The sequence below is a fragment of the Lichenostomus cassidix genome, chromosome 5, assembly GCF_008360975.1.
Source record: "Lichenostomus cassidix isolate B80296 chromosome 5, HeHo_3.0, whole genome shotgun sequence".
Classification (NCBI taxonomy): domain Eukaryota; kingdom Metazoa; phylum Chordata; class Aves; order Passeriformes; family Meliphagidae; genus Lichenostomus; species Lichenostomus cassidix.
The window spans coordinates 57093752-57623363 of record NC_139486.1 but is presented as its reverse complement, the minus strand read 5'-3'; the positions used below and the strand labels follow the sequence as shown (position 1 = coordinate 57623363).

The 529612-nt window shown below is 40.2% G+C and overlaps 3 protein-coding genes and 2 long non-coding RNA genes across 13 annotated transcripts; all 5 read right to left on the bottom strand.

Annotated features, from left to right (window-relative positions):
• Positions 1-129798: 129798 nt before the first annotated feature.
• Positions 129799-138460, bottom strand: LOC146436738 (uncharacterized). 3 transcript variants are annotated; one of them, XR_014852772.1, is made up of 4 exons: positions 137474-138460; positions 135856-136034; positions 134480-134625; positions 129799-131776 (listed from the first exon to the last, which is right to left on the bottom strand). It is a non-coding gene; the product is annotated as an uncharacterized LOC146436738 (long non-coding RNA). The 3 variants fall into 3 exon arrangements; XR_014852771.1 differs by having other exon boundaries at positions 135856-138453; XR_014852773.1 differs by lacking the exons at positions 134480-134625; positions 135856-136034; positions 137474-138460 and adding an exon at positions 132022-134472.
• Positions 138461-139171: 711 nt separating this feature from the next.
• LOC146436737 (uncharacterized) lies at positions 139172-150124 on the bottom strand. 2 transcript variants are annotated; one of them, XR_014852770.1, is made up of 4 exons: positions 149618-150124; positions 145500-148345; positions 145181-145397; positions 139172-139267 (listed from the first exon to the last, which is right to left on the bottom strand). It is a non-coding gene; the product is annotated as an uncharacterized LOC146436737 (long non-coding RNA). The 2 variants fall into 2 exon arrangements; XR_014852769.1 differs by having other exon boundaries at positions 145181-148345.
• A 2625-nt stretch (positions 150125-152749) lies between these two features.
• On the bottom strand, positions 152750-425938 carry NELL1 (neural EGFL like 1). Of its 6 annotated transcripts, none has more exons than XM_085063242.1 (20): positions 425766-425937; positions 421632-421760; positions 401720-401870; positions 387886-388056; positions 371680-371776; positions 365879-365951; positions 365549-365631; positions 362201-362335; positions 361256-361358; positions 357807-357880; positions 351943-352042; positions 343340-343468; positions 298096-298221; positions 267879-268001; positions 226615-226710; positions 170554-170694; positions 162651-162844; positions 157733-157909; positions 155902-156126; positions 152750-154695 (listed from the first exon to the last, which is right to left on the bottom strand). In XM_085063242.1, the coding sequence occupies exons 1-20, from the start codon at positions 425812-425814 to the stop codon at positions 154645-154647; spliced, it is 2427 nt and encodes an 808-aa protein (XP_084919368.1). In that variant the 5' UTR covers positions 425815-425937; the 3' UTR covers positions 152750-154644. The 6 variants fall into 6 exon arrangements, with proteins under 6 accessions (XP_084919368.1, XP_084919371.1, XP_084919370.1 ...); XM_085063245.1 differs by having other exon boundaries at positions 170554-170628; XM_085063244.1 differs by lacking the exon at positions 425766-425937 and adding an exon at positions 422186-422204.
• Positions 425939-435324: 9386 nt separating this feature from the next.
• SLC6A5 (solute carrier family 6 member 5) lies at positions 435325-458113 on the bottom strand. The gene is made up of 15 exons (XM_085063814.1): positions 457606-458113; positions 456690-456824; positions 455382-455513; positions 454961-455134; positions 454138-454279; positions 453600-453732; positions 451787-451921; positions 451182-451285; positions 449640-449764; positions 447465-447577; positions 447066-447197; positions 445737-445836; positions 440341-440441; positions 437642-437809; positions 435325-435535 (listed from the first exon to the last, which is right to left on the bottom strand). Exons 1-15 carry the CDS (start codon positions 458111-458113, stop codon positions 435380-435382), a joined length of 2358 nt encoding a protein of 785 aa, XP_084919940.1. The 3' UTR covers positions 435325-435379.
• Positions 458114-475589: 17476 nt separating this feature from the next.
• Positions 475590-529296, bottom strand: PRMT3 (protein arginine methyltransferase 3). The gene is made up of 16 exons (XM_085063813.1): positions 529285-529296; positions 527007-527452; positions 526365-526447; positions 525253-525302; positions 524114-524216; positions 523503-523656; positions 520056-520197; positions 516972-517037; positions 511681-511802; positions 508720-508819; positions 501929-502007; positions 497108-497295; positions 494938-495024; positions 484065-484115; positions 483774-483861; positions 475590-476214 (listed from the first exon to the last, which is right to left on the bottom strand). The coding sequence occupies exons 1-16, from the start codon at positions 529294-529296 to the stop codon at positions 476105-476107; spliced, it is 1881 nt and encodes a 626-aa protein (XP_084919939.1). The 3' UTR covers positions 475590-476104.
• Between the last annotated feature and the right edge of the window lie 316 nt (positions 529297-529612).

The following is a 529612-nucleotide window of genomic DNA, read 5'->3' as shown; positions in this document are numbered from 1 at the left end:
CAGTTGAGTTGCTGGGCTTGTTTTCAGATCTATATACAGTACTAAGCCTTTATTTATGCAGCATAACTGCTTCAAGAAGTATATTTTTAGTCAGGAGCAAGACATAAAAATGTGTCTGGTTGCTTTCCAAGGCCTAAAATGTTTAGTCGGGGTTTTAATGTCACAATGCAGGATGGTGGGAATGAAGAGTATGGACTTGGCACAGCAGAAAGTGCCCTGAAACAGCTTGTGACTGCACACAGTGCACCAGGTCACAAGGCTCCTTTTAACGGCTGTATTTCTAAGCCTTTAATTTCCTCCTAGCACTACATATCATGAATAAATGCTTTTATGCCCATAGAAGATGCAATTAGAGTTGCTATTCAACAAGAGCCAGAAACAGCAAGAACTGTTGCGGTCATTGCTCAGTTTTCCTCCTAATTACACACTCGCCCTTCCCAGCTCCAACCAGGAACGAACCCAGCCATACCTAAAGCTGTGTAAGTACCTCAGCCAGAATGCCAAAAAAGATTTTCCAGACCCCTGTAATTGCACAGTGTGTCGAGGCACTGACTTTGTGCAAATTACACAGTGTCCTGTGGTAGGGATGGGACAGAAGGATGCTCTTCCAGCATGGACTATCTGTGGAGGCTCACAGGAGGGCCACAAAATACCCACGGTTGAATTTTCTTGCATATTCACAGTTTAACCAGCCACTGTCTGACTTGGTGCTTTCACAGTTTGCCCAAGTGGTCTAGGACCACACTTCTTTACAAGGGCACCTTTCTTTCACTGCTGAATAAGGAATGCTGATAAGGTGATGCATGACTTACGTCAACCTGTTAAACCAAATGATAATTTTGCTGGTTTGGGTTTTTTTGTGGCTTTCAGACCCATTGCAAACTACTGGTAAGGCCAAAATAAAAGAAGAGATGGAGAACCACACAATGGCAGGACCATTTTAGTCCTTAAATATTAGTACAGTAACCAGATATACCATAATATTTCTGCTTTTGGAGTTCAAATACTATTTCCAATAGAGTGTATACATAAACCAAAAAATAACAAAAACACCTAGAAGGCTATGGGTAAAGGTAGCAAGCACCATCAAAATTGCTAGCAGTAAATACACTTAGTATACTCAACAGCAAAGGGTAATCCTTTTTTTTGTGCTAAAGGAGAGCAGGTAGTTTGTAGCCCTTATAAAGTCTTCCTTTCCATTAATCAGCCTTTTCCAAACTGTGCAACTGATTTTCAGACCTTCATATTTAAACAAAAATATCATTTAAGCACAGAAAACTGGTGGGATTTTAGGACAAGATTTCAAAGATATCTCTGTGCCTGTTGTTGTCTCAGGTAGGAAACCCAAAGCTCTTCAAAAGAACCCTTAAGTTAAAAACGGAGATCCCAACTTTTAGAAGTCCACTTAGAGGATCATCTAAACCTCTTGGCACTAAAGCATCTTTGAAAATATAACTTCACATCTTAAATCATGTGGAAAATGGAGCTTTTGTGTCTATCAGTTAGATGTTCTGAAAAAAATTCTTTTTTTCATCATCCTTTGGGAAAGAACCAAATACATACAGCTTTTGTATTTACCTCTTAGGGATCTACCTAGAAATCATTCAAATAACATATGCTTTCAGGATTTCCTCTGCTAAGCATGTCAAATATTCACATTACAGTCTCAGAAGGTGTTTAACAAGTTTTATATATTTTTTATATATATATATATATATATATAATATATATATATTCAGAGTTTTAGTAAGTTCTCAAATCAAACTGTGAACGGAAGTCAGAAATACTGAAACATGAGTTCGAAACAGAGACAGGAGCAAAAAGGGAAGCAGTGAATTTCCTTCCCAGCCTTCTCAGCCTGCTCTGATGGCTGAACAACCCCATGGATGTGTTTGCTGTGTTGAGAGATTTCAGCACATGTGGACTGCATCCCAGAAATTAATGTTGCTGCCACCCATATTTTCAGGAGTGTGCTTTGTCAACCATTTAAAGGCTGTTGAGGCTTTCTAGTTGAAGAGCTAATTTATTTATGTCCCTGTCTTTCAATTAGCTCTTTAGAATATAAGTAAAAGTGTAATTTGGAAAGAAATGAATCATTTGGATATCTGTAAAGCCTGACATGAAACAGGGTTAGAAAGGTAAAGTGGGACTTAGATGGATGTTCGGTATCCAAATCTATCAGTATATGTCAAACTGCCATTCAGGTGTTTGGTTTGGGGGGCTTTTTGGGTTTTTATTTTTGGTTTGTTTTGGTTTGGTTTTGGTGGAGTTTTTTTGTGTATTTGGTGGGAGGTTTTTTGTTTTTGTTGGGGGTTTTGGGCTTTTAGGAGGGGGCGTGGTGTGGGGGTTTTCTTTCATGCGCAGGGAGCACAGTTTCTGTATCCTAGGCAATAACATCTGTTAAACTTTCAGCACAGGGCTGAAATGTGGGAATCACAGGGCAGCTACTGTGAGAGAAGGGGCTCAGCCTCTCCTGCTGCCCGGCTGCCCTAGGTGTGGGGAGGGAGCAGCTAAGCAGGCAGGAGCCAGGGATGGATATGGTGTGCGAAGAAAGGGATGTAATAGCCACTGCCGAAAGGTAAAGCCCCAGGGAGATCGCAGCTCGTCAGCATTTCAGTCTGTGCTCCACAAACTTCCTGCACATCTCTCAGCGGCTGTTTGGGATCTTCCCTCCCGTTACACACACACAGCTCCTCAGGGAAACCCAGCTGCTTGAACACCGCGGTCAGGCGCTGAGAAATACAGCAGGGCTTGCCGCTGGGCACGGGAATGTGTGTCTCGAGAGACAGCTGGCTCCCTGTGCCTCCCACCGCACAGCCCCACAGCCATCAGGAAACGGAAAGGGAGTGTCACAGAGCTGTGCTCAGAGGCGGCGGTGTGCCAACCTTCTCAAAGGAAGTAAAAAGTTTTACCAAGTGTGCAAAAGTTCATCATTACTCACTGCATGTATTTTTATACGTCATCACTTTGCAGTCGGCTGAAATTGCAGAATGCGGGGCAGACACCACAAACACTGACGGGTGTCTAAACGAGCAGATGACTTTACAGATACGTGTTTTTCTTGGCCGGGGTTCCTACCCATTGACAATAGCAGAACTAAAACCACGGTGTTAGCACCGTCCCCAGGGCAAGGAAAGCTGCCGGGTGTAGTCCCAGCAGCAAAGGCTGAGCCGCGGGCAGCGCTCCGTGTCCTCTCGGAGAGAGCTGCTGGGGATCAAGGGAACCCCAAAGGCAGCCTGGATCACCTTTCGGGAGCAGACAGACATTCTAGTTCTGGAATCTCGCAGTTACACTCGCAGGACTGGATTGCCCGGTTTGCAGCTGCCAGCAAAGCCTTCTTGAAACGATAGTTCAAAGAAACCACCACCACCAAAAGAAAAAACACTCAAACCAACAAAACCCCACAAACACATACGCACAAAAAAACCTACAAGAAAAAATTACTTTGATGTGTTTTGGGGAATAGAGAGAATGAATCTCTTTCCTGCTGGTAGAGAGATTCTTAAGGATGGTTGAATATGTGCAAAACGTGTTCACTAACTCTCTCTCATCATGTCTCCACGGACATAGTTCCACCGATTTTGCTAAGCTGCCCCTAAAGAGTGTAAATGAAGTTCAGTGTTTAATTGCGATGGGTTGTGCACTGCTAGTTACACTCACAGAACAGGTTACCGAAGAGGATAGGGCTGGGATGAGGCCACTCCATCAGCTCTGGCACGTAACTGACAGTGTTAAGATAAGGAGTTGCATCATCTTGGTAAATTCCTGTGTGCTCATTCCAGTGAAATCATCCACATTTTCCGCTTGTCCTTTTATAGTCAGTTTGGTTTCTCAGGGTTTAGTGCCCTCCCGTGGTGAGTCTTTTCTCCTGTGACGATAGAGATGCTGTCACGCTTCATTTTGGTTTTTATCTGTTGTCTGTCGATTATCTCAACGTGGTAAATAGATAAAATAAAGCGAAATTACATTATTTTTTACCACAGAGGATTTTAGAGTCAGTAAATGAAGCTGATGTGTGAAAGCCAGAGCACTGAAATGGTGCAGGGATCTCAGTAGCTCTGGCAAAAATATTAACAAAATCAGTTCTGTGTTCAGCAATCACCTTAGACAGTAAAGCAGACTGAATGATAAAAATTCCTTAAAAGTACAACAAAACAAAAAACCTGCAGTTACATATGAGATACACACAAAGATTCTGTCATCACAAGTAAATTTTTGTTAACCACAATTTCTTGTACACAGTTTTTAATGGCTTATACATGCCTAAAAAATGCACATTTAAAGCTGTCCCTGGTTACATATTTTATTACAAAGTGTATAAAATTATATCAATATATCAACTTTTTGGTAAAAATATATAGAAAAATGTATGCATATTAAAAGGTATTTTGTGTGATATCCCAGCACAACTTATGGAGTGGCAGGCTGGTGACAGTAATAGAAATAATGGTACAAGTGATTGTCTATTTGTGTGGACAGTATTGAACGTCTGTTATAAACAGCTGTTTATAAGATTATCCATGAAGAGATAAGAGTTATGGCAATAGCTATAATGTGAGCTTTAAGAAGATAATTCACATTTGATGGTATAAATGATTGTTAAATTCTGTATATTTAATAGACCTACATTTGGTTTTCAAAGTTTCCATTCATTGCAGTGCACATATGTAGCACTCCTATATCCAACTTAAATGAAGGAAGCATCCTTCCCATGTTGGCTTCTGGGATATCAAATTATCAAGCTACATCTCTTTTCAGCTCATCTTCTTGAGTAGACTTTGAAGTTTAGCCCCAAGGCCTTGGCTGAAGGTTTTCATCCTTTACAACCTCATGCAGCTTCCAATTTTAACCTTTTTTGCCATCAGTCCCATTCTCCTTGCCCCATGCAAAAGCAGAGACATGAAGCTGCAAAGGCCTTTATCTTACAGACTAGTCTAGGCAGAGGTTTGCAGGGAGCACTTCTAAAGCAGAAATTAGTGAAGGGAGATGGGCCAGGAAAAAAGTGCAGTTTTCTGTGGAGATTAGAGACAAGAAGAAAAATTGCATTTCTAAGAGCAAGCAAGATGAAGGTGTGTAGGGCTGTGTGTCTCAGGGAAGCCTGTGGAAAAAAAGGAAGGTGATTAAGATGTTTCTGCAATAACCAACCCTACCCAAACACACAGGTTTTTCTAGCTCCTTGGGGCTGTGCACTGGCTGACACCATCTCACAGCACAGCTGTGTGCTTCAGGGGGAGGCTGGCTGGAGATGTGGATGCCTGTGCTGGCCTGTACCCCAGTGGTTGTTGAAATGCTGATATATGCTGGAAGGCATCATAGGAGGTAAAATAAATAGTGGATGATGTCAGCCTTGATCCAGCACTGCTCAATACACTCTTGTTTCTAGTTCTAATCAAACTGAGGAGTGGCAGCTCTTGATTGCTGCAGCCCTCCAGTTTCCTTCTGATTTTCACAACTCCTCCATGCAACTGTGTGAGGTACAGTGACTATATCATTTCCAGCCTTTCCCCAGCCCCTAGCCAGAGCTGATCCCTATCCCAGATCCTGTCTGAGTAATGCAGCACTTATCTCCCCACCCAAGGGAACCCTTTTGTGGAGTTTTCAGGGCTGCCCCAGCTAGCCTGTCCATCCCCTACACAGCTCAGTCTGGGCATACAGAGCAGTTGAGTGAGCTCTGCAAACAGGATAAGCATCCAGGAGCAGCAGGAGCCACAAAACACACAGGCACCCTCAGCCACATCAAACAGAATTGGAAGTATTGAGCAAAAAGTAAGGTGACAAATATATTAAAAAAAAATCTAAAAGTCAGTATTTTAAGATCAGAAGTATGAATAGTAGGATAAAATCAATATAATCTAGTAATTTATGTACACATTCTAAACAGAAAAAAATCCTGTGAGGAACAGAGTGAAAAAGAATAGAAGCTATCTGCTAAGATAGCTAGTATTGGTGTACCTGTCAAATGCTTGAGATTGCTGGGCTTATCTTTATTTTCAGACATAAAAGATGAACACACACATACACACACACACACACACACACACACACAGAGACACACACACACATACACATGTTGATTGCCCAATGTATTGGAAAGGAGAGAAGGTGATATTTGTGTAATCTGGTACACAAATCGTGGTACTACAAGTACATTAGTAGGTCAATTTTTCAAGAGCTCCTCTTGGGTTTTTTACCCAAGCTAGGCCTTTACATCTAGAACAACCTTTCATTTTCTTGGATCAGACCTCACTTTTCTCACTGTTATCCAGCACAATCATATACAGCTTCTCAGAGACATAATCTGGGCTTCACAATTTTGAATTGTGCATGGATCAAGAAATGAGCTAGTGTAAAACTGACCAGTCAATTGCTCAAGGACTCAGTGGTCATATTTTCCTTCATGCTCTTCCATGGGTTACTGAGGAAGCTGCAGCACCAAGATTTGCTAATTTATCCATTCCAATGGGTGCATTAGAGGAGTGAATGAGACATTACAAAGGAGGGTTAACACCAGCTTTTCTGAACCATTCCTATGTTAATTAAGGCAAATGGTGCAACTTCATTTTTCATTGCATTTCATTTCAAAGCACATCCACATGTTTTGATAAAAGTCTTGAATAATATGAATATTCAAGACCATTTACTTTTTGATTTCCAAGTGAGCCATGAAAATAGAAGCAAAGCCTTGTGTCTCTTAGTGTCTCTAAATACAGTAGTTCTTAGCCCATTTTTGCCTGATGTTCCCCTAAAACTTCTCTGACTCAAGTTAATGGAGTAGGGTTATTTAATCTCTTCACTAAAACTTTTGAGGAAAAGTTTCATAAAAATTGACCTTTCAGTAATAAGTCTGTGGCTTCTGATGTGATTTAATTTTCCTGAGTCTGACACATTGAGAATTAAAATAGAATGACATTTTTTAGAACTGTCAGTAATTGCTGCTCTTATCAATCATTAGCCAGGGAGGCACTGTCTGTGTCAGCTAACTTTGCCTTGGCCTGCCTAACTTTGCCTTTTTTTCTTCATTTCCTTTGTACTTTCACAAAGTAATGAACTTCTAAAGCTTCATCCCTCTGCTTCTATTCGTAAAATTGATATCCTCCCCACACATTTCCTGCCCTGCTCAAAGAAATCTGAAACAGACAGAGCATTTCTCTTTACCTTGCATTTATGAGCATCCATGTTATTCTTAAATAATATTTCTGACTGACTGTGTTTTAATATCTCCATACTACAGGCCTCAATAAATACTAATACTCTGTGAGTCCATCACTGTTTTTCTATCTGCATGCCCCAGAACTTATATTTAATATCTCTTATTCTTCTTCTGATACAATACTTTTTAATCAGACATCTGATAATCTTTGCTCTGAATTAATTTTCAAGATCCTGCTTTGCTGCTAGGTTGGGGCTCATATTCCCTAGTCCAGTGCCATTAGATATGTTTTCAGGGTCAGCAGCAGTTGCAGCACGTGCTTTAATCAATCTCACTTAACGCTGATCCTTTTAGTAGTGTTATCAGACAGTGGAGAATTGATGATTAGTGTTGTTTTACTGTGGTACATCTGACTGAATGATACAAGACAGCTTCCTCCTCTAAAGATCAGCAACTTTTATCCAGTCGTTTCCTGGAGCATAGTCAGTGTCCCACACTGCTTCAGGGGCTCTTTTTTCACACTTTGAGAAATCCATTTCACATGTCTCCTGTAAGCTTCCACTGATTTTTTTTCTTGTTGGTGTCATTCATTGTTGTAGAGCTTGGAATTTTGCAATTCTTTCTATTGCTTTTCTCTCACAAGAAACTCAGTTATGTTCCTCACTGTGATAATGTGGTGCATCAAGTGCAGTCACCATGACTGCATGCTGGGAGAGCAGCTGGATTTGAAGCTTTACCTGCGTGGATTCCTAACACTGACTGGTTTAATACAGATAAAAACCAGCCCCAGACAGTGATAGGATAAGCACTGTCATCAACTACTCTTCCAGAACAGCTCCCCTTGTCAATACTTACAACTCATTTGATTGAAACAGTCCAGTGATAGTCTATCAATTCAAGCTTCAATGATAAAATTATTAATAACATTGCTCTGTGCTTTTACACTATACACCTCAGCAGTTGCTTAGCTAGCAGGCAAGGACTGTGTCAGCAAATAGGTCTGGGGTGAGTTGTGTGAAAAATGTGCAGTGACTGTCCTCAATTTTATTACATGTTGTGAACTTGGCCAAGTGAGTTTGGCTTTGTGCAACAAATAATTTCCAGTGATACGTTTCAAGATACTATCAATTTGCCAGTGAAATAAGTTGGTTCAGCAGGGTGTAGACATATCTGAGCCAAATCCAAACAAATGGCTTGGCTACAGCCCTGTTTTGCTGTTTCAAAATGCAAAACAACCAGCAGGAACCATGAAAAGGAAGGGGATCACAATTGCCTTGGTGTTACAGTCCATGATAGCGATGTATTTAACTCCTGCCAGAGTAATCTGGCCTTAACTTAGTTTTTCTCTCCTACTACATTTGTACCTTCTTATCCTAAAACCTGATCTGCCTCATGTACAACTTAATGTCACCCAGATATAAAAACCTAACCTATTCTCCTGCTAATTCTTTTCTAATTTTTCACTCTTGCGAATTCAAAAGGCACTGCTTTGATGTACTTTAGTCAGCCTTGGTCTTTAGCAGCTTCACTTCTAGACTACTTTCCCACTGTCCTGCTGTGTTGTCGACATGACTAGAAGTAAAACTTTTGTTCTGATGGCAGGAGGCTTTTATAAAAATATCTTCCAGTACAGAGCCTCAGCAAGACTTAGATATCAGAGCTGTCAGGGTAGTGATTCCTTTATGTGATGGGCACGCCTGATAGCTAGGGTTTGTTACACATAAACCCCTAAAATACACATTTAGATGTGCAAAGTGTAGTTGGAATAAGGAAAAGTGACAGGTAAGACAGACCACAGAACAAGATATTAATCCAGAAGGTATTCCTTTAATTGAGACTTTTTTTTCTGAATTGTTTTTCTTAGTATATCAGAATGAAAATGCTTTCCTTTCTGTCTGTAAAAATATGATCTGAGAAAAACAAGTTCTCTCTGTGCTTTCCTTCACACTTCACAGCTTTTATTTTGTTCATTCTCTGTTGCAGTCTCACACTTCTACATAGAGTGAAAATTATCTATAATCTGAATAATAATTCATGTAGTTTGCTACCATATCATGTACAGTGTTTTATGTCAGTGATTCCCAAACTTTTTTTACCAAGAATTCCTGTGGCATGTAACTCAACTTCCCAGAGCCTTCTCCACCTGTTTTCTCTTCTCATCCCACTGGTGCTGCCTAGCTCTTCTTACCCACCTCCAGATCCCTTCCCTTTCCACTGGATTCTGATATCACCCTTTCATCCATTCCTCCCCTAATGGGCCTTGCCTCCTACCCTTGTGTTGGTTTATCATTCCCTTCCCAGCCAACTCAGAATGCATTTTCCTCTTGGAATTTCAGTGCTTTTCTCCTAAGAAGATGAGGCCATGGTAACAGTAAATGGTTTTTCCTGCTTCCATGGCTGGCCTTTTGCTTTTCCTGCATAACCACATATTCTCCCTTTTCCTTCCTAGCAAAACTAGATTTCTTGCTTTCTGAAACTGAGATTGATGGTTGAGGGTATAGGTGCTGTCACAGAAGTCTCCTGGTGTCCAGCAGTTACCCCTGGGAGGCAGCAAGTATTTTTTGTCACCTTTGAATGCACACCTGTCTCTTTGCCTGCAAGTATTTGAAATTTATTATTTGAATATATCAAATGTTTCAGCATCATACTGCCGTGGGTTGTTGCTGATCCTGTCATCCTTCAGTCTCAGCATGGTCCCTTTGGAAGTATTACAATATCATTCACAGGGAAAAGATATTTATCCATTTGAATCTAATGGTGGTGTAAATTCTCTGGACCTAATCCTAAAATGTTCAGTTTGTCCATTTTCAGACAAAATTTGCACGGAAGTTAATGGCTCAGGATTTTTTGTTACTGTTATAATGCCGTTGAAAAAGACAAAAAACTTGTCAGAAGCATTTATTTTCAGACAGCAATGCATTTCTTTCTCAGATGAGGAGAATCAAGTGGAAAACAAATATAATTGAGAAGATCTTTAGGCATTACAGGCATTACACAGTGAATAGAGATGCTTTTCTGTAAGGGTTTGGTATGACAAGTTAGAAATCATTTTCATGTCTTTTAAATTAGCATCTGACATTCCCAGAGGTTTTGTCTTGGGTTTAAAAGCACAAAGAAGAATATTGCCTCCAAAAGAAGATGCTGTCCTATGTAATTTCTTTCATCTTTGCTCGCAATCAATCATTGTTTCAGCAGTGCTCATCTTAGGTGCTGCTTCTTGGCTGCAGGATACTTTTTTGTGGTATAACTCACCACAATACGATCATCCAATTTGCTAGGGTTAGTCATCTGTGGGTAGGGTTTGGAACGTGGTATTTTGATTTGATTCAACGTGAAGAAGTGTGTTCTTTCTTTCCTTTGCTGTTAAATGCTTTCAAAAAGTATTCCTGCCTTGTCTCTGGCTCTCCCAGCCCACAGCAGTGTGGAAGGGATGGAGCTGCACAGCAGTACCTCCTGGAGCTCCCTGGAATTGCTCCTCCTGGATGCAGACTAGTTCGAAAGATGCACGAAGCTCTCATTTGGGAAACACCCAGCAATATTTTTATGTGTGTTTTAGCCACCATTTAGACATTCATAGTCACTGACTTTTGTGGTTCAGACCTGGAATAACAGACATATTCAAGCTGAGAGCCCAATTTGATGCTCAACAGCTAATGTTAATCATTTGAAGTTGATTCTTTTAGTAAGAAGTTTGCTGTTCTTAAGACTTTTTGTTCTATAAAAAAGATTGCTTCTATTCTGGCCAAACCAAGAGAGAATTGGCACAAGGTTAATTATGGAAGGCAATGACAAGGAGAAATGGCAACAGAGAAATGCCAGATCAGCAGAAATGATGAGTTTGAGCTATTGCTTGAGAATATCTCCTACCCCATGGAATCTCTTGCTCTTAAACTTGTTTTGTTCTACAGACTTACTGACAACAGAGTCAAGATGAAGGAAAGTGTCTGTAATCCACCTGTTTATGCATTCATGTGGTATATTAGAAAACCAACTGTGTGTTTCAGCCCCACAGGCATAAAGGTTTCTGTTAGAATGGCAGGAGTGAATTATGGATGACTCCAACACATTACAGAAAATTACATTAGCATATGTAACACAGAGAGGGTTAAGTATAATTACAGTAGCTGTACACAGCAAAGTGTAGACGAGTCAAAAAACAGTGGGACAAATGCTATTCCTGAATAACCTTTGTGTGCTTGGAGAAAGAGATTTCAGACTTCCTTTGGTTTGTATAATCTGAATATTTGCCTGGCCTAGCTTTTTGCCAAAGCCCAGCATGAAGCACAGATGTGGGGTTAATGATCAATTCACATTAAGCCACAGATGAAATCTAGGGTTCAACAATTCAGATCTGATATGTCCTGAAATGCTTACAGATGGAATAAAAACTCTTTGCTTCCTTCACATGGTAATTTTTTAGGTTCTCAGTGGCTGCAGGTTGGAATAGCAGAGATGATCAACCAGGTTGCCACAACTATATGTTTGTCAGGGAACTAGGAAGGGGAAAATAAACACATGAGAACAGGGAATTTTTGGAACCATAGTACAAAAGTATCTCAGTGCAGTTTTCAGTATCTCAGTGCAGCTCTCAGTCTAGAATATGCATAGCTGCTGCCCCGCCGGCAGAGAGAGATTCATCTTGAAATTGAAACAACTCCGATTTTTTGAGGCTTTTATTTAGGACATATTTGAGTCCTTTTAAAAAATCTTCAGCTTTTATTTTAAGCTTCAGCTAAGTTGATTTCAAGCATCTGAGAGTACATAATGTCCTTCCATTACCTGTTTTTTGGTGTAATAGGAATATTCACCAACCCTTTCTTTGGAAAGGGAAAGCCATTTTGTCAGCAGCAATACAACTTCTGCCTACTGACTACAGCTAAATGAGAGACTTAGGGGTTACAGCAATTAGCAAATGCTGCTGCTGATGTAATCCTGTAAAACTTGATGTGCTCTTGCTTTTCTAAAAGTTCTGTTTATCTGCATATCAAAGGAAGCTGATGTCTATACATAGCTCTAAAAATGCTCTAGTGTCTGGGTAGATTTATTAAACTTTTGGTCTTTCCTGTCTCCATTGTCCTTGACTCTCTGTTTTTCCCAGTAAAAAATAGATTCAGCCTTATCAGTGCTTAACCTTGTGTTTTGTTACTTGTTAGCTAGCCTTGTGTTTTATATTTTAATACCAAGACTACCTCATAGATTGCATAACTACCTGACTCTAGTTCACCCTGTGTTTATATTTGCCAGAATGCTTCGATTGTTTCCACATCCTGCTTATACAAGAATGTTCCATGATTTCTTTGCACTGGAAGAAGGTTATTCATGAGCTTAAAGGTGATAGAAATCTTCCTTATCATCTTTCCTTCTCACCTCACAGCCCCTGTGATACATTAGTGGAGTGATTCTGTGAATATCAAGTGTAGAAGTTGTAGGGTTCAGCCCTAGAGTGCTTTCTTCTCAGAGTAATCCAGCTGATTACAAAGTAATTCTGCTGAAATTAATTGCTTACTGGAGCAAGAGCTGTGTGCACTGTAGGGCTCTAGGTTCTGTCACAGCCCTACAGTTACTATTCATTCTATAAATTAATCTGCTATATTCTTTTAACAATGGAAACTAAATGCATCATGCTAAAATCAAATCAATGCCATCCGGATCAGTCACCAGGGGTCTCTTGATCTTTTCCTATCAAGGCTTTTGTTATTCAGACCTTCCCTACAAGCTGTCAAATGGTCCAGCTCAATAACAATCAATAAAGTAAGCACCCCTTAAAAATTTCCCCAGGGAATCTTTTTAAATTGAACAGAGACTAATATATCTTGTAGTGTCAATAATGCTGAAAATGTTAATTTGGTTGATTCTGCTATGTGCCTCCTCGGGTGAAATTCCAAATGCTGTTCTGGGAAGACGACTGCTGCTTGAATTCACTCTGTTGTTCTCTGCCTGCAGCACCAGTTTCAAATCTGTGGCAAGGGCTATCTGAGATGGGCTGAATAATGAAAGGGTGTTCTGGTGATCTGATTGCTTTCTCAACCTTTTAAATCTAACTACTGATAGTGATGCTCTTAAATGAAAATCAGATGGCAAGGAAGAATGTGCTGATAAGATGTTCTCAGTCCCTACACACAGCAGAAATGTGTCCATCTGCTGAGCATAGCATGACTCTGATTTACTATACTACACAAAGCTGGTTGAACACTAGTATCAATAACATAATTTTCTTTATTGTATAAGCTGTGTAGAAAAGGATTTTATGATGAAAATTTAGTCTATTAAGGGCATTTCTGTGAATAAATTAGACTAGATGTTCTTTTCATTCTTGTTAGCACAGATTTTTTTTCACAGATGTCATTTTTGGGCATTAGACAATTTTTTTTTCTCCTGCTGTTGTGAAAGGAGAACTGCAAGTACTGACATTAAACATTTTGGGAAATTTGTTCTGATCTTTTTATAATAAGGGAAAGCAGTCCTGCCAAAATTCAAGCCTTCCAGTGACTTAAATATTTGTTTTACTGTGTTATTTCTTAGGTGCTTGATACAACTCCAAAGAAACTAATTAGGGGACTATTTCTGACATCCCAACCCCAGTGGGATGAGTAGAATTGGGGAAAAAAAAAGTGAAACCGGTGGGTTTGGCTTAATAACTGAAACAAAGTAAAATATAATGAATGATGTAATAACAGTAATAGTAAGAATAGTGATTAAAGGGGGATGGGAGAGAGAGAGACAATCCAAGAAAAATAAGTGATGCACAATAGCATTAGTTATCACCTGCTGATGGATGCCAAAGCACAGTGATAAACTGGAGGTAACTCCCCCAGTTTATACAGTGGGCATGGTGTGAAATGTCCCTTTGTCCAGCTCGGTCAGCTGGCCTGGCCATGCTCCCTCCTGCTGCTCGTGAAGAGCATCAAACACCGAGAACTCCTTGCCTTACATTGAGCCCTACCTAGCAATAATCACAATATCAGCGTGTTGTCAGCATTACCCCCACAGTGAATGCAAACACATTCCCCTGCAGCTACTAGGAAGAAGATTAAGTCTCTCCCAGCCGAAAGCAGCGCAGATATCGGAGCGAAAGCACCGAGAGCACCGCGCTGAGGTGCTGCTGGCCGCGGCTGAGGCGCACTGAGGGCCGGGCCGGCAGGGGGCGCTGTCAGCCCGCGCTCCAAGGCGGGAAAGGCATGGCGCTGAGGCGGGGGGAGCGCGGAGCCGGCCCGGGATAGCGGGAGGGACGGAGAGCTTCCTATGGGACACCGGGAGGGCGGGCTCCTGTAGGACATCGCGCATGGGACACCGGGAGGGGGTGTTCCTGCGGGACACCGGCCCTGGGACACCGTGCGGGAGCAATTCCTGTGGGGCATCGTCCCTGGAACACCGGGAGGGAGGAAGGGGATTCCTGTGGGACACCGGCCCTGGGACACCGGGAGAGAGTGTTCCTGTGGGACATTGTCCATGGGATATCGTGAGGAGTCATTCCTGTGGGGCATCGTCCCTGGGACACCCTGAGGTGATGTTCTTGTGGGACATTGTCCATGGGATATCGTGAGGAGTCATTCCTGTGGGGCATCGTCCCTGGGACACCCTGAGGGAGTGTTCCTGTGGGGCATCGTCCATGGGACACCGGCAAGGGTGATTCCTGTGGGGCACGGTTCGTGGGATATCGTGAGGGGTGATTCCTGTGGCACACCATCCCTGGGACACCGCCAGGGAGAGGGACCTGTGGGGCACGTCCACCTCAGGCTGCCACTGCTACGGAACCCTTCAGCTAGGAAAAGTCCTCTGAGACCATCCAGTCCAGCCGTCAGCCCAGTAAATACCTCCTGGAATGGTGATTCCACCGCTTCCCTGGGCAGCCTGCGCCATGGCTTCACAGCTGTCCCTGAGAATTTATTTTTTCCTGATTAATTACCCTTTGCAGGGTGAAACTAAACACTCATTTTGCTTTAAAATATTTTAAAGGCCTGAGGTGGCTCAAGGATGATGAATAATTCAAATAGAAACCCTCTAATCTTGGCACACCTCTCAGATGGGAAGGGAGATGGTTCTGCCCCAAGAATGAACACTGACCATCATTTATGGAGCAGGTGCTGCTTCCAGAAGAGGCCATGGCACACTCCAGAGCTGTGCGCAGTGCTGCCAGTGGCCTTTTCCCAAGGTTTCAGTGATTGCTGCTTGCCAGCAGAAATCTTTTACAGCTGTGGCAAAAGAAGAAAAAGGGAAAAAAATTCTAGTGCACTATCCTTGGCAAGAAAGTTCCATGTATAGGAAAGGAGAATTTTAGGTCTGTGCTCCGTTTTTTGCTGTGTTACCTATGAATTAAATTGATGTTGGTTGGGATTGCTTTGTATTACAGGCTTTGTAGAGCAATGCTCCACCTTTTGTACAAAGGTTATTCACAGAAATATCATCAATAAAAAAATATCAGCAAAACCTTGTGGGAGAGAATTTCTTAATTTTCTGGTAGCATGATGCTACAGAAGACTTCCTATTTGTCTCCTTGCCATGAAATCACCAGTCTGAGATCATCAATTTCTGTTAGCCCAACCTTCAGCCTTTCACCTGAGACAGCAAAATTTTGATGTGCACTTTCACCAAATGATTTTCTGCAAATAATGTAACGTGATGCCTGTATGTCCTAATGTAGACCATGGCAAAGAAGCAGGGTTAGTTGTCCTGCCAGTGTATAAGGTTGATACACGTTAGGGGGAATAAAACAATAAAGGACAAATGCTTTTAGTTGAGGGGACCATATGTGTGCATGGACTTTTGTCTGTTATTGATTATTTTGTAAGCCCTCCGTTTTAATCCTATCCAAGCATTTCCCAGATGTCAAAATATATTTATGCTTGCAATGCACATCGTTTTCTCTTGGTTTTGGTTTTGTTAGGAGAGTTTTCTCAAAGTTTTGTTGGTTCATTTTTGAGAAATCCTGCTGTGTATTTCAAAGAAGTATTTCCAGTCTTCCCTAGGCTGTTTCATCAGCAGCCTGAAACATTGCAACAGCAAAGATTACAGAGTCTCATCAGGGGAAGCAAGCACAGGCAAGACCTTAATTGTCAGAAAAGGCACTAACATCATCAAATTCCAATACTGCAAAAGCTCATTGATTTAAAATACACTATTGACAACCATTTGGTTTTGGGTTTTTTCACACTTCCTGTCAGGAGTATTCTTCAACAACATTTATCTAGAAGTTTAAATTCCCTTACTGTGGATTATTTTTCCCCCCAAAGTAGCTTAGTGCTTTGAGTTGAGTTTGCAAGCGTTGTATCCCAAATTTCTGTCTTCAAAATTCAGGTATGAATTCAGGTGTTAGTTTATTGCTGACAAGTATATAAATAAATAATGATACCAGAATGCTGGTATTAGTTTATCTCAGTGTGTTTGTGATAAATGTATGTGTAGGTTAGATGGGTGCAGTTAGACAAAGTGTCGGGTATTATCTGGAAATAAAATGAGAATTCACAGAACCAGGTTTGTTTCTGTGAGCCAATGCATTTCTGTCATTGTCTCAAGTAGATCCTTAGTGATCTGTTACAGCCCTAAATGTGCTTTAGGGTGGTTTTTTCCTTTCAGAATACTAAGTTTTTAGAGACTTGGCACAGATGGAGATGTCCAAGTCTCTGAAACCAGTTTCAGACTTCGGAGACAGAGGACCATTAATATTATTAGGCTCCTATTGTGCAAAGCACTGTGCAAAAATTAAGAAAAAGGAAAATCTGTGCTCAAATAAGAAATCATCTCCAAAACTCAGCAGATTGCTGAATGACAAAAAATGTCTTGGGAATTTAAAAAAAGTGTTTAGTTGATGGAAAATCCTTTTGATACAGGAAGGCACTGAAGATATTTCTGGATGAAAGAAAAAAGAAAAATGGGAAGGCAAGTCCCCAACAGGCTGCTCCATGCTGAGGCTGAGGAAGCTGCAGGCTGCACAATCATCACCCAGCACAGCAAGGGAAGGAAATATGGGATTGGGTGCACTGTTTCTGTTGAAGTCCCCTTATCTGGCACGAGGAGAATGGGGCTTTTGTGCTCAGATTTTGGCAGGCTACCTAGAATGTGTCTGTAGAAAGAAACTAAAATATTCTTCCCCAGCTAGCAAGAGGTGCGAACACATATATTGCCACCTTCTTTCTTTTCTGGTAATCCCTTCTGCTGGAAATAACTATTAAAGATATTTGCCTAAAAAATAATTCTTGATATAAACCTTTCCACCATAAGCAGTTCTTTGAGAAGTCTACTACTAACTGCCCACAACTATGGAAGCCATCTTGCTCAGATTGAAAGATTGAAAAAATTGTCCTTAACCAACTGCAAGATGAAGTAAATTCAGATTTGCACATAAAAATAGAGTCTGGAGATGGTATACATAGTCTCTTGATTTGCTTGGATATCAGTACAAAAATAGTTGCCATTTGCAATAATTTTGTTCCTTAAAAGATAAAAAGCTTAATTCATATCGGATATGTGCATGAGTGTTGGGGAATTATGGCTGTTGAGTCACTTACATTTTTAGAACAGTTGAACTTGTCAGTGCCTACCTCACTTTCAAAATGGGAATTTAGGTTCCTAAGTAATCGATGTGCTTATTAAAATTTTATTATGAATGGCTTTTTCAAGCACTCAGTGGTTTTGGACTGTGAGCATCTCTACATTACATCCATACTTCTGAAAATCCTAGAAAAAGTAAAGATATCATGTAAGTGGACCAGCTGCCTATTCTTTCCCTCAGGAAGTTCCAGTGAATTGTTTTTGATTAGATTAGATTTGATTTTGGACTTGAAAATTTTGCTGCATAATCTGCTAAGCATTTCTCAAAAGCATTTTGTACAAACAAACCTCAGCTATATTCCAGGGTATTTTCTAATGTAGATTTATCGCTGTCTTGAAATCTAATCTAGAAATATTCTGGAAAAATATGTACATCTAAAAAAAGTGGGTGATATTAATAAGACACAAGATTTTCAGTCTTCTCAAAGTCAGGAAAAGGAGACAGTAAGTCATGTTTTTAGATGTGAGATCAGTTAGTCACTACCATTCCTCATTACACTGAACGGGGAAGCATACTTGTTTCTGACAACCTGCAATTAGAGAGCACAATTTGCTTCTTGACTCAGGCAGTGGTGATTTACATGGCAAAAAAAGGAGATTGTTTTTCTTATGCTTTGTTCTGTAGAGTAACCTGACCCTTGCCCTTCTTCAGGCAGCACAGCACTGAGGCTCTGAGGGTTGATTCTCAAGGGGATTTGTTGCTGCAGTACTAACATACTTAATTCTTAACTTTGAGTACCCAGAGGGCTAGATGAGTTCACAACCCAGAGAAGAGATTGTGAATTCTGCCACCCAATCCTTGCATCTTATATTTACCTAAAAAAGGGGTTTGTAAGTCATCATGCAGAAATGCAACACCTCTAGGAGATGGGGAGAGGCTACCCGGAGGGCAGCCCTGAGGTCAGTGCCTTTGGGAATCTCCCTGTCTCAAGGCCCTCCCCAGCTTCTTGCTACTTTTAAGAAACAAATGTTAGTTTCCTCTGAGACTTAATTCATTTTTGAATTCCATGGATCCATCTCAACCTAATTAGCAAATGTTTTTAAATTTTTGTATGCAAAGAAGAAGAAGTTCAAAAGGGAAGACAGAGAACAACTTGTCTTGTGGTTTTCAGTGAGGTACCGTTCTGCTAGAAGGTTTGATAAGTCTGAGTTTTATAATGTGGTTAAGCTTTTTGATCTGGATTTTCCAGTTCCTAAATAACTGTTCTGATTACTTTATGGAGAGTTCTTGTCCTCTCTCTCGCTGAGTGGAGATATGCTCAGAATATATTATGAATTCCTACCTGTGAGAAATGAAGGGGAACATCAGTGTTATGTGTAACAATAATTTTTAAGTAGGAAGTGCCCACAGACTTGTACTAGAATACAGAGACAGGAATACAGAAAGGAATTCCAATCTCAGAAAAGCCTTTATCCACCATGCCTTGGTGAAGTCTTAATGAAACCCAACAGATACTATATGTGTTTCAGGTTGGGCTTTGAAGTGATAACAGAAGAAACAAAACATTAAGACAAAAAGTCTTTTTCAGACATGAGGAGAATAGCAAATACTTTTATTTTCAGAAGCACCTTGCTAACTGCTATTTGAAGCCTTGCTATTGCTAAAATTGCTGAAACCTGGTATTTTATTTAGTCAGTGAAATGTCATAACTAAGTAATTCCTTCTTACTGTGATTGTTTTTACTCCCTGGTAGCTCATACTGATTTGGTGTTATTTAAGTCTGAGCTTCATCTGAGTTAGTCCAGTTAAGGATTTGGCTTAGAAACTTCAATTTAACTTGCATATCTGAACCATTATGTATAACTTAAGTTCCACATCATTAACATAAGGGGGTGGGGGGAACCACACTCCATGCCTGAGAACATTTCTTTCTGTCTTCCTTCCTTGCTTATATACTTAGTACCAGGTTTAAGTGTTGGTGAGTTCTCAATCTTTTGTAGAAAAAATGGAAAATATGGATCAGATTGGTACCCTACCCTCATATTTTCAGGATCTGAGATCCAGAATAAAATTCAAGTGCTGACCTTTTAAGTAATACCCTGTCTAGTTTTGCATTAAATTCATTGACAAGAAAGGATTATCCTTTGGATGTTGCTGGGTGTTGCTACAGTGGATATGTTTTCTGTGCTGTCTGTGGTGATTCCTGTGAAATGCTATTAACAGTGAGAGATTACTCTGTACAGTTTATGATGGTAGCCTTGCTGATAGAAGCAGATACTTTCTGTGACATTAATGTTCCATTTAAGTAGCAGATTGCCAGACACAAACTTTATATAATCTCATTCCCTGTACATGCAACATGTCTCTGAGTATATCTTTGTAGATTCATTTAGCACCTAATGCACTTTTAATGACAGATGGTTTTCAGCATCTCTTTGTAAAGCCTGTGATGCAATGACTTTTCATAATGCTTCATAGAAGAGGCATTTCTAATTTTCAAGAGTTTTGCAAGTCTGATATTCAGTTTACTGGAGGGAGGGGGGAGAAGAAGGAAAATGAAAGTGAATTAGGTCAGAAACCTCAGATATAATCCAGTACAGCCTCATGACATTCCATCCTGCTCTTTCTGCTGAAAAGTATCAGTTAAACTGATGAACTGTTTCTGCTGGAGAGCTCAGATGCAGAGCTACTGAAATACCTATCCAGCTATGTATCTCATCAAAACTCATTTGACAAAATACCTAATCAAGACCATTGATTTTTCACAATTCCAGAAGAATGGAATTAAGTGTGGGCAGAAATTAGTACTCCTGCACAGTAACTAATGTTGAACAGGATCCAGAAACCACTTGTTTATCTGCCTGTGTCAGGCCAACAAGTATGAAGACCTACTGCTTGTGCTGCAAATCCATGTTTCATTTCTAGTTTAGGGAACAGGGGTGGTGGTCATGGGGAAATTTATCTGAGCAGAACAATCAGGAAGAATGGAGGCAATATGAGGGGTTTGCATTGATGTTGGAAATATAAATTGAAGTAGACAGACAGCTGTAAACCAGGAAACTAATGCCTTGCTCTTCAAATGCATACAGTAGTTATGGTGGTTTGGAATATTAGACCAGACTGTGAGCCAAAATAAATCTAACTAGAAAAAATTGTGTTAATAGCTCTCTAGCAGTATTTTTAAAAAGTTGTCAAAGCTGGGGATCTAATTAATGCGTTAGATTACATTTGTTGGTAGCAGATGGAGAGCAGACTGTTTCTCAATTGGTTTAACTCATGTTAGTGAATTGGTATAATGCAATACAGGAGTGAAATATTGTTTAGAAATATATGAGTTGAAATGGTTCAGTATTATCCAATTACCAGAACTAAAATTGGAAAACCTGACAAATATTAATGGGATTGAATATTAAAATGATTATAAATCATTATATTTCAGGAGATATTAATCTTGAGCTTAAGCCAGTATTTTCTTATTGACCCTGCTATTCAGAATTTTTAGTCAGAATTGCTTGTACCTCTTCTTCCCTGTTCTGTGTCAGGTAGCTCCTATTGGCTACCACCAAGAACAGGACATAAAATTACATGAACGTTTGGGTTGGTTCAGTAAATAATATATTTTCCCCTCTGGCAGCAAATGCTTCCAGAGCGTATGGAGTGAAATGGCAAAAAAGACAAGTGGGAAAAAATTTCAGCCAAAAATCTGTAGCAGTTCTTCTTTTTCCAAGAGATAAATTTATCATGGAAAATTCTTCTGACTCTTTCTGTAGACCATGAGACAGCAGGTAGGTATTATTAAGATGAAATATTTAATAGCTATTTCCTCTATTAAGGTCCTTCATAACCATCTACAGTAGGTGACAGCACCTAATGAGTATTGTTCCCAGGGGAATTTTGAACCGAGAATTTACTTAATGTATTCACTAGTGAACCCACACTTCAGATTCTTGCTTTGGTGGACCACACTTATTTAATAAGAAACCTAAAAAATAATACTGCTCATGACATTTTCATTATATAGTTTCCTTTTTTCAAAACAGGCTTTTTTGGGTTGCTGGGTTTTTTTTGGTGAGCTTAAATATGCCATGAGCTTAGGCTTTTCTTTCTACATGTCAGGATCTGGATGCTGGCCCTTTGACTGCTGTTGCCTTTTGGAGAGTAGCTGTAACATATTATCCTTCAGTAGCTTTTCTTTTCCCTCTTCCAGAGTTCAGACTTAACCTTGTCTAGGTACCCAGCTAAAGTAACAATGAATTCTTAACTTGTGTTTCAGGGGCTTCAATCTCTAGATCCACTAATTAGATGACCTTGTAATTAGATGTCAGCAGTCATCCCAGCTAGTGAAGTGCCTTATAAACTCAAAAGACTGGGCAAAACGCAGTATGATGGCTCATTTTCCTTAAGAAGGAAGACAGTTTAACTCTACCATTTCTTTTATATGTCATAGGCTGTAATTGCAAAAGAATTAAGTTCACCTTTCTTTCCTGTCTTACAGAGTTGATACCCACATGCCCCATTTTCTTGCCTAGTTTGGGTGTCTATGGTCAGTGGGGTATTTACTGGGGAGTGCTCTTCAGCCATGCTGTTGAATTTAGATTGTTGTATAGAAATGAACTCAGGATTTGCTGGGCCAGTCAGAGAATAGAGTATGAACATGGCTACATGGGTAGGGCACTCTGTAACAGATGGAGAGATTCAGTTCTCCTCCAAGGATTCATATTTTATTCAATGCTGTTTGATCATCTCCCCTTTCAACTGTGCTTTAAAAGGAAAAGAATAGTCCCTGCTTAGCTATTTCAAAGACAGGTCACAGACCCCTTTTTTCAGGAAAAGGCTAAAAGCTGTGAATCTGTAACAGATAAAAGCATTCTCCTGCAAAATGTGAAGCACAGAGTAGGTCATGGTCACATTTCAAATGCATCCTAGTGCTTACTGTTTCCTAAAACAGCTGCTTCCAAAAAGCACCTCCTTGCCCTCCTTCCCCCACAACACGGAATGAATTCTTGAAATACATCTCTCAGGGGCATAGGGAGGTCTAAGCAAAGATTACCAACTCTACCTTTTTCTTTTTGCTCTGTCTTTCTCCCTGCTAATCATGTGAAAAGTATATACTTGTAACTGCGGGCTGACCATGCTGGAGGAAGGCATGAGCAGGGCTCAAGGCTGCAGCGTGCCTTACCCTCCTGGCAGCAGCTGGGTGAGGATGTTCAGTCTCTCCTGCCCCTCTCCAGCCTGCCTGGCTCTGCACTGACTTTGCCATCACCCTTGGCAGATCTCTGCTTACCCAGCGGGGTGAGGTAGCAATGAATCTGGAGTGTGAGAAGAAGGTCATTTCCCAGGGCACGTCTTTGTAAATGGGGAAACGAGGCCGAAGGTTAGTGATGGGACACCACACAAATCCTCTTTAGAGCACATGTGGCAGGAGCTGAGCTCTCTTGATCTCCTGACAGTAAGAGTACCACATGAGTCCCCTTCTGCTGAAGCTTGGGCGATTAAGAATTTTTGTGCAGGATAGAAATAGACGTCTGGATGTTTCTGCTGGAGGAGCATCACTGAAATGAAAGATGAGGTAAATAGCTAGAGTAATCCTCAGAAGGGAAGTGAGGGAATTTGTGAGAAAGTGAACACAGAAAACAAGAAGCTGGAAACAGGAAGAAGGTCAGAATTATCTTTAGACCAGCATAAATGCCAGTGTCTAGCTTTGGTGCCACATATTAATGTCCCTTTGGATGCCCTTTTAATTCTCCCTCATGGAATTGTGGTGCCTTGGGCAGGTATCTGGAGACCTTTCAGAGAGCCGGGTGCTGGAAAATGCAAGTTTCACTATGGAATGCCCGAGTTGCAAGTGCCTACTCTCCTTGTTAGCCTTGGCTCTGATGCTGTGGAAGAGCAGAAAAAAGCTGAAGGCGAAAAAGAAGAAAGCAGAATGATTTAGCAGCAGAAATTTTCATTGTTGGTGTACTATCTAGTGCTGGTTGCTGGTTATTTTCTTCAGGATTTTGTTTTCCCTAAAACTGCCCAGTGCTCATCCTCCACCCTTACAAAACCCAGTCATGGCACCCTGCATTTGTGATTTGTGACGGAAAGCAATCTTTTTCTACTTTTTTTTTTCCCAAGCCAGCCCTCCCAGAATTAGATATTCTTCCAGCTAGCAACAAAGACAAGACTAATGCATCATCTTCATCCTGGTAGCTAACCTTCATCTTGCAAGCAAGAAAAGAATGTCCATTTAATTTACTTTGTTGGTGTGGTGGTGGGGAAGCTGTGGCTGCACTGCAAAGCAGTCTGAGCAATTGAGAAAATGAGTTGAATGGTTCAGCTGACATGCATGTGTAACTCCAGGCCATCAGGATATTCAAATGAGAACTGAGTGACTTGAAGTGTGATAAATAAGAAAAGGTTTTTTCATTGAGCAAATTGTAAATTCACTCTGCTTTGATTTAGACTTAAAATAGTTACAGTAGGAAAAAGTGTATGGTAATAGACAAGGGCAAAACTGTAGATTTTTTCTAATTTACTTTGTATCCCAAAATTTTCACATTAAACGAGACAAGGGGATGTGATGACCTTGCCACATTTTTATGATAACAAAATATTTTCTCATAAATTAAGGTACTCTGACAGAAATATAAATACATGCATTGAAATTCAAATATTGATATGGATAAAAGTGTAATGATAATGAGAGTAACTGTCAGGACTACACTGCTCTTGAATGCTGGTAGAACTGTGGGAAGACATTTTGGTGATGACAAATGAATCCCATATGTCTTTCTGCACAGGGCTGGAGAACGATCTGAAGTGATATTATTTATCTACTTGCATCATTACAGAAGGGTGTTGGAATATGCTGCATCTATTTGTGCAAGCTGTGCTTGTTCTTCTGCATGCAGAACTTCTTGTAAGCAAAACTTCCTTTCCCAGCCTCCAATATAAGAAGAGGAAGAGGATGTAAGACACTAACTTCTTAGAATCAGTGGATGATAAAAGCAACATACAATATAAACTTACTAGTCTGGATGTATTGATTTGTTAAGCTTTAAATAACATTTGAGTTTTTTGTATCCCAGTTTCCACGCAGGCATAATGTCTTTCAACCTTCACTTGATGAAGATTGCTTCATGGGTGTGAGCAAAAAAAGGTGGAGTAAAACAAAGTAAAATGCATGGTGGTGTTACATATAGTGTGTGGATAATGACTTGAGTGGGACTGTATCAGCACTGAAATTTGCTGTGCATGGTTTCTGAATTTCTTTTGTCAGGGTTTTACTTTTTGGGACAGCTTTTCCTCTTAGGGTACTGTATTTCCAGTAGTCAATTAAGTGTCATTCACTGAATCCTTTTCACTTCTAGTTTTGCATTTTTATTCACTTGCTTTCCTTCTGTCTATTTCAGTTTCGTTTTTTATCAGAAAAGCTTGACCTCTTTTTTTACCTTAATTACAAATCAGTATTGATGCTAAAATTGTAAAGAAGGACATTTCATGAATATTTGGCCTGCAACTCAGATAACAGTGACAAGATCAAAACCCAATTTTAATGAATTTCTGATACATTTTCAGCTTGTCCTTGATCGTATCATCTGATATGGCAGTTGTCTCCAATGAGCAGAAGCACATCATGTCATAGTTTAAATAATATATTGCCCATTTCTCTGCTTCCTGCCTTTTCTGCACGTGGACAAGGTCTCTGAACACTAAGTGCTAGTTTAGGCTTTCAGAGGCTTTCTAGGACTTCTAGTACCACTGCACCTCAGGTAATGAAATCTTATCTGACTTGTGGAACTGGCAGAAGAGAAGATCCCTTGAGGTCTGAGTTTTCTCACAGTGAATACATTATTGTCTTCTGCTTTTGAAGAAGTTTTTTTCTTTCAGTATTACAACTGCCAGACAAAAATGCCCCTAAGCTTGCCTTTCTGCGATTATTCTGTAAATTCATGCAATTTGCAACCAGGACTTTTTCTCTTATCGGGCCCTACTTTTTTCCCATTCCAACTGCATACCTTTATGATGCCAAGTTTTACTTTTCCTTTGGAGCAAATATAAATCCGTGCATATATTAATAGTGATTTCCCTGTTCACACTTCCCTTGCTCTTTTCATGAGTCTGATGAAATGGCAACATTTTGAGGTATCATTGTGCTCCACCCCAGTACCCATTTCATCCTGATAACTCCCTTGGCCTCTCTTAGCGCTTGTGGTTCAATTCAAGCCAGCCAGACACTTGTTTTGCACAGTCTTATTTTATGCTTTTGAAACTGAGTCCAGCCCAGGTCTTAATTAGCAGTGACATATTCCCTGAACTCTGGGTTGGTAAGAGAAGATAAACAACTCTAGGTTGGTAAGCAGAAGATAAACAGCATTTGCAGCATTCTTGGCTAGGAATCATGCCCTCAATGCCTATGCTTGATATGCAGGCATAGTCCCTAAGCTGCTTATGCTCATGTCCATCTGCTGAGATGGCAAAGTGCCTTGTCACAAGTTGTTTGGACTCCTGCCTTGAGCGCAGAGGTGCCAGGCAACGATCAGCAGCCTGCATGACAATGCAAGCATCATTTCTTCTAAAAGAACAGCTCCTTTAAGCAATTAGGGTATCACAGGCTGCTACCATGGGCCTCTTAGAGCATGGCTACACCTGCTGGCAGTTGTGTGCCAAGAAGAGGAGCCATGAAGCGTAGCAGAGAGCAGTCCAGCCAGTGCAGTGTCATCTCGAGCTGCCAAGGAGACAGGTTGCACTGCTGCAGGGGCACCAAAACTCATCAGCGGTTCTCGGGGCGTCAAAAACAGGTCTCAGCAGGGCAGAGCTGCCTGGAGGCACATCCAAAGCAGTCACTGCCATGGCCCCTGAGCAGCAGCTAAAACAAAGTAACAGGAGCAGAACCTGTGCGACAGCTTTCCTCATAGAATTGGTAATTAAATCAAGGGAAAACAGGATAGCTTGGTGCTACCCTCTTCAAAGAGGAATAGAAAACTCTGACCTTGTTCTTTCCACTGAATAAACACCTGTGATATGGAAAAGAAGGTAAAATTCTTTTTTTTGTTGGTCTAATTAAGTAACCCTGCAGAGTGGTGGGACTCAGTGTAGCAGTACTTAACTGCTTTGCCAGCAGAAAAAACAAAGGGCAAGGAAGAAATTCTGAATAATGCTCTATGCAACTGCAGTAGAGGGGAAAGCACTGAAAGACAAGTCCTTTTTCTATATCTGTTTCATCTCAGGAGTCCTGAACTACCCCTCAGTTTAGGGTACAGTAGCTGCCTGACAAAAGAAGCAAATCTGTCAGCTGAGGTTACTAAAAGTATTTTTCATCTAGAGAAGTTTTTAGGTAAGCACAAGCCACTTGTTCTGGAGAGGAGTCCAGAAGCAGCTTCTAACCCATTCTTCCAGCCTCATATTATCCAGAGATCAAATCTACAATATATGAGCTAGGATTTTTTTGGACAAAAGCTTGCTTTTGGAAATGAAGTTGCAACAGCTTTTATGCCCCTTGTCCCAGTTGGCTCATGTAAAAAATTAAAATTGTTATGCATGCATATATATAGATAGGCAGATAGATAGATAGTAGATTTTTAATTAAAAATTTCTTTCAATTTAACTGAATAAGAATGTTTTTCTTTTTTTTTTGAACTGCATTGCAAAAGATTTTAAATTGAGCAGATATTTCCCCATGCAAGTGATTTTTAGAATTTTACTAGTCTACAAAGTTAATGAAATATTCATCTGAAAGAATCTTGAAACAACATTTCATTTTTATTTTTCTTTTACAGCAGAGAGCTGAAATCAGTTGTATCTGTACTTCTCAGCATTAGCCTTGGGATAATTTAAAATCTTGAGTTGCTGGAGTGGACAAAAGGGCTCGTGAAAGGCTCTGTGTGTTTCCAAGGACATACAATGAGCTGAAGGGCTGTTACCAGTCTGCTCTGGCTTACATGCAGCTGTCACAGCCTGTGTCAGGTCTCACTGCAATCAGTGGGAATTCTGCCATTCACTTCATTAGGACCAAGATTTGCCCTAAGCCCCAGCTGATATTTTGTGTACACCATTGGGGTTGTGCTGTTTCCTGCCAGATGATCATTTTGAGTGCCAGATGAAGGGATTTTGGCAAAGCCTGGTGAACAAAGGCTGTTGATTCCTTATTATGGGAAAGTTTAGGTTCTCAGACAGGTAATAGCCTTTGGATTTGCACTGTACAGCTGAGTTCAGAAATTAGTCTCCTGTGAAGATTCATGATGCATTCCAGAGCCTTAGTCTTTGACACCTGCAGTTAACATCATAAACAGCAAAAAGAGCCTCTGAACATGGAGATAATGTGCTTTAAACACAGATTGGACTTTGTGTGAACCTTTCCCCTCTAATTGGAAAGAAATACAAAATGAGCTCCATAACAAAAGAATATTGAATACCAAGTAAATAACCCATGGCATTTCTTCTGCCTGCTGTCCAAAAGACTCTGGATTGCTATTTCAACGTCATGTCACAGATTCATTGACTGCAGAACTAGCTTATTCTTCAGGAATAAGCTGGAATTGTTCTGGCCGGAAAGTAGGGTTTACTCCACTCACTATACAGTGAGTTGAGCTAAAATGATTATGTTTGTTGATCTAAAATTATTTTCAGGATAACAAAGTAAAGAATCACAGCTCTACTATAAAATGCTCTCTAGCAGCTTTCTTTTGTCCTTGGGTCTATATGTATAAATCTTACTGGTAGTAATACACTTTCTTTGCATAGACCTGAAGATAAACTCTGGTTAATGATATTTTCTTCTTACACAAGTTCCTTATATAAGTTCCTGCAGATTTTTTTTGGCTGCCCATGTCTCGTGGTAGTACAGCTGACACAGAAGCTAGGTGCTGATCCCTATGCCAGCCTCTCAGGAGTGATGCTGGTACATGAGAAGTTGTTGCTCATATGACTAGCACCAGTATTTTTTCTCTTGGGTAGCAGAAAACAGATGGAGATTATTGTACTCTGAAAAACCTGAGTCTGATCCAGAAGATAAACTTGGAGAAGGAGAAAACACTTGTGTTTTTTCATCCTACACTCTTCTATGTCAAAACCTAATGCTGCTTTCCTTGAAGGTAACAAGCCCAATTGTGTTGCTTATGATGGAAAGAATACCAGGTTTTGACCTTTGTGCTGAGATCAACCAAAAGTACAATTTAAGGGTGACCATGGCAATGTGACACAGTTATGATCTACAGAAAATTCAGAAAAGCATAAAAAACCACAACAGTAGTCATTGTCAGGACTATCCTGTGCAGCATCTTATCTTTGCCAGTAGCCAACAGTGGGTGGCTGGGGGAAAGTATGAAGACAGGGCAGATGGTGATACTTCACAGGATTTCCTCCAATATTAAATGAGAAACTCAAACCTCTGTGATACAGAACACATAGAGTCAAAAGAGTAACTATTTTCAGTCTCTCATCTCCTAGTTTGAGTTTGAAATGGCAGAACACATGACAGCTCTATATTCCATTACCACTAGCAGCTAGTTCAAAGCCTGAGCCAGGGTAAAATTATGGGCAAAGCATGCATGACACATCTTTGTGTGAAAAGACTGTGCTGAAGAGCTTGAAGATTTAGGAGGAAATTGGATGCAGATTAAAAGGCCTTTTAAACCAACAAATGGAAACATTCTCTGGGTGCCTGCAATCCTTTTCAAACACGCTGACAATGAATTCCTCCAAAGTTCATATTTGTGTATTGTAATGAAATGCTGCAGTCCAGCGTTTTACCCTAAAGAAAACTTTTATTTCCTCATATTTTTAAGCATCCCTTGCTAATTAATAAGCTCCACTAGTAGAAGAGCTAGTTATTTAAAATTAAAGCTAATATCAAGGTTTCCCATGTTTGCTAGCTTCTCTGCAATTTACTTTTCACTGTTAGGACTCAGAATGAGACAGACATAATAAACCTCCTTGTGAGGCACAGAGCCTTTGGGCTGTAATGAAAGCTGAAAGCAAAGAATCTGAGAAACTGGTGGCTTCTCACTGTAAGTAAGAAAAACAGGGAGGAGAGATCAATGTAAAGGATGATGCTTCAGCAGTAATGACTCCAATGGCTCCACCTCTGCTTCCCTACTGAGCAGAGCAAGTTGTTGTATTAAACAAACCCAAACAGGTCATAGGAAAGAAGTAACAATATCTCTTTTTTTTTGTCTGTAGGACACTGTTGTAACGTGTGTCCTGCCTGTCCCTGACCCCGCCCCCCTGACCCCTTCTGACTGGATGTGAGTCAGGACCGCCTCCCATCCCTAGAGATAAAATCCCCAGCCAGATCCGGAACAGCCTCTTTGGTTCTGGGCTTGTATGGAACCTGCACCCTCCCTTGCCTTCCCTTCCCCCTCCCCAGTCTCCCCATTCCTCCCCTGTTTTCCTCAATAAAAACACCATGCAGACCAGGAACCAAACAGCTGCCTTTCTAAACCTGCAACGCTTCTACAAGGACCACGTCTCACCAGCCCCACAGCTCGTGGCCATGGAATGACCATCCTGCGTGTTCCGGTTCTAGGGCAGCCCTCCCCCGCAGCAGGGGGGGGCTGCCCTCAGGTTTTGCACTGCTGCAGGACACAGGTGGAGTTTAGATGCCCAGGGCTAGGAAACAGTTCCCAGTACCCCTAAAACCCTAGCAGCACCTACTTTCAGAAGTAGGATTTTGAACATAAACACTACCAAGTTTTCTAAAGCAAAGGGAGAGGTGGATGCCTGAAACACCTGCCTTGCCCTTCTGTGGTCCAAAAGCAAGGTGCAGGGTTTCCCCAGTTTTTCTAAATTCCAAGCATGCTAGGTGTCCTTCAGGGCAAGACTTACAAACACTTGACTTTTTTCTCTCAAGTGTGCCCGACTTGAATTTGAAGCTGCTCAAAGTATGTTTTCTGTTTTCCTTAGCCAGCAACTGGAAATTTAAAATACACAAACAGTCATAGGAAAAAAATGCAAGCCTTTTGATTTTCTTCCTAACTAGCTGACCGGTCTAGTAGTTTATATTTACTTTGATCCTCTAAAGCTTGGTTTTATGGCCCCACAGTAGTTCATCTGGGGAAGGGGTCAAGGTTGCTTTTCCTTGTTAGTGCATTACCCAGTCATTATGTGCTAAACATGGCAGGATATTGACTGAAGTCCCTCCTATTGAAGTGGTAAGTGTACCCACTTGTCTTGTCTTACAGATAAATGGTTTATGTTATTATTCAATAACTGAAGTCCATCATCCCCAAAACATAGGGGTTTTGATAAAGTTGGCTGTATGAAAATGGTAATTTTAGGATCTGAATTACTTTGGGTTCAGTGACTTGGGGTTTGTATACACGAACAACTTAACTCAGGAGTCTGCTTTTAAAGCAAATCCCCCAATAAGCTCTCATTTTACCATGCTGTGTTTTGTATCACAGGGCAATCTCTGAACACAGACTGGTTCCCTTTCTGATGAAATTAAAGTGGTAAACACGTCCAAGCTTTGCATCTACTGTGATGTAGTCATTAGTGGGCATTCAGTTAGAGTTCCTCTGAAATAAAACCTCTGAAACTTGTATAGTGTGGATGTCTGTTCTCCAGCAAGAATTGTTTTGCTTTACAAATATGTAAAAGTTGTGCTGCACAACCTGTAAATGCAGCCATGGTTTTATGTTAAGCTTGGGCCCTCTTTTCCTTTATCTCTATTGAAGAAACTTGGAGAAGAGGAAGGAAGGAAACCAATAGAGAGCATTTCAGTGGACAAAAAACAGCTGTTGATGACCCAGGTAAAGACATAGCTGTAGAACCACCTCACAAAACATGAAGAAGAGAGAGAAAGACAATCAGGGAAATTATTCCCTCTTTCCATTTCTATTAAATGGATTTTAGGTTCTGTAGAAATACAAGGTTAAATATAACGTTTTCAGTCCACTTCAAAAGCACATGTGGTTAAAGCTGTCAAAAAATACTTCCTAATGCAACATTCACAGATGTGATTAGGAAATAGGAAACATTCAGCTTTCAAGGACCTTGATTAATGAAAAAACCTGTTTGGATTCTGGGATAGGCAGTATCATCCTTGGGAACCTTGGAATCAGCTGCAATTATTGCCAAAGCAGGCTAGAGAATTGGAACTGAGCTTAAGTAAGTAAATAAATACGTACAGTGACCACCCCCACTATGCACTCTACTACACTAATTAAAGAAAAATATGACAAATGAGCCATGTTTATAAGTAATTATGGATTTATGGCTCTTTTAACTTTATTAAAGTGAAATCACAAAGGCAGAATATTTTTCCTCAAAACACCTCACTTAAGTCTGTAAAGCTGTTTACTTTCAGAACAGTTTCTGTCATTTACTAAGAATGCAAGGATATTGTACAAAACCCTCAGTAAAACAGCATTTTGGCAGCACAGTTGCCTATTCCACCTCTTTCAGAAAGAAGAATGAACCAGACCCCCCCAAAAAGGCTGGAAAAAGAACATGTATTCTCTGACTTTCTACAGAATATTCTGTGTTGGAAGGGCCCCAGGTGGATCATCAAGTCCAGCTCTTAAGTGAATTGTCCATACAGGGATCAAAGTCACAGCTTTGGTGTTGGCACCATGATCTAACAAAATGAGCTAATTTCAGAGGTAGGATTCTTTAAATGTTCTCAGATAAACATTTGCACAAGTAACTATGAGTAGAAACATTAGATATACCAAAACAGTTGATAATCTCAAGAATTCAGAGTTCTAATGGTGCACTGGTTGTTAGAAGGTGACAACATCTTCTTGCAGATCTGTTCTACTTTTTTTTCTTGGACCAAGAAAAACAAAGCAGTGCAGACAATTTTCAGGAGGGATGACAGAGGACAATAGCTTTTCTTTTAATTGTGGTAAAAATGCTTCCCTTTAGCTTGTAATCACTGAAGTCTTAGTGTGCTTTTCTTTCACCTTGACGTATGACTTCTCTGTGCTGATGAAGTAACTAGTGAACTTTCAGTTCTCTAACCTTGTGGTAGAATTCTTTTCACTATAAAGTTTCAGGATTATCTGTATTTCACTTTTAAGCTTTGTATTGATGATTGTTCTAGTCCTTCTGAAGTAGTCTTTGGCAGCCTCCTAAAAATTTGGCAGTCTTTAAAAAAAAAACCTGAAAACCAAATGAGTTTGTACTTCAGGCATTTTTTATTCCTCTCTCTCCTGGGTATTGTTTAATTACATTGTTCATCACAGCACAGGTCATAACAGAAGATCTCTGATCTTTTAGGAGTAAACAACAACCAAGAGATATGTGTCCTGTGTATGCACAGAACTATGTGTGTGTTAATCTGTAGCTAGCTATTTTATCATTTGGGAGCACAAATACCTGGAAGTGCAGCCATAATGAAGATCAAGTGAGGGCAGTTTTCCTGGGCTGGAGAAATCACAGCATGTAGAATATATACTAAGATTGATCCTTTAAATTGCATTCAGGGAAGGTAATGCCATCTCATAGTTGGGTTAGATACAGCACTGGAAGAGATGGGGATCTTATCACTGGAGCATGCATGGTTTTATTTGAACCCATTTATCATTCTCATTAAAATCACTGTAATGAGAAAGAAGCCCTGTTCTATTTATAAGCTTTCCAGTCAGCCTGTAGCCTGTTAGTAAAAAAGCAGCAAAGCACAATGCTGCATCTGTTTGCCCTGTTGCTTGTTTGCTGAAAGGAAGAAGGGAAAAGCAATAGGGCACAGCAGTCAGTTTGTGTTCTAGATCTGTGTGCAGTGCAGCTCATCCATCCCAAGTGGGTGGCTTTAGCACTGGGGGGATGAAATGGTAGGGCCTGGATTGATAGCTGACAGATGAATCATTGAATCATTAAGCTTGGGAAGATCTCTAAGATTCGAGTCCAATGTGACTATATGAAGGTGCATTCTGTCTGCCCTCCCATTGCTTAATTCTGAGTTTCATGCTGGTGGCAAGAGGGTGTGTAGTAGAGAGCACTGGAAAGTTAAGTCTCTCTTTAGTGGATTCTGCAGAGGGAGTGTAGAGTTTCAAATTGTTTCTGGGGGGAAAAGTCACTTATGCAGCATGATCTGAACAGCTTGCTTTCCTATTCAAGCCTGTCCAGCTTCAACTTCAGCATAACCAAACACAATGCTATGCATCAAGGAACAGTGACAATGTAGGTCACATTGGCAGACTTGAGGGACTGTGCTCAAGGCAGTGTGGCCTCTGGAAAAGATTTTCAGGTCATACTGGGTAGTCAACCCACCTTGAATCCCCTCTGCAAAGCTCCGGCTGTGAGAACACGTGCTCAAGAAGGAACCTTCCTTTGGGAATTGGGAAATTATATTACTTGTGTGTGTGGCATTGGTGAAATTGCAATTGGTCACATTTTTAAATGAGTTTATAAACTTTAAAAAGCCATTGTAAGACCTTAATTCAAAGATTGGTTATTTTTTAGGAATTTGTGATCTATTTGAGGACATACATGTCTCCATTATCTCTAAATTAACATAAAGGACAGTGTATATTGTGTTATGCAAGAAAACATTATTTGAGTGCTAGTAGGTGATCCCTTTTGTCTTCAAAATTACTGTAATTAAGTTTACTGTCTCTGCAAGGACCAGCTGTAGGTGTAAGGTGGTATAATGTCATTATATAAAATCAGTGTTTGTACTGACATTATGGACTGGTGTGAACTCTTTGTGCTCTAAACAGACACCTACCTATTTAAAGTGCAATGAAAATGGAGCAGTGCCTTTTCATCTTCAATATTTTTGATGGACCAAGGGGGTCTCAATGCTCTGAGCTGGAGGACCATGACTGTGAGACTGATCAACTCCCAGGTGACTTTGAAATTGTGCAGGTTCTGCTGCTGCAGCTGGATCCCTACAAATTTATGGGACCTGATGGGATTCATCCAAGAATCCTCAGGAAGCTAGTTGATGTCATTACAAAACTTTTAATGATTTTGGAGCAGTCTTGGGAATCCAGGAAAGTTCCAACTGATTGGAAGCTGGTAAACATTGTTCTGATTTTCAAGAAGGCCAAGAAGGAGGACCCTGGAAACTGTAGACCTGCCAGTCTCACTTCAGTCACTGGTAAAATTACAGAGATTTTCTGTACTGAAAACACCTTAAAGACAATGCAGTCATAGGTCACAGCCAGCACAGCTTCATGAGACAAAAGTCCTGCTTATCAAAACTAATTTCCTTTTATGACAAGGTAACCCACCTGCTTGATCAAGGGAAGGCAGTTCATGCAATCTTACGGATTTCAGAAGAGCTTTCAATAGTGCCTCTCAGAGTGACCTTCTGCACAAAATGTCCATCACACAGCTGGACAAACACATCATGAGCAACTGGCTCACGGCTCGAGTGCAAAGGGTGACAGTGACTGGGGTGGATCAGCCTGGGGAGCTGGCACTAGTGGGGTTCTGCAGGGCTCCATCCTCAGCCCTGTGCTCTTCAACATCTCCATAAATGACTTGGGTGCAGGACTGGAAGGGACACTGAGCAACTTCACAGATGATACAGAACTGGAGGAGCTGCTGAGTCCCTCAGAGGCAGGGAGGCTCTGCAGAGACCTCCACATATCAGAGGGTGGGCAATCTCCAACCATGAAGTTCAACAAGGGAAATTCCACATTCTGCACCTGGGATGGGCAGCCCTGGATGGATGGACAGACTGGGGAGGGAGAGGCTGGAGAGAAGTGCCACAGAGATGGACCTGGGGGTCCTGACTGATGGCAAGTTGGATCTGAGTCAGCAGTGCCCTGGCAGCCAGGAGGGACATCCCTGTCCTGGGGACACCAGGCACAGAAATGCTAGCTGGGCCAGGGAGGGATTGTCCTGCTCTGCTCTGAGCTGGGGCAGCCTCGCCTCGAGTGCTGGGGGCAGCTTTGGGTGCCACAATATTGAAATGACATTAAACTATCAAAGAGTGTCCAATAGAGGACAATAGCAATGGTGAAGGGCCTTGAGGGGAAGCTCTATGAGGAGCTGAGGGCACTTGGTCTGTTCAGCCTGGAGGAGACTGAGGGAGACCTCATTGCAGTTACAACTTCCATGTGCCTTGAATTTCCCAGTGTCTGCTGAGGATATACAATTCAATGCCAATACATTGTTTCTTGCTTTGCTTCGGAAAAGATCTGCAAGAGATGATTACCTGTCTGATTTCATCTACATATAATGCAAATATTTATTTAAAATATTGTGGGGGAGTGTAATAGAAAATGTTTTTCCTTGCACATTTATAAGTTTATTCTGCCAAAAAAGGTTCGTGTGTGTGCATATAAGGGAAGGAGAATTTTTTTCTGGTACCATGGCAACAATGTCTTTATTTCATGGAGTAAAATCTTGCTGTTTTCTTCATTTTAATAAAGTAATTTTGTCTCTCTTTTTTCTCCCCCTCCCATGAGAACAGCAGATTCTTTACCTGCTCTCTACCCTCTTTCTCAGTAAACATCCCAGTTTTCTTCATGTAGATCATGTAATCCTGGACAGTTTGAAAGACTTATTTAAGAGAGACTTAACTGAAAGTTGTTTAAAAATTAAAGCATTGAATTCCATCTGCCTTATATATAGAGATCTTGCTTTATTGAATTTCTTTTTAAGAAAATTAATAGACCGAACTATGCAGAACAAAAGCAGAGGAGAGATAAAAGCTAAACTTAGCTCTAGGTTTCTGGAAGTCAAGGGTCAAGTGCAAAGAGAACAACTTTATATTGTATCATGTTCTTGTAGTGTAAAATATTCTGCTTTTTCAATAGTTTATCTAGAAATAGAGTTATTACTCATAGAAAAAGCTCAAGTTCCAGCTGCAAACAACCTGGGACGGGCATAAAATCTGGCAACAGTACCAATAATTTCAAAGGTTCATGGGAATAAAAATCCTTATACCAAATAAGCAGTGGTTATTTTGCTATTTCAGCTTTCTAACAATTTTCCTAGAATTCGCCTTTGTCAAAGAGTACAAATCTGAATTTCACCACACTAAGGAAACCCAGTAATGACTCAAAGTGGAAGTTTTCTACTAAGAATACATACTTCCCTCCAATTATAGGCATAATGCATAATGCCATTATAATTTTTTCTATTTATGCACAACTGCCTATTCTTCAACTGGAGAAACTAGTCTCCCAATTTATAATTATTCCTACTCTTGTTCTTTTACAGGTTTACAGTCTGAATTGGAGTCAGAAAGGCAAGAAGTTGACTGTGTTTCTTTTGACATGATTTCAGCTGCTGTGCACACAGTACATGCATGCTTATATAATTTCTTGGATCGAATTTCTGAATGTATTACTAGCTTTAATTTCCAGTATAATTAACTTCTCCACTGTATTTGAAGCTTTTGGTGAGTTGACAGTGCAGAGATAGGATGGGATGGTAGAAAATGATGTTGGAGTTTTGCAGAGGCTTACGCAGAACTCATTTAAACTGTGTAAATGAAAGGCTAATCTGACTCCATCAGGAGTAAAGTTTCAAATTTCAGAAAATATCCCCTTATTCTTGCCAATAGATTCGAAGCAGGAGGGAATGAGTGTAATATTGAAATCAGCCTGAAAAGTAAATATGGGGAGAAAGTAATTAAGACTGAATGAAGCACAGAAAACAGGTGCTGAGAAATCAGCCAGCCTCATAAAAATTTGCACAGTTTAAAATGAATCCTGCCTGTCAAAAGAAGAAAAAAAAATAAAATAATAAATAATAAATAAATAGATTAAATAATTTTAAAAATTAAAATAATAAATCTGCTCTGCTGATGTACACTAAAATGCTAATGCAGAGGTGCCCTCTGAGTTATATGTTTCTCATCAAAGAGTATTAGTGCAGAGATGTACAGCTAGTGCAGAAAAAAGCTACTGTCTCTTTAGGTTTAGTAGTGGAAGCTTTTATTTTGGTGCTCAAGGTCTCCTTTGTATCAGGTTGTTACCTGAGGCAGCATAAGCTGATTTAGAATGGCAAAATATTTAAAAGCAGATATCATTTTCATCAGACTAACTGGTAGAGTTGATATATATTTTTAATGCATTTTATGTGTAAATTTTATAGCAAATAGTAATTTCTCAGGTTATGTTTGGAGATGTGAGTATTCAACTGTGGGGACCAAGGTTTTTAGTAAGTTCTGTATGCTGGCAGTTTTCATTGTCTTAAAGTGAAACTGTTGGTGTCAATTGTTCTTAAACAGTACTGCAAAAGCCCTTCAGACTGTACCCAAGGCATGAGGGAAGCAGTTTGAAGATTTGGGTCTAAAAACCTTGAGACAGAAATGCTGCCTACAAAAAGGAATTTTGATGAGCAAAAAACTGTACTGCTGAGCAGCACCTTTCTATCTTCGGAAAGTATGGGTAGCCCCAAATATTCTGTATTTTTTATTGTTAACAACAAATGTTTGCATCACAAATTTACTATCATTTACCAAATCACCATGATTTAAATGAATGATGAATCTAGTTTAATGCATCCTTCACTTCAGAGTAAAGCTGGAGCCTTCTTAATCACCAAAAGATTATGTTTACCCCAGGGAAATTTGGAATAGATGTTTATGGTATGTCAATGCACTGTACCAACCAATCAGTGAAAACAAATGTATATATATATATATATATATATATATTTTTTTTTTTTAAGCCTATGAACTGTATTTCCAAGCCCATCCCATTCAAGGAAATAGGAAGGAATCACAAGTCTCAGTTTACCTGTGTTGCAATTAGCAGTCATGGCTGATTTATTAAGCTGAATTGTGGCTGTGAGTTACCAAATGCTTAGGGAATAAAAAAAGGGCATATTAAGTAGAAGCAATGTAAGGAATGAAAAGGGGGAAAATAAGGGATAAGAAAACAAGAGAATTCAGGGAACAATGAGTTAAAATGTAGCTAATGTTAATAATGAAATGGAAGGCTACTGAGAAATTTGACTTGCTCACTTCCAATACACTTAAATTAGCATGTGAATTAGAACTCAAGGGGGAAAAATAATACTTGCATAGAATAATCTTGTAAAATGGGTAGGTGAATTAAAGAATACCCTTGTGTTAATGCTAGAAAGCATTGTCTAGAGGTATAGAATGAGCACACTAGGGTCAAGATGAAATGAGATGAATGGGTTTGAAACCTTCTGTGTGGTTTGTTGAGGTGAATGGAAGACTGCTCAAGTACAAAATGCAGATCTGATTAAATGTGTGATAAAAGTACTGATCAGGTAGGAAAATTTTCTCAGCTGAAAATCTGTAGTGCTAATTGACCCAAAGAGGTGATCTCCCTATAAACATTGGTTCTCTTAGTGGTGTTTGACTTTTTTAATCAATAACTGATTATTGTCTCTACAGATAGCAGGTTTTGAATATTTTTTCAGCTATGTAATTCTAGTCATAATTATTGTGTCTCAAGCTTCGTTCAGGCTGTCTTAAACTGACAGGTTTAGATTTTAATGTATTTCTATTTCAGTAATCTCTGGAAACATCAAAATAGTTAAGTCTGCAATCCACAGTGTTTCAGTTTATTCACAATTCACTTCCAGTGTCCTCAGCTCTCCATAGAAGTTGTCATATTGTATTTGTTGGGTAAAAATTCTAAAACATTTATTGTCTGCCTCATGACATAATTCTTAATATGGAGAAAAGCAAAGAGCATAGGTATTTATCCTCATTTAATCAGTCTCATGTTTTTTAATTTTGGATGTCTATAATATCTATTAATTAGGACAAGATGTCTCAAAAAAGGGTTTTCCCTTTTTTTATTATATTAATTATTATTTAAATTATAGTATCAAATTTTATATTATTCAGTATAGGGACACATGAAATAAATACCACTTTTCTTGAGATTTTGTGTATCGGGATTTATTTCTGGGTTCATAAATGCTGCTACATTATCAACTTCATGCATGCCATTCCCCAAGAGAAAATACATAATGCCTTTTATTGCTGTGAGACACTCAGAGTGCTCCAAAATAGATGCATTGTGCCAATGTGTAGTATTTTTATTACTTAAGGTGTAGGAAAATTTATATGAAATGAAAATCGAAACTGTTTCTTTGATGTTACTTTATGCCAATATTCACAAACAGTCCAGTAAAAGATCTGCTTAACCTAAAGCAGAATGGAATTTAAATAAAGTGACAACAAGGCTTGAAAACCATCAGCAATGAGACCTCTAATTATTATTTTTTCTTTTAATTATATTCTCTGTTTAATGTCTTGGTGTTCAGATTTTAACAATGTGCCAAGCTGAGGAAAATGCAGAACAAGACCAAGAGAGTTGTGTCTACCTTTAATCACCATGGTCTCTGTTAAATTAAATAGGAGCATTATATGGAGCTGGGGGTAGATAAAATCTAATTACTTGGCAATGTGCTCATATCATGGAAAGGAAATGTGAACACGAAGATAAGACAGAAAATACTGAAGCTGATAGAATGTTGTGATCCTTTTGGGTAGCCCTGATGTTACCTTTATTTATGGTGGCTCTCTGATCCTTACCAGAGATGGTAACTCCAAAGTAAAGTACATTTGTCTGATCTCCATGGCAGTTCTGCTGCCTGTCTGAGTGCTAGAAATTCCCATTTCCTTCTCTTCCCTGGACCTCTCAGTAAGCAAAAGAGTAACTGAAATGGAGTATTTCAAAGATTATGGCCCAAATTGCTGCCAAATAAGGATAAAGGAAGCAATGGAAGGCTCTTTTGTCCTTTGAGCACTTGTAAACTTTTGATGCTTACAGCCATTTGGCGGCAACTGTGGAGGAGGAATGATGTGAACAGAAGCAGGCCAGACTGAGTCAGAGAAAATGAAAGAAAAGGTATGGCTTGTGCTTCCCTAGATACCTAGTTCATGACCAGATCTTGCAGGATTTATACTAGGGAGGAGAAAAGGTCTGTATTGGAAAAACTGTGTGTGCATGTCCCTTTTATTATAGTGCTTTCATTAAATATTGTATTGGGTGTGCCCAGTGCTGTCAATAATCATGGACACAGTTTTGCAATTAGACAGAGCATGTCAAAAGCTTGCACAAAGCTGGATTTTTCAATGGCAAAAATCATTCTAAAAATTAGTTCTGCTCAGAGAATGGAAGCCTATGCATAAGTTATGTGAATTGCACACTCAAAGCCAAGACTCTCTCATGAAATGTTGATGAATCATGAGTAAAATGGAGAAAATGGCAGTCTGCATATAGACACATGCTGGTAATTTTTGTACCTTTACAAAGTTTGGTATGTGCTGAAATGTTGTCTACATCTTACTGGCCAGAGTACATCATGTTGTAGCAGAGAACTATTCCTCATGGGAGTTCCACCTTCTCACTTCAGATCTGATCTTATTCCAGTACCTTCTGAAACTTGATCTTGCAGTCTTTTGATTTCCACTTTAGCAGTCTCAAGCACAGTGCTAAGAGTATTTAGTCTTATCCACCACCATGCTACATTCTACTCATGCTCCAACTTGTACAACATATGGCCTTTCAGAGTAAATTTCCCATCCATAAACAGCTCACTACCTTCTACTTCCAGTGCTGCAATACTTAGCATTCCCATGATTCAAGACAATTTCAGCCATTCCAAAATTTATTCTCCTACTGCTTTGTATTGACAGTTCCTAATTCTTGAAGTGCATTTCAAGGTCAGTTGAACAGTTTCTCAATTCCATGTTACATACCAGGTAACTATAGGACACTTCAGTGTTTAAAGCTTGTGTTTTAGAAGAAGTTTTCTTTTATTGCTTTAGCTCCAGTGGATTGCAATGACTTTCACTCCAGTCCTTTGAATAGTTTGGCAGCTGAACTGAAAGCTGTCCTTTAAACTGTGATCACTCTTGGTGGGGAAAAATATGTTAAAAATCTGTGACCCCTTCACTGGGAGCTGCATGCTAAGTTAACGTGTGATGCAGAAATTGCCATTTCAAGAAGTCAAAAGAAGTAAAAAAAAAAGTAATATAGGAACTGTAATTGGCATGGAGAATTATTGTGCACCACAAATCACAATAACTGCACACTTGTTTTATGTCCTTGTTCAGAATATTCCCGATGGAACTCCAAGAGGCCACAACTCATAATAATGGTACAAGCCAATATTGCAGAGATCAAGAAAACTATTTGCTTAGCATTTCTAAAAATCACATTGATTATTATATTGTGTGGTACATGTAATCCAAATATGGATTCAAATATGGATCCAAATGTGGCCTAAGGAATGGAAACAAGCTAGCAAAGGAGAAATTGTTACAAATGTCAAAACAGCCTTCAGTGGATTGAAAATCTCCAAAAGGCTGTTAAGATGTTCTTTTTTTCTCTCTCCCCATCACTTACCCTTGTGTAATGGACTTGAATTGATGTTGAGGATATGAAAGATGAATCAAGTGCATTTTCTCTCTCTTCATCAAAGCAGCCCTTTGTGTGGGTCTTCCTTGACCCATTTCCACTTGCATCTTCGGGCAATGAATTCATGCCAGTAATATTTCAATGAATGCCAAGCTGAGCATAACAGTGTTATTCTAGAACATGATTAAGGACTTTCTTTGATTTCCCTTGTCTTTGACTTCACTGGAATACTGGAAAAATACCAAAATGAAGGGCTGATATAGAGCTGACAAAGTAATGAATCACCACTTCCAAGTCTATTAAATTTTAAGAATTAAGAATAACTGCTTGATTCCCTCTTCTAGAGAAAATGCAGCATCGGAATGACATTAAGTCAAGATGGAAATTTGGAGAAGATAATTCTGTTTCAATAAATCTGTTCTGTGGGAGGGGGACATGAGGACATGGGTAATCTTCCTTCTGTGTAACAGCCTGAAAAATGTCATGGTGCTTCATGTTAGCTAGCAGAGGAGAGAGCCGTGTCATCCTGTTTACCTGTGGCAGCACAAGCAGCAGCACAGCACATTTGAGTACATCTGATGGAATATGACTTGAATTCTGACTTGATTTAATGAGGCTGATAACAAATAGCGGTTTTGATGGCATCCATCTGGAATGGGAGGGAGTAAAGATGTATAAAGCATTTAACTGAGTCTCTTTTGAATCCTCACCACTAGAGAGTAGGTGCTTGCTTTTGTTTGTTTGTGTCTGTGAACTTTTCACAAACCTGATTTTTATTTATTATATGTACTGGAGCACTTCTGTAAATCTTAAAGGTTGTGGTTTATCAATACACTACAGGTTCAAGTACTGATTGCAAATAAAACCACAAATTCATAATTAATAATCTTTTTAAACCCCTGAAGTAAGTGTCTTTTAGCAGTTACAAACACTGATCCCAAGAAGATCTCATGACTCTTTGATCCTCATGGGTTTGAAAGTATAACCCCCAAGGAACAGCACTGTGTTATTACACTGCATTTACTCTTCTGTCCTGCCCAAGAACACACAGATGCACCTTGAAGCAGGTGAGGCCAACCTCCAGGGGTTGCCATGTCAAGTGGCTCAAATCTGTGTCCTTCCCTTAGCCTGTGTTGTGTGTTTTGCCCTTCCAGAAGCCGAGAATGCTCAGCTGTTAGCAACCTGTGCTTTTAGCTCTGCCACATGCTTGGTAACATGTCTTAAACATCAAGTGTATATGAAATGATTTCAAAAATAAGAAAAAGTATTCTGAAGGGCTGATGGCATAGGTTCAGTTGGTTCTGTTGATGTTGGGCCATTTGCAAGCAGTTTAATTCCAGTCATGTAAAAATAAAAATGGCCATTGGCTTGACTAACTGGAGCCTCAGCAGAGCATCAGCAGGAGATAGAACTGCTCAGGACCTGAGTTCTCACTGCTTGCATCCCTGTGGCACTGGCAACTCTGGCCAGGGTTTCATATCCACTGTTGGCTCAGCTGGAAACACTTTAATTACCAGATACGTGGAAAGACCTGAGTTAGGTTTTGTTTACTTTAAAGGCATAGATCAGCGACATCATGATTTCCATAATAATCAAGAAATTTTAATTCAATTCTAGCAGTCTTTCTCATCTTTATCTGTATCAATTTTACATGCAAATATGATTTGGGGAAGGATAGATCTGGCAACATTGCAACAGAGCAGAGGACCTACAAGCAAACATAAACTAACAATGTCAATAAATATGCCAAGACTTTCTGGTTCCTTCAGAAATGAATTATGCTTTGATACTACCTGTTATATAAGGGTTTAAAAAAAACCTGATTTATTTCAAAAACTACATTTACCTTTGGAACAGCAGTGCAATATCTCAAAGCCTTCTTTGTGTAGCTTTCTCTGTAATTGAGACCCTAGGCATGCTTCACTCCTTGGCCATGCTTTCAGAGAGCTCACCAGAGATCCTTTGCAGGTTTTATGTTGATGTAGGATGCCATAATCATATATTTAAAGAGAAGTTGCTCAAACACAATTGTAAAATCAAGCTTCCCACTAGGTGGCAAAGAGAGACAGTGATTTGCAGTGCATTTCAGCACGTGGGAAAATGAGGGTGAAAAGCAGCCAGCTACGGAGCCAGGTTTGCAAAAATACACTGTGTTTTCCCGGTCTAGCTCTTTGGAGTGATGTTGGGTTTGAACAAGTGTGATTCTGGAAGACTGGAAGGAGCAGATTGATTAAGGCAGTTGAGACTAGGAAACAAAAGCTATCTGCATGTAGGAAAGTGTTCTAATTGCAGTTTGTCCTTTTTAATAACCCGCTTGAGAGGTGTGTGCTTCTCCTATTAATTTCTTACAAATTCCAACATTCAGCATAGAGGATCAGGGTGTTGTGATCAGCTTAGCTAATTGCTGAAGTAGTAAGCTTTAAAAAAAATGACATAGTTATTGAAGAAATTCCACCAGCCACACAGCAGAATTTTAGAAGTATGGACTATCTGTACTGCAGAGTTATCACAGCAATCCATTGCTGCAGGTAAAGCCATATATAATCTGTGCATTTACAGTCCACACCTGCATGGTAACCTCCTTGATCTTGCAAGGTCATACCACAATAATGTGAGGTGGAAGCTTTCATAATAAAAAGAGTTAAAAATTTTGAGAGCTTTTTCCCCCCTTTTTAGCATTTTTACCAGTTTGAGAATCAGATGAGGTTTATGTAGGTTGGGTGTGAGGTAACTGTGACATAATATTTATTATAAAACAACAGCTATGTGGAGCAGCTGAAATTTGTTACCAGCATTTGTTGTTGCACTGTTGAAATGTAGTCTATTCAGATTTATAAAGAATTTTAAATTTACCCTTGGAGGAAAAGAATGAAAGTTTCATTTGTGGGATGTAAACAAAGCATTACTATTGGTATTGTTAAGATTGTATGATTTTTGGCAAAATTCAGCTCGTGTTTCAGGTATTCTTCCTGCTAGGAAGATAATAATGAAGCTCAAGAAACTCTTTTTCAAGAAATGGGAGAAAATTTTATATATAATTTCTCTGTACTTTCTGTTATGAGGGTTTTTTTGCTTGTTTTTAAGAATTCTAGTATCTCAATGAATTGTAGGAACTTGAAATTTGAAAGAGACAAATAATCCTGACACACAACTATTTTTTTGTTCAGAAAAAAATCTTACTTCTCAGTACAGATTTTTGAGGTAATAATAAAAAAGAGTCTTGCACCTCTTTTATTTAAGAATATTAGACTCCTATTTATAATAGTATTACATAGAGAATGGCAATGGACCATGTTGAGAAGAGATCATGGAGAAAGAGAAAGCTTCTCCTAAAAGAAGATAATCTTTCCAGTGAAGAGTGATCAGCATGTTTGTTTTATGTCTTATGGTGAGGCTCAGGAATAGATAGGTATTTCTTGCAGGAAGACTTATTAATTAATCATTGATAGAATTTCTGTGCTAGAAAGTTAAAGTTGTGTTCGATTAGGGTCTTGGAGAACAAAGCTGAAAGTACTTTTTCTAGGAAAAAGGTTTATAGTTCAAGTGTGAGGAAGTTAGTAATAAGAATGGGGGGTCAAAGAAAGGACTGTGGAAATAAAAACATGCAGGATGGCAGTGAGACATGAAAACTGAGATGTTTAAGTCACTAGATCTACAATGATGTGTGTGTATAACATTTCAGAGAAATAGGAGGAGTTTGATGTTGGTATTGGGAGTGTCAGAAAGCCTTGAAGACACTCAGACAAGTCAAGGTGGAAGGATGATTCGCTGGCAATGGAAGAGCTGCAGTTTGTAAAAAACAGGGAAAAACTAGAAGGAAAGGCAAGAGGCTCCAGCATCTGAGTTCAAGAGGATGAAGCTCCATTGTGTGTCCATGGGAGAAGAGAAAAAACCTGCTTTTAGAACCATCATGTTAAAATTGGAAATGTTTATTTGATAGAAACAGTGCCTCTGTGGGAAGTAGCATTCAAAGAGAGAATTTCACTGTGTCTGAAGAAGAACCTGCCTGCTGAATAACTTTCCCATATATTATGTGGAATTAACACAATGGCTTTAATCCTGTTGTGACATGGAACATGTGGTTTATTATAAAGAGGATTGTTTTGGAAAGGCAATCTCAATTTTCTTCCTAGATAAGAGAGAAAATGTTCTCTTGGCTTCCCACTGCTATCTGAGCATCCAACAGAAGTGAACTAAGCTAAGAGAAACCCTAAAATAACAAGAATAAAGCTTGTGTGAAAGCTCACTGTTCTGTAGAAAATTTAAAATTTTTGGGGTTTTTTTTTGAGGAATGACTGTATTAAAAAAAATGAGTATCCAACTGGATTAATCAGTAGATTATTCAGTAGATTTTTTTCTTCTGTAAGAGTACCTTGAAGGGCTCCAGCTCTTTCACCTGCTTTCATTTGCTTTGGTCATCTCTTTAATGACCACTTTCTTCAAATGCCAGTCAAGATGTGGAGGAAAAAACAATTTCTCTGGGATGTGTTTCTTCCTGGATAAATTTAAAATGCACAGCCTGTTCTCTAAACTCCTCTAATGAGGAGATAATCTGAAAAGTCCAGAAGGTTATTTAGAAGCATGGCTGTGGAATTTCAGATATGCTTTGGATGCTAATTTCTCCTCAGAGTGCAGCAACTCTTTGGAGAACTAAATATTCAACATAGTCAACATAACAGTGTGTTTTTTGCACCTTCATGGAACACATCCAAAGGGTAAAGAAGGTCCAAATTTTTGACTGACTGAATACTTACCAGAAGTCCCCTGAAATTACATTAGAATTTTACTTTACATTTCACTGAGTCTGAAGTTAATTGAACTCGGTTTGAAAGTAGGTGGGCAGAGAAGTTCCCCAGATTGCCATGAGGTGCTCAGGAAAACAGAGCATATGCCAGCATTTGTGAGATTAAGCAAAAAATTACCTGTAGGTAGCTGATGACACTTTCTGCCTCAGATTTATATTTACCATAGGGCTTGAACCACAGCTTACAGAGCCTCTTAAAAGCTACCAGAGTGATCTAAAACTGTTCTCTGAAAATGTCCAGTTGGCAGAGTTCTCTGCTGTAGCTCCAGGTAACCCACAGTGTGTGAAGACATACTGGGAAGTGGTAAAAAACATTGAATAGGACATTCTTGAAAAACAATAAAGTGATGAAGAAACCCCCAACAGTATTGTTTCTAGGAATGTATTTTATAGCTGTGGCTGTAAAAATTCCATTGAACTTCACAGTAAAAATTCTAAATAGTTACAGGGTAGATAGATAGATAGATAGATAGATAGATAGATAGATAGATAGATAGATAATAGATAGATAGATAGATGATAGATAGATTATATATATTTAGATAGATATTTAGATAGATAGATTTTCTTCATTTTAAAATAGTTACTACATGCTTTCCCTTATAAAAATATCTACATGAATTAAACATCTTAAAACCTAACCTTCGTCAACTGAGTTTCAGAGCAACTAGCAACAGAGCTTTCTGGGTGGTTAGCATTGATTTTTTTAAAACATACTGGAAAAACACAGACATTTCAAGGGTTGAAATCAAGGCAGTATCATGACAGTGTAGTTTGTTTAAATTAAAGGGCAGACACCTCACAGCGGGATCTCTGGCAAAATAATTAATGGATTGATACAGGACTGTATTTATAAAGACTGAAAGGGCAGTAATACAATTAAAGCACTAAATTTGGTAAGAAAAGGCTTTTAAGTCAGGCAGAAAATCAGAAGGCGAAAAGCCAAGAGAGAGGATTTTGAGGATGTTATTCTGTTTATATTTTAAATGTTGATGTTAATTAAAAAGGGAGCAGTCTACAAAGAGGTCTATATTTTTTCATCACTAGGAAACAGTAAAATTGAGACTGGTTATATTTGTGAAAGAAAATGTCTTGCCCACACCCAAGTGTGAAGCTGGAATTAGTGCATGAATATCAGCTAGTGCACAACAGAAGGTTAGAGTACACAGTTAAAATGGTCTTTTCTAGACTTAAAAGGCTGTAATGTGTGAAAGAGAAGCATTGCAATACCTAGCTGTGAACTCAGGAAATCAATTCCCTTTGTACTCTTTATATAGTAAGCAACAGTTCTGGCTTCCGTCTCACATTAAATTATTTTCATGAGAATTCTTTTATGTTGGAGTAAGTTAAGTGGTAAAAGTCTGTGTTTGAAGAGGATAATAAAAATGTGTGTATTAAAAAAAAAAAAAAAGTAGCCTTGAGGGTTTTGACTTTTTGTGTTTGATTTGCAGTGGGAATACAGCTTTTTATTATAGTTGGTACTAAACCAGTGATTTTCTTGTGAGCTGAGCTGAATTTCTTTACGTCGAAAATTGAAATTTCAGATTTGAACTGCAAAATTATTATTTGTAATGGTGCAAGAAGCACAACAATCACAGGCTGTCTTTCTGATCCTGGGTATTCAGTATGCTAGAGATGACATTTCGAAATTTGTTTTGCAAGCCCATTGGATTTGATGTAGAACCACTGGGGGAGAACAAAACACAGAGCCCTGTGAAGTAATTTCTGACACAGTTCTTTCCTTTCTTGAAACACACTTTAAAGCTAATACTTGGCTTTGCTGTGCTGCTGAAGTAGCACTGCTGCTCAAATGATGCTGAGATGTTTACTGCCAGAGCAACAGTCAAAGGCAAAAAGCTGCCAGTTAGATGTTCTTCAGCCTTGGCACTACTCAGTGTCCTCCTCATCCCTGAGCCTTGCTGGGTCTCCCAAAAAAGGCTCTTCAGCAACCTCCTCAGCCACAGAAAACACTTGATGGAATCACAGGGGTGAGAGGATTCCTGCTGCAGGTGGAACATCTCTTTCAGGTTGTATAAATTCACAGCAGAACCATTTGGGAATATATATCATGAGTTACACATTATAACCCAGCAGACCATAGCAATTGCATATAAAACATTATAGCATATAATGAAAACATTTACAACTAATTAGTTTAAAGCAATAGACGACCATAATTATCATCCTCTAAATAATTAGTATTAATTACTTAGAGGATTAATTAGTTTGCTTTGAAGCACTTTGAAGATGGAAAGCCAAGAATAACTGCCACGGATCATGACCTGTGTTCCTTTACAACTGAATATAACATATTGTCTAAAATGTGTCCTTTTGTTTATACAAAATTGTATTTCATTATGTGGCAACATTATTGACTGGATCTGACAGGATTTTGTTGCTATGAAACCCATTCAGACAAGTGCTCCTTTCTCCAATCTAAATGAGTGATTGCAGCTCTCCTATAGGGAGATCTGAGGCTTGGAGGAGAAAGCAATTAAGATTCATCATGCATAGGGAGTGAAATTCATCCCTGCACATTGATCTGTAATATATTTTTATATGCACACTAGCATTAAGGATCTAATTACTACATACTGAGAGCAAAATTTGCCCCTGGAAGAATTAACTGTAACTAGTTCAAAGGTGCTGTTCAGGAATCCCTGTAGTTCTTGTACCACAAAAAGCCCCACATTAAAGTTCCTGATTTCATAAAGTACCAAATGCCAAGATCTTCTAAAGATCTTAGTGGGAGCAGTGGCTGCTTTTCAAACCCCTGAATCAAGCATCCTTTGCACAGGCTCTGAATTTATCTAGTGTGAAACTGAAATCTGTGTGTGTGAGAGATCTATTGGCTTGTCAGAGCTTCTTAGCAAGTATGCAAGACTGTGCAGAACAAAAATAGCAGTTTAATTGTGGTTTTCTTGTGTATTCCGTGTGGAATGGTGGGTAATTCTGAATGTTAGACATCTGTAAAGGTTTGTATGTTGCCCTCTAATCTAAATGCTGTAGTCTTCTGAAAATGGAAAATTATCTGGATTGTCCCTTCCACAAATGGAAAAAAAAATCTAGTAATTAAACCTCATTGTACATGATGGCAAATTTACTGCATGAATATTAAAAAGGCTGATTAATGGAGTTATAAATCTCTAAAACCAAGGAACGATAAGGAAAATCCTGTGATAAATCCCTGACTTCAGCAGCACTGGCAGACATTTATATCTAGATATTGCAACAGTCTTGATCAGTTTATTGTCAAGAGACAAAAGCCAACTGCAGTAGTCTTAGACATGAAGAGCCAGCAAGTGACCTTCAGCTCCTTTAAATATTTTTAGAGCAATTATGTTAATACTTGTTCTTAAGCACCAAAAGCCTTTATGAGTTTCCTTTATCCTTCCTAGAATTATGTCAAAGTGCACCAAAAGTATATTAACTAAATACAAGTGATGAGCTATTCAGCACGATTGAAAACCTTAGTGAAGAAGAGTTTTAATAAGCTGAATATGACGTTGGTATTATAATGCCTACAATCCTTAAATATTTCTTTCAATTTCCTTCAATTTTGGTGTGAAGGAGCTTAAAAGAATAAGGGCCAGTGTTAGCATGGCATATTTCTGAGTCACATAGCAGTTGTAACTTTATTTTTCAAGTGAAAGCAGACTGCTCGTTCACCAGGAGTTCTGATTTCATTTACGGATTTTTCATAACTCTGAGGAATTCATTAAAAATGTTTGTAACCCTTTGAAATTCCAGATGTTCTACCATATATGAGGACTAAACAGTAAATGTACTCGTTGTGCTTTCTGAATTTCGAGAAAAGTTGGTTATTTATTCTAGAAGTTTATAAAGACTGTAGACTTCAGTGGGGATGGATAGGGTCAGGATCTGGACTCAGTGATCCTGATGGTTCCCTTCCAACTCAGTATATTCTGTGATTCTATGATAACACAGCTATCAAACAATAAATGCTGGATATCTCTCTAGAGAGTACGTGAGAAGTCACACTCTAAGTTCAATGTAGTTAGACCATGTACCACATATTTTTAAAGTAATTAATACTTCTGGGTTGCAGGGACTTTTAAAGGTCAGCAGGTTCCAACCCACCTGCAATGAGCAGGGGCAGCTTCAGCTAGATCAGGTTGCTCAAATTAGCCAACATCTGGTTTGGCTTGCAGTTTTCTCCTCACTAGAAGCATTTGCAGTGCCTTTGTTTGAACCAGATGTCAGAAGCATAGCTGGTTGTGAAAAACACACAGTTTTGCTACTTTCTACCAGGATCAGCCCAGCTTGGCAAGAGTTTCCTTCACTTTCTACTCAAACAGCCTTGGGTCTGGAGATCTTGGTCTACCAGGTAAGGAGAAACAGGAAAAAAAGCTCTTTCAAATGATAGACACTGCTTAAATTCCTTGGCTTCTGTTCCAATGGCAGCAGCATCTGGAGAATTAGGCTCTCTCTAATTAACATGTTTGTTGGCAGTTTCTGCAGTGAGATCCAGAGCTGAATAGGGCTGAAGATGAATACATTCCAGCTTTTTCAGAATAGCTGTTTCTGGCCAAGACTTATTTGCTGTAGCAGGAAAGAAAGTTGGTCCAGGATCTGCCTCTGGTGTGACAATCCCCTGAGTAAAATAAATATGTCTTCAAGACTCTCAGTTTGATGTTATCAATAAGCATTTCATTGGCTTTTCTAATAGGTCATAAAGAAGGAAACTATTTCTCATATTAGCAAGTTCCCTTCTATCTGAGGCATTACAGGTTTTTCAGGGGGAGTGATAACAAACCTGGTGGACAAAGATTTTTTGGAGGCTGCCTGCAGCTTCTGCTGAGGAGGCAGAGATAGTATATATCATATCTCTGAGTCACACAACTGCTGAATGTAAATCAGCATTACTACCTCATTCATCAGCATGATGTCTTTAATCGTGAAGCTGGAAGATTAATTTACAGTCTGGAAAGCAGCCCAATTTTCAGGAGAAGCATTTGTATTAAATGATCAATGCAACACTGGAAAAGTGAGTGTGCATAACCCTTGAATCTTTTTTTGATCCAGGAAAAAAGGTAAATGCCATAGCCATGGACAGCAACTCATTTTATTCCTTAGGCTCCTGGTTACATTGAGATTATGATGTTATTTAAGTGTTAGATCATTGTACCTGACTTCAAGTTCATTGATATTAATTTTTGTTGACTGAACAAACCAAAAGGGCAGTGTATTAAATATTAAGCTATGTTATGAGCTGGACAGTATTATTTTATTTCTTGCCTAAAGTCTTGCAAACATACAAGTTTTATTCTTAATATTATTATCTGTTATTGAAATGTTTCTTTTCCTTTTGTGAATCCCCAACAGGACAAACTCTGGAGATAGATCAACAATTACATGTATTTTCTTTTGAGAATTAGTTGCAGTTGTCCTCCTGTCCAGCCCTGTTCATAACTGTACCTCCTGAATGTAGTTCTTACTGTGATTAAAGCACATGTAAAGAATACCTGTGTCCACATATGCTAAAACATGAGCATGGAAATAGGGAATATAAGGAGCAAAAATAAGGAAAATATTTTCCTTTTTTTTTTTTCCACTTTAGAAAGCAGAAAAAATATCAGGATTCACCTGAAAAGCTCTTTCATATCACTTTATGTTTCCTTAGTCATCCAAGCCCATGTTGTATGTTAAGTGTGTTTCAGGAGATCTGGAGTAAGAAGGAGCAGCAGCTGAAGAGCAATAGCTGTTGATGAGACCATCCTTCCAGTTATCTGCTGGGTGTCTAGATGGTATTATGGTGTGGCATCATTCCCTTGACACCTTAGTAAAGTAGAATTTTAACTTGTATTCTTCCCTTCTAGGCATTCCATGAACAGAAAGATTCCCAACCACAGTTTGGAAGAAACTTCTTAGTGGTTTCAGAAACACTTTCATGGTATCCTGAATGAAAGGCACCAAACAAAGATCCCACTTGTGTTGCCACCTTCAGGTTGTCATTTAAATGGCTGTAGGATGTTAACAGTGAGGATGACATGAGCCTAGTGTGTGGTAGGCTGAACAACATCTGTCTTTTTGTCCCTGATGGTTTCCAAATGCTGTGAGCACACAGGGCTTTTGGTGTTGTTCATTATGTCCTTGAAGCATACAGAAAAAGGAGTTCCAAAAAGTTTTAACTTCCATCTTAGGCAACTATTTGAATTGACTTGCTTCTTCAAGTTGACTCAGATTTTTCCACTTTTTGGTCACCAGAAAATGAACTTTACAAACATTTGCAAGGAGTCAGCAATAGATATTTGACGCTGCTGAATAATCGTTCAAAGCCTTTTATCGTTATTTTTGTGATGGAGGTAAATCAGCCAAGTCCCACTGCATTGCTGCCTGGGGAATTCTAGGTTCAGCTCAGAGGAAAACAACTTTTCAAACCTTAACATGGGTGTGTTTGGATCTCAGCATTAGACTGCTCATAAAAGAAAAGCACAAAAAGAATTGGCAATCTGGATTACCTTCTCTTTTGTGTTGACAGTTTTCTTGATTTTTTTTTTTTTTCTGCTTTAGACACCAAATAGATGTATAATTTTCCCAACAGCATCTGTGTTTTCTTTCTTTGGCCCTGGAAGGCTGCTGGATCAGAGGAAGCTCAGTTTTTCTCAGCATTGCATTTGCAGAACACATGAAAAGCAGATTGGTTTGAATTGCTAGCTAGGGAGACCTGCAGTTTTACTTCAGTATAGACACACCTTGTGTTTCCATCCCACTAACACTGCTGCAGTCACATTGAACATTTTAAATGGCACCAGAAATTACCTGAATAAAAAGAATTCAAGAGACTTGTTCCCTGTTCTGTGATGTTCATATAGGAAAGAAATAGTCTGTAGTCACTCTACCAGTCAATATGCAACTTTTCCTGCAAAGAGCACAGTACCAGACATGTCAGACTATGTGCTGAAATCCATCACTATTTCTCATGTGCTTCTATTAATTTTAGAACAACTGGCTGATTTTGTAGTGTAAGAGACCTCCTTGCACCTTGGTTTTTTGTTCAATGTTAATACTTTTTCTTTCTGTACAAGTTCAGGATTTTATAGATCAGTGGTCTCCTCTAATCAATCCTTACCACATTTTCTCATGCGTTTCAGTCACTCCCCAGTCATGCTCTGTACACTAATTTCTCTCAGTTCCCCTTTGTTGTTCAGTCCACTTAGCTGCATATCTTCTTGTTGTGCTAACAGTCTTCACTGTTTTCATGTATTGAGAAAGAACACTGGGATGTGACAAAAAAAAAAAAAAAAATTATTTTTAACTTTATTCAGTCCTGCCTTCCATGCCTGCAGTCACCATCTCTGAAATTTCTTCAGAGCCCATTCACTACATTGTCAAAAATCTGAAATCACACAGGCCCCATTTAATTTTTTTTTCCAAATATTTCCCTAACTTTAGGCATCCTGGATAACAGCAAACATGGGTTTCATTGTATGAGCTTTTTTTGCAGCCCTCTGGCTTGCAGTGTATTCCTGATAAGAGTTTTATTTGTCTCCTTTATCTATGCATGTTCTACGTGTCTTTTTTTCAGGCAGTGAATGTTTGTTCTGTTTGACTTGCTCAGAAAAAGTGTTTTATGGGATTTTTATTTTACCTGGAATGTGTAGTGATTCATAATTTCTACAATATAAAGATACTTTTCTGTGTGTCCTCAAATATATTTTTATTTTATCTGTAGTTGTCTGTTAACTATATCCTTAAGTATCTATCTGTAGAACCACTAAAATGATGTTCTGGATTACATTATTGCTGTAACTGCAAGGAGAGTTACCTGGTAAAGTTTAAGGGAATGAATCCTTCACTATTCTTAACTCTAAAACAATATTAAATATTTCCATAATAATGTGAGTGATATCCCTATGAGTTGGGTCTGTATGCCTTGGGAGAAATTCCAGCTGGTGACAACCCTATCGAATGAAATAATGAGGAATCCTCATTCCTGTTCTCCTGGAAATGAGTCAGATGTCTGGCCTTTCCTCCAACTGCTTTTCCTGACAAAAGGGAATGTAGATACTGCAAGACAAAAAAAATTATCACCAGATAATTCTTCAAGGCTCCATATTTTTGTTTGAAATTTTCATTGGAAATGTGTCAGATTTTTTCATGATTATGATTAAACTATCTCCAAGTTTTGGACATAGGCAGTGTGTATTTTTAGTAGTCACAACTATTCTACAGAACAAGATTTTATTACGTGGGTATTAACAGAATTGTGCTTAGAAACAAAAGGAGCATTAGAGATAATTTGTCTACAATTCACAGGAGTGGAACTAACATTTTCAAATAATTTGACTATTCACTGTAATAAAATAAATTGTGACAGCCTTGGACAATTGCAGCAGATTTGCTAAGTTTCCAAGAATTCTGCTATCATTTGATGTTGTGAACCCCTCTTCTCCCACTTCTGCTTTAGGCAATAAGGCAGATCATCTGCCTGGCCATGGAGAAGAACAAAAACCCAGACTAGACCAGACACAGCCTGGGTGTATTCACTGGACATCAAATACTGAATATATTGTTTTAGAAAGTGGAGGAGGTATGAGGGGCACACCTAGCAAATTTTTTGTCTTCACACACTATAAATACTTGCAGCTTAAATGCATGTTCTTGAGTGTTTGCATACTCTCTGGGATTTGCAATTTTACCTCAATAAAATCTATCACTTAGACTTGGCAAACATTTGTTCCATTTTGCATCACCTATAAACTGCATTGACCTATTATAATTGTAGCTGGTACAATTTTACATGCCCTAAGTCAGGATAAAGAAATAATAAATAATGGTAGATAATTTCCAATTATATCAATAAAATTAGAGTAATGGAATGAATGGGATTTCCAATAATAAGTTGATAAAAAAATTATTTTGTGGTGATTATTATATATCATCCAGAATCTTTTTATTTCTGTGATGTATCTCTGCTGCTGTTCACCTTTTGAATTTCAGCCACTCTACCCTGACTTTATCTATTTTTTCCAGTTCTACCAGCTTATATCCAGCAAATGAAAAAGTGGACCAAGGATAACTTGTGAAACTATGTAAAAATCTTGTATTTTTTTGTTTGAGGGAAATTAATTCCTGTGTCCCATTTGAAATCTTTGCAAAAAAACCCAAAAAATCTGTAAGAAACCAAAACTCCTGCGTGTTTCATTGAAGTACTTTAGCAGTGCAACTTTGTGCTGTAGGTCCATTGATGGTAATTTAAATGGAAGTTGTCCTTTAACCATGTGAATGGGTAAATCCAAATTCTCTGTAGGCTTTATCCATGAAGATCTACACAAAGCTGAGATGCTGTGAATCACTATGGGTGAATCACTGGATCCACACACAATTTTAAAGATGTTTTCTCTTGAGAATTGCAAGCAGGTTATAGAAACACAGTGCTTTGCAGTTATGTTTTCTATTGCTGCAATTGTCACAACCACCAATGAAAAATTGTTAATATTGCCTGCCACTGAGCAACAATAGATGATGTTCCAAAAAGCTTTCTAGAGAGCTTGCTTAGGATGTAGAAACAATTCTTTTTCATTGGACAGTTATGGATTTGTAACAAGACCACCACCTTTTTACAGTTTATGCAAGTAAGTTTTCTAAATTCATATTGAAAAGAGAAAAAAAAAGTATTATGTGGGCAAACTAGACTTCATCTTAAGGCTGTTGCCTGGGTGAAATATTTTCAGTGAATCACAGCCTTTATGCTGTCCTTGGATCTTCTGCAGTCTCAGCTGCCACTGCTGTATAATGTACATTGATTTCTATTTGGTATTCAGACAGAGAGAAAGCTGTTTAATCATTTGGTTTCTGACTTGCTAATAAAAAAACTGTCTTCTTTAATAAGTTTATTTTAGATAAAACTACAGTCTCTGCCACAATTTGACATACTTTCCTAAGTTTTTTAAAGTAACAAATGACGCTGAGGATGAGACAATATCACAGTAATTTCTTCTTACCAAGTGAATGCCTTTGTGATTTGCAGAGTTGTTCAACACAGAGAGGCTGAAAGCTATTTAATCATTCTCCATATGAATTGTAAATAAAGTTTTACAGTTGTCCCATATCGAGGGAAATGAAAGAAAAAAAAAGGAGAGACCTCTTCTCATTGTAAGGAAACCATTTCTTAACAGTGCCATGTCTACATCTTTTATATCACCAACAGTTTTCCACCCATCACATCTCATTGATATTCTGTTTCATTAAAGTCTCATGATAGAAAAGTTATTAATATGCAGAGGCAGCTTTATATCAGACTGGGGAAAAAAACCAAAAAACCCCAGCCCACATCTAATAATATAATTACTGATGTTGTATGATGGGAAATCACTAATATGATTAGAAGTGCCTGACAGATTACAGTAAGAGATTTGATAAAGTCCACCTGGGTTTGGAGAAGTCAGTTGATCCAAATCTGAGCTTCTGTAGGAAAGAGGGAAAGGAGGAATCAGCAGGGTTAGACTGCAATCAGAAGAGCATAAATCAGTTTCTTTCAATGGGTCTGCAGCTGGTTTGCTCTTTGTAGCCAGACAGTTCTGTGCATTAAAGACATTCCTCCAGTTAAGCACTTGGTTCCTGTGTGGGCTGGTGCAGGCAGGCAGCTGGAACAACCACTAACCCATGGCTGAAATGCAAAGAGGAAATTGATTTCATTACCTTCCTAACTGGAGGATCCCAAAACAAGGAGCTCAGCATGTCTGTGAGAGCATCTCCAGGTCTCTCCAAACACCTATCTTGTCTCTACACAGAGATCCTACTGCTCAAAACAGAGAATAAACAGCAGTGGACACAATATATGGGGGTTTTGTATAGAATTAAAAAGCCACTGTAATCTTTGAAAATAAAAATCCCCCACCAAAAGTAACTGGCTTTTTGAAAGCAAAATCTAGCCTTTCACTTTAGGTCTGTGAGGGTTTTTCCTCCCCACCTTGTTATAAGCATCCAGTACTGCATTGATGCCACCTTGTAACTGTGGGCTTTGGATTAGTTATGGAATAGCTCCCAGTTTTGTATATAGGATATAGAGAGAGGAGTATCATACAAATAAATCACCTACAGCAGTGTTTTAGTCATCTGTGTAAGAAATGCTTGACTTTGATAGAACACTTTCCTCTGCCCAGAGTGAATGGGCTACTCAAGCCCTGTTTGCTCTTCCTGCCCACAAAGAAGAGTAGATTTCAGACATCTGACAAAAAACCAACAACTCTTGTTTCAGAATTTTGAAATCTAAAAGATATAATGTGTATTATGTTCCCTGATTTAAACATTAGCTTCACCTAGTTGATCTGGTTGCAATTGTGGAAGGTAAGCACAAACCACTAGATTTTTTTTAACCTGGTCACATCTTTTGCTATCACAAAACTGTAGCTAAATTCCAAATTATCATTGAATCACAGAACACCTAGGGTTGGAGGGAGCCTTTAACATCATCTAGTTCCAAAGAATTTCTTCCTAATAACCTATAAAATCCTACACTCTTTCAGTTTGAAGCCAACCCCCCAAGTTTTATCACTCCATGCCATTGTAAAAAGCCCTTCTCCAGCTCCCTTGTACCCTTTCAGGTACTGTAAGGTGCTGTCAGGTCTCTGCAGATAATGAAAATCTCCACTTCTGTTTTCCTTCTGCTGATGCTGATTCTGCTGTGACTTGATCTCAGATAAGTGGTGCCTAGTGGAGTCTCTGAGACTTCTTTAAATTCTTTAAAGTTATTCTGCTTTTTTTCTCAAATGTCCGATTTTCATCTTAACCCTCTCAGCCTGGTGGCTAGAGAAGGAAATGTCCTTTCTCAGTTGAAACACAACTTGAAAGTGAAAATAATAGTTTGCATTCAGATCCTGGGGACCCCAAAGCTTATTTCTTCCCAAATCAGAAAAAGTTAAAAGGAATCACACTTGTTAGGTAAGCATAGGCTCTGTTGGGAAAGTGTGTTGGCATATGATTCCTAAAATGTGATTTTGCAAATATTATAATGCAGAAATGCAACTTGACTATGTAGAGCAATTATTTTGCTAAAAAATGGTATTTAGACCACTGTGAGATATATGAAAAATGGTGGTTCAGACAAATTTTAAAATTTCATAATCCTTGGGACATCTTCACCCCATGGGAGCTCCATCTGAAATCCCTTGAGTACAGCATTTTGAAATGCATGACAGATTGTAAAGCCATGCAAAGCTTTCTTATCAATTCAATAAAACCTGAGGATTAATTCCTTTCATGTTTCCTGCAGGAGCATGCATTATGGAATTAATTCCATCAGAGGCAGATACCTGTTTCCTTTCATCCTGGCTGCCAGGAGCCCTTCAAACAGCCTGGCTCTGTCTTCTTGAGGACCTCTTCTCAGGCACTCTAAAAGCTGTGTTCAGTCCTCCAGAAGACAACCAAGTCTCTCTCCTTGTCCACAAATTTAGAAATTTTATCACAGAGGGTAGCCAGGTTGGTCAGGCATTATTTATCCATGATAAATCCATGCTGACTGTTCCAAAAATGACTCAGGTGCTTCAAAGGTCTTGGTGTCATGTGTTTTATGGCATTTTAGAGAAAACATGTCTGTTATTTTCCCCTGGTTTTGATGCTTCAGTAATGCAGGTGCTTCATGTATGGAATTTCCTGGTCTGATAGCAGTAATGAAAGGTGGGTCATTGAAGCTGGTATAATATGCCACTTGTCACCAGCAAAGCTTTGTAATTTTGATGTCTGGGAATCTCACAGCTATTCCCTCATATCAAACCAGCTGGGGACAGGGTCAGAGTGTGCATTGCAATCCTGAGGGTGGATGTGGGTGCCCTGCTCAGTGCCAGCTGCCTTTTGAATGGTATTTATTGAAGATCTCTTCTTTATTGATATTTTCCAGGCAGCAAACATCACTGAAAGTTCTATCCCTGTGACTCCAAGCTACTCTGGATGAATGTCAGTGCGATTCAGAAATTCTCTGTGCCTCACTGCTTCACAGCTTTTCAAGTACAAGAAAATTCTGTCATCCTTGGGGCATGTCATTTCATCCTCTGCTTTTTAAAATTAATTTCTGCCATTGTAATTTTCTTATTGGCTTCCCCAGTAAGTATGAAAACTCTGTTTATGCCAATAAGGCTGTGACCAAGTATCCCTGAAAGCCCAAATAATAAAATTTAATAATCTGTCTTGTGATAAGTCAACGGAGGGTGAATCCAGATGGTAATTTAGCACAGTTCCAGGGATGCTGGAAGTTAGAGCAGCTGGAATAGTTCCTTGGTGCAAGGGATTTGCCCTTTTCATGGCTTGTTCCTTCACTGCAGCTTCCTTTTCCAAATATGAGCTTTTTTTATCTCACATGGGAGATAGTGAGCTCTAGCATATGGATTTCTTAGTGTTTTCCTTTGTCCAAAGAGCAACCATGAGTGGTCACAAGGCTCCATAAAGAATGCAGCCTTTAGGGGCAGAGATTTAGTCTTCAGCAAAAATTTGCTTTTGCACTGATATTGATGGTGAATGAGTGGTCTAACATACACTTCTGGAGCAAAGCAGACAGGCTCAATGCTTTTTTTCCCCTAAATTATTTATAGATATTTGTGCAATTTTCCTGTCCATATGCTGTCTAAAATGAGGTGAGGAAAGATGCTGAATGTGGGTACTTTGGCAATTTTTCTTCGTGGAGATATACACTTTATAGAGCTGTGTCTAACTGAGTTGCTTTTTTTTAAAATATAAGTTAAAAATAAAACCTGTGTTTCCCAGATTTACATGGACCTGTTTTCTGTAGAACATAATCTACTGGTATGTCCTGCCAGAATATTTAAGATACACCACTTTTGCCTCTTACAATGGCCTAAATTAATGTCTGCCATATATCCCTTACAAATATTAATGGGTTTTACTCCGAGGATGAATTTGGCTGCTCGGTACTGAAACAAGCCAGTTCTTCATCTGAATGGATATGCTTCCTTGAACACTGGCCAATGCCTGATGGCTGAAAGGCAAATGAAACTTTTCCTCATAAGACTGTTCAGCAGTATCATGCAGGTTGACAGGGAAAAAAAAAATATATTTTCCTATGCCCATTCGAGTTACTGATGATTTTTTCAAATTCAAAATAGAAGCATAAATTGTCACAGCAAAAATCAAGGTGAGAATAATAATTGTGTGTTTAGTCCTTTCTGAAAGACTGGGAGGAATTGGAGACACCAATCATGGAGGGAACTGTGAGAGGCAGCCACTCTGCCAGGCTGCCTGTATATATGTATATATATATCAGTTTGGCTTGGGGTAAAAATACTTTAGCAGCCAAAGTACAGCCCTTGAAGACCTGTAGGACTTGCTGAGCATAATCTGCATGGAAAGGTAATTTTCTTTATGTGTACCAAAGCCAGGAAAGCAGTGTTGTATCCTCTTGAAACACAAAAACCTCCAAAGCTGTGGATGCACTGCAATCCAGCTAGGAAGAGGTGAGATTATGATTCTTGAGCTCTAGGTCTAACACCAACCAATTTCTGTCTTCCTAACTCCCTGAGCATACAGCAGCTAATCCAAGTGTTCCTTTTCAGATCTGTTCAGTTTTCCAAACTTAATCCTGACAGGAATTACAGCTCTGTGCAATTCTTTGAGAAAAAAGAAAGAGCCAAGCTTTATTATGACCCCTAAAAGTTTGTATTTTGAAGAACCCAAACATAAACTTCACTCTTGAGCATTTATGTTCCTACAACTCATTGCACCCACAGGAAATGAGAACGTTAGGAATTGATTACTGCTGATATCACCTTCTTCATAGCTGTGTGGACTAAAAGTTGATTCCAGTCATGTGCAGAATTTTGGACATTTTATTTTTCAAGTTCTAATTGTTATCCCGACCTCAATTTTCCCCTGAAATATCACCAGACTGTCCTTTTTAAGGCTGAAATAGAAAATAAGATATTGGAGCCTTTTGACATCAGTAGTCTAACTCTGCTGAGTTTTCAGGATCCATCTATTATTTAGTTTGACTTTCAGCTCTCACTGTCCATAACACCATTCATTATTATAATTTCAGACAGAGAACCAATACTTAGACAAAACCAGATGGTTTAACACCCAGAGAAAAAAAGATTACAATGTGTTAACACCAGGCCTCCTCTTCATTCATTAACTGTGTACAGGACAAAAGATTTATCTTTTCTAAACTCCTTCACATATTTCTATCCCATGCTTTACCTTTTACCCTTACCAAACTGAAATCCCAATATTAAAATGATCAGGGAAGTACAGGGGGAAGAAAATTGAATCTTTTAACATTATCCATTTTCCTTATTTCATGGAACATGTAGAATGTAAGCATCTTCTCAGCTGCTGAAATTGTAGTTTTCCAAACCCTGGCTCAATTCAGTTCCCAGTGCGTGGGAGTTTACATAGAAAATGAAAGAATTACTTTATTGATTTTGTGGGTTTTAATCATCATGTCTTTCTTCTGACTGGTTATGTGATCATTACTGGATTGACTCCAAGCAAGGACCATCCTGGGACACAGAGACTCAATAGCTGATTTTCTGGCTCATGTATGCCTGAGGGTGGGGCAGCTTTGTTTTAGTGTGTGTGACCCCTAGCCATACTCCATGGCTTCCCTGAGGATATTTTCACACTGACCCAAGCCCAGCCTGAGCTCAGGACCATGCCTCAGGTATCCTCCTCACATTTAGAAATTTTTATTCAGAATTATGATGCAATCCAAGGCACATCCCATGCATAGTCATTAATATTTTTCTATAATGAGGAATTGGTGAATGATGAAAATGACTCAAGAATACTCCTCTTCCCAGACCAGTGACAAAATTAGATTTGCAGCAAAACAAATAAAGAACACCTGAGGAGCTCTCAGGTGGGGAGCTGCTGAGTTCCCAAATTCCCAGCTGATTGCAGTGCTGCCTTCTGCCCAGTCACAGCTATATAGAGAAGCAAGCTTTAGGACAGGCACTTTGCTCCTGGGCTGTGTCCAGCTGTGCTGATGGTAGGGTGAATCTATTTGGATAATTTTCCTGTAAGCATCAAGCAGGAATAGCCTTGAAGTGCACTGTTATCATACCATGATGTGCTTAAGGGAAATTCAGTGATGTTGGTGTGTTCTAAGAATGTGGAGGTGTGTGGAGGAATGGATTTCTTCCCAGGATGATTTTGGTGGCAACTGGTTTGCAGGGAGGACCAGAAACAAATATGATGGTCTGTGGAAGAAGCCATGAAAAGAAGGTTTGTTATTTCTGTTGGTCTCTGAATAGGTTTCTGCTGGTGTAACAGCTATTATTCTGTTTTACTTTGGAATTGGACAGGTCACCTCTGAAAATTGGAAATGGGAGTTGTTGCAACTACTCTAGGTGAGGCTGTAGCATATTTCTTCTACCTTTGGTATAGAGGGAAGTGAATAACATGTTATTTAATGGAAGCTGAAAAGTGTTTGTGTTCCTAAAATACTAGAGACCAGGAAGATACTAACAGTTATGATCTGATAAAGGACAAAGATCCTGCCCTTTATGCCTATCAGTGCTGACTTAGGTGTATTTGTTATTTGCATCATGGCATTGCATGTGGAGCCCTTGAGAGCCCCTTGGGCACCCAAAGGCAGGCTGTGCCCCAAACAGCCTAAAAAATCCAATAATTCAATGATGGCTTGAATTCCTTTGGCAATTGCCATATATTTTTCTCATATTATGTTCCTATCTCAAGTGAACAAACCACTTGATTTACAATACTGCTGTTTATGAAGTTCCCTTTTGTAGCTGAAGATTCGTGTAAATGCTACTATGCAGCAAATAAAAAAAGATAATTCTTCAGTTCAAACTGCAATTGGACTATTTCTGCTGTGCAGAACCTGTTATCAGACCCTTGATGAGGCACAGAACAAATTTGGATGAAAATGATGAAATTTGGATGGAATGGCCCTCCATCAGGGCAGACTACAAAGATCCTCCTCTTTGAGGTATTGTCCCTTTTGATGCATAAAATGCATGCAAATTGGTTTGAAAAGTGCAAGTTGATTAGTAAAAGGAAATTCACAGTAACTGTTGTGAAATGAAAAAAAGAAAACAAGGCCAAAGCTTTGGAAAGAATGTGTTTAATTGCATGTAATTACTCGATGTGGATTTCAATCAGGGAAAGAAAGGGAAAGGAGCATGCTAAATAGTGTTGGTGTGGCAATTGCTCTGTGATGATTTCCTCAAATGACTGAACTTTGTGTGGGTTTTTTTTTTTTTTTAATACAGCAACAACAATAAAAAAAAAAAACGAAAAAAAGAAAAAAAAAAGAAAAACACAGACTCCACTTTTCTGTCATAAGAAGTTCTCTGCTGAGATCAGTCAAAATGCTCTGCCATGTCCTTCAGCTCATGCTTTTCCATATGTGGACAAAATGAACTTTCTTTCCAGGTGATGCTGTGTCAACATGCTAGGTAGGATACAAGTTTAATAATTTACCTACCAGGGTGTAAGTAAAACACTGTGTGTTGTTATATGATAGTGTAAGCACTTCAGGATTGAGCTTCTCAGCTGAAGAGTTTTTGGACATTTCAGGTTTGCTGACAAATGAATTTGAACAAATTGCAGTCTGGTGAAATAAAAATATGGCAGAGGGAGAAATAGAAGTCCAACACAGGTGAGGCAAGGTTCCTAGTGCTAATTAAAATGCTTTTGTCTCTAAACAAGTAACCAGACTATGTCACATAACTAATAAATTCATGATCACATCCCATCTGTGACTTTTTTGACTCCACGGTATGTTTCATTGCCTTAGCTGAAATACTCTGATTTTAGGAAAAGGAAAAATATTACCTAGCTTTTTGTTTCACTGGTGATAGATGATATTTATTCTTCTTCAATTGCTGTCATTTTTTTCTAGGGAAAAAAATCTTATCTCATCTGAGAATGGTGGGGAGATCCAGTAGTTAAATCTGGTCTTGTGAAGCACCTGCTGCTGAGTTTTCAAAATGAATTTTTTTTTTTCTTCCAGCCTGCGAGAAGATTCAGATCCAGAAGAAAAGGAGAATAACAAAACTGTCAAAGCGTCATAAAGTATCTTCTTCATCTCTAAAAGGATGAAATACCTCCGAGTGACACCACTAAAGAAGAGTTGGTTGATGTTCTGGCTTTGCATGGCAGCATGTTATGGACAAAGGGCTGACTTCAGAAACTGAAACACATTTCTCAAACTCCCTGATGGAACTGCCTTTGACCTGAGGTAACAGGCTCAAATGTCAAGGTTTTATTAAAATAATACAGAAGTAAGAGTTCAATGTCAATTTTCTTAAATTACTGCATCTTCACAAGGCTGATTGAGAGCAGAGCAAATCAACTTCTTACCACAGCATTCAAAATTATTACTGCAAAAAACACTGCATGAAATTTGTCAAATATGTCTTATTTCAGCATGAAAGCTCAGGTCTTTTCTTAACTTTGCATAAACATGTGGAAGGAAGAGTTGTTTTCCTTTTAATCAGGACTCTTGTTGATAATCCACCAAAAAGTGGGACATCAGCCCTGCTGGCTAGATAAATGAATGAGTCATTATCAGGGATTGATGGTTAACTTATCTATCTAATGATATACAGGAATTAAATTACTTTTTTCAATTTGCCAGTTCTCTGTTTTCTTCTTATATGTCATTACTGTTGAAAAGCTGTGTTTACGTTTATCTTTTAATATGTAACAATGTCAAGATTACAAAGATTTCAGAGATCAGTGATTCCCACATTATAACATCTGATAATGCCTCATCACTCTAGAGGCTTCCAATAAGGAAAGGACAAAGGTGGCAGTCTGGGACTTCCCTTTAAAAATTGAAAATAATGGAAGAAAAATAGATAGGGACAGAGAAAACTGATACTATCCCTCTGAGAAAAGAATTGAACTCATAAATGAACTTAGGACTGTCCCTCAGCATCTTTTAGAAATGTGCCAATGAGCCTGTGATTGAGACTGGCTGTGATTGCTGTGCTGGGCAAGAAAACTAGGATTGAATTATGAATGGTAGATGTTGAGGAACCAGTCCAAGACTTCTAAACACAGGATTGCTTTTCCTCCTCTATCAGAAGAGTTTCCTTGACTACAATATTATTAGAGTTTCCCAGGTACACAAATGTAAGTTCATTACAGTGGGAAGGATTAGTTAAAGTCTAGTTGTGTTTTGTTTGGGAAAAAATTCTCCCTGCTCTACCTGAAGCAGAGCAGGTTTATTGGTGGAATTTTCTTCTGCAGATGTTTGGGCTTTTTTTCTGAGTCTTAATCTGGTGTCTTTATCTGTTTTTTTGTGATAAGCTTTCACAGAGAGGCAGGTAACTGGCAGTATTTTCCTGGTCTAAGTATGTTTGTAGAAAAATGGAGTAGTAATGAAACCAGGCACAACAAGCTTAGGTTCTCAAAAAAAAAATCTGTGCTGCATCTCTGTAGCCTTTTTTATTTCACTGTGATAGAACACCACTCAGCTGAGTAGGGAAATATTCTCTAGTTCAGACTGTAATTGAGTAGAATCTGAATTATTTGGGGCTGAACACAAAAGTGAGTATAAATCAAGGAATTAACAAGACCAAGAGAACAGACTACTTTCCAGGTCCCGGAGTGCCAGTGCTGGAAAGTTGATTGTAATGGAATTTCCAGCCAGAATTTACAGGCTCAGGAGGTTCAGTTATTTTGGATACATTTCAGATCAGCAGAGTCTGCTTGGCATGCTGTCTGCTCCTGTTGCAGCATTTAGTTTTATGGCAGTGCTCTACACAAGAAACACACTGGCCTACATCAGGACACCTTGGCAGCTTTTTTTTTTTTTTGCTGCAGCATTTTCAAAATGCAGCTCCACAGCTATTACTCCTCATATCTGTGGGTCAGTGTCTGTGGTTAAATGAGTTGAAAAGGATGTGCAAAGGCTGTAGGTGTGTCAGCTCAGCTCCTAGTCACTCCCGATGTGTGCAGTGCAGCTCACAGAGCCCTGGGGAAGGAATGCTACGGGTGGAAGTGCAGCAATTTCAGTTTACCATGAGCCATGGAGTGGTTTCTCTGCAGGGGTTATCTCAGAAAGGTGCTCCCTAGGGGATCCACATGCTTCTGCTTAAGTGCTTCTGAGGGTGATGTTTGCTGAAAACCCACAGGGTAACTGAGTGTGAGCACGATTTTGGAACAGGCAGTGTGAGCCATTATAACTGCATTTCCTGTTGTCTGTAATCAGCAGAATTCATCTGGGGTGTTGCTTTTTTTGCTGGGTGAGCAGAGCCACTGCAAGTCCTGCTTCTTTCCCTGTCCCTGGGGTTCATCAGCACTGAGTCATCATCACAGCAACACAGAGCTGTGGTGAGAGGAGCTGTGAAACTTCTCATCTCCTGCCTTCCTACTTCCTCCCCATTTCCCCAATCCACAGAAGTGTTTAGCCATGGCAGTACTTCTGTTCACTCCATGCCCTAAGAAGGAAGTGTTAGTGGCACAGTGGCAGAGCTGGAACTGTTGATCTAACTACAAACTGAGCTGTTTTTAGGTGACCCCTGGCACTCATCAACTCACTGAGAAGGTGGAGACCATGAATTCCCCATATGTCCCAAAATCCCTTTCAGAAACTGCTGCACAGCCTCCCACAAACCCATTACTTCAAGGCAGAGCTGAAAATTTAGGTAGTGGTGACTGACTTCCAGCTGGGATAATTTTACAAGGCTACTGCTGGGGAAGAGACAAGAGTTCAACCCCCTGAGTGGGTTGAAAGCAACCTTCCTGTGAGCTGCTGCTGAACCTGGGGAGAACATCCAAGTGCTTGTTGAGCTGCTGAGAGGTGGATCTGACAGCTGCTGCTCTGTGCATGGAAACATGGAAAGCACAGAGTCCTGAGGAGCCAACAGTCACTGAATGTTAAATGGCTCTGAGGGATTTCTGCTGCCAAGAGTGCTCACAGTGTAAGGTTTGGGATGTGAATAGCAGGAGAGAATTAATTGCATATTGTGAATGAGGCAGGACTGTGGTGTCCAAAAAGGAGTTTAGCTCATTTGGGGAGTTTTTTGTTCATTTTTCTGCTTTGGGTTAATTTTATGGTGGTGATGACACCTAGACATTTTTTCAAGTCTGAAACTAGTACTGTGGTTATCTGTTGCTGAAGTTCTGAGTCGCTTATCAGGGTAATTTTAGTATATATCCCAACCCTTCTCTTTTATCCCTAGGAGGAGCTGGTGGTTCTACTAAAAACATCAAAATCAATCTCTTACTATGTTCTTCCTTTTATTAAATTTTTTTACTTGATTTATTAGGTTTTTTTTTTGTTGTTGTTATTGCTGTTGGTCCTTCAGTGGCAGAAGGGTGAAAAATCTTCAAAAATAAATAGATCTGGGCTGAGCCTCTAATGCCTGTCCTTTTTCTGTTGGACTCAATTGCTCTCATACATATTTTCACAATCTTTTCATGAAGAGGCTCAGAAGTCGTAAAATGTGTCCCTTCTCCTAAGATTCTCATCAGTTAGGAATTATGTTAAAGTAATGAGGCAGAAATTAGCTGGAATTCTAGAGTTATAAAAGAGAAATTGCAAAAATGAGAAGGTGCTCTCTAAGCACAAGTATCTCAATACAGTGTTCATATAATAGTAATAAAATATGATCTAGGGATGATGAATCTGCAGAAGAAAATGTTTTTTTGGATGTATTTCCCATTTCCTTACTGTGATAGAGGAAATGGCAAGAAATTCATCGCTGTCATCACAAAGTGATTCTTTCTGTTTATGATTGCTCTGCTTTGTATTACTAAAAATTAAAATTGGTTGACTGAAAAAGCCTGCAATGACCTAGTCACAGCTCACTCATCTCCAAAATAGCACTTTTATGTATCCTGAATATTGGGAATGTGTGTGGGAAGGTGAGGGGGAGGGCAAAGCAGTTCAGTGAGAATATCTGCATAGCTTCATGGCTGCTCCATCTTCCCATTTTACCATGGAATAATACAAGAGAATGTTCCTTGTTCTTTCCTTTTTCAAATGACTCAGATAATCACAGTGATATCAACACAGCATCAAAGCAGACTCTTCATAACAACTGGCTCTGTGGATATTTCAGATGTGTGAGCTAACTCTGTGTTTTCTCAGAGGAAGCAGAGAGGGGATATTTATCCAGCCATTCTTGCTCCTGCTCCTATTCCATTGCCAAAAAAAGAGAGCTTGATGAATAGCTCAAAAATCAGCTACTGAAATTCTTGTTTTGCAAAGGGAATGGTCACATTTCTGTGTCCCTTGTGTTATCCACAGCAGATGTTTGCCTTGCTGCCTGCTGCAGGCACAAATGCTCATCAAAATAGGTCTCAAGCATTCACCATTAATATTTGTTAATATTACATCTTATTAAGTGAATGTTTTCTGGAAGTAAGCATGAGTCTCCCATTAATGAAAGAAAAGCACAACTGTGTGGTTTATCTGCCCAACTGCAGTTGTCCAACAGAGAAGGAAGGAAGGGAGAGAAGCTCAGGGAAATCTTACAGATATCTTGATCTTGGAGATTAAAATACAGTGCCTGCATCTGCAGGGTAGCTCAAGAATGAACCCCTATGATCAATTTTCACAACTACAAGGCAATTTCTTTTTTTATTCTTGCATGTTATGAATCAGGCCAGAGTCTCATTTTGAGCTCATTAAATTAGAGCTATATATACCAAATAAAGCAGTGCAGTAATTTGCATATACATGGAGATGGAGCAATTAATAATTCTTAGGTTTTTAATTGACTGTGGAGCTATTGTGATGAAAAATTAATAAGAGGGGTGAGAGGAGTTAAACTACCTATTTCTGCTCCTGCTTTTCCTGTAGAATATGTGGCTAAATTAGAGTGTCTGAGTTAGCATAAAGCCACAAATCTCTGTGCCCACCTAGTAAGTTTAACAAAAACTCTGCACACCATTCCCCAAAAGCTTATAATTTAGACCAATCAAGGCCTTTTGTTTCCCAAAATGCTGTGCCTGTGTCTCAGTAGGAGTTATGGTGAAAAATTAGAGCTCTTTCAGTTTTCCGTTATTTAAGTTAAAATGTTGCCCAGAAAAATCTCAACTTTTTCCCTCAAAATGTGGGAAGTATTATTTTTATTCTCATCACAACAAAAATGAGTGCAGAATGACTCATCTGGGCCCATGACAGAGGGCTTGAAACTGGGAACTTTCAGGTCCCTCCCAATCCAAACCATTCTATAATCCCATGGTTCTATAAATTATCAAGCAGCAACCATTCTTGGATAGAGACAGGAAATAAAGCATGTGGCTTTAAGCATGTGGCTTAATAAGAAGTGGCTAACTATTAAAAAAGAAAATTGACATCCTGTTAGAGTAACAACTGTTACCAAAAAATACATGGAATGTGCATTTTTGTGCCCATTTATAATGCTGCCATAAGCAGGGATTGTGTTGAAACAGAATTAACCTCACTGGTAAAATGAAGGGTGTGTTTGGAACAGGGCTGCATTTCTGTATTGTACTTTGTACTTCCAAATTGTTTTGTTAAGATATGGTGGTACAGCAGGAGTACCATGGTGAGGCATGTTTTCAGACCTCCCAATCCTAATGTGAATGTGGTTCATTTCTGCACAGGGTGGCTGACTTCCAGAGTCATAACACAGCAAAATAAGTTTGTTCTAGCAACCATCAGGGGATAGAAAATTCCCTTGGCAAGCAGCAAAATACTGCAGAGGACACTTAATAATAAATGCAGGCCTGAAGCAGCTTGTAATATTAGTGGTATTTGTACCTTTACAAACACCAGTGAAGGACATAAGCATGCAGTCTGTAGGTAGAAATAGTGCAGCTTTGTAAGATTTTATTTTATGTGAATAAGCATAATTGCAACATACATTTGCCTGTGCTTATACAGATTAATTTTAAGACTAAAATAATTTCTGAAAGTAAAAAGTAAAGTGACACTTCCATTATATTGACTGACATTTCATTATTTGAATGCCTAATGTGCATTTCGCTGTTGGATAATTAGTTGTCAGTTTGCAAAAGCAATTACATTTTAAAGGTTACCAGGGTTTTTCCAAAGGATAACTCAGACTTTTTATCTGGTGGCTGAATTGGTGTTCAGATCTAAGTACAGACTTGCACAAAATGCCTTTTTCTCAGAGGGATATGCATGGACACACAGTGGTAATATGGGCAGGATTCATGTGTCTCAGAAAAAGATAAATTAGGATTTATAATCAAGTCAGCACATCCTGCCACACCCAGTTCTTCATCTGATTATCCCCATACCACATGAACACATTTTTTCTTACATACCTCCAGAATTTCTCTCTGTACCACATGGATCATGTTGTTTTGTTTAGGTTGTTGCACAGTGGTTTCTCTCATGAGGCTTGAATGTTTCCCCCATCCCCACCACCCCAGCCAACTACTGAAATTACTCTTTTTTTCCATGCTCTGCTCTTAGGGAAGGTTATTCTTTACCCTTCAGTCCAGGTTTATACATTCAGCTGAAAGATGTAAATGTAAATGAAGGAACTAAAATCTATCATTGTAACATTTAGATAACAATGAGCATTTTCGTTCCCTAGGACCTCTTGTAAGTATAGCTGCCACATAGCAGGGAACTTCCTGAGAATTCATTATTCTTGGAAAGTCACATAGGTGAAGCAGCACCACAAGCTTTGTGCAGAAATGTTCTCCTGTTATATACAGAAGAGAGCCCATGTGGGATTAATGACATCACTGACAGAAGTCTGATACAAACATTCAAATCCTGCAATCTTCCAGGTTTAGAAGATTTTGGGACTGTCCTAATAATTGTATGGAGTTTACAGTGTTTCAAAAAGGCATTGGTTAGATATGAAGGGCATTTCTCACACTCTTTTTGCCTATCATCAAGGTGGTTTTTGCCAGCAGCTTTTAACCACCCTGTGGTGCTTCCCACCAGAAGAGGGGAGTTTGCCAACTAAGGTTTTTGTGGTTTTCATGAATAAACTCCACGGTAGTGCCGAGGCAGAGCTGATGATGGCTGTCATATCACTGGGAAAGAGCATTTGGAGTGTCTGGATGGGTTAGAACTTTGTGTTTCTTGCTCATTGGAAAGGTGACAGCATTAGCACTGTGCTCACTGCTGTTCAGTGTTGAAGGGGAATTGCTGCTGTGTTGCTCCTAGATTTTTCTTGGAATGTTCCCTGAGGACCTGGTGATGCAGCTGAACCTTTCTGGGCAGGTCATGGAGCTTCCTGCACAAGTGTCTGCCTGAAATACAAAATGTGACTTTAGGCTTTGATTTTATTGCGGGTTTTAGTGTCCTCCCCTCCTGTTTCCTTATGACATCTAGATGGAAAGATTCTAGGAAAGCAGGCAAACATCTGAACTGTTCTTAATTACTATTTATACTGCCTCTGCAAATGATTATCTTAGCTATATTCCCCCTTTATAAATGACTTATGTAATTGGGTTAAACAGACTCACACACAACATTTGTTGGTCAATTACCTCTTAAATTATGTACATTTCTGTAATTAGAAAATGGAATTTTGCTTCTACACATAAAGCTTTTTTTCACTAAATCTGTGCTTAATATACCTGGAATGATGGCTTTTATTTGTACGCAGAAATTAAATTGAAAAGAGTTTTCCTATTAAAAGTATATGATTCTGTAATCAGCAGGACAACTTTATTTCTGTATATGTGAGGTGTTCTCTGAATTATGGACTGAGGAGTCAATGGATATACAATTTCTTCAGGGAAATCTTGAAAGCCAAGTGTGTTCACTCAGCCAACAAAGAAATCTCTATATTTATTAAATGAGAAAAAAATGGATGTTATAATGTTAATATTTTCCTAAGGCTCAATTACTTGTGAATTTGCTACAGTTCCAGTGAGAATGTTGAATTGTCAGGAAAAGGAATTCCTGCATGACACCTTAAAATACCAATAACATCAAATATCATTTTACAAAAATAATTGAACTTTGTCATTACCTAAAGACGTAAATATTTTTACATTTGTTTGCCCAGCAAGACAAGGTGAAAATCAATCTGCCAGCAATGTGCATGATGTGTGTGTGTGATCACTGTCATGGCCATGATCTTATCTTTGGAGGTGTCCTTGAAAAATTCACCAAGTGAAAGTTTAGCCTCTCAGGTTGTGCAAAGGCAGAGATTTCTCCATTAACACTGATGTGTTGACACTGATTTTTACCTGAGAGGTAAAAATTCTTATTGAGAACAGCACTGAAACAAACTATAGATTAATCTCTGCTATGAACAGCATTTAAACATGTGCTCAACCACTTTCTCATTTGAATGTTTTGTCCCAGACTCACATTCAGAACACAAATAATGGTAAATAATATTTTTACTTCTTAGATATTAATTTTTTTTTTCTGTAAGTTCCTTTTATAACTATATTTGAGTTGGAAACTTCAGTATCTAAACCAGTCTTTGAAAATTCAATCTTATCAAGCATTTTAAGGGTATTTTAAGGTGTCATGCAGGAAATCCTTTTCCTGACAATCCAACATTCATATTGGAATTGTAGTAAATTCTTGTGCAGTTTCATTATCTCACTATCCTTCCTCTCTAGTGTATCAAGTTTTAGATAGAGAAAAGAGAAAATGCAGTCAATTAGTCTTAGCAGTCAATCTCTACTTAAGTGCAAATTAAAATTAAATTAAAATACTCTGTGATTCTGTAAAGTCACAATATTCTGACAGGTATTTCACTGAAACTAATATCTGAGTCCCTTAGATTTCATTACATGTTCAGTGGAGAAACATTCTTAGCATACAAGGAGTTGCCAACACTGTTTAATGTGCATCTGAAAAGCTTTTTCATAAGTGTAAAATATTGGATTAACTTTATTTTTCTCCCTCCTTTGCGTTTCCCACTGACATCCTAGCTGTGGGAAATTTTTGCCATCAAAGTGGGTGATGTGGTCATTCCAACAAGGCTACCAGTTTCCCTTGAGGGACAGGAGATTGTGATGCTAAATCTGCTCTTCAGATTATTCCTACTCTCCTGACAGGGTCTGCCTTACCTCTTTCTGCTGGAGGACTTGGTCATATAGTGACACCAAAAATGATGAAACTTATTCCGATCCCTCATTGAATTTTCTATTTGTTTTTGGTTCTGTACCTATTTGCATTTGTATTGACAGAAATGTATTTAAGCAAGTAAAGATATTACTTCTCAGCCTCAATTTTCACCGACTAATCAGATCAATCTTTTCTAGATTCTGCTCCAAAGGAGGCTTTCAATTACCTTCAAAGTCTAAAAAGGCCTTTATTCTTGTTTTTCAGTTCATCTATGTGTAAAACAGTACTGTAGGTGAAACCCCACCATTGCCTAAACTGTACTAATGCTTCCAATTCTATTGTAAAGAATATTTTCTTTACTCTAGGAGTACCAGTGATATGAAACTAATAGGTAGGACATGCTTTTCTAAATGGACAGTACTTTATGTTCAGTCTTTATAACCACTTTTGCATTTCTTGGTAATTTGAGATTATTTAACAGTCATTCTCTTCCTTAGTTAATTGATTGATGAGTTGTGAGCTTATAAAAATCTGGGAGTGTTTGCTCAGAGGTTGATCTTACACACTGCATGTTTGAACTTAATTTCTATTCCAGGACTTTGCAGCATGAGATATTTATTCTCTTGGAGATGGGAAATACCCATTAACTGCTTATTGTCTGCATATTATTTCAGGACATTTTTACTGTTCTGTTTCATGGCTAAGGAATGAAAATTTACAGTTTTATATAGGTCTTCACTGAACTTCCTCATGTTTATTTTTAATTCTAATCCATCTGGTGTCCAACCTTGTGTGACACTGTAAAATAAGGATCTGGACAACTGTGGTGTCATTAGTCTGACCTCAGCATAATGCAAGGATTTCAAAGAGATCTTGAAGGAAGAGATAATGAAGGCAGTTACAGGCTTGCTATAATTGCTGTGGGTGAAGGATATGCACCAGACAAGTTGTAATTAAAGAAACAGAGATAAAGAAAAAAAGGGTAGAAAACGAACCAAGGATTTGCCAAAGATAGATTGTGTCTGAATAATCAAACAGCTTTAAGTGTGCTAACTGATTTTCTGAGAAATGCAGTAGATTAAATCTATCCAGGCTTCAAAAGCTGTGTGACTCCTCTGTCTAGAAAATCAATTGTCATTTTTGGAGTCTGCTGCCATGAAATCCCCAAAGCAATGAGGTTAGAGCTACTTTCTTCTCCTGCCCTGGCTTCAGAGTGGTGGAAGAAGAAAATTATTCCAATTTTTGGCTTCCTTCTTCCAGAGAGGAAGTTTATGTCACTTGTCACTGATAGTTTGGGTGTATAGAGTGCCCAGAATCAGCTCTTTCTGCTTATGAGTGCAGTTTTTCTGTACTAGGGTTGCCCACTGTGAGCATGTTTGGGTCATAAATATATCAGACAATTTGAAGAAGTAACTAAGCAAATAATTTCTTGGCACAACACATATTCACAGCAGGATATTCTTAATACTGGGAAAAAACCCAACCAGCTGCTGCACACCCCTGTGCTGTTGTCCCAACCTTTTCTGATTTGTGTTGCTCCTCTTTGCTTCCTTCTGCAGAAGAAATAGTTGTGTAGCCAATATCCCAAGTCCACCTTTGCTGATGAATCTCATTTTAGAAGTTCCCATTACTGAATCACAATCACAATGACTGAGAAAGGACTGATGGAAGCTTTGGAGTCTTTACTCAGCTGCTCGTGGCACTGTGGTTCTCTAGGATGGTGTTTCAAAGCTTCTGGTGGTGGAATCCATCTCCCTTCTCTGTGAAATATTTAAATTTTTAATCTAGGTTTATGGCTAGGAAACTGTTGTTTTAACATGCCATCCGAGTGTTCTCATTAATTCTTGTCCATTGATTTTTGGCCTTGTCCAGCTGAATATGTATAACAGTTTATTCTCTTCCTCTTTGTGGCAACCTTTTAATAGTGGGAGCTGTCTCCTCAATTGTCTGTAGTCTAGACTAGACTGAGAGGCTTTCCTCTTTTTCACTCTGTATATTTTGTCTCTTCTAGAATTTTGATTATTTTTGCTGCTCTTCCACAGATTTTCTTAAATAGAGTCCCAAATCTTTTAAGGTGAGATGTCCCAGTCTCGACCCAGGAGAAGCCTTAAAGGAATTGTGTAGAGTAGAAAGGCTGCTTTGATTTTATTTATTTCTAGTACTACTTCTGTGCTATGTCAGAAGAATTATGCTTTTCTCAAGCACACTACTACTGAAAATAAGCAAATAAAATACAGCTTGCTTACAGTGGGACTTTTCCCCAAGCTTTCACAGAAATTTACAAATACCACTCTAGCAAAAATGACTAACATGAAATTGCATCATTCATATCCTGCAGATCTACCAAGGACCCCAAACCCTGTTGACAATGCTATTTTCACCACCCAAGCAATTTTATCCATAACATGAACATAGAGAGACATAATGCAGTATCAGACCTCTCCAGACTAAAGTGAGATTAGTTAGTTCAACAATTCCCTACCTGCCACTTTCTTGATCAGCATTGCTACCAATAATTGTGTTTACTGGCATTAAAATGCAAAAAGGATTTCCACAAGAGGTCATAGCAATGTAGCCTAACTTCCTGGTAGCAAATACAATGAAATACTTTTATTAAAATAAAATTAAGAAGCCAATGCAGATGGGAAAGTGGAATGTAGGTGTGAATTAAGTGTCTGTGCCTTCCTGTTCAGCAGCACACATTCCCATTGTGGTGGCTGAAGATGTGAGAAGTCAAAGTTGTGTTCATGGATTGTTTATAAGCAGAAACAAAGAGAGAAAACCAATCAATTTAAGAAAAGTCAGGGATTTTTTAAAAGAAATTACACCAGAGGCTTTGAAAATCCTTTACTTTTTCCAGAAGTCAAAATCAATAATTTATCTAGGAGAAGCTGTAGATTTTGTTTGCATTGTCAGGTGCTGCACTGGCCCAAGAGGAGAGTTTCTCCCAGTCCAAGTTATAATAAAACAAACACTGTATTTATACTAACCACAGAATTCTCGAAGCTCAGAATTTCTTCCTTCCTGTTTTACTCTTTCACAAATTCTCCACGAGCTGTCAGGTGCACAGCAGCTTGCATGGCTCTCTGCTCCTTTTGTTGACAATCCCCATCCCTGCTCCTGGAAGCAATATTAACTTTCCAACAGAAGCCAGGAAAATGGTCAAGTGAAGGACTGTCAAGTGCAGTGTGACAGACGAGTTTCTGCTCACGGATTTCCCCCTGGGAGTTGGAGGGAATAAAGTTGGAGCAAAAAGAAAGCAGGCTGGAGTATCTGGCTCTGCAGCACGCAGACATCTCCCTCCAGAACTCATTTCTGAAGCTCCTGGGGCTTAATTTTACTGTTAATTTTATTGTCCTCGCAGACACAGTGCTGTTAATGTGGAGGAACTTAGCAGAGTTGCTGAGAAATGCTGTCTAGATGGTGCACCAAAATGTCTGTGTCACCCCTGTGACCTTCCCAAAAAGTTCCCCATCTGCAGATTTCCCATTTAAGCAGCCAGAACCCTTGTCACAGAGGACTTTGCAGGATCATTTAGCCCTGGTGTCTCTCCCCCACTGTAATTCCCTGGAACATTAAGTGGCACTGGGGACAGAAGTGCTCTACAGAGGAGAAAACAATAATTTTTAGCCTCATCCTCTGAGATTAACTGCAATACACTGAGAATATCTGAATTCCATGGGATCAGGATGCTGCATGTGATCAGGGAATGATGTCAGCTACTTCTTGGGCTGTTGGAGCAATGAGAGTACAGTTTTTAAATAACCTAGTACACCAAACCACACTTAAATAATTGAAGAGAGACAAACTTTTAAATGGTGTTTCAGGCTTGGATATGTATATAGAAATACAGATATAGATATATAGATAGATATAGATGTGTGTGTGTGTGTGTGTGTGTGTGTGTGTGTGTGTGTGTGTTTAAAATTTCATATCAAGCTTCCTTAGCATATATTAATCACTGAAGTATCTCTTTTAGAAGAAAGCATTAGGATGTTTGTAAATATGTGCATTTAACTGACAGTTTCTTTTTACTTCTTACTGATATTCTTTGTAGACTGCTATGTTTTTCATATTTTAAGAGCATTGATTTAAAGGGTCTCCCTTGCCAGCTCTGCACCTGTTTTCTGCAGGACCACTGTGAGAAATATAGTTGCCTTCTTGGTGAAATCATCCACCCCAGGGGTTCACAGGGCTGTGCCAAGGCTGCACAGCCAGGCTAAATCCTTGGACAATACTTGTATCAGGCAGCTATGGCATCACTGACTTCCATTCTGCAGCTGGGTTTTCAATCATTTCCAAACAAGGCACAATACAATCTGTCTGTGAGTGAACTTACTAAGTCTATTCTGTAATGAGATTGGACCAGAAAATGACAGAGGCAGTTTTAGGAGGTGCTGAGCCCACTGCTGCCAAAATCTGTGTCCTTCTCTTCCCACTGTACTCTGAATTGAACATATTGATGTATTCATTAGCATTACACAGAAGAGCTGGGCTCCACTGAAATGCAGTTTCAATCTCAACTCACTTTTGATGGATGGGTTTTGTTTGTGAATAATTGTATTTATGATCCCAAGTCCTTAATAAACACTGCTTCTTCATTCATGGCCTCTTAATCTTTCATGAGATTGCATCTTAATGGGATTCTTCAGCCTTGTCCCTTATTGTGTTTTATTATATCTGCTGGATTGTATGTGTAATGGAAATAAAACAAAAGGGGTGAGGGAGTTTCACATGATCCTTTGCTATCCAGTCTGCAAGTTTAGATGGCAGCTTGAAATACATAAGATCTTATTATACTCTTTAGTTCAGTTCTTATAGCTGAGGTAAGGTAAATCCTTAAAGTGAAAATAAAATGCAGAAAATTACTACCAGACTGATAGAACAATATAACCTCAGAAATTAGAATTTGCTTCTGAGTTCACTGCCTAGCAGTTACAAGAATTTCTCATATGGAAAAAGCATTTACTCTGTGTTGCTTTAATAACTTGCAAGACTCTCTGCAGGGAGTTCAGATGCTCCCTTCATATTAGAATTCTCAAAACTTGCTGTATACTAATATGCTCATATTCTTCCCCCAAAGTAGATTAAGTAAATAAAACTTAAGACTTTTTTCTTATCTATTTTTTCAGCAAAACATAATGCTGGCAGTCTTGCTTGTTTTGTCTGTATTAATGCAATCTGCCCTTGCTGGGTGATGCTGATGAATAAACCGCTAAATGTGTAATAGCATCTGTTTACTCTGAATGACAGCATTTTAGTCCAGACAGAAAATGACTATTCATGGTTTTGATTCAGTTTTTCCCCCTTCTCTTACTGTCTGAAAATAAATTAATTGTATTGTGTGCAGCCATTATTGAAATATATAAAATTACACCTCACCATAAAGCAGTGGTGTTTTCCAGTCTTTATGTGAAGGTATTTAACTTCTAGTTGGCAAGTAAATAGCTTTTCTCACTTTCATTGCATGGTGCCAGGACTGTAGCAAGTTTGTCCAAACAATACCTTTAATTACCACACCTTTGTGATGATAGGTTATTACTGTCCAGAAAATTCTGGAGAGATTCCATGAGAAATTCAGCAGAATAAAAAAAGTTTGATCATCACTACAAAGTGAATGAAATGGATTCCAAATCTGATGGGGCTGTCATGGGCAAAAAGTTATTAAGTTGATTTTTATAGCTTTTGCTGGTCCTTACTGTACCAGTGACAAATGTATCTGGCATAGCAAGTGCTATTCCACAGGAATACAAAGAGGGAAAGAAGGTCTGTGTGACACTGCTTTGAAGTCTATTGAATTTAGAGCAGTTTGAGGGAATTCAGGGAGTCCTGAGCAACTCATTGTCTTGTTTCTCTGTGCAAGTTTATATTGAGTGTGGCTGGTTTCATTCCTTACAATGAAGCACCATCATTCTTAATTTTAAAATAAGAATGCTGAATGGTGCATGATGTCAAATATTAAATTAATAACAATGCTAATGAATTTTCTGACTTTTTTTTTTTCTGATTATGAATTGGCCAGAAAGAGATATGGTAACATAAGATAAGGCTTATGGTTGTACTCAATGATCTTAAAGGCTTTTTCCAAGCTAGATGAGGAATCTATGATTCTGTGGTTTCATTGTATGAAATTGCTGCTCACAATATTTAATGATTCTTGAACTGTATGATAATAGTCTTTCATGAATATTTGCTACTCATTTTTTGTTTGTGTTACAGGCTTAAATTCTGATCACAGACTCTTATAAGTATTAGATTTTGGTAACAACTAAGTTTACAATTTTTAATTTCCTCTGATTATAAACATCAGTTCTGTAATGCACTAAAATACCCCCAAAAGTGCTGGTTTTTTGCAAGCAACTAGAAATACTATTCCTGCTTTTTTAGAAGGAGAATTCTGGTTTAATAGTATCTGTAAGAAAGTTTAAGATAATTTTCTCCCTGCCTTTTGTTTGCTGTCTAGATAGTGCAGTAATGGATGATCTTTTGATCTTTTTGATCTTTTACAGTAAATTTGACCTTTTACAGTAAAAAGATCAAAAAGGGAGAAAAGTTGCAATTTATAGTAAGTAAGTTTTCCACACTAAAATTCTGGTCTGTGTTGAATAAATTAATTTATCCTTACAATGTATCTATGTTTGCCCTTGCTGTTGATTCTAGTAAAACTTTTCACCCAAAAGTTTTAGATGAATTTCTTTAAGGGAAATGGCAGGAGAGCAATGACAGAAAAAATGGCTATTATATGAGTGTGTAGCTGTAAAAATGTAAAGCAATACAAAACAAGAACACATAAGCCCACTAAGTCAAGATGCCAAAAGAACCTCACCTGAAAACATGGAAATAACCCAAAAATTCCATTGAGCATGATATTTGTTGCCTGTATTACCTGCCTCATGTTATTTCACATATTCTGGGGGCACACAGGGAGCACAAGTGGGCTGGCATTCTCCAAAATCTCCTGCCATTTGTGTGCTGGGAAAAGAACTGGATGAACTTGTGTTTGCACTGGCAGGAACTCATCCATAGTGATGGTGGGGCTTGCTCATGTTCATGGTTTTTTCTTCCCAAATTCAAAGCACTGATTCTTCCTTTGCTTTCAGGCTGTTTGTCCAACAGAAATCAGAATTATCCAAAGTTTCATGGGGAAAAGTTTCATTATTCAAAGTTTTTTGGGGAAAAGTTGTGAGGCAAGCTGCTAGGCCAGTGATATATATACAGAGGAAATTTTTAGGGACCTGAGGACAGAAGTGATAATTAGAAGAGAGAAGGGTCTAATGGGTTGCAGAAATGGACCTACCAGATGCTTTGATAGACTGACTAGGATTCCTGCTCCATGAAAAATTTACAAGCATTGTCTTCCAGGACTACAGAAAAATTGGGAAAACTTTAATGAAATGCTGAACTAAGCAGAGGGTGATTGATATCCAGAGACTACCACTAAACCTCCTTGCAAAAGCAGCTCAAGTTTCCCTTGGAAGGACAGAGGAGAGTGGCTAACAACTGAAGTCTGGATTATTTACTGCCAGTGACTTCCTTAATTTATCTTCCCTGTGAGTTTTATTCATGCCCCAAGGTTCTAGGAGATTGGTAGACCTCTTGGAAAAGAGACTGCTGGTATACCTGATGAGTGCAGCAGTTAAAGTGATGTTGAACTGATGATTCCAGTCAAACATAAACTCTGACAAGATGGGTATAAATAAAAGCAAGTGCATTCACACAGCTCATTCACAAATTGCAGGTTATTTGCAGATAGTCATGCTTGTAAGATGGATGACTCCAGCATTACTGACAACACTAAAGGCAATACTCTGAAACCAGGCATGTTGATTTTTTTTTAATTCCTCCTCACACTTGTTAAGATGGTTTTGAACACCTCCCAGGTTGGGGAGCAGGGCTTGGCAGTGCCATTTCTGAGCAACTTCTTAGTGTTGTTAATTTTGCTGTGCTGCTTCTGAAGTGTGTGCTCCTGGAAAGGGAATTGGATGTCCTGGATGGCTGTGCCAAAATAACTGTAATAGTATGAATTATTTCTCTTCCATTTACGACAGGATCCTGGGAATTCCATGCATTTATAAGGCTCTCTGACTTCTTTTTGACCATTTAGTAACACTCAAGACTCAAATCTGAGGTTAGCAATGTGTAGATAATATGGAGAGGGCAAATGATGACTGAGGATGGCCTGGCAAAACACTGATTAGTGGAATACAAAATGACTCAAGAGAGCAGGGAAGAGAGGGGGAAGGTAAATAAGTAAGTGGTAGTATGTGGAGGGTAAATGATCTCTGAGAGAACCATGGAAAGGCTTGTGTTTCATTAGAATAATTTAATGCAGCAAAATTTCCCATCCTGGTCCTTTCTGACTGTTAATATATTTACAACAGAAGCATTCATCTTACTGAGAAGAGAGCTGACTGATCCAAGCAGGAATGTTCACATAAGCAAGATTTATCCACCAATCATCTTCTTCCCTTGAATAGTAATATTACACAGTCTTAAGCCTGAGTAAATGTCAGCTGATGATACTTTTGTGGCTCCTGTAGGTAAATATTTCACGATGTATTCTAGATTCTGTTCCTTCTTTTGGAGACTTCAGATGGTTTTTTTTATTTTGCTTTGTTGCTGCTGCTAGCTCCTGTGCTCTCTTTTTTTACCCATGTTCAAAGAAAATAGTAATTCATTAAGAAAATTACCTGTACAAGCAGACTTTGATGGCAATAGCTGTGAAAATAGTGACATTCACAGGAAGAAACACTTTGCAAGCTGACAGACTATTTCAATAAAGCTCACACAGCATCTCAGTGAGGGAAATGATAGGGTTTGTTTTTTCCCCTGTGTTTGCAGTGCTGAAGCATTTAGACTACCTAATTTGACCCTTTAGATAATTAAGAATAGCTTTATATCATTAATGATTTTACACATTTAAATGCTACTTTCTCTTTTAAAACTATAGTCCATCTTTAATTAATATAGAGCACTGTGCTGACATTTGACTGATCCACACTGGAGCTGCAGTGGAATTCCAGGTAAACTACATTTTCCAGGACTTGGTAGCACTTGGTAACAGCTGATGCCCCAGTTTTGATCTCCAGCATCTATATGACAGGGGTTTGGGAAGCATGATTGCTTTTTATTTTAATAATACACCTTGGGATTCAGTATTAAGATAAACGTTTTTCTTCACTGAATTATCAGCAATTAAGTGCAGATTTTTGATGATGGTAACCAGCTGACTCAAAAAAGGTATTTCTCTGATTTGGAACTAACTTGATTGGTCTGTGATCAAGTTTTTGTATTTAATCTGTGAGCATTTTATCTCAGGCACAAAGATATTTTTAAATAATACATGACATAAACAGAAGCATGAGTTTACTTGACAAATGTTTGGTGTCCATCTATTGCTTGGCTATTGCCAGGTTAAGAAGTGGAGAGAGAAATGTTCAAGTAACTCTGCTGGTTTAGTATTCCTCATAAACTTTACTTTAAACTTCCTCAATTGCAACCATTCTCTTGGGTTTGCTACCTCTTTCCCCTTGCTGAAGACTAATAGAAAAACCCAGGCTTCTATTCTCTCAGTTTTCTCTCAGAGGTATCACAGAAATTAAGCAGGCTCAGCTCAGCTGAAACCACTGGAATTACAGCCACAGCTCTTTTTAATGGGTTGTGTACCTCATCCCACAGACTCACCTTGCTGAGCCATTCTGTGCCATGTAACACATCACTGCTGTTTTACACTACCAGGTTCTTATTAACATCCAATTTAAGAGTGATCCACCCTTGGAGAACTTATCCTTTTCTTTATACATTAAGTACTTAGTGCAGAAGAGAACTTTTTTCCATCTGGAGCTGAGGTGCTGAGAGTGTTAGAGTGTTGCTTGTAGGGCTTTATGCTTATAAAGCAAATCCAAAGGAAGCTAAGGCATTTTTCAAAATTTATTCTGGTTAAATTAAAAACAAGAAACCCCATGCTTAATTTAACATTACATTTTCAATTAAATTAATTGTTGTCTTTGACTTCCAGATTTATGTCCCTACTAAGCATGACTAAACCAAATTCTATTAGCTGAAAGTTAGTGTCTTCAATTAATTTTATGCTTTTGTAGCTTTGCATGGTTGTATTTATAAAGCTAGGCTACTTAAAGACACATGAGGGAATTTAAAACTTAAGGCACTCAGTTTTGTCCCCTTTCAAAAGTCTATCATGCATCAAACATTTGACTTAAAACAACATGTGTGTATGAAGCATGAAGTTACTACCCACCAAAAAATAAGGTTTCCTAATGAAGCTGAAGGTCAACATAGTCAATGGTGATCCTTCCTTACAGTTGTCAAATCTCATATTAGCTCCTTCTTTCCATGTTGTCTATTTTTGGCTCCATATCCAGACATCTGGAAGATATAGTTGGCTGTGGTTCTTCTGGGACAGAGTAACATTGAAATAAAAAGGTAGATTTTTCTCAGAAAAAAAAACTTCTCTGATTATTGTGTTCATCTAAACCACTTCAGTGAAAACTAATGGTGTGCAAATTTCACAGAAAGTATTTAAGAGCTTAGAAGAATAATCAAAAAATTCCAGTTAAATGGAGTTTTGGTTGAGCTTTTGTCCATATGCTTTGAACGATCAGATCCACGATCAGAAGTGTAATAACTGTATGCTTATGACAGAAATGCCAGGATTTTGATTGCTGTAATTGTCCTTTCATTATTCAAGAATCTTAGATTCTTCCCTTCTGTTAAATTCTCTTCACTAACTTTGCCCTGGACTAATGTTGTAAGGTACTTCGTTAATTACAGACACAATCCAATCACAATGCTTAAGGATGATGACATTCCTTATTCTAAAGAACCAGACTAAGCTTTTTAACTAATTCTCCCTAAATTCTGTGGCCAGTTACTAGGTGCTGAGCAGTAACAGAGCAGAAGACATAGACCTTGTCTGCACATCTGGACAGCAGCCATGCATAAAAAGCCATATCGAGAAGGGAGCTTGCTTGTTAGAAGCCAAACTGCTGTATAAGCAGGGTAGGTTGCATTTCCCCCTGTCTATTATTTCTGTGTAATCCCCTTGAATTACATGTCACTCAACTCCTGAAATAATTTTCTTTATCTGTGTTGATACTTCTGCCTCCAAATTACTTCAGTGGCTTCTTTTGGGTGCGTCCTACTTGATGGTGGATTTCCTGCCAGGTTCAATTCCTTATCCCTTCCTGTGAAGGCTCAGAACAGCTTGATCAGTTTTCACCTTGAACCTTTTTCATCCTTTATTCCTTTGCCATGTATGCCTTATACCTGGAAGCGATTTGCTGTCTTATTGCACTGGTCTCTTGACATCCATCTCATTTAATCTCCTCAAGATTCAGTTCTGCCAACTGCCCCAAAATGGACCCAGGTGTAATCTTCCATTCAGGTTACTGACAGTAATGTGATCTCATTTCGTGTTTTTACAGATCCAAGCACAATTAGGTTTCAGTCTCCACTGGTGCCTTTGGACACCACAGAACACATAACACACAGTAAGTGAGAGAATGGATATTTCTTCATTTTTTCCTTCATCACTCCAGCACTTCTGTTACAGTGGGATCATAAACTAATCAGAAACACTAGATTACAAAATCTGAAATTGATTTTTCCCAACCAAAAAGGGATGCCAGTTTTGTGAAAGCTCCATAAATTACCTTTAAGTTCCAGTACTTTTAATTTATAAGAGAGCTATGAATGGCCCACTACAGTGCCTTCACATGCAGCAGCATACAATGCAAAATACCTATGACCTCACTCCATATGGCTAAAAATGAGCATTGCATCACAGCATGTTGTTAGGGAAGGAATTGAAAACACTTTACTCTGCACTGGAGCACATTCCAATGACTTCTTTCCAGAGCAAATTTTTTGGAAAATATGACTTCATGTTGCTGCAAAATATAATAGATCTTTTTGCAAAATTAAGAACTTAACAGCCCTTTTGTTTGACTAAACCCTTACAGTCCTCCTCCCTTAGCCTTTCTAAAGTTCTTAAAATTTTTTGTCTTTAGTTGCTTTCCATATTTTGTAAATTCCATACCTTTGCCATAACAGTCTTCTGGGATCATTGCTCTGCTTGCAAAAACCTATTGCCTGTGGACTGAAGTATTTACAAGGGAGACTTCTGACTCCTTATGAATGTTGAGTTCCATAATAAAACAAAAGCTATATGAGAAAAGTGACTGCCCTGCATCTTCCCATAGATCAGCTGTTCTCTGTTCATTAATGTATCTCTGCTGGTAGCTGCTGGAACACTGGAACCCTCAGGCTCTTCAAAAGCTTCACCATCCAGCATTTAATGTTTCCTCTTTTCCCCACAAATGAGAGCTTCCCCATTATCTTTCTCTAAAATTTTTTCTAAAGTCACATTTGCATGCAGACAATATGAGATTGTTTTCAGTATAAGGTAAACTTATTCTTCTGTGGAGCTTTGTTGAGGAAATGGTGCAATTTAAATCCATTGGAAGAATTGGCTTTCAGAAAGGAGGAAATGCTTGGAACCAGAATGTGCATTTAACACAGACAAATAGATGCAGGCTGGTGTGTGTAATGATCTCTGTAATTGCTCTTGGGCTGCCAAATCAACATTTCATGATACTTTGAAATATAATGCATGAATGTCAGGAGCTGTGGGGGTTTTGGCTGACTTTTTTGAGTTGGGGTTTGTTGGATTTTTTGGGGGGGGAGGGATTGTTTGTTTTCATTTTATGCCTTGACATATAATCAGTTAACCAAGTGACATAACAAGAAGTTTTAATATATCCTCAAGATACTGATCTCACCTGAGCTGGAGTTAGTGCTGCTTAGAGAAATTGCTCATTATCATCACCCTGCTAAGAAACTGTTACAAAGAACCTACCTGCTAAGAGCAGAAAGATAAAAAACACCCATTAAGCTCATCAGAGCACCACTCAGAAGGTCCAGTTTAAGGGAATTCACTTACACTGTTCACTTAGAGTTCACCTACACTGTTCAAATATACAGGTTGTGGGGTTGAGGGTTTGTCAGTTGGGGTTTTTTGTCCTTAGTGAGGTGGTTTATATATTTTCCAAAGTTTCTATTTATTTTCTAAAATCTGTTCTGGAGATGCAGAGGCAGTGCTAAATAATAGGGTTTGTGGCTATTAAAAGGAGAGGGCAGTAAGGCATTTCTGCACCATTTTGTGATTTACATCAGACATTCACTCTACTTGCACCATGTTGCAAACTGTTCCAGGTATTAACCAGTACAGGATTCAGGCTGTGCTTGTTTTGTTGCACACACATATTTCATATTCCTTTGTGTAACACCAGTGCCTCATCTAATGGAAAACAATGGCTTATTTTTTTTCTTTTTATTGTTCCAATTTTCTTCTGGAGTAATCCAGCTGTAGAAGAGAAGCACATCACACTTGTGTTAACCAATATTTTCTGCCTTGATCTCTTTCATTGTGTTCCATCCTTTTTTCCTTTTGATTTGTATAAACACCTGTTTGTTGAACTTCTACAGTCTCCAAAGATCTTAGCAATTGATATGGTTGATTATGACATCCTATTAGCTAAATTAGCCTCCTAGGGTTTGATGGTTCAGCTCTGAAATGGATCACTACATATGCAGATCTAATATGTTAAAGAGAAAATATTCAGAACCATTCTATCAGAGACTTTACCATTTATATTCTTTTGTAATAGCAGAAGTGGTGTAACTACTTTGTGTCATTTTGTCTAATATGTCTGTATTTGTACAGTTTTTAATCTAATTTTTTTTGCTGTGATACCCATCTATTTGTTAATTGCATAAATGCCAATGCTCTGGTGATTCTATGAAGATAATAAGGAGAGGATGGAAACACCCATTAAAAACCAGTCAAGGAATTCCCTGTTTTTTTCTTCTATTCTAAAAATGCAGTTATTTTGGAAGCGTGACTGTTTACCATCCCTTAAAAACTTTGCAGTTGAAAGATCTGCAGGCTGAGATTCCCTCTCCCCATGACATCGGCCAGGTCACTGTCAGCACAGCTCGTTTCACTCATGTTGTTCTGCTAATACACCTTACTCTGTCTGGGGCTGAGCACATCAAAGGTCTTCTGTCGAGGCTGCTGCTGCTGCTGCTCTCCAGGTTTCCTGATCTGGACACTCTCTTGCTGTAAAGAAGTCATTAAAAAGATAATATTCATTAAATTTCTTCATAAATACTACTGTAGACCAAGAGATACTTGGGGTTGCTGCTGTTGCTCTCCTGGTTTCCTGACTTGGACACTCTCTTGCCATATAGAAGTCATTGAAAAGACAATGTTCATTAAGTTTCTCCATAAATACTACTGTAGACCTAGAGATACCATTGTGAAGCTAATCCATGCTGCAAGGTGCTGGTGGCAGGAGATGTGCTGAATTGCTGGATTCAGCTGCTTTAGGGCTTCTCTATTTTGTGCTGTCATTTCAAGCCTCAGCCTGTTGAGAACACACAGAATCTTTATTTGCTCTGCTGCTGGTTTGCCCTCATCATGAAGGTGAAGGATTTAGATGTAGGAGCAGTTGATCCAGAGGACTGCTCATGAAAGGGATGATTTTTCACTGGAATGTATGTGACCCACACCTCTCAGGATTATAGAATGTGTGACATTTCTTCTGCACTGTCCCTCTACAAAGAGGTGGTAAAACTCACACAGAATTAACTGCTTTATGGTTTCCTACACGATGAAGGGATGTGTGTGTGTGAGGAAGAGGTGGCTGTTTTGTGGAGTTTCGTTGTCTGTCCACTTCTTGTTTACTAAATGGGGAAATATGGGAGGAAATTGAGAAATTGCACCATGGTTCTGAAATGTTAAGGATTTATTTCTACTGAAATTGCTCCTTCATTTTAGCATAACTTATTTTTAATTATTGAAATGTTCTCTGGTTTTCTAGCATAAGTGTTTTATGCACTTTTGGTCTTGTTTTACTCATTTCTGAGATGAGCTGTACATCACCATAAGCTGATGAAACCCCATAACCAACACCATGCCTCTGTATTTTATCTTTTGAGCTATTTATTTTATTGTTACTGCAATTATCTCATTTTTACTTAGCTCACCTTTCTAAAGCCAGCCCTTAGTTCTGAGGGTAGCTTTTATCTCCTTAAAAAAAAAATTAAAAAATTTCATAGTCATTATTGTAGAACTACTTTTGAAAGTCAAAACTTACCAGAAGCTTCTGTGTACATGGTACTGGCTATACACTTTTCATCAGGAATTGCTCTTCTTCCTGTGGGTTCTCTGGCTAGTAGAGTCATTAGAAAAATAATTAATGTTGAAGAAAAATTCTTACTTGCTGTTTAAAAATACGTTACACATTAATATCTGAAGTGATATCTCTGTAGTTTACCTGGAGATGTATTTATTCCCTTCACAGCTTCTCTAACATTCCTTCACATTTGCATGTTTCTGTACCATTTTGATAAGGTATTTCATTAATACAAGATTTCTTATTTGGGCACTAATTGGCAGTCCTCACATGTATTTGGATACATTCACTTCTTAACATGATTTCACAATAGACAATAATTGTTCTTTAACTTTTGTTTGTCATCCTCCTCTGTCAGTAGGATTTGTGCTTTCAGTGGAGCTAACTTTTATTTCTGACATTATTGCCCTTTCTTGTTATAATTCTTCCTCTAAATTACTGGTGTACTTTTTCCAATTTAGACTCCTAACATTTCTGTTAGATGCACTTTGTTTTGGCTTAGATCCATATTTTTGCATATCTTGCTTAATTACAATTAGTTAAGAAGGTTTCTTCATTATTTGCTGCATCACTTGGCATATTCCATATGCTTGTTTCCTCAGATGGACTTTTTATCACTTCATTTCTAGAAAAATACCTCATCTCCAATTTATGTCCTCCACCTACCAACTCTTCCAGTCTCTCCTGTCTTCCATTTTTATAAAAAAGCAAACCAAAACACCAACATTTCTCTAATCTATTAAAATCTAGCCCTGCATTTTGACAGCCTGCCCCTTTCATTTGTTCTTTCTCCGTTGCACAGTTTTATATATTCGCTCTGTTAGTATTGAAGTGAGAAGGTACCACATTTAATAAGCCTAAACTTCATCCCTGATATTTGGGATTATATGTGGAGGGGCTGATTATTGCCATGTGCAGCATCAGCAGCAAGTTAATCTCACAAGGAACAGGATAAATCCTTGTATGCTAAGGTACCTGCTTGGGACTTCATTTTACTGCTAGGAATCAGAGATCAGGACACTTTAATTTTGGCTCTGACAGTGATCCTGAGTCCTAATAATTCAGCATTTCAGATCTAGATCTGCCCTTGCTAGCAAGTGTGCTGGGACAGTTCCTACCCTGAGTCATTTTCCTCAGCAGCTGGATGAGCTATAGCTGAACTTCAAACAAGAGAGAGGCTGATTTACAGCAGGCAGAAGTGTAGCTATATATTTCAAATATATTTTGAATACTGAGGTTTTCATAACTGAATGCCTATATTTTTTCCAGGCCTCCTTGAATGTGCAGAGTCTACAAAAATTCAGATCATACAAATTGCAGCACCAGAGAAAATTGTTCCAGCTGCCTGCTCATTCATTCATTCAACTTAGTCATCCAAAACACACAAGGAAGGCAGTATAGGTGCCATAAGTATCCTTATTTTTCAAGGCTATATCCTGCCTGGTCTTTGACAGATGTTTTGTGACAGTTGCTTGCACTGTCCATAAATTTTGGAGCCAGTAGCTCCTGGTTTCTCTTCTGGGCCTTTTTGGGAATGTGTGTGCATCACTGCCCCTGGAAGAATGACCATCTCCCATCTCAGTTTTTCTCCTTTAAGTCATTATGAGGGTATCTCCTCAGGGAATTGTGTGAACACCTGAAAAAAAAACAAAAAGAGGGGATATTCTCTGGTGCATGTTGCATCTCCTATCTGCTTTAACTTTGTGGTACAAAGAGCTGGCAAGATTAGAAAGGGAAACAATGATAGAGAAAAAATGAGAGAGAAGAAGAACAGGAGGAAAATTAATAAGTACAAGCCAGAACCAGTGCAGAAGTGAACCTTAAAAAAAAAAAAAAAGAGTGTTTTGAGGAAAAGCAAAAAAAGGAGAAAATCCATGTCAGAAAGAAGGGACAGGCAAGATTTGTATATCTGTCACTTTAGCAGCTGAATTTCCCATAAACTTCCATTGAGATCCGATTAGCTCAGCAGGGAGCAATAGAAGTGGGAAAGCATTAGATGTAACTGAACTTGTGATAAATCCTCCTGCAGCCAAGCATTAGTCAGACATATACTGATCTAATAACAAGTCATGATTACAGTTTAATCCTGCCGGGTACTTTCAGAATTGCGGATAAAATTGATCGTTCAGTGTTGACTTTTACAATTCCCCAGGGTAGCAGGATGGGGTTCTCATTAACTAAAGGAATTATTCAATTTCAGGCTGAAGCCATATAACTGCATGCTTTTGACACAACTGGGACCATTAGTATTTTCACAGAGGTGCATGTGAACGACTTCTAAATCAGGTTCTAGTCACATCCCATGTAGTAAATTCCTTAGCACTTTACTTAACATTTTTAAATCTGTGATATGAAGTTTTAAAGCTTCAGCTGGCTTTCTGGTTTTCAGTTTGGAAGAATCCTTTTCCCCCCATCGTTCCAGATGTGATAAGCATTGTTTGAAGGCTTCATTCCTCTGGTGCCTGAAAGTAGAAATGCAATGTAAGGGATCTCTGCTGTTCTTTGTGATGTTGGGTGTGATGAGCAAGAGAAAGTAATTATTTAGATTCGTGGTTGAGTCATTAGAGATAAGATTGTTTCTTTTCCTGTCCTGCATTTGGTATCTAGACTGCATCTCTGGGATTCATTGTGGTTAGGATCTGTCATTTCTTATGGGTCAGCAAAAGAGAAAATTAGGGAGCCTCTCTTCTTGATAGAGGAGATTGAATTGCCTAGTTGCCTCTTACATAAAGTATTTTTTTGAATCAAAATTCACAGTTTTATTACAAAGGTCTTGACTTTCATTTCTCTTAACCAAAAATTCAGCACTTCTAAAAAATATAGGATAAATCAATTCTTCTTGAGTGACTTCACCTACTTTCAAGTTGTCTTATAGATTTAAATGAATTTATTTATACTGTAAAATAGACATTATTGTTGAACATTTCTTGTGCACATATGTTTGATTTCCACAAGGGTTGTATGCAGTTTATATGCTAAGATCACAAAGACACTTAGCATTAAACTTATTATTTGCAGCTCTGTTTTGGGCCAAGGAAGAGCTGCTAGTGAGTTTTCTGGGGAAAGAGACTGGAAGTGATGACTCCAAGGTGTAAAAGATGAGTGAGAAAGAGGAATCTCATCTAGTGTGGGCACTGAAAGTGCAGAGAGAAAAGCCTTGAACAGTCTGTCAGTTTGAGTTCAGCACTTGGTTATTGTTATATAAATGCAACAAAAATATCTCCCCAACTCATTCCTGCAGAAATACAGACAACCTGATTAGTGCTGCAAGAACTTCCTGTATGAGGCAGAAAAATGGGTATTTTTCTATGATAGCAAGTGTACAGACTATCATTTACAACAGGATCTTATTTAATTTCCAGGTGGTGGTTGTGGCTTTCCTGCTGACTCCTCAGGTAGTCTGACACACTGCCATGCCAAATTCTGTGCTCTTGTGCTAATCAGTAAATTATTTTTTGAGATATGTGTGTGGCAACAATTGTGTTGCTACGAAAGTGAGGATATAGAGAGCATAAGGCAATTTTTTTAAGGTACACATTTATCTTAAAATCTCTTTAGTGAATACAAACAAAGCAAAAGGACCTTGAGCCTCCCACGTATTGAGGTGATCTGTATATTGCATCTTTTGAGACATTTGTCACTGTCTGGTGAAATGACCCTGTGTATCAATGAAAAGATTTATTTTCAGACATTTTTTCACTGCCGTGGTTTTGAAAGATGGAAAAAAAATTGAAGTGCAGAGAATTATAGCATGTTAGCCTAACTGTTGAGCAAAATTATTTAATTTATTCTAGTATGAAATAACCACTGTTCTGATTTTGTGTGATGATTTACATTCAGCTGTAATGTGGCTTGTTGCAAAATTGCAGTAATAGGAGTTGCAAATATCTGTCAAGGAGAAGAGAGTAATTAGAAATAAAAGCCTGTTTAGGAAAATCCAGGGCAGTATAAAAATATATAGATCCTAGAGTGCCAATGAGCTGCACCTGAACAGCTTCTCCTGAATGTTCCACCAAGTTCAGAGGATCAATTAAATGGTAGAAGATGATATCTTCTGGGTATTTTTTGGGAAGCCAGCTGTTCCCTAGCATTACTCAGGGGAACCCATTTAGTTGGGAAGGTATCATAAACATTACTCCAGCAGTGGGCTTCTGGTGATAAAATTTCTCCTTTGGTAACCAAGGGTAATCTTCTTTTCAAAGAAAGAATGTGATGTCAGACATTTTTTTCTTTTAGCACAAGATAAATGATAATTATGTGGGTTTTGTCTGAACTTTATCCTCCTGATAAAGCTGTGGTTATCCTATAGATTTTTGAGACTCCTATTTTGAGTGGTATTTTAAGGGATGTTTTACTAGCATGCAATTTTCTTATTTTCCTACAAACTGAATTATTTTAGGTAATCAAGGTTTTCTTTTCTTTCCATGAATGGAGCAGATAGTAAAAAGAATTGCTGTAAGAACTGATATGCTCCTGTTAATTTTCTGGGCACTTCCAGAAAGCAGCTATCACAGGGAGGCTTTGACTTGTCATCTGGAGCAAGTTGTCTTGCTATGTACCCCTATGTATAGATATGGCATAAAGAAATGATGATAATTTATATTAAGCATGTAACTTTCAGACAGCTAAAGCTGAGCCTGACTTCTAATTGTTGCTTCAAAAGAGTCATTCTTGTTGTTCAGAACCCTTGATTGCTTTCAATTGCATGTGATAGAAATCTATTTAAATCAACCTCTTTTCATGTTCTTGTTTGAGCAGCTGAAGAGCTGCTATTTGTCAATCCCTTTCACTAGCAGTGTCGGTATAAATTCTTTTATGCCTGTATTGATGCTGTCAGAGGGAGGTAGCTGGCAGCCTCATGGCTTTGGGGATGATAAAACTCCACATGGGAGCAATAGGAAGAGGGAGATTTTCAGGGAAGAGAAACCCACCCAGGGTTTCTATATGTGTGCAGGGATGATCTGGAAACAGTGGAAGTGCTTGGAAGGTAAGGCAGTGGGATTTCCTTGCTCTGAAGTCCTTCCTTAGCACCCTTGTCTGGTACTTGGATCCTGGGATGGAGGATATGTGTTTTATGTAGCACTGTGGCATACTCATGTTTTTAAATAAATTTGACCTTTTGAAGGTAAGAATTAACACCTCTAAACCTGACCATTGACCCAGTAAGGACAAAAAAGTGAAGAGAGAGATGATTCCCAGGGGATGTGGGGAGACCAATCCTTGACAGATTCATGGGGAAATAAATCCCAAGGGAAGTGTTTGTTCCTTTGGCGTAGGCTGCAAGCCCCACTCGAGCCATCTGCTGACAAACTGCCTTCTGGGGAATGCTCTTCACAATTCTCTCTCCTGGAGCCTGGGATATTCCTTCCCAAAGGGTTGACCTCACTGGGGCCTTTGGAAAGCCCAGGACAGGGTGGGAAATGCCTGGGCAGGTGATGAGTTTGTTTGCCCTTTGCTTGGAATGGCAGATCAAAGGCTTCTGTAATTGTCACAGGTAGGAATAGTCTGCTAGGGCAGAGATCCATCTAATTAAATTAATTTGGTGTTTCACAGTGTGCACACACTCCAACAGATGTACCCCTGCATCCTGCAAGCAGGCATGGATTTTATCCTTTCCTGTTGCTTTCTCTAAAGTGTTTAGAGGCTGAAATTATATCTAGAGGGCAGTTTGTCTTTCTTGTTTCTGGAGAGAGGCTAAACATTTTAATGAACCTCTGTGTTTTGTAGACTCCTTTTCTAATACATTGTAGGAAAACAATAGTGCATATTGTTGAAGTGAAGGGGTTTCAAAATTGTTTTTATTCTATGTGTCCACAGTTTGCAAGGATAAAATAGAAACAAGTTGAACAAATAGGACTTTATGTATCAGCTATGAATATTAATGGGTTTAAATGCTCTTAGTGACTCAATAGCCAAATAGAAGGGGTTCCTAAATCCATCAGTCTCCTTTAAAAGTCCTGGCTGTTATAATTTTATTACTCAAAGTAGTGGCTACATCCCTGAAACAGATTTAAAATATCCATAGTGTTTACTTAGAGGCTATTAATGCACTTACCTTTAAGCTTCTGATTTTTGTAGCTCTCACCAGCTCAGATGGGCTTTCATTGCCTCCATGGAGCAAGACTGCTCAGGTGAGGTGTTTGGGTGATCTGGATACAAGATTAAGGTATGGATGAGGTGTTAGTGTGCCTCAGAGAGAATCAACAACAGTGAAAAAGCAGAGGAAGATATGGAAAGAAGGTACTCTGCCCTCAGCCTGCCACCATCACCTCACTTGAAATTGTTGCTCTGAGGAACACCTTTGGTAGGGTTTTTGCAGGGAAATCTCCACTTAAAGGGATTCCTTAGGGGCCTTAAGGTAAAAATCTTAAGCAAAAGGCAGATAGATGCATGGAGATCTGTTACTGGATATCCAATATGCTGGATAAACATGAAGTGATGTATTCAAAACTAATCTTGGAATCAGTAGCTAAGATACCTCAAGCATCCAACAGCAGTGCTCACTGCAGATAAAACACTGCAATGTCTGGTGCTGGTGGTTTTTAAGGTCGTTTGTAAAGTTATGTACGTTTGCTTGTACAACTGTTATCATAGGTGGCTTTTAGCTGAAGATGTCTTATAATCATCTTGGTCATCACCAAAGAGGGAGCTGAATTTAGGGTTTTTTTTCAAAGAAAAAAGTACTGACCACTGTCAATTGATGCACACTCCTCCAGCATTACATATTTCTTGTCTTGTCCACAGCAGAGAATATTCATCCTAAACCTCAGCCCTTGCTAGCAGCCAGTTTCCCTGGTAACAAAGCCAACCATACACTGTGAATTAGACCAGGGTAGCTGTGGAGCCACACTACTGACTTAATTTGAGGCTAAATTCTGATGCCCCTGGAAATAGAACTGGCGTTAGCAGCATTACATGATCTCCTATCAGAATCTTTTTTCACCTCAGGTAACTAATCCATGGCCAGTGAGCCAAATAAAGCTCCATCCCACACTGTGCCTCCTCCTGTCTTCAGACCCCTGGCTCTCTTCTCTGTCAGATGATTAAAATGCAAGGCATATCCAGTGATGTGAAAAGATTTGTCTGTGTTCCTGGATCATTGCCACGTTGCCCCAGGATAAGGCTTTTCAGCATGCCTGAGAGAGGGTGTGTGTCTCTTCTTCTAACTAGGACACCCTAGGTGAAGATTTCTCTCAGAAGTATCCTAATTCCCTTCCATAATTTTTCTAGAGATCCAATCGTCGCATAATCCTATTGAAACTGCAGTTATATTAAACTAAAGTTAAATTAGGTTATATCCACCAGTGATATGCCTTAGCAAAGTTTCAGTGAGGAGTACAGCACCAAAATTTGAGTCACCAACAAATGGTGTCCTCCTGCCTTGGTACCACCTGGATGCTTACCCAGGCTTAGGATGCCTTGCAACTGCCCTTGCCATATAACACCTTTATTTAATTCCCTATATCTTGCATGGGTAGCAGGTGGTCTTTCATTTCTTACCCTCCATGCTCTCAGCTCAGAATTAGAGGAACATTGGTTCAGCTCTTCCTTTCATGATTCTTTGCTTGCTTTTTCACATGCTTTTTGTGGCAGTGGAATACTGTACAGCTTCATGTCAGCCACTGCTGAATTGAAGTTGCTCTATTCAATGCAGGACACTCAGGAGATAAAAGCCAAATAATAAAGCAGCACATGATCTGTGTTTAGCAATTGAGTTTGCTCTCTTCAGCTTGTAACCTGTAGCTGCTTTTTCATGATGCTGCTAATTCAAACATCAGCACTGCCTGAGCATCGTTTCATGTGGGTTTTTCATGGGCCAACTATTTGGAGTTCATAGTGCTATTTAAGTCAATTTTGTTGGACAAATGTTCAAGTCCTATCTTGACTCAACACTGTACTCAATAGAAGCCAAAGTTAGAAATACTTGTAATTAAAACGCCATCGTCATCTAAATTGCTGCCCATCTGATCCAGGCTGAAGATCACACTGCTCTGATGTGCAGAGATAGAGCTTCAGACTCTGCAAGTTCAAACGTTTCCACATATTTCTGCACCAGCTACACTCATTTGGTTGCTTCAAGTTTGCTTCTCCACACTCTAACAGCTGGAGACTTGCTTTGCTTTAGAGAACATAAAATAACTGGGAGAAGTATCTGGAGCTGACACACACACATGACATTCTGCCACGCTCTCAAGGCACCAAGCCAACACCAGAACGGCTGCCATGGCTTCTCAATGCCCTGACTCTTCCCCTGCTTGCCAAAATTGGGCTTGCATGAGTGCCAACATCTGGTGCAAGCCATACTGTACTTTGGATCTGAGCCTTGCCACCACCTGGAAGAAAGACTATAAATTAAAGCCTGGAACTGAAAGGCATTTGATTTTGTGAGCTGTAGGGAGCATCACATTTCTGTTTGTGTCTGCTGCTCTGGGTATTTCATATTAGATAATAAACTGAGAGGACTGCCTGTATCTAAATCTGAACTAACCACTTAATGATGGAACCTTTTATAAATTAGTTGACAGCAGCTAGCAGTCAAACCTAATGGCAGCAGATGGACTTCATGGTGCCTGTTCCAAACCCTTTGTGACTCTGCTAGTCCCTCCAAATTCCACTCTTGTTGCAACCTCTTTGTTTCAAGCGAGCACAGTTGCCTTCTTTTTCCTAATATTTGCTCAGTCACTTTACCCAGAGGGTTCTGTTGCAAGGAATTGCAAAAGAGTCTGCTGCTGCCTCACTGAGTCCTCCCTGCCTCACTGGCCTTCCAGCATGCTGGCTTTTGAAGCAAACACCCAGCTTCTCATCTGTGTTCTCACATTTGATGGAGGATTTCACAGCCCTATGGATGCATTTCTTCTTCTTCTTCTTCATCTTCTTCTTCTTCTTCTTCTTCTTCTTCTTCTTCCTCTTCCTCTTTCCTTCTTCTTCTTCTTCTTCTTCTTCTTCTTCTTCTTCTTCTTCTTCTTCTTCCTCCTCTTCTTCTTCTTCTTCCTCTTCTTCTTCTTCTTCTTCTTCTTCATCTTCTTCTTCTTCTTCTTCTTTTTCTTCTTCTTCTTCGTCTTCTTCATCTTCTTCGTCTTCTTCTTCTTCTTCTTCTTCTTCTTCTTCTTCTTCTTTTTCTTCTTCTTCTTCTTCTTCTTCTTTTTCTTCTTCTTCTTCTTCTTTTTCTTCTTCTTCTTCTTCTTCTTCTTCTTCTTCTTCTTCTTCTTCTTCTTCTTCTTCTTCTTCGTTTGTCCTCTCCAGTTAGATCTACATTGCCACCTGCCCTAGAATGCCAAGTGCCCTCACCATGACCTGGAACCTTCCCTCTCTGTGAGTTGTGTCCTTTACAACTGAGGAGGTGACAATAAAAAATCAGGTCCCAACACATAATCATTATTTAGCAGACCTGCAAGTATGAAACGTGGACTCCACAGCTTCACTGTTTGTTTTTGGGCTTGCTTTGGGGATTATTGGGGTTTCTTCTTTCAGTGAGGGTGGGCAGGAGATTTTCCTGGCTGTCAGATTTTGGGTTGGCCTCAGTACCAACCCTGAGCTGGGAGCATCACTGGTGCTTTGTGGGTGAATAAGGGAAGACATCAGTGAGAGCCTCTCACACTTGTTCTCAGCATTTGAATTCTGCCACTGAGAGGTTGGCTCATTGCCTGAACCCAGTCTGGTGGGTCTCCTGTGTCTTACAAATGGGATTTGGGGGTTTTTTTTCTGTTACATTTATTGTCTAATTCTAATTCAGGTGGCCTGCATGGCTCCTCATCTCTACCTTATGACATTTGTTGACATGACAGTGTTAGTAATAAACACAAACCACGTGACATCAGACAGCCATATATGAACTTGAGTGCTAAATTCCCATGTTAAAAATAGACTAATACCATGTGGTTTGTGTCAAGCTGTCCCCTGGGCCTTTTGGGAGCATTCTGGGCAGTGAAGGAGCTGTCCATAACCTGCTGCTCCTTACATGTATGAGGACAAATCAGACATATTATTCCAGAATATCCCAAGAAGGAGTTGAAGCCCAATATCAGACTTCAGCTGTGAACATTTTCCTGTGGCACTCTGATCAATAGTGTGTGCCCTTTCCAACCTTGGTGTGCCTCAGGGATGACAACAGTGCAGGTTGAATCATCAAACAGAGAGCCAAACCCTCCCAAGGCTCTACCACTCCCATTCCCTTGGGAAATCCCTCTCCCTCAAAACCAGCTAATGAATTATTCTCAATAATTCAGGTCACTTCAGTTTCTGCCACACCATGGACAGCTCCAAAGCAGATCAGATAGCAGGACTCAGCGAGATCTAATTTGTTTAGTAATTAATTTTGTGAGGCATTGAAGAACATGAGCACATTAGAACTGGTTTTATAAAAGACAAAAATTACATGGTATTATCACAAAACTGATTTTGCTAAAATAAATCAAAGCATAAGAAAATTTAGATAGGGCTAAGCACAAAAAAGTGCTGTGCCAGTTTAAAATGGTTTGGTACAACACAGAAAAAAAATAATGCAGATTATTTCTCTTGTTCTTACAAAAAATAGATCCACTTCTATGAGCATCAGACTTGAAACATTTCTAGAGTATCAGATACAATCAAAGGGAAGGGAATGCTTTACTGGCATTTGCAAGTAGATGTTGTGCTCTCCTCATTTGCAAAATCCTCTCAGATGTTGTACTTCAAGCCCTCTGTGGATATTTGATTCTGTGAACAGCTGCTGAACATTCAGATTGATTGCTTTTCCCTCACATGCTGCTGAAGGGTTCATTTATGCCTCTGCAGTCTGGAGGGATTCCTGTTGGAGTACAATCCTGAGCCCAAAGCTCAGCTGCTCCAGCCCAAAGCCATTGTGTGTATTCAAGGTGCATCCACACTGCAAAATTCTTATTATTCTTCGTTTTTTCCTGGTTCAATTGTATTAAAAATATGCCAGACTTATGGAAGTATTTGGAGATAGATCTACCCCTCTACCCAACTCCTTCTAGCTAATAATTCCTTCACATGATGGCTTCTTAAAAAAAAAAAAGTTAAAGAGTGAAATCAAGATAATCATAAGAATACTTCTTTCATTTCCTTTTGGAAACCCATAAATCCTATTATTTTTAGGCAAAATTTTTTTTTTTCTGAAACAACTGTGATAAAAACCCACTGATTTCTGTGGTTATTTTAACTGTTGTGAGGCTTTGGCACATGATGAGGCTTTTAGACTTTGCCATCAGTATTGCCACACCACTGAAGTATTTCTGGCAGCTACCACAAAACCTTTTTTTTTTTAAGACCTTTTTGAAGACCTTCCCACACTTTTTCCTACGTTAATTCATAGGAAGGGTTTTTCATATTCTCAAATTAGCTACAATGTTTGCTAACCAGATAATAATTTGGAAATTAATTTTATGCTACGCAAAATGTAATAAAAAATGTAAATCAATAAAATGCAATCGTGGCTGGCCGTGTTATACTTTAAAAGCCAACTGATCAGTATTGAATAGAAGCAGCAATTTTTAATGCAGTCAATATTATTGCAGAGGCTCTCGGGCAGGGCACATTAATTTTCACATTAGAGATGGGCTGATGGAGAAAATATAACGTTTTAAACTTGGCAATGCCTTCTTTCAAGGAGGGAACAGTTCACAATTTTAATTTGACACAATGTTAGGATGCTTTGTATATTGCATTTTCTGCTGGCATATTTTAATAGAGGGGAACTTAAGAATAAAAGTCTTGGGTCTGTTATGAAATTTGCAAAGTCATAACAAAGTTGTGATGAGCTCCAGGTGTATCTTCTACAAAATGTCCTTATATCCTGCATTTTGCTGTGAGCCCTGAGTGCCTTTGTTTGGCCACTCAGTTAAATGCCTGATTCAGAGCATATTGCTGTTGCTTATCTCTTTTTTACATCTTTTGTTCTCAAACTTCAGACTCTTCTCCTGAAGTTTCACATGATGCTGGCAGCGACTGATTCCCACTCTTTTAATTACTTCATTTTCTGACTGTCAGCACTACCAACTTGCTCTCAGATGTAGGCGTGTAAGAGCACAGAGCAAAATCATCTAAAACACACTTCCAAATTCATGGAAGTCTTTTCTCTCCAAGTGTCTGACCCTAGTGACAGCTCTGTCTGAAGGTTTTTAGTTATTAGTTCCAGTCCAGTGGCATCAATGGATCTCAGGGAACTCCATTGCATCACATACTGAATTAATACAAAGATATTTTTGCTCCCCAAAATACGTACTGTAAAGGCATTCTGCATTAAGAAGAGAGTGGCTAAATCCACAGATGGTGATATCTTTATATATATACATCTTTCCCCTCCCCTATCTACTATTCACTATCCTTTCCTTCTCTTTCTTTTCTTTTCCTTATTTTCCTTATATTCTATTCCTATATTTTCTGTATTTTCTTCATGAATTTTTGTGCTTCTGTAGAAAATAATCGAAATGGCCACATACATTCTTTCATAGTTTTAAAATAAATCTTTGTATATACACTGGTCATTCAGCATTCTTTAATTAACCCCAAGGGATTTACTAACAGGAACCTTATTTACCCTGTCTCAGAGGTGGGTTGTAACAGATGAGGCATTCAGAACTTCTCTGGGCAACCTGTTCTAGTGCCTCACCAATTCCTGCACAATAAAGAATTTCTTCTGTATACTTAACCTAAATTTCCCCTCTTTCAGTTTGAAAATGTCTCAATGGCTTTATGATAACCTCCAAAACTCTACTACTACCCTTTATTAACGAGAGAGAAAATTCTACTGTTCTTTCTCTGGTATAATTGCTCTTCCCAATGAAGCCTGAATAAAGCCTGAATTCTGTATAATGTTGATATATTGGCTCACTTAGAAAAGCATTGTTAGCAGCTGATTGCTTATATAATCTCCCTGGCAATTTTTTACGTTTAGGTTGTCCTTATTTTGTTACAAGAAAATAACATAGAGGTTTTTACTTCGAATGGGTCCATTAATTTTCCAAAGTCATTTGGACAGCCAGGTATTTAATCAATCTCCTGTGTGGTTTCAATGAGACACTGTTTCTAAAGAACCTAAATTGAGTGCTTTTATTCTCAGGCTTAAGGCACTCATTAGAAACAGGCCACGTTATCCGTGGAAGATTAATACCTGTATGAGCAAGAAGGAGTAAGGCAAGTCTGGGAGCATCATAAAAATGGGGCTAACTAAAAACCACAGTGAAAGAGATGCAGAGTGTTAAACAAACTCCCTTCCCTGGCCCTTTTATCATTAACAACAAATTAAAACTAATTGCTTTCTAATGACAGAGCACAGTCTGATGTTCCAGTCATACTTTGTGGTGATGATCAAGGCAGGTGTGGAGCAGTGGGAATGCTCAGCTAACACCCGTGAAAGACATGAATGATTAGGATTAGTTCTATATGTTGAGCTAATTTTCTCTCAGGTTTTCCATGTATGGGAGCAGGAGGATTGGTACATCCCTTTTTCCCCAACGATATTCTATTCAGAGAAGTACATTTTGGTGATTTGGAGGCACACAGCATTTCGGCCAGATAATCTGAGGATGTATTCAAGCTGGATGCATTTCCCTGGAATTAGTTCTATATGTTGAGCTGATTTTCTCTCAGGTTTTCCATGCTGTATGGGAGCAGGAGGATTAATACATCCCTTTCTCCCCAGGGATATTCTGTTCAGAGAAGTACATTTTGGTGATTTGGAGGCACACAGCATTTTGGCCAGATAATCTGAGGATGTATTCAAGGTGGATACATTTCCCTGAAATTCTAGGAATAATAAGGACAGAGAAGGTGAAGAACAACTCCAAGATTTCAGATGCCCATTCAGCTTCCTTTTGTTAAATTTTCTGACATTATATCAGAGAATGAAGAAGCCTTTGAAAGAGCCAAAGAAGCAAAAAAATTAAAATCAAAACTTTGATTACAGTTTGCTGCAAAGCCTCTTCCTAATCAGTGCGCTTTTGATTTTGCTCTACATAATGTGTAGAATATTTATATTTGCTGAATATTTATTTTTTCTTTTTTTTCTGTATGAGTGCTGAATGATCTTGCTGTCACACATGGATATAATGGAACTCAATTCTCAATCATACTGTTTAGTAATCACATCAGTTTTGCTTCAACGTTGTTTTCTTTTTCATTGAGACCAAAAAAATGGTCAGCTTTGCTGGTCAAGCAGGATCTTTTTGACTCCTAAATGAAGGTGGGGAAAACAGCTCCTAGGGGAAAAAATATTCCAGAAAAGAGATATTTTTAAAAGTCCCTTTACTGAACTGATCATTAAATATAACAATGATGATTAATGATGATTAAATATAACAATGATGATCATTAAATATAACAATATAATAATGTCTGTAGAAATGTCGTTTAAAAAATACCTAATATTTAAAATATGTAAAATTTGTGTCCAATGGAAAAGAATAAAATATCCAGATCTGAAAATTCAGTGCCTTACTTCTACTGCTTCCTCTTCCCCCCTCAGCACTGCTTCTCCACCCCCACAAACAAATAATCAAATCCTAAATGGCTTTAAAATAAATTCTGTGCTTTTAAACAAATGTAAGTTGAAATGTGGCAAAGCATTTCCAGATCCTTCCCTCTGGAATATGATAAGGAGCACAATGATACCATTTTCTTGAAAATGCTAGCAGTGGAATGAGAATTTTCATAAACAAATGGAAGTAACTGGGTTGAATGTCAAAATATAAATGCAAATTTTGACCAGGAAATCAATTTCTTCTTTGCTTGTATTCACATGCAACTTCTGAAAAGCAGAAAGGTGTCAAACCCAGCTGCTAACACAAAAACATTGATAGCAAAATTAGTGTTATATATATAGCAGTGAGCTGTGAGATATTGAGATGCACTGCTCTGTCACCAGTTTAGAAATGTCAGAACCACATGGACTCTGCAGCAGGCTTTTGTTAATTGGGATTATTAGTATGTTATCTCTCTTTATTCCTTGCCTGGCTGAGGAATTCCACCTCTCTCCACCACACCTCACGTGGGACAGTGCTGATTTAGTCATGCTGCATTTAATCATGGTGTGTTAGAAACACAGAACCCAAACCTGAGTGAACAGTGGGAGCCCCAAAGGTGTGAAACGCTGCAGAGGAGACAGATTAACAAAATCATGTAAAATATTTTCTAGTGAGAAGATGGTGAAGATGTAAATAAAATTATGGAGGTTTTCTGTGGCTTTTGATCGCAAAAAAAAAATCAGTTCATTGAAATTTCCCCCACTTCTGTAGACTAAAACTCAGTAAAAATTTGGATTTCCATGAGGTTCCATTTGGTGTTTTGTGAGATGGATCTATCTGAATATTAAGGTAGTGTGTTGAAAGAGAAGTGAAGCGTGCTACTGCTCTACTACCAGCAAGGGACCATCATTATCATTTAATCAATTTTCAATACTTTGTACAAAAGTTCAACTTTTCCCTTCCTAACTTTGTTTAAATTAACATTAAGGGAATGGTCTCCCTTTTAAACAGTGCAGTAAGGAGATAACTTAATATTTCAATCTCTTCTCCTTTAAAAATAACCGCAAAATAACCTGGCTGTGTTGTAAACACACATCCCATTAGCTGTAATATATTTATATATTTAAAGCTGCTAATAGCTTACAATGTGCTCGTTATGGGTAATGCTCTTGAACAGTACCCATCTGATGTTTCATTACCTTCTCCACAAACTGCAGCAGCCACTCGAGCAGATCTCATCCCCCACGAGAAAAATTGAAATTTACATTTGCTGGTACGTTTTTGCCCAGGTGCTTGCTTTTCAAACCCATCTATTCTGCACTCATTAGAACTGCAGGGGAGTTTTAACAGCCTGTAAGTTACCCTTATCTGCACTGGGTTGGAGTGGCTGAGTAATCTGACTGGACAGGTAAGGATTTTCTGTCTGAGCTGACTGATGTTAATTTTAATAATCCTCGACTTTTTTCCCTTAATGTTTCAGAGAGTCGTTAGCAGAGTTCAGCCCTTTTTTTACCTTGATTTGGAATAACTTTGCATGCCTGCTTATGGCCCTAATGGTAAAGGAGTTGCCTTTGCTTGAAAAAAAAAAAATTATGATAGTGGTGTAAATGTAGAGGGATGAATTCACACATGGACTTTTGCTATTGATAGCATATCTTCAGTACTGTGTTTTCTGTGTCCCACTTGATAAAAAGTGTTCTTCAAATTAAAAAAAAAAAAAGGCAAAATAAATAAACTTCAACAAAACAACAAGAACAAACCAAAAAATTATTCACCACCATTTATTTGCAAGATGAATTTGGAAGATTTTATAGACTGCTCGCTGCTGTGAAACACAAAATCCAGAACCAACATATTTTTAAGGATGAAGAATACATTAATTGTACATTAATTTGCGCATTAATTTGTAGCCACTTTAAGTTTCGACTCATCTGCCTGAGGAAAGGTCCTTTCATTTCCTTCAGCCTAAGTAACACACAAAAGTACATCTGACAACATCAATTTGTTACATGGTTGATATTCCTTGGGCTCTTTGTAGGATAAAATTCACTTTTTTTCTATTCTAGAAATTAGCTCAGGTTTCATCCCAACACTCCCAGACTGTAGAATAATTAAGATAAAAATTTGTACTTTGTTTCCTTGCAGGCAATACTACATGTCTCTCTCAGGACAGTGCAGTTCATCCCATTTCAGTGGTCACAAGCTTCAGGATAGCATTAGGTGCAGATTTCTCAAGGGCAATTTCCCATTTGCCTTTCTATTTTTTAATTTTTTTTTAACATGGATCTATGCTTACGATTGAAAGAAAGTTTATAGAAAAATGGCACATCCCAAGAAGTAATCTCATTCAGAAAAATTATCTGTTTCTGAGCCATATGTGGCCTGTTCATTCAGACTTTGTGATAATTTCCTATTTGTACAAATTATTGTTAGATCTATATTAACCAGCCAACCTTCAAACACAGAAGTATCTGATTTTGGAAGCCCAAAATTTGTTTGTAGATTGGCTCACACATCAAAATTGGTCGTTGAATTTAGATTGCAGTCCTCTATAATATTTATTCATGTTTTCAGAAAGTACTCAGCAGGATTCTAGGCTCTGGGTGTGTAAACTCACCAAATGAGCAAACTTGATTTAAGACACTGAGGAGAAGAAATCAAGTACAAACTGTCATACCCCCACACAATAAATTTTTCTCCGAGTTCCACACTAAATGTATATATAGGGATCTGACCTGCGCATAAATATTGCCAGCTTTCATCCTCCAATATATTATCATTTATGTCATGAGGTTCTAAGAGTTTGTGCTTAACAATGTATAACCCTGTGATGTTACTTTTTATCATTCATTTGATGTTTCTCTTTGGTTGGTTTCGAGCCTGAAATGGTGTTTTTATGGAGATATCCTTATTAGTCACACAGCAGTCATGAACAAGAGGTGGACGTGATCCAGCTGTAGAATTGGGGGATTTACTAGCAGTAAGGGTCACAAGGATTAGCAGCAAAAACTTCTCTCCACCATGTTTTAACCTTGACATTCAGTGAGTGCAAATGAGAGTGATGTGTCACCTTTTTTGTCAGAATTCTATCTCTCCCAAACCTCGGGCTGAAATAACTTTTTTTTTTTTGTATCAATTTGTTCTGCCACAAATTGAACTAATCTGATTGTAATTTTTATTTGCTTTGTAGATGGTGGTTGCACTTCTTAATCATTTTTTAGTAAAAAGTCATTAGCTGAAAATGAGATTTTGGCTAAGGAATTAGCAAAGAATCTGCTTTATTCCATCACTGAGAAAACATGTTTTTGGTGTCTCTCACACCTGTAAGTGTATTTTTTAAGTCCTCATTTTTCTCTAATTATGTCTTGTTTGTGGGGTAAATTCTCCAGGCTTCATTGGAAGAAAAATCATTGTCTTTTTATCCTCCCTGTGGGGAATTCATTCCACTTGTTTACTGATATGTGTGGCAGCCTGAATCAAATGATTCCTAATTAGCATATATGAAATAATCATCGGTCTATCTGGAGTCATAATTAATGCATTAGGAAGAATTTACCGAGTGTCAAGGAGAAAGACATTAGCATAAACGAGCTTATTTTAGATGGGCTGCAATTGAGACACTGCTCTCCTGTAAGATTGTTTACCAAAATTAAGCAATAATATCAATTTACCAAGAGCCATTAGCGTGTGTGGTCTGAGCTATTAACTTCAGCCCTGCTCTGAGCACCTTGAGAGCTGCAAGATGTTGTTGGCATCCTCAGGAAGTTGCAGCAGCAGCGAGAGTGTGGGGATGAGGAGTGGAGAGGCTTTCTGCAAGATGCTCTTGGACCTGCAGGAAAGCAGATGCTGCAGAATCTTATCTCTTTATTGACTAAAGCATGTCCCTCCGGAGAGCACAAGCTGTAGATAAGAGTGGGGCAATGATTATCCTCACACAGAGGTGTTTAAATAACTCTAATTTCTGTATTGATGCTCTGCAGCAAACTGCAATGCAAACTTCAATTGTTTTCATACGTTTTTTTCTCAGTCAGTCACAAGGCACCTGTTAGCCTGAGAGTAGATTTTAATTTTCAGGCGACTTGGAAGGTTGAGGAATAAATACTGTGCCCAGGGATGAGGTGAGATTCAGAAGATTGAAAAACAGGCCATATCTCCTAGTATTCAGGCTATAGAACATATATCTAACATGTTTTAATGTAGTCATCCTTGTATTTAATGTTGAAAAGACGTGACTACAAACAGAGCCTGGCATTGGGTCTACTGAACAGGTGAGTCTGGCCTGATTGCAAACATGAGGAACTGACTGAAACTGGTTAATCCTGACAGATCTGACTCCAGTGAGAGTCACTCTAGTCAAGTGTCAAGTCAGTAGAAGTGGATTCCAGTATGGCACTCACTTCAAGGAATGGTGATCCACTGCAGAATGATAAAATTACAGTAACCCAACAAGTTAATGTAAGATCTTTTAAGAACAATCATAACCCCTCATTAATCCACACAGGGAAAACAACACTCTGGTTGGTATCTCCTTCCTTGTCCCCAGCTTCTCTACCTCTTTCCTTTTGTATTTCCTGTGAGACAAATTCTGCTACCTGCTTTAAATCTTTGCAGCAAATTTTGCTTCAAATTCTTTTCTGCTGACTTGTAAAGGGAAACACCACATTACCAGAATATTGACAAGGTTACTGATGGTAACAAGCACAGAACATACCTACCATATATACATAGATACATATATATATATAGCATAGTCTTTTTGGAGCTCAATTGGAATATATAAGTGTTTTGTTGGTCATAATACAGGTGTCTCATTAAGTGCCATGCAAGATGACTGCTAAGGTGGGAAATGCCTCTTTTGGTTGATGAAGTCTGTGCTGTTCTCATCAGAACACCCAGAATATTGATTCATGGTGACTTTTAGACAGTGAATTGAAAAGCAGCATTACTGGGGGGGAACCAAGAAAAGAACAAGACAGTCTGGATAATGCACTGTAGTTCAGATGAATGCAGCCATTCAGATTATTGAACAAATCAGTACAAAGTGTAAGAAAAAAACAACAGGTAGGGAAACTGTCAGAATCACAGTACTGGTGAAGAAAACCTATTTAAGCTAACTTGCTGCTGCCTCTATTGCCTTCATAGACATAATATATTTAGCAACACCAGCCTTCCATGACCTTTTTTCTAATCAAGTTGTGATCCTTTGTACTGGGGGAAGTGATTGTGATATTCCATTTAGCTTGTGCCCCTCGAGGAGGAGATACCATATCCACCAGCATGTCAGGAGCTCCATTTCCAGAATTGCATGCAAGCCACTGGAACAAGTGCTGCTAAAAAACTCATCCACAGTGCTGGCATTTTGGCCCAGTGATAAATGTTGTAGCAAAATAGGACTATTTCCTTCAGAAAGGTCAAAGCCAAGGGAATAAATTAGCATAGCTCCTGCTCATGGAATAAAGTTGGGGAGTTGGAATAAAGATTTGTCTTCATTTTTCTTTTTGGCCTTGTGAATAAAAGGATTTTTTTTTTTTTTTGCTTCCACAAAGTAAACTAAAAAGGAAGAATGGAAAGAAATCCTTAGGCTTTATATCCTGTCTGTCGCTGTAAATGTTAAGTCATAGAAACATCATGGGCTATTTTCCTTCATGTAAGTTGGTCTTAGTCCTCTTCTGCAACAAGGCAAACACATTTGTTCATTTTCAGCAGCTACTCAAGCTGCTTCCTTAAAATATCTTTAAGAGATTAATGGATATAGAAGAAGGCTTAGAGAGTCTTAACTACCTAAATAGTAGTGGCCCTTAAAAGAGATGAATTTGTCTTTCTTCTCCCATGTCTTCTTCTCATCTTAGCCAAACATCTCTTTTCTGCCATTGTTCTCTCTTCTGATGCTATGCTGGTACTGTGACGAGGGGAGCTCTTCTGCCTCTGCCACTAAAAAGGTTGGAATTCATCCTCTGGTTTTGCTCACCTGCAAGTTTTGTGAGCTCTAAGTAACTCCCAAGTTATGAATTTTCAGGCACAGTCTTCCTGACAGGTTGATACAACTGAGCTCCAAGTCGTTGGCACAGGAATCAAGATGTGCCCTTGAACATTTCTGTTTCACACTGACTTTCTTTTTAATTGTTGCTTTCAGATACTGCTATTGTTGGGCATTTTCTTAGTAACATTTCCTTCCTTTAATGTGTCCTGAAGCATTATTCTGAGAATCTTTGCTGCCAGTTGCTAGGATGACAGGTGTGGAGAATTATCCTCAGAAAATTTAAGACTTGTACCAAAAAAAAAAAAAAATTAAGCATTTTATTCCAAGTTGTGAAGACGTCACGCCTCGCTTGTGGGAGACTGCTAGGGATTCTCTGAGTGAGATTTTCCTGTTCCAAGAGGAGCTTTAATAGATCTTGACATTACTGCTGTTCTGCATTCAGAACGAAACCCTTGAACTTCTGTGTTCCCCTCCTCTCGGTGGCGAGAACATCGCTTTGGTAATTCTGCTCACTCTTCATCTCTGCTCTCTCCTCGCCTCAGCTGAGCACAAGATGTCACACAAAGGGCAGCAAACTTCCAGGAGAGAACTAGGTCAGGGTTTTATTTAGTGTGTGCATGGAAGAAATGGTGAAGGAAGGATTCTTGGTGAGGTGAGTGAGGAAGCAGCCATACAGGCAGCCACAAGGCTTCCTCTATCAGACACAAAACAAGGAAATTCCTTTCCAAACAGTGGCTGAATTTTTGAATTTTTAAAATTTTTTAACCACGAGTTCCACCTGTTTGCAGCTTTTGGCCCAGGTGGTGCTATCTCTCCCAGTGATGTCAGTACTTCTGCTAATCTGACCTCAAACCCCAGCATCCTCATTTGGTTTCGCATTTGCTAGGTTATTGCAATTTAAGGATGAAAATGCTTTTTATAATGTAATTCATAAAGCAGCTTATGGTCTTGCATAATCAAAGTGGTTAAACAGAAACAGCTCACTGCACTTTGAAATGCATATTAAGCTGATGAAAAATTATTGTATCACAGAATGTCAAGGGGTTGGAATGGGCCTTAAAGATCAGATTTTAAGTAAAATGAATTGATTCTGCATGTACTGGGTTCCTGGTTCACAACTGCTTTTAGTTTTCTCCATGGGATCCTGCACTTCCAGGCTGTTCTTTAAAATAAATTCTGCTCTGATTGGACTGAGATACCTTATTTTTAACTGAGACCTAACCACATAGGCAAGTGTTGTGAGAAAATTCACACAATTGATCAGAGCTTCCCCCAGCCCATCAAATCCACTTCTGTCCAGCTAGAAAGACAGAGTAGACCCAAAAGCTTTGCTGCTGTGAGTAATTGTTCTGGTTCTGGCCAGGACAGGACTAATTTTTGCAGTAACCAGGAAGGGGCATGGTTAGCACCCAGAGGTTATCCTATGCCTCTTCATGCCATTGGGAGGATATTTTCAGTGTATAGTGCAGCATTAAGTAACACAAATAGCTGTGTGATTAATCACTTCAAGTCATTATTTTCCCTTCTGGTGGTATGAAACTGGACAAACCCACTGCCCCAGGGCTCTCTGTGAGGCTCTCCAGCCTGCTCAGCAGCTATCAATTGTATGTTCACATCTGTGGATTATTCCCAATCCAGTTTTTACAGGCAGCTGCTTGCTTTAGTCTTTTTGGAGACAGGAAGATCCACAGAGCAGCTGTGTTATTAAATCCTGACTAGTGGGATTCTGAACACACAGATTTTTTTTCTTTCATTTTTTAATTAAGCACATTTTCATGGAAATGGGAGGGTTTGTTCTTGGAAAACAAAAAAAGTGGTGTATTCCTCCTCTTCACCCCAGCAGTGTGTTGTGACAAACCATGAAAATTATTATTCTTCTGTCCCACTCCCACTTAATGGACTGCAATTCTTAAGCATATGAGGGATGTGAACTTCCAGCAGAACTGAGTGGATATTGCCAATAAAACCCTGCCCTGATCTCAGTGGCTGTGCATGTGTCACCTCCCCCCCATCAGGGATTTTCAAGCACTGAGATTGCAGTAATTTCTGCTTACAAAGTGGCATGTTGATGTGTTTATTACTCTGCAGAGGAGTTCAGGGCTATTTCTCATCTCTTTTTGCAGGGCTCATCACCACCTCAATAGCTACAGGCACACGAAGCTGCTCTAACACCCAAGGAAGTTGATGCCTGGAGAAACAAACTTTCTCTCTTCCTAATTCTTCCAGCAGTCACAGTATTTCAGACCTTAATCTGAGGGTTGTGTGAATTTCTGTTCCATACTAAGCATTTTTAACGTTTAGCTTCAAGCAGTGATGTTTTAGTTGTAGTCTTTGGGAAATAGCTCAGTTGTACTCCCAGCTACCTGAGAGCTTCAAGTGTTCTCACAAAGGTGACAGAGAAGATCCTAATCCTAAAAAACAATGAGGTGAGGAGAAGGGAGAGCCCAGGCTGCTCACAAGGCACCCACCTGGATGGTGATGTGACCTGCTCTGCCCTGCTCATGGTCAGGATGAGAAGAGCCAAGGTCTGCCAGAGAGAAATCAGGACAGAAAGCTGCTCAGCCCATCACATTTTAGACAAAACCTCATGCTGTGGCTTTCACTGGGGTTTTACTGGAGCTGGAATTGCTGGTAAAAGGAGAATCACAGAATGGGAAGTGAAGTTGTTAGCGTGGATAACACACAATCACAAAGGTTGTGTGCAGGTGCTTTTATTGGAGCTCGGAATACAGGGGTGAGATTCACCCAAATCTGACTTCCACTGAGCTAAGCAAATACATTTTATACTCTTCCCTTACATAACAGTGCTATGATCATATGTTAATCATCAACTTAATATTGTTCCATTGTTTTCCCCCAATCATGACTTTAAGCCCCACTCTTCCCCCAGTATTTCTGATTTATTTCACAGGTGCTAATCCACATGATTTAGCTGAACCAATTCCTGATATTTTCTAAACAATCTTTGTGTTCATGTCACCCTGAGCTCATACATGCAGTTCTTACCTACCCCCGTTCCCAAAGCCTATTTTTAACCATCCCGATTTTAGAAACATTTTAACCCTATGTTAACGAAGTAAGGCACACAAGTGAGACACACATTCTCCCAAACTGATTTTATAGCTAGATGTTCAAACAGGAGCGATCTGCAAAGTGCCAGAAGATCATTACATTCACAGATTGTTGAGAGCATCCTGGGTTTAGCATCCTTCCCAACACACCCTTCCCGAGTAAACAGCACAGAACTGATTTTGTGGCTCCAGAAAGCTCCAGGGAAGAGGCAGCACTGGCAGGACTTGCAGCAGAGTGTTGCAGGGTGATGTGAGCCTCAGGGCTGTGCCAGTGAAGCCATAAGCAGGATAAAATAATTTCAATGTTAACTGATGGGATGGGACCCTTTAAAAGCAGTGTATCCCATCTCAAGGCTGGTGGAAGCGAAGGGTTTCTTAATTTTCACCTGTTGTGATTACACATTGCCATTTGATCATTTACAGAAACGGTAAAATTATTGCACTCGGTTAAAAAAGCTGAAAAATCCCCCCAAAATAAGAGGGAACTAATATTTGGATGATTTTGTAAGCCAAATTAAATAATTTACTTACAAATATATACATGAGCATCCAAAGGGGCCACGAGGATGGTGCAGGGTCTGGAGGGGAAGCCTTACGAGGAGAGGCCGAGCTCACTTGTTGATTCTTTGTAAAGAAATTATTGATCTAATCTGAGCAGACATCAACGTTATCTAAGCCAAATCCAAGTTTAGAAAGTTAGAAATTTTCCTCCAAGGAATTCCTGTATTTTGTAGTTTTAAATGAAGTATTGTTACGCTGTCCTCTTACTTATCTTACTTATAGAATTAATATGTAGTCATCCAAAATGTAAACATTACTCTCCTATCCTTCTGTGCTTTGGAAAGAATGGAAAAGATCCTTCCTTTTCATTCTTTTTTTCAGAAGGTTCTCTAAATCCAGGGAGTGAGAGAAAGAGGATGTGAATGCTCTCCTTGATTTTGTCACTTCTGCAGAAGTTTACTCCATGTTATGCCTCAGTTTTAACATTATGGAGGGAATTCAGTGCTTTTGTACTTCCTACTGCAGATAGTTGATTAATATTTACTATCAACTTTTGATTCTTAAGTACAAGGCTGGATTCAGAGAAAAAAATATTAGCTCTTTACAATTATTATTTCCATGCCAAAACTCTACAAAGAAGCATTGCAAAGCCAAACACAGTATTGTTGGCCCAGCTTTAGTTAGTGCATACAACTGTACAGAAAAAAATTGTACTTCTTGTTCTTCCTACTACAGAACTCATGATAAATATTTCAAATGGCAGTGGTGTAATTATCTTTGATTAGTGACTGTGCTAACTTTAAAATAAAAAAAAAAAATTAAAAAAAAATTTAAAAAGTAAAGCAGATGTTGATTAGCAAGCACTGATGTAGTGCTTTCATGCACAGCTATAATTCTGCTCATGAATATACATTAATCTTCTGCATGGGTTGATGTTATCTACAATCAAAAGACACTAACCAATGCTGTTTCATTCTAGAAATGTTCATGTAAATCCTGAACTGCCTTTTGAGCTTTGCTCTTCAAAAAAAAAAAAATTTTTTTTTTTTTTTTTTGCCATGACCAAAATATTTTGAAATAAACTCTTATGGAGAAGGTAGAAACCAGAGTGACATTAGAGAGAGATGAGAATGCAAGAGAATTTTTGCACACTGTTATAATTGTGTCCACAACTTTCCCCTTTTCTTTCATTGTTACCCCAGTCTTTTTCCCACAGGTATGGTGCCTGAATGCTTAACAGGAAAAAAACCTCCTAGAGTAGTCTAGGGAGGGAAGGAAAAAGTGACCTGCAGGTGAAAAGGTGCAAAAATAAAGTGCTTGGTATAGGATTTATATAATGTTATATCACTTAGATGTATCACTTATATCATGATGTATCTCTTGTTATCAGCATCTGAACTAATTGTGTAGATTTCTTTTATATTCTGAGGAAAGAAAAAGCTGCTTGCAGAGGATGATTCACCTCTCCTTGGAGTGAATGTGTAAATACCAGCAGATGAGCTGTGCCCCAGAAATGCTCATTTCTCTCTACCAGCTCTAATGCCAGTTTACTTGGCTAGCAAAAATGGGAATGGCTAAAAGTGGGGATACCCAAAATAAAATTAATCTCATTACTGGGGTCTTCTCCAGCTCCAACACTATCACTGTGGCTGTAGTAAAGTTAAAAAACAGCAGTGGAAAGCTGCAATTAAAATCAGCAGGCCTCCCATAAAACCCTGAGTGACAACAGCTTCTGGAGAACATCTGCTCTGCTGCACTTTCTCAGCTGTTCCAAAGAGCACAAGTCTTTATCCTGCACCAGGCTATGTCACAGTTGATTGAGCCTGCCAGAGCTCTCTAATAATTTTATGAAATATCAGTTTTCTTGTGCAATTTGTTAGGGCAATCCAAATGCTTGGATGTCATTGGAAAGGTGCTGCTTTGCTTTTTTGGTTTTTTTTTCTTTTCTTTCTCTCCTCCATACCCTCACAGAAGGCAAGAACAAGAACTCACTGAAAAAGCAATCTGGGAAGAGTACAGTCAGCAGATTAAGGCCTGTTCTGAGTTTTCATTTCCCCTCATTATCCTGACTGATCTCTGGCAGGGCAAGGCAGACATGTGGGTTGTATTTCCAACTCCAATCTTTCCCAACAGCCGTGCAGCAGAACTCCAAGATGGCAATTGGCTGCAGCACTGCACCACTTCAACACGTCTGTGAGCTGCAGGAATTACTCCCCTGGGTTTTCTAAAACATATCTCAAAAGTTTCTCACATACATTCTGTGTTTTCCTGCAGAGCTGAACCTGACAAAACGCTCTGCTGGCAGTGAGGATGCTTGCAGGGCTCAGGATTTGGGTAGGGACAGAGGAACTGGGCTCCTGTTTCCTCTGAAGAACAGTGCAGAATGGTATATTATTATTTATATAAATAATAGTAATTATTTATATCCCCATTGCAAATGGTATTTACTTTTCACAGTATATTGCTTCGCCACACCATTCAGCTCCAGCAAGTTGTTATACACAAAAAAAATTTATCATTTCCATCACTCCAACTGCCTAATCTCTTCACATGGGTGTTCCTTGTGTCTATCAAATAGAAGTGCAAAATGTCACATTTTTTGCTTCCCCAAAAGGCACTGTAAGTAATTCTCACTGAAAGCAGAGGGAGGGGGAAATTTTCTGTACTTCAGAACATTTCAAAGCAAGTTCTGCTGGCTGTTTTGTGACAGCCCAGCTTTAAAGGCATTCACAAGAAAAGTTATTTCCTTCACTGGCAGGATTTGGTGTCATGGTTTTCAATGGACTCAGTGTTTTGCCCTTGCAAAAAGGGCAGAAAGGGAAAAGGAAAGAAAGAAAATTGTTTTGTACTTGTCTTTGAAAAAGACTAGACCAAGAAAAGAATGAAGAACTGATAGAATTGGGAAGCACAGTGGCTCAGGATTGCTGGCTGTGCATGTTTAATCCGTCAAGATAAGGCCAGGAAACACTTGGTTCTGATTTTCCTTTCAAAAAATTTCACATCTATTTGATAACTCTGAATGCAGTAGTAAGACTCCTATTTTAACCGAATATGAGATGCATTTCAGGTCTTATTCACAATTCTGGCTTGGCAGCTCAGGCCTGTCACTCCTAAAAGATTGAACAAATGTGCAGGAACGATTAATTCCCAAGAATAAAAGCTCATGATGGAAAAAACCCAAGCCAGCAGGTCTGCAGGATGCTTGAGCCTTGCCCAGCACACTAGGTTTTCTTTCAACTAAACAAAATTACATTTTTTTCCTTCCCAGGTGACATTCAGGACACAGCTTTTCAAGGTCAAAAAGCTGCTAAAACTCATCCAGCCATTCTCTTTTTAAAGCATTCTAGGAGAAGGGAGGGAGCAAAGGGAAGCTGTTGCCTTTGTGATGTTCTCAGTTTGTTAAACTTGATTCACCATCGTATTTTCCCCCTTTTTAGACTTCTTTATTCTCCCCAGGCTTCCAATTTGAGTCAGTGACTGAAGGCAGCAAAATGCTGGTTTCACAGCACTGACAAGAGAGCTTAGTTCAGTAAATTTGTCATTAAAATCATCCAAACTTGGGGCTTGAACCCAGTCTGTGTGAGAATCTCGAACTTTCTGAGATTATCATGCTGTGGGATGGACAGGTTTTCTCAAATCCATTGCATTACACATGTAAGAAGAGTGAGGTACAGGTGCTTTGTTAGAATTACACTTTCTGGGAATGTACTCCTCATCTGATTCATATGGACAGTGTGTTTCCTCTGCCTGCAAAACAGAGTTGTGTCCATGCAGCTGATTTGATTTCTAACTATCTTGTAAAACCAAGCAGTACTTTTCTTCCTCTTTCTCATTAACTGAACCTGATATATAATTGTTGATATTTCCTACATGGTGGCTACATGCCTGTAATGCTGGAGTTACAACACTAGCTCAGCTGGATTTAACGCAACACTTCACAGTCACTGCCTTTCATTTTTTCAGCAGGAACACAATGGAAAAAAAACAGAAGAAAAAAGAGATTTTCCCCCATTTGGCATTATAAAGCCTGATATGCACATTGACAGAGAGCTCTGCAAAGCCTGAACCTTTGACATCACTTCTGCAGGTGCAGAGGACTTTTGGACTCAAGAAAACAGAGTCTTTCCATTCCAAAATTCTCCACTGTGCAGATCAGGTTTATCCCCTGGGGCTCCACAGGAACCCTTGCTCTTTTCCATGCCAGGACCTGCTCCGAATTGTGTGTCCTCTGGAAAACAGGAACAGAGAATCAGGTTGGAAAACACATCTAAGATCATCAAGTCCAACCATTAACCCACCACCACCGAGGTTCAGCACTAAACCATGTCCCCAAGTGCCACATCCATGCATTTCTGAACACTCCCAGGCATGGTGATTCCATCTGGTCACTCTTCCAAGAATTCCAGGAGGATATTTTTCCTACTAACCAATCTAAACCTTTCTTGGCACCACTTGAGGCCATTTCTCCTCATCCTGCCACTTGTTACTTGGAAGAAGAGATCAACTCCCATCGGTTTATAATTGTCAAGTTTTCTCACATAACAATTTGTGCAAAAAAAAAAAAAAAAGGGATAAAAATATGAAAGCAAAGGTTGCATTTTAAAATGTATCAGTTAATCATGTGTTCAGTGTTAGACCAAGAGTATGCATATGAATTTGTAACTTGTAACATTGAACAGAGCCTGGTTAATGAGTCAGAGGCAAAATTCAGAACATAATTGCACTTGCAAAACAAATGTGCTATTATTTGCTGTTCATTTAGAGCAGCCCTTCCTGAATAAACAAGTAGAATATTTACACATTCAAGTCTCTGTGTCTAATTGTGTTTGTGCATGTAGTTACATATTGCAATTACTGTTCATTGACGCTCTGCATGCATTTTTTAAAATCCAACTTCATCAATTCATACCTAGTTTTATTGCCTCACAGATATGGCTGAGGCTTGTGTGTGTGTGCATAGATTTATTTTATTTTTTTTCCCACAGAATTACTTTTAACTAGAGGTGTCACAGTCAGACCTACCAGTTACATACTGGATTGTCTTCTGGAAAGGACCATAAGGTGAATGAATAAGCCAAGAGAAAATTCAAACTGACCATTGCACAAGGAAGCAAAAGAAAGAATTTTCACATGGGAAACAAGATATAGACTGAACCTTGAAGTTTGAGATGGATCTTAGTAGTAGTTGGGGTTTTTCCTTGACTAATGGCAATTCTTCCAATGACCCTGAGTCCTTCTACACAAACCCATATGCTCAGGCCTTTCATGGGGGAGTAAAAAAAAGCACCATTTTCCCCTTTAAAAGGCAGATATTTTTCGACTGCCCCATAAAGGAGTTGAAAGCAGTATGTAACTAATCCTCATCCTAAAAACTAGCCTTTTTACCCCAAATGAATAGCATTGGATTTAGATTTTAAAATGCTTAGCACTTCAGAGCTACAGTTAAGGACTGTACAGAATGATATCTGGAGGAAAAATATAAAATAAGAATTAAAATACTACCTCATAGGGTATAGTAAGGCACAGCACTCTTTAAAATGGCTTTAGTCAGGACACATTAAACTGTGGAAAATACGCTTTAATTCCACTCTTTAAAATGCAGTTAAGTCCATAAATTACAGGTAAAGGAGGGAATAACTGATTTGAAATCTGAAAGACTGCAAAGTTTCCAGCAACCAGAACAGGACATGGAATTCTTAGCTAATAATAAAGCCATTTATTTCATTACATTTCATTTCATTAAAATGTGAAAAGTGCAGACTCTGGACAGGCCAACCGAATAAATGAAAAGTCTTTATGCCAAGTTGTAGTAGATGAAAGTGATGTCACCACAAATCTTCAAGCTTCTTTTATCTTCCTACGTAAGGCTATCATAATATACATCTAAGTACCCAAAAACTGTTAGTGTTTGTGGACTCTTTTGAAAATTATCAGTCCTTGGTGACAGATCTACATGAATAAAAACCTGGATCTCTGTTCACAGTGTTTGTAGGGTTAAAGAAGGAAAATTTCAAGGGAAAAGAGCTCATTTCTTACCACCTATCACTTCCCCTTTTGTGACTGAAAAAAATTAATTTGGGCTTGGAAATCTTCATTCAGTTGTGTTTTGCTGCTGCAAAGACCTATTTTTTTTCTAGCTTTTTAAAAACTTTAAAAAAACAAAACAGAAAACCAAAAAAACCAAAGCAAAACTTCTTTTTCCCTGAGCATGAGCATGCCTGAGCATGCCAATAGGGCTATTTGGATTACTATGTGAAAACTCCCTGATCTTTTCCCAGAATCAAGTTGTAAATAATACTGAGAAAGACAATCAGCAGAGCTAGCTAGGGGCAGAGTTTCTGTGACATGGTTTGTGGTACTAGGGTGAAACCAGCCAGCATTACAGAATTACTGAAAAAACCACTAGCAAATAACTTCTTTGAGCCCTTTCCACCAGGATATGTGCAATCTATGTGTATTCACACAGATTTCTAACTGTGTGAATAGATTTCTAATATAACTTTTCTAAACCACCTGCTACCATAATATTGGAGCAAATGTTACAGTGCTTACCAAAACATATGATACATGAAATACATTTCAGAAATGCATCTCACTACACAGGGTTCCAAATCCTATTATGGAATCATTTTAAATGAGTCTAGAAATTCAGAAGAAAGAACCACCTTACCAGCATTCAGCAACAGAGATCTCAGTCACTAGAGAAACAACCCTTTGGCTAATATTTCTCTAACCATAGAAGGCACAAAGCTCAATAGACTCTTTATTTAAATGGCTAAATCCAAAATATAGATTCCCAAAAGCCTTCTCAGTGACTGGTTAAGCCTGCAGATGTACACTGTTCACTAACTGGGATGCCTCAGTAGTTGTCCACTGAGCTAACACAAAAGCCTTCTCTTGGTGAGCAGCATGGTGTTTAATCTCCAGCAGGATTCAGAAATGGAATTTTTCCTTCCCCGTAATACCTGCAGAGACTGATCAAATGAATACACTCAGAACACAAAGCCGGGTGGGATTTCGTGCTGAACACAGGGGAAAGGAAGGAGAAACGTGTTGTGCATTTCCCTCATTTTTTTTGCTTAGAACCTGGTGTTTAGAGGTTCCACCCAGAGGATGAGAAACTGAGCTTCAAATCCTCCCATTGTTTGTTTGAAGCAGGAGTTTGTTTCCAGGAGCATGTGCTTCTACAGGCTGAGATAAAATTCTTACCACTTCTGCTATCAAAGCCTTCCTGCAGTCCTTTGCTTCTCAGGAGGTGAAACTTAAGCCCATCTCCTTAGGATTCCCCCCAAGAGTTTAGATAATTGAGACTGCAAACTTCCCTGGGTTAATACAGTTTTAACATTTGTATCAAGATGATGGTGAGGACAATGGCAGGGCACTCAGGGTTAGGTGTGGTGAAGCTGTGCCCAGCTGTCTTACATGAATCAAGGCACTGAGATGATTGCTTCAGTCCTCCCTCACTAAAAATCCAACTGGTGTCTCAAAACCTTTTACTTGCACTACAGTTTGTAGTGGGAAATACAGAAAGATGCTTCCAATACAAATTAGAGGCTGGACAGGAGCCAACAAAATACAAAATAAAAGTGCTTAGGACATAGTGGTGAACACATCTATTAATTTTGTATCTTGATGATTGTGAGAACTGGGATGTCTTCAGTCATTTCCTCTAAAAAGATGGAACTATCACAGTTGCCTAAGAAAAACAGATTTTCTTCTGTTTAAGATGGAGAATGCAGTCAGCCCTGGCATGGCCACTTCTGCTGAGCTCTGGGTTTGGAGCATCCTCAGAGAATTCAGGACCATGAGGACACATCCCAGTCTCTTCTTGTCTGTAATCTGCACTGCTGGCAAGGCTGGGGATTTATAGCCTCGATAGGAAGGCTGCCTAGGATGGACAGAAATTGCACTGGTGGGGTTTTGTGATAGACAATTCCACTGGAAATGGAATTGCAAGACATGCTAAAACCCAGGAATGGAAAATCACATCTGGTTACCAGCATCACTGTCTGAGCTCAAGCCAGACTGCTACAGATGAGAGGCTTTGTCTCTAACTACCCATCACCTCACCGTCTCAAAGGAAATCTTTGGGTGGAGAAATAAAGACAGAAATAATAATAGACTGGGTTGCTCTGGTCTTAATATGTCAAGAAAGTAAGATTGTCAAGGGTGTTTACACAGAAGAGTTTCTCTTGCTGAAATATTGTCAGGGCAAATTGCATCATTAGCAAGTAATTAACAGTGGGATATTGACAGTTCAGGAAGTGTAAGTACTGTGTAACCCTTACCTCTCATTTTGTAAGGCTGCCTTTGGCAGGCAGAGTCAGCTAGAAGTTAATACTGTGCATGGGCAATGAAAAGGAAAAAAATACACAAACAGGGCAATCCCATTGTGTTTTTTTATGACAGCTCATTCTGTGTATTTAAAAGGTCCTGAAAGAGGAGCTCCTTTAGAGAAGAAAGTGTATCAATGTGCATAGAGACTGATTCTGCTATACAACAATTTTCTTGGTATAAAGGAGCAGAGATCTACTTGGACTGGTGCTTTGAAGTTGATTCTTTTAGCAATCATAATCCCAGAAAGAAAATGAACATTATTTTGAATCTCAACATAGTGAGATATCACACATTTCTTTTTTTTTTTTTAATGATAGAAAAAGCAAGGATAATGTATCACAATATCCCCTTTGATCCTTTTTCATTATATTTTTTTCCTCACTAGTGGCGGAAAAATCATATATTTTATGATATATTGGGCACATGAGTAGAGAGAGCCAGGAATGTAAGGGGGAAACTGGAAGGGGACTGGTGCTCTCAAACATCATTTAAACACTCTGTACTTTATCTGGTCCTCATCAAACCCACCACATTACAACCTAAAATCAACTTTGGTCTTCTCAAAGAATTCGTAGCATCAGAAGAGGAAATTTTTCCCAGTTTGTGTCTACATTCCTCACCAGCAAACAGCTGGATGGCTTGCACTGTGCAGGGTAAGAAATGCACCCAAGCTGAAACTGAGAACAATGCTTGCTTGCATTTATAATGGTGAGGTGGAACAGATGGTGACAACTGAGTTGACTGCGAAAAGTCCATTGAAATAATCGAAGTTGTCAAGCTATTCCTGTACAGAAAGCAGTGTATGCAGCACTGGAACAAATTGAAAGTAGCCTTCACGTTATTGAATCAGCTGGAATTGCCTCCCATGGTGAGTTATGCTGGCCTGACAGCGTTCTGCAGAGTGAAAGCTGTTTCATTTTGGTAGCTATGAATGCTCCAAAGCCAGGGAAAAACTCTCACAAGTTAACAAAAAAATCCATAACCACTCTACTCTCATTTCTTGCAGAGAAACTTCTGGGCAGATATCTAATGAGATTAACAGGATTAGCAAGAATGTCATGTCTTCAGTTTTAAGCCCAAGGACTGTTCTTATCAATAGGCTCCAGATCTGCAAGGTAAGGCAGGAAAGCAGATCAAAACAAGTCCATCAAAACCACTGTTTTCCACTTTTGTTAATGCAATGTGCTTACACTCAGCATCTCAAAATTAGGTCCTGAGTGGCTTTCTGCAGGCAAGCTGTGCAGGATGAGAACAGGCTGCTGGGGTTTTGTGGGGCACATTAAACTTGCAGCTCCTCCAGCAGCACAGGAGGCACTGCTGGCTGCACACCTCTGTGCTAGGGACCTCAACTCTGCTATGCACAGCAAGAAGGGCATTTGCCAGACCAGTGTGAATGACAAAATCCTGAATTGCACTGAGCAGAGACAGCTGAGAGAGCTCTTACTGATCCTAAAGACAGCCTGCAGTTTAAACCCTACCCAGGGAGCTAAGGAGGGCTTTGAGATAGGAGTTACTGGGAGGTGACTTGCTGCTGATGTACTGAAGCAGCTGTTTTCATGATAAACTTCCATGTGCATGTTCTTTCCCTGAGGTGAAGTTGGTGAATGCAAGGTAGCTCACTGCTTTTCCATGCCATTATGATCAGGGATATGAACATTTCATTTTTCTGTATCCCACAGCAGCTGTTTCTGTGCCATTTTACTGTCTCAGAGTTCTCTCCTGAGCACAGCTGGGTGTGTCAGTGGCTCCTCAGAAATGAGGGAGGAGTGGAGGAGCCAGCCAGTGTTACTCCTGCACCCCCATGGCACAATACTGACCTTTTGACATCCCTCCCTTCCCTGGGCAGGAGCAGAGATTGGAACCAGGTGGTCCAGTATTAAAAGGGAATGTCCCAGCCGTGACTTTACACATAATTTTGAGCAGAGGTCCTTTGGAGCATCTCCTTTAAAAATTACTCTATTGAATATTAAACCAAGTAGTCACTGGAAGCTCACAGCAACTTCCAGAGCCAGTGAAGCAACTTCTGTTTTCACCTGCAGGTTGGTTGGGAACAGATTTTAAAAAATCTCATTAAAAATATTTATTTAATCTCTCTTTAACTAGGAACTGTGCATCTCTTCCTTGCATGTTGAACTGAGAATCTAAAAGGTGAAAAGAAGGGATGAGTTGGAGATTGCTCCATTAGAGCTTTTCTTTCCTGTATTTCTAAGGGAGTGCTGAATATGAGCAAAAGTACACCAAGGTTTTAATTAAGGTGGAAAACCTCTCCCAAATTACTGATTAAAAGGAATGAACAAGTATGTTGGCATATTCAGCTATTTTTTAATCACAGATAATTAATCCTTCATAAATGGCTAGCAAAGCCTAACATTACTCTGTAAATAATGTATAGCATATTCTTAAGGAACTGCAAGGACATATATAAATATTGCATGCTTCACTCATTTAGCCTATTAAATTGCATTTAGCAGTGGTCAAAAGCTGAAACACATAGCATTTTACATATTTTTTTTAAATAATACAATGAATCTAATATTATTCCCCTTGGCTCCTTTGACTCCAAGTTAAATGGAAGCAGGAGCAAGCCTTAGGTAAGCAGTCAATTGTTTAGCACTGTGTGCTTAGAAAATAGTGAAATTCCTTCCAATTCATAGTTTTTCTGTCTAGTCATGGAATGAAGATTACCTGTCAACAACAATGAAGATTACCTCATCTGAGCCCAAGCAGTCATAAAGGAAAACATTCCTATATTTTGCATATGTCTGTGTGTGTGCATGGGGGGTGTGTGTAAATAAAATTACCTTCAGCAGCTTTTATAATCTTGAATATGGAAATGGCTGTGCTGTCCAACAGATAAGGTAAAATGCTCTTATCAAATTCCCACGCAGAGGTTTTGATCAGGTTGTCTCTCAGGAATAAGCACACTTCTTTGGCCACTGGATTTAGCAAACACAGGGAAAACAGCAGTTTGCTAGCCTCTAGACATTCCAAGACTGCATAAAGAAAAGGAAGCTTAACTTATCACCATAATTGCAGTTTCTTGGCATAAGGAAAGCACTGTGAAATGTAACACCAGAGCTTGTTATGAGGACTTTCTTCATTTAGGAGAAAACCCTACTGACGAGAGTGATTTGTTGTAAATGCCTTTTTGTCATCTGAAGAGCTCTCCTGTAGACATTTCAGACATAGGTTCCCCTGAAAAACCCACCAAGCTGTGTTTTTTAAAGGCAAGAACAAGAAACAAGACTTGCTTTCAGGCACCTTTGTGTTTTGGTGCTTTTGCACTCAAAACTCTGTGTGTAACAACAGGGGAAGAATGTTAATAGAAAATAAAAACAGAAATTAAATAGAAACAAAATCGTGTCTAAAACTGAATAAATGCAAAGCCTGGGTCTCTTCAATCCCAGCAGCCAAAGTAAGGACAGAGGAAGACAAACCCTCAATTATTCATAGATATAAATCAGCAGCAAGCAGTTATTGCCTTTGGTTGCAAGGATTCAGTTGGCATTGAGGAATTAAACCAGATGTCTTTTTCAGAAAGAAACTCTATAACTTTGACAAGACATTAGCACCTATCCCCAATTATGTCCTTATTGCATCCAAGCTGTCATCATCCAGGAGAACATTTGTACAAGAGCTGTGATCAAATGAAATACAGTGAGTTATGGTTCTGTGGAAAGTGGGTCCCTGTACACACATACCTCCTCTCTGCTATGGTTTCATCATTATTTCATTTCAGTGAGATTCAACAAGGCACCATTTTAGAAGAAAATTCCATTTGTCCCTGATGTGGAGGTCTGATTCAATTTTCCTTTCTCTTGTAAAGTGGATAAATGTAAAGAGGCCAATGATTCAGACTTCTCGGAGGAACATCTAAGTATCTTTAAATTGCCACTAAGAGTATTCCATAAACACATGAAGGGAAAGGAAAACAAACAAAAACTCTCCTCCGCTTATTGAGAGTGATAACAAAAGAAATTAGGTTCAGTTAGTAATTTAAATTCTGCAGTATGTTTCTTTCCAAAGTACTTGCAGGAGGTTTGCATTTCTTCACATCTTGGAGTAGTTTATCTACTCTTATCTAAGCTTTTGTTTTCACTCCCTGTTTCCTCTATATCCAATTGTACTGTGCTTTGACACTCCTTTTCAAACAAAAACATAAAACATTGGATTAATGTTTTAGATTAAGTGTTCAGCTTCTCTGTTCTCCTGTCTGTTGTGAGTTAAAACTTAATTTGGAATGCAAAATTAAATAGAAGGCTTAATTATTAATTATTAATTCTTCACAGAATCAACCTTCCTTCTTCCAAAACCTGCTCTGCAAAGCCCAGCAAGGCAAGTCTGCCACGTGATAGGAGCAAGATGCTGCCAAAGGCAGGACTCATTTAGGACTCTGGTGATGACAGATCTACACCCTTTTTGTCGAGCTTATAGGTTAAGTTATTGCTTTTCAGAACAGGTGAATCACCTCCCAGAATCAAAAAGCTTGCATATTTGCAGGCAGGTAAGGTTTACACGCTCAATCCAAAATGATAAGATTATAAACAAGTGCTTTATAAAGCCTGTATGTACGAAACTGTTGGAAAATCAATCTTGGCTTGACAGCTAGATCATTTGGCACAATGATTTTTCTTCAGATCCTGCTTAGGACCATGAGATCCACAGCCCCAGCCAGCCAGAGCAGATATCCAAGGACCTTCAGAGCATCTGATGCCTTGTGTCATGCTGAACGAAATGGAAAATTGCTGCTGCTAAACCAGAGATCTATAATTCTGTCTGGAGTGTTTAGATTGACTAATGAAAGGGATGACAGGTTGGTTAAATGACACCCAAAATAGGCCAGGTATGTCAGAGGGATGTTATCCCTGATTCTAATGGAATTCTTGTGGACTTCTTCATGGAAGTTTAATTAATACCCCTGGTAAGCACAGGGCCTGGCAAGGGTCACTTGAAATATTTACTTCTGTTAGCAGCTAGATTGCAAGGGATGCACACTCAATACAATCTTGCCTGAACCATTTCAGGAAAATGTCATTTGGGCTTTGGGGATGGACTGCTGCCTCATTAAGGTCAGTGGAAAGGGAAGGCTTGGTTCTCCTAGACACTGAAGCAAAACAATGCACATTTTCACCCTCCAGTCCAACACAGCAGATCTTTAAATGATAAGAATGTTGACACCACTGTATCCAACAAGGGTCTTCCTGAAATCTGATTAGTAAACTCTTCCCAAAAAAACCCAACAAAACAACCAAGAAATTAGGACCACGTCAATAAACAAGATCAAAACCTACTCGAAGTGATAAAAATCTCCAAATGGAATTTGGAAAACTGCTGGGTTGCAAGAGATGGTGCAATGTAACAAACACTTGAGGATCCCAGTTCATTTCTGGCTGTGACACTTGGGTGACTACCAGACAAATTCAGATCAGGGAATACCACAGCACAGCAATAGCACAGACCTGCCCTGGAAGGCTGTATGCCCAGAAATCAAACACAGTAGCCCATATTCCTTCTGCCTCAAGACACTTTCTGGTACCTTGGGGAGAATCAGCCCAAGGATTGGTTCTTCCTGTGCAGAACAACTTCTGCTCAAAAAGCTTGTTTCTACTCAATGCCCTGGCACAACAAAGGGAAAGAAGATGGTTTTTTAAAATTTAATTTAATTTAATTTTCCTTTTGGAGCACATCCTTTAAAGAAATAACTGAGCACTCAAGAAAGCAACACTTTGGATTTAAAATATAACTCTGGAGGGGGGAAAAAAGCAACAAATTAAATCCTCCTCTTCTCTAGCAGAGAATGCTGCTTTGGCTTAGTGAGCATCCTTTATCATATTCTGCTGCAGTGCTCAGCCATGCCAAATATTTATTCAAAGGGAATTCCTTTTGATTTTCCTTTTATTCTGTACCTCATACACTGTCCCAATACAGTAATCACTATCTAAATGATTATTCAGCTGCATAGTGCCACCATTATTTAATTGTACATCCAACCTTGCTGCAATCCTTGCAACCACATTGCTTAGTTCAAAAGTCCATGTTCAGCCACTGCATGGAAATAAAAAGCTTTAACCTTGGGATAGAAACAGCAGAGGAAAAACCTTATGTTAAAGATTTAAATGTTTTTTAAAAGGGTGAAGAGAAGGGGGAGGAGCAAATGATGTGGTTATTAGAAACCCCCTTCAATCTATATTAATGCTGAATGAACCAATACTGTAAGATGCTGATAGATATGCAAACCAAGCAAAAAGTTTAGAATCTTTTATTTGAGATCTTTTCTAACTTGTGTAGGAGAGGCTATTTCTATTATATATGTATATTTTATATTTATTTAGTATATATTGGGTCTTAATTGGGTATTTATTTATTGGACATTTCTGATGGTTTTAAATGTGTATTTCATAAAATTATCATCTATTAAAAAGGATATATTGCTCCTGACAACATTTTCATTGTGAGTCAACAGCATATACTGATGGAAAATCCATCTGAATCTCCGAAGCTGTTTACTCTCCCAACAGAGGATCATTTACTTTTGAAAAAGGAATATTTACAGAGTAGAAGAAATCACCTTTGGTGCCACTCAGATTACAGGCTGGACAAAACTGAGTTTGTGTGATGTGTGTGCAAAAAGCTTGCAGAACACAGAACAATATTTTGCTTACATGATTCTGTTTCTCTTGCCCAGTTTGTTTCAGTGATTTAGCTGGATGGAAGACTGAGAAGCAAAACAGTGGTGATGACAGAGTGAATGAAACCTACACATCCCAGAAATTTGCCCAGGAAAAAGATTAAATCAGTGATGTACCCATTTTTCTGAATGTTGAGCAACTCACTTGAGACAGCAGTTTCAACTGGGTCTCCTTCCCCTCTGCTTCAATGAGCCACAGTATTTGTGAAAGCTCTTCTGGAACTCAGCACACCTGCAGCACTGGGCTGGGAAAATGCACTTCATGTATTTTATATAATAAAATATATAGTGATCTAGTGAAGGTCTCATTGAGCTCCACCAGATAGACAGGGCTGAAATGTCTTCATTACAGCCAGAAATGAAGTGCAGCCACACCCAGCCCCTCTGATGGCTAAGGACCAGCTGGGACACAACAGGGTTTATTTGCTCTCACGTTTCCATGCCCTTCATGCAGCAGAAAAACTGCTGAAGGACAGTGCAGAGTGCAGGGTGCACCCCAGCACCAGAGCAAACCACGAATCCAGAGGGGATTTGCACTTCATTACAGGAAGATTGCCTCTGCAGTGGTCTGGTCTCATTTCTCCACCCCAACTCCTACCTCTCTTTCCAAACAACTCCACAGAAAACCCTGACTTTAAAGAAGACAACATCTCTGTGTAACATTTTGCAATTTTCTCTAATTTTCTGTCTTTTCTAATCACTGCCAATGCTGTCTTCAAGTCTCAATTGCTCTATTTTTTATCTAAGCCTACACAAGCTTTTTTTATGGCAGCGTTCTGTTCATTTCCCCATTATTTCTCAGCTCAAACTTTCCAATTATTTTGTCTTTAGTTAAAAGACTTCACTTCTTCAAATTCACCCGGGGCAACTTCATTATTCTGCTTTCCAGCTATCTATCCAGTGTCAATTATGGGACCATTTTTTGCTGTGTTACCACAGCAATGATACTCAGTCCAGTTTTCTAACAGCGTGATAACAGTGTTTGACTCACAATTCTTCTTTCTTTTTTTAATTGCTCATGGATTCCAATCTAATTTGTGAAAATCATTTCTATTTCGAACATGATGAAGTAGAAATGTGATGAGCTTTTGAGCGAGTGGAGGCCAGGAATACAGACATCATTGCCCCTCTGTTCAATTTGACCTCATTTTGCTTGCAACCAGAGCCACCCAGTGTAAAAAGGATTCAATACAAATGGCTGGTTTTTATTGACAAATGTGCCTAATTAGCAGCATTTCGAAGGCACTTGACACCACTGAATCAAAGAACTGACCTTGATATCAGAATATTGCTCCTCATTACGCTGAGAGGAACACTGAGAATTCACACCTATTTTATAAGTTCTTCTTTCTCATATTATTTTGTAATCCCTCATGTTTGAAATGTTTCAGGCGCTATTAGAAGGTGTTTTACCTCTTGAAGGATGTATCACCCACACCACAAATTATTACTATGAATTGATAGTGTTATAAATACTGTACTGAGATAGCATGAAGTTGCCACAGGTGACTGTTTTCAGTTTGTTTGAGATCCTTTTTAGAGCCAGTGGCATTCAGAAGGTGCCTTACCCCATGGCAAAAGGGAAAACAACTGCATTTTGGACAGGATTATTTTTTTTCTCCTCCTCCTTACCTCATCTTACATTCAATGCCTTATAAGGTGTTTTGTTGCTTAATAAAATAAATGCTTTGCTGGCGTGTTTCATAATAACATACATGTATAGGTTTTGTGCTTCCTACAAGCCACCACTATTAATTTACACCAGGAAATTAATTTGTTTCATACATGTACAACAAGAGAAAGTCATTGCCCAAAGTCACTGCATCCTGAGTAGTCCTATTGAGAATTACCCAACAGAGAGCTCTCTGGAAAATAAAGAACTTGTTGGAAGTTTTCTTATCATTTTGACACAAGTGACTAATGAAAGAATGGTGTATTTTGATTAAGTGTAGAAATTGGTGATAAAGCCAGACATCCTTGACAAATGATGTTTAGTTAGGACAACTTGCTGGTTCAAATGCTTTCCAAAATTCTTTCTGTTGCTGATTACTTTACTGAGCCACTTTTCTCTCTTTCATTGCAAACCAGTCTCAAGCAGGCTTAGCTCAGAATCTACCAAAGTTGCTCTCTTATTACTCTAAATGGAGATAACTAGCTCATACTGAAATAATCTTTCACTGAGAAACTCGGAATAATTTAGGAGAGAGTTGAAGACTGTGTCATTACTCATCTCTGGAGGAGTTTGTATTTGAATATTGCCAATTAAAAGTGCCCTTAGAAATCGCTGAAACAGGAACAACTTCTGAGGCTTGTGTTGCTTTCTAATTATATCTTGCTCAGAACTCCAGGTCCCACAGCACCCAGCAGTAGCAGAAGTTAGAAATGGCATGCACTTCTTAGAGGAATTCCACAGCTTTTCTGGCTTGCACTGAATTTCCAGTGATTCCATAAATTTGATTATTCAACCAATGCTTCCAGCATTTTGTGTAGGAAACAGTTTTGTGCACTTACACTGTTTTGTTGGTCAGAAAGCTTTTCTGCTCCAAAACCAATGCTTCACTGTTTGTTCTTTTTAGTATCATTCACTTGTTTCCAATCTTCTCCCTTTGATGTTTGTATTTTTAGCTGTCTGAGATCTCATTTAGGCCTTTTACTTATCACACTCATTCTGTTTAGCCTGTTATTATTAATTCATTCCTGGCTCCCAGTCAGTTTTGCTGCTCTTTGAATAAACACCAAAGGTTCAGTGTAGCTTTATTGATGCAGGAATGGCAGAGAAGAAGCAGCAGCCCTTTTTGTGCTGGAGATGCCATGGTTTGACTTGAATTTTCCATATATTAAAACATTCTCAATGTATCTGAAAGGCATCCCACCTGCCTAAGAAAATTCCTCTGGAGTTCTGTCCAGGCAGGAGAGGAGATGGGTGTTTGTGCTGCTGGAGTTGTCATCAGCAATTCCCATCCTCTGGGATCTTTTAGCAGGCAGGAGAGGCTGGGGCAGCCTTCTTGGAGCTCTGAGAGCATGGCAAGGGAGGAACCAGCTGGATCCACTCTCCTTCACCTCTTTCTGTTCCAGCAGCTGCTGCTTGCTTAATGGGAGAGAAACATGCTTTGAATATTCCCACCTCAGTCAACCAATGCATTTAAATAGAGGACAGTTCCACTCTGCTTCTTCACTGAATGTTCTTCCTTTCACAGGGCTGAGTAGCTACAACTTCACTACAAGTAAACCACTGAATTTGCTGTTCCATGGATCTTCCATCACTGTTATTCTCTCCATCTCAGGAACATTATAAGATTTTATCAGAGGAACCTGTCCATTTTATCTTGAATTTTATCTTGAGGAACTTGAACAGGAGTTGATATCTCAACCTGTGTTGCTCCTGGAGGTTGAGATATCAACACAGACTTCAGCCAGAGCCCCAGAGGAGTACCTAGAGTTATCAAAACATTCAATTTCTGTAAGATGACAGTTCTATAACCAGAGTGTCTGGGTCTCATCTCCTCCTTGGCTCCATTTGTTGCATAAACAAAAAGCAGTAGGGAACATTGTATGTTGAAGGTGATTTCTTGTCTTCTCGTTCAATTTGCAGCTTTCATATTTGCAGTTTTATTGCGTGGTGTTCGTGAGTCAGTGGGACAACCCAAAATGTCATTTATTCAGGGATGCTTGTTATTCAAGCAACAGGTAACTGCAGTATTTCAGGTATTTCCACCCAGCACAAACTTCTCTCACACACAGAGAATTCATCTGGCTGGAGGCTTCACTGGGAAGGCAGCATAACTGCATGGATTTTACAGCAATATTCCAGGCTGACAGGGAGGTGTTTGGTCTCAGTTCCATTGCTTTTTTCTTTCACAAGAGCATGGTTCTCCTGGGTATTTTATTATCAAGTTCTAGGGAAAAAAAAAAAAAGAAAAAAGTATGCCAGTGAAAAGCAGAACATTTATAATTTAAGAATAAATAATAAAGTTGCTGGAGGGTAAAAATGACATGAAAGTCATTAACTATGGTGGTAATGTCTATTTAAAATGGTAATGAAAAGCAGTCTGCTCTGAAAGAAAACCATTAAACAAAGGCTCAAATAACATTTTCAATCAAACCATCACCACTGGTATTACCTAGCTTACCCAGAGTTTACCTGAGGATCTGGTATTTTGATTTCTGCCATTCTGGCAGACTCCAAGTTCATGGACACCACCTGATGCTCTGCTCTGAGTGCTAGTTTGGACAGAGTCACACCAGAATACAATTTTTCTGAAAGTGGAAGCATCTCCATATGTGTTGGCACCTGGGCAGCAGCTGGGTCATCCTGTGCATTTTGTTCTCTCCATGCTCTGAGTACCTCCAGCAGGACGTAGGTTACAAAAAAGAAAGGAGGGAAAAGGTACAAAGAGAGCTCTTTTGGCTTCAGCTAGTGCTGGGCATTTGGAGCTGCACATATGGACTCTGCATTGTCTGATTGACTCCCCATAACCCAGTCTCCTCATCTCTTGGAATAATTTGGATTACGGTCTTTTTTCCCATCCAATCCCCACACTGTTTTGGTTTTTGGCTTTTTGTGGGTTTTTTGGTTTCATTTTTTTTTTTTAAAGAAAGCTGGGACAATTCATCTCAAAAGACTCGAAGCAAAGATGAATCCAATTTTCAAGAACTCAGAAGAAGTCTGCCACTGGGGACCCACATGCTTGCACAGGGCAGAAAGTCTCCAAGCAGATGCTGCTGCTCCTCCAGCAATGTGCATGGATATCGAGAAGTGTATTCTCTTTAAAAGCTTCTCTTTGTAGCTCTTTTTTCCTAAGGAACACAAGCTGCCTCTTACCCTTCTCTCCTGAAATAAAATATGTCTCCTGCCTATTTTTCCATGGGTTTTTTTTCCTGTTTTCCATTTCTGATGTTATATTATTGTTAAACAGTGCTCTCTGTCAGGGGAGGTAGAGGGGAGATGCATGGGGGTCACCATTCCCATTCTCCACGTGCTCCTCTCTGAGGGTTTGGCCTGAAAGCTGCACTCAGGGCAAGTGTGAAATGCAAATTTTCTCTGGAGAGCCTCTGGAAGCAGCTGGGATGTCACACTTCAGCAGGAATTGACATTGGGTCACCCCAAGGGACAGAACTGGTGCTTCAGTAACATCAAATGATGCCAAGAAGCCAAGTGGGGGGTGACAAATGATAATTGGGTGTGATTCGTGAGCCCCAGGGGAGCCCAAAAGGGTTTTGGGTGTCAGGATGATCTCCCTGGATGTCCTGAAGCACATTTGGTCCCCAGGTGATTTCAGGGGACACTGTGGGCCCCTGGGGACACCTCAGGGGACTTCTGAGCAAGAAATTCAGAAGGGGATGGGCCTGATCTGCAGAGCTAGATTTGGGGTATGGGCATGCAGAACTGCCCTCTAGGAGTTCTGGTGTGGTGACCCCAAAATCACAGGCACAGCATGCATGTCTGGGGCAGGAGAAGCCAACAGTGACAACCTGGGCATCATCTGTGGCTGCTAATTAGCACAGAGAGTTACCTGAGATCACCAATTAATAGATGGGATTGCTAGAGGTCACCTTTACCCCAAAATGTTGGCTCATGGTCATCCAAAGTCACTCATTAGCACAGAGAGTTAGCCCTGTACCCAAAATTTCAGCTCAGGTCATCCTGAGATCACCACTTATCCCATGGGGTCACCAGAGATGATCTGCATCCCAAAATTTTGGCTCATGGTCCTCTGAGATCACTAATTATCCCATGAGGTTACTAGAGAGCAACATTACCCAAATATTTCAGCTTGTGGTTATTGGAGACCAAGCAGGCTCTTTCTTTGGGGTACCAGCTGAGGTCACCAAATTAGTGATTAATTTCTAACAACAAGAGTCTCTGCTGAGTGCTGCACAAAGCCATAAAGCAGAGTTAGTGCTGGGGACAGTGTCAAACACACGATTATAAAACCACAAAGCCTATTTTACACTGTGGTTATTAATTTCCACAATCACAGACATGTTCACTGTCTCTCCAGCTGCTCCCATCCATCACTTTCATTAGGCAGTCACTTCCAGTTATCCAACACTATTTTAACACTCTATTTTCAACTGCAATATGATGTGAAAACAAATGCCTGGTTTTTTTTCCTAAAATAATGAGAATGAGGGCAGGAAAAACAGATGGGAATTAATCCTTACAATCTCAGGGAGGATGATTTCTCCCAACCATCCACCTCCTTAACCACGGCATGTTTAACAAAATGTGCTTCCTAAACTTCATTGCTGACAGTGCAAATAAGAACACGAGACACTGTACAGGTGTCAGAGATGGCTGTTTTCTAAGCAGGGGAAAACATGGCAGAGATTTGCCATCTTTCAGAGGCCCTGAAAAATTCTGTTTAAAATGCACTTTCATCACTGTAGGGACCTGTGCAAAGGCAACAACAAATTAAGCGTTACAGATTACTGATCATTTCCTCTGAGCACAAACTTCCCTGGGTGTAACTGAGCTCACAGGGAGCTGCAATGGCTTCATTCTGCCATTACAGCTCAGAGACACATTTTGTTGCTACATCTTCTCTGCAGCACAGAATCCAAACCACATTTTTCAACCATAAAGAAGAAAGCCAAACCTTGCTGTGCTCAGACCTTCTTGTCTTCAGCCAGACTTTAGCAGAGACACTGGAGATGACTCAATTGTAGTGAAGCTGTGCAGGGATGCAGAGCAAACAGGAGTCCTCTTCACTGCCTCGAGGCAGAAATGAGAATAAAAGTCTGTCTGGAAGGACAAAATTGTTTGACCAGATCAAAAACATTTTTCAGGAGGAAACTCAGAAACCAGGGAACAAAAATAAAAGTTCCTTTTTTAATCATCCAAAATGAGCTAGGCCTGGCTTGGATTTTAAAAGAAATGAGTAAGTTGTCAACACAAGACAGTAGGTATGATTCTTCCCACTTGAGTTCACCACAGCATGTTCATTAGTGTCAGCAGAGACACAGATGGGTCTCCAGCCTACAAACTGCAAATCCCATAAAGAACTGCTGCTTGAGCTGGTTTAGTGCTGAGTTAATTAATTGTAGGTGGTAAATAACTGATGAAATAATGCCATGAAATAATGCCATGACTTTGAATGCACATTCAAAGTCACACCCACAGTGGTATTGGGCAGATTGGTGTTCACACCAATCCAGGGATGCTGGATTTGTGTCTTTGGCATCCTCAGCCATTAGGATAACCTGACTCCACTTCTTCTTCTACTCTGGGCCAGCACATTCCTGCAGTGGGAAGAGGGGCTGAGATGGGAAGGAAAAGTCCCCCTAAAGGAGGGAATTATCTGCTGGTGCTGTGCTAATGAAGGGCTGTGGCTGATATCATTATAATGCTTAAATATAAGCAGAAAGGCATAGAACCATGTGCTCAGGGCTGGGGCTGATATCATTATAATGCTTAAATATAACCAGAAAGGTATAGAACCATGTGCTCAGGGAATTGGGGTGCTTTACAGGAATAAAGGAGGAGAGGAGATGAATTGGTGAGACAGTCTCTCATTACCAGACATGACTTCACCTGTAGGCCTTCCTCTTGCCTCCCAGCAATGACATTGGCTTTCTTTCACAGCAATTCATGCATTTCAAAGGGCCAATGGCATAAAAGGATTCTAAAAATAGGTTCAAGCCTGAAACCAAAGAGCAGCTCTTTCATTAGCAACAAGGGAAGCAGAAGGGGAAAGAATTGTAGGGCAGAGCTCCCTAAGAGTGCCAAATGACTGGCATTTCATGTATTTATGCTATCTAACAGACATTCTGCTGGAATCAGGACACATTTCAGAGGCACAGTGACTGATCTAGCCAGAACCTACTGGGTGTGCTCCTTTCTTCTTACACCAAGAGGGAGTGCTGGCAATCAGAGTCCTGGGACATGACACATATCAGCACTCCATCTGGCAGGGAATCCCACAGGATCAGCTTGAATCCCTGCTGTGTTCTGATGGAACAGCTGGGCACTCACCCTGAACCTGTGCCTATAAAGGATCAGCTGCACAAGGTGGATTCTCTGCATCCCACACATCCTTGGACATCTGCACTTCTCCTGCAGAGAAGAAATCCTACCCATGAAGATCAACCCTTTATCCAAAGCCTCTGCAACTCATCACAAGCCAAGTTCATCATCTCTCTTGGAATGACAGCCTGGAAACAAAATGCAAATGGTGAGCAGAACAAAGCATGATCCAGTGTGCTCAGTCCAGGATTCACTGTGCCAGCTGGGAAGAGAGGAAATGGAAACCCATTCTGTGTGTGTGAGTACACAGAAATTCCAGTTTAGAACAGATCCTGGATTCAGACTGAGCTCAGGGATGGCAGATCTCAGAGCTCATGACATCCTGAGACAGCTGCTATGCACAGTCAGGTCAGAACTGGGATTCAAATAAATATCCAGCAGATTTGTACACCGCTGACAACCATGGGGTGTGAAAAGGGATGAAACAAGTTGAAGATAATGTTATTCCAGGTCCTACAGCAGTGAATGCTGAGGTGCAGCTGACGTCCTTTCCTCTGTGCCAGGGAGCCTCTTTGCTTGGTTTCAGCAGAAGGGAAGGAAGGTCAGCAGCCTCAGAGGAGTTACAGAGAATTGCCAGGTCTGGCTGCATCAAGAGCAGGGCACGGGAGAGGAAGGAATTTGTCAATAAAACAGCAGATATTTGAGAGGGAGGGCAACTAAAATTCCTTTTCTTTTCCTGGCTAGGTGGAGCTTGTACAGATGGAGACCATACTGCTCCTAGACGAGGACCAATGACACTTCTGACAGTACAAAATGACCACAGCCAATTTGAGTGTTCAGCTGCCAAAGTCACACCTGAAAACATGCTGCTATCTGGGCAAAGAAAGCAAAAGTGCTCTCTGCACTGCCTGTCTCACTGTTTGCCTCGGTTTTAGCCTTGGAAGATACCCAGTGCTTTAAGGACTGAGGCAGATGGGGTAGAACTGATCCAAATAAATCAATTAAGAGGTCCACATCTGAGCTGCTTGGATTAGGCTCTCTCCTGAATTGTTAATGGACATCATACAATTCATCATGCACTAAAATAGAGAGCTAAAATAGGACAGGTGAGTCATGCCTAAAAATAGCTAATCACTTCCATTAACTAACAAGGGGAGCCTGGAGCACCCAGTTCAGCTACAAATGTATATCCAACCCTCGTGTCTGAGGGGAGAGCAGTGACTCCCATCCCAGGTTATTGCCAGGAGCAGGAATGACCCCTTCTTTTCCAACAGTGCCTGCAGATCCACTGGGAGAAATCCCTGAGCTGTGCTTTGCTGCCTTTCTCTGGCTGCTCGAGTGCAGAGCCCAGGAACAGGACAGGCCAGGCTGAGACACACAGCACAGATCCTCTCTCTTTTAAGGTCCCTTTGAGCCCCTCCTGGAGATCAGAGGAGGTGAGAGAGGGTTGTCTTGTGATTATGTTCAGGAGAGGTGGGGAAGGAGAGAGAGGATCCCAGTGTGTCAGGCCAGGAGGGTTTAAAGACAAAACTGGGATGTTATTGGCAGGAAGGTCACCTTTGGGGCTGAGAAGCAAACTGTGCTCTTGGAAAGAAATGCTCTTATAACAGAGAAGAAAAGACTTAACCTCGCAGGGCCTGGTGAAATCAGTGGGAAGACTTGCATGAATTTGAAAGCTTCATTTATCCATGTTGTTATCATCACCTCTAGAGAGGCTGCAGTGGGGAGCAGAGCTGCCAGAAATGAATGGGAAAATGGTTGGGACTGCACAGCCTAATCCAGAAACCATCCCTGACTTCTGCGTCAACTCCAAAAATAGCAGGTTTTTTTTTTTTTTTTACATCAAATCATCCCACATCCTTCTAATACCACAGCATCTCCCTCATGATCACTGCTCCTCCACAAGCACACTGCTAGCTAAGATCTGTTTTCACCATGGGAGATAATGACTCCCCAGCTCAAGACAAAGGGAGTGCTACTGAAAAAGCCCTTGGTTCACTGTCTGGGTTGCCCAGGATCCTTTTCCTCAGGGAGGAGATGCATGATATTCTCACTTTATTGTATTGAGATTTTTATCTGCAGTTACTGTGCAGAATTAGCTTTCGTTCTCAGTGTGCCTAGACAGCCAGTTGTCAGAGAACATGTATGGCTACTGTGTGCTTTCCTTGCCCACATTTCCCTGCTCCCAGCCTCTGGACCATTCCTATCACCCAAGATAACCAATCCTCCACTGGCAATGTCCCTAGGAAATCCTGACGCTGGCCAGCAATCCCTGCTAGCATGCAGGAACAAGGTTTAGGCTCACTGTTTATGCACCCAAAGGACCTCTGGTCACAGATCCACTTTTAAGCACCTGCTTGTTTTAAGCACCTCTACTGAATATAAAGAATTTACTCAAAGATCCTTTGGAGTCATCAATAACTTAACATTGCAAGAATGCAAGCCTTTTGGGTGATGATCCCAATGAGTGCTGTGCAGATTTCTTGGTAATTAGTCCTACAAACACCATCATTAAACTTTAAACTAATATAAAGGAAATGTGCAACTGAGCACGCTAATAATAACACAAGACAGTTTGTTATGCTGAGTGTCTCCATAAAGATATTCTTTATAACACCTTTGGCACAACTGGGACCTTGCATAATTAAATTTGATTTCACTTTCTTACAACTCTAAGCATAACTGGAGATTTCTAATTAGCTACAATTATTCTCTTAGAAATGTGTTCTATTTAGTATAATCTTGTATTCTTCTAGCCAAATGCCATATGTATTTATTATTATTATCTCCCACTGATAGCTTTTTAACTGAGACACTTTGACTGAGATAAATAACTACATGCCTCCCAACCACAACTCTTTGTGTGGCATCTGCTTTGGGTGCTAAAATAATTTACTAAGTGAAAAATAGCAGTTTATGGAGATAAGATAACTTCCCCTTCTACTATTTTAAGAGGAGATAAAAACGCTGGCTGATTATCTTCTAAATCTAACATTTCCACACCCCACCCCACCAAAAGCTGCTAATCAAGTGGCCTCATTAATGAGCCTTCCTCACCTAATTGTGTTTCCCTTCTGCTAAGACAGCAGACAAGCAGGCTGCAGCTTCCTCTCAGTGTCTACAATTTGGTTTGCTGGCATGCCCAGAGCACTCATGCCAGCCAGTGGGAGCTGCAAGATGAGGAACATCCATGCCCCAAAAACCCACCCAGTGCCAGTCAAATATGGTCTGGGGCAGGACAGTCCCTACCCACCCATGCTCCTGTGCTACCTGTGCTCCTGCAGCCATGTGGTGCCAATTACAGGGGCAATTAAGCAAAAAAAAGGCCTGTTTTCTGCACAGCTGTGCCCCAAGCTGCACCAGCCCAGATGTGTTCTCTCACAGAGTGCATTGGAGCAAGAGGCAGAGGTTGAATTACCAGCTGAAATGGAAACAGACAAAAAGTGATAAATTGGAGAACAAACCACCTGAACTTATTTACTTCTGGAGAAATTAATGAACCCCACGAGCTCATAGGTTGCAGAGCAAATTAAATAAATGTCTTTCCCTTTTAAAATCTGGGGAATTACAGCAAGTGGAATTGACTTTATGCTTGTCTTCCCTCTAATTCACTCCAGGTAGCAATCTGGTGAAATACAGAGGGGAAATGGCAAGACAAATCTGTATCAAAATGCAAACAACACGAAATGAAAGAGTGGGAGCAGGTCAAGGAGTAGTGCATAACTTTAAAAATTATGTAAGTTATTTTGTCATAGTTACCATTTCCTTACTTTGTATTCACAGATGTAGGGCACAGCATGCCTTGGGAGCTGATGCTATCACACCAGACTTTGAAAAGATCCACCAGCAAATCCAAAGTAAATAAAGTTAGAAAAGCATTTGTACTTATCACATATACTGCAGGGTCTCAATGCTTTCTGGGTCAGTGCTGGATCTCACTTAGTTTGCAGTTTTCTCATCACCAAGCATTCAGAAATTCTATATATAACATGTACATCGTGTTGCTAAAATAAATAATGAGTACATCTTGTTTGCTTGCAGATTTTGATGCATACAGGTTGTTTATTCTCCATGCTTTCCTCATCCCCTTTTCTGGACAAAAGCAAATTTACTTTGGGGGTGGGGGAGAAAGAAGCTAAAGTTTGAGGTTACAGTTTTGAGAAGTATCTTTAGCTTAAAGATACAATTGTAGCAATTGGTGATAATTTGAACATTAACAATTAAATGGGTTTTGTAGTCTCAGACTCAGTCTCTTTTCTCCAGATATATACCTGACAAAATGGTTTAAACAATTCAAACAGTAAAAATATTGAAATTTTGTATCTACCATGATACTCCGGGATGCTCACACCTGAAAGACCACCTGCATTAAGACTGTATTAAAATCTATAAAATTTTAATTTACAAAATAAACAAAATGAAATTTTCATTTATCAAACTATTTTGGTACCAAAAATGACTGGTTTATGGAATATAACTGAATCCAGTTCACAATTTTAATATGCCAACATCACTTATGATAGATTAAACAGGAGGTTTCACTTCTGGCATATAAAGCTGTCTATTCTAGGTCACTGACAATAACCCTCTGTCATAAAGCTGTAATGAGCTTTATAGTTTCATTAAAATATTACTTTTCCTTTTGTGAATTAACAACGATTCCTCATCTTGTTCTCTTCATCTGTTTGTATTTGGCACAGCCGTTTCATTATTGATGTAAAGCAGCAATTCAACATTTAATGATTAATTTTCATGTAAATCTTTCCCATCTAAATAATTGATGGGAAAGATGAGCAGAGGCATTTGGAGCCAGCAGTTGTTGTTCCTTCTGCCTCTTCTCATCCCTGCAGTGGTTTCTGCCAGGTCCCAAGGAGAACACACCTTTTTGGGGGAGATGGATGGAATTCCCCAGCCCTGTGCCAGTCCAGATGGGGAATTATCTGAGTACAAATCTCTGCTCTGTCCACCCAAAGCTGCATCTTCCTCCTGCCTTGCATATGGTTAAGCACCTGATTTTGCATAGAGCCCTCCATCTCCTGCATCGTCAGGAGGCTGCAGGCAGCTCATCCTGCAGAAGCCTTGCTTGTCCAAATGCCTACCAAAAATTGCTCCAATTTAGGGAAAAGGCCACGCAGCAAAATGCTACTGCCCTAGAGCATAAACTGTGCCTGACAGTCAGGATTGAGCTGTGCTCTGTTCCTTTGCAAGGATATTTATCTGCTGGATTCACCGGCGTTATGTCTGGATATCCCAAACTACCACCAGAGCACTGGAAATGCTCCATCTTCATCTTCATCTTCATCTTCACCTTCACCTATCTTCATCTTCACCTTCATCATCTTCATGTTCATCTTCATCTTCTTCTTCACCTTCACCTTCATCTTCATCTATCTTCATCTTCACCTTCATCTTCATCTATCTTCATCTTCACCTTCATCTTCATCTTCATCTTCACCTTCACCTTCATCCAAACTCCATCTTCACCTTCATCTTCATCCAAACTCTCCCAACCCTGTCTCTCATTATTCAGCAATTCATATTTACATTTATGGCCCAAAACTGTAATTAAATCCCTGCTAGTCCCTTAAACCCCAAAGGAGAAACTATCTGGATCTACCCAGGCATCTCCTGGGAGAAACACCACATCTTCACCATGGTTTTAATACAGCTTGTGTTATGTGATTTTCACAGCAATTAATATATTAAATAAATTCATAGAATGACCTCCTTTCACAATGTTTAAGTTTTAAATTTCATTGTAATGTGAAGAAAATACTCTGGAGTAGAAAACAGGTTATTCTGAGAAAGAAATGTCAGCGGCTTCCTCCTACTCTGCCCTGCTAACATTTTAATATATAAGTATTCTCTTTAAAAGTTAAATAGAATTGTAAGCTGTAAGAGGGAATAAATGTTATAAAGATAGAAATCTCTATTGCCATTTATGTGCTAAGTTAAAAAAAGCAACCATCTTTGCCTGCTTGGGGGTATTTTTCCCTCAGAAGTCACTTTTTAATCTGATTTAAATCCAATTAAGTCTGAACATCTGAAATGAAGAACAAGTCTTTGAATTCATGTATAACTGATTTAACTAATCACTGCCTTACTGCAGAGCTACTAAGCAAACAAACTATGAAAAATAAATGTGAAATTAGATCCAAATCACAGACAGCCTTGATTTTGTTTTTAAAATAAATAAATAATCATCCTGCACAAAGCACGGATGTTTTCTGTTTTCTACAGCCAGTCAAAGCTGAAGTCGTTAGATTTTAGAAGTGAAGAATTATAGTTTAAAGAGAATGACTGCTGCTTTTTCTTTTTAACCTGGGATTTTGGACAGAAAGCACTTGTGATCCTTGAGAAACCCTCCTGCAGGCAGACTGGGAACCCCGAAGAAACTGGGGAAGCCCCACTGCTCCATCCTGATTTTTCCTGGCTCTGCATTTCCTCCTTGGCTCCTGCAATGTCCTATTCCAGGAGCTCCTTCCTCACTCAGCACTGATGCTCAGTGCTAACCAGCTCAGGCACCAGCAGCCTCAGGCTGCCTCCTCCAGGGCATTCCCCCAGCTAGCCACGCTTTACTCTGACTTTACTCTGACTTTACTCTGACTTTCTGGACTATCAAGCACCTTTGGCAACCCACTGGTATTTCAGAAGGGTGAATGAGTCCTGGAGGTCTCAGTTCCTACCACATCTTACCCAAAGGAAGATCACCTTACAGAGCTCATAATTGTGTAACTCTAGGAAAACGGAGGTACTTTAAAGCTCCTTATCATACAATATCTGCCTTTAAAGCTGCTGTCTGCTTCCCAGGTGGAAGAAGCCCCTGTTTGATTTTCTGGAATGCTGCCAGAGCCTGCTAAGGCAGCTTTCTGCTGTGGATCACAGGCTCTGTAGCTGCAGGCAGAGCTCCTCCCAGATAGATTAGTACAAATTAACGTGTGCATCCAGCAATCTTGCTGACATTTTTCCTTCCCCTCTCTCACACACATCCTCCCAGCCGCTGGAACTGGGCTGGCAGAGATTGCATCTCAAAAAGCACAAGGCAGCAGCAGCAGCTCATTTCTGAAATACCTATCAGCTGTCCATCAGAGCTCATATCCAGCTGCAAATGCTGTTTGCAACAGCTCAGAAAGCCTGCAGCTATTCAGCCTGGGCAGTAAGAGCAAAGATGACAAGCCCAAAATGACAGCTCTTAACTCATTGCCTTGTTCCTTTCCATGACATAAAGCTTTTCCTCCTCTCCTTTTGAACTATGTAACAGACTGCAAAGTTTCCAGGGAGCAAAAGAGTGGGCAATCTCACATATGTGCCTTGGAGATATGTCTTAGGTGTGCATACAGGGAAAGAAACCAGGAAAGAAACTCACTCAGACTGTTCCTAAACCCCAGCACAGCTCTGTGCATCCAGCTCAGCGCTGTGGCAAAGGCAGCTGTTGGCTTCTGCTGTCATTTTTCTGTGCTTTTTCTCAAGGTTTAAGTGAAAGGATTGCTCAGCTAGAGGTCATCATCTTTTTTTTTTTTTTTTTGTAATACTTGTTTTGATAATCCAAATTTCACCACAGGTTAGAAGAAAAACTTCAATCACTTTTAAGCCACTTGAAGATTCTCCCATTTGGTCCATAACACATAAACATTCCAATTTCTCATCTCGTTTGCAGTCCCTTCCTAATAACCCTTGGCACTGAAGAGGATTAAGCAACAGATGATTCTTGCAAATAGTATCACACTTGCCAAGCATTAGCTGAATGCCATTAAAGGTCCAAGCACCTCACTTGGAATTGCAGGTATTTCTCTTCCTGCCTAAACAGCACTGAGGAGCTCACAGGAGACAGCAGAAATGCAAGAGGCTGCTATGCAAACAAACCCCAGGTCAGCTCCCAGAGTTTTGTCAGGGTTGGATTTTACTCCTGCTCCTCTCCATCCCAGCAATCAGCCAGCCATTAGAAGCTGGTTTCCTAAATTACTGTGGTGCAATCTAAGCTGCCCCAGCATTGCCCTTTTACCTGGTATCTTTAGATATATTATAGTCCAGGTAACCTAAGTGTAACGAGGGAACACATTTCTGTCCTTCTTTCTTTTAAGGGTGATATATTGGGTGATTTTTTTTTTCCCCCCTAAACATTTACAACCAGAAAAATTGGAAGAAAAACATACCATCAAGAGATTTGAACTATTTCCTCTCTGTTGTGGGAAAGGGTGAATTAGCTAAAAGGTAATAAAAAGTGATGGATTTGCAGGAGAGCAAAATTAGCTATGATATATTTTAAAGCACTTTTGATATATTTATTAAAAGTCAAGATGTGCTTCAAAAGAAATCCCAGTACACTTTCAAAAAAACTGCATGGCTTTAAAAAGATGCACTTAAGAAATGAATCAACACTTTTTTTTTTTCAAATTTGCATTGGGATTTATCAGTGTGGTACCAGTAGCAGGGAAGGTTTTGCTGCAGCATTCTAATTAGCACAGATCTTATCTAAGCTCCAGCACTCTAAATTTACAACAATAGGGAGAGATGGGTTTATGCACAAGGTGTTTCCACAGTGTTTATAATGGAATAGTTTCCCTCTCCCCTGCCTATACTGCAGTCCCTGTAGGAAATGCAAATAAAAGCAAATAGCATGGACATTGCTGCTGGCAATGCACCAGTGAGGTGGCATTCATTATCTTCTCCTGCATAATTAGATCCAGGTATGCCACCGTTTTAAATATAGCATAAGCAGTCAATTAACTTCTATTTCCCGCTTATAAGCCCATAAACAGACTAAAGGAAAACAAATGGGAGAGGGAGGGGTGCTGAGGGAGTGAGGCAAGGCAGGAGGAAGGCAGAGTTTAGGGATTGCAATTGATTAGGAAAAACAAGGTGTGGAAACTCATCCACACACAAATCCACTGCTGTGATTCAAGGCTCAGCACATCTTCCAGAGGACAGTTTAATGGCCACTATCTACCTTGACCAGATGAAGTCCCTTTTCCTAATCCCCAGTCCTCCTGAACTTTAATCCACCGCTATTTAAGTTTGCCATAAAATATTTTATTTGCTTTGCCATGCTATTACCCGATCAGTGAGTATATTATATCCTAATAACTTGTGTGTGTTCCCTCTGGCACAGGAGCAGAGGACAGGTGACTCTGCCTTCCTGAGCCTGCTGCAAACCACTCTGTTTAAACACTGCTGAAGAAATCACACGAGATCAAGAGACCCTGCTCTTCATTCTGGATTAACATCATGACAAGACACATTCTTTCTCATTCTGCAGAAACAATTTTTTCTCTTCTCCTCGCTATTTACTCATTAACCCTTCTAATGCCTGTACCAGGCAGAACAAGCCATTTACCTCTCAGACACAGGAGCCACATCTGGGGATGCCTTGTGGGGACTTGCCAGGCTGGGGTGGAGGGGGGAGCTGGGCACAGGCACTGCCAGATCAGTGCTGTGGCTCCAGAGGTGCCATCAGCCACCAGAGCACAGCGCAGCCTCCCGGAGCCTCCCGTGGGTAACACCCTGCAGAGCTCCTCACAGGCTGGAGCAGCATCTGCCAGTGAGAGTCCAACCTGCAGGAGAGGCAATGAGCAAAAACTGAATTAAATTGGTGGTGGAAAACCTGCTGGAGCTCCCATGCCAGCCACACAAAGCACAGCAGGTGTGTCACTGACCTGTAAGGAGTGGGTTTGCCTCGAAGAACAGCAGCTTGAGTGAGAAGAACCTTGTCAAGATATAATGGCTTCCCTTTCTCCAGCCTGAACTGGGGAAAGCCATTAAAAGCTACCAGAATATAAGAGGCAAAATATTTACAGCATGGTTATTTATACATGCTACACAGTCACCTTGAATTATAATATTGCCCCTGCTTTTAGCTGCATTTTTAACCTTCTAGAATTTTCCTCCAGCCAAAAGAGAACAATAAAGTTAATAGTTCATCGTATACTCAGTGACTGCTAAAAATCCTGTGGTTTTAAGTTCTGCTAACATAGAACATATTCAGTATTTTGCTAAACTAACTGTATGTATTAAAAGTAAATGGTAAAGCAACAGGGCTTTGACTGTCTCTGGTATTAGGAGAACTTTGAACTTTTGGAGATTTTTGACAGACAGAAATTATAAATATCAGTGAATATTCTTCAGTGCTTCACTGATGTTCTCCCTGAGCAATTTGTTCCCTGCTTCAGGATATTAGACAGCCATATATTTTACTTTTCCTGGTAGCAGCCAATTTGCAAGAAAGCAAGTAATATAAAAATAGCTATTTACTCAGTAACAAGCAGTACAGTACATTATCACTCGACATTGATGTTGTTAGAGGATAGCAAATCGATAATCAGTTCTTATTCTGTAACTTTGAAAACCATCTGCTTCCATCACTGCAAAGCATGCTCTGCTGCAGCAAAGCCTTTACTGCCAAACTAACAAACAATTTGCTTTATGATGTCTAAAGACAATGTGGTATCAAAACCTTTTTAATCACTCACCATTCAAACAAGTGGAATGGTTGGGTTATACAGACTCAATTGTAACTCCCTCTTACACCCTTGCCAGAAAAATACTTTGTTTACCTCTCAAACTCAGAGTTTCTGATTCTATGGGCTATTATGTTATTAGATCCTACATGGCAGTTTTATCATTGCCGTTTATCACTGAATTGGAGCAGGACCAAGATGCTCATTCCAAAGAGCTCCTGCTCTGCTCTGCTCTGCTCTGCTCACCTGTGTGCCTCAATTCATGCACCCAGGGTTCCCTGGGGAGACCCTCAAAGGCACCTCCTGCTCCTCACTAAACATCTGGAGACCTCAGCACTCTTTTAAAGCACAGCTTCAATAAATAGCTAACATCTGAGAACAACCTGGGAAGAACTACTGTCGCTGTAAAGTCTCATGCATCCCACAGAATGTGCAGGAAACATTCTACCAGGGATGAAGGTGGGGATGTGGGGAGGGAAAGGCAGAGCTGCAAGCAGCTCACAAAGCCTCCAGTGATCACTTCTAGGCTGCCAACAGGGTTTCCTCCTCGAGCTGGAAATGGGCAGTGCAGGATCCCAGTCCTGCTCTGTTCTACCCACAGCCCTCTGCTTCTCCAATCCATCTTGTCTTTGCAGCTCCAGCCAGGAATTGCCATTGCTGGCTGCTCTGCCTCCCCAGCCCTGCCCTGGCACAGCCCCTCTCCCAAGGGACACTCACAGCTCCTGCCCTTGGACATCCTCCCAGCGGCCAGGGTTAGGTGATTCTCTAAATAAAATCATAAAAAGCAGGAACAGCTTCCAGCCTTGCCTATTTGTCCACCTTGTAAAGACAAATAAAAAAAAAATCTAATTGTAGTTTAGTGTATTGATACCTCTGGACTCCTTTTCTTTGCTTCCCTGGCTTACAAGCCTTTCCTATAAATCACTTCCACATTTAGTGTCAACAGCTTCACAAATTCATTTGTCTTTGCTAAAAGCATCATTGCCCGTGTTGATATCACCTGGCTCTTCAACCCAAGTGTTTCCCTTGCATGCTCCTCTTCTAATCTGCACTGCCCAATGACATCATATTTTCAACATTAAGTAATATTAGTTTTATTTGCTTGATTTCAGCTTCACTTTCCTCTCATGCAGAAAGCCAAAAGAATCTTTATAACCTAGACTGCTCAGTGATGTCCCATTACATACTTGATAATGGCTTTCCAGTTCCTGAACTGTTACCTCTTCTTTGCATCTGGTGCCAGCCTGAGCTTAACAAACCATTTATTTTTGCTATAGGCAGTACTCTCATGTCATAAAAAGAGCAGAAATCTCATTCTGGAGTTCCTGCTTATTTGACATGATGCTTTATTTTCCTTTTGGTTCTCTCCCTTCCATTTGTAAGCTCTGACTTAATGATTTCTTTTGCCTTCAATTACCAAACATCACCCCATCTATTTGGAAATTTTCATTAAACAGCATTTTTTATTACAATTATTCAATTGTAAAAGCTGCAATTTTGACCACTTCTTAACTGAGAGGCTTCACTGAAGCTGCTAAAACTCTTCTTATGTTTAAGCTATCACAAATAATTTTATCTGTTTTAAAGCACAACCTGATAATCACACAGCCCAGTCACACATCACAAATTTTTGAATTTACTGTTTCACCAGTCAGTTTACCTCACTTTGACTATGCTTGCTGAAAGATATGTTTTGGACAAGATGTATTTTCTGCATCAGAGCTGCTGCTGTGAATCTGGAACTGCTCCTAACACTGTGGCATTCCCATTAGGAACTAAAATCAGTGAATTGTATTTGTTTGCTCAGTGTTTCATAAAGTGTTTCTCTTTAGGTCTCTTCCTTATCTTCTGGGTGCTGGAGGCAAAGTCCTCACAGGTTCTTTTTTCCCTGCTTATGGTTAGGTCACCATTTGGCAGAAATTCAGGGCAAAAGGGTATTTTCTCCCTGCCATCCCCTCACCACGCTGGGCATCTGCCCAGGGAAGGGCAGGGCAGAGTCTTACTGACAGTAATAATTTAAGTTCAACATCAACAATCTTGAATCACTGAAAAAAATGCACATTTTCAAACACACACCTTGTTCTAAAGCTTAGCTCTTAATTTTAGCTCAGCTGGGGTATAATTTTTGAATGTGTAGGGCTGACATTTCTCATTGCTATCCTTGCACTGGATCAACTCATCTGAAATAGATGACATCCATCTATTTTCACTCGAAATAGCATTACTCACCCTAGAAAAGCCCCTCTGTAAATAGTATCTCAAACATTGCCAATTGACTTAGAGTGAGATGGCTACTCAGAGGTGAAAAAGCCATCTGGGATAATTTCTTTTTTCCCCAACTGTAGAGGATCTATATGTGTACACCATAATCCCATCTATCTGACAGGAATGCTTTAATTCAGGAAGAGAAATAGCTTTGAACTTTCATGCTGAGCAACACTCAGACACACGAAACCTTCAGCTTAACTCCCCTGAACTCCACAGGCATGCAGAACTGCAGCCAACATTGGTGATTTACACCACCCTGCATGTCCCAAAACACTTCCTGGGGATGCCTGAGGCTTTGAGAAGGATTGATTGCTCTCAGGCTCACCTGTCTAGCAACTTGGCTTCAGACAAAACTGTAGCCTTGGTTTACTGAATGAAGGTTTGAATACTGCTCAGCCAGTTCTGAGAACTCCAAGCATAAAGGACATGGAACAGACCATTCTCAGGGACAGCCAGGAGTCACTCTTTCAAATTCCAGAAAATTGCTGTCTCCCTTGTTCCCCGAGACAGCAAATACTTCAGCAAGGTGTCATTAAAAAAAAAAGGATGCCTGAGAGGCAGGTATCTGGTTAGGCCTGCCTTCCCTTAATAATGAAAACAGATTTTTTGAGATTGAGATTCAGATTGTGCATTAATTCTAGCTAATAAAACAAATTCTAGTTAATAAAACAAAGTGACATGTGAATGAAAAAAACCCCAAACAGTTATGGTTCCAAATTTCCTTTTTCTATAGGCATAAAAACAAATATTTCTTTTGCTTAGTCTTGACATTATCTGCTCAGTCCCTGTTCAGGCTGTAAGACTGCAGAGATGGGACAGCCTGAGATATCAGCAAAATAATCAAGAAAAGCAAAGAATAAACTGTAAAGAAGGGGACAATCACTTTTTGTCAGCTACCTGTTTGATAAAAATGTGAGTAAATGGCCAAACCTGTGCTCAGGTTGAAAAATCACCTGTCCAGCTACAAAAAATGTGCTTTAAAAATACACATTTGGGTTTCTTCAATCCTTACCTTAACAGGTAAGTTTACCCTTACAATTAGTGCTTACCTGAACATATTTTGGTGACTCTCTGATTCTGATTTCAGAGACATTAAGTAAGGATTTCCTATTTTCAGTCTGGAGACACAGCAGCAGTAGCAAAGCCCACACATTCTAGCACCTGGATGAATATTTTGCATCCTATTCAGGTAGGAAAACAAATCTGCCTATTTAGTACTGCAGAGGGAATCAATCAAATCCAGTGCAAAGAAACACTGGATTACATCAAATCCATTTCCAATTCTCACCCGAGGAAAAGCAGATTTAGAGTTAATCAAACAGCAATCAATCAACTGCATTATTAGAAAACAGGATTTTAACAGGTTTAAATTCACTAAAAGATCCTGGTCTCTGCCTTGTGTTTGGAGTGATGGTGTGATCTGCAGCAGAACCTCTAAGCCTCTCCTCACTGCAGTGGATCTACACGAAAAACCACCAGGCACTCAATAATAGAGAGCTTTGGGACAGGTAAATTAGCAGGGATGACACAAGGAGTCCTTTGAAAGAAATCACAGAAGAGAGAATCCACTACCTGAGGGTTTGTTTTGTGTACATGCTGTGAAATAGAGTCCAGCCCTGCAGAACCAGGGGCTGTGAGCACAGAACCACCCGAGCAGCACTGCCCTGCCAGGTCACTCTCTGCCTCTCCCAGGGGGTTTCTCCCCATGAGGAGAAACAAAGAAGACACAAGAAAGAAACCTGAATCAGTCCAGATCCTGTTGTAGCTATTTCTGTCTCAAAGAGAACATCATCCAGAGGCTTCCTTCCCCAAGCCACTTGATTTCAATTGAAACACTTCAATGAAACAATCTCACGCACAAATTTGGATTAAAAAAATTCAAGTCTAAGGCGCTGCTGAAGCAGAGATTTCAGTGTATGCCAGTCATCAGAATTCAGTGTATGCCTCACACTGCACAGCTGAAATAGCAATTAAAAAACTTAAATGACAGATATATGGGTTTGGGAACCTTACTTCAGGTTTTTTGTTTGCTTGTGCTTTCTTTTTGACTGGGCATGATTTTTGGCATCATGCATGCATGTGTTGTCAATGTCCTCATGGTGGCTTCATTAAAAAACCCAAATTTGACACTTTTTTTCAGCTTATTGATGCACATCCTTCTCAGATACACCTGAACCTGTGCTTGGGGAACTATCCAGGGGCAGCTAGTAGCAAAAAATAATCCTGTTAGCACCTGTAAGTAATTTGCAGGTTACCTGCAATACCAGCAAGTCAGTAACACCTTCGAGGTCAATGACAGCTGGATCAGAATTATTGCTGACTTCTACCAGTAACAGAGAATTGGATATGAAGCATTCAGACACCCCAGGTTGGATATTTTAATTTTTTTTTATTTTAATTTATACTACCATGAATCTTCCTTACACCAATTTAAATTTCAATGAGCTCCAAAGACGTACCTTAAGAAGAAGAGGAGCTTGTTGGCAGGCACATTTTTCTGCTGGCAGAATATGTTCCTCAAACAATTATGTCTTATCACAACACTCACTTAGAATTTTACATCAAACTGTATCATGGGGCCTTTTTAAAAACCCCTCATTAATGATGATTATGTAAGTACCATTAGATGTGAGACATTCCCATATTGCTCGTAGGAGTTATGATTTAATTCTGTTAAAATCTACTCCACCATTTGTGTAATCACTCCTGACATTTTACCTTTTGTTTTGTAGAACATTATTGTCTGTCACAGGGAAAAAAAAAAAAAAGTATTTTGGTTGTCACTGCAATCGGAGTGAAAAGAAGTTATCAATTAAATCTTGTACACAGAGATACCTGGAAACTCACTGAAAGCTCCTGGGGGAAGATATATTACTGGAAGACAGTAGTTATTTAGGTCTCTGAGGCAACACAGAGGTGCTAATAAATCCCACACACACTCCTGTTGGGCTGATACTATTCAGCATTTGTGGGCAATAATTCAGCTTTGGCCTCTCATAGTGACCAGCAGAGCTGGGAACTCACCTTCCTCACAAGACAGAACACAAGGTTCTGGTTTAGAGAACCTAGGCTGAGGTTTGTACCAGAAGGCAAAGAGATTTTACTGGATTTTCTGTGAGCTGGAATTTTCGTTTCCTGTTTCTCACTGATTTGCTTTTTTTTCTGCCATCAGAATCAAAGAGAAAATACTCTTTCACAGGATGAGTAAGTAGAAACAGCTACAAAATTCCAATTGCCAGAGCTTTGACCAAGTCCCTTAACTAGCAGCAAGTTTCCTTTCACAGAAGACAGTGCTAGTCCTCCTCAGGTTAATACTATACTACAAATATACACTTTATATATATAAAACTTATATATATGCATTCTCCTGAGCACACACAACATCCATCTCACAAAAAGAGAGGAGAATTTTCTTAACCTGTTATAATAAACATTGTTCATTCAGCGTTTTAATTTTAGTGCCCATACATTTAGAGGGAATAGGGAATTTCATCAAGAAAGAAGTTTTGAAAGTTCTTACTTACCTTGGTCACATAGGATACAGGGAATTAAGTTTTCCTCCACAATGTGCTCTTTGAGCTGAGGCTTCTGAGTACTCTGAAGGTACATGTGATGTGACTAGAGATCAAATTACTTCATGAGGAAAAGTTCATCACAGTCAGGGCAACTGCTTAAAATGCAACATAAACAGGTCTGTGTCAATATTTTGACTTTGTGTAAACAATTCAAGCTGCACCACTCTGGAGATAATGACACCTAATGCAGTATAAAATCCTCTGAAAGGGTTTTATGGAATTAATTTGTATTTGAGCTCTGGAAGGAAATTGGTCTGCAGTGGAAAACTGTGAACTTCTGTGGTCTTGTGAAATGTGATGCTAACAAGGTCTGGAGCTTCCAGAAAGCATCCTGGGAAAGCACTTCACTGCTGCAAGGTAAAAGGGAAAGGAATGATTTTCAGAGCCTGCACTGTCTTTAACCCATTTACAGAGCTTCAGAAATTGGTCAGTCTGACAGACTGCAATATATGATTTTGTCTGAGTATAAATGACATATTTCTTACAGCTCTGATGCTACACCTCTGGGCAAATACTTTTTCTCCTGTTTTGCAACATCGTGAGCTCAGCTGGAAAGGACATTGATCACTGCTTTAGAGCCCTGCTAATAAAACTAAGGGAAAGCAATCTGTACATAGGAGTTTATTTAGATGCCCACAAATTTTAAATCATTCCCCTCCATATCTCAGCCCACTGGGTATCTTATCCAGCTGAATTACCACTGGGTTTTACAATGTGATATACAAAATGAGCTGACATCATGATTTACAAACACCCTTTGAGTATCATATAAAACACAACTCTTTCCCTTATTATACAATCATCAGGGCAATGCAAGTAGAGTCACTACATTAGTAGCTGAAAATCATGGGGCATTTTAAGAAAATAAATTTAACTTTACCACACAAAGCTGTTAACTAAAAAAAAAAACCAAACGTGTTTAAAAAATGGGATTAAAGTTATCTGAATGATTGCAAGTAGTTTTATATTCTTTGCCACTGTCCCCTCATAAACATAATAGTACTTCATTTAAAAGACAACTCATTTTTTCACTGTATAGTCACACTTCTTTCTTATTAACCAGTTTCACATTTCTGCATGAAGCTATGAAAAACTCACAAATGTAGGCTTTCCAAACTGTAGCCACTATACTTATTTCTGCAATCTTTTCCATATATTCATTGTGTTTAATGAAATTAACAGAAAGAAAAAAACTCCACTACACAAATGAGCAGAACAAAACACAACAGCACGTTAAAATGTGACATTTAAGCTGTAGATGCATTGCCATAGAAATATGTTCTTGTTCTAATGGCACAAACTTTCTAGCTTCATGAAAAAAAAAATAGACACGGAAAATAAATTCTACTCAGTTGAAGAGAATCTAACCTCTAACCTGCATTTCGGGCTGAGTTTTGATTTAAATTTCTGCCTAAACTTAGGTCCTCAACAAAGTAAACTTCAGTATTTTTGAATGTCATAAAATATGAAAAGATAAAATCTGTTTCTGAGCTGTTCATTAGGTAATGGAAGCTCCCAAGCAGTAAGGTCTCCTGTCCTGCATGTCACTGAGCAGGTGCCTCTGCACTTTGTCACTATGGCAGCAGGAGCTGAGGATGACAGACACCATCATCACTGTAAATACAAAAGAGGAAAAATTCGGAACTCATCAGTGACGTTACAAATGCAAGCAAATTCTAACCTAGTCAACTTAAATTACATCATCTTAAGGGTTTCTGACTTTTTTATCACTGTCCAGAGGAATTTTACTCAACAGAATACTGACAATGACTAGTGATTCTTTCTTGAATATGTGTTGAACTGGCAGTGGAATGTGGTTTTAGTTCCATTTCTCACTAGAGGAGTCTTGTTGCTGCTCTGCATGTTTGGAGAAGAAAGTGCTTATTCTGCCACTTCATTCAGTTCATGGCATTTAATTTTACAGTTTTTTAAGACAGACTTATTTTGTTTACTTTCATTCTGTCCACACCTTTGAATGCTTTAAAATGTTGGACAGCTGTGAAATATAAGTACTATGCAATTTGACTGTACATACATACATATTTTCATAAATACATCTAACAGGGACCTCGGAACCAAGTATGTGATATCATGGGACAAAAATCACGACAGGCTGTCTTATTTGTAAAATCTAGATTCAAAGTAAGAAGAGCTGAATCCTACCCATGTCGCCAATACACAAATTAAACCAAAAATACAGCATTAGTTTACCCATGAAATAATTTAAACATATTTGCAAATTTCTTGACAGGAAAGGTGTGTAATTTACAACACTGAAAACTCGTAGCAACCACCGATTTCTACGCGCTGTGCTGGAAGTCACCCGGACAAGGCTAGCGAGGATGAGCAGAGTGAAAAGGTCCCAAAGGCAACTCCCAAACATCTTCCTGGCTCGGAGGCTTTGGTAATTGTCTGCTGTACAAAATGCCAATGCACACGGCTTCCTGTCAGGTGTCAGCTCCAGCAGCTCTCCTCCCTCGGCACAGTCCGCTCTGAGCAGCTCAGTTATTGTTGAGACACTCTAAATCCACCGAGCAGCACACGTTGCCGTTCTGCACACACAAACAGGCAGCACAGGTCACACAGAGCACAGGGCTGCTGGCACCAAGGGACAGCTGTGTCCCTGAGGCAGCCAGCACCTAAAAACTGCTGTCCCCAGCATCCCAGGGTGCTGGCATTGCTCCTCTTTGAGGAGGCCAGCTTTGGCAAGCAGCACTTAATTGGCCTGAGCTGCCACAGAACTCCAAACCTGGATGTGACCCCCTAATAAAATACAGCCCAGCAGTGGCAACACAGATAGCTGGGTTTTTCTCTCATGCAAGAAAGTTAATTTCTTAACTTTTGATGTGATCCACACAGGGAAGCTCTCTGCTTGCCTGAAATTAGCAGACTTCAGGTTCTTGATTCACAGCAGATATGGAGGAGATGGGGACAACATACACACCACACAGCTTTGGAATTTAATCTATTGTTAAGGATCTTTTTCTAACATCCAGTCACGTATAAAGCTACCTTATGTAATGAAAAAGTACAGCAACCCCTAAAAGCCCAAATGAGCGGGTGTTTTTAACTTTTATTTTTTTAATCCATCACAAATCTACAGAAAAGAACCTCCAAAGAACGGCAGAAAAGCTACCTTCAATAATTTAAAGCCCTGGGGCAATAGCTTGCTCTCCCACAGTGAACAGAAGAACATTTTATATAACCCAAAACAACATTTTCATAATTCTGATATTAGCACAGTGGGGTCATCACTGCACAAAGCAAGGGAAATAGACTGCACTCCTGCATGAGAGCCATTGGATTAAATACATCTTGATGAGATCAGGGAACAGAAACTGACATTCCCTTCCCATCACTGGGAGTGCCTTTATCTCTGAGCTGCAATGCCTTTTTACTTGTGTACTTGCTGGTGAAACTTTTATATTAGCGTTTTTGCCTCAGCTTACCAGCTCTGCAACACACATTTTCATGAACATCCACACTAGGTAATTACTGAAATGTTACCCTTGACTCATAGCGAGAATGCCTGAAGGGCACTCCAACAGAATGTCTCAAAGTTGCACCAGGATTATTAACATATCTGTGCTCAACATTTTCAACAAGGAGAGAATTGTTTTGCTCGCACTGTGCCAGACAGAAAAGACGTGGGCTTTCTGTGGGTTCCCAGGTCTCATTCACTTCCCCAAGACCTTAAGGGCAGAAAGGGATGCTGATTTTATCCAGGTGCATTCCATGAGCATTCCCCCAGCCCTTACCTTGCACTTGCAGGTTGTACAGGGAGATCCCACCATTGTCCATACGGCACCACTGAGCCTGGTGATGCCATAGCCATCCGGACAGGTTTTCCTGATGTCGTAGGTGATGTTGTCAGCCAGGCAGGGGTCACTGACACAGTGGGGACAGCACTCTCCTTCTGAGATGGCTGTGTACTCGCAGTTCAGGGTTGGGCACTGCAGAGGCCAACAATCCACCTCTCCTTCCTGCAAAAATTGAAGCAAATCTGAACGAACTTGCCATTTATCAACTGCCAAGGAACTCTGCACCCTTTTGAATGGAAAAGCTTTGTTTGGCCAAAATTGCAATAAACTGAATGGCTCATATCTCAGTTTGCTGGATCACACAAGTACATGTTTGAATACTGAGCTGAAGTTTCCTAAATGTGGCAGATTATCATTTGGTGGATTCTTGACTAAACAACAACGCTGTCATCATCGTAGCAGGGGAACTTGAGTTCTTTGGGGCTTTTGAAGACAGGGTTAAATACTGGGTACTAATATTTTCCACAAACTATATAATTTTTGCTGTGATTGCCTTGCAGACTCATGCACTCTTTCCACTCCTGGTCACATAAACATCTCTGTGGGATCACAGCAAGCGTTTCAACAGAAAATTAACACTGCAGATAGATGTGGGCTGGTATGTTTGAGAAGCACCAAACATCGATCTGAGCAGCAACAGCCAATACTGACTTTATTGTCAGCTCCTGAAGGGATTGTTAGAGCAATACCATTTGTGTTCCACTGACTTATTTTATTCCATTACTTGTTTATTTTACTGGTATTTTGATTTGAAAATAAACCCAGAACAGTTTAGTAGATAGAGACATGGAGTATTGTCAAAAGGCATTGCTCTGTGTGTCTAAATTCCACCTGGAAAGGACTCCAGTAACTTGCATTACACTATTCTGTAAACACTTGAGATGCTGAGAACATCACACACTGCACAGAACCTTACACACAACACTGATTTAGGGCATTGCTGTCTTACAGCTCTGGATGTTATTCCAATCATAAAATCAGGCAAGAAACTGCAAGCCACAACCTCAATACTTACTCTGTGCATTATGGATAACTATTTCATGACAGTAACTTAGCTTTCAATGTTATTTCCTTCCTGATGCTCAGACACCTCTTGATTAGTATCATATATAATGACTATGTTATACAGACAGCTATAAATGGAAAACTGATAATTTTAATGAACTTTGATGCACTAATTAGTGTATCTACGGAAAACTTCAAGCTTTAAGAGAATAATCTATAGTGTCTAATGAGAAAATAAGTGTTCATTATTTTGTATATTTTTCTAGTTATTTCAGTCTTCCTTACCCTGCTTTATTTGGTTAATTTTTTCTAATTTATACAGCCAGATTTGCTGAATTAAAACAAACAACTAAGTAAATAAATAAATGATCTCACTCTCCCTTTTGACAAGACAGGCACACCAGACCCAACTAAAAACTGAAACTTTCCCCATCCAACTCCATCGCATGCGAAAAAGGTTTTAAAAAGTCATTTAAAGATCAGACAGCCCTATGAAAGTTCTGAAAAGCAGACTAATGCTAAAATTAATACAATAAATAAAAAATAAAAAGCTTTGCAAGCTTTTGTCAAGCCTTGCATTCTGCTCATCAGACCTACTCATTCAGCAGTAAGGGGAAAACTGATGGTGGAGCTCAGCTCTCTGGCGCTCTGTGAGTACTTTACCATCACCCCCAGCCCCCAAAAAACCCAAAAATCAGGTCTGTTTTGCTCCAAGCCATCATCCCTGTTCCTCCCACTGCTATGCCAAGTGGCTGAGCCCTACCAGGCAGCGGCACTGCTGGCAGCTGTAGGTCCAGTTGTCGCCGCTGCGGTAGAGCTTGTGGCCGCTCTGGTCGAGGCACTGGCTGGTGACGCGCGTGTCGCACTCGGGGCAGCAGAACAGGTCGGCGCTGGGGTTCCTGCAGTCACACGCCGTCCTCCGGCAGAAAATCCTCCCGTCCTGCAAGGACACAGCGCCCTCAGGTCAAACACACACTGCCAGCCAGCCAGGTGGGTGGATGGATGGATACACGGGATGTATCCATCTTTGGATCATCGGGAAATATCCATTTCTTACTGTATTCCATGCCAGTAAGGACTGGATCTTGCCTGCTGTGATACCACTGCTACCCCAGTTTCTGTCAGTGCTTGGATCCAGTGCTGTTTGAATCTGAGAATACTGTTTTCCTGTCTGCAGCTAACTGAATTTAAAAGCAGTCAGTTTCTCAGGAGAAATATAGTGAAGCAATTTCATATCCCATTGGCTACATCAACAAACTCTTCAAGTAGTTCCCACTCTAATATAGATAATATTTATTTAGCACTATTTTGACTGAATATACCACTGTGAAGAAAATAATAAATATTTATATTTATTATTTATATTTATTATTTATTTATTTAAATAATAAAGGTGGTCCCTTTAACTTAATCAGAGCAAAATACAACACAATCACAGAAGCACTAATTGCTCTTTATTCTGACCTCACCGCTGTGTCTGTCCCACATCCGGACCTACAGTACACCAACTTAAAGATAAAAGAATTCATCATTCATTATAATTCAGTTCATGGATAAAGCTGTATTCTGCTTTGGATCAAAACTATTCAATTCCTGAAACAATTCCATTCATTTCATTGCAGTTTTTTCCCATTCTCATCAGAACCTTGTTCTGAGTCTATTATCTGATACAAGGAAGAAAATTTCATTGCCACCAAATACGGGAATACTTTCCAATTCAAGGGGATTTATTTCTTTTGATCCTTGAAGAAAGTTATTTCTAATAAGAGTGAGTGCAGAGACACTTCCCACCAGACCAGGTTGCCCAGCATGGAGCATGAGGAGTTACTGCTCATGATCTGATGGAGGAACTTGGGTTTGGCTCCTGTTTAAAAGCAAAGCCAGTCTCATTCACAGTACAAATATACCAAATGTACAAAATTGGCATCAGGGAATCACTATGCCCACATCAGTTCAGTGTCACTGCTCATTTCATCATAGTTTTGAATGGGTTAGATTATTCCTTGCTACTCTAAAAATAAATAAAATTATTTCTTATGCCTAAGCATAAGAATGTTTTGAAGAGAACACAGAATTATGAAGAAGTAGAAAACATGTCAGGTTAACATGGATGTGAACTGCTTTTGCCAACTGCAGGGCATATATTACTCTACAGGCTTTATCCAGTGTTGTATCAAAGTAAAGTAAGTATTCTGCACCAGTGGCCAGATTGCCACTCTAGCTGGGGTAAGAAGGATCAACAAGCTTTATTTCCTTACTCAGCGGCTGGAGTAAATCACAAGGAAGAATGTCAGCAGCCCTTTTCCTTAGTCACAGGTTTGGCCAGGGCCAGATGCACTCAAGATCAGCTTAGCCCAGGAGCTCTGTCAGGATCACCAGTGCCAGGCATGTGGGGTTGTGCCAGAAATCCAGGGAACCTCGACCAGGATAGTGTCTCTTCTGTGCTGATTAATAATGGCTAAAAACAACCTCTCTGCTTAGATCCAACTCAGTTTCTAAGCTTTTGAGATTAGATTTCAAAATTCCCCTTTTGGCTGGGGACAGTGCAGGTAGTTCTGTGCTTCCCTGAGCATATTTTAAATTGCTTTTACACTCCATATCTCAGAACACTGACAAACCTGATGATTTTGTCAGAGAACTTTTGGTAATCACAATACACTGCTGCTCTGTTTCATCTCTAAGCACCTGTGTTTGTGTACAATTTCATCAGCTCTATAAAAAACATTTTTACCCTTACAGTGCAGTGACACAAAGCCTCTTAAGCTACACTGTCTCATGTACATCTATGCAGCTCAGCAGTAGCCCTGAGAAATACACAGAAAATTGAGAAATAGATATAGAAAACCTTTTTTCTTTCGGTGAGTAATAACACAGAGCATCTTACTACTACCTCTTCCTTCCCACCATCCTCACTGAATCAGTTCCCCATTCTTCAAAAGCATCAGTGGTATGAACACAAAATTGTTCTTATTAAAGGAAAAAGTGACACACAAGAGAATAACTGCTAAGGGTGGCTCAAGTTTTCACAGAGCCCCAGAGCCAGTTTGGTGAGAAATCAGACTCTGCAAAAACCAAACCACCAAATGGTTCTGATCCTCAGGAACACACATGACCTTGGCAGATCCCACTGCTCCCAGTGCTGTGTGCATCTCCCAGGCTTTTTTCACACAGGGGAGGGTTGTTTTAATCAAAAGACATTCTCAAAAGCTTGTATATAGCTAGATTGCACAGCCAGGCTTTGCTTTTTTCATGCAACAAGAGCTCCCCACTCCAAATTCTACCAGCCTGAAATCTGATGTTCTATTAAAACCACAGTAGTTCAGAAAGATGCTTATACAAGACATGTCAAATAAACTTCAGGTGCAATGTTATATTTCACAGATTTGAGAATTTATGATTTTGTAAACTTTATGTGCATTCAGATGAACAAGAATGGTTTGAAGACACTGGGTCTGGTGAAACACTGTATTACCCTGAGCTTCAGTAATGACACTTTGCTTCATTATATAACAGAAGCAATGTAATTTCCCATATTTCACAGTATCCTACTTCACAAATAGCTTTGAAGTTCATTAAGTAAGGTTAAGTAAGGTATTTAATTTCCTTTGCACCAGATTATGAGCTAAAATATTTTAAAGATGGTATCTATGTGTTTCAGCCAATGCACAAAACACATCCACCTGACCTTTCCCAGAATAACTACAGCAAAAGAAAAGCCAGTTCTATTTCAAAACTGAAATGCTGATTTGCCTCCTGGATAAAACAAGTAAGAAGGATCATTTCAAAGTTTGAGTAAGTAGTGTAAGAATGGTTTAGTTACACTCTGCTCTTTTCCTCACTGCACACTGAGCAGGCTGCAAAAGATCAAAAGGAGAGGTTTGAGAAATATGTATATTGTGGTGTATTGGGAGCTATCAGGATGTATAAAAATATATTTCATTAAACACTCAGTGAAGACTTCACTTTCTGCCTGAGATGTGATAGATGAGGAGCTCTTCTTGTTTTCCCTGTTCTACAGACAAGAATTTGGCTCTTGAAACAGGCAGTTACTAGAATAAAATTATATGCAAATGTTAATTCACAGAAGAAAAAACTGAAGTGAGGAGGACACATAGTAAAAGTCATAACAACAGTGTCAGGCTTAGTGCAAACTACGCACTAGTTAATAATTCCTGTATTTTCATACACCAGTAAGAACATTCAACAGAAGAAATATATGCAATGAGAAATGGCAAATAAATTAAATTACACACCCTCTAAAATGTGAATGCTAATAGTTATAATTCTGCAAAGGCAGGCCAAATGTCTTCACATATATTAAACTGTTTATTCTATTGACTGGAAATCCTTTCATAAGCTTGCTGGTTCCCCAAGATTACCATAAAAGCTTGATATATATTCAGCAAAGCTGTGCACTTCAGCTTCTGAAAGGAGGAGTTTTAGGGAGCTTGAGGCTACTTGAAGTAAAAAATATAGCAACTAACAAGAACATATTCCCTACTGAGCCCAAACCAGCAGTGTACTTTGGAGGTTCTATTCACTCTGAAGTCTTAATTTTCCCCTTCTGCTACACCATTGCAAAACAGAAAGGATGGGGGTTTCAGCTTCTGGCAGCTTCAGAACACCTCCTTCCCTCTGTTCCCCTCAAACCCTCTTGTGCTTCTCTGGCTCCCAAGCACTGAGACATGGAGACTGACAGGCTAATTCCCAAGCTCCATCTTCAGCCAAATTTTAGTTTGGGACCACAGTGCTCTGCTGTGCTTTTGGACAGCTTTACCCATGCCATGAACAAATCAGGTCAAAGTGACCATAGAAAAGCAGCCACTTCTCAGATTAGGGCGTTTCTAACAGTCTTTAAATTTCAAACAGAGCATTCTGTTAACTAGTGAAAATCAAGAAAGCAGAGCCAAATGTTCTCCTAACTTGGTTACCACACTCAGGAAAAAAAAAAAAAAAGGAAATTCCAAGCAGAGAGGGGGGAAACCTAAAAAAGAAACCCTACCCTAACCTAAATGTTAACTCTTTCAGGTTCACCCACTGATACCAGACCTGGCTTCCCCAAAGGGGCAGAGAGAACTGCACTGCTCATGTGGGAGAACTGCCAACACAGGCAAGCTGGGATGAGGAGGAAAAAACTGCCCTTCACCCTGCTTCACTTTGAGGAGATTTAAGTGCCTATTGCTGGGTCTTCTAACCTCTGACTCATGCTCAGACCTTTTTCCTCAACCAGTCAATTCACATGTGCTCCAAGCAAAGGGAAACACAGCCAGCAAGAGGCTGGCTGACTACAGTGCTGAGAGATGCATATTCACATGGAAAAGAAATTAAAATCAGTTTTCAGCACTTCCAGTAAGTGTGCTGGACCTGCATGTTGTGTTACAGGGTAATGCAAGACCCTCTTCAAGGCACACTCTGGGATGCTCTGGCCCACAGGGTGACATGGTAGAAGCTCAGCAGGGTTACCCTTTATTCAGTAATGTGTGTGGCTGTGCAAAATAAGAAAGGAAATGCTTTCCCAGGAGACTGTCCCCATGCCAGCCTCAGTGCCCACAGCAGAGCTCACCTGCTGCCTCAGGCTGAGGCTAATCCTCTCACCAACCCCAGCAGCACTGCAATATTGCCTGTCTGACCAAGCCCAGAGATTTCAAGCCCTGCTGGAAGGCAGAGCAGCTGGATCTCACCTTGCAGGAGCACACGGAGCATCTGTCCTCTCTCAGGGTCCACACCTGCCCGTTGCGCTTGAAGCCACCCTCGTGGGGACAGTCACCAGTGCAGGATGGTCCAGAGGGACACAGGCAGTCAAAGCCTCCTGCCAGGTTCACACAGGCTGAGTCATTCCAACACGTGTGGATCTTTAAGGCACACTCGTCGATGTCTGCAAAACAGCATGTTTAGTAAGCCTTTGGGCACGTTTTTCACAGGCAAGCTTTATTTCTGCATTGAGTAATTGTTGCTTATCTGCCTTGCTGGTGCATTCCTTTTTGTATCTTCCATGTTTATTTGGTAGGCTTTAAGCACTGATGGTTTTTAGGTTATTCTTCAGCATTTACTTTGATTCCACCAAGGATTCTTAAACTATCTCCATCAGGCTTAATCATAAATGCAGAGTGTGACAATGCAGAGTGTGACATACTTTGAGGAACCCTGCATCAGTGACAAACCTGAACCTTCAGAAAAGGATGCATACTCATTTCCCAGCGACTGGAAACTAGTGAGCAAACAGAGTGACTTCCCATCAACTAGACCACTCTGTTCTGGCTTCTACATCAAAATAAAAGTGCATTATCCTTCATCATTCCCTAGCACAAGTAACATTCCCCACATTAAAAGCAGTCACTTGCATCCTTTTCCCACTGCTGGAAGGTATAAGCGAATTGCAAAAAAAAAAAAAAAAAAAAAAGAAAGAAAAAAGAAAGAAAAAGAAGTCAGAGGCACCTGATAAACAAAAAAAAGTCTTAAAGCTATGCAGTATGATTTAGCAATGACACAAAGAAAAGGTGACAATAGAAAATCACTACACACCAGAGAAAAGTGAATTACAGTATCGCACTAGATCTGCTTTCAGAGGGTAAAATACAATTATGCAATATGAATTTATCTAAGGAGTTCATGCTGTGTTCTTTTTCTTGCAATGAAAGCTATGAGATTTTTAAGCACATTGTTAAAAATGGGTATTTCTTTCGGACAGTAACTTTGGACATTTCTTAAACAATATATTGGCAGATTGTCCAGATAAAATACCAGTAAACTGGTGGGTCTCTTATTCAAACATGAACAATGAAAACTGTAAGCAACAGTGGAAGGAAGGCTGGAAAAGAAAATCCTTCAGAAGCATGTGATGGTTTCTGTCATGAAAATTCTGGAAGAGTATTAGATGAATTCAGAAATTACAAGGAAGAACCATCACACTTATCATTTGAAGCAACCTTATTGCTAGTGTGAAATTTTAACTGTTCAGTATTTCCCAGCAATACTTTTAAATTAATTATTAAATTAAAACCAACACATTCAAAAGAATTTACAAACAGAAGTTACCTAAAGTATACTTTAGGTGGGATGTGATGGCCAGCTGCCCCACTTTTTGGACAAGTGCCACAGGTTATGAATCATCACCCCAAAATGTCTCTAATAAAAAGACTTTAACAATTCTCTCATTCTAGCAAAGGAAACTCTTTATAACAATCAAATCACTAAATTCAGTCTGGTCTGGATAGCAGAGTTCCTGATTTCAATTCATAGTCTGTTGGTGGTGTAAAAGTGCAGCACTAAAAGAAATTAAAACTTGTAGTTCATTGTTCAACAAGTGCCAGAGTATCTCAGTAAGTAAAAACCACAAAGACTGACATGAAGAGAACTATGAATGAACTTCTATCAAGTGAATTATATCCAAATAGCTACTGTAAAACTTAAAACATTCTTAAAGATACCCCATTTTCCTTTCAATAGACTTTGACTTGTATTTTTTTGTTGAAAACAAAAGATAGAAATGAAGCATTCACTTTGCCCTTGGTGGTTTCATTAAGCATCATCAATATTTCTTCCCTACCACATGAAGAGCTCCTTGACTATAATCTGTAGAGGATGCAGCAGAATAACAGTGCAGATTAGAAGGGTAGCTTTCACAGCTCAAAACTAAAAGGATTTCACAGATGAATATAAAGCCATATTGCCTACAGAGTTGCATTTAATTGCTTTACTTACGACACTGAAATCTAATTCTGTTTCCATGTAATTTAACTGATTTATGGAAAGCCAGATGTTAGCAATTACAGAAACTAACATTATTCATGTTCTCAGTAGTACAGACCTGTTCACTCTGCACAAAGGCAACTTAATCTCTTCTGCATATGCAGGAGGGAAGAACCCCCTATTTATGCACCTCTGCTGCTGCTCTCCCTTTAGCACACACAAAAAGGATGAACCCATCAAGAGCAGCCCAAACTGCTAAGTGGGAGATTCCTGACAAAGAATCAAGCAAAGCATGAACATAAATTCCTGATTGCTACGCAGCTTTTTGGTTCTTTATGCAAATAATAGTTTGCTATTCTTTTATGGTGTTTATTATTTAAAAGTTTTAGTCATTAATCAGATATAGAAGGCTTGGACACTGCACTCATTTTCAGCTGAATTGTTAACAGAACTAATTTTCTGAGAATATCCCTTTGGCAGTTTTTTTGTCATCGCTGATTGCATTTCTTAGAGTCAGACAGTCAACATTCCCAGTAACTTGAGGGAAAGAAGTTATAAGCATTAAATGTTTTTGTCCCTGTCACTCATCAAACCAGATCAGGGGGGTGGGGAGGGAAAAAAGCCCAGCCAAATGTTCCCACATTGTTAGCTCTCAGTTAGCTACAGAAAGTATTTCATTTTAATGGAGATCAAATGGCCACATCAGTGTGAGATCAGCGTGTAGATGGCAATGCAAAGCATGGAAAAAACATTTGTAATTTGTGTGAAATTTCTCTTAACAACTGAAATCAATGTGCTCACTTAGGTGTTGAAAAATTAGCCTAGTTTAAAATTTTGAACACGTCCAAAACAATCATTTAGAGAATGTGAAAACTATGACAAGACTTCTGCATTTAGATTATTTTTGTAGTATTCAAATCCTTGCTTAGCTCAAATTCCCCACATCCCCTCAGGTTTCATTTGCTTTCCCACAACTGTTCTCAGAACATGCAAGCCCCAAACTAGAACACTTAATGATGGGCAAGGCAAAACTGCACACAAATCTCATTTCCCATTATAACAACACGAAGTAGGAAGGAGATAAAATATTCATTTATAAATCCAGCAACTTTGAAGAACACTGGAAATAGCAAGGAGCCTCTGTATTCTTTCCCTATATATAAAGGGACAAGAACAAAATGTCTGCCTTTACATTTGGGGGGATTAGTTCTTTCATGTATCCTGTCAAGCTATGGAAATAATCTGATTTTCACACCTGGAACAGGATTTTGCAATTGCATTCATTATACTGAGATTACCTGTGGCAAAAACTACTAATTAACCCAAGTGCCAGAGCTTTCCTTGTCCCCTCCACAGCTCCTTTTCAAGGAGAAGTGAGGATATAGTTGAACCACCCATACTGAGCAGAAACTTGCTTTTTCTGCAAAGCCTTATGCTATATTCTATATTCTATATTCTATATTCTATATTCTATATTTTACATTCTACATTCTACATTCTATAATCAACAACATGTGATTGCTGCCAAGACACACCAACTATCATACAACAGATCAGGATCTATACTCTTCAAACACTCCAGCCTGTGCTTCTATAAACAAATGTACAGCCCTAAGAACCTGATCCTATTTTATTTTTAGCCACCAGCCACATTTGGTGGGTGAGAGAAGAAAGAAAACAAACCACCCAAGACGTGCTCTTTTTCAATATACTCTCAAAATACTCTCAAAATACATGGATAGCTAGGTAATGTGGGCAGAGAAGAAAACAAAATCAAAATGGAAGCAAATAATCCCCTGAGATGCTATTTCCTTTTCCATCCTTTTTGGCTGTAATGAGAAGTAATTTGCCTCAGATATTATGAGAGGTCCCACAGCCACTGCATTTGAATCGGGTAGAAGACAAGCATGACTGTACATATCAACACAAGTTCATTAACTTGGTTTCACTGAAATTTTAAATCAATCCCTAGCCACTCCATTTCTTACTTTTCAAGGCTATTCAGGTTTTAATTGTAAGACTTTTCCACAGCACCTTAATAAATGTGTGCAAGCAAGGCATGCAGTGTGGTGCTGTGTATTATCATGATAAGCTGCTGCAGAAGAAAGAACCCCACTAATGTGCTAATTTTAACTGTTCTGGTACATTAAACCATTACAGTATATTGTTAACGTGAAAGATGTGTGCTGGGCTCCCAAACCAATGTATGTACAAGTTAACTAAACACTGTTTTGACAAATCATTTTTCACAGGCAGCTTGTCACTTAATGATTTTTGCCTTCTTTCTAAATCAACGTTATTTGGAGTTGTCTTTGAAAAAATGTCACCAAACAGATTCATTTTTGGCTAGAAAATATTTTATGATAGTACTTTGATTCTGTAGAGACATAAGGGTCTATTACAGAACAGAAATCAGATTCTGAATACAGGATTTACTAAAGCTTTCTAAAAATGTAGAAATGACTAAACACAATTACCTTGAAGACATGTAACACAACTTTCTGTCAGAATACAAGAATTAGAATTTACTAAATGGAAAGTAAGATAATCTTTATTTTACAGGATAAAATCCACTGACACCAAATCTGATACTGTGAGCTTGAAGAAATTCTCTGAGCAGAGCAGAAGGAAGTTGTAAAATGGCAAATTCTAGTTGGTCTCTACAATACAATATACAGTGTTGGTCTACCACACACAAACCTTTCTGCCTACATAGCATTTCTCTACAAACAGGTAGGGAAGCAACTCTCAGGCAAAGAGGAAAATTTTCAAAGGATGGGTCTACCTTTTTGTGTAGTACAGAACAGGAGAAAAACAAACAAAATCTAAACTCCTTTGCTTTTACTTTCTAATACAGGTAAGAGACACCACTGCAGCATACTATGGAATATATGAAAGCCTCAAGAACTGGTTTAAAGCCCATTCAAACGTGACCCTCAAGCACTGCTGCACCCAGCTTTTGTGGAAGACTAGCACCTGTGGAGTTTTGTTCCACAAGCTCCTGAATCCTGACTTTTTCCAGCTCCCATTTCCCCAAACCAGCAACTCTAATCCTGCAGGGAGGTCTAGCTATACTACCTCTCAGGCTGAAATAAATGGTGAATCCTATGGGGTTTTGGTGGGAGGATCCATGTTAAGCTTCCCTACAAAATTTGCAGTGGTTCTCAAAGAAAAAAAACAAACAAAACCTGACAGGCACTGCTGCCTTGGTTGTTGTTCCTTCTGTGTGTGCCAAGTCCCAGTGTAGGGACCCAGGAACAGAAATCATCATGAAAAAAATGGAATCAGTAAATCTGCACTCCAGGGTCTGAACAGCACTCTACAGACTGGAAGCATCTCACTTAGAGATGGAGATTCAAACAGATAATTTCCTTTTTTTTTTTTTTTTAAATCAGTAGATAGTCATAAACACCATATCACATTACAACTCATTGCTCTCTATGAAGTATTGTTTCTTTACCTCAGAGTGCAGCAAAGATCCTATTACAAAATTAAAAAAAAAAACCCAAACAAACAAAAACCAGCAAACAAACAACACAGCAGCTGTAGCCTACAGGTTTTAATTGCCAAGCAAACTTTGGTAGCAACTTCATTCAGCAATTGTCTTTTGTCTGCAAGCAGTGTTCTTAATAACACGTTGTGAAAGACCAGTGCCTCATAACAACACTACTGCAGGAAATCAAATTACCTTCTCTTAATTTGAGCCTGCTCACCATCACTTTATGAAGCTGACATCTTCCATAAAAGCCGTCTTTGGTTGATATTTGGAGCAATAAAAGAATTTCCCCCAACTTGAAGCAGCCTGGCTAAGCCACACATCCTTATTACCCAAGCTCTGGTGCAATATTATGACCTTCCCTGCCACATCCACTGATTTACACATTTTTTCCTTGCCAGGTGACAAACTTCACTGTTTTCTCCTAGTCAATGAGAGTAAAGCTTTTAGAAGCACTGGGGTATCACAACACTTCCCAAATAGATGCTATTTATCTTAATGTTTTGCAAGCACTGCAGAGACAGTGCAAGCAGTGACTCAGCTCCAAGACCACCTACATAGGAATGGAGGGAAAAGGGGTTAACCAATATATACAGAAATGTATCCAGCAAAAGCAACTGGCTGCCTGGGCTTTGGGCAATTTGTCACAGATGAGTACTCCCTCCCACTGTCTTGTGATCTTCTTTATTATTAGTAGTAGTAGCAGTATTTACTGTTATTGTATTATTTTGTAGGGAAGGGTTTTATCCTAATTCACTCATGTTTTCAGCCTATTTATTGTTCTCCAAGTTTGTCCTTCAGGGAGGAAGAAGAAATGTTTCCAAACACACTGAAAGACAATGGCTCATCTCCACCTCATGTACACCACTACAAGTTCAGTATACAATACACTAGGAAAAACATGCTGTTGCTAAGCAGATGAACCCTCTTTTATCTGAAATACAGTGAAAGACACTGGTCTTGACTCTCAGTGCTCCACCATGCAAACAAGTGCTGTAATGTGACATATTAATTAGAACGTGTAGTGTTACCTCTCTGCTGTTTTAACCAGTTCTTAGTTGCATTTTAAAATAAACATCACGGTTTGAAATGTGTCAGCATGGGTTAGCAGAAGGTATTTTCAACACTGCTCCACTCATCACTCATTTTACAACATTCAAACAAACCAGAGGAGAACTCTTAACATTTGAGAATTCATTTAGAAATACCTGACTTTCATCTATTTTATCCGTGGAGTCATGACATGCTGTAAAATTTGCCATTTTTCACACAGCCACCCTCTGGAGAAGTTCACTGCTGTGATTTTATTGAGCTCCCCATCAGCTTAGGACAATGTGTAAAAAGCTAATATAGCTGGACAATCCACAAAATATTGCTTTGAAAATAGTAATTTTTCCTCTAAGGTTTTAAATCATGATACTACCTTATCCCTAGGACTTCTTATAGCCAGAATTCATAAAAGATGGGAATGTATTTTCAAAGTTACAAGTAAATTTATACATTTTTGTTACAAATCGTTATTTTAAGTTTTATTTTAATAATAGTCTCTAAAACTTAGAAAATGCCCTTTGACGTTATGGCCATGATGAATGAAATTTACAGCATTTAAGAAAAAAAAACCAACACAAAAGGAGAAGATCTTTTATAGAAAACTCATATGATTAACTAAAGATGACATAACCTAAATTCCAAAGAAAGTACATAGCACTATGAGCAGCTGATCTGTATCTCTACAGAAGTTCAAATGGGATCCCTTCTGAACGGTTTCAAACTCACCTGATAAAATATCACAGAGAAATTATGTGTAAGGCAAATGACTGCAAAGGTGGAAAAGCTGTAAGGCAGAGGTAAGGCAGGATGACCATCTCCACTATGGATTTATTGCTGCAGTGGCACCCAGAGTCCTACAGCCAGTCCAGAGACAAACTAACTCCTCGTGGAGCCTCATCCTTTTCCTCCCATAAAAACAACTGACAACCTCCTCTGCACCCATTAAAAATCCCTCTCTGTCCATGCTCTCTGTCCATGCTTTCGAGGCCTTTTTCTGCAAACGTGGTGCATATAGAGAACTTGATGTCATCTGTGTTATTCTAAAAATTAAACGATGAAGATGCCGAAAAATGGAAAACAAGCAAACCAAAGCAACACAGACATACCACAGGATGTCAAAGTTCACTCTGCTGAAACCTGGAATTGGAAAACCACCTCTCCCCCGTTTAGTGGCCAATTCTGCTCCCAGCAAGCCCACTTTCCCTGCAGGTCCCCCAGGCACTTGCTCTGATCAATGGGGCAGCGCAGTCAGCCACGCTCGGGATGCTCTGAGAACCACTGAGGACAGTGAGGTTGGGAACACCATGCACAAGGAGGGAAAAAAACAGGCTCTGCTGCTCTTTGCTTACCAACACAGGACTCCCCGGCAAGAGAATAGCTTCCATTGTCATGGAAACCGCTTCTGCACTCACAGTGGTACCACCCTGGGAGGTTAACACAGCGTGAATGGTTGTGACACTCAATGATCCCCTCTGCACACTCATCAATATCTGCCTCAGAGAAAAACACAAGCCAGCCAGGAAATTAATTTCCTTTGACACCAATACTGTAGGTTTGTTTTTTTTAAAAAAATGTTATTGGTTTGGAGGTTTTTTTTTAAAGATTTCCTTTAATAGATGGATCAAGGTTTATTACAGTTCCCAACAACAGACATTTAAAGCATGACTCACATAACAACAATAAAAAATAACAGTAATACATCATGTAATCTGTCACAGACAAGACATTCTTTCACACCACCATTTGTTGGAAATGCAAAGCAAACATGCAGATATTTTTGTTCCTTGTTTGTTTGTGTTGGGGGTTTTTGTTTGCTTTTTAAACTCAGAAATCACATTTTTCTGTGCACTTCAAGCATTGCAGAACAGGCTGCCCACTGAAAAGGCAGTTTCAGCAATATTCCTGCTCTACAAACTCCATGTGACAGAACACCTTGGAAAGAAAAGAACATTTTCTTCAGGATTTGTGTTTCCAGCACTCAGCTCTCTGGAACCGAGGGTGCTCAGAACACTCTGCAAACACTGGTTAATCTCTTTTGTTTATATGATCAGAATAAATACCCAATACAAGTGTAACAGCGTGTGACAAACACAAAAAGCAGTCCACGTTTCAGCTGCAACAAAACGTTTAGCTGGAAAAGAGTGAGGCAAATGACAGCAAGTCTGTAGCAATGGAAAGATCCAGCATGATGAATACCCTGCTGAGGTTCAATAAATGTGCTGTTTTTAGAAAGGAGTTTCTCAAATTTCTGCAACATGTTTAATAGAGAGCTTGTAATTGCAAGTAACCTTGGCTAATCATGGCTGGCACCTGGCTGCTGCTCCCCTTTGAGCATTTTTCAGCACATTTTGTAGGGTTGTAATTAAAATTAGCAAATTAATTATATGTTAACCTTGCGGTAATTTAAGAAGCCACTATATTTTCATTTCTCCATTCAGCTCTAGCTTTTTTGATTTTTTTTTTTTCCATTTTGGACAGTTTTCAGCTGGGTAACTTATCAATTAAAATGAGACTCAAATTTTTCCCAAATAATTCCCATTTTCACCCACTGAGCTTTCTTTTCTTGGCACACTAAAAATATGCATAAGCTCATGCCTATCAAACCAAAAGAATTGGTGAAAATAGGTTTGGAAACTACATTTAGCTCTGCAAGCATCAAAGGACAGATGTCTCATGATCCTGATGCAAGACTGAATTAAGGTTATTAACTAACCACAGAGTGCAGCTTTTATCTCAATTTACAAAATTCATACACCAATATGGTTTCATGGACTGCACTGGAGTCATGTTGATGTACCTGGAAATCAATTTGAATGAAGTATCCTTGAGTACAATGCCATTTTCTTGCCTCTTACAAGCAATACCATAGAGAAGTTCGACTTTGCCTCATTTCAGTAACAATATTTATTCCTGTTGAAATATGGCTGAGAAACCTAAAAAATGCCATTTTCCAAGACTCGTGTTCACCCTCACTCAAGCATGAACCAAGTTATCTACATAAAAGCATCATAAACACTCTTTATTTCTAGCTTTATTCAGCTCCCATCTAACAATAAAGTCAATTTTTACATGCTTTAAGATCTGTCACTGCTGCCACCTTTCCTGTACTTTTTATTTGGTGGAAGCTAATTTTAGTGTTAAAACACTGCACGAATCTAGCTGTCCATCAACGGTGAGTGCTGCTTGCAAACTCAGACACTTTCAATTCATTACAGCAAATAGAATTTATAACCATGATCTTTTCACATGTCATGGCTGATGGAACAAGTTTAATCCTATTTGGAAAGTGAGTGACTTTGCTACTGCAGGTCAATTGCAAATGAATCCTTCTTCTTACTTTCCTTTCTTCCCCACTGTTGGATTGGAGAATGTTCCCGTTTAAAGACTGCATCCTTGTGTCAGTCCTGCACTAGACCTCTAGCTGCTCCATTTTACATTTTTAATTTACAAAATCAATAGAGTGCTCCTAAAGTTCATTTCTGAACTTCAGCCCTCTCCAAAGTATATGATTTAGGCTCATGGCAAAAGTCACTAAGTGACCAGCAGGTTGCTTTCCAGAAAGCCTGTCTGCCAGGGTAACAATAATTAAGCAGCACTTCACTCAATGGAAGAAGAGCAGCTAGGCTATGTCTCCACATTATGCCAAAAAGTAAAATAATACACAGAACTATCTAGATGGCTTTGTTGTGGCAGCACCATACCTCTTACAGCTTTTGTTCCCTGATGCACAGGGAGACACTAACCAACATTTTCAATGAGCAGAGCTAGGCAAAAAAACCTCACTTTCAGTTTTACAGATTCTTCCTTTAGTCTCTTGATCTCCTCAAACCAGGGGAGATCAAGAGAGTGAAGGAAGAATCTGTAAAACTGAAACCATTGCCCTACCCATGCTGGGGACAGTGGGCAAAGGACAAGGAGAAGCTGGGTGGGTTGTTTTGGGGAAAATCTGCCGTGAACAGACACCACTGGTGCAGAAGCAATTAGTAAAAAACTCCTCAAGATTACTTCCTAGGGTTGGAAATGAGGTCTGTAAGCTTCTCCTATGATCCTGTGCATTATTTGTATAAACACAGGTCTGCAGAACAGGAAAATACTGTGGATGTTTTGGAAATTCAGATTTAGGATGCTCAGAATGCCAAGAGGGAAAAGCAAATAACAGCTTTATAAAATGGTTTGTCATATATCCTGACATTATTTAGTTTATTTAATGGAGCATTTCCAGCAGGACATCCTATGTCTTTTGAAAACACTTTTTCTGAGGATTTCTTCTGCACAGAAAAATGTCGATATACATAACAGCCAGTTCAGGGAATTAGAATCAATTCACTTCTCTTCATCTTTGCTTTTCCATCTTTAGATTCTAGCACTATATTTGCATACTTGCCTCAGGATAAAAGTCTTTCTATCCAAGCCTGATTTGGGGTTTTGCTACAGAGTTTGAGCTAGATACACACACAGTTTTTGTGTCTTTGGTGTGTGCAGATGCTCACCAGAATGTGCTATAGGTACTTTCTGCATGAACTTATGTTAAGCTGAAATGGAAGTATGTAATTCTGACCTGTGAGGGAAAACAGTGCAGAAATGATAATCTTTCTTCAAAGAACACTAAAACCTGCTCAGAAATCTGTCACTCAACACAGGCCAGAAGAAACAACTGGTGGGCATCTTTAGGCTGTGTTGCCATGCTGTAGGTGTTACCTGCCCTTCCTTGGTGCTCCTGGCAGCAGGATGAGTTTTGTTTGGGTTTTCTGCATGTCTGCATTAATATCTAGATAGTCTCAAACCCAGCGCTTGTGAGAAAATGCCAATTTAATGTTTCCTTGGGAACTGAAAATTTTCATAATCTTAATTTTCCTCTGCAGTCTCTGGCTAAATATCTGCTCTACCTTTGCATTAAGTGTAGTATTTTTCCTTTCTCACTCTAATTCAACTTAAGACATGACTGCTCTTACCACCATGAAACTATTTTTGTAGGTTTTTTTTTTCATTCAAGCCTTGTGATGACATGGAGATCTCATACAGACAATCCTGTTGCCTGCTTTTACCCCACTCAGTCATTTTACTGCCATTAGTAGGGAATTGTTAATGGATCTGGCAACACTCCACCACAGTGGCTTTGCAAATGCTCCAAAATGGTGTATTTTTGCATTGAAGAATAAAGGCACCAGTTGGTTTTGTAATAAGCTCTTGCAGGATGTTAATCCTGTCCTTTAAGGACAGGTCTGTAATTTTTACTTTTAGCATCCCAGCTTCTTGCATTATTCATAAAGGTATTTATGCAGACAAGATAAATAGGATAATTTATCTCCAAATAAAACACAATGGCTTCAGAACCCTGTGAAAAAGTAAAATTAAAATAATTCAATCTTTTCTAATACCCCATCACATTTAAGTCACTGTGTGATAATACTAGGAGGAAAACTGTTCAGTGTCATGTAGCAGCTAGCAATCCACATTTTCAATAAGACAGAAGAGTTTTATTATAAAAGTGTCTGTTCATCAAACCATTATTGTATTCTTCCTTATGCAAAAAATTATACCTTTCTTATCTTTAGTTCTCTGTTGACTAGGAGACCTATAAGCAGGAAAAGCATGTACTAACAAGAAAGGATCACACAGGTCTCAGGCTTCCTAAATTAAAATTGCACCTTGACAGCTGACTCCATTGCTTCCAGAGCATTACAGCTTTGTTTACCACATTACAGTCTTTTTCTTCAACATAAAAACACCAGGAAAATGTAGCCAGCCAACTGAGGCATCAGTTATATTTAAAACACAGCCTCTTCTCATCTCCTACTCCAGCCTAAGCCTCACTTGCAGAAGACAGAGATAGCAAGAAAGGGATGGCACTGACAGCACTGTGCAAACAGTGTCCCTGCTGCAAAGCATTCACTCGACTATTTGAAACCAACCCTGAAAGCAAAGACAACTCCTTTGGATGAGAGCAGATGAAAAAACATCCCTCTCTCTAAAAAACTCCAACAAACCCTCCCATCTGCCTACCTCTACAGTTTTACATAAATCTATATAAAGGCTGAATTTATCCTTTGTTATTAACCCTCGTATTTGTTTTATTAGTAAATCTCTGCATTAGCTTTGGCAGTTCCCTACTAGCAGGGTCTGCCTTTATCTTTAACCATATGCACAGCAGAAATACATCATCAGCAACCACCCTTAAAGCCTGCTGGGTTTTCCCAGTGCAAAGCAGCAGAGGCTCCAACCCTCTGACCTTGTCCCAGGTTTGCAAGGCAGAGTGCCTGGAATGCCAAGGGTGCAGCTGGTGCTGCAATTGAGCTGTTAAACAAATGGGAACTTGGAGAGAGCACAGAGAACTCTGTAATTAAGTTACATCTGAATAATGACTCGTGGCTGCTGCTCAACCTCATGGGGCCACTTCATTCTTAAGACAACAGAGATACTAAAAACCAGAAAGGACAGGAAAGACATCTGTCTGAGAACTATCTATTGGCAGTTTTAATCATCAATTTTTGGTTTCACAGCTTTAAGTATCTCAGGTGATAAAGATTTCCCCCATCTTTGCCTGAAGCCAGCAGCAGCTTTGGGATAACTGCTTGGGAAATTTTTCCTTGACATTTAGCCTCCTTTTTAATTATGTTCATTTAAACTCATTAGGAGATTTTGGGCAAACAATCAACACCAAATAACATGCTCCCCTCTCCTCAGCAGTCATGGCTGTTTTCACAGACTGATTTTAATTGCATTATGTTTACATTGGCCTTTGCAGTTCCTTCTTGGGCAGGAATAGTTTTGCCTGTATAAATGGTACAGGCTTTGGTGCATTTTTCTATTTTGAGGACACAGCAGTAAACTGTAAAATTTCAAATTTGTTAAGATAGTGAATAAAGCTCACATTCATGAATAATCAAACCCACACAAACAGTTTAATAGTACTAAATGGCTTTCAGGGATGAAATGTGTGCTCACCACCCATTATAATTAAAGAACAGCTGTAATATGCTTTATTGTGTAATTCTGGACTGGTATAAAGATTTTTAATCATTTGAAACTCGTGCAAATTTAGAGCGATGAGTTTAACAAGAATAAATGGAATTAAACTGATATCAGAGTAATAACACAGACTAGTTGTACCAGCACTTTTTAAGATTAATTCTTTTAATATATAACATCTAATTTATTGAAATTCATTTTAGTACTTTATATATTTATACACACTCCAAGATGATGTCTTTATGATTTCAGTGCATGTCTCTCTCATACCCTCATATTCATCGATTTCCATGCTAAATATGCACTTGGAATATTCGACTGAAAGGTCCTGGATGATTCCAATAAATCTCACTTGGCAACACTGGAGCTGAAAGAACTTTTTCTTCTCATATTTAAAGATTACTGGGTGATGTGAGACACAAGCATTGGAGCCAGACCACTCAGTAGAAAGCCTGGCAGGGTGAAGAACTGTTTCATATTTAGTATAGCACTGGAGTTTCCACTGCAAACAGGATTTTAATTATCACTCCACAAGCCAGAAACAAACAGATTAATTTCACAACTGGTAGGTTAAGTTTCAAACTGAGGCAGAGACTTTCTGTCAAATTTGAGGCCTCTGGTCAAACAGGTCTCAAACTAAATCATTCTGAAAACAGCAGGGCTACTGCATTTCTGCAGAGAAACTCAACTGCAGACCACCAGGAAATCACAGACCACCAGGATTTAGTTTATATCATAGATATTATTACATGTATTTTTGGTAGAGAGATATAATGTGCAATTAACAGGTGAGATAAATAAGGCAGAGAGAGATACAGAGAACTTTCCAAAGTTGTCCAATGGCAAACTGTGAGAAACGTCTCAATTTTGTAATTCCAGTCCACTATCCTGCCATTTAGGTCACCATTCTCTATTCCCTATAAAAATATTCTCAACCAACCAGGTAGAGGCAAGGTCAACCTTCACTCCCCTCATAATTCATCAACATGAACTTTATTTTTCAAGAATGTTCAGCATCTTCATCTACAATTGCTAATTCAATTAAACTGGAGTTGTATCTGCATGTACTATATATAAGCAACTATTCAGAATAATAGATATGCATACTAGAATAAAATGAAAATACAAGATCAATAGGAGAGGTCTGTTGTGTCAATGGACTTTAATCAATAGAGCCCTCAGCACACAGAGGTTTTCTTCCACACAGCCAGGATTATACAGATTTTTTAAAAGAAAAGTTCAAACCCATTCCTAAAGCAAAGTACTTTTATGTACAAAGCTGCTCTAAGCCTATTGAAAGCATAACTGCTGTAAATTCAGATTCATTGAATTTACAATGACTGGTAAAGCCATACTAAAACCATCCTACAGATTGCAGAATTACACTTCAGAAAATCTGCATGGGAAAATACATTAAGAATCTCATGAAAAGACTAATATATCAATGAGAATAAAATGTACTTTCAGCAAGTGGTTTTGGCACCCTGCAATTAAAAGAATTGTACATTCTTTGCCAAGATCACGAAATTAAGAAGAATCACCTGAAGGGGAGAAGGCTCAGAGGGGATCCTACAGATGCACATAAATACCCCCAGGGAAGGTGCAGAGAGGATGGAGCCAGGCTCTTCTCAGCAGTGCCCAGGACAGCAGCAGAGCCATGGGCACAAACTGAAACACAGGAGGGTTCATCTCAACACCAGGAAACACTTGGGCACTGTGAGGCTGCCCAGGGAAGCTGGGGAGTCTCCATCCTTGGAGGTATTCAACAGCCATCTGGACATGCTGCTGGCCAACAGGCTCCAGATGGCCTGAAGTGAGCAGCAGGGCTGGGCAAGGTGACTCCAGAGGTCCCTTCCAACCTCAGCCACCCTGTCATTGCCTGGTCCTGCCTCAGAAGGAACACTCACTGGAATGGAAACTGATGAACTAGGCAGGCTGCAGGCTGCAAACTGTTTCATCAGAGCTACAAAAGACTAATGAAACCCTTTATGAAAGAGGACAGTGACAAACAGCATTCTCTACCCAACTCAGCAAGTGTCTGCACTGCACAGGAGGAATCACTCAGGTGGCAGTGGCTCTGTGTGTAAAAGCTGCACAGATGAGCCTCAGCATCATTACCCAGTGCTTCAGACTTCAGGCACAATCTTTAGGCACAATGCATCAGCAATGTATCACTCCATCCAGCACATGGAATGCTGGAGTTCAGCATCAAGGAGGGACAGAAATAGCCCATTACTCCATCCAGCACATGAAATGCTGGAGTTCAGCAACAAGGAGGAACAGAAATAGCCCATTATGTTACCCAGAACATCCTGTGACAGAGAATAGATGTTCCCTTCCACTCATTCTTCGGTGATTTGCCTCAACCAATTTTGGAATGACTCACATGACGAGTCCTCCCCCACCTCATTGGGAAGATTCCTCTGCAGCCCAACAGTTCACAGTGTTAGGAGGTTTTTTGACTAGTTTGAGCCCTTCCATAATTGAGTACATCAAAATAGCACTTGTCAAAACAATTTCACTGCTAACAGGAGGCAGCAGCTGATGAGAAAATAATAAAGAATGTATTTTCTTCACTGTGGCTGGGGTGGCTGAGTGTCACTCATTCTCCCTAAAATCCCCATGTATGCCACTGTGCCAAAGGGCACAAGAAGCAAATCCAAATTACAGGTTTAGATTATAATAGTGTGCACACCCTATAGCACCCCTGAGAATTTAATAATAATGAGAAATATTCTGAATTAGTTTTTTTAAAATCTTGAACTGATTAACAGCTTCAGAAAAGCATTTTCATTCATGCAGTAATAAATTCTCCCAAGGAAGCAAATCCCCAAACAAGAAGGATAAAATGAGCTCTTGAAAACGCAAGCAGAATAATGTAAAGCTCTCTGCATCCTTAATTAGGGATAAAAATGGTTCAGGAAGGGCTGATCAATAAAGTGCAAATGATAAAAAGGCATATTTTGAAGAATGTGTCAACACAGTTTCACAAAAAGATGAAATCTGTGGCGGGTCTTCCACTGTGTTCACTGAATTGCAACTGCTCTCATCAAGGGAAGATCCCCAGCATCCCTGGAATATATCTATTTCTGACAATAGGAAAGGTGCACAAAAAGACCCCATATAACAGATACCTGTGTTATCAAAGAAGACTGGAAGGGCTGCTTAAGGGAAATCAAGACTCTTGCACCACTTTGCCTATCTCCTTGTGCTCATCATGCAAGTAGAAGTCATTCTCTATTTTGGTCTGCTTGAACTTTGTCCAGCCCCAGCACTCCCATCTGTTCCCCACCCTCCCCTCCCTCCAGAGCATCTCCAGAGCATCCCATCTGTTCCCTCCCTCCCTCCTTAAATTTACCCACATTCCTCACTCCATCACACCATTTCACAGTCAGAAAAAGCACCTTGCTGTCATGATTTCCCATGCACAAACCAGCAAGTTGGAGAAACCTGGAAAAAGTGTGCTTTGCCAGTTAAACCTGGCCAGTGCCACATTTCCTTTCGCTACGCGATCAGAGTCAACATGCTGCCAAAAAATTGATAAACATTTGCTAAACCAACACAATGTATCCACTGACACCTTCAGAGTGAAGGTGAGGATTCTTCCCAGCTGCTCATCTGTCCCATGCAGGCTCAGGAGTCAATGGGCTGATATACAGAATTTAAAATACCAAATTGCTTAATGTCTTCTGTCTCCTTCAATGCCTCAAATCGGAATTCATTCCGATGTTAAACATTTAAGATATGTAAACATTTATTTGTCCTTTCAATCAAGCTAGAAAGATTTCCCCCCAAAAAGATTCAGAAGTCCAAAAGTCTTAACACCCTTCTGAAAGTGAACTCCCTATTTCACATGCACTTCTAAATCTCATCAAAGAGAGTAAAGTACACCAGTGCGAGTAAAAGCACAATATTGCATCCATTGCTCCTTCCAGGTGAAAAGCACAGTCATTACTGTTACCCTTCTTTTTAAATAGTGCAGTGAATATTGCCAAACAAATAAGAAGTGCCTTTTTCTTTAGCATAAAATGTGCTCTTTGAAAGCACACACTTTCTCTTTCAATTTTCATTACAGATTGAATTTTTAACTTCACTAAACCATTAGTTGTGACTTTGATCAGACCCCAGTTTTCCCAGCCTGGGTGCTGCTTCAGACATCAATAATTCTAATTAAACCAACTCTGAGATATGACTACATCATTTCTCTAAGCAATTAAAAATGTGCAACTGAAGTAAGTAGGAAATCTTAAAGGAAAGCCAGTGGACTCATCAAATGGTAGTAATAATAATAATAATATATAATAACAAAACCAGATTGCACTTCTGTATTGCCCTTCATCCTGTGATCTCAAAATACTTCTTAATTATTCTGTAATAGTACAATACTTCGTTAAGAAAAGAAAAATATAAAAAGACTGTTTATTTGATTATCTGAAAGGGGTTTAATTATTCATGATGATGATTTAGTCACTGCTTGCTGCATGAATAAGACCTCCACTCACTAAACCACACATTTATCTAAATTCATTTCATTAAATTAACTAAGTTTTATTATACCTAAGTTGAACTCAATTGTTTTCACTAGCATTCCCAAAGGAAAGAGTTCCTCACAGTAGTTGATTTTACAATTTGAAGACCATAATATAATTTACTCTCTTCAAATGCACTAACCTATACAAGTGTCCTGAAAGAAATGTTATCTGCAAAAGCTGGCACATCGATTTTACTGGACTGGGAGGATCACCTTGAATTTTGAAGGATCTCAAAAAGCTACATGGTCTAAATATTACTGCCTGGGGGTTTGGGGGCATGGAATGACTCAGTGAATCAGGCTAGATGGGTAAATTCAGGATCAGAAGCAACAGCTACTTGGGGTTTAACACTGGTGCTACCACTGTCCCTGCGTTGGATCTTAAAAAATTTCTCTGCATTTCTGTTTATCTGCAAGCAAGTATTTTTTGATACTACAAAAACCTTTAGTTGGTCTTCATATGACACTTCAGACAGTAAGTAGATGAAAGAAAGAATATACAGAATGGTATCATTTTACAAAGAGATTTTATATATGGATACATGTCTATGCACAGTCTGTGTTTCAGGGCTTCATTATCAGTGAAATGAGGTTGATCTGTAGCACAAGGGATGCCAAAGCACCCAGGAAAAAAAGATTAAAAAAGTGAGCATCTCTGAAAAAAGAAAGCTGCCCTATGCATATTTATGCATTGAAGAGCAAGACTAACTTCCAGGGGAAGAAATAAAAAAAAAATCAGTGTAAACAGAGCACTTCTCCTATCCCTTTAGACTTCTTTCCTCAATTGTGCTGGATGTGCATCCTTCTTTAAAGGGTTTGGTCTCCATCCTGCCCATCAGCTCCAGATCAGAGCTTGGGTGAGCTGAGCTGCTCCAGCCAGTGGGACAACTGTGCCTCATGTCACAAACAAGGACAAAAATGCCAGTGTCACAAACAAGGACAACAGCAGTGCTGGCTTAGCCATGAACATCAGAGTGAGCAAGAAAAGGGTTGTAGGGGAAGCTGCTCCACAGGAGGAAATATGACCTCAGCTAACAAGAGTAACAGAAATGGAAATTACTCTTAGGGCCACATGAAATCACCTAATATATCACAGTCTGTAAGATTTAAATCGCTGGAGAGTCAGTAAAAAAGATGCTTCCTGCCTGGCAGTGACTGAGGCAATGGTGGCTCTAAAACAGATGAGCACTAAATGCCAGTAAAGCACGTGGCATGCCACTGGGACCACCAAGGCAGAATATAAAGTATCTGGCTTTCCAAAACAAGGTTTTCACAGATTGTGAAACACAGCAGAGAAAAGGCAAAATGAGAGATGTGCGGTTTTTTTTGGTTCTTAATGTGTGCCAACTTAGAAATCCTGCAAACTATCATCTACATTTATGAAATACAGTAAAAGAAGATGCCTTTCATCCTTACCCTTCAGTTAGGTAATATATTGCCCCAAAATTCACCAGTCTTTTAGATGTTAATCTTATTTTCTTTAATATCTAGTCAAAATATCTATTTTATTTTTAAGATGAGGTCATTTATTATCTTCCTATGGATGCTGTCTTAGTAGAACTACCTTATTTTCCAGTAACTGAAAATTTGGTCTCTGACCTCACAAATTTTCAGTTATAGGAATAATTTTAGTTCAAACCACATCATCAATGGAGAGGTGAGTGCTTTCAGGCTGCAATTCACCTAACAACTACTTCAGATGCTTCCTCAGGAGAAGATGCATCCTGCCAGTGATCACTCATCACCTCATTTGAATTCTTTTTTTTTTTTAACAGAGAATGTGACAGAGAGGTTTTGGTCTAAGCATGCATAGAACATTCCTCCATCTCCAAGATGGGACTAGAATCTTCTGAACTGCTTTAAGAGCTTTCATATTTTATAATCTTTCTCATCAAAGTTTAAACTTTTACCTTCATTTATATTGCTTTTAGTCAAAAGGGTCTCTTTTAGCCCTATTAGAATTATACCGAAAACATGAAATGAGAATTGGGTTTCCTAGGAAGAACTGAATATTTATGTCTTTATTTTTCAGGCTCGCTGTGATGCTTAATTCAAAAATATTAAAAAAAAATAAAATTGCCTCCTCCATTAAAGGCCATCAAAATAATAGAGAGTGTACAAAGAAATCCCTTTTCCAATCACTGCCAGCCCTGGAGCTATCCACAGCAGCTATTTCGTGACACCTAGTTATGCAGGCAAGGACAAACAGAAGGTGTCCTTGACCACAAACATTAGACTTACTTTAAGGAGTATAATTTTTCAGAGAGAAGTTTTTCAAGAAGCTAACCCTGGCTGTGTCAACAGCAGAGAACATATTGAGATGAAAACCAGTTCAGCTTCCAATTTCAAATTGCTGTGCATTCACCTTTGCATAATAACTGTAAAGACAATGTTTTCCCTACTGCAATTCCCATCCTGATGTGGAGATGTAGGACCATATTTGAGCTCCATGGACTGCACTCTCAGGAAGGAGATGCAATCCCTAGAGCACTACCTGCCAAATAAGTCAGAAAAAATAATTTTTTTAAAAAAAGTCAGGATAGAAAACTTAATTCTGAATGAAAATTCCATTTTATTTTATTTTTTTTTTCACTACATCAAAGAGTGTCCTGCTTGTTGCAAAGGTGCAGTTTGGCACTTGGATCAAAGCATCTCCTGGCTCTGTTGTACTGAAGTGTCAAACTGTTTCACTGCAACACTAAGAAATGCTTTGATGTACTTACATATATGTGTGTGAGTAAAGCACTTTAGTAATTACTTAGTAACCTATAATGATTTTAAAATACTTTACCCAACTATGATTTATTGTTATGATATGTCTCTAAGATACCCTAACCATTACATGACTGTTACTGACATCTTCCCAGGCAAGATGGAAACAAACTCTACAGTAACCTTTTGAAATGCAGGCATTTCCTGTGGAGTGATATTTGCTGTGTCCATCAGAGAATGCAGTGCAGGGAAACAATGACAGGGCTGCAGAATATCACTCAGGTCCCTTCTGATGAAATTAGAGCTGAGGGACATGCTCATCCTGAGCCAAATATCAGAGAGGAGAAGAAATGAGGCAGGAAGAACTGGCCTGGAGCCTGAGATATGTCCATCAGAGCTATATTCTAAATTGTGTCTCCACAGGTTAACATCAAATCATACCTCATCTCCTTCCAAAACAGGAACTTCCAACAGCTGACTAGAAAATGGGGATCCCCAATTGCCTGGCTGGATAGCAGACTTGTCTCTGTCCAGCACAGCCAATCCCTGGAGGCTCCAAGACAGACCTGCTGGATCCTCCTCTGATTTCATTCATAATAAATTCAAATAATTTCTCTAATTCAAGCTTATTTTGCCCGTGCTGGTATTTGGTGAGTGATCTCTCCCTGTCCTTGTCTCATGAAACCTTCACTGTATTTCCCCTCCCCTGTTCAGCTGGGGAGGGCAGTGACAAAGAGGTTTCAACCCTGAGATGAGCTCAGTTGGTCAGAGCTGGGTGCAGATAACACCAGGCTTGTGGGTTCAGTCCCTGCACTTGGTGATCCTTGTGGGTTCCTTCCAACCCAGACTATTCTGGTGGCTGCCTGGCATTCAGCCAGGGTCAACCCACTGCAGTCAAGTATCTTTGCAATCTCATTTTTTTCCCTCTGTGCAAAAAAATTAGAAAGTCAATTTTGGGCTTCACATTAATAGCCTTGAAAATTTAATTAAAAATAAATCCAATATCATAATAATTCTCCTAAATTTTTAGTTCTGCTTCATAGTTCCAACACATGACTAGAAGTGAGGAGGAGCAGAGTGCATTCTTGTTTGAGCTCTACAGAGGACCCACTCTGAAACTGCTGAGAAACACAGATGAAGTTGACAGTTTTTCCTTCTAACGTGAAAAAGTTTTTACCATTTCCTAGAAAACTGAATAGACTTTCACATGCAATTAATCAACTGGATTGCTCAGATTCACATTAATTATTGTTCCCATTATTCACCACCTTCTTATTTGTCTACTTTTTAGCAAAACCATATTATTTTTCTTCTGATTTTAAACATCCCCTTTGGTTCTACAGCTCAGAAAAACTCTTCTTCTTGAACAGCATAATGCTATTACTTTATCTTTTTCTCTACTGCTGCATAGCTTATCTCTAAAGCTTGTGGTCTCCATTGATTTATAATTGCTTACCATTTACTATATTGATAGTTAGAGACAATTTACTGATATACATTAGCAGGAGGACAGAAAAACAGTTGTCTACTTCAATAGCTTATTGAAAAGTTATCTGAAGAATGTCAGAAAAACTGATCCATATTCTGAAGCACTGGTTGTCAAATGCTGTTTTTCCTCACATTAAAAAAAAAAGAGATAAATCATATATCTAATAATTACCTTTTGGAAATTTATTTTATGATGATTTAAAACTTTCATATTTTCCTTTTTTAATATTACTTCTTAACACAGTATGTAGTCTTTGTGCAGGCATAAAGGATTTTAATTAATTTTGGTTTCTTAAGATAATTTAGGCTTTTGCTACTTATTACAGTTTCCCAATTTGTCCTATAATTTAATGGCTTAACACTAATATATGCACTAATACAACTGTCAAGCCATGAAAAGCCAAGGAGAGAAGAAAGAAATAATATCCCAACAGCAATACTGAAGATTAAATTTTAATGCTCCCCACTCCTGAAGAATTTCCAAAAGCATTTCCAGATTCACAGGACAAAATACTTGAAAACATCCCAAAACTTAATTTTGACACAGTAACGTTTCCTCTAAAAGTAAATTTCAACTTATTAGTCATTCACCCAACATGCTGCAGGTATTTGCCATGATATACATTCCACAGACAGAAAAATGAGCCTGGAGCAATGAGGGAAGCACCTCCAGACACTCCAGTTAGTGGCCTAGTCAGGATTAAAATCTATAGTCTGTGAATTTATTTCCTGACAGCAGACATTAAATTCCACCACTGCAGCAATGCTTGGTAAATGTGACAGCTTGGATCACGTTTAATAATTAATATACAACTTGAAACTCTATTAAGCAGCCTGAACAAAATTTGTAATCTAGAAAAGACTGGGCAATTTCACAGATAGAAAAGAGAGTACCTTTCATTTCTGCTATTTGGTACTAAATTAAACGCCTTGTCTTTTCTAAATATAAGTAATTTCCTATTTGCATGATAATTACACTGTGAAACCTTCTGTGGATAATGAAATGTATTTAGGTTGCAGCATTTTGGCCCTGTAATCTCTTGAGAAGTAAAGAGATGGAAGCAAGGTGGCCAGAAAGAGAAGAGAGAAAATGAGAACAAATGGTGAGGTTACAAAAAGCATGTGTGAAATTATGATAACAGCTCAGACCAGCCTCAAAGAGCCTATCATTATAAAGTTACATTTCCATGTATTAGTACTTCTAACAAATAACAAATTTCAACTCTGAAATGAGCCTAATTGTAAAACTTTCTTCAGAGACTGCTCCATGCCTCACTCCCTCAGCTCCAACAAGCTAATCCATGCACACAGAAAGGAGGACACTTTGAACCAGGAACATCCTTGCCCTCCTTCCCCAGCCCACTGGATTTTGCCAGCGTTTTAGAAATGAGAAAAAAGCAGAAAGGAAAGTATTCTGGTGCTCCATACCCATTGCTGGCTGTGCCACTGATCTGCTGGTAATGATGGGATTATTATTTGGATTTATATCTGCCCAACGTCTCTGAGCAAAGGCAGCAGCTACAGTTGGGTCAAGGGTGGGTTTCTCCAAGATGCAGGATTCCTGGAGCACTCCAGCTAGCTGGGTCTCAATAAAGCTTATTTTGGAGTTTCAGTGACAATGGCTTTAGCATGAAATGCAGGGCTGGGCGTCCCTGAGAAGGTGGATAAATTGGATACATATAGAAGCAGAACTCAGGGCCTCTAGGACATTCTACCTGTGCAAACAGGAGCATTCACACACATCCAATTACAGAATTTAATGAGGGACTACACAGTAGGACACCTAACTTCACTTCTGCACAGCCCCATTACAAGTGACTAAACTGCCTTGGAGATCCATGCTTTTCCAACTATGCCATCCCAGTATACTCACCAATAAAACAAAAACAGAGGAACAGTGCCCTTGAAGCTCATGGAAGCTTATTGATAAAAAGACGAGAACAGGGGAAGGTAATTTCTTTAAACATTTGTCCTGGAGCTCAGCTCCTGTTTTTATCAAGGACACAAAAAAGGAGGCTCAGCTTTGGTTGGTATGATTGGTACAACTTTGGAAAACACTGCCAGTGCCAGGAAATACTGAAATTTCATTCTGAAAGAAGGGAAAAGTCTGGCCTAGTAGGAATGGAATGAAAAGTAATGACATAATGTGCCTTGTGATTTCACTTGAGAGCCTAGTAATGAACATTTCTGCTAGAAGCTGGGAAATTATCAGTGAGAAATTACTGGGGAGGATGAAGACCATGTTAATCAATCAGAGGATCATAGGATAAGGAAGATTAGCTTTGTTGAAGAAGGCAAAAGCTATCTAGAATTTATCAGCAGAAGCATTTGTAACAAAAACATAAAACTATTAATGCCATGAAAGAAGCCATTGTGATGCTTATCTCAATACAATTCTTTTTCAACTCTGCTCAAGAATAAAAAAACTTTTAAAAAAATGCAAAAACTGAAGAGAGGCACTTGGGACATACAACAATCTATTTTATGAAAGGTAGTGTTGCTCACTTATTTTGCCTGGCACATTCAAAGCCAAGAGGAGGTATTATTCCTTTATGTAAACTCATTAGGACAAGTCATAAAAGGGGTTTTTCTCATTTAAGAGGAAGAATGACAAGTGGCAGAACACCAATACAAGTGGGTATTAACTGTCAGGAATAAGTCTTGAATGGAAATCTCTGGAAGGCTCCTAGACATAAGAAAGCAATGCCTGAAATATCAATGCAGACTGAGGAGCAAGATAGTAACTTTTTATTTTTAAAGAAATAGCTGTTTTTAGGACAGATCTGACAAATCCATAAAGAGAACTATGTGACACAGTTTCCCATGGTAAGTGGGAACTAAATTAGATTGTCTGAATGCTCCTTATGCAGTTATGAAATGCTAGAGACTTAATTATTTTATTAATAATATTTGCTACTATATTGTAAAATTCTAAAGAAGGCAACACTGTTTGCTCTTCATGACAGCAGATACCACAGGGCAAACCCTGTGAGCTTTTTCCCCTTTCCTGTCTAAGCAGACCTTGCCTGATTTCCATTACAATTTTATTCTTCGTTATCAAATCCAAGAATCCTTGCTTATTTCCAGACCAGCCAAACAGCACAATGTATTTTGAATTTGTATTTTGAATTCGTATTGTTCGCTTACAAAACATGGGTTTCTTTCAGACAGGAAGGACTGAGGAAAAGAAAACTAATGATGAATCAACACATATTTTCCCAAAATGTTTGTTCCATGTGCAACTTCTCCTGCAGTGTTGCTGGGAACCAGCCAGATCCAGCTAGATATAAACCTCATAGCCTCCAAGTAACTACCTTCTCCTCCACATAAGACCCAATAGATCGTAAGAGCTAATTTAAAAACATTACAATTTCTTGTTCAAATGTGCAATTAAGAAGAGGAATGAAGATTGAGATTAGCAGTGGCAGAAGATCTCTAAACTTTATATTACACAATTAACATTTTAAATAGAGTGGGTCAAAATAACTAGGGTTTTTACTTGTTTGCAACATTAGAAAGTGAAACAACCATGCTTCAGGTCAAATAATGCTTCATTTATTTCTTAGCATTATTTTAATGCTTTCAAGGGTCTGTAAAAGCTGCTTCACATTTTAAATGGGTAACATTTGCAGGGGTTTTCAGTGCTGCTCCTAAGTCTTCAAACAGATACAAAACTACCCAGGACCCTTACACCTGGAAAAGCCATACATGAAATCTTGGTGTGTTGTCAATTATGCTCTGCATGTGTGCAGAGAGATTTATTCTGCTGGAAAGAGCTCATTTAACCAACCAGAGGTACCTCTGACGACTGAAATTAATGGAAGTTCAAGGCTCAGGGTTACAAATGATCATCTCACCATGCTCATTAAAAGGACTGCTGAGCAGCAGCGTCACACAGAAATATTCTGATTTATTTAGCAGAAAGTGGGTAAATAATGCAGGCCAATTTTCAAGGAATTAGTAGAGATGAAATGGAGCTGAGTCACTGTGCTCAGGCTGTTTTACCTTGAGCATTGCTGCTGGCCCAGCTCCTCTTCCCTGCCCATCCTTGCCAGGAGAACTGTGCAGCACAGCAAGACCTGGAGCTTGTCACAACCTGAGTGTGATGCCACAGCAGAATGAAATCAAAGCCATCCCCACCTTGGAAGGAATGGACAAAAGCACTGTGTATCCTCCCCTGATGTTCCCACCCCTGAGAGGGTCTTAGCTGCAGTATTACATCCACCAAAGAGCAGGTAAAAACCTTAATGGCAAGGTGGATCAGCTGAAGATCTGGAGGAGAGGACAGCAAGAAGGATGAGAGGTCGAGAAAACATGGATTCAAGGGAATGCTGGGGAGAAAATCATATATAGGCAAACATAAATTGAAGATACAAAAATAGGTCTTAATTCTGAAAAGGACTTTAGTAGTATGCTTAAATTACAGCAAAATACACTTCAGATATTAAGTCTTAAGTTCCTATTCTGTTACAGGCTTCAACAAACTCAGAGAGTGAGAAAATACTACTTTCCTGACATGTTTCACATTACTTTAGTGTTCTGGTAAATGCAGCTAACTGGGGAGGAAGAAGAAGAAACAGATTTCTGTATTCAAATCTTGGCATTGAAGAGAAGGAGGAGCCAAATGCCCCAGATACTGTGTTTCAAATTCTTTCTGGCCCTCTAGGAGATACATTTACACCTTCTACTAGGAATTTAAGCACAGTTTGATACTTGTAAAAGCCTTCCTAATCCTCTTCCTGGCAAAAACTCAGCAGCTTCCCTTGGTTACTAGTCCACCAGAGCCAACTTGGCAGGATTCTTCCTGTTTCAGCTTTTTACCTTGGTTTTCCCAATGCATCTCACAGATCACAAGGTGTCTGGAATTTTGCCAAGGAACTATCCCATCAAAGAGTTTTACCTCAGAGAGTGGGAGTTTGCCAGCTCCCCAGAACCAGCATCTCAAAATACTGCTGAGCTGAGGATGACACTTTGTTCAGCCAAGTTCAGAGACGAAGTATTAATTGTGTCAAGGAGAAACACCAATAGAAGAATGAAGAAGATTAAGGCACAGATTCCAAGAAAATGTATTCCATTGTAATTCATTACTGCCAACTAACTCAACAAAGTTACAGTGGGGTAAAACTATTTTGATCAGAATAAAATCAAATTCTTTCCCTCAAAGGCTGCAACATTTTTTATCATATTTCGAGTCATTCTTTATTTGGTAAACAGCAATTCTGAGAGTATTAGGTGCCAAATGCCACAAACCACACATACATAAAACAGAATATGTAAATTACATCACAAGATATTGAAGGATATCACTGTGACATTTTCACTGAAGAAACTGACAGCTCTGTTAATGTCTAGAAAGGTGTCTTTTAACTCCTAGATAACATCTGATTCTTAATTAAAATAACAGAAGCATATTCCATTTACATTTTTTATGAATGTCCAAAAATACTTTGGACTTTAGCTAGCAAGGTGATATTGGTAGTGGCAAGAAACACAAGCTCTTGTACATAAGCAACTATGACTGAGAAAAATCAGACAAGAGAGTAAAGTTTAACAACAAACTGAGCCAACACAGAGGCAGTGTGGGAAAAGGTAAAGAAGAAATCCATCCCCTGTACCACCACCTAAATTTCTCAACTGGTTTTTGATGTGAAGTAATTCTGTAAAGGTATTGGGGCTGCTTCTATAAAAGAAGAAACACTGCTATGCTTGAACCTCCAAAACATCTGGTTAAAACTTGCCAGTGGTTTGTATATGAGCAGGTGATACCTTAAAAATCAATATATTTTCTTCTTTTATAACAAAGGTAAAAAATAGCGAAAGATGTATTTTGGACTTTTGTATTAGTGAAAGAAAACAGGGCTCTGAAGCAGAGGCCTTGAATGTCAAGGGATTTTTATGGCCATGAAATGGACCCTGAAAACCAGAGGGTTTTAATAGAAGTGTCAGTCACAGCCTGTAACTATTTCCACTCCAAATGACGACACAGGTGCTTACTGAGATTTTTAAAGCAACATATGCAACGATACTAGGTGGCTAATCTGCAGATTACCAGGACCAAGAAAATTCATTCAGGAACTTGGGGTAGTGCCAGCATTCATGCCTCCTACTGTTCATGAGGTGAACTGAACATATTGCAAATTAGGCTCTTTTTAGCCTTATTTTAATCACTTCTAAATTGGATATGGTTCTCTCTTCACCTCGTCCTTTTACAATATTACCTAGTCTCCTAAAAATCGTTATAAATCACCTGTGAAGGTTATGCATTAGAGTGCTTTCAGAAGTAAGACTAATAACTCATAAACCTTGTCAAAATGTACATGCTGTGGGGTGGTATTTTGAATTGGAATATAAGCATTGCCTTTTAATCACAAGGCATTTTCTAAGAACCTTTTTCATGTGGAAGAACAATGCTCTCAGACGAATTAATAGCTGGAGCTCTACCGTATCTCTCCATGTTGGTTTTGTCAACACAACTACATTTTCCTTCAGGCCATACATAATCCTAAATGACAGTAAAAAAAAAGGCCCTGATTTTCCCCAGAGATCTGGCAAGATCAAAGGACTGGGAAGGTCAGCTTTCATGAAGTGTTTCCATGGGCAGCTGGTCACATGAGAACTGGATGTAGGGAACCTCGTGGAGACACACATTTTTAACAGCAGCAATGATAGCATTGCATCCTTCTGTAAAGCAGCAGCACTTCTGACCTGCCTCATCTTGACATCCAAAATGTGTCAACACATTGTTCAACACACACGGTTTTGAAATACTCACAAAATCAGAACTGGCACAAATTCTTGTAATTAAAGGGATGAAAACACTGTGCAACATTCCAAGCTTCAGAGCAGGTCAGACCTGTGGAACACAAGCTTTGTGAGCTGCCCAGAAAGCAGCTCTGCCCTGTCCCTGCTGCTTGCTCAGGACTGAATTTCTGTCCAGCTCACCCAGAGGCTCCCAGCCTGCTCACACCCAGAGCCTGAACAGCACTTGGAAACAGAAATGGGGAATGAACCTGTGCTCAGTCAGTGGCTGAGCATTCTGCACACAGTGCACAAAATTCTGTAGAAATTCTGTAGAATTTTCAAGCTAAAAATAAGCAAATAACATACTGAAGAGTGACAAAATGTACTGCCAGATCTCCACTATTATTAGCACACTTAATATCCCACTATTCAGCTGCACTGCCTGTGTTGACCAGGGTTTTCTAAGGGAGTATTTGTATTTCCCTAGCCCTGGAGCAGACAAGGTTTGAACTCGAGTTATAACCAATGTGCCCAACCCACACATGACTCTCCAGATTGTTTCTGCAGCAGTTTATCCACACTTAGCAGCAACCTGCTCCTTTCCTTCAGATCTGTGGGTCAGATGGAGAGGAGACCCAGAATGCAGAGCTGCCCACCTCAGGAAAGGGCAGCACATTCTTTGTCATTGCTTCAGCTCTTCTGGCACTCAAGTGGTTTGTTTAGGACTTCACTAGACTTGAAAGTCTCCCAAAAAAAGAAAAATACAGTGTTTCAGAGAAAAGATTAAATCACCCTGTGTGTTCTGGCTGAGAGAACTACACATGAAAGAACTCCATCCATACCTGCCATGAACAACAACAGTATTAACTGAATAATAACATTTTAGCAGCCAGAATATTTAACTCAAGGAACCAGGAGAAATGATCTGATATTCAGAGGATTACATATGTCTTTTGATTAGCACAGCCAGTACTCTTGTTTCATCTCCTTGACTAGAAACACCAAATCAGCATAATCTTATTGTATACATATAAAAACTTGTCAGGTTTTTTTTGTATGTAAGAGATTCAAGTTTTGGCCTTCCATAAATCTGAGATCACTTCCTTCCTCAAAAAAATATATGTAACTAGCAATGATGGAGTAATTTGACATGGCAAAATAGAGCCTTCTTTTCTCTGGAAGAAAGGAATTCTTCTGGAATGGCTAACAAGGAAGGCAGTGCTTCCTGCAACTCAGGACCTACAAATCTCCTTGATAAGACCATTTTTTTGCTCTATTACATGGTCTCAGACCAGATAAGGAAAAAACCAGAGAGACCATGGGGCAGCCAGGGAAACAGACAATAATCTTCAGCAGAGGATCAAAACAAGCTTTGAGAAAACGAACTCTGGGTTTTATTTTCGTGGAAAAGAAATGCATTTGTTTCCCAGTGTGCTTGAGCAGCAGGAGATCTGTGAGCAACCAAAATAACGTGCACCTCAAGCCCAAAAGTGCCATTATTTATTTTAGTCACAGAGCATAAGAAGCTCTCTTCACACAGCGTCCTCTTCCCACCCTTCCACAATCAGACTATTCGCTGCATTTTAAGAACAGACACACAAACCCACACGGAACATCACATCTAATTAGTATTTGTTGAAGTGCATGTAGCATTCCCTGAGCATTATGTGGATTTGAAGCACTCCAAGACTCTAGTTCAGCTGTCTGTTAAAGTTAAAAATATTTAAGGTCTCGCTCCCTTTTTTCCCTTTCCATGTTGACTCTGTAAGATAAGACAAATGCCAAAGAAACACACTGTTTAGCTTCAGAGATTAACAACAACAGTCAAGGGCAGAGGAGGTGGGTAAGAAAATGAAAAATAACTCAAATACCCTGGTTCACCAAGAATGAAGCACAAATAAAATCAAGCAAAAAGGTCAGTAAGAGTTATCATCACGACATTCTTCATGCAGCCCCAAGCAGGCTCCACTACAGCTGAAAGCTGTCAATCAGAGTGCTTTAGAGCTGATGAGGAGCCTCCTTTTATCAGTCACACACCAACACATCCAATCTCTTTCCCTAAACCTGCAGAAAGCATCTGTTTTCTTTCCTCTCTGGGCAAATCAGTCTTTCTGCAGCAAGACCACATCTCACAGAAGAGTGAGCCACAACCAAGATTGTGTTGTTGTCAGGGCCATGAAGAGCCATGTCTAACTCTGCCAACAACTTCCTTTCAACAAAGCAAATCATTTCAAACACCGGCCGTGAAATTCACAACTTTCAGTTGCACAAACACCTGTCTCACAGAGAAGCTGACTGGCATCTGATTTATGAGATGCTCTATTCCCAGGGATGTCCATAAAATTCAGCACAAAGTTTGCAGTAGAAAGAAACAGGGATAGAGGTTAAGAGACCTCTGTTGACAAAGCAAATTGCATAGTCTCATTTCAATTGTGGGACTATTATTCATCTACACACACAGAGGAAAGAAGGAAGAGGCAAAAAAGAAAGAACAAGTATATTTTATGCTTGAATCAAAGGGTTTTATGCAATCCATTTTTGCCTGTTTTTGTGGATTGAAAGAAAAACAAAGTAAAAACAGTATTTCAGAGGAGTAGTTGCCATAATACTCGTGGAGGTGCATGATCTTGTTTCAAAGAACTGAGACGGTGAGAACAGTTCCAAACTCACTGTACTGACTCAGACTTGCACCAGTCAAACCACTGATCCATCTCCTGCAGTTTCTCCCTCACAGCATCCTGTTGTAAGTTAAGGACAAATACCAACATCCATCTCTCACCCAGTGAAATAAGGGTTAGAAAGCAGGACGTGTTGTTGCAGAAACATGTCCCGCAGCTATGATTTCAAGAAAATCCTTGAACATGCTGCTGTTCTGTAGGTGGAGACTCTTCTGTTCAGATCTCTTTCATATCTCACCAGCACATAAACCCAGGGCAGATAACAATGGGTCTCAGTGAACAAAAGGGGTGACATTGAACACATCTGAAATTTGCTGTCCCTCATTGTTAACCACCTAACTCTTCTATCAGACTAACTGAACAACCAACCAAGACACTTCCCTACCAATATGGTGGAAAGAAGAGGTCACAAGACCATCACAAGAGTTTTCTTTTGGAGAGCAGTTAAAAATCTTTGCATTTGCCATCCAACAGTTTGCCCCACCCTCCCTCTGCAGCCTGGTGATTTAAAATTCCTCCCCTTTCATGCAGAGAGCTTTATTCAAGTCTTGCTTCAGACAGGCTGCACTGAGCAATGTATGGGCAAGTGACAGCTGGTTTTTGTCCTCAGTGGACAAAAGCAAGGAGTACAAAATGTGGCATGAAAGAGTGTCAGGGAGCCTGATGGCTCAGGTGACAAGAACCATGTGCAGGATGTCTATCTGCCACTTTTGTACATTCTATTCCATCCTAACCATTTCCACAGGTATTCTGCTGTCAGAAACCTCACATCTACTCAAAACAGCAAAACAAAGGTCCCCAAGATAGTGAAGAAGAAAGAAAATAAATTCAAGCAACTGTCTGCATTCCCCAAAACAAGAGATGTGAAACAAAGTGGGTTTTTATCTCATAAAAATTTGCAGTCACAAGACTACATTGTTTTCTGTGAAAAATTATATTCTTTTCAGAAGTCACAGAAGTCAATTATATACTGTATTTTAATATTAGAAACAATATATAGCATTTGAAAGCAGGACTAAGTAATAATAGATGTCAAGAGCAAATTATGTGGAGTAAGAAAATCTGCCAAAATAGCTTGAAGTCAAAGAAAAGGCTGATCAGAGGAAATGCACATCTTGTAATTGTCAAACCTTGAACACTCACTGCAGAACTATCTTGGGCAACAAACTGCTCTCTTGGTTTCAGTGCAAAAAACCAATATGGGCAGCATAAAATGAGGGTTTAAAAGGTCATATAAAGATATACACACGCAAAGTAGCTTTGCTTCAGACTTATTTTCCATGACATTACATTCTTGCCAGCCTCATTATTTATGTACTTCTGATGCAAGCAGGTTTCAGTAATAACAACACCAAACAGGAAGGTTAGTAGTAGGCTGGAGCTATTTGTATCTCTCAGAGGGACCTATGAGAATCATATTCAATAATATGAATTGCACTACAGTGTAAACAAAATTTAACCCAGGTGAAATGAATAAAGCAGAAAATGACTGAATTAAAAGATGATGACAGGGTGGAAATGTTTTCTATGAAGATATAGCTCCATAATATATCCATAGCCAGAGGCATTAAGACAGTTTCACATCAGTGGATGATTTTTTATTTTTAAAGCCATTTGCTAAAACAAATAATCACATCTACTCATTGATTTTTAGAGAAAAGACTCTCCTTTTAAATATTAATAAATTGAGGTTGATATTGAATTTTAAATTATGGTAAGAAGTCCAACATAGGTGTTGTTTGTTCTTTAAAGATCCCAAACTATTTCCATAGTATTATTCACTTGATAATTCTCACAGTTACAATACATTTACAATGTGAAGCCAAATTTGCAGTACATAATTTTAGAAATTCTCACATCTAAATGCTGTGATACTGCCAGAGAAAAATAACAACGAAATAAAAGCTTGATCTATGAAGCATCACTAGGATAGAACTAGCTCTGCTACATTATCTACCCATGACCCACATCCATCTAACCAGAGGCAAAAGGAAAAAAAAAATGTAAAATTCAAGAGCATCTCAATTATTTTCACCACTTGGTTACTATTCCTCAAGCATTGCAGACACCCTCCTCAGCTCCAAAGAAAAGGAACTCATGCACTCTATCTAAAGGGATTTTCTATCCTAATTATCCACATCTCAGTAAAATAATATATCATGGAGAGAAGGCAAAATACATAACTAGAAACTGTTTTGCACCATATCTGCTGGTTATCTTCTTGCAGAGCTGACTCTACTCCTGTTAGAGAAACAACACTTGGGGAAGATGCCCCATGTCATGTAAAAATCATGACACCAACGCTGCACCCAACAGTGCTGTCCCCAGCAACGATGCACCTGATGAAAAATACCACCAGTTCTCTTTTGCTCATTTATTTTACTGGATGGTGCAGCAGCCCTTGTGTCCTCTGCCAGGCATCCTCTCCCACCTAAGCCACTCCAAATGGCCACAACCACAAAGATGCACCAACCACATAATTAAAAAACAGAACTAGAATAATGACAGAACTATTTTTGCTCCATTTCCCCACTACTAGATAAGAATCCTTCACCACAAGGACCACTCACACTCATCTGCATAATTATACACATATAGAATAGGCTGTTTCAGCACAGGTATCCATTAAGATAAAACACAAGAAAAATACATCAAAAATGCATAATCATGCAGGCTGGGTTTTGTTTTTTCTTATCTCCATAGAGCAAATGTACACAAAAATCACCAACTGTGGTTTAGAATCAGTAATGTACAATTTAGAGGCAGACATCCTTGTTTTCTGAAAACAAGCAATGACCTACACCCCACAGTACACATATAATGCTATGTTAGTCCTGAAAGCATATTTTAGCAGTATTTAGAGTTACACTGAATTTAGATTAGATTATCTCACTTTCAAATTAATTTCTGGAAGTAACAGAATGCTCACAACAACACTGGGTATTTTTGAGAGGGAAACAGGAGAAAAGTAAATGAGAAGTCATGAATACTGTGATTACCTGCCAACATTTACAAGCAATTTTGGCACTCCTTCCTTGGGCATTCTTGAAGGACATCACTTCAGGCACCTATAAACTGTGTTATACATGTATTACATACCCACAAAATATATAGGTGCAACTAAAGGGCTTGCATGTGATTTTCTTTTTTAAAGTAGCAGCAATCAAATACAGCCAAGTCAGCCCTTAATAACAGAGCAATCACTTCATCTTTCCAGTAGAAACTTGTCTTTTAAGGCAGTTTTACCTTGGCTTTTATTAACCCAAAGGAATAAACTGCTCTGTCTGGCTGTCTGAAGACAGCTGTGTCCTTGGAGGTGACTTTGCCAAATTCTCAGGATCTTCACTCATAGAGAGGAACCCAAGACCTGTGATGAGTTTGTACCAGGTTTTGGTTCATCTTTTGCCTTACAGTGGTGTCCTGGGGAACAGCTGAAGCAAATGTCATAAAATAGCTGATTATTGAGGTCCATAAATAACTGTAATAGCCACCCTTTTTATATGACAAACACTTTAACAATTTTTTCCAAAAAGGAAACAATCTCTATGACCACAAATTGCCATTGCCCGTCACAGTAGTGCTATTCTATGTACTATGAAGAAAAAGATGCTGTTTTAAATTAACATGACAATTAAGATAGATTGTTATGGCTGAGCTGCTCAAAACTGGAATCCATTAAAGTTTGTTTGAATTATATAATTTTCCATTTATTTTTTCTTGTTTATCATCCCTAGACTGGACTATAAACCAAGTATATACTCATATCTGACACAATGCACTTTGTGAAACACATTCTACAGTAAGTCTTTAATCAGCTTTCAGGATTATCAAGGATTTTTTACTTTTTTTCCCTTCATGCTGTAAAAACAAACTTACAACAGTACACACATTCAAAGACTGTATACTTTTGTACATGATCCAGAGAAAAGATGCTCTGTGCTAAGCAAGCTTCTGCTGCCTTATTGTGGCAGCATTCCCAAAAAGTATAAATATTCACATTATGTGCCAGTATGATACACACATGGAGAAAGATTGGAACTACACCCTCCATTCTTAAGTTTTGTTTCTGTGCTGCCATTCCTCAGACTTTCTCTGTGCACATGACCAGATCTGTAAGAATGCCAACATTATTGCATTTGTTCCCTCTGCCTCAAACATTCTACAACACTGTACACTAACACAAGGGTTTTTCCCTGTGAAGATTAAAATTCATCCATCCAAAATCTTCAGAGCCACAAAAATAAGACATTCCTATCCTTCTATTCCCCACCAGTGCCTATTCATTCACTAGAGCAATCTGAAATCTGAGGATTGAACCATAGCTTCATCCTGAATCCAGAAATTTAGAATCATCTACTGCCCTGGGATGGAGCCAAATGTAATTATTAAGTGTTACACAAATGTTTTAAAAATAGACAAACCACAACTTTGTAATATATCCTAATATTTATAAATGTTAGATAAATGGCTCATATATTCCGAATCAAATGTTACTTTCAAAATATTTTCTGAATATAAATTACCACTTTATATTCCTTACATTAATTATACTTTTTGGATTAATTTTCCTTGGCTAGCATCACACTGAGCTGTACTTTACATCATTATTAGAAAACTGAAATCCATATGACTACTCATAGTGGAAGACAACTTAGTGGGGTAAAGACTGACAAAGCCTTTTATCACTCAGTCAGATAAATGAGGTTTTCACAAAATCCCTTTTCCCCAAATGTAATAGGTCAAGGTTTTCAGCCTGTTTCAGTACAACTGACAGTATAAATGAAAGGCTTATGGAAACCAGAAAGCCTAGAAGTCTTACAGTCCTTATGCTTCTGATATAGTCAGTCTTCACATTAGGCATCATTTTTTTAGTTATATTCAAAAGTAAGACATTCTAACAGTGAAAAGAAAAACATTTATGGAGTTACTCCCTGATTTGGTTGGACCCTTTTCTTCACAACTCTAAAAAAGCTATCTTTCCTTCAGTGGAAAACAGAAATTGGTTGTTGCACATACAGTTATTTTTAGCTTTGACTGACACAAAATTCTTCCCTCATTTTACATCTCAATTTGGCTTAGGAAAAATGCCGATGCCCTTTAAGTCTGGCACTTAATATACAGAAGTGTAGAGAAAAGTGAAACGTGAAATCCAGAAATGTGAATATACTATATATAAGTTTAACTAGATCGAATTTAGCCTTCATGAAAAATCACATTAAATGCAATGAGGTGACATGTCTTCCATTTTTCCACAAGTTAACCGAGTAGCAATGTCAACTCTATTACATTTCTCGCTTTGGATGTTCCTTCTCCCTGGAAGAATTTCCTCCAAAGGAGCTATTTCAATTTATTTTCACAGTGAATCAGTTCACTATTGAAGCTGTACAGCAAATGGCCTAAGTGACCAATTTAATTCTGTGGATTGTGGCAAGAAGATATCATAATGGATTTAACACAGCAGTTAATTTATTTAACACACAGTAAGGAAACTTTTAGCACAACTGGAACAACCTACAACTTTAACAAAGAGATGTGAGTAGTGGACTACCTCCTTCTGTAATGTTGCATTTAATTCTTTTCACATTTGCAAACTATATATATCACGGAGAGGATCTGAAAAAAATCCCCTACAGTCAATTCAGTGAGAAAGACATTAGATCTAGAGAAATTCTGCTCAATATTGATCAGATTCTGCATCCTCAGTGACCTAACATCACATCCATCCACACACACAACCTTCTTTCATCTCATTCAGTAACGAATACACCTAATAAAACCTGCTGAGAAAAGATAAAGGAAGGAGAGATGGGGGGAAAAAAAAATAAAAATCAAATCTCTCTTCAAAAAGAAACCTATGACTCATGACTCAGCCATCTGAAAAGAGGCCTTAGGAACAGCCAGGCACTATCACACCATATCTGACTCCCTAACCTGCAGATGATTAATGGCATCGCTGAGGGAGTTGTGACTGCTATCAGCACACACACCTCAAATGCCAGCAGCTGTGAACTCTATAAAAGTTGGAGGAGAAACAAGATTTCAGATGGGAACATGGAAGAAAACTTCTGAGGGATGAATAAAATCTTTACTTGCTCCACAGAGATAATGGAACGAATTGAAAAACTCTGTGCTGGACATTCCAATGGTGAAAAACAAAACAATTACAGGTGGGGGACAGAAAGGCTTTTCTAGAAAATGAGATTCCCATTCGAAAAAGCAGCTTCCATTAAGCTGAGAATTCACAACCTTCCAGGGTTGTAACAGACACAAACCAAAAATCTCTTATGATACATAGAGTTTTTTCCCCTGTTTTTAATTCATTTTGGACAGACTGATCGGCTTTCCAGAGCTGGGGCTGCCACAAGAGGTGGACAGGACAGCTGTCCTGAGAGAATGAGTGTGTATCAGGGAAAAAACCCTGTCCTGTCACACTAGTGTAGTGGGTGACCCCGGCTGGATGCCTGACACCCACCAAAGCCTCTCTATCAGTTCCCTTCTTAGCTGGACAGGGGAGAGGAAATACAATAAAAGTTCATGAGCTGAGATAAGAACAAGGAGAGATCACTCACCAAACAACACCATGGGCCAAACAGGCTAGAATTAGAGATATTAATTGAGTTTATCAATAAAAAAAATCAGAGCAGGATAATGAGAAGTAAAAGAAACCTTAAAAACACCTTCCCCCCATCCCTCCCTTCTTCCCAAGCTTTACCTCCTCCCCTGCAGAGGCACAGAGAAATGGGGAATGGGGTTTATGGCCAGCTCATCACAGGCTGTTCCTGCTGCTGCTCAGGGAGAGGAGTCCTTCCCCTGCTCCAGCATGAGTCTTCTCCAGGGATTGCAGGTGGGTCTGTGCATCCCCATGGATCTTCATGGGCTCCAGGGGAATCTCAGCTCTGACACCTGGAGCACCTCCTGCCCCTCCTTCTGTACTGCCCTGGATGTCTGCAGAGTTGATCCTCTCACATATTCTCACCCTGCTCTTCTCTGGCTGAAATTATTTCTGCACAGTAACTTTTTTTTCCCTTTTTAAATCTGTTATCAGAGGTGTTACTCTCATTCTTGACTGGCCCAGCCTCGGCCAGAAGTGTGTTCATCCTGGAGCCAGCTGGCCTTGGCTCTGCTGAACATGGAGGAAGCTTCTGGCAGCTTCTCACAGAAGCCACCCCTGTAGCCCCACCAGGCACCAAAACCTGGCCCCTCAAACCCAACACAGCTACTAAACCTACTTTCTGCAGGGGCTGACACAGCTCATAGGACATTCTTTACCCAGTCTCTGGTAAAGAGAAAACAACCAAAACCACAGAAACCACTTGCTCTCCCTCTAGGAAACCTCATCACAAACAATTGCCAAAAGCAAATTTTTCCTTACATAACCACTACCAATACCTAAACATCTCTTCCCTCCTGCAGTACCACCTGTACTCCGAAACATCAAATGAAAATGTAGGAGACCTTCATAAAACACCTGTGGATTGGAATTCAATCCTTTTTAAGTGTCATGTACGCAAGTAAAATACAAATAGTGGCCATACTTTGACTGGCAAACGGTGTCAATACTCTGCTAAAGCTCAAGAGAAGAACCAACCTCCTTGTGACTACAAAGCAATTCCACTTCTGAGCCTAAAAATTGCACTGGTTTTCAAGGTCAGTGACTCAAATGCAAAAGAAAGGACAGACCCATCCTGGCAACTTGTTGAAATACTGTCTTGAAAATGAGAAAAATCTATTTATTCTCTCTTAAACAGAGCATGCCTAGATCCCAAGCTGGCAATGAACCAGCAGGCTGCTCTAAAGTAGCAGCACAGGAGCGAGTGATTCGTGGGATCCTGATCAGAATGTGAGTGCCTTTCCAAATTTCTCAGCTCCAGGAGCACCTCTGCCTACCAGCTTACAACAAGATGGTGTGGTAGGTCTGCAAGAACCTGTGCACTGCCCTGCTGAACTGTGCTGTCCACATCAGAGCCATCACTGCTTCCACGACAGTGCAAGGAAAAGGACAGGGATGAGTTCACCCTCACACACCACATGCTTGTACTCCACCTAGGAGTCATCCACATTCCAAACCATGGAATTATCATCAAAAGGTGTAAGGATCCATAAACTAGCACAGAAACGTGGCCATCTACAGCATTTAGACATGGGTGCCACTCCATGTCAGCCAGACAGCTATTTCAAGTGAGTAATTTCTCTGACTGACATTGCTAAAGAAGGCAGAATTCAATTACCCAGGCTGAAATAGGATACAGGTTCAACCGGATCTTTGAGGACCAGAAGTGTTTAGGGCTTTCATTTCATGTCTCATTCAAAAGATAAATGAGTACCATTCCAAAGATTAGATTGCCACCATACAGAGAATGCCTCTTCAGTAAAAAAATCAAATAAGAAAGGTAATTTCACTTTTTCACATATAAACTTTACCATTTTGTTTGTCTCTGAAATGACTGATCTACTCAGTAGATACTACAAAGTGAAAGAAATAATTCAGATGTTGCACATCTTAAGTAGTAGGAAACTCCAGCTATTGAATTGCCTGGGTTGCTAAATCAGAGGTTCCTTTTTAAAAGCAAGAAGATGATTGATGTATTTAGGAAGAACTCTATTTCTGCAAATGTGAAGGACTGAAGAGATTTTTATCGTAACATTATAAAAAGTTTGAAAATAACTTTGACACACAGTTCCCGGAGGTTGAGTATGACTGTTATTTTAGAGTTGCTTCAATCATAAAGGAGCTGGCAAAGGAAATATTAAACCAGAACCATACGAGTTTCCTTTTGTGCTTCATACCTTCCTCACATGAAGCACAGTATTATTATAACATCTCGCATATTCTTTCTCTGGGGAATACAGGCATGAACAAAAGCCTAACAACAGCACCAGGAATCTGCACAGTGAATTAGTGAGCACTGAATCTGGAACAGGCTTTAATGCCACACTTTCTAGGAGACGGATTTGTAAGCTTTTTTTCACATCCAACAGGTATTACTCTATTAATTTTTTAATTTAATTTTTTTTAATATTTCACCAGCCATGATAAGTTGGATTATCCAGAAAAAGTCTGCTGTGAAGAGGAGTCTTCAGGTCCATCATATACTTTCTGCAGAGAACTGACACATCACCAGCAAAGAGACTGTCAACCATAAAAATGTTTCACTTGATACAGAAAAAGCTTGGGAGGGGAAAAGACAGTTTCTAAGGTTCCACACCAGCAAAACGTCCTAGTTCACTTCTTCTCTGTATATACACGTGAGTACAATCCTTAAAATAAACTTGTTTTTTCGGCTCCACATGCTGAATTGAATTCAGCAGATTCTGCAAAGTCACCTCCTTTGGTTGCAGCTTCTTCACTGTAGTGTAGCATTGTACAATTTATGAAATCTTCCTGGAGCAGACTGTTGAAAACCATGGGTGTTGCTCTTACAAAAACAGATACTCTAAAGGACTGAAATTCAACAGGATTGTGGATGGTTACAGAGGCTGTGTCAGTAAAGAGGGGATGGCACTCCCTTCAACAAGGGTTTAACTCACATTTTCACCCTGACTCCTAAAGCAAAATAATTGGATTAGTTATCCTCATTGTACATAAACTACAATCTACATAAGTCACCTAAGAAAGTGATTTATCGCATTTTATTCACCTTCCAAGGATTACATGAACGGGGACACAATCTCTTCCTCCAAATGTCAGCCCAATGAAAGCAAGTGCCTGATGCTTTTGTGTTGATTAATTCCTATCAACACAGGAAAAGATCTTGCCCAAGACTCCCCCAGCTGTGTGTTCTCCCTCCCTTCTGCCCCTTCTAGCTCCACACTGTTCACAGGAGCTCAGAAAGAGGAAAAAAAAGAGAAACGAGCTCCACCATGAATTCCTGGAAGAAAAGTACATCAATGGCCAGGAGGCTCCTGTGGCTCCTTCCTGAAAATCAGGGCCGTGGGAAACATGGCACAGGGTGTCCCAGGACACAGAGCTGAACACTGATCCCTCCTAGATCTCCTTGGCACCCCTGTGCCAGGCAGGGATGGTTCTGAATATCCTCCTGGATCTGTCCCAGGAAGCTCCCTGCTGTGGGATGGGAGGGCTGGAGGAGACCCCCTCACACTCATCCTGTTCATTCCCCCCTGTGCTGGCTTTGCCCCGGGAGTGCTGAGCTTCAGTTTTAGGGCGTCCAGCCCTGTTCCCATGGGGAGGAGGGACCCTGGCAGCAGCCATGGGCACAACCAGCCTTTGTGGGAGGCTGGAAGCACTGATGAGGGAGGAGGCTGTTCCTGGTGACCTGAAATTCGGCTCCTGCAGTGTGCCAGGGACTTTCTGGCTGCTGGCCTGGGGGGACACCCTCTCTGAGCTCTGTGAAACCCCCAGTCCCATGTCCCCTCCTTCCCACAGCTCCTCCCAGACAGCATCCGCTATGGACACATCTGTGCCTCTTACTGAGTAGAAAGGAACCCTAACCCAGTCAAATCCAGACCAGTGCAAACACTCACACAGCTCTTAGGGAAAATCCTAATTTATTTAACACCTCCTGCTCCTCAGATCTGACCTGCCACCACATACACATTCCTCATGTTTGGTGGCCTTCTTGGGGCAGCTTCCCGGAGATGGAGGAACCTCCTGGGTCTCTTGGGGCTCGTCTCTGCCACCAAGCAAGGAGTGTTCCCAGTTGGCACAGCCGGCACAGCGTCCTGGGAGCCGTGGGGTGACAGCTGGGGGCTCCAGGATACTTGCTGCTGCTGCACCACTTTCTCCTCCTGAGAATGCTTCACAGGATCAGGCTGTGCTGCCATTTCTCCTTCTGGGCTTTCCCAGGCCACGTCAGTGCTGAGGAATGCGCCGGGGTGGTTGATGTCCTTGGCTCCAAGGGAGCTGGCAGAGCAGTCCATGGAGTAACTGCTGTACTCAGACCAGCAGGTCTCACTGAGCCTCGGGGAGGGAGGGAGGCTTTGATGACTGAGGCTCTCTGAGGGAACGGACACTCCTTGAAGGTGTTGGTTTCCCAAGGACTGAAGGTTCTCATAAATCGGGAGGCTTTCGGATGGAGGGAGGATGTCAGAGGGCTGGAAGCTGTCGGAGGGTGTGGAAGCTCTTGGGAGGTCGAAGCTCTCACAGGGATGCAGGTTCTTGGAGACGGGGAGGCTCTCAACAGGAAGAAGGTTCTCACAATCAGGGAGGCTCTCAGAGGGAAGAAGGTTCTTGGAATCGGAGAGGCTCTCGAAGGGATGCAGGTTGTTGCAGACAGGGAGGTTCTCAGCGGGAAGAAGGTTCTCAGAATCAGGGAGGCTCTCAGGGGGAAGAAGGTTCTCGATGGCAGGGAGGTTTTCAGAGGGAAAAAGGTTCTCGGGTATGGGGAAGCTCTCAGAGGGAATAAGGTTCTCGACAGGGAGGTTCTCAGAGGAAGGTAGACTGTTGGAAGGAGGGAGGCTCTCGCAGGGCTGGAAGCTGTCCCACAGAACGGAAGCTCTTGGAAGGTCAGTTCCTTCAGAGCAACACATGTTCTCTGAGATAGGCAGCCTCTCAGGGGGAGAGAGCCCCTTGGAAGGAGGGAGGCTCTCAGATTGCTGGATGCTGTCACAGAGAACGGAAGCTCTTGGAAGGTCAATTCCTCCAGAGCAATGCTTGTTCTCTGAGACAGAGAGGCTCTCAGCAGGAGAGAACCCCTTGGAAGGAGGGAGGTTCTTGGAGGGCTGGAGCTTCTCGCATGGCTGGAGGCTGTCAGAGGCAGTGGAGGCTCCCGGCAGGATGGCAGATCTCTGACAGCCTGATGTTCTCTTGTGGGTGAAGGATCTCCCATGGGTGGAAATCCTTGAAAGGGTGGGAGCTCTCCCAGGGATGCAGATCCTAGGTGTGAGCAGCCTCTTGAAGGGACGGAGGCTTCTGGAGGAGCTGCACGAGCCACAGCAGGGCAGGTGGCCTCGCTTCACCAGCTTCTCCAGTTGTGCCCACAACACCTTCCACATCCCAGAATAAAGCGGCTCACGTGTCCCATTGCATGCCCACAGCAACAGCATCATTTCCTGCAGCTGCTGGGCCACAGCCAGGCAGGGGCCACAGCTGCAGGGGCTGTCCAGGGGGCTGGTGGGAGCACGTGGCCGCTTGCCAGGGGTCGCCCGAGGCCTGGAGCACCTGGGAGCCACAGGGGCTCCTCGGCTCCTCCGTGAGCCTCTGGGCAGAACCCCAGCATGCTTACGATTCTTTACAAAACTTCCATGCTGCCTCCGTGGCATCCAGTGGCCAATGGCCCACCAGATAGCCACAGCAGCCAGCAGCAGGAAAAGTGCAGACATGACAACACCCACGGCGCTCATGGCTCCAGGGCGTAGCATCGCGACTGCACTGGCAGCTGCGCCTGCTGGCCCCTCTTATATAGCTGAGGCACGGCTTTGTGACCTCACAGTGCCGTGGGCCAGCAGAGCCCTGTGACATGGCAGCCCCGCCTCACGCCGGCGCTCAGCCCCTTTGTGCCGTCACAGCCCCGCCTCAGCCCAGCGCTCAGCAGGGCGGCAGTGGGAGAAAGGGGCTTCCCGTGGGAGAAAGGGGCTTCCCGTGGGCACCTGGGGGCCCTCTGGAGCAGGGTGGGTGGAAGATTCTCGCCTAAGCAGGACACAGAGATGAGGAGGGGAATGATGACGCACGGTGTCACCTCCTCGTTGGCACAGCACAGGACATGGATTGTCCAATGGGACACTGCCAAGTCCTTGAGGAAGGCAAGCCCTGCTCGGCAGCAATGAAACCCTCCACGTGCTGTCCACCACATTCCCTTCCCAAATCCAAACTCAGCTCTGTGCCACTTACTGGCAAGCAAATGGATCCTATCCCATTGAAAACCAGCACATCGAGCAGTTCTTCACCCAACACGCCCTGTCCCTGCACATCTCGCAGCTGCACACCTGCTCCAGAAAGCATACCAACTCCTCTTAAAATCCTGAAAGAGAACCTGCACTGCCCTCCCATCATCCTTGAGACGGGTGACCTAATGGCAGCAGGACAGTCCATCACTTGATTAACTTCAACGAGATCACTCATGAAAGATGTTAGCATTCACTAGATTAAACTTCAGCACAAACACGGCTCCACATAGTAAAATTCTCAGAGTTGGACAAATTTTCTTAAGAGACTGAATTCTCTACTCAGTTTGAAGAGGAGATTACTCCCAGAGTAGCTAGTTAGACCAAGGAGTTAAGCATGCCATATTCATCATTGGGAGCTTCAAGTCACACAGATTGTTCCACACAAAACCACCGCTCTAGATGCTCTTCTATTTCACTACAGCCCTTTACTATTCATTTCCCCTAATTTCAGTTGCACCAGATCCTAAGGCTTCCATGCAGGTGAAATTCCCATTGAAGCCAAAAGGATTTCTCTGTTAAAAATTTTTCTCTAAGTACCTCTCTATGCCTGCTTGAGTTTTTTTGAGTCTGGAGTTTTACTTGTAGGTGATCAGCAAATTTAAATATTCACAGGTGATTCTCCAGTCCAGAGCTGGCCATTAATAGGAAAATGTAAGGTGGCAAAGAGCTTCTTGACCTCCATAATGTTCCCTAAATACTGCCTGTAGCTGGACAGCCTGAGGTAGCTTTTATTCAGTTTTTAGCTCCTCTACTACCTAATTCTGGTACTTCTCCATAGAATTACCAGGGACCTCGTGGCTCATGCCTGACCCTTCTTCCTGCCCAGAGAGCCTCCTCCCAGGTGAGGGGGGAGCCCCCCACAGCCCAGAACTCTCCAGCACAGCCCCTCAAGCCAGGCCTCCATCTCAGTCCTAGGTGCCCTCAGCCAAGTGGGGATTGGCGGCCGTTTTGGCCGCAGTGACCACAAAGAAATGGAGTTTCAAAGCTGTGACAAGAGGAAAAGTGCCAGCAAAACCTCAGCTCTGGGAATGAGGAGAGCACACTGCAGGCTGCTCAGGGAAATGGGAAGCAAGGTCCCCAGGGAAAATGTTTTTGTACCTGCTGGGGTCCAACAGTGCTGCTCACTTTTGAAACGTCACCTCCTAAGGTCATTGAGCAGGCAATTCCCAAATGTCAGAAGACATACAAGCAAGGCAGAAGGTCGGCTGAACAAACATCTTCTCTAGGAAAGAAGATGGAAAAGGAAGCTGTGTGCCCAGTGGAATGCAGGTCAGCAGAAGAATACAGAGATGCTGATTGCAAGTGTAGGGAGCAATGTGATGCGGTGAAAGCTCAGCTGGAGATTAAGGTGGCTACAAATGTGGGGCACGATAAATGAGTATTCTTAAATATATTAATGGCAAAAACATTGTGGAAATAACATCAGCACCTTTCAGGGTGTGGAGAGTCACCTCACAAACGGGGACAGAGACACAGTACAGGTGTTTCATGCATTCTTTGCCTCTGTCTTCAACACTCACTCCACCCTTCCCAGTAAAAGACACAGATTAACCCATTGGACACTTCAGAGCCCAGAAGAGGGCAAGCCCTGCTCAGCAACAACCAAAGCCTCCCCGTGCTATCCACCACATCCCATCCTGAATCCAAACCCAGCTCTGTGCCTCTTACTGAGTAGAAAGGAACCCTATCCCAGTCAAATCCAGACCAGTGCAAACACTCACACAGCTCTTGGGAGAAATCATAGTTTATTGAACACCTCCTGCTCCTCAGATCTGACCTGCCACCACATACACATTCCTCGTGTTTGGTGGCCGTCTTGGGGCAGCTTCCCGGAGATTGAGGAACCTCCTGGGTCTCTTGGGGCTTGTCTCTGCCACCAAGCAAGGAGTGTTCCCAGTTTGCACAGCCGGCACAGCGTCCTGGGAGCCGTGGGGTGACAGCTGGGGGCTCCAGGATACTTGCTGCTGCACCACTTTCTCCTCCTGAGAATGCTTCACAGGATCAGGCTGCACTGCCATTTCTCCTTCTGGGCTTTCCCAGGCCACGTCAGTGCTGAGGAATGCGCCGGGGTGGTTGATGTCCTTGGCTCCAAGGGAGCTGGCAGAGCTGTCCATGGAGTAACTGCTGTACTCAGACCAGCAGGTCTCACTGAGCCTCGGGGAGGGAGGAAGGCTTTGATGACTGAGGCTCTCTGAGGGAACGGACACTCCTTGAAGGTGTTGGTTTCCCAAGAACTGAAGGTTCTCATAAATCGGGAGGCTTTCGGATGGAGGGAGGATATCAGAGGGCTGGAAGCTTTCGGAGGGTGTGGAAGCTCTTGGGAGGTCGAAGCTCTCACAGGGATGCAGGTTCTTGGAGACGGGGAGGCTCTCAACAGGAAGAAGGTTCTCACAACCAGGGAGGCTCTCAGAGGGAAGAAGGTTCTTGGAATCTGAGAGGCTCTCGAAGGGATGCAGGTTGTCGCAGACAGGGAGGTTCTCAGCGGGAAGAAGGTTCTCAGCGGGAAGAAGGTTCTCAGAATCAGGGAGGCTCTCAGGGGGAAAAAGGTTCTCGGAGATGGGGAGGCTCTCAGAGGGAATAAGGTTCTCGGAGATGGGGAGGCTCTCAGAGGGAATAAGGTTCTCGACAGGGAGGCTCTCAGAGGAAGGTAGACTGTTGGAAGGAGGGAGGCTCTCGCAGGGCTGGAAGCTGTCCCAGAGAACGGAAGCTCTTGGAAGATCAATTCCTTCAGAGCAGCACATGTTCTCTGAGATAGGGAGCCTCTCAGGGGGAGAGAGCCCCTTGGAAGGAGGGAGGCTCTCAGATTGCTGAATGCTGTCCCAGAGAACGGAAGCTCTTGGAAGGTCAATTCCTTCAGAGCAATGCTTGTTCTCTGAGACAGAGAGGCTCTCAGCAGGAGAGAACCCCTTGGAAGGAGGGAGGTTCTCGGAGGGCTGGAGCTTCTCGCATGGCTGGAGGCTGTCAGAGGCAGTGGAGGCTCCCGGCAGGATGGCAGATCTCTGACAGCCTGATGTTCTCTTGTGGGTGAAGGATCTCCCATGGGTGGAAATCCTTGAAAGGGTGGGAGCTCTCCCAGGGATGCAGATCCTAGGTGTGAGCAGCCTCTTGAAGCGACGGAGGCTTCTGGAGGAGCTGCACGAGGCACAGCAGGGCAGGTGGCCTCGCTTCACCAGCTTCTCCAGTTGTGCCCACAACACCTTCCACATCCCAGAATAAAGCGGCTCACGTGTCCCATGGCATGCCCACAGCAACAGCATCATTTCCTGCAGCTGCTGGGCCACAGCCAGGCAGGGGCCACAGCTGCAGGGGCTGTCCAGGGGGCTGGTGGGAGCACGTGGCCGCTTGCCAGGGGTCACCCGAGGCCTGGAGCACCTGGGAGCCACACGGGCTCCTCGGCTCCTCCGTGAGCCTCTGGGCAGAACCCCAGCATGCTTACGATTCTTTACAAAACTTCCATGCTGCCTCCGTGGCATCCAGTGGCCAATGGCCCACCAGACAGCCACAGCGACCAGCAGCAGGAAAAGTGCAGACATGACAACACCCACGGCGCTCATGGCTCCAGGGCGTAGCATCGCGACTGCACTGGCAGCTGCGCCTGCTGGCCCCTCTTATATAGCTGAGGCACGGCTTTGTGACCTCACAGTGCCGTGGGCCAGCAGAGCCCTGTGACATGCCAGCCCCGCCTCACGCCGGCGTTCAGCCCCTTTGTGCCGTCACAGCCCCGCCTCAGCCCAGCGCTCAGCAGGGCGGCAGTGGGAGAAAGGGGCTTCCCGTGGGAGAAAGGGGCTTCCCGTGGGAGAAAGGGGCTTCCCGTGGGCACCTGGGGGCCCTCTGGAGCCGTGTGGGTGGAAGATTCTCGCCTAAGCAGGACACAGAGATGAGGAGGGGAATGATGACGCACGGTGTCACCTCCTCGTTGGCACAGCACAGGACGTGGATTGTCCAATGGGACACTGCCAAGTCCTTGAGGAAGGCAAGCCCTGCTCGGCAGCAATGAAACCCTCCGCGTGCTGTCCACCACATTCCCTTCCCAAATCCAAACTCAGCTCTGTGCCACTTACTGGCAAGCAAATGGATCCTATCCCATTGAAAACCAGCACATCGACCACTTCTTCACCCAACACGCCCTGTCCCTGCACATCTCACAGCTGCACACCTGCTCCAGAAAGATTCTGGGAGGGACAGCATACAAACTCCTCTTAAAATCCTGAAACAGAACCTGCACTGCCCTCCCATCATCCTTGAGACGGGTGACCTAATGGCAGCAGGACAGTCCATCACTTGATTAACTTCAACGAGATCACTCATGAAAGATGTTAGCATTCACTAGATTAAACTTCAGCACAAACACGGCTCCACATAGTAAAATTCTCAGAGTTGGACAAATTTTCTTAAGAGACTGAATTCTCTACTCAGTTTGAAGAGGAGATTACTCCCAGAGTAGCTAGTTAGACCAAGGAGTTAAGCATGCCATATTCATCATTGGGAGCTTCAAGTCACACAGATTGTTCCACACAAAACCACCGCTCTAGATGCTCTTCTATTTCACTACAGCCCTTTACTATTCATTTCCCCTAATTTCAGTTGCACCAGATCCTAAGGCTTCCATGCAGGTGAAATTCCCATTGAAGCCAAAAGGATTTCTCTGTTAAAAATTTTTCTCTAAGTACCTCTCTATGCCTGCTTGAGTTTTTTTGAGTCTGGAGTTTTACTTGTAGGTGATCAGCAAATTTAAATATTCACAGGTGATTCTCCAGTCCAGAGCTGGCCATTAATAGGAAAATGTAAGGTGGCAAAGAGCTTCTTGACCTCCATAATGTTCCCTAAATACTGCCTGTAGCTGGACAGCCTGAGGTAGCTTTTATTCAGTTTTTAGCTCCTCTACTACCTAATTCTGGTACTTCTCCATAGAATTACCAGGGACCTCGTGGCTCATGCCTGACCCTTCTTCCTGCCCAGAGAGCCTCCTCCCAGGTGAGGGGGGAGCCCCCCACAGCCCAGAACTCTCCAGCACAGCCCCTCGAGCCAGGCCTCCATCTCAGTCCCAGGTGCCCTCAGCCAAGTGGGGATTGGCGGCCGTTTTGGCCGCAGCGACCACAAAGAAATGGAGTTTCAAAGCTCTGACAAGAGGAAAAGTGCCAGCAAAACCTCAGCTCTGGGAATGGGGAGAGAACACTGCAGGCTGCTCAGGGAAATGGGAAGCAAGGTCCCCAGGGAAAATGTTTTTGCACCTGCTGGGGTCCAACAGTGCTGCTCACTTTTGAAACGTCACCTCCTAAGGTCATTGAGCAGGCAATTCCCAAATGTCAGAAGACATACAAGCAAGGCAGAAGGTCGGCTGAACAAACATCTTCTCTAGGAAAGAAGATGGAAAAGCAAGCTGTGTGCCCAGTGGAATGCAGGTCAGCAGAAGAATACAGAGATGCTGATTGCAAGTGTAGGGAGCAATATGATGTGGTGAAAGCTCAGCTGGAGATTAAGGTGGCTACAAATGTGGGGCACGATAAAAGAGTATTCTTAAATATATTAATGGCAAAAACATTGTAGCAATAATATCAGCACCTTCCAGGGTGTGGAGAGTCACCTCACAAACAGCGACAGAGACACGGTACAGGTGTTTCATGCATTCTTTGCCTCTGTCTTCAACACTCACTCCGCCCTTCCCAGTGAAAAACATGGATTAACCCATTGGACACTTCAGAGCCCAGAAGAGGGCAAGCCCTGCTCAGCAACAACCAAAGCCTCCCCGTGCTATCCACCACATCCCATCCTGAATCCAAACCCAGCTCTGTGCCACTTACTGAGTAGAAAGGAACCCTATCCCAGTCAAATCCAGACCAGTGCAAACACTCACACAGCTCTTGGGGAAAATCCTAATTTATTTAACACCTCCTGCTCCTCAGATCTGACCTGCCACCACATACACATTCCTCATATTTGGTGGCCGTCTTGGGGCAGCTTCCCGGAGATGGAGGAACCTCCTGGGTCTCTTGGGGCTTGTCTCTGCCACCAAGCAAGGAGTGTTCCCAGTTGGCACAGCTGGCACAGCGTCCTGGGAGCCGTGGGGTGACAGCTGGGGGCTCCAGGATACTTGCTGCTGCACCAGTTTCTCCTCCTGAGAATGCTTCACAGGATCAGGCTGCGCTGCCATTTCTCCTTCTGGGCTTTCCCTGGCCACCTCAGTGCTGAGGAATGCGCCGGGGTGGTTGATGTCCTTGGCTCCAAGGGAGCTGGCAGAGCTGTCCATGGAGTAACTGCTGTACTCAGACCAGCAGGTCTCACTGAGCCTCGGGGAGGGACGAAGGCTTTGATGACTGAAGCTCTCTGAGGGAACGGACACTCCTTGAAGGTGTTGGTTTCCCAAGAACTGAAGGTTCTCATAAATCGGGAGGCTTTCGGATGGAGGGAGGATGTCAGAGGGCTGGAAGCTGTCGGAGGGTGTGGAAGCTCTTGGGAGGTCGAAGCTCTCACAGGGATGCAGGTTCTTGGAGACGGGGAGGCTCTCAACAGGAAGAAGGTTCTCACAATCAGGGAGGCTCTCAGACAGAAGAAGGTTCTTGGAATCGGAGAGGCTCTCGAAGGGATGCAGGTTGTCGCAGACAGGGAGGCTCTCAGCGGGAAGAAGGTTCTCAGAATCAGGGAGGCTCTCAGGGGGAATAAGGTTCTCGATGACAGGGAGGTTCTCAGAGGGAAAAAGGTTCTCGGAGATGGGGAGGCTCTCAGAGGGAATAAGGTTCTCGACAGGGAGGTTCTCAGAGGAAGGTAGACTGTTGGAAGGAGGGAGGCTCTCGCAGGGCTGGAAGCTGTTCCAGAGAACGGAAGCTCTTGGAAGATCAATTCCTTCAGAGCAACACATGTTCTCTGAGATAGGCAGCCTCTCCGGGGGAGAGAGCCCCTTGGAAGGAGGGAGGCTCTCAGATTGCTGGATGCTGTCACAGAGAACGGAAGCTCTTGGAAGGTCAATTCCTTCAGAGCAATGCTTGTTCTCTGAGACAGAGACGCTCTCAGCAGGAGAGAACCCCTTGGAAGGAGGGAGGTTCTCGGAGGGCTGGAGCTTCTCGCATGGCTGGAGGCTGTCAGAGGCAGTGGAGGCTCCCGGCAGGATGGCAGATCTCTGACAGCCTGATGTTCTCTTGTGGGTGAAGGATTTCCGATAGAAGGAAATCCTTGAAAGGGTGGGAGCTCTCCCAGGGATGCAGATCCTAGGTGTGAGCAGCCTCTTGAAGTGACGGAGGCTTCTGGAGGAGCTGCACGAGCCACAGCAGGGCAGGTGGCCTCGCTTCACCAGCTTCTCCAGTTGTGCCCACAACACCTTCCACATCCCAGAATAAAGTGGCTCACGTGTCCCATGGCATGCCCACAGCAACAGCATCATTTCCTGCAGCTGCTGGGCCACAGCCAGGCAGGGGCCACAGCTGCAGGGGCTGTCCAGGGGGCTGGTGGGAGCACGTGGCTGCTTGCCAGGGGTCACCCGAGGCCTGGAGCACCTGGGAGCCACAGGGGCTCCTCGGCTCCTCCGTGAGCCTCTGGGCAGAACCCCAGCATGCTTACGATTCTTTACAAAACTTCCATGCTGCCTCCGTGGCATCCAGTGGCCAATGGCCCACCAGATAGCCACAGCAGCCAGCAGCAGGAAAAGTGCAGACATGACGACACCGACGGCGCTCATGGCTCCAGGGCGTAGCATCGCGACTGCACTGGCAGCTGCGCCTGCTGGCCCCTCTTATATAGCTGAGGCACGGCTTTGTGACCTCACAGTGCCGTGGGCCAGCAGAGCCCTGTGACATCACAGCCCCGCCTCACGCCGGCGCTCAGCCCCTTTGTGCCGTCACAGCCCCGCCTCAGCCCAGCGCTCAGCAGGGCGGCAGTGGGAGAAAGGGGCTTCCCGTGGGAGAAAGGGGCTTCCCGTGGGCACCTGGGGGCCCTCTGGAGCAGTGTGGGTGGAAGATTCTCGCCTAAGCAGGACACAGAGATGAGGAAGGGAATGATGACGCACGGTGTCACCTCCTCGTTGGCACAGCACAGGACATGGATTGTCCAATGGGACACTGCCATGTCCTTGAGGAAGGCAAGCCCTGCTCGGCAGCGACGAAACCCTCCGTGTGCTGTCCACCACATTCCCTGCCTGAATCCAAACTCAGCTCTGTGCTACTTACTGGCAAGCAAATGGATCTTATCCCTTTGAAAACCAGCACATCGACCACTTCTTCACCCAACACGCCCTGTCCCTGCACATCTCGCAGCTGCACACCTGCTCCAGAATGATTCTGTGAGGGACAGCATACAAACTCCTCTTAAAATCCTGAAAGAGAACCTGCACTGCCCTCCCATCATCCTTGAGACAGGTGACCTAATGGCAGCAGGACAGTCCATCACTTGATTAACTTCAACGAGATCACTCATGAAAGATGTTAGCATTCACTAGATTAAACTTCAGCACAAACAGGGCTCCACATAGTAAAATTCTCAGAGTTGGATAAATTTTCTTAAAGAGACTGAATTCTCTACTCAGTTTGAAGAGGAGATTACTCCCAGAGTAGCTAGTTAGACCAAGGAGTTAAGCATGGCATATTCATCATTGGGAGCTTCAAGTCACACAGATTGTTCCACACAAAACCACCACTCTAGATGCTCTTCTATTTCACTACAGCCCTTTATTATTCATTTCCCCTAATTTCAGTTGCACCAGATCCTAAGGCTTCCATGCAGGTGAAATTCCCATTGAAGCCGAAAGGATTTCTCTGTTAAAAAAATTTCTCTAAGTACCTCTCTATGCCTGCTTGAGTTTTATTGAGTCTGGAGTTTTACTTGTAGGTGATCAGCAAATTTAAATATTCACAGGTGATTCTCCAGTCCAGAGCTGGCCATTAATAGGAAAAAGTAAAGTGGCAAAGAGCTTCTTCAACTCCATAATGTTCCCTAAATACTGCCTGTAGCTGGACAGCCTGAGGTAGCTTTTATTCAGTTTTTAGCTCCTCTACTACCTAATTCTGGTACTTCTCCATAGAATTACCAGGGACCTCGTGGCTCATGCCTGACCCTTCTTCCTGCCCAGAGAGCCTCCTCCCAGGTGAGGGGGGAGCCCCCCACAGCCCAGAACTCTCCAGCACAGCCCCTCGAGCCAGGCCTCCATCTCAGTCCCAGGTGCCCTCAGCCAAGTGGGGATTGGCGGCCGTTTTGGCCGCAGTGACCACAAAGAAATGGAGTTTCAAAGCTCTGACAAGAGGAAAATTGCCAGCAAAACCTCAGCTCTGGGAATGAGGAGAGCACACTGCAGGCTGCTCAGGGAAATGGGAAGCAAGGTCCCCAGAGAAAATGGTTTTGCACCCGCTGTGTGCCCAGTGGAATGCAGGTCAGCAGAAGAATACAGAGATGCTGATTTCAAGTGTAGGGAGCAATGTAATGTGGTGAAAGCTCAGCTGGAGATTAAGGTGGCTACAAATGTGGGGCACGATAAATGAGTATTCTTAAATATATTAATGGCAAAAACATTGTAGCAATAATATCAGCACCTTCCAGGGTGTGGAGGGTCACCTCACAAACAGGGACAGAGACACAGTACAGGTGTTTCATGCACTCTTTGCCTCTGTCTTCAACACTCACTCCACCCGTCCCAGTGAAAAACATGGATTAAGGCATTGGACACTTCAGAGCCCAGAACAGTGCAAGCCCTGCTCAGCAACAATGGGCTATCCACCACATATCCCCGTGCTATCCACCACATTCCCATCCTGAATCCAAACCCAGCTCTGTGCCACTTACTGAGTAGAAAGGAACCCTATCCCAGTCAAATCCACACCAGTGCAAACACTCACACAGCTCTTGGGAGAAATCATAGTTTATTGAACACCTCCTGCTCCTCAGATCTGACCTGCCACCACATACACATTCCTCGTGTTTGGTGGCCGTCTTGGGGCAGCTTCCCGGAGATGGAGGAACCTCCTGGGTCTCTTGGGGCTCGTCTCTGCCACCAAGCAAGGAGTGTTCCCAGTTGGCACAGCTGGCACAGCATCCTGGGAGCCGTAGGGTGACAGCTGGGGGCTCCAGAATACTTGCTGCTGCACCACTTTCTCCTCCTGAGAATGCTTCACAGGATCAGGCTGCACTGCCATTTCTCCTTCTGGGCTTTCCCAGGCCACGTCAGTGCTGAGGAATGCGCCGGGGTGGTTGATGTCCTTGGCTCCAAGGGAGCTGGCAGAGCTGTCCATGGAGTAACTGCTGTACTCAGACCAGCAGGTCTCACTGAGCCTCGGGGAGGGAGGGAGGCTTTGATGACTGAGGCTCTCTGAGGGAACGGAGACTCCTTGAAGGTGTTGGTTTCCCAAGAACTGAAGGTTCTCATAAATCGGGAGGCTTTCGGATGGAGGGAGGATATCAGAGGGCTGGAAGCTTTCGGAGGGTGTGGAAGCTCTTGGGAGGTCGAAGCTCTCACAGGGATGCAGGTTCTTGGAGACGGGGAGGCTCTCAACAGGAAGAAGGTTCTCACAACCAGGGAGGCTCTCAGAGGGAAGAAGGTTCTTGGAATCTGAGAGGCTCTCGAAGGGATGCAGGTTGTCGCAGACAGGGAGGTTCTCAGCGGGAAGAAGGTTCTCAGAATCAGGGAGGCTCTCAGGGGGAAAAAGGTTCTCGGAGATGGGGAGGTTCTCAGAGGGAAAAAGGTTCTCGGAGATGGGGAGGCTCTCAGAGGGAATAAGGTTCTCGACAGGGAGGCTCTCAGAGGAAGGTAGACTGTTGGAAGGAGGGAGGCTCTCGCAGGGCTGGAAGCTGTCCCAGAGAACGGAAGCTCTTGGAAGATCAATTCCTTCAGAGCAGCACATGTTCTCTGAGATAGGGAGCCTCTCAGGGGGAGAGAGCCCCTTGGAAGGAGGGAGGCTCTCAGATTGCTGAATGCTGTCACAGAGAACGGAAGCTCTTGGAAGGTCAATTCCTTCAGAGCAATGCTTGTTCTCTGAGACAGAGACGCTCTCAGCAGGAGAGAACCCCTTGGAAGGAGGGAGGTTCTCGGAGGGCTGGAGCTTCTCGCATGGCTGGAGGCTGTCAGAGGCAGTGGAGGCTCCCGGCAGGATGGCAGATCTCTGACAGCCTGATGTTCTCTTGTGGGTGAAGGATTTCTGATAGAAGGAAATCCTTGAAAGGGTGGGAGCTCTCCCAGGGATGCAGATCCTAGGTGTGAGCAGCCTCTTGAAGCGACGGAGGCTCCTGGAGGAGCTGCACGAGCCACAGCAGGGCAGGTGGCCTCGCTTCACCAGCTTCTCCAGTTGTGCCCACAACACCTTCCACATCCCAGAATAAAGCGGCTCACGTGTCCCATTGCATGCCCATAGCAACAGCATCATTTCCTGCAGCTGCTGGGCCACAGCCAGGCAGGGGCCACAGCTGCAGGGGCTGTGCAGGGGGCTGGCGGGAGCACGTGGCTGCTTGCCAGGGGTCACCCGAGGCCTGGAGCACCTGGGAGCCACACGGGCTCCTCGGCTCCTCCGTGAGCCTCTGGGCAGAACCCCAGCATGCTTACGATTCTTTACAAAACTTCCATGCTGCCTCCGTGGCATCCAGTGGCCAACAGCCCACCAGATAGCCACAGCGGCCAGCAGCAGGAAAAGTGCAGACATGACGACACCGACGGCGCTCATGGCTCCAGGGCGTAGCATCGCGACTGCACTGGCAGCTGCGCCTGCTGGCCCCTCTTATATAGCTGAGGCACGGCTTTGTGACCTCACAGTGCCGTGGGCCAGCAGAGCCCTGTGACATGGCAGCCCCGCCTCACGCCGGCGCTCAGCCCCTTTGTGCCGTCACAGCCCCGCCTCAGCCCAGCGCTCAGCAGGGCGGCAGTGGGAGAAAGGGGCTTCCCGTGGGAGAAAGGGGCTTCCCGTGGGCACCTGGGGGCCCTCTGGAGCAGGGTGGGTGGAAGATTCTCGCCTAAGCAGGACACAGAGATGAGGAAGGGAATGATGATGCACGGTGTCACCTCCTCGTTGGCACAGCACAGGACATGGATTGTCCAATGGGACACTGCCATGTCCTTGAGGAAGGCAAGCCCTGCTCGGCAGCGACGAAACCCTCCGTGTGCTGTCCACCACATTCCCTGCCTGAATCCAAACTCAGCTCTGTGCCACTTACTGGCAAGCAAATGGATCCTATCCCATTGAAAACCAGCACATCGAGCAGTTCTTCACCCAACACGCCCTGTCCCTGCACATCTCGCAGCTGCACACCTGCTCCAGAAAGATTCTGTGAGGGACAGCATACAAACTCCTCTAAAAATCCTGAAAGAGAACCTGCACTGCCCTCCCATCATCCTTGAGACGGGTGACCTAATGGCAGCAGGACAATCCATCACTTGATTAACTTCAAAGGGATCACTCATGAAAGATGTTAGCATTCACTAGATTAAACTTCAGCACAAACAGGGCTCCACATAGTAAAATTCTCAGAGTTGGACAAATTTTCTTAAGAGACTAAATTCTCTACTCAGTTTGAAGAGGAGATTACTCCCGGAGTAGCTAGTTAGACCAAGGAGTTAAGCATGGCATATTCATCATTGGGAGCTTCAAGTCACACAGATTGTTCCACACAAAACCACCACTCTAGATGCTCTTCTATTTCACTACAGCCCTTTACTATTCATTTCACCTAATTTTAGTTGCACCAGATCCTAAGGCTTCCATGCAGGTGAAATTCCCATTGAAGCCAAAAGGATTTCTCTGTTAAAAAATTTTAAGTACCTCTCTATGCCTGCTTGAGTTTTATTGAGTCTGGAGTTTTACTTGTAGGTTATCAGCAAACTTAAATATTCACAGGTGATTCTCCAGTCCAGAGCTGGCCATTAATAGGAAAAAGTAAAGTGGCAAAGAGCTTCTTGACCTCCATAATGTTCCCTAAATACTGCCTGTAGCTGGACAGCCTGAGGTAGCTTTTATTCAGGTTTTAGCTCGTCTACTACCTAATTCTGCTACTTCTCCATAGAATTACTGTTTTTCACTGATGTAGGCATCTGCCTGGAAATAAGTTTTAGAGAAAAAACGGGTCACAACGTCCTGGCAAACTAACTTATAAATTAGCATTACTGCACTGCACTCAAAAGCAGACTTTCTGGGATTTTTTTTTAATCACGGTAAAGTGAGATGTCATTTGTAATTAATTCACCATGAAGCTGTATTTTAAAGCAACTCTTTTTTCTGTACAGCTCACATCACAAGGAAGGCTTCATATATGGAAACTTCTTGGTTGCAAAATGGAAATTTTCTTTAATATATGAATATTTCTCTTTGCTCAAATATAAATATTTGCCCAGAATTTTGAACATGTTGTTATTCTCTGTTTTCTTTAGTAGATTCCATGGTGATTCTGCCACTTGACACAAATTTAAATCCCACTGCTTGGGTTCTTAGAATGCCAGAGGAACCTGAAGCAAATATGCCTGCACACAGGATGTGTGGGAGATGTTCCTGGTCATAAACTTGACAGATGCTAAGTCATGGACTGAGCAACCTATGAATGGACCAAAGTAACAGAGAACCAATTCCAATACCTCATTTTGAGCAAGGCTTTGGCACGAAATTTGGCCATACAGGCTCTCAGCTGTAGGAAGTTCAGCAGGCACACAGGGCTTTTATATTTAGAGTTAGGAGTTTACTGCTGCTAGGTCTAAACGTAATGTTCCTCCAGTAGTACTTCATTAGAACTTACAGATGACTAAACATCCAACACTGTGTAGCATCAGCCAAAACAAAGAAAGAAAACAGGAACAAGCAAACCTCCTTTTCCCCTGGTGATTTCCAGGTGCTAAGTAAACGGCAAAGACAGGTCCTAACATTTTTTGCCTGTTTAGCTAGGGTAGCCTATAATTCCTCACAGAATGCTCTTCTCTCACCTAGGAAAGACAGACACCTCCCCCCATCTTCTTCACTAACCTGGGTGTCTGCAAAGCTGTTGTTCTCACCTTCTCACTCATCTCTCCAGCTGCAATTGCTGTTGTTCAGTAACATTTTGCCTTCCTTAAATACATTATCCCAGAAGTGATGCCAATGCCACTGATGGGCTTGGCCTTGGCCATTGCTGGGTCTGTCTTAGACAAGTAAAAGCTTCTGGCAGCTTCTCAGAGAAGCCTCCCTGCTCCCCCTCCCCTACCAAAATTTCACCATACAAACCCAGCACATATGACCACAAGTCATACAAGTAATGAAACATTAGAACCATTTGGTACTTGTCAAGATATCATCTCAGGTAACATAGGAGATTGATATAGCTGATACTTCTTTATTAAAAACAAAAATACATAGGCCCAAAGACCTGCACATAACAAACTACACAGGAAGATGAAAATATTACATAAAAAAAATCAACAAACCACTACCAGCAATAAAAAAACACCACCCCAATCCCCCAGTGTCTGCACAGTGTTTTTTCCTGGCTTTTAAAATCAAACTATTAGAGTATAAGAGGCAGAGTAAGTAAGCACTGTTGAATTGTCTCCTGATGTGATGGTCAGCTGGGTGGAGAATACTGTTCTTGGTCTGGGAGATTGACACTGAGACAGAACAACCTTTTCTTCCACTGAGAGTTACCTGTTGCTTTGCAGACAGATGTCCCCTTGATCCTCAGAGATGGCTTCACTCAGATTTTTCTAGCAAATACTCTTTGATCTATTCCCTGATATCTTTACAAATGACAGCTTGGTTTTTTTCCATCACATTAAGATATCACCCCCTGCCATTGTGCGAGAAGCGCCGCTGGGGCAAACGCTGCAAACAGCTTGGCAGTAAATGGAGCAGGACAACCTCAGCCACCTGCAACATCTGCCTTCTCTGGGTCTGTCACGCCCTCAGGAGTGACAGTTCAACCACAGCCACTGCTTTCTGGAATAAGCTAAGCATCACTCACTTCACCCCTTCTTGCCTCGCACTACCCTGGCTTTGTCTCACCTTGAAATCAGAGGCTTTAGAAAGGATCTCATGCAAAGCCTTGTGCCCACAGCTGCATAGCTGGTTTGTTTCCCAAAATAAACCTCACTTCTTATTTTACAAAAGATCATAGATGGAGAAAGGTAGGGAGTTTTGACATTTAGCTTACTGTACTCATGGAAAAATCTCTTTCTCTGCTCTTCTTTGGTTTTTATTTGCTCATTTTTAAAACCAGGCTCCTTGACTGAAATGTCTGTTATAGATACACACCTAAAGATTGATCCAGCTTAAGAATCAAAGAAATGGCACACAGAAATACAGTTCACACATTTTTTCTAACTGTAGGGTCCACAGAAATAGAGCCTGTAGAGAGTTTTACCCAAAGGACTAAAGAAGACAATATATTCCAGAAGAAGCAATTTAAGAGTTGAGAACACAAAGTTATGCAGCTTTTTAGACAACAACTGCAGATCCTGCTGATTATGATGAACAAATCAGCTAAAGACCTCCTCATTTCCATGACCTAACACCACACACTGAAGATGTAAGCACACCATTTCATTACACACCAGTGAAATCAGTGAGGTGCTGAAGAATCCATATATATCTATTGCAACACAGCAAGGCTTGTTTTACTTCTTTGCAATACAATTAATAGGAGGCAAAGCACATTTCTCAGCCATGGTACATAGTGAAAAATGACCTCTCACCCCCATATTAGACAATTCTTTGCAGGCACAGCCCAAAAAAGCATGAAAAAAAAAACCCCAAACCCCAGTAATCATCACATCCTGATGCTCTGTTGCCATGTCTTACCCTTGTTTCTGTTTATAATCAGCAGGTAACTCTTTGACATGTGTCTATCATTCTATGTGATGTGGAAGCACATTTTCCAGTGCTTTACAAAGACTAAACACACATCTACTGCTACCACAGAAATATCCATCTCTGTGAGCTCCAGCCCACACAAGGCCCTCCTAATCTACCAGAAACATATTCCCCATTTATTGTACACCACCTCAGACAGCAGCTGTCACAAGACAGGAGAAAAGATGTGATGCACTTGCATTTTGGAGGCAATGCTCTGCCATTGCCAAAAGCCCTCCTGAAGCCCCTGGAAAAATGCTGCACTTTCCTTTCTGTGCCCATAGTTGGGATCCCACTGCTTCAAAGCCTTCTGCTGTTTCCAAAAATATAATTTGTACAGACAGACAGTGTTAATAACTCCCACTGCTGGGCAGATGCCAGAGCTGTTCAGATGTATTTCTTACACACCCACACACAGGACTCCAGCACATGCAGGCAGGTGTTCAAGGAATGCCTGCAATTTCCAGGCACTCAATCATCTGTTTGCTCCTACCTTTGATATCATAGATTGTCCTGTCTATCTCATCCTCACCACTTCATCAGCAGCACTAGTGATTAACCCTGCACAAATACAGAATAACTGCAAACCTGTCCACAAAACCTGCATTAAAACTCCACTGACCTGTGCCTCATCCACAGACAGAAAAAAAGCAACCCAATGAATGATCTCGAGTTTTTCTCTTTTAAAGGTTGCAAAAATACGAGACAGATGGAAAATTGGGGCACTTGAGTTCATGCTGCCAGCCATTCTCACAGAGTACTGTATTTTTACTCCTCTCTGCACACCAAAATCTCTCAGCAGCCTTTAACAGGGATCCCTGCCAAGGATTCACCTTGGTTCAAGCCCACAGTGTTATATTCACTTAAGGATGCCAATCTCCAGGTCAGCCATCATGCTGGAATCATACAGCAATGTCACTAAAAATTCCAGCATCAAAGGCTTCCAACACAAGTATCACAACTGTGTTAAATACAGTCAAAGGGTAATGATCACAGAGATCACAGATTTCAGTCCTGGCCAGCAAAACACAGAATGAACAAACGAGGGATTTGAAGATAGAATCAGATCCTAAACATTATAAAAATTCAGTTAGAAGCACCAGGAACATACTTAAAGAAACAGCATTATAAAGAATGAATGGAGAGAGGAATTACTCAACAGCATCTGTGAACATTAATTTGCAGTTCACCTTTAAAATGGAAAGATAGCCTCACAACTGTTATGATGATTTCTCATGTCAGCCAAAGCGACTGGCAAGAGGTAATTCTTCTCAGCAGCATGCTGAATTATGTATCTGTACATAAGCCTTAAATGTGTATTTTAATTTCACCTGAGTCAATTACCGGTATAAATCCTACCCTTCTCAAATATCTCTGAATTTTTAATTAACCTAATATCATTATTTCAACCAGGCAGTCAGAAACGATGAGTAACACATGATTCATATTCAGAAGTAAACACACCTGCTTTTCAACAACATTTCTAATTACTGGCTCATTTTACCCTTTACATGGCATTGAAGCCAATTTGGGTCACACTGCTTTTAGCTGCTGACGAGTCCTTTCAGCTCACAAATAATGTATGAGAAGTTGCTGCGTTGTCAGTTTGAAGGACATTTTCAAATGCACTGTGGCAAATTGAATACATCACCAAAACCGATCATTTTACTCCCAATACACCTCACTTCAACATGAGCTTCCACCAGACGAGGTTCTGCCAAGAACATTTAGGTTTGATTTCAAGTGTTGCCCCACCATCTCATTTTCTTTCTCATTTTTATCTCGTTTTTCTCTTCACAATGACTGAGGGAGTGGTACCATATACTAAATAAAACAAAGTGCTTATTTCTAATGTTAAAGACAACAGGGGGTTCATCATATCTCTATTGGGAACATTTATTTTGGCCAGGACATGCACCTTCAGAAGGTTGAAGCTGTTCTCGCATAGATCTGATGTGCACTTAGCCCCTGAAATATGCATATGACATAAAATGTATCTGCTGAAGTTTTCAAACCCTCCAAAGAAACTAAAAAGTGACAAATTCTCATACACAAAGCCCTGTTTGTTCTCAAACCAGCCTGGATGTCAGATTTCTCAAAGTTAGCATCATTATCTTGATTTGTAGCATACTAGTAAACTCTATACATCTTCAAAGAAAAAAATAAACTGACTTCTGGTTCAAGTTGTATAGATTTTATTCACAGAAGCTATCTCCTTCTGACATCTACCTCTAAATTGCTTGATATAATGAGAGTACCCTACCTGCCATGCTTCCTATAGTTGCTGTGCTAACTCATATTGTAGATCAAAACAATACAAAAGACATGAAAAACATAGGAGTCAAAAATGGTTATGTCCTCCATTCATCAATTTTAAACCATCACTTCAACAATTTAGAGAATCTGTGCTCTCGATATGAAAGTCCCTTTACAGCTATAAGAAGAAAGAATGTTCTAAGATCCCTGGGTGAAAGAATCACAGGCAGAGGAGCTGAAATCTGGCCTGAAGTCCTGGTGGGTGGGGCTCTGTTTTCTATTTAAAACAAATAACCCAAAGGCTACAGGCAAAAAAAAAAAATAGGTAGTCAAATTTATTCTAGATGAGATGAAAATATTAATGTCCTTAGTCCATTCTTAAATAATCATAAACAATGCTGAAAACTAGAAACTGTGGGCTTTCAGTATACAGTGATTTGACTACATCCATGAAAGTATTTAGCAGTTTTCAGAAGCTACTTAAAGCAGATTTATTGACAACTGGGCTTAAGTGGCTTTAATAAACACACAAATTACTGCACAAGCTCTGGGTTACAAGTGGTTCCACTAATTTAACTGTATCAGTAATTTCTCTCTTTTCATTTTTTTTCTTCCTAAAAAAATTCACCAATTATAATCTCATCCATACTACAGCATACAACCTGCATTAACAATCCACTTCATATCCAGAAATAAATACAAGTGCAAACAGTTAATTAACAAACATGCAGTGCAAAACAACTCCCATCATCAAGGTAGTTAAGTGACATATAACCTCAATCAATACAAACAAAAACAAAATCTCAAATCTGCTACGTAAAGAAAGTAGTAAGAGTCATAAATGGATTTTGGTGAGATCCCTTTCTCCTCATTTAAGGTAGACAAGGAACCAGTGCTTTCTGAAACGAACTGAAAGGTGGAACTAGGAGGCTGTCAGAAACAAATCTTGAAATAGAAAAATCTGGGAACAGGCAGAATCTAATCATGACTAGTGAGATATCTTTGGATAGCCTGTGATTCTATAAAGACTGTGACTTAGAAACAAATCCAATCTTAATAATTCAATAGCTTGAAGTGAAAAGCGAGCATCCAAATCCTGGTCTGATTTGCAAACAGATCGGGAAAAGCAGAAGGAAACCTCCAGCTTGCACCACAGGAAACTGGTGGAGCAAATATTTTTCATTTGATGTCCCTTCCAATTAACCAAAAGTGCATGCTGGAAACAAAAGCAGATACATTCCTGATAAAATTCAACGTGGAAAGTTTTTAGCAAGACTAATTTTCAGTGTGGAAAAGGCAGAAATGAACAGTCATATCTTCAATGGAGAGAAAATACCAAGCAGAATGAAAGAATGGAAATTAATTACTTCTTCCACATATCATATTTCCCATTACCAAAGAAGGTGTTTCTCAGTAAAGCTTTACCTTTCTCACAATGACTTCCTGTGAATCCAGAAGGGCAGAGACATTTGTTAGGGGCTACACAAGTTCCACCATATCTGCATCCTTCTTCACAGAATGCTGCAAGACAAAAGGAGTATGTGGGTAATACTTTTTTGGTTTTTTAAACATACTAAATATATTTGTCGGATAATAAGAAAAACATCTAAATTCTAAGCGATTAACAGAATTCAGCACATTAAAATTCAATCCACCTGCAAACACAAAGAGATGTAACTCACTAAAATGACAAGAGAAAAAAAATCTCAGATTACACCGTAGGCAAACCACCTCACCAATAAAAGATTAGTAACCATCTGGAAGAAGGAGAGAGGAAAAAATACATCATATGACTTTAATGAGGCTGATCACCTTTTAATTATACCAAATATGCATATGACAATTATAATGCTCTGGTAATCCACAGAAAACAGGCTGGTCAGATGGTGTTAAACACTGTGCTCCTCACTTCTAGCAAATACTGCACTGAAATGTCTGTAAACACATTTTGCTTTTTTAATTTTTATGTGTAAAGTGTGTTTTGTGGAATTAAGAAATTAAATAGGGAGAGGGTCATGACTGAAAACATGAGAAGGGCTCAACTCCAATATAATGTCCCTCCTGAGACATTCTTCTTGATGGAGCAATACTGAAATACTTTAGAAGTTTATCTGAACAATAACTGGGATTTGAAGCAGCTGATGGATCTCATCTTTTCCCGTCAGCACTGTGTGATGTTCCTTTTGCTCACAGCCAGTTTAGCAGAAGTGTGCAAGGAGTCTGCTTACTGGTACCCTTTTTTCTTTCTTTTTGTCGTGTGTGGGCAAGTCATGGAAGAGGAGAAGAGAGGAGAGGAGAGGAGAGGAGAGGAGAGGAGAGGAGAGGAGAGGAGAGGAGAGGAGAGGAGAGGAGAGGAGAGGAGAGGAGAGGAGAGGAGAGGAGAGGAGAGGAGAGGAGAGGAGAGGAGAGGAGAGGAGAGGAGAGGAGAGGAGAGGAGAGGAGAGTCAGGATACTTCTCTACTTTGTACTGGTAACTTCAGAAGGATCTTTGCTACAGCTAAGAGCAGGTCCTACCCCTGATACACTCCCTTCCCTCCCCTCCCAATATTTATTAAACTTCACAAGTGACTGAGTGGGTTTGACTGCACTTACGAGAGAAGTTACAATTAATATTTAAACAGCAGCTCTCTGCATCTAAGCTAATAACAGATTTGCAAAGTGTTTCCTGCAAGCTAAAATCACAGATGGAGTGTTAGCAAAGAGATGTTACAAATGCCATGAAAAGGCCTAAAGTGCTAGATAACAGAAGAAATGTTTAAGATTTATTTTCCAATGCACTAAAAAGAAAAATAAAGTGAACAGAGTTCTAGGCATTAAAAAGAATCTTTTGCAATTGTTAACCACTTAGAGGCAAAAAAGCACATCACTGTATCTCGTGACTAAACTGACAGACATGTCTGTCTCACTGTAAATATATAATTCATGGCATGCCATACTGTTTTATGGAGGAGAAGAATGCTGAAGTGCTTTAGAGAAGACCATAGCAGAACATGATGAGCACTCCTGGAGCAAGGCAGTGGTGTGGAGAAAGCACAGTCACACTTCCTCCTCATCAATGCACACACTCCATATGGGAATCTTCTAAAATATATCTATTTTGGAACCAGCCAATTTCTGAATGAAAGTAAGAGAAATATGGTTAGAGTAGTATTTTTTTTTTTTGCATATAAATATTTGTAAGAAAGTGTAACTGCAGAAAGCTGAAAGTAGGAAACACAACTCAAAATATAATAAAACCCGTGATGAGACACAAAAGATTCCTTCCAGAGCTCTTGAAACAATGTTTACTCACCCCTAGCTTCTGCATTCTCAGAGAAGGTGTAAGTTAAATTCTACATCTACATGTTTTCTGGTTTGAAGCTGTGAGTAAACAGAGACTCTTGTGAAGTAGCAATACATTTCTGCACAACCTCAAAAGAAGCAGACTTTGTGGCAGATATAAAGGAAAAAGAAAGAAAAATGTTGGCCAAAAAAAGTGAATAGTTCATCCTTAATACACCCCACATCACACTGGGAAAGAAATACATGGGGATCTTAAAAGAATTTGTAAAGGGAATAAAAAGGATGATGTTTGTTGTCCATAGCAATCATGTATGTCCACTGAAAGTTACTAGTGCTGATAAGGATAGGAAGGCAAGGGCAGTTAGAGCTTATTCTGGCAGTTAGAGCTCTCTGCCAGAATAATGGGTACTACCAACCCTGCAACATGAAATAGCTGCTTCTTCAAATAAAACCTATTAGGAGGTCAGCAGAATAAGGCAGTGTTTTCTTCTGTTCTCTTTTAAGATTTCTAGCAGGGAAAAGCTTATGAGGCAGGGCTGGTCATGTAAAAGGTTTTCCCCTTAGAACTGATATGTTATGTCAGCACTTACTTGCAGAGTAATTTGAAAACGTCACATCTTAACAAATTATAGGAAAAAAAAAAAAAACCCAAACCACAATATTTGTTCAGGGACACCCTAAGGAACTACAGCCCTACAGGGTGCTGTGAGAAAGGACTGTGCTGCCCAGGGGTTACCCAGGCACCAGCTTGTTACAGAGATGTTGGAGGATGAAGCTGAGGAAGAACTGAGCAATGGCTGCAGGAAGAAAGAATTCATGTCTCCTTTTCAATTTCTGTAGATGCTGAAAGATACTCCACAATACAGACTACCTGTGCCTGTCTTTGCTGGATCTGTGGGATGTGGTTCATTCTTACATTTTGATGCAAGAGAAGAAGAGCCCAAGGAAGAGTGCCAGCATTATCCTGCTGTTTCCCAGATGGTTCCTCTACAAACCCTCTCATTGCTGCATGGACCTCAAACCCATGAATCTCAGAATACAATTTAAAAAATCAGACTAAAGGCTACTGTCCTTAACTGCTAAAAAAAGAGCTCACAGTTCTATATGCAGTACTGATAGCTCCACTCTGAATAATAAAAATGCTCAATACCTCTAATAATAGGTTTCAATTACATTTCAATATACAGTTTCAGTTCCTAGCAATTTTACCAAACTTCACTTATTTGAACTCTTTTCTCTAATAGTCCTGCCTCTGGCTCAAGCCTTTTAGAACATTTTCTCAAAATTAATTCATTTCCAATAATGAGATTTTGCCTTTACAGCATTAGCAGAAGAAATTAAATAAAATCCTTACATCCCTTCTGTACCTCTGCCTTCTGGACAAGGGGACCTAAGAGGGGACAGCTCAGTGACTGAGAGGGAAATCAGCTGGAATGCCCATGACTTCCTGAAGCTACTTGCTTTGGGGCTTATGCTTTGTTATATGTCATATGGGCTCTGGGATACAGATTTCCCCTGTGGTTTGAACTCCTCAAAATCAAAAGTCGATTTGGGGAGGATGAAATTACCAGCATCACAGAACCAGCAGTTCTAAATGTTGATTGCAGACTCCCTCCTACTCAAAGTTAATGCAAGAAAGACAAATCATGGCTGGATGGAATACAGATAATGTATTCCTGTAAGTAGATCCTGTCTCTGAAATTATTTGCAGGTTGGCAACCTTGATAAAAAGGAGAGTGGTGACTGAATTTATCAGGAAAATTAGGGGAAGATGCCATTGGGGTAAAGTCTACACAAGGAAACTTCCACTGCTTAGAGGCTTATTCAGTATTCTGTATGTAAGAGAAACAATCTATTGAATTCGGGAGGCTTCTGCCAAAGTGAACAGATCTCTCTAATGCCAACAGATTTCCTCCTCCAAAATAAAAGCCTTTATTATATAAAGACATTTCCTAAATAGACATAATTTCTCTGCAGAGGAGGAATTTTATTTTTGATGCACATCCTCTTTGATGCTGAATCTGTAGAGAACAGAAACAGCCAAAAATATAAGTCTGCTGATAGGTCATTTTTGTGATGATATTGGAGGAACAGGGGAGTCTCACTGCAGAGCCCCACAAAGAGCAGCATGAAAGCACCACACTCCTGGACATGCACAAGCTGCATTATTCTGGTTTTTGTATGGCAGCACAGTTCACTGCCTCACTGGGCTGCTACAGCAAAGCAGACACTGCAGTGTGGAACTCTCAAGTCGAGCAATTATCTCTCACTTTTGAGTGTAATACAGGAGATATTACAAAACATTTGTACTTGAATATATATTTTAGTAAAACTAAATAAATAAATAAAATTAAATAATTACCTTACCAAGTTAAAGGAATGTTGACTCTGAACAGATACAAAGGTCACCTTCCAAAATAAGTCATATATATATATTTTTTTTTTTTTAATATAATAAATGCCTGTGAAAAAAGGGACATGCAGGAAAGGCAAAGAAGGGGTCAAGCACAGACTGCCTGGGTAAACAAAAATACGCAGCTTTGGAAGAGAGATGGGTTTGTTGTGTAACTACACAAGGAATTTGATAATCAATTGATGGAAGGAGCACAGTTTCATTCGCTGATTGGATTTACTCAGACAAATACACACAGGGGTGCAGTTGGTAACAATCCAGCTCCGCCAGCCAAGCACCACAATAATCAGATGATACCAGCAGCTCAGGTGGGTTTAGAGGACAGCTGAGAAAGTGAGGAGAAAGCACACAAAAAAACTGAAAAAAGGGAGCAGTGGAGGCTCTGCTCTTTCTCTCTGTACTCAAGTGTGACACTATCATCTATAAAAGTACAAAACCCTTCTTGGTTCAGTGAACTACATCCATTGGACACAGGGTGCAACTCATTTCACACACAGTCTGCCAAATGCCACTGGAGTCCTGTCACAGCTGGCTGGAGTCAGAGAAGGACAAATCTGGCAGGATTGAACTCTGGGCACAAGAACTGTCCTGGAAAATTTTCTTCCCTCGTGCTGGAGCAAGAGGGGGTGTGGGTCAGTGTGGCAGTCAGAATGCAAACACATCTGAGAGGGGAAGAAAAGCCCTCAGCTGGGCAGCTCTCACTTTCCTGAGGGTCTTCCAACCCAATTTATGCTTCTGATTTTATGTGCCATAGGGAGGAAGGTTATTCATTTCAGGAAGAGCCTACAAATCTCAGGTCTTCTATCAGCTGATTGTAAAGTTATTATTCTTGAATTATTTTTCTAGAAATTTCACGTAGAAGAGGTACTTTGCAAATTTAATTAGCATAATTGCCACCTATTGTAGCCAAAATTGCAAATCCTGGCAGTACAAAATGTGTATGAGAGCTAAGTCTGAACAAAGATCAATGACCTCAGAATTCAGGTTTAGGGATGGGGGTTTTTCAAAGCACTCAGAAAAGCACGAAGGAATTCCTTCAAATTTGGCAGGGACAGTGAAAGATGGAAAAAAGAAAAGTCCCTGGCAGGATTATAAAGAACAATAAATACATCAGGAAGAAATTATGTCAGATATATTGAATACAGGCATACACTCATACTGTGTGTTAGCTTGTGTGTCAATGTATACATCTGCATGCTATATAATATTTGTCAAAGTGGTGAACTAATATTTTAGAGTTTGTCACTAGGCTCTTGCAGCTGATGCAGCAGTGAATCTTTTCAAGTTCCCAGCGCTCTGTCACACTGCACTTGCAAAATTAAGATTTAGGTGAATTTGGAAGGCTGAGCACATCCCTCAGCAGGCTCTGAACTCTGAGCTGTGAGCTCTTTCTTTACTGTTATGTGATGCTAAATTCTCCTGGTGCTTGGTGTTTTGCTTGACTGATATGTAATCAAGCTGTGGCCATTTGTAGGCGAGCAGCAGCCCATTCATCTGGAGGCTTTCAGGGTGGGATCAAGTGCTGTTTGGCTGGAAATGCTGAATTTTTTTTGAAAAATGAAACCTATACTCCTTAAAATTAGTACAATGAATCACAGTGATAAATACTAATAATTTCCTTTGTACTACCCCAGTAATGGAGCTTACTTTTGAATGTAAGTTACCCACCCTGATTAATACATTTTCACCTAAAATCTTTTCTAAATGAACAAACAAGCTATATTTAATTGAATTCATTCAGAAAGCATATTGAATAGACAGAATCTGTTCCTTCTGCTCGACTGGTAAAATGACAGATCCAAAACCCTTATCAATGCCAATCTTCTATTATGGCTCTGAGGACAAATATGTGACAATTTTCAAAAATATATTTGAAAAAGATCAATAGAAGCAGTAAGAGACAAAAGCGATATAATAACATTTGTCCGTGATATATTAAGCTTTTGAAAGCCTCTCTCACATCCCCAGATGACTCTGTGCTAAATGAATATTCTTGTTGCCATTTTACTGCTCTGCTTCCTCAAGGCTAGACTCTTCAATATTTTTAGTGCACCATTTAAAGCCAACTGCAGCTGTCTCTCTAGTAACCTAATAATAAGCATGACAAAATAGGGCAGAATGCTTCTTCCACAAACCAACCCAACATCATCTTTCAAAATTCAAGCTCACAGTTTAAGCTGCAGAACCAAACTGAAATTTACTTTGAGAAATGACAAGACACATGGCACTATTGCAGCTTTTCTTTGCATCACATAAATGTGCTTAATGTACTCCCTGTATGTTTTAACAAATGAATGTAGACTAATTTATATTTATAAATGTAACACAGTTTCTTCAGAAATTAATAATACTTAATCAACCCTGAGTTAAGGATAAAGAAGAATATTCCAGAAGCACCACAGAAGCATTTTCTCTTGCCTGATCTATTGTCACAACTTTAGAAAGACTTTGCTTCAAATCTCATTGAACTCACTGAAAAAATCCTGAACTTGAAAGCAGCACATGCAATCCAAGGTCTGCTTGGCTGTAGTGCTGAATATGGAATATTCAGACATTAAAATAATTTTCCAGCAACATACATTTTCCAGATCTCTCACTGCAGCATTCCAATCCATACAAGCACACTCTGTAGACACATTCAGCTGAAGAATAGCTGAATTACCCCTAATGCAACATATACAGACTTTGAATTCACTCTTCTTGCCTTGCCCTGTAGCACTGACAGGCAACCTCACCAGCAAAACACAGGCCTGGTTACCAATGAGAAACATTCTGTCTCAATGGGGGAGATTTACTCTCTATTGCTAAATAAAAATCTATTCAAGCACCCTCAAATAACTGTGCATTATGAAAAACACCAGAATGCTCAATAAGCTGGAACAAAAATGCCTACAATGTTAATAAAACATTGTATTATGGTAATTCTCTGTGTGAGGAACACTATCTTTGGAAATTGTAGGGAAACTTGAGGAAAGCATTTTCAGTCACGGCTGGAAGTGAGGATGCTGCTTGTGTGCAATCATAGCCTCTAAAATCTTACATTCAGCAATATTTTTAAAGGTTGCCGGTACCTTATTGCAAATACAATCCAATCTGAAAAAAAAAAAAAAACCCTTGTTTTGACAGCTGCACAAAATATGCAATAGCAAATCAAGGAATTATTGAGAGCATTTAACTATCTGAAGGTGACATTACTGGGAGGGAGAAGATGAAGATGGGGAAAAAATGGCAATGGGATTTTCAGGTCTGCATGTAAAGACAAATAATTTACAAAAACATTAAGAGACCTTGAGCTGTTACTTTTTAAACAAGGACACTACAATTCAGGTGTTCTCTCTCATTGTCTTAGCATTATACTTATGCTGCATGTAACAGCTACAGCAGTGTCCCTGAAAACATTTTCTAATGGGCTTTTTCACCACCTATTAAATCTCACTCACTCTGCCAAGACACTCCCCTCAAAATAAAATTCCCTTCTTCAAAACCCGATCACATTCTATTGACCAACACCAGAAGGATGGGAATTGTCAGTTCCAGGGATCAGAGTCCTCTGCTTTCAACAGGAAGGACTTTCAGTAGGTGAAACTTTCAGAGCTCCCCCACAATCCCCTCCAGCCCTCACTCCTTATCAGGAGAGATGCCATGTTAGATAGAGACATTTCCCCATTAAGGAACAGAATTAAGAGTTAATCTCAATTTACAGAATCTACCTTACCTTGCAGTCTCTAGCAGATAAAGGTCTGAATTCACTAAGATGCTGCCAAGAAGGCAATCAGGAGATGAAAAGCTCTGGGTCCCATAAGTAATGCCCCAGGGCATTCTGTCTCACTCAGATCAAGTTTATATAAGGGAAGGAAAGAAAGAATAACAAAGAAAACAATGAAGAGGGGTTGGGGAGATGGAGAAAGGGTGATTCAAACACAGTGCTGAAACATATCACACTAAATAATGAATTCTCTTAGGCAGGTCTGGAGAACTTTTGCCCTCCTACACCTCTTCTGACCTTTGCAGCTGATGGATCAAAAGGAGAATACAAATAACTATTAACTGGAGACAATTAATCTCAGTTCTTATCTGTACTTTAAATTATAAACCTTTTCAGCAGCTAAAATAGCACCACAATAAAAGATTCTTCTCAAAAAAAAAAAAAAAAAAAAGAAAGAAAGAAAAAAGAAGTCTATTTTTAGCAATTATTTTAGCTTCCCCAGGAGCAAAAGACATGTTCATCTCAATACCTGGATTTACCTAAAATAATCTTACCAATTAGTTTTATCCATTAGAAAAGAGAACGAGCTTCAATATTTTGGCTTCTCAAAGAGACACCTGATTTTTCAACAAGTCAAAAAGAAGCCCTGAAAAGTGATATTGTTCTCACCGTTCCAGAGAAACTTCAGTCTAAAGGCAGAGATTGCTTTTGCTCAAGCTGGTGTGACAGCAGGTGTTATACACATCACCATCAGCTTTATAATCATCATAATACGTTGCTTTTAAATAAATCCTTTCATCTCAAGCTTTTACACATTATGAACAATTAAGCCTTACAACCCCCCAGTGAGGAAGATGCATTAAGAGCCTGAACCTGCCAGGCACTTCTGCAGAACAGAGTTAACTACAGAAATATAATTTAATAAAGAACGCATTTAACAAGTCAGAGCCGAAAAGCAAATATAATCTTGGTGTGTGTAATCTTTGAATGAGCCAAGAGCATTTTGGAAACCCAAGGGGCCACCCTCTCTGCTAGTGTCAATTAGTAATCTGCACCAATTCACACAGTGCCTAAGAATTTACCCTCTGAATTCTTGGAGCTACAAGACTCCAAGGAGCACATCACTGTCACTGCTTTATGAGACCTCACTGCTGACTTGTGTCTTTGCACACACATGGAATCATGCAAATATTTTAGCTGATATCTAGAAAACATGCTCAACGTTGACTCGAGTTTTTGCCACTATTCCCTATCTCCATTTGTCTTTTCTGTAGAGAACTGAGTAGCAACCTATTGGGGACTGGCAAACTAAGAGAAAAATTATATACAAATCCTTGGTTGCTTTTTCCAGAGCTGTGACACCATGGTCACTAATCCACCTCCAATGATTCTGCATCAGTGCACTCTCTATTTTGCTCTTCAGGCCCCAGCACAATGTGCTTCAAAAAATTCAAATAATGAGAAATCCCCTGCAGCTGCTTTGAGAGTGCCTTTAGATTGGATCTATTGGGAGAAATTCCTTCACCAAAAGGGTTGTCAAACATTGGAAGAGGCTGCCCAGGGCAGAGGTGATGTCACCTTGCCTGGAGGGATTTAAAAGACAAGTGAATGTGGCACCTGGGGACATGGTTAGTGCTGGGATGGGCAGCACTGAGTTAACCCTTGGACTCAAGGATCTTGCAGGTCTTTCCCAACCTTAACGATTTCACGATTCTATCACAGGTGCTGGAACTTTCCAGAAGCACAGTGGAGTGTCTGACCAAGATTTTCTTTCCCAGCAATATGCAAAACACTCCAGACAGTGTTTGTTTGCCTCCCAAATAGATAACAGCGCTTCAGGAGCACCATGGGACAGATGCTGCAGAGATTTTTTTAGTACTTTGGATTCATTTAGGATGATATAGTCCAACATAAATTTGAAATATCTTTCTTATGCATTAGTCTGCGAACGGTACACAGTTTAGTCTCAGTGTGGAAAAAATAAAGCACCATAAAAGACAGCTGTAATCCTTCCATAAAGTACAGTGTGCGTTCCTAATGGAATATGATTTCAAAACAGATTTCCAGTTCCACCTTCTTAGGATATCACACTACAATGTTTAGTTTGCAAAAGCAGGCTACAGGAATGCTTCCTATATTTCTTGGCAATGCAACATTTAATTTTATGGTGCATAAAATGCATTTCTCTTAACAGATGTATCAGTTCCCTGATATCATGACTAAACTGCTTCATATCCATAAATGCTGCGTGGGGAACTAGCAAAGCTATAGCATTTATCTTTGTTGTTGTGGAACACACTTCTGCCTGCTCCTAACATCCTGCTTCCCTGAATAACAACAAATTTAGCTTTGACTGCTCTTAAGAGATTTGATCACATGCATGCCATATATACCTTCCATACATTTTGTGATTATCCACAAGAAGTGTCCCAGCTATGCATTTTAAAGTGCGTAAGAACTACAAGGCTGTTTAGAGGTAAGAAATTATTAAAATAAATAAATTTTTTAAAGTGCCATATCAAAAAATTTTCCACAAACATGAAATTTAGCCTTTGGCTGGTCAGAGGTTAGCCCCCTTCCCAAATCTAGGTTAAACATCCCATTTAATCATGTCCCGTCAAAAAAATTAGATTTTTCTCTGCACTGAAAAATGTTAGGATGGAGAAACACAGTTGCAATATTCCCTAATTAATTCAGGGAAAACCACATGCATATGTTTCACAGTTGAGAAGAATGACTGTGGGACCCAGCAGAGATACACAGCACTCATGGCTCAGATCATCCCTGCACATCCTAAAAACAGTAAGCCCCAGGAAGTGATCTGGAACAAGACAAAGGGACAGCTGTATGACTTGATTTGTGGAAATTGTTCCCTATATAAGTTGTGATATGAAGTAATATAAAGTAAGGTAAGTTTCATTTGATTGTTGGCTTTTTCCAGTTGCCTGCTGTGGCTGGCTTTGATAAAGGAGAGTGAGGTATTTCTGAAAAGCACTGCTCTTTCTGTTCATGCATGTTTCTGTTCTCAATATCCTCACACTGAGACTTTCTGCAGTCTGGTAACAGCAGCTCTGGCAGACGATGAGCTCTTGACTCTATAAAATACAAACAATCTGAACTCCCCCAGTCCTGCCCTCTGATGCAGCTTACTGCATCTTTGAGAGGTTTCACTAAATCTTCTAAAACCAGTTTCCAAAAACATATTCTTTGAATCTGCAAGTATCCTCCTAAAAGAACGAGTAAAGAGCTCCACAAAGTACATGTTCTTTGAAACGATCACAGATCACAGGAGTGACTGCTGTGATAATTAACTTTACTGAAATATTGCAGTTCAAGCATAAACAGACAGCTACAGAGGAAATAGCTGAAGACAAAATTAAAATTATTAGATTGAACTGTTGATGCAAAGGCATCTCAAATATTTCAACACCATGAGCGACATGGACTAGAAAGGAAACTACTTCAGGTCATGTTTATTTTATCTACCAAGTGTAAATTACGGTAAAAGAGAATGTATTTTGCAATGCAATGGCACATTATTTTGATACTCTTGTTCATATTATAATGTCACTCATCAGGTATAAGAAATAAAGCAATGCTGTGTCATGAGTCAATAAAATAATCAGAAACATAATGCACTTTAATATATTCCCTCAGGCAGTACCTAGTCTTCATGTGCCTTACTGGAAATCACTGTACCCTAAGCATAATTCTGTTTGTTTAACACCAAAGCATATTGCTCAAGCCAAGAATGAGATATATTCTATTTCCAGTTACACAAGTGTGAAGCTGAAAATATGCCTAATAATACCAGGTAGAAAATAAAAATTAGGCACCACAAGTACTTAAGCAATGTATTGCATCACTAATACAAATTCCAGCAGACTAAAGGAACTTTTGAATTATCTTCCTCTCCACTGCAGTGAAAATAAAACTCCTGAAATCTTAAACCTCAAGTGTTCTCACACAAATGGCTATGTACAGAAGTAATTTCTGTTTAAAGACACTTTTTGAGTTAAAGAAGATTTGACTTTTAAAAAAATTATATGGTTTCACTGAGCAGCACTCAAGTGGCTATTTCTAATGTACATTGACAAAGCAAGTCAAATTGTGGGGAAATACTCTCTGAACAGCCTTGTGAAATTTTATGCACACTACTGATAGGTTGCTGCTGTTTTCTTTTTTTTTCTTTTTTTTTTAAAATCTCCCAGTAAAATTACAAGGTGTGTCCTACACTATGAATAATAGTGCATAGCAAAAAGAAAATAAATCTCTTACAGTGAACATAATCAGTCATTAATAACAAACAAAACTACAGCTGCTGGATAGCACCAGAATAATGATGTCCTGTTGCTGGGTAAACAAAAAACTTGAAATAAAAATATACAGTGGACAGAAAGCAAGCTTCCAGTTAAAATTACTACCACTCTTGTGCACTGCAGCTGACATGCCAACATTTCAGGAGCTGACATTTCATTATCAGACCAGAAATCTGGTAATTGTACAGGCACCAAATGGGCTTAAAGAAAGTAATGGGCAGCAGCAGCAAAGCTGTACAGAGAGAAATCTGCTGCACAGCAGTGCACAGCCTGACAGGCTGGTGCTTCTGAAAGGTAATCCAGAGCCTGAAGTCATCTATTTAACCACAAAAGAGTTAGTGTCAGCAGCAGGGCAGGATTCCTCAGACTGCCCTGCCTGCAGTGTGCTGCCACAGACTCTTACATCCATCTCAAATAAACCTTTTAAATTGTGGTCTGTATGGCACATTAGCCAGCACAGTTATTCTCAAGCTCCAGGGGGTTGGCAGAACATCAAAAGCTACAGGGCAAGATAAAGACAGTGCCTTTCTTACAGTGGAGTGGCAGATACAAATAATACTGGGATTTTGCTGTGTCCATGAAAAAGCTCTGCTTTTTCAAGATCCACAACCCCATTTACTCAATTGACCTGCATCAGGGTATTTAAATACACATTGAAGACATTAAGAAGCTGAATGAAGATACATAAGAAAGAATTGATTTTTGTAGTTTCCAAAAGACAAATAAAGGAATAAGATACTTCTGTGTCAGTTAGATACTCAAGGGAATTCAACCTACATTCAAAATACATATTGTTTTGTATTTTGTTATTGTTGAATAAATCAACAAATCCAGCATCACAATACAACTTTTACAGTGACTTAGATCTACCTCTACTGTGCCACTGAGGAGGTATTTCAGTGAAATGGGAATGTTTCTCAGCTCTGGATGAAGTTTGGCGAAGCAAATGAGATTACAAGATTTGCCATATGCAAGCTTGTAAGAAATCTGAGTCAAACTAAAAATGTTGTGACAGACCAGGAGCAAGACAAATAAACAAGGTTTCCCCTGGGAACAATAAACAGTCAAAACACTGAGGTAAAATGTGATGCTGTTCACTCCTGAAAAAGCAAAACCTCACAGGGCAATAACAAAACATAACAGCCCCCCAAATAATTTTAGCACAAAGATAAACAGAGGTACTTTCTCCAAGTTGAAACACCTTAATCATATTCTCTAGCATATAAAATCCATATACTGCACCTTGGTGCTTCAGTAAATTGTACATCCCAAATAAGCCTGTAGCAAGCATTGCTTTATATTAATAACTCCAATTTCATGCTACCAGTACTTTTAAGCAGAGGACAGCAACAGTTGATAATGTGACCAGCAACAATATCAAATGTACCCAGTTGTATCAGAAGAGTGCTGCAATAAAGTTCATGCTTTACATTTGCTTTTTAAAGCAAATACTTCCTTAGAAAAAACCAAACCCAAACCAACAAAAAGCTATTCCATACAGCTGGGTGCAGAGATTCAATGAAGCATAAATCTAACATATGATTGATTATGTGCTGAGTAAGATCATGCAGGTCAGGTTTAGAGAGGTTGCCTTCCCTACCATCCTAATCCCTGGATATTTTCATCTCCAAGAAGAAAATGTAAAGATGCTTAGTGATGAAAAGGAAACTGAATGTGATCTCAACTGGTTTCTAACAGAATTGCCATCACATCAGGAAGTCTCTCTAAAACCTTGCAGTACTGAAGAGGGTTTTTTATTTTCTTTTTTATATTTTTTTGCTGAATAGAGGCTCTACATCTATTGCCATTATCTTGTGTTGTACAACCTTCATGAGAATATCCATATTGAGGGGGAAGAAATCTTGAAGCCAAGATGTCAGTAGCAGATTTGGTTGGAGAAGTCTCTGGGGTGAGAAAATAGGTCCATAGGACAGCTACCCAACATGGAATTTTTGTTTCCACTTGGCCAGCCTCTAAGATTTGCCATTTGGAATCAGAGTCTTTGGAGGAACTCCAGCTTCTTCAATACACTGAAAATCTATCCTGTTGTTTCACTTGGTTTAAATAGGCAGAGGCAAATAGCACATTATCAAGTGTACTAATTGATCCAAATGCAGTGCAAACTAAATTAAGGGGGTTGGCAATGCTGGAAAAATTAAACACAGCATTAATAAAGCTGAAAATAGCTTAATACAGCTGAAAATAAGATCTGAACGACCTAAGGCTATTTCTAATATTTCTTTATTTCTGTTTAAATAGATGTCTTCCTGTAGACTGTTATCAGCTCAGCAGGAGCCTTTCAAGAGAGGCATTTTTCTCATTCTGTGCATTTTAAGTTAGGTTTCTATGAAATTCAGCCTGTCTGTAAAAGCTGCTGCCAATCCATATTAAAACCATAACTGCAGCTAAGTAATGATAGTATCATGAGAGCATGTGAGCTGCAAATTCAATCCAAACCTTGATCTCAAATACAAAATACAAAACCTGCTAGCTCATCTTGCAGACCACGAGCTCCTGCCCACAAAAAGGAAGAACACACCTAAATGAACAGAAAGAAATCAATGCTCATTAAAGGATTCTCCTCTATATAAATGGATTGTGGAAGTTCTTGGCTGCCAGCAAGGCACTGATTTCACCTGCTGCTGAAAATGGTCCATCATCACTGGGAGGTGTGGCAATGGATGGGGGTGAATAGAGTTCTGCTTGGTAAGGACACACGAAATGAGATGAGAGAGGATAAAACACCCCAATCCAAAGGACAAGTGGCCAAGGGGCCTCTGAATACCATCTCTTGATCTATTTCTGAAGAGAAGGAATGCCAGCTGGGCTTCAAGAGGAGGGACAATCACCAGCAGGAAACTTGGAGCTTTGCTCAAACTCTGTGTGATAGAAGGGATGGAGGCACTGTATTTTTTCTCTTCCAAAAGTTCCAGGAAGTAACGCAAAGAAAGTAAAAAGGAGCAGAGGAAGAAGAAAGTAAATGAAACAAAATAGTTGGGAAGTGTGAAAGTGTGGAAGTAATAAGAAACTGAAAACATACACAGAAAAATTACAGCACTCCAAGACGTTGTAAATCTCACTGACAACCAATCATCAGAAAAAGGGAATACTCTTGGCTGCACAGGAATCCCAGCCACATCTTTTAATATTTAAATTTTCAAAATCAAAAGAGAAGTGCCTGCTGACTTCAAAAGGCAGAAGAACCTCATAAAGGGAAGAAGTAGCTTGCAACACCTAAAACTGTAGAGAAATTAAAAGAAAAAACTCTTATCATTGGAAAAGGTACCAAAGTCACTGTGTCATTTCACATATGATGTACCTAAGAGTTTGAAAACAGATTCTGATTACTAAAAGGTGACCTTAACAGATATAAACCCATGGCCCTGATTCAGTTTAAGAACTGTAATTAATTATGAAACGACTTCTCCTGTAAAATTAAGAGTAAAGACACTGTCCCACTACTTCTAACACAAATTGATCATTCACTCTAATGATTACAGCTCTTCAAGACATTTTGTAGCAAAAATGTACATGAATTTCATGAATCATCAATGCAAAGGCACTGCAAGTAACTGGAAAAGAACATTCTGCAGGGCTGGTGAAAATAAGGCATAGCAGCTCCAATGACAGAAACCCCAATGACTGCTCTCCCAAATAAGCATCTGAGTTGGCAGCTCAGTCTAAGGCATAAAGCTCTGGACTCCAGAAGGCTATTACATGCTGTTGTCTTTCCCATTTATGCCCCTGGCACATCCCCAGCACTGTTAGAGCACTGTTTAGTTACAGCTTGGCCTTTTGCACATTTAATGATGGCCACAGATGTAAGGGGTGGCAATTTGAGTGGTACAGCTCTGCAATAAAGCTAACATCATCTATTCCTAATATGCATCACAGCTTTTCCCCAAAGCCTACTGCAGCTTTGACAAGTACATGTGTCATGGAGGGACTACATTTAACCTCTAATTCAAGTCAGAATTGAGATAGGAACAACAAAATGTTTAAGTTGAAAGGAAAAAGGCTCAATATTATCTACAGGAATCTACAATCCAGCTCATTCTCTCCTAGAAGAATTGAGGGAGAAAAAAAAAAATCTTGACCCATTAGACAAGAATTGCTGCAAGTGAGAAAACGAGGTTTGGGCAGAATTCTGGCTGTTAAGGACTTCTAAGGTCACAGCCAGAGCAGCCCTGCCTGCCACAGCAGGTACCAGGGTAACCTTGCACACCAAGGCTCATGAAAAGAGGGCACAGAGCAGACACCTTTGACTGTTCAGGGACTGTCTTGGCATGAAAAGACATAAGCTTCAGAAGAACTCAACTGAGGAATTAAACAGCAGCAAATTCTTAGTCCCAAACATACTGAAACAAACAAAAAGCCTCCAATTCTTACAGCAAGATGAACTTTAGAGAAACTGAACAAAATGCTCAGTGAGAGTAAAGCAAAGTACAAACTGCTATGGATGTAGGCTGGGATGCTGCTACAAACTTTTTAAAAGGAGCAAAGCAGTCACAAACCACAGATCAACTAGTTCTAACCAGTCTGGTCTCTCTGTACTCAGAACCTCTCCTGCTACTTCCACTCTGACCTTACTTCAGCAGTTTAGGCTTTCTAATAGGGGCTCTCCTCATTTAAAGAAGAATTTCCTCTCTTCCAGGACACAGCTGCTGCCCAAACAAGTCAGTCATGCTGTCTGCAGAAGAATGAACTGAAAGTGATCCCAGTCCTGGAAGAGACAGGAGCTGAAGAGAGGCTGAAAGGGCATCTCTGAGACATTCATTAACTAAAGAAGTTTCAAAAAATTTAGCACACATCATCTTATTGGTGTTTCCACTGAGGTTACCAGCTGCTCTGAAAATGAGAGGAGTCACTGGGAAGTAGCCAGAAGGTCTCAGTTCCTCTGCAAGACCAAAATACCCAAGACAAGCATCACCTCCCCAGCAGAAGTATTGACCAAGACAATCAATAAGCTTATTTAAAAGGGGCCTCAAAATCGATTTTTTTTCCAAGGGTCCTACTCATTTGCTGCTCTGAAGTCTCTTAGGGAGCTACATTTTCCTTACCAAAGTGGTAGAGAAATTACACAGAGGGACAGTCAGTCAAATGGATATAAATCTCCATCTTCCTGTCATGGAAATAAGTGGAATAAAGGAGGGTATAATCACTGAGTCCCTATTATTTTTTGAAAGGTGCCCTTACTGAACAGGAGTCTGAAGAACTTTTACATTTCACTTTCAGGGTTTGTCTCACCTTGGCTAGGCTAGAATCTGAGATGAAAGCTGGAAATACCAGAAGCTCTCAGTGTGTAGATAAATCCCCAGGATTTGCTGTTTCCCACACAACTTCCAACAAGCCCATTGCCTAAGACACAGGAGGAAGACTCCAAGGGTTAATTTTACAAACTGTTGAACTTGTAACTGCTGCAACAACAAAACCACAATTAACCCGAAGAAACTATTCCTGTCATAAAACATTCCTAGTAGCACTGCAAAAAGGGCGCTTGTCACCTTCTCAAGTCCAGATCTGAAACTTAAACTAGGCTTTTCCTCATGCTCCAAGAAGAAACTGCAGGGAGGAAGTGTGACTCAGCTCCAGACTTGTGACCTCTTGGCAGGGTTGGTGGTGACAAGGAGGGAGAGGAGAGGAGAAGAGAGGAGAAGATGGAAAGAATTCCTCTGCCTCAGCCCTGCTGCTGCTGCTTGCCTGCCCATCTGCCAGAGCTCTGCACACTCAAGCACTCGCATCCCTTGTGCCCAGCTCCATGTTTGAGCTGCCCTGACATTGTGTGAGGCAGAAAGGAAAATCTTTCTTTAGGAGAGATACTGTGTTTGTGTGCTTTTAGCTCTGCGAGAGAAACTGCTTATTTCGAAGGGCGACTGGAATTACACAAATAGATATGGCTAATACAGGCTCTTAAATAGCAAAAATGCATTTTCTTGAACACTGACTACATTTTTTCCCCAAAAGATGCTGGAATCCTGTTTGTTAACCCAACTGCAGCTGCAGAAAACACTGATGGCTTTTAGAATTTCTGCACAACAATTCTGAAATCTCTTTTTTCTTGTCACTCTGCCGCAGCAACATTCCATTTAGCAGATACTCACTTTATAGTCTCTTTTGCAACAGACATTCATTTACATCTATTTTACATGAACTAAATTTGGCATTGACTGTAGTAGACCAGATGCTTAAATGATACACTGTGGTGCTCATCTTTATTTACTGCTCTGGCTTGAGCTGTGTCGATTTCAAAACATTTGCATATGTGCTGGTGAGATCTGAACTTCTTTCACATGGATTTAATTTTGCCTCATTCAGGTCAGGTCATTGACTTTGATTTTGGTTTTAGGTTCTGTTTATAATAGTCCAGAATAAACATTGCCATGGACAAGCATCAGTTTAATCCATACATTGGTATTTCAGTTACAAACATGAAGGGTGTGGGTGTTAGTTTGGTTGGGTTTTCAAGCTCTTCTCGGGCTACTTGTCTTCATTTCTCTCTTTCAAGGCTGGTGCATATGATATTATGTGTAAGAGCTGGACTTCATCAGTAGATAAGTGAGGCTTTTCCCATTGAGAGCTTTCTTTCAATGAAAGAATACAGCTAGCTTTTCTTGTACTTTTTTCCTTGCTTTATCATTTATCTGCTTGGACACAGAGATCCAAGTGCCGACTCTGTGCCACAGACAGGATAATAGAACAATAAACCAGCATCTCAAACCACCACACTGATCACATCTAAGTTAACACATGGAGCACACTCTGAGGAGAGAGCCAGAGTTCTGTTATAGATGTCCTTGTGCTCCCTCAGCCACACAGTAATTTGTGCCATGAAACTAAACCTCTGTATCTCTAAACTTCTAGCTTCTGCCTGAAATAAGATATTAATGTTCTTATCTCTTCATTTACTGCTTCCCCTAAATAGTTTCACTCTCATTTTTGATTCAGTGCATTAACTGCTAGGTTAGATTTCTTATTCAATAATCCAAGTGTTAAACGCACATAGAGATTTTCTCTTTTTGATCCTTTTCATTGAAATGCAAACCATATCTTTATTATGTCTTTAAACACCTTGAAATAGAACAGCTTACCTAAAAAGCACTTCTTTTGCACCTCCTCCTTAGTGAAAGACCTTGACCTAGTAAATACATCATAACTTATCAGTGTCAGAAAACTCTTCCCTGTGTTTTGGGATCATGGTCACGGTCTGACAGATACTTGGCGCTGTCCTGGTCTGGCCAATCTATCACCTCACACCTGATTTGCCATCAGGTAGAGAATATGACATGGAGAAGTCACGTGTGCAGGGGTGGATCCAGTCACCAACACCAGGGACAGATCACTCCCACCCCCAAACCCCCAGCTCCTGCCACCAGGCAAGGACACCACCCAGCAGGACATGACCAGAGCTGCTTTTGTTCCTCAGTGGTGCCACAGCAGCTGCTTGGTGCCAGCAGGTATCACCTCTCACTCAGATGATGTCCCACTGCCCTTCCAGGGGCACACAGATGTAGCAAAGCACTAAGACCTCACCCAGAAATGCCCTTCATACACACCACAGAGACTTTTCATGTTAATCCCCCTCCTTCTATTCATGCTCAGACAACTAACAGGGAAGCTGAACATGTCAAGTTTTGATCAGAAATGCTGCTACAGCTACTACTGTGGCAGCAGAGGAAGTCACCAAATCCTTGCAGGCCATCTGTGCACTTTGCCACCTCAAGGCTCTTCCCCTCTGAGATCTGTCTATTAAATAACTATATGAAACCAGCCATTGAAAAATTCTGGCATTAGTACTCCTCGAATGCTCAGCAATCTTCTTATGTTCAAGTTGCTTTACTCTTTAAAATTTTGGAGCATTTGCTCTTGTAACTACAGTGTCCTTTACACTTTTATTCTTCTCCCTTGATGTTTATCTTTCACTGGATTTGTACATGGCACAAATAACTCTTCATAAGCCTCATACTGCTGTGCTAAAAAAAGCAACTCTCTTTAATCTGTTTTTATCAGATAGATTCTGCATTCCAGCACACACCCTCACAGTCATCACTGAACACGTTCTCCATTTAAAATCATCTTTCTGGAACAAACATGACAGACCTATATACAGTATCTTCAGTGAGATCTTACATGAATTTTTGTACAATATTAAAGCTTCTTTGCTTCTAGTAAAAGTACCTCACCTTTCACTGAGCTGATTCGCTCTCACCTAAAGCAATAAACCAACATCATCTCACTTTCTATGTTACTTCAAAATGAGAAACCCCAGCTCTATAGAAAAATTCCCTGTAATCAGCTTCTAAGAGTTCTTAGGCTATTATAGTACTTAAAGTCAATGATTACATTAATCCACAAGTTCATATAATTCCTCCTGGAGGAGAACTCAGGGTGAAAGTCCTCCCAAAACCCACTTAAGTCATCATTAATACATAAACTGTTAAAATTAATGAGGCCTTTTTGGTATTTTGAATGGTGACCTACCATGCCATCCACCAGCTTTCACACTGAGTTCTCAGCACTACCCTCTAATCGAGTAACAACACCTTGCAACACACCCAGATCCATCCTCCCTAATTCACCACAAAGGCTTCTGCTGAATTTCAAAACCTGAACGAGGCCCACAGTGCCTTTGGTACAGTTAACATCGCTGAAATAAGCACTGCTCATTTTGGTGCACAGGAGCACCCACATTTCCAAGAAGCATTTTCCATTTAGAGACTGCTTCAACAACTTGAGAGACCTCAACAGACTTTGCTCCCTGGTCATTCCAAAGAACTGCAGTGAAGAACTTAACCCACCGAGGAGTGTTCACAGAGGAAGGAATTTCAGAAACCAGGATGCTTGTGGAACCTGCTGGGAACCAACCAGGTTATTACAATATAAGCAGCACTACACTGAGCACATGTGTTTTTCCAGTGCCAAGTTCCCAAGTTGTTATTCAGGGCAGCCACAAAGAAATACCCAAACCAAGGCAACACACTTTGATGTTGCAAGTCCCTGCTTCAGATCAGGAGCAACTCAAGCTTTCCTAACCAAGCTCTCTGTCCTTGTTTGTTTTACCAGAAGCTGCAATAATGAGGGAGCCTATCGAGTGCAAAGTTGCATTTCTACAGGTTCATTTGTTGATAGAGATTGCTTTTTAACATTACTGTCATGCTGCTGATAGACAACAGAAGTCTACTGTTCTTTTTCAATTCCACATAGAGTTTACCACCAACAAAAAGTGCTGCTGTCTATCAAAAATCAATCTTTCCAATTCATCTGTATCAGCATGCAGTAATACCTAAGTAAATTTCAAGGCAAACATCTCTTCACAGGGAACTGAATAAATTTTCCATTATTTGGAATTTATAATCTACAATAAACACAGCTACTAGCATGTAAAACCATGATAATGGGTTTAAGCAAAACAGGTATTGCAAAAACAGGAGAAAAAAGGGATAGTTCAATGTTCCAGATGAAGAGAAGGGTGATGTACTCAACAACTTTTCTGCCTCACTCTTCAATGGCACCCTCTGTTTCCACCCCTTCCAAGTGGATGGACAGTGGGATGAGGACTGGGGGAGCAAAGTGCTTCCCAATGTAAGTAAAAATCAGGTTCATGAGCACCTGAGGAACCTGAACACACATAGGTTTGTGGGATCCAGTGAGGTGTCCCCCAGAGTCCTGAGAGAATTGGCTGATGCAGCTGCCAAGCCACTCTTTGTGATATTTGAAAGTCATGGAGTCAGGTGGAGTCCCAGGGGAGGGGAAAAGGGGAAACATTGTGCCCATCTTTAAAAAAAGACAGAAAAGAGGACTCTGGGAACTACTGAGCTGCCAGTCTCACCTCTGTGCTGGGAAGGTCATGGAACAGATCCTCCCAGAAGCTGTGCTGAGGCACATGGAGGACAGAGAGGTAATTTGGGACAGCCAGCATGGCTTCACCAAGAGCCAATCCGGCCTGACAAACCCAGTGACAAACTTCTGACAAACCCTGACAAACTTCTGTGATGGGGTGACTGCATCAGTGCATGAGAGAAGGGCTATTTATTAGTCCAGATGCCATTTATCTGAGTTTTGGTAAAGCCTTTGGCACAGTGGCTCTCCAAAACTGGAGAGAGATGGATTTGACAAGTGGGCTGTCAGATGGGTAAGAAAGTGGTTGTACAGTTACCTCCAGAGGGCTGTGGTCAATGCCTCAGAGTCCCTATGGACATCAGGGACAAGTGGTGTCCTTCAGGGGCCCATATTGGGAGCAGTGTTATTTAATATCTTCATTAATAACACAGATGAAGGGATCAGGTGCACCCTCAGCAAGTCTGCAGATGGCACCAAGCTGAGGGTGCAGTGACACACTTGAAGGATGGGATGCCACCCAGAGGGACCTGCAAAAGCTCAACAAGTGTCCCCTGGGAATCTTACAAGAGCATGGAGTGGCAGAACAAGGGGGAATGACTTGGATTTAGATTAGATATTAGGGAGAATTTTTTTGCTGTGAGGGTGGTGAGGCACTGGCACAGGTTGCCCAGAGAAGCTGTGGATGCCCCATCCCTGGGAGTGTTCCAGGTCAGGCTGGATGAGGCTCTGAGAAACATGGAAGAATGAAAGATGTCCCTGCCCAGGGCAGGGGGTTGAGATAGATGATGTTTTAAGGTCCTTTCCAACCCAACCATTCTGATTCTATGAGCACACTGAGCAATACTTCTTCTCAAGAGGGGAAAAAACCCCAACACAAACTCCATGATAATATAAAATTGATACAATCCTGCACTACAAGTCTGGTTAGATCTATCTTCATGTTGATTGTACTAATTAACTCACTAACAACATCTTCAGATAAGGTACTTTTTTTATCTTCACCTGACTTTCTAAAATAAAAGTAGAGCACAGTCTGCAAACATGTCCAACACTCAGGTGCTACAAATGGGAATCATTTCTCCAGCAACATGATAGTATTACCAGAAAGCTTTGAGTTATGGACATTATCAAGGACAAAGTTTTGACCTTGCTGTAACCCATTTAAATCACTGTAGGATACAATGATCAAATTTTTAAAAAAGAAACATCTCTTGTACTACAGCAGGCAGTGCTGTCACAAGCTTTTCTATGGACTTTTGTGCATGACACATAATTTTCGTATGTAACACAAGCAATAATAAATTATTCCCCATTTACAACTGCGAGATATTCACAACACAAAGACATTCCACAGTGTAAAGATGACAAGAATGAATCCGAAACAAAGCCCAAATCCACGAAGAAACTTTCAACAATTGCAAGCCTCTCGTTAAGAAACCTTTTCTAGCTCCAGTTTTGGTGATCCTCGAGACCTTACTCTTTAGGTGATTGCTGCAACAGGAGGTTGCAGAAACCACTGCACTTTATAAACATATAACTGCCATAAATTCAGCTGAGCTTCTGACCTTTTTTCCTCACAAACTCCTGGATTGCTTTTTCCTGTACTGTGATATTCAACTTAAATTGAGTCAACTGCAGTTTAAACCAAGACAATACAGGAAGCAGTAAGGTCCTAAAGTTACAGTTTACGTTACTATCACTAAAATTTGGGGTTTATAAACATTGGCACTACTTATTTTTCAGCAGTCTTCTACAAAACAACACCTGCACTTCCAAACCTTTTGTTTCCATGCGCCTGGCCTGTTCTCCAGAGATGCACAGACTGCCAATGCCCAAGCCAAAGCCAAAGAGAGACCCTGAACAGAACAGAACTACCAATTTACTTCCATGCTCCCAAGAGGATCTTATTGCTGTTCTCTGGCCTTTATTCTCTTTTCACATGTTCCTGCAACAAACAGACTTTAAATCCAACACAAGTTTTATCAGCATATTGCCTCTGTGGAGTATATTAAACTACTCTTGCATACATGCAATTAAGAATGGCATTTCATGATCCCAGGGAGAGGGACAGTATGAAAAGAATAGTGCAGAGCCTTCAGGAGCAGCAGACAGATCTCTAAAACACACCAGGGTGTTAGGGCTTATCAGTTTCCCCCAGCAGTGCATGGCTCTCTTCCAGATGTTTCCCACAACTGAAGAAAGCCCCTCTCAAACCTATGGGAACATCAGCCATTCCTCATCACCTCCTGACAGCTTCTGTTTGCTCTCCTACTCCACATTTCAGTTTCCTAGCCAGCTCCACCAGATATATTAATTCAGCTAAAATGATTACATCCCACCTGATGCTCTGTATCTGGGTCTTTTGTTCTGAATGGAAGATGCATTAGCACCTGCATGCAACTTCAAATCCTGACCTGTCCTAAACACAGACCTTCCACCACTTGAAGGTCAGAAACAGAGAAAAGAACAAGCTGGGCTTGGTTTATGTGAGGAGTTACTGTATTTGTGCTGTTTTCATCCAGACTCCAAGGAGGAATAAACATGATCTCTCACAACATAAAACAAAAGCATCACTTTGGATGGAAAATCTGCCAAGACACAAAAGAAACCCCAGGGAGATCTATCCCAGTGGGCTGAGCACCACAGGTGAGGGAGTAGAGCTGTCAAAACAGAGAGCATTGCTGAAATGGTCTGCATCTATCACCACCAGCAGCTATGCTGGAGTGGTAATCTCCTTTCAGGAGAGATTAAAATGTAAGAATGAATGCTGAGGCTGAGCACTTAAGTCCATACCACAGTGTGTGTTATCTTGATTACTGTATTTTCTTATCAAGAGTAATTACAGTAACCTTAATAGCCCTTTCATCAATCTAAGTGTGTACTTCCCTCTCTTATTTCATCCTCTTCACTTTTAATTTGTGCACTTTGTATCATCTGTTTATCTCACACAGCATCTTACTCAGTAACACTGCTAAACCTGAAATCATGCTGTAGAAGCCTAGCAGAGGAATAATTTCATCCAGATATATATAGAGAGGTCCCTGGAATCAGGATGAATCGCTATGGATTGGATCACACAGATATTGGCTGGAGTCCAGCCAAGCAGCCTAGCATTGTACACTGTTAAAATTCATTTCAATTCTTACAGTCAGATATTTAAGTTCACCTTTATTCCAGCTTCCTCAGCTATTACCATTGGTTTGTTTGGTTTTGCCTTTTTTTAATGTGACATTACATAGACAATGTAATTATTTCTTGCTCTTGGTCTTCCCAGACTGTAAAACTTAAAAGCTTTCTACTTACATTCATGCATTTTAATTAAAAGAAAAAGTGTAAAATATTAGACTTCCAGACATAATTAAACCTAATACACTGTTCCAGATCAGAAACTCTAATTAAGTTTCAGTATTTCCTATTGCTAATAATCACCCAGTCAGCAAATACCACCAACAAATTCCACTCCTCTCTTGCCTTTCTGCCCCCAAGGCATTGCTGCCCCAACACTTAATTGGAAATTAAACATTTCCTCACTGTACAAGCTAGCCACACTTGTAATCCTATTTAAAGTTCACAGTTACGGATGCTTCTAATGTTGAAAGAGAAATAATCAGCATAAGAGAAAAATATATTTCCTGAATACGTAAAATTGACTTTCTGTGCCCAACTTTTTGTGGCAAAGAACTCTGGAATGAAATTTCCAACCAGAATATTCACAAGTTTCTTGCTTGAAAAGACAGTGAAGAACCAAAGATGAAAATGCATGAGATACACAAAGGTTAATGCAGATCGGAAGACAAAGACACTAACATGAAAAAAATTGCAAAAATAAGGTAATTCATACACCCCAGTATTCCCTGGCCCAGTAAAAAAAAAACCTAGAAAAAATAAGAGTAAAAATAATTGACCTTATTTCATAATTCTGCAGCTGGACATTGAAAACTCAGCTCCTGGAGCTTACAGCCTGCACCCTGCCAAGGGAACAGTGCTTTTCCTTCTTACTGTCAGTGTTACACTAGATATAAACTAAGTTGAGGATTTCTGCCTCTAGGACTGTCAATACAGATTTTGTTCACACTAGATCAACTAGTGAAAAAAAATCCGTTTCAAAATAATTGTCTGTCTAGTCTGTGGTGGCATGCTGAATTCAAAACTGGAAGCATTTTTCCTGATAAATTCTAATCTAAGAGACACTAAAGGGACATTTCTTCCTAACAGTTGAGTATTTAACTATTCATTTAATTTCACAGCATGTATTTTTCAAAAATCAATAGACCAAATACATCGAGGTATCCTTCTACCCGAGCAGCTAAGAAGCATGACCAACCCCCAGCACCAGATGACAGCAAAAGCAATGCTGTCCTGGTGGCAAAGTCACATTTCATGTTGCCAGCTGGGAGACTTGGGAGAAAAAGTGACCTTAATATGCTTCTTTTGTAAGAAATGCTCTAAAACAGTTAATATACTTCATTCTGTGGCAGAGCAAAGCGAAAGCCTTTGCTCTACAACCCAGTCCACAGGTCCTGCCCTTCAGCAGCCACTCCAAGCAATGATGGCAGCAATTTGGAAGTCAGAAAGAAACTAAAGGAAAAGATCACAAAGTAATTGTTACAGACAATCCAAAATAACTCCAAGGGCCAGAGCCTGTCCACTGGCTCCATCATTAAAATCAGAAAGGAAAAGATGAGACAAGAAGGGAAGCAGGCGATTGCGTTGCGCTGTTTCCTCGAATCACCCTCCCCTCTCTTCTCACCAGCCCTGGCTGCAGGCAGTGACAGGCATTAGCAACACACTCCTTCCCGTGCCCTTATTAACTGGTGCTCCAAGACACTGACAATAATTTGTACAAAACACAGTCTGAACGCTTCTGCGAACAGAAAAGCACTCTGTGCACAGAGGCACTGAGCTGCCCAGCTGAGGCTCCTGCAGGGGAGAGGAGACAGTTGTGACCTGACTGATCCCATTGACTCAAGGAGTGGAGTGTGGGTGACATCCCTGAGGCCGTCTGGACTGGCTTGATTCTCTCTTCCCTGGATATTTATCGAGGCAGTATTGGTTATGTTAGACAACTGCACACAGGGACCAAGAAGCTCAGCAGGGCAGAACACACAACCCAGATATGGAAGGAATACCAGGAAATTCAAATTTCCATCCATATGGTTGCATTCACAAGCCAGGTTCACTATCATCCTCACTGCAATCACATACTGGTGGACTTAATTGTCTTGTTGGTGTTTTCCAACCTAAATCATCCTATGTTTCTACAGAACACCATCACAAAAGCTGATGTCAATTTCGGAAAATTTGTCCTAACACAGAAATTCCATAGAATATGTTATCAATGTATCGTATCAATACAAGCATAGCAAATGTCTCAGTGAAAAATAAAAAGAAAACATTAACAAATGCTTGTTTTAGCATTGTTTAAAAGCACAACTACATAATGAGATTAATAAATATCATTTGCAACTGCTGAGGATCAGATCTGAACCTTCCAAATGACTGCACTGACTTTGGGCTTGGAAAACAAAAATCACATTAAGGCTTGTGTTGGTTCAAACTTACAAGATCTATTTGTCTTCACGTCATTTTATACCCAGTACTCACTTCCCTGCATCCTTGAAATAAAGCAATAAAAAGAAAAAAGATTTCGTGTCAGCTACTCAACATCACGAATGAAATGCAAAATAACCCTGCCAGCAGAAGATATTTCTATTTGATCTATCACCAATATAATTATCATACATTCATGACGAAGTCTCACCTGACTTACTGGAAAAGACTTCACATTATTATGGTTTAATGAGAAACATCTAATATGACTGAATCAAGTTGATGATTTAACTGGGACTTTCATGAAAAGGCGGGTAGGCTGGGTTCAGCAATAATTCTGGCAATTACATTGGCATCTTAATTGCTAAAATTAATAGCAGAAACATGACAGAAAGTGTTATATTGGCTGCAGGTTATTAAATTCAAAGAAATGGACTTTCACATATACTTTAAGTAGCAAAAAGCAAACAGCAAGATAGGACACCAGAGGCAGTGAAGCTTTTTTTTCCTTCTTCTTGGAGCATTAGTGAGGCTCTAGCACAGGTTGCCCAGAGAAGCAGTGGCTGCCCCATCCCTGGAAGTGTCCAAGGCCAGGTTGGATGGGGCTTGGAGCAACCTGGGTTAGTGGAAGGTGTCCCTGCCCATGGCAGAGGGTTGGAATAAGATGATCCTTAGGGATCCTTCCAACCCAAACCACTATGTGGTTGTCTCTTTGGCGTGGTGGAATTCAAGTATCACTGCATGGAAGTTTCTACTTTCCTCCTTTCTAATAAGAGCACATACTTTTCTGACATTTCCACATCCACAGCCATTTATCACTGCACACACTAAAAAGGCCACGTTAAAGCCTCTGAATGTGTGTTCAACAGTCCCCATGAACAAATGTCACCATCCACATAAATGTGAAAAATTGCCTGCACAGGCACCAACCTCAGCATCCTCCATCTACTCCATGTTTTACAAACTAGGGTGTTTCCAACTGTAGGATTGAAATAACTTCCCTTAAACTTCCATCCTCATACAGCAGTCAGCCTGTGGGTGAGAGAAGTGCAGAAGGGGCTCAGCTAAGGGGAGATAAATGTGGATTTTGCTGTACACTGAGGCTGCCAACAGGAGACACATGAATGCAACCTCTGGCACTCCAGAGCCATCAGTCCTGTGGAGCATTCCAGCACTGCTGTGCACTCCAAACAAACCCTGGGAAGTATCAAAAGAGTACATGCCCAGTGCATGGACCAATTTTTGACAAAAATGCTTTTTCTCAGGATACCTGCAAAATTTTCATGAGAAGTAACAGCTGAAGCTCTTGCAGCAGTTTGATATATTATCTGTCAGATGTAATTCTTGAGGCAAGAGCAGACTGTCCTCATGTATTACCTCATTAACACGTGCCTACCATGCCCGGCTAGAAGAGATGGAGCCTGACTGGACCTGTCTGGTAGGACCTAGGAGACAATTTATGAGCTTTATCAGCGTCAGAAGGAACACTGATGTTTAAATAACAATTAAATAACTATATCCAGATGAAAAGGCCACATTTCCTAACGTTAAGCTTAGTCACATTCTACAGTGCAGTTGATTTGCACTGAAGGCCAGCACATTTCTCACCAACTGCTGGAGCTCAGCAATATAAAAGACTTTGAAGTACATAAAAAAATTGCAGTTCAGAGCTTAGAAAAACATCATAGAAGTACCTGAAATGGTATTTCAAGATATGTATCATATTTCTGTTTAATGTGCCATCTTCAGTTTCAAGTACAATGCACAAAGAAACACTACTTACAAATTTCTAACATCTACCTTTATCATTGACAGGTAATTTTTTTCATGCAACAAATTTCATGCATTAGGTGTAACTTACTTTGTCACCAGGTGTAATTCTCCCCAACAGACAATCAAACCAACTGGAACACTGATAGAAGTAAAACACAAAGGAAAACAATGGAGGGAAAACTGAAAAAAAAAAAAACCCACCTGCATGCCTTAAATGCCATGTGGACAGAATTTAGGTAACTACACCCAGAAGTCATTGAGCAACTAATATTATACATACCATTCAACATTTCAGACCATTCTCATGCAAAAATCAAATCCCCTTGAAGCTCACAGTGTGTTTCCTCTGGGTTAGTGGTTACAGCAAGTGGCCATAAGATGGTAAGTCTATTGCCTGTTCTCTACTCCAGCTGTGTGCAGGTGCTTATTTGATTCTTTTGCTTTCATCTGAAGAGCAGTTAATGCAATGGGCACAAACAGTGAGTGGATGAACATCTTAACATCTGAGCTATTTCTGAATTTCAGGGGTTTTACAGCAGTAAAAGTATAAATAAATGATGGAGCACTAAAAATCACTTGGCAATAACCATCAGCAATTACTTACATATTCCCACTCATTTTGGCTTCAGCTTCTTCTCTGTGATGTCACTGAAAATTAGTTTCTAAATCTTCTTCTAAGCCCACGATTTGCCAAGGATTCAAAGACCAGCAATAGGTGGATTTGGCTATTCAGTTCTCTCTTCAGAAATGATTAATTCAACCTGCCCTTGCCATCCACAGCAGAAGATGAATGCTTGCTGTCTGTGTTTATTCTACGTAAGATGTAAACACAGCAAAGCATATTCAGCACGAAACTGAAGAACTGAGTGCCTAATTACCTAAGCAGTCTCACTGGAGCCAATCACTTCCTTTTAGTTGGGCACACACCTTGCTCAGTCAGGTGTAAAATTACCACATTAGCAATTGTCTCAGTCGCCTCTCTCCGAAGGCTGAGGGAACACTGTGCACGCAGGACTGGTTTGATTGCCTCCACCGTTTACTGGGAAATAACGTCTGTCATGGCAATATCAGACAACTAGTGTTTCCTTTGTTCTGCTCACAGGGAGGAAAGGATGGGCGTCAGGAAAGCTGCACAACCATGTGTCTCGGTAATAAAAGCGGCGTATTAATGAGCATCGGTAAACCGCGATAATTAACGCAGGGGAATGGATATTGCCTGCTTAAACTCTGCAAGTGTTCTGGCAGCTCCACACCCAGCTGCCATCTTTTTCCATCCCAGGGCTTTCCACTAGCAGCAGCTCCTTCACGAAGCCAGCAGACACTGTGAAACCATACGCTCCAGGGAATGGGTGGAGATATTTTAACAGAACAAGTGACTGTTGAGAACAGTTATTCAGTCTGCTCATCAGTGGCAGCAAATGCATCCCATAATCTATACCCTAAAGGTTACAACATCATTAACAGACTACAGAGGAAGACAGATAAGATGGAGCTGCACAAAGGTATGGATGTGTGTTGCTTTCACATTTTTGAAAAACTAAAGTTACGTTTCTGAATTCTACAGAATTTTTAAATTTCAAACCCTGCTTGATGTGCCTGCGTGCAATAAAGTCATATAAATGAATAGTCAGTTTTGAAGGTGAGCTTCAAAAATGCAGACTGATAATTCTCCTCTTCACAGACACAACGAAAAAGATGGAAAGAAAAGGAGAGGGGGAAAACTGCAAGCACCTTCAAGGTGACACACCAAGTTGTTTGAGTATTTATTGACAGAATAACAACACAGGTCACACAGCTCTGGCCCTTCAGGAATACCTAAATAAAAACCCTTCGGTTTTATGACATACAAATTGTTCATTTTTACTCTTGGATGACTGAATTTTAAATTATGTTGAAAAGCAGGACACCTTCAATTCCCACTTCTGCTTGGTTTACTTTAACTTCTAATTCCCTCTGTGCATAATGTGTTCTGAGCTATTTTAATTCACATTATTCTTGTAGTTTGCGTACTGAATTCACCTAATAATTCATTTTGATGATACAGTCTTCAAAGCATCATTTGTTGTTTTTTTAGTAGGTTCCAGAATAGATTGTTTTTCATGGCAGCATTTCTTTCAGGTACCATTCTGAGTACAGAGTTTAAACTTGCTGTTAGTCTTGTACTTAGCATATGCTCACTTAGCACAGCCACATTTATTATTTTTATTGTTGAACACTTTAGGTAAGAACTCCATACACACACAGGGGTGCCTCAACTTTTCAGCATGTTCCAGAGGCTAAAACACCAGCACCACTGTGAAACAGCTGAACTGGAGAATCTTTCCAGATAAAAAGATGCAAATTGTCCCATCAAACATCCTGCATGGCTTCCAGATTTGCCATCCTCAGTGCTCAAAAAAGAAATGCAGCCTCCAAAACTAGCAAGCCAACCAATGTGACTCATACAAATAAAGTGAGCCATGCCTCCATGCAGGGCAATCCAAACTTTATTACTATAAAATATCATTTTCGGTAATGCGGTCAAGTAAACGGTCTGTAATAAGTTTTTCCTGTGATGGATATCTACCAGAAGCTGCACTGTAGAAAAAAAAAAAAATCCATCTATTTCTCAATATAAGTAACAGGTAGATTGATTTTTTTTTCCCCACTGGCCCAAGACCCCCACCTTTGGCACAGAGATTTGAAGGATATGCCTTTCGCTATGCCTGTGAAAGTACCTCAGTTTGTAAATGTTTAATCACACACTATTAATCATGTTTCACAGCATTCATCATGTTTCACCATGGTGCTCGAGCCAGGAGAGGACAAAGACAGAGAAGAAAGATGCAGCTGGGGAACAGAGGGAATAGGAAGGCAAAAGGGACAAGAGGGACAAAAACCCCCACATCACCTGTGATATTATTAGCAAGGATTGCATGTACGTGACTTAACACTGAATAGGTAACTTGAATTTTACATATCCACAAGTGCTTGATTTTGGAGTCTTTCTGCTTGATTCTTTAGGTATTTTAAAAATGTTTTCGGTGATTTCTGTGGAGAAATCACAGACTGGTGGTTTAAGACCAGACTTATCAGACTGGGAACAGAGTCTGAATCCTGGATCAGGTACTAGCCGTGGATGTCACATTTGACAAATCACTCAATGGTTTTACTTTGATGTATTGTAGTGGGCGAAATTAGTAGAAAGAGGAGGCTGAAAGGAGTGTTCTGGCTCACATCTCTTCAGCTGCTATGGCAAAGAATCGCCCCAAAAACCCCTTAGAACAAATAAAACATACATAAATATTATCCTTACCCAGAAGAGGTTGCTCTAATAATAATTCTATCCAGAAGTACATAAAAATCAATCAACTAGTTTATTCCAGAGGGGCTATTAGCCCAGCATCCTCTCTCCAACTACAGCCCAAAACAAACATCAAGGGGAAGAACAGGACAAGGATCTGGTGAATAAAGATTACCCATCACCTTTCTCAAACCAAATATGGTGCCCTCCCTGTTTGGGCTGCTCTTGCTACACACAGCAGCTTTTTCACTCTGCCTCACATCCTCACCACCCTGTGACCAAGGGCTCTCCTGATTAATTCAGTGCTGAGTGAAAAGCTACTTTCTTTTGCATTGGGGTGCCAGCACAGCATTACCAAAACTGCTGCCAAAACCAACAACTGCAAGGCCCTTATTTTACATTTGAGCAAGAGACTTATATTCAGTTTTCAATATTGTTTGGTTATGTTCTACAGGGAATAGAAATAATTTCATGTTATTTGGCATCTCCTTGCCTTTTAATGTGCTTATTCCATAAACATGAATCCTGAAATGGTTGCACAGTGTAACTGATTTCACAAGAGAGAAAACTCTGCACTGCTATTTCTATTGTGCTCCTACTGCTGCTCTGAGCCAAGCCCATGCTGCAATCAGCTTTGTGCAATAATATAGTTCAAGATGCTCTTCATGAACTGATTTTTCTCAGCCACCATCAAAGCCTAAGCATTTTGTTCCAAATAACTGCATGTCAAGCTTCCAGGGCAGGCCAGCAGAGTCACAGATCCAAACAGACAGGGTTTCACTCCCAAGGATTACAAGCTCAGGGCAGTCAGTACTGCTGACCAAACCACTGGCCATGGTGGGTATTGCTCTACTGTCAAAAAAGCAGTAGAGCACAGAGAAGGAGTTCTTTCAAATAAAGGATGGGTTTGAGGCTAATAATTGATAATTTAAGATTTCAATACTACAGGAAAAAAAAGTACTAGCCTGTATAACACAAATGAACCATTCAAGTAGCATTAGAAAGCTGCATCTTGACTTCAGCAGGCTCCAAATTGGGCTCCTCAATGTTTTGGTGACAGACACCTGGAAGGAGATATATCTGCTACAAAAAGGGGTTATTGACTAAGATGATCTCAAATGCAGTGTAGAAAGTAAGTGCAATGTATGGAACAGAAATTCATTCTAAAACAAGACCTTCACATTCCTGCTTTTGTTAACTACTCTCTTAAAATAGAAAGCAATGAATACTGAACTAGTCTCATGCTTCTAACACAACCCAGTTTTCCTGGCCAGGAGATTTACTGGGAAGCATATCTGTTAACTTGCCATCACCTGGTGACTCCTTTGTGCATGCTGCACAGGACCAAGAGCCCAGAGAGACCTGCTGACCTGAGAGCACTGAATGCAAACCAAAGCAGCAGCAGACAATAAGCAACAGAGTCAACAAGAGACTCTCCAGAATCTGAACCTAGGAACCCTCCTGAGCACTCATGAGTAGGTCTGCTGAGCCCTTTGCACTTACTCATACAGGCAGAAAAACCTGTCAGATTAAGTTTCAAAATGCTTCAGATAACTACAGCTCTTCCTTCCTTTTATACAGATACAACAGTTCTCTGGACTGCACTGCTTCTCCAGTGAGCACAATTCACTGCAACACTCCTTTTAAATTAATTAGAAATCTACAGCAGTGAGAAAATCTGTGACAGCAAAGGGATCAGGATCTGGATTCTGACAGGTTACATGAATCATGGGCTTTAAATGAGCTATTTCCATAACTGATGTGCATTCTAAATCACCTTGAACAATCTCACACACAGAACAGGATCGAATCACAGGAAACACTGTGTCCCCAGAGGGGCTGCAAAATCAGCCCCCCTGCTACCAAAGCCTGGCCACACAAACCCAACACATACAGAAATAATTACACCTGAATTTCAACATCTCACACAACTGAATGAAGGCAGAGATCTTTTAAGGGCAAGAAAAAATTATTATAAATTATCTTAATTTCATCAAAATTATTTTAAATCATTACAGTCCAAAACCAAACCAGAAACAGCATTAGAACTGAACAAGCTCAAAAAGTATGTGGCAAATTCACAAAGGGAGGTTATATAACTCAAAATCCAAACACAAACATAGCGATGACTTGACAGCTGTCTAATCAAGACCTAAAATTATAGGATTCTTATATTAAAATTTAAAATTATCATTTTATTAGTACAGTGGATTTAGGACTGTAGAAAATTTAGCGGCTTCAGTAATACTGTCTTGATTCTGTGTCCAGCCATGATAGTTTTAGAATGAAAAAAAAAAAATTGTAATTGCACTGTTGTACAAATATTTACTGGTTTAAAATTATTAAATCAGTTACATCTAGAATGCCTCACCCATAAAGTGGGATCATCCCAGGGTCTTACACTTGCCATGGCATTTTCCACATGTGCCATATGACACCAAAATGCATAAGAATGCACCTGCCTGCTTTTGCAGTGATTTATTCACTATATATTAGGTATAAAAAATATATAAAGCTCATGACTGTGAAGAGTAAAGATAAAAATCTGAGAATGAGCCACAACTCACTTATTCTTTCATGAGACTGGTGAATATTACACCAAAACAGCAATTAAAGCCATGACAAGGCATATCAACCATTCAAAGCCTTATAGCTACAAAGAAATTCCAAGGCTACGGGAAAAGTCATGTTTGTTTCTTTCCATGTTGGCCTAGATATTATTCATAACTCACTCCAATGCTTCAGAAAGGCTTTCAACTCCACTTCTAACAGACACACATGCATGCAAAAAACATAAACCTAAGTGGCAGTTAGTTACCTTAGAGTGATCTGATATGCTTTAATATCAAGATATCAGAACGTCTGACTGTGGCCCATTGCTGACATTTAATGTTAATCTACCTTAGCTTTGCTGATGTCAGTGTTAAGGGGACACAAAAAAGCAGACTATTCAGTGCAGAAATAACTGAAAAGAAAGATTTTTTTTTTTCTTCTTCAGCTCTTACTAAAAATACTCGAGTATTTTTCATAGCAGAAATCTTAAAACACATAAAAATTTATCGTTAATCATCTGTTTACTACACCATCACTACACTGCCTACACATTGGAAGATGTACAACTTCTTTCCTGGACACATCTCGCAGATTATTAAATTTATTTCAGACTAAGAAATAGAAAAATAACTGCTTTGAAACAAAGAAAACAGCAATGAAAGAGAGCTCTCAGAGTGCCACTGGACAAAGCAATATGTCCATCCAATTACAATTTGTGACTAAAACAGTGTAAAAGAGGCCAACTTACTGACTGACATCAAATAGAAGGAATTATCAACCCTGACATGTACTCTTGCTGTCAGCGAACACACTAGCTGTATTATGAATAAAGACTTCATATGATTTCCCCCACTACCATGCAAAAAATAAGAGTATCTGTTCAAAATCTGGTTGCTTTTTATATAAGGTACCAAATAATTTATCCCTGAAGTGACCAGCAAGTCCATCAGTAACAAGCCCACTCCTAAACACACATCCCAAAGCAGAAACACTTGGATCCACAGTGCAGTTAAGAACCCAAACTTCCAGATTACACCAGAATTGAGTCACTTAAAAATAATGGCTCATGTCTCTGAGACCATGCACTGAGTTGTAATCCCCTAAGTGTCTCCTGTGTAATGTTGCAGAAAAATATAACAGGGAAAAAATAACCACAGTCTGTACTCTGGCAGAAATAAACCATTTTACAGTCTGAATATTAATTAGAATAAACACTGGTTTGATTTTTATTTCAGAATACCTGATGTTTTTCTGTCCAGGCATCAGTCACATTGCTCACATTTGCTTTATGGTGTATGATTGTAACTAAATCCACCTCATTTAATCATTCCAATAAATCTACACCTCAGTAGAAACCACTAAATGAGATGTTAATAGCACACTAAATATACCTGTTAGACAGATTATACATGTAAAATATGAAAGTACAGTGAACAGTGTTTGCACCTGATTAAGTGCTAAACTTCTGCTCATTCTCCACGACAGAGCCACATGAGGAAAAGATTAACAAGCACACTCTGTCCATGGTTCTGAAGAATTGTTCCTGTTTAGCATCTGAATATGTTCAAGGCCACTTCTATTTTTCTGACAGCATATAAGGATGTCTGTGGGCAGAATTTATGCTTTAAGACAACCATTTGGAGCAAAACACCAAGAATTAGGACAAGGCTTGTACACTACAGCTAAATATCCTTGGACAAAAGAAAACAAATAATTGCAACAAACCTTGATGGCGACTTGCACATTGCTCCTGACAAAATCTGATGGGTGGGGGCTCATTTGTTTTAAGGCTCTTAATCCCAAATGCCATCAGTTATTTGAAGAAACCTGATTATACTTCACTATACCTTGGTTCTTCCTGTGCCTTCAGTCTGTGTACAGGGCACAAGCTCTGTAATAAACTCTGCTAAGCTGTTTTTATTATTTTTATTTTATATTATTTTTATTTTTATTGCACATCCCTCAGCACGAGTTCTCTGCCTTCCCCCTCACTGAGGCACACGAGACTGTGGGGCACAAAGTTTTAAACAAATGGCACATCAGTGTGTCACTTCCACAGTATGTGGTGCAGGGCTGCCAAGCAGAGCTGGAACTAGAACTCACCAAGGCAAAAAGCAGAGAAAGACATTTTCCCCAGATATATTTTTCAGCCTCCCAGATCCAAGCCTTGTCAAGATTACACACAGCAACACAGCAGCAGCACACAGACCCAGAGCCTCCAAGGTCTAAAAATGGTATTTATCTCTATATTCACTATCCTGGTTCTTCAGCTGAAGTCGTGACAGTGAGTTTTACTCATTTTATGGGTGACAGTGTTTCATGTTCACACACACTATCCTGTCTATGGGTGATGGGTTACTCATAAACCTGGCTGTCCTAGGAAACTCAAGCTGTCCTAGGAAACCCAAACTTCTTTCATCTAACCATTGCCCCTAAACACTGATTTCCCACAAGGTCCATCCTGACAGGCACACTTCAAAGCACCATGCTGGACTGAGTAGCCACCATTTGCCCCCCGCAGCTTTTTTTAACTAAAGCACTCAGTTGCTAAATCAGTTTTTATCATCTTTCCCCTTTACTCTAAGTGCAGCCTTAATGCTGCACTATTACATCTGAGCCTAAAGTTTAGTGGAATTGCTCCAATTGTCCTTATTCTACCCTCACCTATGAATTCTATAATCCATTTAGAGAATTTGAGTAAAAGGGCATGACATGCCTTCCACTGCCCACCTATAATATTCTCTATGTCCCAAATCACTCTTATTTCTTTTTGTTTTTTCCAAAGTTTCCTTCAGAGAAAAGAGCAATTTAACAAATCTGTAGATTCAGAATCTCTCTCTATTTAACTAGTTATACCTCTGTCCTCTGCTTTTGATGCTGTGATTTCTTCCAGAATGGATCCCCCTGGTTTACTTATCATTTTCTGATGAAATCTTGAGATATAATCTGTCTGATTCTGGGTCCATTGTTCTGTCCAGTGTGCTCATGGTGATGGCACAGCATTGTCCTGCCTCATCATTTCAGCTCACCTCAGCTTCATTCTGCTCTCATCCATTACCCAAATTTCAGTGTCTGCCTGAGAAGCTAAAGCTCACTTCCCACAGTGAAATTGAGAGTATCCACAGGAAATCTTATTTGTCTCTATTTTATTGTCTCACCATCTAGATATTCAAAACTATGTGTTGGTAAAGATTTTATTGCATTCATCTCCACTTCTCTTTCCACTTTCATGGCACTTAAGCTATGGCAATATCTCTTTCAATGCAAAAGTGCCTTCAGTCTTGGTCTGTGCCCTTTTCCACCACCCTCCTCCATGACAGCTTCCACATCTCTGACACAATCTGGTCCTTAATTACATAGTCCAGTCTACTACATTCACAGTAATGCAATTCCTTATGCACAAGATTTTTTGCTACTCAAGATGTGTGACAGCCTGATTATACAGGGTTTAAAAAATATATATTCAATTTCCTCTTCAATATTTGGGTTTTGTTTGGGTTTTTTTTCCTAAATCCTCAGCAATCATTATATTCATGTCCATATTATTTCTGTTCCTTTTTATTACTTCGTGCTTTTCACAAAAATTGCAAACAACACAAATTCCTGCCAGAGTAATTGAGTTATATTTGCCAGCAGTCCACAATACAATTTAATTCAACTACATATGTTTTCTTTTCTAAAACAAAAATAACAGTATTCTGTTTTTTTTTTATAAAGACTATCAATGTGTTATTCACTAAAGCCAAAAAGGCTCATTATTCTGATTTTACTTTTTCTAACACCGCTAAAATAGATTGTTGAAATAGATTGCAGAACCATGCACAAAGCCAGTCCTTTTCTCTCATCACAAAATCATCATTTTCCTGTTTATGGCTTTGCTGAACAATATTAATAAGATTTCCCATTGAACCACAGAGCTGCATTATTCCAGCAGTAGTTGGAACCACTGTTTGGTGTGTGTACACATCTATAACACGTAAACATTTAAAAAGCACTTGCAGGTGTCTCAAGGAGAATAGGAACATTTATCTTATCTTCAGATGGCATGACAGCAAACACATCACCTTGACTTTTATCTATGTTTTTTCCAATCTATAGCACCTGAAGATAAAGCCCTAAAATACTACAAGCCAGCGGCAGTTTAGGGTTATCCTGACATGTTCACACCTCTTTCCTTGTGTCAGCCCCAGCATTTGTGCAAGGAAACTGATATCACTGTTAAACTTGGTTAAAAAAAGAGGCAAAAGTGGTGTTTCTGCCATCAGGGGCAAAATGGGAGCATTTTTTCAATTAGCATCCAAACTTGTGAAAACTTCAGGTAACCACAGGCTGAGAAACTCAAACCAGCACTTTACATTGTGGGTTTTAGAATTGACTGAAGTGCAGATGATCCTAAGAGTAGCTGGTTAGCAGTAATGACTGTTCCATGCAGTGTTGGGTTATTCTTATCCTCAGTGATTTAACAATTATTAGACTGCAAACCCCTTTCTACAATCTCCAGTTGTCTTTCCAATTTATTCTTCCCAGTCAGAATATAACACATTTCCCTGTATTTTCATGCACATCTGTCTCAAAAAGGCAACTCTAACTGCACTTGCATGTGCAGTTCAAGGCATATTAAAAATACATATACAACGTGCAATATTTTCATATATAAAAAGACATATTGAGGTAGCTCAGGTTTCAACAGAACTCTGAGAGTAAAAACATTCTTGTATTTCTCCAGTGCAATTTCATTACTACAACAGTACTAGGTTAATAAATATGCAGTAGGAGTTTCACTTTGAGTTTCTGACACATTAAAGGTATGCAAATGAAGAAAACCAGTGTGAAAACACAGGTTTTATTAACTAATCCAAACATCCCTGTTTCAAAGAAATATAATTAATATAATTATAATAATAATTAAAGAAAGAAAACATTAGGCAGGCTGTTCAATACTCAGACTTCCTTTTTAATCCTTACAAACCCTTTTAGTTTTAAATTCAGGGATGCTCTGGCACGAGTGGAAAGCACCCAGAGAATGAAAACCAATCTGCTGGTTGCTAATTCAGCAGCTGAGAGGCCAATCCTGGTGAAGGACTTCAGCTTGAAACAGGAAAGACATCAAAGTTCATGTTCCCTTCAGGAATTGTTTGGCCAATTTACAACAGTCTGAAAAGTTCATATCCAGCCTGTTGTGCACCAAACTGTACAGAACATTTTATCCAGTACATTCCTTGGTTTTAATAGTTGTTATTTAAAAAAAAAAACCTTGAACTTTAGTTTTCTATTACCGTAATTCTGTTTAGAAAGTATGAAAACCCAGGCAAGATAAAAAATAGCTTTTTATGAGACAAATGTAATTCATAAATGCACGAGTTACAGCTCAATAGTATTTCAAGACAGAGCCCTCACTAATCCAACTCTCCTTTGTCCTTATATATTTGCTTCTCTACTGAAAGAAAAACATAAAACCAGCCCTAAATAAATGACATACCATAAATGAATGGAAAGCATGGCTGGCTATCACTATTTCTTGTTTACATAACTGAGAAATCTTCAAAATACTCATTTAAAGATTTATATGTGAAAAAGTCATGATTCTGATGCAAGTAGTCAAATAACAACCACATGATGCTAGCAAAAAAGATAATTATCCTAATTTAAAATGCATCTCATTAAAACTTAAAAGCCAAAGGTGACAGCACATACCATCCAGAGTTTATAAAACATGAACACCACTCAAAAGCTGAATTATACCAGCTCAAATGACAGTAATCAGTGCAGCAAATGAAAAGTTATTTTTCTCCTAGAATACCAAAATTACTTCCTTCTCGCTAAGAAGCTATGTACAAATCAATTCCCATCATGTCCATTTGCCATGTCTTAAAGCACATCACTGCAAAATCCATAAGTTACCAGAATGCAGGTGACAGTGAGGAAATATTCCCAAAACCTGACAGGTTTCTGGTGCTACAACAGCAGCCTTACCTCGGCAGATGGTCCCATTGCCCACGTAGCCAGGTTTGCAGGTGCAGCTGTGTCCCCTGATGGTGTTGGTGCAGATTGCATTCTCATCACAGTTGTGCTGCCCACTGCCACACTCATCGTGCTCTGAGGAAGGGCGAAAAGGAAAAAAAAAAAAACATTTACAAGATGCAGGGAGCTTTTCAGTGAGCTTTTCAGTGAGCCCTCAGAGTGGTTCCAGAGAATGTTTATCAATACGGTGATAGGCACTTTATATATATATAAAAATATAAATATATATGTATAAAAATGTGGCATTTGGAAAGCAAGTGGAGTAAGCAGGATGCAGCAGTGGCTGGGGGCTTGGTGTGGGAGTCAGCTGTGGGCTTGCTTCAAATCTGAAACTCAGCCTGGGCATGGCAACAGTAGATTATTTGGGTTCAAAAACAGAAAAAAAAAAAAAAAAAGAATTGGTGAGGAGGCAAAGTATGGCTGTGACAAAAAGCTATGGACAAGATTATCAGGGGAAAGTATCTGCTGTGAAGATTAACCTTTACATCCCTGCCCATCACCAGCAGCAATAATCATAAATACAAGCTCAGTAACACAAGAAGGGCCCTAGCAGTGCACCCTCTGCACAGAACTACACAGTTCAATTGCCACAACTATTTGCTCTAACTCGTGCTGAGCTCACTCCTTCTCTAATGGCACATCTCACAGCAACATTTCCCATTTTTAAAGCACCAATCACACCATCGAGACTCAGAGAGGCTCTCAGACAAACAGGCTGTATCTTGCTTTCATCCAACAACTCCAACTGCTGCCCCCAGCCAAATTTGCCACAGCTCCTGCACTTTACTCTCCTGCTACCTTTCTGTTCTTGTGAAGCATCAGTTAGAGGTGACGAGCTACCTGACCCCGAAGTTTTTCACTTCTTCCTGCAATTACAAGGAGCTTCCCTCATACAGTAGGATTGCAACAAGAAAGCCTGAGTATTTTACACTTTTGCACCGGTGCCTTTACACTTTTCCTCAGTGGAATCAAAAAGGATGCAATGAATTTTCTTAAAACCACGCAACAGGTGAGAGACTCAAGAAAAAATCAGAATCTGGAACCCTTCTTTGCAGCCTTCATCTATGTAACTGCAATCATCCATGTGCTGAGAGGTAAAAGCTGTGCTTTCCTGGAATTGGGATTTGCTTAAGCTTTTTACCAGTGCATCAGAGTGTCCAAAGGACTATGGACTAAGTCTAGCCTTCTAAAGATCACAGAGAGGCAGTGCCTCTAGAACACCAGCAAAATACTCATTTTTGCAGACTAAATGAAGCCCTTTGGAAGAGTCTCTCCATTGAGAACGGTGGCATCCCAAGCTCTGACAGGCTACAATTAACCTCTGCAGTGCTCCCACTGTGTCACAGTACAGAACAACAGGCAATTTCAAGATAACTTCAAGACACGTGTAAGATTTGAATGGTAAATTCTAAGGAATCCACTAAACCAAGCACTTCTGGAACACTGTTGATAACTATTTGCAGAACATACATCCAACATGTTTTCCATTTTTCAAATACATTTGACAGTAAAATGATACGGATTGCAACTATTTTCTCTTAAATAGCATCAAAGCAATATATCAGCCTCTCACTCTTTGCTTTTAGCAAGAAGCTCACACACATTCTCATATGTGCCTGGCTTCAGCTGATAAACTCAGGCTTGCATTTATACTTGCTAGTTTATGTTGGTCCCTAGCTCTGCTTAGGAATTCACTTCAGCTTCTTGCCAATTTTCAGAGGCCTTACATATTCAGAATGCCAGGGTTCTTCAAGGGCTGCCTGTTCTCTCCTTCATCTTTTAAGAAACTGTACCACAGGCTGATTCTTTGCTGCTTTGGTCTCCTGGTGCTCAGGCTTCTGGGTCAGACACAAAAAGTATCAAGCTATCCTCCAAGGAAGTGTTTCACAGCAGCTGAAGCTAAATTATGTTTTCTTTTAAAAGAGACACCCTCTCCACAATCTGTCCCTCCTCTTGCTACTTTTAATTGTCATTAGCTTTCCTGTGTTAGTATTCCAACTCTAATGAGAGTGCCTTTGTGACAGGCTCATGTGTGTACACAAGATTCCTTCTCAAACAATTGCCAAAATTAGTCTATTACCTTCTCAGCACTTCAAGTATAAATAAAGATTTCCCAGCGGTACCAGATGTGTTTTGCCAAAATACACAGGAGAGGACATTCTGCTGTGTTGTTCTAGGACTCTGAAAAAGTAAATCACTATTTACCATTCCTGCTGATGTACAGATGCTGGAAATATCAACAGATTTGGCACTGACAGAGCTGCTATCCCACAGTAACACTTTATGCAGAGGTCAGTTTTAATTTAAAATATATAAAAGATATAATTTAAAGAGTCAGCAACAACTCTGACCATGGGAACCAAACTGCCCTTCATGAGCCATCCTGATGCTGCCAGCACAAGGAGGACTAAGGGAACCTCACCTGCACGAGGAATCCCAAGATATCTTAGCAACAATGTGGCTGCAATGATGGGAACTTTAAATGAAGTTTTCCCCGGTGTAGGGATGTCTATAGTTGATGCTGCTACAGGCCTAATAAGAATGAGAAATCATTGATTTCCTGCCAAGGTACAAAACTCTTTTCATCCAGATGAAAAATCCTTAAGAATCTGTTGGAAGTCAGTTTTTCCTGGCTTTCCTGTGCCCTCACAGGAGCTCATCCTTTGGAACACTTGTGTGCTCAAAATGGGGAGCGAGCATGGAAAGTGGGCTCACGCTCTGTTTGAGCCCAAAGGAGATTGTGACTAATTTGCAAAGAAAAATTTGCTTTCTTACACACATTGCCTTCCAAAAATCCCCATTCAAGCACAGCAGACAGAGCCTGCTTTTGCTTTAATGTTATGGTAAATACTGACTAGGCAGCAAACAAAATTGGCAGAGAAGGAGGCGACACAGCAAGGGAAAGGAGTCACAAACAGCAGCATTCCAAAGCACCACAGAGGGCAGAGCCAAGACTAAAAGCCCAAAGCCATGGCTTATTTTGACAATTTCCCCTGTAACTGGGAATAAGAAGCATGAGAAAGGGACTCTAACAAGCAAAAACAAAAAAAACTCTTATTTTTTTATACACACATATATGTACATATAAACAAATAAGCTGCTGTGCTCAGGAATGGAACTGTCATCATTAAGTCTGACTGAAGTCATCCATCTCTCTGACTTCTATTTGCTATATAATACACATAAAATGAGCTCATAATCAAAGATGAAAAGAACTAGCAGGCTTGCTGAGAAGGACAGAATTCCTTGACCTTCATTCCCCTGGATTATTAATGTCTATTTCAAGATCAGGTACCACTGCTGATGAACAGTTGCAACAGCAGCACCATTCTTTTCTACAGGCAAGTTAATTTGTTTATGAAATCTCTGAACTGCCTTCAACATCAGCATTTCTGTTACTCAGGATTGTTGTTGCATCTATTTCATGTTTTGTGGTAAACCAGAAGATCAGTTAGTTTACTGTGCCTCTTTTTTCCCCCTCTATAAAATAAGGGTATTATGAGACGCTATTTTTTCCCTAGTGTCTAATTCTGAAATCTTCAAATACTAAAGATTTTACAGAAAAAATAAAGGATATCAATCCTCCATTGCAAAAAAAAAAAAAAGGAAAATAATCAAATGTCCACTGCTGACTTCCTTTTGACTTTATTCTTCCTGTAACCAGAGATGTGGACAGATCATCTCTGAAGCTTCAGCACTCCTGGCCCTGTTTCCCAGCCACCAAGCAAAATACACATTTAATGTTTTCTTTCTGGACAAAAACCACCTAAAATTTCCAAAATCTGTCATGAACTTTTCCAAACTGCTAAGGAGAACTTTCTGAGAATTTTCTAGGTTCACACCTAGGTCAGGCCATCTTGTGAAGAAATGACTGTGAGCCTCATTCTTTCTTCAGCCATCCCCTGACAATGGCCATCTGCCTCCAAATGCACTTGTAATAAATCAATTATGCTTTTACAAAAATACACCTCTATCACCTGTTTTTTTAAGATTTTACACATCAATTTACAAGCCCACACTGATAGTATGGCAGATCTAATATGTGGGGAATTTTACACAGCAGCACATGCACCCCTGTGGAAGGCAAGTATTATAGTTACCTCTGCTTTGCTCAGAAGCAGCCCAATAAAAGCAAGTTTATCTTGACATGGACAGGATTTATTTCAATACTTCACATGGCCTTAGAGACATAACAAGCACATAAAAATGCCCTAAATTTTAAGTAAACTTTTCGCTGTCTTCAATACACCAGGATCTATTTAGGGCTAAGGAAGTTAACCCAGAGCAGGCTGGAGCAGGTCCTGCACACCTCAAATGAGTAATCATTCCAGCTGCTGATGGCTGATCAGGGTGAAGTATAAAATAGAATATTCAAACAAGGACAAAAAAAAAAAATCAGCAACCTTCATGTACATATATTTCTGTCAAATCCTTCGTACCCCATTTTCTAGCCTAATCTCACTGAGGAATCACAAAAATGCCTTTGTTTTGTGGTACTTTAAAAATACCTTCTGTTCTGGGCTAAACTGAACTGGAAGAATGCAGGAGGAAAAGCCCTGGGGGCAGAAGGAAAGGTGCCAGACAAAGATTTTGCCTGCCTGAGGTAATACATTCTGTATAAAGCCACCCACATGACACTGCAAAACTGTTTGTAAGTAAAAACAACCTCATAAAAACAGTTCAGAACACATGCAAGGCACAAAACAGGATTTATTTGTCCTGTTTGTACTTATAAAAGCAAATGCATACATATCTAAACACATATAGAATCAATTACAGGTAAATGCCAATTTTCTCCCTTCATATGTAGATGAAAGGTACTGTTTGTGAAAGGTTCTAGGCAGCTCTGGCAATGGACATCAGAAGCATAAGTCAAAAAATAATATAGTTCCATACTCTTAAAGTTTTGGGTATTATAAATACCCACGTTTTTACTAAAGAGATCTTGTCAAGAAAGTCATTTTCTATTCCTTATCTAAGAGGAATATGACCCTTGCTTATATTTTGTTTGTGTATTTTTTAATGCTTTTTCCAGAAGTTTCACAGAATTTATAGGATGCCTCTACTTTCTCATGTTGAAAGAGACAACACTGTTATACTTACTTGATTTGTATGGGCTGTAAAGGCAGGATCTACACAACTTTAGCTTTGTATCTTTTTTTTTTTTCTTTTCTGTGAATGCTTGGAATAACTCTAGAATTTGTATTGTTCACGCTTTGTCTAAAAAAATTTAATTGAAAATTAGAACCCAACGTTGAAAATACATAGCAAAAAAACACCTAGTGAAGCTAAGAACCTTTTGGCCAAGAGTCATAAAATCAGGAGAGCTTTCTTTTGTCCAAAAGCACATAAAGGATTTCAAACCTATAATTTCTAAAAGGTACACTTAACACAGGATTTATTTTTAAGCAAGAATGCCAACATTTTTATCTTCATTTTCTTTAAATAAAGATTGTCTTCAAGAAAAAAAAAAACCAGACACTGGGATGGAATTACAGCAGAAATTCCACTGAAGGGTCTTTCACTACAGCTACTTTCACTTTTTATTATAAGAAAAGGCCCCAATTTAAACTTGCTTCCAAGATGGAAACAATTTTCTTATTGTAAGGATTCTCTTTCATTACTTCCTCAAAGCCTTCACACTTCAATAATAAAACATTCATCTTTGGAATGCACTGCGCAAAGATTCTGACCATCCACTCATTCATATTTTTACAACACTGAAGAGAAATCTAAGTTGCTCTCTAAACTGTTGAGATAACAGTCAGCTTGTGGGGTGCAGAACCACGATTTTACTAGTGCAGCAAACATTTCTGTACACCAAGAGACTCGGAGAGAGAACTCACAGAGCAGCAAGGTCATCAGATGCCACTATTTTTTATTAATACAGATACCATTTGTATGGAGTACATGGCCTAATGTAAAATTAATTATCTGGCAACCATTAGGCAATGGTCTTTGAAAACTCTGAAAGGAGAAAGCCATCTCTCCAAATACTTTTAAAAAGCAGCAACCCTTTGTTGCATGTTATTACGCTTCAGATGTCTATGTAATAACTAGGGCTTTAAAAATGATAGATTAAAAAAATTGAATTGAGGCAGAATTATGGACTTAGTGGAATCAGAATTTCAGCTCCTAAGAAGTGATGAAACAAAAGGGGTAGCTTTTAAACAGACTGAATAAAAGGAAGCTTTACTCTGAACACACAGGAAGAATCTCCCACAAAAAACCTGGGCAATTAGAAACAAGATGAATACATCAAACAAGAAATTACATTGCAGACGGTAAGCTGGTGAATGATAATAGCTAACTGTGAATCCAGAAAACTCTGGGTAAAAAAAAAACAAAATCAAATTTGAGTTTTCTACTCATGAGAATCAAAAAAACAAAGTTAATTTTATCTATGCCCATTCCAAACTTCAGCATCCAGGCTCACCCTACCCATTTCCACAAGGAAACAGGAGGAAGGAACAGGGTGCAGAACAGAAAAGACAAAAAACTTTACCCTTATGAGCACTTAAACATACAAACACTGGCAGAAGTATCCCATTTGCCACGCTTTTAATAAGAAACTAAAATGCCTTTGTAATTTATGACACAAGAAACAGCTTCTGGCGCTAAACATGAAATTATTTAGACTACATTCTAAAAGAGTAGACACATGCTACTCTTGGGTAATTAGGAAGAAATAGTGGGATTTAATTTGAATATAAAATTCCAAATGCGCCTGCAGTTGCCTCTTGGAATCAAACAACCTTCTACAACCTGCAGGAGCTCTGCTCTGCCACATCCCCTTGTGCTCTGAAGTTCTCCATGTGATTCCCTCAGTCTGGGAGATGGGCAGGCTTGGAGAAACAGCAGAATATCATGAGTTTATACAACAGCAGAATAATACTTATCGTCTTGTTCTCAATGCCTTTCCCAAAGGATCTCACTATTCTGTTCATCTCTGACCACAGCTGAGCAGAGAGCTGACATTTTCAGTATCTCTTCTCTGAATGGTAATGGCTAATTTAGAGCATTTGTATATGTACCTAGCTTTTTTTTTGCTCCCAAGGGAAAGGTACTTTATACTCTGAACCTCTGTTCTGCCTCACTACTTTATAAAAACAACTGCCAATAGTGCCCATTTGAATTTCCATGAGATGAGCTCACTGAGCAGTGAAGAAATTCTAAATTGTTGTAATAAAAAAGTTTATTTTCGACTAAATCAAGATGAATAATAGGTAGCCTTGCTGACGGTAACATTGCATTTCTTCTCTGCAAGAGGAGAAGAGAAAAGAAATGGATCTCTTGCTAGCACACTATAAAATATTTGCACATATACCTTAAATGCCTATATAACATTTGTGAGGAAGTGGGAAGAGAGATATTTGGTTTTATTGTTTTCTGAACACAATCATAAAAAAAGAAAACAAGAAACCAAAGTAAGAAGTGCAAAATCTGAAGAACTGAGATCTGGAAAAACTGTGCTTTAGATTTGGACACATTTCACGCCCATCAGAAGCTTATCAAGGTTAAAGAAAAACAGCATTGAACAAACTAGATTAAATGTCTGGAAATTCAAGAATCACTGGAAGGGTACACAGTTGTTTTTTCTTTATAATTAAATATTATTTCCCTAGTCTTTTATAGCGCATTTAAATTGACTAGACATGTCAAATTAGTAAATATTATTAAAATTATCAAAACCAGCTAGTAGCTGGTTTAGTAGCAAAGTAGATTAGAGTGGTAAAGTAGATTACTAATGTGAAGAGCCCTAGTATAAAGGGTAGTCTTTATTGAATTTTCATGCCCTATAAATTAGTGAAATATTAGTAATATTGACATACACAGAAATTTCAAAACAGATCCTTCTCAGAGGCTGATAATAAAATGGCAATCTACATGAAATACTCAACTGGAAACTCTGCTGCACTTTTGTGGACTTATTTTTGAAAAAAGCCAGATTATTCATGCCATTAGCAATGTGTATCTTTAATTCTCAAACTTGCCAGCAAACTTTGAGCACAAACTGTGGAGACAGGCACTAAATTCAATTCAGACAGGATCTAGACAAGACATTCATTACAAGAGTTTGAAGATCTGCATGTTGCACCTTTAGAGATGCAAACAAAAAATTCCATAAGGAAGAAACCAAACTTTATTGTCAAAAATTCTTGTGTTATCTCTATGTTGGCGAATTCCTACCATCAAAGGAATGAGCTCTTCTGCAAGTCCAGTTTTTCACTGAGCAAAGAGCTGGATATCTACAGCACCCAGAGCCTTCAGGAGGGAGGCTGAACCCCCGAAGAGAAAATAATTTTCCAGAACTAAAATTTAGTAAGGATTGCATATTGACTACCTTGCAGACCCTGAGTGATCCCTAAATTTAATGGTCATAGAGTGCATAGCAGCTGCATTTCTGGTGCTACAGATCAGAATTAGTATCTCAAATTCTTGCACAGGATGAAGAAACTATACAACCTATTGCTCCAATATAAACCCATTTGTAAGACTAAGGCATATCAATTATTAAGACAAAGCCTCAGAGGAACAGGAAATGAGCCACAAAATCAACAAAAATGTAATACAGTACACATGGGAAATGTGTTGAAAAGCAAACAGATATATATATATATATCCTCATCTGCAAGAACAAAAACATCTTAAAATTGTTTCTCCTTACTGGATTTATATACCAGAATAACCAGTTGGTGCACTGTTATTTCTAGAGGTATGCAGTAACCTAGTCTGCATGTCAGCCTGTCAGCCTCTTATTCACTTCTTTATTCACTTCTGCAAGTACAGAAATGAAATGTACAGTATGAAATCTCTTCTGGAATCCAGAAGAGATTTCATAAAGAGCACAGTATGACCTTGAGGTGCAGTGGTCAGTCAGAGCTCAGGGGTTGATGAGCTGGGATTCTGCTCTGAGCTCTCCCTCACACAAGTCATCCTGCCTGAATTACAACCCAGAACAATAGTTTTTAATTGGAACATGCTAATCAGTATGATCATCCTGGTTATTACCACGGGATGTTAAGCTGCTAATACAATCCCTCACTTTTTCACAAACCAGTTAAGCATCAAGGCACTGGAGTTTTATGAGGCACCTTGATTGCATATATTGATTTGTATATTTATAAACCACTAGTTATTCCAAATTTCTCTGTGTAGTTATTGCTTTTCTTGACATAGTTACAAAGTAGGTAATTTCATGTAGAAAGCAAATAAAGCCTTGAATTACATGGGATGTACCATGCTGAAAGAAAGCAGCTACACAGTTCCAGCTACACTGCAGCATGACATTAATATTGACCGAGACAAGAACAACACACCAGTTCTATTAAGTTCTCAGCTTCTCTAAATCACAGGACATTCACTCAGGAAAATAAAGAAATCACACACAATCTGAAATAACTGAGACTTTGCCTAGCAGTTGCCACTGCCTAATTTACAGCTTTCAGGAGAGATGCTTGCTACCATTAAATCTTAAGATACAGCTTTGTTTTGCTTCTTTGTTGTAAAAAACTGAAGCACCTGTCCAAGCACCTGCACTGGGTCAGAAAAAAACCCTAAAGCAATATGTTCCATTTTATTTATATAGCAATATAGCAGGACAGGCTGGTTTTTATCCATAAAATTGTGAAAGCTGCATACTTCTGTCAAGTTGATATCAGAATCTCATCTTTCAGACATTTACAGTTCAACAATACCTGAAAGCTTTCCTTTGCAGAAATCTCAAAATCAGTAATACAAAAAGTATGCAACAGACCCTTGGATGCAATTTTTACCCAACATTTCATCCCAGTTTCATGAACTTGTAGTGGTGATAAAAGTTCTGTAGAGTTTCAGTTTCCAGCACTCCACGATGCTTTAACTACCATATGAAAAAGAACCTCAAAAAGCAATGCATACCCCATTTCAAATTCTCTTAGTGCTATTGCAATACAGTGAGGTGGAATTGTCTCTAAATGAGCTTTCATGTGTGACAGATGTGTCAAACTGATGACACAAGAACACATAAAATCACAGTTAGGGCTCTGCAGCAAGAGTTCAAGTATAATGAGGACAGGACGTGTATGAATTCTCTGTACCCATCAGGGATGCAAAGAAAAGGCTTGAGGAGTGCTGGAGTGTGTGCAACAGGTGAGATGAAAGCCAAGTCAGAAAGACTTAGCATACTTCTCCCAATTTTCTGGTTACAAAGTCAGACATAATTGAGCCATTAGGCTTCCCTTCATGTTTTATGTATTACTTTTTAAATAAGCAAATGCTGCTTAAAGGACAGACTCCAGTACATTTTAAGCTTCCAACAGAGTAGAGGTGGAATCTTGCTTCTTACTGAAAGTAAACAGAAAATTTCAACTCACAGAATCATTTAGGCTGAAAAAGACCCTTAAGATCACTGGGTCAAACCCTTAACCCAGCACAGCCAAACCCACCACTGCACACATCCCCAGCTGCCACTTCTGCCCATCTTTGAAATACCTCCAGGAGGGTGACCCAACTACCTGCCTGGGTAAACAGACATCATATTGCAGGAAAATCCATGAATCTGGCAAAAACACCCCCTGCTTGTATCTCCCCCAGGAAAGCCAGTGAGTGCTGACTGACATTCTTAAGAACAGATGTCAGAAAAATTACTGTTAGGTGTTTAGGTATCTAAATAGCTGAATGGTTTATTCTCTCGAAGTGCTGAAAATCTAACTTCCCCCAATGCGTTTAACTCAGATAAATGGGTTCTCAGCACTTTTTAAATGATTTTTTTAAAGAGAAGAAAAAAAAGAAATTCGAGTTCTTTATGTCCTTCCTGCATGCCAGTCTTCAGTTAACTCCTTTAGCCTCACAGAAATACTACAGAACTTTTTCTTGGAAGGAAGTGATCAAATTGCTTTACCCCTCAAGATGTGCAAATTCAGCATCACATATAAACTCTCAACTCCCAGAATCAATTTTTATTTGAAAGCAGAAATGGAAACTAGTGCATCATCATTTGCTAGGGCATCTATATTTTTCCCTGGAGATATTCTACCACAATAGTGATCACAATAGACCACACTTGTCTTATGAGATCTGACAAGATCACAACCTGAGCTCCTTGGGCTGCAACTATACCTTCTTCTATCAGCAAAACAGTGCACAGTTTGAAAATCCCTCTGCTAAGACAAAAAATGGATCAAACAGAATTTATATACCATATACTGGGCAGGCTTCCACAACTAACTTACCAAAGGATAATCGCAGCCCAACAAAAGAGGGGATTCAAACACAGGATTTTACAAGAGAACTGATGACAATGCAAGAAAGAAGTATTTTCTCGACAAAAAACTTAGAACATAATTTTGGCGATAAAGACGCAGTAGGTTGAAGTACCTAAAATCATCAAACACCACAGAAAGCACTGCAGAAATACACTGGAGATTCAGAGCAGGAGCCCCCAGGGCATATTCACTTCCAAGCTCCCTCTTCTGTGTTACTAACTCACAGTGCTACCTGAAATCTCTAGGACAGGACAGGGCAGGACAGGACAGGAAGGCACTTGGATGTTGCATTTGGCAAAGCATGAGATAAATAAGGAACAAAGCACAACACCAGGTGTGAGGAATGTCTGCAAAAATCAATTTACAGAGGAAGGGACAATGAAATTCTGGGCTTAGGTACCTAATACTGACAAGACAAATCCACATCCAGTCACCCAGTGAGAAAGTGGGGCTAATGACCACAAATCATAAAGGAAGCATTAAATCTCAGGAGGAGGGTTAGAATGTTTTCTCCAGAAAATGTGATGTAAGTCAAATAAGAGAGAATATGAGAAATGAGAATCGAGTAAGAGTGAACTTGGAAAGAGCAATTTTCATGTTCACAAGAAACAACCTCCACAAAACATGTGTACCTATGCATATCATGTGGTAATGTACTGCTTAAAATTTAATTCCAGCATGCATTCCAGGCAAGAAAAGCAACATTATATAGAGCATTCCAGCTCAGAAAGGGAGCAATGATGCTGTTAGCTGAACTGAGCACAGATCTTCCAGTAGAACATGCTCAAAGGAGAAAGCCCAGTCTAGGGGGGAGAACATCTGGCATAATCTGAATGCCACCCCCCTCTCTCTCTCTCATTAACTGACTATATGACTTGGTGACAGGAGAGATACTCCTGTAAAGAAATGGTCAGAAAGGTGTTACATCAGTGAAAAACTCATCTAATAGATGGAATTGTTTACCAACAGACAAGAATGGGAAAGAAACTGAATTTTGAATGTTTGAACCATCTGAAACAAAAGATTGGAATCTAAGAGAAACCTGACATTTTTCACTATTGCATGACAGGTAAACATGATGACATGCTGGAGCACCACTGACATTTCAGGGCTAACTTACATGTACCAGCACTATAAAATAATCAAGAGACAATGTGAAAAGGGCTGCTGATAATCACAAACAAGGAATGGCTGAAACAAGTCTGATAAAAGCCCATTAGGAAAGTGATAGATGTAAACTCACTGTCACAGGCTAAGCATCAGAAAGACAATCACTGTAAAATTATTTGGAGGAAGGTGGCAGGAGGTACATGCCCAGGCATTACCTTCACAGAATTTAATGGAATGAAAAGATCAAACTAATTAAACACAGAATCACATAACATGCTGTGTTGGAAGGGACCATAAGGATTATCAAAGTCTAATTCCTGGCCCTGCACAGCACCATTTCCAAGATGTGCCTGAAAGTGTTTTCCAAATGCTTCTTGAACTCTGCCAGGCTCAGTGCTGTGCCCACTGCCCTGGGGATCCTGTTCAGTGCCCAGCCACCCTCTGGGGGAAGAACCTTTTTCAAATAGCCACCCTAAGCCTCCCCTGACTCAACTTCAGGCCATTCCTTGGGCACCTGTCATTTGTCACCAGAGAGAAAAACGAAGGCAAACTTTACACCTCAAACAACATTCCTGCTCTAGATACTACCTCTAACCCCTGCAAAGGCATTTTGTGTCTTCACTGACTATTTCCTAGAAGAACAGCCCTATTCAGAGAAGAACAGACAAGGTCCCCTGCCTGCTCCAGTCCCACAGTCAAGGGACAGAAGGAAAGTGATATAAGTATGGCTTGCACATAGTTTGATCAAGACTGTAATTTCAGTCCTTTTAACATCTTCCATTTAGAGGCTCCAACCCAATTACAGTCATTAACAATCGGTGTCTCGTGTGTCACTTCTTTGACACATGACAAATGTCTGTGAGTAACAGCAAATACTGTCACAGTGAAAGAGGAACATGACTTCCCATCAGATCCCTGAGCTGTGCTGCACAAGTGCTGAAATCAGCACTAAATTAGCATGAGAGTAATTAAGTAACTTTTCCCACAGAAGACTATGGAGCTTTTAGTTTCAACCACTCCTCAGAAAACCTGAACAGAGGCAGAGCCTGCAGCATCACGGTGATAAATTCCCTGGAGGAAAGCTCCTGCCACAAGCTGCCATGCATACAGATGGGATGGATGTCAGCTAGGAGCTCTCCATCTCATCTCATCTCATCTCCATCTTGCAGCAACACAAGCAGGATCCATAAGCAGAACAGTCACAAGCACTCTGACGCCACAGAAGGAGAGCATTCAATTAATATGTTAAAAATTAATAGTAATTTGAATAGTTAAATATTAATGGTTTAATTTGGAAGGAGAAAAAAGGATTTCTTCTGATACTAATTTGACCCTGCATCCTAGGTAACAGCATGAAAAAGATGCCAGGTGAATAAAATGAGTGGAACAAAACAATTGCCTGGAACAACAAATTGAATTTCAATGGGATGCCTCATGCTGCTACAACCCAAGGAAGTCATCTTGTGGGGCACACCTCACCAGATTCACATGCAGCTCAGAAAATTAAGAGGATGGAAGCACATTTCAAATATTTAATAAGAGGCAAGATGAGGTCAATCAGAAATAAGCATACAGCTGAAAAATAATGCATATACAGTACTGTTTCATTTCACTCTCCTGTAATAAGAAAGTAACCTTATTCAGCCAGAAAAAGCTTTTCTAATTGATACACATTTGGCACCCTAAAAGGTATTCACACTGGGAAAGATGAACGACATGTCACCAAGTCTTGTCACCAGTGACCATACCAACGCTGGCACAACTGCTGTATTTTCAAAGAGTTTTTGGAAGCCAGCCACACAAACCAGAAAAAAACTTCAGTGCAGTTAACCCTGTGAGAGGCCTGAGTTCCAATGCACAGTTCCTATCCCTGCTCATAACTGAAAGTAAGAATTCCAGCAAAGGCTGTGTCTAGGTGTGGGGTTTCAGAAACAGCCCAGCACAGCTCAGCAGATCCCTGCTGGAGGAGTAACAATGAGAGAATACAAGGAGAAAAGAAGCCTTGGGAGATCTCTCCTTTCCTTTTCACCAAAAACTCTGAATAAATAACTATGGCATAATACAGACAAAATGTGTCTCACAAGTGGAGTGTGTTTAACATGGACAGATAACATCTTGAGACAAGCCTGGAGCATTTGCAGTGAAGAGTCAGCTGAACAAGGTGTCTTCTAAACCTCAGTGTTTCCCTGAAACTCCAGCAGGCCCCATGGGGAAGTGGCACATTTGGACTGGGTCAACCAATCCCTAGTTCCAGACCCAAAGTAATTTCTGTCTTTTGTTTCTAACATAAAGAACAGTGACAGTCTCAGCTCATGATCCTATTTTTCATTCTCATTCTGAACAATTAATGGGGAAGGTTCATATTGTAAGTTTATTCTCTTTGAAATACTCACTTGGCATCATTACAGCCTGTGACTTTGTGCTGCAAGGTTTTCAAAGCCTTTTGAAAGGGGAACACTTATTATTCTGTGGTGCTCACTGAGTGCCATTTCTTGCTTGAGAAGGCACAATATAGGCTGTAGTGTAATAATAACAACAATTATTGGGTTTTTTTACTTTATTTATTTTGTATCAAGAGATGGCAATTAAGTACAGCAGGATTATCACCTCATCTTGGGCATGCCTTTGTCATTTTCTGTGTGGGCTGGAAGGAATCACCACATCTTAGATCAATGCTGGAATGATAACCACTGGGCATGGCATAGAAATGGAACAGGATTAAAAGATGATGAACAGCAATAAAGGGGAAAAAACCCCAAACCTGAAAATTATGGGGGGGGGGGGAGTAACAAATGTAACTCAGTTCTGAAACAAAAAATGTTAATACTGAGGCTCAGAAAGAATAAACTCAAATGAAAATTAATTGAGAACATATTTAATGGTATTTTCTGTAAAGCCAGTAAGTGTATGCTTCATATGCTAAATAAAAGCATTAGGAAAGCATGAATGCACCTCTACAAGAAAAAAGGTAATTCTTATGAAGCTTTTCATATTCTTTCTAGAATTATTATAAAAGATGAGATAGCATTTAAATAGTGGAGGAGAACCAGGAGCATTATGGTCTGCACCAGATCACAAATGTCAAGAAACTACAGAAAAAATGGCAATGTGATCATAACCCAATGTCTGAAACTGATATTTCACTGAGTCTAAACTTTCCTGCCCTCCCACTGCAGTTACACTCAGTTTAAGGGTTATAATTTAAACATTTACAGACAGGAAAGGAGAAAAAGTAAAGAGACAAGCTCACAAATATTTACTGGAGAAAAAAATAACGTTTTGTGTGCTATCTGTGCTCTATTGTAAAACAAAGGTAACTTAGATTTACAGAAGTACTGAGATACTCAATACACTCTTGAAGTTATCTTGAAGGATTCAAATGGAAACATCTTAGGACTCATTATTATTGGTGGTGATGTTAAATACTCTGTGACTGTTATTCTCCTTTAACTGAGGGTAGGTTTGGATTAGATATTAGGAAGAAATTCTTCCATGTGAGGGTGGTCAGGCTCTGGCACAGGCTGCCCAGAGAAGCTGTGGCTACCCCTGGATCCCTGGAATATTCCAGGCCAGGTTGAGGAAACTGGGACAGTACAAGGTTTCCCTGCCCATGGCAAGCAGGTGCAACTGGATGATCTTGAAGTTACTTTTCCAACCCAAACTACTCTAAGATTCCTTGTTGCATCTAGCAGATTGGTTTAAATCACAGCAAGTTCACCTAATCTAATTAGGCCAGATATTTCATAATAACCTAACTGCCTTTCCAGACACAATTCTACTTTTATCATCTCTAAAGCAATCATATTTTTATATTAAGCTTAAAATGTAAGGACATTGAAAATAAGGTATTGTGGCCAATTGAAATTATACCAACAAATAGCATTGGAGGGATTTAAACAGATAGCAGCAATTATCCTCCTCTTTGTAGAGCATGAAAGTGATAAAAATGATTATTTTTTCAAGATCACTATAATATTCATGTATCTACTTAACTTTCTTCCTTGGAAGGTCCCATTTATTTTCTTTAGAGTTGAATAAAAATATTTTAAAGATTATGATTATTCGGTAGTTATGAGAAAATTAACAGCAGCTAGGACAAAGGTATGTAAAATGAGTCACAGAATGTAGAACAGTCTTACCCAGTATTAATAAAAAGGCTCTCTTGGTTAGTGAAATTAAAGTGGAAAAAAATCAGGGTGGACAGATAGAAACAATCATTTTACAGAATAGGTCTAACTGACAAAATACTTTAGGCAGTATTGAATTTAAGTCAAATAATATTCAAAATAGTAGCCCCTTAATGAACATGAATAGCACAAATCATCTTTCCAGCTAGAATTTAATTATGAAATTATTGATTCTTATGGTTCAGGGCACAAAATGATCATTAGATGGAATCAAGGAAAGGGATTCCTCCTATGATATATTACAGTTGCAGGGAGGCCAGTGCTTTCTCTGAAACAACCAACTCTGCTGACAGAGAATAAATACTAGGTCAACTGCAGGCCAAGATGCCAGGTTCTAATAAAAAGGCAATACATTTTATCTGAAAGGAAAAAAAAATCATGGACTTTGCTATCTGAAGAGATCTTGGGCAGGAGGGTATCCAGGACTGCTGTCTACAACAAAGGGCCTTCCTGTTGGGGAAGATGAAATAGGAAAGCCTTATAGATATGATTGCCTTGCAGAAGATGCTGAAAATATGGAAGGTATAAGCAAGATTAAGATGAAGACAAGTTTTGAGTTGATGAGTAACTAAGAAACAATGGTATAGCCACTGAAGGTAATCCTCCTTCTTGATAGAACAATGCCCTCTGCCTAGGCAGGTGCAAAGGTCAGAGCAGACCCTACCTGCCTGGTAGAGATTCCAAAAAGCAGGTTTTTTAAGGTTTGAAATATAACCCCGTACGGTAATGTGATGATTCTTATAGGCTGTATGTAAATGCTGTAGGGTTTATAGCTTGTCTTAGATTGGTTAAAGAGAATTAGAATATTCAACAGAGAAGATGATTTATTGTATTGTAAACGGCAAATCGCTCTTTTTTTTGCTCTCTCTCTTTTGCTCTTTTTGCTCTCTCTTTTTGCCTCTCTCTCTCTTGCTCTTTTTGCTCTCTCTTTTTGCCTCTCTCTCTCTCTTTCTCTGGCCTGCTTTGAGCTGTGTCTTGCAGCCCAGCAGGCCTCTCACACCCACACTCCTTCACAATAAACTCCCACGCTCTAAAACCCATCTTTAGGGATCTCTCGTTTCTATTTTACCCTCATAACCAAATCCCACAGAGTTAAATCCTACACCTTCCAACTCACACCACTTTCATTATTTGTTCTTCATGAGTTCAGCTGCTAAAAGACCAAGTTTACACTCGGTTTGGTTGTGGGAAGGAGGAAGAATGGGAAGTTGGCCTTCCTCCCTCTGAGCCCAGCTGAGGCAGGAGTAGATGGTGGCTCAAACTCATTGCAGCAGGTGCCACCCAGGAGGAGACTGAACTCACACTGCACACTCTCCCTCCTGCTGCTGCTTCACTGGCACAGGAAGGGCAGTGTGGGTACCCAGGAGCCATGCAAATACAGACTCCATTGAAGGCAAAAGGATGGATACCCTTCCAGGACTGGATTTGCATTTTTCTTTATCAGGAAGACGATATATCTGAGCATCTGGTATCAGGATGCTCAGAGGGCAGGAGCACCTCTCCTGTGAAGACAGGCTGAGTGAGTTGGGGCTGCTCAGCCTGGAGAAGAGAAGGCCCTGAGGGTCCCTTCCAGTGCCTAAATGGGCTGTAAGAGAACTGGGCAAGGACTTTGGACTAGGACATGGAGTGACAGGACATGGGGGAATGGCTTCAAACTGAAAGAAGGCAGGGCAGATCAGGTATCAGTAAGAAATTCTTCCCTGTGAGGGTGGTGAGGCACTGGAACAGGTTGTCCAGACAAGCTGTGGATCCCCCATCCCTGCAAGTGTCCCGCAACAGCAGCAACAAGAAAAAATGCAAAGGAACCTACATTTGCAGATGCCATATACATCTTACTTGATCTTGCAGAAGTTACAGACCCCAGATCTGAGAAGAGTCTCTTGGACTCAGGGAGAGAAGAGTCACTTGGCCTGTGAATTTTGAACTTTCTCTAAGGAATGAAATAAATCTAGTTTCCTACATGTGGAGTGAATCAATGAAAAGATTTTTGTAAGTGATTTAACATGCCAGCCAGAGAAACAGGGAATGTGGTTTACATACATTTAACTACCCTCACATGAACATGAGAGGGTTTGTGGGACTCTCAAAAGCATGCAGAGTAAGGTGAAAGTGTACTGCGCAGACAGTACTAGCACATTCAAAAAGTAACTTTCTACGTTATGGTAGAATGGGACTACATTTTGAATGCCTTTGCTTTTTTGCAAACCATATTTGTGGCCTAATTATAAGAGGATGCAGCTCAGAATTGGATAGATACCAAGGAATCTATCTGAAACCAACTCTCCAAAGATCAGAAGATTCCTCTGCCCCTTTGGGAAGCGCGTGTACCTAAAAATGCGCATTCTTAATTTACTGTTTGAAGAAGAATTTGCTGTGTCAGATGTTCCACAGAGCACCACTTTTCACATTTCTGCTATTTTGAAAGCAGAAGGCCAACAACGAACCAGCCAAAAATGAGCAGAAAGGACAAATCTTGGTAGACAGCTCAGCATTACAAAAAAATCGTATTCATTAAACTTTATGAAATAGAACCCTCCATTATGAGAAGCACAAAGCAGACTAAACCAAATCCCCAGGATCCTGAAAACACAGAAACTTTTCTTCATAAATAAATAGGAAAAATGTATTTTTCCCTCACAGGCCATTAAGCTGTCTCTCCATCGACATCCTTATCCTTTGCTTGGCAGCCCTGCTTTCTGGCCCCTCCTGCTATCATCTGGCATACCAGGAAAGCCTTCCCCAAAACACCTGATTATCTCAGTCTAGCAGCCTGAACTGTATTTTCTAAAAATGAACTTTATTTGTAAACTCTGAAAAGGGGGAAAAAAAAAATCTAAGCACATAGAAATTGCAATAGACTATTCTAATGGGAACACAATTAGCAAGACTGTGTCATTCATTTGCCCAGCTCTGTCCCACTTCCCTGACAATGAAGAATAAGAGCTATTTCTGTGAGAGTCATAAAAACCCCCAGTTTGAGCAATTATTACATGCAATCATGTAACTAAATAGGAAGTTTCATACTGGGAGGCAAAAAGCCTCCAGAAGAAAGCATGAAAATATTAACTACAAAGTGATAGATCAAAGCACCTCTCTTTCCCCCCATCCCTGTGCTATTCCCAAAGGCGATATTTCTGAAGGGCCAAGCAAGTCTGCTTGCCAGTGTCAGCTCCCCTACACCCTTTCAAATTATTTTACAAATATTTCAGAAAGGCAACACTGCCAGATTTGTGGTTACTGACTGATGTTTAGAAATACAGAAATAAATTTAGGAATCTAGGACATCTAGTTGTCAGACATACTGACGTTCACCTGCAATACTAACCACACTGTATCTCAATATTCTTGCTCACAGGCAGAACATGAAGGTTCTCCAAAACCAAAATTGGACTCTCCATAGAAAGACAAATTGCACTGCACACCTTGGGAGCCATAGGCACTCTGCCCCATCCCCTTAATGTACGCATTTCTGCTGAAAAAAGCATTTTTTAACTTATCTGCGAACATGCAGAACCAGCAAAGCAGGAGTTGGACGATCTACAATGCATTTCTAAACAGTGCTTACACCAAACCCCAGCCACTTCAAAAAGATTACAGATGCCCATCATTGAACCAAGGTCCTAAGGTCTCTTCAGTATCTCAGATTGCTCAGAAGGTGATCCTTTGATCACCTGTATGCAGTAATTGACACTCGAGAATCAATAGTTGTTAATAAAATATTAGCTTACTCCCAATCAATATGCACACAACTATGAAATATTCAGCACAGGTATAAAAATGAGATCATGGCAAAATGAGAAGTGGTAATACATTGTTTCATTGTGTAGAAAATGCAGATTTAGACTAAAAAAAAAGGGAAAAAAACTGAGACATGCTAAAGCCTTTGTCACACATATTTCTCACTGTCAGAAAAGCCCATCAGACATAAGCACCATGAACTTTATGGAAAATTTTCTGTTCAGCTTAACCAGCTTTATAGAACTCCTTTGTTTCGTAAGTAAAAGCCTTACTCTGGAAATCATAAATCCAAGCAGCAAGCACAAAGCTACAACAACAGAGCAGCAAAGTGCTGCACATTTCACAGATATGTCACTCCTAACTTGGCAGGCTGTTTTCATCCACCCCAACACACTGCTTTTCAGGAGACACACACTTGTCAAACACAAATAAATATATTGCAAGTTCTCCACCTTTCTAGAGGTCCAATGATTGTATCCCAGATCATTTCCACCACTCCTTAAACTGAAGTCATAGGAATTTGGCACTCCTATGATCCGATGGGAACGAGCTCCTCTTCCTCTGTATGGGATTTTTTTGGAAGAAATGCATATGTATGTGCCACACTCTGCACAGTGTTTGGGCACACAGGATACACACACTGCAAGACACAAAAATCTGGGGGCAAAGACCCAGAAGTTTTTCGAAAGAAAATGCGAAGTTTACAAAGAAAACCCACTTAGAGTATTGCTGTACTGCTCAGCCCCAAAACTAAAACTAGGCTTTTAGGTTTCAGATGAGAAGAATAAAGCATACTCACAAAAAGATATTTCAAATATTAAAATGGAGTGCAAACAGAAAGGTCAAAGTGTTCTCTCTGTTCACTGAGAATAGGACAAGAGGGGACAGGCTTAAATTGTGGCAAGGGAGATTTAAGGGAGCTATTAGGCAAACTTTTCTAAATGGCTTAGTAAGGGACACACACACAAAAAGGAGATTAAAGTGTTTCCTTCATTGAATTGTTTGTGGCTTTTTAAGAACAAATAAGACAAGGGAGGTTTCAGAGTCCATGCATCCTGCCTTGAGGAGAGGTGAGCCTGATGCCCTTCTCTATGATTCAGCTACTTCCCTGATTTAGTAGGAGTTCCATTCTGCCTCTGAAGAACAAAGAGTTTGTTACAAATGTTATTTAGAAACAGAACACAGACTGGGAAATTTTTTACATGTTTGGACAAAGGAGATGACAAGCTCTGGCTGTTAGATCCCCAAAAAGATCAGAACTTGATTGAGTAAACTCTTTCCCAAAAGCAAGTTGCACTCCTTGAGGCACTCACAGTTAGTGTGGAAGCAGATGACTAAAACATGAGAGCTTTTTGCTTCCAGCCACTGGCATCGATCCTGCAGCTGCTCTATGCTTGTGAGATAGCACAGTCCCACTAAGAAATTCATATGGTGGCTCTCTTTCTATCCCTCACCATATTGACTATTTAAAGTAATTGCTACTTTTAGGAATCGAGAATTCTTATGCCATAAAAATGGATTTAGCCCTATTTTAGCAAGGAGAAATCCTGCAATAAGAGAGCTCAGGACAAATGCTGAGCAGGAGGCATGGATTGTCCTTGATGTTTCTTTAGATGGACAGTTTCATTCATGGATCTTGAGTGAATATTAAATCGATAACATTATTTCTTAGGCCTGAGATTAATGCTTCAGTTTATGCATAAGCATGACCATACATAGGCAAAACAATTTAAAGTACTACATTTTTGTGATAGCTTATATAGCAGCACAAAAGGCTACAGCTAAGAAATCATGTAAAAATGCTAATTATGCCTAAGTCAAGAAATACAACCATCAGCATGATTTGAGGTTAGCCGTTTAATTAATTTTAGTATTAATAAAGTTACAGAAAAATCAATGTGTCAAAAGGACTTGAAAGGATTACCAACTGCTCTGGACAAATTAGCAACACTTCCACGCCTAGAGCACAGGAAAGAACGAAGATGTTTAATTAAACTATTTACCAGTGAGGAATTTAAATCATTGTAAATATTGCATTTTTATACCTTTTTCTCCTCAGATTGAAAGCACTTAGGAGCAACTAATATTCCATTTTCTAATGCCATGTTTTTAAAGGAAGGAGTGTAAAAAATGTTGCAGTTCTACCCAGTAAGCCCATAAAATGAAGGTGAAGGCAGGAACAAAAGAATGTAACACAGCATTTAAAATCAGAGGACTGGGGAATAATTCAACTCCAAAGTAACAAAAGATGTTACAAAACTGCATGGAAAAAGGAAGGAGAAGATTTATAACATGAAGGCCACGTGGTTACTGAGGGCTCATGCACACTGTGCTTCAATGAATTGCTATTGTTTCTTGTGAAAATGTCAATATCTATAAAAATAAACCTCACCGTTCACTGGATTCTTGCTGCTGTAAGTCTGTGTTTTTCCCATATCTAATTTATCTGACTCCAGCACTTGTCGCTGTCTCTGCACAAATTTGGGCAAAACGCTCCAACTCTCCGTGCCTTAGCTTCCCTTTTCCAAAAGAGCAATTAAAAGATATCAGGCTTCAAGGGACGCATTGAGAAGCTACATAATCTATGTTAGTACAGCGCTCTCTGACAACACAAAAGAATCAGCCTTTTTAGTATTATTAAAACCAGAGCTTCCCCACGGCAATAGTGCACCAGTTATCTCACTGTGGGACTTATCTAAAGCCAAAATGAATGCCATCGAAAGCTTTCTCCCCCATTAATGGGGTTTGAGTCAAAACCTGTGCGACTGGCAGGCAACTGATGCAGAATTGCTTGGGTTTTGTTTTGTTGGATTGATTTAATACACTGCCAGCCTCGTGCTGATTTGTCCTGCAGAGCACAGAAATGCTCTGTGATGCAGGCAATGCCCACCAGCACAGGGATTACCTGCTGCTGAGCTTGGCCAGCAGCCCTCCCAGGGACTGCACACAAATGCTGCTGCATTTCAAGGCACCTCACACTAAATGACATTTCCCTTCACAGCTCTGGGAACAGAGCTGGTATTGACTGCAGCTCAAACAAAGGAGTCCCACTCAACACTGGGAGGAAAGTCCTGCCCTGCCTTGTAGCACTTGACATTACAGGACTCAGGAAAGGAGTGATCAGCGTGACAGTATTTGCTGTCTGTCACAAGCAAAGTATCACCCATCCAGGTTGTCTTACCAACAATTTCCAAGTGCATTTGAAAGTGCCTGAGTGTTGTCCTGGAGAGGTGCAGTGAGAAGACAAGCACCTAGATCACCATGAGGCTCCTAGAAGGATAATGGCCTGTCTTCAGTGTGTAGTGACAGAGTGGATTCCAAAGAAGGGAACATATCTTGGTGCCAAGCAGAATCAGGGGGGTCCAAATCAGCCTGAGGTCCTCAGCCCCAGTCAGACCTTTTGTGCTGAACATCTGATATCCAATCTACAAACAGTGACCTAACTATGATCCCAACCTCATAGATATTTTCATCCTTTTTCTTGAAAAGTTTGGCAAGTTTGCTGATGACACAGAGCCGAGTGGTGCTTGCCAGAGGGAAGGGATGCCATCCTGGGGACCTTGACAGGCTTGAGAGGTGGGCATCTCAGAACCTTGTGAAGTTCCTGCACACAGGTCAGGGAATCCCAAGCACAAATAGATTCTCTCCTGGGGCAGAGAAGGGTCCCCAGGAGAAGGCCATGGGTGTGAGAAGCTCAGCACAACCCAGCAGTGTGTGCTGGCAGCCCAGAAAGCCACCCACACCCTGGGCTGCATGAAAATCAGTGTGACCAGCAGGCTGAGGGAGGTGACTCTGTCCCTTTGCCCTAGCAGGACATCACCAGCAGCACTGTGCACAGCTCTGGGGCCCCAACATGAGGACATGGACCTGCTGGAGAGTCCAGAGGGTGCCACAAAGATGCTCAAAGGGTTGGAGTTGTTCAGCCTGGAGAAGAGAAGGCTCCTGGGAGACCTTCTAGCACCTTTCAGCACTTAAATAAGACCTGTAAGAAAACTGGAAAGAGACTTTTTAACAGGACACATAGTGACAGAACAAGGGGCAATAGCTTAAGAATGGAAGAAGGGAGGTTTAGATTGGACATTAGGATGAAACTCTCTACTGTGAGGATGATGGGGCCCTGGCACAGGTTGCCCAGAGAAGCTGTGGCTGCCCCATCCCTGGAAGTGTCCAAGGCCGGGTTGGATGGAGCTCTGAGTAACCTGGGACAGCGGAAGGTGGCAGCGGGAGGTAGAACAACATGATCTTTAAGGTCCTTTAGAACCCAAACCATTCTATGTTTCTATAAAAAATTACATCGTATTAGGCAAGTGTACTGGATTTGTGTGGCCAGGTTTCGGTGCCTGGTGGGGCTACATGGGTGGCTTCTGTGAGAAGCTGCCAGAAGCTTCCTCCATGTCCAGCAGAGCCAAGGCCAGCTGGCTCCAGGATGGACACACTGCTGGTCGAGGCTGGGCCAGTCAAGAATGAGAGTAACACCTCTGATAACAGATTTAAGAAGAAGAAAAAAAAAAAAAAAGTTATTGTAGAGATATAATTTCAGCCAGAGAAGAGCAGGGTGAGAATATGTGAGAGGAACAACTCTGCAGACACCCAGAGCAGTGCAGAAGGAGGGCCAGGAGCTGCTCCAGGCGCTGGAGCTGCTCAGTCACAGAGGGAAGTGATGGAGAGGCTTTGGTGGGTGCCAGGAGTCCAGCCAGGGTCACCCACTCCAGCAAGATCCTAATGATATCCTTTAGAACAGCGAGATCTAAAGAGAGCTCTTGCCCAAAACAACCCTGAAAACTATCTCACCACAGAGCTGCCTTCAGACTCATATTTCCAGCCAGGAGGTAAATCTGTGAATTCACTAAGCCCAGCCCATGGCAGAACAGCTGTAACATTTGTTTACTGACCTCCCTGGACACCCCAGACCCACACAGCACTTTGAAAGGGCAAGTGCCACACCAAAAATAACAACGTTGCTTTCCCGAATGCTAATTCAGCTCGCCCAGAAGAAACAGTGGAAAAGAAGGTCAACAGATTAGATTTCAGGAACAGCACTCTCTTTCAAAGAGTGACCATATTATCAATGGTCTGCCTAAAAGCTTCTGCTCAGGTCTTTTACAAACACACACGGTGATTCTGGATGTGAGGGAGGCCAGTGACACGCCCTTTGAGATTGTTACCTCACCGTGGGGAAACCTGCTGCATTATTAGCATTATTACGGGGTCAACTCCACCACCTTGAACCTGACAGCTGAACCCCAGCGACAACACTACAAAAGCATCAATTTTAGTAATAGCAAACAATTTGAACGTTTGTTCTAACCACAGCAGGAAATTTCTGCAATTGAGTTGCCTTTCAAAGAAAGGGGAGGGGAAGAAGGGAAGAGCAGGAGAAAGGGTTTCTGACTTTTTTCCCTTGGAAATGAGATTTCTCAGAACTCTGATGTTATTCTGTGCTTTAGGCACAACTTTTCTAATAACATGCTGCAGAAGGGCTTGCTCTGAAAAGCGCATTACATTCAACACTGAATGCTGCCCCAGAAACCACAGGATGGAAGGGAAGGGCTTATGGGATAACCTGTCAAAATCATTAGGTTTTCTTAACTCCTCTTCTCTACTCATACTGTAAATTAAATTACAATATAATCTCAAGACTAAGATTTATATTCTAAGACATTTTCTAAATCATATATTTCTATTCTAAGATTTCTAAATAATATATTTCTATGTATCATCAATTTTTTCACAAAATTAGAATACTGAACTATGCTCTGAAAATACTTCCTGTTTCTGCAGTTTTAAGTGGCATTTATTAAAAAAAAACCAAAAAAAAACCCCACACACACACAAAAAAAAACGAAAACAAAAAAACTAACTTATTCTCTGAACAACTGCAGGATTTAAGGAAGTTTTCAGTGCTCCATGCAGCCCCAAGGAGAACATTGCAAAGTTAGTGATTATGTTTTAAATGGTTATCACAGGTGTTAAAGGCCAGAAATCTTTGTTGTGATCATGGTGATTGTCTAAATAGAAAATGCCAACACCATGCAAAAGGAGATGAAACCTACCCACACTGTTTTCTCTTCGTATCAGCATGATATATGTAGTCATTATAGATAATTTATAGCTTATTAAGATGGGGGAAAAAGCATTTGCATACTTGATTCAATGGAAGTGAGCTATAGAAACTATATATTCTGGTTTCAAACTACAGAAAATCATATATATGAATCTTCAGAATCATACCAGAGAACAGATGCAGCCCATCAAAAATAAAACTATTACATTTTTATTATGTAATTTATAATGCTTCAAAAAGCATAAAATGAAACAATGCACTTCTGAAGCAAACTCCCAAACTGCTATGTTAGAAGAAAGCAACCCAAGAGAACTTCTTTTTCCACAAGCAACCAGGGTAAAAGCCTGTGGGAATCAATCAAATGCTTTAAATCAGTAGATCCCTGCAAATGAGAACATCTGGAGCAGCAAATCTTGCTGCCAGTTTGGGAATGGACAAGGCTGTGATTTACTAGAGAACAGATAAACAACCTGCCAGTGTCACAGGAAGAGACTGAGAAGCAGGTTCCTATTCAAGGGTAACTTTTTTAATAAAACCATCTTTCACTCAACAACTTAATTAACATTCAGAGCACAAAGCTCTAGGAACAAGTAAGCAGAAAAACACTAATGTACTTTCCTTGGTGAACACAGGTTGAAGTTATTACTAGGCTGAATAATCTGTCACAGAATACCTGAACATCCCAGGTCTTTTGCTAATGTGAGACTGAACACTGATTATTTATTAAAATAGTCACTGCTTGATTTTAAGTTGTAGCTGAATGTATAATACAATTGCAGACTTCACCCAGAATATAGTTTTAGTCACTCTGTCCATTTTCTATGCAATCAGCACATCTTCCAACTGATAACCACAGAAGTTCTTGCTTCACAGTTGGAAACTATTATCCAAAAATTGTTCTGGGAAAAAGACTTTCAGCAATGTCAAACCAGTAAAAATTAGTTTAATTTCATTAAGATGCAGTATTTTAAAGAAAACACTGGAAGCAGCATATTTAAAATCCAGCTATATCTAAACGGATTTTATTTTGCTCAATTCAAATTGACATAGCATTTCACTCATCACCCCATTCCTTTTTATAAAGATAAAACACCTTCAATATCAAATTGAAACATTTCATTCAGCTTAAAAACTGGTTCTGATTCATGCCTTCCATATCCAACTGCTTTCCACCTTTTGAAAGCTGCCAGTGCTGGAGGATCAGCCACCAAGGCCACCATGCCTGCTCAGCAACAGACACAACCTGCTCAACTGCACATGATTTTGTACCTTGATGAATTAGGCTTCCCAAAACAGGATACCTCCTGCTCTATGGAGTAACTCTGCTTTGGGGTGAACACTGTATAAAATACATGCAATGTGCCTTTGGCACTTACATCTGAAATTCCATCTTTATCCTGAACCTATCAGAGCCTTACTCCCCCCCCCACACAACTTTAACCAGAACACCAATCCTTCTCAGGCTTTCAGATCTGTCTCCAAACACATGTTCAGTGATGAGAAAATTTCTCATCTATTTTGTTGGAATAAAGAGTAGCAAAATTTTAAAAACCCAAGTAACAGCTACGGTCCATTGAGCCTGCTAAGCATTTAGTGTCAGTATAAGGAGAAATTACTTAAGTATTTGCTGCCTGACTTTTTTTTATTGTTTTTTTTTAATCATTGCTATTACTGCTAAAAGTCTGTATAAGCATAATGCGAAATACAAAGAGAGGATTAGTGTTTCTATTGCACAGTATTTATTTTAACTACATTTAATATTATAACAAAGAATTATTCCTAGATACAACAAGCAATGAACCAAGTTTCTCCTGATCTGTGTAAAGCACTTGCCCTGCTTTTTAACTCCAATGTCAGAAACGAACTCTTTTTTCCAAGACAATAAACCTGCAAGAAATAACTGTCTCCCTCATCCTATTATTTGTTCTTATACCTGCTCTGGGTTTTTTGCGTGTATGCACTTTAAGTGAATGTTCCCCCATCACTGTCAAGCAACTTGTCTTGCTACTTCACTCTTTTTTAGTAAATTGCAAATACCTTGCTTTTCATACCCTTTGCATGCCTAATGATAGTGCCTCACTGGAAAGAACGGCACATTAGGAAATCAGTAGTGCATACATGGAAAAGCAAGAGTCAGATTATCAAAACCACTCTCCCCATCACTGTGAAGGCTGATACCTCACACAGCACAGAATTTAAGGTCTGAATCTGTCATGTCAGATTGTAAAAGATCAAGAAAAACTGAAAAGAGACAGATTATACAGGAATAATGACTCTTCGGGCAAAATAAAAATCAGCTTCCTGACAGCTATTTAGTATCAGTTTCTCTCAAGGGGTGGGCAGGACTTTCCTACAGTTTCACATATTACATAATATTAGCTCAAAGACATGCTGTCATCATGAAAGTCAACATTTCCTATGACCTTCCCTAAGGAGAGCATGCATTACAATGTAGTTATTCCAGGCTGGAAATCATTCTCACATTGAATACTCCTGTGCCATCTTTCCACTTCAGAAAACAGCTCATCCAACACCATTCTAAACACGGTATTGTGTTGAGCTGCCTTACATCCATTTCAATAAACCTGCCTGATATTTTCCTCCTCTGCATGACAGGTGCACCATCAAAATAATCCCAAAATCAGACTTTCTGGAACGCTGTGATTGAAAGATGTTGTCCAGCTAGGCAGAGTTGGGATGAGCAGTCCAGCGGCTTCTCACATTTTTCTGAGATTGCCAGAGAAGGCCCCTTAAAAACTTCTAAACAGAAATGAGACCTACCCACCTTCCACTAAGAACTTTTAGAGCTCATTCTGCAGATAGATATTTTTAAAAAATAACTAGATTTATTGTCTAATGCCATCACATTTGCACCCTTTTCTAAACATAGTTCTTGAGACATTAATTCTCAGCATTAACAACATTTTCCAAGCTGCCTAACAATAACTGGGCTTGGGAACTTTATACATTGCAGTTTTCCTTCCGCAGATTTGTGTATGTTCTGTGCAGAAAGCTCCTCCTCCTGGGTAATTTCTCGTGTTTCCATCCACTGACCAGCTCCAGACCAGAGCTGATAAAGTCTTATTGTTTCTCACCACACGTGTGATCTGATCTCAGCCTCTGCACCTCGTGCAGAAGGCAGATGTGGGACACAAAGGGACCTCAGTGGGTACACCACAGGCCTTCAGCCACCTTCCAAATTAATCCCAAAGGACCCATAGCGGGGAAAGGCACTTCCTACCACTTTTATCTACCCTAACTTTCATGCTGGCAAAGGAGCAGCTGGTGTGTGGCATTTGGGAGCAGATGGTAAGTCACACACAGAAGACACAGAGTGTAAGAGCTGGGAGTGCTAAGAGGGTAGGTTACACACACCAGGCACAGAGTGTAAGAGCTGGGAGTGCTCAGAGGGTAAGTTACACACACAAAACACAGAGTGTAAGAGCTGGGAGTGCTCAGAGGGTAAGTTACACACACCAGGCACAGAGTGTAAGAGCTGGGAGTGCTCAGAGGGTAGTTACACACACCAGGCACAGAGTGTAGGAGCTGGGAGTGCTCAGAGGGTAAGTTACACACACAAAACACAGAGTGTAAGAGCTGGGAGTGCTCAGAGGGTAAGTCACACACATCAAGCACAGAGTGTAAGAGCTGGGAGTGCTCAGAGGGTAAGTCACACACATCAAGCACAGAGTGTAAGAGCTGGGAGTGCTCAGAGTGTCAGTTACACACACCAGGCACTGAGTGTAAGAGCTGGGAGTGCTCAGAGGGTAAGTTACACCCAGAAAACACCGAGTGTAAGTGCTGCTGCTGCAGCTGGGGCTCACCTGTGCAGGAGAAGTCATCCACACGGACATACCCAGCGACACAGTCACAGCGGTAGGAGCCAGGCAGGTTAACACACACGGTGTTGGCGTGGCAGTAGTGCATCTTGGCAGCACACTCATCGATGTCTGCAGGGAGGAACCACGCAGGAAAGTTACAGTCAGACTTGGGGAAATGAGCAACGAGGCATTAGAGAAAATAAATTCCATTTACAACTCCAAAGGCAATCTGTTGAAACACTAGCAGTAAAAAACAAGGCAAATTTAGTAAAAAGTGTTCCTTAAAATAGAGCTAAAACTCCTGTATCATAGCAATGTGTTCCTTCCCACTGGTCTTCACGAAATGCTATTTCTTTTTTAATTCTGGAAAAGTAACACATCCATTTGGGGAGTTTTTTGCAATGTTAAAAACCAAAAACAGATGCAATTTTCAAACACACAAAACAGTGTCCAAGTATGCAGCAGTGAAAATCCCAACTCTTAAAGGCACAGTAACTCTGTACAGCATGATCCCAGTTGCAGTGCTGCTCAGATTGTTTGCCAGGACAATGCAGGAGGAGATTCCACTGTCCAGCTGAACAGCAAGGACTCTATACCTCAGGATTCACCCGAGTGCTCTGGCAATGCCCTGACACCCAGTTCTGCTGCGGAGTTACTCCCCAGGGCTCTGTGTCACTGCCACATGCCACACAAGCAGCAGAGTGAACCAAGCACCTAAGCCCCTTTCATGGTTTGCATCGTGTCAAAGCAAAAAAAAAGATGATTAAGGAGCAGCAAATATTTGACCCTGTGTCTCTGCTTAAGCAATCTCTATTGCGGCTGCAAACCCAAAATCCAAAACTGTTTTCACAATAGTGATTCAAACCTATCATTCACTTGCCTGTTTAAATACCTCAAAGCTCTGTGATATTGTAAACTGCAAAATCTTCCTCCTTCCTTACCCACAAAACCAGACATTATACCAAAGAATTTTCCTTATTTCTTTTCTCAGCAGGGTAGATTTTCTGCTTAGCAGCACAGATTTTACATGAAGTAATTCACGGTTTTCAAAATATTAATTCTAGTGTTACATACATCCAACAGAAAGAAAGATGAATCACAGATGTTTTTTCCTCCTCTGTTCTTTTCTGTTATTGATTGCTTCCACTCTAGAAAGGTATCAATTGACAGGCCAGCTGAAGAACCTCCTGGGCTCATGGAGCTGGTCTCCTTCCACACCCCTCTGCACAGCCACCTGCAGTCCCCCTTCTCCCTCCACACACAGTGCTCATGGAAACACAGCAAGTGATTAGCCCCAAAACATCAGCAGCCAAGCCCCAGGATGTGGGGGAGTTTAATTGTGCACATGCTGAGTTCTTGCTTACCTAAAACCAGGTACCTTGTTTAACCTTCCTAAACTGCAGCAGCTGCAGCTGAGATACACCCCCATTTTCCAGGCTCTGAAAATGAAACACGTGCCAGCTACACTCACACTCCCTACACTCCAGACATCTGTCCAGCAGGAGCTACCAGCTAAATCTCTTCATGTTGGCCAGCAAACAGCTGTCAGTTGGCAGCAGTTCCTGACTGCTGCCAACTTGGGATGAATGAGAAATGATGGCCCGCAGGCAAAACACTTTGTATACCACTGCAAACACCTTAAACTACCTCATTCTTCCATTTCTGTTGTTTCAGTCGCAGTACCACTTGATGAAATGAATTTTAAAAAGTCAGGAGCATCGATATATGAAAGATAAAAGCCAGGAAAAATCCTCCCACATGTCTTGTTATCACACCACTGAGTGCTCGAGCCACTTGGGAAACACTCAGGTGTTGACGTGTGTTCACACTGATCTGCTTGCAGACTATTTTTAATAGGCTTTTGGAGCATAGCTTTGAGGAGTTTTGTTCTTGCATATCTAATATATTTCCAGCATAAAAGGAAAAGGAATGAAAAGATGTCTGCAAAGAAAGCAGGAATGTCAAAACAGCAACCAATTCACCTGAAAATTAACCTTGTGCACTACCCTTCATCTCCAGATCCCTCAATACACTTCTCTTTCTTCCCCCAAGGGGAAGTGAGAGGATTAAAAGTCTCAAAGGTGAAGGAATTTGAACTTTGATTCATTGCAAGAAAGGCCCAGATTGCCCTAACAAAAAATATGAGAATACCCAGAGAGATAAAAAGAAAATTCACAACCTATATGAAAATACTGCCATGGGAGAATATCTCAAAAGGAGACTAAGGACTTCAAGTGACTATAAATAGAAGAATTGAGAAAAATTGGCACTGGGTTACTGCAGAAGTTCCAGAGCCCAGGAAGAAAAAGCCTGGGCCTAACAAAGGAAGCAGAAGCAAAAAAAGATCTGTCACTTCAAGCTTTGTTCATTTATTTAACTGTCTTTGCAATCTTTAAGGGTTGCATTTTCCACAAACCCTTTCAGCACTTCAGATTTTCTTTTACCTTTGCAGTATTAGCCTTCTACTAATACATGCATTTTCTTTAGAGAGAATAATATTGAGAGGTCAAAACTGGCAAAAGAATTTTCCTATTAAAGCCTGTAGGGCAACGCTAAATCTGTTGCTCTGGACCAGAATTCTACAAATTCTTGTAAAAGGTTAGGTATTCATCACAAAAAGCTTTGGGTTTTTACTTAATATTGTTAGAGTAAAATCCATAAAGCACACAGTGGTATATATCAGCTCAGCTGTAATGGAACTCAAATTGTGATTCATGTGTATGGATTGCTTGTCGCATTTGAAATATTAAAGCTCATCTTCTAGTGGTCTTTCGAGGTGACAAAAATACATGATTTATGTTTCTCTCTAGGCTGGTGAAGTAGTTTGTTTTTCTTTTAAAAAGGTATACTTATGGTCTTCAAAATGAGACTTGACACAGCATAATTATCATGCACACATCACCAGCTTCCATCTCCATAAACTCATGCTTTGCTACAGAGATGTTTGGGCTCTCCAGCTCTCAGCCAGGACTGTGGGGTGGGTTGTTTCGGGAAGTGCCTGGGATCCTGCTGGCTTCGAGTGTCCCCTCAGCTGTCAATGAAACAGGCTCCACTGCCTGTGCAGAGCTTTCTTTACAGAGTTACTCACACACCCTAGAGTTAATGAGCTCTCACCATCACTCCGCACTGCAATAAACAGTGTTTGTGAAGTGAGAGGCAATGATACAGGATAATACCTCTTGTTAGTTGTGCCAGTGTGCTCAGCAATGCTGTGAGTATGCTGGGATAAAACACAAGGAAAGGATCTCAGTGGAGATGCCTGCTCAGCACCTGACAGGAGATTGGCCTCACTGCATCCCCTCACACCAGCCAACCAAAAAACAAGCTGGGAGGGAAAGAAAGACAGTACCGATGGTGTCCAACCCATGGCCATGGATAGAGTTTTTCTCATCTGCAAATGTACTGTACAAACTGTCCAAACCACTTCACTCTTTTCATGCCTGACTTAGAATCCTACTGCTAAGTACCTGTAATGCTTAAAGATGACAATGAGAAACCAGATCATCTCGAGCATCTCTCTGTTGTTTGCCCTCTCCTAGAAGTCACACCAAACCAGCCCAACCAGGCACAGTTCCTATTAATGGCAATAGCAGTTTTGCTCATTCACCCAGAGGTGAGATGGACCTACTATTTTTAAACTGTTAGTCCTGTAGTAACCATGAGGAAACCATTTTGAAACAAAGCACTCTCTGCCTCTGGAATTTTACACCACTTTTTGCTTGCACTTAAGAGTAATCCCTTTACACATTAGCAGTGTCATCATGCTGTTTGGGGCTTCATTTTCAGTTTAACTTCTGAAAGACAGTGACACAAACCAAAGCAAAATGAAACAAACTATGAAATGTTACAGAGCACTAACAGATTACATATCTGTATCAGAATCACTTACTGTATTTGCAGCTATCTCCCAGTTACTCACTTTCTGGCTGGGGAGTATATTTCACCAAACTAAACTAGAATTTTTGGGAACTCTGTAAGGAACCAAAGGCAGAAGATCAGAAAGAAGGGGGGGAAAGAAAGACAGCTTTCCAGAAAGCTCTGATGTCTAATTCATTATTATTAATGGAGGGGGGAAGGGAAGGATTCCCCTCCCCTCTTTTTATTCAAGCCAATACTATGCATTGACTTGAACTGTATTAAACCCAGATCAAAATAATCCGGGTTTTTAAAAATGTGGAATCAACCAGTGTTACTATTTAAGTAATATAAAATCTCAGAGTAAGTTCCCAAGCAGATGGAATCGTACCAACAACGTTTCCAAAACAGCAGCACACAGCAGCAGTCGAGTGTAAGACAGGCCCTCAAATTTCAGCCACCCTCTGCTTATGCAAAAATGAACACATGGCACTTTCACTCCACTGACTTAGCAGCTCCCTATATTCACTGGTACTCCAAATCCCCCCTGATTCTGTCCTCTCCTGCTCTTACCTCCTTCCCACTGTCAGACTTGACTTCAGCTCCAATTGCCTTTCTGTTTTTCCTTCTCACCCTCCCACTGCCTTCCTGCTCATCTGCCTCATGTGCCTAACGTACCCCACACCTGGTTTTCACCTTTAGCACTGGCTGGTTCCTCACACTGTGCCCTTGGGGAGCCATAAAGCATCAGACACAGCTGTCAGCAGTTCCCCATGAACTGGCAGCAGCTCAGCTTCCCCCAACTGCCTGAGTAAGAAAAGACTAATTACTGGCTGCAAATGTTTAGGTTCGTCTTAAAACTGTTTACCAACAACTGTTTACCAGCTTCCTTGGCAGCAATTCATCTCCTCCAAGGCAGGGCAGCAGTGCAGCTCTCTGCCTTGGGGATGGAGCTGCTGCCCATTGAGAGGCAGGGAAAGAGCCCAAAACAAGAGCAGACAAGCCAAAGAAAAAGGGTCTATTCCAACAAGGCTGAGAAATATTACCCTAATGTCATTAAGTAACTAACTAGTGAAAAATGCCTTCATAAATTAGGGCTGGTGTAGCATCACCTGGGAATCCATAGGCAATAAAATAACCATCAATATAATAATATCAGGAAGTATTATCACTGTGACTTTTAGAGCATCATTAAAATGGTGCAGCCTCTTCCTCTGGGCACAGTGTAATAGTGCTTTACATTGATATACCTACTTTATGATCAGGACAAGAGCGTCAATATTCCAAATCTGCTTTCTGTCTCTTTAACTGCCCCTCTAGGGATGGAAACTACAACTATCAGGTTAAACAACTAAACAAACAAATGTTTTAAAGCCCACATTTACATGCAAATCACATCTGAACAGTCATACTTTCCACTGCAGACCATTGCCAAACATCTGTGACATTCCTGAGGAGGACAAAAATAAAAACTCAAGTGAAGGTACCTTCCTGCTCTTTATTTCAATAGTGTTAAGCTTAAATACTTCTACCATTCACACTCAAGGAAACGATTATCTTTGAAAAGAGCTCACAACATCTTGCTAGCCATTTCTCAGCTACAGTAGTAAACAATCCATCCGGGAAGGTGGCTGTTTCCTAAAATCCATCCCAGTGAATCCACAGACATTATAATATTGCCTAGCACAATACAATCCCCTCCTCCATCCTTGTTATTGCCTACAATAACACACAGGTCATTAGCCTCTTTACTGAAGCTTATGATTTTTTGCTGAAAAAAATGAAAATTTAAAAAAAACTCCAATGATGTGACCAATTCTCAGATTCTTTGGAGTCAGGGAATTCCAACTATGTTCATTTTTGGCCATCATTCCTCCAAACAACACAATCCTTTCTTGAAAGGCAGCACTCAGCTCTTTAAATCTTGCTGTTCAGACTACCTAGTGTCCCTCTCAGCAAGAAGTTTTTCCTTTTATTATGCTACTAAATTCTGCAGCTCTCTAAGGAAAACTGAAAATTTGCAGTTCCACTCTCCTTTGTGATTTCCATCATTACACTGGCAAAGTATGCTGCATTGGTTTGGTGGGATGGTCCCAAAGAATCTTGAGATCTCCTAGGATAAAAACAGTCTATTTAAATTGATGTTTTCCTCAAAGATCATTTCAATCAGTTCAAAAGCTGCCACGGATGTGGTAAAGAAAATATAAGTAATGTGGTATTGTTTTTGTCAGAAAGGAGCTGTCTTCTTAACCCTAAATGCATTCTTTGATAAATACATTAATAGAAAATGTTCACAGACTTACAAATATTACTTTTTAAAAAATATTTTCAGCTATAGCTCTTAGGGATGTTTGATAACTTATTCATAAGGTATCTCTGACAGCTGCAAATAAGTTATTTTAAAAAATCTGCAGCCAGAATTCACATACGAGAACGCAGCTAAGAGAACACAGATTAAAAATAATCACAGAGAGCAGAATGAAACATTTGGGGAAACAGGTTTTGGCTAACAGCAGCAGCTCAGTCATTTGCTCAAACATGCCAAAGCAACTAGGAAAAACAAGTCAAAATTCTGCTTGTACTACTGTAGCAGCTGCTATGATGTTTAGAACTAACTGAAGTTAGAAAAAATTGCTTTATCGGGGATTATTCAAGCCTTTTAACTTTTTCCTTCTAATTGTTCTTTGAAACTATACTGCTATTTCTATTTAGAATGCACAGCAGCAGAACAGGCTGCTAAGGAGTGTGCCTGAGTGGGGGTAAGGATTTTTCTTGAAAGATGCTGCTGAATTTGCTCTTCCCCTCAGTGGCTCTGAGAGACCATCAAAGAAGCAAGGCACTTCTCAGTTTGGGAGTCTGCCTGGCCAGCAGGATTCAGGACTTTTAGCCAAGTCAGTGCCACCATCCCTGTCCCCCTGGACTCCATCAAGGCACATCAATGCCTCTGAGGACACTGCTAGAAGGGATTTGTGGATTCTGAGGAGCATTCATTACACCCTCTCATGGACATTACGGCAGAGAGCTTCTCTGACAGCCCCAGGTATTTTAATGTAGACAGGAACACCAGCAGCTACTTGAAGAATTTTGTATTTCAGGGAGATGACATGGTGTCCTTCAGAAAGAGAAGAAAAAAAAAAAAGATAATGATGACTGATGCCTCTTGAACTGTATTAAGTGCTCTGAAAAGAGCAAGATGGAATGACAGGTAGCCTGGGAGAAATACTGTTAGCTTGCTTTTTTCATATAAGTTTTATCTTAAAAAAAATCTCAAAAAGTGCTGTTCTTTTTATTATTTTTTTAGAGATGTTGTGTTCAATATTTCACATTATAAATTCTTTCATCCATCACCCAAAGTTTTTCAAAGTTAGGAAATAATCACATTTGTACATGTTATGTTTTTCAGGAGAGAAGTTTTCATAAAGCTTCCCTCCAAGCATTAATTCAGGAATAAATAAACATTTCTACAGACACGGTAAGTAAAATGTTGGTGTACCTAAGGTTCATCCTTGTAGATACAATAAATGCTTGCATGGGTATAGTGGCATCCACCCAATAAAGAAAATACTGCTTTACTTCACCACAATAGTCATGTTTGGCAGAAATTAGGCAGTACAGAAAACATCAAAAGCCACTGGTTTTCCTGTCCTCCATCAGGTATCCTGTATATTTTTCTAGAAAGCAGATGTTTTGGAAATTTCCTAGCTGTTGAGGAGAAGAAAGTGAAAAAAAACCCGCTTCCCACAAGGCAGATGTGAGACAAATTCTTTCCACCAAAGATGGTTTGATAAGCCAAACAGTAAATTGTGAAGTGATCCTGTCACAGTCTGTGAGCACAGCACATCTCCGGGCAGCTGGAGCTTTGAAGTTTGGGGTCAGCAGTTTGACACTGCTCTCCAGCATCCCCTTGCTAAAATCCACAGTGCAGTGACTGGGGTCTCATCTGAACATGTTGCTCTGATGAATCCATACAGATCAAAAGCAAATATCAAATGTTGAAATACCTGCTTACATAAGTTATAAGCTGTGCTCACCACTGCAGCACAATTTGCTTCTCTGGGACACAGAGGGACTTCACTGCTTTCCCCTGGCTAGAACCCAGGATGGAAACCTCACCAAATTACCACAGGGAAAGAAGTGGGAAGAGTTAGATATAATAAATCCAACAGGACTACTCTCCCTTAGTACCACTCTTTCACCCATTTTTCTTCTTCAAAGGCTCTTAATGCATGAGAATTAATTCCAAATCTAACTACTTCATGCTTAGCTGTAAGAGTTGCCATTACATATGTCTACTACAAATAAAAGGTTATGCTGTTACTGCTCACAAATATATTACTGCCCATTAGAAAATGAAGCAAAAAAATCACCTCATTCTCATGAAAATAGCTCTGTTCCCTAGAAAGATTGCTCCTACTCTACAACATAAATGTACTCTCAAAGCCAGGCTTGCTTTGGCTTTGATTTCACTTATGAAAGAAACCCTGGATCTCAGGAAGCACTGATGAAATAAACACTGCTGTCAGAAAAGGAATGCAAGATTTCTGTAACAGATTCACCTCCTCTTTTATTGTTATTTTTTAATCTTTCCAAACATTCTGAGGGAAAGCAGTGGATGATAATACAGGGGGAGGATGGAAGGGAAGAGATGAGGGAAATTATGTTTTTCTCCAATCTTCCATTCACCTGTAATAGCCAAGCAATACAACACACAGAAATAACTCTATCCATTTTCATTCAGCTAATACCTTACCTTTCCAATCCCTTCTATCTGATTTTACTAATGGCTAGGGTTGAACAATGGATTACTGTATCAAAATGAGCAATTCTTTCTTCATGCCATTATACTGAGAGTAATTATATTAAATATCTCATTCCATCAGCACGTGTCTTATGCCACCATCCACCACTTTTCTTTCACTCTCCTGTTTTTTTACCCAAAACTCTAACTCAGTTTGCCTCCTTCTATCTACGTCCTGCTATATTGACTGGCTTACTCTTTCAAATCCACACAGATGCTATCTTCAAATGATAAATTGTAGAAGGCTGCCCATGTAATTGATCTAGAATCCCTGCACCCGCAGCAACATTTTACTGTGGCATTTTGAAGGATGCTATAGCTCTGAAAAATTAAATGCTTTTGAAAACTGTATGGGATTTTTTGGGGTGGTATCTTCATCATGTCTGAAAAAAACTACAGTCCCTGGACAACTACTAGTCTAGTATTTTATAATGACTTTCAGTACATATTGTTACAATAAATGAGACAGATAACATCTTAGTAGCCAAAATAGTATCAAATTAATACTCCACAATTTCGCACTGAAGTGATTTTTTCACTCAAGGACTATTTGTGCAGCACACAGGTAACAGAACAATATTGTCCCATGCTGGCAAACACCAACTGTGCCCTATTTATGACCTTCATTTTCCTAACTATTCTCTTAACATGTTTTCAGCAATTCATTATTCAGCTGTTTCCATCACATCTTGTTCCCCTATCCAGCTCTGCTGAAAAATCCATGAGGAAACACTGAAGTGGCAGATTCATCACCATTGCTGAGTTGGCAGCAGTGCCTCTTCACTGCTCATAATTCAAACCAGGTGGATCCACATGATAGAGGATTTACTGGGTTTATTTTCATGGGCCCACATTATTCCCTGTTAATCAGGTTCCACAGAGGATCAGAGACAAATATCATATTCAGATAAGAAAATTATGGATCATTGCAAAAACAGTTCCTTTCCAAGTATCCCCCAGAGCCATGCTAAACACATTTCTGTGTTCCACATCCTTGCCGTACTCTCCAGTCTTATTGTTTGTGCCTTTTTAAATTTAATTTCATCTATAATGTAAAAATAAACAATGAAACATCAGCAGAATAAAAACACCTAATTTTAGATATTATACATATTTTTCCCTATAAACACAATCTTAATTGACATAACTGAAAAGCACAAGACACATCTCTCATCCAAGCAAATACGATAATCAGTGTGATTTATAGCACTACTTACTAAAAGAGGCATTTTTTGTTTGAAGATTACAACAGTACTGCACTCCTTAGGCATAACCTGAGGTGAGATAAATAAGAGGAACAGAAAGGGGGGTGGAGGGGAATCCAACAGCTGATCATAAAAATATTCTTTACCTGCAACTTTAAGTCCTGCCTCGATACTTAGTATGAATTTTATTTTAATTGCTTTGCTTTTGGCTATGAAATTGAACTGGTGATTTAATGCATTTCCCCTCTGATAGCACAGTCACATGTTTAGCTGCAGTTAAAAAGAGAAGCAATTGGAACACTCAGATCCTTAACATTTCATCTCTAGTGACTCTAAATTACTACATGGCCCATCATCATAGAGAGTTTTACAATATATGTTTTACATGCATCTCCTTTATCAGTATCAGCTGCTGAGGAGTGCAGAGATTCCCTCAAGTTGCACCAAGGCAAATGGTCAGAGCACAAAGAAAGGATGGAGAAGAGAGGTGCAGAGCTGCTCCTTCCCAGCCATGAAAGATAACCATGGAGACTGGTTGGTGTTTTAATGGAAGATCTTGAATGGGCACAGAAAATACAGGACTGCACAGCAAGGCAGTGCCAAAGGCATACATCAGATTAAAGGAATTTTTGTGAAAGTGAACAGTAAGTCACTCTGAGTTTAATGGGCTTTGAACCAGCCTCCTGAATAGCTGGTGTGTGTGCACTTATTTGTACACTGCAGAGGGAGGTGAATCAACAGAGACCTCACCCTGAATGAAGAGAAGGAAAAGGAGGGTTGAATGAGCATTGCTGATTCTGATTGTTGTGCTCTGACTCAAATTTTTAAGCTAGATTAAACTTTATTTAATAGCAAAATAAGATTGCTGTTGATGAAACCTTCATGTATTTTGTCTCTGCAGAGAACTATTATGAAAATGATGTGAGCTTCCACTATCAATATAAAGATGGAGACTTCTATAGATATCTAATGCACTTTCCCCATCTCGATTAAGAAGCAAATTCTGGCCTGATTTCATTGGGCATTCCACATTAGCTGTAAATAAACGATGAAAAAAAAAATAAAGACAGCAGAACTAGACAAGCTGCGGATAGAAAGTCAATACCAAAAATCAATGCAAAATACTCCTCATCCCAATGGTTTCCAACACTTTCTCCTCCCTCCACATGCATTTCAAGCTACTGTTCACTTTTTATTAACAGCAACGTCACCTCACCACATTGTTGCACACAACATGAGGTCACCCACCGAGCAGAGCCAGGCAGGACACTGTGAAAACACATTTCCACTGCTAGAGACCTCAAAAAACATCAGGTGAAAATTGCCAAAGTAAACCTGCTCCACACGGAATTTATGAGATTATACAATAAAGACCCTACTTAGAAGTGTTTCTGAGATTTTTCCTGGACCAAAGTCCTCATTTTCGTAATTGAAAAAGGTTCTGAGAATACATATCTCTTGTCAATGCACATCAACATACCAGTATTAATAGGAAACATTAATTTGTAGCTGCCAAGTAGAGGAGAGAGCTAGCAGGCACTGCTGGGCCTTGGGCACACAACACACCTGGCTGCTGCACATTACTACATGAAGCTTGAATCCCAGACAAAAATGTGTTAAAAAAAGCAATTCACACTTGTTGCTTCAGCAAGTTAAGGTGAACTGTTCCACCAGTCTGTGCTCTGTTCACATATCCCTGTCCTGCATGTCCTTTGCTTTCCTGCACATCAGCAGCAAAAAATGGCCTCCAGGAAGGCAGTAACCACAAAAACCTCATCTTCACTCACAAGAGGCACAACAGCACTTCTAGGATTGCTGCTCTAGGAACAGAAGTGAAGGGAGAAGCCACTGCCTGTATTTCCTGCCTTATAATGTCTGCCCTTTGATGGGGAGCAGAGGGAGTGCCTCAAAATAGGTTCAGAGTAACGATGTTAACAGAAAAAAAGACATTTCCTTAATGCTTGGGAAAAGAAGAGATGAAACTGAGCTACAGAGGGAAGTAAGGGCCTAGATGTTGACATATACATACATACATAAAAATTTGTTCTTATTTCTTATTGCCCTACTCTGATTTGATTGGCAATAAATTAAATTTATTTCCCCAAGTCAACTCTGGTTTGCCTATGATGGTAATTGCTGAGTGATATCTCCCTGTCCTTATCTTGACCCATGAACCTTTTATTATATTTTCTCTACCAGCTTGTTCAGGAAGGGAGTGATAAAGCAGTTTGGCAGTCACCTGGCAAATAGCCAAGGTCAACCCAAGGTCAATTTACTTATTGTACACTAGGAATTTTATTTCCTTTAGCATGCAAAAAAGTAATGTAAACAATTTTATCACCATGTTTTTTATGTCTTATGTACAAAGGAGTGAAGAATACAAAACCCATTTAGGATACTAAGGCAAAATCAAGACTTTTCAAGTTTCCACTCCACTTAAGTCCTCAAGAATGGTGCTAGTAACTGTCATTTGAACAGCTGAAAGGTGCAATTTTAATTAATTAGGCATTGTTTTTCATTAAGGTGAGTGAGGTACTGAAACCCCATTGAGGCATAAACCCATCATTTAACACAACTGCCAGCCTTTTTGAGTCAGTTCACTTGACATTCTGTGAAATCAAAGGAAAGGAGTTACTGTTGTATCTAGACTGCATTCCTATTTCTGGGTATAATGAATGTCAAGGAAAAATTAGTAATGCACAATAACAAGGCTTGTACACAGAGCACATGCTGCTTTCTCACAAAGCATTGATATTCAAGATTTGAAAAGATTTTTTTGAAAAGTCATCCACCTTCATCCAATAAAGAACAGCTTCTCATCCTCCTGTAGTGCTTTCACAAACCCAAATAACAAAGAAGTGAAATAAATCTACTGACACAATAATCAGTCTAACAAAGCTGAATATATACATATATATATAAAATTTTCTCTTTAACAATCAGTTTCTATTTATCATCCAGTTTTTCACCAATCTTAACAACTTTGTTCCTCCTTAGCTCTACCTTCTCATTATCTTGGCAGCCCTAAAACACCTCTTTTGTCAAGTCCACAACCCTGAATACACAAAAAGCTCCTCTTTGACTGCTCATGTACAGATTTGAAGACACATTCAGTCCATCCCTTCAACCAGCCTCTACTTATCTAACTTCTTGCCTCATAAATCAGCTCCTACGAGCCGTTCATCATTTTTAGAGTGCTTTCTGAATAGCTTTCTATTTATTAATTTTACATTTTCTAACCCAATGTGTCACATGCTCTGACCTCTGCTTCTGAATCATCACAAAGATTTTGGAAGGGTAAAATCATATGCTGCTTTGACCTTGGAAAACTAACCCAGAACTGTTAAAATAGTTTTAGAGAAAGCATGATGAAAACTATACAAGAATAGTGAAATCAGTGTCACTGAGTTATTTTTAGATCTATATAGGACCATAAAGACTTCTTAAACAAAAGAAGACAGAGATGAATTTCTGATAAATACAGTTACATAGAATACAATTTGCACTGAGTCCAGGTTATACAAATCTTCTTGCTGTTTTCCAGTAGGCACTAGATTCTTGTATTCGGATAAATCCCCTATGAATGTGTTATTACTTAAAGCCCAAGGAAGGCACATCATCATGGATGATGAGTGGAGGATATTTTCCTTGGCTCAAGGACAAGACCCAGCTCATGAGGTGCACTGGAACATCAGCACACCAAATTTTCAGCTGATAAAAAACCAAATATTTGACATCCGTTCTGTTTAAAAAAACTGGTATTCACGCACGTATCCAGATATAAAAATTAAAAATAAATTAAACCAATTCCCAGTTCCCCCATACAGATCCAGGAGGGGCTGTGCTCCCTGAGTGTGCTGTGTTCATCTTTCATAAAGGCATCCTTTAACACTTTAAAACCCTGAAGTTTCTGCCTGAGTATCCTAAGCACAGGCATATAATTAAAGGGACACCCCATACTGCAGTTTATTCAGGAATCAGTAACTAAAGACAGGCACTAACACAAGGTAGATAAAAGTCAAAAACATCCAACTCCATTCAGTCACAGGCAGTTCTTAAGACTTAGCTAGTAAATACCAAGAACATTCCAGGGTATCATTACCCATATGCTAAAATCCATATTTGGTTCTGTGTCAGAAAATTAGCATGTTATAATATCATATATTAAGACATCTGGTTAACCATGCTGTTGATATAAAAACAAAATATTGCACTAATAATTCAAATATCTAGTGACAGAAGAACAGCTTGTTTCTGAGGTGACCAAAGTGCTTACCAAATTTCCCTTAGGTATAGGCAGCTTATTACTGCCTTGAAAAAATACTTTTTTCCTCTACTCCCAGCATCTCTCAATGGCTGCTTTCTGCTGTCTTCTCTGATGGGAAAACTGTTTGTATTTTTGAGTACAAATCTCACCAGTTTATAGTTCTGCAGCGTTGCAATTCATCAGTGTTGCTTTAATCTGCCATTTTATCTCATGTCCATTTAAATAAATACTGCAAGTTGATGTCTTACAGCCCAACTAAAAGGCCCAGACATCTTGAAAGCATAAAGGCATTGATGGTTCGACAAAAGCTATTGACACAAACTGATGTACAATACGAAGAAATATCTATTGTGGCTTGAAGGAACAGTGTCTGTGACTGCTAGACTTCTGAATTACCCATAAACCACAGAAGACACATTTCTTAACTTGAAAACACTTTTGGTCAGATAGAATTGTCTTAGTTTCAGCAGAGGTAATTGCAATTAGTTTTGTGTCTGAACATAAATAAAAAAACAGTAAAGAGCAAAGGAATGGAACCTGCCACAGCAAGGGGCAGAGCTGGGTGCAGACCAAAGAAATGATGGAAAGAAACAAGCTCTCCAGCACAGCATCTACCATCCAGTTGGACTGGAATATCCATTCAGCAAGAGATCTGAGCCCAGCACTGCACCCGAACAACTATCACATTGTGTATTATACAGAAAAAGGATGTGCACAGGCTGGGGTTTGATATCTTAGTTATTCTACCGAATATCAAATCATCTCATTGCATTGTGAGAGAGAAAAGCTGCACAACTCAAAGGGTATTTGGTTCATTGTTATGAGCCTCCTGTTTGCCCCAAGCAGCAAAGACACAACAGAAAACAAAGCAAGACAAAGCACAATAACAAATCCACAGAAGTCACCAGCCCCAGTCCCACAATAAAGAAAGACCTGGCAATTCGACTGCCACTGCAATAATGTAAATTCACATGAGCAGAGCCCTCCTAGATATGGGTCTGACAGGGAGCCTAGAATGCAACACATGGTGAATCCAAACTTGGCTGTGACCTTCTGTCCAGCCTGAAAGGAGAGGAGGAGCATGGCCATATCTGTCCTTTCTCCTTCCTCACCTCATCATCCTTATTCTCTCAGCACTGAAAAGCACAGGAGCCACAGAGGCAGGAGGCTGCAGACCATCAGATTCCTTGGAAAACCACCGGGAACAGCCCAACCCAACATGGTGTCTCACACAATTGAGGAGAAAATCAGGCTAACTCCTTCTTGAGAGGGAGAAAAGGCAACCTACACATAGAATCAAAGAGCTGCTTCAGAAGTCAGTCTGAAAGTCTTCCCTGATGTCTGACAAGAGCTTAAGCTATCACCATGGACTGTAAAAGCACTTCTGAACATCAGTCTGTCCCTGCCCCTGTGTCTCAACCCCAGAGCTCAGAGATACCCTATCTGCAATCTCTCAGAGGAAGGGACAACTTCTGCAAGCACATCAACAAATGGTTTTTACACTGTGAAACTATTTCACGTGCCATGAGCAGTCCTCTGGCAAAGCACATTTGCCTCAGCGTTCAGATGCCATTTTCACTGTAAGCCTCTGAAAGAAAACACTGTGCTCATTTAGAGAAAAAGAGGGAGGTCAACACTGAAAGTTTCAACATTGTCCAGTCCTTCACGCTCACTCGCTGCCATTATTGCCTTTTCTCAGTGGCCAAGACAGATGGGGGGAATTTTTCTCTTCACAGCTGGCAAGTTCTCAAATTCTTAAGCTGACAGCCATTTGTGTTTGGAATGGATTTTAATCAAGCTGCAATTTTTTCAAGGAAATGCTGCTATACACATCTGACAGTGGTTAGGTAGCAGCAATATCCTGCTTTATTTCTCAACCTGTGTATTTCCATAGCTTTTCTCCAGAGGCTCTGAGGTTGGCAGTCTGCTGCAGCATGTGGTATTACAGCAGTGGCAAGAAATTGTGAAAAGATCATGACACTACACTAATTTCTTCTTACCTGTTAGTTATGCCAAAAGTACCCATGAAAGAAGAAAAAAAAAGATGACAAAATATACTTGTAGAGGCTAAATACAGACACAATGAAAAAGTATTTATTCCCTACCAAGCTGATATCCCCAGTTTGTACTGTTAGGAACAGTGAGATTGTCAGTCATGTTCAGACTCCTAAATATTTTAGAGAGCTTTCCAAAGACTGCGGATACAACTTGGGAGTGAGTGTCTCCCTAAGGAATGAAAGCAGACAAATTTGGTACAAGAAAAGCAGAGATGGGGAATGCAGAACAGGCAGCTTTTCAGGAACAGAGTTCACAGAATTTGACTTGCTCACAAACAAACAAAACAAAAAAAAAAAAAAAAAAAGCAAATATGTCCAGTACTACAAACCATTTATTGGGTTTTTGGGAGATAGTTAGCAGTGATTGATGACTAGTTTCCACTTTTAGTAAATAGATCACGTGACAAAATACAGTTTCGACTTACTAGAGAGTATTCATTAATTTAGAACAAATGAAGAAAGGAGAGCTGAGTAAATAAGAATAAAGTACTTTTTGAAGAGTGTGACATTTCTGAAATAACACTTTTCAGCCTTGCAAGGCAAGTGGCACACCCTGAAGACGTGGAGGGGTTTGCCCATGGGTCACTCCCTCCAGGAGACCATCCCAACCAGTTTGGAGAAGCATGAATATAGGCAAAATCAAAAGGTCTTCCTGTTTGAGGGGGTGCATTTACTCTCTTGCAATTTTTTTGCACTCCCCAAACATTTTCAAGTCTTCATCCCCCTTCTGTATATTTCACAACATCTTCATACTTGTTAATTACTCCATAAACAGCTGAAATGCTGGCTACTGCTTCTGCAGAGTTACTTTAAAGGTAACAAGCTGAGATACATTTTCTGATACCTTTTTCAGAGATACTAATTCCTACGCAAATATGTGGAGCCACAACAGGTTTCATACAAGTAAACAAGCGTAATTCAAATTCTAAAAATAAAATGTATAAGCACCACTAATAGAAGTGAGAGGCTGGCCTTCTCATGACACCAAATTACAGCCTTTAAGAAGCACACATTATTCAGGTCACCTTTTAGTTATTATTTCTCTCCCAAGAGCAGATTTATTTTTTGAGCCAACAGACTCACCCAACATTCTAGTCTCTCTCATCTCTCCAACCTGCACATTACATTGCCTGGAACATCAGTGAGCTTTTATTCAATTTGACAGTAATTTCTCTTAGAGACAATCTTTTATGAATATCGAAATATCCCTTTCTTTCCTTCAACCTGAGCCCATCTGTACAGGTAAATTTGCCTCTATATTCTTCTCTTTCTAGTCCAATCTATAGCTAAGACTATTGCTTAAAAAAATAAGATATTCTCTAAATCTAATGCCTAAAATGTGACTGTTCAAATTCCCTTGAGTAGGCCAAATGTAGGGCACTTGGGCAATTTCTATGATCAGGTATTTCTCTAGAACTCTTACTATATTATGCATTTCATTTCAGGATGTTTTAAGATGTCAAGTTGGTCACTAATTCAGTCCTCAAACACGACTTACACAGAACAACTGTGGCAAAAGTACATACAAAAACCTTTCTACATCTGCTCTATGATCCACAACCTCGGTCAGGAAAACCAGAATTTATACAGAAAATTTCAAAAGCATGAGGTAGAAGGTATCTTCAATGAAACAGTGTGTTGGGTCGCCAGTGTGCAATGCCTGGCCCGTGAGAAAAAGAGCTCTCCTGGTTCTGGGAGTGAGCTCACTTAGGTAGACAAATAATTTAAAAGATTAGTAAGAACCAACAGGTTTCTCTTTTTTTGCCATACTTGTGTGATAGGAATTTACAACTGACTTTCAAATTGTGACTTCAGTGTGGTTTGGCATGTTTTACAACAGGAAACAAAAAAATTATGCTGCATAGGCACAGAGTTGTTACACCCTGGCTAGCCATGGCCTTCCCCAGAAGGGACAGAATTGAAACTAGTCAAATAATTTGATTGTGGATACAATAATGACACAGAAAGACCCCAGTATAATTATATTTCTGCTTTAGCAGCGCATCAAATAGGTCTGTATATCATTTTTTCTCACTTACCTCATTTTTTATGATGTGGTTTCAGCACTAAAAAGCACACCCACTATACATATAATGTTTCCCTTTAAAATTACAGGTGGTTCAACCAAAGAGGTTCTTCTGCATGCCCAAAATTTAAAAATTCACAAGCTCATTACTAAAAATTATTTTAAAGTTAATTAAGGTGCAATAAAATTTGATTAACTACAGTTATAAATCTGAAACTAAAATGATGACAGTTCTAAATCAAATAAAATGCCTTATTAAAAGTTGTAGCATCAGTCAGTCATCAATCTCCAGGAATAGAGTAGAAAACAGAAAGCTATATAATGTATATAAAGCTTGGAGTAATCCTGTCATCAGATCCCATTGACTGGGAGTAAATCAAAAGACAGGAATAGACTGAAAACCTCATCTTTCTTGTAGTGATTTTTTAATGGCAGTTTGCAATTTTTTAACCCATGATGTGAAGGCTTCAGGCTTGTTCTTCACCTCCAATCACAGCTGAACCTCACTGGGTACAACATCAGGGTGAAGAATTTAAAAGCAGCCATGACTGTAGAGAAAACCTTGTTAAATTAAGAAATTAATCAAATGATTGTGCACCAACTCATCTTTTGACAAGCTGGTCTATAACAATAAGCCTACAAAGGAAGTCTGGGATTCAACAGAGCCAATTCTGAGTGCATAAGAAAGTTAAAACAACTGATAGGTCTACACTGAGCTTAAGAATATAGAGATGTGACTTTAACAAAAAGTTGAAACTATTCAGAATGAAATTTAAAAAAACCAGCAAGGGTAAGAAGCACTTCAAAGAAGGTATCAGGAGTAAGCAAAAAACTTACAAGGCTGGGAAAAGAGAGACTGGTTAACAAGGTAAGCCATGTGTCCTAAATTAGCCACACTGAAAAAATAGTACCTCAGCTCAGTCTTTCAAAGGAAAACAGACTGAGCAGTGAAAGGCTCATTTCACCTAAGCAGAAGAGAAGGAATAAAATAAAGAGCAGAACTAGTTAAAGACTCTTATTCTCATATTGATTCAATGTTAAAAGTCAACTGTGTACTCCCAAACATGGACAAATGTTCCATTTTCTCATAAGAATAACATCACAAGGACAGGAACATTTACAGCATAATGAAAGAGCTAGAAGATAGAAACAGAAATTCAGTGGCAAGTTTTTTAATGAAATTTATAAACTAATGGGAACCGAAGTTTTCCCAATATACCAGTTAGCTCCATAAACCTTTACCCGAAAACTTTGTTCTTTGAGCATCCTTGATTATCAGTGCTAAAGCAAAAAGAACACTGGGGGATACTAAATATAGGAGCTGCATTCCAAGAAAGGAGAAGTGATAAACACATATTCATGTGATTTTGACACTGACTAGGGCAGACTCTGGAAGAGGCAGTGATCGAGGGCATGGAGGCAGGCTTGAAGGAGTATAAAAAGAAATATATTCTCATTACTAATAGATCACCTGAGGGACATGATGAGTTTCTTAGTAAGACAGATGACTACTTAGACAAGGGCAATATATTGCAACTAATACATCTGTGTTTGAATTAAGCATCTGGCAGTATTCTCTAAGAAATCTTTATTTAAAAGGCACACAATGGGGAGCAATGGAAGAATACATCATCATATGGATAGAAAACTGTCTATGGGAAGCACTACAAGAGTTTATATTGAAAAAAAAACCAACAGTTCTCAAGACAATAAAATGTCACTCACAGTATTTCTCAGGAACCAGTCTTAGGATGGATCCTGCTTAATACATTCATTAGCAACCTTGATCCAAGGATTGGATTATGAAACGCAAAGATGACACAATTATGAGCACAGAAGATGACAAGATCATCACACAGAGAGAATGAGATGACCTTGGGAGCTAGAAAACTGAATGGGATGAAATTTAAAAGCAAAAAGTACATCATGACAAGAGAAACTAATGAGGATTTCTACTTTAACCTGGAGGTTTTCATCAGATTTAAGAAATGGAGGAGAAGAAAGCTGGTGGATAGAATGATGAAGAGGTATCTATTTGTTATTTATCAGCCTGTAAAAAGGTCTAATGAATTTCTGGGAATATCAGGCATTTTTCAGTCAACTCAGAGCACTACCTGATCTCATATGAAACAGTGTGGCGATCACCTGTTTTCAAAGCAAAACCTGTAAGTGTGCCCAGAAAATGGTTTCTAAGGGGATTACAAGAATGGGAAAATAACCTTCATGTCAAGAAGCAAGGAAAGCTTGGTCCTTTTAACCTAGCTAAGCAAAGACTGAGAAAATACTTAAGTACATTCGATTACTGTTATATATAACCTTGCTGTGCTTAGCTTCTTCTCATGGCTAGCTCCAAAAATGGACAGCAATCAACAAACAATCCTTCACCCATAGAGTAACAATAAACCTCTCACAGCAGCTTAAATGGGAACTCATTCCATGATTTTTGGTGATATACATTCCTGCAAGCAGCAGCTTAGATTATGGGATGTGACAGAACCTTTTCACACAGAAACAGATTCCCTTGGCAGCTGATGAAGGGTTTGTCTCAGTAACCTGTTCAGCCATCAAGTGTCACCTTTTTGGCTAATGGTTTATATCAAAGGAAAGAACACACCTCATAATGTACATAACCAACTGTGTAATGCTGCTCAGCAGGGAAATATCCCTCCTGTAACGCTGCAGTGATTACCTTATGCCTTGAAGCATGAGAGCTGATGATCTTTATCTTACCTTTCATAACTACAAATGCTGCTATTGGTCATAAAATTACCCAAGCACTTCAAAAATTCAGCCACAATATCTGATTTGATGACCCCCTGCACTGGGGACTAGCACAACCTCACTAGGTGTTCAATGTCTGGCAAGTCATTTGTTTTAAATTACACCTTTATTTTCATATTGCAGAACAGGATTAGAATAACCTTCTGCATAAGTTTCACTACAGCCTTCATTTAAAAAAAAATCCCTGTGAGTAGCTAAAGCAAACCTTGCTTAAGGGCTTGACTATGACTCTTCCTTATGCTCTGTGTCATAATAAATCCTCTCATGCAACACATGCCAACACCTTCCCACCCAGAGCAGGTGGCCCAGAAATGTGGAGGATGTGCAGAGACAATGGTTTCTCTGGCTTTCCACCAGAAAATTCTAAATTCTAACGGGCCAGCACAGCCCTCCCCATTTGCTGCAAGAGTGGCTCCACTCCCCTGCTGCTTCCAAAACCCTGCAACACAGGAGGGAAGCCTCAGGGACACACAGAGGTCCCTGGGCCACGACACCTTCTGTGATAATCCTCAGCTGCTCAGCTTGAGCAGCACTTCTCGTGCAGACAAGTGCCAAAAGGTACAGTTTAGCCTTAAGTCCTTTCGTTTGTATTCCATTACTTTGGATGCTCAGGTGTGAAGAATACAAATACCTTCATTGTCAAAAGACATCCTCACATCCTTTTCTTCGCTCATTAAGACACAGCACTACCCAAGACTCTTGTCTGAAGAAAATTCTTTTAAAACAAAGCAAAATGACAAAAAACCACCAAACTCACAAGTCTCTCTGGGCTGCTCAGAAGATAAAAAGACAAAAACCCCAACAGAATCAGTTATTAAACAGCAAATTAGCTCACTCATCCTCCTACCCACCCTCTCTACAGACAAAAGCACTCAGGCACACAGGCTGTTCTGCTTTACATCCCAGAACCTGACAAGGGAAAAAAGAGCAGATTCCAAACAGAATTAAAGCAGGTATTCTCAACAAGCAAAGCACATTTTTGAAAATTCATTTCTGAGTAAGATTATGTAAGCAAAGGCAACTAGGCTCAATCACACTTGCATACCAGTTCCCAAAACTGAGCTTTTGAGCTTCTAAAAGGAGGGTAAAGAAGACGGGAGGTTTATTTTTATATATCTTATTTTTTAAAAAGTGACACTAGCTCAAAAATTTATTTATTCAAAAGTAATGACATTCCAGGGGACAGAAAAGGACATTTTACCCAAAAATCAAACCATTCTGTGTAGGGTATTGTACAAAATGAGCATCTGGCAAAGAGATCACAAAGACCCCATTTCTTTGCCAGTGGTAACATATTTAAGAGGTTGCTCGCTAGCAAACTGCCATGGCAACCACAGTAGCACCTGGGGTGCAGTGCTCTCCTGAGAAACAGCACGCCTTCCCTTGAGAAACAAAATAATTTTGCCAAGGTGCAACAGAAAAGTAATTTTCAAACCAGATAAGCAGCTCCAGCGACTGTAGAGTCACGGAACTCCGGAGTCAGGCATCCATTAACTCCATTTCTTTACCCAAAAACATCTCTAAGAAACCCAGCTCTAAATATAACACAGCCAAATGCATGCTTTAAACTTACACCAGGCACGCTCCACTTCTATTTCTAACTTCATTTGGAATGGCACAACTGAGGGACAACCCAATGGTTTTTTTGGTAAGAAGTCAATAATATTGAGAATGTCATTTCAGTGTCAAAAGCAGAGTGAAAATGGACCACAATGAAATGGTCAAAGCCCTCTTCCAGCCAAGACACTGAGCCTTGCACTCCCTAAAAAAAACAGCCAGGAGTGGGCATGTGCCTCCATTCCTAGCTGCAAATGTTGCTTAAATTGAAAAATATAAACTAGACTTCTTTCTGCAATTTAGAAATTTTATGCCCAGAAATAGCCTAATCCAATCTAATTATCAAGGGACAGAGGAAAGAAAAGGAAAATATCAGCTATAGATCTCTCTGCATGTAAGAACATTTTTATGCTATGAAAAAATAAAAACACTGGAATGAGAGTTTTTGATGTCAAATTGACCAATAGTGCACTTGCCTTAGCTCAGCTCTTTTCTACAGAAGACTGCACATAGTGATTAAGTCAACTTTTGAGAAAAAAGCAATTCTAAACTCATGTTATTCTGAAAAATAATTTTATCTAATGCATTATTTTTGAGTGCACCCTATCTCAACTATCATTTTGAGAAGGCTTACATTATTGTATTGTTATATACCACCAGTGGCAGGGGAGGAGGGGAGAGGGTTGAAACACATCACTCTAAGAAAGCTTCCCTTCCCTTGCTTTTCTGGCTTTCCTTATGTTCTCCATTCTCAAGGCTATGGGAGAAAAAAATTACACAGATCATCTCAATCAACAAAAGGGAAAAATAGTGAAGATAAGTAATACTGCTGACAATGGCAGACACCAATTACCTTCTTTTTCTGATATCAAAAAAGCTTCCAGTGCTTTTAACTTGCAATTTATGCATGTCACCGACTGACATTCAACTTTTGTGTTTCCAGCAGGCTTACTTATTGTCATGCTAACACTTTATTAAGTTTTTTTCCTTCCCCCCCTCTTTCACCTAAACATTCAAACCTTGCCTGGAATCACTGTGCAGACTTATACACTTAGGAACAAAGATAAACTGAGACCCAAGAGATTAATCATGACCAGCAATCCCCACCTTCCACTTCATTTTAGATGAAGTTATTGTTGGTTTGTTTTGAAAAGGTGAAACTAAACTTTGCCTACCATGCATTCAGGAATAGCTTTGATCTATAATGGTTAAAATACTTCTTAGCCTTTTTTTCTTCCCTTGGTTTTCAACTTCATTTAAAACCCCAGTTTTACATTCTATTAGACACTTGCTATTAACAGGTACCATAGATGAACGATGATTAGTATGTTCAACTAATGTGTTGACTGATCCTCTTACTAGTGTCAAAAACCTACAATTAAATATTTTCCTTCAACCGTATTACAGTATGCAATTCTTGAATCAACCAGTCATCATATAATTTATAAATGGAAAAAGCTTAAGCCACACAAGATGGTGAACACTGAAAAAACATTTACATGAACTGAGTTTTATGTAGTCAGACCAAACATTTTTTTTGCAGTCCAACTTCTGTTTAACTTGCAAGTGCACTATCTCACACATTATTAAATGTGTTTGGCATCTACAAAAAAAAATCACTTGCTTGCATAGAAGATGTAAAAGTTTTTTCTCATCATTATTTTAACAATGTAGTGATGGGAAGCTCCAAATGCAAACCAGCTGCCAGAAGGATTTTGTCCAAGATTGCCAGCCATGACCAAGAGCCCAGACTAGTCAGGCTTCAATGGGCAAAACGATCTTCAACCACCTTCATCAATATCTGCAATCAATTTGTTTTAATTCCTTTTGGACACAACACTTGACATTACAAAGTGCTCACAGGTGTGAACTTGTTTAATCTAAAATGTAAAAATGCTGGTGACAACATAGTTCAACAATGACTGAAAGAGAACAAGGGTAGTAAATTAAGTTTATTCAGAGGATGTAAATGGCCCCAGTTTTCTCTGCACCACTATTAAAGGAGGTTTTACAGTAAGAGCTACAGTAGCTAGTAGGAGTTGCAAGCTATTTAGAGTTTCGTGTAAAAAGGAGTTTTCTAATGCCAGAAGCTCAGGAAGTCACGATCCTGCAAAGATCAAAATTTTAATGATAATATCCTCACTCAATCAAAATAGCTTCAAAGTCTTTAACTGTCACAAAGTGCAAAGGCACAGACTGGCGAAGCACTTCATGTCTTCAACTGGAAGCACCTCAGTACTTCCAGCTAACTCCATGGGACTGCTCAAGAGTAGAAGCTGAACTGGGGCTGCTTCTCTGGCTAAGCTGGGACAAGGAGTCAGGCACTGAGGCAATGGTTTTCTCACATCTGCAGAGAATCCTCCTTCGTAACACCCAAAGGATGCAGTGATCAGCAGGAGCATTGAGGCAGCCATGGATACAGTCAGTGCAAAATATATTCTGGGCTGAGAATGGGAAGCCCTAGTGCAGTAGTTATTTGCTCATTGTGAGATGAGGGACCTATTAGCCCTTTTCCTCTTCCATTTGTCAGTGAAGACCACAGAATTATTTCAAGATGCTAACACATCAACTAAGAATCTAAGGATATTTCTTTATAGACACTGTGCTCTAGACAAATTTCTGGGCTGTGTGTGAAGCACATAGTTATTTTACTAATGAAATTTAGTATTATTAAGCACCATCCACAGGATTTGTCCTGACTCTGATGTTACTCAGTTCTTTTACCTGGATGATGAAAGAAAGAGTATACAGACAAAATTTGCTAACAATGCTAACCTGGCAGGAGCTACAAAAATGTTGGTGGACCTAAGAATTTGAAGGTGTCTTGACAAATTTGGCACACAATTCTTTAAAAACAGAATGCAATCTGAAAAGGGCACGGTTATACACCTACATAGAAATAATGAACTACACTGACACTGGGTGGGAGCAACAAACAAAACTGATAAATCAGTTGCTTCTCCAGAAAACAGCTAACAAAGCAAAACCAAAAAACCAACACATCAAACACAAGGGTTAAAAAGCACTATTTCATGCTGCTTTGCAGCAGCCTTTCACGCATTTCAAGTTCATTATAGTGTGTCCTCCTCCTCAATAGCCTAACACCACCAGCTCTGTGAACGAAGATTATATTAGCTCAACATCTGCTTATTCCTTGGACTTTTTCCAGCAAATCCAAATCTGTCCAGATCTGGAAGAAATGCTTTAAGTGACACATTGCAATGCAGAGGGGGGCAAAAAATTTACTATGTTTTGTACTTCTTTCACAATGGAGCTTGCCTAATTTTGCAACAATATGATAGTGACTCATCACTGGACCCTCAGATGTAACAGTGACTCTCTAGAACACACTCTTTTTTTTCTTTTTTGAACTATCCTATTAAATTAGGATTGAGACTCCAGCATAGATTAAGCATTACAAAAGGTCTTCTCATGGTAAAAGCACCAAAGCACTGGAATAGCTTTCTATGTGGAAGCCATAGAGTTTCCATCTGTAGGGAGTTTTTAAGACAATGTTAGGCCAACATCTGTCAGGAATCATTTTGTTAAGCTAATCCATTGCTGAGCAAGCAAAATGCACTATACTGATCTCTCAGATAGTTTTCTACCTTTCAGCACAGGCTTTCCCCATAAAAGCATTTTTTGAGATGCAGAAGTACAGGAAGGAAATGACAAGTGGAACAGGTTAACACTTATTTCTCATTTGTCACCACTACATGGCTGCACCAGTTCATCTGAGCATTTCCTAAACAGGGAAAAATCATACTCACAAACGGCTCTTGAAATCTTGTACATCTCATGAAAATTTAACCTGAACATACTAAAGGAAAAGCAAATGAGGAAGTGGCAGCACTGACCTGAAAAAACAGTGCTTTTATATAACATTACACACTCACAGTCTTTTCTTCCCTTTCACACAAAATTCTCTCTTTAAATTCTCCTTGAAGAAGATCCACAAAAGGTCTTCTGAGGTAACAATTGCGAAAAATCACGGGGAACTGTATTCAGTTTCTCAGAACCTGATTTCAGTGTCTCAGGACCTGACTTCAACACCAAGAGGTTTTTGATGTGTGGGGGGAACATCTACTGGCATTTCCACAAAGCTCAGATCTCATCATGGAGGTGAGGCTACACAAGTAGTGAAGTTTTTTCAGATTTGGGAGAACAGGTACAAAATTCTTAGGTACTGGTGATGGTTCTGCCTAGACATTGCTGTAATGGGTAAAACATGGAAGAGACAAGAACTCCAGGCTGCAAAATAGTCCCAAATACCCTATTTCACATGATCCACAAAAAAACTGGAAGGACTTCTAAAAGACCTTGGGTCTCTGTAGGTAATAACAAATAGCACTTATAAATCCATCTCTTAAACTTGCCAGTAAAAAAAGAGCGTCATGTTCTCAAAGGGAGTAAAAGAATTCAGAGAACCAAGCTTATAAACTCTCTGAGCCAAACCATTTTCAATTTCACTTTTGGAATCTTTTTCAGGTTACGATATCAAGTCAGTAAATGAAGCATGAGCCATAAACCAACAGAATATTATAGATGCCTGATGAAATGAAATTTTTTTTCTAACATAACACCACATTCCAGTGTGTTCTATTTCAACACGACGTTCCTACTTTCTGTTGTTGGCTGGTTCTGGTATCACCAACCAGAATACTCATCTACCCACCATCATACTATCAATGCAGGTACTTAAAACACTGCATTTCCAGACAAGAAATTCCAGAGCACTCATAGATACAAATTTCTAGGGTTTTGTCACTGGTTTCAACACTTTTATTCTCACTGGGAATTTTTATGAGCCATATGTCCAAAGACTGAGGACAAGAGTCAAGTACAGCACAGGACATTTCCTTACCTTCCACATTAAGAAAGCACTTGCACTTTGTACTTATTTCCTGTTACCATCCTCTTTCACTAATATCAGAAAAGATGACACGTTACAAGGATTTCAAGGATGCTCCTACAGGCCTCAGAAGTTAAACTAGCAAACACATTAACAACCTTTCAGTCGGTCACTACTCATTTATCTGTCTTTCATCACTCTAAATATAAACTGCAGGTCTCCCATCTGTCCTTAAAATAGATTCAAATGTTACATTGTTACATACAATTCTACAAGAAATTATGCTGTAATTTTGAGAATATCAGGATTTTACATTGTGCACCTAATTTAAAATGTTAAATTAGGACTAGTCTCAAGTTCCATTCATCTAGCACAGAGAAAATTGTTGGTGCATCAGCTCATAATATAAACACAAATATGAATCACTTCTATTTAATTTATTGATATTTACATTTAGGAAATCTTATTGCTGGGTTGAGTAGCCTGTTCAGCAGACAACATCCCTCAGCAAAGCCTTGGCTACCTCACTTTTAAGGATATAGATATTCACTTTCCTAAGCTAGCACCCACATTTTGTTCTTTCTGCTGAGCTGGGCAAGAGTGACACACTGTGCTATCTTTGAATAATTACTGAAAGTTTACACCTCGGGGTATTAAGGGTGACAACTGATCTCATAAGCACACAGCTTTTCCAAATATTAACATTTAGTCAACTAACACAGCAGCAGACATAAAAGCTTGGGCCCAAACAGCTATTTCAGAGGGCACAACTTCCATCTAACTAACTCCCTAAAATGTACAGGTGTCTGGTTCCTTGACCAAAATCCATAACTCTGAGGTGGATGCCAAGGGTCCATGTGTAAGAGCAGGGCATCCACAGCGTGGGGTTCCCATCAGCAAGCCTGCTGAGCAGAAACCTGCCCGTGTTAGCTGACAGAAAAATCCAACAGCAAGAGTTTTGCTCAAATCCCACCTCTCCTCCAGGCTTAGAGGTCTCATTCCATTTGACAGGGAGACACTTACCTCCACCTCACATTTTCCTGAGAACACAGGCACAAAGGGCCAAAGCATGTAGACTCCTAATTCCTGCTTAAGCCCTTAAAACACCCACTAAAGTCATGAGAATCCAAGGATTTAAATTGGAGATTAAGAGCTGAAGCATCTTTAGGGATTGATCCTCTCTCTCAAAAGGCAACAACCTTCTATCCTTTTTTTTTTTTTTTTGCTGGTTCCACTAGACAGCAGCAAAAGAAACAGCTTCTTCCCTTTGTGCAACAGCCCAACCATTAAATGTGTTCTGACACATTGAGCACCCAGATCACTCCTCCACTTTAGAGGATTCACACTGCCATTTCCCTGGCCACCATCCCAACAATCAGAGCAAACTCATCTCCAGGTGAAGTATGAAGCATCTTAAGTCTGCTCACAAAAAAAGGATTCATCAGGAGATAGTGAGATTTCCCTTGCAAGGCCAATGGTCAAGACACCTGCCAAGGCAAGCAGAAAGAACTGACAGCTGGTCTCTTAACAAGAGAACTGTGGATTTTCTTTACACTGTGCTAACTTTCATACCTTGCTGAAACTGGTGCACTGGTGCATGCAAGAAAAGCTTAACTTTTTTCTCCTCTTCATATAGCATATTCTTACTCAACTACACCACAATTTTTACAGGATACAAAAAGACTGGTCCTAAGAGGGCTGTGATCTCCTTCATTCCCTCAAGAAACAAAACAGAGACTGCTTAGCTGAGGATCCTAAAAACACTTTTGAAGAAGTTTTTTTTTAAAAAAAAAAACCCAGACCCACATGTTTCAAAACACTTGAGTAACACAGTAACACATCCCTGATGATGAGGGGAAGGAACATAAAACGTAACTGGAAATTACTTAATTCCAGCTGCCCCATCAGGAAACTGTCATTAGAGATGTCCTGTTATGACTTTAATAGTAGATTCTTCTTATATCATGCATTCCCACTTAAAAAAAAACCATTTGCTGACCTTAAAAGCAGTCTGTCGTGACTTGTAAGTTCAAGCCAACATTCAATGACCCAGGCTGCCACCTGAGATGTGAAGATTACTGTCATTTGAAGTGACATAATAAATCTCAGGTAATGATTCAAGTCTGCCTTACTGACTTCTAAGAGTCATGCTCATGGAGTGTTTGCTTAAATTTTTGTCACTGCTTAGTGTCTGCAGTGGCCAATTATAACTTTAACTACTCACTCCTAGTTTTAGTGCCAGTAACTAAAACTGCTGGTCTAAGCTTCAGAGAAAACACGTGCTGGTCACAGGATGCAGCAAAGTGCTCAAAAACGTCAGTGAAAATCAAGGAGCCTATTGAAAAAGTAAAAAGTGATGGAGAGTCTACAGAGCTAACCTCCCCAAACAAGTAACAAGAATCAATCCCACACTGAGAGCCTGGAGTTTGTATCAAATTTGATGAGACATTCGGAAAAAAAACAGGACTGGCAGCTTTTGAAAGGAAAGATATTATTTGCAGTAAATGAGAATTAGTAAGCAACGCATGAGTAACCAGGCTTTGCTCAAATAATGCAGCCTCTTAGTACAACAAAACACTGGAAAGGAACAAAGAAAAAAAATCCATGTCCTGTATCAGTACATTTAATGCAGTTCAAGTGCACTCATTGCCTCCTCAATACACAGTTTGGCTAGTGCAGTGTTGATAGCATTTGTATTGTATGCTTTTCATGCAAAAAATTAATTACTTCTATCTGTCAGGCATTGTAAGCCCCACTGCACTAAAATGAGGTTTTGTTTGTTTGTTCCTCTGATGTTTTAATTATTGCAACATGATTACAATAGACTAAACAACGGCCTAAAGGTACAGATGTAGCTAACATCTAAAATACACTTGTGTATAAATATGTATGAGCACACACACAGCTATGGACGATGCTTCTTCCCATAAACAAGCAACTCACATAATCAGAGCTTAGAACACTTTTCTGGTACCTTCACATTATTAACATCCTCCAAAATTGCTCCTAATCATAACAAAGTGGCTTCCAGGTAATGAATAAACATCACTCATTCTTTCACGGGGGTAAAAAGGTGATGAGGGAAACACAGGAAACGTGGTGAGAGATACTTGTAGTCATTAAATGGAAATGCACAACACAACCTGGGAAGAATAACTAGTCATGCTCTAATGTTTATCCTCATCCTTACATCTCACTATTCACGTCATTCAAGCCAACCTCGAGGGTGAATATTAAACACAGAATTATTCAAGCAGGAAAAGACCTTTAAGATCACCAAGTCTAACTGCTGTCTTAGACAACCAGAACAGTGAAATATTCACCTTCAGGCCACAAGCTCTTGCCTTCTATCTATGCACATGTGGATCTCAAAAGTTTGATTTTTTAAAAAAAGGCAGATCAGCTGTTTAAAATACTCTAAACCCCCCATGTTTTCCACTTCAGAAAGAATCTTGGTACCCAAATATGAATAGACCAATTATCAATAGTGGCTAAGATCATAAAGCTGCAATTTAAAGAGGGAGAGTCGCTTCAAAAAGAAGCAATGCCTCATCTTATCCTGTAAGGAATAGGTTTGATTTCCAAGAGTTATGGCCATTGAAAAATCCTTTCCAAAAGTGTAATACAGTAATGAAGAGATCCACCTACTGCAGCAGAGTTAAATTGGATCCAAAGTTACTTTACTACTTATACTATTATTTGTTACCAATTTTGGAGTGTCATGTGGTATCACACAAGACTGTCAAGCCATAATCCATGGAACAGGCTCTTTGGGAAAGGAGCAGGAAGAATTGCTGTCTTTGTACAAAACAGAGTGCTGAGAATACCTGGAGTTTTGCCTAGGATGGATAAGCCAAACTCCGTTTACAGGTTAGGATTAGTGAAAATAGAATTTAGGTTGAAAAATCATTTCAAACAAAATTCCTCCCCGCCCTCAACCAAGAATATCAAAGAACAGTGTCTGATGCTGCTAAACTTATGACTTTCCTAACTCAGTTTATCCCCTGTAGCTCCAAACAGTTCACCTGATGATACAGTCTTTCAATCCACAGGACAAAACAGCTTCTGCTGTACTTGCATTTTTCAAGAAATAACAGTGCCAGTTTTTATGCTAGTTGTAGGATACTTATGTCACTATGAAATAATTTCAGTATAATCTCTTCAATTTAAGTAATATTCTTTCCAAGACTGAAGCCAAGAAATTGTACCAACCAACCAAATTCTTTTTTCCAATTTTTTTTCCAACTAACTAATTTTAAAAGGGGACAGCCAGCTTATGTTTCCTGTATCCTTAAACCAGAATGAGTATAAAGCCCCTGTCCCAGCTCTCCAGTCTCACAAGGACCATTTTAGTCTCCTTTTTCTACTGAAGGACAGGGTGTTATCAACTGTAACAGGAACTCATACAAATTAAAATAAAGAAAATAATTTACTACAAAATTGGTTGGTTTTCCCTCAAGATTTCTGTGGGGGTTTTGGGTGTTGTTTTTTTTTTTTTTGTTTGGGTTTTTTGGGGTTTTTTTTGGTTTTTTTGTAGTTTCTAATTTTGGCACTTTTTGGTTATATCAGGTTTTCTCAGCTTCACCAGTTCTCAAGAATTCTATATGCCTACAGATTTCACTGGGGTCAGAGTAAGGCTGTGAAGAGAACAAGGGAGAATTTACCTGGTTTAGTAACAATACTGAAGGAAGAGTTCTCAAGCCAGTCAGCTCAGAATTAATTAAAATACAGGAGAAACTACCGGGGAATGATTTATATTCGAAGGGGATTATGGCTAACACTAAAATGTTTACAAAATCAATGGGAACCTAGCACAAAACAGATATAGCTCAGGGGAATACACATTGATTAGATTCCCATGTCCAAGATGCAGTCCTCTTTTCCATGTTCCTCATTAATTCAGTTCAAGATTTATGTGAATTGCAAAATAGATGTAACCAAGCTCCAGTTATTTACATTGTGTTAAATAAGAAAACAAAAAAAAAAAGGGATTCTATTCACCTGAAACTAAAACTCATTTGTTTCCAAATGTTTAATGAGAGAGGATGGTTCAGCTCACCTCCAAATTCATCATCTGCTGCACATTATTGAATACCCAATAATGCCACTGCAAACCAAGAAACGACTGGCACAATCTGTTCGCTCTCAGACTCTCCTGACAATTTCCTGGTGGACCCAAAACACAAACCCAGGTACCCCTGACAACCAAAACAGCCCATGGTGAAAGGTCTACATCTTCATAATATTCAACATTTTGCAGCCTTCTACATAAAATTAGCAAGGTTCTAACTACTAAAAAGGATTTTGGTGCACTGCAGTTCTAATGTTGTCGAGCATCAGCTTCCCTACCAGCCACAAAGACAGACTGTGTTTTAGCCAAATTTGATGTTATTGTTTGTATGAAAAAATCATCAGGTGAAAACCACACACAGTGACAGTGTCAGGCTCTGAACTGAGTCTCACAGAAAAGGAGGACTGGAAATTGTGCCTTGCATTCTTCTACAAGCTGCATGCACTTCAGATTGCCACTGACCTTTTCACAATAGCACTGATTGAGCTAACTAGACTGAAAGTTGAAAAGCAAATAAAGTCACCCAAGGGGTAATGGGTTAAAAAAACCTCTAGAACAGAGCAGAAGGCCTGACCTTCAAAGGTTAATGTCACTTGTGCCCGAGTAAATGGAGGAAATGTTTCATGACCAAAACAGTGGCTCTCGAACAGACACTGTATCATTCCAGTGAAACAAAGTGCTCAGCTGGAAAATAACTCCCATGCAGGAACCTTGCACTTCTCCCTTAAGAGTCTGAATTAGCCCAATTGTTGGTTACACAGATCCCAATATTTATCAGTGATCCTCACCTTCCCACAGGCTTCCCAATTTTCAGTTTTGTCATTAAAGCAACAATGCACATCCATGTAAGTACTGCAAAATTCCCCTGGCCTAGGAACTCACAGTGGAAAACAATCCCCATGTTCTAGGGGTAAGGGGAAAGGTAAGGGTAAGGATTTTTCTCTTTGTGGAGAAAAATTGATCAGCATCATTCCTACTCCTGGAGGTGGGAATGCATCAGCAACATGGTTATATACCAAATCCTCTGGCGAAAGCTTGGAGGGAAAAATATGAGTCACAAGAATTAGGGAAACAAAATAATTAAATGAAAATGAGAAGTAAACAATCCTAAGGAAGATGAGAGACAAAAAGGCACTTGCACTGCTGATTTTACCCTAATTATTTTCAAGAACTTTCTTAAACCTGTTAGGGGAGAGAAAATAATTTTCTAGTATTAACCACATGTTATTATGTTATATTATATATATAACATGTTATATACTTCATGTATATGAGGCACATCCAGCTTCAGCGAGTGAGTTCAGGACAAGATATGAACACAACACAAGATATAAATACAGCAAACATCTTCAACAGAAGCAATAAAATAATTAGGTTAATATAATGCAATTAATCAGAAAACGTCCATAGCAGGAAGGAAAATGAAGATGTCTAATTTAGAAATGAAAATTAAGAATTGAAAGAAATTAAAAAATGAAAATTAGGAAAACTAAGAATTGGAAAGTGATAAGGACAGGTAGTGAAAAATTTTCTAGTGAACACCCAAAGGGTATTTTGAAATTTACCCTTTAGACATGAAGAACAGACACACTAACTGGAAAAATGGGAAGGTATCTTTTCTGGAAAGAAAGAAAGGTACTAAAATTATTGTAAGAGTCAGCAAATCAACAGGAAACTAACATCAATATAAGAATTACCTTTATAGATGCTGTACAGACTTTTGTACTAATTTCACTTACTTAAAGTCTCACTCTAACTTTTTTCTGTAACTCTTTTCACCAGCCTCCAGAAAGACTCAGGTAAAAAGAAGCAGATCATTAAACAGAGGTAGATGTATTAGAAAAATGCATTTTTTTAGAGGCAGCTACCTACCTAAATGAAATTGATTTGTCTGTCAAAAATCTTACAGACTAAGAGGAATTCTCCTTCTAAAAATTAAATATCTACATGAATATTTTATAGAATGTCTGCCCTCAGCTGTCAATAACATTTAGTAAGGAAAATTGGGAAAAAAACCCAACAACTTATTTCTTGCAATGTAAGCAGTTTGATTACTTTTCTCCACTTACTTCAGCTGATTTTGTGGCGTTATTGTGCTGTTCCTTATGAAGTACTGCATCCAGTAAAGCTCACAATAGGTTGGCAACCCAACAAAGGATGCTGTTGGCACTATTATTGCAGTTTCCAGGCAGTAAACCAAACCAGACAAACCTGCCCAGATACACCCCAGGAAACAGACAGATCTTATACACATGATTCCTCTTCTTACTAGAATGATGCAACTGGGAAAAGCAGTCTTACTTTTAATTTCAGTTCAAATACAGCTCCTCATGCAACACAATAAATAATATATTGTTGTTTTGCTTAAATGAATCTATGAATGCGTTTCCATAAATGAATTGCATTGAAAAAAAACCAAGTAACTGGTTTTTTATTAGAAAATAAAACTTGATGCAAATATATAAAAGAAATATGTCTATATATATTAAATTTGTTGTCTGAAATTGTCTAAATACATTAAAATTGTTATACACCAGTGTAACCCAGCTACATCTGGATAATGTCAAAAGCTCAATGCCTTTTAATAAATTCAGAATAGATTGCACTTAATACAGACATAGCCTGTACCATCAGCATCCAACTCAATTCCAAATTATCTGAACAGAAGCCGTAAGGAGAAATGTTGGTCAAGGATGAAAAATATGCATGCTGAAATAGTAAAAAAAGAGCAGAGAACAAACCACATAGCAAAGCCTGAGGTTAACAATAATGTCTTTTCCAATAATTTCTTAACCTCTGTGCTTTGTTTTTCGCATGTACTTTAATTTTGGATACCCAGAACCAAATCAGTAAGTCCCTTACTAAATTTTCCAGGGAAAAATGTGTCAGTATAACCTGACAATTGTCACGGGTTTAGAGACCCTTGTACTTTTAGAACTAATTTTGTTTATCTTCTACTGGGAAACAAAAATTCACATAAGGGAAAAGACAATAGAGAATATTTACTGCAGCAGCCACCAGCTATGCTATTACCAAGGGCAAAACATATTTGCTATTAAAAATCATTTTAAAAAATATTTTTATAATAAGCCATATTATATTTTCCATTTGATTTTGGCATTTTGTTTGATGGGGGGTTTTTTGGTAGTGAAGGATAAAATCTTAATTTCCTTCTGTAGTTTAAATTTAAAAAAAGTGACACTGCTGGGGAGAAAGGAGTGGTTGTTTGGTTTGTTGAGTAGTTTTAATAAAAAAAATTAACACCTGTGGGGAGAAAGGAGTTGTTTGGTTTGTTGCCTTCTGTTGGTTTTCTTTTGCAACTAACTTTTGGTAGAACAAATCCTGTAAGATTAATCACACAACTGGGGAGCACAGAATACCTGCTAGATGTCCTTTCCTGGATGTCCTTTCCTGCATTTGTCACTTATTTTACAGACACTTCAAGTCTCCTGGCTCCCCAAAGTCCTCACCTTTCACTGTCACCTCCTCTGTAAAGGTGTCACTCTTCTCACCTGTCCCCTTCTCCCAAGACAGGCTGCAGCCAGGCAAAGTGCCACCATGTCCCCAGGGTCACTGCCCACCTCTGCCTCAGCAGCTCCTCAAGAAGCACCAGAGCCTCATATACATTTGTACTCAAGCAGCTGAAACTCCTTCAAAGCATTTAAATTTTTTTTTTTTCTTTGAGCCACCATGGTAAGGAGAACAGCTCCCGAGGAGTTTAATGATATTTTTTCCCAAGATCCCTAACATCTATACACAAACCTGAACAAAGTGATTTTCTACACTCACTTCACTGCATCTGTTACCTCAGGTCTCTGTATTCTCTAGGCTTAGATCAGTCCTCCATGCCCTTCATACGGGTTTCTCCATAAGAATAAATAAATAAGAATAAAAATCAGGTTTTTATTTATGTTCTCAAAATCCAGGGGGCTGGAGGGAGCTCCTTTCAGTCTGAAACAGATCCTGCTGCAGAACAAGTGCATTTGTTTCCCTCTTCTGACCCACCCATGCCAACATTCAAGCAGCCTCAAAACTGGATCTGTTGCTCTACTACTGCCAGCACAGACTTTGAAGCAGGCAGATGACACCACTTACAACGTGCAGTTTTACACAGTCAGAATCAAGACAATTCAACATGTTATCTGTGACCTGGCTGTGAGAACTTCATGCCCCCAGATCATCCTCTAAGAGTAACAGAGAGACAGACTGAGCATCAAAACTGCCCATCAAAATTCCTCCAAGAGCTGGAAAAAATGTTTTTAAGTGCCAGCATTTAAAAGACATTCTCTTTTTCTCAATTCAAGACTTTCAACGAGGCTAAATCACTGCACTCTCCACATATCCAAGCACTGCAGAAGGTAACCATAGAGACTCAAGAGCATCTAAAGTGACCCTCCAGTGCTCTTGATGCAGGTCAAGATGACAGAATCACAGGAAAAACTTGGGCTGGAAGTTAACTGGAGGTTTTCTATGCCAACTCCCTTTTGAACTTCACAGGCCCTTGAGAAAGACGTAACTCTGTCAGATCCTGGGTAACTAAAGGCTGTTGTGTTGGAATGGGAAAGCTCCATTTTGCATATATGCATAAACACACACACATACATGCCCACATGTCATTATTTTTAACTATTTCTGTTATAGCCCAGATTTTTAAAAAGGCAGAACTTCAGCACCTCAACCTGTACATTTTAAGAGCCAAGCCCACGATTTTTAGCAACCTGTATAATAGTACTGGTAAGTGGCTTCCATCCAAATCCAAGCAAAAGTCCATACAAATCCTCATTATATACAAACATTTCTCAGTATTTTTCATCCCAGCTCAAACACAAACAAACTTCTGATCAGAAGAACAATGCTGATTTTTTTCATTCCTCTGCTGCCAAATGCTTGAAGCAAGCACTTACCTGATTTAAACTGTCAGAATTCCATCAAAAACTCTTTCAAATGTTTCCCTTTTTCACTGACACCAGCAGGAATGCGACATGAGCTACACTGCACTGTAACTTGAAAAAATAATTTTGGAAATACCAGGACCAACACAAGGGCTTAATGAGTAAAAACCAGCCAAAGCTCCTTCTGCTGACAGTGGAGGACATAGACATCCCCACTGACTGCATGGATTTCTCCCTCTTTCACTCGGAACATGCAGTGGGGACAATTTGCTGTAGGGGTGTAGCAGGATGCTCTGCCTGGAGTGGGGGTAAAACAACTGGAACAATGTCCTATTTACAGCTGTCTGTAAAAGGCAGCTGTAATCCTCAATCATCAATCCCAAAGTTAAACCTCCTGACAGCAAGGTGGAGATGTGGCAGACCTGGTAAAGCACCTGATAAAGGAACCAGCAAATGATATTACTGATAACTAAAGCTGCTGAGCTGGCCCAGCTGGCCAGGACACACTGGGCTGACAATCAATCCCTTTATGCTACAAAAACCCAAATCCACTGTTTGATGGCAAAGCCTTCTAGCACAGCCCTCCTTGGAGTGTGGAGAGATTCCTCCCTTAATGGGGACATCCTGGAGGGTGAGCAAAAGAGATTTGCCCACAGTCATTGATTGCTATGGGTGAGTAACATCAATCTCTACTTAATAATTGCTTTTGCTAAATTTAATATAATGCCTGCAATATTGCTTCAAAAATAATGCATTTTACTATACAAGTGGCTACAACTACCTTTACTGTAAACAATTCTGATTAACATATTTTACTCTAAACATTATCATGCTAAATCATTTATTTTTAGATAAATATATCTGGTTTGCCATCCTTAACCCTGTGGAACAAAGTTATATTAAGGTTCAATTCCACCTACACAATCCTTTAGATACAAAGCTCTGACCAAGTCTGGGGCTAAGCCTGGATCCAACTGCACTGAGAACTCCTCTCTGAGAAGAGTCTAGAAAGGAAGGAAATCCTTTCTGCCCCTCCTAACTCAACAGGAGAGCTTCACCAATAAACTGTCTGAAGCTCCCAGTCTGCACATGACAAAGGCTCATTATAGTGAAAAAGATAATTACACTGACACAGAAGGAACATGCAATAGCCTTTTTTCTCCTAGTGATCACCCTTTAAGTCAGATTCTACTACAACTGGCAGCCAACAATGTGGCACTAGGTTTTCATTAACCCATCTATCAAATTATATCCTGTATGATTCAGAAGAATGCAACCCTAAGCTGTTAGAGCATTAATTGATTTGGGGACACAAGATCCCCAATCTCTCCATGTGAACAAAAATCTCAGCAGCCTCAGAGCAGGATTTTCACTGGCATCCTGAAGGGGTGAGGATTTTTTTCCTTTAACAACGATTATAATTTGTTCAAATGCAAGTTACTCACACAAGAACTGACAGTTGCAAGCCTGAATTCCTTGGGAGCCATAATTATTTATGACACTTTATTACAACAACACCAAAGCATATGGTTACCTTATCAGAAATTAGAATTTATTTTCATATAAATCTCAGCATGACATTACACCAAAAGAACTAAAGTTACTCCAGGGATAGCAAATAATTCCACTTTCCAGGTTTCTGTAGCTGGAATATGAATTTAAACTAATTACCTTGTAAGTATAAAAGCAGCTTTGATAACAGCAATAATCTATCTAGAGCCACCTAAGGTACAAACATCACCTTCCAACAACCCTTGAATCTTCTTAGGTTAAAAATTGTATTATTTTGCTTGAAATCTTTCTGTCCACTGGCAAGAATATAATCTCTGCCTTGAATTTACCACCATCCTATGAACTTTAGAGGGAAAGGGTCTATTTTGGTTTTAATTCAGTCTCCCCCACTAGCAGCACAAGAAATCTGCAGGCTCATTTATTGAAGTCCATATACTACGAAGGCAGGACGTTGACTGACAAGTGCCTACCCTTTGCTCAAGTTTTAAAAGATGAATTTGAGTTCATGTGATGGTTAAGGATGTAATTTTAAATAAAAAGTCTCTCTCTGTGAGAACAGTAGGCAGGACAAATGTATTGTATCACCAAGAGAAGTGACTTTCACTGATAAATGGGATTACATACACAGCAGAAATTTTAATTTGACACCTGTTAGGTAACTGAAGTCTTATAAAGTAGGTTAACAAATGCCTTTCAAAGAAAATGTGAACTTGTAAAAAAGCAACCTGGCATCAAGTGATGTCTTTATCAAAAGCAAGGGCAAAAGGGTTGTTTGGGGTTTTTGGCACGCAGGGTTGGTTTTGGGTTTTGTTTTTTAAATATCCCTGAGGCCTTTGTTCCAACTGAAGCACTGCCATTAATGTTGTCTTTGAGACTGAGATGATGATTTGACTGTAACGTTTTTAGATTCTTCTCTCCTGCCTTCCTGTGGTTTCAGCATAGAGAAAAAAATCAGTGCATTTACCATCAACATGTGTCCCAATATCTTACCCTCATGAAATCACCTGAACTTTTACATTTGTGTGTATGTGGACAGCTATACAGCACAGAACAGAAGTTTACTGCAGCTCACTGAGCAACACCTGCAGGAAACACACACCTTGTGCTGCAGCTTTTCTGAGAGCACAGCAAGCAGAAGGATGATCATTAAAAGCTGACCCAGAGGTCAAGCCAGTGGACACCACCCCAAAACCACAGCTGTACATCACTGCCACACAGAAGGTTTATGTGCAACCACATAATGGTAATGTCACCTCCCCAGCCACAGTGGAACAGCTGCAGTGAAATCACTGCAGAGGAGGAGAGGAAAACTCAACAAAATTCACCTTATTTTATAGAGCAAGAAACACAGCAGCTGTGAAAACCCAGCGGATTGCCAGCAGGCTCCTGCTCTGAGGGCCATATGCAGAACTGGGTTTATTCTTGCTCAGTTCAAACGGCTTGTGGGAAGTTCTGCACACTGAACAGTTATTTATGCACAGGATGTGATGAGTCAAAGGATTAAATATTAGAGATAAGCTTTATGAATCTCTCTCATCTTCGGAACCGTAACAGAAGCCACACCGTATGATGAAAGATTTTTTTGTTCCACTATGTTTTGCAACAGAATTAAACTTTTTTTTCTTCATCAAAGCATGTTGATAGTGATGTCTTTGCATTTGGAACTAAATCAGCAGTCTAAAAAAAGGTTAATTTTTCCTGATTTCTGCAACAATGGGAAAAAATCCCACCTCCTTTTGTATGTTGTCATTTTTTTTCTAAGTGATTTTCAGAAAACAAGCACTTTCTGACCAAACTTTGATACACTATTGTATCTTCAGATTGGGTATTTTCTGTATATATATATACATATCCATCTTTCTGTGAAGAATTTCCTGACTACATCTGACATCAAGTTCAAAGGAAAAGAAACTGAAAGCAATGAAGACCACTGTATGTGTCTGGAACATATTTGCAAATCACAAGGAAAATGAGCACCCAGTTTTCTCCCAAAGCTTTAATTCGTCTTTATTTCACCTTCCCAAAATCTGCCAAGCCCAGTAAAATTATCATAACTCTTCCTCAGAGCACAAAGTAGGCAGATTTTCTGAATTTGGCTAGCATTTCATAGCTTATGTGACATTTTTTTTGAAATGAGCAATAATTTGTTAACAACAGATTAAATAACACGTTTGGAGCACAGAAGGGAACGAGCGACTGAGTCATGTTCTTTCTGAAAGTCACAAGTGCTTCCAGAGCATTCTATCAAGTTCAAAACTGAATGAATTTTCACACATATTAAGGAATTTCATTGATTCCTCTTTAAGTTGAGGTAACAGCACTGAGGTGAGGGTGAGGTCATATGAGAACCATCCTGGAGAGCATACTCAGGTGTAGAGGGAAAGAATACTGTGCAGTAATAAAATGAGAATATTCATATTGCAGGTCTGCTTTAGTCAATGGATCCTTTCTTATGTGACACCTGTTATCACAGACCACTGGCTGGTGACACTAGTTAAGCACATGCTGTGTAACATGACAGGACACCTCATAGTGTGCCACTGCACCATTTTTATGGGATGCTTCCTGGGGACAGAAAGCTGTGCAGAAAGGATGGCTAATGTTAGCACTCATTTTCCTGTTCCACGCACTCTTGTCAGTGAGAAGAAGATGCTTTTGTCCTGTGGTATCTATCCCACTGCAGATTTTAGCAGTTCTCACAATGGATCAGAGCTCAAGAGCAATGAGATAAAAATCACTTCTGTACTGACATAATTTTGGAGGTAGAAAGGGGCTGTTAATGTTTCAAGCTAAGAGGGTAATAAAGAACGAGGAGCTGAAATGTGGCAGAGAAATATTACTCTTTTCCTCTTCCCTGTGAAATATACAGGAGAAAATCACCAAATTCTTTTCACAAGAGATGGCCCTTTGCCTGTCTAGGAAGTGAGGATCAGCATGCTAGCTAGAAACAAGCCTGGCTTTCAGCCTATTAGGTTTGATTTTCCTTTCTTTATCATCTCTGAGCTTCAGACTCTATTTGCTGACGCTTTCCTGTCTCTTAGTTCTCAATAACATAGACTGTCCTATTACTGCAAAGTAGTCACAGACTGCAGAGATTTTCCCCTTTGAAGAAACACCTAAGTCTGTAAGCATGTGCAGCTCTGCTGCAAACATCACATCACACATCTGGAAGAATCAGCACAAGGTTGAATTGATGAATTGCCCACTTTGGCCCTGGTTTTGCCACAAGCTGCTGCCCCACGTGTCACTAACACTCACATGGGCAGCTTTCAGGGCTCCATATGTCATGTCCTGAGAAGGCAGAGCTGCAAGTGATCACACACTGCTGCAACTGGAATATTTGAATGCTGCAGGCCTTGCTCTTGGCTGCCTCACCTGCATGGCTCCCAGGATTTAGCCATCCATATGTGATGGAGATAAAGGGATGCTGGTTCAACACTTGTGCCTAAGTATCCACAGCTGGAGGTAAACTTCATATGACATGATTAATAAAAATGTTTCTATACATCTCTTTTCAAAAGATGAATGGTTTTTATGCTAATTATGTCTCACATATGAAGACAAGTAGGCAAATGTCAAAAAAAACCCCACTTTTTCTGTTTTTAAGTAAAATAATTGCTTTTACAGAACACAGAGAATCTCCACTTATCTCCTTCATTCATTACAAATTTCATTTCCTTGTTTGCTTTCAAAAGCTTTCTTCCTTGAACACATCTCTGTTATTTCAAAAATGGAATGCATATAGTGAGTGGTTATCTTATATGTACATCTTGACATATGAAGCCTCTAAGTACTTGAAAAGTCCTTAGAATTAATCGCAAAAGCCCCTCAGGTTTTTATTATTTATTTTGCGGATTTGTTGATGCCAATTCTCTGATAAAAGTTAGGATCTTTTTAATTCATTTTTCCACTGTACTGCCAATGTGAATAAGTGAAGTTAAAACAGAAGAGACAAACACTTATCAAAAATCAGAGCAGACTCACACACAATACTTCAGAGTTCTTACAAAATGAAAATGATGCCAAACTCCAGCAGGATAAAAGTGTGTGAATAAGAGCAAGCAGAAATAACAGTAAAATCACAGGTAAGGTAAAACAATACCACCCATCACAATTCACATGCACAGCTACTTCAAGTACACTGGAAGAGATGAGAAATCTGAAAAACTCAGAGTTAATGATCTGGAGCACTCTAAACTAAGGTGCCACTTACCAGCACATATCATCAGTTTGAAATAATTTAACCTTGCCATCTCAAAGGAAACAGTCATCTTACACAGCTGAAGTTTAAAGGCTTGGCAAGGACAAATTCAGAACTACAGCTGAGCATGAGATCTTCCTTATTTCCACAGGTGTTTTGCTTGTTTAGTCCTTGTTTTTCAGGCGTTTTGAGTATTTCATTCTTACACACAGAAATCCAAAAGAGTAAAACTAGAAATCCACCCCATTCAATAGCAACATCCTGCCAAACTGTACCTTCAGATCCATGGCTTTGTCCTCATTTATTTAAATCACAGCTTCACCATGCATTTGAGACTGTTGTACAGCCAACTATGAAATGATTCCATTTAGCAGATTAAACACGTAGATGAGAGGAATGAGGTTAGAGAGGCATAAAAAGAAATTTTGCAGAAAGCTGTTCTGAGGAGTGAAAAGAAGCTCTTCACAGGGCTGAAAGGAGTCACCTCTTAGCTAATCAATTTGTCAGGCTGTAGCTCCCCTTGCTCAAGGGCCTCTCTTCCTGTGTTACCTCCTAATAACTACACTCCATCTAGCAAATTTAGAATTTCAGAAAATGCAGAAAACAACACTCCCCTCTACCCCATGGTCGCAGGCAGCAAAAGCAGCTGTTTTGTCTGTTGCCTCATGTTTCACCCACATGCACAGAAATCAGGGATTTAATTAGCTCTTCCAAAAATTTATACAACATAGACCAAGGTATGTTGCAATTCCTGTTAATTTCCTTTAAAAAGTTCTTTTTCGCACCACCACTACCACTAAGGTACTGGCAATAACTCGAAATTGCTTGGGTGAAGGTGTCTAAATCTTTTCCACAGAAGAAAAAAGGGACAGTCTGAGACTAGGCAAATAAAAATTCTAAGCACTGTCATTATTTAAAACAGGAAAAAAGAATACTGGATTTTGTATCACAGCTGATAAAAAGCCAGATGACTGAGAAGTCCTTGTAGTACATACAAAGCACTTGTTCACAGTTTTTTGTATAAAAAAGTTTCCCTCTATACACAATACATCCACTGCCTACCTTCAGGAACACGTGGGAACTGTTTTCCCAGCCACTGGAAGTGAATATAAAGGACTATTCAAATTTTTGTTTGTAGAGAAATGACTAAATAACATAAGATTCATAGCTGCACGTTACTGAACACATTTATAAACTGTTATTTCAAGCCATCCTGTTCACTCCTATACACTAAAAAGCCTTCTTATGAATGCAGGATCATTTAAGCACAGTCCACGCATGTCTTTTTTTATTCTTTCATCCTCAGTGCTCAGTATTTCAGTTCTTATGCTATACTTTAACAGCTTGTCAAAAATGCCATCCCCTCCCATCACCAATACTGCTGGAAAAACAATCTAGGGAAACTGTTTTTACACAGTAGCTCAAAAACTTCCTATGATGGTCAAAAGATTAAATATTGCAGCCTGACATATGAGGGTATTAGAGAAAAACCAGCCCACAGTGCAAAGGCAGGAAGGAATGTGGTATATATTGAATCATGCATTTATTTTTTAAGGACTACATCACTGCTATGAATAACAAGCTCTAGAAAACAGTGAGAAACAAAAAAGAGAATAATACTCCACTGCATTCATTCCTGTGATGGAGTAACACATGAACAGAACTACCTCAGCTACAATCTTCTCAGAAATAGGTCTCTTGTGGAACATAGGAAAACCATTTCAGTCAAGTACCTGTCCCACAGAAGTACTTCAGGAAGGACTGCAGGTCATAATTTTTATATCTGAGCCTCAGTACTCCTTCACACCTACCATTCTCACAAATGCCTGCAGAATTCCCACTTCCTAAATTAATGTATCTTATAAAGACACTGTTCTCTAAAAAACATTTTACAAGATACGTGCTATTCTCTGAAAAACAGTGTTTTTAAAATGGTCATGCCAGCATGACCATGGTGTGCAAAGACACAACTGCAACAATGAAATATGACCACAGGATGGTCCAGCACCACCTGTAATCTTAAATCTCTATTTATGAAAACAAAAAGGGTCCTTGTGATATTCACCATCATGAAACTGAACTTTGCAAATGAAATTCATCCATCTACCATTTATTTCATATTATGGTTTTGAATGAGTTGTTCAGGGAACAGGTCTTGGAATATTTTGTTTACCTTCACAATAGGCAGAGTCCCCTTGGACGGAGAGATAACCATTCTTGCATTCACAAGTGGCTTTTGTGTTCCAGTTTTTGCACTCTGAATTTTCACCACACCTGTGTCCCTCTGCACAGAAGTTATGGCCTGAAATGCAAGGAACATGCAACAGGGTTTCAAAACACGTTTAGTTCAGATATGCAGATATCACTCAAAAACTTTGGCATTTTTACATTCCAAATTCTCTCTATAAACTTGGTTGGTGCACACAGGCTTTCTGGATTTCTCCATCAATTCATTCTCAGAACAACCATTTTCTTCAAAAGAATATTTCTATGACCAGTTTTATTCAGGAGAAAACTTCAAAGCAGGAAGCAACAACAATTCATTAGTGTTCTATAGAACCCATGCAGCATTAAGTCTCTGACTGTCAGGAAGTACAAATGCTAACTTACATCAAAAGGGAAAAGTGTAATATATATATAAATATATATATTAAAAAAAACCCTCAAAATTCTCTTATTATGAATAACCACATGTGCTTTTAGCAGACCAAAATGAGACATGGCACAAAACTGCACCAGTAGTCAAAGCAACCTCATACACTGCCTTGGAATTCTGTCATCAAATCCAGATCAATTGTTTCTACAGTTTATAATTATCCCATGCATCATGTTTTATAGAGGAGCATTTTTATTAATCCCTGCTTTTTCCTTCACACAAATTGTCAGTAGTTTCTTTGTGAACTGTTTCTTTCATTCCATTCGAAGTCATTTCTAAAAATAGGATGAACTTTCCCACCTCCTTCTGTAAAGGCACAAGTGGCTGAAGTGATTTTTGGTATTTCTCAAAGACATGTCAACATCTTTCTCTGCTGAAGTCTGAAGTGAAAGTAATTGTAACTTCATCTCTAAAGGCACTCCACTGGAAGTTAAGAAATAACTTACAGAATTTGACAACAGAACTTTTTTTCCTCCCTCTGCCAGTGTACGTTTTATGGATTTTCTCTGTTACTATCCAAGAGTCAATTTCTATTTGCCTGAGATATATAAGCAGTCATTTTAGTAATTCCTATTTTGTCTCCATTTTCTGTCCTAGAAGGAGGGAAAGCAGAAACCCAGCCATGCCACCACCTATTTGTATTCCAACTCAGGCTTCTATGAATACAAGAACAGTTTCTGCCAGCTCTGCCTGGTCATAAACTAGAAGTTCTACTTCATTGATCTTAAACTTTGCTAACACCCCTTACAGACAGCTAAGAAAAACATGACCAGGACTTGTAACATCTAAATGCCAGATTTGTATCTTTGTTCAAATCCTTGCTTTGATACCCTATTTTTATTTGTTTTTAAATACATGTTTTAGTCGTCTACTAATTTAACATTCGGGTTATGTCAGTTTAGTGCACACTAACTTTGTGAATCTGATCATCTAATGTGAAGTTTTGAGGTAATTTTTTTTTAAAGTTAATGCTTGTTAGCAAAAAGGATTTAGTGTCAACATCCAATTCTACACTTAATCTTCAAATTAATTTTATTAACAGCTAAGGTATCTTCCTTGTGCTCAGCTGGCTCATTCTTTCATTGTAATCCAGCTTGCTAAATAGAACCAATTCCCTTAATGAAAACTTCAGTTCTCCCTTCTAGTCTTTACTCATTTCACAGTCTGGTAAAAACAACTCAAGTATTCTACATACAGCCTCGTCAAGCCCAGGTACATTTCAGACTGGTAAAACAGGGTGCCAATACACTGCCTTTAGTCATTTATGCAATCACAGCGTTTGACTTCTCATTTTTGCCTTTATAACTATAATTGAAACTGAACACTGGAACCCATCTCCTCAAATTTATCTGTTCAGCATCTAATTTATGCTCCCCACGCAGCATTGCTATTCTATTGGCATGCCAGATAACATCCAAGAGACAACAAGTTTTATAACAGTTTCTTTGTCACTCTTTCCCCTAAGACTATGACATCCTAGTCTGTTTCCTGCTTCTTTAGAATAATAATTCTCCTCTGAGCTCACACAGTGCGAGGCTGATTTGATTTGATTATTATTGGGTCAGAAACTCTGTAACATATCAGTGTATTAAGCCAGGCAATACAAAAATATCACATTTTAATTCAGTGCGGATTGTTACTCTGTCCTAGTGTACTTTGTTTATATTTATTTCTATTTCCCCCTCATCCAGACCTGTAAAAATATTTCATCTTTCTCTACATGTTTTCGTTACGAGAGTGCAGAAGAGCGATACAACTTTCTGTACCAAAATTCTATGTTTCTTTCTTTCTATCCCAGTGAGTCAACATTTTACCTTGGGAGAAATAATGGCTAAAACAAGGATTAGGCTATGTTTTTAAAGTAGAATGACAGTGGGAAATTTGTGTTGTAATCGTAGTGAAGGGTCAAGGGGTGGACTTTGTGTAATTTGTCTTTTTGTCTTGTGTTGTGATAATGATATTTGTGGATTTGGTATAGGGAACTTTCTTTTTTGTTCCTTTTCTTTCTGTTTAGTTGTGTGGGTTTTTCCGCTTTTTCTGTTGTTCTAAGTTAAGATTGTATGTTATATGTGGATTTTAAAGATTATTCTTAAATAATCATGGCAAATTTAAGACTTTCAGTTAGCCAAATGGATGGCTTCTCAGAGTCAACTCTTACAATAGTCCCAGACCAACCACTCTTCCCTAACAGCACTTTCTCCCAAACACAAGCCAGTGATTAATTTTCAATATAACATCACAGCCCTGTGAATCCTTCATTGTTTATTTGCCACCTCTGAAATTTAATTTATCAGTAGATAGGATGGCTACCCTAGCTATCCATTTTTTGCCAATAGAGCTGTCACCCATTTTTTAAAAATTCTCTGGAAAAACCTACATTGCTTTTGTTCCCTTTATCAACTCAAAGATGAACAGTGTCCATCCAGAATCAGGTTTTCAAGCTTGAAGGCTATTAAAAGAGCATTAAATTAAGCTTTAAAATAATTATTTTAATATATTTTCTATTTAAATAATAATTTTATTGTTTTAATAATTAATTTTAATAGGTAATTTTTGAAATTAAATTTTAAAAGTAACACTCCAGCCTGAGAAAATAAAGGCCCTAAAGGGCATTTCGTTTTTCTCCTGTCATTAGGAATACACAATCACAGAACATCTACTACATCACTAGATTACATTGGCATTTATTATTATAAAAGACAACAGTCATTTAAGGTTAACCAGCAATAAAAAAATGCACATGACAGCATAGAAGAGCAAGGGCTCACTGTGCCTCTGTCAGAAGCAGCACACCATTGCTTGGATCAGAGGTTTTTCCTAGTATTTTTTTTTTTCCCCAGCAAAAATGCAAAATTAGCACTTCAAAAGAGACAAAAGATGCATATCAAGGAAGTGTGGTTCTGGGATTTCTTAGAACTTGGACTCCATTCTCCCCAGCTGGAGTTTTGGAGGCAAATATCTGATTCTTATTAGTTCTTTGGTGGGAAATGGATTGTAAGATTCCTTAAAGATACCTACAGAGATGGCAAAACCACACGCTGATGCTGCAGTGGGATCTCTAAATTTCAGGTGGGTGGGAGACAGTAGAGGGCATGCAGCTCCACTCCCCAGCCAAAAAAACAATTCATTCAGAACATTCAGCAAAACCTTATCTGAGACAGTCAGCTCCTCTCTAAATACAAGAAATGGCTTCAATTTGAATCATCACATCTCAGCAAGCAGGCAATTGGAGAGGATTTGACAAAACCACAGAAAATCTTGAACAGCTCTGATAATCTTAACTAATTTCAGGCCAGCACAGATGACAAGGCAAGTATGAATTAAAATTACAGATGAATGCATTCAGAACAGATGCCAGAAACCATTTCCCCTGTGCACACACACACGATCATAAATGTGCACAACAGCCCTTCAAAGTCATTCAAAACACAATTAGATACTACCGGGGGAATTAAATATTGAAGAGTGTGTTTAGATTTTTGATGGGCCTGATGACCTCTGTTCATTCCCCAATGTTATTTCTGATAACATTACTCTCCTCCTTTATCAAGGCTGCTGAAATGTTTGCTCCATCTTTTTCTGAAGAAATACAGGTTTCTTTCTACTCCTTCATTCTGACTCTAGAATGACCATTAATAAACGTACTAAGACAGTTAGGAAAAGAACCAGACACATGCTAGCAGACAAAACTGTCACTTCTGCAGCAACAAGGACTGTACAACTGGCTAGTCCTTAGTGGCCCCCAGCCAGGTATCTCAAATTACCAATTTATTCCATTTTGGGACACCTGGACATTGCTGTTATTTTTCTGAGCAACATCTTCAAGTTGTGGTTCCCAGAACCTGCTTTTGCAGAGCAGCATGCTAAGCTATTTTGTGCTTCATCCAGTTTTTTTACAGACCTAATATATTTGGTCATTTGGCTTAATTATGGCTTGTAAAATGCAAGAACTCATTCAAGACTACAGCTGGAATCAATACATCTTAGATCCATACCTATTCCTACTTTTTTTACAGCTTCTCTTGGCTTCTGAGAGATTCCTTATAACACCTGTACTGTTTCCTATACCTCTTACAATACCCTTAGCTGTTCACATCAAATCCTGTAAAACCCCTGCTTCTCTTGCTGTTCAAGAAGCTATCCTTCATATTTCACTGTTTCACATTGAGAGGCTTCTTAAAAAAAAATAAAAATAAAACAGTCATAATGCCGCTGTTAAAAAGCACTACCAACGTTCAAAAGTCCAAGGTAGTTTCAACCTCAAAATCTTTTTTCTGTCATGATTTAACCCCACAGTTACACGTAAGGTAATATAAATATTATAAATATATTTATATTTATAAACACGTTATAAATATAAACACGTAAGGCAAATCTGTAAGGGCAGAAGTGATAGGAAGAGCCTTAAAATTTGCATTTCCAGTTATGCCTTTCCATGATCTGCATCAGTTTTTTAATGAGTCATGAGCAAAGCAGCACTTTGAACAGCAGCTTTTCCACCTTCAGAGACTGTAGTCCCACAACTCCGTGCTCTGACATGAAACAGCAACTTCATAGATTCTTTCAAGCTGCTCCCTGAATGCAGAGCTTATTACACAGTGCTTATCTGTGTGCAGGAGAATAATGGCAACTACACAGACTAACAAGCTTATAAAGATTTCCCCTTTTTTTTTCGGATAGAAAGCTCTTCTAAATCCTGAGTAATGCTGCGGCTGTGTTTAGAAATAAACTAATTCATATTTATCAACTGCCATTAAATCTTAATAAATTTAAAACCTTGAAGTAACTCCTACCTCGCAGCAATAAATGGGAAAAAACTCAATTTCTGAAGAGTCAAATCTCAGTTTCACAGCCAGGTGGGAAGAGATGAGAAGCATGCAAAACTGAAGAGGCTTCACACCCTCTAACTGAAAGAATAAAAACTCCCCAAAAACAAAGCAAAGCAGCATTAAGAAGGGTGGCAAAAGCCCCATTTTTAGATTTAAATGCTGCTCATCAATAAGATTCTCCCTTTCCTGCTAATGATTGTCAGCAGTCAATCTAAACCCATCAGTCCCACCATTCTGCAGGACAGCAAATAGAAGTTATTTTCTCTAGAAACAAAATTGCCCTTCATTACTTCCTGACACTCCTTCTTTTAAGAGGAGTGCATCTGAAGTTGCTACGGCTGTTAAGGCTATTTTTATGTATTTAAAATTGTGAGCATAACATAAAAATTCTCTCATGAAATTTTATTTGAATCACTCATGCAAAAGAGAAAAAAAAAGCCCACTCTTTCAAAATTATACACTGTCTTTGGCAAGGAGAAAAACAGCTAAAGGGAACAATAAAACACTTTTATGACACTGTTTTTTGTATTAGATTTGTCCCCAGGCTATAAAAAATGTAGCAGGCATGCTGTAAGAAAAATGAGTGATTCTCAAAAAAGTAGTGAAAAATATATTTTGTGACACAATGATTCTTTGTGAAACTTGAAAATTAACTGAATTTTCTGTAAGCCTAAAAGACAGTTTAATAACACCACATTGTCCTGCTGAAAAGTATGAAGTGGCCACATAGTTTAAGCAGACATTTATATTAAAGCACACAGGTGAAGGGAAAAACTGGGTGTACTCTACATAATAGCCAAGGATAGATCCCACATACAGATCTGGTGAGGCCCATTTATGCATTCAGGTACATCAAACCACAAAAATAAACTGCCATTTGAAAGCAGAGCTCTTCCTGCTATTCTCACCTTGCTCTACACCTCACACAATCATCTTCCTCCAATGTGGAAATTGCCTCTTAGCAATACACTATTACCTTTTGCTAAGCTGTAAGCTCATGTAGCAAACCTGCAGAAGAGCAGGCATTATTTGCTGTCTCTGCTTTTCCTACCATTTCCAAACGATAATGACTATCTAGGAAGCCCACCAGCTCTGTTCATCACAGTATTCAACTCTGCTCTTTGCTGACTCTCAATTTCCAGCTCCACAAACACCACAGATTTATGTTTTACCCTGCATAACCTATGGCACTTATCTATTATTGTGGTAAATACTCCCAAGATCGCTGAGGAGGGTACAGTTTCATACCATAGTATCATAAAGATTTTGTATTTCTCTGTGGCTTTTTTTTTTCCTTCTGTTGGTCCCCTCATATTTATCCTTCCATTACATGGAAATTCCTTTGCTGCAGCTAGAAAAGCACAAGCTGCAAACCTGTCACCCATGCCCAATTCAGCAAATATATTCTATGATTCTACAGAACATGAAATCCAGTAGAAGTCTTCTGTTTCCACAACAGTGGAAAGTACATATACTAAAGACAACACAAACTGATGCAAAACCCAGAACCTAGCAGTCACTAGCATGCACTGACAAACTTCACACAGAAATAATGTTCTCATTTAACACTGCTAGTAAATGCTTGTTAAATATTCTGTTGACTAGCTTAAGGCTTAGCTAAAGGCTAATGCAGCAAATTAACTGCATCATTATATATATATATAATGTGAAATCTGCATATGATGTGCAAATGATCCACGTGGCCTTCCAACAAACATTCTGATTATTCAGAAAACAATCATTACAATACTTCTTCCTTCCTACTTGGGCTTGGACAAAAAGAAGCTGAATATAGTCTCTGAAAGAAGTCATTTTTGCAAAGAAGAGAAGCACTCTATCCTTTCCCAGTAAAAGACAGGTTGGCACAGGACAGGATCAGAAACTATGGCCTGCTTGCCCTGCTTGCCATGTCAGAGGGAATCTGTTTGCTTGACAAAACCTATACCAAATATGGAATTCTTAACAAATACCCATTTTTAACAACAGTACATGTGATAAAATTATATTCTACCACTTTTGGTTGCACGCAACTGAAGCAAAACTGTCAAGCAGCATATACTCTACTTCAAGATATAAAAAGCAACTTAGGAGTGCTAAATTCAATTTATGCCTTTGTAAAGTTGACAAAATTAATCATATCTTTAGCCATCATTTTCTAAAGAATTTTAAACAGCAATGATGAAATACAAAAGGAGGTGGTACTGTTGTAGCAGTCAGCTAAAGCAGAACTGAAGTGGAAGTTCAACGTATCAAATTGAAAGCATGATGTACCTGAATTCCTAAGAAGGGAAAATGCAGTTCCTTCCCTTGCTTCTAGAGACCATCACATAAATATACACATTCATCCTATATTATAAATAATGAAGCCAGTTTGAGGATGAATATCTAAAAGGAGTACCTATCACTAACAATAACATGGAAGTGAATAATTACAGAACTTATCTTTCATCAACTTCGAAGCTTTCATATTTCTAATCCTTTTAAGTAATGAATATATTTCTTCCACTACTGCACTACATCAAACTGGGCCATCTGTTAAGAAGTATCATTAAGACATCAAGCCCTCTGAGGGACAGAGAAGCAACATTTACTGCTTGCTTAAATAGTTGCAGATGTTTCTAGAAACTACTAACAAAAAATGAATGTGGATACTCTTAGACCATGACCCAGCAGGCAGCCTCAAACCTCCTGGTCTCTGCAACCACATGCATGTGTGTTTCAGTTCAAAGCCTAAGTAAATATTTAACCATGCATATTTACTAATTAATATTAACTGGCAGAGGGAGAGATTCAGAGCCCCTGCATCGCCATCTGCAAAGGCACTGGAGGAATTTGTATGCAGGCAAGAGAAATATTTCAGCAGCCCTCAATAACCACCTAAGCCTGCACATGTCTAATGCTCCTTAACATTATTTTCAGGGTATTAAAATGCAGACCTTAAAAACACATTTTCAAAACCCTGCAGTTGCAAGTTTACGCAACAAAATGCATTTCTTCTTCAAATATAACATCCTTTCAATGGGAATTCTTAAGAGATAATGGTCCCTTTCTGCCCCAGCTCTTCCTTTACTCCCTCATCCTGCCTAATTCAGAGCAATTGCAGCTTTTTATCTGGTAAGTCTTCTATGCAAAGAAGTATCACAGACTGGTTTTAGACTCAGGTTTATAAAGGTACTTAATATCTTATTCAAAAGGCATTGTACCTTCCAACGTATTCCCCTCTTGAACCAACAATTTGCTTCCTTCCAACAATTTTATTTTCCTTCCAAGCATGCACAGACTCTGGCTTACCTCTGCAAACACTGCAGCACTGGTTCTCTGGAAGAACGTGATCTTTTTCTGAGCAGTTCAAGGGCGGACAAGTCTCTGTTACTTTTACTAAAACTCCATTCTGAAAATAAACAACATTTTTTAAAATTACATGGGTGAAAACACACGCGGTGGCAAGGATCACATAATTTTCCATTTATAGCAATGGCAACCTCCAGTAAAAACATTGGTAAACTAACAAGTTAAATTCATTTGTTCCATCATAACATCAAACCTTAAGTCATCTACTGTGCATTTCTCTGCCCAGCATCAAAATAAAATTATTAAAAAATAAGGCACTTCAGCTCAAAATTCTGTTTTAGTTTTACCAAATACATAGTCTCAAAGTATAGTTTTCTTTCTGAGTACTTGAAGGAATTAAAGAATTTCCCCCTAGGTTTTTGTTAAAGACAGTCTTCTTGATTTCTGCAAGTCTGAGCTTTATTCCTCTTATTTGCCAGTCTCCATACTTCACTGGTAAGTTATTTAATTCCAACACATACAGCAAAGCCAGCATTTTCAACTGTTGTGTTGTTCTGTCATGCCCAATCACAAGGGTCTGTTCTTCAGAATTACTGATCACCTGATTTCCAAAATCAGGTCCTTCAAAGAAGGAAGCTCATCTTGAGATATCCCTATAGAAACTGCTGTGTAAAAGCAAGCTAAAGACATTTCTGTAATTTTGATTTCTAGATTTAGAATAAGACTGTGATAGGATGTCCAGATACTGGTAGAAATTTTCTATAATCATAGACATAGAGCCTTCATGAGGAGATTTTTATACCAAATTTTATTCCATCCAGCAGATCAGCTTCACTCTATCTCCAGATCAAACAGCTCTCCAGCTCTTTAGTTCTTTGTTTCTTAAAACCTTGTCCCAAAATAGCCTTCTCTTTTACCTTATCCCCCCCTCCAGCCTTTTTCCTACCATAATTTACTTCTTCAGCACCCCTTCTGCAGCTGTGCCATCACTGAGAGCTGGCAAGTGGAGCTGAGATTAACTAGGATTTTTGCTCAGTAGGAACTACAGTAACTACCCCACAGGACTGTCCACACCTGAGTAATCTCATTTTCCAAGCTGTGAAACTCCACTAAGAAAGCAGGCAGCCTGCTATGTTGCCAATACACCTTTTTAACATTAATCTAGTTCCCACTCTTCCCAAAATACCTTTCATGACGTCTCAAATGGTGGAACGAAAAGGTGGAACAAGAACTTCTGCTTTCCTCAAACAAAGAAATTCCATTTTCCAGTTCTCATCACTGCAGACTCACTGAGAAGTGCAGCTGACCTAGGGAATGCAAATCTGACCATTCTGCAATCACTGCCCATCACTGCCCCTGACATTACAACCTTAAGGCTAAGCAGGGCCAATTGTCTTTACTGGCAACTCGCATCAGTTGCTGTCACGAAAGATAACGCTGAAAAACCCCACAGGCATCAGGGTTTGTTTTTTTGTAAGAAAACACAGCTCCTTACAGCATCACAGGCAGCACACATCACCAGAGCAAAAGCCCACAAGTGCTGTGAAGTTCATGGAGGCGTTAGGGCTCCTCCTGACCTCACTTACACGGGGGAAAGGGAGGAATCCCCCACGGCTGCCCGTGAAATGCAGGAGCAAAGGTGGTAAAAGAAGCCAATGCTCTGAGCCATCGTTTATTATCAGGTTATCAAACAACCAGCTCGGAAAGCTCTGGCTGTAACTCATTGCCTGTTTAAGCTCAGACAGGACAATTACAGCAGGAAGAGTACAGTATGTCAGCATATGGACAGGAAGTGTTGACTGACAATAAATCTGGCCAAAAAATATGGCAAGAAACGGTAGGAAAGTCAAGTGAGTGTCAGGATGAGTCAAAAAGCTAAAGACAAATTTAATCCAAGCTCACAGCTTCTTTAGTGACTCACAAGGAGATAAAAGAACAGAAATTGAGAATTCCATTAATTGAACGACAGTAAGATTTTATTTCCTTAAGTTTCCTGTTTTCTGCAGAATTTGCATCTTGGGAAAACAAATTAGACTTATTTGTAATTAAGTTTTAAAACAATTAAAACATTTCCATGTTGAATGTTCTTTGGGTTAAAATTAATTTGTTACAAACTAGTACAGATCCAATTATAAGAATTATCATCATTAGATTTCAGATTTTATCCACCGAGATAAGTAAGAAGAGTTCACACTTCAGAATTATTGCTTCAGGCAGCCTTAGAAAAATTACTCCTTTTTATATTCAATGCACATATGTAGCAGTCATAGAATGTGAACAGAAATAGATGTCAAAAAGACTTTTTTTTCTGGAATAAATATATCAAGCTTCAATTGTGACATACAATCCACAAAGAATGGGATCTGGAGTCAAAACTTTACAACAAGATAATTAAATTTCTTGTAATTACAAAGGTAAGTACATAAAAAAAGGATTGGATGTAAGCCTAATCAGTGACATGCAGTGAGAATCTGAACAACAAACAGCTCATCTCACATGATCGGCTTTGAAAGTTAATAGCAAGATTTCAGATAAGGCTATTTTGGTGGCTTTTTTTTTCTTCCTTGTCTGGATTTAGCTGTGCCCTGGTTCCAGCCAGGACAGGGTTTGCAGCAGCCAGGAGGGGCATGGCCAGGGCAGGAGGTTATTTATTCTGTACCACCTCACTCTGAGGTGGGGGTGGCAGGGGAGGAGAGGGAACAGTCGGGTGCTGTTGTTCCCTGTGGATCAATTGCCTCTTCCCTGTACCCTTTGTCATTAGTGTTGTTGCTGTTACTGTTTATTTCCTTATCTCCTTGCTGATTCCAGTAAATTGCTCTTATCTCAACCTGTGATCTTTACCTTTTATGCCTCCAATTCTCCTCTCCATCCCACCCAGGGGAAGGGAGAGAGACATGGTTTGAGCGAGAGCAGCACATCTGGGAATACCATTCCTAACCACAACAAGCTATCGATCAATCCCCCAGGACAAACTTTCAAATAGCAGCCTCAGTTGTCACTCTAAGAACCACATCATTCCTTATCTTTACAAAAAACATTTTAGTCGGGTTTCCTGAAAGCTGTGGGCCCTGTCCATCTTTCTAGCACTTGTATGGCACGCTGTGACTGCCTGCTCCCAGCATTAATGAAGAGGAATTTATTTTGGTACCCTTTGCTGTCAAGCATGTCGTCTGTTTATGAACGGGCATCATGTCATTCACAGGCAGCTGATCAACTGTAAATTCCCACTCCGACCAAAGTTAGAAAAATCTTTCCATTGACTTTCGATGCCCCACATCACCATGCTGCTGAAACCCAAAAAAGCCTAAACAAACCAACAAACAAAAAACCAAACACTAACCGAATGTAGAATAGTGAAGTTATCAAAAGCTCATACACACTTGCATTTTCTGGCCTCCCCAGCACAAGAGAGAGATGGAACAGCTGGAGAGAGACCAGCCATGGGCCATGAAGATGAATAATAGACTGGAGCATCTCTCACAGGGGGAAAGGCTGAGAGAGCTGGGACTGCAGCCTGAAGGGGAGAAGGCTCAGAAGGGATCCTACAGATGCACATAAATACCCAAAGGGAAGGTGCAGAGAGGATGGAGCCAGGCTCTTCTCAGCAGTGCCCAGGACAGCAGCAGAGCCATGGGCACAAACTGAAACCCAGGAGGGTTCATCTGAACACCAGGAAACACTTGGGCACTGTGAGGCTGCCCAGGGAAGCTGAGGAGTCTCCATCCTTGGAGATATTCAACAGCCATCTGGACATGCTGATGGCCAACTGGCTCCACACAATCCTGCTCAAGCAGGGGAGTTGGACAAGATGACCTCCCGAGGTCCCTTCCAGCCCAAACTATTCTGTGATTCTTAGAAATACCTGTGCACTTATTTTGTCATTGTAGATTTATCTAGAGAGTGTTTGTGGGCAGGATTCCAGCTGGGAATGGCTGTTCATGAATAACATCTGTGCTTATGGTTAAGAGGATGTGCATCATAAATATTTTTAGTCTGGATTAGGTTCCAAAAATTGAAAAAAGGTCTCAGCCTGATAAAGAAAATCGTTGATCTAGCTGGATCCATCAGGAGTGGTATTTTTGTCAGATGGAAACATAAAAGTTAAAAGCCTCTTAAGCTTGGATCAGTACCTATGCAAAGAATAAAGAATCTATCTCCAAATAAAAATTGAAATGTGAAATTTCAGCCTAATCATTTTGACATTACCCTACCTACAAGTATATCCTCCCCTACAGACACAAGGATTTTTAAGTCATCTTTATCAACACTATTACACTGACAGTTGATGTGTACCCTCCACTGTGTTCCTTCATGGATCAGCAGCTCTTGAAACCTGATGTCTGTTTTTCAAGTCCAGAAAATAAAACCATATTAAATTTCGTATGGTCCTCCCCTGTGAAAAAGCCCTTTCTTTATTCATACACTACCTTGTCCACACAGGACAGAAAGCATTGACACAGCCATGGTTTGACTCCTCACCATTCATCCTTCATTTAGGGAGCATTCCTCATTTAGTGAAGCACTAGGTGCTATCCTTACAGACTGAGGAGGTCATGCTAAAGGCATACTGAATGAAGAGAGACACCCCCCCACAGAAACAGATGCAAGCACACTCTTAAAAACCCTCCCCAAGCCAGTGAGGTTTAATATCTTCTTGAAGCACAGTTGTGGAAAAACCTTCCGTTTGTTGGGGTTCATTTGAAGGCATGGATCAAACATTTTTTATGGTGTCACATTCAGAGATGCCATTTTGAATATTTATCTTTACTGTCCAGCAAGATGCAAAAACCAACTGCAATCATACTGTAATTAATGCTGCCATATAATTTTCCTTTAACAATAAGCAAAATACTAAAGCTGTTTTCATTATTTTAGTCATTCCTAATGACAGCTATATGACGGTTGGTATTTGCTTTTAATCGTCATTAATGTATTATCATGTTCCCAATGATGAATATAACACTTTTATTTATAGCACATAGAAGTTCCACAGGCATAATTCAGATCACTCTCTCTGGCCTCACTTTAATGTGAAAATCCTCCTGTTCTTGTTTTATACAGGTACTTCCCCTCTCAAATACACATTCTATGCCATATTATAAATAACAAGCATCTTAGTCTGCCTTCCAAGGCAACGACCTTGCCCACGTATTTGTATACTCAGTGCTGAGCACCCCATACAGCTCAAGAGTAACAATAGCAAAGTAATTCTGCATAACAAGCTGTTTTCACAACATCTGCAACCAGTAATTGTCCATTTCCATTAGTGAACACAAAATTGCCACTCTATACATGCCGCTGCAAGCACAACAATAACCAGATCACTGAAATCTTTTCCAATGCACTCCCTGAATGGATCTAGCACAGCCTTCCCTCACCTGTGCCCTTAAATACTGACTGTTGTGGTCCAAATATCATGAATTTGTCAAGAAAGACCTCAGTCCAGTCCAATGCTCAGTAATTTACCTCCATTATTAGAAGAGCTATATACAGTTTAAATGATACTAGGGGAAATATAGAGTAACTGAAGCAATAGAACAAGAAGGGTGCTCCAAATTTTAGCAATTTGGCTGAAATAAGTAATTTGCTAAGGATACTGTTATTTTTTCTTCTAAGGCTCGTGAATATGGAGATAAAACACCTTTCTAAATAATTTTGCCCATTTTTGCTTATCCTGAAACGGTCATATTCCTGCCTTGTTTTCGTATTTGTGGCTTTCACTGACTTCAAGGTCACCTTTCCAAGACAACAGATGTCACATTTGCATGAAGGAAGCCTAAAGAAATGCACTAACTTTTCACTGTCACTTCTGAACACCACAGATACATTTAAAATCAGGAAAAGTTTATACAACTGAAACTTACTCGACATTCCCTGCAGCTCTTGGTTAATACTCGCTGACCTTCTGCTAGCACCTTTCCTCCATAGATACATTTTGCTGTAATTCGAGAGAAGGAGGGAGATAAAAAAATGAATTAAATCAGTATTTAAATAGTAAATAAATGCAAGGTATAACACAAAAGTAAAACCAGTGTTCACAAGCAGTGAAAAAATATGAATGCTTTAGAAAGATGAAGCATTTTGCTTTCATCAGAAGTCAGTATCACATATAATCACAAACAAAGCAGCAAACAACACATTCCTTTTAAGAGAAAGTAGCATCTTTACCCAAACTAAAGAGAGGTAGCAGGAGGATAAACAACATCTCCTGGACTAAACTTCATATCATTCAATAGAAAATATTTTCATTATTGACACTGTGTAGAGCAGCTACAGTATTCGTGTTACTAGAGGTGCTCATGACTCACTTCAAGAACTGGAGACATTTATTAGCGTACAGTTCATCACAAGAATAATATAAGCACAGATTTCAATTAAGCCTTCACCTTTTTTGTGGGCACAAAGGTGAACTCTTCAGCTTGCTGGAGGACTGCAACAACAGCTTAGATGCAGCGAATGACTGTACTGAATCAACAAATTGCAATAAACTATTCCAGAAAAATATTCTTCAAGCACACGTGAAATACGCAGATTTCCCAGGAAACTGGGAGCTCCTACTACAAAATTCTTGCCTGAAGTTTTGACCCTTTGGGCAAAGGTAAGTGGCTCCACAAATGAACCAACAGACTAGAACAGGTGTTCATTCCTCATTCACTTCAAGGCAAACTCAACTACTGCCACATGAAGAAGGCAACCTCCAGCAGGGCCACAATGGCAGACAGCTTGGTCAGTTATGACCAGAATTATCACAGTCCCCATGCAACTCCATGTCTAAATTCCAATTCCAGAGAAGGACTGTAAACCCATCCATTCAAGAGAACAGCTGGGTTGTTATGATCTCTCACAAATCAAGCGTCCCCTACAAAAGCACCCTGCATTGCTAACCAGTTCAATGCTAAACACTGATAAAATAACTTTTTGCTGTGTCATTCCAGCTCTTGCTGTACTTGGCCAGTAACAATCTGTCCTGTGGCCCTGAAAGGAAAGCTAAAAGGTGTGAATCCTGTGCTGCAATTGAGCAGAGCTTTAAAAGTTTGCAGAGTCAAGCCACTCACACAGTGCAAGTGTTCAGAGCAGTCTGTTCTCAAAAGACACACACTGCCTAGGAGTGTTTTACCTCAATTTCCCCCCTGAGTGCCCAGCTAAAGGAAGCATTCACAGCTGCAAGTGTGTTCCCCTTAAAGGTGATACCAGCAGCTCTACAGCAGCAACTGTCATAGCCAGATTGATTCCCAAACTTTAAGCAGAAGAGACTGCTAGATCAATCTTCATAACCCTTCAGACATAAATTTGCTTCTAATGACTTTTTGTGAAAATGCTCATTTCTTAAAAAAAAAAAAAAGATTGATTTATGATTTTCAGGATAATGCAGTTTTCATCCTCACCAAAGCATTTAAAAACAGGCTTCTTCCTTTTGGTATCCTAGTTTTCTTTGTTTTTCAAAAGCTGCCCTAGTTTTTAATGCCTGACTTGTTGTGATCTCACTTCTGAAGAAAACTTCAGATCAGGAAGCTCCATTTAAATTAGGAATCCCAGTAACTATTTTTAGGAGAATATGAACTAGAGAAATTTCCTTTTACTTTCTGTCTCTTCACCTAATGTGACTGCATTTAACAAAAGAATAGACAAACCAGAAAGCAAGTTAATGTACAACTTAGAAAAATTATATTTAAAACAAAATTATAGTCTTTTGTCAAATATTATTTGAAAGGCTAACACAAGACGGCAGGGATCAAAACTGAACTGCCTGAACCCCTTAACATATCAGACATTAGAGCTACTTTGTTCATTAACCCTTAGCTAAGATGGGAAAGTGTTCAATAGCCCAGCCATTCAATAATCCCTAGAGACAGCAAATTACAACTGATGATTCTATCAGAGCTAAATAGAAAGAGCACAGAGAAAATAGCACCTGCAGTGCAGCTCTTTGGAAAACCTCTGCAATTACCACTCTCTACCTAGAGGTGACTAACCGTGGCCCTAGCACATCATTTTGTCAAGAAGCTGGCACTTACAATCAATTTCAATCAACTTCCGTCCGTCTCTTCCCATTGACTGACATGCTGAGTTCTTGTCAGAATAACGAGTCAAGTTTGTGCCAGTCACTGACAAAAGGCAGGTTTGATTGTTCCTCTTCCCATTACAAATAACAGAAATAGTTTGCTCATGAGGGTGTACATTGAATCTGTGATTTTGTGCTTTACAATTTCTTTATGTCGGGTTTTGACTCTTGTGCATACACCCAGTTTCATGAAAGAACTTCCAAGACTTTCAGTCTTACAAGTAAAAATATTGCGAGACAAAAAAATACAGGTCAGCACAGCCACTTTAGTACCCAAGTACTCTGCTCATGAACATCTTTTAGTATGCAGAATATTCATGCTGACATACAGCCGAGAGAAATGAGATTACATAAGAAACAGGAGCAAGTGCAAGATCACAGCTAAAGGATATTTGTGCACAGAACTAATGAATTCAATGACTGCAGAAGGATGACAGAATGCTAAAAAAGTGTTATTATTCTCCCAATAAATCCTAAAATAATTCAACATCCCTCTCTTAATAAATTATTGAAAAGCTCATGCATGAAGTTTATTCATCTTCCACAACAGATCAGGGGAAAGAGAATTTGTGCTTCTTAAGGTATGACTGGCATTAGTATACAGCTAAAATTTTCATACATAAATTGTCTTTGTTCCTTGTACCACTATTAAAGTAACAAATATTGAATATTCCTTCCATGAACGTTACTTAACAGCTTTCATTTCCAGAAGAAGGAACTGAAAGCTGACAGTAACGCTGATGACAAAACTTACTTAGCTTTTCTCTCTTCTCATTAATTTATTTTGAAATTAATTACAGCAAACTACAGCTCCACACAGTGATACTAAAGCAGGGTCTGACTTTCTGTCATGTTTATTTTAAATAACAGCCTTTTAACTTGAAATAAAAGACTGAAAAGTAACAGCTTGGTTAATTACTCATCACAAAAGAAACTTCAGACCATAGGCTTGATGCTCCTCAACATCAACAGGAGACAAAAACTGGAGCCAAGTCAGTCTTCCCAGTCTTCCCAACAGGAAGAATAATTTCACACCAAAAATAGGTTAAAATAGTGCCACAGAAATTTGCAATGCTTGTTCATTTCTCAGCACTTATTTATTTTCTTCTCAAGTCATGCTTGCCACTACGACTCATGTTCTCTGAACTACCAGGACCTCTGAAAATCATTACAAAACGTGCCTGCTGCCAGGACAAGTTTAACTCCGCTGAAATAGAAGGCAAAAGGGAGAGGTGTGTGTGATGTACTCACCCTTGCACACTTTGCAGCACTGGCTCTCCACGTGCACTGGGAGGGCATCAGGAGGGCATTCCAGAGGGGGACAGGACATCCTCCGGCATTCCACCACTCCGCTCTAAGCAAAGGGATAGAAGACAAAATTCAGCTGCTGCTGCTGCAATTAGCGGGAGTTTTATCCAAAACACTAAAAATTATTTAAGTAAATGAAAATAGCACTCTGAACTGCAAACCCATCCTTCAGTAACAAATTTAATGCCACCCAACTGCAAAATGAAATCAAAGTGCTGCTGAAAGTGAACTGCCCCATTTTCATAGACATTGCTGGTTTTACCCCCAACTCCCTGAGCAAAATGCATTAAGTGGAAAACGTAAGTCAAGAACATAAACCCTACTTTCTGTAGGCTGTTCCAATCATCTTTGGGATTTTTAACAATCAGGCTTCTATTTTCCTGAACAAACAAAGGCTCTCTTCAGATATTTATCAAATAATTTCAAAGATACAAGTTTTACATACTAATTCTCTTTCTGTCCCTTGTATTTTTTTCAGCCTGATATATGCTGAAAGCAGAATCTCCAAGTTGTTGCCATGCAAGATGCAACTAAGCATCTATGAATACTATTAAGATAATGCCTCCTTTTTGAAAAAGCAAGTGCAGTGAAAACAATTCCAAACCAAACAGACAATGCCACCCATTCACCCCAAAACCACGAAGTCCTCACAGCTATAATTACAACAAATAAGAAAGCACTGTCAAGGGAAAGCAGATTTTATGTATAAAGCTTACAAATCAGCCATGTCAAAATTTTATTTATTTTTCCATTTCCCTCTCTATTGTCCATGCTGCCACTACATGCATACTAAAAACATAATAATTCTCAGAGTGAACATTATGTATTCAAAGGCCATTTTCAAATTTTCATTAGATCCTATCCTTGAAACTCTTCAAAAATTCTTACTTTGCATGTGCAATTCCTGCAGTGATCATCTTCAACCCATGAGTCTTTGTCTCTGTAGATCAATCCATTAACTTGACAAGTCTTCTCACAATGACAGTCTTCCAATTGACTCAGTCTTGTTTCTGCATAATTTAACTATAAATGAAAGTAACTGGATGAGATTTCTGCAATTCAAACACATGATTTAAAAAAGCGAAAACCAGTACACTTATTTTTAGCCAAACCAGCTTGGACTACAACCTTCAAAATACTGAACCAAGACATCAGCAGGTACAAACTAAACCTTTTCCTCAGATTTTGATGGAGTTAGCACATGGTCATCCCACACTATGATCAATGGAGAAGCCATGCTTCCGGAGTAAACCCTGGGCTGGTGGCTAGCTCTGAGCACTCCTTGCTGTTAGAAGAGAAATACACGCTTAATATTTAGAAGAAAATATGTGCATTCTTTCCCTGCCCATACAAATAACTGAAAGATGACAGGCTACTGTTAAAAAAATTAGTTTTTCTGGCAAAATAAATAACAAAATACCCATATTTTAAAAACTGTCAAACTTGAAATGGAAAATGTTGGGATTCATAAAAGTACTCCTGGCTGTATAAACCCATGATGCAAATAAACCAGACTGCCTACTCCATGAACAAACTCAAGTGCTTGATTTGTCTTGATTTTAATCAAAGTCAAGCTTCAACCTTTCTAACCTCAACCAAGGAAAGACTCAGTAGAAAATTTTGTGCTGAAGTCTTCACGTAACAAACACATCTGAATACAAAGCACACCCTAGTGGAGGCTCACAATTTACCAAAAGAAATTATATTTCACTCAAAGAAGTGCAGGAGATGCCCATACTGATTTCAGTAGATTGCTAAAGCTGCATTAATTACTTTGCCCATTATATTTAAAGAGGAACTAACAGCACTCTCGGACAGCAGTGGGGAATGCTCCAGCATAACACAATATTTTTCTCCTGCAACAAATCAACATTTTAGCCAGATTCTAATACAGTGATACACAGTGCATCCCTATTTAAGGGCACGAGATTAAATCAATTGAATGTAGATACTGCAAAGATTCAGAATTAATTCAAACTATGACAAACATAAAATAGGTTTGAAAAGCTAGCATTCATTAGTCTTTAAAAGCCTTGTCTTCACAAAACATGGTTAGGAAGAGGATACAAGGGTGGTTAGCTGCTGCAAGCCACAATCAAATGCCCCTGTTTGTAGCACTTTGTGATCTGCCATAGATAATGCTCAGCTGGACCCCTTGTCCCAAACTGAGCCCACCAGACTCACGAGACCCTGAGCTACAGCCCAAGCAGGAGAGAACTCCCCTTTCCTGCCTTCATTCTGCACAACATGCACTGCTACTCAGATTATCAGAGCCTGAAACCAGTAGCTGAATGTTTTCTTCCCAGGCAAGCCCAGCTCTGAGTCTCCATAATTTCCATTTCTAAGAACTGCACATACACATTCCTTGCAAACAACACTTGCTGGTCCATTCAATGCTGTAATCCAGCTGTAACCAAACAGACTGAGGGAGACGCTAAAATCCTGGCTATAGAGGAGCCTAAAAGCAACAACAAGACATCAAACCACATTTTCAAAATATCCTGTTCATGCTCTGCATCTCCCGGTGCAGGATCAGGAGCTATGGATCCTTGCTCCTGTACATTTACAAGCCATTCCCTTCCCACCTGCCCTGCCAAACAGGATCCCTGCAGGCACAGCCTTCAGAGCCTTGACATGCAGCATCAACACAAAATGTACTTTTATCTACATGAGTACCACTCGTGGCTATTGTGGCTAGGACTTAAAAGGCAGCTACAAACCTGAATGCTTCCCTCCAGACCCTCCATTTTTAACTTGCATTTGTCTACCAAGTTAATTTCCTTTCCTGCTGCACGCATTTTTCCTGGACAACAGGAAACAACTGCAACAAAACAGTCCGTGGACTGCTATAACAACAGAGAAGGAATTTGCAATGAAGGATTACACCAGCACCACTTTATGAAAGCACAGAGTCTTTGCAGTACAAATACTGTGTTATTTGCTTCCCCTCATAAAGTACTAGCAAGCAAAAATATAATTAACATCAGAGAAAGCAAGTTACTCAGTGCACTGCATAATTGGAACTTGCTCATACCACCAGCAGGGCTCAAAATAATTGCCTCCCTTTCACAGTACAAGCAGAAAACTGAACTAAAAGCCTCACATTTTGCATTCACATCCAGCCTGTCCAAAGCATGTCAGCTGAGTAAGAGGATTGTCAGGATAATGCACATACTCTCCAAAAACCAGTTTCCCCTCTCCTGTTGGGAAGGGAAAGAGCATTTGAAGGCAATGCAGTTAAAAAGTGTAATTTTTTTTTTTTTTTTTTACACAAACAGCAGTGCTATGTAAATCCTACTTTGGAAATTCCTGTTCAGTAACTACACTGAGAGTAAGGGCAGCTACAGGTTGGCTGAATTCGTGCTTACAACTGAATAATTAACCCGTAAGTGCTGTTTCAAAAGAGACAATTAACTGCCCTCTACCACAAAACAGATGGTTCACCAGCATTAACCTCAAAAAGTGTTCAGATTCGCCTTTAACACAGATCAGAGGTTCAGTCACCTCCCAAAACAGTTTTCTGTCCCAAAACTTCACCCCTGAAGGGCCTTGGCTAACAATGAGGTTGCCTGTGTATTATAGAAGCAGAGCCTAAAGAAAATCTCAAAAATCCCAGACAAACAAAAAAATTATCAACACTACAGATTCTTATTCATCCTATTCACGATCCAAAGCAGGGGGGAAAAAGAAGAAAGAAAGCAAAAACAAACCCAAGCACACACCACAGGACCTGGAGCTGAATTAAGTTTTACACTGAGAAAAACCATTGATCAAAGGTGATACCAAGATCAGCCCAGTCAGCAGGTTCACAGGCATTTCCATTTTGGGGCTTCATTTCAGTTCCCAGAAGGAGACTACATCACTCCTGAAGACTTCACAAGACTTCCCACCAGCAAACATCCCCCCTCTGACAGCATCATCTGGTGAGGAAATTGGTGAGGGATTTCATTCTATTGTTTCTGCATTTATCCCTCGGCATGAAAAGGGAAATCAGACTCTGGGTATTTTGTCACTACCTTACAAATAATAAAGCAGACAACAGAAACATTAAGCTTAAGGAACAACCATGGAGCTATATCCACTAGACTACTACAGACAGGGAGAGAAAAAATTGCTCTACTGTGAAAATACAGAATAATTTTCATGGTATAAGGAATGGCACACGGAATAGATACTTTCATCTTTGTCTTAGTACAGAAGGAAATGGACAACTAACAAAAAAGCTTAGGTACCTACTTTTGCAGTCATTTTTGCCAGGAGTTCTTGCAAATCCATGATTCCTTGCACCAGACTTAAGAAATCACTGCAGGTTGGGCATGCTCAATGGAGGAAGATTAAAAAGAAACAGAAGAGAAGGAAAGACACAATAACCTGTAAATAACCAACAATCTATCATACTAGATTTATCTGAACATAAAATGCAATCTGTTTATATCGAATTTTTGCCTTCTGGGAAAGTGCCTCAGCACATGCAAAAATAACAAGCCTGAAAGTATTATTTTTAAAGCAATGAAACAATCTGTATGAAAACTCTAAAACACAGAGAATAAAGAGATTGCTACTTACTGCGATTCAGATTAGGACACTGTGTTATATATCCATTAGGTATAAAGATGATTTTCACATCTTGAATAACACCCTTTGTAGAAGAAGAGAAAACTGGTAATACAGATTACAAACATTCACTTAAATCTGTACAGGCTGTTGCAGAAGTCATTTCTTCAGTGGATACAGAAAAAATTACTAGCTCATTCTACTTGTGAGGAAAATAACTGAAGATGAACAAAATACAACAACTCCTCCTATCTTTCTGTGTGTTGGGATATTACAGTGATAATGCTGCTTTGTCTTTAGTAATCACCCAATATAAGCTGCTTAAAGGTCTTTAAATGGGGTAAGACTGGTGGAAAAAACCAGGGAAATAACAACCATTGCTCAAGCCGATGACACACTTTTCCAAAAGACAAAAAGAAAACACAGTAAAACTCTTTGGTTTCTTAGCCAAAGAAGAGTGTGAAATCAAACACTGCAAAGACAAGTTCATAGTGCCAGACGTAAGAAAGAGTTTTAATAATGTGATGGCCACTAAGGGAGAGCAGCAAGGGAAATCAAGGGACCTCTAGTACTGATACTTGCCCTGATTGTTAATCAGATGTTGTGACACAGCTCTATCTCCTCACAGACACAGAAAGATTTCTTTAATTTAAAAAGAAATTTATCATGGCAGCAGTTATTATCTAATTAAATCACTGATTTGCCAGACTGTGCTTTAATTTTCAGTTAAATTGCAATAGAGTGAATTATGCAGACCAAGGACATCATCACTTGCTCACAGGCACTTAAACTCCACCCATAAATAGAGGCCTCAGATAGTCCTGAAAGCCTGACAAGGCAAGTAACATTTAACATTTACATGTTAAAAGAGCAGAATGTAATCAGCAAGCACTGTTTCCTGCTTACTGTCTCATGATCAAATATTAACTGAAAATATTAATAGAGATAATCAGATCACCCTGTCTTTCCTGCAGAAGTATATACATTTATTAACCTTTTCATCTATGAGAATAATGAAACCATAAGTAATGAGAAGTAATACTGTCACTGGAAATGGAACATCCTGAAAGCCATTTTACATACTTTCTGACAGCAGTCATCAGTGAGAAATTAGAAGATGAGGCATACAAAAATATATTTCAACACTTAAGCCTCTGCAGTGAAAAGCTCAAGCAAGAGAAAATAAGATTACCAAGTTCCACCAGACCATATCGCCTAGTTAATGAGACACCATCCAGAGAGAAGTGATTTTTTCTTTGGCTTTTTTTTTTTTTAAGGTGCATCTTCAAATATGTTTGTTGCATCACAGTCACACCGCTCAGTTGTCTTTTGGAAGGATTTGCATTTAGACACAGCCTGACAGGAAACACAACTATTTTATGTGTCTTAATTTCTGGCTACATGAAAGCTGATTACCGTGGAAAAACATATGAATATGAACTTCAGTTCACTAACACACTGAACCATCTGAAACAGAATTATATGATCAAATATAGAAGTAAACTTTCCAAAGGCAGAAAATTTTGCTGATGTATTTTTTTAATAGAAAGACTTCATTACAGGCAAACACTTATTACAGCCATAATTATTGTAAAGAATGTGAAAAAACTCAGATTATTCCTGGTTCAGCATTAAGTCTAGGCTGCCAAGAGCCTGGATTTGGCCTTAACAGTGAGATGTCAGTGGTCAAAATCTTTCCAGTTTTTCCCTTTCCAAGCAGACATCACCTTTAAGTTATCAATAAAGACATCTGGCTAACGACAATCAAAGCCTCAGCTCAGCATCAGCACTTGCTAGCTTGAAGAGCCTTCATCTGCTGCAGGCAGATTACCAGCTACAGGATGAAATTCAGGTCTGCAGCACTAAATATCAAGCCTATCCCATGAGAACACAATACAAAAAGCCCAGTTTATTGCACTTTTCAGACATCTACTAAATAGAACAGTCCTCCCACATTGTGTGAAAAGGCTCATCTATTCCATGAGCTCTCCATTCCTGCCTTTTCATTTCCTCCACAGCCTTTCATCCTCTTTAAAGCCCGTTTCCCCCACAGAGATAATGTGAGCCACACAGCTGTGCACGTTGCACTGGCCAGGGCTGGGCAAGACTCTGCATGGTGGCACCAGCAGACATCCATGAACCTCCTGTGCCTTGGCAAAGCCATGCCAACACTACTAGAGCTCCACTCCATCAGCACTGTGCTGCTCCACACAGGGCAGGCATGCCAGGCACCTGCACAGTTGCCCTCAACTCCATGTTTAGTTTCACCTTACTCCATGCAACTCCGAGTCCAAAATTACTACAGAGCCATATAACTATACATATATTATATATATGTGACACTGTAATAAAAATACCAATATGCTTCTCAAGCACCTAACAGATAATCCCCAGACACAAGCAGGATCAATAGAGCCTGCTCTAGCAGTTATGAAAACTACTGTCTTTCAACATAAATCACCTGGTCACCAATGTATTAATAAGCTCATTTCTGCAGTAGCTCTTTGGAGGGACCCTTAGGGGGAAGGGTTCTCCTCAGCAATAAAACAAACATTGCAGGTAATTCTGATCCTGGCAGCAATCTGATCCATCCTAGATAGAGTTCCGCAGATGTCTGGCATCACTCTTTCTCCTTTCAGTTGCATTTGCTTAAGCTTCCTAAGCTGATGATCATGGTATTCTCTAGCCCTGAAACAAGCCCTGAGTTTGTGTGGCTCTGTCCAGCACAGGGTTAATTTCTGCAGTAGCCAGGAGGGAACATGGCTAGGCCATGATTATTCTACACAACCTCACACCATTGCAGGAGGTGGGGGGAAGGGACTCTTCCATGGAGGAAGAGTTCCTTATGGTCAAGAAAATGTGGAGGAGGGAGCCATCTGCTATCGTCTATTATCAGGAATGTTTATCTGCGGAAATAATTTCTTTTCCTATACCGTTTGTTAATAATATTGTTGCTGTTACTGTTCATTTTCTTATCTCATTGTTCTTTCCGCTAAGTTTTTCTTATCTACCTCTGTGATCTTCACCTTTTTTGCCTCTAATTCTGAACTCCATCCCACTGCAGTGCGGGAGGGGAAAGGAAACGGCAAGTGAGAGAGAGAACAAGGTGTGATTTGGGAGAGTCTCTGGGCAGGTACTGAACTGGGGAGTACCATTCCTAAACCACCATAGCCTTCATTCATCCACCCTTCATTCTACACCATCTATGTCACACCCAGATGCTACACCTTCCAACTAGACAGATATAAATGTACACAATCACAGCTATCTTTTCCATAGTCAATGGCTGTCCCTCCGAGATGGCTGTGGAGTTCTTTTAGCCCATGACTCTGGTTCTATCAGCCCTAGATGTCTCCCAGGGCAGCAGGGCTGCTGTGCTGCTCGCTGGCTGCTGCATCAGGAGCTCACAATCGGTGTATCTGGGGCACTCCATATTCACTGTCCATGGCAGTTATGGCATACAGTGGCAGTGTCATTCAGCAACCAATGTTGTAAACACAATTCAACATTTCACACTGTCTCATCGAAAAGTCAAATCCCCTTGAGGTACATGTGGTGTCTGCCCCTCCCCTCTGCATATCCACCAAGTGCACCCAGGTTCTTGAGGAAAAACAATCCCATGGATGTGTTTGCCTTTGCTTGAGTTGCTCCTCTCCGGAGCTACCACTGCATTCTCCTTAAAAAATATTCTGTCACTGTATGATAGTCCTGTAGTTGTTCAGGGGTGAAGTCCCAAACCACTGGAGCAGAGAATTTCTCTAAATACCAGCCCATTTCCTCCCACATTCCATGATGCTTATGACTATTTCCCCTCAGGGCAGATCTCTTAATGGCCTTCCTATAAATCCCTGTCCTGACTCTAAAAATGGTACTGTAGGCTGTACTGAGGAGACATAGCAGACATGGCAACAAGAACATGCTTTCCTTAACATCCAAAGAGAACTCAAAATTCTCAGAAGCTGCTGTAACAGGCCTGAAGGAAGAAAAGGGGGTGAAAGGCTGTGGAAAATCATCTTCCTCTGTTCTCCCCAAAGACTGGTTATGATTATTAACGGACTCCTAAAGGTAGTGCCTGAGGTAAGTGTAGGAGAACAGCATGGAATGAACCCTCATGAATTCAGCAGCACTGGATGAACATCCCAAACGACCCTCATTGCCCCTGATGCTATCAAGTCGTGAGGAGATATCACACAGTACAGCAACAAAGCCATGCTGATCCCTCTCCCTACACTGAAAAATACCATCAGGAGGAGGACATGCAGGAGGGATCCATCCAGGGTTAGGTACCACACCCACATGAACAGACCAAGCAGCATGGCCAGTGCTCCATCCATAACACAACAGGTGCTTAAATCAAACTCGTTTCCAACCCCCTCTGGGCAGACCTTTTGTTATTTCCATCTTTCATGACAAACGCTGGCCACCAATTGAGGCTGTTGTGGTTTATGAATGGCACTCCCCAGTTCAGTATCCCCTCTGAGACTCTCCCAAATCCCAAAATCCTGTCTCTCTATCCCCCTTCCTGATGTGGTGGAATGGAATTGAGGGAGTTAAAATAAGGAAACTTCAGGAATGGCAAAGACGATACTCAGAACAGTATTCAGTGCTTTTCCATACACACATTTTCATGGCTCCAACACACATATGCTAATTCTTTTTTAATGCTCCTATTTCCCTGCAGATCTCTGTTTACATTAAGGAAAATATATCTATTTTTTTATATGCTAAAACAGTGAAACAAATTGCTCTGAAAAAGAAAGGGAGATCCTGCTGAGCATGTAAATACATGGAAAGAGATGTGTACTCTTTACAAACTGGCAAAATCCCAAGCTTTTGCAATGAGTAACGTAAAAAAAGTAAGACTTCTGAAACTCTCAAGCAGGATTTAAAAAACCACAACCAATTATATTTCTGCCCTGAAGAAAGTTAGTAAAATATTCAAGCATGCATAAAGCAAAGTAAGGCACTTGTCGGCGTTCATTATGATCAATAAAAATTGTCAGTTCATTAGCATATCATTAGCTACCCTGCTGTTTCCAAAGTGTTAACACGTAGAAATATTAATTTACAAACATATAATATCCCAGAGTTCTGAGGCTCTGACTGCCTGCATAAAATAAGAATTTAAGACGAGGGACTCCAATATAACTCCTTCCTTTTCCTATGTAGCTATAAACATATGTTTACCATCTGTGGAATAGTGGGAAGCAGCTGAGATAAAAAACCAACAGCTGTAGAATAAAATAATACTATCAATTTCACTTGCCAGTGACAGCTCAGCTGCTGGAGGATGAAATGCACTCTAGGTTCAGAGCAACCCTCAGACTATCATTTGAGTTAAAAGTTGGCTTTTACCTCTGTTCCACAATTAAAATTGTTAGCTACTACGCTGAAGCAAGTTTAGCACAAAATAATTGTCCTAGCTTGCTGAAATCTGGGGACTTTGAGGAGATGTCCTCAAAAAAGAGGCAACTTGAAAAATTGTCCTAGGAAGTGACAGCTTGACAGGGAAAGCGAGTGGGTGGTAAATCACCTTGGCAACAAATCCATGCCCAGACTGAGGATAGGCAGATTGGCCTATTGCTGCACTACAGGCTCCCTTCACAGATAAACACTTGTACTGGGGCTTGTTACCCAAAACTGGAATAAATACCAGAAACTTTTACCTTGTAAACAAGCTGTTTACAAACTGACTGCAGTTCCTACCAAATTTCATGCTTATTGTAGTTCATGAGTGTAAGACAACTAATTGGAAGTATCTTGTTGACTATTTATTACTTTCCTTCTTCATGTGCTATTTCATATCTGCTTACCTTAAAGAAACCATGTTTCCTGTTTCTCTGTCCAAGCCATAAATTGCTTTCAGGTGTCAAATTCGTTTCTGGGGGATCAATGACACGTTCATAAATCCTGCAGAGGGAATACATTGCCATTACTTGAATTTTCTTTTTCCTCTGAGAACTTCCTTGTCAAAATCAGGTACAAATAAAAGATGAAAAACAGGATCAAAAATAAAACCAAAAAGAAAATTTCATTAAACACAATATTTATCATTGATTGTGGTGAAAAAAGCATATTACAACTTTAACATGAAAAAAAAATTATATACATTTCTGCTATCTAACAGTGACAAGTAATACGAGGTCCATAAGCAGCCTTTATGCACTGCATGAACTTGCACATGACTGCAGTAATCCACACACCAAACTCCTAAAATTAATTCATGAAATATTGCTGTAATGCAGAACTTTTAAATTAACAAACTATGTGGAGTTCTAAAAAGGTTTTGCTTGGGGTTTTGCTTGTTTATTTTTAGAAAAGCTGAAACGAGGTTTCCGTAACAACTTCTCCAGGAACACAGGCTGCTACAATGGTATCACCATTCCAAAACATGAAAAATTCAAGGCCAGAGTTACTGACCCTCAGTTCTCATATTGCCATGTCACATCAGAGGAAGCCATGAATTTACTGCTTCTTAACAAAACAACATGCTTAATAAGGATTACGGAGGAGATGAGGAAATCTTTTTCCACTACTGTCCAGTTCACAGGGAGTGTGTATTGCTGTGTAATTATACCAGTGTGACAGCCAAGAGAAAAGACTCTGAGCCTACCAAGATGCTTAGCTTAAAGAGGTGAAATCATCTGTGGTTAAATTATTTTTCTTCTTTCTTTAAAGCTATGGCTTCCAAACAAACGTGAAAAACAGAAGTCACTCAACCCAACTCATCCCACTTATCTTCCCAATTACACTCCAGGTGTTTCTGGACAAGCACAGGAAGAAGAGAGGGGTGGGTTGAAGGTGTTTGGGTTTGCTTCTCATTACCCCACTCTGATTTAATTGATAATTAACTTCTCCAAGTCAAGTCTGTTTTGCCCAGGACTGTAACTGGTGAGTGATCTCTCCCTGCCCTTATCTCTATCCACAAGCCTTTCATTATATTTTTGTCTCCCGTGTCCAGCTGAGGAAGGGAGTGACAGAGCAGCTTTGATGGACACCTGGTGTCCAGCTAAGGTCAAACCCACCATATCCCATTATTGGAAAATTCATGTATTTGCAGAGGCCTAGAATAACATCCCAGTATTAAAGAACTTCTGGAAAGATCTATAAAGTCATGGCAAAGTACAAAAAGTCATATATTCCATCCACTTCTGCTTAGCAAAAAAAGGAGTAAACCATTTGTCAAGATGAAATGGAAGCAATACACAAAACTAAAGGTTAACACTAATATTTTTTTAAAGAAACAACAAGAAGAATCTCAAACCTAAGAACAAAATAGTTGTATGAAAATTACAGCTTAAGAATGTGAGTACAGGAGTCAGAAGACTTCCCCTAATACTCATAATTTCATTGCTAAAGTTTATTATAATTATCATCAGCCCTAACTCATCACATTTCATAAGCATGATACATTCAAAGCTCTAGGAAATTTCTCTCACTACTAATTAATTAGGTCTGTCTATAAAATTACCATGCTGAGCTGTTTTACCTGTTCAAACAGCAAAACAAGATGATATTCCTTCAAACCAGGTTTTGAGAATTACAGGAATTTTGCATGCACTATCTCTATCAATATTTTAAAGTGTAAGTAGAGGCCTTCAGTCATACCTCATGCAAAATTGAACTAGCCAAATGCAAAACTGCAAAATGCTGAACAAGGAACAAAGAACTGACATGGTCCTTGAGCATGAGCTCCTGGAGAGAATGTGCACTGAATTGCTCTATCATATCAGGAATTTACCTTTGTATATGTAGCACAGCTTTATTCATGACTTTGGTTACTAATGTTCACACTGGAAAATTTCTCATCTCCTGAATGATGAGTCGATATTCAATAAAGAGCTCCATCTCTGCTAATAGATAAAATCCCAGTGCTGACCAGGTTCAACAACACTACTTATTGAAGAATATTTGATTTTTATTAAGCTGGCCTAGTTAAAGTTGATGAAGGAACTCTACAATATCTGTCTGCTATTGCATATTGAAAAAAAAAAAAAAATCAAAACCTGACATGGTTATATGACAGTTCAACAATAGCAAGTTCGGAAGGCAAATCAGAGACAGGCTAAGGTGGCTTATCTTGACTTTTCTGATGATTTAATACTCCTTCAGCCTATGTGGAAAGGGCTGTAGTGACCTTCTTTCCAGAGCCTCTTCAGAGAGTGCCATCCTTAAGTCACAAAAGCTCAAGATTCCCCATATTCCTCTATCGTTCTGCTCTAATTCACATAACATTCCTGAAGCAAGCATTTATCTTAAATTAAGGGGTTAATTAAAGTTAGTTTGTGCCTTATTCCACATATGTCTATGAGGCTGGTTTTTCCCCTCCTTAGATCTGCCCATGAAGTATCAGGCTGAGGATTCAAGAGAGGGCACGAGATGTAGATCAGTCCTTAATTATCTTCTTATGACAAAAGATGTTTAGGCTGACACCATTTGATTTGCAAAGGATGTAAATTTACTTTATTATTGTATGCTGTTAAACATCAGCAAAAAGAAAGCCCTGGCAAGTATAGACAAAACTTTGTGCTACTCCTGTAAGCCCCTCTATAATCTTGGGAAATTAAAAGGTCAAAAAGCATATCAGTTAAAAAAATAAATAAATAAACCTAACAAAAAAACAAAACAAACAAATATCCCCACATTAAGCTTCCACATCACTCACTTTCCTTTGCTTGACTTTCTGGGCTGAGGTGTGTCACCTTCTGTGGCTTTATACCCCTGTGACCAATACTCTGTATTTGGCATATGAATAGCTAAATTATACACTTCAGCTTATGAAGTGCTGGTCTAGAGCTCCTTGGAGAGCAATTTCCAACACATTTGGCTTTGATACCAACACAGAGAAATGCACAATACACTTCACAAGAAAAGGAATGCTCAGAAAGAGGACTCAGGGGAGCTGTGGTCACTAAAACTGCTGCAGACTGAATAGCCCCTCCAACATGAGGAGACCCAGGTCTCCAGGTTAATGGAAGCTCTGCTACACACTCCACGCTTTCAGATTTATGATTGCTGCATTCACTCTCCAAAAGAAAGCTTGATTTTCACCTACTTTATGCCAACATATTTCAAAGAAACTAAACCATAAAACCAGGGTAATAGAAGAATGAACCAATCCTACAGTCTTGAAATGTTCAGGTTCAGAATACATTCACTAACCACTGACCCATTTAGCTAAATGTAGTAAGAAATACACCTGTTAATCAACAAATACCCATTATATTCTTGTGTTTTGTTACTATATCCCTACTCTCTCTACATGCTCTGATTTATTAAGTATTCTTGTGCAATCATCAGAAACACCTCTCTCAAGGACGCATTCCAAACAGGCGTCTCTGCCATAATGAAGACAATATGCATAAAATAGAAAATCTATAAAATAATCAGTGGATTCCTGAAAGGAGGCATATCTAAAATATTTGTATCCTAATACACACACACACATCTTGCTCTGCATAGAGGAGGAACTTCTCTAGAAATCAAGCTTTGCTGGATAAGGAGACAGTTCCCTTCCATGTACTCAGTAGAAATTATTTTTGGCATCCTTATAACGCGTAAATACACAATGGTGTAATGGTACATATCTAATATATAAAGGTGAAAAAGGGCAATATCCTCATTTTACACATGCACAGAGTGAAACACAGACAGACTGATTAACCAAGATCACAAAGATGGGGAGTCTTTGCCCAAGATCTAAGCCTTTAGACTAGGAACAACTGAGGCTGAATTGCCTCACACCCTGGGTCACACTCCCTCTGGAAAAAAATGCAACATGGAATTGTCTCTTGCAGTGAAGATGATTTCTTCCACACAACTTTTATAAGCAAAAGTTAACAATTGAAGAGTATTTCCACTTTTGTGGATATGCAGCTCTACTTCATACATGCACTATTTGCCATGCCAGAGGCATTTTCGAAATGGCTGAAATATTTATCAGAACATGAAAATAAACTTTATGTCTGCTCACATCAGGATACATCAACCAACACGGACTGATCAGGAGGTGCCATTGCCGAAAATTCTGAACCATAAAATAGACTGCAACTCAACAGTCACTACAAAGCAGCACACCAAATAAAGACATTTTCAAATTCTTCCATGTCTAAAATATGGGTAGGTTACTAAATAAAACAGGAACGTGCCTTCTTAACATTGGAAGGCTGGATATGAAGACCCTGAGATTGGAGCATGGTGCTCTAAATACCACTGAAGCTGAGGGTTTGATCCTTGCATGGGCCATTCACTTCAAAGCTGGACTCAACGGTCCTTGTTAGTCCCTTCCAACTCAGAATATTCTGGGAAATCTGTGAACACACACAGCCCTGAACTGCAGTAATCAGGCTTGAAGCAGATTTAGACTGTGAGTGTATAAAAGCCCAGGGGTTCCTTTGTTTGGGGTCCCTCCTCAGAGGGAAGCTCCCAGTTTCCATGCAGAGAGAACAGGTGGTGAATTCATCGCACGCAATTTTAAATGTCTCCGAAGTTTGTACCTACGGTGGAGCTGGTTTGCTAGACTCAGTTATCTAATGAAGAGACAGAAGTGTTTCTAGGGTGTGATTCATCTTACAGTAAATGAATCACTCTCTAAAGGCCCCTGCAACAGCTGCACAGGAGCCCCCTCCTGACATCAGGGTGAATCATCTAAACAGATTTTTGTAATTCAAAGCCTGATGCTCAAAAAATCACACTCTCTGGCAACCATTCATTACCCTGTATACATCCATCTGGATCTTCAGATCCTTTAAATACCCTGAAGGGTAAAGAAAAGTTCTGTTCAGGGCAGTCTTTGAAACAGCACTCTCAACTTCTGTAAAGAAAGCCAGAGGAGAGAAAGAATTTCCCCGATTTGCATCAGTCTTTCTCCTAATCTAATTTGCAGAGGTGTTGACCACCTTTGAGCCTTGCTATCATCTCCAGCTGAGCCTGCAAAAACATAGTATACCTTTGAAATAGAAAATGAGGCCTCCTAACACAGCCCATTGTAAAAAAATAATCAGCTGCTTCAAAAAGTTTGTCCCACATGTTTTCTGAACCCACCTGCATGGAGAAACTGATTGATTATATCAGTTCCTAGCTTTAAGACACAATATTGGTATTTGTCTTTATCTGTTCTTCCAAAGAGATTAAGAATTTATTTTAAAAATAAGTACTAGGGTATCTTTACATATTTCTCTTTCAACCCGTTTTCTATATGCCTCCCAAGGAAAATGTGTCAATACCACTGTGATTGGATTTTCTTGATAGTGTTTACAGATAGGATGCATTATTTGACATGCATTCAGTTCTGGAGCAGCTTTAACTGAATTATTAATTCAGTTTCCAGTGTCTTGCTTCAGAAAAATAAACTTCCTGAGGGAAATTTTGAATTTATTTTTTTTTTTGGTGCTATCTCCTCTGCCATAGCATAAGAGTTCACAATCACTTAACAGAGGAAAGCAATTTAGATTAAAATCTTGGGGTATGAGGGAAGCCTTTTCTTATTAAATTTTGAATATACAATAGTAACTGCCAACTATTTAATCAAGTTATTGTTCAGCTTCAGCAGAGAAAAAAAATAGGCATCCAGTAATAGCACATGTTAGGTAAAAGACTAAAGAGTGCATGCTCAGTTTTCTTTCTCTTCAAGCTCTGTCACCCAAATGAATTCATTGATTTTCCTGTACAATCACGGAGATAAAGTTACTGTATTCTATTTTTCACTGACATTATTCCAAATAAAAATCTAAATTTAAAAATAAAAATTCATCTAAATAAAATTCTATTTTTAAAAAAAAAAAATCTCATTCAAGAAAAATTTGAAGTAACCTTAACAAACAAGAGGAAACTACACAAATGCAAGGGAAGACAGCTAGAAGAGCACATTATTATATTGGCTCAAAGTAGAGGCCTGGACCCACTGTATGACACAGCAGTGGCCAAGGAAGAGCAGAAATTCATCCATCTGAGAGCTCCCTGTATGGCAACTTTCCTCTGGAGAGCCTGAGGTAGATTCCAACACCTTTACTAACAAGGTCAGTATGATGAACTTGACTTGCAAATGACAAGACAGATACGAATGGTTCCTGACAACAACAGTCTGAGGAGTGTCTAAGCTCTAACAGCCTGTCTGTAAGGCTGCAGTGTTTACCCATCTTTATGTAACAAAAACAGCACTTTTGAAAGTGCAAAAATCCCAGAAAACAGGTTGAGTCAGACTCTAAGCAGAAATAGACATTTGGCCATTTGCTTAGGATTGTCAACAGTGGTAGAGAAAAAAAAAAATGCCAAACTATGAGGTCAACTGTGTCCTACATGTGATGGATCCAGAGGAGGGTTTTCAGTGTCAAGACAGCTGGTTTAATACCCAAATGGTTATCCCATGCCATATCACATCACACTGAGCAACACAAGCTGGGAGGAGAAAGAAGATGGGGACATGTGGAGTTATAGCATTTGTCCTCCCAAGTAACCATACGTGAGACAAAGCTCTTTTTCCAGGAAAACAGCTAAACACCCGCCAGCTGACGGGAGATGTGAATTAATTCCTTATTTTGCTTTGCTTTACCTGTTAAACTGTCTTTATTTCAACACACTTTTATCCCCCCTGCAGTTTCATCCTTCCAACTCTCTTCCCCATCCCACTGCATGAGCTCAGCTGCCTAACAGCACTAAACCACACAGCAACCTTTTTCTTTTAGGTGAATCTGAGCTCAGCAGCACGTGGCTCCTGGCCCTGGCATTGCCCATAAACCTTGCACATAATCTACAGGTAGCAAGAGCACAAGAGCAATGTACTTGTCACAGCTTTTGGTAAAGATGATAGCTTTTGCCATATTCAGCAGAAGTTAAGGTGGTGTCTAGGTCAAGAGAATTCTTCCCCTGAAGCACTGAGGTGAATGTCATCTACATATACAGACTTTTCTTAGAAAAAAAAAAAAAAAAAATCAATGTGCACAACTTCTGTGGATTAATGGGAATTCAGGTCTTTAAATGTCTCTATGCAGAGCTGAGAGCTACACAGATCAAATGCCACTTTTCAAACAAATATCTGCCTCTCCAGAAGTATTTTAGCATCTCTTTGTCACTTGTGAGCAACTATCACTATCTGGCTACCAGAGCATAAAACACATAGCAGTAGGGTTTTTATGATGCACACAAGTATCCACTCCAGTCAAACAGACAAATACACTTATAAATGAGGACAACACTGAAACTCACAGGGTCACTAAAAGACACCCTTTAACCTCAGCAGGCTTTGAAGCTCAGGCTCTAAACCAGAACACTGAATAAAGCAAACTGTTAACAAGAAAGCTAAAAGCACAGCACACTCATTTGTTACCACACCAAATATCATACCAAACACCCTTCTCAGATGAACCAAATGTTCAGAGTACATCCCAGATGCAAAATATCATCAAACCAAGGCTGAGTAATTAAAAGCAGATTCTAGAAATGAGAGGAAGAAATTAATTCAATGGGTTCTTTCAAGATATAAAAAGAAGAAAAGCTCCTCTCCCACGAATTAAACAAGAAACCCTTAGAGCAAGATACATCTGAGATAAAAAACTGTATTAGAATATCTATGAAAAAAGTAGCAACCAATTAAGCCTATCTTACATCAGAAAGCAAAAGTGTAGGAATATGCATCAAAATAAGGGCACAAAGAAGTTCTGTACTTAAGGGCTTGCAGCAAAATGAACCCCAAAATAAAATTCTACTAGAACAGAGGTAAAACCACAATTAAATTTCTTATGCCATCTCCACTTTGTCATGAAAAAATAAAAAAAAAATTAAGGTTGCTTTTGGGGTTTGTCACGAGGCATTTATTGGGTGAGAACTGGCAGTGCTGAAACTTAGCTTCTCTCCCATCTGCCTGCCACATAAAGGGATGAGCTGATCCCTGGTCCAAGACCTGCAGCACATGGATCTTCACTCTGGCACTTAAAGCAGAACCTGAGGCATAATAAGCTTTTACAGCTTCAGAACAGTCCCTCTTCACAAAATATATGCAGCCTTTGTCTTTCCTTTTGTTTTTCCTTTGTCTCATGCTCCTCTCAACCCCAAAGTTGATTGATCTAGTACAATAAGAAAGGTGCAATTGTGAGAAGAACCAGGCTTTTGATTTCAACTCTTTCTGCAGTGCTACAAAAGATAAATTTAAAATGAAGTCAGCCACAAGAAACCTTTACACTAAACAGCTTCTTCCCCCCTTCCAAAAACACATCTGCTGAGAAGTTAATTGCTTTACAGGGTATCTTGTCACAGGATCATCTCATCAAGGGGTTCATGTCATCACTAAATGATCTGTATATAATCATAAAATAACCTCATCCATATTCCAGAGCCAATTTCCTGCAGTGACTGAAGGCATCTGCAGGCTGAGGATCGCAGGGTTTGCCTTTGCAAAGGCACTGGGCTCTCTTGGAGCTACCACTTCTCCTCCCCATCAGCCACTGGCTCTGTAACACAAATTCCATGGCCTCACTCCACACTCCTCAGCCCTTCCTGCAGGTCCATTGGTTAACCCACATCTCCCTTTTCCCACGGTATTTGCCAACTCTCCACCTCAGTGGTGGTTGTTTGCAAGATAACGTGACACTCTCTCCACAGTGACTAATTGGCCGTGACTGGGGAGGTGTATGGAACACACAGTAAACACAGAACAAGCCATTATATTGGTTCTAAAATTAAATTCAGATGGCAACTGCCAGCGGACAGGCAGGAAAGCACTCTGCAGGGACAGCACATTGCTCACAACATCTGACACACTGGGGAGGTGAAAGCATGGCTCTGCTCAAGTCAATGAGAGTGCTCACTGCAGACTGCACTGGGCTGTCCCCCAGGGACACTGCATGGCACATCTTTCAGACAAGTTTAAGGTAAGCAGCTGGTGTGACACAGAAAAATTCAGCTTGGGCTGAGAAAGTCCTACTTGCCTTAGTTGGCACAGTGGTAGTTATTAGTTATTTGCTTTCACTATCGATGTGCTGAAGAGAATGCCACTGAAATTGCAGCCCAATTAAGTAATGCAGTTTCCCTGATTCTTTCAGTTACTGCCTGGTCTCAGATATAGGAACAAGTTATAGGACTCTGAGCACACCATATGCCTCCAGTTCTCCACAGCCAAGGAAAAAACGTGACTGGATCCTACACCACTTAAGAGTGCTGTCAGTTTTCTCTGTCACTAAATCATGAAATAACGAGAACTGTCAGGTTTTGGGGCATTAAGAAATGCAGCCAAGCAGTCTCTACCTCCCTGCAGTCAATTCGAGGATTTTGTGAAGATTAGATTCCTAAAATAATTACCTTCTGGGTAATTGCTCTAAATTGCCAAAGAAAGACACCTCAAGTATTAAACCACATCATAAAACTCCGGGCTGGTTTCACAGATCTCAGCAGTCTCAGCCCTGTTTGTACAATGTCCCTCTCCTGCCCCACCACACTCAGGAGGTTTCAGATCTTTTGGAAAAGCTCTGTACTATCTATTACATGGTGACTCAGATCTCAAGTCTGCTGTTGAATAGTCCAGAGGGTTTCCCACCTGCTCTTTGGCAGAGGTCCAATGTTTTTACAAAAGTATTTAACTAGAATTATGCTATCATTTCTTCCATTTAGCTGCAGTATTATCCTATGTGGCTTGTAGCTCTAAACTCCAGAGTTTAGCTAACCACTTCAAATGGAAGAGTTTGTTCATTTCTCAGATCTCAGTTAATCTGCCTGGCTGGAGGAAGATAATTCTTTTTTAAAATCTGAAAGGAAAAAGCTCAAAACATTTGCTTTATCTGGTTGATTCTTAAATTACTTTGATCACCTTTCTGTCCATATGACCCCCACACCAACAAACAAAAAGAAAATAGAGCGAAGTAACAGGACATTTTTCCTGAAAAAAAAATCATAGAAAAAAATCCAGATATATTTCAAACCATGCAAGCTAAATTTTCAGAGACTACTCTTGTAAGTAACAACATTAATTGCTTTTTACATTAAAAAATGGTTACATGTACATTGGACCAATATACAAATATTTGAGAATTTGATAATACACCTAGTCACGCACTTTGGGAAATTACTAAAGTATCTGAGGCTTGCCAGTCTTGACTTAAGATCATTCCCTCTACCATTATCCATCCTTTCTCTCTTTGGCACACCCAGAGCATAAAAATACAAGGAATGCAAGATGCCAATGGTAAAGCATAGCACAATATTCCTGCCCTGCTGAAGGCATCAACCTGTGTACCAACATTCACAATTCACCAGAAAGCACCACAACTCACCAGTTCTGACTCAGGGAGGGAAAAGAAAAAAAAAAAAAAAAAAGGGAAAAAAATATGGAAGACAAAACCAGGTATCTGTATAAGTGATTGCTGCCTTGAGGGATGGTCAAAGGGTCTAAGGCAAGCAGGCACATATATGGATTGTTACCATTTTTTTCTATAATCCATTTTCAGCACTTTCATAAATACTCATGCCTTCTCCCAGTTCTCTCAATGCAGTACACAATAAAATTGAACTGATTTTTTTCAGATAAAAATATAAATTTTCCTTGTAATTGGGGACTGGATTCAAACATACCATTCAGTCTTTGGTCACACCCATACTACCATTCTGCTGACGCATTAGCCATTCCATGAAGAACCATGGCTATTTTAAAGCTTCTTGAAAAAGAAAATTATGCTGAATGTATCCTCAGCATTTCCTTGCAGTTTACTGCAATAACTGTAATGATAGAGATGGATGGAAGCTGATGTGGTATGCCCAGCTGGAGATCACTCTTAAGCTAAAAAGTTTTCAGCCTTCCTGCCAAACAAAAGGGAAAACTGGTAGGTGAAAATTAACTTCCAGTCCACATTACCAAAGATCTGAAGTTGGGTGCACCCATAATGCACAATTACACCACTCTGCCCAAGAAAACAATTCTCTGACAGCTTCTGCTACTGCTTGGAGAGCAGAGAAGCAATCTGGGTCACAAACTCATATCCAAATAGCAAGAGTAAATTACCTAGCTAGTGCATAGCACTGCCACCACGCCATTTTCCCTCTCAAGAGAAAGTGTTTTACAGTAACTAAAGCAGCAAATCCCTCTTTTAAATACATCCCTTAACCTTCTTTAAATTTATTACACTTTAATTAATGGCATAGAACTTTGTTTAGATCAGTTGAAAACCTCAGGTTGGCAGCCAGAATATCTTATTTATAAGAACTCAGAGGTCTTGGATTCCCATATTTGGAGGATGCTACTTTAATTTATTTATTTTTCCAATTAAAAAGTTCTCACTGCTCATGCATTTTTTATTCCCTAATGCGCTGTTCTAACATAAAAGAAGCAGACAACATGTTTTTCCAGTTGGAGACTACATCCAAGCCTGCTCCAGTTTTATAATCTATTCTCTTATGCTCTTACCAACCCCCTCCATCAAACAGCTAAGAGTATCCATCAAAACCACAGGCTGTATTCATAGCAAAAGGCACTCCAGCACAGATTTTCACTAGAAGAACATTAATTTTTTCATCAAAGCTCCTTTCTTCCTCCTGTGCCCACAGACAGAGTTCAAGTAAAGGAATATGGATACTGTCTGAATAGGTGAGTGCCTTTTTAGCAACATAGCTGAAGATAAATAATAAAAGAAAAAAAAATAAAGCACCTTTCAGGCTTCCCTCGCCAGATTAATCAGATACACTTGAAAACAACTAGGAATGTATTTTACAAATAAACTGTCAATAAATATATTTTGATTCAGTACCTGCCACCTCCTAAACTGTAGGTTCCATGCTATTCCCTCACTCTTCCCAACACCATTAAATGCAACATATTTCTGTGCTGTTACTGTCATAGGGGACGAGCATCCCGGTGGACAGGCAGGTACCATGGGAAACAGTACAGACTCTACAGCTGAAACCAATTCCCAGGGAAGACAAGCATCAGGTCTTGTAGGACTTGACTGTCTGTTGGGGTTGCAAATCTCCTGACAGAGCAGGTATGAGCAGAGGCCCAATCTGGGAAGATGCACAGCAGAGTTATTTGATGATACATAGATAGATATATATATATATAATGGATATTTATATTTCTGTATATATCTATTCGTATGATAGGTTATTTAAGGACAATGATGCACTTGCTTTAGCTGAATCTAAACATCCACCAGAAAATCCTTGACAAGCCCTTTTTGCCTAGAGCAAAGGGGCACAGATCCTACCAAGAGCAGGAAAGTTAATTTCCATGTTACTTTGAGCACAGGTTTTACTTGTGCATCAGTAGGACATGTATAATTAATGCAGTCTCTTCATTTCTCTAAGCTTTCAGAACCTTACAAGAATGTTAAAAGCATGTTAGCAGGTGCACCCATGGCTTCTTAAGTCAGTTTTCTGAGACTGTAACTTTCTAAAGCTTACTGTCCAGGCCCAGCATAAAAGCTCTTCAAGTCAGTGAGGAAAGTCCAGTGACATTCAACAGGTTTTCAGTCTGGGCTTTAAGGTATCTTTCTTCTCTCCCATAAAGATGGGCTGAGAAATTTGGGGCTGCTCAGCCTTGAGGAGGCTCCAGGGTGACCTTCTAGCACTTTCCAGTACCTAAAGGGGCCACAAGAGAGCTGGAGAGAGACTTTGGACAAGGAAATGAAGCAACAGCACAAAAGCTAATGGCTTCAAATCAAAGTGGGGTGGGTTTAGGTTAGATATTAGGAAGAAACTCTTCAGTGAGGGAGGTGAGACACTGGCACAGTTGCCCACAGAAGCTGTGGCTGCCCCATGCCTGACAGTGTTCAAGGCCAGGTTGGATGGGGCTTGGAGCTACCTGGGATGTGCTCCTGTCCATGGCAGGGGATTGAAACCAGATGATCTTTGAAGTCCCTTTCAACCCAAAGTTCTGTGATTCCTCTGTCAGCATTCCACTGTCAAACACAGCTACAATTCCCACTCCCTGTTCTTGAAGGACCACTAAAAGGAGCAAGTAAGATGCAGCAGGAGCTGATTTCCAAAGGACATGTACCTCCTTTGTACCAAATAAACCTCCTTTGATACACATGCTTCCCCCACCATACGACATCTCATTAGAACAGAGGCAATAGCACTGTTTTAAAGGTGATGCCTTAAAGCACTACAGCTTTTTGCTAGTTCTCAAGTACTTTCCCCCAGCCTATCCATGTCTGAAAAACAAAGTTGGCTTTGACTTGAATCCAAAAGATAATCAAGTACAAATGTCAAAGCAATTTTACAAATCAGAGTAATGTGAGCGATAGGGCTGGGAAGAGCAGAAGTAGATCTGACTATCTGTTTACAAATTAAAAGCTTCGTCTCCAATGCTTTCTGATCAACTGCAGTTTTTGGAGGCCAGACACCAGCTTTGGCTATCACAGTATGAATCCTGCAGCAAAAGTAGGTTGTGCCTGGATGTTTTGCCCAATGCAAAAGCTTTAATGCACTCTCAGGTACAGATTAACTTTAATAACACTGCATTCACAAATCGCTCGCTCACAACAGCCTTCCAAATACACAACATGTTACCAGAGCCCTCAACATAAGACGAAATGCATTTATGCAAATTCAGGCATATCTGTAAGGAAGCAATGTTGCAAACCCCTTTAAAAAATACAGTAGAAATTCGAGGGATTAACTTTGGCAGTCAACTGGGTTTTTTTTTTTCTTTTCCCCTTTCGTTTTGTTTTGCTGCCAAAACCAGTGAACAAAAAGCAGTGAATTTCTTTAACTAGATAGGTACATAGGGAGCTAAATTTTTGTTCTGATGACACCAAACCTTTGCAGGAGGTGGGACAGGTGAATATACTGACTGCACTCATTTCCTCTTTCCTCTCCTTCATTCAAGGCTGCAGAAGCATCACTTCTCACTGGGCATCCTGAGCTCTGCTGAGAGCCAGACACCACACCAGCCTAAAATGGTGACAATTCAGACATAGTCCACAGCTCTTCATGATGGATTCTGTTCACCCTTTCAGCTGCAGCTTCCCTAACACTGACATAGAGAAGGCTCAGGGTTTTCAGCGGTGCTCAGAAGTATCCCTCATTGACTTGCTCTTCATTTTCACAGGTTCAATGTTTATTGCACTGTTGTAAGAAAATGCTCAGAGAAATAAGATGCTGACCCCTTTTCTGAGTGCAGAGATATAAAGGGTTAAGATATAATCAAACTATCACCAACAATCACAAAGTTCTCTAATTAACTAAACAGTGACACTATAGCTGACTCAAGAACTTAAAGACTTCCTTTTTTTCCTCTCATTTAAACTTCTTTAATGATCTGTCATCGTCATGCTTTCAGAACTATTTCCATTCTTTTTCCAGAGGAGTTGTCATAAAATACCAGAAACACAGAGCCAAATAGAGACATCTTGGTATGGATTTATGCTGGAAGCAACCTTAAGACATACCACCTTAAGGGACACAGTTAGATGGATCAGCCCTGTTTAGGGCTACCTGACAGAGATGGCTGTACAGATTTGTCACCTCTTATGACAGCACAGTTCATTCCATAATTCTGTTTATCTATTTCTGCCTGTTACTGTAAAGAAAATCAGGTCACAACCATGACTCTGTGCAGCTCTCCTGTCCCTGGACAGAATTCTGCACCAGGCAGTTGTTTTGTGTTGTCTTCATTTTACACTCTGTGCAAGAAAGCAGTCAGCTAAACAATCTGCTAAAAAGGGTCCTCCTAAAACACATTTGCTGTTCATTAAAAAAAAAAACAAACCATATCAAAGTAGATATTGAAGAACCTCTCCCAAACCCCAGTATGTCAACAAATAAAGAAAAAAAGCATTCTGCTGTAAGCAAAGAAACAGTGTAACAGATAAAGAATGGAAAGATAAATAAATCAAATGACTGAAATGAAGACAATCTTTGAAAACTGTAGATTTCATGCCTCAGTGAAATTAAAATTACTCTAAGCATTTAATTGCTTCTAAGGTCCAAATAAGGTCCAATAAACAACATTGCTTCAGATTAGGTTTTTCAGTAGTTAATGGAGTTGCAGAAAATGATCGTAACATTCTTCTCAAAACAGTATCTCATAATTACTTGGGTCAAAATTTAAACTTTTTCAAATGTTCCAATGACTGCATACTCCTATAATACTCATCTAACTTTATTCTGCCTGTCTGAACAAAATGAAGCCTTCTGAAAAGAATATCTGCTATCATCACCCAATCCATTTGAGTGCCACAATTCCAAAAATGCATATGCTGATCCTCTCACTGCATGTGAAGAATATGACTTTTTTTTTCCATTCATTTTGATGTAATAAGTTACAAAAGTAATGGTTTGTTTTCCTCATTCATAAAGACTATTTTGAAAGTCCCAATTTCAAGCTCTCTGAATTTTCTCATCAGCCACTGAGTTTGAAGTCTACAATACATTGTGAGTTCAACTCCCAAGGCAAGAGAGATTCTAGGGAGGAGAGAGCCTAGGTTTGCTGGTTTTCATTCCCTGAAATCCTGGCAATGTGCCTGCTTGCAGTCTTCACAACTTCTAATGGAAAAGACAGACAGAATACCCCTCAGAAAAGAAAAAGTACTGTGTCCAGACATGCAAAAAAGAGGCATCCAGGTTTTTCAGAGGTTTCCAAACAGGGCAGCATGTGGAAAAATCAGTAAAAAGCACACTGCCTGATTATGTAAAATAAAACTAAACTGTCTCTGATGCGTCTATTTATTCTTCAAGTTCTCAGGTATGCTGAGTGAAGCAGCTCACAGTCTGCTCAACAAGAACAGACTGCACACCCATCCATCACACTTAAATGCAATCACTGGCAAACGTAACATCAGCTACTGCCTAAACTACAGAGATGCATTTAATACTCCCCAGTCAGCAATCAACCTTTTCCACATTTGTTCATAATCACAATGAATTGTTCCATTTTAATACTTTGTTTTCCTTTTCTTTTCCCATGGCAGTTTAGCGTGCTTCTTAAACAAGGTATTTATCTGGGAGGGAAAAAAAAATCTACTTTTCCAATTTTATTCCTGTGTGTGAGCAGAGATGCTTCTTCAAAGAAATGCAAATTATAGAACGAATTTTCTTACCTGTTGCAGTCCACGTGGAGCAGAAGATGGGATGCACTGAGTGACACAGCAATCTTGTGCCACTGCCCATCTGCCAGGCGGTAGGGGAACACCTCTGTCCTTGTCTTCCCATTAAACCTGTAGTGATACCTGATCTCGTCCCGCAGGCCACTGCTCTCCAGCTCAAAATAGCTGTGGTGAAAACATGGAGAGGAATCAGTTCCACTTCTGGACAGAATCATTGTCTCTGCTGCTTGCTTTTTAATTGATAGGTTTCTTTAACCAAACACCACGATCTAAAGAGGTTACTCAGCATGGATTAGCTACTAATTAATTTTTTTTAAAGAAGTACAGAGACAAGACTATACATGCAGAGCAGTACAAAACCAGCAATACTAATTACATGAAAACAGCTCACTTTCAAAGTATCACTTGTTAGCCCAAGAAACTGAAGTCATCTTTTCACCCATAAAACAGGTGCAACTACAAGAAAGCAACCTTTATTCTTTTCACCAAAATATTTTGTATGACTGCAGGCTTTGTAAGAAATTGAAAAATAAAGAATACTACATACATCACTACCACAAACAAATAAAAAGCCATTAAGGTAAGAAACCACCAGGTAATCGTTAAATTTGTATTTACTACTTGCAAATCCAGTTAAAAAACCACAACTGTTTATTTTTATGACTCCCCTACATGCAGTTGTGCTTAACTTATTTTCTGACTTTCATTGTTACTGCCGTGATCATTCAGCTTTAGAAGGGAAGGACAAAACCTCCTGGCTGGATTAAGGGTCTCCACATCTGGCATAAACCATCCAAGAGTCAAAACCTTCACACAGCTGTCAGACTCACAGGAGAGCTAATGAAGTGTGGCTACTAACTGGCCTCACAGGGGTGTGGAGGGAGCCAGTTCTTTCTCTAGGATGAATTGAGCCCCTCCAGGGCACACTGGCAGTGTAAATAGTGAAGTCTTCTCTTGGACTTCACCAAGTATTTGCATCATATCAAATCCTCTTCCTGCTAAAATGAAGCTCTGTACATAGACACAGGGTGATGCAGACCTCCATTTATAGTAGAAATACCTCTACAAGTAAATTAAGATGTTAGATTGTCAAGACAGTCCTTTCCCCATCTGTCTCCACAGTGTTATAGATTTTTCCCTATTGGCCAACACCAATTTAACATGGCATTCAAGAGATAGGTGCTGGTTTGAGGTAAGGAGGGAAAAATTACTGTAATGAAATCCACTTCTAAAACATAAATGCAACACAAACCAATAAATATTGGAGTGCCAATTTTCATTTTCCCAAAAGCCTATTACACTGCTTGGCAGTACACAGGACCTAATATAGCCTGTGTGCACAAGCATTACATGGGGACTTTTTCAGGATTTGATGTTACCAGTGAGGTTGAGGGTTTTGAACATAAATGAAAGAGAGTTCTTTGGGAGGAAACTTATGAGATGAAACAGTAGCTGGAAACATGTGCAAAACATCACAAGAGGCTGGGAAGGGGAACACAAAGACAGTAAGTTTTCACCAAAAGTGAAATTCAAGCCCTCCTCCATCCTGTCAATGCCTTGTCACCATATTTTTCATGCCAACAAGCATTATTGAATCACATGAATCTAAGACTCAAGTGGCAGAGTAAAAAACACAAGGAGGTAAAGGCAAAACCAACACCAAATAGAAACACAGCAGGCATAGGTATAAAAAAAATATATACAGAACACAGTGGGAAAAAATTAGGCAGTGTCTTGAAGCAACTGGACTGTTTCATGCACAAAAATGGGACAAGGAAGACAGAGAAACAGGGGTTTTCTAAACAGTAGAGCAGCATGCTGATTAACTACAGCCAGGCTTCATTAAAATACCTAAATCACATTCACACAAAACCTGGAGAAGATTTATCACTTTATTCTGATGCTTAGTAACAGGACAGTCAATATCCAGAAGATACTGCTGGTGCTCCCAAGCCAGAAAAGCACTAGGACAAGTACTGTCAGTGAAGTAATACTGAAACATTCTGTAATATCTAACTGTGTATGTATGTATACATATATGTATATATATAGTCAATCACAGAGGCTTCAGAGCCCCAAAACAAGACAATCTCCTGTTGCAGGAAGCAAATTGCTTCCTGACATCATTCTTCATAATTTCCAATAGCCACAGAGCTAATCACTCACCACACAACGATTTCTTTGTTAATGGAGAGGCAACAGTCCAGGCCTGGAAAGGTCAGTCAGATACTGCACTTAATCACATCTGTGCTCTATTATTTGTACAGCACAGGGAATTGCAAAGCTTCTCACTTGACAAGCTTTAGTGTCAATAGTTACCTCAGGACTGAGAACAGCTTGTTGCTTAGGCATCAAGCTTGGTGCCAATCTCCTGACTAATTTATACAGTACAGAACAGATTACTTAAAATGTCATGTAATAGCCACTGCTAACATTTTTATATATGTGCACCTAATGCATTAAGTGCCACAGGACTGCATTAAACACCACCTTTTAACTCTTCAGCGGCAGGAAAGGAGGGTGACAGCAGATAAATTCTGCACCTATTCTTCCTCACCCTTCAACACGTGTGTATCACAAGCAGTTACACTGAGACAAATATTGGTAAACACCAGTCAACAAAATCTCAACAGCAGAAATCCCAGTCAGCTGGGTTACCCCAACACATCTCTCTCTCTCTACATATATATATATAGCTCAAGTATTTAGAAAACACAAGGCAATGTAAACCAACACTCTTGTGTTGATTTTATTTTTTTAAGATGCAGAAATTCACACTGAGACCTTGATTACACACACACTTCATGATGTTCTCAGTTCAAAAGTTGTCTTTTCTCTACCAGAATATAAGTCACGTGCAAACAGCTTTCTCAGTAGCAAATATCATCTTTTCTTTCCTCCTCCCATCAGACTCTGAGGGAAAGAAAGCCTCTTCCAAAGCAATGACAGAAAGGCCATTCACTCTTGGAAATAAGTGCACCTGCTCTGTGTTGGAGTTCTAATCTGCAAATTGGGGAATGGAAGACAAATGAGGGGAAAAACAAACTCAGGCAAGAAATCATCAACCAGTGAGAAAATAATTAGTGAAGCCAGAGGAAATAAATGGATTTTTTTTTAATCTCTATCTCATCTTCAATTTGAAATGCGTTTGCACAAGTTTTTATCCACCATAAAATAAGAGATAAAAATGGGGAGGAGGGGAAATTAATAGAAGCTACCATACAAGAGGCAGTAAAATGAACTAATGTCTAATGGGTGTTTTGCAGGTACTTTCCAGTATTTTGCAAGAAACTAAAAGAAAACAAAGGATTAAAAGGAATCAGGGTTCCTGACAAGATTGCAGCATCTGGGACCATCTGAATAGATGTATCATCACTCAGTGTGATTTTTTCAATGCTGCCACAAGATCATATCAAAAGCCCAGGAGAGATCCCTGAGAATTGTGACAATCTCTGGTCACATGTGCATGAAGCCTGGGCCAGCCTGTCCTACAGTCAGGGCCCTGCTATCCTCCCCCAGACCTCTTCCAAGGAAGAAAGGTGTCAGACAGCAACCTCTCTGTCAACTTCTTAGCCCTGAGTGATGGTTTCTTGTTTTATTTATTATTTCTCAGCAACGATTTCTACTTTCGTATATTTTAAGTAAGGCATGATCAAAAGTTAACATGTGTTTTGACAGATGAAGTTCTCAGAACACATGTATTAGGAAAGCTTGTTTTTTATGGATCAGCAATACAATCTGACCTTGGGCTGAAATTCTCCCACTAGTAGAATTTCCCTATTTGCTAAGCATGTAAATTACTGCTGGCTTCTTTCGTACAATTATAGAATTCAAATGCTTTTTATAGGTCTATCCGCAGTCCCTCATTCAAATCCCAATGTATAAGAGAAAAACATTGCTAAATTCAGACTGATTTTATGCACATCAAAAAGAGTTGGTATATTTTAAGGGCTTGCAATGTGCTTTACAGAAGGACAGTATTATTCCACAGTGGATACAAGATGCTTTACAATTCTTTCTAACAGTTTTTGCAAGCCCTGCATACCTCACACACAAAAAATTGTTAGGAGAGGATAAAACTTAACATAGTTATGTTTAATGACTTTTTTTTCTTCCCCCTTTCTTTCAGTCACCACCATAGTGAATATTTAACTTTACATTTAACTGGTCATTTCACTTCCAGATCAGGAGAGAAAGGTTCCTAAAAGTGTACTTTCAGTTGGAAACACCTGCTGTGGATGTAATGACTGAAAAAAGCCGGAGAACTCACTATCAACATTAAACAAGAACATGTAAGATACCTGAAGCAGAAAAGGCAAAGTATTTCTATAAGGTGAGCTGACTTAACCCACCATCTACATTAAAGAAAAAGAGTCACCTGTTCATTATCTCAACCCACAGAAGTTATCTTATTCTGTGGAAACAGCACCATGCTTCATTCAAAGAATTTACTGCCATCAGGTTATGCAAGGGACAAAGGAAGGACAACTCACAGACTACAGGATCCCAAGACAGGACCCCAGGAAGAACTGTGGGATAGGTGTCCTCCAGAATATCCTTATTGTGCACAGCACTTTATTTCCTGATCTTTACCAGCCCAACATCTATCATGAGACACTAAAATATCCCACAATGAAGACAGCAGCACAATTGGGCATGAAGATTAAATGCTCCTATAAGAGCTCTAAGAACTAAAGCAGAACTACTTTTCGCATTCAATTCTGGCAATCTTCCTCCTTATCATATTCAAACATAAATAAAGCAGAGTTATCATTCTGACTTTACAACTTCCGTCATCCTTGATCAAGTGCCAAATGAAGCCCCACAGCCTCTTTCAAGGAGCAGCACCAGCACTTACAGCAGATGCTCTTAGAGCTACTGAACAGATGTCCCGGGGCAAAGCAGCAGGCACAGATGGCATCCCTGCAAATATGTACAAACTTGGGGTTGCCATCTAGTCACAACACTGTGCATCTGTTTCACATTGAGTGGGAGAAGGTCACAGAACCACAGGAGTTCAAGGATGGAAGCCCATTCACCTTGTACATGCTGCAGCAACACTAGGGTATCAGGCATCCCAAGTGCTGGGGGAAAAAATCACTGCCATAAGAATCAGACTGGTACTGCATAGAAACTTCTGGAAAATTCTGAGGCTGGTCAAGGCTTAGTTTTGTTTTTTGGTTTTTTTTAATAACAATGCAAATCCAGGAAAAGTCCGGAAATCAGTCATTGTGATATCATCAGCTATAGATTCAGGAAGCTTCTGCACAAATCAGTCTATTTGGATTTGTTTGCTCACATGGCTTTTTCATTTCACAACAGCATTGTGCTATTTAATGATAAAAATGGCTTCAGGCAAGACTATGCTTTGCATATTTGTAGAAACACTCCTTGATGTATTTAGAGACAGGCAACGAATCTGCATGCATTATCACAGAGATTTCAGGATTTTCAGTCTGCAGGGATGCTGTGATGAATCACAGGCCATTCCTCCTTGGCCTTTTGCTGCTCCTCACCATGCAGTGAGTCTGCATGCGCTGTGGGACACACTCTGTTGGGTGTGCATGCCAAGCCTGGACAGCAACATGAAAGTTTAGTTTTAAATCTTGTTTTAGCAGTCCTCAGTGCAAAGCAAATCAGGCCAGGAGCAGGCACTGGGCACTATGCTGCAGATAAGCTGGCAGGCATCTGCCCAAGGCTCTGCCCTGTCAGTGATGAAGTCACGGCGAGAAAAAGCAGTGCCTCTGAAAGGAAAGATCCATCTCTTCAAACGAAAGGAAACACTCACTTTGCAGTTGTCACCACAGCTCTGTGCAGATGCAAAACTAGAACAAGCTACAGCTGTCAAGGCGAATATTTCAGTCGCTTCCACAGGCACTGTTCCTGTACCCTAGTTACTGTAAAGTGACAGGGCAGGATTCCAAGCTCTGAAGCATTAAGCATGGTGAAACAGTGGATTTTGAAGAAATGCTCTTTACACGCTCAGGCGCACACATCTACTCCTCCACTGCATGTGCACCTTGAGGAACACATCTGGTGCAGTGAAAGTCTCGTGTGGTGCAACTGAGACTGCCAGAGTGGCCCTGGATGGTAAGACAGGAAAGCTTCCTAACATCCATACTTACAAACCATCCAAAGCTGCTTTTTACAGCTGGTTCAAATACAGACAGACCCAGAGGCTGCACAGCAAAACCATACAGGGCAAATCGTCACTTATGCGGCATTAGAGACTCACTGCTGTGGCAGAGATTACACACTGATAGCACCAAAGTCAGGCTGACATCAGGCAGCACAAAAGGTGTTGTGAATAGAAGGATCACCTGGGACAATGAAATAGCCTGCTGAAAAATCAGATTAACTTTCTACAAAGCTGAATCCCAAATATTGCATCACCTGCTCCATTGCAAAAGTATTCCTTTTACGCAAGCAAATCCAATATAGCCAAAATGTAATGCTGAACACTTTCAAACCTCTCAAGTAAAAGCCAGAAAGTTCAACTTCACTGTGCTATGGGCCACCTAAAAAGGATTCTTTCAAACATTTCTATCCTTTCATTTCGAGGAAAAGGAACTAAATCCAGTCAAATAAATGACTTTGTTTTTCTGTTCAGACCACTCTGAGGACAACAGGAACAGCATTATACCAGACTAGCTTGAAACATTTAACAGTAAACACTCCCACACTGACACCTTCTATTAGTATAGAATATTTATTAACATTTTGTCTTTTGTTCCACACATCTTCTACATGGCAGCTGGGCATGAGAGCTGCAAGGCATTAAGCATTTATGATGTGTTTGTGCACCTGCAACTAGGCAAAGGTCATCCTAATACAAATTTACTTTCTCTTTGATCATGTAAAGAAAAAAGTAACCCCAACATCTGCCTGCCAGGTAAAAGACAGCTGGAGTCAGAGCTGGTACAAGGTGGGTACATATTTTCATGGCACGTGTTGTAAGGATTGACCTGAAGCATTTTTGTTTCCATTTCATATGTCTAAAAATCTATTGTCACTGTGGCTGCAACCTGCCTACTATCTGAAAAAATGCCTGGTTTCTCTCCTAGTCCTAGTAAACCAAGTAGGTAATACCACAGTGCACCTAAAAATTGCACAGCATCTTAGCAGCCTTCAGAGCTAGCACGGCCAGCAGGACAGAAAAGAGTTACTACTTAGAGTAAGGTGAACTTACGACTCCTTTTAAATGTACCTTAAAAAAACTCCAATAAACCCACACAAAAACAACCAAAAAACCACCCTCACACTAAACACTAACTTTACTGAAAAATAACCTGACAAAAGAAAATATTCATTCCTTCCCATATCACCACTCCCAATACCACATCTCCTTGTACCTCACACTTCCATCCTGCAGCTGTCCCTGAAGGGCTCATTACTCACAACCCTTGCCCAAAGGTTTGTTCCCCTTTTGCAATCCACAAAGCATTTGCATGTGAGGACTTTCTGAATGGGGGCTGGCTACTTTTTAAGGCTAACCTTAACCTGGGACTCTGAGCTGGCATTAGCCCAGGGATCTTTGTGGGTATGCAGAAGCCTAGAGCTGCCAGTGTGACCAGACAGTCCTTCCCTCCCTCGTGCTCATCAGTGCAGCAACAGCTCAGCTCAGGGGATCCCCAAATCCACAATCTCTAAATACCAGATTTTCACAAAACAAAAGAGGATAACAGCTTTTTAAACTAATGAGGTCTGCCACCTGAGTAAAACTACAGTATCTGAAAACAAATTACCTTAATTGCGGTGCCCTTAGAAGAAAGGTTCTTCCCTCTGCTCTCAAATTCAGCAGCCTTTCAGTGATTCCTTACATTATGACAAATTCCACATGTTGCAAAAAGTGGAATATGCCAAAATTATCTTAGGTCTGGGCATTCTTTAGATACTTCAAGTTAGCTAATTCAGACTCTCCTCATAAGAAAAAAAGGACATTTAATCACCGGAACAAACAGTTACCATCCCTTAGTGAAGAGCATCCTGGAACTAATAAACTGTAAGGCTGTAGTAAATCAACATGGTGTCTGTCAATGGATACACTGCCAACTTGGCAAAAAAATCAAGGTCCATGCATCCCCCTTAGCTGAACTATCTTCATTATAACAAAAAAGGAAAAAAAAAAAAAAGAAAAAAAAACCACACCTACAGGTCAAAAAGACCTCTGCCCAGGTGAAGACCCTTCCTTGGGCTTGCACAGGAGTTGGCTGTAATTACAAAACTTGTATGAAAACTACTAACCAACCATAATAGAGGGGCTGTACTTGAAAAGTAACTAACTCTGAACTTCTGGGTATAAACCACAGTGTGGAAAATCCTGCCAGCATGCTTGGTTTGTGTGAAGCCACTGAGCGCCCAGGCTCATGCAGATCTGAAATAAATAACTGATGTCTCTCTCAAGTGTGTAATTACTGGCTTGTTGCACACCAGGTAACAGCCAACAAACATTTCTTCTAGATTCGCAGAAGAAAAAAAAATAAATAAATAAATCTTTTCCTTTGCCCTCTCTCAAGGCCCAGTCCATGTCTTCTCCATCCATATGCCCTCAGTCCCAGGCAGCCTCCCCCTTCCCTGCCCCACTGCCCTGAGCTCTGGCAGCTCTCCACAGCCAGCAGGGCAGGCACTGCCAGCCCCCTCCCTTCTTGGAGACTGCCTGCAGCAAAGCAAGCACACAGGCACCACTGCAAAACCACAAACCAAATCCAAAAAACCAGACACATCACCCACACTACTGTCAATGACACAAATGAACATCAATATCATGTTGCAAACATCTAACTGGCTTATTAACTAGGGGAGTTACATTCTCAATGAGCAGCCCAAATTCAGCAGACAGTTTTCAGAAAGTTGCATTTAGTGTAAGTTTGAGTCATTCTGGTTCTTTGCCTGTGTCAGATGGTCGTAAAACAATCAAACAGAATAACTCAGCGAGCTGGAGAAGACTCCTGGGGGACCCCCACATCCTGCTCCTGGCTGACCATAACATTTCTGCTCTGTCCAAATTCGGGTTTAAACAGTTTCAAACTGTCAGCCATTCTCCTCCAATTGCCAACGTGGTCCAATCAATGTGTTTCAACAGCTGGTTACGAGCAGCATGTTAATGCTTCAGAGAGACAACAATTGCCAGCCTAGTGTACATAAAACACCTGCTCTCAGCAGGGAGGCACAGGATGGAAGGGAACTCCTCGAGTAGTAACTCCTCTCTCACAATTCTTAAATCAGTGCAAGATTTATGGAACAGTTTGTCTTCACTTTACTCTCTTGCATACTTTAACCCCAAGAACAGAAGCAGGTGAGCACAATTCTATTTGCATTTGCATCTCTAAAGACCTTTTAAGAAGGAAAACAATGTGGAGATGCCTCACATATTTCACATCACTTCATTCAGAGAGTGGAAGTAAGGCTCGATCTTTATATTCCCTTCACAGCTTTCCAGTTTAGCAATTCAACATATAAATATTCATAAAGCTGTGTCCTTTACCCTAAGACAAAAAGGTTAATGGATACATTTGCAGAGTTTTTCCTTCCCTTTCTGAATCTTGGGCATCTTGGAGTCCAATATGCATATACCCATCTTGCAGAGAACAATCTAAAACATAGCAGGGAGTAAATCCAATTTTTCAGGTTTACAACTAAGGTCAGAAGTCACTTGCAGAGGCTTCTTTTCATCAGCTAGGTTTCAGTGAATAATTTAACTAACTTATTACCCCTTTGTGTTTTTAATTAAACATATAACAGCCTGGTAGCCTTCCAACTGTTTTTTGTAAACACACAGCTTTCTATCTGCTCCTCAACAGCCTCAGGAGCCATTCACAGTGTCACCTGTAGGGAAGGATCCAACAATGGACTGGAGTCCCATATCTGTTTCACATCCCCACCCAAAACTGACCCGCAAGGAACAGAACTCTTTCACTATGAGCCTGACACATTTATCAGAATCCCCCTGAATATTTATATCCACACTGCTTGCTGCTACACAGGGAAGGGGCAGATTTTCACTCGATAAATCCATTTCATCATAGCAGTTTGATCAGCTTACAGATTTCCAACTATCTGGCATGGCATATATTTTCTGAAGTTCAGGCCCTAGACATAGGTTACAAGCATATACTTAAAAAAAAAAAAAAAAGTTTTTAATGCTCCCTGTAAGAAAATCTTCAAAACAATCATCTTATGACTCAGTCCTTTGTTCTATCATGGTGAGATCTCCCATTATGAAATGCTCTTCAGGAAGATTGGCACATGGGTACCTGAACATCCTTGGCATATTCCTCCAGATGCTCATCTTGGCCAGTGGTGGGGAAGAACCATCAATGTATCTCAAACCCAGAAATTAAACAGCTGAAAGGCAATGCTGACTCCATCTAGTTTATCTTTCTGAACCATGCAAGGCCAAGCGGGTACAAAGCAGGCAGACAGCTTCAGGTGAAATTGTATTAAATCACTGTTGAAATGAGGAATTTCTTGGAGGAGGGGATTTTAAGTATCTTTGTGGCCTTTTCTAAGTGTTTGGGTGGTCTAAAGAGTCAAAAGTTGTAAGCAAAATCACTCACAAAGCTCATGCAGGAAGAATTAGCTAGCATTATTTTTTCCAATCAAAATAGTTTCCACCTTCTGCATCCCCAAGTAATATGTTTGTCCATCCCATATAATACATTATTATCTCTAATTTAGGAAAGAAAATATAATCTTCACATTTACCACTGTATTCCAGATAACTATATACACAAGCTGCACAATCAGACTGTCCTATTAGAATTTATCTGTGTTAATTAAGATTTCCATTTTCCAAGACTTACTTTAAGACATTTGAAGCATGAAAAAAAAGTCTTTATCATCATTAAACCGATTCAACAAAATAGTAACAAAGATGCATTGTCATCATTGTACTATAAATCCTGTCCATCAAATGATGATATAAATTAACAGCAATTCTCTAATTGCTATGAAATATCCATTTAGAGTAACAAAATAGTACATCTAAATTACTGACTTCAAGAAAAATTGTATTAATCTTTTTTTATTATCTTCAGTTTAAGAGTTCCATTCTACTGGAAAATAAAAACCTGCTAAAACTTACTAGAGAAATGAAATTTAAACCAGGCATTCTATGTATTATTACCTTAGGACAATCATCTCTACTACAGTAAAAGGCAGAATATATAAACACACCTTTTCATTGCTTGTAATAACACCTATTTCTCATCTGTTAAACCTGTACACAACAAAAAAAAGGTATTTCCCATAGAGATATGAACTCTGGCATCAAGAGCTAACACAGCTTCTTTTCTTTTTGTTGACCTCCTGCACATTATGAAGGCTTGAACTTTTAACTTGGCCACTTTTGGTATGCTGGTAAAAAAAAATATGCCTCTAACTAGAATATCTCCTGTTTTGTGCAAAGAGAAGAAATTGAGAAGAGTTCTTGGTTTTTCCATAGTCAAAAACTGTACTGCTTAAGTAATAAATGTACCCTTATACTTGTTCCCACACATCTTAATCATGATGAAATAAAGATTGCTCTTTATTATTCTCTTTGCAGTGTCTGTTTTCATAGACACAGGGGAAATGGAAAAAGCTTGACCAAAAGAATGGATGGCACCAGAACAGAACCGTGAGAATTATCAAAAGCTTAGTAGGAGCAATAATTAATAAAAGGCTTCCCCTGTGACATGAGTCTGCACCCATTTCAGTTCCCATGCAAAGCTACAGAGAGAGTGGAGCTGTTAGAGAAACATTAAAAATCATCAAACTGAATGTTCTGCTGTTACACTGATCTAATGTAAGCAGAGTCCTCTTCAGCAGTGCCCCAAATCTTTGTTCTCTGCTTCTCATCCGTGTTAAAAAGCACTTTCTCCACTGTCATCCACTTTATTGATCTCTGTCATCACAGACCTGGGGGTCTGAAAGCAGTATCTTTCCCAAGGTCTGTGGAGCAACTTGGGAAACAAACAGTGACTTTAAGGGATACACAGCAAATCCCAAAAGGAAGGATACCCACAGCAATCCCTCTGACACTCAAAGTAACAGCAGTCAAGGGCAGCACCAGACGTGCCTGTTCTGACTTCTGCATGGAACTACAGATTGAAACTTCCTCAGTTACTACACAGAGCTACAAAGGTTTAACTGAGACTAGCAGGCAGTCCTCCAACTGTATGTATTTTAAAGCAGATGTCATAACTTTAAATATTATAGATAACCTCTGTGCCAGAGAGGACAACAGCAGTGTATTTTGTTCAACCAAGATTACTCCTGCATAGCACATCTCCCTACAAGCCTCTGCCTGTCAAGATAGAGGGCTCAAGGAGCTGCATTCAGTAGATGCCATATCTAAAAATCCATGTGCCTTGCATTGTATAATCATCACTGCCTGTGTAGTTTGACCTTGGATTTTGCTAAGTGCAGGCATGTGACAGCATTTTTCTGTTCAATGGCTGTCCTCAATGTCCTGTTTCTCAAATAAATAATAAACAAACTCTTAACATGGCAAACTGATCCTGTTAACCATGACTGCAAGAGCTGCAACAGCCTGGAAAAGCTTGAAAGAATTGAAAAGTAATGCAAAAGGAATGACAGAGTAAGAGAAGGAAAATGGGAACAGATGGAGGGAGGGATCCCTCTACAATGTGAAACAAGATTCTTCTAGACTGAGACAATGGCCTGAAAAATGCAAGAAGGAATAAAGTAAAAGACCAATAAAGTAGAGGTGACAGAAAGGTATAGAATGGGGAACTAGCAAAGTCCTCCCCCTAACTGGAGAGCTTTGTCTGGACATCTCTGCCGTTGCACTGGCAAAAGGCATCACTGAAAATTTGGTCATAATGAAGCCACTGCCTTCTTCTTCCTAAAAAAAAGGGAAGAAACTAAAATTTTTTTTCTAAAAAAAGGGAAGAAACTGGGCTAACAATTGAGTATTATGTACATGATTAAGACAAATACCAACAGGATGTTTTTAATAAAAGTGCTGCAGAATAACTGGTATTAGATTTGAAATGGGAGCAGCCAAAGAATGTCCCATTACTTGTATTACAACAGAAGAGACCAGAACTAGTCTTTTATGTGCCAGACTAGACACAAAGGTCCTTCAAGACCTAACAAATTATTAAAGAAGCACAAAGTTACAAATAGAAGACTATTTGATGCAACACACACTTTGAAACATCAAAATATCATTGGAATTGTATTATGGGCCATAATACAAAGTACACCTTTTTTGTAACAGACTGATGTCTGCCACTAAAACAGGTAACCAAATAGACCTCTTTTTCCTCCTACACTGACAACCAGAAAAAATAAGGGGGGAAAAGAGACATACATGAAACAGGAACATAATGTATTTACGTTGAGAAGAAAGCATTCACACTATTATATGGAAGCACCAGTAGCTTAATTGCTTAATAGCTCAGTTGATGAATCTCAAAGAAAACATATTCTTTTATAATGTTATAAAACATAGTGATGCAAGAAACATGCAAGTTTAACTTTTATGAAAAAGCAAACTCCAAAGCACCTATAATAAACTAGTCAAGAAAATTGCATTACAAGGTCTGTAACTTCCAAAGTGCACTGCATTTATACTACATTGGCTTTGATCTTTCTGTTTAAGTTCTTTTACAGGCCAGGATACATAAATAATGGATTCCTCCTAGAACAAAAAAAAGAACTAGAAAAAAAATAGCAAATAGCAAACTATGAAGAAAGGCTCTAACTTGCATGTTAGATTTTGCATCTACCATTTCAACACGTTGTCCAAACAGACCACTGAGCATTCATAGCATCTTTTATGTTGTTACTGCTGCAAGAGAGAGAAACAAATTCCTCTTACCTGTGCTCTAACTCTCGGATGGACAATATAACTCCAGAAGTCGATGCCTTTTGTTGCAGAGTGGCCAGAAACGTGAACTCACTTTTATTCCGGAAGAGCTGAATTAACTTCTCACTCACATGGGGTGCTGCGTGGATTTCTCTTTCTGTATCTAAGAATTTTATTTTCAAAAGAAAAAAAAAAAAAAAACAGGAAATAACAGTGCAGTAAAAATGCCAAGTCAGAAAGATTCAGATTACATTTTTCATTTTCACATCAATATTTTTCATTTTTGAGAGTCATCTGCCATGCTCCACCACTGCATTTTTTCAATGAGAAAAACCCAAATGCCATCTCTGTCAGCATGCCCACTTGTCACTTTGACAAGTTCACAACTGGTCAGCTACTGATTTTCTGATGGATTTTTTGACGGGATGCTGAGCCATTTGTGTCTGCTGCGAGCAGATTAAGTTGCTGTAAATAAGGTGTGCTGCAGTCAGATAAATAGGCTCCTAAATTCTGAGAAATCTCAGGCACTGCCTCTCCCAACACAATGCACCAAGCTCCAATTTCAGTTTTACCACTGACTCTGTTGCCACCTCTCCCTCGTACATCACAGGAAGCCTGTCCTGGCACAGTGTAAGGCAGAGATGTATTATTGCTAATAATGCTATACGGCTGTGCTCCTGCCTAGGAAATAAATACAAGACACGCTCGCAATCCACGGCCGTTCCAGGGATTTCTCAGTTTAAACAAGCAAAGTATGACAGCTCATACAATATTTATTAAACTACAGCCTGACCAGGCAGATGCAGAAACATTCCAGCCTCTCTAATCCTGCTGATGTCCAAGCACCATCGCGCCTTCTCAGAGCTGATCTTCCAAGATTGAAATGCATCATCATCTCCCACCACATTCATTTTTAACTCACCCTTCTATTCACCATGCACCATCTCTAAAAAAGACAATTGGCAACAAAAGGGAGAAATCATGGCATTTCATTTCACCTTCCTGCCCACTGCCACGTCTCTCGTGCTGGGCCTTTGTCACACATTTACAAGAGCTGAGCCACTTGCAGTTCCTGGATGTCACAACCAATTAAAAACCTGGTGTGCTTCCTTTCCAAAGGTTTTGCTTCGAAGCCAAAAATGCTGGCACACATTCTCAGCTGGTAGGAAACCAGATAACTCCACTGAATGCCGAGAATCCAGCCCAGCATGCATGATGTAACACACAAAGGAGTGATGAAAATTACAATTCAGAATTTCACTGCAGGGAGAAAAAAAGAAAAAAAAAAGAAAAAAAAACCACCCAACACTATAAAAAGGCCCCATTGTGTCATTAAATGAGGCTTTGCAGACAGAAAGAAGAGAGACTGGCTTGGAAAACAACCTAAAACCTCAGACACACAACTACTGAGGGAATGCCATGGACTGAAACCAAACACCAAGGAAAAAGTATTCAAGCATGTTTGGTAATTGGGTGTCTCAGTTTTTCCTGTGCAGCCTAAAGCCCTCCAAATGAGCTTACACACCCAGACTCGTACCATGCTTGCACTCTGAAAAGCTCACCCCTGAAAAGTACTACAGATTCAACATCCAAAATCACTAGTCATCATTTAAAAAAATCTTTACCAGGGGCTCAGATCCTCATGATAAATAAATATAGTGCCCATTTTATCGCAACCAACTATTTGTCTGTCCAACACCACTTTTATCATCGCAGAGGATAAAGCTTCAAAGAACAGAAACCATCTCCACTGCCATCATATAGTGGAATACAAGAATAAACAATCCAGCACAGAAGACCAGATTTTGTCTCTATCTGTTAGCTTTTGTTATCTGTATCATTATCTTCACCTAGCAGATGTTATTACTGGCTATAAATACCATGTAGTTTTTTCTCAAAAAGCTGATACAAGAGATACAGAACTGTGTCTCCCATAGACCCATAAATTCTGCAATACCCAGTTTGTTATCTACAGAAACAGACAATCCACCAGTACCAACTTCCAAGGCACAAGTAAGACTCACAGGTAAAATGTCCAAGACCTGACAGATGAAGATAATTATCACTTTTTGAAGGTTAAAAACCTCCAAAGCTTGCATTTTTTTTTCCCCTCAAAGGTGTCACAATTGCCAGAAATAAAATATGACTTCACAAAGCTTTCAAAAATTCTTTCACATGAAAGCACAGGCAGTGCTGTCAGTGGAACATATATGTTTAAATTTCAGCCAAGCCTTGCAAAGTACAAGTTTCTCATTGTAGGAAAGCCCACATCCCACCACCTATCCATCAAACTTTATACAAAAATATAGGGCTCCTTGCTCAGAATCAGCCATGGTTAATCAATGCACTGACTACTTCAGTTGGAAACAGACTCTGAAATATTTTGCTACTCTCTACCACCTCTTGATAGCCATGACTATACCAAAACCGTGTGAAACAGTGATATTCATTCTCTGTTGATTAAAATTGGTAAGATGCAAAGTTCTGAAATTCCAGTCTTGGGTTCAAACTACTGGGTAACAAACAGTATTTACAGACTGCTTTGCAACACTCTGACAGCCTAATTGGTACAAAGGAAGTTATATAACCAGGCTTTTAGAAATTAACACCCTTTTAAGTACAGTGCTGTATATTTGGGGAGCAAACCCAGTCATTACCAGCACCTTGGGACATCCCTACTGCAAGCCAGGTGAAAAATTTACTTGCAGGCACAAAAATGTCAACAGAAATGCTGCTTTTCATAGCCCAGTCTCAATAATTACAAGGGGATTTTCCCACCACTTTCACAGTGAGATGGTAAATGGAACTGGACTGGTGAGCTGAGCAGCCCAGCAAGGCTGGCAAGGATCCAGAGGGCACCCAGCCTAGGATTTTGGAGCTGCAGATTATCCCAGAGCCAAGCACAACCTGGGCTTGCAACCTGGAACCCAAATGCTGGGAAAGAGGGGCTTTGGGGACAACACTGCTGTCCCCATGGCACAGCCCCCTGCTCCTCTCTGGCAGTGTCCCACTCACACACACCATCCCCAGGAATGCTGTGTTTGTGTTTTGCTTGATTTCTGCAGAAAATGCCATACAAATGAGCTGGGAGTACAATACATTTAGAATAAGAGCTTTCTATTCTCAGGTAGATTTTCACAGTTCAAAAAAAAAAAAAAAAAAGAAAAATTGAGAATACAGAATACACCCCCTCACCACAGGTGCCTGAAAGGCAAAATACTTTTTATGCTCTCTATAAAAATAACTGTCTGCTTGTAATGAAATGTCATATTTCCTCCATAATATAGAACAATATGGGTTTATACAGCAATCTTCAGTGAAACATCGCTTCATGCTTGAATGATAATGCAATCTCAGCAAAATAAATAAACACAGATACGACTTTCATATGTCCTTCTATGTGATTATATTTTCTTAATTTGAAATACTGACTGTCTGGAGGGTTTTTTAAAATGTACCAGAGTGGTTCTAAAATTAAACAAGGAAAGAAAGCAAGCATACTCAGTTATTTGCAAGTCCAAGAGACACAAATCATCTCAGAGCATCAAGTAAAGGCAACTTTCTACCTTTAGCCAAACAAAAGCACATGACATACCTATGTCAGAGAAAGCATATTTGCTGCTTGATTTTCTTTTCTTTTTAAGCTGTGGGTCCAAGGAAGAAATGCCAAACACAAACCAATGGTGCAGTTTGCAAGGACACACAACCATTTAGTTGCCACCATCCCCTGCCTGGCACCATCTCCAGGGATGCCACCTTGCCTTCTCCTGGGTGCCTTGTCCCCAAAAACCCATTCAGTCCCCACCCAGCACAGCCCTGCCAAGCCAAAAAGAGCTGCAAGAGGAACCAGCACCCAGAGCTACCTGATTTAGACCCTCAAGTCATATTTTCCCATGTGGATTCAATGTCCTATGCATCACCAGCTCTACTAACCAAAAATTAAAACCTCAGGCTTTTGCCATTTGTAACCCTGAACATATTAGAAGCCCCAGATAAGAGAAATTGAGAAGCAGGCATCAGCTCCATTAGAAGCAGTGTAAGAAAATCAGCACCACACAGCAGCAGGCAAAATGAGTTAGAGAAGGAAAAGGATAATGCTAGGGAAGATAGCAAAGGTCTGGCCAAGCAGACTTTGACAGTGACAACAATCCACGGTAGAAGGGAAATACATGACCATTTGGGATGGAATTTTAAGTGATGAAAAATGTGCACCAGTTGTTAGAGGCTGAATAGCAATCCATCTGGGGAATAATTTTTTCTTTAATAGATGCTCCCATTAGAGGAAAAATACTAAATTTCAGTTCTGAATCAACCCATTTTCCAAAGCAATAGGTACATTTTATCATTCACTAGCCTGCTTGAATACCTTTTACTTCCCTTGGCAGAGAACATACTGCAGAACACATTGCTTTATTGGGAACTTCAATCATTTTAAAGCTATTTGCTTCAACATGCTTTCAGAAGAACCTTTGAACAGTCACTCTGGATGAGCAAGTAGAAATTAATCCTGCAACAACAGAGAATCTGGATTTAAGCTATAGCAATTAAAGAATTGAATATTACAGCTTTTTGGCTTTTACCTTGCTATGGGAAAAATCCAATAAAACTGAAAACTGTATTTAAAAAAATCAAAACAAACAAAAAATCACCCCAGTGCCCCACTTTTTTTTTTAAGTCACCAGCTTTACAAAAATGAAACCCAGATTAGAAAGATGATCCAAAACTAGCAACTCTCAGTGTGGGCAGTGCCGAACAGTTGCTGAGGATGAAAACACACTCCAGCATCACAAACCCCTTCTTGTTCACTGAAGGCAGATGCTTCACCAAAGCCTCTGAATCCAAGAAGGATCCAGGGCACCAACCCCCTTCCTGCACACTGGTCTCACAGAACATGTCTTGAAGAGCTGGTAAAAATATAAAAAACACCCCCCCCAAAAAAAAACCCCACACCACACAACACCAGTAATAAATGCCCATTTCCACCGTTGTGAAAGCATTCCTCAGTGTGCAAAAGTCACAAACAGATGCAAAAATACCCAAAAGGATGCTAACACTATGGGGGTTCTTCTCCAAAAAGAATCATTTCACTGCCAAGCAAAGGAATGCTTCAGGTACTTGTGCCTCCCTGCCTACCAAGGGCAAAATCTAGATAATCTGAAGATACCACCAACTTTTTGAGTTATGGGGATAAAATCACATAAATTTCTCCTTACATGCGAAGAAAACGGAAGATTTTACAACATGCTCCTGTTGCAGGAAAAGGCACAGAGGCCCTCAGAGCGCTCTGGGAGCTCAATTCAGCCACCAGCACTAAGGCTCCAGCCAGCCCACACCATGCTGCAGAGACCCACTTGCCTGAACTGCTTCCACCCAGGCTAAATGATGGGGTTCAGTAAGCTGGGGGGTACTGCTGATGGAAAATAAATGTAAATTTATGTTAAGGTGCTAAGCAGGCACTTTGTTGCTCTCTGGGGCCTCTGCAGGGGGATCAGGACCACCTGTTCTGCCTGCTAGCAACCCAAAGAGAGGGGTCAAAACACCTCAGCCTTCTCTGAGAAACTGTGCTACCAGGGAGGACCAAAGAGGGCATGATGTATTCTCACAAGCACGTCTCTGCTTCTGTGTATTCTCCCCAGCATGAAAAGACATTGTAAATGTTTTTGCCTTGCTAGCTCCACTCAGAGTCAGTAATAAACAGTAGGAAATCATGTTCAACAGCACAGCTTTCTAAATTATGATTATTCATTGTAAATCACTTTTTACATGTTGCTTCAAACAGTGATTCTCAAGAATAAGATCCGTCTGCAGTGCAATGCTTGGTGATTTTAATATGCAAGCCTCCTACAGAGATGATGTCTCATTTTAATTATTGTTTCGGTTTAATGGGTTTTCATTAAATTAGAGGATGGAGCAATTACCAGGGTGAACAGCTAATGTCACAAAGGTAAGTTCCCATGACTATACAGCAAAAGCAGTTCCACTAGAGAAGGTGGAAAAACAGTGTAATTCAATGTAACCTCTGCTTTTGCATGATGCAAAACTACGCCTGGCTATATGTGCTCATTTATTGCTGTCATTTTGATATACATGTTTGTAAACCAGTTTACAAATAGGCCTCTCCTAACAGAATTAATCTAGCATTTAAAATTATATACACATATAAATAAAAATCCTTTCAGGAAGCCATTGCAAACCCAATCCCAAAACTCCAGATGCCAGGGGCAGGAGAATTTTGAGTCACTGAAGAAATCAAACAGAGAATACTTATCAAATCACAGTTTCTCCTCAACCACTAATTTAGCTGATTTAGTGGCTTAATGTCAGACTCTTCACTTCTTGAAAATTGCCTTGACTGGAGCACCAGCTAGAGTGACCACACTCATGCTAATTAAGTAGTTGTCAGAGAGTCTTAAGTCCTTTGCTTTATCAGCAATTCAAACCGAACCATGGAAATTGAGTACTCTGGGAAACAAAAGAGAGCAGCAGATTCTGCACAAGACCTGGAAATGAACACATGTCAAGAGTGAAAGCAGCCACCTCTGCTTCTTCAGCTCCAGCCAGCCAAAGGTGCCTGAAGTGGCAGAGAAACCACAGTGGCACAAAGCTGTGGTTTTGTGATAGGCACAGCCTAAATTGAGAAAACTCCTATGGGTTTCCCACCTCCTTGTGTTTTCCACCCCCATGGGCAGAACGGCCAAGGAGAGCACTGGAGTCACCTCTCCAGCAGCAGGAGGAGAAGCTCAAAGCCCAGTGGCTAACATTGCCATCAAACCAGTTGGCTGCTACGGACCAAAACCAGAAACCTGCAGGCATCTTAGGGGCTTTGGAGGATTTTCCTGCTGCCAACAACAGACATCACCTGGCTGAGGCTACACATCACCTGCTGCTCAAGGCAGCCACTTGAACTTTTTTCAAGTATTTTAAGTGGCTGCTGAGCTCGTCTTCTCAAGTAGGCTCCATTGTTTCCCCAAGGGATTCATGCTGAAATCAAGGCTGTTTACAAATGGTTGATCCCTTAAATTAAATGCTTCGTTGAAATGCTCCACAAGTTCACTATGACTAAAAGCACATAATCTGCTCCTAAATCATGTGAGTTAATCAAATTACATGTGTTGTTAGTTAATGAGTTCAGGAGTCACTGATTGTATCGTCTTTTCCACTGTTTGCCTACATTAGATAAGATATCACGTCACCGTGCCTGTGAAGATTGCTCTTCGCAAATTTGGAAAATAACAACATTTTAACAGAAAAAATGTGGGCTTACACCAGCAACACTGAGAACAGAGCCAGTGGCAAGGCTGGGAAAATGCAGTAAATGCCAAGAATCATTCCCAGTGTGCTATCCATTTTGCAGGAGTACTGGCCACTTCAGGGATCTCTTTCAAGACTATGTTAAACACTTATGTCACACACAAATAATGAGCCACTCAAAAATATGGCTTCATGCAAAAGCAAGCTAAACCATTTTTACTTCCCCTTCTAAAAAGCTTGCTTGAAGCCATACACACAAGAAAAGAGATTGCTTTTAAAAAATGCTAATATATACCAAAACTTGACAAAACACATTCTGCATTTGTTTAAAGGAAACTTAAGGTGGTACCAGAAGATGAGTAGCCCCTAGAACTAAAAATCAGACAAAGACAAGTTTTGCAAATAGCTATTAATTGTACGTTTGGTCTTAATCTTTCCCACTATAACTCCGAGTGTGTTTGTAATCCAGAAACAAAATATAAGCTTTTTCAATGGAGCATGCAGAGAGATTGATCCATTTATATTTTTAAGCAATATGCAATAATTCTGATTTCTCATTTAGCACTTTTCTTTCTTCCAGGTAATAATAAATACTGCTCGTAATTCATGGCAACAATATTTAAAAAAAAACAAACCACAAGTACTTCTGAAGCGCTTTATGATTTCTAAATTTAACATGAATATAACAGATACAGCCAAGTAACTCATTTCAAAATAATTTTAAGTGTCAGATTCCAGTGAAGCAGGAGAGAAGCTGAATGACTTCTCTGACTTTGTTGAAAATCCCAGTCTAACTTCAGCAAGGCCACATAGAAATTAGAATTTGTTTCCCTGGGGAAAACCTGAATTCTTAAATGCGTAAATCAAAATACTACTTGAAATAGTTCATTAACAGGGAAGTTTCAGCTAAGCAGAAATCTCTGGTTAGAAGACTTGGTTTCTTCACTGTGGAGGGAGTTTACTATGCCTAATGCAGCTAACAGACCTGGGTACACCTACACACAGGTTTTAATGCCCAGTCATTTTATCACGTGAATAATCCAACTAAAGACAATGAAATTATCCTTGAAGTTCAAAGCAAGCATGTGCTGAAGTGCTCTCTTGGTTCAAAAACTCCCAAAGACTTGACAGTGTAAATAGTTTTTTAATTACTTTTAAAGCATAGGTCGTGTTTTGCTAAAATGTTATGGTTTCGGGGTTTTTTATACTCTATACATGATTTATACAAACATTAAACAACACGTGTTTCAGGAACTAATTCTCCCTTTTGTTTTCCTTCCCTGAGGAAAAAAATCGCTTCCATGTTATTGCTAAAGCAAATTAAATCCTGGGTGTCTGTTTTATTTATTAACTGCATGACAATAGCATGAGGCATAATACATTTGTCAGAGCCCTTCTCTATGGAAGTGTAATTTTTGCAGTCAGCCTCTTTATGTTTACATTCAATATTCTAGATGTCTTTGTTTCTTGGAACATACAGAGGCACACATTTATATTTTCTCCCAAAATAAGTACAAACGCTATTGGTGAAGTGTTTCACAACACCCACAACAAAGAACCACAAATAGCTAATGTACTTAGTCATTCTCCATGAGTTTTATATGATTTATTTGAGAGATTTAATAATTTCTTCTTTAAAAGTCACAATAATAACTGTTTTATCTTTTTACGCCATAATTATGATTTGGAGCATTGCTTTTCTTATTTCACCCAAGCATACCACAACTCATGAATAAAATATGACAACTTTGATAGCATCCATTGCTGTGGGTTCATCCGTAACAGGAAACGTGATTGGGGTACTAACAGCTCCCTTTTTCTCCACAAGCCTTTGTTTCTGAAAATAAGCATTTATTTAAATAGAATTGCCACATGTGTCCCCCTCCTTTGCTGCATTTCTTGCCATTAGCAGTAACATCAGCAGTAATGTTTACTTTTTTTTTTAATGACTACATTTTGAAGCGATTAGGATGGCACGAAGCAAGATGGGCAGAATATCCCATCTCAAAGCTGGTACTCACAAGACATCAAAAAACATTAAAAGCAGTGCCAGCACCAGAGGAAAAAAAGCTAAAGCAGAGGACATGACTTAAATATGTGAGCCATGCTATTATAAAAGAGAAACTGGATATTTTCCTGGCTCCATAATTAGTTTCAATGAAGGAAACCTAAATTGCTTCCTCCATTCCCCAAACAGGATCGCTGCAACTAATACTGCAGGGTCCTCCTACCACAACCTGTCAGCACATTCCCTTAAAAGGAAGGCTTGGGATAAGTGCAGTACACCAGATTTCCAAATATCAGCATTTACCAAATGATTCAATAAACATCATGTTTTAAGGCTGTGCTGCTTCGTTTTCCAAACAGCATGATGAGCATTTGCAGAGACCTCCACAGACCAAGAAAAATCATGACACATACACACACAAACCCCACTCTCTGCCCACACATCTTGGCTTTGTTATTTTCCCCAGTCCCCAGGAAAAGGCTTTAAAATTTCAAAATTATTCTTCACAATGAGCTGAAGTAGAGAGAGAGAAGTAGAGGCAGATATGGAAGCCATCTGTGGATAGTTCATTATAGAAGCAACAGGTATTTAAACTCCAAGATCCAGTTTTGTATGTTTTGCATTTAGAACATCTTTGCTATGTTACAGTTTACAAAAGACTTTTAAAAAATGAGAAGAAAAAAATAAATGAAGGTGGATACACAATACAGAACAAAGCTTTACAACACAAATTTATCTGCCTTGGAAGTGCCTGTTCCCATCAATGCCACATGGAAAACTCACAGCTTCACAGGGAAGAATCATCTGTACATGCAAGGGATGACAGACTCTAAAATAGTCCCTGCAGCAGTGATCTTGTACTATTTTTCTCATTTACAGCATCACAGCAAACTCCATTGTAATGTAAGAAATGTTACCACAGAGGGAGGATGGGGGACAGAAAAGCTGTAATGGGAGACTTCTAGGAAGCAAAAATCAGTTCTGAGCTACAGTACTTACTGCTCTAAAATAAGGATTCACAGAACCCTGTTGTCAGAATTACAGGACCAACTTTGCTGTTTTAGCAGACATGCAACCTATAATTAAGGATGTCATCCCATATTAGAGAGGACATCAGGTGCCAAACCAATTTTTGTCCATTCTATTAAAAAAAATCTAATGTTCTGCACCTTGTACCATTGAATAGACTGCAAAAGGCAAGGCAATCACATGATATAATGCAACAAAAGCAGCACAGTATGACATGAATACTTCATGCCATTTATGTGTTGAAAATGAAAAAATAAGAGAAAAAAAAGTCCCCCTTGTGTCATTTATACACCCACACCACAGGTGACAGGATTAGTCTAGAATTTGGCATGGAAGAGGAAGGCTGAGGTCTCAAGTAGCATCTAATTTTTAATCTTGATAGATAGTTCAAAACAGCAGGATTTTTCACCACAGGAAATGGTCCATGCCTGGCTCCTTCATTAGGTCTTATTGTATGTACCTTTGTGTACTTTAAGGTACAAAATCTGAACTTTAAAAATCATTGCATGCCTTTAAACTCATGTGATAGCAATTTCAAATAACACCACTTCCTTTTAGGCAAAAGATGGAGCTGTGTTTAGAAGTAATTTAATCAAGTAAGGCAAGTGTAAATATTTTTCTCAGTTATTAACAAGTTTCTACTGAAATTGGTTTAAAATTTTAGAGATCCCTTTTGGGGTCAAGATACACCATAATGGGCCACTTTGTTTCACTGCCTACAGGAAGAACCCAGTTCTTGAGCACTGCTTTTCCCATCCCCTGCATTTCAAGCAGTTTTCGCTCAGCAGTGCCAAACACTCCAGTTCTGCTCTCTTTGAACCCACCATGTGTCCAGAAACCCAGAGCTGCAATTTGAGGTGCAAGGGATCCTTGGGCAGGATTCTTTACCCAGGATACCCAGGGATTTGCCCCGAGGCAGCACATCTCAGGTACCAACTCTGCTTCACCCCAACTTCCCAGGGCTCTGATGAGCACAAGGGCCCATCTGACAAGGTGCTAGAGGACATTCTTACTCCACTTGAATTCTTGTTTACTAAACAGGGAGCTAATTACAGTATGATATGACTTAAGAGTATCCCTTTGCCAAAGTCTTTGCATTAAAAGTCCATTTTTGTTGTATTCGTATTTTGATGATGATACAAGAAACTCAAACTGTTATTCTTATTTTTATCTGAGTTGCATTCATTGTAGTAACTTAGATGCTCACATGGTGTGGAGCACCCTTGCTACCAGTACCAGAAACTAATTTCTGCATCCCCCTCTCAGCCCACTGAAGAGCAGAGAACTTTTGTTTCCTTTCTGCTTATCTTCATGACAGACCTTTGTCAACAGGTTGCCAGAAGCATTCAAGGCTTTTAGCACACCACAGAAGTACTGAAGTGCTTATGCCACTTCCCCTCTGTACTTACCATCGTGGCAAATGAAGATAGACAAGTAGCACAATTATTGTCTCCCAGGAAAGCAAAAATAACTGTCAAGGACAGAGGCAATGTGTGCTCAGAATTCTCTCCTAATCATTACAGACATGATGGGAAATCCAGAAAATGTCAAGTAACAGAAGGCAGCATGACAGCATTCAGGACGGGGGAGAAAAAAGAGGAAAAGTAGAAATTGGTCACTGTTGTTTAACGTGACTAGGTTTCTATTTTAGTCTACACTTACTTGGAAGCAGGGGGCAGGGGTGTTTTAAGCAAGAGAATACAGAATGAGAAACTCTGAAATTATTTACAAGTTATACCTTCATATCAATATGCTGGATAAATTTTACTCCTCGACAAGTTTCTAACATAATTCACACATTAAACAAGCAGCAGCCAAGACAGGATGGGTATATAAGAGCATTTTAAAAACTACCTCTGGGAACTGACGAAGTTAATAGTAGTTTATGTTTCTTCAAAGCCTAAAAGCATTGTTTAATAATTATGTCTCGGGTGATCTTTAATTTTCTCCCCTGAAGATGATTCATCTCACTCAGCCTCTCCTTGCTCATTGTATTCAATTCCAGATAATTTCTCTGTTCTGACAATGGTTTTTCAGAGGAAAAAACCCACACTTAGACTAATGGTTTCATTGAAATAAAAAAAACTGCATTGTGTATACAAAACACATTAAAACATTAGCTATACTAAAACATACATATATAATTTATAAGTTAGGCAGATGTTTGAATTAAAGTATCACAGGCAAACCTTGCTCAACCCCCTGGGGATGAATATTCCAAACTCTTTCTTAATTACAGGATCACACACCTTTTTCCAGAGGGCTCCTGTCTCAGTCAGTGTACAAAGGAAAGAACAAAGAGCAAAAACTATTTAACAAAACAAGGATCTTAAGTTCTGCTTTGTATATATTGCTCAAGGATCACCTGGAACAGTAAATCTATCATATTCAAATCCTTCTCTGAAGGCAGACCACACCATGATCAAGCTAATTATTCCAGCACAGTATTTGAGCCCTCTACAAATATTAATGAATTCTCCATACCACTGTTGTTAGAGGAAAGGGCATTAGCACCTCAACTTTACAGGTGAACAACACAGCAAAATTAAGGTTCTAATTCACTAACACAAATCCCCACACTGACCAAACAAGTTTTTGCATCCTCCAAAAACACTTGTGTATTATTAGCACACATCACTGGTACTTTACAGCAACACCAAATCTAAACTCTCTGTGCTTTTCCCTCTTATGCTGCCTCTACTATAATCAAACCTTTCCCTAATTGTACTCCCCTGGTCCAAGAGTGCAGGGTTTGGGTTTCTCACCCAGGCCACAGCCCTGAGCCTCTCTCTCCAGGCTGCTTCTCCCAGCTGCTGTGCACAGCTCCCAGAACCATCTCGGTCCGAGAAGTCACAGCTCCCTCCATCCTCCTGGGTGCAGTCAGCCCAGCTGCTGGCATCCTACTGAAATTCTTATTTTAGCAGTGCTTCACAGAGCAGCTCTGACAAAGGGCTAACACCTCTGTCAACACTCCAGGATGGTGGGCAGCTGCCATGGCTCCTGAGGATAAGGATGGAGCTTGGAAAAACAGGGGAACATCTCAAGAGATGACTGTGGAGCAGCGGTGAGGATCCCACTCTCCAAAGGATAGCTCAGCCCTATTCCTCCCCATCAAGCCTCCCCATCCCAGGGACAGACACACACTGGCAAGCGAGGTGCCTATGGCTGCCTTCAGAGCCAGCCAGCCAGCCCTCAAAGCAGATCAGTTTTTCATAAACCACCAATTCTGCCAAGCCCAGGTGAGAGGGGCATTCACAGAAGGGGTACCTGAGCCAAAATTCAGCCCCAAGGAAGTAGCAACACCTGAATGTTACTTGCATGATGGGGGCAAGGGGCTGACCCACAGCTCAGGTGTCAAGGTGGTTTTGCTGACACACACAAAAGCTTTTCATCTGACAGCAGCTGCCTCTCCCTCACGAACTCCCAGGAGCCTAGGACAGGCATCCCACAGGCAACACAGGGTAAAACCCCAAATTTACCCACCCCTGGAAGAACCTGAGCAGGCCTACACAGTGTGACACAGCACTGGTAAAACACCTCACTCTGACCTTTAAAAATAAAATAAAAGCTCACAAGTTCAAGGAGCTTGCAGAGTTTCCACAAAGTTTCCACCTGTGTGGTGTGGTGAGGTTCAGGGCACCTCTGTGAGGGGACAAGCTGCTGGTCCTGGCAAGCCCCACCTCAGAGAACAGCCCAGCACCTCAGGAAAAGTGTATTTTAAAATGGAAAATAAAATCTCATCCAGCTGGAAAGAAGCAGCTGCACAGGCACACAGCCACAAGTCCAAGTGATGGTGGGCAAAACCTGGTTAAAAAAAATTAACAGACATTCCTTTCCAAGAGCACAAGGGTCATCAGCTGCTTTTCCAACTGTCCCAAAGCACGTGGAGAAGGGGGCTGCCAGCAGCCTCAGGTGTGCCCAGAGGCTCTGCCCCAAAAAGCCCAGCATCCCACAAGATGGGATATTCAGATACACCACACATGGAAAAGACACTAGAGCTACTCTCTCCTATGACAGCTGAAGGCAGAACTAAGATTTCCAGCCACTCATGTTGTGCCTTCCTAATTTTTCTGTTACTGTAAGATTTCTGGTCTGCAAGAACAATACTGCTGATACTTAATATTTGCTATAAACATAGCAGGAGAGATCCCACAGAAAGCAATGACTCCTGTCTCACTATGTCATGTAAAGAGGGACTGACGCCTGAATTCCAAAATTAAAGTTTATCTCTCCTCCTCACTGCAGACCTCCCACCACCCGCCCCAGGAAGAGTAATGACATGTTCCTCCCTGAGCTATTATCTGCTCCCTCTCATCCAGTCCCTGGCTATTTTCTGAGCTCTGCAGCTCACACACCTTGCACATTATGCTGGCAGAACAGAGTGGAACACCTGAAGTGGATTAATACCTTGGCCATGGCACCCAGGGCACTGAGACTGAGAGTGAGGAGCTCAGCACAGATGGACAAAGGCAACAGCCTTCACCTGGCCTTGGAATTCACTGAGCACAGCTCAGTGCTGAGCCACTGCCCCAAACACATGGCCAAGGCACAAGAAGTGTGTCCCAAAGGCTGTGCTACCAGAACTAGAGCTAGCATTCCTGATAAAAAGGCTTTGTGCCCACTGCTGATGACAAGATCAACTGAGGCAGCTGTTCTTACCCACCAATCTCAAAACATGGCAAAGCTGGCCAGCATTCAAACCTCGTTCCATTTGGCATTGCAAAACTCGACATCTTGGACTGGGATTCCTGGAGTGGGATCTGGAAACACTTCTCTCTAAGAGGAATTAGTCTAAAAAAAAGCCAGGATTGATAAAACACCGAAGGAAAACACCAACAGAGAGGGTTGCACTTCACGTGGAAACTCAAGGGAGTCTTCTGGGAGGCACCTCTACCCGCCTTAGAACTGCAGCTTTGATCTCTCTTTTGGCCTGAAGCAGGACAGTCCTTTTGTTTCAGAAACTCAACACCTTTCACTCTTTTTTGCACAAAAACATTGCCTTTCTCTGTGCTTTAAGATACTTGTTATTCTTTCACCTTTCCTGCTGGAGCCATGACTGTACAGAAAAGAGCTCAGCAGTCTCTAGTACAAAGTGGCAACAAGGAGCACGACTGAACTCTGTGCCGCAGCAGCTCCAGGCCAGATGCTTCTCTCACAAATCCAGTGGTTGTTTAATACAAGTCAATAAATGGTCAAGCACAAAGCACTGCATATCTCTACACTTCGAACAGTACTTGGTGGTTCCTTTTGCTGAGTGCTAAACATAGTACACACAGTAAAAAAGACCATTCCTAATTTAAAGGCTAAGTTGCAAAAATACTGCCAGATTGCTAGGAAAGGAAACAGCAAAGCCTTAATAAACTTTTGGGGGCGGGGGGGAAACTGTTTTGTAAGTAAAGGCTTTAAGTCTCTGTTAGCTCACGAGATGTTGCAGGAAGAATTAAAAAGAAGTAGGCATCGCTGACAGACTGTAAAAGGACTAAAATTTTACTTCCCCAACAAGAACTGAGCACAGAACAAATGTTAGAGTGGCTAAGGTAATAATATAATTTAACAGCTAGGCTAAAAGTTGCTCTCAGTCTACATAGAAACAGGATGACAAATTAAGCGCATCTTCTTGCCTTATTTATCATCAAAGCTTTCTTCTGCCACTCAACCCAAGATCCTGATAAGTCAGAGTCAGGACAAGCCCTACTTCCCTGTTACCTGAAGCAGAGAACAGGGCTGAGCACCATCAAGGGAGCCACAGCTCAGGGTTTCTCACTGTACTACAATTTACAGTATAATCCTGTTCTGATCTTACATGTCTGTAAGATACTATTTATAGATGTCTCACACTCAGGGTTTATAAGATGTTACTGTAAGGCATTAGGTGAAAAATTCAATTTTTCAATGTATTTCTTTGAGGTAGATTTTCCACCCACCCCCAGAACCATTTCCTCAAATTCACTGGCCTCCTGGTTGGAGGTGAGAAGATGTGGGTCAAGTATCAGGATCTTGGGTGCCCCATTCCTCCAGAGCACTCTGATCAAGAATCTCCACTCGCCCTCCTTTGCCCCTTCATGCTAGAGCAACTCATCTGCCCACAAAGACATTTTCTCCCACTCTTGTGTGTACAAATTAATAGAAGATAAATAATTATGACACCACAATGTTAGGGATCTTAAGAATCAGACTGTTTGCAGAATTGCAATTATGAGTTATATGTCTGCATTTCCCCTAATTCACACTGTCAGCACTTACACAGCTTTTTTTTTTTAATTTCCTCATCCCCATTTCACAGAGAATGGAACTGAAACATACAAATAATGGAACTGATCAATCAAAAATCCAGCTGAAATACTCTAACAATCGAAGTCCATGCCCAGCAGGACCACTCAGATGACTATACTTAATTATAGGTTTCTATGCTTTTCTGAATTAGGAACAGATTTGCTTGCCCAAAGGCAACCCACATCTCTCAATTGCCACTTTGGTTCTACCACTCTGTCACACAATTTGCAACAGAGCTGAATTTGTTTCTTTGCACATGAAGCTGCTTCACACAGAAATCTGAGGTTTGGCTGTTAATACCAATATTATTAAAAAAATCAGAACACTCCACCAGCTTCACTGGTATGGTCTCGGATTGAAATCACAAACTCTCCGGGGAAAAGAGTCTTTCTACTTTTTCTCTAGAATAAATTAAATCATGACATCACTCGCCAGAAACTCTGTAATGAACAGTATGTCAGTACTGTAAGAGAGCTATCACTGACCAAAAGTCTAATTAAAAATAAGTTTCCCTTTCTTTTGTGCCTATCTTCATATCACCTCCATTCCTCATTTCCACTTATTGCCTCTAAATGCAACCGAAAGGATGCTCAAAACTTACAGAGATTTCTCTTTCAAATAGTTTAATTCACAGAAAAAGAATCCTGCTTAGAAGAACACTCCATATTTTCACTTAACCTGGACACATAACTGTCCAGGTTGGGGAAAAATTACCATTTCTCTACCTCAAAGATGTAAACTTGCTGGGACACACCAAAGAACACTCAGTCTGAACAGCTCCAGTACAGCCATTTTGGAGAATTCATCTCACAAGACAGAAAATGTTCCACAGGGAACTTTTATGTAAGCTCAGAGCCCTGCCACATTGCTGTCAAAAGCAGCAGGTAAAAAACTGCCCCTGTGAAAACCACAAGCCAAAGAACATACAAACCCTTTTTATTTCCTAACCTAGGGAATCCTCAGCAGTGAAAGGCTGCTAGGGAAGAGCTCTCCTAATGGGGCTCCATGTGCAGCAATCATCTGCCAGGTGAAGCAGGTCCTGCCCTGCCCAGAGGCTCTAAGGGCTCCCTGGAGCAGTGGGGCACAGCCAGGCACAGCACACAGGAGCTGCTCACACATGGGAAGGAAGCAGGCTGGAGAAGCTGCTCCAAGAAGAGACAGTCATTTTGAAACCAAGCACTAACTTCCAGTCCTCACTCTCCTCTGGGAGTGTCATGTTGGATGAAGTTTTTTTGTGAATTTCTGTGGGATAAAGTATTATTTCTTATTCAGGCATAGCAGTTGTCCATACATTGCTCCGAGTTCTATATTGGTTTTGCTGTATAGCAAGATAAAAATCAAAATTGAGCATCTCCTGGTTTCAGCCAAAGGACATTACCTGGCACACAGCCAGACTGTAGTTGTAAAGTCACCTCTGTTAGTAAAAGGGAATCCATACAGCTGCCAGCACACTGCTGACATTTAACAAATAACAGATAGGAACAAGAAGGGAGGAAGACAACAGGGCAGCCTCAGACTTGCATCCCATCTGACAGCAAAGGCTTTCAGTCTTCCCACAGTCCAAGGGCTGATGAGCTGTACTGCATAGAGTCATTTTCCTGAGCCACCTTCCAGGAAGCTTTACACGAGAGGCAACATCCAAGCACAGTTCTGTGTGCATCAGCAAAAAGAATTTCTATTGTGGGAATTAAAAAAATCTTTATTTACCTTACTACAATCTTCAAACTGTTTATTCGTTTCATACCGAAAATGTTTGTTTATTGCCTCCCATGAACATCTATCCCTCAGATTATCTGTTTATATGAATTTTCCAAGTTCCACCTTTTTTACACCAGTCCTGTCTAAGTTCCTGAACTACAGGTGGACTCTGAGGAGAAGGAAAGAACAGAATATCCATAATATCCAGAATATCCGTCTTCACCTCAACCTTTCAAAGCTACTTTCAGTATCAATGGTCTCAATCCAAGTCCTGATCAACACATCTCTGACTTCTTCCCTACAGCTCTGACCACCAGCCTGTGAAAACCCACCAAAACAGCTCATCAGTGTGGTTGCAATTAACTGCATGGAATAGCAATTCGAATTATTAATATATTTAGGCCACTGAAGTCCTTAGAGGAATGACTTTAATATTGTTTGTACATAATACACAAACCAGGAGTCAACATATCAAAAGAAAAACAAATTGATATATTTAAGTCACGATACCTATCAAGACTGAATGCTGTTTCTTCTGGACACTAATTTGGGAATCGGTGAAAATTGTGCTATTTTTTGTATCATAAAAGACTGGAAACAAATCCTGAGGTGGTCTCCAGAAGTCTGTCTGCTCTGACTCCTAAACTGGCCTTGGCTAGATGAAGAATGAACTAAGATTACAGACCTATTTCCTTTATTATTTACAGTAAAGTCAGCCAGCACTGCAGATCCAGAACTGAAGCTGAATGAGATCATAATCATTTGCCTCTAAAAACAGCTACAGAGGACAGATATGAAAAAGGGAGACACTAATATGCACACTTCAACACTGAGTAAAGCATAGGAAGTCTCCACAATAAAAATGTTCCCAATTGTGCTTTAATTCACATGTTACTCTCAAGTCATATAAATGTCTTTCTTGCCTAATTAGCATATTGTAGCAACTCACTGCTTCCACCCCATGGGACACTGCCTCTTAACCTAGACCTTACTTAAATATATGGTAAAATACATCCAGGATTTCACTCAGTAAAAATTAAAAAAACCCAACATCATTTTAAAACACTTCACAAACATTATCTTAGAATACTTAATGAAGGAGAGGAAAGAAAAAAATCACAATTCAAAGTGACTTATCCTGTCCTTGATACTCAGTTACCTTGGGTAGTTAAATACAACACTGTTCTATTTTCCCCACTTCAGCCGTTTTCACAAAGTTGATGGAAGTGTTGCTATGTTACCAATCAGTGTCAACACATGAAATGCTTTCTCACAGTTACACAGCTTTGCCTGTGTGTCTCTCTGCATGTATATAATCTCAGGCAGAAAAAACACAAGAACACAACAGAGCCCATCCCCTGGAACCACTCTGATGTATTTAGGGAGAAACAAATCATGGGGAGTACTGAACACCTACCCAGAAATACTTCCCTAAATAACCCTAATTGCAACTACCTGACAGCACACACATGCCAAATAAAAAAAAAAAAACCAATCAAAAAAACCAACAAACCACATCTGTGTTTCAAGAATTCCAAAAAAGATAAATAAAAGAAAGCAACAGTTAAGTAAGACCACCATTACAGGCAATCACTTAAGCATCAAAGCTCTGATGAGCTCATGCAGACAGAAGTGAGATAAGAAAATTGAGGATGTTTTTCTCACCTTGGAATAAAAATGCTTTGCTGGCATTGTGTAGTCCTGACACTTGTGTTACCCCCAGGGTTGTGTTCACCAGATCCAGCTCTGTGATGATATCAATTTGTAAGTCAGGATCCATTCCAAATCCTACAGCTGTTGGAGGCAGAGAGAGTTAGATCAATTTTTATTTCAAATCAGGTAATGAAGAGAATAGAGAAGAATATCTAGCACAGACATTTCTAGTACCTTCCCACTCACACTGTACACAGTAATTACTTATAAGACAGTAACTGCTGCAGGAAAGAGAAGATATTCTATTCCAAGTCTTTCCATTAAACTATTTCCTTCCCAGAGATTTTACTACACACATATTAAAACACTTTAAAACTGATACGTTTATCCAGTATCTTCATACGGTTAAAGGGTAATAAATAAAGAAAAGCACAACCACCTATGCAAAATGATTGCAGATATTTGCAGCATTCATCTATTGGCCACACTATTTCCAGGGAGATGTGAGGACTGAAAATTCCTCTCACACTTCTTACCTAGCTGCGACCAACCCATCAGGCCCACACCTCATAGCCTAAATGTAATCCATTTTCCCAGCTGGACCAAAGGACCCTGGAGGAGATACAGTAGCAGGACAAAGAACACCATCCTGGAGAGGCAGAGCCTTGAGTGAGGCTCCAGAGTCACCAAAGTGTTTGATATTGACCTCAGCTGTTACCAATGAGGAGTGCCAAAGCTTAATTAGGAACAGCAGACATTCACTAACCCAAACCAGCTGCAGCCCCTCTGGGCTGCAGGAGCACCCACTGGGAAAGCACAAATCTAAACCTGAAATTCATAAAAAGCTTATACCCAGGAAAAGCCTGAGTACTCCTCAGTCTAGTAGGGACCTGATGGCATTGGCAGAAAGACAGAGACTTGAGAAGTTTGAAAATGCTATGTTGAAAGGCTAAGGCCAACTTGATGGTTACAGCACACCACGTTCATCAAAAACATCTCCTTTTTCCAGGGGTGGGAAGAGGGCAGCCTGACCTTAGTGTCTCTCTCCACACAGCATAAGTCTGACATGAGATCTGTGCCTGAGACACAGGTCAAGTATCTCAAGTGGAATCCAAACACTTTCCTAATGAAATTTTTCACTAACGTCATTAGTAACAGGAACAGGCTCCAAGAATGAAATCCTGACACAGCTGAAGTCAATGGTAAAAGCCCCATTGACTTCCATGGAGCAAGGACATTACCTGTAAAGCACGTCCAGATTGATTTCCACTAAGCAGACTTCACATTCAGGCCTAAATTGATTGATTTGTTATTCCAGGACTATACTTCTGGATCATTTAAGCAGCAGGTACTCTAGTTTGATTCTTTGAAAGGCTCTGAGAAATTACTGAGGTGTACAGAATGAATAAGAAGTTACACATACTACTCATAAATCTTCTGTACTCCAGCACTTTCTTTTTTCCTCAAGGATTAAAAGTTGTTGGAATAACATGTTGAGCTAATGTAGAGGATTCTACTCCACAAGAGGCAGAGTAGCAAAAAATACTGAAAATATGGCTTGAGGAGGTCTCTAGCAATCTTACTCTACAAGGAAAATTAAGATCTAGAGGCATCTGATGGAACTGAAGCTCCATGAGTGCTGACACATCCATAGATACACAGTGCTTTCATAAGGATATGGGGATAAACACCTTTCTGTAGAAAATTGGAATTAGAGAATATTAGAGAACCCAGATAAACTTCTCCAAAGGTAAAAACTTCCCAGATAGTACTAAAAGCCTGATGGTGTTGCTGACTAAATTTGACTTCCACCCTAGACATTCAGGCACTAAATGACCACAACTGACACCATCCAAATTGGTGGACCAAGAACACTTTCCCCCTCCTGGAACAAACACCAGCACCAAAACAAGAAAAGACATCTTCTTCTTCTAAGGTTTTCATTCAGCAGAAAAGCAGCAAAATTTGAACCGTGTGAACTTACCTATCAGCAAAGACAAGTGTTTGCTGTCCCCATGAGGAACAGAGTATGCTGTCCCTCATTAGAAAGGGGTTACATCTATTCAGATCAGCAATAATCTACTAATATGAAGGGAGGTCAAGCAGGTAATAAAACTTGCTCAACAGAAAGGACAAACTGTGGCCAGTAAGACACATCTCAACCTCATTAAAGTAAGTGAAAGCTCTGTCACAGCCGTCAAGAGCGGGGACAGAAACCACAGCGAGCAAGTATAGGCACTCCCATAAATCACACCAGCTCCACTGCTCTATTAAAGCTGTTTATTCCAGCCTGAATACCCAAGGCTCAACAAGTATACATCACTGTAGCTCCACAGGCTTCGATTTATGCCACTGAAGGATCTTGTGTGACAGCTTCAGTGTGCTCCCTTCCAGCTTTTAAAATACTTTCCAAAACAGAGAATGTTCCTAATGTCACAGTAACTATTTAGCAAGAGTCTGCACTGCTTTAAATACCTAGTCATTTTCCTGCGCTGGGTCTCCAAACTGCAGCAGGCACTCAAAAGCCTAATTAATAATTAATAAACAACAAATCAGCAGCTTCAGTATGATAACCAAGTCTCCTTTTCCCCTGTGGTCTCCCCCAGTCTATCAGAAAGATACCACAGGCATATCAACCACACTTGCATCTAGTATTTTATGCTGTCTCTCTTCAGTGGAACAAGCAGCTGGAAATGCCATCTCTTTCTGAAGTAGAAATTAACCATCAAGCTGTCGGCTCTCACTGGAGAGCTGTGCAACGCCTGGGCCCGATTCTGGATGATGTTGCTTTTGATTCCTATTTAAAGTAATTGGGCCATCCCCCTTAAATCAGTGGCTTACACAAGCAACACTCCAAATGCTCCAGGCAGGTGGGCGGGAGTAGAAATCATCTCAGGACTTGGTGGATTCGGCCCAATGTGAACTGAAGGCACTAGGGTAGATTAGAGGATTAAGCCATATAATTATGAATGATGTCACTAGGAAATCCCTAAAAGAAATTAATTCTGCCTTACAGCTCTGACAGCTTTTATTCTCTGCTTCTGCCTTTATCACCTACACCCAAGCACCAGCAATCATGCCACGCTCCATCTAACTAATGTGCAGCCATGCAACATATGCAGCATATTTATAATCTCCTCGACATGTGTAACGTGCTATTTGGGGACGGAAAAACTTTTACCGAAAGCACACTCAACACAACCAAGCCATTTGCACGTACCCACGTGAAACCCTTCAAATGGTAAAGAACAGGCTCTACAAGAGGCATTTTGCTCTTTCCTCTCACAACTCCAGTGGCAATTGTTGCACACCAAGAACTTTCCGAGTAGTAGAGTTTTGGGTCCGGCTGGCCATTTAAAATCTCTGGATGCACTATCCGGGGTAACACCACTACCAAAGGGACGGGCGGTATTCTCTTCCAAGTATTTTTATGCCGCACCCCTCTGCAGATTTTGATGAGGTTATAATTACTAAGAGAATTTAATTATAAAACATTAATTCCTTCGCACTTCTGATAATTGCGCCGGGTGATTTCCTCAAGAATAGCTACAAGCACCGAGGAGGAAGGTGTCCTCAGCAGCTCCAACCGAGGAGCAGCGGTACCCGGGGACCAAGAACAAAGCCCTCGCAAGGAACGAGCAGCGGTTCTCGGGTCGCGAAACGCCGGGGAGATAACGGAGCCAGCAGGGGAGCGGCTGGAACAAGGCGCTCGCAGCCGCATCCCGCCCGTACCGCCGCTCCCCGCCCGGCACCGCGGGCAGCTCCGCGCAGCGCCGGACAGAGCCGGAGCCGGGGCCAGAGCCGCGCACCGCCCGGACCCCGCGCCGCTGCCCGGCCCCGCGGGGCGCAGCCCACACGCCGCTCTCGCAAAACTTTCCCACGCCTGCCGGGGACGAGCTCCCCGCCCCGCCGGGGACGAGCCCGGCTGCGCCCCGCGGAGCCCCGCGCCCGCCCCGCTCGGCGCAGCAGGGGATGCCCGGCACGGCGACGGCGGCAGCGGCACGGCCGGGGCGGCTCCCGCTCCCCGCCGCCTCCCCGCAAAGTTTCCACCCGCCGCCGCTGCGCTCCGGGCGGCGAACACCCCCCTCGCTCCCCGGGGAGGCGGCCCCCGGCCCCGCCACCGACCCCGCGGTCCCGGCCCCTCACCTGCCCCGGCGGCGGCCGCACACGCCCAGAGGAGCAGGAGGAGACCCATCGGCGCGGCGCGGGCGGCGGCGCCCGCTCGCTCCCTCCCCGCCCGCCGGCAGCTGCTGCGGAGCCGTGCCGAGCCCAGCGGAGCCGAGCGCAGCCTCCGACGCGCGGAGCGGCTCCGGCAGGAGGCGGCGGCGGCTCCGCCCGCTGCCCAGGCGCGGCCCCGACGCCCCCGCAGCGGGGGCTCCCCGCCCGCCCCCCGCCGTGACGCGCGGCCCCCCCGGGCCTCGCCAGCGCCGCCGCCCGGCCACGGCCGCGCTCCGAGCCGAGCGGAGCCGAGCGGAGCGGAGCGGAGCCGCACGGCCCGGGGAGCTCCGCACGGCCCGGAGAGCTCCGCACTGCGCGGGGAGAGCCTCACGGCCCCGGGGAGCCCCTCACAGCTCGGGGAGCCCCGCACGGCCCCGGGGGAGCCCCTCAGGACCCGCACGGCGCACAGGCCCCGCTCCCCCGAAACGGGAGCCCCCGAAACGGGAGCCCCCCGAGTGAGAGGTGCCGCGGCCCGGGAGGGTGCGAGGTGCGGCTGCTCTCCAGGGCACCTTCTCCTTCTGCTCGGAGTCGGAATCAACCCTCATTAACTATTTACTCTTAGTAATAATTGATGCCGCGTATGAATAAACAAAAAGAAGTTCTGAGATATAATACAGAAAGCTGTGCCACTCCTCGGCTTCTTGCGTGTCCTTGCTCAACTCCCTTAACTGCACTTTCGTGCCTCTAACGTGTGAAAGGGAGGTAAAGTATTTAAAGATACTCGTGAGCCATATGAGAATCTGCTCTGGTAGCTGTTCCAAAACCTGTCTTCTAGCGGGTTTTCACTCCAGCCTTTTAATTTGGCTCGGTCCTTGGCGAGGAACAGACTACCTACCACACGCCTCGGTTATATGCAATGACTCTTCCCTGTAGAGCACCTGATTTAAATTTCGAAGCACAATTTACTGGTCCCAGTTGATGTTCCCACCCTACTTACTGAACAGGAGCAGAGTGAGATTTTCAGCTGATCCACAGTTCAAAGCCCCAGGATCATCCTCTCTGCTGCTTCCCCTCATCGTGATTCTGTGTTGCACCGTGCAAATTCCAGCCATCTTAAATGCTAAATAATAAGCTGTACATTTGGACAAAGTTAGGATGACACCATAAAAATCACGCCCGTCTTCGGGGTGCAGTTGCCTTCACACACATTTACATTGGCAAGAGCGAACAGTCTGACTTGGTTGCCTAATTGCTTAATTAGTGAGATGTCTGGAAACAGCTGTTCCTGGCTGCCAGCAAGGTGATGCACTCCAGGAAACCTCTGGGGTGGCCACTCAGAAAGCACCTCAGCAATTTATCTCCAGTGTATCAAAACAATTTTTTTTTTCTTCCAGTGAAACTTTGCAGCTTCTTGCCTTTGGCTGGGGTGCCCTGTTGCCAGCCATGGGGTGTGAGAAGTGCACACAAGATATCCAACTATATGTGGGTATCCACAGATACTCTATATAACCATAGCAACAAGAGAGAGAGGCTGTGGTACCTCGGCACGTGAAGACACACCCTTCTGCTCCATCCTGATAACATCAGTGTTCTGCACAGCAGCTACTGTCTGATTTAAGAGATCTCTTTTTGTTAAATAGGTGTATATATCCAATTCCTGTTAGCTTAGATCTGTTTGTGCTTATCTGGTAGTAAAACTAGTGTCTGTCTGTACACCAAATTGAATCTAATTCTAGTCAAGTTTTCCATTTTCCACTTGATGCAGAGTCTTAAGTGGATGTACAATTTAAACTGGCTGTAGATAGATTCTCAAACAGATCTATTTAACCTAAGTCTGTATCAAACGCTATTTTTTAAAAAATTGCTGTGGGTACATGCAAAAATTTACATCATGTTAGCAGCTTTAAGGCACAGCTTCAAACATATCTTGAGAAATCCCGTGGATAAAGAATATCCTAAGCATTACTGACTTGTTCTTCTGTTCACTAAAAGCATCCAAAAGCCCACAGGTACTGCAGAAAGTGACACAAGCAGCTTGTTAGAAAGTGCTCTGAAAAGAGCTGGTCCCACAGCTGTGGCTCTTCCTGTAGTCCAGCTCAATGCCCAAATGATCACACATTTGGAGAGCACATCTTCGGCTGTTCATATGGAGAAAGGATAGGGCAAAAGGATGGAAAACAAAAAATCCCCTTCTTGCAGCCAAAGCTATTCTGACACCTCCCCTAATGGCAACAAATCATCTTCTTTTATAACCAGAAAATCTGACCTTCTGATATGATCTTGTGGGAAGTATAAACAGCTAAAAAGCCTAACTTTTAGATAAGAGTTAAAACTGTGTTCCTGAATATGCACAGCAATTAAAAAAAAAAACCAAAAACCAAAAACCTGAGGGTACTTTTGCAAGAGTGAAAAGTTTGTCCTGGAAAGTGAGCTGAATTTCAGCTCAGATAATATTGCTGTGAAATACTGTTCTTGCACTCTTGGTTGGTCATTGAATGCTTCTTGGTTTTGACCTAAATTATTGTGAAGTTGCTAACTCTGAGGTGTTAAACTGTCAGTCCTGCCAGCCACAAAGCTTGTGCCATTCTGGAGTTTGAGGAAGGAATTTCGAGCAGGCCCAGTGTCTCTCTGAGCAGTTGTAGGGCTGTGTCTGTGTGCCACAGCTAAAAGGCAATTAAAAGCACTATTACTTCTAGTGTGTCTGAATATGTGTGGACTGCTGCTCTGCAAACGCTGGGAAACAGCAGTGCTTCCACCCGGGGAGGGAAAAAGAAAAGAAGAGAGAAAAACAAAGCCCACCACCTGTAGCTTGTGGGGTTGAAAACCTCCTCGAATCACAAAAAAGCCCTGGAAAGCCTCGTTCCACAGGGATAGTGGAAATCCATAGGAGCTGAGTCTGCTTTGCCGCCAGTAGAGGGCAAGGATTAGCAGCAGCACTTACACCTGAATACTGAGAACAAGAATATATGTGAAGAAAGGGGAGTGTGCTTTACACCATATCTGCCTTATCCACTGATGAATAGTTGTAAAGGACTATCTAATCAGTTCATCAGGCTGAAATATCCACGTTAGGGTTTATAATTACACAATTAACTAGCAAATCCATCAGAGTGAAGCCTTACAAAGAGGAATCATGTCTGCCCCTGTATGCAGTCAGGGAGCAATACCTACTATTTTTATTTTTTTTTTAATTCCCGAACACATGGTTAACTAATGTTCAAAGACTGAAAAGTCTAAACTAAACTTTACAACTAAATTTTAATCTATTTGGTACAATGTGCCCTTCAACCTCCACACTGACCACAGGAATTTCAGCACTAAAAGAGTAAAATTATTTCAGACTAAGAGCATCTGTGAGCACTGTAGAACATGTGCCTACCTTCCAGTTGTTAAGTAACATGCATTGGTTTAAATTGTGGCCATGGTGAATCCATACAACCAAGTCAAAAGGACATGGATTTTTATCTATTCCCATGAGTTTAAAGATTTGATGCTGTAGATGCCTAAAGGCAGCAGCAAATTGTTGTCTCCTACTCCCCACATCAATATTGTGTCATTGACCTATGCTGGTTGACTTTGGGGGTTTGACACATTCCATATGCCTCAGTTTTCCCTCCTGAAAAGGGGATTAGTGACACTTACCTTTCTCTCAGGACTCTGACAGTGATCACTGGTAACTTCAGACTTCTCCAAAATGAAATCCGCCTGCACAGATAAAGTGCAAAAAGCACTGTAGCTCTCCCATCACCAGGTCCTACACCTCCTTTACCCACACATGCACATTCCAGAGAAATGCAAGCTTAAAGGCAGAACAAAGTACCAGAACTAGCAAAACAGTCCTGCCACTTAGCTACAGAGCAGTCTTCAGGCTCAGGCCCTTGCCTGAAATGAATCATGCTCCTGGCACAAGTATCTCTTGTGTTACCACTTTGGATGACACATCCTGACATCGTGCTTCAGCTATGGGGAAAGTTTCTCAAAAGCTCATGTCTGCCAACAGTGAAGCAGGTTGGATTGGTACCATTCCCACAGCAGGCTGGGGAGGGAAGAACCTGCTTTCCAAATCAGTGTTGTGGCACATGGCACTCACCACATGGCAGGAATTCCACTCTGAACACAAGGTGCAGTAACACCAGGAAGGGCTCCTTACACTTTCCTTCTTCACTTGCTCCTCCTTTCAGCCTCCAATTTGCATCTCCGGCAGATATGAACCTCTCTTGTTTCTAACAGTTTAACAACCTTTGGGATAATTGAATTGATAGGATGAGAAGGATTTAAGCAAATCCAGTTGGTCCTCTGTTAAGCAATCAATTGTTCCACAAGGTACAGAGCACTCAATAGTTAAGAAACCAGCCATTTAAATGATCCTTGTTTCTGCAGCTGGGCAACATCCCCGTTTCCCACGAGGCCTGTTTCCAGTTGCTGCTCAATGCTTCTAACAATCAGATGGATCAATTCTGCAGATACCTTAAGGCTGTGTGTTAAGTAAGAAAGATGTTTGTGGTGTGTGTTGGGTGGGGAAGGAGGTGGGTGGAAAAAGAGACATTTCATTCACCAGAAAGGTTGATGTAATTTCTGCTTTAAACACTGGACATTTATTTAGAGTCTTTAGAGCCCATACATTATTGAATAATTTTAATTTATCACATCCAAATATATTAGGCAAATATATAATACAATAAATTGCATTTGTACACATAAATACAAAATTTGAGGTAGGGCCTCAAGAATAATGATTTCTGAAATCAACAACATACAGCAATATAATATGCACTACATGAGATATATATGATGCATTCTTTGTAACATAATATATCTTTTGCACATACAGCTAATGAAAAAATTGTAATGATCTGGTTAGGGTACAAATCTTTATCCATAGGCAGCAGTACCCCATAGAATGCCTGTAAATATATATATATATATATTTATATATGACATTACGCAAGTAATTAAGATTTAACCCATCAGCGATGGGTCCGTAATAAAGTGCCATAGGACACAGGGAGCAAATTCTCAGCTGCTGTAAATTGTCACAGCTCCAGACAAAGCTGTGACAATTTATACCAGCCAAGCATCTACCTTACAAGGTAATACTACATAATAGAAAGGACAGATAACAACATGTTTTAGTCAATTTTCCTAACAATGGAAGATAGCTATAAGGCAAATGGTTACCTGAAGATGTGTTTAAATGTTACGGGCAAATAAAAATATTGCAAGCATTAAGATCCAACCTGGTTCTCCCGTTATGTTAAAGCCCTCAGGAAAACCTCTCTTTGGTGACAGGCTGCCTGAGGGTGACAAAGGCAGAAACCCTGAAAGCTCTCTCCTCCTGCCTCGAGTCACCGCGCTGAGCCCCTCAGGAATATCAAGCTCTGACCATTTCACAGGTTCCACATGGAACTAGAGGTACCATTTCACTACAAACCAAGAAACAAGCATCTCTTACAACAGCAGAACAGGGAAGCTTTTTGGGATGACTCTGGTCAAAAGCTCTGCTGTCTGCAACCCACAATCCCTACAAGTCTGTCCTTGATTGCAAGAAGAAGTGGAGCTGCAGCATAAGAAACCAACAGGAAACCAATGACTGCCATACATAAACATTGCATTAGCACAGGCAAAAAAGAAATCATATTATCCATACAATTGTACATAACAGAAAGACCAAAGGTGTTTAAAAATCAATCAGGTGTTGGAGCTTGATGGTAAGAGACAGTCACACTGTTTCAGAAGCAATGATCTTCAGTGTGGAGGCACATCTAATGTGGTCAGTGGAGCAGAAACGAATCAAAAGACTACTTGGACTCAATTGAAATATCATATAAAGACAATCCAAGTCTTTCTGAATTAAAGGTCATTTTGTTAAACCCTTCTTTTGGAAACAAAGTGCTGCCTTGTCTAGCTGAAACACAGGTTTTGAACATTGCATATTAAAAACACTAGGAAGACCCCAAAGAATTTGAAGATGGCAAGCATTTGCATTAGGTATAATCTTTAATGCATACAATAATGCATCTCAGCTCATCCAGAAATTCAATTTCATTTCAAAGAAAAAATATGCATCATAATTTCACCAAATTTAAACATGTTTTTACTCACAAGATAGATAGTTCTGAAAGTACATACATCACATTTTTACTAATATGGCTTTTTCCCCTCCTTTTTTTCTTTTAAAGATCTTTACGTTATGCTATTAGTTACTAAATTTATTTTTAGAAAATTATCAAAGTACATGCAAACTTTTCTTAGAACATGGTAAATGAAGTGCATTCCCAAACTTCAAGGTAACTTCTCATTTAAAGAAGACACTGCTGGTTAATTTAATCTCCAACTTTCAGATTTGGACAGTAAAACACTTTAGAAAAAGTCTAATGTGATAAAAATAACCCCTGCTTTTCACATAAAGTGGAAGCTTCACATCTTCTGTGATTTTTGTATGCATTTCTCCCCCTTTTTCAAAGGTTTTTGCAAGCCCAACAATGGAGCCAAAGCTGAAGACAAAGACCAGCCAGCAAAAAAAAAAAATTCACAATCATCTGTTTGCAGAGTTTCAAATTCAAGCCTAATCCTGTGCTAATGACTTAGCAGGCACAGGAACAACATCTAAATTAAAAGCAAGCAGATTAATTACATAAATCATGAAAAGCAATTCAGTTGCAATTTTATATGCAGTCTCATTTGGTAATCCAAGCCAAAAGATATCATTCCCCAGCAGTATTCCTTCAAATGATCTCTTTCCTAATTCAGGTAGGCAGTAACTGACATCCTTACACTGAGGATGTCAATATATAGCAATGAGTTTTAGCAATATAACAATAGCAATTTTATAGCAATTTTATAGCAATGAGTTCATCCCAGTTCCAGCGCATGTCCTGAGACAAGCCAGTGAGTGAAAGGATTCAGTACTCTTTAAATATTTGACTGGTTTTTCTCTTTTTCAAAGAGGACCAAACCTATGGATATCCAGTTTTTTTTAATGACAGTAGGGAAGACAAACTGGCTTGGACTCCAAAAATCCAACCAAGACGCAAGGGAATATTGGTGAAGAGAGACACAAAGTGATTTATCCCAACAGAAATACCTAATTTGCACTAGAGGTGCTGACTTAGAATCACAGGATCATTAGGTTCCTTTCTACACCCAGGAAGGTTCCCACCTAGATGTGGGAACCAAATTTCCAGCTCATCTTGGTGGACCTTCAAACAGAGCACATCTTCTCCAACCTGCCTCTGCCAGGAAAGCAAAAGCCAGAAGTAAGAGCAGCAAGTCCTTTATTAAAACAGCAAGCGAAGCTGAAACGAGGGGGAGCAGCTTTAAGGCAGAGAAGCTCACAGGAGGGTCCTGTCATGCTGCTGGGTGAGACAGGGACCAACAAGAGCCTGTGGAGATTTGGGGGTCAGTGTAAAATATTGTGGGATCTGCGCTCCCTGCCCTGGGTGACAGCCCCTGACAGGGCTTCACTGGTTCTGTGTGAGGATTAAAGGTCTCCAGCAGTGCCTAGAACTGGCAACACTAATTGCCCCGTGGAAGAGGAAGTTCAGCAAAATGATTAATATATTTCATATACATATATATATACACACACACACACAGAGAAAAGGAGTTGACAATTTGTGGAAGTGTTAATTCAAGGTTTAGTGCTTTGTTTTCTTCAACGGGATGAAACAACACACCTACTGATCTACGGACACACATGAGCTGAGGATTTACCTGAGACCCTGTAATATGGAGACAGACAGACAAAAGAACGGGATAGAAACAGTCCCCTGAAAGGAAAGAACATTTACAGGCTACTGCAGTAGTGTCTGTGGGGAGGGAAAAACGGGCTAAACTACTCTAAGCTCATCATCTCTACACTGATTGGTAAGATATTTATAGGGACATAAAACATCACTAGCACACACTACATGAACACTGATCACTGTTAAAAAATATCATATATGTATGTATAGGATATAACAAGATAATAAAGGTTAAGTTTTGCCAATTATTGAAGATATATTTTTCTCCCTCGTTCTAGTGCATTTACAATAAGTTGGGCTAATTTTCTATTTCGGTAAATAAATGTACTCTTAAAAAGCTCTATTTTTTATTCTGCCAAATAGGTAACAAAACTATATAAGTCTAATATTCATATGACAGCTTATATCTGATTTTTAAAAAGCAATGATTTAGGATGTCCTACTGCTATGCAATCTTATAATGGCCATCTACTAAATTGTCCTCTCCCCCCAAACCCTGGATTTTCTGTGTCTAATGCTGAGTCTGTGTGGATGACTGCAGTGGTTAATTATTGTGGATTTGGGTTTTTTTATTGAATAAAAATGTTTTAAGGAAAAAAAAAACCCTATGCAGGTTTCAGAGAGAATACTGCTTTGGAGAATTTATGTGCTATATATATAATATATAGACAAGTGGGGTCCTGCTATTTCCCCGTTGGCTGAAAGAGAAGAATACACCATCTAAAGGTTATAGGTTATATAAAGGTGTTTATAGGCAAATGAACGGGGAGTCACAAAGTTGAACAGCACATCTAACTTCTAGTAACTGTTTTCAGGTGGTAACTAGACTACACTTACCACTGTAAGAATATAAAGTTAGGCACAAATTATATGATGGCTTCTTGAGGAGATACTGTAAACAAAAGCAGAGAAACAAGGAAAATTATGTTTGGAGTTTTGGGGTGGAGTAAAACCACAGGTGCACTTGGCACGGAGCAAGTTTTCAGACACTTTGTATAAATGAGGCATTCCTAGTTGAAATGACAGATGAAAAATTATCGAAAGAAACATGTGACAGTCCTTTAAACAGTGATGCCCATACACCTCATTCTGGCACCATTTGCAAACCATTTCTAGACTCAAATGCAGTTTAGTCCCAGTATCAATTTGATTTTTAAAAATTTTGTTCTTATCTTTCTGCTTGAAAAGATCAAATGGATTACTGTGTTTCTGTTCTGACCCCACATATTGCTTCCTGGTGTGCTGTTTGGAGGGTCTCCCCTTGTTTAAACAACAAAACAATCCCTCAAAGTTAGCATAAATCATAAAGGAAGTGTGCAGACATGATGGGTCAAGGTCAGCTGTCAGTGTAGAAAAAGCAACACCACTTGCTGTAGGAGCCTTATTCTGGATTTACATCAGAACTACAGGAAATCCCATTCTTTGCTCACTTCCATCCTATTTGAGGGCTGAACCCCCCCAGAATACACTGGTGGAAAACCCTGGTCCCATCACAACCACGTGTTCCAAGGACATCTGTGGGAAATGGGTCAAACTGCGCACATCTAATGGTTTTTCCGTTTGGTTTTGTTCATTCCTACACCACCTGGCCACACCTGGTTGTGTCACCTGTCACACACAGGGCTTTGGAGGTGTCACCGGGTACAGAACATGGCACGGGCATCACCTGCACCTGGAAGTGGTCTGGTTAGGCCTTCCCTATGGCATGCAACTGGCAGTCCTGCTCTCCTAAGCAGCCACTTGCAGGCACTGCAGAAAAGAAAAGAAGAAATGGCAGGGGGAAAAAATGGGAAAAAAAGAAAAAAAAAAAAATCAGGAAAGGATGACAATGTGCTTGCCACCCTCCTGCAATGATTATTAGCACTGGGTGCCCAGTTCCATATCCTTCACTGGCAGTTTGAGTCCCAGGGAGGAGGTTCCCAGCGGGTCAATCATGTTCCTGTAGCGTTCCCCGCGGTGCTTGGCCAGGAAGGGACCCCAGTCCGGCTGCGGAGAGCACACCAGCTTGAGCCGCTGCGTGGGGAGAGAAAACAGAGTCTCACCTGGGCTCCTGGAGCAGGATTGCAATGCAGGAGAGGTGGGGATAGGCTCATTTCAGATTATTGATGACGGCCTGGCAATGCTCCACCGCTCGGCGTTTGTTTTGCACAAAGTTTTCAAGATTAATAGAGGATGAAGTGCTCGGGTTTTAATTATACATTCTCCCCTGCACCATGTGAGGGGAGCTCAGAAGCGCTGCTACAGACTGTGAGGCTCTCCTACTGAAGGACATGTGCATGATTACTTAGCCCAATGGTCTAAGCAGTGGGTAAATGCATTAAAATAATTGGATTTCTATTTAGCATATTTCCCAAAAGTATACAAATGACCAAAAAAGCAGTATGTCACTATGAGTGAACAAAGATTTTAATTTTGAGATGACAAAATGTTTTGTTTCTATCTGTGGGAGAAAAGAAAGAGGAGAATGTTAACCTGGCAAACAAATTTTTCAGATCTTTCCACTGAGTTCTTTATTGAATATATAATTTGATCGGTGCATTCACAGATAAAAAGGAAAGAAAACATATTCCTGATGACTTAAGAGGGAACAATTATATGTTTATTACCTAATAAAGTGAACCAGACCTCTCTATCAGTTATTTTAATCTCTACTTAATTACCAGTTTGCAACTTTTACCTCCCAAATCAACCATAATAATTTTATGCAGCAGACTCAATATTGAGGAAATACCAGACTACAGCTGAAATAGCTTCAGCAAAAACCCTTTCAAAACAGATCCAACTCTTGGGGTTTTTTTTGGTGCACACCTGGAGGGGCAGTAAGGAAAGCACCCTATTTTTGTGGCAATATATATCTGTCAGCTCTACCCATGAGAAGTTTTGAAGCAGAACCATTTGTCTCAGCGGGAGAAGCTTGTGAGACAATGAAGAAATAAAACCAATTCCACATTTCCAGCAGGAGCAGATGTCTCCTGGCCAAGGCACTCCAATCTGCTCCACACAAGGGCTGAATGGCCCTTTAGACAAGTGGCCTCGTTGCCTACTGCCAGCCACATGCTTGGATGCTCTCCCTAGGGTGTTCCACACCTCTCAGAAAATTCCTCTCCCACGAAATTCCTTTGCTCGATGGGAAGCAGAGAAACATGGTCTTTTTTCCTTAGGCATGTGTGGTGTGACATATTGAGAGACCAAAAAGATTATCCTATTTTAGTACATTTTCTCTCCTTTTCATCTCTGAAGCAAGAAACAGCCCCGGTGGGATTTGCAGGGAAGCTGAACTGCAAAAGCAGCCACAAAAAGGGGAGCGAGTGTCTGTTCCCTTTCCCAAGGTGGGAGCAGCACAAGCAGCAGGCAGTGATGAGAAGGCAGACCTGAGAATGCCTCAAAAACCTAAAGCAAGAGCCCTGAGCTTCTCCAGAAGGCAGGGGCAAGGCAAGGAAGGGATGAAATGCTGGCATTGCTGTACCACACCCTGCCAGGGACTGAGGAGCCAGCAGGATGGAGAGGTGGGGGTAACAGGCAGGACAGGACAAAGGGGTGGGGAACAGAAGGTGATCACATTTCCAGAGCAGTGGGGAAACTGTCAGGAATCAAGTTTGAAAAATAAACAAAAGAAGTTTAAAAATAAATTGCCACCTGGAATTATTTTAAGCCCGGGCGCCAGAAAGGATCAGCTAATTCAAGAAGAGTAAGGAGATGAAAAAGGGTGAAAGCAAAGATTGCCAGCTAGGTTTTATAATGAGTATCTTGAGATGCATGAAAAGACTTCCTGCTTTCCATCTTATTCCTGGACTTCAGCAAGTGGCACAACCTCCTCAAGCAGATCCTGGATGACTCCAGCTAGAACAACTTTCTTCCTCTCTTCAAAAAACTCATGAAATTTGTCTAGAGCTCATAAAACAAACCACTCCACAATTTGGGAGCACGTTTTTTGAGAAACAAGGAATAGAAGGTATCTATTTTAAATCAACTAGACATCTCTTTGCAGCACAGTAACAAGTTTACCAAAAAAGTAATCTTAACAGTGTTAGACATTCACTACCAGAAAAATCAATGCAAAATAAAAGAGACAGTCTCCTGCGGCCATATTTTTAAACAGCAAGAAAATAGAAGAATTACCTCGATGAATCTGCCCGGGGCTAGGTGCATTTTTATCACAAACATCACTGGGATCCAGATGACTGAGCAGGCCAGCATCAGCCACCCGAGCACCATGGACCAGCCTGGGTAGTGGTAAGAGCCGTAAGTCATGGGTTCCCACTGGTAAAAACTGAAGCAGAGGATGAACTGGGAACGAGAAAGGAAAACAAACATGTTTGAATAAGCAAAACGAGCAACAAAGGATGGGTATCCACCCACAGGGCTGGTGTGTATGGAAAACAGATAAACACATGCACCTAAGGCAGGGTGCTGCCACGAGCTGTAATAAATGGGTCAGAGCCTGAATCTAATGAGTTTCAAGGAAATCTTGCGAAATCCCACAAAAATCGCTGTATTTGTGCCAGAATAATTGAAATTAGAATCTTGTCCCCAGAGTAACATGCTTTATTACATGGTCTATTGGCAGTTTTACCTAATGTGATTATGCTAAGTTACTCCATTTCACTTACTGTATGAACAGCAATACATCTGCTTACATTTGTGCATAATTCAGTAACTTTTGGGAAATGCCTGTGCTTGCAATAATTGCACACAGAAGATTTATAGAACTATAACTAGGTGAAGGCACATATAAAAATGATCAGCTTTAGTTCCAGAGATGTGGAGTCTAATGAAAGTCTAATATTAGGCTATCCAAATGTATCAAATATTAGCTTTACAGAGGCAATAATAGAAGAGAATTCATTGCTTGGTTTTGCTTTGTCTGTTTCCATTGCATAAAAATTGAATTATGACTGATCAGTGTCAATTTATTTCTCAGTGTAAGTTCACTAAATATTGCATTTGGAGGGAACAACAGCAAAACATGCAAGTTTAGGAAGTAAACACGGTCAGTTCGAATTTGTTTTCCTTAACAAACAACATAATTTCCTATTCCCTGGTTGTGATTACTGACAGTAGCTACGAGCACAAGTCTGATTAGTAAAGGATCTGAGCAATTTGCAGAAAAGCCTTACAATTCCCTTCAGAAGTGTAAAACAGGGGCTATGACAACATCGTGAAATCGTGAAAATTACCATTGGAAGGAAAAAAGAGCTAAAAAAAAATCCCATGTGCACATGCCTTCCTTTTTAAGAAGATCCCCAAGAGAAAAGAAGTACATTGCCATTGATGTCGTCCTAATACCATGGATTAAACTGGACTATGTTTTCAGACTGTTTAAAAGTGATTTGCAAACTGTAGCCCATACATTGTCACAATCAAACAACAGTTGCCATCAGGTAATTAGGATAGATCTACCTGGCTTTAAAGTAGTTCAGTGAAGACAATTGGTAAAGAAAATCCATGTGAGTAAAGTAGACTACCTTCATTTTACCCACTGGAGAAATCATTCTCACCACAGAAAGTTTCATTTTCTCACAACTCAGGATTTTGTTGAGCTCCCCAAAACTCAGTGGTCCCTTCACACCAGTAGTCCTGTCTGCAAAAACTAAACCTTTTCCAGTTTTCAGGAAAAAAATGTCCTCATTCCTGAATTAACAGTAATGAAAAGAAATTTCTAACTTCATCCAGAGCCTTTTTTTCCCCTTCCAGGAATAAAAGGATTTGCCAACGCTTATGCTGCACTTAAGAACTATTTAACATTGCTGTGAAATGATGAGTTTTTTAAAACTCTACACGAATACAGAATCTTGCTGCACCTGTAGTTCAGGCTTGAGGACTTCCAGGTGGAAGCACATGCTCTCAAACAGAAAATAATGACAGTGACAGAAAGCTCTGTGGTTTTACACTGATTTGTCAAACTGAAAGCTTTTGAAATGGCTGAAATAATTATTTCGTTCTTGTGCCAAGAAATTGAAATGCGATGGCAGATTGTATCTGCACTTGGGTTAGCACGCAGAGGAAGCACTGTGTTAGAAACCTAGATGGTAAATGTAGATATAGTTATTAGATTTGGACTCTTGGACTTGAAAAAGCTTCCCTAGCAATGGCGAAATTGAGACTGTGACATCCTTTTGATTAAATGGAGACCTAACAGTGAAGTAAATACTAAGTAAATTTGAAGGAAGGTGTTGCAGAGGAAATGAAAATGAAAGAGGAATAGGAAGAATAACAGAAATAACCCGAAAAAGCTCTGTTTTCACATTCCAGGATGTGATGTTTCCCCATTCCCTGGATGCAGCTGCTGTCCCGCAGCGCCACCTCCCGGGCCCGGGATTTGGGGACCTCTTCTCCTTTTTGTCACTCCAATTTCCACCTCAGCCTTGCCAAAGCAGACCCCTTAGATCAGTTTATGGCTCAATAAAATGGGGTTTTTCCCCCTAGCGGGATCTGGCAGCAGACAGGAGGATCATGTTTTTTCTTTTCCCTGTGCATACATAAATATCACACACACACACACACATATATATATATAAAATAATATATACAATAATCCATCATGCTGCTGTGCAGTGCTGTGCCACAGAAGCATTTTGCATGGACAGGAAAAGGCCACAATTTTCTGGCAGACTCACCATCCCTCTCCACCAAAACCACCATTCCTTACACTGTTCCCACTATTTACCCATGCAAGAACACATTTAAGTATCATTTTAACACATTTAAGTCTCTGCATCCAAGTTCTAACTCCTACCACCCAGAAACATCATGAATAATGAACAAACAACAACAAAACTCTTTGCAGAAGGCATTAAAATAAGGTTTTTTTTGCTTACTGTTAAAATAGTTGGGGTCACAAATGCCCAACAGACCCTCCAGAATTTACTTGGCTGGAATCCGATCATCATCTCTATATCTTCACAAAATCTTTGCAATCCTGCAAACAGTAAAAGTAAGAGCAATTAGGTGTGAAAGAAAGCAGCTGCAGTCTGCAACAGAGCTCTGGTGCCCTCCCTTGTGTCTAACTACAAAAACAAACTCCAACCTGTTGGCTGAAAACTTCCATGAATGAGCTAACCGTAGAATAGAAAATGGGACTAATGTGGAGGGAACCGTTGCAAGAAAATATTTACTTCTTGAAGATTAAAGCAAAGGCTAACCTTTTATATAGAGATTAGGTGTTGGGTTAAAGCATTAATAATCTGTACTGGGTAGCTGCAATTATTTGTAGATTTGTTTTATTTCCCAGTGAAGATCAGCATTATTAATATCTGTATTCCTGCTAATATCTGTATTTCAGCTTCTCTAGGCATGACTGGATTACAGCTGAACTTCTCAACATTGAAACTGGTGATGTCCTGTTATTTTTCACCTGAGACACAAGTGATACTTAAAATGGCTAGAGAGCACCAGTAAATACACCTGTAAATATTTTAAATTATGTTCAATGTTGCCTCAGCAAAAAGATGAGCTGACATGTTAGTTCTTCAGATTATTGTGTTGATTGTATCTATAAAGTTGAGGTAATAAAACATGCAAGATTGGGAAATGGTATTTCAGCCACTCTGCAGCTCCTTCCCTGGCCATGCCATGGGATAGGAAAAGGTGTGCAGCTGCTATTCCCCACTGGTTATTAGTAATTTAGCTATTTATTAGTCATTTATCCTAAAGTAATCAAAACAAAACTAGAATTGATCCCAGCTTCTCCAATTGTAATAAGAAGAGAGAGGTCTGCACTCATCTGTCACACAAATGGTTAAAATTTGGGCCAATTTTATCTAAATTCTGCAAAGCGTTATTTTTCAGCATCCTGTCTAGCTTTCCTGATGTGGGAAAAGCTTAAACACTGGAGAAAAGGCATTGAGTAAGGGAAGAAATACTTGGAACAAAGTTAATAAACTACTTTATCTCTCATTGTGTAGAGCCAGCCACTGCAGCTGCTGAGTATAAGAAGGGATAATCCCCAGGCTTGATCCACCTCATTTGGAAGCCTTTCTGTTGATATCAAGGAGAAGTAAATCCATCCACCTGATTGTTCCAAGAATTAGGAAGGTTAAAAAATAGCACTGGTTCATTATCCAGTGTCTTCTGCTGCAGCTTGAGCATCAGTAGGTGAGCACACAGCAACCCAGCTCAGGCTGATAGCACGGGAGAGAAAAGCTACAGAGCTGTGGCATGATAAGGAATAGAGCAGAAAAATACAGAGACTAAACGGGAAAATGGTGCTGCAAGGACTGGATCTAGGGAAGGGGAAAAAAAATTACAACCTGCAGTGGATGTTGGCTTGGAAAACTGAGCCAAGGTGACCCAGAGATCAAATTCTTTTCCTCTAACTGTAATTTTTTTCCCCTCTTTTTTCTACTGACTACCACAAGTGTTCTTCAGAAAGCCTCCTCTCTGTAAAATATATGTAATTTTTATGACCCATGGAATCACTGCACCTCAGCACCAGTCTGACTCATTGGGTCCTTCCCTGTTTTGTAATAAATGTTCATTTGTCTGGACAAAATGTAACCTCCAAGGTCATTGTGTGATGGACCTGAAAGGAGGTTTTTGCTGCCACTGGAAGATTTGCCCCTATGTTTTATTTACCAGTGAGCTGCAAGGGAGATGCTCACACAGCAGCCACCCCTGTGCTGTGCAGGGAACAAAGCTGCTTTTCAGCTAATTGCAGCAGCACAAAGTACAGACTGATGGGAATTCCCACAAAATTTAAATTTCATTAAAGTGTCTACTTCAGCCACACTTGCTGCTGCAAAGGAGGGAGACCTAGCTGGATAATTACATGGGGCTTCTGCCTTCAAAATTCATGCAAGCTGCATGTAAACCTGCACAGATCTGTTTGAAACCCCAATTTAAAAAAAAAAAAAAAGTTCCTTTGTGGAATGGTCAGTAGGTATTCACAGTTTAAGGCACTATTAAATATTAGCAGTTCAGGAGTCAAGTGCATGGAAAAAATAGAAGGATTACACACTGCTAATCTCTTTCCAGTGAAAGTTCCACAGGAAAATGCAAAGAATGATTTAGTTAACAGAGCACCAATTTTTTTTTTTTTCCAGATCTTAGTAAATCTGGTCTCCCTCTCAGGTCAGTCATGCCTGCTGAATAACTTGGGGAAATAAACAGTACGTGATATTCCACAGCTTATTTTTCCCTCTCTAAAGTAGAATGATGTATTCATAAGTTCTGAGATATAAAATCCATTGAAAAGGAGACTGCAAACCTAGCCAGAGAGTTGCTACACTGTTCTGCTACAGGTAAAATATTCCAAATTGCTCATGTTTTCTACAAATACACAGCAGCAGTTGCCACTCACTCTGACAACAAACCTTCCCAGAAACAGATCTGGAAGGAGCATGAACAAAGTTACCATCATATATTTTCAGTTTCCAGCAGTGTTTCTCTCAAACACAGAGGTTTTTGTCTTTAGCTACAAAATGCAACAGTAGGGATTATGCTGATGATTAAATTAATACCCCCACCTCTAAGATGTTCTTTACTAATCATTCATCATAATCTAAACAACTGGAAAATAAATATCTAAACCAGCATGTGAAACAAAAAGGTGTATTTGATTGGATTATGGAGCGCTGACTCTACTGAAAAATAAGTGATTGCAAGGAAATAACCAAGTGTGTCTCTTTTTAATTTAAAAATCTCAACAGGCTCGGCAAGCAGAACATGTAGCACAAGCTAAAGACAAATTTATTTCATCATGAAAGCACCTGCCACTGTTGTGCCAACCTGCTTGCCATGAAGAGTACAAGTACACAGAGAAAGGTGTCAGTGGAGTGTAAAACAGCAGCTGTCAGACCTTGAAAATATATTATGCCAATTCTAAGCACTGCTTGAAGGAATATAGCCAGAGCAGCAGCTTCACTTCTATTTACAACACACAAATCACAAAAGTACAAGATGTATTCCTGTGAACAGTCCTTGCAAAAGTAGCTTTAGCACAGTAAAAATAGTTCTGCTACATTAGTCAAATAGGGAGTGATTGCAAAGGAAATCTTTCCTTTCTCATTTAAAAGATTGGGAGCTCCTTATTCTAGCAAAAGGTTCATTCCAGGGAGAAGTCTTTGAAATGGATGATGGCAAAGGCTTCACCAACATCTGTTGATGAGCAATCAGTTGCACAGAAAGCATAAAAAGAATGATTTGTCATTTGTCAGATCTGTTCCCCATCTGATTACACTGCAGTAATAACCAACTAATAAAAACCCTTCTCCTCTATTCAAGCACTTCCTTCGCAGAGCTGTTATTATTTCTGTATTATTTTATTATTTTAAGGGATACTGAAATTGCTGGGTAAAGCAAACACTGGCCAGAGCAGTTTTTTCATCCAAACCTACTGAAATGTCATTTCACAAAGGCTGGTTTGCAGTGCTTCTGCCACACAGTGTTCACAGGAGGAACAGAGCCAGTGCTTGCTCCCTAATTACCTTCATCCTTGTTTAAAATCATGCAGAGCAAAGAAATTTTACAGAATTAAGTAGTTTTTAAAATATTAAAGCTATTTTAAGCACAGAACTTTTATCTTGCACTCTGATATAACAATGGCTTGAACAGGAGCAATCCTTGGCACAGACCAGGATGTGCTGTCAATGCTGGTGGCCAGGAAGAGTGGAAACATTCAATATAATATTGTTCAGGCATGCTGTCAGCAAACTGAGGAGGACAAGGAAGGCAAAAAAATTCCCCAAAAACTCTTACACTCGTCTTTAGCCACCCCACTCATCAGCTCTTTTGAAATTGTATTGATTTTAGAGAAGCTGGATTCCATTTCACTTCTAAACCAACTCTAATTCAATTAGTTATATTCCAGGGACATTAAAAAAGCCAAGAATTTTGATCAACCAAAATAGGACTGGCCTAAATCAACTTTTTCTCTCTGTATTTTGAATTTTTCCATCATATTCTGTAACATTTCCTTACCAGGTCATATCTGACTTAGCAACCAATCTCTCCAGGCTTAGTCACTGAACTGGATGTCAGTGGAGGCAAAATACTCTGCTGTATTTCCATGAAATTGGAGAGAACAAGGAAGGGCAGATCCCCTGTCTCATCTATAACATTTATTTCTCAAGCAAGAGCACCAAATTCTGCATGATTTGAATCTTTTAAAGCACTGATGTTGCAGAGCAGACTCCACAACACAGGCAGATGTAAGGATTTGGTGAAAAGCACCAGAAGCCAAGTCATGTGGCTACAGCAGCACCTTCAGCAGAGCATGTTGGATTTTTAGGCCTAGCTGATATGAATATATCATTCATTCCTGTCCACAGCAATAGCAGAAACAGCCTTACACTGCAGGCATCAATTTATCATCTAATATGTGGGGAGATTTCACATTTTCAGATTCAGTTAGGGGCAAGTTTGGGAGCACATCACCAGCTGGTATCAATTGTAACTGCAGCAGCATCATGGTAATTACAGTGTTTTGTACTGACTGAGGATCTTCCTAACAATTTGATGTACATCAACATGGATCTGTGTAACTGGTGTTACCCCTGTGGATAATTAATTACTCTGAGTAGCTGCACAGTCTTGAGTCTATGTTATGGAATCCTCTCCCTGAGCAGCAGCAGCAGCAGCAGCAATATGTCCTGAACAACAAACCTGTTGGTTTATGGGAGGGATGGGGGTAAGGTGCTTTTAAGATGTATTGTATATCTCATTATCCTGCTCTGGTTTTGCATAATAATAATAATAATAAGTAGTAGTAGTAGTAGTAGTAATAAATGCTATTAATATCTCTCATTCCAGCCTGTTTTGCCCATTGCTGAGTGATCTGTCCCTGTTCTTATCTCAACCCATGAAGCTTTGCTCTGTCTTTTCTCCCCTGTCCAGGTGCAGATGGCACTGACAGAGCAGCTCTGGCATCCAGCCAGGGTCACCCACTGCAAATGCAGAGGTGCCTCTGATGGCTCAGGAGGTCTCTGACCCTAAAACTGCTGGAGCACAAAAGCAGCCCTGGAGAAGTGTCACCAAAAGTTTGGTCAGTTCTCATACTCTTGTCTTTAGTGGAAAATAGCTTGAGGTTGTAGGAAAGTCTTTTGAATACATGCCTTTAAAGGTATCCTGAAGCCCTGCCATGCTTTTGTCCCAAATAAGAGAATTTTGGGGCTCTTTATTTAAAAGAAAAATTACTCCTTTCCTGCAGGATTTCACTCTATCATATGCTAAAACGTTGCTTTGATGTAGGCTGTCCAAGAACATTGCTTTTTCTTACCATAGATGTAGGAAACTCCCACCAGCTCAAAGATGGCAATAATGACAAGAGAGTAGGAGGCTGCATAGGTGTCCACAAGCTGCAACATATACATTCCACCCTGAGGAAAGACACAGAAAAGATTACTGGTGGCACTGAGGCAGGCAGAGAGGAGAGGAACAGGGCTCAGGGAAGCATCTAAACACTGACTGGACACAAGGTTGTGTTGCACTACAGCTTCTTTCTGGATCAGTGAGTATCAAATCCAACACAAAAAAAGCAGAGGGCACACCTGATTCTGGTGGCTGAGACAGCTTGAATTCAGTCCTTTTAACTAAGGACTGAACTCTCATCAGACCTTCCACCTGCAGTGTCTCTAACCATTCAATACTGAATCAAAAGTAAAATCACCACTGATGCCAGAACACAACAATGAGTACAGTTCATCTGTTTGGAAAGGATATCATGGTCTTTCTCCATGATGGAGTTAAGCAGCTTAATTCAGGTGAAGGAAGGACTGAATCCATCCTGGATCCATCCTTTGCAACAGCAGAGTTGGGCTGGTAGTGATGAGGGAAGGGGGAAGAAAAGGAAGAAAAAAGGGGGGAAAGGATGGATAAAATATTAAGATTCTGTGCATCTCATCTTCAAATTACTGAGAGTTGAATTGAAAATGCTGGAGATAGTAGTGGAGAAAAGATACTGAAGGTTATCAATGATAAATGGGAATTTTAGTGTTAACCTCACAGTTTGCCAAGACTGTCAGAATATGTCTGATCTCAGAGGAAAGGCACCCAAAACAGATGTGCATGTTTCTATGACATTCAAAATTGGGTTTTCTTTCCTTAGTTCATAGATTGGGTCCGGCTGGAAGGAACATTAAAGATTATTTCATTCCAAATGAGCAGGGACACCTCCCACTGTCCCAGGTTGTTTAAAGCTCTGTCCAACCTGGCCTTGGACACTTCCAGGGACAGGGCATCCACAGCTTCTCTGGGAAACCTGTGCCAGGGTCTGACCATCCTCACAGTGAAGAATTTATTCCTAATATCCAATCTAACGCTGCCCTCTGTCAGTGTGGGTTGAATACTTAATTTATATTACTCTTTGTTTGGCTAGAGACATTTTTAAAGACCTGATTCTTAGAAAAATTTGAACAGCAAAGTCTTTAAGCGTATATCTGTCAGGGTATCCTTTAAAAGGAAATTTAAAAAAAAATAAAAGTCAGGCTTTCAGACACTCCCTGTGTCACCTGCAGCAGAATTCAGCTAAACTTTCTGCAGCTTGTGCAGGAGGAAAGCAGCCACCAGAGGGGGGCTGGGGACAGACAGTGAGGCTCAGCGCTGTTACCTGAGTGATCATAGGGAATCCCATGATGAAGAAGGACACGCAGCAGCCGAGGGTGAACAGCGCCTTGTGCGTCCGCAGGTACTTGGGGAACTCGTCTGACACTGAGGTCACGATGGTCTCGATGGTGGCGAACTGGGAGACAAAACAAAGGGCTCATTTTAGTGCACAAAGTGGTCCAAGTTCATATAAAACAGTATCAGGGGGTATTTTCAATCCTAGGTGTTAAATGCTCAGATGGCAAAGCTCTGCAAAAATGATTTCAGCGTTAATGGCCTTACTTCATTCCCCATTTTTCATGGTTCACTGCCCCACGTGGAAAATAGCAATTAATTGCATGGTCTTCCAAGCAAATAAATTGGGAAAGCAAAGGGAAAAGGATGGGACACAAAAGCAGTTTACCATTGTGTCTAATCCAAGGGTTAGAAGCATCAAGAAGAATATTATAGCCCAGAAGGGAGAGAGGGGAAGCCTAGTTAAGGCTTCTGGGTAAACCACAAAAGCAATCCCAGGACCTAGAAATGAGAAAAATAAAGGTTATCAGATTCAATCTTTCTTATTTACAGAAAGATATAAGCATTGCAGAGTTTAGCCTTACCTGATTAATTTCTATTTACACTGTAAATTTCAAATCACTCATTCACTCTGACTTTCTCAGCAGAATACATATTCAATAAATATGCCAACATACTGATGCAAATTAAAAATAATTTTTAAAAAAGGCAAAAATGGAATACTGCAGCTATGTTCCTGTCCTGCTCTGTGACCAAATTCCTGTCACTTCCCTGCCAATGAGCAACCCATGGCAAACACCCTCAGTGCTGCAAGGATGAATGGAAATGCAAATATTCACCTTTAACTCATTGCCACACTGTTAAATGAGAAGGAGAGAACATAAAAAAATGCCCAGACCTGATACCAGACACAAGGTAATAACTACAGTGAATCTAAAAAAACCACCAGAAAACCTGAAATAATGCAGAGCACAAGAAATAAGTTAAAGCCTAAATCAGGAATTTTCTGTTCTACTTTTTTTTTTTTAATTGATTTGTGGGCTTTAGTTTCTATTGGCCGTAGAGAAAAAATATTTTTATAATAAAATATCCTAGAGTTGCCTGGGAAGAAAGGCTGCAGGGATGTGGTGGCAGCATTACAGCAGATGGCACTTCTTCTCTACTTATCCCAGCTGAAGGGATACCCACTTGAAGCAGGCTGCTGCCTTTAAAAACTGCCGCAAAAAATGAGTTTTTGAAATAGCAAGGTGCACGTAGAACTGCTGCTGTATTTACAAACACTTCTTTCATCTCTTGATTCAAGATTTCTTCTGGACTGTTGGAGATCAGGGCACTGTTTACACTCACTGCCTGCATGTAGAAGTTTAACTCTCAGAATAAGGAGTTTCCATTAATCACACTTTTTGGAAAAGTTAAATTATAGAAGATGAAACTGCTCATGTCTCCCTGTCAGCCCCTCATAACTCTCCTAGACAACACATGCCTGGTAGCATCCAAACACAGGACAGCAGTCACAAGGAGGTTGGCTCCCATTCCCTCAATCTTTAGAGACTTAGGTTGGTATGAACTCTATAAAAAAGTCTATTAAAGCTAGGAAAACTCCGAATATTTTACATGTGTTAAAATTTTAAAAGCCAAATGACCTTTCATTTTAAATTACTAACATTTTTCAACTGCCTTATGTTCTTAATCAGAGATTAGAACAAAAAGAACTTGTTCTGTCTTTCCTCTGTGGTGTTTTTAATTGTTGATCAGATAGATGAGCTTTTCCTGAAAAGAAGATTCTAACTGACAAAACATACTATGTTTTTCAGATTAATATTTTTGGAGAAAAATAAAAGGAAAAAAAAAAGAGGGAAAACCCCCCTCTTATTTCCATTAACATTTTCATTCAAGGTTTTGAAAACTTGAAGGGAGATTATGTTTCATCATCATTTTGGCTTTTTCTTCCTTTGCTGCAAAAAGAGATGAGTGGCACTTAGAGCTGGGATTTAGTTGGCATAGTGGTGCTCAGCTCTATCAATTAAAACCTTTCAGATCCCCAATTATGACCATCTCTCTTCATTAACCAAGATGTTCCAGTTCTTCAGATATGTTTTACTTCTCCATGGAGGTATCTCAATGCTCCCCACACTTCAGAAGCTCAATCTACCTCTCACACCAGATTTCTCCCACCCTCCTCTCATCCAAAATTCCCACCACCAGAGATAACTTTTACCTTCAAGAGGATTTGACAAACAGCAGCAGAGACAAATGAGAGGCAAATAATCCATTAGACCATGTGAAGAGGCCATCCCACCCTACCCTCCCTCAGCCATTTACACAGAGAGTTAAAATGAGGATCAACTTCCTTTTCTTATGAAACAAGTGGTTAAGAGGTTTTAACTACAATCTTGCCTTCCCAGGGTACCTTCTCCAGCACAGAAATGCTTACACATGGTTCACTGATCCCCAGCAGTTTGCAGCCATCATTCCCACCTCCAACATCAAGGTTATAATTAGTTCCAGAGCTGGAAGTACCCTGAGGTGCCTGCCTAAGTCCTGAAACACCAGAAAGCCCTACCTTGGTCTGCCACAGCTTCAATATTCACTTTGAGCTCGTTTGCCATGAAGCCAATGACAGAGAAGATGACAAAGCCTGCGAAGATGCTGGTGGCACTGTTGGTGCATGTGACTATCAGGGTGTCCCTGCAGAGGAAACACAGGAAGCTTGTTGGGATACACACACAAGGGCTTGTGGATGAATTCCAGGAGTCTCTCATGAGCTCACATATCTTATGGGAATGCTGGTAAAGGGACACTTTTATACCCATCAGGTGCATTTGGTGTCTTACTATGCTGGATATGTCAAGATTTGTGACTTGACAGAGAACCAGCCCTTGTGGACCCCATTCGTAATTATTACATTCTTAAGAGGATTTTTTTAACAATATGTGTGAGCAGAGAACTTCCCCAATAACTACTGCAACTGAAGAAAAAACAGGTCACTCGTTTTAAGCATTTGGGGGTTTTATGTTGGCTAGAATTGCTTATTCCTACTGTTATTTGTTTGTCAGGAACAGAATGAGAAACTTGAAAAGCTGTCAAAGAACCTCACTGAGCTGACAAACTTCTAGAATTTCCAACATCTCTTAACAGGAATGATTTTGTTAATTTTTTGGGTCTCCAGAAAGAAATTACAATGTGGTGTTTAGAATCATCATGTGTTAATCTTCTTCCAAAACCTAGATAGGTTTGAAATATTTTAGGTACTCATTATGAAGTCAATTTGGGTAAATTTACTGCAATTATAGATTTTTAACTATGTTTAAAATTAATGTGTGACTGAAAAGTGCAATTGCAATATTAAAATGTAATGAATGTAAAAATTGAAAGAGAAAATAGTCATGCTTCATTTCAGTGTTCAAGTTGTGTTGTAAAATTAAAAATATTAGAAGTAACTAAGCTTTTCTAATTACTCCTACTTAGCCTCTCATATCCCTCCCTAACACAGGTAAAGCATGTATCTGATATTAGAACTTTAACATTTTTATACTTCATTACCATATATTCCCTTCAAAATTTTCATTAACATTTTCCAAACTCCACAAAACATTCTTAAATTAATGCAGAAAGGTAGCATGGTACTTCTGCCATTATTCTTCTCTGATATTCTAAATGTATTCATTTATCAACAAAAAAATCAAAGCCCAGGAGTAGCATTTTCAAAAATACATCCCAATGGATTGCTGGGTGGGAGTTACTGAATATGCAACACTATTATTTTCATCCATATTTTGGGATAATTATATTAAATTATTTTTGAGGGCTACTAAAGAACGTTTTTGAAATTCCTTTTTAATATCCTAATCCACATTTCATTTTAAAATAAAGAGTTTTGTTTCTGTACTTAGAAGTCATAGGCTTTGAAGTCTTGATCTGGGAAAGGAGACAGAAGAGAGGAAAAGAGAGGGGAAAAGAAGAAGGAAAAAAAGAGCAAGAGAAGAAAAGATGAGAAAAAAAGACAAAGAGGGGAGGGTCTTACAAACCAGATTTCTGCAAGGTGAAGGACAATTGGCTTTAGACAAAGCTGTTTATTAAACAGATGTATTTCACTCTTACACACCTGTAGCAGTTATTGTGGAATTTGTTGTATGAAGAGAGAGTGATTAGACCTCCCCATGCTGCAGATAAGGAGAAGAAGATCTGAGTGGCAGCATCTTTCCAAACCTAAGTGGGAGAGAAAACAGCATCAGCTTCAGTTCAATGGCACTGTTAAATATTAGTGTGAGGGGATTAACACTTAATGACTTAAAATTAACTTTAGAGCAGTGGATGCCAGTAAATATTTGAAAGCAAAATCCTGCCGTGAAGTATATCAGGCCTGTTTGATAAGCAGCACTGTTCTAGTTGAGCCAATATTAAAGGACAATATAAATATAATATTCCTCGATGTATATGGAAGACACAAATATAAAAACTGTATTGTTTGGTATGTATCAGTTTGAATATCTTCAGAAAAAAAATATGCAAATCTAGAGGGAAAATCTGCATTGGATACTGATGTCTAATCTGCCAGTGACCCTAAATAACACTTTCTCCACATAAGATGAAGAACAAGTCTCCCCAGATGCCAGCACTGCCTCTGCACATGGAAAATGCTTGCAGCAAACCCCAGGGATCAGTGTGGTTTCTTCACCCCAGCAGCTGTGAGTGCAGCAGCAAACCCACCATGGCATCTATCAGCTTCTCCCACTTGGGGGTGATGAAGTACCAGATGCCATCCCCAGCTCCGGGCAGAGTCACTCCTCTGATGAGCAGGATGATGAGAACCACGTAGGGGAAGGTAGCTGTGAAGTACACAACCTGCAAAGCAGGGAAAAGTTACTGGAGAGGCTCGTTTGGGTTAGAAGAGAGGAGGGGAAATGTAGGACCTGCGCTGTTGCCTGAAGAAGGCAATTAATCAGGCTCTAAGAAAGTCAGGGGATAAACTAAGGAAACAACAGGGTTATTTCCCTGGAAATCTGAATTTTTGCAGCTCTTCTTGCTGCTGGAAACAGCAATAACATCAATAACAACAGCAGTAAGTGTTGGGATTCTAGAGAGAGAGGGGAAGAGGGTTCCTCTCTCCATCTGGAGGGGAGCAATAGGAATTTGCAGCTAAAGGAAAATACCACTTTTGAGCATTGCCAAGAGTGAATTACCACAGTCCAATGGAAATTAAAGGAGCAGAGCTATTCAATAACACTTAAATTTCTGTAGTTTTCATCTATATTTTTCTGTATTTAACTAAAAAATAAAAAAACTAAGGAGTTTTTATTACTGTCTGTACCTCTTAATAATTACATATCACCATGATGGTAGTTATGGTCCAAATTCAAAAAAAGGAAAGTCAGTGAAGTGATCTAGACAGACCTAATCACTGTGATGTCCAAATACACAACAGTGGTTGTGTGTTTAATGTTTTAATAGTTATCTAGAACACAGCTCTCTCTGTGGTCAAATAAAATGGTTGGATTACAGGCAGTTAAGTTTTACATTCAACACAAAATCATTTCAAATATTTTTCACGTTAAACAAAACAATCATATCATATTTTGGAATTATATCATGGCATGGTTTGGGTTGGAAGGGCCATGAGAGATCATCCCATTCCAACCCCTGCCATGGGCAGGAACACCTTCCACTACCCCAGGCTGATCCAATTGCCCTGATGAATTTCTGTGCAGTCAATACACTGAACTGATCTCTGCATACAGAATTTCTGTCTCTGGAACTGAGGAGACAATGTTTTTCTCTCTGATATCAGAGTCAAGATTTTTCTTGGCCACGGAGAGTCACTTAGAGAAATATCCATTCCCACATCCAGACCCAAATTATTATCCAGTCTCTTGCCTTTCATGAAATATTTTTTCCTGTCCTATAAGGTAGAGGGGGGAAAAAACATCTCAACTTTCCTCTGGCACTCTGAGTCTCTGGATTTTCTTTTAATTACCAAGTGACTTCCCAACAGGGGAAGTCATCTTCTAGAAGCAAAGGGATGGCTTGAAATTGGAACTTTGTCAGCAGCTCTAGAAAATTCATGTCTCCATTTCCACCATCTTTATCCCAGGAAATACCTAGTTATTTTGCTCACACGTTGAGCTTTTTTAAAGTCTAGTTCTGATTTTAAAATATGTTTCTTGACATCTTAATTTACCTCACAATTTCCCAGATTTCAGTGAAATGTGAGATGACTGCAGAATTTTGATGAACACCACACAAAATAGGGAAGGCTGGAAAGTACCATTTTTGCCATCCCACTGCTGAGTGCAGCTTAAGATCTCATTTTTAATTTATTGAAGGTTAGGGAACAAATGTCAAACCAAAATTGCTTCTGTTTTAGCTGGAAAGGAAAACACTGACAGGAAAAAGGCATTTCAATGAACACTTAGTCATTTACCGAAAATATTTGCAGTAATTCACACCTTAAATGAGAGTGTGAGTCCCTTAAAGCAGCACCCTGTTTTCTCGTGAGTGTACAATTCCCAAATATTGTTCTTACTTTTCCTGATGACTTGATTCCTTTAGCAAGGGAGGCATAAACAATCACCCAAGCTAGGAAAAGAGATAGTGCCAAGGGCCATCTAATCTCACCAGGATATTCAATCCCTGCTGAAATCTTCAATACAAAGTACCTAAGAATAAGAAGAAAAAAAAAGAAATTTTTAAAAATTGGGGAAAAAAATAATGACAGCAACCAAAGGCAGTAATTCAGTGCAAATTCCTTTTTTGTTTTGCTTCAGCGTCCTCAGTAGTTTCTCTAGAAGGTTCCAGTGATTCTCACCATGTATTATTTTATTTATCTGCATTGCAGTAGTAGATAAAACTGCCGGGCATGGGCCAACACCCCAGCTGTGCTAAGCACCACAGGAACAGAAAACAAGTAATCCAGTTCTCATCATTCCTAAGCATAAAAAATGAGCAGCATTTGCTGCCCTTGGCTGCTGTATTTCTGGTTTTCCAAGCAGTAATTTGTTGCCTGTGCCAGTGGATTTTACAGAAAGATTAACAGAACTTCTCGGAACAAAAAAAGATCTTACTTGAAGTATTCTTCACTCCCGCTGACAAATGTTTTGTTTCCTTCCCTGGTGAAGTTGACCATGGTTAAGTTTGGATAGGCACTCATACAGAAAGTGGAGTTCTTGATTTGTATTTTTGGATGGTCTCCAATAATGCAGGAATCTGGGAAGAAACGAGGTGGCAGAACAGGAAAATAAGGTGTAGAGATTTTTTTTTTTTCTTTTTAGTTTGGTTGTAAAATGACAAGGAAGCAATAGATCACACATCATTTACTTGAATTTTTGTTCAAGTGCCGACACCTTTTTCAAAAGGTCATTTACAAGGTTTACTTATTCCATTTTCATGTCATTGTGTGTTTTTAGCCATTTGCAGAAAACTTTTCTGTTTCTGTACGTTAAAGACAAGCTTCTCTAAAGGCAAATAATTTGCCTTTAGCAGACACCGAGGCTGCCAGCTCTGGTATTTTTTTCTGTGGCTTTCTTCCCTATATAGAGTTTTCCTCCAGGGGAAAAAAAAAAAAAAGAAAAGAAAAAAAAAAAGGGTGGGGGGGAAGTCAGGCTTTTTTTAGCATTTAAATTGACAAATCTCATTTATCCTTGGTGAGGAAAAAATTAAATAAAAGTAGAGGGAAGTGCCAATAGATACAGATCACTTGAAAGTGGCTTGGGAAGAGGCAATTCCTCCGTGCTGGGAACCTCTCCCACCCACGGGCATCCGCAGTCTCCTCTGGCATCTCCCAGGGGCGCAGCTGAGCTGCAGAAAGCTCTGGAAAACCACCAGGGCCACAGATTTAAAATTAAAAAAAAAAAAAATTAAAAATTGTAGAAGCCTGTCCCGACTTACCCAGCAAAAGTTTGTTTTTATCTTTGCAGTCGGGCGTGTTCCAGGGGTTGTTGCAGGAAGCCCAGGGCAGCACGGGCACGAAGGAGGCGAACAGGTAGAAGAGGGTGTAGCACAGGATGATATTGTAATAAATGGCTATCAGCACCGAGATGATCAGCATGGCGATGCCGCAGCCTGCGGACACAGAGAGAGAAAACAGCGAAACGCCATCAATCCCGGGCCGGAGGAGCAGCGATGCCCGGCGGCTGCAAAGCTTCCTGTGGCACAGCGACAGGCATGGGGACAAGGACAGCGACAGGACAGCCAGCTAGGGCCGCGCAAGCTGCGCCGAGCCCCCGGAGCGCCCGCGGCATGCGGCGGAAGCCATGCAAGAGACGGAGCGCAGCTCATGCTCCCCAAAATCGGCTCCTGCTCCGCTCACCTTGCAAGGCGGGGATGGCTTTCCAGACCGACACGGGGCCCTGACTAGCAAACTGCCCCAGGGAGACTTCCAGGAAGAAAATGGGGATCCCAGCTAGAGCCAACATCATCAAATAGGGGATGAGAAACGCACCTTGGGGGGCAGGGGGGGGAGAGAAGAGAGAGCAACCTGAATCACCCCGCGACACTGGGGACAGCTTAGTCAAGACATTTTTCTGTTCAATTCTTCCCGTTTGTTAGCATTCCCGGTGCCCCCAGCCTCGACGGGGCAGGAGGGAGGGATGGAAGATGGGTGGCGACTTTCTGCATTTCCAGCGTTTGCTACAAACATCAAATACTCGGGAATGCTAAGTGAGTATTTAACACCTCCCATTTAGAAGTTCTTATGCGTGAAACGAGGAAAAAAAAAAAAGCTCACAATTAAAAAAAAAAAAAAGTCTTTCTAATCGTCTCTTCCCTCACAGAAAAGGACTCTTAGGGGCTCTACACTGGTTTTCGATGATCACAGCACCAATATTCCCTGCTGGTAGCCCTCACAGGGGTTTGAATCCAGCAGCATCCACAAATTCTCCCTTTCCATGAGAGCCTCTAGTAGGAGAACCCCTGCAAATAAACTTGTTCATCTTTCAAACCACTAAGGGCACAGCCCTTCTTCCAGCTTCTCCTCTCCTCTATTCTGCTGATCGACATTCATTCTGTTTCAAACGATTATTGTTTCAATCGGATCGTGGAGAGATTTAAAACAACTTCCCGAAACCTCACGAAATAAGGGAATGTTCGGAGTCGGGATCAAAGCCCTCTTGTCACTATCCTGACTTTACAAAGTCAGGGATACAAACCTCTCCTCCCTCCTCTTTCCCCATCCCACTGACTGCGGATTCAGCCCCGGTTGTGTGTAAATGAGGATTCCGGAGCCCTGCCTCTGGGATCAACACGCCTCTTCATTTTCCTCCCTCTCCGGCCAGCGCCAATTGCAGGTGTTTTTAAGGAAAGCGCTGCCTTTTAAGGAAACCTCGCCAGGGCTTTCCTGCTTTCAGAGGTGACCATCAAAAAAAAAAAAAAAAAAATTAAACAAAAAAACCAAACCAAACCAAACAAACGAGGAAACAAAAAGCACCAGACAGATGTATCACCAAGTGTCTGACGGTCTGAAGATGCCCCCGCACCTCGGCTCGGCCCGGGGCTGGCTGAGCAGCAATAGGAAGCCGCCAGCCCTCGCTTCCCTCGTGTTTCTCCTCGCCAAAAAGGCAGGGAGTGGCTCAGACCCGTACGGTACTGCAGGTAGAGAGACAGGAAAAAGCCATCATACCTCCCCCATTCTTAAAGGCCAGGTACGGGAACCTCCAGACATTGCCCAGCCCCACCGCGTAACCCACCATGGAGAGGATGAAATCCAGCTTGCTGGACCAGTTCCCTCGGGCTTTATTTTCATCCCCCACATCGTCTTCCTAAAAGGGGGGAAAAAAGCAGGGGAAGGGGGGAAGAGAGAGAGATGGGAAACCAGCCACTTCGGCGAACAAGTGCAGCCCCCGCCGCCACTGCCAGGCCTCTCCTTTAGCCAAAAAACCCCACGAAATAGGGTTTAAATCACGGCTCGGGGTGGGTCGCCCGTCTGCTGATCCCCCGTTGCAGACAAGTCCCATCGCCTCCCCTGGGGTTGGGAGCCCTCGGAAGGGCAAGGATCGATTCCCCGCACATCCCGGCGAAGGGAAAACCCCTTTTGGCGAGGGAGCAGCTACCAGCATCACCACCCTGCTGCCAGGGGAAATGCGGGCAGGCGGGAGGGCAGGGAGGGCGTGGGGAGAGACACCTTCCCGGCCTCGCACCCGCCGGCGGCATCCCCTCCTGGGGACCTCCTGTGGGGTTGGGCTGGTTTATTTGGCCCGTTTTGGGTTCCAGGGGCCGAGGCACGCTGTCCCCGGGGCTTGGGGCAGGCGGACCAGCCTGGCAGGGGAAGGGCAAGGCACCCTTCACGTCTGATTTCGGATGAGTTGGGAACACAGCTACGGGCACGGCTCGGGAACCGACTGGAATTACACGGGGTGCCCGTTTGTGCCAGGATCGCATCATTAGCACTCGCCAGCGGCACAGCACTGGATGTAAAATCCTCTCTCCCCTTCCTCCTTCCCTCCTCCCGGCCGCACAGCCCCATCCGCCACTCATCCCGACCCGATTTTACAACTAGCACCCCAAATCGGTGCTGAGTGATGCTGGAGCAAGAAAACCTGCAAGGAGACAACTCACCCGCTCCACTCTGCCCGGCAGAACAGCGGTGTTGCCATCCGTGCCCAACACCACGGTGCTCTGGCTCAAGGTCACCCAGGCGTTGTTTTGCTCCAGCGTGCTCTTACCCAGGCTCAGAGAAGCGTCCCCGTCCGTGCTTTGCAGCGCGGCGATTTTGCACTGAGGGATAGCAGCTTGCCCGGCGATCCCTGCCCCGGGGCCAGGCTTGCAGGGGAAGCTTTCCACGGATTCCCCGCGGAGGGTGGAGTTGGCTTGCGCCGGGGTGCTGCTGAGCTTGCAGATCCCCACTTTGGTCCTCTCGAAATCGTTTGGTTTGGCTTCTTCGGAGGGAAGGGTTTTGCTGTCGTTGGAGAGGGAGCGGGGAAGCCTGGCGGGGGTTTGCGGAGGGGCATTTTGCGGCTCATTTTCGGGGCTGCTTCGCACAATTCCCGCACCTTCGTTGGGTCCGGGAGCCACCGCTTCGGGGTTGTTGGCTAGCTGCTTGCTCATATCCCTTGGACCGGCGTAATCCTGGAATGAGAACGTCACATATTTTACCAAAAGGAGAAGAAGAAGAGGGGAAAAAAAAAAAAAAAAAAGTGTTGGCACTGCGGAGGTTCTACGAATTTTTGTCCTCGCGAGGAAAACGCATGCGCCGGAAAATCGGGATCCAGGAGTGTTGCGGAATTTCGAGGAGACGCGGCTCGTCTGCTCGCCCTCCCATTTAACATTAATACTCTGGGGGGAAAAAAGAGGTTTTTTCCCAAAAAAACCCCACACCCCGTCCCCTCCCCCCCAAAAAAAAGACCCCAAAAAAACCCAAACCTCAAGCAAAAAACACCACCAGCATCTGCAAACCCGTAATTCAAGTTTAAATAAGTGTTTCTACAGCACTGCGCCGCCAGACCTCGTTAGATTTCACATCACGACTGTAGGATGCTCCTTTCCCTATCACCAGTGTAGAAAGATTCTTTAATTTTACGCCCCATTTCCTTTCTGTCATTCAACAATGCACATCGACTTTTTTTTTTTTTAATATATACGAGCAAGAGACAAGCTGCCCTGTAGGCAGCCGGGGATGTTAAAAAACAAGTGAAATAGTGCTGGTGAACATTTCTGAGCTGGCTGCCACGCTTCAAAACCCGTCAGCAAGACAGCGAAATGCAAAAAAACCCCAAAACCTAACCGCACTACCACAGAGGGATTAACGCCACTAACAGTGACTTTTCCCTATTCTTATCCTTATGTTTCCGGCTCACATAGCGCTAAAAATTTTATTTAAGCATTCTCTATTCATTAAATAGATTACTGACGACACTCTCACACTCACCTGTCTTTCCCTCCAATCTAAAACGTATCTTCCATTTATACATCAAGCAACCTGCAGGCAAACCCCACCATTTCCATCAGTTCAACGTTAGTTTTACAAACGCTCTTTCTCTTTTCAGAGCGTTTCACAAAACTCCCTTCCCGCCACAAGTTTTCTCTCCTAATCCCTAAGTTTTCATCCTAACCCCCTTCTCCCGGCACCAGGGGTAAGATCTGCAAGCACTCGGTCACTAAATGGGTGCATTTTGGGGTTCCCCGGGCTCTCCCCTCTCCCCCGCAGCATCCCTACCCCGTCCGCCGGCAGCACCGCGGACAGCTCCGCTTCTCCAGCCCTTCTGGGTACCGAAGGGAAGAAATCAAGCACTTACCATGTCTTAAATAGCCACAGAGGGAGCCGATGGAGGTAAAAACAGCAGTACGGGCACTTGGCGGAGTGGATTTTGCCCGGTTCAGAGCAAAGCTTTCTATACTTCCTTGGGAAAGACTGGGTTTGCGTCAGTGCATAGCAAGGTGCCCTTCGTGTGACATTTTCTTGATAATAAGAGGTTGATAAATCATTAGCCCTGGTTTGGGATTTTAAAGGGACACGAGGAGCCGGAGCGGCGGCTGGCTGTCACTCAGGCGGCGGTGGCATTGCGTGTTCCCTGTGACTCATATGGGGGCTGATTACTAAAGCAGAGCCAGCCCGAGCGCGGCAGAACTTTGCTGCTGCTAATTAGAGGGAACATGTGAGAAACACGTACTACTGCACCCAAGGCGGGAGGGAGATGGGGAGAAACCTTCCATTTCTACTCCTCTTCCTCCTCCCTCTTTGTGTAGTGAAGAGCCAGCTGCCTTTTTTTTTTTTTTTTAAATCTGCATTTATGCAGTGCACAGATCAGATGTTGTAATAGCTTGTTTGTGTACGTTATCGTTTTATATATTCATACGCATAGATATAAAAATAAAAATATAAAAATTATCCAGTTTGTATCTGGCCACATACCTATGCACGGAGTGAGAAGTTCACTATGTATAAAGTACACAAATACATTTAAATTGTCTTTTTCGAGGTGTCGTTGCACCAAATTGCGCTATATCTTCTATTTTTACTGTGCCTCGTGGGGTTAACTCCAACTAAATTCAAACGATACACACAATAAAGCGACCTTCTCTTGTATCAAAACTATCTGAAGAGCAGTGAAGTGGCAGCAAAGATGACGCCAACAACCCTGAAGTTGCTGGTCTTCTTCCCTCACCCACCAAGGCATTTTTGTTTGATTGGAAGGTGGGGGGAATTATCCGTCATTAAAAGTCAGGTGTCAACTCAGAATCGTTTTTGCAACGAAGTGATTCACACCTGATCACCCCTTGCAGGTGTGATTTGCTACTCGAGGGGCTTTCTCAAAGATTTGTTGAGCACAAGGTAATTTCGTTCACGCTGACCAGAGGGGGAAAAAAAAAAAAAAAGCGCATCGGGCAAATCGGGATGTTCCCTACGCAACCTTCCCAGTGGTTTCAGCGTCAGAGGCGCTGCTCATCCGCATAGCCCGTGCTGCTGTCAGCTTCTCCGGAGAGTATTTCACAGTTTAGCGTAAGCAGAGCGGAGTAAGCAGTGCGCCTATGCAGGGGAGGGGAGGGAGGGGAGGAGGGGGCTGAACTCGCCAGCACCGCACGCCTTTCCTCCGCGCCCTTGATTTGACGGGTTACGAGCTTTTGCTCCAGCGGCAGAAGTGAATCAAACGCTGGCAGGAGCCGCTGGGTGCGCGGTGCCACCAGGAGCTGCCACCCCCGGCAGGGACAGGGACAGGGCAGCTTTGTTCCCGCGCAGGCTGCTGCCCCGGAGCCTCCGGTCACACCTCGGCTCTGCGGGGACAGCTGGAGCTCAGGGTCACTGACAGCCCCACGGCCGCCGAGGAGCTGCGGGCCAGCAAAGCAGAACGGCGAAAAACCATTTTCGCCCAAAACATCACTCAGTCTCGCGGCTGAAAAACGCTTTTGCCTCCCGGCAGCGCTCCGGAGAGCGTTTGTAACGCAGCTGTCCTTAGGTTGTGATGTTGCTTCCAACGTCTTCAAGCACGGGGGTTACCTATGCCATAAAAATGTATTTAATGTATAAAATACCTATACAAAATAACTATACATAATACATAATACCTATACCAAAATAATGCATTTGTCCTAAAAGGAGCTCGCACATCATATAGTATGTATTAAATACATAATACCTGTACCATTGTTTTGGTATAGGTAGTATGCATTTAATGTATATAAAAATGTGTTATATGTATATAATTCTGATATGCACACATTGGCTTTTTTTTACACGTCTCCAGGTTGCATCAGTGCCTCTACGGGCATCGGCCAAATTAAAAGCGACAAGGCACTAGTCCAAGAGGTATTTTGGCCGTGAAGACCCCGAAATATCTTCTTGAGTCACTGGGTTGACTTATTTTGTTTTCTCAAAAATCGGAAAACTCGCTCTTGGCGTTTTTTTGCCAAGCCATACTTTTGCTTTCTCCATCAGCACTGAAACGTGAAATCGAAGTTTCACCCCTGGAAAAAGGGAATCGATCTCCTCTCTCCCTGAGGAGGCAGAACACCCCTCTTTCCCCTGTGCCCTGGGGAGGAAAGATCTCGGAGGGACACTGCCGGAGGCTCGCAGAGCTCCGGAGCCGAGGATGCATTCCTGGTCGAGAGGGAGACCCAGGGGGAAAAGGGCTCTCTTTTCACACATTTCAAACATTTTCCCTTGCCCTGCCCGCCCGTGGCTGCCCTCGGGGCCGTCCAGCCCAGCTCCCCACCTTCTCACACTCCCTTTGGGGTGCAAACCCCTGCCTAGGTCCGAACTCCGAGTCCGGATTTACAGCTCCTTCCAAAACCAAACCAAATCCCTCCCTGGCGAGGGTTTAGCGCCCCAAATAACACCCGTAAGATTCGTTAGAATGATTTTTCCGAGCTCCTTCTCACCGTCCCTCCCTAACTCGTGTCCCGCAGGCGAACCACCCTGCCTTGGTGTGCCACACTTGGTGTGCCAAGGAATTCAGGAATTAAGGAATTCAGGAATTAAGGAAAAGCGCCTCTCTGCAGCTCACCCCAAACAGCCCCTCGGGGGGAATCACCACCCTCGACGGGAGACTGCTCTGCGTCGAGGGATCCCAGTTTTCATCCCAAAGGGAAGAGCTGGCAGCGAAGGAGGCAGTTCCGGGGCAGGGGAGTCTCGGTATTCCCAAAAGAGGGGAAGACATCCCTCCGTGCCCCTGGGGAGCCCTGGGGATGGGGAAGGGCTGTTCACAAACCCGCTCTCCCCACGGCCCGTGCAGCGCACGAGCGAGCCTTAATTACTTTGTCAAAGATGAAAAATAGCGATTGATTTCTTTTTCTCCCCTCGCTGGGCATCTTTCCTCTCTCCCTGCCCCTCGTTTGCTGATGGGCAAGCACGCTAACCGGAGCTGAGCCCGGCAGAGGCTGTGGGTATGCCCGGCTGGGAAGGTGCCCCTGCCTCCCCCCCGTTCCCCCATCCCAGGCATTTTCCTGGCTTTGTGCCGCATTCGTGCCGTGCCTCGGTGGAAACAAGCCAAGTCACGACAGGAGCAAGCGATGACACCTCTCCAAAAAAACCCAAACACGCCCACAGGCACCCGTGGGGCTTCAATCCCTGCGCTAAAACCCCCCGTCCTGGCTGCTTGATGACGGAGTTGAGCATTGCAGCTATTGATCTCGAATCTTTCTCTTCGCTTCCCGCTGGAAAGTTTGCCTAAAAGGGATGGAGGCAGCCGCAGGGAGAAGCTGCCCCTCTTCCCCGCTGGTTTCTCCCACGCCACTGCCTTTGCCACCCTCTGGAGTCACAGCTTGTCCCGGCAAGCGATTCCCACAGCGCATCAATCCGTGCACCTCGCGGGAGGGGAGGTTTCCTTCTCTCCTCTCCTTCAGCTCTTTTCTCTGTTGTTTTTGTGGCAGGGAAATCCCGGTAAATCCAGAGAAAACCCCTTTGGCTGGAGCTCTCCACAGCACATGGCCATTCACACTCCTTTCTCCCTTCACCCGAAAAGGCAGATAGGAAAGCAAGGATAAGGATGAGGATGAGGAGCCCGGGGAATGCCTTTAAACATCCACTTCAGGCTGAGATTGATCAGCCTGGAGGCAATTAGAGACGTTAAACCATAGCTGTGAAGCATCCATGCAGTCCATGCCAAGCACCTTGTGGATCTCACTTGCACTCTGCCCAGTGAATAACCCTGCCCTCACCCAGGGCTTTGGGATCTTGCAGAGAAATCACAGTTTTGGGGAACAGGGAGAAGTTAATGGGTGTGTAAAAAGGGTTATGCCTTTTCTCACAGCCAGCAACGCTCTCAGACCATTGTGATGTATCAATCCACAATGCAAGGCCGAGAACAATACTGTATTCACTCAGCTCAGTTAGACTTGTACACCAGAAAAAGCAGATATCAATAAGCCAGACCTTGCCAAGGGACAATTAACCTTCAATTTCTTGCATTTGCCTTTTAATTCTATCTATTTACAGAATATTGCATAGCCTTGATTCCCCTGAACAGTTTTCCCACGCAGAGAGCACAGATCCTTTCTCAAGGCAAAGATTCACCTTACCAGGCTGCAATGTTTTCCTTCTCTCAGTTAATTATTTTCAGATAATGAAGGCACTGTAAAAATCTCTCAAGTGATAATTACCTGTTATTTTTATCCTGTGGAGTGCCTCAGGCTCATCCTGTTATTTATTAGCTCTACTGTACACTTCCCAATTGCCTTAACTCACATAACTCACCGGATGGCCCCTGGATTTTCAGATAATTCCTAAAGTCTGCTGTCCTTATTGTGAAAGGAGTCAGCTCCCTGAGAGCTTCAACTTCTTCTCTGGAGACCACTGTCAATAGCAGAATTAAAAGAAAGGGGGATCAGGTGGGGGCAAAGCAGAAGCATCTGGAGGGAATTTCTGCACCACCGGTCAGGCATTTATGCTCCTAACAGCAATTTCCCCCAGATATACATGTTTCTTCATTTGTCCAGACATTTGCCTTAATCACAGGGAATAATCCCAATATAGGACATAATAACCACAGCTTTGAACTTTCACTTTGCAATAGAACAGAGCATTAAAAAAAAAAAAAGCATATATTTAATGAAAAAAAATATAAATAGATGTTGTGTAGAACTCTAAATAGAGTTCCATTATTTACCCATAAGCAATCAAGTCAAGGATTTTTTTTCCGGTGCCACACTAAATCCCAGACTTAGCCTAGGCCAGTCACTAAACGTAATGCTTCCTCTCTTCAGACAAAATTGCACCACTTTTTGACCTAGTGGTGCTCAAAGCTGGATTAAGAGTAGTAGTTTCTTCTAACTGAACAAATACACAAAATGTTTCTTGCCACACTAACTCAGTGTTGAGCCATCAAGCACCAACTCAGCCAAATTTCAATATTAATAGAAATTAGCACTCGAAACAACACTGCCTGAAAAGAGCAGCTCTCCAAAATGCGGTATGTTATCCACTTGTTACCATGTGAAAATAGCACATTAAGGTTTAAACTGATCAGGAATTTGGAAAGGTAACATCACATTTCTCACAAAACGAGAGAAAGCTGATTTTCTAAGCAGATTCCCTGGGAGGACACCACAAGCACTCACCCCACAGAGCAGATTCTAGCAGATAGCCAGTCCATTTAACTGGCACATTTATTGTGCCAAAAAAGCACAATAAACATAGCAATGTAACTATTTCAGTGTTTCACAAGGCAAGTCACGACAGTCATTTGGATTCTGATTGGGAGCAAAAAAAAAAAAAGCCTTAAACTTTTTCTGTGGTTGTTCATAGGAAGTTTTAGGTTTGTTTAAACAAGAGACATCCACATTATTTTTTTTCCCTCTTTCACTGTGAAAGGTGAAATCCCTGATTCACTCAATCCCACAGTGAATTGGGTACACAGAGATAACAAAACTGTGATCCCTCTGTCAGCGTGGAAAAATCCCACCCTTCACCTTGCAAAATGCCAGTTGAAGAAACCCCTCTGTTCAGGGTTGATTAGCCAGCCCAGCCCTGGGATGTAAGGCTAAATCAGTGAGTGGTTTGTAGGACATCCATGGGCAGTGAACTTTTCAGGTCAGAAGTTAAATCTAACATTATTCTGGCTGCAGGATAAATGCTCAGGGCAGAGTTTGAGCAACAGCTTCTCTCCCTGAGGACATCAGTAATGACTCCCCCTCCTGAATTCAAGTGATCTCAGCACAACTGGAACAGCTCTGTGGGAATATCCTGGTGGAAACTTCCCCAGCAGAGTGTGGGTGTGAATCCAGGGAGATCCCCAATCCTGGTGTCTGAGCCTCACCTCGGAGAGTGCTGGGAATGCCAGGAGCATCCCTGAGGAGCAGGAGACAGGGACACATCCACAGCCACTTGTCAGCTCCATTACACTGTCACAGGGCTCCCAGGGGCTGTAGCATCATCTCAGCACAGAATCTGTGTCTCTTACCGCCTCCTCAGCTGTTTGCCAGAGCTCCACAATCCCACAGCTTCTGCAGCTCCCTGAGCACAGAGCCATCCCTGTGATCCCTCAGTGCTCCTCTGCTCGTGCTGAGCTACACCTGACCTGCAGCATCCTTTCCACTTTAATTCTGGAGACACAACTCCAACATTATTCACCCTAAAAAAAATACTTAAATGTCCTCAGATGATCTGTGCATTCCACTTAGGGTATTGGGTTTGAAGAAAATACATTGAATTGCTTAAAAAATGTAAAAGCAAGTAAGGCTCTACCAGTTTCTGTCTGAAATCAGGTTTAAGCATTCCCTTGAGCACAAATTTCCATGTAATTAGAATGACACTGTTCTCCCAAGGTATGAGAATCGTTGTTTAAATGGTCACTTTGTTAACTCCTATGCTTCATTTGCTGAAATTCTGTGTGGTTTCCACACTGAGTTCCAAACATACTTGGCCGTATGAAAAATTCAAGGTGATGCATTTCTGAAGATAATAGGAAACTGAGCTCTGACTTCAGCGTCAAGTTAATTTTCTTATCAAGGTTCTCAGCTCACTCCTATTCTCAGGGACATAGTAAGAGGTGCAAAAATAAAAAGTGTGGCTCTTTGACCCGAGAGACTTCTATGCAAAAGCAAGAGACATGCAGAAAGCAAGATTTCTCCATCCAAACCACCTCAAAACAGGCACTCAAAGTTTCGTGGATTTGTAATAATTTTTATGGTTGGTTTGGGTTTTTTTTTAAGTCATATGCAAAGATTCATGTCCCTTGCTCTTCCCTACCCTAAAATAACAGCCCCAGCCTATTTCTTGCTTCCTTAGTGTTCAGCTTTTCCAGGTCTCTACTTTTGTTTGTTTATCCACATTTCCCATTCCCTCTTTCCCTGAAATATGTCCTGAGACAGTTACACATCCCTACCTACAAACACAAAATTAAATACAACTTCTAAAGCATTTAAGGACTTTCAAGTGGGGTTAGAATCAAACAGTGCTAAGTTAGATGCCTACCCGCCTTAGAAATTAAAAAAAATCCATCCTGATTCCAAACAAAGCTTTACAATGAAACTTTAAATCACAGAAAAAAGCTCTCCCTCTAAATTAATTATTTTAGATATTTGTCTTTTTAAAATACACGAGCCAGAAAACTAAGTTTATATTTTTAGTTTGAACTTAGCAGATTTATAAGCAAATCAGTTTACTGGGGCTTGGGGGGATGGTAGCACCACCCACTGCAACTAGCCGTTTGCATATTATTTAATCATACTAAAATATAACTCAAAACTCACATATTTGAAGCCTAATTCTCATATTTCATCGGTATGATTGCCCTTGTTATTGCACTCTTCCTTTCACTAAAGCTATACCTTATGAGGTTTACTTTTTCTGTATGATTTTATTCTAAAGTTAGAAAAATCTTGCTTGGAGACATGTTTGACAGGTACCATTGGCTTGGCGTGCAATATGGTGACTGATTTAATCCAAAACATTCATAAGCAGAAAGTTTTATATCTAATCCTCTTTAAAGTGGTGGTGATACTTTAACCCAAACTTCCAGTTATTTTCATGGGAGATACTCCTAACATTTGCATAAATGTTCCAACTAAAAAGAGTAATTTAATACACTGTTGTTCCTTGACAAGATATGATGTCAGGGTTAAGATTACTTCCAGTCCACTTTGCATGGTTTTTAAGGAAAAAAAGAAAAACTCATAAAATTCTTCTTTGTTGGAGGCTGGACATTTAGGACTTTGCTGAAACTTGGCATCTGAGCATCTCCAGGTGTCCTTATTGCAGCACTGGAACTTTTTGGATTACAGCACTCTAGTTTCTCCTCTGTCAGGGGAAATTTTTCATTGCTTTACAGGAATTGTTACAAAACTGACAACACAGAGATATCTAAGATCCAGAGGATAGCTCCTGCCTCTTTCTTCCCAATTTGCTCACCTTCAAGCAACACATCATTACTCAACTTTGAGCAATAACATTTAGACAGACAAATTAAATTGATTTTGATGTCTGGAGCCTTTAGCCTGGAGAATTCCACAGAACTTGGCCATATGTTCCTTTCTCCAGCTTTCTGCTGGGATTGACAATTATTAGTGGTTACTCTTCAGGCACAGAGAAAACAAGTCAGCTGTAGCAGGCAGAGAAGTAAATTCCAAGTACACAGAGCACTGATGCTGGGGAAAAGCACAGAACTCCCAAGAAAGTGAAGGAGCACACAGACACTTCAATTTTGATTGAGTCAACCCCAATTTGGTAGCAGGGAAAGAAACAAAAACCCCAGACCCAGGTGGGAAATGAATGTACACTGCCAGGAGAAGCAGTAATAAGGTCTGCAAAACAGAACTGCTCCTTCTGCAGTGACGATCTGAAAACCAGCAGCAGCTCCTGCTACCAGCTGGCAGTCAGCAGTGCTCAAACAGGACTGATCCAGAACCTCCTCACTCTGTTTTTTGGGCTAGCAAGGCCACCACAAAGTGCTTCAAAACTCAGCTTTAGATAAGACATGCAGGAGGAGTTGAACATATGGCATCCCTTGGACAGTCCCAGGTAAGAGGAAGAGGGACATTGCATGCTCGGGATTTACTTTTGGGGTGATTTCCACTGAACATACAAGGCTGGAAATCTCCTGTGTGGAGCCAGAATGGTGTTAACACCCACAGCAACATGGTGTTGACACCTGTGGTGTGTTTATCCCTCTCACATCCCACACAATCACAGGGAAGCAAGCCATGGTCCCTGCAATGTGCTGCAGGAAGATAAAATGTCACCTGCACCATCTCCCTTCATCAGATCCATGCATAACCCCCCAGAAATCCTCCAGGTGAGAGCTCATCTCTCTCCCTTCTGTTTCCATGCTACTGAGCATAAAAAATAGCTTCACAGTGTGAGCTGCTGCAGGGAGGGAGGAGGAAAGAGAAATATGACATGCAGAGGCTCCTGTGAAGCACAGGAAAATGGAACAGGAACTGGTGATGTTTTCTTAAACCACACTCTGCTCTAGCTTCAGGTAATTACCAAGTTGTAGGTAGGTATTTTATTGCCTTTTATAAACTTTCCCTGTCACCTACACTCTTGTTACCAGCTAGGATTATTCATCCCTCTCCTCCTTTCAGCTTCATCTCTGGAGAAATGGTAAATGACCCTTGACTAACTCCATCTATGTTTTTATTCTTTAGGGAAGACAGGTAGAGGTGAGGCAGTCTGGTAAGAGACCCTGTATTTAAAATATTTAATGCGAAAAAAAGCACATGATAGATCTACCCAGTCCCCAGCCTCTCTGGTTCCTCACCACACCACCTTTGCAGAGACTGAAGTGTTTCTTAGTGCACCTTTTCTTTTTTTTTGTCAGACAAATCCAAGTTTGGTGCTGCACCACTTCCCCTCCTCCCCAGACAACAACAGCTGCACATACCAAACCTGAATGCAGATGGGGAGAAAAGATGGATTTCTCCTCTTCCACAGGATCAGCACACTTCAGTGGTTTAAAAATGCAGCCAGCAACAACAGGATGTCCTAAAGAGCAGGTTGACTAGCAATGACCTGCTGAAAACAAGGTTTGTTGGTAATAGATTAGCTGGGCTGATGGGAATGGCTTCGTTTTGCTCTCAGTGCTGCAACAGGAGGTACAAACACAGGAGTTTATTAAAAACATCCAAGCACAGAGTGGTCCCAGAGGAGCAATGGCAGAAATCAGGAAAAGCAGCCATATCCTGGCAGGCATATCAAAAAGTAACCTTTTATCAAAAACCTGATAAACTCCCCCAGAAGTTCATTGAAAATCTTTCCCCAGCTCTGTAGACCATCATGACAATTTCTTGCTGGGAATAAACCCATGTGAGCAGAGAAATGGTGGGAATGTGGTGACAGCTCAGCCACTGCTTGCTTATTCCACTGACTGAAGCAAAGTTTTCAGGTGGCAGCTACAAAATAGACTACAGGGTCACAGAATTATGGGATTGTTTGCTCTGGAAGGAACCCTAAAGCTAATCTTGTTCCAACACCCCTGTCAGGGACACTAACAACTGTCCCAGGCTGCTCCAAGCCCCATCCAACCTGGCCTTGGGCACTGCCAGGGATGGGGTATCCTCAACTTTTCTGGCCAGCCTGTGCCAGATGATGTTCTGATATTGATTTTGTGGAGGTTTTCCTGCTGACAGCTCTCTAACCCACTTCCTTCAGTAATGTCTCAATTACTTCACAAGTAATTAACTGTCACATGGATGAATAAGTCACGCATGAAACATCTGATTCAGAAAAACAGGTCTGTGTGAAAACCACAAAATTCCATTAAGGGATGGGCTCAACCACAACCCTAACTCCATGGTGAATTCCTTAGCCAGACATCGCATTTAGGTTTTAAGTTAAGAGTTGACCAAAATAAGGAAGTAAAAGGCTATCTGAAAACCATGCAAATATTTTACTCCCTGCCTTATAGCCCATGTCATCTGCTTTTGGGGCTTTTATTAACATAGGAAGAGGAGAAAAAGCATGACATTTAATTTTACATATTAAATCATAGATCTGAAGAAATTCATTCAGAAAGTCTGTTTTAGAGAAAACAATCTTTATCTTTTACTTAAGGCATTACAAAGTTGCTTGCCTTCAGGTTTTTGAGGAGCTTGTATTATTTGGAAAGGCAAACCTTTGCAAAAAGATAAATCTCAGTTTCACCAGAGCAACAAAAAAGAAAATTAAAATCCCTAGTCACTTCAGAAAATTTTGATCAGAGCTGAATAGTTTGACAGTTACAGAAGGAGGTTGTCATTTTTACCTCAACATCCTCTGTTTCTGACATTAGCCTTCCTTGGTTAACCAAACCCCTCTCCTTCATTTCCCTCAGAGTGTTCCCTGCCCCAGTTTGCTGCCATTTGCAATGGTCATTGGTTTGCTCCAGGGGAGAAATTAAAAAGTTTGGGGATCTTTTTAACAGCACCCATCCCTAGCCAGGCTTCTCAGCCCAGGTCACTGTCACCTGGTGCCCTAAAGGTGCCCAAAATCGCTGCAAACCAATTTTAAGAGCATCATCTCTGCCTCTGGGGACACCACACAGCATCTGATCTTCTCCAGGCTAAATCCATTCTGGGGTCTGCACTAACACAAGAGCTGGGAATGTTCTAAATGCTCCCAAAATTAGCATCACTGCATGTACAACACAAGGCAAAACCCCCAACTTTGTGCTGCTTTTTCTCCTCAGTGCAAGGCTTTGCATTAAATCCCAACAAGCACAGTTGAACATCTGAGTCCCAGAGAAGTCCTCCTCCTCCTCCTCATATCCAATTTTCCAGCTGAGTAGCCTTTGCTCCAAGAATGTCCAGTGCTGTGACAGGAGTCAATATTATTCAGAAATTCCCTCTTTTCAGTGCTCCTCTCTTTGCATAACCCATCAGAAGGTTAAATCAAAATTCAATTCTACTCACTGAATCCTACTTGTATTTCAGGCTTAATTACCTAAGCCATCATTACCCAAAGTGGATCAACACTCCTTCAAGGGAGCTCCTTGTGCCACCCAGGACCTTTGGTCTTCTGCTGTGTCTCCCAGCAGCTCACTTGTCTCTCCTGCCACCCCAGAGCTCTTTCTCCCATCCAGGCATTCTGCAACACCCAGGGAAACAGAAGCAAAAGCTAAAATTCTTAGCAGGATTGAATTAATAATGAAAAATACAGCAAGCAGAGGTACTAGAGAGTGATGGTTCTAAAGAGTGAAGCAAATGTGTATTAATTTTGGACAACACTGGATGAACTGTGTCAATTTTACATATATGTGAGTATATTTTTATTCATTTATTTTTAAATTCTAGTCTATGAATATCACCTGCTCCAGTGGCAAACCTCAGAAAAAATGGGTATCCCCAGTTTTACCCAGCTCTCCTTGGAAGAAAACAAAATAATAATAAATAATGTGAAAGGGGGATTATTTTAGCATCTGCCAACTGGATCCAAGGAGAATAATTTTATTTGGGTTGTAGTTCTTACTTGTGAAAGGCTAACTCCAGCCAGTTTGCTTTCCATGGGACAGATTTGCTCTCACTCTCTTTGCACTGATGTTTTGAGTTGTACCCAAGTGGAAAATAGAATTAATGTGTTGAGTAAGCTTTATCCCTCTTTAATTTGTTATCGCTGTCATTAAGAGTCTTTTATTTTACTTTGGTTAATTGTCACAGGAACAGCAAGATAAATGTTATAAATCCAGAAATTGATGGTTTCATGGTAGTTTTTCCATGGGATGGGTCCTTTTCATTTACCATGGAGGAGTTCAGAAAGTGCTGGAAACTGGAGTAATTAGTAATTCAAAGAAACTGAGTAACAGCCTTCCAATTCAGAAAGGGAAATTAAATTTTATTTTGATATATGGGAATTAGCACAACAGATTTCTAAGAAAACTTAGAAAAGTGAACCATCTTCAGGTGTCTGTCGAATCATATAAAAGCAACTCAACCTGGATGTTTTCTATACCTATTTAATCACAGAAGTCCTTCTGCAAATTTGTCTGCAGTGCTCACAACATTAAAAGCCAGCTTTTCCCTCTAATTTCCCTTGCCTTTCCATGTAATATGATATTTGTCTTTCAATTAGATGTCACTACTTCACCAGCATTAACATTTGCCAATGCCTGGATAAACAAAATAATGAAAAATCTCTTTGCCATTTCTTTCAAAGTATGTATATTCAGATGTATGTCCATTACTTCATTTTTGGTTACCTTTAAAAACTCCTAAATGCCGTTATTTTGCAGTTAATATAAGCCAACGATAGGGGATAAAGGATTATCATATCATCAATCCAAGACATTAATCAATATAGTGAAAGTAGTAGCAAATTGTACCTCTAAACCTGGTTTCTAAAAATCAAATCATCACTTTAATCCTCACACAAGCCCTTCTTTCTGCTCTTGATGCTCCCACTGCCCCTCCTGCCTCTTCCAGCCAGCCATAGCCAGGCTGGGTCATCCCAAAAACCTCGGGGAAGACACACTTCTGCAATTTTCCCTTCAGATAATTTAAACCAGGGACAGCAAATGCTAAGAGTCATTCCTACAGGGAACTTCAGGCACTATTAAACAGGGAGCAGAGACACATCCTTGCAATAAAACTTCAAACCTCACTAGCAGCCTACATTTTTAGTCAGAAGCTACACCTCCCAAACCAGCTCTCCGAATCCTCTGCAGAGCTTTATTTGAAATGGAGGCTTTGCTGTTCTCTGGATCACAGAACTGGGTCTGTCTCATTACAGCACACCCCACAGGACAGAATTTAGAAGGTCAAACTGAGGTGTACTCACAAAAATCCTATTAAGAGACCCCAGCATGGTGCTCACTGAAGAGCCATTCAGTAACCAAGGACCAGAAGCTTCCAAGTTTGTCAGTCTTGCTCAGCTGCTCTCTGATGGGTAGAAGCAGCAAGATAATTTTACAGCTTAGCTAAACATTTAAAAGCACCGCAGAAGACAAGATTAAAGAAAAAAAAAAACAAACCAACATATCATTAACATCTAAATAAGCAGCAGAGGTGTGAGAATCCATACTATTTTCAGGTGGGTTATTTATCTTCAAGCACTCAGACTGGGCACAGATTGGCAAGAAGAAGGCAGGCCAACCTTCACTTTTTATCTGAATATGAACAGAACTTTTATGAATCACTAGTCAATCTTAACTCCTCTGACTTTGGGCTAAGTATAATGTAAATCACTTCAGCATGAATAGAGATTGATAACTGCTGGTTAAGAACACTCCTTGAGGAAAAGGTTAATTATGGGATTAAACATTAAAAACTTCCATCCTTGCAATGTTCTTCAGAACTGCTGGACTTCATTATTAAGCATGGCACAAACATACTTGGGAAAAAAAAAAAAAAAACCCCAAAAAGCCCCCCAGAACATTCACATATACAGACTTACATGACACTGCTAATACCTACTCTGCAGGTTCCCTGGCTTTGCCAATGAAGACACTTTCCCACTAAATTTGCAGTTGCCACCTGCAATTTGGAGCAGGCAAACTTTTAATCTCTTGGAAAACAATACACACTGCTATCCCCATGTATTTGTTTGTCCTTTATTGTGTGCAAGCTTCACAAAATGAATTTACAAAGTGAATTAAGGGTCCCAAATACTCTGATTTCAAAGAAAAGGCTTTGTTTATGCAGGAAATTACACATTAAGGAAGTTATCATAATCCCATCTTGTATTTCTTCACGCATCTGACAACTCACCTGAAATTACCAATCTCTGTATTAATTTTTTCTATCCTCCTAGACACGCATCACAGACCCAATCAGATTTTCTGACGCGCTTTAGCAGCTCTCCATTAGCAACAACAACTTCCTCACACATTTCAAGGCCTGTGACAACCCTTTGTCTGTCTCTGCCTTGTTGCATCTGCATCCCATTTCTGCTGTGCCTGCAAATCAAACACTCTCTGGGCAGCTCAGGATGCTGAGACAAAGATTAGATTTGTGCAGGGGTTGTTGCACCTCTCAAGAATAAGATGCACATCCAACATTTCAGAGAAAAGGATCAGGAGAAGAGGAGCAGCCTAGCACTGGGGACAGATCTGGTCATCAGAAATAAGGGAATGCTGCCAGGGCATGGTAGAAGTTCAAACAAGATGAAAACAAACAAAAACCCAGAGAAGGAGAAAAACCAAAGGCTGGGGACGAGAGAGATGCTCTGGAAAGGAGCCAGCAGCAAAGAGCTCTGTGTATCATGGCAGACAAGAATCAAGGGGTGAGGAATGAATAGTGGACAGCAGACAGAATTTATAAAAAAAATAATTAAATTTATAATTTATGGAGAGTAGGTACAACTTATAAACCAGTGGGGTTTGTTTCTACATTAAAAACTGCATCTGTCTATACCAGCACCAGGGAAGGAGAGAGAAGAAACAGGAGAAAAGAAACCTCTAAGAGAGGCAGGTAAATAAATACCACATCTGAATTTAAAAGTTAGAGAGAGCTAACCTATAGGATATATAATTTTGGTATTTCTTAGGAAAAAGTAAATATTCTGTCACATAAAATGCTGCTGTTAAGAAAATAAATTCTGTGAGGTGAATTTGTACGAGCTGATGTAACATATAAATGCTGTCAGATGGTAAGTGAAATTCAGGGTCTCTACAATTTACTTTTTTCTTTCTGTTCTGAATACAGGAGCAAACACTGAAGTAATAAATTTGGGTCTGAAGTTGTGACTATCCCAACTGTCAAAAAATACTTGAAAAATTTGATGCACCAATGACTGACAAACAGCTTTTCCACAACTACAACTGGGTTTTACCATCAGATAATTAAGTTCCTTGGAACTACAATGCTTTTATCAAATAACTCTCCTCAGGCTTTACACTGATTAAAAGTTTTTTCAGAACATTTTCCTTCTGGTTAAATGATACCAAATCCTCTGTTCTTGGCAGAGTTTTGGTTTGGTTTTTTTTTTTTTTTAATTTAGTTTAGATTTATTTATTTTACAATAGCATTTACCTTTTTCATTTACACATTTTCAACCTTTGATTATTTTCATTTTCAGCCCTGCTTCCAAAGGCTACACAAACTCTCAACCTGGTTTTGCACTGCTCTCCCTCTGCATTCTTTTTCTTCCCTTCTTGCCTTCTATGCAACATTTACCCAAACACAAAGTCTGCAGAAGTATAAAAAGAATTTAAATTGGAGGGGCCCTGAACAAGAGCATCCAAAATGGATATATATCACCAAGCTAGAAAAATGTTAGCAGCTCACTGAGATCACATGTGTTTATCTCCATAGAGCATTCACACTTGTCCAGATACTTGGAAATAAAACTAGAATCTTTGATTTTTATGTGTGTGCAATTGTTTCATCTTTATTACTTTTTTTTTATAGTAAAGCCTATCCTGAAAATAGGTAGAATTGATAAACTGTGTGCATATATTGAGGTACCTAAACTCAGGACTCTAAAAGGAATGAAAATGAGTATTTAAAAGCACATTCCTCCCCTTTGCCTTGAACAGGCAACTCCTGACTGCCAAACCAAACCCACCCTCCCAGCAACTGCTACTTTTTTATTGTATTTTCCCTAAAGCTGCCAAAATACACATTTCCATCCCCCTGTGCCCCAACAGGTTAGTACAGAACAAACTGTAGGCACAAATAAATGAGCCATCACAGGGTGGACAGAATTTCCAATTACACAGAACACAAGGAAAACAGCAACTGCATTATATATCACACTGGGTTCATTTATTTAGACAAATGTAACTGAAATGTGTACAACTTTTAAATTGCACAAGTGTAATAAAAATACCGACTTTGTTGCTGCAATCTTGCAGTTGGAATTCCAAAATTGCTCCCATTGGGATTTTCTAGCTACTGTTGAGGTGCACTGACACATGATTTATCTGCTTCTTTCATAAAAAAATACTATACAAGGGTTTTGCCAGTGGAAGAATAAAACATTATTGAGAGATCATATTTACTGCTCCTCACAGCAAGACTTTAAGCTCATTTTTCTCACCTAGCAGTCTCAGGTAACCCAAACCCATCTGTCTTGCTTTCCTCACATCACATGAAGCAGCAGAATCTGATTTTGTCATAAATCCCAACTCCAGGTAACTTTCCATCCTCTCGTGTGTGCACACACACAAACCCAAGAGGTTTTTGGATATTTCAGAGCAGTTATCAGCAGTCAAACGCAGGATCTGAATGGAACACCTGCCAGAATCCCAGCTTTCACTGCAGGCTGTAGGTCTGCTGTGTGTCCTTCAGGGAGAGGGTGATGAAGAGGGAGCGCGGATCCTTCCTGTTCTTGCGGACTGTGATCTTCCCTCTCAGGGCCTCTCCTGCACAGGTGACAAGGGAATTGCTATGGTTACAGGACTCAATCACACACAGATGCATTGCAATCCATGCTGCAGAAGATTTATCAGAATCTCCTGATTAATCAGAATCTTAGAAGTCTACAAAGGTTTATTTTAAGTTTTTAAAGCTCTTGATAACAAAGCTAAGTCAAACTGCAGTTAAACCTGGAGAGTTTTGTTGGAGGCTCCACTCAAATTGGTGATATGCCAAATATTTCACTTGTGATTTGGTAAAACCACTGCCTTCCTTGGACATATTAACCATCCTGGAGTAAAACCATGCAGCCACAAAAGCCTATTCCACTTCCTGCTGTATGGGCCATGTGGTTTGCATTTGCACTGCATTTCATTGAAGCTCTGACTGGGGAATGCTTTTATCTGGCAGGAAACCACCACAGAAATCTTTGTGGTATTTCAAGTATATACATTATGAATTGCAAGTTTTGTTTCACAAAGTCTCAGTGTCACAACAGGTGCTAGGTATGTCCTTCAGTTACATCCAGAGCAAATGCTTTGACACAGAAGGTAAAAACCTAATCTCAATTTCTTTTCAGTCCTCATTAAGGCATTTAAGGTATATTTGTAAATTTAGGAACATACAACACACAAGTATAAACATCCACACCTGTAAATTTGTACATGGTTTTAAAAGCCGTTGTTAATATCCTGTTAAAAAGCTTTCTTATAGCAAAACCAGAAACAAATAGCAATTTCAAAGCTGGTTCCAAATTCAGGAAGAATTTTGGAGTTGTCCATTTGGCACAATTCTCAGTTGCATACACAAACAGTGACACAAACTCCACATTATAAATTATAAATGTAGGACATTTTGTCAAATGCTGCAGTACGAATATCAAAGAAAGCTTATCAGCAAGAATGACAGTAGTACCAAGGATCAGGAGAAAAAAAAAATTGATAATTTTGGGGTTTTTTTCCATCATGTAACAGTTCGCTGGAGATTCCACTACAATTCCTGTGCAGCTTTGTTATTAGGAATCAAAAGACTGACGTAACACAATGCAATCTGCAGGAAATTGTGAAAATGGTTTCACAGATTATTTAAACAGAGACAGGTTTGCCACACAGAAGGATGAGGTAAAGAAAAAAAGGCATTATAGTTTCACTCCAGCTAGGAAGTTTAACCTAATTTGAACACACAGATTTTCAAAACTGCTACAAAATGACCAATTTCACTAATTTTAACATCCTGTGATAACAATTCAGTAAGACTAAAGAGCTTCTGAGAACTAAAATTCCCTGATTTCAATTAATCCATACTTCAATCTTCCCAGTTAAAACATTAACACAAAACAATAGAATAAATGAAGCAAAAACTTAAATATAATTTCATAAATAGCTGACTTCACAGAACACAACCTTCAGATTCTGTTTGTAAAGACAGTTAATGAAACAAAGCATTCCATTCAATTTCCCCAGCTATTCCTTTATGCTGCAACCACATTAAATCTGCTTTTCTGAGCAGCCTTTTCCAAGGGCTGAAGCAAACAACAGCAGTAACAGAAAGGCAGTTCTGACCAATTAATCAATGTCATGGAGATAGAAAATGACGGATGTTTTCCCCCACTCTCTGTCCTAGGAGCTGCCTGGAGGAAGCTGTCTCTGGGACTCAGCTGCATCACCTTGCTCTTATCACGCTCAGCTGAATGCAAGTAAACCACACAGTGCCATTGCAGTTTGATTAGGACAAAACTGAATCCATTACCATCCCCTCCCTGCATTTTTATTATCCCCTGGGGAGGCTTGAAATTTTTTCCCCAAATGGAAAAAGCAGAAGAGTTCAGGAGAAGTGCTGTGTAAGCCTGGCTAGTACAGGAAAAAATACATCCCTGTGTCCATCCTGGCTCCCTGTCACATAATGCTTGTGTGATTGCAGGCTCTACAGTATCTGTGCTCTGGACACTCAAACCAGTTTGTTTTGGTTCTGACTTTTAGCACCAGTAAAACCCTAAGCAATTCCATCTGTCATTTCTGTTTGTGCAGTGCAATCACACACGGGGCAAGCCTGCAGTCTGAGCCAAGTGTAGAGATCCCATTTCACTGAGAGTGTTCAGGCCCAACAAATCATGTTTTTTTCAGTCTACAAAGGATTTGATCAAACCCAAAGATTCTACACAGTCCCTTGCATGCATATCCATAACATCTACTTAAAGCTTGAGACGACCCATGGCAATGAGCTTGTAATGAGAGGAACTGCCCTGCCTTTCAACACAACTTGGTGTCTCCTCTCTCCTCCCTCATCAAAAAGACTCCAAGGGTTACCAAAGGCAGCCAGCAATCAAGGTCTTTCAGGTTTCATTCTTTTCTTCCAGTGGAAAAGTTTTACGAAGCTAACAGTAGGACAAGCAAGAAAAAAACCAAAGTACTCAAACCATTCTTTATTCTGAAACCCATTAAAATTAAAGAATCTTGTGAAAGCTCACTGGAATTGCTTCGGAGAGCTGCCAGAAAACTGCAGTGAACTTGGGCTAAAGCCACTAACTACTGAGCTGCTCCTGAAAAGTACCTTTACAAATCCCTACACTGTAAAGGACCACTGAGGGGGTTTGTACCTTCCCAGTCACAAACTAGCAGGATTGGATACTGCTCTTCACAATAATGTTGTCCTTGTTGGAGGTGGACAATTTAAACACCATCCATTTAAAACAACTGAGCCCACTGTCGAATGCAAAAGAAGAAACAGCAAGTCTCAAAAGCATTACTCTGGAAGAACTGGGTAGAAAGTGGTTTCCATATATCATCTATCATCTAAAAATGAAAAACAAAACAAGACTGAAACAGTTTGTAGTGGAACCAAGAGCATTTCCCTTAAACTCGGGAATTTATCCTCAATCCTCCCATCACCTTCTTAACCTGCAGGCACCTGCAGCTGTGCACAGACTGCCACCTTCACCTTTGGCCACTTCTCCTACTGAATCTCCAAGCCAGTGTGATGCAAAGAGCAATTTCTGCTCTGAGCAGTAGCCACTGCCTTTTGCTGTCACCCATGTGCTCTGTGATACTCTCCTTCCCAGCTGGCTACTTTTATAAACCAGGCAGCTGTTTGGCAACTCCTTCTGTTAAATCACTGTTCACCCTCTGCTGAAACTCCACTGAGGTTCTGTCCTGTCCTTCCACGCTCTGAGTATATTCTCTGAGGAGTTTTTGTGCCAAATGGCCATGTTTCAATGGCCCAAGACAACCTAGGAAGGAGGCTGTTGCAAAGAAGTCTGTGCTGCCAGCTGAGTGAGGCAAGACAGCTCGTGTGGCTGCCTAAGGTAACGTGTGCACTGCCAGTGACAGAGATTCCCACATCTCAGGGACCACAAATCATTGCCACAGGCAGTGATGATGGCCAAGTCCTCCAAAATGTAGAGCTGCAGTGGCCAAACTCACTCACCTAGAACTAGTCTTAATTCACCACTTTTTGTCGTGGAGGTTCTAAACCATATAGCCTTGTCCCAAGCCTCCTCTCTTAGCAGTGTGACAAAATTCTGAGAAAATGAGGTGGTTGTTGCTGCCTGAACCATATCCTCTTGCAGCTGCAGAACTTGCAAAGGGAGGCACAAAATGGCACTAGTCTGTCCAAGATTTCCTGTATAAATACAGAATTTCTATTATATTTCAATGAGGTAGAATAGCCATGGGAAGAGATTCTCTCAATTTAGTGCCTGAAATACACATCTAAAAATGTTTCTGAAAACTCAGCGGGATCATTTTAAAATGTGGATTTTGATAAATACAGCATAAGACATGACAGATTTAGTGTGACCTCAAAACTCAAGTTTTTGCATTTACTAGATTTTAAAAGCCTGCATCATTTTTGGAGATGCCACTTGTAAATAAACAAGCGACAGAATTTTATAGACACCATGTTGCAGCTGGAGACAGGCAAAACAGACACTAAAATCTCAATTAGGAACCAAATTATCCAACTGGGATACACAATATAGAAGTATTTCAGTATAGGACCAAAACATTCAGACAGATTAATCGTGCCAGTGTTGTTCTCCTCCTTTTAATAGTGCTGTCTAGGTAGACGAGTCAACATTCTTTCAGTCTGTAAATTTACAAACAGCTTTCCAATTACAGAGACTGAGGAGCTAAAGATAATCAAGGATTTTGCAGGAGCTTAGTCATGTGAGTTGTGCTCCTGCTTTGCTGCATTAGCCCCTTTAACACCATAGAAAAACAAATCAAGGTTTTATTTTCACTGCAAGGCAATATCAAGAACACGAAATGCAGACAATAGGCTGTTTTACTGCTAATAGAATTTGCCTGCATACAGAGCTGAGTTTTAACTTAATGCATTGTTACTGAAAAGACTCTGCAGGCCCTTTAAAATAATTTTTGTAAGCATTTTATTTATTTAGTAAATTCTTGAGACAACCAAGTGACAATGATGTAATCATTTGTTTGCTTAGCAGGAATATTTCAACAAACAACAAAAGGAAGAGACTAGTTTTTGGACCATTAATAAGAAAAAAGATACTGCTTTGGCATCGCAATTTCAATCTTCAAAATAAAGACATGTTCAAGCTATTAAAAGGGCCCTAAGAGAAGGCTTGCACTCTGTAGGGAGTCTACAATACATCACTGTTTTGTCTGAGAAAATCTAGGATATATTCCTTCTTTCTCCAGTTTCTTTAATTTTAATTGCTTGCTAAGCAGTAAAAGCATATCCAACACACTGATGCTATTTGGTTTTACTTGACTGAAAATCAGTTTCAAGTCTCTTGTCACAGCCTGTGAGGAAGAAAAGTGGCTTTGGAGAACACATGAGTAATAAGAGGCTATCCCCCACTCACACATTAAATCTAAATGAAATGAACAGAAATTATCCATTAGATATAGCCATTTGCATATTCCCATTATACACAGAGCTATCTACCACAGGTATCAAGCTGAAACTCAGTGGCAAATCAGAAGTATTAATTAGGTGTGGATTTTATTGCCTCACTCCCCAGACCTTTGGAGCCAGAATTAACCTCTCCCACTTCATCCCAGAGATGCACAAACATCACCCATGGAGTGCAGACTGCAGCAGGACTGGCAAAGGAGGCAGGATGAGCTCCAAGCCCCATCCTTTGGCTTGCAACCGCTTGATTCTGTTATCATTAGACTACATCAAAACATTCAGTCTTTTTTATGGCTGAGAAAATAGATCTATTTTTACAACAAATAACCTGGCATCAAACAGCTGAGAAAATTAGCTAGTTCACACTGCAGAACAAAACAATTTTGCCACGGCATAAAGGAGCATTTTCCAGTTAAACACCCAGCAGGTTTGGATATCTGTAAGCTCAACCTCTTTTACAGAGCAAAAGCAAATGCAAACAGTGCTTTATAACCACTCCAGGCAAAGCCCCAAAAGCTATAAAGCATCTGATAAGGGACTTCTAGTCAGCCTTACTATTTTACTTGGAATTAAAAATCTGAGGGAACCATTTTTCTTCACTGGGGAAAAACAGCCACTGCCCTGTCTGAAAGATGCTTTTAAAACAAGAAAACATTTAAAATGGGCTTTATACCAGCAAATTCCTCTTTCACAACCTATTAAAATGCTACAAGAGAAGGCCATCATGGGAACACTGGTCAGGTTATTGCAAGACTCAAATTGCATTATTTCAGTTCATTCAGTCACAAGTGCATCTTCTCTGTTGTTTCTCTCACTGCATACATATATTTCTGAATCTAAGAATTTATACAGAAGGCCGATCAATAGTGGCAAACACAGGGAGGCTTCAAGGTCTGTAAAGGCTTCAAATGATGCAAATGTGTTTAATCTAATAGAGTTACTTTTGCCTCCAGTTAACTTGCATTGAGAAAAGTCCTCTTGAAGACAGAAAGTTTCCCCAAAAGCTCAGTGCACTCGAGTGGAGCTCAGTTCAACATGCCAGGCTGAATTCAAAGGGGTAACAAGCAGTGTTAATTCATTAACAAGTGGGACAAGAGAAACAGCAGGAAATGCAACTCAAAATATACTGCAAAATGAGTTTGAACAGTTTGTTTCACTGATAAAAATGGAAGGACTCAAGAAACAGAAAGTATGGCTAACGAAAAATTATCAAGATGAATATTCAAGCCACTGTTTTGACAGAGATAAAAATATAAAAGGAAGATAGGGAAATCTTACTTATAACAACATGTCTTGACGGAGAAAGATTTTTGGAACAGTGAAGGAGAAGGATCAAAGTCAAGAGGGAATGGTTTTTCAAGAAAAATCCCCTAAATTAATATACATTCCTATGTAAGTATCAGAAAGCACCTCCTGCCTGATGGGCTTACGGTATCCATGAGCAACAAATATCCCACAGAAATTAAAATTGGGATTACAAAACAAACAGAAATTACATCAAGAGTTTCTCTCAGGATGTTCTCTAACACTAGAACAAAAAGTGGACAATCCTAGGTTTAAGCAGTCATTTTATACAAAATATAAAACCAGACAGAATGGGCAAATGGATGGGAAAAGGGAACTCAAATAATTCCAAAGAGAAGGAGACAGGCAGAAAGAAAGAGAAAAAACATAGCTGCAGCAAGATTTGTTACGGGAATAATGTTGAGAAATATGAGCTAATAAAAAGGAAGGAAGGAGTTACAGCACAAGTGATCTTGAAGGTCAACTTGGTTGTGTTCACTGCTTCAGAGCACATTGTTTCTGCAGCTGCCTTCAGAAAGTCACCACACCTAGACTAGAACTCCGGGCTGGGGCACACCCCCCCAGTAATTTCACACATTTGGAAAATGTCAAATGATCTCTGTAATATGAAATAATGTGCATATTTTAACAAATGTCATTGCACTCAAAAAAAAATTCACTCTGTGACATTGAGATGTAAGGAGATCTTAGTCAGCCTGGTCTAGAAAGAAAATCTGAAGAGAACACAAGCCAAGTACAAATGCACCAAAGCACAGGTGCACCCCAAGAAGTGACAGGACCTAAGAAAACCCAAATAAAAATTGTTGAAGAATATAAACTCAAAGCATGAAAGACAGAAATGATTTGTCAGGTATCACAGAGCGCAGAGCCTTTATGAAAGAAGCTCCTGGTAAAATGTTGTCACGTTTAAAAGCTGGAAGAGGCAACTGCAAAAGCAACTCCACTGAGTACAGATGCTGCTTTCACCACTGTATTTTCATCATTAGGTATGGTAAAAGAGACAATCAGATACTTCAGAATATTAGCAATGTTAAAATTAAGAGAATGTCAATAGCAGTGTTCTGGTCTAACATTTTTTCTGCATCAGAAATGCTTTGATATAGAACTTTTCCCACCAAAATTACAGTATGGAGCTATACAAGTAAAAGATACATGCCCACTTACAAGATACTTACACATCCATTTTTATGTAATTTTAAAAATTAATTTTGTACACAGATGCTTTGCTAAAACATAAAAAATTTCTTCAACAGAAGCTGGAAGATGTATTTACTAGTTCTTTTTAACACTTATGTTATTTTTAAAGTATTTTATATCTAGATTTAATGATAACAGCAGTGTAACACTACCATTGTTGCACCCCAACTGAATTTAAATATACCTGCTTCTACAGGAATTGGCTTCTCCAGGAGAAAAACTGTCTGTTTCCAGTGTGTTTTGGTACACTGGGGACCAGTTGAAAACAAGACCTGCAACGGGAAAGTTCAAGAGTTTGATTAAAAACAACCTTTTTCATATCACATCACATCAATCAATTACCAAACACAAATGCATATGAAGTCTTTGCTACAGCAAAACAGACTCACTGCTAAACACCTGGCAGCAAAATAGAATACAACACCATCCTCATCTCTCAAAGACATTTTTAAAACGCAGGACCTCAAATACTCACCTTGTTGTGACAATTCTTCTCAAAAAATATATCAAAGTAACCAGCAATTGCCTAAAAAAAAAAAGAGGTGAAAATGTAAATGTGATAAAGGAGTAATAGTGACACTCAAGAAGAATTCTATGATTCATATATGCATTTCTTGGAATTCCTACTCTTTTTCAAGCATTTACCAAGAGCAACAAGCTTATATTTATTCTTTAAAGTATGCTAGAAATCCTAAGTAAAAAAAAATAAGCTGCCATCACACCTTTGCTCTACTTGAGAATATTCAGCCCACTGTAAACTCTGCATTTTATTATGAATCAGATTTTAGTAAGAGTTTCCAAAATAACCCACAGAGCTGAACTGCCACTAGAATTCCATATGAGGAAACAGCCTTTCAGATGTGCAAAGCCACAAACATAAAACTCAGTCCTCATCCTGTCCCTAACCCTCAGTAGACACACACCAGGTATAAGGGATTCTGCATGATGTTGTCACAAAACAGAATTTTCCAGAAGCTCCCTGTGAAGAGAGGCAGAACACAACCATGCAGGGAATATTTTTCTTCCTCTGCTACACACACAGGTAAAGAAAAAAGATTTACAAATGCTTCCTGCTGGCCCTTCCAGCAGCTAATAGTTTCTAATTGCAACTCTCCATATGATTCCTCTCTGTCTCTCCTGCTATCCCACTCCTAACCTCAAGAGCTTCTCTCTTCAGTGCCTAATTCTTCAGTGGGACTTTTCTTCCAGTTTGAGAAGGAAAAGAAATCACAGAATGGTTTGGGTTGAAAGGGGCTTTAAAGATCATCTCATTTCAATCCCCTGCCATGGGCAGGGACACCTTCCACCAGAACAGGTTGCTCCAAGCCTCATCTAACCTGGCCTTGAGCACTTCCAGGGATCCAGGGGCAGCCACAGCTTCTCTGGGCAGCCTGTGCCAGAGCCTGACCACCCTCACAGGGAGGAATTTCTCCCTAATATCTAATAAAGTGTTCATGCACAAAGCAGTATATTGATATTATTAGTCACTCAGTATTTTAATGCTGGACTGCTTTCTTGACAAAAAATGGCTTGTGTGAGTCCCAGAAATTCAAAGAATTCTAACAAACAACTGGAATATGCTAATAAAACATCCACTCCAGTTTCCCCTGTGAAATACTGTCCATGCTCATGTTTTTTTGCTTTCTCCTGTCCTGTGAAGAGGCTAAAGCACATCAGACCCTGATGCCAAGGCAGGTGTGCTTTTCCATCACATAAGCCTGAAGAAATGACCCAGAATAGAGCTTTGGAGCAACTGCAACCACAGCTGAGTTGAAGTTCCTCAGCTGGGGACTCTCCATCCCTGTGATATCCATCCGCACATCAGCTGCATGTGCATTCAAACCAAGTGAGCTTGTTCCATGAAAACTCACTGCAAACAACCTCTTGTAACCTCCCTCCCACTGCACCAGGGTTTTTCTCCTTGTCCAAGAGCATGAAACTGGTTGTTCTGAAGAGTTACAAAGGACAAGTTCTGTAGCATAACCTTCATACATGTTCACACATACATTGTGAAGGGGAAAAGTCAAACATGCCTACAAGATTAGGGTATAGGGTTTTATCATTATGAAATATATAATCTGAGTAAGTAATTCTGATATTTTTTCTCTGTTAGTCTAAATCCAAAACAGATGTAGGCAACACAGTGGAGAACACAATGTGTTAAAGAAATGAAACATTTGCATTAGCTTTTCAACTAAGGCCACTCCAGACAAGCCTGGCAAGTTCCAAATTCCAATGTGGCCAAAAAGCTAAAACAAAAAGAACCAAAACAAAACTATGGAGACACTGAGAGCCCTTCATGACAAATGAGCATCAGACAGTGGAAACAGTGACTCTTCCAACCCTTTGGTAAAATCCTATCACTCAATCTGAGAATCTCATTCCCAACTGAATTAGAGCCTTGTCTCTAACATACTTTTTGAGTAAAGATTGAGAAGGTTTTGATAAAGTTCTATTGACCCATCAGACTGCTTTTATTGATGCACAATCTTTTCTGGACATTAGTCAGAGATCTACCAAGTCATAAAAATATTTTTCAATCATCAGGTCAATACTGCTGATATACTTACAAATAAAACCTAGGATATGATTACTGCAGAAAAACAAGGTTGTGACAACAAAAATACATTGAGGAGAAAAAAAATCTGGCTTCCAGAGCAAATGAGACAATCAAGCCACATTTTGGATCAAAAAGCCGAAAGCTCCAAGCAGACAGACCATAACTAAGGTGGATGCAATTATCCATACACTTGGTAACAAGAGGTGACAGCAACACCTTACATTTTACCCCAAGAAAAGGCCCCTGATTTTGACCCTCCTATTTTCTGGGGTCAAAGTCAGGCTGAAAAGAAACTCAGTTACAAGCAAAGAAACTGCTCCCTGCTGCCTCCCTTGTGTTAATAGAAACAGGATTTGTACCTTTTGTAAATGAATAGGATAAATAACTATTCTTCACAGTATCAGTGGTTTCTCTGTCAGAAACAACCTGAAACACTGACTTTGAATATGTAATCCAGGGGTAGCAATAGTAATTATTACACATCACAATGACCACCTTAATCAGAGCTCCAGGGATTACAGAGAACAAGAGCTCTGCATTGATCCATTAATTTCTTCTTGTTATGTTCTAAAATGGTTAGATGTCCTTCAGTAATGAACACTGAAATAATCGCTGAGCCAAAAGAAACCAAAAATCGAAAAATATCATTGCTTGTGATCCTGGGGATATGCTCCTGTGAACAGCTCTGGGCATTCCCCAAAATTCTGCCAGTTCAAACTGGGCAGTGGAGGCACCCCAAAACCTAAACACACACTCTGGGGAGTTGTGTCAAGAGGCAACCCCAGCCCTGCGTAGCTAAACAGAAATTATATTTTTTAAGTCAAATACATAGAGGAGAGAGTCTGAAGGATGTTTTGAAAACTAACTGTAAGAGCATGTAATGGGATTGATAAATGCAATGAGTATCTTTCATTAACGATTTTCAAAATGTTTTTTGAGCCAACTAAAAGAACCAACCACACACACACTTGGTTTGATGGTTTTCTTTCTGAAATTGGTTACAACCATGTAATTTGTTTTTACCAACAGTGTGTTTAATCTCCATCTCTTCCCTCATATTTTAAACCTTTGGGAAAACAAGAAGCCTAATAGCAAACCCAGTAGCTACTGACCACCTGCAAAATTTGTCTAATACTCCCTATGACAGCAATTCCACAAGCCAATTATTTACAGTTGAGGAAATATAGAAAGTGAAAAAGCACAGAGTAATTATATCCCAATTTGATGCACATAGCCTGTGGATTACCCTTATAAAACAAGAAACAGACAAAGTTTAAACCTGCTGTTCAACAGAAGCAGTTATTTGCACACATCCAGGTAATGACATCCAGCTCAACTCCATGCCAAAGCCTCCCAGTAATTCCAGCCTTTATTAACTACCTCCTTTTCCTCTCCCTAATTTCACATGGAAGATTTCATGTGTTAGATTGCATGCACTGCCCTGCCAGTAACATCACTTTGAAAGGCACTCAATTCAACCAAATTAGACATTATTTTTATGAAGTAAGTTCAGTTTTATTTCTGAACAGACGCCTTATAGGAAGTATTAAATTTACCAGCTGTTCTCAAGAAACACATTGTTTTGGATGGTCCTCCATAGTTTGTGTACATTTATATGCTCATCCAAACACGATGCTATGCTTAAAATTTGAATTGTATTGTTGGTGTTTTGAGATCTTTCTGCTGTTGAGCACTAAGTTTTTGCCATATTTTGGTTTTTGCCATATTTTGTCTGCCCCAGGCCAAAGGGATCTCAAGCTAGCTCCACAGATACCTCCAGACTCCTCACCAAGAGCACACTTGGCCTTTCTAAGACCTGCCAGGTGATTCTGTAGAATAACACAAAGACTCTGAGGTGCTGTAGAGGTTTCAGAGAAGGGAATGGAGCTGGGGCAGCTCTGGAGCACAGATCTGACAAGGGGAATGGGGGTGTTTAGTCTGGAAAAAGAGGGGGCTCAGAGGGGACATTCTCACTCCCTACATCTCCCTGAAAAGAGGCCTTGAGAAAATGGCCTCAAGTGGCACCAAGAGAGGAAAAATTTCTTCCCAGAAAGGGCTGTCAGGCACTGGAACAGTGTCAGGGAAGCAGTGGAGCCACCATGTCTGGAGTGATTTATGTCATGTGAATGTGGCACCTGGGGACAGGGTTTAGTGCTGGACTTACCAGTGCTGGGTGAGTGGCTGGACTGAATGACCTCAAAGATCTTTTCCAACCTAAATGGTTCTATGCCTCTGGAGAAGTATTGAAGGATACAAAGGGGCAACACAGTTCTAATTATTTGTCCTCTAAATGTTTTGCAAGGAGCTTGATACAAACCATTAGAATTTCTGCTTTTACATGAAGCAGCCATAATAATCACAGAATATTCTGAGCTGCAAGGGACACACAAGGATCATTGAGTTCATGGCTCATATGGGATTGATCCCTCAACCTGAGCATTATTAGCACCATGCTCTGACCAACTGAGCCAATGGTTCATTCTTCCTTGAAAGAGCTGTGCAAACTAAAATCTCTGACAGCATCACACCAGTCTGTTTCAATACACTACAAAAAAAACTAGACCAAAACAACCACCACCACTCTTAAGGGGAATTACTGTAAGCACTGCACCATTTCAGAAATGATTTGGTACCCAACACTGATGTATTGGGGAAAAGAAAAAAAATGGCAAAAGTAAAGTACACACAGATGATGCTTTCTTCAATTTTATCTACAATCACTAGTCCTGTGTATTTAAAAACAAAAATCTCAGAAATCTAAAAACTGGCACAAATCGAAGTTGAAATACTCAATAATAAAAAACTAGCTATAAAATTGTGGTCTTGGTTACTCTCTTCTCTTAAGGAGTTTACATCTTCCCTTCTTTCTCTTTGTAACTTGTTGGTGTTTTATGTTGAAATGCACGATTATGTATTTTTTCTATTTAAGGGCATTTCAGAAAAATAATTTTGTAAAAGTGAAGTTCAAAATATTTTCCTTTCATTTCACTTTTGAACACTACCACAAATTGCAGTAGCTATAACAATCACAAACAGCTATTAAATATGCAATACTACAAACAAAGAGATTTCCAATGTTTACAACTTGAAGGAAGATTAAGTCTTCTCCTCTTGTTGTATAATTTATCACATGCAGCAAAATATAAGGAAAAAGAAATCACTTACAAGTTGGCATACTAGAAGCAATCACAGGCACATGCATATTAAAATGAAATATAGAGCTGGCCAGATTTTCATTAAAGGTGACATCTTTTTTACAAGAAGTCAAACTAAAGAAAAGGAACAAGCAAATAACTTCCCCATAAATTCCAGTTGATGCTTTACAACTACTGCCTTGGATTCTTTTTCTTTTTTTTTTTTTAGGCATAATGATAACAGTTATTTCTCCTACTGCAATTTCTCCCATCTTTTTGCTACACCTTTGACAGCTCATTTACAACTTCACCTACAACTAATCAGTAAGAACGTAAACCTTCTCTGGAAACATCTTTCAAGTGCCAGTCTCCTGAATACCATGAAAGAGGAAAAGAGAAATAATGACTTCTAAACCAGTAATAAATAACTACAACTCCAGCCTGACACATGCTCGAGCCTTAAAGGACAGTAAATATTAGGAAACACTACCAAAATATTATTCTTCCTGCTCTCAAATAACTTGCCAGGAGAAAAGCTGAGCTATGAGGACAAAAACTCCAACCGCAGAACAAAGCCAATATATTTACCCAGGGAATTAAAGTGGTCAAATAAAGAATGAAGTGAACATTTAGGATTAAATATACATTAATAGATACACATTATTGAGACTGCAAAGCAACATCCTAAAAGGGTCAACAAAGAGTTCACTCAACTAAGAGTAAAATATTCCTGAAATTAAAATAGCAGCCATGAACTTCTACCCAATTTTGCCAACCCCACATTTTGATGAAGAGTTCACGCAGCTTAAGGTCTTCATCCATCACTGAGGGTCTCTAAGGTGTCCATGCAAATATACAAAAAATCTGTAAATTAATCAGGTCCTCCCAGTAAGATTAACCTGTCTTCAAACTGTTTTCCCTCCCTCCCAGGTAAATGATTTCAAGACTTTTTTTCCTCCCTATTTATTCACGTAACATGTACCAAATATAATAAAACCACAAAAAGCTTTAACATTCAATAAATGAGCATCAGTATGTATTATTTACACTCTTCCACTCAGAGCCTTTAGCTGAAATGCAAAGAAAAGTCTAAATTTTAATTCAAATACGTCTGAACACTAAGGGTTTTTTTCTAAAGAAAATGGCTGGCTGTACATGCAGCATTTTAACAGGACAAAACAAATGAGACTGCTCGACTCCTTATGAGAACTCAAAGGCAACCTTACCAATTCACTTAGGAGCAAGGAAATTAAAAATTATCATCATCACTATCACCTACAGTGAGTAATTTATCATTCTTGCTCTTCACTAGTATCATGTTCCAACAGTGAGTGGCTACAACAAATACAATTAGACAGCTGGCCACAGAAGTGGGAGATAATGTGCTTTTGATGGAGTTTATCCAAGCATGGAGATGGAATGTTTGTCATCCATGCAGCAGAGTTGCTGCGTTTTTATCACAGGGAAAAGAAACCCCTGGCAATTAAAACCCAGTGATTTTGTGTTTTAAAGATTAATAATCTGGAGATCACTGCAGAGGAGGCTATAGATAAATAAATAGGTGAGAAGGACAAAACCTGCTTTGTAATGTGGTAGAGTAGTATTTTCTTTACTCAGAAATCAGGCATTCAAGGTGCCTTTAACTGTGGTACCCAAACCAGATTTCCAACTTCTAGCTTAAAAAATTTATTTTCTCACCTAAGGTTGGAACCAAAGATTCACATGTTAATACTTCTTGTTGGCTCCCAAGTGGAAAACTGGACATTAAGAAATGAAAATGCTTAACATTTATGCAAATTTTAACAAGCAAAGATTTTTCCTTCATCAGAATCAACTCAACTTCCTTTCTCCTCCTGAAGGTTTTAATACATCAGTCACGTCCTCTAGTTCATTATCCTCCTTTCACCCCCTTCCTCCCTCCCACTTTTTATACACATCCTCTGCTCTTTGACAAGATCTCCTGGGAGCAATGAAGAGATACTGCCATTTTCCTCTCAGGGGATATTGTTATTCAGCTAGGAAAGATCAACCTTGATGGACTCGCTGGGGAAACGCTTGCAAACAAAAGAGAAAGTTTGTCAATTGATTTCTATACTGAGGGTAATCACCATTATATTTTATCTCAAAAGCTCACACAGTGATCAACTTAGAATACAATTAATGGAGTATTTTTTCTAGCAGCATCTACTAACTGATATTAGCCAGATGTCTCATTAAAATCAGCAGTGACAAACCCTAGCTCTTTATTAGGAAAATGCACTTCTGCGGGCTAATTAATTTTTTTTTTGGTGGCTATTATCTTTGTAGGACTGAAATCAAGTCAACTTGCAATAAAAGTGCTTTGGAACAATTTAATATAATGATTCCACGTGAGCATTTCACGCTTTGAAAATCTTCAATCTTTGAAAGCTAAAATAATCATATATAAAATTAATGCTAGAAAATACTACTTTGTGGCAAACCATGTGACAAATAAAGGAAAAATTCACAGAAGAAATATATGCTCTGAAAAAAAGCCTTAACTACCCCCCCATCCCAGAACTTCTAAGAGACTAACCACCACATACAAGGTGATATTTAAAACATTTATTTTTGCTCAATCATTTTGTATTCCTTAGGTGTATTAGAACTTTTTTTTGAGGACTTATTTAATTTCTTGAACATCTGGAAGAAAAAAGCTATTTAAAGCACTAAAATTTTTTTGAAGGCTATGTCTCAAATGTGTTACAAGATCACCTGCAATACATTCAAGATACACCTACAGCAAGAAATGAGGCTGAACTCTTGTGAGCATGACTTAATACCCTGTTAAGGTTATTTTTTTGGTCATAAAAAAGTCTGAGAGTAGTTTCAAATAGGTGGAAGGACAGACAAATCAGATGTGTCAATGCTCCTGGTTTTGTGAACTGCACAGCTTTTCTATTTTACACAAACTCACTATGATGTCTGCATTCATGTCCTTAGTACATCCATCCAAACCCAGAAAACAGCTGAGGAAAAACTAAGGAGCAATTTTAGAGGAATTTAACGTTGTTTTACATGGGCAGATAGTGACAGGACAAGGGAGAATGGTTTTTAAATTTGAAAAGAAGGGAGGTTTAGATTAGGTATTAGGGAGAAATCCTTACTGTGAAGATAGTGAGGCCCTGGCACAGGGTGCCCAGAGAAATTGTGGATGCCTCATCCCTGGGAGTGTTCAAGGCCAGGCTGGACAGAGCTCTGAGCAACCTCATCCATGGGGTAAGATCCCTCAGCATGGCAGGGGGTTGAACTACAGGATCTTTAGTCACACCATTCCATGATTTTGCCACAGAAACATGAAGGGCAGCCTCTCCTGCCTGAGGGATCCTGGGGGTGTTGCAAGTCACGGTCAAGAGCAAACGTGGCAATGAGTTGCTACAAAAACTGCATTAGGGTTCTGATTGCTGTCAGCTTTTCCAACACCCTGTCCTGTTAGCACAGCCATGCAAAGAGGTTGATGGGAGGAAGCAGCACACCCTGGTGTGGCTGTTATTCCAGAGATGCCAGCTGAAGGTTCAGCTCTTCAACCACGAACATTATGTTGCACACTCCAACCAGAACAGCCCACAGCTCTTTTCTCTCACTGCTTGTTAAATTACTTCTCATAGGTGCACAGCTTCTGCAAAAACAAGATTATTCAACAGAGGGAGTCCTAGCTGTGATGGTAACACTGCTCTGGTAGCAGCAATGTTGATGGTGACACTAGGAACAAGGCAACCAAATCTGCTTCCATGGCTGAGGAAAAGCTGCTTGGAAATGAAATACAAGCATATAAAGATGGATTTCCAAACTGCCATTTTTGTGGAATAGTTTTTTTGTAAACAAAGCAAAGCTATTTTAAAATGTTTGTATTAAAAAAACACCTGGACAATTTGTAAGAGACGAGTACCAAACCCTAGAATTTGGGGAAATGTAAGCAACTTTCTCTTTTCGTGTAGAAAATGAAAAGCCAGCAAAACCACAAAACACATATGCAAACGAGAAAAAAATCAAATATTATTTTCAAAGGACAAATTGCAATCTTAAAGCATCTCCTCAAGAATTCTCCACATAAATAATGGACTTTTATTGTTCATTTACTGCAAGGTTAGGCAGCCTGATATGATGGATGAACTGTCAACCCTCAACTAAACTTCTACAATCCATCATAGAAACAGTGGAAATTTCACTCAAAGTGTCAATAAACCTAAATGATGAAGTGCAAAATACTTTACAGCATTCTGATCATTTTTTAGAACCTGCATTCGCTGCAAAATTTCAGAAACACTGCTCTTCCCCCACTTCCCTCCCCTTCTTCTTAAAAGTCATAAAATGCAGGTATACATCTTGATTTATATGCCAGTGATACCCCAGAATAACAGAACAGAAATGAAGTTTTTGTAAGACCCTAGTGCTGGGGAAAACAGTACTAATAAAATAAGCTACTTTACTTTACCCAAACATCAGAAAGATGGCCAACATTTTGTAAAGATTTCTGTTTAATCAGTTATTCAAATGTGGTCATATTAAGAAAATTAAACTAGGGCTGCAGTGGAATTTGATCTCAAATCAAATCTGACCCTGCCCTGAGGCAACTAGAATTATCCTGTTTCTATGACATCTTAAAACAGGAGGGTTTGTTCTTTTTTGGTATGCACACTAAAATATACAGTTTCCATTTAATAAAAGCCAAGATGCTACTGTGTATTTACTTTATCTGATGATAATTGACAAATAAATATGAAGTATTTGTATACACTCACTAATTCAAAACGATAAAGATTTAAATTACACACATGGGAAAATTTCACTTTGTAACAACAACAAACTCATGCAGCCTGTTACACTGCAAAAACATTGGCAAATGCAGAGAATGAACTAACATCCAAACCAGGAATTACATTGCCTGATGGAGGCATCCAAGATTTTGTCATCAGCTTAAGTAGTTTATATCATACAGAAACATATTCTTTGTGTCCATGCCAGAGGAAAGCCTGTAGCTCTTCTTTGTAAACTTGTGCAAAAACCCAATAAATCAGCTGTAGCAGACTTAATCATAGTGGGTTATAAGTAAGCCAAAAATTACCCCTTTAGCCTGGATTTTGTGATGTGACTTAAGCATGAAATTCCCAGAAGTTTCACAATACTCCAGACTGCAAAAATTTCAGTTTTTACTACATATCTCAGAGCCCAATGCAAACTTTTGTCAAATTTGATTATGGTATTTTAATAAACTGGTAGAAAGCACTTATAATTGGTATTGAATATAAAAGCAAATTACTGAAATTACTGTAAAAATTAGGCCACCCTGCCTTTGTTTATAATGTAGTATTTAAAAACTCAATGCATTACTTGGCCAAGCTAACACCAGACTTTCTCCTATTTCAGAAAATGGGCTAGAAAACAAAAGAGAAAGATCCCAATGTTAAGGCTCCTTACCTTTCCCTCTCCTCATCTACCTGTATTACCCCCTAACACCACTACTGGAGTTTTTACATCCATCTCTCTTTATAGAAGGAGCTCATCTAACACCTCTATACTGCAGAAGTGAATGTTTCAAGGCAAGGACTGATGAAAAATGAAGGATAATTAATGCATTGTCTCTTAGTCCAATGTGATACCAACCATATATGAAGGAACTAAAATTGTCTTACCGTGCACTGTGTGCTCATTGTAATGCTCAGGGTGAAATCTGAAGAGAATTCCAAGTCTGGAATGGATGCAGTATTACAGTCGATATGCTGTCAAAAACAACAATAAAATTCTGTCAGTAACAGTGAGGAATGTCAATTAAGATCTCCCTTTAGATGAAGGTTATTTGGTTGCTCCCAAAATAAGACAACCTTTATAAGGCAATACTATTTCAGCTTTACAAAAAATGGGAAGACTTAAAAACCACCCAATCCCATGTGACAAAACACCTGAAACTCCTCTTTCCCACATGACACTTGGAGTAGTAGTGGTATGGAACCACACATAGTAGCTCATTCTGATCAGGGAAGTTGCCTCTTGATAACAGCTGCCCCTTGTTGAGAGTAAGCAGCTCTCACAGGCACCTGCCTTTTCACCCCTAGTTCATGTAGTCACATGGTAAACTGCAGTACAAAACTGGTATGGGTTAACACTGGGCTTTTTTGATTTGCCAGATTGGCTTTGTATTGATCACACAGTAGCTGAGGTTGAAAGAGACCTCAGGAGAGCCCCTTTGCAGTCTCTCACTGGGCTCACTCCAGGGCAGTCATCTCACTGCTGCTGGGGGAACCCAGGAGTGGACACAGCACTCCAGAAGTCATCTCCCTGAGTACAATGGGAACCCAGGAGTGGACACAGCACTCCAGAAGTCACCTCCCTGAGTACAGTCATCTCCCTGAGTACAGTCACCTCCCTGAGGTGCAAGAGAAGATGAATCTCCCTTGACCTGCTGGTGCAAAGTCCTCCTAATGTCACCTAGGAGGCTGCTGGCTGCCTCTGCCACAAGGGTGTATGTTGCTGGCTCATGGTAAACTTGGTGTCAACCAGAACCCCCAAATTCCTCTCTACTGCTCTCCAGCCAGTAGGCCCCCAGCCTCTGTTGGTACATGGGGTTATTCTTCCCTCCTCTCTGCAAGATTTCTGCATCAGCTCTGGGGTCCTCAGCTCAGGAAGGATGTGGACCTGTTGGAATGAGTCCAGAGGAGGCCACCAAGATGATGGAACACCTGTCCTATGAGGAAAGGCTGAGAGAGCTGTGCTCAGCCTGGAGATGAGAAGGCTTTGGGATGACCTAATTGTGGCCTACAGCACCTGAAGGGAACCTACAAGAAAGATGGAGAGAGACTATTCACAAGAGCATGGAGGGACAGGACAAGGGGGAATGGATTCACACAAAAGGACAGTAGGTTAGATTGGATATAAGGAAGATATTTCCTGTAGGGTGGTGAGGCACTGGCACAGGCTGCCCAGAGAAGCTGTGGCTGTCCCCTCCCTAGAAATGTGCCAGGCCAGGCTGGATGGAGCTCTGAGCAATCTGCTCTAGTGGAAGGTGTCTCTGCCCATGGCAGGGGGGTTGGAACTGGATGATCTTTAACCCAAGGCCTTCCATGGTTCTTCATGCTGCCTCATCTTTCTTTAGGGAATGTTTTCCTCCCTGAAAAGTTACATTATAAACTATATAGAACAAGCAGCACCTGATCTGAGCAAACGCACCAAAGTACCTTCTGTAATAATCATAATGATGAATTGGAACATTTTTAAACTTTCCCTACAAAATATAATCCATTTGTTTCGTGGAACAGCTATTGATTAAAACAATTTACCTATAATGCCACTGTTCCTCAACTCATTAATTTTACTACTTTGTACTGTAACTCCAGCAAACGAGCACGTGCATTGATTTTAAGTTATTTTAAAAGCCACGATGGCTAATGAGAATAAATGAATATAAATCCATTCAGCATAACAGTTATGCTACATGCTGCATGATGGCAAAATTTTGGTAAGCACCTACATGTGAGCTGGACAGACAGTGACTGCTCAGGACAGCTCATATTAGAAAGAGTCATGCATGCATTATTACCAGTAAAGCATTACCAAAGTAAACTTGGCTTTGGAGAGAAGAAATCATAGAACAGAATAACCTAAATAAGGGAAAATTACCTTATTAAAAGCTCAGAGTTGGTAAAAAAAGCAATGAATACAAACCTTCCAGTTTTAACAGCAAGAACCTCACTGCTCTTTCATAATTTTGAAGATGCCAGCGTTTGTGTGTGCCATGTGAATTTTTCCCCTCCTCCACAAACCAAGGAAACTTCTAATCTGGCTGCTAAGCATTGAGCAGTGTGGTACCTTAATGACACTGGCTGTAGATATCAGCGTGTTTGGATCCAGCACCTCCACCACAGCTTCTGGAATGACAGCCTTCTTCATACAAGACATGTCAAACCCATACACATCTTCCCAGAAAAGCAGCTTGTCTGCATGTTTATTCATATCCCCAACAGCTACCAGACTGATGGTGCACATGTCAGGATAAACTGTAACAACACAAACAGAGTAGAGACGTTTTATTTTACACACATATAAAGAGGACTTTTCTCTTTTAGTGTTAACACCTTAAAAGAATAAACAAAAGAACTTTTTTTAGCCCTTGGACAAGATACTTTTGCTGCTACTTTACCTTCTAGAGTCCCATTTATCCACAGAAGAGTCTAGACACAAAAATTTAATTTTCCCACACTACTCTGGTATTTCCTATTCATTACAAAATACCTTTGTAGCTGAATCCCACTGCCAGGAAATTATTGGAAACTCAATGTCTGAAGGAAATAATTTGGAATATGCTATTCTGGCTTCTGTACAGCAACTGACCTAAAGTACATTTCATGTCTGTAGACAGACACCCAAGCAGAAATTCAAGTGAGGGCTTTGCAACAAGAAGAAACCTCTGTGAAAAGCCTTTATTTCCAGAAAAGAGCAAATACCCAAGAGTTTGCTATCAGCTCTGGCTGATTCTTACCTTAACACCTAAAAAAAATTATTCCTGGGTACTGGAAAGAATAAGCACTTTTCAGTCTGCATCTGAAGAGTAGGAAGTGACCCAACAGACAGAAGATAACCTCACTGATTCCCTCCTTCCCACTTTTAGGATAACAGCTATCATTCTTACACTATCTTCACAGTTGTGTTTTTCCTTCTCCCAAGCACATCTTCAGAACAAGTAACTATTTACAGCTTTTATAAATAGCAGTGGAAGACTGACATTTGCCTTTTAAACAGATGCCAACAAAGTCAGTCAATCTCTTGGCAATCTCAACTGATTGGAAAAGCCACAAAGAACAGCTGCTATGAACATGGTTGTCTATAACCCTAACAAATAGTAAGAGAAGCTCAATTTATATTTAGCTAGGTTTCCTTACATAAAGAAATTCCCATGGTTTGTTCTTCAGAGTTTTAAAGCCTCTAAGCCACATATATTGAATTCTTGATCTGGTTTCAGAGCAAAATGTCAACTAAAATACCCAATTTAATTTAATTTTATTTTATATTAATACATGAATGGGACAGTGTTAATACCACTGAAGATAAGTTTCTCTTTTCCTCCCCGAAATCTGGTGAACTGTAAAATTAATTTTGTCTTCAGCTCTGTTTGAAACTATAGTTTATCAAAATGAATATGGAGAAATTATTGGTATGGCATGGTAGGTCAGAAAAACAGTATTTTCTGCCTTGCAAAATACTGAAGCTAGAAGCAGCAAATTGAAATTAGAACTTTAATATAGTGAGGATAGTTCTAGCCTAAAGGAAATAATCTTATAAATATTGATGATAAAGAATAACCTTCACTAAAGAAGGTTTTTTTTTTGTTATATAAAGACATTAAAGTAAGCACACTGACATTCTTCTCACTTGCTGACTATTTAAAGCAGAATAAATAAATATCAACAAGCTTAAATTGTAAAGTATCATCACCCCTACTTAGCAGCTTTCACTCTGCTGTTTACCAGTGTGGATGTGCTACACTTGGCTTTATCTCACAGCACTTCACACCTTCAACACCAACCACTGGTGCTCCAAAAATTAAAAGATAGTGTGATACAGACATCAAAAGCAAGGGACAACAGCCTCTGAGGGATTGTTTCTCAGGGGAACAGGCTTCATAGGATGCAATGATATGGTGAGAAGAGAGATAAAGACTGGCAGTCCCTGATTAAAGAACACACAGCAGCGCTGTAGTGCCACTGGAAATGAAAATTAAACACACAACAAAATGTGGTCAACTGCTTTAGAAACTTCGTTCCTCTGATTAGCCCAAATTTCTGGGACATGCTGTAAAGCAAGGAGAAGTTTGATCACCTCTATCAAGCATAAAAGATTTGAACTGGATCATAATCAGTTTTTATTAAATCTTTGCTCTCACAGCAAATCCTTAAATCAGCAGTGCAACTCATGATCGATTATATGAAGTGCTGAAGAACAAGGAAAAATGTAAACACTAAATGCTGCAATTTAATCTGTGTTTTTACTATTAATAACAGCAAAAGTAGACAATGTCTATTCAGACTTCACAAAAAGAAATCTGTGGTCCACCACAACAGGGCTCAGGCAAAAGACTACAGTGATTTCTTAACTTCCAGATTTACAGACCCACCTATGTCCTACATGCTGTACTGAGGTTTGACTGGAAATGTAAGTAATGCTGAGTATCAGCCTAAATCATCTCAACACTGTATAGTTAGTTTTGTAAGCATTTAAAAGCATCTGCACAAAATTGCATTTGCCATTTCCCCATTATCCTTGACTTCCCTGGAAATCCTCTGCTCTTTCTGCAGCCCGGTAACACTTTCCTGTGCAATCCTGACACACGTGTCATTTTTTCCCCCATTAAGCCTATAATTCAATAATTATTCCCTCTCACAGGTGAAAGGAGCAAAATGCTGATTGGACAAAAGCACCCAGTGCTCAGAGCTCTCCCAGATTCATCGCTTTGACCATCTGTGTCCTTCTCGACTCGGTGCCCACGAGCCATCCGTCACCAGCAGCAGCTCACGTGGTGGGGACAATGTGATGGGAAATCCTTCAGCCCTCAGCAATGCCTCACCAGCTCCAGGACGCTGAAGGGTAAGGCAGCAATCCTCCAGACACACAGGAATAATTCCATGTGAATACCATCACCATTTTGATGTGAACAAGCATTATGTTTTGAATGCGTTGTGTTTCGAATGACACCTTCCTTACCTTTGTCACCCTTCACCAATGAGAACTGGACTCAGGTGTGTGAAAAAAATCTATACTTTAGCAACAGCTCTAAAGAACAAACAGATGGGCCCTGGGCAGCAAAAATGTTCTGTTCCCAAACCAAGCTATTCTATACTGTACACATTATCCCAGACAGCTTGGCACAATCCACTCCAGCACACCAATAGGCTGAACTGAAGTAATGACGATATGACCGACTGAACACATATCTGCAAATGTGGATTCTATTCTCAGCTCAATCACTGAAAGATCTGCTCAAATGGCAGCTGCTGCTATTGCTTTTTTCAGCTTTCAAACATTCTCTGTAATAATGATCTTGGGCTGAATGGTACTGAGTGGCTTTAGACAAAATTAAGCAGATTCAGGAGTTTCTCTGGTAAGGCTTCACCTCAGAGTGAACTCTGAGTTCTGGCTGGATTTGGATGTGCAATTCAGCTACACTGCAGAGGAGTCTGTGTTGCTGAGCACCCTCCTCATGGACCTGAGGCACAGCCATTCAGCTGCTGGGCAGAGGAGCCCCTTAATGAACCTGTGAAGAGAACTGAAAATCCCATCAGTGCCTGCACAACACTGTGTGCTCTATGAAGAATCCAAGGTCCCAAGACCATCCTCAGACCACAAAGGGTAAGTGCACTGCAGAACCAGCATACCCTGTCTCTCTAAGGAATCTCTGGGAGTTAAAAACCAGCAGCAAACCTACCAACAACACAGTTTAAACACAGGTCAAAAATTTCTGCCCCTTTTCAGAAGGCTTTGGAAGTAGTAGCTAAGCATAAAGTGATTCTTTATGATTTTAGGGAATGTCCCTGGATCTAATTGTATTGCAATGTAAAATTATCAGGATATATCTATACAGAGCACACCTGTGTTCCTGCTGTGGCTGGATTATTTTAGGTTACTGAGAACAAAAAAAGCTCTTATTCTGTCATGTTGCTCAACTAAATATGGCTACTAAATATCCCAAGACATCCCTTGCTTGTATATCCATCTTTGTGACCAACTGCATAAACCCCGTTTTTCCTGCTGCACTCTGTAGTACACAAAAGCTCACTGCAATCAGAGGGAAGCACTGCAGCAAGCACTGTGACACAGTCATTAATCCAATCATTAGGTCAGTGTAGTGAGACTGTGTGCATGGTTAGCACAAAAGGGGAAAAAAAACCCCAGACTGACGACTATGACTGAAAAGGTCAGTATGAAATACAATACTGGCAAAGGAATTAACTCATGTGATGCACAAAACTGCATCACATGAGGAACAAATATTTACAGGCATTTGAACACTGCTTAAGATGACACTACCTGAGCTACTTAAATGGGTAAACGAACTCTACTTCAAATCAATCCCTTTTGTTTTGTCACAACCCTGCCCTCAAACCATAAAAACAAAGAATATATTACCCCCAAGATAAATATGCAGAACTGAAACAGTGTAATTCCATTAGTTATTTCATCTGTTTGGAACTATGTCCTACCTACACAACTTCCCTCCCCCAGGAAAACACCCTATCCACTTTTCCTCTAACCCATAGCAGCTTACTGAAACAGTATTACATCTGACAGGATAGAATTTATTTTCCTCTGTTCATAGTTATGAAAAAACTTGGATTTCAGGACAGGAAAACAAATGCCCACATTTGTAGGGAAGAATTAGGGAGGAAAAATTTAGTCTGTACTTAAAAATAAATAACCCCCTCTATTCTTAAAAACAGTATTAACTTGAGACCTTGGTACCCCATCTAATGTTCTTCTATTACCCATACAGTAAATTAATGTCTTGAAGCTCCCACTAATGGAAACATTTTTCACTGAGACTGGCAACTTTCTCATCCATGCATAGCTTATTCTAAGTCCCTGAGTTCATTTAGCTTCCCCCCAGAGCTAAATTTATTGAAAGAATTGAGCACCAACCTGAGCCTCCCTCTGCCAGGTACTTGTCCTTTGCATAGATGACAGAATCCAGCATTGACTCAAAGAGAAGGAAATAACCCTGTTTAGAGAAAATAGAAAGAACTTACAAATCACTGTTTCTTATGCAGCTTACTTATTCATTCCACAGATAGACTTTATCAACACAATTTAACATTATAAGCCCACACACCTAGAGAGTTTCTCAACAACAGCATTGCCACTTCAAAAGTTCTTACATAAAGTATCACCTTTGATTTCCCAAACTGCAAGTATATAGCACATAAAGAAAATAAATGTGCCATCTATACCAGTAATTACACAACAAGAGCCCTACAACATCAAAAGACATCAAACTCAAATAAAACCAAGTGAAAAGCTGCACATATTGATTTTTTTAGTAATAATTGTCGGGTTCCAAGAAAAAGAAACAATAAAAAAATTTCCTTCCCCCTTAGAACTGCAAGTAACACTGAAACTGTTGTCAGAGAAAGGCCAAATGGAATGCATCTTGGCTACTTCATATTTGCAACCTCCTAGTGCCCGGTATCACCCTGGGCAATGCTCACTAAGAGGTGAAAATAAATCATGCACCAAAGACATTCGGTTCTCTGGGTGTTCTACATCATTTAGCAGCACCCAGACTTGCAAGATTTCCAGGATAAAAATGGTTAGAACTAGATTCGCATTGGGGTTTTTTTGTATTGGAATTAATTTTATGGCAGGTCAATCATACAGCTATTGGTGTTTAGAGTAACTTATTGTAAACTTCAGTGAGTCATTTTCTGAAATGGAAGCATTCCTTACTGAAATATTTAAGATATAAAAAAAACATATAACAGCATTAAATAAAATTAACATTTTATAGAGAACATCCATTTTCTCTACTACTTCTAAACGAATTGCAGATTTATGAGATAAACAGCCCTTTGTTTTCCAATTGATTTACTGATTTTGTACCTTTCCTATCCTCCAAGTCTGAGTATCTTTCCGACTCAATACTTGAACATATTTCATCTACATCCCCACAACATCAAATCAATTAAGACAAATACCAACGAAGACTTTGAATTTTCACTTAGCATTCTAATTTTCATTTTGCTTAAAACACAGCTTAGCCACATGGCTTGATTTAAACACTGCCAGTAGGCAAGAACAAAATGGACAAGTGATATCCAGACTTTGGACTTGCAGTCCTACAAGCCCAGCCAGCAGAAATCTAACAAAGGAAAGCTAGGAAGCTGCACCAGGGGAGTTTCATATTGGCTATTAGGAAAAATTTCTTCGCTGAAATGGTTATCAAGCACTGGAACATGTTTGCCCAGGGCAGTGGTGAAGTCACCATCCTTGGAGGGATTTAAAAGTCATGTGAATGTGGCACTTGGGGACATGGTTTAGTGCTGGAGCCAATGATCTTACAAACATACTTCAAGTTTCAGAATTGCTTATAAATGCCACGATCTGCAGACTTCAGAATGAAAAACAAAACTGAAAACGCCAGAAACTTGAAGCATGACATAGTTGTATTCAACAAGAACACAGTGTGAGAACAATGGCCATGTCCTTTTCTCAGCCTGTTTCTTCTGCTAACAGCGCTCCAGTGGAAACTTTTCTTCCAGTGTTGCCTGTTCTTCCACTTCCCTGCCCAGCTTCTCTATGTCCTTAGAATAAGTCCCAGATGGAAGACTACTGCTTTGTGAGCAGAAGGGCTGTTAGTTAGTAGGCTTTGCTGAGCAGCTGAAAAGGCCAGGAGCTCCAATTGCGTCAGGCAGGGATAATTTGATGCCCACAGCTAGCCAAAAGCACAGCACGGAACCACGGGTTTCTGTTTTACACTATTATTCTTATGGCTTAAAAATAGAATATGTTTAGCTCACAAAAAGTATATTTAGATGTCTGCAACTGAAAATGAGTTGTTTTCACAGTATTTTAAAGGTAACCTCTAGGACTTATCTTAAGACTAGTTACCAGCAAGAGCCAGCAACTCTCAAAGTGACATTTTTATGGATCAGCTCTTCACTCCCTTCTTTCTGCCCACTAACTATACCTGCCATCCTGTGCAAGAAGTACAGCTGGGAGACACTCTCTCATGAGAAATACAGAGAAATTCTCACTATCCTTTCCCTGACCCTTCCACTCTGGCACTGTTGGCTCTCCCCCCACTCCCAGTTCTCTCATCGCTCCAATTCATTACAGCATTCCTGTAAGTTACATAAACCACTGATGGTACTGAATCAAGTCATTTACTACTTACACCAAAGCATTTTGCTCAGTGTGCTGTGCTCATCTGTAGTGTAAATTAGAATGCAATTTCACAGCCTGCTGCCCCACCTGTAGGGGTGCCTTCTGGAAAGAGAATTACACCTGACATCTTTTCCCCCATCATGCTGTGGGACTCTGGCTTCTCCCCCAAAAACATTCAGAGGTTTGTTTCTTCTTAAGCATGTAGTGGCATCCTCAAAATCAATCAGAGCAAAGAGATCTCTAGGACACAAATCTGTGAGCTGCATATTATTGGTACAATCTTGATAGTGGTTAAACTAAGATGCATAAAAGGTGACATTTTCTCTGTTTAAGACAACCCAAATACACAGAACACCTTAAATTTTATGCTGCCCCATTATGCGTTTCCTACTAAAAAGCTGTTCCTTCTCAAAAGGAACATGAAGTTCCTTATTTTTTATATTTGCAAAGCTGAAACGAAATGCTCTCCAGCTAACAACGAAATGGTCTCCCACACAAACAGATCTGGTCAGGAGCAGAAATAAATACACAGCACTGTGGAGTAACTGTGTTCAAGCACACACCTGTGCCCTGCATCATGTCTGCCCTCTGAATCCACAGCAATGTGAATATTCCTACATTTCTTATATATCCTTTTTATCTGTGTTCTGTGTTCCTAACAGAATTATAAAAGGCTCATAAATCTCTGATGCCTTAGTATCTTGCATTGTTAAATTTTCCTCTATTATTCTAACGCACTACAGCATTCTCACATTTGTTTTCATTTTAATTCAAAGCTACCTAAAAATATTTTACCAATCAACCAAAACATAAGTACAGCAAGCTCTTTTAGCTTTAGTGTTTCAGTATTTATCATGATCATCTTTGTGGAGTAGAAGAGTTTAAGCTCTTTAAAAGCATCAAAAAGTGGTATTAGCGTGTTTACAACAGCAAGAATTAGTGGAATCTTTGGTACAGCAGAAAAAGTTTGTAAAGATAGAATTGAGAAGAAGTACTTAGCTACTTGAACAAGCACTGTGTTTGCCCTCCACCTGCTATCAAAGAAACATTTCAATTTTCTGCAACATTACTGGTTGTCCAGTCTGGTTCTCCAGATTCAGTAAGGCCCAATACTGAATATTTAATGAGTTGAAAAGTAGCTATCAAATCACTGGCCCCAAGAATTGACATTATTATCTTTTTTAATCTCCCCTGGTATAAAAAAGTGCATTAGTTTCTTGAAGTGAAGTTTCTAACTACAAGATTTCCACTGTCCTACAGAGTAAAATAAGTTACAGAAGGAATGCAACACAGATTGGACAACAGATTCAGATTTCTAACACAAAACTTAATCTGGCCTTAACAAATGCACAAAACTGTCATGGCCCACTCAATATCATGAAAAATCACTTTTTATTTGACAAAATCCCCCCAAAACCTGTGACACATATAAATGACAAGCAGCAGCTACACTTAAACTCTTCAGCATGCTCTGCTGCAGCACCACTTCCCACATGCTAAGTTAGCCTTCATGCTGATCTCTCATGTATGATTTAATTAAAAAAAAAAGAAAAACAAAAGGAAATAATTCATTACGGACAGAGCGAGCTCACAAATTCCAGAATCACAGCTTGACTTTGGCATTATGCACACCCTGTTGTGTCCTTAAACAAATAAAAGTGAGAACACCAAATGGGAAGATGTGAAGAGCAGAAAAGTGATACCCATTGCTGGTGTTGACAAAAAAAGTCATGCTAGGAAATCACTGTATATCTCTCACAGAAACAAGGGAAAGGAGGAAGGAGAGAGAAGCTGATTTCCAGTGTTTCAGACATGCTCTCTTCCTTGTCCTTTTGCCTAGATCCTGAATGTCTCTGTTCATAGCCCATTCTCATGCAATTTCAAAATTATTTTTAAAAAACAGAAACAAATACAAAAAGTAAGAAAAGAAAAAGTAGAAAAGAGAATATTAGCTATCTGACCAAAGGTGATTAAAAGATGAGTACTGGGTTGTAACCTCAGAGTATTTTAATCTTACAGTCCATCTCTTTCTCAGTTTGATCTTGCATAAAATTCTGCTGCATATTCAGTATCATAAAGCACTCCATAGAAAAAACAATTAAACACTGTCAAACTCCAGTTGTCACAAACTGCTTTTAGTACATTACAGACAAGATCACTACTGATTTCTTTCACAGGCTGAAATAAAACCACTGAAGAGACAGTTGCTCTTCATTCAGCCTCTAATCCTGGAACATGACAAAACCATATCCAGGGGAATTTAAAACGGGAAAATATCATTTTGGAAGAGGGCAAGCATACATTTGAAATATACATTTCTACACAGACACATTGGCCTTCACACACACCTGCCCACTGTGGAATATTGAAGATACTTCTCCCATTTTCCCATAATTTAAGAAACAAATTTACAAATGAAAAAGAGGGAAGAACAGCAAGCAGTTTGTGGCAGTGATAGGTCACTTCTGCAATTAAGTAAATGATCATCAGAAACAATCACACTGAGATGCTCATAATGCAATGCTGTACCTTTTATAAGGCACTGCTCTATGTGACAGCTTTTTCAGAAAGCCTAATCTAGTAACAATCCTGGGGGAATGCAGTATTTTTCCTCTCTGTTGCTTCATACTTGTTTTTAATTTTCTGATGCTCCAGACACAGCTCTAAAAAAAAAGAAAAAAGCTTATTGTGTACTGGTCTTAAGGACTGTTCTGTACCAAGCAAAACAAAGCTATGGCTCCACAAAAGGGTTTGACATTTACTAACCTAAAAGCAGTTTGTTTTCTAACCAGAACTGCAACTTTTCATATTTTTGTTACAAAGAATAACGTGAGAATTTTCCTGCCAGATCATACAGATTCTCTACATAAAGACCCAAAACCTGACATACACTGAATTCTTTTTTGCTCTCATGCTTCAGTATTCCCAGCATTTCCAAGCACTTGCATTCACACATAGGCAACACACTGTATCATGTAGGGAAGGAAATGAAAAAGGAAATTCACACAAGAAAGGCAGACAAAGAGGAATCTTCATCTGCATCCAGGCAACATAATGTTCCTTTGTGGACAGTGCTGGAACAGTGTGTACACTGTCCTGCTATCAATCTTATTTCCACAGCATTGCCCTCTTTATCTCTGTATTGCAGCAACCTATAAAAATCCTAACATTCCTAAATATTTAGAATACCTAATTAAGTGAAATGCACATGGCTACACAACTACAACATAAAAAAGGTAAATTAGCACACAAATGACAAACATGGAATATTTAATACTTCATTTCTTACAAGATCTGAGTTGTGAAATCCTTTACTTCACCTTAGAGGCACTGATTTACAACATGACTTCAGCTCACCTGCCCAGGTTCTTTTAAAACCAAATCTTGGGCTCCAGAAGGAGAAATGTGATTTTGGGAACATTAATCTTGGTGCACACATTAGGCATCTGATCAGAAGTTTCCCTGAAAAAAACTGTAATTCCATTTCTAGTGAAGCCACCATACTGTCAGAAATCACTAACTATAAGGTGCTATTTTTAAATCACTGGTTTAAGGCAGTGGCTTAAACTATCCTTGAAACTAGTGACCTCAACACTGAATTAAGCTCATGCTTCAAATAACATACATTAGGCAGAAAGTACTTTTAAAGTCCAAACAGCTGGAGGTAGCATGAAGTAAACATGTGTTTTGAAGTGTTTTTTGAAGGTCTGTGACGTGAGGATACGAATAGCAGAAGTTCACGAAAAAAAATGTTCCAAGAGATGTTTCCTACCACATTTTTGATGGGAAAAAGGTATTCCTATGTCACTGTGAAGATCAGGCTGGCACTGGGTCTTGTAACACAAATTTCTTTACTAGGATTAATGGCAGGTAGCAAGGACAGGAGTGTACCACCATCAGGCACCACATGGAAAAGGTAACAGGCCAACAGCTGAGATCCAATGGATTCCAGAAGGCTCATTTAGACACTGCATTTGCTGCTGTCCATCACACTCACTTTGTACTTTTAAAATGAGCGTTTTTACTGTTATACAAAGGCCCAGCAATGAAAAGCAATGCTGTTTTCAAGCTCTCCCTGTATTTGCAGGTTTTCAGAGGCAGCACCTCCCCTCCTGATCACCTTTCCTGGAGTCAGGACAGTCCTTAGCTGAATTTGCAGACTGAAGGTATTTTACCCAGAATTACCTAGCTAGATGACCAATACAATATTTCTCCATTACTTTCACCTGAGCAGCCACAAGAGTATGACTGAGTGCTTCATAGGTTTGCAAACCAACTATGTAACAGAAGCTTGTTGCACCTAAAGCAGCTCAACTGTACTTAGGGAAGCTTGAGTTGAAAGAGCTTAAACAACAGGGATCAGGAATTGTGTCCAAGTACCACATAATCAAGACTGCCATCCAACCTCTGACATTGTCAAAGACACTGCTGGAAGCATGATAGATGCTTTGGTTAAAAAAAAATAGCACCACTTAAGGAATAACTTTTCAAATTAAATAAAACACTTTTTTTCCTGAAAATAACTTGAAAAGAATAGTCATGCACCTTACCATCCACTCAGATATAATTACATCCACTTTTTCCAAAGGCAGATCTACTTCCTCAATTCTTCCTTTCACTAATGTAATAACGTTTTCAAGTTTATTTAATCTGCAAGTTAAAACATAAACAAATTAGTTTCTACTTCCAATTCATGCTGTCAAGAGAGATATATTGACATCTGTATTTCACATTTTTCCCCTCACAAACGTTTTGGTTTAACTAATCAAGAAGCACCAGAACGTACTATTCCTCAGTTATATTTCAGAGGGAACATTTCCAAGTAGCTAAAAATTGCAGCAGATTTAGTGCCAGGAGAAGATGGCAGACAGTAGATCTGTACATCTCCAACGTGCCATGCATGCAGATGTGCAAGCTTCAAAAACCAGGAAAATAGAGAAGAGGACCATTTAAAACTGCTGGTCCTCTCTATTTAAGAGTTGCTTGTTCCCATTTCTCCTCCTTTGACCTCCACAGCAATCAGAGACTACTCACCACATCAGAACAGCAATGGAAATTAACTTCCTCACAAAGCTGTTTTGCACGACTCGTTTTTTTATTTAACCAAACCAGCTGCAAAGTCACCGAGAACAAAGCTTCCCTCTAAATCAGTACTACAGTTTTTCCACAATTGAGGCACCCTCCCCACTGTGATTTGGGCAGAAGCATCTGCAATGCTCAGTACCTGCAGTGATCAGCTATTACCTCACATGCACGTCATGGGACAACCATCCTGCACAAGGAGGAGGGAGTGTGACAGAACCACAGGGCTTGAAACAAGGACTGCACAACAGTGAAATTACTAAGTGTGCAAATGCTTGAAATGTACTGTTTTTCTTTTCAGCAAACCATATTAGTCTTTCTTGCACATATCTTTATTACCATAGGTATTCTTACAGGGGGAAGGAAAGTATTCTCACCACAGAAATTTATCTTCCCGTGGCAGTTCTTATCTCTGCCCCTTCCCTCCCTATCCTGATATCTTACTCTTACACTCTGTCTGGCTTTCAATGCAGACCAGTAATGACATTAAAAATTCAATCTAAAAGACAATGGAAGAATGATCAGTGTGAAGGGAGGGAAAGGAAGGGTCAAAGGGCTCCTTGAACACGTGGGCTGTTGCAAAGATCAATTAAACCCTCTACACAAGACATTCTTCTGTTAGAAGGTAGTAGTTCATTACTTAACATCATATTTAATGTTCTAAACAGAAGTAAAACCAGAAGTTCAAAGTGAGAAATAAAGTGTTAAAGAGCTACCACCCACAACAATAATTTAAGAAGGACTGAAAGAGATCTGAAGATAACTTTCTAAATGACCACATCCAAGGACATGATTTAAAGCAACAGAGAGGAAAAGGATTAATTCCCTACATACTTGTTTTCAATTATAATGTTTAAAAAAAACCCAAACCAACCAATGTAGTTTACACACTGTAAGAAAAACTGCTGAGATGCTATTTAGGAAGTTTACTTCAACTTTCTATTCTGGCATAACAGCAATGAATGACAAAAATCAAGTCATTCACTGTGCTAGGAATTTTCACAGGCACTATTCAGAGCAAGAAAAAGAAAAGGCAATCATTTAGTTTAAAGTAAGTTTACTTTTAAGGCTGCTCAGGCTGTATATTCTGGTTTACTTACACACATGGGTTGCACTGTTTCCAGTAATTAGCATGCTAGCAATTAACCTGAATTCTGGGAGGGACAAAAGCCCTTGAGTACATACTGGAATCACAGGTGGAAGCACACCCCAACAGTCATTTTTTAAGCTACACAGAGTTGTTTAGTATTCCAATAAATATTTGTTACTTCACTGCAACTTTGTCAGCTTTATTCCCTTAGGAAAAGTAGGTTTAACCAGACAAATATAAATTGTTTTGATGTGAACTGGAGACTTTAATGTGAATTGAACCTTTTATAGCAGAAGGTACCTATAAATGTGCAGCCTTACTGATGACTTGCTGTGTACTTCAAGTGGCAATTCATCACTCTTAAGAGTTTAAGAGTTTTGATTCATTGCTTTTCTTAAAAGGCCTGCCCTTCTCCTCCCCACAGATAATACATATTGACTGTTACTTCTATTCTCCCCTAAGTATAAATAACACTCAAAGGACTTTGTGCACTTGTTGAAAGTTATCACAACCCTAAATTTGTAATCTAGTATATTGGATATTAAACACTATTTCACATTTGTAACCATTCTGAAGATGTCAGAGACTCCTGGGAAAAGTTCTCTTCGTGGAATGAGTTCTTGTGCCAGAAATGCATTTCAGTCAAAGATGCACTTAAGGCTCAACATGGTACTTTCCCCAAGCAGATATTTATTCAATAGAGTAATTTTACAGCATCCAAGTGTGCAGTGCTGCACCACCAGTGTGTGAATGGTACCTAATAAATTCTGCACAGACAATGTTACTTCTGTATGACTTGAGCTTGCACAAAAAAACTGCCACTCCCAAATTCTTCAGTACCTACCTGGATTTTCTTTTTCACAGCTGTTCTTACAAAATCTACCTAAATGAAAAAACTTAACATGCTTCAGCTATCAACAGTGCACATTTACACCCACATTCTTCCTATCTCATGCTAGGAAATCCTCTAGAAGTCTTCATATGTCATTGTTCAATTTTTACATATGCTCAGTCTCCCTTAATACCCTCCACAGGCAAATTAGTGACATGTGGAGTGGATAAACGAACCATGAGATGGGTCTGGACCATGAGGTTCAAGAATTGAAAGAAGGAGTAAAATCCTAACAGGTAGCCAGGTCCCTCAGGGTTCAGTGCTAGTTCTGATACTAATTAACACTTTCAGTGACCTAACAGGACAGAATGCACCCTCAGCAATGTTGAATTGGGGGCGAGCAGTTGACAGGGTAGGGCTTTTATTTTCTGTAACACAGACAAATTATAGAAATTATTTTAAATTCCTATGTAGAAACAGAAAACTAACAACCACGACTTTTCCTACCTAATGATGTCCATGGCCTGATAGATGATTTCAGATTGGTCAACTCCAATCACTTTCTTTGCTCCTGCTTTGGCAGCAAACATGGAGAGAATTCCAGTTCCACAGCCAACATCCAAAACCACCTGAAACAAATAAATGAAAGCAAAACCATCTCACTTTCCTTGCTATCATTTTTTTACATTTCTTTCTACATCAGTGAGATACCATATTCCAGCAGAAGGAATAAGGTCTTACTGTTATATGCAGAGATATCCAAGTCAAACTGCAGTTCTAGGTCCACACCCTCTACCACCTTTTCCAGACAGAGAATAAAGTAGACTAACTGCAGTTGCAGATTAACCCAGTCACATGGGAATCAACAGCAAGCAATTATGTGGGAAAAATTAAAATGTTACATGAACAGGAGAAAAAGGAAATTATAGCCTGAGCAATTTTAATCACTGAATCATTAATAATTGAACTTAGCACTGGTACTCAAAAAACATTCTAGCTGCAGTATTTCATTTAGAGTCTATTCAGAAACTTTATCTCAGCCAGAAAAGACCACAGTGCCTCAAAACACCTATGGTTCAAGATGACTGAACTTCAAAATGGTCACTGGCACAGTCTTAACACTGGAAATCTTTTCTGTCTAACACCATTTATAATCAAAATAGAACAACAGAAGTCCAGTAAGATGGAATTCCTAAGTCTTCATGGAAGAGTAAACTTCATCACTACACTTGAAAAAAAGTACACTCAGCACAACAAGATGCCTCGGTTTTTGTGTATCACATATTAGGTACTAAATTTATGACTAAGTAGAGCTGAGCTGCCAGCAGTTTTAAGCTTCATAAAGAGAGATTTCCCCAAGTAGCCTTTTTCAGGCCTTGCTATCATAATAGTGGAATTTTTATACCTGCTGGAAACTTCTCAACAGCTTAAAATCTAAAGAGTGTGCTACAGTAGATTTTTACGCTGAGTTCCAGGCTTGATGTTTTCACAGAATCACTGGGGCTGAAAGGCATCTCTGAAGATGCTGAGGGTGTATTTTATTCCATTGGCCAGATACCAGTGGTCTCTCACTGTTAGTCTCCTATCTAATATAGCTAAGCTTTACTAATGGTGTTAAAAAACTCTAAGCACTAAACCCAAAAATGTGCTGAAGCCTGAAAACCAAAACAAGTTTCCTAACCACTATGTAGAGCCACTCATATGCATTTAAGCATGAACAGCAAAGAGAGACTTCATTTCAAATACTTGAGACCTAGACCTGAGAGTAAATACAACTTACTAAACACTTCTAGGTTAACACAAACTCTGAGTCAGAATTAGCAGTCACAGCAAGAATTTATTAAAAAAGGAAACTGATTTCACTGTCTCTTCTCCTCAGAGCACACAGTGCTGTAAAACTTGCCCTCCCAGTTTTCATGACATTAAACCCTTTTCCAAAGAAGGCACCAAATCCCTCACTAATCAACCCCACATTTGAGAATTATAACCTCACTTTACAAAATATTTCAAGGCAGTAATGCACTCTGCTGCTGATATACTTTCCAGCTTATAAGCTACTGATCACTCTTGCTTTGGCACAACGAAACCTCACACATGCAAGTCTAAATTTCACCTGACAAAGAGCAGCAAAGCAAATACTTGAATGCTCTGCACCTCAGGTCTGCTTGCCTTCCTTGTATACAATCCTATACATTCTGATGATGGACACAGAACAATGATCCTGAAGCCAGCATGAGTAAAACCAGCTGGTTATCCTTAGCAGTACAGTGTAAGGAAGCTTCTGCTGTGCTGGTCTGGGAAGCAATGATTGAAGAATTGGCTACCACCTGTCTTGGTAGAGCCCCTTATAACCTGGAAACAGACTAAAAAAAGTCAGTATGAGGGCTTTTTACAGCAGCTTGTGCAGAGGTAAGGGAATTTGTGCATAGAGTTACTTGTTCCACCTGCAACTCTTTTGCAGCTATGCTTCAAAAGGAGTCAACTCTACAACTCAGCAGTTGCATGTTATGGCTACAGAAATCCCTAGGCTGAATCTGCTGGAGACAGGAATAGAAAATAAAAATCAATATTCTTGCAGCTGCTGAAATCTCACACCCCCCAACATCACCTAATCTAACACTTCACCTGGGGTAGTTAACCAAATCACTGAGCCATGACAGCTGGAAGTCACAGCCAAAAATAAACCATTGTGAAAGAATGATCTTGATGTACAGTTGCATGAAAGAGAGCAATCACCACAAATTGGAAAAAAATCAAAACAGACACCACTTTGGACAGCTGCCCTGGTCACTTAAAAACCCAGATGGAACTCATCTAGCCTTAGGCAGGGGATGGGGTGGAGAAAGAGGCACTGGAGAGCAAATACAGGAGCTGGAATCCATGTGAGGAAGGGAAAGACAAGCAGAGTGATCACCAATTAGCCTCAGGACAAGGGTCTACAGCTCCCACATTCTTGCAGTGATCACATATGGCCTCTCAGCAAAGACCCGGAGCAGCTGGACTGGAGATTTGACTACACCACAACACACTGCAGCTTCACATCCTCCTCTGCAGTCCAAGCAAAACTCATATTCTCCTTTCAGTGACAAAAAAATTACTTTAAACTCAGAAAAACAGGAAGCCAGGGATTCTGTCCAATTAAATGAATTTCATTGATGAACAATGTTTTAAAAGCTCATTTTATTCCCTGAATATGGCATTGATGCTTGCCTCAGACTTCAATTCTACAACAAAAACCAAGCGTGGCTACAGTGCTTCACTAAACAATTATTTTTTCCAACCAAAAACAGTCTCATTGTAAAATGGACCACATTTCCTTTGGCTGAGTACAGCCACCTTCATTACTCCTGCCAGGTAATCTGATGCCCCATTCTCATCTCAAACACATTTGACAGGCTGTAAACCAAAGCAACAAGCAGGATTCATTCAAGTTTTAATAATTTAATTTGAAAGCTAAGAGAGAACAAACAAATTGGCTGGTTCTGAATAAAATATGCATAATAAACAAACCTAGATATTCTGTTATCATCTATCACCATTCAATCACACCTCTTTAGTATCCTAAAGGTTAGGATGCAGACTTGCACCAAAAGTGAGCATACAAATTCAGCTCTTTGAACAAGCTCCTCCCAAACTAAGTCACAACTACATGCTCAGAAAAAACCAAAAAGCATCAGTATGTGTTTTATAGGGAGGAATACAGTAAGGGAGTTCTAGGAAATACAGTATCAAACTTTTTCTCATATTTTTTTTTTAAATTGTAATCAAACTTTAAGGGAAAAATGCCTTTTTAAGTTGGAAGTTTCACTCATTAATATGGTTCTGAGAGCTTTATACGATAGTTTATCTCAAGGTATCTTGACTCCTTCAGCAGAAATCTCTAATAGATGGCACTTCAAAGCCAGATTCCTGAAGAAAACTCCATATATTCTGGACAAGTTTACCAAGTTGCTACAAAGAAACAGTTTACCAAGAAAGCTACATTGTTTGCTCAATAGAGAAATAAGGCACTGGTCACACGGATGAGGGATATTGGGAACTCAAAGCAACTGAAAATCTGTCTTTTAGTTCAACCTCAACACACCATGATGGGTTTGGACACACCATAAATTTGAGGTAATGTTGATCAAAAAACTGCTGTAAAAACCATGTTCAGAAATCAGTTTGTAGATGTAGGGGTAATTGAGATTTTCTTCAGAGAAGTTGAATGCTTTTGTAACAGAGTAAGCACAACATTACCTATGCTGTTTCCTGTGTATCTGCCACAGGGGCTGAAGCAACATTGACTCAAACAGTTAATCCATATTTTGTTTTGGATGTTTCCAGTGTGTACATACAGCACAGGAGAAACAACCAGCCACAAACAATTACTGTTCCATGAAGACTCACATTTCACGTAACCCTGTGAAAACCTGCAGTTATCAATTTTAGGGGCATCTGTGAAACTAAATTTCCCCCAGGAAAGTTTTCTTTCCTTTATTGATCTCTCTGCTTTGTCAGATGAGCTGCCCACCTACACAGTCACCTGCATCCTTTAAGTAGCTGGCAGCACAATTCTACAACCCTTCTGCTTGTTCTCCCACTAGAATCAAAGAGTTTAGAAATGTTTAGTAGAAACAGGATTGTGACATGAATTGGGATGAAACAGGGAAGAAAACTATTTCCTATTTTTTTCTGCTGTAGTTGCCAATTAAAAACTGAGGGTGGACAAAGAGTAGGCACAATCAACACTGAAATTCTTCTTGCCAGGACAGACCTGTATCTCTCTCACCTCTCCTGCAAACAAAGGCTGAGAGAATTGTGATTGTTCAGCCTGGAGACGAGAAGCCTTTGGGGTGACCTAATTGTGGCCTTGCAGTACCTGATAGGAGCCTATTTCTAGAAGAAAGATGAAGAGAGACTCTTTACAAGGGCCATGACAAGACAAGGGGGAGTGGATTTAAATTAGAGAGAAGGCTTAGACAGGATGCTAGGAAAAAATTCTTCCCTGTGATGGTGGTGAGACCCCAGCACAGGTTGCCTAGAGAAGGTATGAATGTCCCATCCCCAAAAACATTCAAGGTCAGGTTAGATGGGGCTCTGAGGAATCTGGTGTAGTGGAAGGTGTCCCTGCCCATGGCAGGAGGGCTGGAAATGGATGATGTTTCAGGCCCCTTCCAAGCCAAACCATCCCATGGGAATATGAACTCAAAACGCAACCAGCTCATCAGAAACAGCCAGCAGAAATACAGAAGACAGGAAGAGGATCATAACTGTACAGGGGTCATAACCACTGTAAAGATCCTATCAGTGAAATCCCTCCTCGCTGCAAATGAAATACGAGCTCACAGCTCCAAGCCCTTTAATAATAACCCAGTCTGGAGACACGAAACAGCATTAATTCAAAAAAATCAGTTCCACATGAATTCTCTCCCAGCTCTAATTACACAGGGCTTCCAGGACGTTTTTACTCTATCAGGCATACATAGAAATTCACTTAATCCTGGTAAAGAGCCCTCAGAGAGATTCCACCTAATATCCTCGACAAGAGAGGCTCAACTTCACCCCGCCAGGATAATTAATGAACCCCTGCCATGGCACACAGCACAATGACAATAGAGATCACCACTGCTCTTATCAGCATGCTGCACCCTCCAGCAGCTCTCCACCTCCTCATAAAGCCAGAGCACATTCAATCAAATCCTGGCACTGCGACTCTCCGTTCCCAGAGCTGCAGAGCAGCTAACCTGCAGGGTTTCCACCGTTGGAGACAAAATAAACCACAGAAATGACTGTGTCTTCTGAGAGGTTTTACCCACCTTGTCCTTGAAGAGATGAGGGTTTTGGTAGATGAAGTCACGATAGCTCTCAGTACGGACTTTATCCTGTTAGTCAAAGAACAAAAAGGGTTCACTTTTTCTACTTAGGTACAGCATAAAATTCAAAAATTCTGAACAACTTGCTTTTAGTTGGCCTAAGAATGCTCTGTTCATACTGTACTTATATGGGCCCTGCAATCATGACACTGCCATATGATACTTCCAAATTTACTGAGGCAAATGAAGCCAATTGCCTCAGCTGGAGGAAAAATTAGGTAACTATTATGTGGTTTCCTGATTCTGCCTTTCTTTGGAATGTTTCAACATTCTTAATACCTGTTCATCTCTATACAGGAACAGCACCAAATACTACACCAACTTTATATAACAACCTATATACAATGGTGAAAATTTGAATCCCAAGCTCATAAAATGTTTTATATAATTTTATTCTCTGACACTCCCGTAACACTGAAATTTCTTTCTTTTTTTTTTTAAAAAAAAGGTATGCATCAAATTAGCTTGTTTCTATTTCTGAACAAATGACAAATTTGCAATCCTGATGATGAGCTAGTAGTTAAAACTGTACAGCCCATTTTAGGGAAGTCCAACACATTAATAAATAAGTTTGACTGAAATACAACAGGGCCAGAGAAGCTGGAATATTTTCAAGCATAGAACAAAATATATACAGTACCTTAGTATATCAAAGCCAGGACTATAGCTCAGTTTACCAGCAAAGTAATCTGTTTAAACATTGATTCTCTTAACATGCATCAGCAGGTACACAAATTGACAGCCAAGTATAGGTTTTGGAATTGCTGATGCAGTTCAAGTGTTACAGAAAAGTGAAAAAAAAAAAATTTCAGCAATTTTTTACCTAGTGCAAATTATGCTGAAATATAAAATCCCAGTGCTTACATTACATCTAGTATTTTTCTATTATAGCAAGTTCAGAATTTTTAGAAACAACAGAGAAACAGACATTTTCTACAGTGAGATAGAACAAAGTCTATTTTAATAAAAAAACACCACCAGAAACAGTGACTGAGAACAAAGGGTATGACAGTAAAAATTTTGGACACAAAAAATTTTGAGACTTGAAAATCCTAAAACACAGCTTTAGGTGTAGAAGCATCACACTCAACCCAAAGAAGCAGCTGGGGACATGTGTGATATCTTAGAAAATTCTACTTTAAAATTCTATACAATTAACATTAATAATAGAAACTGTGATCCTTTAAAACCATACTGGTTTGCTGTGATGTTATATTCAGAGCAACTATTTTTAGTACTTCACCTCTACTGCAGTATATAATAGGATTTGCTGAAAGGACCAAAAAAGTTTAAAAAAAAAAAAATCAATTGAGAGAGCAGCCAGCTGGAAAGCTTTCAGCCTTGCCTCCTGCCCCTCACATTGCCTCAGCACTACCTCAACTCAATGCAGCCACATCCAGCCACTTTGGGTCCTTATTCACCAACCCCCTTCCCCCAGTCGACATTTCCATGTAATGCTTTCTTGGTTTTAAGCAAAATGGTAAAAAAATGTTTTAAGATGAGAGCCAAGACATTCTCGAGCAAAAAGGTAGAGAAAAGGAAACAGCAGTCACTTGGCCAGTGTGAAGTAACAATATTCTTGCTCCACCTCTGAAGCTTTTGCAGGAAAAAAACCTGAATTGAAACTTTGCCTTGCCCCTAGCAGGCTTAAGGAAGAAAAATGTTTCAAGGCTGAACAGTTTCAGAAACGGGCTTACAGTTCAGACAGCAAGGCTCTTTCTTGAAAATGTTTATGTAGTAAGCCACTATACTTATGTAAATAAGGTATACATGAAAAGAAAAAAAAAAAATCAAAGTGAATGCCTACCATATAGAAAAAAATTCAATGTACATATGATAAAAACACTCATTTTCATATGTTTTGTAAAGTCGAAAGTCCTCTTAAATGCATTCTGACAAACCAACCCTAGAATCAATAAAAATACAGTTTTGTACCTATCTCCTTGTGCAGAGATGCAGATTTATTGTAAATTTTAATAGCCAAGAGAAAGGCTTCCTCGTCCTACAGCCTACATCATCTCATGTGACAGCTTTATATAACTGCAAACCCAAACACCTATCATTTTTATTTCTCTTCAAGACTTCAGTTATATTTTTACAACTATACATTTCAGAAACCATTCTTCTACTTCTGCAGCCATCTCTGTGCTTCTGTAAAATCCCCTCCCCTTAATATTTACCTCATGATTCTCAACACAGGTTCATGTGTATTTCTGCATTGAGGCCACTAAATGATTTAGAAAGCTGAAAGCTTTATATGCTGGCTGCAGGGACAAAGTCACTCCACAACTCTGTATTCTACTTCTACATTAGATAGGAATTTTATTTATTTATGCCTTAAAATGATAAAACTGATTATAACTTTCACAACTATGACATCTTCTCTGAAAGGAAGCATTAAGAGATTTTCATTTAGAAGTTAATTATAAGCTGTTGGGCTTTGTGCTTTTTTTTTTTATTTTAAAGTTAAAAAGGCGTACATAGGTTTGCCTTTGAAAAGTTTTTAAGCAGTAATTATTTTAATCTTTAGCATTTAGAAGGTGCACAGGGTTATTTTCCAGCTGTTCAATGTCATGTTATCAACCGTGCACAAGTACCAATTCCTGTTTACCCAATACAATAGAAAACCACAATATGTGAGAAATGGTCCCACCTAACAAATTCCAATTGTTAGGAAAATATAAAACTGAAGAAAAATATTCACTGTCTGTGCTACATTTTATCATTTATGTTTTAGGCATGCAGAAGAAGCTGCTTTTGGCAAGGTAAGGCTGTGGTACAGATTTTGCAGTATCAAGCATAACCGTAAATGATTTTATGTTCCTAATACTTCCTATAAACAGAATTTACACAAAGGCAATAAAACTGAAAAATGATGTCTCAGCCCAACCACTATCCAAAAACCTCTCCTGGACAGAAAGGGTTAAAAATGCAGCTGCTCTGCAGTATATTTTCGGGCACACAGTCCACTTCACTCCACCTCTCCTCTTCAGCCCTACTAAGATGCAGTGGAGATGACTTTCTAACCTTTAGCATCTCTTCGTGTATCCCATAATGCCCATAGGAGCTGAAGTAAACACCATCCTCGTCCTCCTGAAGCTCTGCAATGGCGCTGGGCGACGAGCTGCTCCTGACATCTGTGCTCATCACAAAATCCTGAGCAAATTGCCTGGAATCAATTTGAAAGATACCCTTGAGATGTGTTTAGGGGACCATGAAAAGGAGGCTGCCTGGGGGGAGAAAGGGCTCGGGAAAGGGAAGGGATCCAGGCTGCCCAGGGGTTTGGCAACAATGGCACCAGCTTTAGGTGTGCAAATCCTCCCTCTGCAGGCTCCTCGGGGCTGCTGCACCGCTGCACTGCCTCCAGCAGCCTCCTGCAAGCCCTGCTCTCTGCTTACAGCAAGCATTAGCTGTGAAATATTGGGGCTTAGCTTCTGTTTTTAAGGCAGAATTCTCTGCTTTGCACTTGCCGGTACAAAAGGCAGCACTGCAGTGGTCAAGGTGTTTCAGGCTGAGTAATGCAGATACAGACTCGATACAAAGAGCAAAAAAACTGCAGCCCACACATCATTGGGTGGCTACTGGAAGGCAGAAGAAAGCATTTCCAAACTGAGATATCTGGGTGAAAACAAAACAGAGCTTAAAATTAAATTTATTATTTTAATTTCATGCTGCTTTTTTCCTCTCCTCCATGGTCTTTCATTTCTACAACACATAAGGAAAGGCTGATAGAGTTGGGATTGCTCCTTCTGGAGAAGAGAAGCCTCCAGAGTGACCCCACTGTGTCCTTCCAGTACCTAAAAGGGCTACTAGAAATATGGAGAGGGACTTTGGACAAGGACATGGGGTGACAGGACAAGGACAAATGGCTTTTAAACTGAAAGACAGCATGTTTAGATTGGATATTGGAAGAAATTTTTTACTGTGAGGATGGTGAGACCCTGGCACAGGCTGCCCAGAGAAGCTGCAGATGCCCCATCCCTGGAAGTGACCAAGGCCAGCTTGGATGGAGCCCTGAGTAACCTGGGACAGTGGAAGGTGTCCCTGCCCATGGCAGGGGAGTGGAACTGGATGTGCTTTAAGGTCCCTTCCAACCCAACCATTCCATAATTCCCTGTCCTCATTCCTCAAAGCAGGTTTGATGACAAAATAAACAAATCAAGAGTTTTATAATGGAAACACTATTAGAAATTGACAATCAAACAGCTCAGACTACACCCACAATGAAGTGAAAAAGCAAACACACTTCAGCCAGACAATATTCCTCTACAGTCTACAGTCCAACAGCAACAGAGGTCACACCCTGGATCACTAGAAAGTCACCAACACTCACTTTTGACAATGATCAGACATTCTTAAATGGGAACTTCACATTTAGAAGCTGTAGGTAACAATCTCGTTACCAATACCACCATCCTTATAGAACAACAAACCCAAAAATACTATTTCACTCCTGACATTTCAGATACCTCTCTGCTCTGCTAGTTTGGATGAGGAAGAGAATATGGTAAGGGATTTAATATTGAAATGTCAGTTTCAGAAACTTCCTATACTTGCCTATACAGATATGGTCTGGATCTTATTTTTAATATTGCTCTTTCCCATGGTACTTTGCGTTTTCTTTACTTTCAGACAAGTATCTAAATGATAACATTTTAGATTTTAATCAAATACATTCTATGATATGTAATAAGTATGATAAGCATTGTGTGAGATTTAACTGATTTAATTTAAAATTATATAAGCCCGTAGTTCCTCTGACCTATGCATGCAACACAAGCACCAGAGAAACTCCAGCTGCCCTGCTGTCTATTTAATAAAGAAAAAAGATAAGTAAAAACAAAAGCCATCACCTCTAAACTGGTGACAGATTAAAAAACTCAGCATATCCAAGCTGTGCTCTTAAATCTCTGCGTTACATCTAACGCTAGAGGCAACCTGATTTATAGGCCTGTTAACCACCTTTGTTTCACAGAGGTTTACCTGAAAGGGAACAGATGATCTCTTTCTGTGGAATCACCTCCAGCATGAACCACTGAATTACAGCATTTAGACTACTACAATGCAACTGGCTCATCTGTCCATAATTGAAAACTGTGCTGCTTCATCAGATCTACATCTGGCTATTTTTGCTGCCAGCCAATCCCTGCTGAATTGAAGAGGCTGCATTGAGAAAGAAAAATTAAAGTCTCCCTCTTACAACAGCAGATAACTTGATATACTAACGCAAAAAAAAAAATTCTATAAGCCTGACTGAAGTTTAGAGAGCTCAAAATAAATTGCTACTGATAACATGAAAAGGGTTTTTTTGTTTCAAATGAAAATGAATGGAACAAGAGGAAGGCAAAAAGACAAAAGGAAAAAACCCCAAGTTTTTGAAGTACAATCACAAATTTCTTTCATTCTCACTGCTTATAACCAATTAATGCATAATGTACACAGAGATACCAGAAATGCACTGTATGCTATAAAGTACAATTTGCAAAATTCAAACCCAACTGAAGGCAAAACTAATGATTTTTGACACAAATAATTGTTCACAGCTGAGAGGATTTGAATATATGAATTTATTTTGGTGTACTTAGTTACTTGTAGCACCAAGTGTGTACTGTCAAAATGTACAACAAACTCTCAAATGTATTTTACAACATGAGGTTTTTTGCCAATTAACTTCTCACAAAAAAGCATGTAAAGTATTTTTCCAAGTCTCTTAAATACAATTTCAGTTCCTCAGTGCCCTATCAGTGTGAGCTTGAAACTACATGTTTGTAAAGGATTTAACCCTATGTGACCCAAAAAGAAGTTTATATTTCCATTTTATCCATGAGCATCATCAATCAATATTTTGCAGACCTCAAGACCTAGAAGTAGCATGTGCAGCTCTGGGGATGTCCTGATTCCTGACTGTGATGCACTGAACATTCTTACTAACAGAACTCTCACCTGATACTGACAGTAACGTAGCTGAAAAAAGCTGATTTATTAATTTCACTAAGAGTTTCTCCAAACTGTAACTAGACTCTATTAACAATTATTGTTTGGTGCCAACTCTGAACACATCTGGAGTCCTGTACTTAATTTGTCAGTCTCTCTCTCTTCTCCAGTGTGTACATCCTCCGTGTTTAAATTCATATCTAAAGGACTAACAAACAGAAAGGTGTCTCAAAAACAAAGAGTAGCCTCAAGGAAAATACCTGTTTCTGAGTCATGTGCTTGCTTAGCTTCCCTAAGCATACTTTGCTCTTTCAATCTGTGCAGGTTTTGTGCAGTGTTTACTAACCATCTACAAGACATTTACTAACCACATACAACAGACAAGTCAAACCTACAGTCCCAACCCAAGTCAAGAAATTTATTCCATAGTGACATTCTACTGCTCCTTTCAAATTCTACTGGTCTTTGAACATCACCATCTCATCTCACTTAAAACACAGCAAAAAAAACCCACCCCAAAACTCCAGTTTAAACACTTACTTCATTTTTTGAAGATCATCTTGTGCTCTAGCCAAAGCTGCTTCTGCGGCTCTTGCTCTGTTTTCCGCAAGTTTTAGTTGTTCAAGGAGCACCATGGTGTCATTTAAACCATTAGAAGGCAAAGCCTTTACAGGTTCATAAAGATCTTCTATATCTGATGAAACAGATATAGATAGATATAGATACAGATTTAGGGAGGAAAGAGAATGCCTACCAATCATTTATGGCTTCACAGCAGATTATAAACATATAATTCTATTTCTCTCTTTGGATGCTTTGTACAAGTTGTTTGTTTTGCAACAGACACCACTGAATTTGACAGGACTAACTACAAAACACAAGGCTAGTCAGAAAAAGCAAATATGCTAGAAGCAAGCTCTAAGTTAAAGCAAATCAATCCAGAATTCAGGCTTCTTTAAATACCAGTGTTTGATTATTTCTAGAAGAGACATTAGATTTAGATATAATTAAGCTATATATGATTAGAATGGGGACTTTCTCAGGTCCATAAATCAATTGAGCAATGGTGACAGCACTTCACATGACATGAACTCTGACAATACCACACTGACCCCACAAAGCAGAAGTCATCCTGAAACACAGTTATTTACCAAACTGAAGTAGCAGATCATCTTCTACTTCTGGTTTCAAATATTCCTCTCCTTCCCAAGGCAGTGGGGCACTGAGAGAACTCAAATATGCTCCTGTTGGTTTCTAGACAAGAGAAGCACATGTAAGCTAAGTTCCTTTGAAAACACCAGCCCTTCAATTTCATTCCACAAAATAAGGCAAAGACCTGTTCTTTCACACGTTAAAATACGCAGGGTATTACTGAAGGAGCTTTGGAGCAAAGGCTGGGAAAGCCCAGGCAGCTCCAGGATCAAGGAATTCACTGCAAGCAGTAATGTTAACCAATAAATCCAAGATACTATTCCTGTCAGGTGCTCTTACATGAACAGTGCTGTAGGGACAAATGTCAGAAACACTATATTCTCTTCTGTTGGCATCCAGCCAGTTAACACTTTGTTAGGAAAGGTCAGATTTGGACTTCAGTTTTCGTCCTTCTGTCTTTACTCTTATTATGCACTAAGTAATTATCTGAGGGTTAAAAATGTGATTATTTAAGTAAAAAAATGCTTAATAAGGTAAGATGGTATTGAGTTTAAACCTAAACTTTCAGGGAACGACCAAGGCACAATATCACAAGACACACAAAATACACCAAGGCCTATCTTAAAACTTTAGGCTTCCATTAGCTTTCCTGATTCTGGAATCATTTTAGCAGAGATTTAAGTTCTGTGAGCTAAGGAATCAGCTGTTGTCCTTATTAAGTTGGGGTCTGGACAGCTCACACCCTCAGGAAAGGCTTCTACACCAACACATATGCTAGGACTAAGAATCTTCAGTTATTGAGAAGTGAACCCATTTCTGAAGTGAGACAGCAGAGTCAAAGGCCAAGAAAAACTAACAAAACAAGATGATACTACTACATAGCATGGAGGCGTTGTGCAAATCTTAGCATCCCCTTCTGGAAACATAACTTCGCATTAATTAAATATATTTAAAATTAAAACAACTTCATATCTAGATAAACCAGTCAACCAGTCAATTTTAATTGCTGTGACTTCTTGTTCTAAGACTACAATACAAAATCTCATGCAATTATTAAAAATGAGCAAATTGAAAGCACAGCACCTTGAGTTCCTATTTTCCAGATGCAGAATACAGGAGTAGTATGTGGCACACCTACCTTTAGTCTGACAAAGTTTATTAGTTTAATGTATCCATAAAAATCGAGTCCTGAGAGAAAAAAAAAAAAGGAGAGAACATTTGTATTACAGAAAAGCACACGTTTTACAATTATGTGAATACTAATTACCTCTTCAACTGGCAATTGCTTTAAACTTCCCCTTGGGGTGTACATCACTATCTAGAGCAGTCTTTCTATCTTTAAGTTTGCCATCTATGTTTTCCTTCTCTTTAGGATTAAACCAGGAAATCCTCACCCTCAGGACAAATACATTTGCCACAAATTAAGAATAGAACATGTCCAAGTGGGGATTATGAATAGGGATTTCACTCATTGGCAAGCACATACATCAGGACACACTTCTCTCCTACTAGATACCTTGCTGATATTTTAGATTGTTGTGCTCCCTTGTTCATATTCTTAGCTTTCAGCTTAAAAGGATATAAACTGATGCTACTCACCAAGAATACCTACCAACATTGATTTAAAATTGCCACCTTGGCAGAAATAACAGCAGTTTAGGTATAACTGTGTACTCTCCCCAAGAATAGCAAAGACACTTTTCCTTGGATTTTAGATAGAAAAGAGACCAGGTAAGCTCTTACAATGTATAAAAGAGAATACCAGCTTCAAGTGAAAGCCAACTTTAAACTTGATTTGGAAAGGATTAATCAGACATGGGAGGGTATGCCTTCCTGTGATCACCTGAAGGACACAAGCCATGGGACTCTGCCAAATACTGAGCCAAATAACAGCATCACTGCTCAGGCAAGAGCTCCCAGCAGATCAGATCAATCACAGCAGATCAGATCAGATCACATCAATCACATAGTGTCTGGCTCAGGTCAATCAAGTAGTCAGTGAGGAATCAGCACAAGCCCACAGAGATTAATCTGCTGTCACTACTTCAAAGCTTTATCAGTAGAAAAAGCTCACAAGAAGCAGCCAGCATAAAGAAAATGTAAAAGCATTTTTCCACAATAGCTCATCTTACTGAATCTTGGAAGTTTCAGCTGTGACCAGGAAATCAGTTAGAAACAAATTAATATTCGCAATTTATTTTAAATGAGATACACAGAAAAGGAAATGACAAGTCAGTAAAGAAAACTCACCGTGTTTCTGGATCACATCACTGACATCAAACTGATGCTCTGTTTTGCAGTGGGAGAACACAGCTTCAGCAGAACTAAACAACCTGTAAATAAAAAACTATTTAACATGCAATACTGGCACATTTACAAGTTCTAACTTATGAGTGCTATATGTTCTATTGTGACTCACTGAGCAATTCAGAACACATCTTCTGCCTTTGAGAAAAAATGAACAGGCACTGGCTACGTGCCCCGCAAAGCTTTTACCCTGTTTGTCAAACATTTTGAAACAAACCACAGCGAACACAAAAACTTTGCTTGACAAAACCACAGACCCTGCTAACTTCCAAAAACTCCCTGAAAGCAAAGACAGCCTGAACCCTGAAATGTACAAACCACGAGGTGGGTGGGGCAGCTTTGATCCGCTGCATCGAAATACAAACCTCTCGTCTAGTTCCTGGCCATGGGGGAAACATGAGCAGGAGAAAAGTGGAAAAAAAAAGCGGAGACAAGCCTCTACGCTGCTTCAGCACGAGGGGAGAGTATTACAAGCCACAGAGCAGGGCTACAAACCGGGAATTGATGCTGTCCCTCCCGCGGGCCGAGCCCGGGCGCACCCAGCGCGGCGCACCCAGCTCCCCAAGGCGCCCCGCGCCACCCAACCTGTCGCAGAAGAGGCAGCGTGTCCGCTGGGCCACGGCAGAGCCTTCCTCTTCCTCCTCGTCGTCCTCCTCGTCGTCCCAGGCCGCCTCGCCGTCGGACAGCTCGGGCATCTCCTCCTCCATGCCGGGATCCATGTCCCGCCGGCGCCCCGCGCGCCGCTTCCGGAGGCGGGGCCGAGCGGGGCCGAGCGCGCCCCCTGGCGGAGCCTCCGGCCGCGCGGCCCGCGCTGAAGGGACAGCGCCGGCGCCATCTTGCGGGGGAGAGGAGCGGCGGGACACCGCGGGGACACCACGGGGACACCACGGGGACACCACAGGGACACCACAGGGACACCACAGGGACACCACAGGGACACGGGGACCGTCCCTCGGCCATCCCGGTGTCCCCTCTTCCCGCCGTGCGCGCTCGGCAGGCCACCGGCTTCCTGAGTCTGGCGAACGTCGCGGCTGGGAAGGGAGAGTTAAAGGGAGCAGCGCACGCTTTTAAATGCCAGCTTTTAAATAAAGTTTAGCGGCGGAATAACGGAACCAATTAGGCTGGAAAAGACCTCTGACACATCGAGTCCAACCTGCGACCAACACTGCCTTGTAAACCAGATTTGCCACCGAACTCGGATTCATTACCCCATGAGCAAAAAGTCAACAATTACACTGGAGAGAGACATTGATAATTAATTTCAATGCAAGCCTGGGTGCTCGGTGGTATTCCACAAATCAAGCACACCAGCTTTTAGAATTTTTACTATTTATACATTTCAGCAAAGCAGTTAGTATCCATTGGTTACAAGTTACATAGATCTCTTACTAATTAGTAGTCTATCTTCTGTCAGTTAATGATTCTCTTCCTTCTCGTATTAATTAGGCTGTGTGCTCAGTCTAGATTTGAGTTGGTGGTGTCTTGGGTTGGTGCTGAGAGTCCATGGCCGTGATCTTCACCTGCAATTACCTTATACCCTGCTGGAGCTGATTTCAGCACAATTGCTGAGTTGTCTTCGCTAGTTTCTCCTTATCTTGCGGATTCTGCCAAATGTCCTTGTGGCCCATAAGTTCTGCATTTTTTGTGCCCACTATCAGCTTCTTCCCAAGCTTGGTTAACGTCTCCCTAGGTGTGAGATCATTGAACCACGGCCAGTCCTGAACCTTAAGGAGGCAATTCTACCAAGAAGTGATTTGTTTTCCTAACACATGTGCAACACTTAGAGCGTGTTAGCAGCACTCTGTTAGATTAGATCTCCCTTCTTGTTGATTAGGCTTGAAAATATGCCAAGATCAAACATTAAAGAACATCCTTTCTCAAGCAACAAGTCCACTGCACTAGGTGCCACATTCAATCTTTCCTTAAACACCTCCAGGGACAGTGACTACATCACCCCCCTGGGCAACATATTCCAATGCCTAATCACCCTTTCTGTGAAGAAATTTTTCCTACTGTCCTTTATAACTTCTCATTCAAATGCAGAAGCTAAAAAGTAGTTAAAAATTATATAGAAAGCCAAAGCTTGAAGGTCATCGCTTGAAGAACATCATACCTGATATTCCAGTTAGGTTACTGAAGCCCCTTCATTTTCTCTGTATTTTGTATTTTGGCAGAAACAAGCATCTCTTTAGAACCAAATGGTGCTGGTTCCCATGGTGCTCCTAACCAGGATGTGGTGGAGGAAATGCCAAAGCTGGAATTTTCACAATATGTACTCTCAAAGCATCTAAATTCTTATCTGTGCTACTACAAATACTTCTAAAATTAATTAAATTACTATTTGACATGGAACCTACCATATAATGGCAGGAGCAGAGTTATGCTCTGCATCCTGTTAGAAGTGCTCCAAGTCTGGAGAACAAGTACTTTGTGCATCATCTATTTTCTAATGATATGGTTCAGAAGTCTCCCATATCTCATCACTGCTGTTGGTCAGCTGTGCCTCTCTAGGCAACACACATTTTTAAATGACATCTTGTCCTTTTGGATCAAATTGGTTATCTGTGAGTAGGTTAAAAAGTTAGCAGAGTTTGAAGGCCTCTGCATTGGCATTTGGTTCAGGAGGTAGAACACATTTTCTAAAAGCTGGTTGCAAAACTCCTCCACTTACCCTGCTTTGGTCCTCAGCGTGGTCACACCACACATCAAACAGGTTCCTTTTCCAAATGAAACTACCAGGCTGCTCCAGAGCTACAGTCACAGTAACAAACTACAGCTGCAGCCTAAAATTAAAATCGTGAGGGTACCAAGTACTGGATTTTCAGCACTACATGTTTTGCTATGCTTGTGCCACACTACTCACCAGATCTAGCATGGTGGTTGTTTCCTCCCTTTCCATCTTGATTTTCATACGAAACCAATCTACATTTTAAATAATTTTGGTGACAGAACTGAACTGGGAGGAGCTGTTGACTCCCTCATGGGCAGAGAGGGTCTGTAGAGAGACCTTGAGAAATCAGAGAGCTGGGCAATCACTAATTGTGTGGAGTTTAAGAAGGAAAAGGAGAGGGATACAGAATTCAAGAAGGAAACCTGAAAGTCTGATTTAACTTGTCTGGACTACACCCTCCTGCCTTTCAAAACTAACAAAGACTTTTAAGTATGGTACTAATGAAATGGATTAGGTTTGC

What these genes read in the sequence shown, in the direction of transcription:
- NELL1 (XM_085063242.1), bottom strand. Translation starts at nt 425,814, where the DNA reads ATGGGTCTCCTCCTGCTCCTCTGGGCGTGTGCGGCCGCCGCCGGGGCA. An exon ending in AGAGCTGCAGGGAATGTCGA is followed by an intron (nt 352,043 to 357,806) that starts GTAAGTTTCAGT and finishes GTTTATTTTCAG; the next exon opens with AATGGAGTTTTAGTAAAAGT. An exon ending in GCCAGCAGTGCCGCTGCCTG is followed by an intron (nt 156,127 to 157,732) that starts GTAGGGCTCAGC and finishes CAATTTTTGCAG; the next exon opens with GAAGGAGAGGTGGATTGTTG.
- SLC6A5 (XM_085063814.1), bottom strand. Translation starts at nt 458,113, where the DNA reads ATGAGCAAGCAGCTAGCCAACAACCCCGAAGCGGTGGCTCCCGGACCC. An exon ending in GATTCCCTATGATCACTCAG is followed by an intron (nt 445,837 to 447,065) that starts GTAACAGCGCTG and finishes GTCTTTCCTCAG; the next exon opens with GGTGGAATGTATATGTTGCA. An exon ending in TGACCCCAACTATTTTAACA is followed by an intron (nt 437,810 to 440,340) that starts GTAAGCAAAAAA and finishes TCTCGTTCCCAG; the next exon opens with TTCATCCTCTGCTTCAGTTT.
- PRMT3 (XM_085063813.1), bottom strand. An exon ending in TAAACTTTGTCAGACTAAAG is followed by an intron (nt 524,217 to 525,252) that starts GTAGGTGTGCCA and finishes TCTCTTGTCTAG; the next exon opens with AAACCAACAGGAGCATATTT. An exon ending in CTACAGCCAGTGTCATTAAG is followed by an intron (nt 495,025 to 497,107) that starts GTACCACACTGC and finishes TGTTTTTGACAG; the next exon opens with CATATCGACTGTAATACTGC.